Source organism: Vanellus vanellus (assembly GCF_965231255.1).
Source record: "Vanellus vanellus genome assembly, chromosome: 25".
NCBI classification, from domain to species: Eukaryota; Metazoa; Chordata; class Aves; order Charadriiformes; family Charadriidae; genus Vanellus; species Vanellus vanellus.
Genome location: NC_138930.1, coordinates 1050125 through 1573371, shown reverse-complemented (window position 1 = coordinate 1573371; position 523247 = coordinate 1050125). Strand labels below are relative to the sequence as shown.

The following is a 523247-nucleotide window of genomic DNA, read 5'->3' as shown; positions in this document are numbered from 1 at the left end:
GTGTTTGTAGCTCTCCGTAAGTAGCAGGACGCGTACCTTCTGCCAGCGCTCCTTCCCGAAGCTGTAAATACAGTAACTCGTGTAATGAGATGGAACCGGGGGCATTCCTTTGTTGCCTTTGCTTCCTCTCGTTTTCTATATTAGAAGAATTTTTAAATAAAGTTTAATTTTACTTCTTCTAGCAGTTTGTAGAATACTAATTCCTTTAGTTGTCCTGCCGACAAAGGACATGTTTTATGTAGCAACAGCGACTTACCCCATGTCCCAGCCCGGCGTTAGGAGGTGTTTAGGGCCCTCCTGGCTTTGGGGCAGGAGGCTGTGGATGGCGGGCGCTGGCTGATGCGTGAAGAGAGCGCTGCGGAGGGGTGCCAGGGAGCGGTGATGGACAGCTGCTCTGCCTGCAGCCCAGAAGGAGAACCGGAATTTCCTGCTTGAAGGACTGGAGATGGCAGAGGGTGGCTGTGGACCTGCCCTGGAGACGGCTGGAACCCTGGCAGGTGTTGGGGTTAAAACAAGACTTCTGTGGAGTGGCCAAACACCCGGAACTTTTTGTACTTGGTCGAGGACAGAAGTATTTTTCACGGCAGTTGTGCAGTCAAGGATGCTGACTATATTTGGTCTTCACAAATGGGATCTTATTTAATGGAGACATGTTTTTTTTGTCTTTTATCCCAAAGTTTGAATGGTTCTGACAGGTATTTTTATACTTTGAGCTTCAATTTAAAAGGAAGAAAACTGCTGAATTAATTTGCAAGTAAAACTTTGAAGAAACTAAAAATTTTAAAACTGACTCCATACTGTCCCTTTCCAAAACATCATCGGAGCTGCTAAGGTAGTGCCTTGAATTTCATCACAGAAGCTGAGCAGGTTCTGTTCCAACAAGTTACTCGCTATATGAAAATTTTAACCCAAACAGCAGCTTCCTTTCTGTCAAAAATAAGCCTGGGCTATGCTGCTGCTCCGCTCTCCTTACCCTGGTTATCTTGCAGTTCCTTCCTCAGAAAAAAAAAACTGCATCTGGCATAAACTGAGCTATTGTCACCTTCTCCCCGTTCCGCCACGCTCAGCTGCTCTGGGGGTGACTCTGGACGCTCTGCTGAAGCAGCTCCTCACAGAGGATATACCCAGTGGCAAAATTCCATGTGAAACACATCTAAAATGCATTTGCAAGAGGTAGAAAAGTTTGGTAGTGGTGTAATAGATCCAGAGACACATCCAGAGTAGACCCTCTTTGGATTTTACTGTGTAGAGGCTTGTTATGAGCTGACAAAGCAGAATTACGATGCCAGGCCGCTGCACAAGAGACTGTAAGCTTTCTGTTGTCAAGTTATCAGCTTATTCCAAGTAAACCATTAGTTTGAAACATAAAAGAGAAAACAAATCTTCTGAGGTTTGCTAGGACTATTGGATACTCCGTTGCAGATGGCAAAGCTCGCTATCGCCTCGGTAAAATTGTGGCCAACCAGGATGAGGAAAACGTTACTGAAGAGATTTGTGGAAATCACTTTAGCTAGCTGCTCGGTAATAAAAGGCATCTTGTGCTAGACCTGTGTTGAAACTCTCCTGATGAGGCAGTAAGCGAAGCCAAGTCGAGATGCAGGCATCGGCGGCTGTTCCTGCGCGGATTAAAGCATCACTTCAGAAGGACGGAGCCCTCAGTAGTTAACCGGGAAGTTTTGAATGGCCCGAGGTGAAGCCGGTGGCTTTCCCTGCTTTGGGAGAAGCCATTAACCAGAGGAACAAGCGGCTGTGGGCTGCGCTGTTAACCCGCAGGGAGTTGTAGCTAAAATTGTCTTCTACAAAGGGTGGAGGAAGGTGCTTCACAAGAACAGTTGTGTGCAGTCTTATATAAAGGGTACCTAAACACAAAGTTGGTAACAGAAATGGTGAATCTTTCATCTAGAGTGGAAAACTGCTGTGAAAAGTTGAGTGTGTCGGAACTTCCCTGGCCAAAGGCTGAATAACGCTCCAGGAGCCGGAGAGGGAAGGACGAGGCCGGGGGTCTGGCTCTGGCTCTGCTCTTTTCTTGCAAAAGCCTTGATTACGTGCCTTCTGCCTTCCCTACCCTAGTGACGTGGGAAGCATACCGATTTCGGCTTATAATGAATGAAAATAGTAAGCATTATCGCACTTTTACTCTTTTGAAACCAGTACCCAGATAACCTGATAGGAAGCTGCATCTAATGCTACGTGTAAAGTAATCGATGAAAGATTGGTGCTGGTGTTATAAAGTGCCGTTCCTCTCACTTTATTTACCCTCATTTATAAACCTGCTTCACCCACGATTATTTTTTTTTTTATTCCTTCTAAGAACAAGCTCATTTGCAGGTGTCTAAAAATGCTGAATAAGAAGTCCTGAGGCGTATGTCGGAGACGGCAAAGGCAGCTGCAAGCTGGCAGCTCAGAAGACACTTTTTGCGCGAATACAGCCATTCGGGGAATCTCGTGGGGAAAGTTAATTTATTAATAATCCCTTTGTTCCCGTTCCTGTGCATGGGCTGAGCCGGGTGGGTTTAGATAAGCCCACCGGGGGTGACGGACCCCGAAGAGGCCGAAGGATCCCCGGGGCCGCGCAAGGGTTAACAGCCCTTGGCCGGCTCCAGCGGGAACGATCCCATCGGGGCCCCGGCGGAGGTGCGGCAGGAGAACGGCTGCGCACCCCTCACCCAGATCCGCGGGGGCGGCGGGGATGACTCACCTCACCGCACCGCGGCCTGCCCGGCCTCCGGACGGCTTGTCGGGGCCTGCCGCCGCCGCCCCCCCCGCCCCGCGGGCCCCGGCTCCTGCCCCCGTTTCACCCCCCTTCCCGCCTCTTCCCGGAGCCCCCGCCGCGGGCCGCCTCCCCCTTCCCGCCCTCCGCCTCCGCCTCACGGAGCGACCCCTCCGCCGGCCCCTATCTGAGGCCCCAGGCCGGCCTGCGCGGGCGGATAAGGGCCGCCGGTGGCTTCGGCCCCTCCCCGCGGGCAGCTCATCACCTCAGTCGGCCTCGGCGCGGTGCCGGGCGGGGGCTCCCCCCCTCCCCGTCCCGTCCCGTCCCGTCCCGTCCCGTCCCGCCGTGCCCGCGTCGCGGGGGGGCGGCCGAATCCCGCTCCTCACAGCCTGGCCCGGGCCGCCGGGCCACGCCCCCTCCCCGTCCGCCTCGCCTCTCATTGGCTGCCGTCCCCCTCCACCCACCGAGAGCCGCGCGGCACCTACTGGTCAGGACGCCCGCCAATCAAAGAGGCCGCCCCGCCTCTTTTCCTCACCCCTTAGTAGGTGGGCGGGCCGGAGGCGGAGCTCTGGCTGCGATTGGCTAGCGGGGTGGGGAACCCCAGCTTTTTATTGGGCGTCGCAGCCGTCCGTAGCTCGTTTCAAAATAAAAAAAAAAAAAAAAAAAGAAGAAAACCGCCTCAGAGAGAGAGCAGGGGGCGGGGCTGGGCGCGTGCGGCGGCGCAAGTTTGTCCAAATCTGCCTAGCAACCGGGGTGGGCGGGAACAGCGTCCCGAGGAGGTGACGGTTGGTGGCGCGCGCGCCACCCCGGGAGTCCCGCGCCCGCCGGCAGCGCGCGGGGCGGCACGGGGAGGGGAAGGGGGGGGGGGGGGGAGGGAGCCCGGCGCGAGGCGGGTCTCCCTGCGCGCGCAGCCCCCTCCTCCCTCCCTCCCTCCCTCCCTCCCGCCTCCTGTCAGTGGCCACCTGAGGGAGCCGCCTCCCCTCCCCCCACGGCCCCAGTCCGGCCCGGGCCCCGCTGAGGAGGAGGAGGCGGCTCTGAGGGGGCTGAGGAGAGTGAGTGACATCCCCGCCCCCCGCAGCCCCTGGGGACCGGGAGAGGGGTGGTGGGGGGGGACACCCCGAGGGGAAGGGGGCAGCGGGGCTGAGGGGAAGGGGCGAGTGAGGAGGCGAGGAAGGAGGTCGGGGGGGGGGGGGGGGGGTAAGACGGGGGTCGCTGTGCGGGGGGGGGGGTCGCGGCCCGGCGTGGGGGCTGTGAGGGACGGCCGTGTCCGTGTCCGTGTCCCTCACACACACACCCCCCTCACCCCCTCCCTCTCACCGGGGGACACGGGTGTGGGCGCCCCGCGGGCGGCGGGGACGGGGCGGCAGGGCCCGGGCACGGCGGGGGAGGGGAAGGCCCGGAGGGACGCTGGGGAATTGGCCTGAGGAAGAGCCGGGCTTGGGAGGGGCGGTCACAAAACGGGGGGGGGTGGGGGGGGTGGAGGGGGAGGAAGGGGGGGGGGGGAAGGAGAAGGGGGGGAGGGAAGGGGTGGGGGGGAGGTGGAATTAATAAGGGAAAAAAAAAAAAAAAAAAAGGGGCTGGGGAAGTACCAGGGGAGGGTGGGCAAGGCTGAGGGGGTGCCAGGGAGGAGCGAAGAGTGCATCCTGGGAGTTGCCCGATAGGCACAGCTACCAGAGCATGTCAGCAAAGCCAGATTATTAGTCCCAGAGACTTGGGAAGGCGGGGGAGGGGAAGTGGGGGAGGGGAGGGAACTACCGATGCTAAAGATGGGGCATCCGGGAAAGAACTTGGGGCCACCGGGCCGGGCTGGGTGTAGCCGGTCTGCGGAGCAGGCCCGGGGAGAGGCCGGCGGCTGGAGAGGGAAGGGTGCAGGGAGGGAGGGCAGCTTTTTTTTGGTTAAGGAAGGTACCAGGACTGCTGAGAGAGGAGCCCCCAGTGGTGCGTGCTTCGGGGGGAAACAAGACGTCCACTGCGAGAGAAAGTGGCACTCCGGCAATGGACAAAGTTCCGTCCTGGGGCAGGAAAAATGGAGGGTCTGCCGTGGATGAGGCGTCCCTGGGAAGAAAGGGTGGATGCAGGCAGGGTGAGGCCACTGACGGAGGGGACCTGCTAAGCAGGAACAAAAAAACTGGTTGCTTGCTGGAGAGTGCCAGATGGGTTGAATTCACGACAGGACTTAAGATGGAGGTGTTTTGTGGGGCTGATGCCAAAGAGGAGTCCTTATACCCCTCTCTCTAGATGTGTGGCGGTTAATGTGCGCAAAGATTGATAACCAGGCTCATTTTCACGAATTTGAAAACACCACTGTTGCGTTCGCCTCGACCACTTTCTTTTTCTGGCAGTGTTTTCTCTCTGTACTACTTTGGGGGGGGATTTAGTTTGTACGCAAGACAAGCTCTATTCAAAATAAAGTTATATCCTGTCTGTGGTCTACCACCTTCTCCTCACCCCCAGCTATCTGCCATGTTTCACAGAAAGTACCTAGAGGGCTTCTTAAAAATTGAATTCATTATTAATTTTCTATCTGTCTTCCACTTTTTCCCCCGTCTTTGTGATAAGTGTGGTGAAAAGGTAGAGAGTATAAGGGAGTATATGTACGAGCTGTGTACACTGTGGCAGTTGCTATAGGTAAGAGAATATTGTCAGAAGTAACTAACTTAACAAATTTTGACTCTTCACAGCATTTTAGCAGCAAATTCCAAACAAAAAAAAAAAGAGTAAGGGAAGAAAAAGCTTTCTTTTTTGCTTTAACTTGAGAAGGACCCTTAAATGTAACTCCTAAACAACTTAGAAGTTGGTGGTACAAATATTTATTTGAACTAGCTGAATACAAAGCACTACTAAATGCAAAGAAAATTGTGTGAAATACTTCAGAACTTCTCATGACTGTACCGAGCACAAAGTTCCAAGAAAGAAAGCATGTATTTTTAGTGGGCAGTCTTCTTTTTAAAGTGTAGATTGAGTTTTTCTTCTAATCTCAATTTCAGTGGTACAGATGAGTTCTTTTTTTTTTCCAGACTTTCCCAAGAGTTTAATGACATGTCTTACATGAACCTGAGTACGCACACTGTTCAAACAGTGCCTAATCTTGCAGAGAGTAGAACAGATGATGTTATCGCACAAATATAGCTGAAATTACGTCTGTGTACCAGTGGTCCCTAAATCCTGCTGTCCAATGGGCTACTATCTGAAGTAAGCAAAATGCTGCAGGCTATTTCTCGTCTCCCACTTGGCTTCATTTTAAACATCTTAATTTCCTGTGCCCATGAGCACTTTCAGACGATCTTGCAGGAAGAAACTTGCCTATAAGCAATAAGTTGGGGACTACAAATAAGAAAATTTTGTTTAAAAAAGTACGCAAACACACTAACTTTGCTTTGGAAAGCTACTTGAAGAATGTGAATTAGCTTTCATCCAAAGTTAATTATCTAGTTTCCATCATGACAGACTTGAGTGCTTCAAGGATGCTGCATAAGAGGTAGAATCACTGAATGTTAACCTCACTGCAGCAAAAAATAAAAGGCCATTCCTTGATTTAGATATAACTGAATGTCTCTTATCTCAATAAGAGTTCAGCTGTTTGGGCCAAAGGGAGATCAACTGCTTTCCAGCCCGATATGTTCAGCTTGTATTTAGGGAGTCTGTCGAATCTCTGGAGAAACTGGCTTGCGTGTTGTCACAGCTTCCCAAAGGCAGGTAGGGAATTTAAAAGTAATGGTGGTGCCTTATTCCATGGGTCACAGCCACATTTTTAGCAGCAGTCCTAAGGGAACAGGAGAGAAACCCTAAAATGTTTCCTAGTAATAGTGTAATGCTGTGTAATGAGGACTCGGTGCTTTCTTACTGCTATGGCCATAATGAACTGGAACAGTGAACTACACATTAACAGTTTTCAAAACTTTTGGACCACTCGCATCCCTTGACACACACATTTCCGCTTAAGGAACTGAGCAGTATCAACGGACCACTACCGTAGTCTGAAATATCCCTATGGTGTTCTTGCTCAGAAAAAAACTCTTCAGGAAGCTGTGTGCAAAATATTTACCTATTTACCTATTCTGGCTATTCGTGTCCTCCGTTCCTTGCAGAACGCTGGGGTTTGATCTCATCTACATTTTGGGGCTGACTCAGAGTATCTAGTTTCACAATTTTGGTGTGCAACCAAAAATATCAATGGATGTTGCAGCCAAAGAACAATGAGAGGAGACACACTATGAGAATACCCCTTTGCTGACTAATTCCCTTTTCTTCGGAACAAGGTGGCATGTATGTTTTTGGAATCCTTACCAGTGCCGTTACCAGCCCAGGTCTGAAAACAGAAAGTATTTGAACTGCCATACTGTGTACATGCAGGCAGGCTGGCTCTTGAAGGGCACCCGAGAGCATCTCCAGAGGCCAGCGGTCTTACCTGTTTGGTTGGTTACCTACAGAGATGCCGTAAGTTACTTCTAGAATAGGATACTAAATATTTTTACCCCGGTAAAATCGTATCAACCAAATCCATTGACCCATCTTAATCACAGGAGTGAATACGACTCTGGGTCTTCAGCAGAGTTAGAGGAGAAAGCTTAAAAGTCAGCATGGAGAGGAGGACAAGAATGAACGTATGACTGAATCCTCCCTGCCTTTTCACTTGAGTTGATACTTTTAATCAAATAGGTTTCTAGATTTGCAAAATAAGCAAATTAATACTAGTCGTGAAGAATACTCTGTGGAAAACATGATTTCCCTAGAACCGGGTACATGGACGTCCTATTGCTGTGTATGAGTTATTGTGTCTTTATCATAGTTTCATTTTACAACAGGTTCCTTATGTCAGCTGTGACATCATTTCACCCTTTAGCTTCCGTGGCTTGGGACAGATCCTTTCCTTGTTGCAACTGAATAATCAGGGTGTTAGTGACAAACTGAAATATTGGAACGTTACCTGCGGTGTTTGCTTTTCGGTTGCCTGGCATAGGAAACCAGTGGCCTTATGCTCTCGGAGCTACCAGAGGTATTTTCAGGATCTTTCCATCTTTTTATTGTCGTTTTTGTGGCCCATAGCAGCTTTCTCTTTGCCAGAAAACTCCATCTTCTAATCCACTGCCCTTAATAATAGTCTCTTATAAGTTCTTTTAGCTTATGCAGCTGAACCCACTTGCCCAGCTGGTAAGATGTGGAAGGTCCAAGGGGGCTGGAGAAAATGAGAGGAGGACGGTCGGTACTTGGTGACAACATCTGGGCTTTGGGTCCAAAGGACCCTGATCCAACAGCTTCACAGCTGGGGACCCTTTTCTTGGTTTAGCCTGTCGTCACCGGTACATAACAGACTCGGCATCGTGACTGCCAGTATAAAGTCAAGTAGTTTTTTTCCTAGCTGTTAGATTTCACCGTCTTTTCAATGTACGTGCAATATAATTGCTGATAAATCACAAAGCATGATATTTTTAATTTATAGATAAGTATCTCCAAAGAGCATCTGAGCCCAAATACAGCTGCCTGGGTTCCTACGCGCAGACCAGTTACCCCATCCTTCAACAATTGATTTATATAACTGAAATAGCTAGGGAAGTGAGAAATTTCCTTCCTCTTAGGATACAATGCCAAGGATGTCAAATCTCCAGAGAGCCTGATGATAAGAATTGGGCTGTCCTTTTTTTGCAGTTATTAAACAAGTATCTGATGAGAGCGCTGAAACCGTGGAACGCGGTTCTGTGGCGCTCTCTCTCCTCCCCCTTGGTTGCATGTGCCTTGGCACCCCGCAGACCCAGAGCAAGGCCGGGGAAGTGCTGACGGAGGAGCACCCTCCTCTTCAAAGGAGAATAAAAGGTGCTTCAGCTGTTGGTGACACAGATGTGATTTTTTTTCCCATGTCCTGGCAGGGCATTGGGGGCGGCGTGTAACCAGCAGCAGTACCTGGTGGCTGCACAGGATCTCCCCCACTGCCTTCTCTTAGTAGAAGTATTCAGATTCGTTGTCCAGGACAGATTTCAGATTGGGAAACAGCTTTCCCAAAGGCTCCCTGTTGGCACAACTAAGTGTTCTTCTCCCTCAACTGATTCTTCTTCCTGTATTTTATAACATAAAGACTAGGGGAAACTTCATATGCAATTTGTGAAGTACTATGAACATGAAAAGAGTATTTTGGAAAGAGAAACCCCCTAATATTGGTCTTCCAATAAAAGCTCTATGTTAATTCTGTGAAGGTGGCCTCAGCAGAGCGCTCTGAGATTTCTAGTTTAGGAGTTCTGTAAACTCTGAGCAAGAAGCAGTAGTTGCTTTATGAATACCTTTCCCTTGAAATCTGCCTGAAAAAAATAAGACCAGTGATGACTGATCCCATCAATCCTAAATTTAGAAATGAATCTAATTTATCAGCCTTGCTTTTCAGCAGGAAAGCAGGTTACGGAACTGACCTAGTATAGTGCTGTTGGGGGAAGAGAGGCGACTTTGTAGAACTGAAGTTAGAATGAACAGGGGGTTAGGGGAAACAACTGGCTTTTTTAATGTGCTGATAATAAACATCTTATTACCAGGAGGAACAATGTTAATAAATGTTTATAGTAAATATGGTATAAGGCTCTCATAATCCTTGTGAAAATACAGAGGTTTCTAATACGCAGCATACTCCAATAACAGCCTGTCTAGTCGACTTTATTTAGAGCAGTAAAACCTGGCTGTGCTTTCTCAGAGCTTTGGCTGTACCTCATTATGCCCGTGGTTGCTGGTAGCATCACTTTATGGTAAGGCTCTGTTGGCATCTTACAAATACAGTCAAGTCCTTGAGAATTACAGGTAACAAAGGACTCTTGAGTATTCATCTTTTAAAAATAACAACCTGAGTTACAGCAAACTGAGGTCATGTTGAACTGTCAGACTTCCATTCACCTCTGGAAGTTTAAAAGAAAGTTGTTTGAGAGGTACAGATAACTTGCTTGCTTGGGTTTGACATGATAAAAATTTTTAATAGATTTAATTACAATCAGGGAGATGATTTTGTGGAGAAATGGCACAGTGGTCTTTGGATGCAATGCAAGTTTCAATGCAGTGCTGATCCCTGGGTGGACGCCTTGAGAAACCAGGAACTGCCTTTCACAACTCTAAGGAAAATGCTCTGTTTTATTGAAGGGACAGTATTCTGCGTGTGTTTCGCTCAAAGTTCCTACTTTTTGCTCTTTATCTACCTTTTATTGCAGTCACTTTTAAACCAGGGTTGTGCTAGTTCATTTCACCTCTGTTGCAAGATTTCTCCATTTGATTTCAGTTCTCTGCCTGGCTCCCTCCAAGGCTACCTTGATTTTGGTCCTGGACATTATCAGTGTGCTAAAGTTAATGGCAGTCTGAAATTTAAGCTCTCATCGTGACCACCTCGCTCGATGCTTTTGTCAGTAGCCAACTGGTAACCCCGCTCTTTGGGGTACGAAGGGCTTTACTTTCAGTTAGAAAAACCCAACAGTTAAGACTGAAGCTGGTTCAGTTAAAAGATGATTTTATACACAACCAGCCTCAGTGTTCGTACACAGTATGGGTTTTAGCAACAAGAAGAGCATGAATCATGTGCCTGTCTGCGTATTTAAAGAAATGTAAAGTAAGAGTAACCTGACAGTGTTTTGGAGGATCTTGTCTCTATTTTCATCAAAACTGTACCACTGGAAAAGGAAGATCTTGCATAGGCAGAACTTACAATTTATACAGAATACATTCCGTCAGCTCTCTACTTCTCAGTTACCCCATCCTTAAGGATCTTTAACCAGAACTCGTCTGTTAAACCACAGACAACTGCCGATGTCATGGCATCCATACAGACAGATACCTGATTGTGCGAGCATTAATCTCCGTTAGGAATCTAGTCTGATGCTGGATTGACAGAATAAACTACTGGGAATTGCTCAAATACATCTGTGGAATTTAGGTGGAGTTCTTCAGGCTGCAACTACAAACCCGTTTACCTTGTGAAAGACATTCCCTACGCGCTCTGAAACCCTTAGTTTGCAGGGTCTGAACTGTAAAAACAAATCCTTCCTGAATCAGGCTTTTCTATGGCCAGTTTGCCAACTGGTAAACACTGACTGGGGGTTTTGTTCAAATCTGATTAATAACGGTGTATTATTAACAATGACAACCCGGAGTCAGTAACAACCACCTCCTGCAATTTCCAAGACACTTTGGCGGATAAACACAAGTCCTACTTGAAAATACTTTTGGACTCTTTCAGTTTTAAGTTTGATAACCTGAAAATTCACAACTCGGCTGAGCAGCACAAGCTGGCTCTCAAAATCAAAATCTTTGGTACAGGTTCCTGAAAACAGCACCACAGCCCTGGCAGGGACATCTCGCCCGTGTCGGAGGGAGAGAGCAGAGTTTTAATCATGGCATCTACAGAGCTGTACGACTTTCAGATCTGCTGCTTCATCTTCTTGAGAAAGGAACCATTTCAGCCCAAAGTACACCAGTCAGCCTAACTGGTCGCCTTAAAGATAAAAGCTGTTTTTCTAGAAAATGGGGTAACAAATAGAGCTTTTGGTCCGTTCTGTTCCACATTCGGTATAAATTATCAGTTATTGAGGTCATACTTGTATTTCCCCCATTACCTCTAATTTGGAGGGCAGTAAGGACCAAAATGCATTCCATGCTGGAGGAAATGTCCTACACGTTTTAATTCTAAGAGTGCTTCCTAGTAACAGGGCATCAACTCCCTTTTCTCCTGCCTACATGGCTTAGGGTTTCAGAGTATATGGACATGGATACTAGTGTCAATTAGTAATTTAAATATTTTTTAATCAGGAGTCAACAGAAAAAAATATACACAACTGGAAGTGTTCATTATTGCACTTGGGAAGCCATTTGTTCTTAAAATTACACAGTTTATTAGCAGGGTGGTCCTGTAGCACTCAGAGTGCCCCCACCCTGCAGAGCTTACCAGTTAGAGGAGGCAAAACGCAGTGTGCGTGTGTAAGAGGAGAGGAAATGAGCAGATAATAATAAAATCAGCTGGTTGCATATAGAGACTGTGGCACAATGCTGTTTTCATTTTAAAAGGACGGCGTTAAGCGATCAGCAGTCCAGATGATGCAGAACAAGCCGCTGCGGGTTGGCAGACTTCTTGTAAGCAGATTCCCCCGGTGCTGAGTAGCCCATCGTCTGTTCTGGGAAAGGATTCCACGCTGGAGAAGGGACTTGCGGACCGAGCCTTATCTCTTGTGCAAAACGATAAAAACAGCGAGGTTCCTGAGGGCTCCTGGTCTTTCTGGTGTATGGCACTTACGGGCTGCAGAGGAGGCGGTTAAAACCAGGCTGGCAGGTCCAGATGAAAAGGATTCTTGGTGAAGAAGACTCGGTGGTTGATAGAACCAGCTCTCTTTGTAGGTGTGCACCCACTGATTTGAGTTCCTGCTTCTCACAGCACTGTTTGTGGCATTAAAGCTTACAGAAAGTCAAATTACACAGGAGCTCTGTAGAGTTTTCTGCAACTGGTTAATTCTTCTTTTAATCAGGGTCAAGTACTGATGAGCCACGTGACAATGATCAGTAAACAAGCAAGAGGTGGTGTTTACAGCCATTCCCTCCAGTAATGGCTCTGTGGGTCTGACTCACTGTTTGCCAGCAAAACATTTTGCGTCCGAAGTTGCAGATCACAAGACAGTGATCTGAGACAGTCTGTGGTGGACCAGTTTTCAGGAGGTTGAGATGTTCTTTGGCAGATCTTTAAATAACAGCAATGCCGGGTGAACTTTGTTCTCTCCCACTTCCGAGCAAAATCGATAGTCCATGAAGTGCTTGTTGAATTGGAGCAAAGCTCCTACTATATCCTCTTCCAACCATAAAAGTGCTTATTAGAGACGGGGTCAGATAATATCACACTTCTTGGGACGGCAGTATTTGCATACACCCGCTGCTTTCCCCATTTCCTCGATAACTTACTGATCTTTAATTTCTTTCAGTTCTAGAAGGATTAATTTTCATTTCTATTTAGGGTCATTCACCTCACTGCTCAGATCGTGGAATTTTGACTGTTTCCAAATCTTGCGTCCCGCTTTGCTGCAGAAAACGTTTCACATTTAAGCATTATTCTGGGGGGGGGGGGGGGGGGGGAAGAGACAGGCAAACAGACCCGGCAGAACAGATCATAGTGACCCTGCAGCGTCTCACATTTTCCTTGTCAAAAAGCACCAGCTCATCTTATTCCTGAACTACTTACCCCAAATTCTGTCTGGAGCAGCTGGTGGGAGCTGTAACTTGCACTTGCGTGAAAATAGTTTCACGAGAACATAGTAAAGGACCATCTCTTGGTCTCAAGCCTATGGAATTCCTTTCATTCTTAGCATAAGCCATCTTAAAATTGTATTCTTAAGATTTGAGCACTGTTGCAGCACGCTTACAGTTTTACCCTATTTTTTTTTTCCTTTAACTGTTTAAGGATGTAGTTTGTTAATTTCAAACTTCTAGCCAGCAATGTAAAAGATTAAAAAAAAAAAAAAACAACCCAAACCAGCCTTTATAAGGTGCTGGGGTTTGCTCTTTTTAAAAAAGAAGTATTACAGTCTGTTTTGTGCCAGTGTCCCCTGGTTTATCTTCTGAGTGGTGGAAATCTGGTGAACATAAGAGAGAGAGATGCTGAGCTGAAGCAGCTTTGAGAAATATCTGCGCTCCTGACTTCTTGGTCCTCTAGCCCATCAAACGACTTCAGAGTTGTGTTCTCTGCCTTCACTAAAACACATATCGGCTATTGAGCTTCAGAACTTGTTCAGCCTGTTCAGTATGCCAATATTAGCATGTTCCCATGCGTCTTACAGCTGCTGGTGGTTGCAGGAAGATGACCAAGTCTAACAGATCTGGCATGAGCTTCGCTTGTTCTTCCCTGACCTACATTCTGACGCGCGTTGAGAAAAGGCTTAATCTCATCTTTCCTTCCTCCTGTAGGGACACCTGTGAATTTTGCTTGAATTGTTTGGGTTCTTGTCTCACATCCCAATACCAAATTCTGCTATTGTCGCAACAAAATTAACGTCCTAGTGTATGCTATAGTGGGTGATATTTTTATGAAGAGTGTAGGTAGTGTAGTATTAAAATATACAGGAAGGATGAAGTATTTGATCGCTATTATCTATGGACCTCGCATTTGGAATGAGGGAGATACCTTTGGAAGAACAACTCGATAGTTGGATTTTGTGGCTCTGGCAAAATTTTGCTTCTGTGATGAGATGTTCAGCTTTAAAGTAGAATCTAGGCTACGTAACATCGGTTCTGGTTATCAGAACGAGTATCTATGCAGTTTTGTGGGTTTATGCCACATTCTTAAGTAAAAATCATGCGCAAGTAAGTACTCAAGGCAGTTCGCTAGGTTGGATCTTTGTAATACATCTATCTTTATAAAAGTTGAAAAGTCTGATACAAACAAACAAAGCGCGGGAGTGCTGTGGCGGGGCTGGAAAGGCTGATGGGGACACAGCTTCCTCTGGAGCCACCGAGGCACTGGGAACGTCACCAGCACCAGGCAGCTGATGCCCTTCCCCGAACAGTGTCACCTTAGTGACACACCCAAGACATGCCACGCTTTCCTTCTCCCACTTGACTGCGCTCTGCTCTGTGCTTAATTGAGTAGCTTTAATCAAGGCCCAGGTGAGAAATGGTGAGGTAATACCGGTCTGGTATTGCTTTACTGCGCATCATCTGATTCCCAGCGAGGGAAAGATTTGCAAAAGTACAGCTGTTTGTTTACATAAAGGGCTTCTCTGATTTTGAACTATTGGATTTTAATTTAAACCTAGTATTTAGTTTAGATTAAAATCCAATAATGTTAATAATACAATGTTGCCTATTTTCATACAAGTGTAACATGGTGATGCATAGTGCCCACGTATTTAGTTAGAAGGTCGAGAGTCCCCAAAAGGGGTATATCCAGATTATCTGTATATACTAGTGCAGTGACACCGGGCTGTGAAGATTTTAGGTGCTATTTTAAATGGGAGAGGGGACTGCTTTAATCATATTTTAGCAATACTCTCTTACTGGCAAATGCTCTCTACCTGGCAGAGATGTTTATATATTAAAATAGGGATAAGATAACAGTTATTAATTACTGTCTCAGATGCCTGGTTTGCCTTGTTTGGACCTAAGTAATGTCAGCTTTATTTTTTTCTAAACACAAGATTAATTTAGCTACAGAATTCCTCCTCAAATCCCAACTCTTTCAAAGTCTGACAGATACAGGTAGATTAATGGAATTAGATTTTTCTGTCATTTGTTGCAGCTTCATAGATCTTTCCTCCTGAAAGCAGCTCAGGACTAGTTTCACTTCAGCAGTTCACATAAACGTGTTGCGAACAAGCTGCTTCCCGGCACGTCCGTATTTCTAGGAATACACAGGTCTGTGGTATCGGTGTTTCTCTTGCTGATAGAGCCACCGACTTGTCATACTCGACTGACACTGCAGTGACAGCAGCTTGTGCCTCTAGTAAGCAATGACAGCACTGATGCGCCTTCCAGGTGACAGAAATATGAACAGTCCCACTTGATGCTACACCCGCACCGTCCCCCAGCAGTATCTCGTTGCTAAAATTTGAATTTGGCTGGTGAGAGAAAAACATGAAAAAGCATTCTCTGCGGTATTTCTGCGCGTTGTGTCTGAAGGGCTGTAGGCAGGCGGTTGAGATTTCTAGGCTGAGGCTCACCTGAGCTGTAACAGCTAAAGGTGAGTTTTCCCTCGTGGTCTTCTGATGAGAAGGGCCTGGAGGGAGGTTTGCCGCCCGGTCCCACCGCAGGGCACCGGTGGGAAGGCAGAGAGCGGGCTAGCGGTTGTGGTGAGGAGGCCTTCCCTTCCCGTGCCGGCTGTCCCGCCGCGCTCCTTTGAGAGACAACCTGTAGGCTTTTGACAAGGGGTTGCCCGTCATTTTTGGTGTAAAAAATGAATTGTCAGGACTCCGGATGATGTGGTGGCTGGGAGGCAAAGGAACGGTGCAGACGAGTGAGCTGTCACTGTTGGAAATCCTTTGGGCTTGAACATGGGGTGTAATTAGGGCGTGTAACCCACAAAGAGGCAGAAGAGGGTCCCTGTCTTTTCACAGGACCTATAAATTAACTTTCAGCCTCGGAATTAAGTCATCAAAATCTGAAAAAAAAAAAAAAAACCCTGATCGCTTATTACTTTGCTTCTAAATCTCCTTCAATAAGTGTCACACTTGGAAGTGTGCTGGCAGGGAGCATCCGCACACCAGCTCTGGCAGAATATTGCTTTTGGGGTGACTTTCTTCCCTAACTCCTTGTGACGTCCCTCCCGTTTTTAACTTCACGCTTCAATGAGGTTTTAGAAAACATGGCAGGTAGATGACTGTGGAGTCAGATACTTCGTCCTTGTAGGGAGGAAGGAGAGCCCTAAAGTATGGTGTACTGAAAACGAGACCGCATCTGAAAAATAACCTGACTCCAGAAATGTGGAAAACTGGAGATCTTAAGGCTCCTTGGCATTAATCTGCTACAGAAAATCTAGAATTTTGAACTTTTGGTAACTTGCAAAGGTTATTCATCACACCACCCCCTTAGGTGGACGCGCACGGGGATCACAGCCTGGCGGGAACACTCAGAGCAAAGACACGCGAGGGAGCGAAGGCACTCGGTGCGCTGTGTCTGCCGAGGGACGGGGCAGAATCGGGCGGCAGTTGGAAAACCACACCAGAGACCTGCAAGTGCGTTACATTAAAGGCATCGGTAATAAACAGTTCAGAATTACTCCTGCCGTTAATTTGGTTTAGAATAATTCACCTGCTGGCAACACACAGCTTCAGAAAGCCCTTCTGCAGTTTTCTGCACAGAGATGGGCAGGAGGAGAGCAGGACCGCTGCACAAACGCCTCTTTTCCGCCCCGTCCCGCAGCAGCGCCCGCAGCTCTGCCCTCGCGTTTGGGCCGTGTCTCAGGAGTCGCGCTCAGAGTTGGGTTTCTGAGTATTTACAGGTATTTTTCTGTCTGCTTTCAGCTATTTGCTGACCCGCTGCGAGCTGTCGGCAGCAGCGGTGCGAGCTACCCCGAGGCTCTCGGGTATCAGAAAATAGCTATTTCTAACGTTGGCTGCTTAGAGCGTTTCTCTCCTCAACCTGCGGAGCTCAGATCCTCTCTCTCTGACTTCACTGTCTTCTAGGCGAGCCCGGTCCGTTCCCCGCCGCCCGTCCGCGCTCGGTTAGTGCTGCCCGGAACAGGCCGTCTGCCCCGGGCTGTTCCGGCAGCTGCGGTACCTCCCGCTGTTCCCCGGCGGGCTGGAGCGGCCGAGCCCGGGCAGCGGCGGGAGCGGTTCACCCCTCTCCCGTTTCCTTCATCAGCGCCGGCAGACGCTCAGGAAGGAAAAAGATAAGCGGCTCCGAGAACAATCCCCTGTCAGCGGAGGTCCCGCCGCCGCACCGGACCGCGGCTCCCCGGCGCGATGAGAACAATACCCGCCCGGCCCGGGGCACGGAGGCCGCGGCGGGACCGCCGCTCGCCGCCACCGCCGCCGCTCCTCCTCCACGTGGCCCGGGGCGCCGCAGCGGGGCCCGCGCCCCCCGCGGCGTCGCCCCCCGCCCGCGCCGCAGCCAATCGCCGCCCGCCTGCCATGTGCCGCGACCCCCTCCGGCCAATGGCGCCCCGGGTCACAGACCTGCTCCACCATTGCCCGGAAGCGGCGCCGGGTCCCTGCGCCGTGCGGTGCGGTGCGGCCGCTGCTCCCTCCGCCGCCGTTCCCCCGCGCCAGCCCCGCCGCCGCCGCTGCGGCGCAGGACGGGACCGCCTCTGTGTTTCGGGGGGGAGGGGGGGGCGCCGCGCGCATGCTCCGCCGAGTGACGCCGCGACTCCATGTGTGAGAGAAGCGCATTATTTGGCAAGGGGGAGCCGCGGCGGAGAGGATTAGCCCGGGGATCTATTAGCGGCGGGGAAAAAGGGGGCGACGAGGCTACGGGGGACAGAGGAGTCCGACAACCGGGGAGCGGGACCGGCGGCGCTCGGATGCGCGGGGACCGGCGGGGAGGTGCGGCGGCGTGTGAGTTCTCCGATTAAAAGTTCTCCCTGGGTTTATTGTTTTGGGGGAGGGAGAGGCGGCGGCAGAGTTATTTGTGAAAGGCAGCGGCCGGGGATGCGTGTGCGCTCCCGGGGAAGTTCCGGGAGAGCCCGGCCGTGCGGGGACCGCCGGCAGCCCTCGCTAACCCGGGAAAAGTGCAAAGTCCTGCTCTGCGGCCGCCGGGCGGGCTGATTGATTAATGCCTGCCAGGGAGGGAGTTGGTGCCCCTTCCTGCGGCGGGGAGGAGAGGGGGAGCGGGGCTGCCGGGCTGCATCCTCGCCGGTAAACGAAAAGTTTGGCGGCGCGGCGTGACCCCCCCCCCCCCCCCCCACACACACACACACCCCGAGTCCCGGGGCCGAGCGCCCCGGCTCGCCGCCGGCTTTTGTTCGGCGCCGGGACGGCAGCCTGCGAGGCGTTTGTTTCGGAAAGTTGTTACGGGCTTTCCGCCGTGCCTGCTTCCTCTTCCTCCTCCTCCTCCTCTGTCGCCGTCCGGCCCGGCTCGGGTTTGGGAGCGCCCCGGACCCCCGCTGTCCCCCGGGCATGGCGGAGGCGACGGGACCCGACCCCGCGGGGCCCACGGCGGGGGGCGAGCGGTCGCCCCGGGCAGCCCCCGCCCCGGGCAGCCCCCGCCGTGGCATGGCCCGGCTGGCGGCCAGGCTGCGGCCCGTGTCACAATAAGAGTCCCCGCCCGCCCTTCCTGCGGCTCAAGGTGCGGCGGGGCTGCGCCGCCCCGCGACCCCCTGTCCCCGCAGCCCCCCGGGGTGTGTGTGTGTGTGTGTGTGTCGTGTCGGTACCGGGGGCTGCGGGGGAAGGGGTCGCTGGGCGCCCTGTCCCGGCTTCCCCATTGCTGCACGTTCCCGGCGCCCGCGGGAGGGGCCGGGCGGGATTCGGCCCCGGTCGCACACACGCGTCGGGCTCCCGAGCGGTCGGGAATCGCCGCCCTCTGTGGGGGAGAAGAGGGGGGGATGACCGAAAACTGCCTGGCGTCGCTTACCGCTCCTGAACCACAAAGCTGGGGAAGCCCGTAAGTGGGGATGCACATACTCACTTCTCTAGAGCATCTGCTTACTTTTTATTTATTTATTTATTTATTTATTTATTTTACAGTCTATAGATGTCTTAGGTTTTACTTTCACTTGTCTTTTTTTTTTTTTTCTGGCTGCCCCACGCTCTGCCATTTTTGTACTTTGTGCTGTAAACCCCTTGCCCCCCCAGGACAGAGGTTCCTAAGCTGATGGATGCAGCAGTGGCTGTCACGGAGCACTAATTTGCAGGCACGGCCCTAATCCTCGTTTCCAGCTTCTCTTGCAGGTGTTTGACTTTCATGTTTCCCCCATGCTTGCCCGCCTGTGAGTGCAGCTGGAAGCAGAGGTAGCGGAGCTGCTCGCAGAGACGGTTACACAGGAAGTGAAACGAAGAGGGGCCTTTGGGAATAGGAGACATGCCAGTAGGCTGGAAGCTGCCATACATCAGCAGGAGAAGAGAATGAAACCCTGATTTCTTCCAGACGAACTATTGACCAGTGTCTCGAGTAGAAGGAGACGTGGGGAGGAAGAAGTAGGAGACGTGCTGTTAGCGGAGGGGACGAGGTGGCAGGGGATCAGAGGCAGGAGGCGGCAGAGGAAAGTAAGAAATAAAGGGATGTGTAGCACGTGGAAAGCTTTTTGTGAAAGCAAAGTGTGCGGTGGCCTCCTGGGTGTTGCGTTGCTGTGTGTTCCATGGGCCTGGCTCTGGTGACAAGCAGTTGGTCCCACCACATCTTGGGATGGTACCTGCAGGGACGTGGTGGTGGTACCATGCTAATGCCTGCTGGTGTTGGGGCTGCGGGGAGGCCAATTTAGATTGGATATTAGGAAGAATTTCTTTACTGGAAGGGTCATCAGGCATTGGAACATGTAACCCAGGGCAGTGGTGGAGTCCCCATCCCTGGAGGTATTTAAGGGTCGTGTAGATATAGCGCTCAGGGATGTGGTTTAGTGGTGGGTTGTCAGTGTGAGGTTCATGATTGGAGTAGATGATCTTACAGGTCTTTTCCAATCTAGGAAATTCTGTGATTCTGTGGCTGATAACCCCCCGAGTGATGTAAGCAGGGACTGAACTGTATGGGGGTGGGGGGAGAGCCAAGCGTTGAGGGGACGTTACCCCCAAGTGCTGCCTCACAGCCATCCGAGATCGTGACGCATACGGAATGGTGTATTCCTGTACATCACACTCCATTACTCGCTGCTGGCATAGCCTTCCGTGAGTCTGGATTGTCAAGCTCTGGACAAGAAAAGGGGTGTGATATCCTGGAGGCAGTGAGGCTCTGCGGTTGAGTATCTCAGATAGGATCACAAAATACGCTGGTTTCAGGGCTGGGAACTGTTTAGTTTGGTTGCCTTCCCCTCCCCCCCCCCCCCCCCCCCCCCCCCCCCATCTGGTTTTGAAAACGGGGAGGGCTCTGCAACTTGGCACCTGATGTTGAGGCTGTAAAAGCTCACCCCTTTATGTGTTATCTGTGGGTAAGCAACAGGCTGATGCTCCTCTAGCTTTTACATGGAAAAAGAGCAAATACATCACCAGTTAGCACACTCTGGTTGAACTTTGTGTGAGTGTGAAAAGGGCTGAGTCCTGTGCTTGAAGTAAAAACCACCTTTCTGAGTTTTCACTGGAAGAGATCGAGTTGTATCTCTGTGGTCACTCGGTATCCAGCAGGGGAGCGGGACAGCCGAAAATATTTCTCTTTCCTCAGAGGTGGAAGCGCAGAGGAGTAGCTAATACCGTCCCTAACAGCGTTACATAGTCATGAGGTTACATCAGTGGGTGATGATGCAACACTGTTGGTGTATGATGCAGTGTCAGTATGCTAATGCTGTAACTTAATATAGCTGCCTTACGACTTTTTTGTAGCAATTACAGGCTAGTAGTCGTATGCGGAGCTGTTTGAAATCATTGGTTCAAATTCAGACGGTACTGGTGTATTGTGTGATGTTTGTGAGGCTGATGCAAGGTGAGATGAAGGATTTGGATCACTCCTTCGTCCAGACAGCAGCACATGTACGTTGGGACGACGTTTGGCCCTTTCGGGGAGCTCCCTGCACGGCCTTGGGTTTGAATTGGAATTATCCCTTTGCTGTCAAAGGAACTGTAACTGTGGAAGGAACTCCGGGCTTACTGTCTTATGGTCTTACACTTCTATTTCTGGGTGTGCTCTTCGTTAGCCCTACCCATCCGTATGGGCTATAAGCATTCAGACTTTCTCGCTGCATCGCTCCTGCTGCGCTGCTGGAGGAGGGGAAGAAGAAGGAATGATGCTTAGGATGAAGGAAGTCAACCTCTGACATCTTTTGTGTAGTGATGGAAGTACTTTTAAAAATTAAGTGTAAAATTTGGATGTGATGAGGCTGCACTTGAGATGGTCTCACGTTTTCAGTGGTGCTTCTTGAAATGGTGTCTGTGTTGCGAAGTGCCTGGCCAGTCGCCAACCAACCCAAAGTCGTGGTACCTGGTACAAGAAATTGGGAAGGAGAGAACTGGCAGCGTGCTGCAGTGGTCAGCGGAGCTCAGGTTTTCTGCTTTGATGGAGCACTGGCTTTATGAATAACTTCTGAGTGGAAAATGCTGTTTTGCTGACTAAATTTAGAATGTTTTCATTGAGCATGTTTTGAACCACAAACTTCTAGATGCAGTATCTAGATGTTACTCACTGATAGTAGGTATTAAGTGTGCTTATGCATTTAAAAATTCAAAACTTTGGGCATCAGAACTTAATTTTTTTGGTACTTATTATGCACATGTGAATCGTGAGCTCTTCCCCAGGCTTTAATACTTTGGTTTCATACTGCCATACTCTGAGGGAAGTAGTCGTGTGCTTATTTCGCTGGTGTTTCACAAAGCACCGTGTTTCCCTCTTGCGTGTCTGGTGAGGTAGGAAGTTGTGTGCTCTGTACAGAGTTCCTGTGTGTGGTGTGTACCTGTGCAGGTACGGGCTTTTATCCTACGTATAGGTACTGCTCAGGTAGGTCACAACAAAATAGTTGGAAAGAAAACATGCAGTGTGTGCATTCCCCTTTTGAATTAAAATACACATGCTGAGCTCTTGCTACAAAATAAAAGGAAAAACGAACTGTGATGTGGAGGTTTTTTTAGTCCTCCTCTTAGAATGACCAACATCACAGCCCTGTTCCAGGCACTTCTCGACTTCCAATTTATGTCTTTTTCAATAATACTATAAGGAACGTAGAACTGTATGGTGTTTTTTTTTTTTTTTCCCCCTCCAAATGTTCCTGGAGACTGTGGTATCTGAAAATATGGCAGGCTTATTTTTAGACTTGGGGAAGTAACGTTTGCTTTTGTGTAATGCTATTCATGTTTGAGGTATCACAGCACATGGTCTGTAGACCAGTATGTGAAGTGCAATGTAGTTAGCATATTCTGTTGATTGGGGAAGAAAAATGGTACGCAAGCACTCTTTCTTCTTCTCCTGGAATTAGGCAAAATAAATGTTAAGAGAAGGAACATGCTGCTGATGGACTGAAAAACTCCTGCACAGCCCTTCAGTTGTGTTCTTCTCTGAAAGTCGGTTCTTGATCGTTTCGTCAGGCTCTCCCTGCTCTCCCCGTGCTACCCGTGCTGCCTGGCTTAGATTTGTGCTCTTAAAACTTACAGGCTAGAGTTTGGCACTGTATGTATAGACATTCTGCTTATTTATGCATTCATATTATGATCGATTGGTGTAAAGACTTGCTGAGATCCTTTTTTTTTTTTTTTTTTTAAGGCTTTTTTAGCCTTCTTCCCCCTCCCCTTGTCTCTGCATTGCTGTGGCATCCCTTTACCCGGGGAACCAGACATGTGTTGAATATGTTGACCCTCCCTCAGTTAGTGGTTCCTGCATTATTTCTTATGCATCACCTGGAATTTCTGAGGTTATGAATTTCTTTGTGATGTTTGCCATCTGCTTAGCACTGCTGAGTCTGAATGCCCTGTGTACATCAGTGAACCTCATCGTCAGATGAATCATATGTCCATTTTCAGGTGTGGAAAAGGAGAGTGAATTGCCCGAAGCAAGCGTTATAGTAGGACAGGGACAGAACAAAGGTTAAGGTTTATTAATACGCAGTTTCCTGTGTTGGCTTTTTGCTATTCAGCACTTCTTCTCTTCTTTCTCCCTTCCCCGACTGCTGAAGGTACCAGTGTTTCTACCTTTCATTGCCTTTAATTGCGTTCTTTGGTATTTGACTTCTTGGTGTGTCAGGTCTCAGGACTCTCCAGCGGGGCAGCAGTAAACAGCTGGTGTTTACCTGCGAGCAGTTGTGTGTGTGTCTGTGTGACCTCTTCGGCATCACCTCGGGAGGCTGCGGCTACCACGGGGCAGGGAAGAATTTGTCCGTACAGCTTCCCCACCTCTTAATTACAGAGTGCCTCTTCATATTGCTGAGGCTTTTTAACCTCTTGTCCGCTATGCTCCTCTCTTTCTCGTGCGAGCGAGGCTGGAAAGCAGCGTTGTGACTCTCGCTTCACAACCACAGCTCACTTTGAGTGAAGAGGGCATTTGGAGGGGAAAAAAAACATTCTGATTAGGCCATTTGGGCTGTATGGGACAAAATCAAGGTTTAGCAAGAAAGTTTTGCCCACTTCTGATGTGTGTAGGGTTTGACACAGTTCAGCATTGCAGCTCGAGCGCAGGACGGCACTGGTCGGCAGCGGGTCGGTGTCTGGCCAGGGCTGTTGGATCCAGCGCAGCTCAGAGGTGCGGTAGGCAGATGCCGGGTGTTTGTCTCTGTTATTGCATCTTGAGGATTGCACTGCTCCAGACCAGCTGATGTCCTGTGTGCTGTGGTAACTTGTTCTCACCTTTACCTTTGCTTCCCTGTCCTCCCTGGAGGAAAAGTTTTATATTGCCTTGGGTGAGTCACTTCAACCTCTCCGTGCCTTGGTTATCCCGTCTGCAAAATGGGTATAAGCGTGTGTTACAAAGGAAGCCTGCAAAATGTGGCTTATAACAACAATTCCTCTTATTTAAATCTTCATCTGCTTTAGCTTTTGTGTCTGAAATTATTTAACCCCATATCATTTAGATTTTCACATGAGAACTGTTGGTAGGACTTAAGATGAGAAGAGGGGGGAAAAAAAGAGTCGTCCAGTTTACCTCGCAGTCTATAATGCCAGTTTGTTGTATTAGGAAATGCAAACATTTGAAAGGTCCAGGAGAATAAAATTTAACAGCCAGCCACAGACACTGAAGGCCAGACAAATACATGGAAGGAGCATCACGTGTCTAATGGGGGGTTTGGCAAACCCTGGACCGAGGGAAGCAGGGAGTTCCCCCCTGACTCCTGTGTCCATTAATTCAGGACTTTGTGTCTTTGTAGGTGATGTGCATGAAACAGGCGAGTTCTCAAACTCTCCAGAATTTCTTTCTTTACGTTCCTTATCCCAGCGACAGGGTTGAGTCTGTGCGCCTTTAACCAAGGTGTGTGGAAGGTTATGATCAGGTGTGTTTATTTTGTCTTTTATTTTTAAGAAGGCTCAGTTTTGGGAGGCCGTTTCTCCTCCCACCGCTGTCCTTCCTGGAGAGCCCTCGGGCATTGACTGGACTCCTTGGGTCCTCCCTCCGACTTCTGGTTTGTGCACTAAATAAACCGATCCGCTGACCCAGACCTGACGGGGTCCTTTCTCATGTAGAACTCTTCTGTGGCTGGATCGGGTGCTGCTCGCATTAAGCAGAGCATATTGAATAGTCAGTATCACGAAAATGACTGGAGTCTTAAAGCGCTCCAGGATTTCCAGTCTCCTTCAGGTTCAAATTGCTATTTAACATGGACATCTCTGAGTTTATCTCAATCTGTTCTGTTTGTATTCATTCTTATTATATTCTGGTTTTTACCTTTTTGTTTTTATTCGAAGTGAACTAAACATTTCAGCCTCTAGTCATTCTCCTCCTTCTTTGTTCCCTTTCCTTCTCTCTCCCCTCCCTCCCTCCTTTTTCTCTCCCAAAAGAACAACAAACAAAAGCCAATCAATATTTTGCAAGAGTAAAGGAGTTTTCATGTGGCTGTTTTTGAGTGACCCTCCAGGGGAGGCAGTTTGGCCGCGACTTGCCTCTTTGGGGACGTTGGCAAGTGTGGTATTCCAGATGATCCTGGCGTTAAGCTCAAGCTCTGCCGGAAAGGCTTCACTCCTGCCACGTTTGGGAGAAGAGCCGGCCTCCAATTCCTTTAACAATTATGAGGTGACTAATAAGTTGAATGCAGTTTCCCTGCTAATTTGCGGTGCCCTGTAATGAACTCTGCTGTGGCATGAAAGGGATCAGTGTGTGAGCGCTTCGTCTTCTGGTTTTGGTGTCCTATGCGTCACCTTCTTGACTTGGGCTTATTCCTGTATAAACACGAACCAAACTAAATTAAAAGTCGTACCCAAATCTCGCTGGACCCGAGCTGTGCTGATCCAGAGGCGGGAGGCAGGCCGCCGCACTTCCACTCATCCACAACCGTGTGGGCTTTCTGTTGCCCTCACTCCGGTGGTGTGAATGGGAGCTGGAGGGATGGCGGCAACAACAACAACAAAAAGCAGCCTATAAAAAAGCACTCCCACAAGGCAGGAGATAAGCCCTGATCTGAAGTAAACACCATTCCTCCTCCTCTCCCCCCATTTCCAATATCTTCAGCTGAATATAAATGGATATTTAAAAAGTCAGGTACCCGAGGAAGTTTCTAAAACGCCTAGGAGCAAGTGGGACTGTGTGATATTTTCTTAATATTGCACTCCATCAAGTGAAAAGAGCTCATCACTGTTTAACTGCGTAAGTAATGTGGGTAGTTTCGGCCGGGAGTATGGAAATAGATATTCTGCCGCACCTACCAAGAGGGTGTTCTGGTAAATTTTTATCATAATTACTAATTCTTTAGAGTAAATATTGTTACTCAAAGTTCCGACAAAAGTGGCTAACAACAACTTCGAAGAGTGTTAGCTGGCACCTCAAAAGGGTGGTTGTTTTTTTCAGCCTATTTGATGGGAGACCAGATGAACACGGCGATAGGGATGCGGGTACGAGTGAGCTGATTTCAAGGCAGTCTTTTTTTTTCTTTTTTTTTTTTTTTTCCTTCGCTGTTAAATATCCAAAATAAGTAGGAATTTATGATGGGGTCTTTGCATTAAAGTGCCGGATTGCCAGAGCTGAAGGAATAAAGGTTTATTTTGTAGCTTTTCAATGGAGAAAATACAAAGCCTTGATTGAGTCGCCAGTTAGTCTTGAAATTGGTTTTGACATGACCTATCTCATGCGCTTTGGGGTACAAATACCCAGTTTTGCTACCTATGACACTATAGGAGTTGGCATTCAAGAAAGCTTTTCTTTCTCACTTTTTTTTTTTTTTAAAATTCAGTAGAACACTTCCAGTTGAGTGATGCTGGTTAACTTGTTTCTTGTTTCCTCACTCAATGTAGATGGAGAGAGTCTTGTCAGTGTTGGCTGCTGCAGCTGCATCGCCCCAATTACCCCACGGCTGAGACAGGTGTTAGCAGCAGCTTTTCTTAAAACAGTTTTGTCTATAGAGTGTGGCTGGACCAAGCGGAGCCCAGCAGCGGTGTGGGATGCTGTTGAAACAGGACGAGCCTCATGGCAGCAGCAAAGTCACTTTTGTGACTGTTTTGTAGGGGAAGTATTGCTGAAGATGGCCAGTAGTGGCTTTTCTCTTAGTTTGGTTTAAGCTATAAGTACTGAAGACTTTTCAGATACTAAAATGAGTCAGAAAATGGCATCATTAGATTTCACGCTAATGCTGATTTACCTATTGCTGTAAGTAGGGGCAACTTCCTTGCCGTAGCCTGTTAGCTGTGCCCAGTATGTCCGTTTGCTGAAATAGCCATGTGATCACGAGCTTTGAAATGCTTGCAAGAATTAGAGGAAGTAAACTGAAGGCATTCATATTTAATAGGATCTTAGAAAATCCTGTCTCCAACAGAATTAGGTACCGCAGTTGTGCGTGTGTCACTAGTGTTGCAGTATATACAAACACACTGAACCACCTATTGAGGTTCATACACCGTATAAATCTAAAATTTTCTGGTTTTCATTGTAAAATAGCGAAATTACGTATGTGCCAATTGCAGGCACAGCGCTAGTGTTGTGCTCTGTAGGACGCTGTTGAGTATGGACTTCCAGTTTTGCTTTCGGCTGGCTGGCTTGTTTGTTTTTAAGGTTTAGGAGATGCAGGCTTTGAAAGCAAGTGTCTCCCAGTAAAGCTGCCTGCTGGTGTTTGGTGTCTGTGGAGGATGTCCAGTGGAGCTTCGCTCCGATGGTGGGTTGTGCTCCTGAAGAGCTGAGGATGCTCCGGGGGCAGTATCCTTCTTTTCTGGGCCATGCACGCACTAGGGAGAAGTGTGCCTTTAATGCCTCGATTAACTCTATAAATGTGACAGTTTGATGTCTTAGGCCTTTTGTTAAATTCATATTCACTTTTGTAGTTGTGGGGGAAAAGGAAGATGACATTTGTAACAGCTTTTCTATACATGTTTCCGAAAACAGGTGATAATGAGAGGAAAAATCCCAATGAGGAGATGACATTCTCCATAAAACCTGAAAAATAATCCTTGTGTAACTTTCAGAAGCTCAGCTCAAGACTAACCCGGGTTGCATTGCATAATAATTCTTATTTTCATTAAAGTTATGCTCCAAGGTGGTAGGTAGCCCTTAAGCCAAGGCTAGCATTAACTTAAGGTCTTGCAATTCGTGAAAGATTGCTAATATGTAGGGACTGCTGCTGCTCCGTGGGCTGCGGTGGCAGGATCGAACAGGAGGACCACCAAGAGAAACTTCTCGACTGTTCTATCAATGGGTCTTAATGTATCTTGCAAGTCCTGTTTGTGGGGAAGCTTATGGAGAGTCAGAAAAGAAGCAAAACTAATCAGTAACATTGAACGCGAGGTGGAAGGCATAGTGTCTTTGGGGGTGGTCTGGTGTATGGCACCTATTTAAGGTATTCCGTGGTGGGAAAAGCTCTGAAGTTTGTAAATTCTGAAGAAGGTAAACATTTCCCTTGACATCTTTAAATAAATATTGCAAGCTTTGAGGTTGTGATCGCGCATTTCCCCAGCAGGAAAGCTGGGATCTGGGGGGCCAAGTATACCTCCAAAGGTGTTACCTGCAGTCTTTATCCCATTAGTTTCTGTTAAAGGTATTTCAGATTTCTCTGTTGGTTTTTTTTTTTTTCTCCTTCCTTAAGCAAGGGAATCCGGAGAGGGATGTATTAATTCCTTTTGCTGGACCAAAACCTGCTTTTAAACCCGAAGATGATGATTTAACAAGCAGCCAGGACTTTTAAGTGGCTTGGGGAACAAAAGCATCTGAGTCCTGTCGGTTAAGACCTGATGGGTAACTTATTTCTATGAGGTGCCTGAGAATTATGGTGATGAAGACTATAGAAGTAATTAAATAAAGACTCATTTTAATATTGCGCCTGTTATTGATCCCTTAGGACATTTAGATGCGCAAACTTGATAAGATCTCCTTTACAAAATGTTGTTTAGTGTATTTGTGACACATCTGGTTGTTTTCTACCCAAAATGCCCTTGTGTTTTTGTGGAAGTTAGGCTTGGTTTTACATAAAGCCACCGAAGTAACTCCAGAGTCTAAATTTTGTCTGGCTCATCTTTGGTATCCATTTGCTTTCTGCCCGTGCTGGGTCGAGGGATCCTTGCAGGTTTGTTACCAGCCGTTAGGCTTGCTCCAGGGTTAAAAACCCCCCTCGATCCTGTGGGTGACAATGACAACTTTTATTTCCTTTTCCCTTCTAACTGCAGGACCAGAGGCTCAGCATCAGCCCTGCAGCCTTCCCTGGTTTTAATACCGACGTGTGCGCAAGCCTGGCTTGCGATGTTCGGCCCACAGTGCTCCCTTTTGATCTCAGGTGGGGGATGCAGCGTGCATCCAGATCAAGTTTTGTGTGCCGAGGCTTCTGAATTAATTAATGATGGTGGCTGTGCTCGGCTTCCCCTGTAAATAGGTGTGGCCGCTGGGTCCCTGCCAAGCTGCCATTTCATTCCCTTATTTGGATTTCTGCACGGTGTCATTCTCTACACACACCCTCGGTTCGGTTTTTAAATAATATAGTTGGGGAAACTAAAATTGCTGCTACAAAATTATTAGCTTATGGGTTATTAACGTACTCCTACAACTGGGATTAAGAATGTGTCATTAGTGGAGGATGGTATCTTGAGCTCCCAAAAAAAAAAAATAAATTAAAAAAAGGTTACTGCTGTCTTTCCAATAGCTGATGCTGAAGGCAGGTAGGCACAGACCAAATTATTCAGGAGGAATCAAGTTATGTTGTATTTGAGTTGATGCCAGGTTGCCCAGTTAAAGTCACTGGCACTTGGTGAGCACAGGCTGCCCGCAGAGCACAGCAAAGCATCGTTGCAGCACTGAGCGTCGGCGGAGCAGGTGAAAGCAAACCCCCAAATGTGGCATTCCAGGGCAAACATGATGCACACGAAAAGCACGTCTTAGTCCGTGATGAAGGTAGAACAGATTTTTCCACCAGAGCTAGAAATAACAATTTGCTACCTGCTTTTTTAAAAAAATAATTGAACGTTGCCACTCATTTCGGTCCCCATCTCTCCTAATGAGAGATGCAGAGCTTTCCAGTCTTCTTCCCTGGGGCTGTTGGGCACTGGGGGAAAGAGGTGATACATTCATGCACGCATCCCTCTTCCCCTCTTTAATATTCTGCCAAACAGTTCTGCAAATGCATTTCATAATGCCGCCTCTTTGCATAGAAAAGAGACACCCCCTTCCTCTGTCAAAAATATATTCTGCATCTGAAAACAGAAGATAGTAATTCCAGTTCTTGAAAAACATGTTTATACAACAGTCCATGGAGACCGGCACCATTAGGCGATTAGATTGCACTTTGATTAAAACCAGTTCATTGCGACTGCTCGGTGTGGATGGAGGATGGCTGGCCAGGCGCCGTCATCTTGAAGGAAACGTCGAGCGCGTCTGTCCTGCAGCACCAGCGTCCTTGGTCTGGGCTGATCCGGATGACGAGTATTTCGGTGATAGGAGCCCTTCCTGCGCACCCCGTGAATCCGGTAGATCTGTGGCCCTGGGTGAGGATCAACATAATTGGCCATAAATACAGAGTAACTAAAAAACGGTTCAAACTGCGCTATGTATAAAACAAAGAACCCCCAAACCAAACCCCTTAAATCTATTTTTAGCTCTCTTTGGTGTTCTCTCCTTTCGCTTAACAGTAGATATTGTAGTTCCTCTTCTTGAAACGGGCACTGCTTTGTTCACGTCTGCTGCCTGGCTGGGCTGCTCTCTCTGACACACGGGGTGTTTTCTGTTGTTCCTGCAAGTCAGCCTCTTGCAAAGGTTTTGATTTAATGAGTCAGGTCTACCCATATAGTAATTACAAAGATTAACCTGGATAGATGTGAAACAGATGTATAAAACTGTTTGGACCTGGCTCCCATGCAGCCTCTTAATCAGTGGTTTCATCCTTTCTCTGACTTAACTGCTGTTTCACAGCTCAAACTACCAGTTGTGAAATTAATGACAAAAATAATATTTTTTCTCTCTGTTTTACTCATAGACTTCCCTAATTCCTTATCATACCTCTTTGTTCCTTTGAGTGAGAACATGACATTGCTTAAATGCTTCTGTACAAGGGAGTACTGCTCTCAAAACCAAAGCAAAACAAAACTGGTCTACCCAAAGGGTTGCCGTAAGGTTAACTTTATCTAGAAATATCAGCTTTTGTAGCTCACTTTATAACACGTTGTTCTTACTTTATGAAGTGTCTTAGAGCTTTTTCCCGTGGACTTTTTGAGGAATAATGTGATATTTTTTTTTTCAGAGATTTGCTGGGGAACCTGTTGTCGTCGTCATCTCTCCCTCCCCCCCCCGCCCCATTTGAAGACATAAATTGTATTTTGAGTGAAAAGCAAGCTGCCTGCTTGTGTCTGCCAGAGCCCGTAGTGGTGCAACCCTGGACAGTCATGGGTGTTTCTATTCATGAGTAGCCAACCAAATCGTGATCGGGGTATTTTGAGCCTGCCTGATCTTCTGAATCAACCTGCAGAGAAATGCACTCCGTTTTGTGCTGAGCCGGGACTCCGTGCGGGGCCGGCCAGCGCGGCGTTTTCCACGTAGCATCTGCAAACTCCATTGCGTTTGCGGTGGGTGCTTCGGCGTTGTGAACTGCTGACCAGGACAGCAGTAATTGGGTACTCCAGGCTCTGGTTACAGAGAGCCAGATTTGCAAGGTCTTGAATAGTGAGGCTTCCTGGGGAAAAAAAAAAATAATATTGCAGTTAGTGTTGATTTTTCTTTCCGAACTGCATCATTGGAACCTCTTTATCTTTGCATCTTCCAGGTATCCACGCTTGACTGAATTCTGGCTAATCTCCGTAAAAGCACAGGTAGATCGTGGGGCTTGTTTGGGGAGGGAGGAAGGAGCTCGGTAATGTAATTACAGCTGAGATATTCCAGACTAAGGAACGGGAGAAGTCAAAATGCACTTTGGTCTCAAAACAGTAAGTTTTGATTGCAAGAGATTAGATTATACCAGTGGTTTTTTCAAAAGGGTCAGCCCGGTTTTTCTGGAGAAAACTTACTCAGAGATTTCCTGTTTTCCTGCACGCTGGTGTACGAGAGCGGCAGGATTTGAGAGGGCAGAGTAAAGCTGAACTCTAGTTCTGCTAAATTAGTGTCAAGATGGATATGGAGTGCCTCGCTGCTAGCGTAATTAGTAGATCACGCTCTCCCACGTCCAGAAGTAAAGGCAGGGTTTCTCCTTGAAGGCCTGCGTGCGCTTCCATGTAATTCGGCAGCCCTTGGTATCCACTCGGTATCCAGTAGAGAACAAAAGCTGGAAAATAAGCGTTCTCCAAAAGAAGGATGTGCTGGGGTGACGTGCTCAAAGAACAGCTGTTGCCAGTGAGTGGTTTTTCCTATATCTGACTTTGCGCTGCCGTCTCAAGCGATGTCCTCGCCGGCTGGTCCGGTGTGTGCGTGAGCCCCGTCTACGCCCCGGCTTAACCAAAGGGTCACCGCAGCCCCTGCTTTCCCTCTTTCCCTGCCCCGCGAGCGCAGGCATTGATCGGGAGGGTGTAATTACAAATGCTATCGATGGCCCCGGGAGGGGAGTCAGCGTGTGTTCTCTCTGGCGCAGGAATTCAGGAGTGAGTGGGAGAGACTCTTAATTTGTAACAGGTTTTATTTGCAATCTGACTTGTACACAATAAACGGGTAGCGGTGATATTAATGAGCATCTGAAAGGAGCTTTTTTTTTTTTTATCCCCTTCCTCCAAGGTGGCACTTCACTTCAGAGAGGCTAAAGCCGACGAGTGGGTACGCAGGGTGTTTGGGCAGCTTTCACCTGAATCTTCAGGCATGCACAAGTTGAAAAGCAGTGCTTGAATATTTGGAGAAATGCCAACATCTGGCAGGTACAGAATGGATCGGCACGTTCATAAAAGCCAGGGAAGTGCTTTTCCACTCCATGAGGGCTGCTGACGCTGTAGGGAAATGTGTACCGTGACTATTATTTCTACCCAATGGCTCTTCCTAGAATTCTACTGAGGTGTGTGCAGGGAGGAATCTGTGTTTTTAGAGTGTACCAAAATGCTTTCAACTGATACATCGATGCTTAAAAAACCCAATTTGATACTTTGAGTTCTCCTTCTAGACCAATAAAGTCTTTGAAGGCTTCGCCCCCGTATTCAAAAATGTTTATGGAAGTAAAGCCTGAACACATGAGACAGAAGTTAGCCCCTTGTCTGTCAATATTTAAATTGAAATGTGACTCCTTTTTTCTGCTGACCAGTTCACTTAGCCTTCCAAAAAATACAAAAGTTTTCTTATCTCAGTTGTTGGAGGAGGTGTGCACAGCAGTAATGCCAAACTGTGGTACCTGTGTCATAGTTTCCATACCTTAATCTCCTTAGAGAATCCATAGCCTGTCTTATTCTGAAAATGTAATGTTTTTAAAGCCCTGTTATGTGGGCTAAATCTCTCTTGAATTTCCTGGATCATAATTTTTCTAGATAGCGTTGATGGGATTTGGTAACGTCGCTTAAAATGCAGTCCCTGGTGTTCTGATCTACAACTTTCATCATCATTTCATAGAGGGAAAAAAACCTTCATGAGTTACAAAGGAGGCTCTGAGCAAATAGATCTGATTTCTGTTGTGGTGAGTTAGCAAGAGATGCTTTTCAGTCCCGTGCCAGTTTAATTTCTTCAACATTTCGCTTATTACAGTTTTAAAAAGTAGCTCTTTCAGAATGAGAGCCACAATTCTTTTTAAATGAAACATCCAACCTTTGAAATAACTGCAGAGTGATGGGATACTAAAGACAGTGGAGGAGCCGGAGCAGGACCTACGAGATGGATAGTGTGTGGTGTCCCCCGGTGCCGGCAGAGCCCCACTGGTGCCCGTGGGGGACAGCAGCGATGCACCAAAACCCACCGTACCTGCAGCGCGGGTGTTCAGCAGCCCACTCCTCTTCTGCCGTGACTTTTTCCAATGGAAGTGCTGTCAAAACTCAGAGCTGTTGCTTGGACAGAGTTTCACTTCCCAGTATTAACTGTTTAATTGCCTGCTTCCTATGAGGTTCCTGGAACAGATGCTTTAAAAACTAATCCTTCAAAATATTTTTTTATAAGCATTTTAACCTTTTTTTCCTTAGCGATGTGTGCTGTGAATTTCCCATCCTGGACATGCGGGAGAAGTCTGACCCATGGATGGAGCCGATTGTGGAGGGATGGAGCGCTGGAGCTGGAGCAGGACTGGGTCCGTGGTGCCGGCTGCCTCCCCGGGCAGCTGATTGCCCGCGGTCCGTTGGGTTTCAGTGGAAACTTCCACGCGCTGAATGTGGGTCAGCGCGAGAGGTGGCCCTGGTCCCGCACTGCCCGCGTCCCACGGCACTGAAGCGGTTAAACTGCTCTTCTGGTGTCCTCGCAAGATGAAAACTATTTTAGTCCCATGACACGAGCACTATGGGAGTTTAATGCTACAGTTCATTAAAAATGGAGGCTGGCCAGAGCCTCAGAAATACGATTCGGTAGCGTCGGCTTCCCACGTCCAGAGCACGTCGGAAGGAACGATCTCTGCTGAACTCCTCCAAAACACGGGGAGCAACTCTGACGCGAGGTTGCTGCCGAGCTCGTTCGCGTAATCGTATTCCTCTTTGTCAGGGAAAACTTTTTGCGAAACGTCGGCTCCGTCTGTGCTGGAGGTGCCGTGTGTGCCGTCCTCCCGGCAGAGCTGAGCCGATGCCTGGAGGATCCTCCCCTCCCACTGCGATCTTTACCAGTCTTGTTCAGCAATTATCAATTATCTCTACCAGGCAGAATAATTCCTTCTTTTTTTCTTTTTTTTCTTTTTTTTTTTTTTAATTTTTTATTTTTATCCCCCCAGCAGTGTTACAACTTGTGGCTTCCTGCTCGCTGCAATAGCGTGGTAACCACCAATTACCCTGGCTGTGCCGTAGCGCTTGTCACGACCCGGTACGCCCTGTGTGTTGTGTGTATTGCTTTTTGTCGTCTTTGGCGATGAAGAAGTGTTTGTTCGTGTCCAGGCCAGATGCATGAGGAGCAGCGTGGAAGTACTGCCGTATCTGTTGGGTTTTATAGCACTGTTGAAGGCCCTGAAGTAGCTATTGCAATGGTTTTCAATGGGCTTCTAATTAGAAAAGCATTGGACTAATAGGATGAGCTATAATTAGCAAGACCTGCCCTCTAGATAGCTAATCGGGGACCAGAGTACAGTTGCATATCCATTCATTAAGTTTCTATATCTGCACTTCTGTAGCAATTTGTTTAACCTCTTGGAACCTTTTGGGGTGCTTAAAATAGTAAAACAGAGAAGGTGTACTGGGCGCAGCCTCCCAGCTTTTGGGACAAGGTGACGTGTGAGGTTGGTCGAGAGGGGACAGTGTGGTCCTCGGGGTGACCCTTGACATCCCTTTTCCCCCATCCGGAGAGGAGGACTAGAAGTCGGTGAGCTGTTGTCCTGCCTTCTGGACAAAAGAAAATAGCTTTGCAACTTTTTGAGGAGGGAAATGACTCAGTTCTTGGTGGCTTAGCAGAAATAAGAGGCCGAGCTTCCAAGGAGTCGTCTTGGCAGCCAGTGTGCATCAATTACTGTGCTCCACCTACAGCCCAGCGCTGCTGCCGTCTGCCCCCAGAGCCGACACCGGCGTCCTGTCCGCGTGTACAGCCCTGCACAAGACCCGCTGCTAAAATTGTGGCTGTCGACTGATTATCTGCTCTGTGCGGGGTAAAAGCAGGCTGTGAGAAGGGGCGTTTGACTCGGCCTGTGCTGCTGGCGCGGGTAGCTGCCAATGCAGTCGTATGGCAAAATTAGTTGATTTTTTTTCTAACTGACCAGTGTACACTGGCTGTGGGTTTCTTCCCTCAGTGTTTTCACAGAGAGGGAGAAGGAAGGTTTGGATATCACACACTGTATATATGGGCTTATAAAAGGATTTTTGTAAAGCATAAGCAAGCATTGGCCAGCAGAACTCTTTCTGGAGTAAGAAGCAGATAAACACATGAACATATTCTTTTAGAATTATTTTTATGTGCTCTCCTACAGGACAAAAACTTCTCTAAGAAGTTGTTTCCCCCTTCTTTCTCTGCTCACGTGCAACTTCGTGGAAGCTTCTGCAGGGAACGGTGGTGTGGTCTCAAGTGGGACCAGGAATGGGGGGGACACAACTGACTTCATCCACGGTACCCCACCAAAACCTCCCACTGCATTGCGCCAGTGCATCCGGCTTGGCATTAAACCTTGCTCTGATGCCTTTTAAGTGAAAATACCAAATTGTCACTAAATTGCTGAACTGAGCCTGTGCGTGAGTGTCCTGGTTTCAGCTGGGATAGAGTTGATTTGCTTTCTAGTGGCTGCTGTGTTTTGGATTTAATATGAGAAAAATGTTGATAACGCATATTGTTTTGGTTGTCGCTAAGTAATGTTTTCATTAATCAACGACTTTTTCAGCTTCCCAGAGAAGCTGAGAGGGAGCATAGACAGGACAAGCTGACCAAAAGAATATTCAGTATGTCATGTTCAGTATATAAACAGGGATTGGCCAGGGGCATGGATCCGTGATCGCTGCTCGGGACGGGTTGGGCAACCAGTCGTCGGGTGGTGAGAGTAACTTGTGTTGTATCACTTTATTTTGTATATTCCTTTACCATTATTATTTTCCTCTTCTGTTACGGTTCTATTAAACTGTCTTCATCTCAACCCACGAGGGTTTTTTCCACCCTCCTTTTCTCCCTTTTCTCCCCTACTTGGAGGGGGGAGTGAGCAAGCGGCTGCGTGGTCCTAGTTGCTGGCTGGGGTCAAACCACGACAGTGAGCATGCATGTGACTGTAGTGTCACGTCCAGAGATGACTCTTTTCGTTTGCATTTCTCAGCGTTCCTGCCACTTAAATAATATTACCTTCATGTAGGTAACATTGGACAAATATTGCCTTGTTGGCTCCATCTTACGAGCTATTAAAATGCTCGTCCGGGGGCCTGCTGGCTTTTTGGAATGAATTAAAAGCAATGGGTTTCTTTCTGAAGATGTGTCTTCAAGAGGCCTTCTCCTGCATGCACACATGGACCCGTACTGCTTTTGTCCAAGAAGTGAAATGGGAAGGTGGCACAGTGACTGCTTTAAGACTTCCCGGAGCAAGCTCCTGTGATACCGACCGTTAGGACCAATGCAGATCTTGTAGGTCTCTTCCTCCTGAAGGGAAACAGTCGGCTAGAAATGGGAATGCTGGTTCCAGCAGGTGTTTGGGTCAAACCAGAGATATCAGGAAGCAGCTGGTTTCCTCCTAGAGTGTTAACATAAGAAGCAAAGACTAAAGAAATACGGAGTAAGAAAAGCAGTAACTTTAAAATACTTTTGCGTGTGCTTTTATTTTTCATCCAAAAGGATTCAAACGCAAGCCTGACTTGCAGTTCCTTTTCTTAAAATAATAGGGTGCAGTCTTCCCGTCTTTCACCTGGGTATCAAGGTTTAAGGACGACTGTCTCATCAGCGAGCGTGTTTGGGTGAAGGTGGGGGGCACGTCACCAGGTATGCTAACCGGCTTGTCTCTCCCCGCAGGATCCTCGCTGCAGTCACTTTCAGCCACTCGGCCCGGTCAGGATCCCACGTGGAACCCATGAACTTCACTGACAGGTAGGAGTTGTGAATAAGATGGGGGATGAGTCTCTAATACTGCACAGATGTCCCCTCTCCCCCCTGCAGTGCTGAAAATGAGGAGGTGGGCTGGGAGGGTGGAGTTGTCTTCTGGTCTTTTGCACCTCAGCTCCTGCCATGTCCAGGAGGACGAGGAAGAGCTGCAGGGGAGCTCCCAGATTAAACTCGGATCAGAATTTGGTTCCTGTGCTTTGACCAAAGGTGGCCTGTAAACGTAGCACTTAACCCACGCTCCGAAGTAGGTAAACCCTCCCTAGCTTGCGAAGGGACAGAGGAGTTTCACTTCCTTTTAACTGGGCATTCACAACAGCTGCACAATATTTTCAGTCCTTGAACGAGAGGAGAAGCAAACGCAAGTGCACAGAAACGCCTCCCTTGAGGCTTTCTGTATATTTTGATCATTTGTGCAACCCCCAGAAGAAAAATTGTGAATGGAAGTGAAATTTCTGCAGATACCTTGTAGCTCTGGCAGCGCTCAGCGGTGTAGCTAAAGCAAAGCTCTCTTGATGAGCTGACCTGTGTGTGATGGTGCTCACCTGCCCCACTGTACTGTCAAATGAAGCATTTCATAAATAGCAATTTGAGGATTTATCCAGAGGAGTTTTTTTTCTCCAAAACATGTATTGCGACAGGCTCCGGTGATCAATGCTAAGCATTTCTGGTCTTTGCTTTTCTTCCAATCTCATTTTTCCTGGTGTAGGTGTTGATATCTCTGCTCATAGATTTACTCATTTGATTTACTCTGTTTTACCAGAGTCGACTTCAGAACTAACATTGTGCAAGTCATGAGCATGGCTGAGTTGTTTTGTTTTGGGTTTTTTTTGCTATTTATTGCATAAGTTCCCAAATCTTGCAAAGTAGTGCCATCTTTCATGAGACCAAAAGGCTAAAGGAAATCATAAAAACACCTTTCTTAATGACATCAGTTAGAGGTGAAGGAGTAGGAGTGACAGTGAGAGTAGCAGAGAGCATCACACATCTTGAACCATAGTCATGGAAATTTCTTAATCCACTCTCTTGTCGAGTGAGTTATTGCTATAAAACACCTGAAGAACAGCTCTGCGCAGTTGTAGAGCAGCGTGCATAAATACTACCTTATTTTGCCAGTTGTTGTTATCCAAATACCATGTTTTGAACCTTAATAGAAACTGGTATTTAATGGCTATCCTGCACTGAGGAATCTCCGTGATTTTTTTGGTAATACAAAGCCCAGACATAGTCGTTAGCAGACTTCCTGCCTGGTAGTTTCTAGACAAAAATAGATCCATAAAACTTGGGGGAGAATTCAGGTCAAACAAATCCCTCGTGTAGTAGCTGTAAGTAGTACCCTCTTAAAAACACCTCTTTAAACCCAAAGCAGTGGACCTTAGAATTAATACAATTTGAAAGTTCTCTTTACAAGAATTAGAATATTGACCGATAAATAAGAAAATTCCTTAGTTGTTTAGGTCTTTCTTTTGGTGCCTTGTCCTCTCTATCCATTTACACCAATTCCCTCTATGATTGTACCGCGGCTGTATTAAATAATTTATATTGGGTTGAACGTGAATCCAGAGCACGGCACCTCTTGGGGAGGAGAGATGCTGCAGCCGGTTTGGATGGTCTGTGTGCAGAGAGCCTCCTTCCTCTGAAGTTTTTAAAATGCAGAAACCCAAGGAATTGCCTGTATTATAATATGCACAGCATGTGGTGCTGGAAAAGCTGATTGTTGTTGTGACTGAGTATTTAAAGATGCTAATTTTGCTGCTCTTGCATAAAAATAAATGAACCAACCTAGATCCCTCCCCTAATAAGAAGCATACATTAAATGGGGAGCGGGGTGGGAGAAGGGGAGAGTATCTGATTGCAATCTGCGGTGCTGTTACTTAATATTTAAATCTTTTCCCATCAAATAAAAGTTTAAATCAAGTTATAGTCCTTTAAGTGGAAGGCTTTGTTTTTGAGTCAAAATAAACACTGGATAAACAGTTTTTAATGATCAGTTAATAATATCCACGAGGGTCGATGTACCCAGAGAATCCGGACCTTTAAGAAAGGCAGAGTCTTTCCCGCCGAGGTGGAGTCAGACCGTGTGTGCGCGCTTCTGACAAGTAGCTGGTGTCTTTTACCCAAATGTCTTTGATTTCATTCTTCTTTGGCTGCCTGATCTGAGGGTGGTTGCATTCCCCCGGCCAGCCCGGGGGTGACAATGAACCCACTCTGTACTGAACCGTACTGAACTGTGCCGTTCGTTCCTGAAAACTACGGCTACGAGTCACCATCACGGAGCACGCGAAAAACTGGCACTGCTTTGCAGAGCCGACCCGGGAATCCGTGTCATTGTGGCAGGACTGAGAAGGGAGGGGGTTTTAGGCTGGAGACTGCGAGTAAAGAATAGCCACGCTAGTAAAAGGTATTTAGGAGGGAAAAACTACTATTTTTATGCAGTCTTTTTAGTGGCTTTATTATTTTTTTCTAAGATCACCTTGATAGTGAACACTTCTCTGAAGTTCTTACAAAAAAAATAGCAAATGATTAGGTTGATTTTTACAGGCAACAGCTATTTTCCCTTTACGCAGCTGCGTCTTTAATATAATCTATGTGGCACATTGAGCTTTCTGTTAAGAATTGCGAGTGCTTCTCTCTTTGTTATACAGAGCCCTTAGATAGTGGTTAGGCTCCGGACTAATAAATGGAGCCAAACTCAACCATAATAGTGATGGGAGTTTTTTTAGGGCGAGTTGGCACAAATACCGTGGAAAGCAGAAGGGTGGCTCCTAGTGCAGTGGGGACCTCAGCTACCAAAGTCCCGTTTCTGGCCAAATACAGAACTTCATGTTTGCGGTGCTCGGAGCTCGACTTCAGCGCCTTTCTGCAAATGTTTATCTGTTCATTTTAGTAAATATTTAGTCAAACCCAGGCTGAATTGCTTCCTACTGCGCTGTAATGATGGCGAGCAGTTGCACCGTGGGCCCGGCGTGTGCCGTAGTGCCTGGTCCTGGGGATGGAGATGAGGGCAGGTTCTGGGATGCAGGAGGAGATGCTGCAGGTGCTCCCGCCAGGAACACCATAGGAACGCCGTGGCTGTTGTCAGGACAGCGTAGCATCCTGGTACCCCACGCTTTGACAGTTTTTTCCTTCAGCGATTCACTAGGCCCCAAAATGAATTTGGTATCCCCCAAATGATGCTTTTCCGCTGGTGGCCCGGCTGGGCTGCTGTCCCCTGGCCGGTGGAGAACTTTCCTCCTCTGCTGCCTTCGGACACCCCTGGCACAGAGGGAACTTCCCTGGGCTCCTTTTAATTGTGAGTACTTCACAGTCCTGAGCAAGCTCATTTAGTTCCCCCCTCCCCCCCCCGTGAATGCTTAAAGAAAGGAAAGGGGGGGGGGAATAATACTAATAGTGAAAAAGGGCAGCAGGGCAGCCGAGCAGCGTGGGAGCCCGGCGAGGGAAGGGTTAAGGGCTGCCATTTTGTTATGTAACAGCCTTAATGGCCATCTCGGTGAATGGCACCAAAATGGCAGGGCTTAACCCTTGGTGGGCTGCGGTGCTCCCGGCCGGGGGCAGCGGGGACCCCCCTCTCCTCCCCTGTGCCGAAGGGAGGGCTTTGGCGCTGGCAGCTCTTCTTCTTTTCAGGTCTCATGGTATGGAAATAATGGCCGAGAGAGCAAAGGGATCAACCCACCTCTGGCTTTTTGTTGCCTTCGTCGGGGGAAAGGATGGATTTTTTGGTTGCCCAGTTGAAGTCAGGTGCGGGATGATTTTATTTTGGGGTGGGTTGTTTTGGTTTTTTTTTTTTTTCATCCCTCAAAATAACCAGTATTCTTGCCCTCTTACTGTTGCGTTAATTTAGTCTTCAAAAAGGAAAATAAAATCTTACTTTGGCTTTCTAAAGTTTATTTTTTCTAAAAACAGATCTGACAAGGTCATGAACTTTCTCCGTGTGTGCATGTGTGTGCACATTGATGCACATGCACACATGAATGCACATGTACACAGATACACATACAGATTTTAATGACGTTTCCCAGGACATCTCACCTCTGGCTCTGTGATCAATGAGTATATAGGGGAAAAAAAACCCCAACACTTATGGCATAACAAGAAAATAAGCTTGTTTGAAACTGTGGCTTCTCATCAGAACTTTTACATCCTGCTGTGAGAAGTTAATTCCTGGGCATGGTGGGGAGGGCGTGCGGGTGACCCATGGCAGCTGGCGGGAGGCCGGTCCGGTGCGCACATCGGGTCTGCGCTGGGTGCCAGTTTCTGACCTGTGACCTTTAGAAAATACTCACTGAGGAGCATCAGTGTGTCTTAACCTCCCCGTCTCCTCCTCTGTAACCTCGTCTCTTTTTTTTTTTTTTTTTTTTTGTCGTTTCCCCCCTCCCCCTCCTTTTGCTGTAAAAGTTTCCAGATGATGCCGGGGGAAGAGGGTTGTTGATCTTTGCTTTTGGCTACTGAGAAGAGCGAGTATCGTGTAGCTGGATGGGTTTGTGTGCGGCTGCAGTGGGATCCGAGCCCGTCTGCTGATGGTCTGTGCCGAACCAGTTCCTGCTGCCAGTGGTCTCCAGCACTGATGGCGCTAGCAAAGCGTCAGCGTGCGAGTTTAACTTCAGTCCTTTTAACTTCAAACTGCCAAGTTGTGCTAAACGGTGAAAAGTAAGCAGAGCTGCTCTGTGAAGGAATTACTTGGAGTTTGTACGAGGAAGTTATAAATCATGAATGGGAGAGGAGGTGATACGGATAACTCTGAATGTGATGTGGGGAAAAGTGGAAGTGTACATTACAAACAGCAAGCAAAGTGTGCTGCTTTTTTTTTTTTTTTAATTGTGGTTTTGTCTTCATGTACCGTGTCGGTGTTCTTTGTGTGCTTATGCATCAGACCGGTTTCAGCTGCCGTCCCGGTTGCCCGTTTGTGCCCTGCTCAGGCGGCAGCCGGGTGAGCCGAGCGTGGCTTCTGCAGCTGCTCGGGTGTACTCCGGGCTGGACTGCACATCTGGAAAAATCAGCATAAAGTAATTCATTTCCCAAGTTTTAAACTGGAACTTTGTGGGTTTTTTCCTCTTCCTTAGCTTCTCCCTGCAGCGGCAAAAGCAAGCAGGTGATTGCGGCAGCATCCCCAGCCCTTTGCATGGGGCTGGGCTGTGTGTTACGGTGTCCTGCACATCACTGCAGGACAAGACACTGCCCGAATTAAACCAGGTTTGTCGTCTTGGTCCTGCTGCTCTGCTCTTTAAATGGAGGATGGGTTTGGAAGATGACAAGATAGATCTTTTGACCCTTTTCCTGATGGAAAGCATACGGGTGGCATCACAAGCATACACGATGTTTACCGGGCTAGCATACGTATATTGTGAACTCAAGAGGTTTTGGGTTTTTCCTCTTGTCAGTGTGCTCAGAGGGCAGTGGAGCCACACGGAGGAATTTTTGACAAGGCTTCAGGGTGAGCAATGTAATGGCCTGCAGCCCGAGGAGTTTACTGTGTTTTATATGGTATACTAAACTGCCTTTTGAATTGATCGTAGTAGTTAATCTGTTACAGTGATAGCACTTACATCTGAGTATTTGCTGTTTAGGTCCCGGGTGCTCCGTCCCGAGCTATGCCATTCCTTGTAATAAAAAGCAGAACCTTCCATAAAACTTACTGTTTAAGTAAGTTTTAAAATTTACTGTGTAATCCTTACTTTCTCTTCCTTCTTTCAAATAAAAAGCATAGTCAAGTTGAACCGAAGCTGTTCGGTGCTCGTGTGGATCGGTTCCTTTTGCTGTTAATGGTGGAGAAGCAGAAGTGGGGATTTCGGGAATAGCTTCAGAAGTTGTATGTTATTCTTGAAACACCCTGGATGTTTTGAAACATCTAGCAGATTTATTCTCATCTCATGGAATCAGTTGGTGAAGATGTGATCTCAATAAATTCAGCAGGCTTCAGGGCTGGTCACAGAGCGTACTGGTGTGGTGCAGTTTAATGGTGGTGGCAAAGTCTCCTGCAATGACTGGCATGCCCTCCTCGGGTGCTGGGGATTAAGCAAATTGCCAGATTTGCCACTGGGAGGGAGTTTTCATCCCAGGTGGGTTTGGGTTTCTCTTACCTGTCGTGCAAGGAGCCGCTCACATCCTCTCCATGAACGAGGACACAGTCCCTGCTGGTGCAGGTCTCCTCTTCCTCCTCTCTTCCAGGGCACCGTCTGGTTTTAACCTTTTCCTACAGACCTTGAGTTTTTGTAATTCCCAGGTGTTTTGGGAAGTGTTTTGTAGTCTGCTGTGTGAAACAGATCCTACCAGGGAATCGCCTCAACTGTACACCCAGTTCTCAATGCCCTCCGACTTGCAGGAGGTGGGGCCCAGGAACCCAGGTGATTCCCATGAAAGACTCTGATGGTACCAGTTTTCATCTCTCTTCCTGAAAAGAGAGGCAGAAGAGCCTTTTTCAAGAAATCCTTCTCATTAGTTTCCTCCCCTTCTCTTGGTGCCACCTTAATTTTCCTTTAGGTCTCCCTGCATCTCCATCCATGTTAGCAAATTGCTTTCCAGTACTGTTTCCTGAAAGGGTTAAAACTCTTTCAGGGGGCTTGGTTTTAGGGCTCATCTGCAATAAATATGATTTAATCACTATTGTGGTAGGGGAACTGTGCAACCAGATCTCTCTATTGCAGTGTATATAAACCTTGAGCCTGCGCTTGCAATCTTCAGATTTAGCTGTAAAAATCTTAGTGCAATCTCGTCCCAAGGTCTTCCCAGTAACGTAGATCTTCACAACACGCTGCTCCGGTTGTGCTACAAATACTCCTCTCCAGCAATCCCTGTCCCCGGTTGCTGCCTTCCAGCCTACATCATTGCAACACGACGCTGTGAATTTTTAACAAAAACTTGGACTGAATTTTGATTTGCAGAAAAGTTGTCGTAGCAGCAGCGCTGTTCCTCGAAGGAAAACGGAGGTGTCGCTTTTTGACCATGAGCAGAGAAGACACGGGGAAGCCGAGGCCATTTCCAAGTGAAGTTTGTCAGTGTCTGATCAGGGGCGATGGTGCCAAGGAGAAACGGCTGCTGCTAATTCGTAAAGGAATTGCAGGGTGCAAGATGTGGTGCCCTCGAGGATTCGTAACAGGAGAGGGTTTTGCTGAAAAGGTACACGGCGCATTTTCATCAAGGTTGTTAATCTCTTCAGTCTGACCTTTGCAAGGAGTTTGTGTACGAAGGGTTTGCCCCTGGAAATGCTCCGAGTGGGTCTGCCTCTCTCCATCACTCCGAGATGAGCTGCCTTGGTTAGCTGGAAAACCGGTGCTGAGTGAAGTATTCAGTGCGCATTACCTCTCTTTACGTTAGGATTTTGACTGCATTATTTTTTTAAATAAAACTTAGTGCCGACAGGAGATTTGGATCATTTCCATCAGTTGTGATGTTAACGCAGGTAAGGGAGATTCAGCCACGAGCGTGCAGAGTTCCGCCCGGCAGCTCTGCCGTTGCTGTGCTGTGAAATACTCGGGTACCGCTCGGGGTACCGCCTTCCCCGTCCCAAGCAAAACTGGGAAAAATGCAGGAGTAGAAATACAGCGTCATGTAAATGTTCTTGAAGTTTGGCGCCTGAGTGCCTGAAGTGCCGCTGTAGCTCTCGGATCAGTGCAGGCTGCTGGAGTTGCTGCTGCTCGTCCCTGTGAGGCTGGAGAATATGAAGATACTGAAAATAAACCCAGATCAGGATCTTTTTTTTTTTTTTTTTTTTAAGGAGGTTTCCTACTGACTAAGCAGTCTTGATTCAAGAAAGTCACTGTGATTAATGGCACATCTCAGTATGCGTAAGCTGGGCAATAGCTGGCCGGTCCTTTGTTTTAGCCCTGGGTTTGGATACGTTTGCGCGGAGTTAATAGGAATAAGAGTTGCGATTCCCAGTCAGGCTGTCTGGTCACTTGTTTTGGGGGAGAAGCAGTTGTCATGTTGCCGTATAGTCAGCAGAGATGCGTAAACTGAGGTACTGTGCCAGTTAAAAGCTGTGCTTTTGGAGGGCTGTCTGCGGCGAGGGGTGGTTGGAGAAGGTTGCTCTCTATCAGCTGGGGTACGCTGAGCCCTGCCGAAAAATCTCCGTGCCGCTGGCTGCCTGCCTGAGCTGCGTGCTGTTTACTCGCTGTCACAAATCCTGACGTTAACTTAGCCTTTCTGTAAAACACACCTTTTCTCTCTTATTGTAAGTTCAAGCACAGTCACGCTGCAAATGCAGATCAGCCGAGGGGAGGCACTTTGTGCATTGACTGTGATTTTAGTACACTCACACATTGTCCCCGCTCCGCCCCTCCCCCCCCCCCCCCCCAAATATATATATTTTGTCCAACACCATGCAGAGAAACTTGCGGTCACTTGTGTGGGGCTTATACTATCAAAACGGCAATTTCACATAATGCTTATTTGACGTTGTTGGATAACGGGGAGGTGGGGGTGAGCAGAGGTTAATTATGTTACGTAATTATGTTAATCTCTCACTGCTAAAAACATTTCAAAGACTTTGTTCAACTATTGTGTGTCGGCCTTGCTCTTGAAATGCACTTTAAAAGGAGGGGGAAAAGAAAAACCTGCGATGGGAGGAACGCTTAAAATGAATTAATAAATTAATTAATTAATTAATTTAAAAAATTAAAGGGGAGGGGTGTGGGTGTGTTTCTCCCCCTCTCCCCCCACGCCATCCCCTTGGTGCCTGGTGTCCCCAGCACAGAGGGGAGTGGAGGGTGCCCGAGGAGGAGGAGGAGGATGCTTGGGGTGCCGGCCGGCCGGCGGCAGGGTTAGCCCCGCTGCGGGTTGCCTGCCGCCGGCTCAGACTGGTTTCTGGAAAGTGCTTTGTCTCGCAGGCTGCATCCTGGGAAGGGTCATGTGGAGCCCAGTGATGTCATGGGATCAAAGCCTGACTCAGCTCCGCGTCCCATGGATGGGTGTCCGCAGGTACCAAAGTGCGGGGCTGAGATGTCAGAGCCCACCAGGAGCAGGACGTCCCGCGCCCCCGGCAGGCGAGGGGTTAAGCCCGGTTCCCCCCGAGAGCCCAGCGCTTCCTCTGCCGCCTGGAAGAGCCTGGCTCCTGCTCCAGGAGGGGAGAAAGTCTCAACTTGAGTATTACAATGGCAGTGCCTTAGCGCCTGGCGGCGGGCTGTCAAGAGATATGGAAGCCTCTCTTCACGCAGGGTGTGGTGGTCCTTTTCCCCCATAGTGTCTGATTTCCCAAAACTTGCAGTTGGGTTTAGGTCCTCAGAAAGGCATGGCAGCAGTCCCAGGGAGATCCTAATCTAGAATTTTGTAATTGCGTTTATTTGCATGTGAGGCAAATACATACATTCTTCCCGCCTTTTGGTAAAGAGCCAAACTTTTTTTCGTCGTGGGGGTTTGTATATTCTGGTCTCTAATGCGGGCTTTTTTTTTTTTTTTCTCCTTGGTGATTGTAGTTTATGCTTAGTGGGGTTTGTGTGTGTGTTCTTGTTTTGCTTTTTGCTTGTTTGTTTTTGCCTAACATAAAAAGTGTAAGTACAGTGATGCCGGGTGCTTAATAGCTTCAGACTGAGATGTATTTGAAGATAGGGTAAGTGAGCACACTGGCAAAACTTTTATTGCTCTTTCTGAACTTCTTTTTGTGGTAACCGCTGTACTTTGCCCTGTTTTGAAATTAAGGTGTTTTGTCCAACACACTATTTTTCCAGTGTACTTAACTCGTTTGTGTCTCCTCTCTCCCCAGAGCCTCACAATGACAGAGGAAGCATGCAGGACACGGAGTCAGAAACGAGCGTTAGAACGTGAGATAACGCATAACGATGTGGACAGTAAAAAAATAAAAATGGAGAAAGGACTATTAGGAGCGGATATAAGTGCTGAAGGCGACATGAAAATAAAAACAGATCCTGGAGCTGGCAAAGTGCAAGGATTATTAAAAAGTGGAGAGGTGAAAGCAACCATTAAAGTGGAGGTTCAGACGGGAGACGAGCCTGTGGACATGAGTACCTCAAAAAGGTGAGTTCCGACCTACGTGCTGCACTTGCACTGTGACGTTTGGGATACCAGCACAGTAAACAGCGGTCAGATGGCACTAGGAGGAAGTTCTCTGCATCGTAAAGGTAGCGAGAATTAAAATTTTATGTGCGTGTTGCAGCTCTGGCTCTTCACGTGAGATTCAACAGCTCCTTCTGTATAACTTCCTTACTGACTTTTCTTCCGCAAGCTTTGACAGCAGCGGCAGCTGTGATGAGCAGCTGAGTAAAGAAACGCAGTCTTGAATAGAAAAACGTACAAGTTACAAAGAGGATGCGCTTTGAGCTACTGATTGAGATTTATGTGAGGAAGAGTGGTTTGGGGTTTTTTGACTGAGCTGTGATACAGGAAAAATAATAGATTTTAATTCTCTAAACAGAGGAGTTTTAATTGCAACTTGATTCTTCCTGACAGAGCAGTATGTATGGATCAGTCTGACTCTTTTTGAAGTAACTTATGGATTTTGACACTAGAAGTATTCTGAAAAGAAAGCACCTGTCTACAGCAGTTCTCTGTAGAACCAGTTCTTAATACTTTTTTGAAAGTCCAGCCTCCTTAAGATGCCTGAATTTTGACATCTGAAAGCACAAGTTCGAAGTTCCGTATCACTTTGGAGAAGTTTATTGTTACAAAAATGTAAAGCTTTTCCTTTCACTTGTATATGAGATACGCATGTGAATTGGGTGGTTCTGACATGCAGATTTACGGGCATCGCTTCAAATCCAGATTCCAAATCTTCCACCGTGCTTCTAACCTGGACTCCGGCTGTGCTGGGATACAAAATTTGTCAAAAATTCCTTGGCCCTGATGTTGCCCCTTTAAGGTCTGGCTTTTTACTTTATAGTGCAATAAGATCCGGTATATTGAGCAGGAAGTCTAAAAGCCCCGTTTATTCCTGGTTCCGCCACCAGCTGATGCTGGACTGGTAATGCGTAAGAACTGCGACCTGCCCGTCTGTGCAAAACGGCTTGAACAGTTCTCGGAGTAACAAATCAGTGTTCGCTTGGATGTCGGGTATTACAGCAGTGCAGAGTTGAGGTGTGAAACTGAAAACACAAGATCCTTATCGACTGCTCAGGAATTATTGGGAGGAGGGGCGCTTACGGGTGCTCCTAGGAAAATTGGTATCTTTGATGTTTCATGGCAATTCCTCTGTAAACTTTTTCCAACTTTTGATGCCTTTCTAAGAGAAACAACTTAGACTGCAGGAGCCTGATTGCTTTTTCCAAATACTGCTTCAGTATATGTAAAACAAGACCTCTTCCGTCAGCGTGATGGAGGGAAGGTGATGGTTTTCAGCTTTCTTCCTAAAAATTCTGCCAAAGGGACAATTACACAAATTGCTCAATGTGATATTTAGAAGGTGCTTCTGTCTCGCACAGAAGCAGTTAATTGGGGTAATGGATGAGTTCCATGTCAAGCAGTTGCGTTGTGCTGACTAGGAGTAAATCTCTGAAGGTGTCTTTTGGTGTAATCGCTACCTACTAATTAACACAGGTATGCATGCTCTTTTTTGAAGAGTATCTAAAAAGATTGCTCATACCAAAAACTGAATAAATTAAAATCAGGTATTCTACCTCTTTTGTTGCGGTACTTGCCCCCACATGCATATGCTCTTTGTGAATTTATAATATTTCTGAAATCTGTGCCAGTCTTTCTGCTCTGTTGGTGTCCGTCTCTGTTGCAAGACGCGCAAACAGGGTGATGAACATGGGGCTGTACGCTTAACTTCCCAGAGAGCATCTGGAACAATAATGCCTATTTAGATGAGATGAGAGAACGTCCTCTCTCCGTACAGCGTTCTTATTTCAGGTGGTAATAGGATATTGTTGTATTCAGTTTCTTCAAGGAGGGAGAAGAGGTTTCCCCGTACAAAAAAATACGCTTGCATAAGGAGGCAGTCTGATCCCAGTTCCGCTGAAGTTAATAAATATAATTAAGAATTTCATGAGGCTTTGGATAAAATCTTTAGATACCATTTGTAAATTGGAACACCTTTCATAATGTATATTTGTATAAAATTCGTAATAGAGAGGAATTAAACTCTGGGTCATCTCAAATGACAAAAAAAATGAGCCTGAATGTTTCTGCAAACTTTTGGAAGCACGGTGGCAGCTTCCCCGGCTGTGGGGCTCCGCTCCTGCGTCATGGTGGTGCCCTTGGTCCCTGTGGGGCTCCGCTCCTGGAGCATAAATGTGGTGCTGAGCAGCTTCCAGATGCAAATACCTCCAAGCGAATGCAATCTGAGTCTGGAGATGCCTGCGATACAGGGGGAGCGTGTCTCTGGATGGGTCTGATCCCTGCATATGTAAGAATACAGTTGGCATTTGTAGGAAAGGTGGATCTTCATTTCATAAGGATTTTTTTTTTTTTTTGTAAGTGTGGGACTTACCTTTCCAAACCTTTGATCTTTAGAGGAATTTAGCTTGCAGCTTTCATAAGACCTGTGTCTTGAAAACAGTTGAGCTGATTTTCTACGGAGATGAAAAAAGAGCTGTTGCTTAAAATGACTGAACTGCTGCAAACTTCTTGGGTAAAATACATGCTTAGTGATGTATGGTGTTTTGGCTTTTTAACTTCCTTAATGCTTTTAGAACTGAAAACATAATATTTTCCTTGGAAAAGGTGGCCCAGCAATAATCACAGTTTAGCTGACATAAAGCTGATTGAATGGATTATCTTTTTGAAATCAGTTGATTTTCAAGATTTGAAATACAAACCTGGCAACATATCTCTGCGTTAAACTTTAAAAATGTATTTCTTTTAATTTTTTTTTTTCTAAACCTTGAAGTTAAATTTAAAAATAGGACCTGGTTTGAGCACATTTTCTGATGCCAGAAGAAACAGAAGACAGTCTGTAGTGGTAGAAGTCTTTGATGAGAGGTCACACAAGGCCAAACCGAAATCTTGCTCCTCTGCCTGGCGTTTCTGCAGCACTGGGAGCTGGTGTGTAATTACCCTGGACCTACTGCGGAGAAGGAATGGGATGAAGGAGAGTCCTCCCCCCTTGATAAGGACATGTCTGGTTTGCAGTGGGATGGTAAAATAGCGCAACGTAAATTGCTTTGCTTGCGAGTACACGGATTTACATCAACACGGGTGCTGGAGGGAAAGGACATCTGTCAAACCTGGTTGAATCCTGACGTCTTACCGTGCTTTCAAGCTCTGCTTTCCCTTTCCTCTGTTCTTCCTCTCTCCTCCATTCTTTCCTTCCCCTTAAATATGTGACTTTCCTACCACGTTTGCCCTGCCTTGAGCATCAGTTGCTTCCAGCTGAGGCTGGGGCTTTCTCCCGGAGCCGTTCTTGGAGCGTACTGCCTGCTGCATTGCGTTGCATTTATTGTGCTCCAGGTGCAGCTCCCTTTATCTCCACTACACATTCTGACCATTTTCCAAGGTTTTTTTTTTTTTCCTAGTTCTATTTCCTGAACCATACAAAACAAACTAGTTGCATACGCAGTGCTGGTTAAGGTCGCGATTTCAGGTGTACCCATAGGTAGGTTTGGCAGAGGCCACACGTGATCTTCCTGGACACTGCCATGTAACTGACCATCTGGGCAGGTCTATGAGGATGGATTGTCCTCTCTTCTGGAGCAAAAAACGAATCGGGATCCTTCAGGAGCAGTGTAATGTCATCCCAGTTCTAGGACAACCTCGCTCATAAATAGAGGTGGGGGGTGTTTACAGGCAAGGACAAATATAAGAGTTGGCTTCTATCTACCTATCCCCAGTTCTTGCTTTGTCTTGATAACGATCTTGGGATGAACATGTCCTCTGTAAAACAAACTGGAAAACTTTTTAGGCAGTTCTTCCTGTATTTTCTCTATTTGCCAAGAGTGATAAATCAGCATATGAACTATCTTATCTGTATTAATTGTGGCTTGATCCAAAACAGTTTAAGGGTCTTATTTAAAAAAAAAAAAAAAAAAAAAAAAAAAAAAAAAACCCAAGAAACAAACAAAAAAACCCCACCTTCCAAAACCACCATACGTATTGTGTTGTCTTCTCAGATTAAGCTGCCAAGTCTTGATTTTTTTTTTCCAGTTGCAATACAAGTCTGGCTAAGCCAAAAAGTCTGCATTTGATACATTTGGTTTATTTTCCACAAAAATTGCTTGCACCCATCTATTGTCTCCTGATGTGTGGTACACACAAGTACCAAATACACCCGCAGCTTTGAGCTCTTGCTTCTTGAAACTGCATGCGAGTGGTCTGACTTAAGCCACTGCGTGTTGCTTATGTGAAAACTGCCAGGAAGGATGAGAGTGGAGGGTTTGTAGGCATCCCTATAGTTAGTGCTCTCAGGCAAATAACCTACCTGAACTCTTTAGTTCCTTTGATTTTAGGCCTTACTGGTTGTGATTTGTGTGCCTGACAAATGTTACGCTGCTCTGGAACCTCAGAGTAATCATGTTCTCTCCTCTTGTTACATGGGATAATTAAAAAGAACATCTAATAGAAATTGTTTTGAAATTGCATCAAAGTTGGCCTAATGGCTGTGCTCTGAATTTTCATGTTAGGGTTTGGATGCTAAATTTTGGTGCTTTGAAGGATTTTGGGTTGGTTTTGGGGTTTTTGTTTTGTTTTGTTTTTCTTTAATCTGGCCAAATCACATTTAAAATTTGCTAAATGAATGGATTTGACTCTGATTTCTAACACGTTCTTGAGCACATCAGGACGCAGCCTGTGCTGGCTGACCAGACTCTCCGCTTTACTGGAATTTGCTGGGCACAGTGTTCATGGTGAAGAGCAATGGTCTCCTCTCTTCGCATCATTGCGCCCGGAAGCGTGGCAGAGCCCCGTACCTCACATCTCCTTGGCAGCTCACGTGCGCTGTATCCGTCCCTCCTGCTATGCGCTGTACTGAAGGACAGGTTGATGGCAAAGTTTCTTGGGGAATTTCAATATTTTATTTCAAATGCAGATGTAGTTCGATTAAAGTTTCCTTCCTTTATGCTCAGAGGAGGGGCTGAAGTTTGTTTTGCTTCAGTTTCTCACCACATTCACTAGACCCATTGCAACTTCTTTGATTCGTGTAGATGTAACAACTCCAGGAAAAAAAAAAAATACCCGCTGCATTGCCTTTTCTTTCCTTGTTTGTCTTCCTTCCTTGCCAAGTATTTTTGGATGAGAGCATACAAGAGATTGTTGAATGGACTGAGGCAAAACTGTTGCATATTTGCTAATGCAGATTAAGCTGTACTCTGAATAACAGTTGTGATGCTTCCTCTGGTTACCTGCGGAGGGACAGAGTATGTCGGGACACCGCAGGACGGGGCTGTCTGGGGCTGCGGCTCTGCTGTGGTGGGGGATGGCATGTTTCGGGTCAGTAGTTCTGTAACTTTAACCAAGTGAGCATCGCATTGATTTTTTTTTTTTTTTTTTTTTTTTTAAGAGCGATCGAAAGGGCATTTTAGAGCATGGATAAGATCTGGTCTGCAAAAGGAAGCTTATTTTTTCGTGTAATGGATCTGGATGAGTATGAACAAATGCAAAGGCTGCTTGTTGCAATATGGGAGCTCTTTTGTTAACGTTGCGAAGCTCTCTGTAAGCTGCAGCGTGAATCCTCTGAAATCAAACCCTCTACCAGAGCCAGTAGTTCCTGAGTGTTTCTTTCTCTCTTACTAGTGTTAAGTTTAAAGTTTGTCTTCCTTGGTTGTACTTCATTGAAACTTCTCCCTCGCAGGAAGGTGGATCTGTTAGAAAAGTTGAGTCCACCTCAAGATACCTCAGACCTCAGATGCGTCATCTTCAGGACAAAAATTTAATTAATCTTCCTGTGGCCCAGCTAAGTGGAAGCAAACCTCCAAGGCTGGATTTGGCCACCTGACCCGCTTCTTTCCTTCAAATCAACAAATAAATACGTGGTGTCCCCATGGGAAAGTGGCTTTTTTGTTTAGTTTGGGGTTTTTTCTGGAATAGCTGTTGTGCTCTGAATTGCTACAGGATGCTCCAGGACACCAAGGAGAACTCTTCAGTGGCGTGATGCCTCTGTCCTTCGTGCTCTGAGGTTTTAAAAGAGGATATTGGAGGAAGCGTGGCCTTTTTCTTAGGGTACTTGGTGACTTAGGAGGTCTGCGTTTGATTCCTTACACCAACTTTCTGCAAGGTCTCAGTGAAATTGTGTTTTATTGCTGTGAATGCTTAAATGGGTGTACGTAACTGGGCAGCAACCCTGCTTTCATCTTCTAGCGTAGAGTCCAAATGATTGAGACAGCACCACTTATGAAAGCTGAAGGGAGAATAATAGAACTATGTCTTTATTTAGCTAAAGGATATGCCTGATGGCTTCAGAGGATAAAGGTCATGGTATCAGGGCAGTTATCCCAAATTATTAACTGCTGGTGGCAGTATTTTTCTGAAAGTGGTGATATTTCCATTGTCTTTCTTATTTTGAAACATCTGGTTTGAGTTTTTGCTTTACACACAGGCTAACAAAAGAGTAAAGCAAACTCCTTTTTGAGGGAAGATTGTTTTGCAGAGTTCTGATTTGCATTTCTGGAGTTCAGTCTTGTGCCACCTCATCCACTGTGCAGTTGGTCGCGCTGCTGAGGATATAAACCCCGTGATACTGAACACGAGTCGACTTCGGCGCTGTCATCAATATGTGTTGCCTTAAAAAAAAAAAAAAAAAAATCTCCCCCTTTCAAGAAGGGTTTTGCTCTGTGAGGTTGCATGTCAGCAGACTCAAAATTGGTGTAGGTAGATGGTCTGAAATGGATCTGACTACTGATTTTGTGGAAATACGTGAGTTTTAAACTCTGAGTGGAGTGTTCTCTAATGTAGTTTTATTAGATCAGCGTCTTATAGCGTAGTTGTCGGGAATATCGTAATGTATCTTGCAAAGCAGAGAGATCGCAGGGTTTGGGGCAGCCCTGAGATGAAGTACCACCGGGCTAGAGACGGGTAGTGCTGGTCTCCTCTCCTCCTTCTCCACAGTCTGAGTATGGGATGGGGTTTATGGCAGAGCTTTCGGGGTGAGGTTTTATTTCCTAGTTCCAGATTTCGTATTGTCGTCCTACAAAATGGCTTTGGCAGCTCGCTTTTTTTTTTTTTTTTTTTGTGCAAAGCAGTGGTATCTCGCATAGACACCTCTTCTTCATGTTGCTCTCTTCTAAGCACAAGGAGAGAACCGGGGTCCCTGCGCCGGGCTGACGGAGCTCCACAGCGGAGCCGCTCTTGGTCCCTCTTGGGAGAAGGTGTGTGGTGTCACGGCTTGGCCGGGCAGACCGACGTCCCTCCCGCTGCCCGGGCCGAGGAGAAGCGTTGGCAGCAGCTGCCAGTGCTCAGCCGTGGATCCGGAGGGGGAACGGCCGCTCTCCCTCCGGCGCTGCCCCTGCGTCCCGGCTTGGCTGGTGGGATGCGCTCCCCCTCCTCCTCTTCCTCCCCCTCCATTTTGCTCTGTTCTTTCAAAGGTTGAGCATTCGGATCACTGATGAACGCACATGTCTGTCTGTCAGTCGCACTTTGGGGCAGATGTTCTGTCATTCTGTTACCAGCACACATCGTTTTATGAATTTGGGATGAAGATTTCCCTCCCTGTGGTATCCCGGGAAAGCCCGGGGCGCTGTCAAGCGTCGTCTTCCAGCCTGGCCTTCCTCATCCAGCCTGAAAATAAAACTCGGAGGGCTCCATGATGCAGTCCTGTGACTTTTTAATTTATTTATTTTTTTTTCCCCCCGTTTTTTCCATTTTTTTTCTCGAAAAACATCAAGCGACCCTTGGCGCGGGTGCTGGGGTCCCGGAGGGGCTGGCGGGGACCCCCGGGCACGGCTGCTCCATTTCCTCCGCCGGCACCTGAGCCCGACCTCACCTCACAAAATGAAGGCCGGGCCGGGCCGCACCGGCTGGGACCGGCCGTTGCCATGGTTTTCGCCGTGGCGGGTCACGTGCCCGGCCTGTCACGTGACCCAGCGGTGGCCCCGCAGGGGAGAGCCCCGGTGCCGCCATTTGAAGCTGCCGCCCGGGCCGGAGAAGAGCCCGGCTGGAGCGTGGCGGCGGCGGCTCCGACATGGCCCCGTTGGCAGCTCCCGGGTCCCGCCAAGCTCCCCGTGGAGCACTGCTCTCGCCGCCGCTCGCAGCGGGGACGAAGCCTCGCCGGTGGGCAGTCGCCGGCTGGAGCCGAGTAAAACCCTTCGCCGCACCTCGGATTTGCGTCGCCGCCTTCGTTCGGGCTGCGATGTGTCGGCGCCGCAGCCGCCCTCCCTGCGGGCTGGCTCTCGGGTGGAGGAGAGCCCTTGTGCCTCGGGAGGGGGCTGCCTCAGCTTGCCAACGCCGGCCGCTCGCACCCCCGCCTTCGTGCGAGTCTCGCCCTTTTAGATAAATCCACCACCCGTGCTTTTCCTGAGAGATTTAAGCTTAAAGTTTGGGGTGGAACGGCCAGCGCTTGACTCCAGTTGAGTCTGGGTTCTCGCCACGGGGCTGCTGGGGCTGTCGCCTGGGCAGGACTCGGCGGTGAGGAGCTCGGCGCGTTCCCTGCCGGAGAGGTGCACCGAGCCGGCGGGAGCTCAGCCCGACACGGTTGTTCCCCCACTGAGAGCGACCTGAGCCAGTTTGATGCCTTCAGATACAGGACAAAGCTGGAAATGCTTCACCTGTGCCGCTGGTACTTCTGAAACAACCTCGGAGTTTAAGTGACTCGGAGTTCCCTGGCTCGCTGTGCCCTCTACAGGACACTCCTCTACTTTTTTCTTTATTTTTTTCCACCAGCATGGAAATTCTATTTTAAAAGTTGGGGTTTGCAGTATTTGAGGCTGGTTTTGCAGTATCCAAAATACCATTTGACCTGCTGTGTTAGTGTGTGTTTCGTAGAGCTTACCGGGGTACACAGCTTTTCAGTGCCGTTATTCAGTGTGAATATCTTTTGCATCACTAAATAAGATAATAAGGATTAATTTCTGTTAATTGTTGGATTCCTGATAAATGTGGGGTTATCGGTTAAGCCTAGAAATTGTTGTTTAGTCTAAGAAGTAATTGCCTGATATTTAAAAGTACAAAGCGCACACACCGCATCTCTTATTTGTGAATAACACAAGCCACGCTTAAATATTTGCTTCATTCTACTTGATACTAATTCTTTACGCGTTTTGTTTAATGCATAACCGGAAGGTTCTCACTGTAAACTACTGTTCCTGCTTCTGGCCTTGGGTTAGAAGAAAAACAATTACTTGTGTAATTGCTTCTGTTGCACCTCAAACCAGGACAGTTCTCCTAAAATTCTTGCTGTCGTCCCTTTCTCGAGCGCTGTCATTTCCTGGGCAAAGCGGAAGACTTTGCTGTCCCCTTCCTGTGAAGCTCCTGCTAAACCTCCCGGCAATGCCACGCTGCAAACCTGGCTCTGAAATCCTTATGCTTCATAGTTTGAAATCCCAAATCCTGGACACCGAGGGTGATGTGACAGTTACCAGCCTGGGCAGCAGAGGAGAGGCACTGGCGTGTGTCACATCGTGTCATCTCTGTCCCTTTTGGTTCACGAAGTTTAAGATTCTGTTCTCGTATGATCATCCTAGACGGTGGAGCCGAGAGGGGATTTATTGTCAGGAATTTGGGTGGACGGTGCAGCCTTCAGTCAAGACACTGAGCGTTAAAGCCAAATAAAGAGTTAATATGCATCTGGACGTGTCTCAGTGGTTTTCGGTGAAGCTGTGTGGATGTGTGTGTCTGCTGAGACTGTTACAGGTTTCTGCTGTTAATAGCAGAAAATAATTCAGTAGTGTTGGTGTAGAAAGCGGTTAATGCCATAAAGTACTTAAACTTGGGTAAGTGAATAGCTGTGAATTGTTTGTGTTCGGTTTCCTTCAGATTCAGTAACTTAAAAGAATTTGCATTAAGTTCCATAGAAGGGTGTATGGTTTTGCCTTTCAGCACAGTAAAGAGGAGCAGCAAGTGACCGGTTTGTCCCTGGATTAGGGGTGGGTTGTGGTCTTCCCCTGGTGCAAGCAGAGCCCTGGAAAGCCTCTGTGTCTTCTAAGGGGGGTGAAGTGGCTGATGGAAAAGCTTCTAATTTGAAGGCATTCACCATTGGTGTGTGCTGTGGGTGCACCCTGCCTCATGGCGCGCTTTTGTACTGGGGAGCTTAATATCCACAAGGAGAGCAGAAATTGATTGCGCTTGTCCTCGTTGGGTTTATTCAGAATTCAAGAGATTTGGGATTAATCCAGCAGAAGGTTGTAAGTAACGTTACTTTGCAGCATGAAGTAGTTGTTTGCTTGCTTTCATTAACTCATTCTCTGTATTTTTCTTTTGCTTTGCAGTGAAATAAAGCGAGAAAAGAGAGTCCCCTCACCGGACGTTATAGTGTTATCCGACAATGAACCTTCTAGCCCTAGAATGAATGGTTTAACAAAAATAGCATTAAAAGAGACCAACACGGAGGCACTCATGGTGAGTCGTCTTGTCTTGACACAATTTAAGTTGTGCCGTCTAGAAAGAAGGAAACACACCACTTGTTCCTACAGAGGCACCTGTGATCGCATTGTCAGGTGGATATGTGGTTTTATAAAGATGGATTTGCGCGTGAGGAATCTTGAAACTGTTAAAGGCTGATGCCCTTTTTTATTCTTTTCAGGCTTTTAACTCCTTGATTTTTATATGCTTCGAAAGTGCACCTTTCACAGAACTGGCTTTTTAGTGGACGCAGTGTCCCTTACTCACATGGCATAACACAGATTTGTTGTCTGACTCCTCATTTCACTTTGTGTACTCGTTTTGCTAGTGAAAGCACTTCAAAAACTTTTTTTTTTTTTTTTTGCGTTTGAGTTCTTTCTCCATACTCGGTATGTGTCTGTATATTGCAGGCATGTCAGTGATATGAAGACATACATGACAATTATAACTCTGTAAGTTCTTGTCATAACTGGTATCTGTCTTTTCCCTCTCCCCCCTCCCTGTTTTCCCATCCTCTTTTGCCTTACCTGGCCCTGCAGAAAAGCAGTCCAGAGGAGCGTGAGAGAATGATTAAACAACTAAAAGAAGAGTTACGGTTAGAAGAAGCAAAGCTTGTTTTATTGAAAAAGCTACGGCAAAGTCAAATCCAGAAGGAGACCACTACTCAGAAGGTATTGATGTTCCTACAGATGCTTCTCTCATCTTTTGAAATGGAGGCGGGAAATTTAAATAACTGTGGTGGTTGTCATAACCTGTGGAACATAAGATAGCTTTCAAATAATGCATATCTCACTTTTCATAAAATCTTTATGAAGTTTATAGTGGCTTATCCTGTTAACCATTCCTTTTTGTGGAATTCCTTTTTTTGTCTTGCCAAGACCAAATGACAAGACCGTTTATCCTATCAACCGTATTCAAAAGCTGAAGACTTTTTTGTTAAAACTGAAATGCATTTATGAATGTGATATACTTCCAATTATTAAACTCTCCGTCCTGTCCTTAATGCCGCATAGAGATTGCTGAAATACATGTGGAGGAGATTCTTGCACATAATAAATGCGCTGACGGGTAGAATTGAAGTGTTTGAACCCCCTGCGCTGGGGTCTGGCCGAGGGCTGCGTTTTGTGCTGCGTGGCAGAAGCCCAGGTCTGGATTCCAGGTCTTACCAGGTGAAGTAAAGGTGCAGTCAGCTGCATGCTTTCATCATCCAAAAAAAATCCAGGCAGCCTCTGGAAGGAATGGTTCAGCCCTCCCACCCTGAGCTCCCTTCCCTTCCTTCTCTTTCCTCCTCACCCCTCGTCTCACACAACTACGCGCGATATCCAGCGTGCTGGGAGGAGAGCTGTTTGCATCAGAAACTAACCCAGGAAAAAAAAAAATCTACCTTTTTGTCAGAGCAGTAGCCCAGTCTGCTCTCTACCTGTGCCGTTACGCTGGCGCTGAAGGGTAGAGGTGGAGGTGGCAGGAGAAGAGCAGAGGAGGTTGGGAGGCGAGGGGGAGTGCGAACGCCCCACGCGCTGCTACCGAGGCACAGGCTAAATTTCAAGTAACAATGGCAACTAAACGATTTTATTTTACAGCATGTGATGCCGACTTGATGGATTTTGTGATGGGGGCGATGTGTAGATTTAAGAGCACTTCACGGTGCAGGTGGATGTTAATACAGCTCTCTTGGCTGCTTTTGGTTGGTTTATTGGCGTCTTTCTCCCAGACTACTGAATGCTTCTGGAGATGGGATTAAAACTAATGCAAGTACCTGCATCACTCAACTCACTGCTGAACGCTGAGCGATGAGCTCTGGGTGTTTGAACTAACTAGGGTGAAACGGCATATCCTAAACTACTTAATATCTGAAGTCTTTTTCCTAAACTTATTTTTCACTTTGCATTATGCCTGAACCTAATTAGTTGAGACTAGTAGTGATGGAGGATAAGACTGAAGAGGGCTCTAAGCTGAGATTGCTGAAATAGATTTCCACATTGCTCTGCTTTTGGTGTATAGGCTCTTTTATTTTCCTGGTGTAATCTTATCTATACTTACCTAATAATTTCTTCATTTAAATACGCATGTTGAGATGCTTGGAGGAAGAAAGGGATGGGGGGGCGGGGGGGAACCACAGTCTTTGAAGATTCTCTTACTGAGGCACAAGGAGGTAAAAACGCTTTTATTCCCTTAGCTTCTGTAATTCTGCTTACACCCTTACACTCGTCTGCTTTCTTTCTGGTTTTTCCTCTTCCAGCCTGCTGGTTCCTCTGGGAGTGCTGTGGCCACCCCTCCGCCCTTGGTGCGGGGACCGCAGAGCGTTCCTGCTGGCAAGCCGTCCCTCCAGGTCAGTGGGGTGGGCCAGGCTGCCAGGTTTAGGGCACGGAGCAGAGAAGAAGGTGCACAGTACAGGAAAGGACAATCCCATCACATTAATGGCCTGGAGTCAGGTGGAGGTTTTGTGTTTGTTTTTTTTTTTCTAACTCCCGAAACCCCACTATAAACTTTTTAAGAACGATTGGGGTGGGAGATAGAAGTAGGACGTCACACGCAAATAACCCTCATAAGCTTATTTTTCAGTGGCTGATCATCCTGATCCACTCTGCTGGTAAATACATCCATACTAGTACTAACGACCTTTGGCGAAAGAGGATGCCACAGAGTTATGTCACAGAAATATTGTGGCAGCCTGTTGCCGTACCCTCAAGAGACTTAATTGTGCCCTCGGTATGATTAACTGTAAGAGCTGAGTGAATCATACGTTTTTCTTTTTTGGCTTGGTGGCTGAATGGCACACGATGGTAGGAATGGTCTTGGTTCAGACTAAATTAAATGAAATGTTGGAAAGCCTTGGCGGGGGGGGAAGCAGAGGCAATTGACATCTGTCAACCTAATCTTCCTCTTGAGTGTAGTAGTATCTTGTTTTGCTTTTGGATTTAAAACATTTCTGGTTATTTACCTTGGGCTAATTTGAAACAAATTTCAAAACTGCTTCAGCACAAAATACTTTCACTTGGAAAATGGCAACTCTCCATTTCAAAATCCCCTTGAATGCTGTACTCGAGGGAAGGGGTGAATTTGCTCTCCATTTAGGAAACGTTCACAAAACCTAAAGCAATCTGTCAGTTGGAGTAATCTCTTCCTTGAGGCAAGTTGCCTTCACTGAAGACAGCACTTTCAGAGGAACTGGACCACGAGTTAAATCTTCAGCAAACAAACAGTGAGACTTCGGTTGGACAGAGCAGAGAGCTGGGAGCTAAGAATCCAGAATTGAAGTTATTCTGTCTAATTTGCGGTGTTTGGGCAAATTAATCTAACCTCCATCTGCTTTTGCTTGCCTCTAAAAACTCTACTAATTCCTGTGTGTAGGAGTTGAGTTAACATTTGGTCTTCAGTTGAAAGGCATAACAAGCGGATAAAACTTCCCACCTGCCTAAATATGTGCACACGTGGTAACTCAGGGAAGTGGGAGTTTCAGTGTTTTTACAAGTCTTCATTCACAGATGATGGTCAGCTTGGGGCTTGAGTGAGGAAGGTGGCGAGATGTGTAAAGCCACATGAACAGGATGGAGAGGTTTGTTGCTCTTGAGCGGTGAGTGCTTCTCAGGCTCAATTGCGTAGCGTTAGTGGTCTGCAGGAATGCAACACATGAAACCGTATCACCTTTTATAGTGTCATGAGAAACTTTGAGGATTTAATGCAGTCTGCAGCCCAAAAAGCACGGGTAGCAATTTTTCAAATTTCTTTAGCCTGACTCCTTTTCTTTTTTGCTTTTCTAAAGCTTTCCCCTTCTCCTGTCTCGTTTTTTCCTTCCCACATACGTGCACATGCCCACTCTGCTCACCTCCCCGGGTTCCTGCATCTCCAACTTCTCTCTGCCCTGTGCTTCTCCTTGAAGACAGCAATTTGTATTTCCCTGTTCTCTTACTCCCCTCCCCCAAATACACTTTTTCCCCTCTTTTTTTTGGACACTAACTGCACTGAAGCCAGCCCCACCATCTCTTGTCGTGCAGTCTTTCATTGGCTCAAGACAGTCACTGCATCCATCACATGAGCCAGAGAGGAGAGCTGCGCTCGTGTAGCCCCTGCTCTCCCGCGGGGGTCGTGGCGTGTCTCTGTGGTGCGACAGCAGTTCTTGAGAGACTGAATTTCAGCGGTGGGAGGGCAGATGAAAATGTTGTTCGGGACTGCTCTTCAACTTTTGACTTCTGTGCAGGCTGAGAGAGAACAGTCCCTGAGCGCGTAGCCAGACCGCCATCGCGTCCTCACATATGTCTGTATTGCTGCGTAAGATTTCAGAGACTGCTTTATCGGCACACTAAGCAGCAGAAGAGAGCGTGCGCATAAGTATACCAGAACAAAACAGTGCGAGTAAACTATTTTCTGTTTTGCAGACCTCTTCTACACGTATACCAGGCACTGTTATTCCTCCTCCCTTGGTCCGTGGAGGGCAGCAGACTTCTTCAAAATTAGGAACTCAGCAAAACACGCAGATAGTAATGCCACCTCTTGTCAGAGGAGCACAGGTAAGTATTTGCCTTGTGGTAGATCCGCTCTGTTTTTCCTTAATGCGTCTTAACTCTTTCCTTAGTCATCTTTCTGCTCGTCAGGAGGGAACCTGTGAAGTTCTTGCTGGAATTTCTTAATATGGCTGGATGTATTGCTGCTGAAAGGTCCTGCATCATTGCAGTTCTGTGTATTGTGCTGTCCCATAACGCTTCCAGTGAAGCATGAGGAAGTCCTGTGGTGATGCAGGATACTGCCTTACCTGCATAGCTGCTTCCCTTAGCTGCGCCAGAGCAGGTTGTTTGCCTTCATTATGAAAGTTAATTTACAGGCTTCCAGCTTCGCCCGCTTTTTAGGAGAGCGGCAGCAGAGGAAATGAAACACAATCCCTCGTTCTTCCATTTTTTTCCCCCCTCATTATTCTTTCTGTCATATCAATTTCACCTTTTCAAATGCTAAAACTCACTTTTTTTTCCTCATTGTATCTGTCTTGCAATTGAATAAGAGCTGCTGAAATGAGATAGGCGACTAGAAGTCTGAAAGTGCTGCTTTGCGGGGTCTTTATCACCTGTAACAGAAAATAGTGGTGTCACTAAAGGCGTAGGAAAGCAATGTTCAATTTGATACGGTTTTCGAAAATTATGACTTCCGTGGGATACCAGAAAAAAAAAAATATTTCCTTGTTAAATGGGGATTTATTTTGCAGTAGAAGGTCTGCTTTTATCTGTTGCATAGCCAGCATTAGGGAGGAAGGTAGAGATTGGGTATTTCATTTTCTTCCTGTTCTGATTACGGAGGAAAAACTCATTCTGAGAAATAGCTTTCCTAATGCCTTTAAAATGAAACAGGCTTAACAACTATACATTTTGAAAGAAGTTTGACTGGGAAACTTAGATTTTTAATTTATTTATTTTTTTGGTACAGCTGTTTTGGCTGTAATGTGATGGCCTCACATAGGAGCATCTGTTTTCATGTTACATTGTGCTTGTTCCGTTTTGACAGAGGGAAAGGGGAAAACATCGCATTTTGACACGGATGTTAATTATCACGCTTTCTTTGCGTTCCCTGCCTTGCCTCACTTCCATTGTATCACGTCATCCCATTCAACTCCCACCACTTACCTCCCGCTATCTAATCCTCCCCATCCTTCATGGCACCATTGCATCAGCCCATTTCTGTGTCTTCCCAGCAAATCCACAACATCCGACAGCACTCCAGCACGGGGCCGCCTCCGCTGCTGCTGGCACCGCGGGCATCGGTCCCCAGCGTACAAATTCAGGGGCAGCGAATTATCCAGCAGGGTCTGATCCGCGTCGCCAACGTCCCCAACACCAGCCTGCTCGTCAACATCCCGCAGGTGAGTTCCGCAAGATAATTTGTGCCGAACATAACATTGAGGAATGCAGATGAACCGTTGTAGTTATTGATCACTGGATTATTGCATCTAATTGGTGTAGCTTGCTGTCCTCTAAGTGATGTGGTTGCCTATTACTGCAGCTATCCTGCTCCTCGTTCTTCCTGTGCAGTCCCTTTCTCTGCTCACATTCACCTCCTGTACATAGGAATGAAGAAAAATATTGCAGAGTATTGAGGAGAAATACATATTTCAGTGAACTGAATGTTGTGCCTCATTTCAAATTTGGTATTTAAACACGAAGGTGTCCATTAGAATGGACAAGGTCCTGCTTGAATCACCAAGCCATACTGAAGCAACAACTCAACATCTACCGCTGATACTGGCGTACAAGTGCTGTAGATAAAGGAAACAATTTAAAGTCAGTGCTTTGACAAAATCATAAGGAAAACAACTCCTTTTGTTTTTTTTTTCTTTAGAATTTCTAAAACTGCCTTATAAAAGTGATCAGTCAAGAAAAACAAAAATTCTTCAGAAAAAGAATTAGAGCGTTAGATGACGGGTACAGTGTTGCAGTGAACATATGTATTGTGGTCTGTTTGGTCACCTGCAAAACACAGGATTTAACGGCAGGCAGGTCGGTCCAGTCCCAAGCAGCCAGCCGTCACCGGGCACAAACGGCCCCGCGTGGCAGCAGAGCCGCTGCTGCTTCCCTCCCTCCCGTCCCTCTTGGGGGAGCAGAGCACGTGTCTCAAAAGCACCAAACCATCTGGCGCTTGTCACTAAGCTGTGTCGTGTTTCCTCCCAGGCTTCGCCAACTTCAATCAAAGGTACAACCGTGACATCCGCTCAGGCTAACGCTACTACGACCAGCGCTGCTTCCATCGTCAACTCCAATGACTCGCCGGCCAGCCGGCAAGCTGCCGCCAAGCTCGCCTTGCGGAAGCAGCTGGAGAAGACGCTGTTGGAGATCCCTCCTCCCAAGCCGCCTGCACCAGAGATGAACTTCCTGCCAAGTGCGGCTAATAACGAATTCATTTACTTAGTCGGATTGGAAGAAGTTGTGCAGAATTTGCTGGAAACTCAAGGTGAGATAACATTACAAGTGTTCCTCAAAGGCGGGGGGAGAACCTTGCCCACCTGGATTTTATCTCAGTAGCAGGCAGCAAGGAGTTTCAGGCTTTGCAGGATTAAATTGTCATACTCTGTCGAATCTAGGATTCAATTCCTTTAATAATTTTCAAACTGTTTTATTTAAAATTCTAAAAAAATCTAAAAAAATTGTAAAAAAAAAAAAAAAAAATTGATTTCTCATAGGTTAGGCACTGATTGTAAAGATTTCTCTCACGTGCATCCAGTTCTGCCCAGAGCTGTTGACCTCCTATGAGCCACATGTTTGTCCATCACTGCTGAATCCTCTAACCAGTATCTAAAGAAGTACCCACTGGAAAGATTTAGCAATGCAAAAGGCTTCAGTCTGAGGGAGCTTAAGGGTGGAGGATTTGCTTTGTCGCTTTTTTTTTTCCTGCTAAAATATTCTTGAGGTTTCTCAAGTATTATTCATTCATAGAAGCTACAGATGGAGCTGAGCTAACCTGGTTGTGTTCTCCAGGTAAAGTTTCGGTCCCTGTATCATCTCGTGAGCCCTATATGTGTGCTCAGTGTAAGACTGACTTCACCTGCCGTTGGAGGGAGGAGAAGAACGGAACCATTATGTGTGAAACCTGCATGACGTCAAATCAGAAAAAGGCCTTGAAAGCTGAGCACACTAACCGACTGAAGGCTGCCTTCGTAAAAGCGCTGCAGCAAGAGCAGGAGATTGAGCAGAGGATACTGCAGCAGACGGCCTCTCCTGTACAGACCAAGTCCGACCCCATAGTGCAGCACCACTCGCTCAAGCAGGTACGGCGCCGTCCGCCAGAAGCCCTGTCTGGGGGACGATGGGGCGAGGGTCCCGCAGCTCCAGGCACGAGCGTTTGCTATGCAGGCATGAAACTGATGCGTGAACTTGTTTCATTTTGGCTCTACGGTGCCTGTCTTGGAGTGTGAGCTTAAAACCAAGCTGGCGAACGTGTTGTTCTGTCAAATGGGCACCCAATGTACAAATTACGTTCTCTGTACCTGAAGAACGATGCAGTTTCATTGTAATTGTCCAGGCTGTTTAACTCATAGCTTGCAAAGTCTGTTCCTGAATGTTTTTAGGATGTATGAAATGGAAGAAGGTGCTCCAGTGCCAAATACACACAAACAAATTAACCCAAGACAGAAAAAAATAATAATATGGTTTAAGCCAGAACACATAATGTGGCTTGTGAAGTTTTAAGGTGATGGTAGCGACCATCCGTGGCAGGGACTGGATCTCGCACCCCTTGTAAAACCACCTTTCACTTGGGGGAAGACAGAAGCTGCTTAAGTGCTGCTTTGAGTTGAAATAATCCAGGTATTGGTTATTTAGGACAGGGAAGTAGAGTGCTGCCTGTGTATGGCCATGCTTACCCAGCGCATTTTTTGCTGCTTTGCAGTTGATTATAATTCCTCATCCTTACAAGTGCTTTCAGAAGTAGAAAACTGATTCTTATTTTGTTGTAGAGATGTCTTGAAAGTTTTCAGCCCTGAAACTGTAGTAATGCGTTGCAGACTTGGCAGCAGCCAAGAGAGGAGAGAGGAGCGGTAAAGGTTCATCAAGGCTGTTGCACTTGAGAGGCAGAAGACCGCTATGCCCGTCTCACCCTGTGCTCTCTTGGCAGACTTCTAGCCAGATGTCTCGAGGTCCTCCTGGAGCTCCCCGAGGAGTGTTGCATGCATTTAGCCAGTCACCCAAGTTGCAGAATGCATCGTCTGCAGCAGCACTTGGGAGTAGGCCAGGTAAGCATGCTGAGAGACCTGTCAGCAAGGGCAGCGCTGCCGCCTGGAAGAAGACTCCCATCAATACAGGTAGATTTTTCTCTAAAGTTTCTTTTCTTTGTACTTACTAGCTGTACTCTGTCCAACAATCATAGTTCTTTGGGTAAGGATGCTTTCTCTTCGGCACTTCCTGCATGAAAGCCTGACGGTACCGAGGCTCTGCTCTTAGTATTGGTGTTGGCACTTGCTTTCAGTGGGGTTTACGTTCATCAAAAGGGGCAATCAGGTGGTGCTGCCAAATATAAATGTGTAAAGCAGTAGTTTTTAAGTAGACTAAATAGGTGTAACGTCAGAAGGTTCATCGCTGAGTCTGTAGGTGCAGCCAGTGCCACGCTGCAGGAATTTCTCGTTCGTTTCTGGGAGTTTAATTCAGTCCTTAAATTGTGACTGGTGTTTTCTCTTTGCTGAAAGCAACGTACGGTAAATAGATGGTTCTGCTCTAGGTAAGGCTACGGTGCACGCTCCCAGCGTTCCTCAGGAATTGAAATAACTTAAGTTGTTTCTTTGAACAAATGGAAATTGCAAATTCTGATCTAAACTTTTTTATATAGAGATAAGAATCTGGCTTGAGAAGAGTTGTTTCTTTTCTTAAATGATGATTAGGATCTCCAGGAAGAGAACACCGTAGCAACTAGCTCTTTTGTGACCTACTTTCTTGCCCAGTATTGAATTGATTTCTCTTTACTTTTATTCCTGACAGCTTAATTTATCATTTTAATTGTAATTTCATTGCCGAGAGCTCTAGCCTGCTCAAATCTTCATTTCTGGTACAAAATCTTGCTCCTGTTTGTTCAGATGATTTTGGAAGCTTTCGTCTTCTGAAGGTGTCTGACCTTGGTGGCCAGTAGTGCCCCATGCTTACATCATCCATGCTTGGATGGTCCGTTTTCACGTGGGTGAAATGCGAGTAGTGTGGTTTTGCCACTGTTTTGTCTCCTGTTTTTATCATACGGTGACACTTGTTCTCTCTTCTCTTTTATATCTCCTCAGGTGGGGCTTTACCTTTTGTTAATCCTAGTTTAGCTGTGCACAAGTCGTCTTCAGCAGTAGACCGCCAGCGTGAATATCTCCTGGATATGATTCCCCCACGGTCCATCCCACAGTCCGCCACGTGGAAATAATACAGAGGAATGCCCAAGAGGAAGACTTTCCTGTTTCTGCCATCCTTTTTATACCACATTACAGTGGAATCTGCTTTAATCCCAGCTGGATATGCCCCAGGCTTTATAGGATGCAAGAAGACCACTCCTCATCCCATCGAGTGCTGCTGTCCCTGCTATGAGAAAATGACACCACGTGGGTGGGAAAGACTTCAGCTCGTTTGGTTCTCAGATTCTTCTGATTGACTGATGGTGAAGGCTGTCAGGGAAGGGGAAGAATTCTTTCTTTTTTTTTTTTTTTTGGCTGTATGTATTTAGTTTGGATTTTTTTTGTCACCAGCACAAAAGGAGGACTAAACGACTCTCTGCCTTCAGTTTCTCTATTAATAACTACCCATTCGCCAGGAACGTGGTGTTCGTTCGCGCTCGAGCATGGATGTCAGTTCAAGGAGAGAGGAACTTCAACCCCATCTTGCAGATGCATTTAGTGAGCCGAGTTCATGTTTGCTTTTCTTCCCTGCCCCTCCTCCAGCCGGGAAGGCAGTCTACAGATTATAATGTTTCCAAATCTTCTGATGATGAGCTAATGATAAATAAGTGCAAACTCAAATTCCAGTTGAGTATGGGTTTTGTTTTTTTTTCTAAGGGACTGGCTGCCACCAAAACTTGTCTGGTAGGTGGGAACCAGTGCAGGAGTCTCTCACTTTTGTTGGATTCTGTTTTGAATAGACTTTGAACTGTTGGTAGTCTAAAATCTAATTTACTGAATAGACAAACACCTTTGTTCAGTCTTTCTAACTCAGCGAAGAGCAGTTGGGCCTTTCATATGTTCCCAGAGACTTAAAAGTGAAACTGTTTTTGATTATTTTCTTTTTGGAGGGTTTTTTTTGTTGTTGTTGTTTTGAGCAATTTTACTCAAAAATAAGAAAAAAAAAAAATAATAGGAATTCCAGAAGCTGCACGCAATCAGAAAGGGCGAGGGGAGGGAGCAGGGGACCGGGAGGCTGCCATCAGGTCTCAGGCTCCTTCCTCTGCCCGTACCCGCCGACAAGTGGCCGGTCCCGGTCCGTGCTGCGGTGGCCCCATGACCGTGCCAGCGCGCGTTGGGCATGTTGGGGGCAGGACTGCCGACCTTGATCCTTCTAGAGCTCCGTTCTTCCAGGCGTACCAAGCATGCTCCTCTGTCCATCACTTCAGTATTTCATTTTTATAGAGCTTTAGGTAACCCTGCTTTAAGGACAGGTTTCTACGTGGTTTTAATATATTTTGGGGATTCCACAGGTTAAACCCAAATCCATCAGGTCCGGTTTTGTTTTTTTCTTCTCGTCATCTTCCCTCCTTCTTCCCTGTGCTTCTCCCAAATTAAAGTTGAATTCAAGTGGCAGAAATACATGCCTTACTACTTATGTTGCATATCAGTACTAGAAGTAGTGCTGATAAGAATTATTTGCAAAATTATATATATATATCTATATATCTATATATAAGAGAAAAGGGGGGGAGGGGTTACTATTCAGTCTATGCTGAATCTATTTTCTTAGCAGTTGCTGTTAGATCTAACTTTGAACCAATAACTGTATAGGGTTGTCCCCCTTCAGATCTAACTATTGCATAGTGAAAAAGTTGTTCATTTTAGCCCCTCTTCTGTTGTGTGAATATCAGTATTTAGATACTTTGAAAACTGTTCGGTAGTATAGAAGACCTAGTTTTGCAAAATGGTATTTGTTGCTGTATAAAGCCCTAGAATTTCAATTTGACATTGTTTTTTGTTTGTTTTACAAATGTATATTAAGAGCTAAATGGGGATGAGAGGAATTGGTTTGAGTTTTTAATTTTTCTTTTCATTCCGAGATATTTTGGATTGGGAGATGTGGAGAGAGAAATTGAGTGCATTTTATTTTTGCACTTTGAAATATTATGAAAAAGTTTCAGTTCCTTACCTGTGTGGAGTTTTTTGGGTTTTTTTTTCTCTCTTCTGACAAACGCCTGCATTATCTCATCATTGATGCAAATGACTAGCACTGTTAAATCACCTGGGAAGAGTGCATTTGTTTAAAAAGAACAAGCAAAACTTCTCAAACTAAAATTCAGACACCTTTTTGGGAAGCCTGGACAACTTCACAATTTCTTTCCAGTGTTTTGGGGTAGCTTTAGCTTCAGCTGATGCTGGAGAAAAGGGGAATGGAAAGAGGGGCAGAAGTATTAAACTCGCCTGTTTTAAAAGCTACGTCAAAACCTTTTTGGATACCGCCAGTTCAGTGCAGCAGCCTGTAAACTTGAATTTCAGCACAGTGGATAAGGGAGACTTAAAATAAGCCTTAAAATAATTGAGAAGACCTATTTTAAGATTCTGAGCTGACAGTAAAAACGAGTCTGCCTATACTCTCTTACAAACGTTGCTCCCTCAGCAATGTTAGACCGCAATCTGCTTTCGTTTAGTGTACGATAAAGCCCCATAATTATTAACTTAAGTATTGGGGTAGAATTATTTTGAAGGCTTTGTAAGTGAACAGAAAACATCACACGCATATTTGGCTGTCGGGATTCAAACCAATTTCGGCGTAGCTTTAATCTGTGGTTCTTGGGAGTGTTGCAGGTAACTTAAAGGATATATTTATTGCATATATGTTTCTGCAAAGTTTTAGATAAATGCACTGGGAAAAGACTTGAGTGGTATACACGTGTTAAATGCCAGAAGAATTGCTTCTTCCTTTATGGTCAAAACTGCGTATTCAGTTGAGTCGTGTTGAACTGGGCTGGTTAAGGTACCATGTTAGGTTTAGATAGTTGTTAAAACACTTGCTGCAGTCTTTCCAAATCTCCTCCTCCCCATCTGTATCTTCCCCTTCCTGCAGAAAAACACGCAAAAAAAAAAAAAAAAAAAAGGCAAACCGAAAAGCTCAATTCGATGGAATAGTCACAAAATGGTGTTACGCCCTAAAGGTTAAATTGTTTGGGAATTGAAGGAGGGGGGGTCAGACCTGCTTTTAAGAACAAACCTTTGGTTTATTTCTCCTGCTGTCGCGTTGGGGATTCCTGCCTCCGTAAGGGCTATCCGTTCTGCCGCAGAGCTGTCCGAAAGCCACCGCGTCGGCCCTCTCCTGGACAAAGACCATTTCACTTCAGGCTCCCTCGGAACAAGAGACTGACCGCGCTGCTCGACAGCCGAACCTGTAAATCGGTATCATTCAGGTGGAGTATCCGGCGTCGTGTCCTGTTTCCCCGACCCTCCACTGCTTCGCTGCAAACTGCTGCATGAGCTGGTTTGACATTGCTCGGATGCTGCTTGCTTCCCCCTCTCCTGGGGAGAGGGTTAGAGCAGCCTTGGTTCTTGCAAGCCATATAACCTTTCTTTGAGACGTTGCGACTACAAGATTTTATAATACAGTAATAATGAAAATGACTATTGTACTTAGATTTTAGCAACTTGTGAAATAAACCCCGGATTTTCATTTGAAACCCGTGTTGCAATTTGGGAGCTGTGTGGTTTTTTGGTTTTGTTTTATTTTATTTTATTTTATTTTTTTTATAACCTAATTTATTATCTGTTTGATTGCTGAGCCTCGGCGAGATTGCAGTCCTTTGCTCAGAAACACGACGAGTGGCCCGGTTGAACCTTTTATTTTTATAGCGCAGTCGACTTGGACGGCTTTTCCAGTTCATGTAAAGGGTGACTTTGCTAATTTTTGTATTCTGAGGATTTCTGTAAATGGCATTCCAGCTGTAACAGTGAGGAAGACTTGGTTAATCTTAACTTTGAGGTAGTTTGGGGTTGGTGTTTTTTCTATAGAGTTTTTTCATCATCGTTGTGGGGAACCGTTCATTTACGTCTGAATTCTCAGACCTAGTTGTCGCATTTTTTTTTGCTTACTAAGGAAAAAAAAAAAGAATACTACCAAAGTACAGCTCAGAATGGAAACTGGGGGAGCTGGGCTGCAGAAGTGAGTGGAGCGGAGCAGGCTTAGGCAGGTCTCATCGGAAACCCGATTTGGCTCATTTCTCACTTTCTCCTTTTGGAAGGAGGGGTAACAGAAGGCTTTTTTTTTTAAAAAAAATAATAAATATATAAATATATATATATATATAAAATGCAAAAAGACCTCAAGGAACCGCAGTAGTGTTTGTCTGCTCAAGGCAGAGTTACGCTGTATATTGCATTTAGCGAAATAACTTGCGTTGTGCTTTTTTTAAAACAAGAAAAAAAAAGAGAATTTATAATCATCTAACACAGGAGTGTAACAGAGTAACGTTACGCCAGTGCAGGGTATGTTTTTGTCACTCGTATTTATTGTGACTCTAAATCTTTGATAATAAAACAAAAATTAAAAAAAAAAAATCCCACTAAAATCTGATAGTCTCAATGGCGGAAGAATCTGAAATCGGTAACTGTATGTTGTATCGTGAGGGATTTTTAGTATTTGAATGACAATAAACACATGGACAAGCTCTTGGCTCTGCCTCTTATTGTCAGCGTGTCGCGTCCGAGGTCCGTCGCCCATCGGTGAGGATGCTTGAGCTGATGGGATGGTCTGGTCCACTCCTCTCCCCCCCGGAAGAGAGAGGGAGAGGCTGCACAAGGTGATGTCTGGGTGGAATTTTATGGATTGGAATCAAGACACAAACAGATTAAACATCCCTGTAGATGCCATCTCTGGATGTGGACAGGCACACGCGCTCTCCAGGCGGAAATGAGGCAGGAACAACCCTTCTCCTCGCCCTGCTTTTCTGCTCTCTGCCTCTCGGTCACCCTCTGGTTTTTAGCCATCGTACGTGTCCCGTTGTGAAAACTTTGCCTCCCGAGTCAGCGAGCCGGAGAGGATGAAAAAAGCCACCTGCGTCCTGCCCGTGTGCCATGGAGCAGCCTGGGAGCTGGTGAGCTGCAGTTGTGGTCACTCTGCAATTCCCAAACTAGGAACTTAACCCCGTGTTCCTCCTGGAGTACTTGAAACCCATCAATAAGTTTATTTAGCTACTCCAGGATAACTCAAGAAGCCGGTGGATCGCTCCCCTCTGGGACACGGAATGGGAGATGTAGATCGCTGACTTGAACAAGAACGTTCCCTGAATATTTTTGGCCCCGATTCCGCATGAAAACACAGCGGTTGGTGCATCATCACTCAGCGGGCTGTGAAGTGCCGCAGACGTGGTGCGCGGCCGGTCCGTCGCTCCTGGTACCGGCAGCTCCCCAAAGCCATGCGCGTTGTCGGTCGGCACATAGTGATCTGCAGCAAGGTGAAGAAACGCAGCTTTGCTGACAGCCCGTGCTCCGGAGTCGCTGGTTTGGGAGGAGAGAGGGAAGGCGGCACACGGTTCCTGCTCTACAACGAAGCCAAGCTTGAAGGGAGTGAAAAAATACCTATTTTTTTCAGCTCAGGTTTCCATGCGCAGTGTCTGCGTTTGCATGGTCAAGAGCGAGACCACAAGGGTAACTCGGGATTCGTGGATGTGGACAGAGCCCTGGGTGTTTGTCTGTCTGTCTGTCTGGCCGTGACGCCAAGCTGCATCCTCATCCAGCATCCCAGTCTCATCCTGCCCGGACCAGCATGGGCGCCGTTCCCAGCCCCGCTCCACCGCCAGCCAGGCCCGTGGTAGGTGGGAAGATGCTGCCTCGGGGAAGAAGCGATGTTGGTGCCCGGCTGTGCTCTGGTGAGGAGCCTTCTGGATGGAAACGCCCCAAATCGCCCAGGAGGAAACGTGGTTTGTTCCTGGTGAAAGCAGGAATAACTCGTTTTGGCGTCGTAAAACCCGGTTTTGGAACTGCAAGAGCCCACGCGATGGGAGGAGTGTCCCCCAGGTCCTGCTGATGGCGTGCAAGGCAGAGCAGCGAGGAGAAGGAGGAGGTTACGGCATGGGACAAAGCCTTGTTTGAGGAGCCGGTGGCACCGGGGGCGGTGTGGTGCAGAGCCGGGACCCCCAGCCCAGCGCTCCCAGTGCTGCTGGATGTGACTGGGTCAGCTCAGACCTCAACCCTCCGCTGTGTTCACAGATGGTTGAAGTGTTTGATGTTCGTCAGGGCTCAGGGGATGGTTTTTTGGGTCCTTTACAAGCTGCTTCTGACCTTCTAGAATTGGAAAATACCTAAATTTCTGAGCACGCAAGTTCAGGAACCAGTTTAATTCAAGCTATTGCATTTTCCTCAAAGCTGTTTAATTGCTGTGCTGGTGAAGGCTCTTACTGAGGAAGTCTTTTTATACAAAACTGCTGAAGTGCAAGCTATTAGCGCTAGGCTATTTTGGTACCGAAAACATGGAGCTCCTGTGGATTGAAGTGGTAGAAGACAGCAATAGCTGAACGCTCTGGGGACAGATGAACCAGATAACGTTGTCGAGAGGTCCCGTACCGCGGGTTAGCGTCTCAAAAACCACAGAGGTGATACTGTTGTGCTGATTTAGATACTGCCGGCGTCTGAAGGGTTACATCTACTGGAAAACTCCCAATTCAGGGGCTCCGTTAGGAAATGCAGCCACTGGAAATGCCCCCAGCAGCCCGGGCAGGGGCTGAGCCCCTCGGCAGGAGGAGGAGGAGGAGGAGGAAGCCCTTTGGGTATCAGGGGAGCACATCCCCTCCGGAGCATTAATAGAGCCTGGAGGATTTGAATCGCTCCTGATAACCCTTGCAACACCGTCCACAACCGATTTTATTCCCCGTACCCCACCAGGTACAGAAGAGCCACTTCTCGGGGCTGCCCCAGGGCTGGACCTGCTCTGGACCCCCCGCCCTGCTCCCCATGGAGGGTCTCCCCTCGTCCTCTTGTCCCCAAGGAGCTTCCGAGCTTCGTTTTGATCTTAACGAGCCCTTGGCCCGGTCCCAAAGGCGGCAGCATGATGCGGCCGCAGCGTCACAGCGGGGTGGGATTGCATCAGCTCCCGCTGCGGTGCCGGCGCCGCGGTCCCACCTTGCTGGAGGAGGTGGGAGCTGTGCCACGTGTCCCCCGCCCCGGCGTGTCCTCCTCGGCCGGGGAAAGGAGAAAACCTCAGGCTGTCATCAGTACAGCCGAAGAAGGGGAAGTCCGGCTCGTTAAATACCTTCTTTGCTGTTAAAGATAAATTATAAATCTCAGTGATGAACAAGGAGCCGCTCTTGGTCACTGCAGCCACAGTAGGTTTAAGGCGTACCATATAAAACCCCTTTTAAATACAAGTAAATTATTAAAAAGCTGTTTTTCACGTCAGTCCCCCACTTCCCTCTCCAGCCTCTGGCGCTGGTGGGGAAATGAGACAGGCGAAGGGTTTTGGGGCATCCCAGACTGGAACAAAGGGTTTGGTTCGGGAGCGGGGGGCTGAGGGGATGCCGGAACCAGCTGAGCCCTCTCCCTCCGGGCGAATCCCGTGGGAAAATCAAGATACTGCTTAGCAGAAGCCTGAATAATTGCCTAAATACCAATTATTTGAATAAGGAATTCTATTCCTGAGGATAAAGGTTGTTTATTTAAAAAGGAATTTGTCAAGACAGCCCAAGCTGTGCAATAATGACTCCTGCAAAACACAACGACTTCTCTTTGTTCCCTTTTTGCAGTAATTAAGCCTCATTTTTAACTGGGGGTTCAAAGCAGGAGAGTGCCCGGCGCATCGGCCCTCAGGTGCTCTTCCGGTGGCCGCCGTCTGCAGAGAAAGGACTCAGCCTGGAGAAGAGAAGGCTCCGGGGAGACCTGAGAGCCCCTTCCAGTGCCTAAAGGGGCTCCAGGAGAGCTGGGGAGGGACTTTTTACAAGGGCGTGGAGTGACAGGATGAAGGGGAATGGCTTTAAACTGGAAGAGGGGAGATTGAGATCTGAGGAAGAACTTGTTGGCTGTGGGGGCGCTGAGCCCCTGGCGCAGGGTGCCCCGAGAAGCTGTGGCTGCCCCATCCCTGGAGGGGTTCAAGGCCCGGTTGGATGGGGCTGGGAGCGACCTGGGTTGGGGGGAGGTGTCCCTGCCCGGGGCAGGGGGTGGCACTGGGTGGTCTTCAAGGTCCCTTCCCACCCAAACCATTCTAGGATTCTACGAAGACCCCAGCGCGACGCAGCCCCTCTTTGCTGGGCGGCTCTTCCCTTGCTGTTCCCAGCAGTTCCCGGATCGCGGTGCTGCCTGGACCGGACACCCGGCTTCAGGAGTGACCTGCCGGTGCCGCGGTGATGCACCTCACAGGTGAGAAGGGACCATTATCGGTGGGTTTTTTTGTGGGTGCAGCGGGGCAGCCGGGGGTTCGTGATGCCGGGGCATTGCTGCAGCCCATCCTTCAGCACCTCCTCCCTGCTGCAGCGGAGGCAGCAGGACAAAACCCGATGGGTTTTGCATCTTCCGGCAATTAACAGGCAACAATGAAATGCCTTTGCATGGAGCTGACATCCAGGCAGAGCTCTGGCTTCGGTTTTCCCCAGGGATGGAGTCTCCCTCAGCCTTCAGCTCCCCCGACTCCGGCCCGGGAGCCCCTGACCCCGGGGGAGGTCTCAGGGTCCTGCAAAGCCACGGGACCCGGTCGGAGATAAAGGCAGAAATTCGGCTTCCGAGGTGGAAGGGAGCTGGGGGGCTGCGGGCTGCTCGGGGATGGGGTTTCTCTGTGAATGAGCTGACGGGTCTCTCCCGTTTTTCCTCTCCCTCCCCGTCTGTGCGCAGCCGGGCTGGATCGGGGAACGCGCGTGGGTGTCCTGCCGAAGTCACGCCGCCTGCGCGAGGGTGATTTGCCAGCAGAGAAAATCCCCAGGTAAGCGTTAAAACACTCCGGACCCAGAAACAACACCCTGTCTGCTGGGAAACGAGGCTGAATGCCTTCCCCTTCCCCTTCCCCTCCCCCTCCCCCTCCCCCTTCCCCTTCCCCTTCCCCTCCCCCTTCCCCCTTCCCCTTCCCTTTCCCCTTCCCTTTCCCCTGCCCCTCCCCCTCCCCCTCCCCCTTTCCCCTTCCCCTCCCCCTTCCCCTTCCCCTTATCCTTCCCTTTCCCCTTCCCCTTCCCTTTCCCCTTCCCCTTCCCTTTCCCCTTCCCCTTCTCCTTCCCCTTCCCCTCCCCCTTCCCCTCCCCCTTCCCCTTCCCCTTCCCCTCCCCCTTCCCCCTTCCCCTTCCCTTTCCCCTTCCCTTTCCCCTGCCCCTCCCCCTCCCCCTCCCCCTTTCCCCTTCCCCTCCCCCTTCCCCTTCCCCTTATCCTTCCCTTTCCCCTTCCCCTTCCCCTTCCCCTTCCCCTTCCCCTCCCCCTTCCCCTTCCCCTCCCCTTCCCCCTCCCCCTCCCCCTCCCCCTCCCCCTTCCCCCTTCCCCTCCCCCTTCCCCTCCCCCTCCCCCTTCCCCCTTCCCCTTCCCTTTCCCCTGCCCCTCCCCCTTCCCCCTTCCCCTTCCCTTTCCCCTTCCCTTTCCCCTTCCCTTTCCCCTTCCCCTTCCCCCTTCCCTTTCCCTTTCCCCTTCCCCTTCCCCTCCCCCCTCCCCCTTCCCTTTCCCTTTCCCTTTCCCCTCCCCCTTCCCCTTCTCCTCCCCCTCCCCCTTCCCCTTCCCCTTCCCCCTCCCTTTTTTCCTTCCCTTTCCCCTTCCCCTTCCCCTTTCCCTTCCCATCCCCCTTCCCTTTTCCCCTTCCCCTTCCCCTCCCCCTTCCCCCTCCCTTTTCCCCTTCCCCTCCCCCTTCCCCCTCCCTTTTCCCCTTCCCCCTCCCTTTTCCCCTTCCCCTTCCCCTTCCCCTCGTCCTGTGTCTTTAATTCACCCCCTGAATCACAACCCCCCGACCCCCAGAGCTGCCTTTGGGGGGCTTCTCCAGCCTTTCCCTGCTGCGTGTGGTGGGACTGGAGCATCCACAGAGCCCCGAGCCGGTCCGAGCCGTGCCCTCAGTGTTTTCCCAGTCAGATTACATCCTCCCCCATCAAAATCCCCCCCGCCCCCCCCGTGCTGCCCCCGCATCCCTTCCACACCTGAATTTCCCCTGGCTCGTTAGCTCTGCGAGCTTAATCAAGCCAGCCATGGCTTTCTGTCTTCTCAGAATCAGGAAAATAAAGGCAGCGGGAGGTTTCCGTCGGTCCAGGAGTGGTGGGGAGCAGCCACCGCGGGGGTGCCCCCCCCCCCACCCCCGGGGGGTGCAGCCTCTTCTCTGGAGCATCCTCAAAGGGAAAACCTCCGTGTCCCGGGGGAGCTCAGAGCCCGATCCCGGAGCACACGGCGGTGACGGGACCACACGGGAGATGGGGAAACGGCTCCCGGCGTGGGAACGGGGCCGGGGAGCGGGAACCCCCCCTCCGGGGGAGCCGCGGCTCAAACCAGCAGCAGTGGGGGGTGAGGTTTGACGGTGCCCTGGCCGGGCTCGGTGCTCCACGCGTGAGCAAAGCTGGCAGCGAGGGACCGAGGGGACGGGTTTGTTTTCTCGATGGGGTGAGAAGCTGCCGCAGCGCCGGATTTGGGGTTGCGTCCGAAGGTGATGCTTATTCCAGGGGCACCCAGCGGGAAAGCGCTCAGACAGGGAGATAACACTCACGTTTTCCCCTCCAGATGCACTTTTCCCAGGGGACATCGCGGGGCACCGTCGGGTTTGACACCATCTCTGCCAAAAGTGGGGGGGAGGACAAGGCCAGGAGCCAGCCGGCGGGTCAGGGGGTGGCCGCTCCTTCCCCCGAAAGGGTTTTTGCCCGCGTCTCGGCTCGGTTCTCCTGCAAATTCGGTTGCAATGAAATGATTCGGTCCCGGGGCAGCCGAGCGAGTTGGTCATCTACACAGGCCGACGCGGAGGAAGAACCCAGTTCCAGCGCTAACGAACCCTCAGACTCAGGAGGATGGGGCAAGGAGCAGGAGGCGCATCCCATGAGGACCACGGGCGTCCCTGGGCTCACCCCTCCCCGTGTCCTCCCCGTCCCCTATCCCAGACCCCCCTCCCCAGCACTGCAGTCCCCCGGGCATCCCGGCCGCAGGATTTGGGCCGGGAGGCAGTGATCCTTCCCCCTCTCCCACGGCTCCCGCCAGAGTCGGGGAGCGAAGCGGCGCTGGAGAAAGCAGGGAGCTGCTGCCCGCGGGGCTCGGGCCAAGTGTCCCCCCTCCCCGGGCTGCCCCCCGTGTCTCGCCCTCAGCTGTGCCATCTGCAAAGTTATTAAGCCCCCGCGGCAGCCGAGGGATTACGGCCACCGATTAGAGCTTAAGACAAGAGTGACCTTGATCTGAAGCGTCCGAGGGCTTACGGAGCCGGGAAAAACCATCCCGGGGGGCACAGGGCGCTGCGGGGGTCCTCACCCTGCTCCTGCCCTGGGACCCCCCCGGGGGGGGGGGGGGTGCAGAGATTTATGGGGGTGCTGACTGCGGGGCCACCGCGGGGCTGCGGGGGCAGAGCAGAGCCGGGGGTTTGGGGTGCGAGGGGCTGCGGGGAGCCCCCTGCCCGGGGCTGCTTCACTGGTGGGAGCGTGTTTGCCAGTGCCCGCCTGCCGGGGGGGGGGCACGGCTGTTCAGCGCAGGCTTTGCCGGTGGGTGCTCGCACATGGGGGCACTCCTGGGGCACGCTCGCCCGTGGGTGCCATGGGCTGGGGGCTGCCTGCCAGCGGGTGCCCCCCACCTTCCGCCTCCCCCCCCCCCCCCCACCGCAGCTCCAGCGGCCGCTTCGGTCCCCCGTGGGGGGTGTCCCGGTACCGGCCGTGCACGGAGGGGGCTGAGCACCCCTCCGGCTGCAGGATCCGTGCACAGAGCGCAGCGGGGGCTCCCGGTATTCCCCCTCCCCGCCTCCTGCCCGGGTGCTCGGTGACACCTCACGGCCGCAGCCGCCTCCCGGCCCGCGGTCCCCCCATGCCCCCCCCCGGTTGCACCGGCACCGGCGCGGGTGGGCCCCATCTGCGGCATTGCCCCTTTAAGGCGCGGTCGGCGGCGCTTTGCGGGAGGCGCTGTCACGTGATGCGCGTCCCCCTCCCCACGGCAGGAGCGCTTCCGGCCGAGCGCGGCGGAAGTGACGTGCGGTGCGGCCGCCGGGATGGCGGCGCCGAAGGTGAAGCAGGACATGGCCCCGCCGGGGGGGTACGGGCCCATCGACTACAAACGGCACCTCCCGCGCCGCGGCCTCTCAGGTGGGCGGCGGCCGCCGAGCGGGACCGCGCGGCTGCGCGGGGGCGGCCCGGCCCGGCGCGGCGCGGTGCGGTGCGGCGCGGTGCGGTGCGGTGTCTCCGGTGCCGCCCCCTCACCCGCTCTCTCTCCCCCGCAGGTTACAGCCTCTTCGCGCTCGGCGTCGGCAGTCTCCTCCTGGGCTACTACACCATCATCAAATGGAACCGGGAGCGCAGGTGCCGCCTCCCCGCCCCGGGGCTCCCCCCACCCCGTCCCGTCCCGGTCCCTCCCCGGGACGCTTCGCCCTCCCCCGGTTCCCCCGTTTTACCCCTCCGCGTCCCTTCCCCGAGGGGTCACCGCCTCTGGCACCTCGTTCCCCTCCCCGGGACCCCTCCGAGTGCTCTCCCGGTGCCGGGCCCCCCCCTCCCGGTGCCCCGCTGAGCTCTGACGGGTCCCGTCCCGGCGCAGGCGGCTGCTCATCGAGGACCTGGAGGCGCGGATCGCGCTGATGCCGCTGCTGCAGGCCGAGTCGGACCGCAGGTACCGAACGGGCGGGGGGTGGGGGGCGCGGGGGGGCCCCGCCGGGCGCTGCAACCCCCCCCTCCCCCCCGCACCGGGCTCAGCCTCCTCCTCCCCCGCAGAACCCTCCGCCTGCTGCGGCAGAACCTGGACGAAGAGGCCAAAATCATGAAGGACGTTCCTGGCTGGAAGGTTTGTGACTCCCGGGATGGGGGGGGGGGGGTGCCGGAGGCCACCCCGGGGCGGGAAGCGGCTGTCCCCGTGCGTTTGGCTCCATGTGGGATCCTTTGGGAAACTCGGATCGCCTGAGCGGGAAGAAGCCCCCCCAAGAAGGGGCAGTACAGAGGGCAAAGCTCATCCCCCCCCGTCAGGGTGCAGAGCTGGGGGTGAGGGGGATGCTGATGGCTGCGCAGCGGCTCTGCCTGTCCCTGTCCCCGTCCCCAGTGCGCTCTCCCCATCCAGGTCGGCGAGTCCCTGTTCCACACGGACCGCTGGGTCCCCCCGACGCTGGACGAGCTCTACTACCTGCGCCCCTCCAGCGAGATGGACAACGAGAAATTCGGGCTGCAGTACTACGTCTGAGGCACAGCGCTTCCCGCGGTGCCACTTTCCCCCGCCACCGCGGTGCCACTTTCTCCTGGTGTCTCTTATTAAAACCACACAGAGCTGCGGTGTCGGACACAGTGTCATGAGTGTTCCTGTACGGCTCCCGTGTCCCCTAGGGGGCAATTTCACCGTTCCCGGGGCGTTTGCTGCTTTTCCCTGGTCCTGCATGGCCCGGGGGGGGTCCTGGCTCTCCTTCCCGGAGCCCCAGATGGGGGTGGGAGCGTGGGGTGGGGTGGGCTGCGAGAGGTGGCCGGAGGCTGAGCCGAGGCCGTGTTCCAGCTGCCGAAAGCACCGGAGAGGCACTTCCAGTCCCTCTTTGTCCCCTGCAGTGGGGACTTATCCCTCAGCATCACGGTGGGAGTTGGGGGGGGGAGGGGCTCTGATGCTGCAGATGCAGCTTCCACCGGGGTCGGGGGTTGGGGTAGGGAGGAAAAATCCACAGGTTTTGAGTCTTCGAGGTGTTCCCGTCTCTCGGGGGAGGGAAGGTGCTTCCCGGGGTCCCTGCTGGGTGCAGGGACCCCGGGATGGGGGGGGGTCGTGGATGTGATTTCTGCCCCCCCCCCCCCCCCCTTCCCCGGGCTCACCCCTCCGCCGGGAGCATCGCGATGCGATGCTCCCGGCGGAGGGGTGAGCCCGGGGAAGGAGGGGGGGGGGGGGGGGGGCGGGGGCAACCGGAGTCGCCTCCCCCGGGCGGCACCGTGAAGCTCCGGGGGGGTGGGGGGCGGGCGGGCTGAGCCGCCGCTCCCGCAGGGCTCTGCCGCTCGTCCCATCCCGCTGCCCGGTATGAGCTCCGCAGCCGGTCCCCGCCGGGAGCCTCCCCGGTACCTGAGGTGAGTCCGGACCACCCCCACACCCTCCTCCCCGGGGACACCCCTCCCGCCCCTCACGTCGGTTTCTGCCCCGTCTGATGTTCCCGGGGTTCCTCCCGGGAGGGACACGGTGCCGTTGTCCCCACGGGGCAGTAGGTTCCCACGGGGGAATCGCACCCCCGAGCAGCGGGAGTGGGTTCGGGGGGGACACACACAGACACGACTGGTACCCAAATAGCCTCGGTTGCCAGAGCAACTGCATCCCGGGTCTCCATGGCTGCGGCAGGGATGTCTCCGGCAGATGCGCGGGGAGCGGAGAGGGGGGGACCCCGGTCCCGGGCAGGGCTGGTGCCTCCGGTGTCCCCCCGCCTGCACCGAGGGGGGGAGATACCGGGGCGGGGGGGTGTCCCGCAGCTGAGCTGGGATGAGCTGAGGGGCACGGAGGTGGGATGCAGAGGGAAGGACACAGAACCGGGATGCAGAGGGAAACAAGGCGTCAGAACCGGGATGCAGAGTTGGGACACGGAGCCAGAACCGGGATGCAGAGCCCGGGGTGCGCTGCTCCCGGGGCCGGGGTACGGGAGGGGACACGGGAGGGATCCTCTCGATCCCCTCATCCATCGGCTCCTCTCCCTCCCGCTCCCCATAAGGTCTCTGCCCCATTGGTGCAGCAGCAGCCCTGACTCCCTGTCCTCTCCAGGATGCACCGGTAACTGGGTTGAACTGGGTCAGACTGGACTTTGCTGGGTCTCCCCTGGGCTCTGAGGGGTATCTCCCCCTGCACAGGGCATGGGAGCAGCTTCCCCCCCCCCCCCCCCCCCCGCCCCGGTGTCCCCAGGCCCTATAAGCGAAGCCAAACTGCGAAGCCCGAGGAGGGCTGATAGCGAACGTGCACTCTGGAGCGTTTGGGGGGGACACGCCGCTCCCCGGGTGGGCGGCGAGCCAGGACCCAGGGAGCTCCAGGACGTCCCCCCCCGGGGACGATGCCAGGACAGCGGGAGCCAGCCCGGGCCGGGGCCCAGGTTTCCCTGCCAGCAGCGATTACGGGCAATGTTCTCCCCTGGAGCAGACGTGGGGAACTTTGTAAGAGCCGAAATGTGCCTTTTGTTGGGTGACCGACAACACAGCTGCGCTGGGGCCCGTTCGGCTCCGCCAGCCCCGGCACGGGAGGGGGCACCGGGGGCTGGATTTGGCCCTTTTCCCCTTCCTATTTGCCCGCGGGACCCTGCTGTGGGGCTGGGGCCGGGCTGGGACTCACTAGAGGGCACCAAAGGATTGGGGACTGGGATGGGATGGGATGGGACGGGACGGGATGGGAAAGGATAGGACAAGATGGGATGAGATTACCGAGTCATAGGATGGTTTGGGTTGGAAGGGACCTTGAAGCCCACCCAGTCCCCCCCCCTGCCCCGGGCAAGGACACCTCCCCCCAGCCCAGGTTGCTCCCAGCCCCGTCCAACCCGGCCTTGAACCCCTCCAGGGATGGGGCAGCCACAGCTTCTCGGGGCACCCTGTGCCAGGGGCTCACCGCCAGCACAACCAAGAAGTTCTTCCTCAGATCTCATCTCAATCTCCCCTCTTCCAGTTTGAAGCCATTCACCCTTGCCCCATCACTACGTGACCTTGTAAAAAGTCCCTCCCCAGCTCTTCTGGAGCCCCTTTAGGCACTGGAAGGGGCTCTGAGGTCTCCCCGGAGCCTTCTCTTCTCCAGGCTGACCCCCCCACCTCTCCCAGCCTGTCCTCCCAGCAGAGGGGCTCCAGCCCTCCCAGCATCTCCGGGACTATGGGATGGGATGGGACAGGGCACGATGAGTTTTTTCTGGGGGTCTGCCAGGATGGCCAGAGCACTGGGGGCCTGTGGGGTCTGCCAGGACATGTAGGGTGTTGGGGGGGGGTGTCTATGGGGTCAGCCAGGACAGCCAGAGGCCGTGGGGTCAATGGGATCTGGCAGCACGACCAGGGGATGGGGTCTGTAGGGTCTCTGGGGTCTGCCCGAGTGACCAGGGCGTGGTGGGTCCATGGGGGTCTATGGGACACCCAGGGGATGGGGCGGGGTGGGGTCAGCCAGGGTGGCCGGGGGATGTCGCATCGGAACGGTCTCTGGGGGCTGCCGGGACACCCGGGGGTCAGTGTGCTACGGGGTCTGCTGGGACATGGGGGCTCTGGGGACTGCCAGGACACCAGGAGACATGGCTGGTCCGTGGGGTCAGCCTGGACGGTGTGGGGCCACCCCATAGCCAGCGACTGGCAGGATCCCAGCCCCGTAACCCCTCCATCTCCCGGGGCCGATAGCACCACACCATTGCTGTGGGGGGTGGGGGGCTGGCGGGTCCCCTCCCCACGGCCGGGACTGAGCGAGCTGTGAGTGTGCACCCCCAAAACGAGAGCATGGCCAGGGCTGGGGGTCCCCCCGCGGGGCTGCAGGTTTTCACCCCTGGGCCACCGGAATCCCGACTCCGGCCTCTCCCGGGGGCCGGATTTCACCGTCCCTTCCATACCAAGCGCGGCGGCGGCGGCACGCTGGATCCGGCACACGCTGTTCCCATCCGCGGCGCAGGTGAGCCAACAGATGTCAGCAATTATTGTCCAATTTGGAGGCTCCCCGGGCCCTGCCAACTTTTGGGCTCGGCAGCGAAGGAACAACCGCAGCATTGTTCGTCTTTATATAACAGCCCGATCCCCGCGAGCCCGGGGCCGCTGCCAGGGCCGTGCCTCGCATGAAATACGGCCCCCACCCCGCCGGGCCGGGCCCCAAAGCTGCTGGCTGTGCGCGTCCCCAGCCCCGAGCCGCCGGCTGTGCCCACCCCGAGCCCTGCGAGCCCCCAGCCCGCCCCTGAGCAGCCCCTGGGGGACGGAGCGGGGTCCCCAGGGGCTCAGTGCCGGGGGTAGGGGGGATGTCCCCGTCCTCACTGCCGTCCGCTCTCCCCCCCGCAGCAAAGCGGAGGCGGAGGCCATCGAGAAGGAGCTGCTGGAGGATTACCGGTTTGGGCGGCAGCAGCTGATCGAGATCTGGGGACACGCTTGTGCCATGGCCGTCACCAAGGTGAGGCGGCCAGCGGGGCTGGGGACACCCCGCCGGGGCCGGGGGCTTCGCTGCCGGCTGCTCTCCCACCCTCATCCCGTCCTTGTCCCCCCCCCTGCGTGGCATTTCCCACCCTGTGCTGTGGTCACCCTCTTGCCCCAGACCGAGGTGTGGGGCCGGGGGTCAGCCGGGGCCAGAGGCAGAGCCGGTGGGAAGCGATGCTGTGGCCGCGTCAGGGCTGCGGCCGCTCCCCGGGTGGGTATTTTTGCCACTGGTGTTTCCCCGGGGGTGAACTGGGCTCCCCCGGGGCTGTGCGTTACACCCCCCACGGGAAGGGGATGCTCAGCCTTTCCCCGGGGTGTTAAGGGCACTGCCCTTGTCCTGCGTGGGGCTGGGGGTGCCGGGGGGCTCCCCATGCCCCGGCAACGCTCTCCTCTCGCTGGGAGCCCCAAGTGCTTGGGCTGGATGCGAGGAGGAGGAGGAGGAGGAGGAGGAGGAGGAGGAGGAAGCAGCGTGGGCGAGCGGAGGTGCAGCATCAAGGGCAGCTTTGTGCCGCGGAGGCCGGCGAGCTCCGCGCCCGCCCGGCTCAGCTTTTCCGTTGGAGGTGTCTGGACCGTGCTCTGCCCTCCCCTTCTCTAAGGGCACATACAGGAGGTGCCCGAGGAGGGGACATCTTTGGGTGTTGGAGCCTCTCTGGATCGCCGGGGCCGGTCCTGGTCACACGACGTGGGGCTGCCCACCCTTCTGGGGGTACGGCAGCATCCCCCACTCCACCACCAGCCCCCGCTGGGGAGAGCAGTGCTGAGCATCCTCCTCGTGGGGCTCAGCATCCTCCTCGTGGGGCCGAGCATCCTCCTCGTGGGGCTCAGCATCCTTCTCTACCTCGTGGGGCTGAGCCGGGGAGAGCACCCATGGACCCCAGCTTGGGTGTCCCCCCACCCAGCCAAGGTCCCCGGCATCGTCCCCTCCCGGCACGTCCCCAGAAGCCCCGAGGCAGCTGGCAGCGCGGCCGGCGCCGGGGCAGGGCCAGGGCCAGGCAAGCGTGGCTTTGTCCAGCGCACCGGCGGCTGCGAGCAGGCCGTGCCGCTCGGGTCTCTGGCGGTTGGATGGGACCAGGAGCCAGGCTCCGTGAGCAGGAAAAAATCCGTCAACGGATAAACAGAGCCTCCCTTTGCAGGCTGCTGGTATGTGGAGCGCGCGGCCACCTCCCTGCAGGCTGGCGGGGAGCCCCGTCCCGCCACGGGCATCATCCCTGTCCTGGGCATCATCCTCATCCCACCATGGGCATCGTCCCCATCCCACCGTGGGCATCATCCTCATCCCACCATGGGCATCGTCCCCATCCCACCGTGGGCATCATCCCCATCCCACCGTGGGCATCATCCCCATCCCACCATGGGCATCGTCCCCATCCCACCGTGGGCATCGTCCCCATCCCACCATGGGCATCGTCCCCATCCCACTGTGGGCATCGTCCCCATCCCACCGTGGGCATCATCTCCATCCCACTGTGGGCCCTGCCCTGCCCTGGGTGCCATCCAAGTCCTGTCGTGAGTGCCATCCCCATCCCATCACTTGCCCTGTCCTGCCCATGGGTGCCGTCCCCAACCCACCTTGGGTATCGTCCCCATCCCACCATGCCCCATGCTGCCCACCCAGCAGCACGTCCCCACCGGGGGTCCATCTACCCTCAAGCTCTGGTCCCCCTGTCCCCGCCACGTCCCCGGCTCTGGGTGCCATCCCCAGGGCCGACCCGGGGGGACGGGGCTTGGCAGCGGTGTGACATCCCCGTCTCCTCTCGCCAGGCCTTCCCGCTGCCCTCCCTGCCGCGGAAGCAGCCCACGGTGCTGGTGGTGTGTGGCCCGGCGCAGAATGGGGCCATCGGACTGGTGTGTGCCCGGCACCTGCGGATCTTTGTAGGTATCTTCCTCCCCTCCTCCTCCTCCTCCTCCTCCTCCTCTTCATCCCTGAGCAGTGCCGGGCTCTAACGCCGCATCCCCGCTCTCCACTGCGCAGGACTACGAACCCACCATCTTCTACCCCAAACGCTCCCCGGACCCCCTGTACCGGGATTTCACGACGCAGTGCGAGAAGATGGACATCCCCTTCCTCTCCTACCTCCCCACCGAGGTGAGCCCCCGGGAGCCGCCGCGCTCACCGGCTGACGTGGTTGAGTTTATTATTCTTTTATTATTCTTTTTTTTTTTTTTTTTTTAATTCCTTCCCCGCCCGCCCCCGGCTCTGCTGGGAGCCCGGGGATGCCATGAAATCCAGCGGCGGCCGCCGCGGCCCCGCCAGCCACCGGCTCTGTTGTTGTTGGAAGCGCCGGGCTCGGCGGGAGGAATGCGACCCGAAAGCGTTGCCCTGGCCGGGGCCACGCGTCTCGGCGTGCCGCGCTCTGCCCCGCCACCGCGTCCCCCCCCTCCTCCGTACCTCAGCTTGGGGGGGGGGGTGGCGGGGAGGGGGGGGGGAAGATTTTTTTGGCAGTAACTGCTGGGTGAGTCTATTTATGCAGGAAAACGGGATCCCCGCGTGGGCTCGGTGCCTGTGCCGGGGGGAGGGGGGGGCTGGGGGAGACCCCCCACCCGCTGCCCACTGTGTTGTGTGTCCGTCCCCCCCCCCCCCCCTCAGGTGCAGCTGATCAACGACGCCTACAATGCCGTGGTGGACGCGGTGCTGGGAGCCGAGGGGGCGGCAGGCGAGGGGAGGGAGCCCTGCGCCGCCATCCTGGCCACCCTCAAGCACGTCCGCATCCCCATCGTCAGCCTGGACGTGCCATCAGGTCCGGCACCGCGCTTCCCCCCCCCCCCCTCCCCCAGGCAGGATGGGACCCCCCAAGCTCATCACCTTGCCCACCCTGGGCTCAGCACCCGGGCGGCCGAGGAGCCCCCGCGGTGTCCTCCCAGGGTGGGGACAGCCCTGGGGATGCCCCCCCTGCTCTGCTTCCCCCCCCCCGCCCCCCCAAGGCTGGCAGCATCCCTGCCGGGAGCCGGGGCTGGCGGCCGCTCCCCGCGGATGCGTTCAGGGCATCCACGATAAATAACAAACTCCCTGAACTGAGACATGATGTAATTTGAAAACACCCGGGTGTCTGCTGGCCAGGCCTGGAATTGCCATCACATACGCCCCCCCCACCGCCGCGTCCCCCCCTCCCGCGGCCGCAGGAGCAAACAGGAGCCCTCGGCACGGCCGCCGGTGAATCCCCACCAAGAAAAACCCCACACGGTGCCAGGATGGGGCCGGAGCTGCGCAGGGCGGCGATGCTGGGGGGGGGGGGGGAAACACGCACCCCATCCTCCCTGTGCCCTCCCCATCTCCATCACCCCCAGAGCATCCTCCGCCCTGTGCCCTCCCCATCTCCAGCACCGGGTCCCCTGGGGCCACCCCCTGACCCCCTCCCCCTTTCCCCGTGTCTTTTTTGCCATCGCAGGGTGGGACGCGGAGGCCGGGGGCAGCGGTGGGATCAGCCCCGACGTCCTGGTGTCACTGTCGGCCCCCAAGCAGTGCGCCCGCCGCTTCCTGGGCCGCCAGCACTTCGTGGCCGGCCGGTTCCTCCCCTACGACGTGCAGAAGAAGTTTGAGCTCAACCCACCCGAGTACCCCGGCACCGAGTGCGTGGTGGCCCTGAGAGCCCCCCGGGAATAAAGCGCTCTTCCCTGGTGGTGGCTCGTCCCTGGGGTCGGGGTCTGCCTGGGGACGTGGGGCGAGGGGACGGTGGCCTCCTGGCAGGGTTTGGGCAGGGGGCTCGTGCCAAGCGCTCGGTTCCGCACCCCGTGTCCACACCGCCTCCCCCGGGACCTGTGGCCAACCCGCCTTTGGGGACAGACCCAGTGTCACCTCCTCCAGCGCCCGTCCCATGGGGACGTGGGAAGCCACCAGGGTCCCGCGGGCGGCTGTGGGGTCCCCTGTGCCGTGGGGGACGTATCTGTCCCCCCCCCATAGCTTGAAACCCTTGAACGTGCCGGGGGGAAGGGTCGCGGGAGCAGCCCCCCCGAAGTGGGGTCTTTAATTAACAGGGAGAGCAGTGACGAGCCACCGCTGGGGACCGTCCCCACCTGTCCCGGCGGAGAGGGTGTTCGTGACCCCGCACCAGCGCTGGGAGCTCCCCCCCCCCCCTTCCCCTGACCCGGGGGAGCTCGGTGCAGCCGGAGTCCCGGGGAATGCAGGGAATGCGGCGGGATTTCCGCCGGCCGGGCTGCGGGAGGGGGCTGCGGTCCCCAACCGTCAGCGGTTGCGCTTTGGGGGTGACCCGGGAGGGGGGGGGGGAGATGGGGGATGGTGTCCCCCACCCCGTCACCCCACCTCTGGCCATCACGCGCCAGCGCCGCTGGGTGCTGTGCATCCCGCAGGCCCGGGGGCAGCCGAGGCCACGGGTGCACCGAGTTCTGCACGGCCTCAGCTCCAGCTCGGCACAGGGGCGCGGGCGGCTCCGGCACAGCCACGTGGGTCAGGTCACGGCGCGGGCGCCCACCGGCCCCGCCAGCCCGCCGTGCCCCCCCCCAGGCAGCGGGTGCCAGGGCAGCGCTGGCACCCCGACCCCCAACCGCAGGATCGCCGATGCCAGGCTCGCTCGCTCAGGTTTTGGTTTTGGTTTTTTTTTTGGTTTTGTTTTTTTTTTTTTTTTATCTCCCCCCTCTCCCTCCCCTCCGCATTCCCCAGTGCATCCAATTTTAGCAGCTTTGCAAAAACAAACCCTCAAGTTTCCCGGGCTGGAGCGGTGAGCGGCAGCGTGCGGCCGGCTCGCCGGGGAGGGCTCCTTCCCGCTTCCCTCTTGACACCGATCCAGCCCCGGCAGAGCCGACGGCACCGCGTGCCAGGAGCCGATTGCTGCTGTCTGCCGGCGTGAGGGGGAAAGGCCTCATATATAGACCCACGGTGCCGCCGCGCTCGCAGTCACCGGCCGCCCTGCCGCCGCGCGGGCAACCATGGGGGAGCTGGCGCTGGCCCTCCTGGCTCTCGCCGCCCTGCACGGTGCCGGCGCCACAGGTAAGGCCGGCTGTGCCGCCTGAGCGCAGCGCGGGCACCCATCCCTGCCGGGGGCCGGGGGCATCCCTGCCCTCCCCGGGGGCCGGCAGCGGCGGCGCGGGGCAGGGTGGGGAAGGGGCTGAGCGCTCGCCAGATGTGCGCCAGGGACAGATGTGCGCCAGGGACAGATGTGCGCCAGGGACAGATGTGCGCCGGGGTCAGGGGTGCGCCGGGGGTGGTGGTCGCGGCCGGGGATGGTCCCACCGGTGGGAGGAGGTGTTGGCGATGCTCAGGGTGGCTCTGCCCTCCCCGGAGCCATGTCACTGCAGGGACGGGGACGTGTCCCACGCCGTGTCCCCCCGCCAGCCCTGCCGGCTCCGCTGACCGCCTGCGGGACCCCCGGCTGGCTCAGCCACCCCAGCTGCTCCATGGGGCTTTTGCTGAGGTCCCCCAACCCCAGGGGGGTCTCCGCAAGGTGCCACGCGCAGCATCCGGGCGAGACCGAGCCGGGAATGTCCCCGGTCGGAGGACAAATTCCATCCACCTGCGATGGGTCCTGCTGTCTCCCAGCTCCCTGCCACCTGGGGAGGGGACAGGAGGTGACAGGCTCCCCCCTGCCATGGGATTGCTGCTGGTGGAGGGATGGTGCCCCCCTGCCTGGCTGTGGGGTGCCCGTGGGGTGCTCACAGCGGTCCGGGCTGCGCAAGGGGGTGCCTTGGGTGTTCGGCCGCATCCTGCCCGGTGACCGCGGGTGACAGGCACCAGGGTCCCGCTCCCTGCATCTGTGCCCCCCCTGCACGGCTGAACCCCCCGTCGCAGCACCCAGGGTCACCCACACGGGGGGCAGGAGGGCAGGGCTCCCCGGGGTTCCCTCTCGCGGGACGTGGTGACATCCACTGCGCCGCGGCGGTGCCGTGGCGGTGTCTCGGCTTTGCCGGCTCGCTCCCCCCACCCAGGTCGGCGGTTTTACAGCCCAGTTCCCTGCCGCCTCCCAGTTTGGCTGTGGGGGCTTGGTGTGACACGGGGTTCGTGCTGTGGCCTCGGCGCGGTGGCTGCGTGGCGTGGGCACCCCGGCTCGGCTCCTCGTCCCACATCACCTCTGGGGACGAGCTCGCCCCGGGGCAGCCGGGGGCTTGCGGGCAGCATTTGTCCCCGGCACGGAGCCCACGGAGGTGGCGCGGCCCCCGGCGTGGCTGCACTCACCACGCGGCACCGTCTTCGCAACCCCTCGGGCCGTCCCCGGCCAGCCAGGAGGTCACAGCCCGTCCTCAGCCACCCCAGACGGTGACACCACCAGCCTGGCCCCATGGAGCCGGTAAATCCTGCCCCGAGCCCCTTACCCGGCAGGAGATGTGGGGTCGGGGGGGGTCAGGGCAGGGGGTCCCCATCCCCGCTGGGCCCCGGTGTGCCCCGGCGCTGGCTGCGCTGTGCTTTGGTGCCCAGCGCTCGGCAAAGGACCGGCTGGGTGCCGTTGGGTGCCGGGGGGAGAGGGTGTCCCAGCGCTGGGTGCTCTCGTCCTGTGCTTCCCCCAGAGCCGCTGGAGAACGACTCGGAGCCGGGCAAGAGCGGCACGGTGGGAAAGCCCTGGAAAGCAGCCCCCAGCCTGGCAGACCTCGACCTGGACACGGCAGGTACGGCTGTCCCCGAGCCCCCGCGGGACACCGGGTCAGCGGGGACCCGCAGCTGGGGACACCCCCAAGGGGCTGCGGGGCGCAATGCCCACCACGCCAAGCTGGGAGGTGCCATCTCCCCCCGTGGGACCCTCGCAGCAGGGACGCGGGGTCCACCCTGCACTCCCCGGAGCTCCCGCGCCGCATCCATCCCCGCGCGCTTCATCCGCTCGTCCTTTGTCCACGCGGCCCTCAATGTCCCCAGACTGTCCCCAAGCCCGGTGGCCCCCCGGGCGGCTTAGGGACCGGGGGAAAGGGGGGGCTGCTCCCCATCTGCACACTCAGGGCTCTCTCCATCCCAGGCAGAGGAGCCGAGTGGACGTCCTGGTTCAACATCGACCACCCCGGGGGGGACGGGGACTACGAGAGCCTGGAGGCCATTCGCTTCTACTACCGCGGGCGCGTCTGCGAGCGGCCGGTGGCCATCCAGGCCCGCACCACCGAGTGGGAGCTGCCCGAGGAGGTGGGCGAGGTGGTGCACGTCAGCCCCAAGAAGGGTTTTCGCTGCGTCAACAAAGAGCAGCCGCAGGGCAAGACCTGCTCCAACTACCACATCCGCTTCCTCTGCCCGCTGGGTGAGCGCCCGGACCCCGCTGGCACTTTGGGGTCACCCCCCACCCCCACCCCGGCTGCTACATCCCACCGGGTGCCGTCGCATCTGCGGCTGCACCAGAGCTCCCCCCCCCCCCTTCCAGCAATGACCCCCTGAGTGCCCGGCGCCGGGCATCATCCCGGGGGCAACGTGCCCGCCGTGGAGCTGGGTACCGGTGGTGGGTCACCAGTTAACGCCTCTGCATCCCCACTTCCACCCCACCCCCCCCTCCCCAGACCATATCTACTGGTCGCACTGGTCCTCCTGGAGCCCCTGCTCGCGCAGCGCCTGCGGCAGCAGCGGCACCCAGACCCGCACCCGCCGCTGCGTCAACGCCCGGCTGGTGGCCGCGCTCAAGGAGCTCAAGTGCAAAGGCAAAGCCGTGGAGCGACGGCCGTGCAGCGCCGGCCCCTGCCCAGGTAGGGACCCCGGCACCCCCTCCCCATTCCCCCCCCCCCCCACCCCCACCCCCCAGCCTCCTCCGGCTCCTCTCCCGGCCCCCGCTGCTGCACATCGTCAGCTTAATTGCAATAACAGACGCCACGCTGGTAAAAATAGCTTGGCGGGGCTGCGTGGGGTGAGCCGGGGCCGGCCGGGCACGGGCAGCGGGATGGAGCCTCCCGGGGTGTCCCTGTGGGGCAGGGGCAGCCCTGGTTGGGGGGCTTGGGGGGCTTGGGAGGGGGAAGCGTGGTGCCCGATGTCCGCCCGGCGCCTCCCCCCGCAGAGTCGGCGTGGATGGAGTGGGGCGCCTGGAGCCCCTGTTCCCGCAGCTGCGGCAGCGCCGGGACGCGCGTCCGTCGCCGGAGCTGCAAGAAAGCCAAGAAGGTGCCGTGCGCCGGCCGCCCCGTCGAGGTGCAGAAGTGCCCCCCCTCGCCCTGCCCAGGTACCCGTCCTCGGGGATGCGGGGACCCCCTCCCCCGGTGCCCCAGACCCGCGTAGCCCGGCTGTGGCCGTGGGGTCTGAGCGCCATGCCGCCCCACAGCCTGCCCCGGCCACACGCTGCGGGGCACCGTCGTTTCCGCCGGCGGCGCGGCACTGCCGGACGCCCGCATCTACCTGGAGGGCCGCCCGCCGGTGCTGCTGGCCCGCAGCGATGCCCGCGGGCACTTCTCGGCGGCGGGGGTGTGCGAGGGCACCGCCGCCAACGTCAGCGCCCACCGCGAGGGCTTCGCCCCGGGAGTGGCACCCGTCACCTCCAACGGCTCCGGCGTGGCGGTGGCACACGTGATGCTGCAGAGGTTGGGTGAGTAGCGGGGCGGGGGGTGGGGGGGACGAGCCGTGCACCCCTCGAGGGACCTCCCCCAAGGATGCACGGCGCACCCTCTGCCGCCTTCCTCCCCTGCAGAGAAGCCCTACATGGTGCTGCACCCCAAGGCGAAGGTGCGGGTGGCCGGGCAGGAGGTGACCTTCTGCTGCAAAGCCTCGGGCACCCCCGTGCCCAAGAAATACTACTGGTGAGTGAGGTCCGGGCAGCGGGAAGCCGCGACCGGGGACGGCGAGGAAAGGCAGCTCCCACCGCGTCCCCGCTGAGCCCGTCCCCGTCCCCGTAGGTACCACAACGGGACAATGCTGGAGAGGAAGGCGCACCGGTACGGCAGCCGCCTGACGCTGCGCGGGCTGGCGCCGCAGCAAGCCGGCACCTACCACTGCAAAGCCAGCACCGAGGCGGGCGCCATCAAATCGGCGCCGGCACAGCTCACCGTGCTGGGTGAGAACGGGATGGGCGTCGCGCCGGGACGGGGCGTGCAGTGGGGACAGTCACCCTAACCTCTCTGTCCCCCTTGTCCCCCCCAGCTCAGGGCCAGCAGAGCTGCAAGCCGGAGCCTGAGCCGAGCCTCGTGGAGCTGCCCAGCGAGTGCCCGCAGGATGCCACCGGCTCCCGCTACTACAACGTGGGGCGCTGCCCGCCCGCCCCGTGCGCCGGCAGCCCGGCCGACCAGTCGGGGTGTGGGGCGGACGCGGGGCGGTGCTGCGGGGTGCGGAGGATGGAGATGCGGGAGATCCCCTGCGCCGGCTCCCTGCTGCCCGTCAAGGTGGTGGCCGAGTGTGGCTGTGGACCCTGCGCCCAGCCCCGTGTCCTGGTGCAGGGACGGGTGACGGCGGCCGACACCGGCGAGCCGCTGCGCTTTGGGCAGATCTTCCTGGGTGGGAGGAAGGTCGGCTTCACCGGCTACAAGGGCTCCTTCACCATCGAGGTGCCGCCGGACACGCAGCGCTTGGTGGCTCGCTTCGTGGACCGGCAGCAGAGGTTCGTGGATGCCGTCAAGGTCCTGCCCTTCAACCGCCGTGGCGGTGCCGTCTACCAGGAGGTCAAGATGCTGCGGAAGAAGGAACCGGTGGACCTGGATGGCAGCCGGAGCAACTCTATCCCGCTGGGGGAGGCGAGTGGCCGGGAGCCCATCGGGGAGCTCGTCCTTCCCGCCGGTGCCTTCCTCCGTCCCTCCGGGGAGGTCTTCAAGGGCACAGTCAAAGCCAGTGTCACCTTCCTAGACCCCAGGGACATGGCCACAGCCGGCGCCGCCTCCAGCGACCTCAGCTTCACCGACACCGAGGGGGAGATTGTCCCCTTGCGGACCTACGGCATGTTTGCCGTGGATTTTCGGGAAGGGGAGAGCGGCGCGGCGCTGCAGACGGGGCCGGTGGAGGTGCGGATGGACGCGGGGCAGGTCTGGATGCCGGAGCACCTGCAGAAGATGAAGTTGTGGTCCTTGAACCCCGAGACTGGCTTGTGGGAGGAGGAGGGGGTCCTCCGGCCGGCCGGGGGGAGCCGGAGGAAGAGGGAGGAGAGGACCTTCCTGGTGGGGAACCTGGAGATCCGGGAGCGACGTCTCTTCAACCTGGACGTGCCGGAGGACCGCCGCTGCTTCGTCAAGGTCAGGGCTTACAGCAATGAGAAGTTCAACCCCTACGAGCAACTGGAAGGGGTGGTCATCAGCCTCATCAACCTGGAGCCCCAGCCCGGCTACCCCGCTAACCCCCGGGCATGGGGTCGCTTCGACAGCGTGGTGACGGGCCCCAACGGCGCCTGCCTGCCCGCTTTCTGCGACAGCCAGCGCCCCGATGCCTACTCGGCGTATGTCACCGCCACGCTGGGCGGAGAGGAGCTGGAAGCCGTGGCATCCAGCCCCAAGCTCAACCCCAACGCCGTTGGGGTGTCCCAGCCCTACCTGGGCAAGCTGGGCTACCGCCGGTTGGACCACGATGACCCCAACTTGAAGAAGACGGCTTTCCAGATCAACGTGGCCAAGCCCGACCCCAACAATGTTGACGAGACCAACGGTCCCATCTACCCTTACCGCAGCCTCGAGGAGTGCGAGGAGGCACCGGTCAGCGCCAACCACCTCCGCTTCTACCGCGTGGAGGTGGACAAGTATGAGTACAACGTGGTGCCCTTCAAGGAGAGCGACCTGACCTCCTGGACCGGCGACTACCTCTCATGGTGGCCCAACCCTCAGGAGTTCAGGGCTTGTTTCATCAAGGTGCAGATCGAGGGGCCGCAGGAGTACATGGTGAGGTCCCGTAATGTGGGGGGCAGCCACCCCCGCACCCGGGGGCAGCTCTACGGGCTGCGTGACACCCGTAGCGTGCGGGACATGCTGCTGGAGAACACCTCGGGCGCCTGCGTGGAGTTCAAGTGCAGTGGGATGCTCTTCGACCAGAGCCTGGTGGATCGCACCTTGGTCTCCATCATCCCCCAGGGCAGCTGCCGCCGCACGGCCGTCAACAGCCTCCTCCAGGAGTACCTGAACCGTCACCCGCCCGTGGCAGAGAACAACCACACGGCCGCCTTCACCATGCTGGCACCGGTTGACCCGTTGGGTCACAACTATGGCATCTACACGGTGACGGACCAGAACCCGCGGTTGGCCAAGGAGATCGCCATCGGCCGCTGCTTCGATGGCACCTCCGACGGCTTCTCGCGGGAGATGAAGGCGGACACCGGCACGGCCGTCACCTTCACCTGCCAGGAGCGGCCGGCGGGGCGGGAGAGCTTCTTCCAGCGCCTGCTGACGGCCCCGGCCGAGGCGCTGGCCGAGATCCGGCGGGAGATGGGGGCCGGCGAGATGCGCCGGGCTCCCCCCGAGGTGATGGACTTTGCCTCCGGCGCTCGAGCCCCGGGCCCCACGGCCACCCGCCGGACCCCCAGCGGCCAGCGGAGGACGGGACGGAGCCGGGGGCAGCCGTGAGCACCGCGGCCCCCCCTGGTGCCCCCTCCCCGGCTCCGTTCTGCCCTCTTTCCCCATCGCTTTTACCCACACTCATTTATAACGATTGAGGGGACACACACAGAGGACACGTGGAGTGGGACCCTCCCGCCGTGCGCCCGGGGGACAGCGGGGCAGGGGTCCGCCGGGACGTGGGGAGGGGGGGGACAGCGGGGCAGCCCCCGCTGGCTTTGCTCCCCCTCCCCGGTGCTGCCCCTGCCCTCCACCCCCCCAGCCCCGTGCGGGGCAGCTCTTGGTGCTCAGCCCCGGGGACCGCGGTGCCGGTGGTGCCGGCAGCGGGGCCGCGGCCCCACGGGGGTTATTTAAATAAAAAAGAATAAAAGAGGGGGCGGAAGCGAATAGGGGAAGGGGCTGGGATGGGAAGAGGTCCCCTGCCCGGTGCTTTGCCCCGTGCCCAGCGGCGGGGCTCCCGTGTGCCCGCGCCGGGGCCGGCGTTGGCCGAGGTTGCCGGCGTCACCCGCTGCATCGCTGCCCTGCACCCCGCAAGGAAACGTGGGGTTTCTTTTGGGGAAAAAAACCCCGAGGATGTGGAGAAAAAGCCCTCCCTGTGCTCTCTGCCCCAGCACGGCGCGGTGCCAGCTCTCCAGCCGGGCGCGGGGGCTCGGCGGCACGGCTGCGACGCCGGGCTCGCTCCCCGCGACCTTCCCCCCAACTCACTGCAGAGCCCGGCCGGGTCTCATCCTGCCCCCATCCTGCTGCCTCCGACACGGCTATTTTGCCCTCGAGCAGCGTTTTGTCCCAACTGTCTTTATCCCAGGGAGAAAAAAAAAAAAAAAAAAATGCATTTCTTAAACCCCCCTCCCCAGCGCAGAGAAACCCCCCCCATCTCCTGGGGTGCGCCGGGGCCAGGGCAGCGAGCGAGAGGCGGTGGCAGGATGCGACCCGGCGGCAGCGGTGCCGGTGCGTGCCGAGGGCGCGTGCGGATTTGTACATTATTTATTACGAAATATACGGTTGTGTGTACACCCGCCTGGCTGCTGGGCTTCTCCGGGGGGGTGGGGGGGTGCCCAGACCTCTGTGTGTGTGTCCCCCCACCCAACCTCCTGCCCCATCGCCTCCCACCCTACACGGTAGCACCGTGCCGGCAGCTCCTGTTTGCCTTGGGCCCCGTTCAGCCGGTTGGCCGCGGTGCGGGGGGAACCGCGCCAGTTCCCCGCGGTTAGGGGACGTGGCAGCTGGGGGGGGAGGGGGGGGAACCCATCCAGCCCCATGTTCCCCCCCTACATGGGGATGCGCCTGACGCAGGAGTTGGGCACCCACTGGGTGACCCCGGCCAGGATGAAAGGCAGCGTGTCCGTCTGTCCGTCTGATGTCTGTCCGTCCGACGTCTGTCCGTCCCCCCCCATGGCTTGCGGTACTGGGTTTTGCAGGCGTCCCGCGCCCCCCCTGCCCCGCGCCCCCTCCCACCCATGGCTCCCGGCGGATGCTGTAATGGAACAGGCTGCGTTTACGCAGCCAAATCCCCCCCCCCCCCCTCCTTCTCCGCTCCCGGGACAACATTTCCCATTTACAACACGGTTTGGCCGCGCCGCGGCATTTTTTCACCCTTATACTGGATGCGGCCGCTCAGCGAGATCAAAGGGGACACGGGGCACCTGGGGGGACGGGGGATGTTCACCAAACCGGTGGCCAAATCCCAACCCCTCTCCCCATCCCGCCCGGCTGGGAACCCACCGGCACGTCGGGTTGGCAACGCCGCGGCACAGTTGGGACACCTAAAACGTGGGGACCCCATTGTGGGGCTCCCACCCCCCCCCCACTGCCCCCCAAAGCATGGGTGCTGCCATCCCTGGGTGCTGTCGGTCTCCGGGTGCTGGGAGCTGCCCCACCGGGAGCCACGTCCCCCATCAGCGGGGAGAGCCGGTGGATGCTCCGCTGCGGGTACCGCTGGCAGCAGTGCCGGGGGGCGGGGGGGGGGGACGGGACGGGACCGGAGGGGACCGGGGGGAGCGCCAGCGGGCAGGATTGTTTTCCACCATCTGGTTGGCTTGGTCGGAGGCAGCTGGGCAGGCAGGGCAGATGGAAGCAGCTCCTGCGGCTCTGCTGCTATTTATGGCGCCGGGAAATAAAATGGGGCAAAAAAACCCCCCCACACACAGTCAGCAGCCACACAAAGGGGGGGGCCGCTCGGACACCCCCATTTGCAGCTGCGCCCTGCTCCGTCTCGCCACATCCCATCCCGCTGCCAGCCAGCACCTCCAGCATCACACCACGGGGTTCTCTGGGGACTGGTGGGGGGGGGGAGATGGGTGCAGGGGAGAGCCAAGGGGGTGTCCAGGGGTCCCCCTCCCCCCGATCCCAGGGACACGGAGAAGGAGCCAGGGGCACGCAGGCAGCGATGTGCCAGGTTTGCGGGAGGTCCGTGCTGGGTGTCCGGCCCAGCCCCGCATTCCCGAGGGCTGGAAACCCGCCCGGGGTCAGGGGCTGGGCTGGGGGGCTGCAGCCAAAATCCTCCTGCTGCTCCCCCTCCCCCCGGCTGTGGGACCCTCCGAGCAGGAGCTGAACCCACAGACCCCATCCCGAGGGTCCCGTACCCTCCAACCCCAGGGACAAGGACCCCCCTTCCCCGGCTCCTGACCCCCATCCCCAAATGCCCCCCAGCACTGGCTGGGGCCGGCTGGACCCGCACCCCAACTGTGTGCCGCAGAGCATCATCGGGTACCAAAATAACCCCCCGGCCCCTCCCGGCTTCCAGGCGATGCCGAGCCCCCCAGTCCCGCCCGGGCTGATTACGCGGCTGTGTCCAAGGCCGCCGCTGGGACACTTTTGTCTCCAATTTTCGTAATCGTTAGCAGAAACCACCGGCACGGGGCTCCGCACGATCCGCGGTGGCTCCGGAGGGGGGTACCAGGTGGGGCTGGGGTTGGGTTTGGGGGATGGGGGGAGAGCCCCGTGGGGACCCCACGTCAGACCCACAGGCTGCGGGATGGAGAGCCAAGAGGGGTTTTCTGCGATGCAATGGCTTTGGGGTCAAAAACTACCCTTTTGGGGCCTTTCCAGCCCCTTGGCACAGGCGGCGCTCCTGGCTCAGCTCCGCGATGGGCAGGTGGGGGTCTGGGGGAGGAGGATCCCCTCGGTGTGTCGTGTCCCGTCCCGTCCCCCCCCCCCCAGCTTTGGGCACGCGATGGGGTGCGGTGGGTCCCGGATGTGGGTTTTGGGGTGGGCGAAGTGCTGACGCAAAACTGCCCCCACTCCCCGCTTGCGCCCAGTGCTGGTGGGTCCGTCCAGCTCCGACGGTGCCCGGGATGCAGAGAGAGGGATGGAAACATCCCGGGATGGCTCCCGGCGGGATGCATCTCCCCGTCGTGATGAGAAAGGCAGGTGGGGGCGGCCGGACCGGGACGGGCTCAGCTGCTTCTTGTTACCCCCCGGCCCCCGGCCAAAAGGGAATAGCAAAGCGGGGAAGGGAAAAAAGGAGCCCGGGAGCCGGCAGCAGCTCCCGTCCCACCCCGCCAGCAATTAGGGATGGCCGGAGCCCAACCTAAATGAGCAGGACGGTGTGCCGGCACATCGGCACGTCCTTCGGTGCTGCCGGGGCCCCTGCGGCGGGGCTGAGGCTGCTGTTTGCACAGCCCCCTCCCCCTCCTTCCCAGTATCCTGAGTATCCCAGCATCGGGGTGCATCCCCCCCCCAAAAAAAACCCCACTGGCCCTATGGGGAGGACACGGGCTGCCGCCGCGCTGAGCCCCACGAGCACGTCCCGGCGTTGGCCGGGAACAAAAGCTGCTCTGAGCAGCAGCCGGGAGCTGGAAAGGGCCTTGGGAAGCTGCTCACCGCCTTTCTTTCTTTCTTTCTTTCTTTCCTTTTTTTTTTTTTTTCTTTTTAAATAATGGAAAATATAATGACAGTGCCTAAATTAAAATAATAAAGGAACCCAGCCGAAAAGCCAACCCAAAATAGGCGAGAAACCCACGTTTCAGGCTGAAAGGGAGCAGGCGCAGGCAAGGGATGAAAGGGAAAAGCAGAGGCGCTGCGCCTGCTTGGGACCCTCCTCTCGGTGCCCCCCCCGCCCCGAGGGGCTGGGGGCGGGGGAGGGGGGGCTGTGCTGCCCCACCACCTCCCCGGGGCCAAGCCATGGGGTGAGGGCTGAGCGGGGCTCGGAGCATCACCGCCACGGCAGGAGCTGCCCCTGTGTGCTGGCCGTGGCCCCCGGCAGCCCAAAAATATTCCCCGCTCCTCGCTGGCTTCGCACTGCTGCTTCAGGGGCCGCATCCTGCCCAGGGGGATGCGGAAGCATCTCCTCCATGTCCTGCCCTGAACTGGAGCATCCCCGGGGGACCCCAAACCGGAGCATCCCCGGGGGACCCCAAACCAGAGCATCCTCAGGCAGCCAAAGCATCCCCTGGGGACCCCAAAGTGGAGCATCCCCATGGACCCCCAAATCGGAGCATCCCCGGGCATCCGGAGCATCTCCGGGCGCCTGGCCCCAGGGGGACACGGGAGGTGCCAGGTCCCCGTCTCTGCCGCGATGGCGAGGCCGGGTCGGATCCAGCTGCCGAATTCCAGGCCGTCTGGCCAAGAGACGCTGCTCCGCTCCCGGCGCTCCCTCCGGACAACCTGCCGGAGGAGGAAAACAAACGGTCCTCGTACACAGACAAGCCGGAGGCGAGAGACCCCCCAGTCCCTCCCAAAGCGGGGTCACCGGGCACTGTCACTGTGTGTCCCCTGGGAAAGAGGCTGTTGGAAGCCGGGATTTGGGGGGAAAACAGTGGGAAAGGGGAGAGGGGCTGCCCGGAGCGCTAACACTTGCTTCCCGAAGCGAGCCCAAGCCGGGATGCCACGGGGACAGGCGAGCTCCCCGTGCTGGGGCGGCTTCGGGGCAGCCCTCGATGATGCACATTCCTCTCCCAGTTGCTTTTTAGATACATATTTTTATTATTTTTTTTTTTAAAAGAGTTGCATCTCAATATCTCGCTGTTCAAAGCGAGCTGGTTCTGGAAAAAACATCCATTCCCATTTTTCAAGCTATTTTTGAAACCTTTGGCCTTCGTTCCTCTTCAGGCTCCAGACCATAAATAATAATAACAACATATTTAAAGCCTTTATGCTGACAGCTCACCGAATCTGCCAGAGCCTTTTAATTCTCCAGATGCTGAAAATCTGACTCAAAAACTTGAAGTTTGGTAAATATTTTGTGTGTTTTTAATTTCGCAGCCATTGCTTTTTATATCACATGAAGCAGCAGAATAAAAATACCCCAAGTGGAACAGCTATTTCTGGAGCTGGGGGGGGAGGAAAGGTGAGGCGGTGGCCACCGTCTCCGCGTCTCGGGATGCGGCCAGAGCATCCCTGGGGTTGGGTGGCCCATGGCCCGGCTCTGTGCCGGGGGTCGGTGGCACCAGCCCACAGCCGGCTGTGGAAGCACCGTGACTGCAGGATCCCCCCCAGTGCCCCGGCCCCCCCCCCCCAGCTCCGACCTGGCCTGGGCTGCTCCCAGCGGGCACCACCTCGGCGGTCTCGGATTTATTCGGTGATCAGCTCTGGTGTGCAGAGCGGTGACATCCCCAGCTGCAGAGTGCCACCCTGTCCCGCATCCCATATTCCATAACCCACATCCCACATCCCATATTCCATATCCCATAACCTGCATCCCACATCCCATATCCCACATCCCATATTCCATATCCCATAACCTGCATCCCACATCCCATAGCCTGCATCCCACATCCCATATCCCACATCCCATATTCCGTATCCCATAACCTGCATCCCACATCCCATATCCTGCATCCCATATTCCATATCCCATATTCCGTATCCCATAACCTGCATCCCACATCCCATATTCCCTATCCCATAACCTGCATCCCACATCCCATATCCCACATCCCATATTCCCTATCCCATAATCTGACTCCCACAACCCATATCTCATATCCAATACCCCACATCCCATATTCCATATCCCACATCCCAGATCCTACATCCCAGATCCCATATCCCGCATCCAGCCTCCCAGATCCTACATCTGGTATCCCGCACCCCATACCCCGCATCCCGCACCCTGCATCCTATACCTCACATCCTACAGCCCACATCCTATATCAGATACCCATATCCCGCATCCCGTGCCCCCCATCTCCCCCCAGCCCCACACAGCGGTGGGGAGGGGACCTGCGAAGGCGCCTCTCTCCATCCCCCCATGTGCTTTGGGGTTTCGGGGTCACCATGGACCGGTCGATGCCGCCTTTGCTCGGGGGATGTTTCCCTGCCGAGAAACACCAGCGGGAAAAGCATTAAAAAACCCAAAATTTTAGCAAAACTCCTGGAAAAAAAAAAAAAAAAAAAAGAAAAGAAAAAGAGAGTTTCAAATTTCTCCCCAACAGAAGCAGCGCGGGTGCTGGCTCGGCCCCGCTCCCGGCCCCCCGAAAAGCAGCCCCTGCGGTGGCTGGACCGCGACGCTGCTCCCCAGGGACGGGAGCAGAGGGCGCGCAGCCCTTCCCCACCCTCCAACCCTCCTCCTCCTCCCCTCCCCGGCTCTTGCCCGCCACTAAAACCAAAAAAAAACCCTCTGGAAGGGCAGCCGAGGAGCGTTCGGGATGGGGACGTCCCGTGACGGCCGGGACCGACGCAGGCGTCATGGGGCCGAGCTCTTGCCAGCAGCCAGCGCCGGATCCCGGCCCCGGCAGAGCCCCTTTGCCCAGCCGGAGCCTGGGCGGCCCCGGCGCCGCGCGGAACGGGGCTGGAGGGGGGAGAAGGGTTTGCAGCCTGCTCCCACCTACCCTGGTGACCCCACACCCAGTTACCCCCACCCTGGGTACCCCCATACCCCATGGACCCCCCAACCTCGTTACCCCACGCTCCAGCTGTGCCATACCCCAGGGAGCCCCTACCCCGGGTACCCCAAACCTTTCTGCCCTGGGTACCCCATATCCTCCTACCCCGGGTACCCCAAATCCTTCTACTACGGGTACCCCATATCCTTCTACCCCGGGTACCCCAAACCCTCCTACCCCGGGTACCCCAAACCTTTCTACCCCGGCTACCCCATACCCTCCTACCCTGGGTACCCCAAAGCTTTCTACCCTGGGTACCCCAAATCCTTCTACCCTGGGTACCCCATACCCTCCTACCCCAGGCACCCCATACCCTCCTACCCCGGGTACCCCAAATCCTTCTACTACGGATACCCCAAACCCTCCTACCCCAGGTACCTCAAACACTCCTACCCCGGGTACCCCATATCCTTCTACCCCGGGTACCCCATACCCTCCTACCCCGGGTACCCCAAATCCTCCTACTACGGGTACCCCAAACCCTCCTACCCCGGGTACCTCAAACACTCCTACCCCGGGTACCCCAAACCCTTCTACTACAGGTACCCCATATCCTTCTACCCCGGGTACCCCATACCCTCCTACCCTGGGTACCCCAAAACTTTCTACCCTGGGTACCCCAAATCCTTCTACCCCGGGCACCCCAAACCCTCCTACCCCGGGTACCCCAAAGCCTTCTACCCCGGGCACCCCATACCCGGGTGATTGAGATGGGGGGATTGAGAGAGGGGAGATTGAGATGAGATATTGGGGAGAACTTCTTCCCTGTGCGGGCGCTGAGCCCCTGGCGCAGGGTGCCCCGAGGAGCTGTGGCTGCCCCATCCCTGGAGGGGTTCAAGGCCGGGTTGGACGGGGCTGGGAGCGACCTGGGCTGGGGGGAGGGGTCCCTGCCTGGGGCAGGGGGTGGCACTGGGTGGGCTTCAAGGTCCCTTCCAACCCAAACCAGTCCGTGATTCTGTCAATTCACAGGTTGAGATAGAGGCGGATAAGTAAAGCAAAAGCCGCACACGCCAGCAAAGCAAAACAAGGAATCAATCCGCTGCTCCCCATGGGCAGGAGGGTCTCCTGCCCACCCCCCCCCCACCCCCCCCCCGGGGAAGATGGACCCCATCACACGTAACGGTGACTTGGGAAATCCACTCCGAAAGTCCCCCCTTCCCTTCTTCCCCCGGCTTTATGTCCCGAGCACGATGTGTCTCGGTATGGACCATCCCTCCGGTCGGTGCGGGTTGGCTGTCCCGGCTGTGTCCCCTCCCAGCCCCTGGTGCCCCCCCAGCCCTCGCTGGCGGAGGGGGGGGGGTGAGGAGCAGAAAAGGCCTTGACGCTGCGCGGGGACAGCTCAGCTGTAACCAAACCACCTCCGTGTTATCAGCACAGATCCGAAACACAGCCCCGCGCCAGCTCCTAAGGAGAAAATTAACTCTCCCCCAGCCAAAACCAGCCCAGTACCCCGTCCCCGAATTCTCCGTACCCCAGGCACCCCACGCTCTGGGTACCACATACCCATTTCCGTCCCCCCCCCCGGTCCATCCCACCCCATTACCCTTTGCCCTGGGGGATGCTCTGCCCCGTTGTCCCTCCCCACCGTGGGCACCGGCCCCGCTGGCAGCTCCGTGGGGCTGCACACGCGCCCGCAGCCCCCCCAGCTCTGCCCCACTACTTACTGGGACAGGGGGCCGGGATCACCCCCTGCACTGGGGGGGTGTCCCCCACTCCCCCACAGCATCTGCCCGAGTCCTGCCTGTACCAGCCCCGGTGCGGACAGGGGCACAGCGCCAGCCCCGCCAGAGATCCGGCAGCCCGGGGGTCATTCCGCTTCCCCGGGTGCTGCGCGCTCGCAAACCACATGATTTCCCGGAAAGTCTCACTCTCTAAGAACCGAAACCGCTCGATTTTGGGGCAAAGGGTGAGCTTCCTCCCGGCCCGGTGGGTTTGTAGCCAGCCAGGGCAGCACGGGCAGGATGAAGGGCTGCCGCCCGCACCGGCTGCACCCAGCCAAGAGAGCCTGGGCGACGTACGTGGCCGTGGCTCTCGGGGTGGCCGTTGCGGTGCTGGTGGCAGCCCTCCTCGCCGTGCTCTGCCAAACGGCCGCGGGCTCCGCCATGGCGGTGGGGAACAGCTCGGCAGAGCTGGCGCAGCTGGAGGAAGTGCTGGCCATCACCAACCGGTCCCTCGCCGAAACCCGCAGGCAGTGGGACGGCTGCAAGGAGCGGCTGGTAGGTACTGGGGTGCTGCTGGGGGGGGGGGGCGGGGGGGCCGGGACCCCGCTGGGAAAGCTGCAGCCCCCCCAGCCCTGAACTGGTTTGACTGGTGCGAGTGGGAGCCTCCAGCCCCTTCCCTCTGCCCGTGCTCAGGGTGCGCTGGAGGGGAAAGCCTCGGAGCTGGAGCGGGCGCTCGCCAACATAACCCGGCTGCAGGGTGAGTCCTGGGCGGGGGGGGGCACGGGGGGGGGGGGGGGGGCTGTGGGCACAAGCAATGGCCCCTGGGCTACCCTGAACCCCGGCCCCTGGGTCACCTTCATCCCCATCCCCTGAGACACACTCATCCCGGTCCCCTGTGTCATCCTCATCCCTGTCCCCTGGGCCACCCTCATCCCTGTGGTGGCCCTGGGCCACCTTCATCCCCTGGGCCACCCTCATCCCTGTCCCCTGTGTCATCCTCATCCCTGTCCCCATGACGACACTGTTGCCCATCCCCTGGGCCACCCCGGTGCCCTCCTGCCATCGCCTCCCTGCAGAGGAGAAGAGGGCGCTGAGTGCGGAGGTGGCCCAGCAGCAGGAGCAGCTGAGGGACCTGCAGAGCAGCAGGTGAGACCCCCCCACGCTTCCCCTCGCCGCCCCCAGCCCCGCGCTCTGCCACCGACTCTCCCTGTCCCCTCTGCAGGGACAAGCTCCAGCTGCAGAACCAGCTCCTGGAGAAGCAGCTCCAGCACATGAGGAGCCAGCGCTCGGGTGGGAACGGGCTCCCAGCCGCGTCCCTCAGCCTCCTGGCAATCCTCCTCCCCATGGACCTCCTCCTCTGAGCCCAAAGCAGCGGGAACACGGTCCCCATTCAGCCCAGTAGGGTCTGGGGGTGACAGCGGGGGCGGTGACCCGCTGCCCGCTCAGCCCTGCCTCCTGCTTGCCCCTGCTGCCCCGGGACTGCCCCTGCTGTCCTCTGCCCCCCTGCACGCTCTGCCCGCCACGCTCACCCCGGCCGCCCTGGGGACATCCCAGGGAGACGGTTTCCCTCCAGCCGCCAAGCCCTGGCTGTGCCCAGGGCCAGGGAGGGGATGGGGGCGCGGGCTGGAGGGGACAGAGCCGTGGCATAGCTGCCCTGGGTCAAGGTGTCCCCAGGCACCACGCCATCAGCTGGTTTTTAACCGATTTCGAATAAAATCTTGTGAAAAATCCAGCCTTCTCTTGCTCCAGCAGTTCTCGGAGACCCAGACCCCCAACCCTGCGGCACGGTGGGGTAAGGGGGTGCTGCAGAAACCCCATGGGCAGACACCAGCCTCAGCGTCCCCGACACCCGCCGGACCCCCAGCAGCGCCCCCCGCGTGTCCCTGCAGCCGTGACCCATGGCGGGGCGCGGGGGCAGAGCATCCTCCCACCTCCGGCACAACCAAAGTCTATTCTGGGCTGTGACCTGCGAGAAACCGCAGCCCGAAGTGGCGTTTGGCGAGAAAAAAACCCACACGCGGCAATTACGGCAACCCAGGGAGCGACCTGCCCTGGGGACACCGGCACATCCCGGGCAGCCGCTGCCGGAGCAGGCGAGCGGCCCCGTGCCCCCCTCCGGCATGGACCCCGCGGTGCCCAAGGCCACCCTGAAGGTGCTGGGACTGTGCGCGGTGCTGCTGGTGCTGGTGGCGGCGGTGACGGTGGCGGTGGCGGTGATGGTGTGGCGCTCGGAGGCGGTGGGGAAGCTGCGGGGCTGTCGGGAACGGGCGGCCAACGAGAGCCGGGAGTTGGGGAACCGCGTGGCCGAGCTGGAGCGGGAGCGAGCCCGGCTGCAGCGCGCGGCGGCGGCGGGCGAGCAGGCGGAGGATGCTCTGCGGCGGGAGCTCGCCCGGGCCCGCGGTGACGGCAAGAAGCTCAATGCCAGCCTGGCGTCCTGCCGGGAGCGGGCGGTAGGTGCTGGTGGGGACGGGGGGTCCTCGGCCACCCGGCTGCGTGCACAGGGCGAGCCACGCTGGGGCGGCAAAGGGGGGTTTGGGGAGGGGGCTCGGTAGCCAAGAGGAGGGTGATGCTCCAGCCCCGGGGGGGGGGGTTTCCAGCAGGCTCCTGGAAAGCCCCAGCGCTGGTGGGAAGGATGGTGCGGATGGGCGATGCCTGAAGAGCAAAAGATGGTTGGAAAAAATGAGCTGGGAAAAGGGAGAGGCAGCCCCGAGATGGGGGGGGACCGGTGGCCCCCCGGGGGGCATGGCCACCTTCCTGCACCAAGGGGGGACCCCCGGCTGCTCCCGGTCCCTCGGCACAGCCCCGGTCCTGCCGTACCCCTGCCCGGCTGCCCGTACCCAGATGGGGACGGCTATTCTTAGCCGTGACCGAGCTGCTCCGCACACATATAATTACCCCATCCCAAAGCAGCAGCGGAGGTCGGAGCCGGTGCGGAGCTGCCATTTCTCTCCTGCCCGGTATTTTTAGCTGTGGCCCCGGCTGGGAAAGGGCCTGGCCCCGGCGCTGCGGCCGCAGCCCGGAGGAAGAGCCAGATCCCACCGCCCCTCCGGGCTCATCCGGCCGAACAATGGCCCGGAGAGGCTGGAAAAGTGCTCCGGCTTCCCGGGGCCGGCGCCGGGAGCAGGGCTGGGCTGTGCAGCCTCTTGGGGTCCCAGCTGGCAGGAGCTCCGTCCCCTCCCAGGCGCTGAGGATGCCACCCATGGGGTGCTGGGGTGGCTTGGGCGTCCCGTGACATCCCTGGTGCACCAGCATCCTCCCCAGGGTGAGCCATCCCTCCAGGAAAGAGGGATTTTCCCCAAATTCATGTCCCTACCCCTTCAAAAAATGCAGTGGGGGGACCTAAGGCCACCGGCAGCAGAGCTTGGGCGCACGGGGAGGACACGGGGAGGTGGTGAGGAGGTGCAGTGCTCCGGCAGTGGGTGAAGAGACGGGAGGACGCTGCCCACCGCTGTCCCCACGCCGCCGTGTCCCCTCTCCCCAGGCCAGGCTGGAGGCCAACGCGACGGCGCTGCGGGAGGAGGTGCTGGCCCTGCGGCACGAGCGGGCTGAGCTGGCCCGCGGCAAGGCGGCTCTGCAAGGTGAGCGCCGTCTGGACACCGCGTCCCTCCGTCCGTCCCCTGGGAGCAGCGGCGTGGGGCTGCTGTGGTGGCTCTCCTGCCACCCCCACGTGAAGAGCCCATCCAGGGGACCCCCCACCACCACCCATACGCCCTTTGGGGGCGATGCCCGGCGGGCTGGGCTCGGGTTCGGGGCGCAGGGGTGACCCCGCTGTCCCCTTCACGCCGCAGAGGAGCTGGCGCGGGGTGAGAAGCAGGCGCTGGGGCTGCGGCAGCGGCTGGAGGAGGCGGCGGAGCAGCGGCGAGCGCTGCGGGCACGCGGGGAGCAGTGCGAGGCCCGGCAGAGAGAACTCGAGGCCACCCTGTAAGGTCCTTGTCCCCCCTCCCCCCCACCGCCATGGGCTGGTCACCCCAGAGCATCCACCACCACCACCCTCCAAAACCAGCTCAGCCCCACAGCCGGCACCTCCACCCCCCCCCCGCCCTATCCCTCCCTCCCTCTCCATGGGGACCCTCCGGACCCCCATTCCGGGGACAGGGAGACCCTCCTCACGCCTCTCCGCTCTCCCGCAGGAGGGACTACGCGGCCGAGGTGGAGACGCTGCGGCGGCGGGCGAGGGACCGAGCCACCGGGCGCAGGTGCCCCCCATCCCGGTACTTTTGTGGGTGCTCCTTTGCCCGCACGGCTGGGGAGGGGGGGGAACACACAGCCTGGGGAGGGGGGCTTCGCTGGTGCCACCTGCCCGGGTGTTCACGGACACAATCCCCAGCGTGTGCCATCGTCACCGGTGTCCCCAGGGGAGCAGGACACGGGGGGCATGGGGGGGGACTCACTCCCTGCTCTCCCCTCTTTTGCAGGAAGGGCTGAAGCCCCGCAGACCCCCGACCCCCCCTCCCTGCCGGGGGCTGGGGGCCGCCCCCCCCCCACCCCATCACCGCGGAGCCCATCATTCCCAGTCCCACAGCGCCCCTTAGCACTGGGAACCAGCAGCGGCTCAGCCCCGGCCACGTCCGACCGGAGCCGTCACCTCCAGCTGAAGGATGCTGATGGTCACCGCCTGTCCCGATCCCACCGCCTGTCCCGATCCTGCCGCCTGTCGTGATGCTGCCGCCTGTCCCCATCCCGTTGGGTGTCCCCATCCCGTTGGGTGTCCCCATCCCGTTGGGTGTCCCCACGCCACCGCCGCAGAAGGACAGCAGGACCAGAGGGGTCGGACGTTCAGCTCTTGGGCAGAGTTTTAGCTCAACCACGGGGCGGTTTTCCCACCGGCTGTTTGGAGCTGCTCTTCAATCAGCTCCGGGCTTCGGTGCCACGCTCCCAGCGCGCTCCACAAACTGGGGAGACTGGGCAGGCGTCGGGGCAATAAAGGCTGCTCTGCTCACGGGAAATATCTCCCCGTGCCACCAGCCCAGCTGTCCCCCCCGAACCCAACCATCCCTTCCTAAACCCAGCCGTCCCCCCCTAAACCCAGCCATCCCCCTCAAACCCAGCCATCCCCCCCCCAAACCCAGCCGTCCCCCCAAACCCAGCTGTCCCCCTCAAGCTCAGCCTTCCCCCCCTAAACCCAGCCACCCCCCCAAACCCAGCCGTCCCCCCTTGAACCCTGCCACCCCCCAAAACCCAGCTGTCCCCTCCTAAGCTCAGCCATCCTCCCCTGAACCCTGTCACCCCCCCAAACCTAGCTGTCCCCCTGAACCCAACCATCCCTCCCCAAACCCAGCCATCCCCTCCTAAGCTCAGCTGTCCCCCCAAACCCAGCTGTCCCCTCCTAAACGCAGCCATCCCCCCCAAACCCAGCAGTCCCCCCCAAACCCAGCCGCCCCCCCCAAACCCAGAAATCCTCCTCCAAGCTCAGCCATCCCCCTCAAACCCAGCTGCACCCCCAAACCCAGCTGTCCCCCCCAAACCCAGCCGTCCCCCCCCCGAACCCAGTCGTCCCCTCCTAAGCTCAGCCATCCCCCCAAACCCAGCCGTCCCCTCCTAAACCCAGCTGCCCCCCCTCAAACCCAGCCGCCCCCCCTCAAACTCAGCCATCTACCCCCAAGCCCAGCTGGTCCCCCCCAAACTCAGCTGTCCCCACGGTCCTGCTCAGGCATGTCCCTGCCCCCCGCCCCCCCCCAGGGCTTTAATGGGGTTTGGCCAACGCAGCGCCCAGCGGGACACAGCTCTGCCAGGGACCCCAAAGCCACCCGGGGGGAGGGGGGGGGGCGGCCAGGGGACGTAGGGCCAAGGCTGATGGGGAGGGGGGGGACGACACAGGGATCAGCAGCCGCTACTGTTTTGCCGTCGCTTCCCAGCATCTTCTGTCCGCTTTAAAGAAGGTTTCCAGGAAAGTCGCAGATTTTCCTGCCGCCGCCGCCACCGCCATATCCTGTGCAGAGGGCAGGCAGGCATCCGGCCTCCTCCCGCCTGCCCTCCCAGGGGGGATCACCCCCCGCGCCCCCCGCTGCCCCCCGGCTCGGGGGGAGGCCGGGGAAGGCGCTGGCAGGCGGCTTTCCAGGTGAAAGTGCCTCGGCGAGGCCACCCCCGGTCGTGTCGGGGCTCCCCGGGCTGCACAGCCCATGGTTGGGGGGGGCACCAGCCCCATTCCCGCACCCCAAAGCCGGTGGTCCCAGAGCGGAGACCCCAGCCCCGCAGCGGTTTGGGACTGGGGGGGGGGACACGGGACCGGGCACAGCCGTTCCCGTGGTCCGACCTCAACGCGGCGCGGGAGCTCAGCACGGGATTGATTATAGTGGGGGGGCTAATTAGAAAATGGGGTAGAGGTGGGGTTGGCAGCACTGGGGGGGGTGTGGGGGTGTCAGACACCCCACTGGGATCCCTGGTGACCCCAGGAGGCTGCGAGGGGCCCTCGGGGTGGGCTGCCGGAGGGAGCACGCCACCGGCACGGCAGGGTCCGGGAGTCAGGGGTCCAGCAGCGCCCCTGCGGTGGGGCCGGGGGGGGGTCCGGGGGGTGACTCACCGTTATTTGCAGCTCAGGAAGGAAACGGCAGTAGCTGAGAATGGATTCAGGACCGACACCATCCCCACCATCGCAGACACTTCCCGGTCCCCAGGGACCGCGGCGCAGCCAGAAGGCAGGAAACAGCGAGCGGCTCGGGGTCAGCGCCCGGTTTGGCCCCACACCTCGGGCTTCCCCACCCCCACCCCCCCATCCTCCATCCCGGGCTGGGCATCCTGCAGAGCTGGGGGGTGCCAGGCACAGCCAGACCCCCCTACGGCAGCCCTGGGCTCCGGTGGGGGGTGTGGATGTGGTGATGATGGTGGGGACACGGTGATGATGGTGACTGGGAGCCGAACAGGGGCCGGTTCAGCTCAGACACAGTGGGGGGGGGGGGCGGTCCTGCACCCCAGACACCCCGTCTGTGGTCACCGGCGGTGCGGGTCGGACGGACGGCATCCCCCCTCCCTCCGGTCCCTGCCACGGTGCTGCCCGCACCCGATGCCACCCCTTTTCCCTGCACTGAGGAGCCCCCTCCATGTCCCCAACCTGTCCCCAAGCCAACCCTTGCCCCCCCCCTCCCCCAGGCTCCCCCCTCAGCCTGGTGCGGAGCCCGGGGCCCCCCAGACCTGGACGGGGACGTGGCTGCAAACCCACAGCTCTTTCCCCCCTGAGCCGCCGTGGCAGCGATGACGGCACATTGTCCTCGCACAGGGCCGGGGCCACCCGTGGTCCACGTGCTCGGCTGAGGTGTCCTCGGCAGCCCGGGGACCCCACAGTTAGGCACGGAGAGGTCTGGATTTGCCCCTCGCACCCCTCCATGGCTGCTCTCTGCCCAGCAGAGATGTCCCCAGTGGAGGACAGAGACCAGGAGCGGCTCCCCAGGCCCCGCGGCAGGATGGTGGTGGCTCTGCGGGGTGACGGCACCCACGGGTGCTGCAGCCGCAGGTTCCCACCGTTGGCTTCACCCCATGGCCCCACATCGCCCACCCCAACCCACCGCCGCCCTACCTGCAAGCCAGGACCCGGCCGCATCCTTCCCCGCTGCCCGCGAGGCGCAGGAGAGCAGACGTGGAGCATCAGTCCCTGTGTGCCACTGACCTGGCGGAGCAGCGGGGACCGGCGGTGACTCGCGTGCCACCGTCACACCACGAGGACGCGGCTCCAGGACCGGCCCAGGGTACCCGGGGCAGGTGGTGGGATGCTCCTCCATCACCCCACCGGCGGCCGCATCCCACCCTGCCTGCTCCCGGGACTCATTCCCCGGTGCCCGCCGTGCCGGGAGCTATTTTGGGGTGAGAGTCGGTCCCGGGGGAGCGCCGGCCCCCGGCACAGGGAGGGGGAGCGGGGTCCCAGGCTTCGCCCCTGTCCGTTAGCAACCAGGAACAATAGTCCTCCCACAAAACAGAAGCTGCGTCGTGATAACCCGGCGGGTCCGAAGCATCCGGAGAGGCAGGAAGGAGCCCAGCAGAAGGAAATATTAAATAGAGCAATATAAACACGGCGGCGGGAGCGAGCTCCGCCCCGGTGCGGCCCCCCTTGAAAGGGGCTGCCGTGGGGTGGTGTGCGCAGAGCATCGGCGGGATGGAGAAGAGCAGCTACACCATGGCCAAGTTTGGTCTGGAGGCCAAGGAGGCGATGCCCAAGCGGGACTGCGGGTTCTACGTGAAGTACATCTTCCTCTTCACCTCCCTCATCCAATTCCTCATCATCCTGGGGCTGGTGCTGTTCATGGTGTACGGCAACGCGCAGGCGGGCACCGACACGCACCTCCGGCTGCTGGAGGCGCAGCTGCAGGACCGCTACAACAAGATCATCACCCTCAGCGGGAGGAACCTCAACCTGACGCGCACCCTCAACGCCACCCTCAAGGAGAAGCAAGCGCTGCAGGCCCTCGCCCAGAAGGTGCAGCGGGACCTGGATAAGTGCAATAGCACCCAGGCTTCCAACCCCATCCCCAAGGTGAGCCCCCCCCACCCCCCCGTGCCTTCAGTCACCCACCCATGGGTGCTGCCGGGACCGCGCTTCTGCCCCACGAGCTTCAGCAAGGATGGATGAGAGGGTGCTGGGGGGGTGGGGAGGGGGCAGAGCCTGCTGGCGATGCCGACGTGCCCCCCAGCCCCCGGGGGGGGCTCTCAGCCCTGACATCCCCGAGGCAACCGCTGGCCGAGGGGGTTCCAATCTTCACCGCCCCCTTCCTCATCCTCCCCAGCCCCCGGCACTCTCACCACCACCCGGGAGGGGGGGGGGGGGGGGGAACGAGAAACGAGGTGATGCCGGGGGGCGGGGGCCGTCCTTGAGGGACATTCTGACACACACCCCCCTTCCTCTTCCTCCCCCCACCTCAGCTGCAGGAGGTGATGAAGATCATCTTCTACCAGAAGACCAAGCTGGACGAGTGCCACATGACCATCAGCCTCCTCAATGCCAGCTGCAGCGGTAAGGGACAGCCCCCCCACCCCCGGGCACCCCCCTCCCACCCCCTTGGGGACCCCCGGCCCCCCTCGGGGACCTGCCACAGCCTGTACAGGGGGGTCTGCCCCGTCCCTGGGCCAGCCAGGGGTGTCACCCCAAGATGTGGGGTGGAAGTTGGGGGGAGGATGACCACACAACCCCAACCCTTTGCCCCCCCTCCCCCCCACATAGCCGAGAAGGCGCTGCTCCGGAGCCAACTGGACCAGACAGCCCTGGCCAAGAAGGAACTGGAGGAAAACTGCCGCAAAGCGGGTGCCACGCTGGCCAAAGCCAGCCAGGAGCAGGAGAGCTGCCAGCAGAACCTGCTCACCACCCGCGCCGTCTGCGAGACCACCAAAACCAACCTGGAGCTGCTGAAGCACGAGTGCGGCTCCTTGAGGTCCGACATGAGCTACTCCTTCCAGCGCATCAAGGAGATGCTCAGCCCTTACGGCTGCAGCGCCGTCCAAGAGCAGCTCAGTTGGTTGACGCAGCGGATGGAGGGGCTCTTCCTCTGGCAGCAGGAGCGGGAGACCAGGTACGTGGGGAAAAGCGTCTGCGACATGAACCTGCACCAGTGTCACCTCAACTGCTCCAGGGAGAAGCAGGAGTTGGAGAAGCGGCTGCAGGACGCCGAGAAACAGGTCAAGGGCGGGCAGGAGGAGAAGAAGAAGCTGCTGGCGGAGAAGGAGCAGCTCGGCAAGGAGCTGGCGGAGAAGAGCAGAGCCGCCACGCAGGCTGGGTACTTCAAGGAGCAGCTCAACATCTGCATGGGCTCCAAGGTGAGGGAGCTGCCGCCCCCCGGGGCGCGGGGAGGGACAACCCCGAGAACCCTCCGCAGCGGCGGCGGCGGCGGGAGCAGGCGAGGCTGAGCACCCACGGCTTTATTTTGCACGAGCATCTTTCTTGGGCGCTTGCGCTGCTGCAAACGCACCTTCGCGATGGGTTTTCTTCCGCGCGGCATCCCGGGCAGGGGCCAGCCACCGCAGCCCCCCCAGGCCCCCTTCGCCCGGAGGTGCCGGTACCGACCACCACCACCCGCTCTCCTCCGCAGATGGACACCTTCTTCGACATCACGGGCTCGCGGGTGCCGGGGGGCGGCGGGCGCATGGGACCCTTCACCAGCACCGGCTCCTACACGGATGCTCTGAGGAACCAGGGCATCTTTGGGAACATGGGTGAGTCCTGGGGGTACCCGGGGGGGGTGTCGCTGGGGGACCGTCCCGTCCCCCCCCCCACCAGCGCCCAGCCCGGCTCAAGCCCCGCTGCTCCATCCCACCAGGCAAAATCAACATGGAGGAGATCCAGCGGTCGGTGCAGAAGATCATCGAGCAGTACACGTCCACCCTGAAGAACCCCAGGTGAGTTGGGGGGGGGACACGACACACCGGTGTGGGGGCGAGTGGTACCGGGGGCCTGATCCTGCCCTCTCTGCAGCGGTTAACGGCCGAGCGGCGCATGGAAGAGCGGCAAGGGGCTCGAGGACAAGCCCAGGAGGTGCTTCCCGCGGCACGGACGGCAAACCCCGACCGGGAATGAGCGGTCGGCACCACCGCCGTCCTCCCTCTGCTCCGGGAGGGGGGGGTCGGGTCACCAGCATGGCGGGAGCCATCGCTACCTTCTCCCGTCCCCTTCCCCGAGCCCCCACTCTCGTCCCCTCCCGCATGCTTGCCCCCCCTCCACATGTACCCGTACGCTTGGAGACGGGGCGGTTGGCAGCTGTAAATACAGCCGGCGCTGAGCACCGACACAGCTCGCCGCACGTGTGTCTGGGTGCCTACGGGGGGGGAGGTTTGCAGAGGCCACGGCCAGGACGGGGAGCGGGAACATCCCGTCCCGGCTTCAGGTGCCCCTTCAGGGTTGGGAAACGAGCAAGGCCGAGCGAGCGGGAAGCCCTTGGCAGCCCCATCCTGCCACCGAGCCCTCTCGGCACGCCACGGCGCGGCGCGGGGCGCAGCGGTGAGCGCAGGACGCACTGAGCACCGTGATTAATCGCCGGCTGCCACTCACTGATTTATGGCCACGCTTCCCACTCCTTCCTGTTGAAAGAGCCTTTCCTGCCCGCCGGGCTGCCCGCACGCCATCCCCTCATTGGCGGCACGTAGTGTCCCCAACGCGTCCCCATCCCCGTCTCCACCCCCAGCCAGCACCCACAGGTCCCGTTCGGGTCCCCCAAGTCCTATTGGGGTCCCCCGAGCCGCATCCCTCCTGGGATACAGGCAGCCACACGCTCCCGCCACCCACCGCTGCTCGAGGACGGGGACACCACCGTGTGTCCCCCCCCCGTCCCCACACAGCCCCTGGAAGCAGACGGTGCCGGGGTGGGATGGGGGTGACGGAGGGGGCTCCCCCACCGTCCCCCCTGCCCCCGCACAGCCCGGCTGGGGAAGTGGGGGGACCTGCTCGCTGCCAGAAGATTTCCTGAAGCTCCACTATAAATAATCCCGGAGCACCGGGTGCTTCCGGAGCATGGGAGCCCCGGCCGGGGGGGCGGGAGAGCTGGGGGGAGGGGGAGCACCCATCTTTGGGGTTGCAGACCCCAAAGCTGCCAGGTGGGTACCGGAGCTGGGGGGATCCCATGGCTGCTGGCGCCGGGGTTGCGCCCCGGGGGGGGTCCCCAAGACCCCCACGCCGTGTCCGTGGGGCTGGGGTCTGCGCTCAGGGCACCGGGACAGACCCCCCGGGGTGCCGAACCCCACAGCCCCCGTGCCACCGCATGGAGGGGGACGCTCCAAGGGGGGGAAGCCCGGGGTGGTTTTTCCCTTCCAGGAGCTCCGGCTCCTTGTTTGTCCTCCCGGCCAGGAAACGGGACCTCTCCCAGTGGTTTTTTTCCATGTCTGGGGCTCAGGACGTGCTCCCCCCCGGCCAGGAAAACACCGCAGCCCGGCACGGGGACGCCGAGCCCCGCAGCAGCGGGGACCAGAGAGGACGCCAGAGCTGCCGAAGGCACCGCGGTTTAATACCGGCATGGAGCCACGAGCTCCCCTGCCCCAAAGTCCTCAACGCCGGTGGCATCGCAGCCGGGGGATGCCCCCCCCTCCCCCCAACGCCGTGCCCCTCACTTGCCAACGCAGAAGTCCCTGAAGATGATGTCGAGGACCTCCTCGGCGCCCACGTGGCCGGTGATGCGGCCCAAGTGCCGCCGCGCCAACCGCAGCTGCTCGGCCGCCAGCCCCAGGTCCCGCCGGCGGTCCCGGCCGTAGCGTGCCAGCGCCGCCGCGCAGTCGCCGAGGTGGAGGCTGTGCCGGCTCTGCGTCAGGCTTGGGGAGCCGGCCAGGGGGTCTCCGCACCTAGGAGGAGGGGGGAAAACCAACCTGGAGTACCCCCCGACCCTGCGCCGGGACGGGGTGGTCGGTGTCCCCCCCCCACCCCCGCAGCGCCGCCGGTACCCACAGCCGCGCCAGCTGCCGCGCCAGCAGCGCCAGGAGGTGGTCGAGCCCCTCGCCCGTCTTGCAGGAGAGGAGGGTGGCGGGGGGCAGGGGGTCCCCCCGGGCGCAGGCGTCACGCAGGGCCGCCCCCCCGCCGCCCCGCAGCAGGTCGGCCTTGTTGAGCACCAGGATGCAGGGGGTGGGGGCGGCGGGGGGCAGCAGGGACCCCAGGGCAGCCCCCAGCCCGGCCGGCTCGGCGGGCACCGCCGCGGCGTCCAGCACGGCCAGCACCAGGTCCGCTTGCCGCAGCCTGCGGGGGGGCAAGGGGGGGGTGGCAGGGTAGGGCAAGGGGCCCCATCCTGCCACCTCCCAGCCAGCCCCTATGGTGGGGGGGGGACCCCAGTTCACCCCCCCAACCCCCCCCAGCCTCACCGGTCCCGCGCGCGGCTGACCCCCTCCTGCTCGACGGGGTCGGTGGCATCGCGGAGCCCGGCCGTGTCGCTCAGCACCAGGGGGTAACCCCCCACATCCAGCGCCACCTCCACCACGTCCCGCGTCGTCCCCGCCACCGGTGACACGATGGCTGCCGGACGCTGGCCTGGGGGGGGAACGACACATGACATGACACAGGGGACAATGCTGAGGACCCCCCTGCCCTTGTGGCATTGGGGACGGTGGCTGCCGTCCCCAGGGAGGGGGAGTCCGTCCCCCCCCAGCGCCCCACTCACACAGCAGGTTGAGCAGGCTGCTCTTGCCCACGTTGGGGGGGCCGGCGATGACGGCGCGGACCCCCCCGCGGAGCAGCTCCCCGCGGCGCCCGTCCCGTAGGTGGGCACCGATCTCCTGCTCCAGCGCCCGCACGGTGGCATCCACTGCGGGGGGAGAGCGGGGGGATGTGGCCGGGGGGGGGGACGGGACAGCAGGGATGGGATGTCCCAGTGCCCCCCCATTACCCCACCAGCCCTCACCTTGGGACAAGACCTCTTCCTCCACATTGTCATCCTCGCTGAAATCAATGTAGGCTTCAAGGTGGGCGAGAGCCTGGGGGGCAGCGGCGGGGGGGGCATCAGTGGGGACAGCCCCGTGTCCCCAAGCCACCACGCACCAGCGCAGGAACGCGGGCGGCCGGCTCCAAGCCCGCGTCCCACCACCCCCTTACCTGGGTGAGGGTCTCGCTCCAGCGCTGGTAGAGCCGGCCCAGCTCGCCCTCCATCTGCCGCAGCGCCTGCCGCCGCTGCGCCTCCGTCTCCGCCCGGATCAGGTCCCCCAACCCCTCGGCCGCCGTCAGGTCCAACTTCCCACGGCGGAACGCTCGGCGCGTGAACTCCCCGGGCTCGGCGGGACGCAATCCGGGCAACCGCCCTGCCAGCCCCGGGGTGAGCCCCCTTCCCCGAGCCGGGGGCACCCTCCGGCAGCACCCCGGGGGGCAGAACCCCAAAGGAGGGTGGGGAAGGGTGGGAGGGGAGCCTCACCCAGCGCCCGCAGCACCCCGCTCACCACCGCCGGCCCGCCGTGCACGTGCAGCTCGGCGCAGTCCTCCCCGGTGAAGCTCTGGGGACCTGCAGGGACGGGGTACGGGTGGGACGGGGTAATGGGTGGGACGGGCACCGGCTGAGCCCACCGCCGCTGGGTCACCACCGGTTGGATCCAGTGCACCCCATCCCTGCCCCTCCCGGGGCCACACGCATGCTTTGAACCCACAGGGGCTTTTGGGGGGGCTCAGGAGAGACCCCCCATGAGCAGCTGTGCTGCAGCTATATAGGATCAGCGCAAAGGGGACAGCGTTGAAGCGGGACCGTCCCCACTGGCATCCGCGCTCAGCCGGTGCCGGGGAAGCCAAGAGGGACTGTGCCAGGCACCGAGACCCCTCACCGGGCACCGAGACCCCCCCACCGGGCACCGAGACCTTGATGCCGACCCCACCTGGGAACCAGACGACGAGGCCGCGGTCCAGGGGCTCGGCGGTGGCGGGGTCACGGATGCGGCGCAGGGCCAGGACGCGGGGCGGGGGCAGGTCGGGGCGCCCGGTGAGGCTCTGCAGGGCCCCGCGGCTGCCCGGTCCGCTGGTGCGGATGACGGCCACCCCGCAGCGCCCGTGGCCCGAGGAGAGGGCGAAGACGGTGTCCCCCCAGGCCGCGGAGCACAGGCGCTGCGCCCACCTGCGATGGGGCAGGCAGCCCGGAGAGGGGGTGCAGGGGTGGGGGGGGGCCCTATCCACGCCCCCCAGATGGGGCAGAGAGGGTACAGGGATGCACAACCCCCCACCATTCACCCCCTGGGACCCCTCCCCATGCACCCCATAGACCCAAGGGGGCTCCCGCTGGGCTCTGGGGTGCAGACCCCTGCCTATGCCCCCCAAGATGCTCGGGTGCACCCCCTCCTTCTGCAGCCCCCCCCCGTGCACCCTGGCAGACCCACAGGCAGGCAGGGCGCAGGGGTGCACCCCTCTCCCCCCGAAGCCCCCCCCCATCCTGAAGGTGCACACCTCCGCCATACACACCCCTCTGCTTTGGGGTGCACCCCCACCCCGTACACCCCTCCCCAAAGGCACCAGGGCGCACCCCCCTGTCCCTGTGCGCCCCACCATGAGGATGGACCCCCCCCTCTGTGCACCCCCACCTCCAGGTGACCCCCCTCCCCATGCACCCCCCCCCCCCCCCTCTGTGCGCCTCCACCTCTAGGTGCTCCCCCTCCCCACGAACCCCCTCCCGAGGTGCACCCTCTTCCCATACACCCCCTCCCCAGGTGCTCCCCCTCCCCAGGTTCACCCCCTCCCCACGGACCCCCTCCCCAGGTGCTCCCCCTCCCCATAGAGCCCCTCCCCAGGTTCACCCCCTCCCCACGTGCTCCCCTTCCCCACGCACCACCCCTACACCGGGGTACCTCCAGCCCCAGGCGCACCCCCTCCCGTGCACCCCCCTCCCCACAGCCCCCCCTACCCGACCCCAGGGTGCCCCCACCCCGGGGAACCCCCACCCCAAGGTGCCCCCACCTGCGTCCCGCCGCGCTCAGCGCCCTCCGCAGCGCCATCGCCTCCCGCCGCCCGCCCGCCCGCACGCACTCAGCGCAGGCGCCTCGCCCCGCCCACCCGCGCGCTCCCATTGGCCAGAGCGCCGGAGAGGGGCGGGCTTCGTGCCCGCGTCCCCGCTTCTGATTGGTCAGACGCCCAGGCAGCGCGCCGCGCCGCCTGAGGCTGTGCCGGAGCCCATCGCTTCCGCCCGGCGCCGGGCACGCCGCTGCCCCGGGGGGGTCCCTGCCCGTCCGTGTGTCACCTCCCCCCCCGGGTCCCTGCCTGTCACCCCCTCCCTCCCGGCCTGCAGCCCCCCCGCCCCCGTCCCCCCGAGGCACTGCCCACCCGCTCCCCCCGCGGGGTGCAGGGTGGGGGGGCGCGGGTGGTCCCCCGGGTATTGCGGTACAGCCCTGCGGGGGCGGGGACGGGCACCCGCGACCCCCCGCTGCACCCTAAATACACCCCCCCCCGGCACCGCAGGACCCTGAGCTGGGGGATCCCGGTGTCCGGAGCGGGGGGGGCAGCACCCGTGTCGTGTCGCCCCCCCCATGACAGAGCCCCATCTCTGTCCTACTGTCCCCTCTGCACCCACTGGTGTCCCCGTCCCTCGGGGGTGGGGGGGGTCCCTTGTCCCCACTCTGACACAGGCTGCCCAGGAGCATTTGGGCTTTTCGGGGACCCCTGCTCACCCGGGTGGGGGGAGTCCCTGCAGTGGGCACCCCCCACCCCGAGGCGGCTGAGCCCCGGAGCTGCTCTTCCCCGGGGAGCGCCCACCACGTCCCGGGGTGTCACCCCCACAGCGGGGGCTGGGGCTGACCCCTGGGCTGTGGGGTGGGGGTTCCCACAAGCCCCCCCCTGCCATGTGCGCTGGGGGGGGCGGGGGGGGCTGCTGCTGCCCACTGCTCCATGCGCCAGAGAAATTGTCCCCAAGCAGCGTCACCGTGCAGTACCCTCACCCCATCCCACTCCCTGTCCCGCTCCCCATCCCACTCCCCATCCCATTCCCCATCCCACTCCCTATCCTATTCCTTTTTCCCCTTCCCCATCCCATTCCCCATCCCCACTCCCCATTCCACTCCCCAACTCATTCCTTTTCCCCTCTCCCCATCCCATTCCCTGTCCCCCCTCTCCATCCCGCTCCCCATCCCATTCCCCATCCCATTCCTTGTTGCCCCTCCCCGTTCCATTCCCCATCCCTTTCCCCATCCCATTCCTTGTCGCCCCTCCCCGTTCCATTCCCCATCCCCATTCCCCATCCCATTTCTTGCCCCTCCTCCCTGTCCCATTCCCCGACCCACTCCCCATCCCATTCCTTTCCCCCCTCTCCATTCCGTTCCCTGTCCCCCCTCCCCATCCCATTTCCCATCCCACTCCCCATCCCTGCCCGGGACTGGGGGACCCCGTCCCTGTCCCCATCCCATCCCCTCCTGCTCAGGGCCCGAGGCTTGCCGGGGGGGGTTGGTTGGGGGGGTAAACCAGCCGCTGCCCTGGGGTTGGGGTGCGGGCAGTCAGGACAATGGGGTTCCCCCCCTTTTGGGGGCGATCTCCTCTCACGGTCCCCAAAATCTCAGCCCCGTTTGCAGCGGGTTTGGGTCGGCTGAGGCCTGGGGAGGGCTGCGGTGGCAGGCGGGGGGGGGACGGGGGGGACGGCCATGCAGACAAAGGCACTGGAGCAGGGAGGAGCGAGCAGCAGCATGGCCGGGAGGCAGGCAGGGATGGAAGCAGGGATGCAGGCAGGGGATGCAGGCAGGGATGGAAGCAGGGATGCAGGCAGGGATGCAGGCGGGGATGGAGGCAGGGATGCAGGCAGGGATGGAGGCAGGGATGGAGGCAGGGATGAGGGAATCCCCGGGATGCTGGAGACCCATCCATGTCGCCTCCTCTGCTAAATCCCTGCGGACACCCCTAACCCCCCCGAGCCCCCCCGTGCTCTGAGGACCAGGGGCGGGAGCCCAGAGGAGGAGCCGCAGCAGAGGGAGCATCGGCTCTGGGGGTGGGGGGGTGTCTCGGGGGGGCTTCGGGGTCCCCACACACACCACTCTGCAGCCCCCCGGTAACTGGTCAGCCCGCGCCCCCTCCCCACCCTGGGGTGCAGAAGCTTTTCCTTGTGCCCCCCCCTTCCCCTCCCTGCCCGGCAGCCGCGCCCCCCCCCGGGGGTCCCAGGGGGCTCTGGGGGGGGATGTGTCGGGCTCTGTTGGACCGGCGGGGGGGGAGGGGGGGCACCCCGTGCCCAGCCAATACAGGGACAGTGGCCAGGCCTGGCCTGGGCGACACGCCAGCCTGCCCCCCCCCTTGTCCCCCCCCTCCCAGCTGCTGCCACGCAGATGCCAGCGGAGGGGACGGCTCCTTGTGGCACCGTTCATCAGCGCTGGCACCCGGCCCCGGCCCCAAAATAGCCGCGGGAGTGCGCGGAGTTGGGGGGGGGGGGGGGGGAGAAGGACATGGCACAGGGTTGCCCCCCACCCCAATGCCCACACTGCTGGGGGGGCTCACGGGGTGCCCCGCCCGGGCTGCGCTGGGCCCCAGAACCCCCTGGATGGGGGGGGGGGCTGGGTTGGCGGTCCCCCCCGAGTGAGCCGGGCTGGGTTGGGGGGGGGGGTACCGAAAGGTCAGGGAGCGCAGCCCCGGTTGGGTTACCGGCCTGTCCCCCCCCCGCCCCGGGAGCTTCAGGGAACGGCCTGACCCGCGGGGGGGCACGGGGGGGGGAAGGGGGGGGGAGATGCGGGAAGAGGGGGGGGGAGATGCGGGGCAGCCCCGGGGCGGACAGGGTAGGGGGGGTTGGGGATATAGGGGACAGCCCGGGGCGGGGGGGGATGGATGCTGGGGACGTGGGGGGCAGTCCCGAGTGGAGGGGGGATGATGGGGATGTGGGACAGCGCCGCGGGGGTAGGGAGGGTGCCGGGGACGTGGGGGGCAGTCACGGAGGGAGTGATGCCGGGGACGTGGGGGGCAGTCCCGGGGTGGGGGGGGTGATGCCGGGGACGTGGGGGGCAGTCCCGAGTGGAGGGGGGATGCAGGGGACATTGGGGCAGTCACGGAGGGGGGGGGGGGGGGGGTGCTGTGGGAGTGGGGCAGCCCCGGGGGGAGTGATGCTGGGGATGGGGGGCAGTCCCGGGTGGAGGTGGGGGGGTGATGCCGGGGACGTGGGGGGCAGTCCCGGGTGGAGGGGTGATGCCGGGGACGTGGGGCACCCCCAGGAGGGGGGGCTGGGGCCGGGGCAGGGCCGGTAGCCGGGATGCTCCGTACCCCCCCCGCCCCGCCACCTCGGGGGGGAGCCGCCGCCCCGCTCCGCGCAGGACCACCCCACGGGGCGCGGCCGGACACGCGTGGCCGGTGCGACCGGCGCTGGGGAGACGGCGGCCGAGCAGACAATTAAAGGGGCCGAGAGCGCCGCGCTCCGCTCCGCTCCGCTCCGCCGCCTTTGTCCCTCCTCCCGCCCGCCGGCGGCGGCGGCGGCGGCTCGGGCGGCACCGGCGGCACCGGCCCCGAGCCCGGAGCCGCGGCGGGTCCCCCCCATGCACCGACCCCCCCCGCCGCCGCCGCCGAGCCGCCGCCGAGCCCCGCACCATGCCCGAACCGCCGGTGGTAACGCAAGACGGCGACCGGTCCCGGCGGGCCCCCGGTGGCGAAGAACGAACGGAACCGGCGGCCCCGACCGGCGTCCTGGGTAAGGCGGCACCGGGAGGGGATCGCTCCCCCACCGACCGGGGTCGGGTCGGGGCTGCGGGCGGCGGCTGCGGGGCGGGGGGGGGATGGAGGGGGGGGCAGCTCCCTGCGGCTCGATGCGGATGGCGGCGGGGCTCGGCCGGGATGCGGCTCCCCGGGGGATGCGGGGAGGGGGGGGCCGTGCCCCCGGTGGGGCTCTGAGCACCCCTCTGGAGTGCTCCGTGCACCCCCCAGGACAGCTCCGTGCCCCCCCCCCCCCCTCCCGTGTCCCCCCCAAGGGAAGGCTGTGGTCCTCCGGGGATCGGGGCTGTGCGTTCACCCCACCCGGGACTGGTCCGTTCCCCCCCCGGCGTGGGGTCCGCACACAGGTCTGTGTCCCCGAGGACATACCAGTGACCTCCCCAGCACCGGGTCTACGCACCCCCTATGTCACCTCCGGGCCATGCGGCACCCCCGGGAAGGTCCGTTTGCCACCCCCCGGGACAGGCCCATGGCCCCCCCAGACCAGCTCCGTGCCCCATGGGGCCAGGCTGGGGCAGAGTTGGGCAGCGGGTGCAGGAGGGGGACTTTGGGTCGGGGTCCCCAAGCTGGGGTCGGGGTCCCCCGACGTGGTCCTGGGGGCAGGTGACGTCCCCATGGCTGTGGCCGGGTTGGGGTCCCCCAGGACACGGCAGTGCAGGCAGGGCCTGCCGCCCGCCGCGCGCCCGAGCGGGACTCCTGCCTGCGGGAGGGTGACCCACTTTGTGTGTCCCCCCCCGGGACACGGCCGCCCGTGACAAGCAGCATCGCCATTCCCCCCCCCCCCCAACTGCCTCCTTCCCCAGCGGCCGCGGGCTCCGCTCGGTGGTGGGGCAGTGCCGTGCCCGTCCCCGGCACGCTGCAGCTCCCGTGACCTTATCCCGGAGAGCCAAGGTGAGCGGCACGGCCGCGGCGTGCCGGGGGGGAGCGGGTGGCCGTGGGGACAAGGGGGGACGCAGGGCTCGGGCGTGGGCTGGGATGCTGCAGGGCTCCATCCCCGCGCTCCGCCGGCGGACCCCGCGTGCCGGTTCAGTGATGGCACCGGGTGCCGGGAGGGGACTGGGGGCCGCTCTCGCTGGCAGCGGGATGGGAAGGACCCCATGGCCGGAGCGGGGTGAAGGCAGAGTCTGCCCCCCCCCAGGCTCAGCCAGGGTTGGGGGGGCAGGAGCGGCGTTGGAGACCCCTCTGCAGCTCACCCACGTCTTTTCCCTTGACCTTGGGTAGGAAAAACCCTCCTGCACCCGGAGCCGAGGCCTCGGGGTGGGCACCCACCTGCCGTCACCCCGGTTTGCCCGCTGCCTCCGCCGCTGCCCGGCCGTGCCCACCGGCTGAGCCCCCGCGGACCCCCCACCCCGCCGCCCCGCCGGGTTACGCCGCTCCCGGCAGGGCCTAAATAATTCAGGGTGGGTGAGCTCACGCTGCCGGCATCGGCGAGCTGCCCGGCGAGTGCGGCCCAGCCACCGCCGCCAGCACCGGCACCCCGGCAGCGCTGCGCCCGCGATAGGCGGGACGTGTCCCCGGGGTGCAGGACGGGTCCCGCTCCGGGGGTGGCAGGGCTGGCAGCCTGGCGCCGGCCCCGGCTTTCGCCCACGGTGCCAAGACAGGGCGGCCTTTCAGAGCCCGGCACCGCGGCCCCTTCTTGACAGCGGCTCAAGGCAATGAGTTTGTCGGGTCTCAGCCTGGCTGGCGGGGGGGGGGTGGGGGGGCTGCTCTGCTCCCCCTGCCCAGGGAGGTGCGGGGGTGCCCGGAGCCGGGGTGCATCCCCTGGGATGAGCTGCTGGAGCAGGTTTGGTGTTTCCTGTTTTTCGGGGCCAGCAGGTCCCGGTGTGAGCGACGTTTCCGGAACCCCGGGACCTTCCCAGCCCTGGGGCGGCCGGAGCGGCCATGACGTCCCCTGGGCATCCGTCCACCCGCCCCGTCCTGGCTCTGCCAGCCTGGCTTAGGAGGGGAAACTGAGGCAGGGAGGCGGCTGGGCACACTGCTGGCGTGGGGCAGGGAGAAACGGGGTCCCACGGGGGGTCTCACCCCAGCACCGTCAGGGAGCCTCATCCTGCCCTCTCTGCCAGCTCTGAGCATTTCGGGATGCGACTTGTCCCCGTCTGCCCCAGGAGGTGCAGTGGGGACACTGGGCACGGGGACGGCGTGTCCCCACGGCCTGGGCACCCTGCAGTAGGACAGGGACCATGTCCCTGCGCTGGCCCCCGCCGGGGGGTGACGAGGGGACCCTGGGGACCATCCCCATCCCGCCTCGCCGCGGCGGCGCGGGGCCTCCCCGAGTTTCCATGGAGACCGGCTGCTTTTTCACTCTCCCCATTTTTCCTGCGGTTTCCCATCTCCCGGAGCCGCGGCCCTGTTGGATCCCGGCCCCGCCGAGGGGCTGCGGGCGGAGGTGAGCGGTGGTGGGGGGCTGCAGGGGGGCACCCCAGGGCATCCCGCAGCAGCCAGCGCCCCAGGGGTGCCAGGACACGCCACCGGCTCCTCCCCAGCAGCTGTCGGGGCCTTTTTGGGCACCCTGAGCTGCCGAAGGAGAAACCTGAGCCGGGGCCAGCGTCGCCGCCAGCGGGGCCGTGACCTGCTGCCATGGCCACTGCTGGGGACGGCCACCGCGGGGGACATGCCGGGGGTCCCCGCACCCATCCCATGCGCTGGTGGCTGAGTCGTTGGTGCTTTGGGGTCCAATTCCCAGGGCTGTGGGTAGGGGGATGCCCTGTGGGGTCCTGTGGCCGCTCACCCCTCTCTCCCTCTCTCCCTCTCTCCCTCCCTCCCTCCCTCCCTCCGGCAGATAAGCTCTTTGGGAAGCGGCTGCTCCAGGCTGGGCGCTACATCATGTCCCACAAAGCCTGGATGAAGACGGTGCCCACGGAGAACTGCGATGTGCTCATGACCTTCCCGGGTAGGGGGATGCCCGGGGTACCCGGGGCACGCGCCGGGGCTGGCAGTGCCGGTGTGGGGCACCGGGGTGGGTGGCAGCGTGGGGTTGCAGTGGGGATGGGGGACGTGGGGAGAGATGAGGACCAGGGTGGGCTGTGGTGGGAGACGTGGACACCCCGGTGCCCGCTGTGGTGCTGAGCGGTGCCATCCAGACACCACCGACGACCACACGCTGCTCTGGCTCCTGAACCACATCCGCCTCGGCATCCCCGAGCTCATCGTCCAGGTCCGGCACCACAAGCACACCCGCGTCTATGCCTTCTTTGTCACCGCCACCTACGAGAGGTAGGGTCCCGGCCGCGTCCCCAGCCCCCGCCGTGGCCCCTGCCATGGCCCCAGCTGCGCCCCCTCTCCCCGCAGTTTGCTGCGTGGGGCCGATGAGATCGGGCTGCGAAAGCCGGTGAAAGCCGAATTCGGTGGAGGCATGCGGAGCTTCTCCTGCGAGGAGGATTACATCTACGAGAACATCGAGAACGAGCTTTACTTCTTCACCTCTCAGGTGGGATGCGGAGGGGTGAGGGACGCGGGGCAGGGCTGCGGGGATGCAGGGATGCTGGGATGCAGGGATGCTGGGCAAGGATGCAGGGATGCAGGGATGTGGGGTGTATGGCAGGGATGCAGAGACATGGGGCAGAGAAGGCGGGTCCTCTCCCCCTCCCCAGGTGAGGAGGGGCATCAGGGAGCCCCAGCCCAGCTGGGGACCAATGGAGCTGTACCCCAAACTGGGGACAAGGTGGGTCCGGGGAGGGGAGAGGGCAGGGGCTGGGGACGGAGTGTGGCGGTAGCGGGGCCAGGGGCTGGGCAGTGGGACCGTCGCCCGGGGCTCAACCCCGCTGCGGTGCCGCAGGAACGGCAAAACATCATCAGGTACTGGCTGGAGAACCTGCGGGCCAAGCAGGGCGAGTCGCTGCACAACATCCACTTCCTCGAGGGGCAGCCCATCAGTGAGTACGGCACGGCACGGCACGGCACGGCACGGCACGGCACCGCCACCCCGCTGCCCCGCTCCCTCTGCCCAGCCATGGGAGCCCTGGAGGGCACAAGCCCAGCGAGGGTCCCCTGTCACCCCGTGTCCCCATCCCCGGGGCTGTGTGCCGGACGGGGTGGGGGGTGCGCGGTGGCCGTGCCGTGCTGTGGTTGGGCACAGAGCCCTGACGTGCCATGGTCACCCCAAACCCATCGTCCCCATTGCCCCTGCCCCAAACCCCGCCATGCCGGGGCCATCTGGGGACACGCATGGGGGGGGTGGTGGTGGGGGGCGCCGGGGCGGGCTGGCAGTGTCCCCGCAGCCCGTCCCTCACCCCGTGCCCCGCGGCGCAGTCCCGGAGCTGGCGGCCCGCGGCGTCATCCAGCAGGTCTTCCCGCTGCACGAGCAGAGGATCCTCAAGCGGCTGATGAAGTCCTGGGTGCAGGCGGTCTGCGAAGCCCAGCCGCTCGGTAAGGCACCCGGGGGGGCTACATGGGGGGGGGGTGGGGGGTGGGGGGTGTCCTGGCAGTCCCAGCCATGCTCATGCCCCCTTCGGGCCCCACAGATGAGATCTGCGACTACTTTGGGGTGAAAATCGCCATGTACTTCGCCTGGTTGGGCTTCTACACCTCGGCCATGGTGTACCCCGCCGTCTTCGGCTCCATCCTCTACACCTTCACCGAGAGTGACCAGGTGAGAGGGGTCGGGAAATGGGATAAATCCCCACATTTGGGGGTCGTGTGGGGGTTTCTCTCCCTCCTCGCTCTGGGCTTTCCCTACGATGCTTTAATGCTGTAATTGCTGCTGAGCTGGGAGGATCCCAACCCATGGTGGCGGGGCCGGGGCGGCACCATGCGGCTCCCCAGGGAGGGTGTTGGGGACGGGAGGGGACCGACTCCGGTGCAGTTGGTGCCCTCCGTCCCGCAGACCAGCCAGGACATCTGCTGCGTGGTCTTCGCCATCTTCAACGTCATCTGGTCCACCCTCTTCCTCGAGGAGTGGAAGCGCCGCGGGGCCGAGTTCGCCTACAAGTGGGGGACGTTGGACACCCCGGCCGAGTCCATCGAGGAACCCCGGCCCCAGTTCAGGGTGAGCCCCGGGGGGGTCCCTGGGGCTGGGGTCCGGCTGAACCCCCCTCTGACCCCAACGAGCCACCCAGGCTCAGTGCAGAGAACTGGCACCTTCGTGACACCCCCAACCTCAACCCCCCCCCGAGCGGGTCTGCGCTGGGTCCCACCATCGCTGGGGGGATGCCGTGGGGCTCCCCGCCGTGGGGAGGGTCACACCGCCGCCACCCCCCCACCCCCCTTCCCATTAGGGCATTAAGAGAATCAGCCCCGTGACCAGCGCGGAGGAATTTTACTACCCGCCGTGGAAGCGCCTGCTCTTCCAGTGCCTGGTCAGCCTCCCCGTCTGCCTCGCCTGCCTCTCCCTCGTCTTCCTCCTCATGCTGGGCTGCTTCCAGCTCCAGGTGGGTCCTCGTCCCATCTGCCCCGGGCTGCCAGACCTCCCCCCCCCCCCCTCCCACCCCCCCCGACACTGACCCCATCCCCGTCCCCGCAGGAGTTTGTGCTGAGCATCCAGGAGCTGCCCCGCATCATCCGTTTCCTCCCCAAAATCGTCCTGGCCGTCATCGTCACCGCCTGCGACGAGGTTTACAAGAAGATCGCGTACTGGCTGAACGATATGGGTGCGTGGGGGCGGCACCCGGGGGTGCTCCCGGCCAGGCTGGGTGCTGGGACCCCCCCCGACCCCCCCCTCATCCCCCCCCCCCCCCCATCCTCTGCTTTGCAGAGAACTACCGCCTGCAGAGTGCCTACGAGAAACACCTCATCATCAAAATCGTCCTGGTGAGGGGGGGGCCGGAGGGGCCGGGGGGGGTGTCCCGGTGGCCGCTCCGCGCTCACCCCCCACCCCCTCACCCCCCCCCATCCTTCTCCCACAGTTTCAGTTTGTAAATTCATACCTGAGTCTTTTCTACATCGGTTTCTACCTCAAAGACATGGAGCGGCTGAAGGAGGTGAGGGGCTGTGCCCGGGGGGCGGTGGGGCCGGCCTGAGCCCCCCCCCGGCGTCGCCCGGACGGACAGATGGATGTCCTCGACCTCCCCCCACCCAACACACACACACCTTCCGCCTTCCCCCCCCGTGCCCACCCGGGGGGCCGGTGTCCCCCCCCGCGTGTCCCCGCCGCGGTCCCTGGCTGCTGCGCTCCCCATCTCCTGCTGCCGCTCACGGTGTCTCTCTGTCTGTCTGTCTGTCTGTTCTTCTGTCCCTTCCACAGCTCCTGCTCATCTTCTCTCTCTCCCAAAGCCTCGTGCGTCAGCTCAAAGAGGCTCTCCTTCCCTTCATCCTCCTCCACCTCCACCTCTCTCTCATCTTCTTTAAGGGCCTCCTGGGCTTTTGCTGGAGACTGGGAGTATCTAAAGTAGGAGCGGGGAGGGAGGGGGGGGACCGGGCAGCCCCCCACCCCTCGCACCCCACCCCGGGACCCCCGCTGCCCCCGGGAGGGACGCAGGTGCCCCCAGCCAGCGGTGGCACACACCACCCCAGCACCGCTGAGGTCCCATCCCATCCGTTGTCACCAATTGGGGGGATGGTGGTGGTGGTGGTGTCACAGGAGTGGGGGGACACGGGGTTTGGGTGTCCCACTCCACCAGCACGACGGCGGGGAGGAGCAGGGACACCCCCCACCCCGTCCCCCGGGGGGGCAGGCGATGGGGATGGAGGGACACGCAGCCCCCTCCCCAGGAGCTGCGTCCCCCCCACCCCACCCCGGGTGACAGCGTGCGCCCCGTGTCCCCCGCACAGATGCTGGCCACGCTGCTCATCACCCGCCAGTTCCTGCAGAACGTCAGGGAGGTGTCGCAGCCCCACCTGTACCGGCGGCTGCGCCGGGGGGACCTCAACCTCCGCAGCCTCCGCCAGCTCGCCCACGCCGTCCTCCGCCTGCTCGCCTCCCACCGCCGCCCCCCGGCCCCCCCCGAGGGGCTGCGCGGAGAGAAGAAGTGTCTGAACGGGGGTTGCGGGGTGCCGGAGGAAGAGGAGGAGGAGGAAGAGCGGCGGGAGTCGGATTCGGAGGAGGAGAGCGCCCTGGATTGCGGGTTGAAGCTGAAGAAGGTGAGCTTCATCGAGAAGGCGGAGCGGCGCGGCGGGGAGCCCGGCGGCCCCGAGGACGAGAGCTTCCTGGAGGAGGGCAGCCCCACCATGGTGGAGAAGGGCATGGACCCCGCGTCCGTCTTCGAGCTGTGTGAGGATGAGGAGGAGGTCGAAGGTCCCCCCGGCAGCCCGGTGAAGGTGGCGGAGCCGGCGGTGGTCCCGCGGGCCGGCCGGAGGAGGCGGGAGGAGGAGGAAGGTGAGGAAGAAGGGCGGAAGCGCAACCGGGCATCGTGGATCGACCCGCCGGAGGAGGACTACTCCACGCAGCTGACGCAGGCGGAGGTGGAGAGCTGCATGAAGAAGTACGAGGTGAGCAGCTCCGGGGGGGTCCCGGGGGCTGGTGGGGTGCGGTGCACCCCCCTCCCCAGCCCCGCTGCAATGTGCTCTTCCTCCTCCTCTTCCTCCCCAGGACACCTTCCAGGACTATCAGGAGATGTTCATCCAGTTCGGCTACGTGGTGCTCTTCTCCTCCGCCTTCCCCCTGGCCGCCATGTGCGCCCTGGTGAACAACGTCATCGAGATCCGGAGCGACGCCTTCAAGCTGTGCACGGGGCTCCAGCGTCCCTTCGGCCAGCGGGTCGAGAGCATCGGGCAGTGGCAGGTGGGCTGGGGGGCGGTGGGGGGCCCGGCGGGGGGCCCGGCTGGCCGGGGGCTCATCCCCAGCTCCGTCGCTCTTGCAGAAGGTGATGGAGGCCATGGGCGTCCTGGCCATCGTGGTCAACTGCTACCTGATCGCCCAGTGCGGGCAGCTCCAGCGCCTCTTCCCCTGGCTCAGCCCCGAGGGAGCCATCATCTCCGTGGTGGTGCTGGAGGTACGGTGCTCACCCCGGGGGCTTGCACCCCCCGCCCATCTGTTATTGTAGGGTCTCCCGGTGCCTGACACGGTGTTGTCTTGGCTCAGACAGCCCTTCCCCTCCACGGATGGAGTCTCTCAACCCTCTGCTGCAACCCCGGGCAGCGCCCTGCAGGCAGTGGGCAATGTGATGGGGGCACAGAACCCCCCCCCGGAGTGTTATTGTAGGGTCTCTCTGGTCCCCCATCCCTTGCGGGATGAATTTCGGGAGGGGGTGACGGTGCCCACGGGGTTGGGATGAGGATGCTCAGCCGGACCCATGTGCCCCCCCCCCCCCCCCCCCCCAACAGCACTTCGCCCTGTTCCTGAAGTACATCATCCAAGTGGCCATCCCCGACATCCCCGCCTGGGTGGCCGAGGAGATGGCCAAGCTGGAGTACCAGCGCCGCGAGGCCTTCAAGGTAGGCGATGCCGGGGTGGGACCCTCCTGGGGGCCGAGCGTGGAGCCGGGACGCCCCATCCCCGGGACCGCTGGGCTCCCCGGGGTGTCCCCGAGGCGTCCCCGGAGCTGACGGGCTCCCCGTTGACAGAAGCACGAGCGGCAGGCGCAGCACCACTTCCAGCAGCAGCAGCGGCGCAAGCGGGAGGAGGAGGAGCGGCAGCGGCACGCCGAGTACCAAGCCCGCAAGGAGCGCGAGTCCAGCCGCGACGAGGCCAAGCCCGAGGCCGCCGGGCAGGACCCGGCCCACGAGAAGAGCCAGAGCAAAGGGAAAGGCTCTGGGGGTTCCTCGCACGGCTCCGACAAGCCCAAGCGACCCAGCTCCCTCCTGGCCACCAACAACGTGATGAAGCTGAAGCAGATCATCCCTTTGCAGGGCAAGTTCCTCTCCGGGGGGGCCGGGGCCGGCAGCACGGCCACCGCCAGGTCCCCCCAGTCCCCCACCGGCAGCGAGAACAAGCTCCCCGGCTTCCTCAGCTTCAAGTTCCTGAAATCCCCCGAGACTAAGCGGGACGGGGGGACCGAGAAGGTCCAGTCGCCCACCAAGCCATTCAATCCCGGCAAGCTCTTCAACTTCGGCAAGTCCGAAGGGGCCGGGGGCAACGGCACCGCGGCCACCGCCTCCCCCCAGCCCCGACCTGGCCCTTCGGCGGACACGGGCGAGCGGCCGGTCCCCAGCAAGTCCCATCTCAACGGGGCACCGGAGGAGGGTGGCCGAGAGGAGCCGGAGAGCCGGGCGGAGGAGGAGAGCGGGGGCTATAAACTCTAACCGGACTTTTTGGGGGAGCGGGAGCGAGCGGGGCTGCCCGCTCCCCTCTCCAGGCAGCCGTGGACATCGTCACCCTCTCGCCTCCCCCTCGCCGTCCCCCGCCGCGGGGAGCGCAGGGCTGGGCTGAGCCCGCCGGGTGCCAGCGCTGGCCCCTCGCTCTGCACCGTCCCCCTCTGCTGCGTCCCCTCGCGTCCCTCCAGCCCCCTCCGCTGGGACCCGCCGCATGGGACTCCGGGCATCCGGCCGCATCCTGCACCAAGGGCACCGGAGCAAAGCCCCGTCGGCGCGAGCAGCAGCGGGGGCTGGCCGCGGCCTCGGATGGAGCATCCCGACAGGTTTCCCTCCTGCGCCGCTCCGCACGCTCACGGGTGGGAGATGTCCCGGTCCGGCTCCGTGCCACAAGCGCAGGGTCCCTGCCGCCGGCGCCCCGAGGAGTCGGCAGAAGGAGATGCCGCGGTCCTGCCTGAGGAGACAGAGGGGAGCTCGGTGCTGCCAGACCCACCATGGACCAGCCCGCCGGGCACCGCATCTCCGATCATGGAGCGGCGGCGAGAGGAGCCCGATTCACCCGTGCCTACAGCCCCCGCCGTACAGCCATCGCCCGGGGTCCCGCCAGCACCGGGGCCGTGCCCTGCTCCGTCCCGCTCCCGGCAGCCTCCGCGTGGATTCCTTCCCAGCACCGGGACATTTTCCTGCCCGAAGCCCGGACGGCCGGGAGGGAGGGGGGTGAGCGGCGAGCGTCAGCCACCTGGATTCCCATGCATGGGCAGCATTTCTTGCACTAAAACCGAAACAAAACCCAACGCAAGCGACTCTCTCTCTCCCCTTCTTCGTCCGAGGGCTCAAAGCGGCGGAGGCGAGAGCTGGCACCGGCGCCGCGGTCGGCAGAGCCCGGCCAGGTGTGGGCAACGTCCCCAGCGACTGCAACGCGAGCCGGGACGATCCCTTCCCCTCTCCGCTTTCTTATTTCGTGGAATTATTTCGCAATAAGGCACACGCTGGAGCCCAGGAGAAGGACCGGGGTTTGGGGAGGGGAGGGGAGGGGAGGGGGGGGGAAAGGCGAGCTCTGCGCAAGGGCAGGGTGGGGGGGTGGGAGCAGCTTCGCTTCTGCCGGGGGGGCGAAGGTTTTGCCATCGCTGGGTCTAGTCTTAGTGCTTTAACAGCCGCCGTCCTCGCTCCGGCTGCGCGGGGAAGGGGGCTGCGACGCGGCTGCTCCTCGCTTTGCAGCGGCTCTGCTGGGTGCTGCTTCGCTTTCGGGGCCGGGAGGGGGCGGTGGCACCCCAACACGGTGCCCACGGGTGACATCCAGCCCTGCCACCTCCCTCCTGCCACCGCTCGCCACCAGCTCTGCTCTCTGCCCGCCAGCCACCCACCATTTCCAAAGCAAGCAGGGGAGAGGCAGCGGGGGGGGACTGCCGGGAGCTGGGGGGGACCCCCGGGCGGCCGCCCCATCACTGTGCCTGGTCCAGGCCCGGGTGGTCACACGGGGTCTGCGCACCCCTCTCTCCCCAAGGCCTGGGCTGTAGAAAACGTCAGGTTGTTTTTTTCCCCACCTCCCGCCGCCTCCTTCCACACATCATGTAATTTTATTTTTTTTTTCCGGTCTTTGAATCAAGCCATTCTGTACAGCAATAAGGGCAGGAGAGGGCGAAGGGCTCCCGCTGCCTGCGCGGGGGCCGAGGCGCTGCCGATGGTCCAGCGCGGGCAGGGAGATGCTCTCCCTTGCCGGGGGGGGCTCCCTGCGCTGCAGCGGGGACAAGACCCCCCCCATCAGCTGGGGACAGTCCCCGGGACAGCAGGGCCAGCACTGGCTCCCCGCGGGGATCGGGCAGAGCCCTCCCCGGGGCATACGGAGCCGCTGGTGTCCCCCCCTCGCCCTGCCCACACCAGCCGTGCCCGCGCCGGGGCACGAGGAGAGATGCGGGAGAGATTTCTGGGCCGAGGCCAGGGAAAAAGGGAGCACCGGGCTCCGCGGCGCTGGGAAACTGGAGCACACGGGTCCTGGGAAACACAGCGAGACCAGGGCCATGCCCCGGAGTGGGAGCAGCAGCGTGTTATATGATGGCAGGAGAAAAGACCCCGGGGCCACCAGGTAACCCAAACCACCCCCCCCCGCCTCGGCTTGGCACCCCTGCCGCAGCACTGCCCGGCCCCCCGGGCTCACCTCGACGCCTGCCTGCCCTGCCCGCCCTGCCTGCACCCCGAGACGCGGCAGGCAGAGGCGCAGAGCGCTCTCCCTTTCTCCGTTTCATTTCGTTTCTCTGCTTGGGTTTGGCTGGTCGGGGTCAGCTCTCATCTCTGCCACTCCAACACTCGCTGGTCTTCAAGGGAGTTGTTTTGGTTTTGTTTTTTGGTTTTTTTTTTTAATCCCATTTCCCTCCAGAGAGTAACAGTCCCGGTACCATCTATTCCTGCACCACCCGCCCGAGGAGAGGGCAGGGTCCCGCTGCTGCCAGGACCCCGCGGTCCGGGGCATTTTTAAACATTTCTCTATCCAAAATATTTCTACAAGCAGCCGCCTGTCTGATAGCTCACTCTTCCGGGCAGTTACTGTACAAAGGAGGGAAGAGTTAGGTTGTTTTGTTTTAATTTTTTTCCCTTGCTGTGTTTTATTTCTTTGGAAAATTAAAAGAAATGAAGGGGGTTATTTATTTCTTTTTAATTTATTTTGTCATATTTTTGTAAAACCTGCAGAAATGCAATAAAAATATATTTCAACAAGCCTGAGGCGTGGGGGTAAGTTATTGCCCGCGCAGCACATCTGCTCAGGGGATGAGGCTCAGGTCTCCTGTCCCTGGGGGAAGGTGGAGGGGACATTAGGGACACTGTCACCCTTCACGGCCCTCTAACACAGGGCAAAGCTCCGAGACAGCGACACAAGGACAAGCCCCACCAGTGCGGTTCGATGCCAAGCGCCCTCCGGCAGCCACACCGCCGCTCTCGCGCGTATTGTCGGGTAGAGGAAGAAAGAAGAAAGTTATGATCCTCTAAATTCTGCAAATTTATTTATACACAGTATCAAACATGGAATACTTTAAAAATAAATGCGAAAAAATCCAAACGGCCGCGACATTCGACTAACAGTGTATTTACAGTCACTCCACAAGGGCAGCCCTTCCGCCAACACGCAGCTTTCAGGAAAGCCCACCTTCTCCCAGCCCCACAAGACAGTATTTTCACAAAAGGGGAAAATTCAAGTTGCAAAGACAGGTTAGAAATAACACAGACTCACAAGCTCAACACTGCGTTGCAAAAACCAGCCCAGGATTGCGTGTGCTGAACGGACCGGAGGAGTTAAAAGCAGTTGCGGACGACACAAAACTCGGAGCCGCTCTCAGACACTCAGCTGTGATGTGCGACGGGCCAAGGACGGGGTGGTTTAACTAAAAATACCCAATAAAGCTTGTTAATGGCACACCGTGCGCTGATTAATAAGAAATGAATGCGTTTGGAAATCGGCACAACTGTAGCAGGGACAACGCGGTGACTCAGCTCCGACCATCCGTTCGGATCTCGGGCTATTTCTTACAGTAAGCGATTAGTCACCCCACGGCCACGTCCCCGCGAGCCATCGCTGAGGAACAAACCAGACAGCAAGTCCCGCTCTCCGCCACCTCGACGCTCCCCAGCCCCTCGCCCCTTTCCGCACTCACACCTACGCGCCGCTCGTCAAGGCAGGGGAGAGTATCTGACCTGTTGGTCCGTCCAATACCGTCTCTTAAAAAAAAAAAAGAAATAAAAGCACTGCGTGTGTTTAAGAGCAACACCCCGGGGACTACAGCTCCGGGAGTCACCACAGAGCGAAGAGGGACGAGTCATCCTGGGGATGTTTATGGAGCTGGTAGCAACGAGGCAAAGTGAAACGCCACTGCTGGCCAAACAAAGTTTGCTTCCTTCGCGAAGGCGAGGAAATTAAAAGCGGAATTATAGCACAAAAAGCACAAGTTACCATCCTCCTTGTGCACAAGGCAGCTGTAGGGCAGCTTTGCTTTCCTACGGGGCCAGAGAGTGGGGCTGTCTCTCGCCTCCGAATGCCGCCGAGGAGTCGGTTAGGGGAAGGCGCGGGAGAGCGGCCGAGGACCTGCGGAAAGCCTTGTCTGCGACTGCAGCGGCCAACGCTGGCCCACAGGCGTGCCCGCTCGCCCCCGCGTCACCCCACCGCTCGCATTTAAAAAAAAAAAAAAATCCCAATTTGAAATAGGGTCAAGTTTTAACAGTGCGGCCCTTTGATCTTTGCCAGCTCAATACTTACTTTCAGGTTTAAATCGGTAAAACTTGGAAGTCTTTACCACAAAGGTTAAAGCCACCCAGACTCCTCAAAAAGCGTTAAGACTGCCAATAAGACTTATTTTTAATTCCTAGAACAATCCAATTCTAAAATCACACACGTAGGGAGCCTTAGTTCTTCAGATTTGAGGACACACTAGGAAAGTTTTGCCTTTAAAACCAGAATCTCAGCATTAAAGAGGATTTGAAAGCTGGCGTTTCGTTCCCTTGTTTCAGCTACAAAGATGTTCTTCCCTGCGGGCCAGCTTCAGCCCTTCCAATACCTAGAAGATGGTTGGCTTTTTTCCCCAATAGTTAAAAAAAGATGAGGTTTTAGAAGTCCCATCTCCTCCCTGACATTAAACTCTCAAGACGACACGCATCTTTTATATAAAAAACATAAAACCCAGCTGCCAGCGCACGCGTCTCAGGACGAGCTCTGCAAGCCGTCGCTGTGACAGCGGGGCACTCAGCGTAGGCTGGACACAGCCATTAGCCCCATACGTAAGCTGTCAACTGGCATAGCCGGTCCACCTGGAAAGCCTGCTGACTCAGCCTTTTTTGGTGATCGCTAGCCGCAAACATCCCAGGTCAGCTGTTAGACGAGACTCCGGGGCTGTGCTCTCCGCTGTCAGAGCATGAACCAGCAGCAGAGAAGCCCGAAAGCGCCGTCAGCGCGGCATGAAGGTCAGTCTGCGCTTAACCAAAGCCATGATGCAATACCCCCTTCTGGGCACAGCGGCCAGCACATCCTCCGCACCGCTCCCAAAAATACCCTCCGCTGCTCCCAGGTAAAGGCAACCCCCTCTTCTTTAAAGAAAAGGATTTCCCACTCTGTCACACGTCTAAAAATATAAGAACAAAACCCGACACGGAGAGAGATCAGCTGGAACCCCTCTGGTCCCGGTCAGTGTGTCGCAGAATTCCTCTGCTGCCAGGCTGACATCGCTAATCCAGGAAAACAAATTAGTTTTCTTATTACAGACATGCAGGTCTTTTCAAGAAATCTTAAAAAAAATGAAGTTAGTGGTATACAAACAAGCTGGGAAACGGTAAGTAGGAACACAGCTGATAGCTGCAGTGTCGGAAAAAAAAAATCGAAGACTCCTGCTTAGTCTTTGCCCTTTTGGCCAGCGTCAAGCAGCTCACCAAAAAATAAAGCTTTGGGGTTACGCCTGTTATAACTACCTAGTGTAGAGTGAAAATTTTAAGATTATTGTCCAGCATGTTCAAAATTTGCCTCACAAGGAAACAGTCCAAACACCGACAACGGAACTGCTGCATAAGGCACGCACCGGAGAGGGAAACCCACCCATTTTCCAGCCCATCCTACTCCGAAGCCAACTTTGCAGCCTTCCCACGCGGAGCCGTCACTCCAACCCCAAACAACCGTGCGCACGTGGAGTTTACTGACAGCTCGGCAGGTTTACCAGGGCGACAGAAAACAGCATTCGGGTGAAGCGAGTCCTTTGGATTCAGCACAACCCGGCTCAGCAACCAGTTCCCAACAGTCACTGGGACGCGTATCCCAGACACGCAAACCAGTACACTGCTGGTGCTTCACGTCTTGCCAAGGCTAAGGAAACAAGTCCTTTTTTTTTTTTTAAAAAAAAAAAAAAAAAAAAATCACATCTAACATATCTAAATAATTCTAAAAGCCTGTCTTCTTACAGTGAAATACATCTAAATGCATCCTCTTAGTGAAGTGCGTCTGAAAACTTCTGCCCACCGTAAATACTCCTGCGGTAAAGAGTTTAAACCCACGACAGCCGCGGTCCGTGCCGAGTCGCGGGCTCAGGCGCGCGGGGAGCCGAGCAGCTCCCTTCCTCCCCTCCCTCCTGGATCTCCTGCCGCTCCTGCTGCTGTTCTTCGTAGCACAATCTGGTTTCAGGGCTTGTCAAAAACAAACTCCATAAGCTTTGCTAACACTCCTCCACAGCTTGCCAGCTCCGTACAAAAACAAACCTTCCGGCTACAGGTTCCTGCTGCATTTTTGCACTTCCCGGTGTTTACGGGTCGGGGGGGACCCCGGGAGGTCGCCTCCAGCCCCCTGCTCGAACACGGGCCATACCGAACGCAGAGCGGGTCGCTCAGGGCACCGTTCGTTAGGATCTCCAAAAACCTCCAAGGACAGAAACAGGAAACACCTTGAAAGCTGAACGTGCCAACGTTACCTGACTGAACATACTCTGACAAAATAAACTGACCCAGCAGACTTCAGGAGTCAACCGTCAACGCAAACAATTAACACCAACTTTGCTGCTCAGAGTTACCTGTGAATTCACAGCGGAGGACAGAACACGTGAAAGTCTATCCTTTCTTTCAACATTTTCCCATCTCTATCTATCACGTGAGAAATTTTTATTACTTCTCCCCTAAAAAGTGATCATCCGCTATCAAGAATTAACCGAAACAAAACTCTATTTTCCCTGCACATTAGTCACTAGTGTATGTTTATGTTAGAAAAAGGCAGTGCCTAACTTGTTACTATTCTGAACTTACCCAGCATACCTCTAATTGCTCACACCGGGCACACGCTCCAGCGCTGTTTAATACCGGACAGACGCCTGTGAACAGGACAGTCCGCTGGAAGGGGCTGCTCCCAGACGGACTCATCGTCCCCGGATATCAAGAAACACGTTTCTACTGCTTTGACTTTTGAGAAGAGATGCGCTATTTCAACTAAAATAACAAAATTCCAATCTCTGACAAGTATCTCAAGTTTTCATTAAAAAACCCAAACCTTTAGTATACATTGGTAACAGAAACAATAAAAATACCACTATGCAGACATATACAAAAAACCCCTGAGGGTCACTAAATCTCAGTCACTTTGTAACAAGAGAGTTGGAAGTCAGAGGAGCTAGGTATTATACAAACAGTGCAGTCAGCAAAAATCCAGGGTTTGTTTTTCCAAACATTTTTTTGTTGTTTTCAATGCACTAAGGCACCAGGAAGTCACAGTTAGGCAAATAAGACCTTCCATGCAACATTCAAACCCAAAACACTTACCACGTATTAAACAGAGGTGAACATAGGATCAAAGTGCAATGGCTGCGGACAGCACTCTCGAGCCAGTAGCAGCGTGGAAAGCGAGTCGGAGAAGGAAGAAGGAAGGAAGAGAGCTCTCGCTTCAGATCGGACGGGATGCAGAAAGACTCACTGCAGGTATCAGCAATCCATGCTGCTCGTACACAACCACCAGCACAAAAAAACCCAACCAGTTTGACACTTAAAAAGTCACATCGTCCCTTCGAAGGCTTGTTTCTCTATCACTTCAGAACTACTTTAAAAAGGCAACTCTCTTTTACCTCCTAAAAATAGCCAAAATGTTTCAAAGGCTGCCATTACCAACAAGATCATTTTAAAAGACACGGAGGGAACAAAGACTGGGGTTTACAACAGGAAGGAACTGCCAACTCTCTTTAATAGTACATCACTCTGTCTAGCAGAGAAGTCAGCAAAGCTCAAACCTTGCCATACCAATCAAGAATTATACAGCATTTTACAACTTTAAAGCACTGTACAAACATTACTGCAAGGCTGCAGCTCTCCAGCTTTGCTAAACACACAAATTGGTCACACTTTACCACCAGCTGCACGTCCGTTTCCTCTTTTGGTATCTCTCAGCTCTTCAAAGGATTCTTTAGCTTCAGCTTCAGACAATCCCTGCGAGGCCGGATGCTAGCACGGCATCTTCAGTCAACGTCTTGCACTTTGCACAAAAGCACTTTTGGACAGTGTCACTCTGGGAGGAGTCCTCTTGCGATCGCCAGTAAATCACACGGAAACCCCAAGTATATTTTATCTTCACCAACACAGTTGGCATTTTCAACGACATTCTAGTAATTTGGAGCTTACCACCATAGCAAAAAGGTAACGTTTTTTGAGGCAGATACAAAGTTCTAAACTACTCAGTGTTAAGTTGAATTCACTCACTGCATCAGAAACTTGGTGCCTAATGTACATTTAAAAATGCCACGTGAGCTGTGCTCTGCTCTTCCTAAGGTTCTGCCTTGCAACATGGGGTCGTCAGCAACGGTTTATCTCCCTTCATGTTCCCTTCGCCCCCAAACCTGGATGTGTGGCGGCCCCCTGGTTGGCCGGGGATGCCGTGGAGAAGGGGACAGCAGAAACCCTCAAAGCTCGCGGCCGCTGCAGCCACTCCGAACGAGGCTTATCCAGGATCTCTAGGAAAAACATTCGTGCGATTTCTTGAATTGGTGTTTACGATTTGTCAACGAGGAAAAAACACAGCTATAAATGCAACAATTTAAACTAACACAGTGTGAAGTCAGCTTCTTACGTTAAAGCAGACGAGACATCGTTACTAAGCTACACCTTTCCTGTCCCCTTCAGGTGACGACGCTCATTTCCTTTTAGTCTCTGAACCTCTGAATCCACCTCGACGACTTACGGGTCTCCATTTTGGCTCTTACCAAAGAGTCAGCGAAGGGTTACAGGCAACAGGCACTGAACTGTCACAGTCCAAAAGAGATTGGTCTTCATCAGAGACCATGGAAGCTCACATTTTGATCAACTCCAAGTCCTGGGCTCCGTTCCAGACATGCTGATATTGCAGGAAAATACAACGTACCATTATTCAGCGCCGGCAGCTGAGACAGAGAATTAGATCTAGTTGCCGAGGTGCTCCCAGACTTAACCAGCCAAGCGCTGCCTGCAGGGTGCCTACCCAGCTCCGTTCCATCAGCTGTTGCTTAAATACGCTGTTGATCAAATAGTCAGAATAGGATAAGAGTATCCTTTTATTCCAACGGAGAAGTTGCACATATCAGTCCGTTCAAGACCAAGAGACGGTTAGAATTTAAGAGCAACAAAAGCAACACACCTTTCACTTGAATTCCCCAGGACCACTGATGCATGAGACAACGTATGCTGCCAAATGCCCGTGGCCCTTACAGAACAGACCAAAAGAATACAACTGATATACCACGTTGACAACACAGTTGCTAAGATCAACATAACCCTAAATGACACCCATGATTTTTTTTTTTTTTAGTGCAGTGCCAGTTTCAGAATATTTGAGAAAAAATAGTGAGGCCCCACACTTATGGCTGGACTGGGCACATCCAAAGAAGAGTTAACCACTTGTAATACGTCAACGGGTAGATGAATCGGAAAGCCCGTATCACTGGAGGGTTCTGTAATAACCCGCGTCTCCTACCCAGGCTCCCCTAGCTAGACCTGGTTGATTAGGTAACAGATTCAACAAAACCTGTGAAAGTGACAGTGTATATTTTTAGAAAGGAGGAACTAAGGTTATACTACACCATTTACTGAATTGTTCCACCATTGCTCCGTAAGTTTTACGGCATAAATAAAAAAATGGAGAGGAAAAAAAAAAAATAAATACATTGGCTCCTATGAAGTCAGAAGTGGTTTGGGCTGCATAGTGGAGGGGTGAGAGATGGGGGCAAGGGGCAAAATTTACACACTTTGAGACAAAACAGGAAGCGCCTGCAAAGTAGTAGAGGAGAAAGCCAAGAGTTTAAGTGTCCTCGTTCATATCCTGGCTGTCTGTCCGAGCGATTTTCCGTGGTGGCGCCGAATTCTCACCTTCTATCTCCACTTGCTCTTGATCTCTCTTCTTTGCTGCATTCTGTTGGGGCAGAGAAAGCCACAGTGAAACCCTCCAAAGCCTTAAGATTCTGGTGAGAGCTAGTGTTGGTAGAACATGTTTTTGTTTGTAGAAGTTTTCGGATGGAATACAGTGATGCACTGACCTAATTGACACATTGGAACAAACACTGAAGAGGATTTTGCCCAATGCGAAAAGGTGCTCCTTCTAGACTGTTCTTCAAATTTGAGGGTGGGACTAAAACACCAATCATTGATCTCAGCACCTTTTATTTATAGATCTCAAATATCGTATAAACGTGAGATCCTCTTTCTCACTACTCTGAGTCAGTCCCTGAACTTACCAAAATCTCCCAAAGCCTTCTGTCACATACAAATACTTTCTTTTCCGCTTCAAGGCTCCTTATAATTTTGCCTCTCCCCACATTCTTCTGCAACTTCTGCTCTGCCCATGATTACAATCACTGATTCGACATCTCTACTCCGAAGTCACCGCCTTGTTCTGAGTACTCCCAGCCCAAGTACCCAGTTTCCTTGTCTCAAATGCTAGCTAGAGCATGCTAATTTGTGTGTTCCTCATAGGAGGACTCAGATTTTGTACCCAAGGTACTTACACTGCCTCATTAGTGCGTTCGCATTCTGCACAAGCTCATCTGTCTTCTCCCAGCAGTCCTGGGAGGTAAGAGCAGCTTTACCCTAGCTGTAAAGGAGACGCTGAGGCACAGGGAGACCAATTTGCCAAGGTCACAAAGGAAAACAGCAGGAAGTGGGAGATGTCACTGCAGTCTCCCAAGTTCTAGACTAAACACTGACTTAATGTCCCTTAAATTGAAAGGGAAGAAGCTGGTTTTGGTTTTTGTTTTTTGGTTGGTTTTTTTTTTAAAGAAGTGTTGTGAAGAGACAGAGCCTCCTTACACTATCTTTTGCTGAAGCACAGTTCGCACTTTCTTTTAATTAATCATCAATCTTTTGGTTGTGATCAACATTCAGTTCAATTAGCCTGAGTTAGCAAATCAAGACAAAACGTTAGTATTAAGAAAACACAACCATACCTTTTTGTCCCACTGCTGATGTAAATAACGCAAAAGTATATTTGTTTTTTCTGTTACTATGACTGCCAACAAAAAAAAAAGAAGAGAGAAACATACTGAGGTCATTTTAAAGATGACTTTTTAAACAGTACAGTAATCACCACATTACTTCACTTTTTAATGAAAGGACAGTATGCTGGAACACTGCTCACTTAGTAAGGACAGGGGAAAAGCACAAAAAACAACAACTAGACATACACTGCTCATCACTGTAGTGACAGTTCAATAATATCACCTGATCCGAATCTTAAAATAAGGGAGATTTTGTGTATGCCGGATCTTTAATATTAGAACAGCATAAAGTTATTAAAAAACTCAAACTTTGGCAGGGCAGACTTACTTTGTTCAGATGGATATTCTCTCGTGGGAAGATATACTGATGGTCTTCTATTCTGTAGAAGAATTACAACAGTTACAGAACAAAGACAGCAAAAAAGGTGATTTTTAACCCAACCACAGCTAAACCAACAAAAAGGTGCTCATTAACACAGGCTACAAATGCGTTGTGATATTCTGCCCTGTTACGTGACACTGTGCGACTACAGCTTTTTAAAACACCAATGTAAAGAAGGTTCATTTTTCGTATGTTTTTGAGGGAACTATTAAAGAATGTATATATAAAGAAAGCACCACAGATGTGGTTTGGCTGATGTGATGACACATTCCTCACCAAAGGAAGCAGGAAGTTTTCTTTGCCAAATCTCAACTCGTGAACGATCATCTGTGATCATACATGTTTTTTAAGAAACAAAATACTCATTTTAAGTTTATTTCCCTCTAGCATCCTTTGAGCCAGGCAAGAAAACCTTCCCCCAGAGCACCAGGATGTGGCAATACTTACTGATGCTTTACATACAGAATCCGCATGGAATCTGCTGAAGTTGCTTTTGTTGTAGACCGGTAATCCTTTCAAAAAATCTGCCTAAAAAAGACACAGAATACAAACAAAGAAGTAGGTGAGGAAAGAAAGGGTGATATTCCAGCGGTTGTATGTTTTGTGCTGATTCTCGAAGGAGTCGCTCAGGTCATTAAGATAAACAACCGCAGGAATTGAAGGACGGTGCCAGCTCCCAGCTAGCGAGATGGTTGTTAGATACTGAAACCCGCCCAAAACTGTTTTTGTAAAGTAAGCCAACCCCCACCTTCTCCATTTAGCTCATTATATCCCCAAAGTTCAGTAATTCAGTTAGAGAGCTGCTAACTAAGTCTGTTTTGGCATATAGGTGATAAAAAACCAAACAAACAAACAAAAAAAACCCAACAAAGCCCAAACTGTGTCCAATTGGGTGAGCACTGACAGAAGGGGACTGGGACCACGCAGACACAAACACCACTAACGAGCAGACCAGAATTGACAGTAATTTACCAGTACAGATCACAACATTACACGAGAAACTCTGCCACAGCTACGCTGATGTCTGAAGTCCTTGAATATTATAGCATATCAAGCCAGTTGCTCTTTCGCTTTCCTAGTTAACGTTCTTTGTCACAGACCAAGGCTGGTCGCACAGAGCAAGAAAAGCCTACGCAGCCTCAAAAGCCCAATCCTTATCACACCCTTATCAGCCTGGCCCAACTTTATGTTTTGGGTTTGTTTTTTTTTTTTTTTTTTTTCCTCCAAGGATCACATCCCTACATGCGTCAAGGCTACTGGTACATCAAAAAAACCATAATCCCAAGTTTCGCTGGAGGTCCTTAGATCACCAGTCACAACAAAACTGTTGATCACACAGGCCAGCAAAGCTATTTGCTAAACAGCCGCGGGAACCCTGCAGAGCCCTCTCAGTTTAATTAAGCTATAGCAGCATGAAACAGGAATTCTCCTTCTCCAAAGTGAAAACGGAGGGTGGGAGGTGAGCATTACAGGGTCAGGAGAAAACCAAGCTTAAAAGTGTGTTGGAGCCCCTCTACTCACTGCAGAGACAACAGAAGATGCCCAGCAATGTCGTTAAAGTAAAGAGAAGATGGGTAATAATAAACGTAGGATGTATCTGTGCAACGAGCAGGAAAAAGAGAGGCCCCGAGACATCCCTTCTAAATCACCAGACCAGCTACCTGTATCGTAACGATGCTTGCTTAAAGATTCAAAGCCTGTTATACTGAACACTACAGGATTCTACTCGGGGACACACATCACCTTATTTATAAGCAATTTTAAAAGGGCAGTAAAGCAGCAGATAAGAAGTCATTTAATTTCAGTGTTAGAAGCAACGCATAAATGGACCCTACTGCTACAAAACTGCTAGGCTGGAAGACACTGCTTTCATTTAAATAGAAGCCATTATTTTTATTAATGCTGCATCTTTAATTCAAAACAAAGAGCTATAATTAGCCAAACCAGAAAATATTATTCATACTTTTCCTCTTAAAAAGAACTCTACTGACATTCTAGTTTACACATCCAGCCCTTCCCACATGCCTGGTTTTGGAAATAACCTTGTTAAAATACTGGACTTTGGTTCAAATAGCGAATTGCAAATTTCTATTGCCTGTCTTAACCCCCATAGGACCAACATTATTTTGCTGTGCCTTCACTGCCTTCGGTTGCGAGTTCTCCAGGACAGAGTCCATTGCTCGCTCGTCCACGTAACATCCGTATCACAGAACAGCTCAGGAATTAAGGCAGGATCTTCCGGCTCTGCTATAACAGAAGCCCTCGGTTTCGGACCGTGTCGTGCTCTCAGCTCACCACTTCCCACGCCTGCCCCGACGGATTTCTCTGTTCATCTGTTCTCATCGACATCCACACTCAGCACTGATTATCAAACATATACAAACATATATGCTACCCGAGGACTCCCAGGCTGAGAAGAACAGGGAAGCCTTCAACGACTTCTGAAGGCACAGCCAGACACAGTTTTCTCCACATAGCCCAGATTTAAGAATTACTAATTATATTACTCTGTTTAAAAGGATTGAGGATCTTTAAAAATATCCCATTACATTTCAAAGCATCTCACCTTCCCATTGCATTAAATTTGCAGGCTTTTTATGACAAAGTAACCCACTCGGCTACACCAGCCTAATCCAGAGAGAGACAGACATGTCCTTGATTTCTTTTATTGCAGTAAAAGCCTGACAACTACTTGGCTCTATTACCACTTAGAAGAATGGAAAATAACTGCTCTAAATAAGAGCAGACAACTTCAAGTACGTCTTCAGTAAGCTACAGCTCACCCCAAGTTCCTCACACTAGACTATTCTCCACTTTCCAGCCACGGATTTGGTCTGGCAGAGCCCACGTTTCCCTGGAAAGAGGCTGGGCAAGTGGGATTGGAGCTCTCACCAGGGATTCCACAGTCTTTTAACAGATTTTTACAGCAGAGCGCATTAGGACCAGTAAATTGCAAAAATACTGTTACAAGTATCAGTAAAATGCAATTTAAATGGTGACTTAAATGGTTTTCCACCCCCCTCTCTACCACACAAACTAAAGCAGGATATATACCAGCGAAGTGCAGACTCGCAAGCAGGAAGGTTACTGCAATCAGACAACACCTGGAGACATCGGCTCTAACAGCCACGAGCATCCCTGGCTCTTGGCCACCACCTTTCCTTTTCTCAGGCCCGGCAGTCGCTTGGGTGGACAAGCTCCAGCCCTGCCAGCAGTGCCCACTGCTCAGCCACAACTTAGCTAGAGCAGAACAACGGGGACACAAAAACAAGGAAAGATGGACTTTCTCCAATCTAGGCTCCAACCAGCACGTTAAGCACTCATCACCAGCTCAACTGAAGAGTCTGGTTATCAGTGACAGAGACTATTCTTCCGATAATGATAATTCTGCTGCATACGCACATATTTCAGCAGCTATCTGCGGATACCATCACTGAAAAGGCCCCCTCGAGGGAATCGTCTGGAGTCATATTCCTGGATATTCAGAATTAGACAATACTCCAAGTGCAATGATCCTTATCTGCTCCAAGGGCAGCGGATAAATAAGCCCCAGTAGGTCAGTGCCATGTTTACACACCTATGGCACAAGGCACACCGAGTCATACCTCTCATATAATGTCACATGAGGAAACGTTCCCCCTGCATGCCTTCTGCCACTCTTTAACCAAGGAAAGCACACCCCAGCCAAGCTAGAGAAGCTGATGGAACTTCCTGCATGGAAGTGAAAAACCAGCACCCAAACAGAGCAGATGCCTCATTTCCTTTGGGGAAAGGCAAACTCAAAAAAAACCAACAAAACAAGCGCAATTATGCAACTTCAGAAGATAACACTGGTTCCTTCTATGATTTGGGAAGTGAGGTAGAAGCAAGATGCATCTACTATTCCTGTGTCAACAAGGGTGCTCAGCTTCTTAGGAAGATGACAGTTCTCATCTAAAAGCAAAAAAGTGAAAGAAACCCATATACATGTGCCCCACTCTCAGCTCTTGAAAGGCACTGTAGTAACAACGTACACTCAGAAAGACAAGGCCCAGCACACAGATGCTGAAAGCCAGGCTCTTTCGCAGCATGATGCACACACGTGTGGATGCAGGTTAGAGGAAAACCACTAGCACAAGCTTAGGAATGGCCATGGTACACCTGTACACGGAGACCACAGGGACACCACTGTTTTTCCCTTAGTTACTGAGCTTGCAGAGGGGCAGAAGGAAAACTCTCTTCCTCTGAAAATTATTACGTCGCTACAAAGGGGGGCAGGGAGACTGGAAGCCTCTTGGCTATGACAGCCGCCGCCAAACGCTCAGGCACCAGACCAAGTCCCTGTTGCTGCTTAAGAGGCACAGAAAGGATTGAAAAACCTCCACAGCCCCAATTTTCCTTTCTGACCCCTGGCCTTGGGAGCGGAGGAAACACCCCGCACCCTGGCACTGCCCCAGCTGCTCTCAGACCCCCATCTCTGAGGGTGGGGAAGACCCCACACCCCGGTGGGGGCCGGCACCCTCCAGCCATAATGGGGAACAGCCCTGAAGTACCACAAGTCACCCCCAATCACTACAAAGGGGAACCCCCCCCAGCCTGGGGTGTCCTGCCCCCCTGCCCCAAAAGAAGGGGTGTGGCCCAGCTCCCCTCATCCCCCCCCACCCCAAGAGAAGGGGTACATCCCCATCTTAGGGTGTTCCAGCCTCCCTCGTCCCAAGAGAAGGGGTGCATTCCCATCTTAGGGTGTCCCAGCCGGCCTCGTCCCTCCTCCCGCCCCAAGAGAAGGCGTGCGTCCCCATCTTAGGGTGTCTCGGTCCCTCCCCCCCGCCCCACGAGAAGGGGTGCGTCCCCAGCTTAGGGTGCCCCTACCCTCCTTAGCACCCCCCTGGGGGTGGGGAGCCCCGCCATCTTGGGGTGCTACAGCCCTCCACTCCTCAGGGCGTGGGGAAACCACCGGCTCCGGGTGCAGCAACCCTTCGCGTCCCCCCTCCCCCTCCCCGTCGCTAGGGACGCGCAACACCCCCGACCCCCCGCGCCACAGGGTGGGGCACCCCCCACCGCGGGGTGCCCCGGCCGGGGCCCCAACCGCCCTCCCACCTCCGCCGAGGCCCCGGGCGCGGAGGCCGGAGGCGGCTGCCGCGGGCCCCCCCTCCCCGGGTTGGGTGAGGCAGCGGGTCGCGGCCGACGGGGCAGCAGCGACGGGGCCCCACGGGCCGCGCTCCCCTCACAGGGCCGGGCCGGGGGCGCCGCCATTTCGGACGGGGGGCGCGAGGCACCTACCATCTTCGCCGCCGCGAGGAGCCGCCCCTCCCCCGCCGCCGCGCCTCAACCCACCCACTACCTCCGCTGCCCGCCCCGCCCGTGCCTATTGGCCCGCGCCGCGCCGCTTTCCTCTCCTATTGGGCGTCGCCCCCGTCACTCAGCGCGGCGGTGACGAGCGTAGGACTAGGTTGAGAAAGGAAATGCCCGCTCGGTAGGGCCGGGTGCAGGGCGGGAGGACCCGGATGTGGCGCCGGCCGCGGGGCACGCTGGGAGATGTAGTCCGCGCCTCCGTTCCCCTTAGCCCTCGTGAATCGAGGCGCCGTTAATTACGCGGCAGGAACGACGCAGTTCAGCAGCAGCGCTGCGAGAAAAGTAGCCAGGAGAAGGCTATTCCTCCCCTCCACTCCGCCCCCAGCCTGGAGAACCAGGACCCCGATCCTGAAGCACCTGATAGGGATGGAAAAGCAGAGCACGAAGAGTCCGAAGTTCCCTCTGCCCTCAACCCTAATTCCACACTCCCACCACCCCCAGAAAGCTCCACCACCACCAAGCCAGCTTTCCCCTCCCCCCCCCCGTTATATTTTGCATTAACGATCAGTGCAGGACATTCAAGGCCAGTCGCTGGGCTTTAATTACAGCTCCCGTTTACCCTCAAACTGTGCACAGAAAGAGGCCATAAGTTTACAGTTTGAAACACAGCCATTAAACAAAGCCCTCAGAGGCCACCAGCGCGATTCCTCACATGCTCCCAACATGAGAGGGACAGTCGGTCACTGCTGCAGCAGCGACCGATTGTCCCTCTTGTGTCAGGAGCGCGTGAGGCAGTGTCCCTCAGCACAGACTGGGTCACTCCAAAGCCAGAGCAGCTCTAGGGCTCAATTCAGGCTCGCCCCACGCCACACTGCACCGGTGGGCAGAGCCTTCAGTGGGTCAGAGACTTCCTGCCCTTCAGCATACGCCGGAGGATAACCTCAATGCCGCCCGGCGTGCTGATGCGCTTGATCCAGCCGTGGGTCCGTTTGCGCTTGCGGTTGTTCGGTTGGTATTCGTTGCCGCGTGCTTTCGTGCGGATCTGCTGGTGGTTCCAGGGAGACGCCAGGCTGGGACAGACATCAGAGCGCTTGAAGGAGACATGGCTTCTGAGGGAGAGATGGCTTCCGAGAGGCAGCTGCAGCGAGCTTGAGAGGAGGGTGGCTGTTCGGAGCTGGAAAGGGCAGGCTGCAGCTTGCTGCAGTAAACAAAATCTTTGGAAAAAGGGGGAAAAAAAACAACAAAAACAAACAGAGAAGTGAGGAGAGAGAGCCTGGCGCTGCCGCTGACAGGAAAATAAAGGGCGTTTTCGCAGCCGTGAGGGACGAGGCTGACCCAGCCCAGGGCCCGCTCGCCCCCACTGTGTCCATCCCCCCTCCCTCAGCCCTCCCCAGGCAGGCGGCGGCCGCCGTTACCTGCCGCCAACGACCGGCGGCCAGAGGCGGCCCAGCGCCGTCATCGCCCTCAGCCCGCTCGGACAACACCGTCCTCCCAACAACGCCGCCTCCTATTGGCTCCCTCCGCCCGGCCGGCGGGGAACGCGCATGCGCGATAGGGGGAGGGGCACGTACGTACGGCGCAGCGGGCCGCAAAGGCCGATGGGGCTTGGAGTCCTGCGGAGGGCGCTGTTACCATGGCAACGGCCGCGGGGTGCGGCCTGGGCCCCCCGGGCGTGACAAGCGGCGAGGCCTCCTGCGGCGGGGGGGGGATTGTCCCTGTCACAGTCCGCTAATAGAGCAACAGCCGCCGCTAAAGGATGATTTCTACCTCGCCAGGACAGTTCTGCTTGTGTCAGCACCAGCATTTGGGCCCCTCTGGGGCAGGAGGGCCAGGCCAGGCTCAGGGCCCCGCCATCATCCCGGCCCAGGCGCCTTGCCCGTGAAGGGGGAGCTCTGTCTGTCCCCGAAATTCTCATGACAAGCAGTGTGGAACACAGGCATCCATTTTTAGAAGCTCCAACGGGCACCGGCAGAGGGTACACTGGGGCTGGGTCTGGCACTGGACTCTGGTCACCCTCCTCTAACGTATCTATATGAATATAGAGCAGCAGTGTGTAGAATGTGCCGTGGCACCTACAGAAAAGTTCAGCCTCTGCCTGTTCCTGAGTAGATGAATGTGATTATCTGTGTTTTACAGGGCAGGGAAATGAGGTGCAGGAGGAGGAGCAGAAGAAGGATGAAGAGGAGGAGGAGGGCCATCTGGGGGGGGGCCACAGGGTGAGTCACCAGTAACCCACAGGATCTCCGTCACTCTCACTGTCTGCTCTGATCATCGAAAAGCTCCTTCAGATTGCTCTGCTGGAGGCCAGCCCGGCCATATTGCCAAACTCCAGGGTTTTTCTGCGCTGGTTTGGTGTGTTCCTTCCAGAAGTCAGCCTGGCGGGGTGAGGGGATGTGACTGCAGCTCTGCCAAACCCACAGCTGTGAAAATAAACCCCAGAGACCTGCATGATTTTATGTTTGTCCTCCTGTCCTGGCCCCTGGGGTCTGCGCGTTCACGCTTTCGGTGCACGGTCAACTTGTGCTGAGCTCCAACACGTTCATGGCACCAACACGCTTGTGGCACCAACATGCTCATGACACTGAGACGCTCATGGCATCTGGGAAGCCGCAAATACCGGAATGGTGAGAAAATGGTAAAAGGTAAAAAAAGAACTTGGTAACTCATCCCACTGGAAGGGGCAAAAACCCAGGGCGAGCCCTCCCGCTCCCCCCGGCTCCTGGCAGGCTCCCCATGGGCGGGCGGCCGGGCTGCGCTGGGTCTTGCTTTGACTGGCAAGTCTCCTTGTCTGTCACGGCGAGAGCCCTCCTCTTTAGGAGGGATTTAAGGGGCTTTCTATGGCTATAGACTGCAAGGACAAATAGCACCCCCAAACCCCAGAGCTCAGTTATGAAGCTGCTCATGGGAAGAAGATGGAAGGAGAGATTTCGCCCTAAAGCAGAGGAGCTGAGCTGAAGGGATTGCTCCATCCTTTGCACCAGACAGGCAAAAAAATGTAATTGGAGGAGCTGAAAAGCTGAGCAGCCTGCCTGCGCTGGCACCCTGCATCCTGCACAGGCTCCCGCCGCCTCGGGCATCTCTTCTTCTCCCCCTTTGCCTCCTGCAAGATTTAAGCCTTTCATTTGCAATCTCGACTCCTGACAATCCTTGTCAATAAATGAGGTGAGCATCCTCTTCTGTCTCTCTCTCTTTGTGCGAAGGACTCGGAGCACCAGCTGTGATGTAGGGCATGCGCTGAAGCGGAGGGGAGGAAGGTGCTCTGCACGGGGAGCAAAATGGCCAAAAGATGCGTTTTTTTTTCCAAAGCTGATGATGGGGAGGGATTCAAGAGGCGTTAGAACGGATTGCGGGGAGAGAAGGGGAGACAGTAGCCTCACAGCGACACGGCATTGCTTGGGCTTAAATAGCCCTGCTCTATTGAGCATGCTTTGAGCGCGGGGTTATAAAAAGCTGGCCAGCAATAAAACTTAAGAGACGGCTTCTGTTGTGATGCAATTGCAGTAAATGATTGCTGGCTCTGACCGAAGACCTGCTGTTGCTATGTGCGTGTCAAATCTGCTTGGATTTTTCGGCTGGAGATCGAGGGGGCACCTGCACGCGTCGCTGCCCGGCAGAGGGGGCAGGGTTTTCTTCTTCTCCTGCCTCCTTGCAATGGTTTCTTCCAGCTTGCTGCTGGAGGACGTTTGCTGCCGGAGGAATCCAACCGGCTTTTCTGCTGCTATGCAGTAGGCGATCCCCCTGGAAATCCAGGAGGTTTGGGAAACACAGGGGGTTAAACGGGATTTCGGTCGCAGAGGTCAGACGCAGGCTGGGCTTTGTATAATCTTTTGTTTCTCAAGGTCTTCTTCCTTCCTAAAGAGAGACGTGTGGCAGGCAGCCAGCCGCGGCTCCAGGCTGCCGTATGTCTTACAGACGCTCTGCTTTCCCTGCCATGCCGTTTCTTGACTGAATGCAATTTGTCTGCGTCCTGCGGGCCCTCGGTGAAGTCCTGCTGCCCGCAGATGGGGACTTGTCCTCCCCATCCTGGAAGGCTGCCTGTGCTGAGGATTCAGGGCCACCTTCTTGGTTTTCTATTTGTACGACTGACAAAGCCTTCCTGACTACTTACTCCTGACTGTCCTGATAAAGCTGCTATGATTGTATCAGGATGGGGAAGCCAGGCGTAACAGAATAAATCCAGGTGCTTGCCACCAGCTGAAGTGGCTTTTTTCGCATTACCCCAGAGGGAAGTTTACTTTGCAGGACCGAGACTAAGCGGCATAAACATTTTCTTGCATGTATCTGAGATCAGTGCTTAAACAGTCGTTCTCTTTATCTATTTCTTGATGCTGCAGTTTCTCCACTTTGCAGAGAGTAAATGACTGGGGGAGGCTGGGAAGAGCATAATAATATTTGCCCATTCCTCAGGAGTGTTGTGTGTCATCATTAATACTTGTGAGCCCTGGAGGGAAGGGATTAGAGCTGAACAAATTATTATGGCAGGTCGGATTCTGGCTGCAGCACATCTCACGCTCCTCTCTGGCACCTCTCCTCTGAGGATTTGCAAGGAATTAGCAGATATCAAGTCCCTGCTACTCCCTGCGAGGGTCCAGGGCTCGGTGCGGGGAGGGAAGCGGAGGTGCTGAGTGGTGATGGGACTCGCTGGGTTATGGGGAGGATCATGGCCGTCGACTCTGGCACCGATTCCTGCTCGTGCTGCCCCTGCGGAAAATGATTCTCTCAGCTCGTTTATTGGGGCCAAGTGTTTCCCAGGACTTCTCTGGGCAAGGGTGGGCTCATGGCTGCCCTGAGGGCTGTCGTGGAGAAGTGTGCAGTCCTTTCTCCTGCCCATAATTCAAGGTCGCCCCAGCAGGGACAGGACGGGACGGGAAGAGGATATTTTTATCATACCCAGCACCCTGAATGTTTGGGACATCAGCTGTCCCCACCCACCCAGTGGGGACGGGCCCCCTGAGAGAGGCAGGACCAGGAGGCTGTTTGGGGCAGGGAAGACCCTCTTCTTTGCAGGGATGGCAAGGGAAGACCCAGCTTGGCTAGCCCATCCCGGCATGGCCATAAGCATGCCCACGCTGGGCTGTCACATCCCTGGGGCAGATGTGGTGTGAGCACTGCCCTGGATACACCGCCCATGGGCTGTATGTCAGCCCCACGGGCTCTGTGGCAGCCCCAGGGGTTATGTATCAGCCCCACGTGGCTGCCTGTCACGTTATCCCGTTGGGCTTTCCACCCTCCACCCTGCCACATCGCATCTCATCCCATTTTTCTCCAGCTGTGACATGGTGCCATCAAGTTGTATAAAATCTGAGGCGCTGCAGCCCAAAGTAGGTCAGTAAGTTGTTTTTTTCCCCAGCTGGGTTATTCGTCGCAGCAGCAGGAAGGGTGAAGCCAGAAGATTCCGCATAGGTGCTCAGGGATGATGTCTGGACCCAGGGAATAAATCATCCTCCCAGGATTAATCCCCAGCATCCCTCAAGCATCCCCTGTCTGCTGGGAGCGGTTTCCTGGGGGCAGCTGTGATTTTGGGGGGGACTGGTACATGGCTATCAGCTCGGGGTGATGCCATGCACCTTCCCAAGCCTGTGCCGCGTCCTCGGCCTCGCGGGACACGGTGACCGACGGCAGGTTCACGCTGCGCCTGACTCATTGTTGTGCCTGGCCTTATGTAAGCGGTGCCGAAATCTCGCTCTCTGCCGGGGGCGGTGATGGAAAGTAGCCGGGATGGATGGGGGGGGGGAAAGCAGCTCATCGCCATGGTTACCAGCATCTTTGCAAAGTTCTTCACATCCATCTGGTTTCATTTTCAGCCCTTTTCATCTCACGGAGGGAACATCCCTTGATGTTTCTGGCTGCACCAGCCGTGGCAGACAGCGTGGTGGGTTAGAGGAGGCGCGTGGGAGGTGGGAGACGGGCACGCGTTGCCTCCTAGCCCCTGAGATGAAGGAGTCTCTGACATCGAGTCGAGTCGTTTAACCTCCTGGCCCTCCATTTCCCGCCTAACACAGCTCAACTGGGATGCACTCGCTGATGGGATTAGGGTGGTGTTTTCTCAGTCTGATGCCCAGCAGGGATTGCCGTGTCCTGGACCATGAGCTCCAGCCTGGGTGTCCCCGAGCGGAGGCATCTCAGCTCGGGGAGCCAGGCCCTGCTCTGCTGAACAATCCCAGCGGGATCCGGGCTCATACCCAGGGCTGATGATGCTGGAGGGTGGCTCTGTGGCCAGAGCCTGGGCTCCTGGGTCTGCCTGCAGAGCTCCTGACCGCCAGAGCCTTCCAGCAAATCAATTCTGGAAATGAACAGGATGGACTAATTGAGTTAATCCTGAGAAGTTAATCAATGTCGAGGCGGTTTGGCCAGAAGTTCTGTTTATAATCCATACAGAGATCATTAGTACCTTGTGAAATGGAGGCACAGTGCAAAGCCATGCTTTATGGAAACCAGAGGCAGAATCATGTCCAGATCCCACAGGCTGAACCTGGGGGAACCGTACCCGGTGCGGGTGCAGGATGTGGCCCACCAGCCATGGGCAGAGCTTGCGGAGAGCCCGCAGTCAGGCTCGTGGGGACCGCGAGGCTCAGGGGCTGCCTGGTTTCTCCTCTCCCCCTGGATTTTTCCGCCTGCCCCCATCTCTCTGTTCAGCATTAGCAGCTCAGAGCTGCTCGGCGTTCAAGAGCAGCCCAAGCCTAGCACCAACCCGGTGCTCAAAAGCGCGGCAAGAGCAGCGGCGTGTCCATCCCAGTGCAAAGGCAGCCGGGCATCTTCCAGCCAGGGCTCCAGCCAGTCTGGTGCCCAGCTCCTTGGGCTCATCACCGATCTGGAAGCACGGCTCAGCAGAGCAGACCGGCCCCTTGCCAGCGAGGTGTGGATTTGGCTTCTCCTTCCCAGGGCTCTGAGATCTCTTGCTCTTGCTCATCAGCTTGGATGGGTCCATCCCCAGAGCAGCGAAGGGCGCCCGATGGGTGACACAGCTGTTTAGTACAGTGCTCGGCCAGCGGGGAGCAGGAGGATGCTGGAAAGCTCTCGGTGCAGCTGGATCCTGCATGGATGTGCTTGTGTCCAGAAGAGAGATGGCCGATGCAAGTCCAGGCACCAAACCACAGAGAGCTGGGACTGCCATGCCCCGCGCCGGGGGGAGCCCCCAGGGAACTCCCCGGCCAGTGGCGAGGAGAAGGAGCACCTGGGACCGGCTTTGATGCATTTCCAGTCCCTGCAATTCAGCACCCAGAACTTTACAGGGTGTTTGCGTGGGAGTCAGGCCACTGTCCCCGACAGAGCTGGGCGAGAACCGAACACTGGCTGCTGTCCCGAGAGCTGGCAGCGCTCCCCACATAAGCCACTCTGGTTTTGCCAAGGGAATCGCTACCCGGATCGCCTGCCTGGAGCAAACAGACTGGTTTTTCCTGGGGAAACCCACGAGCCGTGTCTTGGGCTGGGACTGGAACGCCTGGGCTCCTCGCCGGCCGGCAGCTCTTGGCAGAGCCTGACCAGTCCCCAGGAGCACACCGGGGCCAGACTGGGAGTATTGGGGTCTGTGGGGTCTCTGGGGAGGATGCAGTGTTGACTTTCCCCCAACACAGTGAATGATAAAAGCCAGAGAGGAGGAGGCAGCCTGTGCTTCCCAGCCTGCCTCCATCCCTTATTTTGTTTAACTAATTCCCTCTCGTGCAGTTTGCCAGCAAAGCGCCCAGAATCCTGCCGGGTGCGCTTGAAGGGGTTGTTCAAAGACCTAAGTGGGCTGCTCCTGACAGCGCCACTGGGATTTAGATGTTTAATTCCCCTCTGGGAACGAGCTTTTCCTTCTCTCTTCTGCAGGCGTTGTGGTTGGTACCCGCAGCCACTGCTCGGGGGGGCAGCCGGTGCCCCCTCCTGCAGGGACAGCCCCTCTGCGCAGTGCTCGTTCCAGCTCTCTTTGCCCATCGGCATCAATAATTCACTGTGTTTGGCTTCATCAATAATAAACGTGCATCAGCCTGCCAGCCCGGGGAGGCAGGAACCTCCCCAGCCCCCTCCGCGGCCACCCTTGGCACCGCCGGGATGGCATCGAGCTCTGGTCCCAGCACCAATGCCCCCGGTGCTATCAGCCTTTCCTACCTCACATCTGCTTTTGCTCAGGTCTGGCTTCGCTCTCAGCCAGGGTCAGCGGTCCCCACATCCGCAGCCCTCTCCCAAAGCCACCCGAGCACATCTAGAAGAGTAATGTCAAGGAATGAGCCTTGGGGACAGCAAGGACAGTGCCGTGTCCCCACCAGCCTGTGCGGTGCCAGGAGGAGCTTTCCCACCCCTCCAAACAGGCGCTGGGTCACTGCTTCTCCCCTCCTCCCCTGTTCTCTCACCGCGTTATTTTCAGCCTTGGTTTGCTGTGTGACTTTAATTAAAACCTTCATCTCCAGTCCCTGTAATTTCCGTCTCTCGCTATTTGTATTGGTGGTTTAGACTAGAGATACATATATATATTCAATTGGTATAAATAATGCATTTTCATAGCTGAATCTTTCCTTACCCACATATTTGGTGCCAGAAATAGCATTTTCATTTCAAACAGGCTTTTCTTTGCGTGTACCTTCCCTTGGCCGGAGCAGATCCCTCCTCAGAGGCCCGCAGCTGTGTGCCAGGGACTGCGTTGGGTTTGCAGCCGCTCCAGTTCATCTCTGCTGGACCAGCACGCGTCGCACCGGCTCGGTGACAGAGACGTGGCCCAGACAAAGCTGGACGGGGAGCGCTGGCTCCCTTTCTGATCAGAAACAGCAGCCCGTTTGCACGGGCTGTGTATTTGGGGAGCACCACATTCACCCCTCAATGCATCCCTGGAGGCACATTCTACCCTGCCTTATGCCACTGCGGGGGCTGGCAGCAAAGCAGGGGGGGACAGAGCTGTCCCCAGTCCCCTGTGCCACAGCCAGGGCTCCCAGCAGGTCCCTGCTGGGTGCTGCAGCTCATAACTAATCCCCCCTTCTTCCCCTCCCCCCCCCTTGCCTTCATTGCAGGGAGCATAATGCTGAACAGCATCACCGATGGGCTCCTGTGCTGCCTGATGGGCAAGACGACGAACGCCGTGGGGCCACTGGACAGCGTTGAGTCCAGCAACGGCTACAGCTTCATGGAGGTGAAGCCGGGGAGGATCCTGCGGGTCAGGCACAGCGCTCCCAACCGCCCGACCCCGGAGGAGCCCGAGGAGACACAGCCCGGGGGGCCGGAGCGGGGCACGGTGCACTGCAAGCGCAAGATCACTGTCTACCGCAACGGGCAGCTGGTGATAGAAAACCTGGGGGACGCCGTCCGCTCCGAGATCCTGCACTGCCAGAACAGCTCGGGGGAACCCAACAGCACCGTGGAGCTGGAGCTCTCCGACCTGGCCGGCCAAACTCCCGCCCAGGGTCCCGCCGGCACGCCAGGATGCGGCACACCCGGATGCGGCACACGGGAGGCAGCCGCTGCCCCCGGCAAGCGTCGGAAGCGTAAACCCAAGAAAGTCGTCAACATTGACTGCAAGAAGCAGATCACGAGCTGCAAAGGGACGCACAGCGATGTGGTCCTCTTCTTCATCCACGGCGTGGGCGGCTCGCTGGACATCTGGAAGGAGCAGCTGGACTTCTTTACCAAGCTGGGCTATGAAGTGGTGGCTCCCGACCTGGCTGGCCACGGCTGCAGCTCAGCTCCCCAAATTGCCGCCGCATACACCTTCTACGCGCTGGCGGAGGACATGAGGGCTGTCTTCAAGCGCTACGCGAAGAAGAGGAATATCCTGATAGGACACTCATATGGGTAAGGGACATTCATACGGATAAGGGACCGGGGGGTCCCATGAGGGAAAGGATGGATTCATCCCCGTCATAGAATCGTTATGGCTGGAAAAGACCTTTAAGATCATCAAGTCCAACCGTTATTTAACTCTACCGGGCCCACTTCTAAACCATGTCCCTGAGCACCATATCTAGATGGATTTTAAATACATCCAAGGATGGCGATTCAACACTTCCCCGGGCTGCCTCTTCCAGTCTTTGAGAACCCTTTCAGTGTAGAAGTTTTTCTTAATGTCTAACCTAAACCTCCCCTGTCCTCTCCTTGGCAGCAAACACCCAAGAAATCCTGCACTTTGGGGGCTGAGACAGAGGTGGGGCATGGGGTTTGCCGTTCTGGGTTTATCCCTCAGCTCTGATCTCCTACATCCTCTTGGTGTGCATCCCCAGGTCCAGCTAATCCCAGAGCCCATCCTCCAGCGGGGAACCTGGCAGAGCACACCCTATAAATAGAGTAAGCCCAAGAAAGTCAATTAGACGGAGACAAAGCAGTGCAGAGAGCAGCCCTGGGAGGAGAGGGAGCTGGAGATGGGCTCCGGGCTGGACAGGATTAGATCAGAAGGACGAGGCTGGTCCAGTCTTGCGGGCGCCCAAGCAGGTGCCAGCACCCTGCTTTGGTCTGTACAGGAATGAAACCCCGAGCTCAGCCCCTCCGTACCAGCTGTGGGGTTTGACCGGGGTTCCCCTGCCCCAGAAAGGGAAGCACGGGTCAAACGAGGGGCTGCAGCCTGGGCTCCGGCCATGGATCCTTGGGATCTGCCTCGGGGTGCAGCATCCGCCGGTGCCGTGTGATCATGCCCACCATCTCTCTCCCCCCGCAGGGTGTCCTTCTGCACCTTCCTCGCCCACGAGTACCCAGACCTGGTCCATAAGGTGATCATGATCAACGGAGGGGGCCCGACAGCGCTGGAGCCCAGCCTCTGCTCCATCTTCAACATGCCCACCTGCGTGCTGCACTGCCTGTCCCCGTGCCTGGCATGGAGCTTCCTCAAGTGAGTGGCCATCCTGACACCGCGGCACTGGGGAGGGTTGTCCCTGGCCACCCTGGCTTCCAGCCACCACGGGGGACCCCCAGCACGGGCAGGGACCCCCCACAATCCCATCCCCCTGATGCTGAAGCACCACACGGGGCTAACCCTCTGCCCCCGCCGGCTCCGTCCCGCAGGGCCGGCTTCGCTCGCCAGGGTGCCAAAGAAAAGCAGCTGCTGAAGGAAGGCAACGCCTTCAACGTGTCCTCCTTCGTGCTGCGCGCCATGATGAGCGGGCAGTACTGGCCGGAGGGCGACGAGGTTTACCACGCGGAGCTGGCCGTGCCTGTGCTCCTGGTCCATGGTATGCACGACAAGTTCGTCCCGGTGGAGGAGGACCAGCGAATGGCCGAGGTAGGGCACCGAGCGGGGCTGGGAGGGTGGGCGAGGGCAGGGGTCTGCCTGCCAGCACGCAGCGATGCGGGCAGGGGGCTCGTCCCAGCACTGACGCCTGCTGCTGCCACCATCTCCCTCCAGATCCTGCTGATCGCCTTCCTGAAGGTGATCGATGAGGGCAGCCACATGGTGATGATGGAGTGTCCCGAGACGGTGAACACGCTGCTCCACGAGTTCGTCCTGTGGGAGCCCGAGACGCCAGCTGGGGACGGGCAAGGGGAGAAGAAATAAGGCGGCGGGACGTGGTGACCGGGCTGCTCCGATGGGAGAGACGTTTCAGAGAGGAGAGGGGTTTGCGAGAGCGGAGGGGTGCGGCAGAGGCTGCCCTCGCCGGCAGCTCAGCCGATTTTCTTTCCCGGCCGCATTGGAGGCTGGTCGCGGAGCACGGAGGCCCCCCTGGGCAGGGGTGCGTGGGGCCGGCAGCGGGAACGTGGCAGACCTGGTCCCCATCCCCTCGGGGATGGCATGGCAGCCGCTGGAGCGTCTTCATCCTGTTTCGTTGTAGTATTAAATTTTCCTCACGCAGCAACACCCCTGGGGACAGAGAGGAGGCGGCTGCGGAGAGACTGGTCACACCCGCAGCAAAACGGGAAGAAATCGGAGGGGTTCCTCCAGGGAGAGCACGTCGGCTCTGGCACCTTCCCAGCCAGGGCTGGAGGAGCTGAGCTGGGATTGCTTTTAGGGGAAGCCAAAGGTTCCTTGGCCTCAGCAGTGGGATTTGCCTCTCCGAGCCCTGGAGCGCCTCGCTTGAGCTGTCTGTGGGGCCGGGAGGATGGGACCACCATTATTGCCAGCAGCCGTGCCCGTGGCGTCCAGCAGCTCCCGCCTGGCGCTGACGAGAGTCTGCCTGCACAGCTCGTCTCTGCCCGCACAGCTCATCTCTGCCTGGCCAGGAGATGAGGACGAGGAGGTGACCTGCGCCTGTGGGCACGGCCAGAAGGACCATCAGCTCCCCCGCCATGGTGGGACTGGCATGGCTACGGTGGGGAGGACAATGCCAAACCTGAGCTCTCCCGCAGTCCCCAGTGCCACGGTCCATGCAGTCCTGTCCCCAACCACCATCGCTTTAGGTACCGCAGCACTGGCTTCTGCAGAGTCCTCTGCTTCCCTCCTGCTGCTGCATCCTCGAGATGCTCGGAGCCATCGCCGTCACACAGCGACTCCCACAGCGTCCAATCTGCTTCCAGCTCCTCCATAGCTCCGGGACCAACCACCCGCTCCCGGACCGCATCCCTGTCAGGATCACATCCATCCCTCGTGCACCGGGGGATCAGCAATACATCGTCACGTTGCCGCTGTGTCCGTCCTTGCTGACAGCTCCCGTACGGATCCATGAGGTCTTGGAGCGACGAAGCAAACCGCAATCGTCTGATCTCAACGGACAACAGCTCGTTACCTGCTGACACCACTCTGTACATAACCCACTGCTCCCATCATCTCCTCCCCTCTGCGCTTCGCATCCTGCTGCCAGGAGCCAGCAAGGGCCGAGAAGGTACATGAGAAGTGTCGAGCAAGGATCTGGGTGCCATCACGGGGTCCGGGGTCCCCTGGCCGCACCGGAACGGGTGGGAGCCCGAGTGAGGCAGGAGGATGCTGTGCTCGACACAGCCGTTCTCCAGCCCCGTACCCGCGCGCTGGGGATGGCCCCGGCCTCCCCGCTCCCCCAGAGCTTTGCTTCCCTCTATTTCCCCACATTTAAACCAAAGAAACAACCAGTCCCACGGAAACCTCACCCTTGGCCCAGGTCCCACCGCAGTTTCCCCGCTAGCCCCGAACGGGGCTGACACCGCGCCAGGGCACCCCAGGTCAGCTCCAGGGGCTCCCGGCTGGGCAGGGCTGCTCCACCAGCGCTGGCACCCACCCACCACGCGCCTTCTCCGAGGCTGAGCCCATCTTTCTCCCCAAACTGAGCGATGTAAAAGAGGAAGGGTCTGCAGCCGGCCCTGGTGTGACGGGGACCGCATGTGACGAGCGTCCCCAGGGAGCCCTCCTCTGTCCCAGCACCGGGGCAGAGCTGCCCCTCTGCCAGCACCCGTCCCTGCCCGCTGCTGCCACAACCTGTCTCATAATGAGAATTTTAATGACCCCGAGTTCAGATTGTTTCCACAAGCCTTCCCCCGCGACATCTCTCCCACCCCGTCCTGGCCAGGGGAGACGCCACAGCACGGGCAGGGTCTGCAATGAGGGTACCCAGAAATGCCCCCATACCCCAAAACATGGCTCTGCCCCCGGCCAGCTCCAGGCGACTGTCGGTGCCCGGCTGTGGGCCACGGCTCTTCAACCCCTGTTTGCCACGGAGACTGCGTCGCTTTGTACCCACATCGCTTGTGCTAAGGCCAAGGCAAACCGCGCGCCGTCACCCCACCGCTGAGCCACGCGCCGTGTTAGTGCCATTTCATACAGTAAAGCCGTGTTATATTCTCAGCCGTGTCCGACTCAATGATGGGGAGAGATGCGCCGGGCACGGGGGGGGGCTGTCCTGGGAGCGCGGCAGAGCGGGGAAGCCAAGCCAGAAATCACGTGCAGTTTGGATTTCTTAGGAAAAGAAGACCTGCAGTGATTTATTTATCACCCTTTAGGCAAATAGAAAAATAGAAAAATTCTCGCCAGTGTTCACGACATAAAACCTGCGGCCAGAGCACCGCCACCTCCTCAGGACAGGGCAGAGGGGAGGTGCAAACAGGGTGCTCAGCGCCCACCCTGAATGTCCACCGGCCGGAGCTGCCGCTCGCCCTCGGCCAGGAAGATGCGCATGGCCCTGTGCAGCATGTGAACGCCCAGACGCCGGCGCCGCTCCGCCGGCCAGCTCGCCACCACGCCGTAGCAGTTCCCCTTCCTCTGGTTGGTGATGCTCCGCAGCCCTGCGGGGACGGGGTCAGCACCCTCATCCCCGACCCCCTGCTCCCCATCGGCACCCACAGGGATGGAGGCAGCCCCATGCCCCCCGCCAGCGCCCACCCCCAGGCGGCTTTTCCCGCAGGAGATGGGAGTTTGGGGGATTGTGCCCAGACCCCGCGCTGGCAACCAGGGATGCTGAAGTCCCCCACGTGCCCCAGGATGGGCTCCATCCCCCCCACCTCCCCACGTCCTGCATGGGGTGGGAGAGAGGGATGCAGGGAGTTGGAGTGGCGGCAGAACCGATGCCAGGAGCCACGGCAGGGGGCCAGGGCAGCACCATCTCCCCCCCTCTCCCCGCTGCGCTCACCCAGAGCCTCCACGAGGCAGCCCTCCCGCGTGTAAGCCTCCGCTGGGACGGTATTTTGGAAGCAGTGCACGGAGATGACGCCCTGCCCGCTCGCCCAGATCTCCAGGATGCGCCGCACCTTGGGGCAGCCCTGTGGGACGGTGGGCACTGTCACCGCGGCCCCCAGCACCCCTCTGCAGCCCCCCGTGCCCATCACCATAGCCCCCAGCCCCCCTCAGCCCATCCCACCTTCTGCGTCCCAGCACGGTGCTGGCTCAGAGCCTCGGTGAGGTGGCAGTAGGGCCGGGCACGCGTCCCCTTGCCCACGTAGAAGATGGCTTTGACGAAGGTCCTGAAGCACTCATCTGGGCTCAGGCGGTGGGAGCGGAGCGGCAGGTTCTGGGTGGTCCTGGGGGTGCAAACCCCCAGCTTCGGGGCTTGACGCCTCCCAGGGGTCCCCGCTTGGACCCCCATGGCACAGGGGATGCATGGGGCAGTGGCATGGACCTACCTAGGGTCGAGGAGGAGGTAGTTGAAGCTGGACTTGACCAGTCCTTCCCGCCAGTGCCGGTTCCGGTCGGGGCAGTCAAACTGCCGGACCAGTGTCAGCTCGTCCTGGGCACAGTCGGGGATGTGGCCGGTCCGCAGCGCAGCTGCCAGCTCGGGGCTGTGACCTGGGGTGGCCACGCCAGCATTGGGGGGCACCGTCCACCCCACGCTGGCACCGCAGGGACCAGCTAGCCGGGGAGGGGGGGCTCCCCGGGACCCACCTGCCGGCATCCCCCGGGGTCCCCTCGCCAGCTCCTCCAGCCGCCGCAGGTACAGCCGCCTGGTGAGCTCTGTGATGGGCCCCGGGTTGTCCCCCAGTGCCCGCAGCCGCCGGCGCAGGGTTTCATCTGAGAGGGGCCGCGGCGGTACCGTGCGCGCTTGCCCGTCCTGGACCGCAGCATCCTCAGGGCTGGTGGTGGCCTCTGTGCCGGGGCTGTGCCACTCGGTGGGCGCCCGACCCCACTCCTTGTCCTCGAGGTGCTCCGCAGAGCGGTGGGTGCTGGAGCTGGCAGACGAGAGCGGCACAGCCGGGCTCCTCGGCTCCACCGTGGTGCTGCCCGGCTGCCGTGGGGCCGGGAGGCGGCTGAAGCTCCCGTGGGGCCATGGGGGCTGCTGCGTCCCCAAGGTCAAGGGGTCCTGCCACCCAAAGCCGCCCGTCAGAGCCCTGGGGTTGGGGCTGCCGGTGGCACGGAGGGAGCCCTGAGCATCTGATGGGGAGTCCTGGGGGTGGCCACGGTCCCCAGGGACCAGCAGGACTGTGGGGCTGGAGCCAGGGGAGTCCTGAGCATCCAATGGGGAGTCCTGGGGGTGGCCACGGTCCCCAGGGACCAGCAGGACTGTGGGGCTGGAGCTGGGGGAGCTGCTGGCACCCGGGGGTGAGCTGGGCTGGCTGGGGGCTCTGGGGAGGATCTCGGTGTCATCCAAAGAGCCTGTCCCCTCTCCATCCCTGCTGGATGCATCCCTGAGCCCTGGGGTGACGCAGTGCCCCACGGTGGTGGCAGGGTCCCTTGGGACCCCCCGGGGTGCTCTGAGCCTGGGGGGCCTCCGGGGCATCTCCAGGGACTCATCAAAGAGGGAGGAGGAAGAGGAGGCGCCGAGCCGTGCCGCAGAGGCCTGGAGACGGCTCTTGGTCCTGGGGGTGACGTGGCGGTACATGGCGGGGTCCAGCCCCCGGGGGGTGACACCCCCAATGGCGAGGCTGGCCGGGCTGCGAGGGGTCTCTGGACTACGTTGGGGGGAGCCCCCGAGGGTGCACCCCTGGAGCTGGGCAAGCAGCTCCCCTACATTGCCCACCTTGGAGCCATCCTCACAGCAAGGGGCTGCCCTCGAGCCCCCCCCCAAATCCTCACCCCCTACCCGCTCTGTGTTTGGGGGGCTGGCGGGGGGCAGCTCCCAAGCAGCACCTCCACTCTGGGAGGGGGCTTCGCCTGGCTCCAGCCCCCTGGCTGCCCTGGGCAGGGGGGATTGGTGATGCCGAGCCCCCCAGCACCCCCCGCCCTCACTGGGATCCAGGGCCTCCAACGCAGTGACAAAGCGCTCGCTGGCACCGCTGCTGTCCCCAAGGCTGCTGCGGTCACAGCCCCCGGCCCCCAACTCGAGCACCATCATCCCCAGGTCGGGGGCAGCGGGGGACGTGATGCCCAGCCCTGCCCGGGCCACCGGTGGTCCCTGGGGGACACTGGGATGTCGCTGAGCCACAGTGCATGGGATGTCACCGTCCCCAGGGCTCCGGCACGCCACGGGGCAGCGGCTCAGACCAGCGTGGAGCCGGGGAGCCCTGGGAGATGCCCCGTGTCCCCCCGGGACCCTGCTGCAACACCGGGGCTGGGGGGAGCGCAGGCACCCACCAGGACCAAAGTCCCGCTGGAGCTTGGGGGGCAGCTGGGGGGCACCCCCTGTCCTTCCCCCTGCGGTGCGGCTCCGGGGTCCCTCCCCAAGCTCATCCGAGAGCAGCGTGCTGGAGGCGAGGGGCTGCGGGGGGAGAGCTGAGCCCCTGGGGTCCGCCCGGGGCCACGGGGTGAGGGAGGGGACAAAGAGGGATGGAGGCTCTGGGGGACAGTCCTGCCAGAGTGGGGGTTCTCCCAAACCACAGCCGCCCACCAGCTCGGACCTGCGGGTGCTGCTCAGGGGCCCGGACTCAGTGCCGTCCTCCAGGAGCCCGGAGACGCTGCCTTCGGTGCCGTCCTCGGTCAGGAAGGACAGCGACCGCCTGCACCCCCCCGGGTCTGGGGGCAGAGATGGGGGTCGGTGTCCGATCCAGACTGGGGGGCTGGATCAGCCCCCCTGACACCCACCCAAGGGGGCACCCTGGGGACCTCACCCTCTGCGGGGGGCCAGCCCCGGGCACGCTGCGAGTCCCACAGGATCTGCTCCAGCACCATGTCGACGGCTCCTTTCCCACCCTATGGGGAGGGGACACTGCTGCCAGTGCTGCCGGGGCCACCATGGGGTGCCACGACCTTCCCCAGGGCCAGGCGGGCACCCGCTGCTCACCCACCCCACCCGTGATGAGGGTCCCGGCACGGGCAGCACCTCCATGGTGCTGTCCCCATCCCCAAAGCTGTCCCCGCTAACCTGCTCTCGGAGCTCCAGGTCCCCCCTTGTCTTCAGCAGGAGCTCGAGGCGCCCGTGGCACCTCCGGGACGCGGTGACATGCAGTGGCATCAACTCCTCGGGGGACCTTGGCGGGGGGGGGGGGAAGGGGGGAGCATGGCTTCACCCCCAGCCCGCTGCACACTCCGGCTCAGCCACAGGTCAGGGTGAAGGTCAGCAGGTCAAGGTCACGGCCATCCCCTCGAGGTCACACAAGTGCCACCGGCCCCACAGCCGGGTGCTCCGGCATCGCGGGGGGGGGGGGGGGGGGGGGGAATGAAGCACAGCGTGGCCCCGGTGGTTACCTGGCGTTGGGGTCCCCGCCGCGGCGCAGTGGCAGCCCCCAGCAGTGCCCACCGGGCAGATGGGTGGGGGTGACCCCCCCCGGGGGGGGCAGGTTGGGGTCGGCCCCCCTCTCCAGCAGGGTCTGCGGTGCCCTATGCCACAGCCGGGGACGGTCAGGGGGGCCGGGGGGAGGGCAGGAAGGGACAGCCCACAAACCCCCCGGGCATCACCCCCCCCCAGGTCGGAGCCACACTTTGGGACACCCCTGAGCCACGGCCCCCCCCCCTCCCGCCGTGCAATGCCCCCCCCGTCCGTGCAGACCCCCCCAGCGCCGTGCACGCTGCACCCCCTCCCAGTGCCCCCCCACCCCGGGGTGCCAGGGGCTCTCCCCCACCCACCCCCGGGGGCTGCCCGTACAGGGGTACCCCTAAGCACCCCCCCACCCTCCCCCCCGAGCTGCAGCACACGCAACGCGCCCCCCCGCCCGGTGCAACGCCGGTATTGCACAGCCCCCGCCCGTGCTGAGCCCCCTCCCCGCGCCGGAGCGAGGCCGCCCCGGTGCAATGCGTCATGTTCCCCCCTCCCCCTCGTGTGATGTCCTCAAACCCCGGTGCAATGCCGTGTGTCGTCGCCCGTCCCCCCCCCCACGCAATGTCCCCTTACGGTTCGCACCGCCCCGCGCCGCTCATGCCACCCCCGCGCATGCGCGCTGCGCCCCGCCCGTTCGAACCCCCCGCGCACGGCGGCGCCGCCGCTCATTGGCTGGCCAAACGACCAATAGGAGGCGGCCGGAGGCAACAGCGCCCGCCCACCCACCTCCCGCCAGGTAGGCCGCAGCTGGAGGGGCGGGGCCGAACCGCCCCGAGCCACGCCCACAGCCCCACAGCGCCGCCCAGTGCCCGGCGCCGGCATCGCCCAGTGCTCCCAGTAACTGCACCAGCTCTACCCAGTAACCTGCACCAGCGCTCCCAGGAACTGCACCAGCTCCACCCAGTGCCACCAGTAAGCTGCCCCAGCTCCACCCAGTGTTTCCAGTAACTTGCACCAGCTCCACCCAGCACCGCCCAGTAAATGCCACAGCTTCACCCAGTAACCTGCCCCAGTGCTCCCAGTAACCACACCAGCTCCACCCAGAGCCTCCCAGTAACTGCTGCCACAGCTTCACCCAGTAACCTGCCCCAGTGCTCCCAGTAACCTCCACCAGCTCCACCCAGTGCCTCCCAGTAATCTGCACCAGCTCTACCCAGTGCCTCCCAGTAATGGCCCCAGCCCCACCCATTAACCTGCACCAGTGCTCCCAGTAACCTATATACCAGTTCCACTCAGCACCTCCCAGTAACTTGCACCAGTTCGCCCCAGTGCTCCCAGTAACCACCCCAGTACCATCCATCCACCATTAGCGGTGAGAGCCACCCAGCAGCCGCCCCTTGGGGTCCCCCCACCAGCACCGCCGGGCACCCTCCGCCCCCCATCCCCATGGCCGAGGGGCGACCATAGGGCCGGGGGGGGCCACCCCACCCCCCTCACCCCCCCGTTTGCACCCCACCGCAGGAGCCGCAGCACCAGCACGACACCCGCTCAGCAACACGCTTCTCTTTGCCCCATCCCGCGTAACACCGGCCACCCCCCCACCCCATCGCCCCCCAGGAGAGGCTCCTCGTCCTCGTGTCCCCCCTCCCCGGGCTCAGACGGTGGCTTCCACCTCGGGGGGCTCGTCGTCCCCCAGCAGCCCGTACGCCGCGTGGGTCTGGAAGGGTCGCTGCAGCGGATGCGCCAGCAGCTTGGCCATGCAGTTGTGCAGCTCCACCGCCGGCCCCGTCAGCGGCACCTCGTACTTGTAGTTGGTGCCTTTGGTGTCCAGGCTGCTGAAGAAGGCGTACATCTCCTGGAGGAGGGGGACACAGCGTGGGAACGGGGTGACACAGCCCCCGACGGACACCCCCTCTCCCCGGCCCGTATTTACCTTCCAGCTCGTCTCATCGTCCTTCTCCTCCGCCCCGTTGTGGATGTAAACCACGTCGAAGAAGAAGTAGGGACACTGCAGCATCTTCTGCAGGACGAAAAGCCGGGAACGGCGCTGGGAATGTCTTCCACGCACCGGGATGGACCCGGAGCCACTCAGCTGAGGCGGGGAGGGGGACAACAAGGGGAGGGGGACACACACCCCACGTACCTTCATGTGCTCCGACATGGAGAACTGGGGCTGGCAGCCCGGGCGGCCGAACACCAGGATGGTCCGGACCACGTAGGGCGGCGGGATGGTCTGCACATTCTCCGTCACCGGCAGCTCGATCTTCTGCTGGCTGCGCTGGGAGGACAGAGACAGCTCAGGGACACCCCCCGCCCCCCGGGGGGACCCCCCCACCCACCCCCACCTCATTAAAACTTAATGAGAGTCCCACAGCTCTGGGTGGGGAAGCAGTGCCCACCCCGGAGCTGTTTGGGTTAAAGGCTCACAGCATTTTTACAGCAAAGAGGAAAATTCGGAGCCAAGGTGGAAGCTCCGACCCGCCCTGTCCCATCCCCCCCATCTGTCCCCCCCCCTCCAGCCATACTCACATCAGGTTGAAGAGTCCCTCCAGATCTGCAGCCCCAGGTAAGGACCGATCCTGGCACACAGAGCCCTGCCCGCCCCCGGGGACATCCCGCACCCGGAGCCGGTGGCCAGGCTGGCACCGGGGCAGCCGGGGAGCTCCCACGGAGGGAGGCGATGGCACCGGGATGGAGCGGGGTGGGGAGAAAACACCAATAAATGGGTGTTTGGTGGGTCTGGAGGGTCCGGGATCAAACCCTGCCCTGGGGGGTTCAGGGGCCCAACGCCACCGCGGCTCTGTGCCGCAGCTCAGCAGTGCCGGGGACGCCAGCGGGGACACAGATCTGCTGCAGCTGGCCGGGGGGTCCCCACATATGCTTAAGGGACCCTGTTTGCACCCAAAGGACCCTGCGGGGTCCCGGCCCCCCATCCCAGCCCCACAGGCAGTGGGATACTGAATGACTTGCAGACGACGGTCTCCAGGTCGTAGAGGCAGCTGCAGACCTCGCGGGGGTCCGAGGTGAACCCTGAGAGCTGAGAGGAGGTGGGGTGAGGGGGGCACGGAGCTGACCCCATCCCCGGCCCCGGCCCCACGGCCCCACTCACCCACGTGGCATCGTTGTTCACCACCACCAGGGCGAACTCGTGGCACTTGTCGATCTTGTGCTTCGTCCTCACAAACATCTCAATCATCTTCTGGGAGATGTTCAGGGCGTTGGTCTTGGACCTGCCGTGGGGGCTGGAGCTCAGTGGGGACCACCCAGACCACCCCGGTCCCCATTCCGGTGGGGGACGGCAGAGCCCGGGTCCCCAGAGTCGACCCCCACTGCTCACCCGTTAAAGGACTCCAGTTTGGGCAGAGCCATCTCCTCCGCCAGATCCAGGCAGATGACCTGCGGGAAGAGCGCCGCAGCTGAGCCCCCCGCCGGCAGCCCCTCACCACGGCGTCGGGGCTGCGCCTCCCCATTCCCCACCAACACTCACCACCTTCTCGGGGCAGTTCACCCGCGGCGTCTTGACCTGCACCTCGGCGTGGGGCGCGGGACCGGGCCAGGCGGTGCCGTCGGGCGCAGCCGTGCCCTGCGGGCTATCGTCGGCGCTGGCCGCCTCGCCCTCGCCCTCGCTGCGGTTGCCCACGCTGGCCTGGGCGCTCAGCGCCCGGTCCTCGGCCCCCTCCGGGTTGGAGCGGGTCCTGGGCCGCGGTTCCAGCGCCTTCTCCTCCTCCTCCTCGGCGGCGCTGCCCGGCTCCGACGTGTCCATCACGCAGCCGCGCTGCTCCATGGCGGCTCCGGCGGTGCTGGGGAGACACGTCGGGTGACTGCGGGGTGTCAGCGCTGCTGCAGCCCCACGGCCCCCCCAGACCCCTCGTCCTGTGCACCCCTTGCTCATGTACCCCCCGCCCCGTGCACCCCCTGAGCCCCCCCCACACCATGCACCCCCTGAGCCCCCCTGCCCCATGTACCCCCTGCCCCCCCCGCCCCATGCACCCCCTGAGCCCCCCCCACACCATGCACCCCCTGAGCCCCCCCCGCCCCATGCACCCCCTGAGCCCCCCCACCCCGTGCAGCCCCCGAGCCCCCCCATGCACCCCCTGCCCCATGCACCCCCTGCGCCCCCCCCTGCTCCGTGCACCCCTCTCTCCCCTGAACGCCCCTCCCGACCCCCTCCCTGTTCCCCTCTTGCTCACGTCCCCCCCAACTCTGTGCTCACGTACCCCCTTCCCCCCCCCCCCCCCCATTGCTCACGTACCCCCAACCCCCCCCCCGACTCTGCGCACCCCCGGCCCTGTGCAACCCCCCCTCCTCCCGGACCCCCCCCGCTCCGTGCACCCCCCTCCGACCTGACCCCCCCCCCCCCCGCCCTGTGCACCCCAATCCCACCTGAACCCCCCCCCCCCACTCCGTGCACCCCCTTCTCTCCTGAACCCCCCCCGGCGCGCGCTTACCCGCTGCCGCCCGCAAGCGCCCCGCCCACTGCCACCCGGAAGCGCGACCGCGCGGGGGCTGATGGGATTTGTAGTTTTCCCGCCCACCCGCCGGTCACGTGGGGGCAGGAGGGCGCCCCCCCGCGGCCGGAGCGGCCGTGCGCGGCACCCCCCAAACACAGACACCCCCCCCGCACCCCAAATACCCACGGACACCCCTATGCCCCCCCCGCGACCCCCCGCACCCCAAATACCCACGGACACCCCTGTGCCCCCCCTGCGCCCCCCCTCACCCCAAATACCCACGGACACCCCTGTCCCCCCCCGCGACCCCCCGCACCCCAAATACCCACGGACACCCCTGTGCCCCCCCTGCGCCCCCCCTCACCCCAAATACCCACGGACACCCCTGTGCCCCCCCCGCGACCCCCCGCACGCCAAATACCCACGGACACCTCTGCACCCCCCCTGCGCCTCCCCCGCACCCCAAATACCCACGGACACCCCTGTGCCCCCCCTGCGCCCCCCCGCACCCCAAATACCCACGGACACCCCTGTCCCCCCCCGCGACCCCCCGCACCCCAAATACCCACGGACACCCCTGTGCCCCCCCTGCGCCCCCCCTCACCCCAAATACCCACGGACACCCCTGTGCCCCCCCCGCGACCCCCCGCACGCCAAATACCCACGGACACCTCTGCACCCCCCCTGCGCCTCCCCCGCACCCCAAATACCCACGGACACCCCTGTGCCCCCCCTGCGCCCCCCCGCACCCTAAATACCCATGGACACTTCTGCACCCCCCCTGCGCCCCCCCCCAAATACCCATGGACACCCCTGTGCACCCCCTGCGCCCCAAATACCCATGGACACCCCTGTGCCCCCCCCGCACCCTAAATACCCCTGCAGCACCCCATGCGCCCCAACCCCCCCACACACACACCGCAACACCCACGCGCCGCCCGCAGCACCCCATGGCTCCCTCCCTCCCTCCCGCCCTGCACCCCGTGCAACGCCTCCGAGCACCCCAAATGCTCACGCACCCCCCAAGTGGTCTGGGTGCCCCCCCCCCCCCGCCTCCACCCCCCAAATTCCAGGGGATGCTCAGGGATGCAGAGGTGGGTGCGTCCTCCCGCCTGGGTGTGATGGAGCCGGGACACGAGGTGGGGGGGGTCCGGTGGGGGGCTGTGGGGCAGAGCAGGGAGGACCGGTGTTGGGGGGCAGAGCCCCCCGAGACGGCTGCACCGTCCGCCCCGGGCACGGGGCAGCGCAACGGTTAAGCGCAGGAGTCTGCGCCGGGGCTGCCGAGGAAGAGGAAATCTCGGCAGGAACAAGGACGGGGAAAGGCCCAGGGCTGGCGCCGGCGGCGCAACCGGGACGTGCCGAGACGTGCCGGGAACCCCCCCAACCGTGCAACTGGGACGAGCCCCGGGGACGGGCGCCGGCTGGTGCGGGACCTCGCAGGCAGGAGGGCGGCCGGCATGGAGAAGGCAAGTTGGGCGTCCCGTGGGATGGGCGCTGGCGGCGGCGGCAGCACCCACATGGCCGGCGGCCTCCTCGTGTCCCATCCCCTCCCCGTCTTGTGCCATGGGCGTCCCCGGTGCTGGTGCCAGGCTCTGGTCCACGGCAGCACGGCGGTGCCAGTCCCGGCAAGGCGCTGCGGTCAGTTGGCCGGTGGCCAAAACTCATCCCTCCCCATCCCCATCCTGGCAAATCCCGGTGGGTGTCAGCTCCTCCGGCCCCTGGTGCCGGCCGGAGCCGGGCCGGGCAGACACCGCCGCTCCCCGCAGCCCCCGCAGCCCCCACATGGAGAGGAGGAGGATGAGGACGAGAAGGATGAGGACGAAGATGAGGATGATGATGAGGACATGACGGGGGACGCCGAGGGCATCCTGCGCTACGAGGAGCGCATCGCCGGGCTGCTGGCGACGGTGGCGCGGCTGCACCGGAGAGCTGAGCAGCTGCAGCACCGCACGGGCAGGTACCGGCACATGGTGGCCACGGGTCACCGGGGGCTGCCACCACCCGGCCACCTCCATCTCTGGCCTTCGCCGCCCCTCAGGGAGGATGAGGAGGGCTGGGAGGGCACCGCCAGCCTCACCACTGCCAGCCCGCAGCCCCGGAGCCTCGACGGCACGCTCGATGCCACCACTGGTCTGGAAGGTGGGTGCGCCGCGCCATGCTGTGCCATGCTGTGCCGTGCTGTGCCGTGCTGTGCCGTGCCGGCAGCTCGCTGCCTGCTGCAGGGACCTGACCCCGGCCGCGCTCCCTCTCCGCAGCCCACGGCCCCGACCTCTTTGCCGACCTGCAGCACGCCGTGAGCTCGCTGGAGCGCACCGTCTTCTCCCGGCACCGGCGGGCACCGGCACAGCCTGCACCCGGCGAGGAGTGGGCACGGGCGGCCAAGGTGAGCCACGCCGGCATGGTCAGCCCAGATGCCAAGGGGATGGGCACCGTCTGACCGGCACCATATCCCCAGAGCCTGGAGGAGCTGGACCGGGCACCGGGCTGTGCCGGGAGGGCGATGCGCCGGGGTCCGGAGGAGGGAGCGGGCGAGGGGCTGCCGGCAGAGGAGGCGGCGGTGGGGGCGGCAGCGGCAAGGAACGCGACGCTGCGGGCGGCCCTGAGACGCCGGGACGAGGAGCTGAGCCAGGCCACCGCCTCGCTGCGGGCGCTGCGGGGGGAGCGCGACCGGCTGCAGCAGAAGGTGGGCGCGGGGGGCATGGCAATGGGGGGGCTCTGCCCTGGTTCACCCCATGGGGTGCCACCGCAGCAGCCGCCGCCAGGGCTCAGCCCGGTGCTCGGCGCAGGTCCAGGACCTTCGGGATGCTCTGCTCCGGCTGGAGGAACCGGGGGGCTCCGGCAGCGACACCCCCAGCCTCAGCAGCCCCCCGGGGCAGGGGGAGCCCTGGCTGCCCCAGGTGAGTGTGGGGCCGGGGGTGGGCTGCGGCCGCTGCACGGAGTGGGGGGCTCAGGGGGTGGCATCCTGCCCCAGCACCGCCTTCTGCCTGTCCCGGTGCCCGGCTCTGCCTGTCCCCTCTGCAGGATTTGTCCCAGCGCGGTGACGGCGCTCAGCCCCACAGCCCCCTCTCCCCCCGACCCTCCGAGGGGGGCAACCGGGAGCAGGAGGAGCGGGTGCAGCAGCTGCAGGGGTGAGTCTCCCCCCTGCCCAGCCCCAGGGGCTGCCGAGCCCTCGCCGGTGGGGAAACTGAGGCAGGGCACCGGGCGCCGGCTGCGCGGCTGAGCGCGGGTGCCGGCGGTGCCCCAGGTGCCTGGAGAGGCTGCAGGAGGTGAACCGGCAGCTGGCGGCCGCGCTGCAAGAGTGCAAGAGTGATGCGGAGCGGCTCAGCATGGTGCTGGGCCAGCACGAGTCCCGCAGCACCGCCCTGCGCCTGGCGCTGCGCTGCAGGTGGGGACAGGGACGGGGACGGGGCGCGGGGTGTGGGGTGTGGGGGGGACAACCCACGGTGCCGCGCTGAGCCCCTCTCCCTGCAGCGAGCGCTGCGGGGGGGCCTACGCCGCCCTCCTCGACGTGCTGCGGGCGAAGCTGGGCAGGGAGCAGGATGGTGCCCGCGGCGGTGAGTGCCAGCCCGGGGGGTGGCGGGGTGGGGTGGGGGGACGGGGGAGTTTACGGGGAGGATGCTGGGGGGATGCTGGGGAGTTCTCGGGGGGGATGCTGGGGGGTGCCCGAGGGATACTGGGGGATATCGGGGGACGTAGGGAGGATGCAGAGGGGGTGCAAGGAGGGATGGAGAGGGGATGCAGGGAGGGATGTGGGGAGGGATGCAGTGGGATGCAGGGAAGGATGGAGATGGGATGGAGGGAGGGATGCAGAGGGGATGCAGGGAAGGAGGCAGCGGGATGCAGAAGGGGTACTGGAGGAGTATCAGGGGGATGTTGTGGGGATATAAGGAGGATGCAGAGGGGATGCAGGGAGGGATGCAGGGAGGGATGCAGCGGGATGCAGGGAGGGATGCAGCGGGATGCAGAGGGGGTACTGGAGGAGTATCAGGGGGATGTTGGGGGGATGCAGGGAGGATGCAGAGGAGATGCAGGAGGGGATACAGGGAGGGATGCAGGGAGGGATGCAGCGGGATTCAGAAGGGATACTGGAGGAGTACCAGGGGGATGTTGGGGGGATGCAGGGAGGATGCAGGGGAATGTCAAGGAGATGCTGGGAGGATGCTGGGCAGGTGCTTATGGATGCAGGGGGAATACCAGGGGGATGCAGGAAGGATGTTGGGGGACCGTGGTCCCCGGCACAGCCCCGGTGGGCACACACTGCCTGAATGCTGCCTGCCCCGTGCCTAGGAGCCGCAGGGGAGCAGAGCCCGGGGCATGGGTGGGGGTCCAGCCCCACGCCAACGGGGGGGCCGCCGCTCCCGGGCCGAGCGGAGCTGGATGGCCAGGAGGAGAGCGGGGACAGCGGCTCCCCAGGGCTGCAGAGGTACTGGGGGAGGACAAGGGGGGGACACAATGCCGGGCCAGGGCTGAGCTGTCCCTGAGGTGGCACCGTGCCCCCGTGCCCACCCCAGCCGCGTCCCCGTCCCCGCAGCATCCCGGTACCCCGCGGGATGGAGGAGGGGGCCCTGCGCGAGCACATTCGCCGGCTGCGCGCCGAGCAGGCGGCCGTGGAGCCGTCCCTGCACGACACCCCGGCACCCACCCGCCGCAGCACCCGCTGCAGCGAGGACGCCCGAGCCCGGGCTGAGCGGGCGCTGCGGGATGCCAGGGCTCTCCTGCCCGGCTGGAGGCGGCCGGAGAAAGCGGAGCTGCTGCGGGATTTGGTGATGCTCAAGGTGAGCTGGGAGGGGTTGGGGGGGGGGCAGATGCCTGCGTCCCTCCCCGGCTCTCCGTGGGGTCCGGGTTTGGAGCAGAGCGGCGGGAGAGGGGCAGGGGGTGATGCGCGGTGGGAGGGGGCGCTTATGGCCGTGCCTCAGTTTCCCCCACCGGGTGGTGACTTCGGTGCCCTGCCAGGAGGCCATGGCTGACCTGAAGACGCGGCTGCAGCTGGTGGAGAGGGAGAAGCGGAGCCTGGAGGTGCTGGTGGCCGGGCAGGGACCGCGGGAGGCTGCGCTGCGCCTGGTGCTCCAACATCTGGAGCGGGAGCGGGACGGGGGGCCTGGCCGCCCCCCCAGCTCCCCCAGCAGCTCCAGCAGCAGCGAGGAGGTAAGGATGGCTCCGACCGCCCCACGGGGACCCTCCCTGGGGATGGGGGTCTCCCCAGGGATGGGACCCACTCCCAACCTCTGCAGGATGCTCAAACCGGCCGGGTGGGAGCGGCGACTCCCCGGCACCCTCCGGACCCGGAGAGGATGAGGGAAGAGCTGCTCCGTGCCCTGGCCAGGTAAGAGACCCCGCTGGGGAGCCGTGCCGGCGCTGGGCAGCGTGCCGGGCCGGCTGCCATGCGGGTGTCCCCAGGGTGGAGGAGCTGCGTGCCCGGGCGCAGGCCCTGGTGCTGTCCCTGGAGCAGAGCAGTGCCGCCAGCCGCGCGCAGCAGGCGCAGTGCGTCACCGTCACCGCAGACTTCTTCCACGCTCACAGGTGGGCAGGAGGCAACGTCGTGTCCTTCCCCCCCCCAAAAACCGCGATGCCTTCCCGCATGTCCTGGATGCACGTCCCCCCCTGCGTGCCCCAGACGCGCGGTCCCTTCCCGCACACCCCAAAAGCGCGGTCCCTTCTCGCACAGCCCCATGCGTGGTCCGTCCCTCCATGCCCCAAACCCACCATCCCTTCTGCCCGCACACCCCAAAAGTGCCATTCCTTCTTGCGCACCCCAAAAACGCTGTCCCATATTGCGCATCCCCCGTGTGCAGTCCCTCACGTGCCCCACAAACACGGTCCCCCCCTACATACCTCCAATGCGCGGTCCCCCACCTGCACACCCCAAAATTGCGGTCCCTTCCTGCATAACCCCCAAAGCGTGCTCCCTTCTTGCCCCCCCCAAAAGCATTCTCCTTTCCTGCACGCCCCAAAACCGCCGTCCCATCTTGCCCATCCCTGCCGCGCGGCCCCATCTCGCCCGCCCCAAAAGCACGCTCCCTTCTTGCGGGCCCCAAAACCGCGTCCCACCTTGCGCGCCCCTCACGTGGGGTCCCCTCCTCCCCACCCCGAGAGCCCGGTCCCTTCCTGCAAACCCCAAAACCGTGCTCCCTCCCTCCCTCCTGCCCGCGCGCTGCCCTGGGTGCCCTCGGCCGGGATGCTGAGCGTGGCACCCGCAGCGCGCTGGCCCTGGCGTACCGCGGCGCCCGGCGCAAGCAGGCAGCCCAGCTGCGGCGGCTGGAGGCGCAGGCGGGTGCCCTGCGCAGGCAGCACGCCCGGCGGGCGCAGGCACTGGCCCGCAGGCTGCAGACCCTGGAGCAGGGGACGGCCGGCAGCGAGACCTGCATCTAGGGACACGCCACCCCCCTCCCCCGACACCTCCAAGACACCCCCTGTCACCCTCAAGACCACCACCACCCCCCCCCAGTGCCGGGGGGGGCGCCTGCTGTATCCCCAGGGAGAATAAACCACTGATGCTCGCGGCTCCACCAGCCCCACCGTGGTTCAGGTCTGGGGGGGGGGGGGAATTGGGGCTCGGGGGGAGGGATAGGGGGGGGGGGCTCAGGCAGCCGGACCCCCAGCTCTGCTCCTCCCGGCGGGGCCAGGAACAAAGGCCGTCCCCTCCCCGCTGCCCCCCGCTATCTGCCGGCGCGGATGAAGCCATTTCGTTATCCCTGACGTGGGATCAAAGGTGACGGCGGTGGCCGCGGCGGCGGGGGCCCCATGCATATTCAGGAGGGAAGAGGAGCAGTGACCCCGCGCCGGGGGCACCCTCGCTGCATGGGGGGGCGGGACGGCAGCGGGGCTGTGCCGGGGGGCTGCCGCGGGGGGCGAAATCCGGCAGCCTGAACCCCAGCACAATGGGGCAGCGGGATAGTGGGAGCCGGGCTGAGCGTGCGTCCCCGGAGGGAGGACGCGCAGGGTTGCGGGGCAGCCCGGGGCGCAGACACGCTGCAGGGTGGAAGGGAAACTGAGGCACGGAGCTATATATAGCCTAAAACGAGGCTGCATCTCCCCGGAGAGACGCTGCAGCGGAGTTCAAGGCTCAGCGGATCAATATCCAGAGCCGTGGCCATGGAGAGGGCAGAGAGAGGGCTGCGGGGGTGTGGGGGTGTGGGGATACGGGGCTGCAGGGACGCAGGGAGGTGGGGATGCAGGGATGCAGGGATTCAAGGCTCCAGGGCTGCGGGGATGCAGGGATGGGGGGATGGGGGGATGTAGGGATGCAGGAATGCGGGGCTGCAGGGATGTGCAGATACAGAGATGCAGGGCTGCAGAGATGCAGGGCCGTGGGGATGCAGGGATGCAGGGATGTGGGAATACAGGGCTACAGGGCTGCAGGGAGGTGGGGATGCAGGGATTCAAGGCTGCAGGACTGCGGGGATGCAGGGCTGAGGAGACACAGGGATGTGGGGATGCAGGGATGCAGGACTGCAGGGATGTGCAGATACAGAGATACAGGGCCGCAGGGATGCAGGGATGCAGGGATGCAGGACTGTGGGGATGGGGGGCTGTGGAGATGGGAGGATGCGGGGATGCGGGGATGCGGGGATGCGGGGATGCAGGGATGCAGCTCGCTCCCCCGAGCTGCCCGTTCCTACCGCCCCCACCACCTCTGCACCAGCCGGGAGCCCTCCGAAACGGGGCCATCCCCGTGTCCCCGGAGGCGGCGGGGCTGGATCAAAGGAGGACTTTGCCGGGCCCCGGAGAGCAGCTCCAGCACGAAGCGGGAGCAGCGGCAGGAACCGGGAGCAGCGGTGCCATGGCGCCTTGGCCCCGATCCATGCCGGGGGGTGCTGCCTGCGCTGCCTGCGCTGCCTGCTGCCGGCCCCCGGCCCTGCCTGCGTCCCCCGGGCCTGGCTCCGGCGGGGACCGCGGCTCGGCTGGGTCCAGCCCGGCTCGAGGGGGGGTCCCGGGGGCCGGTGGCGGTGGCGTGGAGGGGCTGACCCGCAGGTTGAAGGTCAGGGCTCTGCGCTCAGACCCCTTTTCACATTCAAATGGGTTTCTGGGGGCTTTGTGCGGGGTCAGGCTCCACCGAGAGCCGCATGAAAGGGGCCGGGGCGGCTTCCACCCTGGGTGCCGGCAGGAGGGGGAGGGCAGGCGGGACCCGCTGCCACCCCCAGCCCGGCTGCAGGGGTCCCCCCCGCCATGTCCCACTGACCCCGCGGCCAGACCGGGTCCCCCACAGGGGCACCGTCGGGGATGGGGTGCCCCAAGTGCGGCGTCCCCACCGTGCCCAGTGGCTGCGGGGGCTCAGGGTGGGCTGCGGTGGCCTCGGCTCCCCGTTCCCATCACCGTGCTGGGCCCGGCTGCCTTGGCACAACCCGAGCCTCTGCCAAGGACAGAGCGTGCCATGAGCTCGAGGAGTGGAACTGGGGGCCCCTGGCACCGTGCTGCCCGCCAGGCTGACGGCACGGCGCGGCACGGTGCAGCGTGGCATGGCACAGTGCAACACGGCACGGTGCAGCACGGCACAGCATGGCACGGTGCAGCACAGCATGGCACGGTGCAGCATGGTGCAGCATGGCACAGCATGGCAGAGTGCAACATGGCACGGCATAGCATAGCATGGTGTGGCACAGCACGGTGCAGCATGGCACAGCATGGCACAGCATGGCACAGCACGGCACAGCACGGCACAGCATGGCACGGTGCAGCACAGCATGGCACAGTGCGGCATGGTGCAGCACGGCACAGCATGGCACGGTGCAGCACGGCACAGCATGGCACGGCGCAGCATGGCACAGCATGGCGCGGTGCGGCACAGTGCAGCACGGCACGGTGCAGTATGGTGGCTGTGGGTGGCAGGACCCCCCCCCAGCTTCGCCTGCCGCTCACCCCCACGTGCTCCCAGAAACCTGCAGCTCCCCAGGGAAAGCTCCCGTTCGCGATTAGCAAGCTGCCGCCGTTCTGGCCGCTCCCTGCCTCAGTTTCCCCTCTGGGAAGCAGCGTGGGCTGCCGGGAAGCTGAGGGGCTGCAGAAACCCCCCCTGGCCCCCTCCGGTAGCGGGGCCCAGTGTGGGACTGCACCCCCTTCCCTGGGACAGTGGGTCCCGGGGGGAATGCGAAACACCATCCCGGCGGGGGCCGGGCTGTGCCGGGGGGGGGGGGGGGGCGCGGGGGCAATGGCGGTGGGGAGAAGTCGGGAGCGGCGGGAGCAGGGAGGGTGGTGGGGCGGGAGGGTGCGTGATTCATGCCCCCCCCCGGGGAGGGAGCGTCCAGCCTGGGTGGGGGCCGTGGGATCTGATATCCCGGGAATGCAGGGCAGGGAGCGGCCGTCTGCGGCGGCATGGGGGGGCCGGGGGGCAAAGAGAGGGCTGGGGGTAACGGGGGTCGGGGGTCCCTCAGCCTCTCTGCAGGGTGGGGGGCAAAACCGCATCGGGGGGTGAAACTGCAGCATTGGGGGGCAAAACAGCAGCATCGGGGGGCGAAAACACAGCACTGGGGGGCACAACTGCCACTCCATGGGGTGGCCATGGGGGGCACATGGGGGGCCCAGAGCCCATGCACACGCATGTGCACCCCCGTGCGTGGGGCTGCGTGTCCCCGTGCACACGCGTGAGCACTCGGCGGTGGCGCATTTGCTGCACAGGCGTGTGACGGGTGCTCCCTGCGCCGCGACGGCGTGTGTGCCCTGGGGCAGCCGTGGGGTGCAGGACCGTGCCGTGGGGCAGCCGTGGGGCGCGGGGCGGCCCTGCCCGGGGAGCCGAGGAGCCGCGGCACAGCCGGCCCCGACCTCCCTTTGTCCTTCGCCTGCGGCGGCGCGACCGCGGTTCGGCCCTGCAAGGTCACGCGCTGCCGCGGCTGCTGCGCGAGGGTCGGGACTCCCCCGGCCATGAGGACCCCTTCGTCCCCTCTTCCCCCCCCCCACCGCGCTGGGTCCGGAGTGGTTCGCGCTCGCCCTCACCGCCCACGGCACGCACGCACATGCCCGCACGCCCGCCGGCAGGATCCGGCCCCGGGAATGCGGCGCCCTCGGCCACACGGCGAACAGGGGCGGGGGGGGCTCTGCGACGGCTGAAATTGGGGGATTGACCTAAACAACATAGGGCTGTACCCGCCCCCGGGGTACAGGGGGGTGCAGGTCCCCATGGGGGTGCGCTGGGGCCTGGGGGGGATGGACGGACGGACAGGCAGACGGATGGATGGGGTGGTATCTGTTTAAGCCCCCGTGAAGCACCGCCGCCGGCAGCTCCCGGGTGGGTTTGGGAACGGGCATGGCTGCCCCGCAGCACGCAGTGCGGCTAACCGGGGTGCTGGTAGCCGAGTCGGGGCTGGTGGTGCTGGCACTCGGCTCTCCGGTGGTGATGGCACCCACATCTCCGGTGGTGATGGCCCCCAGCTCTCCGGTGGCACTGGCAGCCGGCTCTCCATCGGTGCTGGCACCCAACTCTATGGTGGCACAGCCACAAACCCGCACATTTTGGCAAGGGTGGCTCAACCGTCCTCCAGCCCAAAGGCTGCGGGGGGGGCCGGGGGGACGCCGCTGCCACCCATCCCCACGCCGGAGCCGGGTCCGACACCGAGCCCGGAAACCTCCCCGAGCCCCGGTGGGCGCCTCTGCGGTGCCGGACCCTTCCCGGGGGCGTCGGGGCGGCACGAAATGCGCCGGCAGCTCCCGGGGGCCCTTTTGTGCGGCGGAGTCAGCGGAGCAGCGCGAGGAAGGAGGAATTCCTCCGGAGATCAAACGCCTTCGCCAACTGGACACCGACGTCAAAACAAACCCGGCTCCCACCGCGGGGCCGGGAGCCGCGCAGGGGAGAAGATCCAATTTCCTCCTTTGTTCCTGGATTATTATTTTTTGCAGGGGGCGAGGAGGCGGGGGAGCGGCAGGGAAAGGGCCATAAATCACGGCCTGACAGAAGAGAAAGGAGAAACGGGGCCGGCTGCAGGTGGGGGTGACCCCCCTGCCCGGGCTGGGACCCCCCCCCCCGCTCCGACCCCAGCGCCTTGCCAGACCGCGGCAGCCCTGCCGCATCGGCCCTTGCCGGGCACCACGGTGCGGCCGCGTTAGCAGGTACCCGGTGAGCAGAGATCCCTCCAGACAGGAGGAAATGGAGGTTTTATTTATGGCCGGAGCTGTAATCCAGCACCTCTGCTGCACCCCGGCTCCGGGCTCGGTGCTTTGCTGGTTTGTTTTGTTGATTTTTTTTTTATGTCCAGCCCGTTTGCCTTAACCCCCGCGGCGAGGCCGGCCCCAGCGCGTGGGTTGGGAATGCCAAGGACGGCGGCACGAGGCGCCACGAAGGTCCCGGCAGCGCCCGTCCCCGCAGCGTGGGCATCGCCGGCTGCTCCGCTCGCCATCAGCATCCTCACCCAGCCCCAGCGGGGACCGCAGCCCGGGGTCCCCCATGGGGACAGCGCTGTCCTGAGGGCACACTGGGGGGGGGGACAGGGGTGCAAGGGGGGTTCCCAGCCTGCCCACACCCCAGCTCCGTGCCCTGCCCCCCCGGCTCCGTGCCCTGCCCGCTGGACTTTGCCCCCGAAGTCAAGGTGAAAGGCGCAGCGCCGGGAGACACCGGTGCCGCTGCGGCATGGCCAGGAGGAGAGTTTGGCCCCCGGGTGAAAGGCGAAGGCAGGGCGATAGCGCGGGGCTGCTCCCGGGTCAAGCACCTTTCCGCACAGTTTATTTCTTCGTTAATGATTAACAGGGCGGCAGCAGGCAGGCGCTGCGCACCCCCAGCCCCGCACCCCAGCCCTCTCGCCGGGCCGGCCGACGGGCTCTTACGGGTCCGACTCGATGAACCACATTACAAACGGATTTTACGGGGTGGCAGGCAGCCGGTCGCCGGCGGCGTCCAGCCCTCTGCCCCGTCCCAGGGGCTGCGCGGAGCGGTGGCACCCGAGGGACGGCGGGTGCCGCAGGAGCACCCCGCGGCGCAGCCCGGGCCCTCGCGCCCCACGCGAGACGGGGGGCCGCGGCCTCGCGCCACTTGCAGTAATTAAAGATCCCGCTGGGGCTGTCGGCGAGAGGAGGGGATTGCCGATGCCGGCAGCTTGGCCACGGGCCAGGCGTTGGGGAATCGCTTCCCATCCTCCCGCCGTGGCCCGTGGCCCCCCCGCAGCCCTGCACGGGGTGTCACGCCGCACCGCGCCGCCTGCGTGGCAGGGCTGCAAGCGGGGCTCGGTCGGTCCCCGTCCCCGAGGGGACCACCACCCGAGTGGCGAATGTGCCCTTTGCCGCATCCCGCAGCTCAGAGGTCGCTTGCCGAAAGGGAGACAAACACCGCAGCCGTAACCGCGGCCCCTGCCGTGGCACGGCCCCGTACCCCGCTCCCGCTGCAGCCACGGGCAGCACGAGGCACCGAGCGATCCCGGGGCCAGCAAAGGGCTCCGGTCGCCAAAGGGCGTGGGGTTGGGTGTGGGGGGCCACCAGTAGCCACCTCCGCCGGCCAAACCGCCAACGGCATCCCCCCGCCCGTATCCGGCACCGCACCGGGGTACCACAACGGCTACCACCGGCCCACCGAGCCGCCCAAGCCCCGCTGCGGTGCGGTGCCCGCCCGGTTCCCCCCTCCATCCCCTCCCCGGCGGTTCGGCGGGGGCGGGGGGCGGCGGCGGGGCCGGGGCCGGGGCCGGGGCAGGACCCGGCGGGCGGCGAGCGGAAGGGGAGGAGGACGGGGAGGAGCATCCAGGGCGGCCACCGCGGCAGCGGCTGAACTTTGCTCTTTCGCGGGAGGCGGGGAGAGAGCCCCGGGGCTCGGCGGAGCGGGTCCCGCCGGAGCCGGACCGGGCTGAATGCAGCGGCGGCGGCGGCGGAGCCCGTAGGGGCGAGGGCGGGTCGGGGCAGCGCCGCCTCCTCCTCCTCCTCCTCCTCCTCCTCCTCCTCCTCCTCCTTCCCCTTCCCTGCCGGTGCCGCGGAGCGGAGGAGCCACCGGGGGCGGGCAGCGGCGGCGGCCCCCGCATGCGGCCGAGCCCCGGGGCGGCCGCCGCGCCCGGGATGCGCCCCGTCGCGCCCCGTTCCCGCCGCCGCAAAGTTTCCGCGGGGCCCCCCCGGTAACGGAGGGAGGGAGGGAGGGAGGGAGGGGGGGGTGGGGGGTGGGTGGGTTTGGGGGGGGGGGGAGCGGGAAGGAAAGGAGGGAGCACTGGTGTAGCGGGGGGTGGAGGGGGAAAAAAAAAAAAACAACCAACTAAACCGACCTGACCAACCAACCAACCAACCAAAAAAAACCTCATAAAAATCCCCAAACCGGCCGCCACCCCCCCCAGAAAAAAAAAAAAAAAAAAACCAAACAAAACAACAAAACAACCAAAAAAAAAAAAAACCAAGGAAAAAAAAAAAAAAACTTGCTGAACTCGTTCCGGGAGGCGCCGGTCGCCGCGTACCGTTCCATGCGGCGGCGGGGCCGGTGCTGAGCCCCGGGGGCCGCGGAGCCATGGCCATGGTGGCCGGCGGCTGGGGAGAGCCCAACGGCGGCGGCGGCGGCGGCGGCGGGGAGGAGGCGGCGTCCCCGGCGGGCGGCGGCAGCGACGCGGAGCACGGCGAGGAGGAACGGGCCGGGGCGGCGGTGGACTGCGTGGTGTGCGGGGACAAGTCCAGCGGGAAACACTACGGGGTCTTCACCTGCGAAGGCTGCAAGAGCTTCTTCAAGCGCAGCATCCGCAGGAACCTCAGCTACACCTGCAGGTAGGGGGCTGGGGGGGGATGGGGGGGCTCGGGGGGGGGGGGGGCCCGGGGGTGGCAGAGCCCTGGCACGGTTGTGGGTTTAAGGGTGACCCCCGGTGTGGGTTCCCACAGTGGCCCCCGGTGCAGCTCTGCGGTGGCCCCCAGTACAGGTTGCCCAGTGGCCCATCATGCAGCTCTGCGGTGGCCCCCAGTACAGGTTGCCCAGTGGCCCCCGGTGCAGCTCTGCGGTGGCCCCCAGTACAGGTTGCCCAGTGGCCCCCGGTGCAGCTCTGCGGTGGCCCCCAGTACAGGTTGCCCAGTGGCCCATCATGCAGCTCCGTGGTGGCCCCCAGTGCGGCTCCCCAGCCTGGCTCTGCGGTGTCCCCCGTGCAGCTCCGCGCTGGCCCCGCTGCAGCTCTAACGGGGTCCCTCCGTGCTCTGCACCCCACGTAAGCAGCCCCTCTGCCCGGCGCACCCCCAGCCCCGGGGGGATGGATGCTCTGGCTGCCTCATCCCCTGGGCCATGGGGCACAGCCGGTGTCCGGGTCCTCGTCATCGCCGAGCGCTGCTCCGGCATTAATTGCCGTTCCAGGCTAATGCCTGAAAACGCGTCGTGGCTCTGAGTCACTTTGGTCACAGCCACTCTACCCAGAGAAAGCACCAGTGCGGCAGCGAGTATAATTTTAACCGGAGGTGTCAACAGCCCGGCGTGCTGAGCGGGTGAGATGCCGGGGGAGAGGGGCCGCAGCCCCCACCGGCCCCCGCGCTCGGGCCAGCTCTGCCGCGGCTCCGGGCCCACCAGCGGGACCGGGATACGACCCCCGCAAAGTTTGGAGCTGCAAATAACTCCGGAGTTTCTGTTGGGCTGGAAAGGCACGGGGGGCTGGCTGGCACGTGAGGGGCCCCCCCCGGCTCTGGGCTCTTCCCAGGGAGGTGTGTAGGTGTATATCGGGGTTCGCGCGCACATCTGCATCCACACGTGGGCACTTCCAGCAGCGTTTGCTGAACCAGTGAGGGTGCTGCCAGGATGGCACCCGCATCCCGGCCCTGGGTACCCCGCAACCAGGCTGGGAGAGGGGCACCCCGCTTTCTCCCCATCCGAGGCGGGGGGGACACCGGCTGCTTCCAGCTTCGTCTGGTGGTGCTGAGAGGCCGCGGGAAGGGAAGGGGCAGCGCTGTTCCTGCGGCGGGAGCCGTCTCCGAGCCGCCTTGCTCTCGTTTGGGCGGCCTAGATTTGTCCTCCCCCGTGCGCAGCATCTCCTCTCCCGGCAGCTCCCGGCACCGGCACTGCCGGGTCCTGGCTGACGTCAGCCGAGCCGCTCGTGGCCGCGGAGCGGGGCCCTGGAGCTGCCGGCGTGGGGCAGGGGGTGCAGTGCCCGTTGCCCCCCGGTCCTCCCCATGGCCTGCCGCGGATGCGGCGTGTGCGGATGCAGCCTGTGCATCCACCCCTGCCTCAGTTTCCCCGTCGGAGCGGCGGGAATCGGAGCGGCAGACTCAGCCGAGCGGCTCCTCGAGATGAATGATTTGAAGATGGGGAATACATACGGCTTTTGAGCAATTCCGGTTTCCGGGAACAAAGGAAAGGCCAAATCAGGGCTCCCCGGGAGAGGGACGGACTCTGCGTCCCGGGTGCCGCTGAGGGGCGGGGGATGATGGAGGGGCTTCTCCCGGGCTGCCAGCGCCCAGGATTTTACCCCGTGCTTGTCACTGGTATCCGGGCACCTACTTCAGGTGTTTTGGGGTTGTGTTTCCCCCCCCCCCCGCCTGCTTTGTGCTGGGAAGTGAGTCGGTGCAATAGCAAATCGTGGGTTTTCCAAGTCGGGAGCGAGTGTTGGAGGGGCCGGGAACAATGCTCCCCCGGCAGCCCTGGCATCTGCTTTGTTCGAGGAGTCAAAAGCAGCATCAAGCCAAGATTGCTCTAATTTGAATATTAAAAGTGAGTTGGATTCAGTTTAGTTCTTGCACTAAATAATTACATGTTCTAATTACATAATTAGCACAGTATACGCCTTTTGTATTCTCACAGTTTCCCAGGTCGCTGCAGCCTCTCGGTTGGGAAACTTGCTATGAGCCGCTGGCGGGAGCTGAGATGGGTTTTTTGAGGGGGGGGTGGGGGTCCTGGTGCCAGGGACGGTGCCCCGAGGCCACGGTGAGGGTCAGCCGTGCCCCCGCCGGGAGGTTCGGCGGCGGTGCCCGGGAGCTTTGCCCCCGCCGCGGCGCAGGCGGCTGATGAAGATGTAATGTGACGTTTTGATTAGCTATCGCTTCTCCGCTGGAATAACTTTTTATCAGCAACACGTTTTCAAATGTGCTAAGCGCAGTGGTGATGTTCGGGGTGAATTAATTCCGGTTTGAGCGCGGCGGGAATCCCTGCCTGTCTCGCCTCTGGAGTCGTGTAGGGATGAGGAGATTCGTGTCAGGATTCCCAGGCAGAGCCGAGCTGCTGCCGGACGCCGACGCGCCCCGGCCCTGCCTGCGCTTCCCTGCCTGCGCTTCTTCCCTGCCTGCTGCTTTATACGCCTTAATTTATCGCTGCTTTGCTGATAAGCCCCTTTCCTCCCCGTCTGCCGCGACAGCCTTCGGGTGGGATGCGAGCGCCCGGTGTCACCCGTGCCCTGCTGCATCCCTCGGCCGTGCGGGGACCGTGACCGCGAGCGCCCCGTGGGAATCGGGGCTGGGGGGTTTGGGCGCTAACGAAGGCCTTCGGTGACATCTCTCGCGGCGCGGCGCTCCCCGCCATGCCACGGGAGCAGGGGTTGGCGGCTGGCTTTGGTGCTGGCCGGTGCCCGCGGCTCCTCGCCCCGGGGCAGGACCAGTGTGCCGGGGGTGGTGGGCATGACCCCCCTTGTAGGCTCCGAGGCTGCTTGGGGGGGGGAGCATCCCTCCGGCCGGCACAGACCCTGCGCCGGGGCTGGGGGGGCACGTGCATCCGCTGCTCCGGAACCGCCAGGTTTTGCTTTGCCGCGCTCACCGGGTCCGGTCGAGGCCAGCCCGGAGCACGCAGGGTGTGGGGCCGTGGCACCGTGGGGGACGCGCGCATGGGGCAGCCCCGGCCTCGTAGGAAATAGTTGAAATTCCGCACGCGTCTGGCGGGGAGGCCGGAGGGGGGGGGGGGGCTGCTCCAGCGCTTCCCCCCTCGCGTGCCGGGACACGGGGGGGGCATCGCTCCCCGGCGCCCGTCCCTCCGTGCCCCCGAGGATGGCAGCCTCGCGTCCGCGGGGTCTCTCCAGCTTTCCTACAGCCCCCGGGCATCGCTGGCAAGGCGAAGTGGCAGCCCCTGCGGTAGGAAATCGCTCCGTTTCCATAGCATCTGAGCGCCTGTGTCTGCACGCCACGGCCGGCGTGGCACAGCCGCGGCCGCCAGGGAGGGGGGCCACGCTCCGAGGGGAAGGGTTTTGCCCGAGGGCGGCGGGGAGGTGGGTGGCGGAGCAGCGCGGTGGGGTGCAGGGACACACCGCCACCCCCATTCCCGGGGCGGCATCGCGTCGCTCCTCTCCGGCGCTTCATCTGCCCGCTCCTGCCCGCAGGTCCAACCGCGACTGCCAGATCGACCAGCATCACCGCAACCAATGCCAGTACTGCCGCCTGAAGAAGTGCTTCCGCGTGGGGATGAGGAAGGAAGGTAACGCCGACGTTGCGGGGACGGGGACGGATCCTGAGGGGTCCCGGTGAACCCCACCGCCGCGGTGTGGGGCTGCTGCTCCCGGTGCCCGCTCCGCTCCCGGTGCTGCCGGCGCCCGCTCCGTTCCCACTGCAGCCATGTGCTCTCCCGTTTCTCCCAGAACCCTGTTTGCACCAAAACCCCCTGTTTTTCCCCCCTATTTTTTAATTTTTTTTTTTAATTTTCCTCCTTGAATCGCCCTCGGTGCCGGCAGCGCAGGTGGTGTTTGTTTGGCAAAGCCGGAGCCTTGAGCTGATAAGGTGACACACCTGGAGCTGGGACGGGCCGCGGTGCCCCAGGCGCGGTGGCAGTCGGCTGGGACGGGCTGCCGGCACGGCCGGAGCCGTGCACATCCCCGGGGCTGCGAACCCCAAACGCTCCCCCGGCTGCTGCCATATGGGCCGAAGGGGTTTTGCCCAAAATCTCTAATCCCGCCGCGGGGACGGGGCTGCGCCGAGGCAGGGGCGGGGATGGCGGTGCCGGGGCTCGGCGCGGGCTCTGCCGCGGTGCCGGGGCTGCTCAGCGGCAGGTGGCATTAATGCGAGGAGCAAAGGGGGGGGGGTGGAAGGATACTGGAAGCAGGACAGTAATTCCCTCCTTTCCAGAGGAGCCGAGATGGCATTATTGCCACTTAGCATGATTTAGAGCTCTCATTTAAGTGGCTCATGAACAGCCCATAAATTAATTACTAGGGACTGAGCAAATAGTGGGCGCTAATGGGAGGGGGGGGGGGAGCTGAAAAATGGCTCTCCCTGAATGCAATTAGGAGGGGGAGTGCCCCGGGGTTAACGACGCTTCCAAGATGGACGTTTTATTTGCAAATAAGTGATTGCCGCCATGCGATGACCTTGGGTAGCAATCGCCCTGCTCCGCCGCAGCCGGCGCCGGAGGGAAGGGGGGATGCGGTGCCAGGAGGGCGCCCGGTCTGGCACGGCATCGCCGGAGCCGCGGCCGCTCCCGTGCCGGGTCCTTGCAGAGGAGGAGGCGGCACGGATGCTGTCCCAGCTCCGAGGCCGTGGCCAAGCCACGGCGCCTGGGAGCTGCCGGTGAATCACCGGGATGCTAAATACAGCGGTGCAGGCAGCTCGCCGGCGGGCGCAGCGGGTGGCACACACCGCCTCCCTCTCCCCGAGCGCCTGAAAGCCGCCCGTTGTTCCTCGGGGCGGCAGGATCCGGCCCTGCCAGGGATGCCGGGATGCCGGGAGGGGAGAGGGAGCATCCCCATCCTTCCTCGCCCTGCCTGGGGCAGAGGGAACGCCGCCAGCCCCCCCGGCGGGAGCGGGATGGGGGATGCGGTCGGTGGGACGCCGAAGCAGGCAGACACCTCCTCTCCTTCCCTCCCCGCAGCCGTGCAGCGGGGCCGGATCCCCCCCACCCACTCCAGCACCAGCCCCAACACCATGCCCAGCGGGGAATACTTCAACGGGCAACCCGTGTCGGAGCTCATCTCGCAACTGCTGCGGGCTGAGCCCTACCCCGCCGCCCGCTACGGCTCGCAGTACGCGCAGCAGGGCAGCGTCATGGGCATCGACAACATCTGCGAGCTGGCCGCCCGCCTCCTCTTCAGCACGGTGGAATGGGCCCGGAACATCCCCTTTTTCCCCGAGTTGCCCGTCTCCGACCAAGTAGCCCTGCTGCGGCTCAGCTGGAGCGAGCTCTTCGTCCTCAACGCGGCGCAGTCGGCGTTGCCGCTGCACATGGCCCCGCTGCTGGCGGCCGCCGGCTTCCACGCCTCCCCCATGTCGGCCGACCGCGTCGTCTCCTTCATGGACCAGATCCGCATCTTCCAGGATCAGGTGGAGAAGCTCAACCGGCTCCAGGTGGACTCGGCCGAGTACAGCTGCCTCAAAGCCATCGCGCTCTTCACGCCGGGTAAGTTGGTGCCACGACCGTCCCCATCCCCATCCCCGCCCCAGGGAGCATCTACCCCCCGTTTCCCTCAGGTTTTGGGGTCCAGAGAGCATCGGGTGTCTCTCAGGGGGGTGGCAGAGGGTTCGCAGCATCCCGCCTTGTCCGTCTGGGCTTCCCCGGGGCGATGGGAATGAGACCCGGAGTACCACGAATACCCCCCCAGCGCAGCAGGGGGTTTTTGGGATCCCCATCCCTTGGTCCGTCCGTGCTCATCTCATGCTGCAGAGACGCCCGGTCCCTCCCAGTGGGGATGAGCAGCCCTTTGCATCCCGCGCAGTTGCACCGTGCCGCGGCGCTGCAGCCACCGGCATCCCTAATTCGGCGAGGAGAGCCGCGGGGCAGGAACGACCACGGCAGCCGGGGGAGGAGAGGGGCTGCGGGGGGGAGGGGGGGCTCCGACCGCTGACCCCTCTCCATCCCATCCCTCTCGCAGACGCCTGCGGCCTCTCGGACCCGGCGCACGTGGAGAGCTTGCAGGAGAAGGCGCAGGTGGCCCTCACCGAGTACGTGCGGTCGCAGTACCCCTCGCAGCCCCAGCGCTTCGGCCGGCTCCTGCTGCGGCTGCCGGCGCTGCGGGCCGTGCCGGCCGCCCTCATCTCCCAGCTCTTCTTCATGAGGCTGGTGGGGAAGACGCCCATCGAAACACTAATCAGGGACATGCTGCTGTCCGGGAGCACCTTCAACTGGCCCTACGGGACGGGGCAGTAGGGGACAGAGCCTCTCCCCCCGGGGACCCCCGGCAGCCGGACCCGCATTCCCTCCAGCACCCCAAGAGGGTGCCGTCCCCGGGTGACCCCCGAACTGTGCCGCAGTGGTCTCGTAGCTCATCCATCCGCCGCAGCGCCCCCAACGAAAGCAGCGGGGTCACGGCATTGTCCTCCTAAACCCGAAGGTACCGCCTGTGCCACCGCTGTGGGACACCGAACTCTTCCGTACCCCCGTGATGCGGAGCTCTCTGCCCCCACAGCATCCCCCGGGGACCTTGGGGCATCCCGGGGACCTTGGGGCATCCCCAGGACCTTGGGGCATCCCTGGGGACCTTGGGGCATCCCCGGGGACCTTGGGGCATCCCCGGGGACCTTGGGGCATCCCCAGGACCTTGGGGCATCCCTGGGGACCTTGGGGCATCCCCAGGACCTTGGGGCATCCCCGGGGCTGGTCCCTCGTTCTGCCCCTGCGTCGGAGCCGGGCTGGAGCCCGGGGAGGGGGACACCGTCCTCCCAGGGATGGGGACGCTGTCCTCAGGCTGCCCCTCCAAATTGGAATTTTCGGATGGCAGGAGGCTCGGACAGGAGGCGACGGGAGGCTGAACGGGGCCGCCCGGGGTGCAGGGTGGCCGCCAGCGGTGCAGAGCCGTCCTTGGGGGGATCCTGCTGCGGGACCCCCTGCCTCTGCGCCCCCCCCCCCCCCCCCCCCCAGTCCCGGCAGTGGTGGAAAAAGGGTCATTTTGGGGCCCCTGGGTGCCCTGCCAGGGGCTGCCCCTGCCCAGCCGGGCCACATCCAGCCTCGAGGACTGAAGCGCTGAGTTTGGAGTGGCCCCTTTTTGGGCAGTGGGCTTATCTGCGCCCGGTCCCAGCCCCCTCCCCGCACCTCCCACTGAAGCATCTCCACCGTTGGGGCAAGGGGGGGGGGGACACACGGGAGGGGATGGGGGGGACAGGGGAGGAGATGGGGGCACAGGGGCAGCTGAGGGGGTCCGTGCATCATGTAGGGTGCAAACCAGAAGGTCCTTTTTGGGTGCTGCACAGCACCCAGCCCTTCCCCGCTGCCCTGCTCGGTACTTTGCCCCCCTCCCGGCGCTGGATCCAGCACCCACCGCCATCCCCACGCTGGGGGAGGTGGGTGCCAGCACCCCCCTGCCCCCGCTCGCCATGGTCCTGTGCCTGATTATCTCTTTTTTTTTTTTTTTTAAGCCAGGTTTGGGGGAGAGGAAGTCTTTGGGGAGGGGGAGACCACCAAATTCTGGCTGCGAAGGGGTGATGCTGCCAAGGGGGGGGGGGTCCTTGTCCCCAGGGCTGAGTTGTGCTGGATGAAAGGACATATGGGGGGGGGGGGGGACAGAGCCACCGTGGTGGGATGGGGGGACGCCCTGCGGCCTCTGATCCCGTGGCCGGTGGTCCTGCCGGCGTGGGGTCGGGGGCTACGGGGTGTTCCCCCCCCCCCCCCCCCGGCCTCTGCTTCTCAGGGGTATCCACCGCGCAAACAGACGGAGGCAGGATTAAGCCGGGGAATTCGTCATTTAGATTGATTCGCTGAAAAATATAATCCTCGTTCAATGATACTAAACAAATTAACTGAAGTCAATAAAAGATGTTTCTTACAACGCCGGGGATCGGCTGCGAGCGGGGGAAGGGGCTTATCCTGCAGCGGTGCTGAAGCCCACCCCAGGGTGATGGGGGGGGGGGGGGCAGTGCGAAACAGCGTGGGAGATATGGTCCCAAAATATTAAGCCTCCTCTAAGGCACCTAAAATTGGCTGTTTTTTGGGGGAATCCTGGGCATTTTGGGGACGGGGGCTGCCTGTGGGCTGCTGGGGCAGAACCGGACCGGTGGGGTGGAGGGGAGCAGGAGCGAGGACAGAGGCTTGCAGCCAGTCTTTGGGGAGAGAGGTGGGGGATTTGGGGGTCCTCCTCCGAGGTGACAGGTTTTGGGGTTCCCCCCAAAGTGGGATTTTGGGATCCTGGCCATCATGAAGGGGTTGGGAGTGGGGCGCTGTGTTTGCATCGTGGGTGGGATGCTGATGTTTCCGGGCAGCATCGGTGCCCATCCCATGGCTGGACCAGACTCGGAGGGGGCTGAGGGGGGGTCCTGGTCCAGGCAGGGCTGGGGGGGCTGTCCGGAGAGGGGGGGGGGCACAGCTGCTTCCCACAGCACACGCGGGGGGGGCGAAGGAGCCATGTGCCACCCGTCCTAGTCGGGGCTCAGGGCAGGATCCACGCGGGGATGTCGGCTCTACCGGCACCGGGCAGCGCCGTGGTGGTGCCAGGATGGGTGCATGGGGACAGCAACCCCCCCCCCAGCCTGGGCCACCCACCTACCAGAGGTACCATTCCCAAACATGGCCCCCCCCCGCAGCCCCTTTTCCACCAACACTAAATTAAAATCAATAGATACAGTTTATTTAAAAAAAGAAAAAAAAAAAGACACAGTTTCAGCCAGTTCCTTACAAAATATCACGCCTGCCCAGGGCTGCTCCCCAAAGGGCACCTCCGGGCCCCCGGGCTCGGGGGGGGGGGGATGTGAGGCTCTGCCCCCCCCACCGGGTACCCGACCAAGGGATGCTCTGCCCCATCCCGCCCGGGGGGGCACATCCCCGCCAGCACCGGGCTGCGGTCACGGTTTGGTACCCCAACCCCAGTGCTGGCAGAGGCAGCGGGGGGGGCTGCGGACCCCCCCAAACATCTTTACAGCAGTGGGAGGGGACCGGCAGCCCCTGGTATGGAGAGGAGGCACATGGGGGGGTTGGGGGGGAACACCTTGCTCCAGCAGCCGCCTCTGGCCCCCCACCCTTGGCACCGACACCACGGGGTGGGTGTGAATCTTGAGTTGGGGTTTTTTTATACAAAGAAAGGTACAAAATGCACCAAAGTCTTTGGCGGGGGGTGGGTGGGGAGCACCTCGTGCCCATCCTGCCATGGCGGAGGGTGGTGGTGGTGGGGGGGGGGCACAGGCTACCCCCGCACCTTGTCGTAGTCGCTCACCATCCGCTTGATGTGGAAGAGTTTGTTGCGCAGGGTTTTGGTCTCCAGCTTCTTCGTCTGGTAGTCGGGGCTCTGAAAGGCAGTGCAGGACCGGCCTCAGCTGCGTCGGCCGGGGGGGGGTGGGGGGGCTGCAGCTGGGGGGGGGAGTGATGGTGTCCACAGCCCCCCCACCCCCCAGCTACATGGCACCAGCCCATCCCAACTTCAGCTGGAACCCGAGACTCCGCACACTCACCCGCTTTAGGTCCTTGAGCCTGTTGTACTCCTCTGCGACGTCCTGCGAAGGCAACGGGCAGGAGTGGGGGGGTCACAACTGGCCGGCGTCACGGCCGGGGAGGGGGGGGCAGGAGGGTGGGTGTCCCATGGGGACAGGCAGTGACCTGCACCCCGCAGCACCCCTGATGCCTGACAGCAGCCATCCCCCATGACCTGTAGTGTCCCTGACACCTGACAGCATCCCCGACACCCCGCAGCAGCCCCGACACCCCGCAGCAGCCCCAGCGCCCCACAGCGTCCATCGCTGATGCCCCACAGCATCTCGATGCCCGGCAGCATCCCAGATGCTCCACAGCATGTCCCTGGTGCCCCACAGCATCCCAGATGCTCCACAGCATCTGTCCCAGATGCCCTGCAGCATCCCCGGTGCCCCGCACCATCCATCGCTGATGCCCTGCAGTGTCCCCAGTGCTCCGCAGCATTCATCCCTGATGCTCCACAGCATCCCCAGTGCTCCGCAGCATCCATCCCTGATGCACTTGTAGTGTCCCCGATGCCCCACAGCATCCATCCCTGATGCTCCGCAGCATCCATCCCCGATACCCTGAAGTGTTCCGGTGGCCTCACAGTGTCCCCACGGCCCCCAGAGAGCCCTGACCTGGTACTGGGGACTGTCCTCGGAGATGTTGTCGAGCTGTTTGCTGAGCTGGTTGAGGCGGTCGTTGACGCCGTCCATCTCGGCGCAGAGCTGCTTGTAGCGCTTCAGGTCCGTGTCGAACTCCTGCTTGTACTTCTGGCGGGCGCCGTCCGAGGTGATGGGGGGGTAGAGGCTGCGGGAGAGGGGCAGGGTCAGGCCCCGGAGGGGCAGATCCCGGTGCGGGGTGGGGGGGCTCTCTCAGGGGTCGCCCCTCACCTGGCCCACTGGTCCTGGTCCCTCTCGTCACCGGACTCCACGGCTGTGGTATAGTCGGTCTCGTACTGCGACTCGTCCAGCTCGGGGTTGCGCCGGCGCCGGCGGCCGCGGCGGGCGGAGGGTTTGGTGGGCTGATCCCGCACTTTCTCCTCCACCGGGCTGGAGCTGACCGCCCGGTCCGGCTGGTCGCTGCAAGGGACACGGGGACATCAGCCAGCCCGGCCTGGGGAGGGACAGGGATGCCCAGGGTCCCCCCCCGGGCTCTTCCACCCCCCGCCCGGCCACTCACCCCCGGCTGCTGTAGGTCCCGGAGGGGTAGTACCCGTTCTGGGGGGCGTAGCTGTAGGAGGGTGGGCTGTAGGGCGGCGCGGTGATGGGGCTTGTCGGCTTCTCCGAGTAGGCGAGCGTGGCCGTCTCGTCCTGCACGCTGGCCCCATCCGCCACGTTCTTCACCTGCGGCAGGGGCAGACGCTCAGCCGCGTGCCGGGACAGCGGGGACACTCGCCCACCCTCGAGCGGGGGCACGGCCGGTGGCCCCAAGCACACGGGGACACGGGTGTCCATCCTGCGGGGCTGGAGGAACCCCGGAGCAGCCGCAGCAATCCTGCCTGGGGTGCCGGCGGGGGACGGGGACAGGGACGGGGACAGGGACGGGCAGCGGGACGAGCGCCGGCAGAGTGGCAGTGGGGCTATGGAGAGCAGAGTGGGGGGTGCCAGGGATGGGAGAGCCCCCACGGGTGGGCAGAGCAGTTTGGGAGGAGGAGGAGGGGGGTTCCCATCAGGAGAGCGGCACAGACAGACACACAGCTCTGGGGGGGGGGTGCGGTCCTGGACCCCACTCTGCACCCCGAGGGTGACACACCCCCCCAAAAGGCTTTGCCAGGGGCTGCATGTTCGCCCCGTCCAGCATCGCCCCCCCGGACCCTCGCTGCTGCCCCGGCACGGCCAGGGCTCCTCAAGGAGGACGTGGGGCTGGGGGGACAGACGTCCATCCGTCCGTCCGTCCGTCCCTCCCCTTTCCTTCCTGGCCTTTGTGGGTTGTTTGTGCCGGAAGACGGTCCCTGCCCGGGATGGTGGCCCTGGGGACCTCAGCTGCAGGCTCCAGCCGGCAAAGCCACTTCCTCCGCTGCTTCTCCCCCACTAACGAAGACACCGTTAATTGGGGGCCACCAGGTGAGACGGCCGCCAGCGTGGGGACAGCCACGTCCCCGTGCTGCCGCGGGACGGAGGTGGCAGCGCCCGGCGACTCACACCCGCTCGAAGGTCACCCCTTTATCTCGGTCCCGACCATAAACAGGGAACGAGACGTCCAGGGAGGGTTTCACCCCCCGCTGCCCCCCCACCGAGCGGGGATGTGTCACCAGCGGGCGCCCCCACCCAGCAGAGCGGGGGGGACCTCCCCCCCCCAAGGGGCAGGTGGGGGTGAGGGGGGTCCGGGGTGCGCGGGGTCCTGCCCCCCAGCCCGCCCGGCCCCCCGCGGGCCAGGAAATGCTTCAGCAGGGAGGGACTTTTAACAAAAAATAAATAAAACCAGAACAAAAGGTGTTTCTGCAAAATGAAAAATAAATATTAGACCCACAGGGCGGGGGAGGCGCGGGGGCGCACGCACGGAGCGCAGCCGGGTTTTCTGGGGCTTGAGAGCAACCCTTTGTGCTCGGCTCCGGGTTTGCGCCGAAGGTTGGAAGTAAACGGGATAAACATCCCCTCGCCGGGCTCCGGCGGGAATCCCAGTGCTCGAGCACCCCCGGGCCGCCCCGCTCCCCCAGGGACGGGGACGAGGATGGGACGGGGACGGTGATGGGGAGAGGGATGCGGCCCCTGCCCGCTGTCCCCGGCACCCACGGGCACCTGGACGGCCCCCCCAGGAGCCGTGCTCCGGGGCAGGGGGGGGATTTCATCCCCATGGGATGCTGCAGACTTCCCGCACCCTCCTCCCGCGGAGACACGAGCACAGGGAGCTGCGGAGCGAGGACAGGACGGGGCACGTCCCGGCACGCAGTGGGGCCAGGCTGGGACCGGCATCTCCCGGGGGCCGTGGGGGCTGAGCCGCGGGCAGGGGGTGCTCCCCAGCATCCCCCTCGGGCTCATTCGATGCCCGAACGGCGCCGGTTTGGTTGCTGCACCCCGCAGCCGCCGGGTGGCACGGCCCCACGGAGCCAAGTTAATCATTGCCCAGACCGAAACCAAACGGCGTTCGACGGGCAAACGTCTTCACGGCCGGCGGCCCCGAGCGCGGGGCGAGCGAAGGGGAGAGCGCCCGGAGCCTCGGCGTTGTGCGCCTGGCACCCGGCCCACCCCATCCCACCCTGTTTGCCTTTCAGGGGCAAAGCCTGGCGGTGCCGGGCAATGGTACCGGCTGGGGCAAAAGGCGCAGCCGCCTAAAACGGGGTGACGGGGAGGGACCTGGCGAGCGCCGGGCACAGCGTCGCACCGGCGGCGATAACACCGGACGGCGGGAACTGCCTGCCGCGGTGTGCAAACACGCCGGCACCAGGCAGCGGGGCGGCACAAGCCGGGCAGAAAGCAGCTCCTGGCACAAAGCCCCGGCCGGGTTCGGCACGGCCCCGGTGCCGGGAGGAGCGCCCGGGGTCCCCGCGCAGCCCCGGCGCTCAGCCCGGCACATCCCGACCCAGCGCTGCCTCGGGCACGTTCAGCCCCACTGATGAAGGATGCTCGGGGGGAGGCGGGGGGCTTCCCCAGCCCTGGGTACCCCCCCGGCACCCCCAGCCCCCGCTGGGACTCACCCACTCCTCCACGTTGGGACCCTCCTGGACCACCGGCAGCTTGTCCCAGTAGATGTTGGGTTTCCCGTACTTCCAGATCTTGCTCCGCGTCTTGTGAGCAAAGAAGCAGATGAGGCAGAGCAGAATGACGATGAGGAACCCACAGACGATGGCCACAGCCTGGAGGGAGGGGCAGAGGAAGGGGGGGCTCTTAGGGATACGCAGACCCCGTCCCGGGGGTCCGGGTACCCCCCCCACCTCCCTGGGCTGAGCCGGAATTTCTCCGCTCATCCCAAAATCCTCCTGATGTTATACACACACCACCCCCCCCAGCGGGGGGAGAGAGGCAGCGGGGATGGAGCCCATCAGGGGTTGGAGAGATTTGGGGGTCAGCTCAAGCTATGGAGGGGGGTGGGTTGATTTTCCCACGGGGACAGGACAAGTTTGGGGCTCAGCAGGGAGCTGGCACCCTCCGGCATCCCTGTGCAGCACCGCGACCCCGCCGCCGGCTCGGCCACGGGTCAGCTCCTGCACCGCGCAGCCGGGTCCCTGCCGGCACGGTTTCCCATGAGCCAGATCCCCGCAGCTGCGCCGAAATCGGGGCCGGGCGAGGACGGATTAGGCCACGCTTGGCCTTTGCATGGAGCAGGAGCTGCTGCGGGTGCCGCGGCTCCCCCCGCTCAGGGCGCAGGAATGCGGCACGGCCGGCATGGCCGGATGGGAACCGGCAGCGCCAGTCCCAGCCCATGTGCCACGCAGGATCCCCGCCGGCCCCAGCCGAAACCGGGGTGGAGGGACCTTGTTTTGAAGGCACACGCTGCCCCACTGACCCGTCGGGCTCCCGAGCCGAGCCGGCAACGTCGTGGGTGCTTTGGGGAGATCTGGCACCCAGCTGGCACCCTGACCCCGCACCCATGCCGGCACCTCAGCCCCGAAAGCACAGCCTGCCCCGGGCCCCAACCTTGTTCAAATACTTTTACGACCGGGGAGACCAAAGTACCAGATACCGGGGCTGCGCCGGGACGGCAGCCCGTCGTCCCCTCCCCGAAACTCCCCGGCGCTGGCAGCCAGCTCGCCCCGGTTCCTCCCGCTGCCCCAGCTCGCCCCGGCAAAGAGCCAGGCTGGGATCTGGCACCGGCGGCCGCCACCCCCCGCCCTCCCCGGCCACGAAACACCCACCGGTACCACCAGAAATGTTAAAGGCGGAGAGGGAAAACCCCGACCGGCCACGGCCCCATCCCGAGGGCGGGATGGGGGTCACCGACGCTCTCCCTCCCGCTCTGCCCTCGCTCAGCATCGCGGTTGAAGCGGAGCAAGGGGTTCCGGCAGCCGGTTTGGCTCAAAGAAGGGGGGGTCTGGCCGGCACTGGGGTGCACCCTCACCTCCTGGGGGTCCACGGTGCAGTAGTGGTAGAGGTACTGGTTCATGTAGGTGCTGCCGCTGTACACCTGGCTGCACATGGTCAGCAAGGGGTTGTAGTAGTAGCTGCCGGTCATCTGCGCCTGGGGGTTGACCCCCACGATGTAGACGATGGAGGCGATGAGCATGACGAAGGCCAGCACGGCGCAGACCACGATGACCACCAGGTAGAAGCGGCGGGAGCGGGAGCTGCTCGATTTGCTGACGCTGGCGACGAAGAGCCCCAGCTGGGTCAGGAAGCAGAGCACCGCCATGGCGATCATGAAGCCGTTGGCCGCCCGCGGGTTGGTGACCCCGCCGTAGTAGCCCCCATAACCGTAGCCGTAGTTCAACCCACTGCCGTAGTAGCCAGAGCCGTAGAAGCCCCCCAAACCGTTGCCGTAAAGCCCCCCGTAGCCGTAGCCGTACTCCCAGGCCAGGGTGGAGGCCACGCAGGCGAAGATGGCGATGCAGAGCAGGATGACTATGGCCTCCAGGATCCTCACCACGCCGGGCGGCGAGGTCCACTTGTAGAAGTGCTGCGGCACGTCCTCGATGTAGTAGGAGCCCGGCGGGGGCGAGCGGGCATCGTAGTCGTAGCCGTAATCGCCCGTGGGGGGGCCGTAGCCCGTTGGGGGGCCGTAGCCCATGGGGGGGCCATCATAGGACTTCTTGCTGAACATGGTGGCGGTGGGGTCCGGCACGGGTGGGCGGCGATGGAGAGCCTGGCGGAGAGATGGACGGAGCTGGCGGTGCACCGGGAGGTGCCGGCACGGGCGCTGCGGCTGTGCGAGGCGGCACTGCTGAGTTTCTACGTCTCCGCACGCCCGGTGGGGACTTTGGTCCCCCCGTCACCAACCCAACGGCACCGTCAACAACCGCCCGCCCGTGCCCAACACCACGCCACCGGAGTCACCGCCGCTCGCGGAGAAACTGAGGCACGGGGAGGAGAAGTGACTCACGAGCATCTCCCAGCAAAAGCCGCCAGGTCGCAGCCCAGCCCTGCCCCACGCACGAGGCCCCGCCACGCCGCCCCGGCCCCCCCGGCCCCCCGACCGCGGCCGCCAGACACCGCCTGAATGAATCGGATTGTTTAAATTCTAATTAAAACAGAAAACCTCTTACCCGAGGCCAGCGCTAGCCCTGAGGGTTCCTCCGTAAGCAGATCTGGCTGGATTAGAAAAATAATAATAATAATAATAATAATAATAATAATAATAATAACAACAACAACACAGGGCACGTTCGCAGCAACCCCCAGTGAAAAGTTGCAAATCAGTTTTCAAAAATTCGTGTTTGCATCAATTTGAAAAAACAAAACAAAACAAAACAAAAACCAGAGACACCCCCCCTCCCCCAGGCTTGGAGACAGCCCCCCCACCCCCCCCCAGCCCGCAGTGGGGAGCAGCGCGGGGGAAACCTGAACCCTGGTGGGAAACCCAACCCGGCCGCCGACGGTGCCGGGGCTCAGCGGGCAGGATCGGGCCCCCCGGGGTGAGGGTACGTGGCGGGCGGGGGGGGTGGGGGGTGGCACCCACAGCAACGGTGGGCACCAAGTCCTGGGGGTGCCCGCGGGGGTCTGGGGCAGCACCTCCCCCCCCCCCCGCTTCAGGGGGTCCTGACGTCCCCCCGTATATCCCCGAACCCACCGATCCCAGTTGGGATGCAGTCTGACCCCCCCCCACCCCACCGGGGACCCCCCCCCCGAGCGGCGCTGGGGGGTCTCGGGCTCCCGGAGCCGTAACCGGGGCACGGGGACCTGCAGCACCCCGGTGGCAGCGGGGACCGGAGGGCTCCGGGGGTTCCCTTCCCCGCTGCGGGGGGGCACCGGGCGGGCAGAGCGACCCCCGGCCCCGCTCCCCCCGGGAGGAGCCGCCGCCTCCCGCCCTCCACCGGCCGGGGCTGCGGCTCCGGAAGCCCCGGTGCCGGTGGGGACCCCGGTGGGAGCCCCGGTGCCGGTGGGGACCCCTGTACTGGTGGAGACTCCGGTGGGAACCCCGGTGCCGGTGGGGACCCCGGTGGGAGCCCCGGTACCGATGGGGATCCCTGTACCGGTGGGGACCGCGGTGGGAACCCCAGTGCCGGGGGGGACCCCAGTGCCGACGGGGGACCCCGGTGGGAACCCCGGTATCGGTGGGGATCGCGGTGCCACTGGGGACGCCGGTGCCGCCGGGGAACCCCGGTGGGAGCCCCGGTACCGACGGGGACCCCTGTACCGGTGGGGACCGCGGTGGGAACCCCGGTGCCGATGGGGATCCCGGTGCCGCCGGAGGACCCGGGTGGGAACCGCGGTACCGACGGGGATCCCGGTGCCGGTGGGGACCCCGGCGGGGACGGCGGTGCGCGCAGGGGCGGCGGGGCAGGACGGTCCCCCCCGGTGCGCGGCGGAGAACGGGGACCCCCCGATGCGCCCTCCCCTACCGAGAGCTCGTTCGCCCCTCGGTTACCGGTCCCGATGCCGGTACCGGGGGGGGTCCCGTCCGCGGCGGAGCCACTCACCTGCCCGCGCCTCCGCCTCTTTGTTCACCTTAAGATGGCAGCCGGGCTCGGCGGCACGGCGGCGGCCGGCGCTGCTGGAGACCGGCCCCGGCCCGGCCCCGGTTTCCGCCTCCGGGGAGGGGAGGGGTGGGATGGGATTGGGGGGGGGATGGAGCCCCGGGGGCCGCCCCCGCTCCCGCCACCGGCGGCTCTCAGCCCCGTCCCGGCGGCTCCCGGGGGAGACTGGTTAAATTGGACGGGATGAAATAAGGGGGAACCCGGAGGGGGGGGGGGGGGTGTCACCCCCGGGGGTCCCTCAGGGCTTTGGGGGGGGGGGGGCTGTGCTCTGTCCCCTCCCCGTTGTTTCCCTGTGGGGCCCCATGGGTGCTGGGGTGGGACGTGGCCGCTGTGGGTGCCCCCCCGGGCGCGCATTAAGACCCCCCCCCCCCAAAAAAAAAAAAAGCGCCAACATCACTGTGTTTTATTAAAAGTAGTTCTGACCACTTCTGCAGCTGCACCCACTGCCCCGGGGGGGGGTGGGGGGTGGTCCCCAATTCACAGGGGGCGAAATGGGGGCACAGCCAGGGACTGGCTCCCGCGCGGGGACAGACAGCTCTCGGGGGACCCCCGGGGGCCACGAGGCTCCCCAGGGCGCGGAGCACCCAGAGAACCCCCAAACCGGCAGCAGTGGGTTGGCTCTCCGTGCCCGGGTGGGCGCGATGGCTGGGTGGGCACCGGGCGCACGCCCGCAGCATCGCCGCCCCCTCCCCAGCACCCAACCCCTGGGGTCCCCCCTGGGGTCATCGTCCCTCGGCGTGGGTGCCGGCCGGCGCGCAGGCTCAGAAGTAGACGGCGCTGTCGCGGGCGTCGCGGTCGTACTCCTGGATCCGCGCCTTGATGTGCGTCAGCTTCTTCTTCAGGTATTCGCAGCGCTGCTGCTTCTCCAGGAAGGCCAAATCCTGCCGGACCGACCCCGCTCAGCCAGGGGAGACCCTGCCCCGGCACCGGGGTCCCACGGATGCCCTGAGGACCCCTCCCCCCAAGCATTGGGGAGGGGGGAGAGGCACCGTGGGGAGGCCGTTGGCTCGCAGCCCCCACGCTCCAGATCCAGCGCCCTTCCCCTGCTCACCCTCTTCTTCCTCACATACTTGCGGTAGACGTGGGCCACCCCACTCCCACCCTGCGGGGCAGAGAGACTCGTCCCGGAGCCCCAAGGGCTCAGTCTGGCTGAGCACGGCCCTAACGAGGCAGCCGGAGCTAACGAGCCCGGGGGACCGGGGGGGGGGGGGACGACTCGGGGGCAGCCAGCCTTCCCGCAGCGCCGCTCGGGTGAAAACCTCACCCGGGGCGTAGGCGAGAAATGCCGCCGCTCGCTAATTTTCCAGCAGCTGCCGGGTGCCTTCGAGCACCGCTCGCACCTCTCAGCCGCGGGAGTCCGGGTGGCCGCACCTCCCCTCCAGTTCCCCCCACCCGCTGCAGCCCCCCAGGGCTCATGCCCAGTCCCCACAGAGACCGGCCAACTCATCACACCCAACGTTGCTCGCAAGACATAGGGTGCCCGCAGCCGGCGCCCACCGAGGGACCCACCGTCCTGCTCGTGGTGTGCCGGGGCAGCCGGCCCACCGCCGCCTCCAGCTCGCCGAGCCTCCGCCGCACGGCACGGACCTCCTCGAGCAGCTCCGTGTACTCTGCCAACTGGTCCTGGAAGACGCCCTTGTAGCCCTCCCGCTGCCGGGGGCTCTGGATCGCCGGGTACTTTCTGTGCCGCCACCAAGCCACGAGGCTCAGGGTGCGGGAGGGAGAGCCCGGGTGCCACCCGCACACCCGGGGCACGCAGGACCCTCTCGGTTGGTCCCCATGGGCTCCGTGACACCCTGTCCCGCGGCCATCCCCATCCCCGTGGGAGTCACTTACACCACGTAGTCCGGGACAGCGTGTGGCCGCGGTGCCAGCCCAGGGGGGACAGACCTGGCTCCCAACTTCTCCGCCTTCTCGGCAGGGGGGACCCTCCTCGGGGGTCTCCCCAATGGCATCACCTCGTCCTCGAAGACGACGCGCCTGGCTGGGGCTGGCGGAGCCTTCAGGACACCAGGGAGGGGTGTGAGGCTGCACAGCCATCGCACTGGGGGGCACGGGGGGGGACACACCACCCGAGGCTGTCCCCGCTCCCGCTGACGGCAGGACTCCCGGCAACCTCCCGGTGTTTCTGGGCCACCTTCGCGCCTCCACACCTGGAGGGGGAGGGAGGTGCCGGCCAGGCAGAGCATCGCCGTGAGGAAGAGGAAGATGAGCGCGGCCGCCTGCGCCCCAGCCAGCGGGCGAGGAGGGGACCGTGGCAACGCCGCGGGAGGACGGCGGTGAGCAGCCAGGCCAGGCTGCCCCCCCCAGCCCCCTCCCCGGCCAGCGCTTCATGGAGGTGAAGCAGGGCCGAACGCCCCCAGCCCAGCCCGGGGGCTCAGCACCCCTCCGCCCCGCTCCGTACCCCGCAGCCCCGGCTCTCCGGTGGGGCGGGTGGGCTCGGCCGTGGGCTCCCAGCAGCTTTGGGGTGATGGGGGTCCCTTGGGTGCATCTGGCGGCTGCTCCGCTTCCCCGCCTCCGGGCTGAGCCCCGCTGGAGGAGAAGCCCCGAGATGAGCAGGGACAGGAGCAAACCCCAGGGCAAGCCCAGCCGGGTGGCGGTGTTCCCAGTCCTCCCTGCGTGCCTCAGTTTCCCCCGCAGGGCACATTTGCAGCCTGGCCCCGAGCCGCCTTCCCTCCCCATCGCTCACCCGTGATTTACAAGCAGCCACTGACCCAGGCACCCAGTGACGAGCTCCAGCGGTGCCCCGGGGATGACACCCCCCCTGCTGTGAGCTCCTCCTGGTGCACGAACCAGGGACCGGGGCTGTCACCCCACTCCGCTCCCCCATAGCCTGGGCTGGAAATGCCCGTGGGTGAGTGGAAAAGCACCCACTGGTGCTCCCCACACCCAGACTGGGCAGGAGCAGGGACCCGCTGGAGCCCCTCCGGGCAGGAGGAGGGGAAGGGTCCCCACCGCATCGCTCCTGGCCGTCCCCACCGCCACCAAGGACCCGGCGGGTGCTGCCACACTCGTGTCAAGCAGACCAGCCCCGCTGTGTCACCCCTGGGCTCTGTGTCCCCATGGCAGCCCCCGCAGGACACCATCCGGCCCCCGCGCCCCCGCTGCCGGCGTTACCTGCCCGTCTCATGGTGGGACGCGGCCCCCGGGGCTCACGGCGCTGTCCCTTGGCCACCGCTGGCCACCACTGCCCGCCACTGACAGGCACCAGTCGTTAAACATTAACAGCGCCGCACCGCCCCGAAGCGCAGCACGGGGCCCTGTACGGGCAGGATCTGGCCCCTGCCCACCCCGGCCTCCCCCCGGGGTCCCGCACAGCCTCCCCCCTGCCCGGTGCCCACCGAGGGCCGCATCCCGCACCCGCCTTCTGCGGGGCCCCCACCCCCCGGCCCCCGGTTTGGCTTTGCAAAGGGTTGGGGCTGAGCGGCACCGAATTCCCGGGGCTCCGTGTCTGGGTACCCCAGCACGGCCAGGGATGCTCTGAGCCCAGCCCCAGCACCCCCCCCATCTGCTGCCTCCCCCCCCTCCCCCCCCCCCAAACCTGCCCCAGTACCAACAAGCAGTGGGGCTGCAAGCTCCCAGCCCTCCCAGTGCACCCCCCAGGGGGTTTGGAGCCCCCCCCTCAGCCCCATCCTCCCCCTGCGAGGTTCCCAGCACGGGGGGAAGCTCCAAAAATCCCCCCAGAGCACCTCCACCCCCCCTTTCCCTGGGACTCCCGCCCCCCCCCCACCGGGCAGGGGTCCCGCTGCCACGAGCACAGAGCGACGCGTCCAGTTCAGCCTCCTTTAATGTGCGCCTCAGCCCCCCCCCACCCCCCCCCGGACCAACCCCCCCCCCCCCAATGCTGAGGGTCCCGGCTGGGGAGCAGGACCGGCCCCTGGGGGGGGTGTCTGGGGCCGCGGGGGTCCCGGCGGAGGGTCCTTGCCCCCCCCGCTGGCAGGGGGCTGAGCTGAATATTGCATCCAGGAATCTCACAGCACTTTACAATGGTCGGTACCGTTGTGTTCCCCCCCCCCAGCCCCCCTCCCACCCCCCACCCCCCCATTTTACAGATGGGGGAAACTGAGGCACAGAGAGGTGACGTGACTTCGCCAAGGTCACTTTGTGGCAGAGCCAGGAACAGAGCCCCCCCCTCCCCCCAACTCCCCCCCCAAAATCCTCATCCCCTGGGGCTCAGCCCTGCTCTCACCACGGGGGGGGGATGCCCCCCCCCTCCGTGCCCTCTGCCCCGGCGTCCCCCCACCCTGTTCCCAACCTCCACCCCCCCCACACCCGGGGGGACAGCCCCCAGACCCCCCCCAATGCTCAGGGCTCCTGGCTTCTCCCCCCTCTCCCCTTCCCCCCCCCCCCCCCAGCTCCTGCCCCCCCAGGGCTGCTCAATGCCCCCCCGGGGCTGCTCCATCCCCCCCGGGGCTCCTCAATGCCCCCCCGGGGCTGCTCCATCCCCCCCGGGGCTCCTCAATCACCCCCAGGGTTGCTCAATGCCCCCCCCCGGGGCTCCTCAATGCCCCCCCGGGGTTCCTCAATGCCCCCCCCCGGGGTTCCTCAATGCCCCCCCGGGGCTGCTCCATCCCCTCTGGTGCAGCAGCTGCTGCATCCCACCCCCCCAAAAAAAATAAAAAGCCCTCCTGGAGGCCGGGGCTCACCTCCAACCTTGGGGGGGGGGGGGGGGAGCACAGGAGGGCCCGGAGGGGGGGGGAGGGGGGGCTCCAGCCTCACGCCAGCACAGTGAACGCAGGAAATTTATACAGGGCTTTACAGAACAAAGCTACTGAAATCAGCCACACGATGGCCAGACATAAGAGGGGCCCCGGACCCCCCCCCCCTCCCCCCCCCTCCCCCCGAACCCCTCCATCACCCGCTGTCCGAGGAGGTGGGGGGGGCGGTGGAAGGGGACCTGGGGGGTGGGGTGGGGGTGCAAGGGGCCGTGGCGGAGCAGAGGCGGGGGGTCCAGCTCCCCGAGAGCTCGCGCTGCTGCTGCCCCAGGGCTTGGCTGACCAGCCCCGGCAGCGCCCGCAGGCTCAGCCCCAGCGCCTCCATCTTGCTCTCCAAAGCGCCCAACCGCTTCTCCAGGTCCTCGTGACGCTCCTGCAGCTCCGAGACCATGTCGTACATGACGTTCTGGGTCTGGCGGGAATGGCGGGTGAGGGGCACGTGTGTGTGCGCACCCCCCCCCCCCCACACACACACACCACCCCCCCAGGGGGGTCTCAGCGCCAGGCAGCCCCCCGCAGTGGGGTCCCCCTGGATGGCACCCCCCCTCTCCATCTCCCCGGCATGGCTTACCTTTGCCAGGTCCACCAGCGTGTTGGCCTGGTCGTTCAGCTTCCGCTGCTCCATCTTCACGCTCCTCAACCTGCGGGGACATGGGGGGGAGCAGGGTCAAGGTCAGCGACACCCCTATGGCAGCTTCCCCCCCCTCCCCCCCCCGTATCCAGCCCCCCGGCATGCAGCCCCCCCCCCAACCCCGCAAGCACAGCCTCTGCCCCTCCATCCTCGCCCCAGACAGCCCTGGGGGGGGGCTCTGTGCCACCCTTTGTGTGCCCCCCCCCCCCCCCCCAAGTTTGGCAGCGATGAGCCCATGCAAACGGGAGCAGACGGAGGAGAGGAGCGACCCCGCGGGGCGACTTACTTCTGAGCTCTGCAGGGACGGGGCAGAACAGAGACAAAACACAACAGCAGGTTTAATACCACCAGGAAGAGCGCAGGGAGACGACAGCAGCCGTAGCACGCAGCCCCCCACCTCGGTGCCCCCTCCCTCCCCCAAAGCCGGGCACCCCTCGGTTCCACCCCCCCAAAATAGCAGGAGGTGCCCGGGGGCTCGCAGCCTGCTCGGGTGAAGGTGGTGTCACTGAGCCTCATCAATCCGGTCCCCTTTGGGGTCACCCCAGCATCGCTGGGGTCCCCGCCCGCCGGGAAAGCACCCCCACAGCGGGGATGGGGCCAGGGGATGGGGACCCCCCCTGGCTCCCAAGCCTGGGGGGTTCCCCGGGCAGCGCGGGCACAGAAGGGGAGGGAGCGCCCGGCTCTCCTCCCGGAGCCACGACGGGAAAAAAAACCTCCTCGTAGGAAGCAGGTAAAGGTTTGGCACTTACTGATGGATGGCTTGGAGGAACTTACGCTGGTGTTTCCGAACTTTGGCATGGTCGATCTTCTTCACCAGCTTGGTGTGTTTGTAGATGAGCCACGTTTCCCTGAGTACGTTGGCAGCAGCATTTTTCACCTGGAACCAACAGAGCACCGGGGTCAGGGATCACAGCGTCCCAGAGTGGTGGGGGCTGGAAGGGCCCTCTGGAGCTCCCCCATCCCACCCCCCGCCAGAGCAGGGGCACCTCCAGCAGTGGCACAGGACACCTCCAGGCGGGTTTGGAATGGCTCCAGAGGGGGAGACTCCCCCCCTCTCTGGGAGCTGTGCCAGTGCTCTGCCGCCCGCACTGGAGAGAAGTCCCTCCTCAGGTTCAGATGGGACTTCCCACAGTCACGTTTGTGCCCATTCCCTCCTGTCCTGTCACTGGGCACCACTGAACAAAGCCTGTTCCCATCCCCCCGGCACCCTCCCTTGAAGGATTGATAAGCGTTGATAAGATCCCCCCTCGGTCTTCTCTTCTCCAGACTAAAGCCCCACATCCCTCAGCCTTTCCTCATCAGAAGGATGCTCCACTCCCCTCATCATCTCCGCAGCCCTTTGCGGGACCCTCTCCAGCAGTTCCCTGTCCTTCCTGACCCGGGGAGCCCCGAACGGGACACAGTGCTCCAGATGTGGCCTCACCGGGGCAGAGCAGAGGGGGAGGATGACCCCCCTCGCCCTGCTGGCCACACTCTGCTTGATGCCCCCCAGGATGCCATTGGCCTTCTTGGCCACCAGGGCACATCGCTGGCTCATGGCCACCCTGTTGGCCACCAGGACTCCCAGGTCCCTTTCCCCAGAGCTGCTCTCCAGCAGGTCAGTCCCTGACCCGTATGGGATGGAGGCGGCCGGTCCTGCGCCCAGCGATGCTGTGTCTGATGGGGACGGAGGGGGGGGTGGGGGTGGGGCAGACAGCACCCGGGGTGGGGGGGTCTTACCCGCTTCGTTAGCTGCGTATCCATCATGAAGTTGTGCACGTGTTTCTCCGCTTTGGTGAGCTCTAGCTTTCTGGCAACGACGGCGACAACCAGAGCAGTGCAACCGGCACCCTGCGGGCAGAGAGCCCCGCGGTGAGGGCAGGAGCTGGGGGGGGGCACACAGGAGTCCTGTCCCCCCCACCCCACCCGCCCGTCCCCCTCCCCGGTGCTCACCATGATGCCGGTGAGCAGACACACGCCCTTCCCGCAGTAGGTGTGCGGCACCATGTCCCCGTAGCCGATGGAGAGGAAGGTGATGGAGATCAGCCACATGGCCCCCAAGAAGTTGCTGGTCACCTCCTGCTTGTCGTGGTACCTGCCCGGGGCCGAGCGCAGCCGCTGTCACCGCACAGTCCCGGTCCCGCCACGTGCCCCTTGCCGCGCCACCGGCTTTGCCACGTGCTTTTTAGCCACTTTCCCGTCCGGCGGCCGCAGCCGGGACAGTCCCCAAGCTCCCAGCTGCGCCTCTGGCACACAAAGCCCCAAAGAAGCTGGGGACACCCTGGGGACAATTTGGGGACACCAGGCACGGCCACTCCAGACATGGGCAGCAGGGAGGAGGTGGCTGTGATGGGGGCTGGCTCGGAGGGGCCGCTGGACGAGGATAACGAGGTGACGGGTGGGGAGTAACAGCCCCCCCAATCCCCCCCCGACACATGGACGGCAGTGACCTCCATCCGCTCCCCCAGAGATCTCAAAGCACAGGACACCGGTGTCACCACCGGACCCCGCCGGGGCGGGGACACCCCATCACTGCAGAGTGGGGAATGGTTGTACAGACCCGGCTGGAGCGGGGCACCCCTCGCCCTGCGAGCTGCGCCCCCCCCGAGCACGCCCAGGGCTGCAAAGGACCCTGAAGTCACCGCGGGCATCGCTGTGGGGGGAGCGGGGGATGCTGTGCTTTGAGATTTCGTGGCCAGCGCCGATGCCACGAATGCAGACGGCGGTTCCCCCCATCCCCTTCCCGAGGGACCCCCGGACACGGCCCCCCGCCGCTCGCCGGGACGAGGGACGCGGAGCAGCAGGGCCGGGCGCTGGGTACGGCCAAGCCGGGCAGCGGGACGGGGGCATGCGGGGAGCAGCGGGGAGCCGGGAAAACTGGGTGCTGGGGGTGAGAAAGGGGGAGGGGGGAGACGGGAAGCGAGCCGGGGCGGACTCAAGCGTGCGGCGAGGAATTTAGGATTGCTGCGTCCCTCCACTCGCCCCCCCCCGCTCCGGCCCCCCCCCAGGCACAGCCAGGCGGTTTGGGCTTGGAACCTCAGCCGGCATCGAGGGATGCGACAGGGCGATGCTGGGGGGCACTGCGCGGCCGGGGGGGGGACCCGCAGCCCGGGGTGGGCTGGCAGCGAGGGCTGAGCCCGTCCCCACAGGGCTGGCAGCCCGAGGACGTCACCCCGTGGTGGTGATGCTCACCGGGACAGCGGGGGCTGCGGTGCTCCCCGCTCCCCCCATCCTCCCGAGGAGCCCCCGGGACTCCTTCAACGCACCCAAACTGCGCACGTTAAGGAGGGGAAACACTGAGCAACGGAACCGCCGGAGCCGAGGAAAAACCCTTTGGAGACTCAGCCGAAGGCTCCGGTTAGAAACAAGGAGGATCCAGCGACTCCTTCCCGCCCGCTCCGGCTCGGCCCCACTCTTTGCCGGGGTTTCTCCCTCCGGGGCCGCCCCAGGACCCACAGCGATTCCTGCAGCAAGCCCCCCCCTCCGAGAGCACCCCGAGAGCCAGGGCAGAAGGACCCACTCTCCAGCCCCCCAACACGCTGCGACGGGACCCCCGGCTCATGCCCGTGGCCAGGCTGGGCACCGCGGCCGCCCCGGCCGGGGGACACAGCGGGGACAGAAAGCATCCACTGAGGTTCCAAGTGGAAAAGGGCTCCGGCACCTTTCCATGTCTGTGGCCTCTTTGCTTCAGCCTGGGCAGTCACCCTGCCCCCCCCCCCAGCCTTGACATCCCCCCCCCCCCCCCAACCCGCCGGCTGCAGCTAATCCTAAATTCTGGGTAGCACAAGCCTGGGGCAGGGGGGGACGTCCCGTGCAGGACGCGCTGGCGGTCCCTGGGGTGACTCACAGTTTGTCCCTACGAGCAGCAGAGCGGTCAGGGAGGGAAAATAAGAGCAGTTAATGCACGTCCCGGGGTGGGGGGGAGCGGCTGAGAAGGGGTGAGCACGGACAGGGCACCGGCGCGGGCACTCCGGCATCCCGGCGGGTGCAGCTGAGGAGCACGGGCCACATCCTGTGCAAGGGCTCGGTCGCCTCTGCGAGACCCCCCCCAGCTCCTCCTGGCCAGACCCACCGGCAGAGACGGGGTCCTGACGCATCCCAGGGGGGGCACGGAGGAGCTTGGGAAAGGTCTGGGGACAGCCTGGGGGTCCCGCCGCCCCCACCTCGCCTCGGCAAGCGGTTTTGGTTTGGCAAAACCGTGGTGGCCACCACTCAGGGCATGAGGGTCCCACCAGAGGAGGCTCTGCCTGGAGAGTGGCAGCCTCTTCTCCAAGGGGCCTCTTCTCTCCCCCCGGCCCCCCCCGGGGTCTGCACCGTGCGTCCTCAGCTGCACCCCAGCCCCGTGCCCCCCCCGCCCCGAGAGCCCCACCGGGGAGTGCCCCCCGTACCTCTCGCAGACGCGGACCGTCCAGGCAGCGATGATCCAGGAGGAGATGCTGAAGACCAGGAGGACGGTGCCGGGGCAGATGGTCATGAGGGTCTTCATGACGAAGCGGGTGTTGAAGTTGATCTTGTTGAGGGCACCGATGCTGCGGGAGGAGGCGTCGGTGAAGAGCTTGCTGTGCAGCAGCATGACGCGCCCGATCAGGTACAGCCGCAGGAACATGGGGATGGAGAGGATGATGTCCACGTCGGCGTCAGCCACTGAGGCGGCGTAGGTGAAGGCCAACCGCGCCGTCCAGGTGAAGAGGTACTGGCCGGGGATGGGGTGGATGGCGCAGACGATCAGCTCCAGGGCGATGAAGAAGATGCGCTCGTAGGTCATGGCGATGCGCCAGTCGTCGGCGCCGTTATCCACCATGAAGAGCTGCCGAGGGAGAAGGAGGAGGGGGGGGTGGGTGGGTGGTGGGACCCCTAAGGCGGCACGGCTCCGGCGAGCACCCACCGGCGGGTGCCCCTCACCTGGATCTCCCTGGCGTGGTACATGACGATGAGCCCCAGGAGGATGACGGTCGAGAGGCTGATAAGGCATTTCAGTGCAAACGAATACGATGACTCCTGCGAGGGCAGTGGGCAGCGTGAGCCCGGCCAGATGACCCTCCGCCCCCCGATCCCCCCACCCGTCCACCCACCGCGACCCCTACCTTGGTGTAGACGCCCCAGGACAGCTCCGTCTCCGTGACCATGACCACGATGCCGAACATCCCGAAGATGAGGGCGTAATCGCTGAGGCGCTTCCGCTTCTCGAAGAGGGCTCGCCGGTGCCCCAGCTTGTACCCGATGTTCTGGTTCCTCCGCGCGCCTCGTCCCCGCTCCTCACCCGCATCCTGCCCTGGCGGCGCCGCCGCCGGGCCGGGATCGGCACCCCCGGGCTGCTCCGGCCGCGAGACCACCACCTCGAGGCCGGGGGGATGGTGGGGCCGCAGCGGTTGGGTCTCCCCCTCCAGCGGGTGCAGGGTGCGGGCGGAGGCGCTCAGGGGGCCCCGTGGCCGTGCCACCCCCCCATTGTACCGGCAGCCGCTCATGGCTCTGGCAGGGAGGGGGCCGGGCGATCCCGCATGGCTCAGCGGCACGGGGGCGACCTGCGGGAGAGGGGACGGTGGCGGGTGGGTGGCACATGGGTGGGGGGTGTCCCCGGGGAGGCGGGAACGGCATCCTCACCCCACCCGGCACCGGGCGACGCCTGACGCGGGGCACGTGGCGCCCATGTGCCGGCCTCGACCGCGGTGGGGACGTGCCCTACCCGCGGGGACATGCCCTGCCCACCGGGGACGTATCCTGCCCACGGGGGACGTGCTCCCCCCGCGCGGGGATCGGTGCCACCGCAGCCCGGCCGCCCCCCGTGCACCCCGGGAGGTGGGCAGCGAGGGCAGGAGGGGTCCGGCCCCGCTGTTCCCCCGGTGCTGGCCCCTACCCGCGGCCCCGGGACGGCTCCGGTAACGAGCCGTAGCTGCGCGTTCCCGCCGCCCCCCGCCGTCCCCGGGGCTCCCGGTACCGGGGCGCCCGGTAGGCTCGGCTCAACCCCACCCCCGGCCCGGTCCGGCCCTGTCCGCTGCCCGCTACCTGCCGCCGGGCCGGGCCGGGGCCGCGCCGCCGCCACCGCCGCCGCCGCAGCCCGGCTCGGTCCCGGGGGCGCGCGGCGGTGGCGGGACCGGAGCGCTCGGGGGGGCGTGGCGAGGGGGCGTGGCGGAGCGCCTCATTGGAGGAAGCCGCCCACGCCCCCCTCTGACGAGCCGCCGCGCCACGCCTTTCGCCACGCCCCCCCAGCGCTGACCACGCCCCCCCGCCCCCCTCCATGCGTTCCGTGGCGCCCCCAGACCCCCCCCCCCCCCGCTGTCCCCGTCCCCCCCCCCCAGATACCCCCCCCGGCACCCACAGCCCCCCCGCAGCCGGAACCCCCCGCCCCCCCCCCGCCCAGCCCCCCCGTCACACCCCTGTGCACACCCCCAATGACACCCCCAGCGCCCCCCATGCACGCCCCTGCCACCCCCCACCCTCCACCCTCACTGCACCCCAAAATCCATCCACCCCGCGCACCCCCAGTGCCCCCCCCTCCTCCCCACGCTGCCGCCAGCACCCCCTGCACACCCCCAGTACATCCCCTCTGTCACCCCCACTGCACCCCCCCAGCACCCCAAAACATCCCCCCCCGGCACCCCAATGCACCCCCAGCATCCCCATGACACGCCCCCCGGCACCGCAGCGGCTCCCTGCCCCCTCAGTCCTGCCCGAATACCCCCCCCCCAATACCTGCTGGGGGTCCCCGGGCCCGGCCGGGGGGGCCCTCGGGGCGTTAGGGGGAGCGGGGCCGGGGCTTGGCACGGGGGGGGTCCGGGGGTCCGGGTGCCATGGGCTTCCCTCCACGCCTGGCCGGAGAGGGGGACGTGGTGTTAGCGGGGTCCCCAACCTGCCTGCCCCCCCCCCGAGACACCGCACATGGCCGAGGGTCCTGCCATGGCACTGCCACCGGGGGGGCGGGGGGGTGTCACCCTGTCCCACGTCCCCGTGTGCACCCCTCGCCCCGGGGGGCAGTGGCGGGGCGGGGGGGCTGCCGGTGCCACACTGAGCCCCCCCTGCAGCAGCCAGGGCGGACGAGGGGGGGGCTCGGCAAGCAGAGCCGCGGGTTTTGGCCGTGGGATTGGCACCGGGTCGTGGGGTGAGGGGGGGCGCAGGGAAGGGCCGGAGGGGTTTGGGGGGGGGGGTGTCCGTGGGACAGGTGACACGGCAGAGCCAGCACAGCCCCCCCCCAGCCCCGTCGCACCAGAGGGTCCCACAGCAGCGAGCACAGACCCCACGGCAGGAACAGCCCCAGACCCCCCACGTGGACCCCCGCCACGTACCCCCAGCACCAACAGCCCCCCCCCCACATGACAGACCCCAAAATCTCCGCGCAGAGCCCACGGTGCCAACGGCACTGGCAGCACCGTCCCGGTCGGAGGGTCAGGCCGGGGCTGGCTGTGGGGGTCCTTGCACGGGGGAGCCGGGGGTCCCCACAGCCTCTCCCCCCACCCCGCAGTGGGGCCGTACCCCCCGAGGAGGTACAGAGCTCCCCACATTTCAGGCCTCCATGCACCGAGTCCTGCTGCAGCCTGGCCCAGCTAAAACCCCGAAAAAACGGCATCGGTACCCCCACTGCAACCTCCGCCACCATGCCCGCATCCCTCCCGGCGCGGGGACACCCGCCGGCAGCATCCCCCCATCGGTGGGGGGTGACGGGGCTTGGGGACCCCTTCCCCGTCCCCCGAGGGACGCACCGGAGCCAGGGAAGATGCTTTCCCGCTACCTACGGGCGCAGAGGCTGCGTGGCCGGGCTCCAGCGCCCGGCTGCTCCCCGGTGTGGATCCGGGGCCGCTGGCTCCCCTCCAAAGCCAGATCATTTTCTCGCCATTCTGCCCAATTTATTGCAGGAAAATGGGCTCCGATTTCTTTTTAATACTCGGTTGGGGAGGAAGAAAAAAAAAAAAGAAAAATACGCAGCGGGCAGAGCGGAGGGGAAGCGGTTTCCCGGGGCTGCCGGCCCCAGGCCCCCTTCATCGCCGAGCTGCCGGAGAGGCCGGAGCCGTGCCAGGGCCTGGCAAACTTTTTGGCACCTCGAATGGGGTCGGCGAAGCCGCCCCCAGAGCCCTCCCAGACGGATGACAGTAAATATTTTATTAACCGTCATTCCGCGGTCGTTTCGCTAATAGCTTCTATCGATGGCACCGTAAATGGGCCTTATTAAATCTTCCCCCTGTCAGGGCATCCATGGGGACGTCTCCGGCAGGATTCGGCGCCCGGAGGGTTGATGAAAGCTGCGAAGCCCCAAGGGGTCCCTGACCCCCCTCCCCGCGGGGTCGCCGTGGCCGGTGGCTGCATCCCCAGGGATGCAGGGGTGGGATGCGCAGCGCGGGAGCACCCAGCGCGGTCCCCCACGGCCCCATCGCGGGGATGGGGACACGGCGTATCCCCCCAGCCGGGGCTGCTGGCCGCGGCCACTGGCCACCGTATGTCCTTGAGCAACGGCCCCGAGCGTCCCCGCTCGCGGCAGCTCCCGCACCGGGAGGTTGGCGGCGATGCGGCAGCAGGACACCCACCGCCGCAGCCCGGGTGTCTCGGTGCGGCTGCGGGGTGCTCCCGCCACCCCCGCGGCAACGCTCGGGGCTGGGACACGGGCACCCACGGAGAAGGGGGGGGGGGGATGGGGCTCATCTCCCTGGCGGGGTGCGGGGGTCCCTCGGGGGAGGCGGGGGGGGCTGCCCTGGGTTGGGCACAGGATGTCACTGGCTTTAAAGAGGGGATGGGGACGGTGGTCCTCAGGGGGACGGTGGTCCTCAGGGGGACGGTGGCCGGGCCAGCACCTCCTCGCCCTGCGCGGAGCAGGGACACGGGTTGGGGGGGGACGACATGGTTTAACCCCCACATGGCCGTGCTGCAGCAGCCCCCGGTGCCCTGGGGGTGGCTGTGGGGTGGCGGTGGGACACCCCCACCCCCCCCCATCATTCCCCCATGCCCCGGAGCGGCGATGCTGCCTGGGAGCAACTGCAGAGGAGGAGGGTGCAGCTAAAAATAGAGGCGGGCAGCCGAAAGGCTCCCGGCTGGTGATTTATTTATTACCCGCGCGCTAATTCCTGCCTGGGAATCGCGGGCCCGGGGAGGGCGGGGCAGGAATTTTGGGGGAGCAGCGGTTTGGCCGCCAGGGCCGTGCCCGCGGGCCCCACGCCAGCGGCCGGGAGACACGGCCACGGTCCCACCGCCGTACCGGGCAGGAAGGAGCCGGGGCACTGGGGACCCCCAACCCCCACCCCCACCCCCACCGATGGGGTGCTCGGGGCAGCGGGCCCCACGCCGTGCCCCCCACCCGGGGCCAGAGGGGGTCCCCACCGGCCGGCATGGGGGGCTCGGGGCTCGGCGGGTGCACGAAGTGCGTCAGACCCCTTGCAGCCCCCCCCACCGCTCCCCCAAATCCCCCGTGGTGGCCCCGGTTCCTCGGGCGGCCGCATCTCCCGCCGCCGCCATATGTCCCAGGCTGGAGAGCATCTGTCGGTGCCGGCGGGAGCCCCCGCAAACGCCAGCACGGGGCTGGAGGGGGGGGTGTGACACTGCCACTGTCCCCCGAGGGCAGGGCAGGGGGGGCTGAGCGTGATTTGGGGGGGGGTGGGACCACCTGAGCCCCCCTGGGGCTGGTGGAGGCACCGGCGTGAAGGCACCGGGCTCCCAAAGAGCACCGGGACACTTTGGCCAAGGCCTGTCACCGTGGGACCCCTGGTGACACCAGCAGCGTCACGCTGGGCACCCCGTGTCCCCCCCAAACACATCGGGGCCAGCGCGAAGGGGCAGAGCCCGGCGCAGGGGGTGGGTGATTTGCCCCGCGCAGGATCTGGCCCGTTCCCACCCGTGGGGCTGTGGGGTGTCCGCGGGTCCCACAGCGCAGGGGGGAAGCACGCGGGGTGGCACGCACACCCGCGGGGACACGCGGGGACACCCGAACCTCCCCGGCCCCCGCCGCCATGCGGGGGAATCCCCGGCTTCTCCCTGGGGTCTCCCCGAGAAAACCCCTCCCCTGAGCCCCACAGAGACGCCCCGGGGCTGGATCAGGCCCCGGAGGGATGGCGGCGGCATCACCGGCTTCCCGGGGGCTTGCGGAGGCACCCAGGGACCCCCCCGGCCCCCCCCCAGCCCGAGGGGGACCCCATCCCCATCCCTCCCGCCTCGGGAGGGGACACGCAGCCGGGGATGCCCTACCTGCGGGGGGCTGAGCGGGTGCCCAGGGGGTGGTGGGTGCTGGGGGTTCCAGGGGGGAGGGAGGTGTGTGCGGGGGGGTGGTTTTGGGCTCCCCACGTCCCCCCCTTCGCCGCCACCGCGCCGCCGTCCCCAGACAAAGCCGCTGCGCCGGGTTCGCCCGCCGCCTCCCCCACGCAGCGCGGCTCAGCCGAAGGACAAAGCCGCTCCGCCTGGCTGCCCCCACCGGGTCGTGGCGGACCCCCCAGCCGGGGCTGGCCGGGGGGGACACGGGGGTCCCCACTGTCCCTGGCACCGCCACACCCCCCCCCCTCCAGCAAGGGGGGATCCCCCAAACCTCGCCAGCACCTTTGGAGAACACCGTCCCTGCAATGTGGGGTGGTGGTCCCCACCGCCGTGGCAGCGTCACCGCAGCCACCGCGGCCCCCAGCCCCGCGCAGGGTCCCCAGGGGCGGCCCAAGGTCACGGGGAAGGTCGGGAGGGGCAGAGGGGGGGTTCCCCGCAGCGCACACCCACCGCCTCGACGGCTGCGCCACAGCACATCGGGCACTCCCCGGCACGTCGAGGCCACGAGCGCCATGCGGTGCCAGAACCCGCCGGGAGCCCCGAGCCGTCGACCGCGGACTTTGCACCGGCAAACACCGCGCACGGCCCCGGCACCGCGCACGGCCCGAGGTCCCGCCAGCCCCGGTGCCTCGCTGGCCGCACCGCGCTGGCATGGCCGGCTCCCGGCGTCAAAGGGGGATTGACCGAGGCCGTTCGCGGCACGGGGTCCCTCTGGTTTTGGTGGGTGCCGAGCGGGGCTGGCTCCCCCCAGCCAAAGCCACCCCACGCCACGTCCCCACGGCTGTGCCGGCAGCCGGACCCCACCGCCGGGGAGCACCGAGGTCCCCTCAAACCACACGGCCGCGCTCCCCTTCACCGCCTCACGGCTCTGGTCCCCGCGGCCACACCGTCCCCGAGCCCAGAGACCTCCCCAGTCCCCTGACTCCGGCAGCTGGGGCTTGCCCAGAGGTGTCCCCGCTGTCCCTTGGGTCCCCCCACCCAGGCACCCAGGCACGGCCGGGGGAAGCCATTCCCGGGGTCCCCACCGCTGCTGTCCCCGGGGTCCCCACCGCTGTCACCCCCCCTCCCGCTCACCTGCCACGGCCCCGCGCTATGGGGAGCGTCAGGAGGAGCCGGGGTGCCCGGGGGGCTGCGGGGACATGGGCCGGGGCGCGGGGGCCGCGGCCGCTGGCAGCTCTGCGCGGCGGAGCAGCGGCGGTGACGGCGGCCGTGCCCGGGCGCGTGTGGGAGCCGCGACGCAAAGGGGGGGGCCAGGGGCTTCCCCGCCCCACGCCCCCGCGTCCCCCCCGGCCCCGCCACGGCGGGCAGTGACCTTGAGGCCGCGGCGCTGGCAGAAGATGGGGGAGGAGGATATTTTTAGCCGGGCAGAGTCGCTCTCAGCGCGTCCTCATTGTCACCGCCGTTGGGCTGCCTCTCGCACCCCGCTCCCCCCCCCCCCCCGCACCCCCCCCCTCCCCCGGCTCTGGGGGGGCTGCGGGGTGCGCAGCGGGTGGCAGAAGAGGCAGCCGAACGGGGTCTGCCTGCTCCCAGACCCCCAGAGCCTCGGGGTGCCCTCGGGGGGACCCCCCCGATGGCATCCCCTTCCCAAATTGCTGCACTGCCCCCCCCCCCCCCTCCGGGCATCCCCCCGCAGCCCCCCTCCATCCCTGCTCCACCGGGGGGACCCCAGGAGCAGGGGGATCCCCGGGAGCCGGGGGAATCCCCAGGAGTCAGGGGGTTCCCCGGCACCGGCATGTCCCCAGGGAGCTGCGGGGGGGTCCCCCAACCCACCGACCCCCCATACACACACACACAATGCACCCACCTGCAGGCAGACCCCGGCCTCCGCTCCCCTCGAGCGCTGCCGCCGGTGACCATGGCCCGGTGTCGGCACGTGCCGGTGCGACGGTGAGCCCGGGCTGCCGGGATGCTCCGCCGGCACAACCGGCTGAAGTGGGGGCCGGGGGGCAGCCGAGCCCCCGGGCTCCCGCCCCGCGGTCCCGCTTGGCCCCACACCGCTGCTCCGTGCCTCGGTTTCCCCAACGCGCAGGCGGAGAGGCCGCGGGGCTGCCGGGGCGGCGATGCGGCGGCGGCGTTGCTATTCCGCTCACACGCGCAGCCGCGCACACCCGCTCCCGGTTCCTCCCGGCCACCGCAGCTATTGTCTGCGGCTAAATTTAGCCGCCTGACGGGCTCCCCCCGCTTTAACCGCCACATCTGCGGGGACGTGGGGCCAACACCCACCGCCAGCGCGCCCGTGGCAGAGCGGGAGCCGCGGTGGCCCCGACCCGGCCGCGGTGGCCACGGTAGCCCCCGGTTGTGCCGAAAGCGGCGTGGCCTCGCACGAGCGTGTGAGCCGCACACGGGGACCCCGCGGGGTTGCACATGGTGGGTGTGCGGTTATTGGGGATGCGATGGCCACCGGTGGGGAACTGGGACCCCCCCACACCACCCCACACCCCCCAAGGCCCGGGGGAGCAGTGGGGGCCACAAATTGTGTGTGCGTCGCACCCACACATGGCAGGCGGCGATGGGCGTGCGGGCAGGGGGCGGGGGGGGAGGGGGGGCGGCTGCGGGAGGGGTGTGGGTGCTGCACACCCACCTGCAGCCCCCCCCCCCCTTTGTCAAGGGGCACACGCGTGTGCGAGTGCGCACAGTGGGCTTCGCACGGGGGCTGCGCGTGTCGCTCGGGGGGGGGTGGTGTGGGGAGGGGGTTGTGCGTTGAACAAAGCCCGGGGGGGGCTGTGTGTGTGCCAGTGTGTGTGTTGCACACTGGGCTGTGTGTGTGTTGCATGCAGGGCGGGGGGGGGATGTGCGGTGTGGTTGTGGCACGCAGGGTGGTGTGCGGTGTGGGGGGGTTGTGTGTGTTGCACGCAGGGCTGTGTGTGGGGAGGGTGTGTGTGTGTGTGTGTGTGTGTGTGTGCGTGTCACGCCGGGCGGGGGCTGCAGTGCTCAGGGGGGCGCGGGGGGGGAGGGGCGTGCGGGGGGGGCGGAGGGCTGCGCGGTGCGGGGGGGTGCGGGGGGGAATGGGGGGGGCTGCGCGGTGCGGGGGGTGGGGGGGGTGGTGCAGAGGGGGTGTCCTGCAGAGGGGGTGCGCTGTGCACGGGGGGGGGATGCGGGGGGGGATGGTCGGTAAAGGGGAGGGGGATACCCGGGGCGGGGGGGGGGGGGGGATGCCCGGTGCAGGGAGGGGCCGCGGGAGGGGGATGCCCGGTGCGGGGAGGGATGCCCGGTGCGGGGAGGGATGCCCGGTGCGGCGGGGGGGGGATGCCCGGTGCGGGGGGGGCCGCGGGGGGGGATGCCCGGTGCGGGGGGGGATGCCCGGTGCGGTGGGGGGGGGATGCCCGGTGCGGGGGGGGCCGCGGGGGGGGATGCCCGGTAGAAGCCCTGCGCGGCTGCGCGAGCCATGGGAGGATCCCGGAGCCGCGTGATCCCCCCCCCTCCGCGTTCCCCCGCCCCCGCAGCGGAGCAGCCCGTTGCCATGGCAACGCCCCCCCACCCCCGCATCCCCATCCCCATCGGGCTGCGCACGGCGCGAGCGCGGCGTCCCCCCCCCCCCCCCCGCACGGGGGGAGAGGGATGGAGGGGGGGGGGGGAATCCCGGGGGGGGCGGGGCGGGGAATCCCTCCCCTCTCCGCCGCGCCCCGCCCCCCCCCGGCGGCGGGGAACCCCCCCGCGGCGGGTACGCCCCCCTCCCCCCCCCCCCGGTATCCGCTTGCGCTGCGGAGAGGGGACACACACCGGTCCCCCCCCCCCCTTTTTGGGGGTGTGTGTGTTCCACCGTTACCCCCTTCCGTGCCCCGGGGATCCCCCCCTGCACCGCGGGCTTCCCCCCCCCCCCCCCCCCCGCCTTTGCAGTGGGGGGTCCCTCCCTGCCCCGCACTTGCCAGGGGGGGGAGGGGGTGTCCCGGCCCTCCCCCCCCCCCCCCGAGGGATTCCCCCATTAATCTTTTATTTGCAACTGGGGAACCCCCACCCTGCACTGGAGGGGTTCCCCAAAAACCCCTCACCTGCACTGGGGGATCCCTTCCCTGAACTGGGGGGGGATGGATGACCCCACCCATTAGCTCCTTCCCCCCCCCCCCCCCCGCACTGAGCACAGCGGGGGAGTCCCCCGTGGGGGATCCCCCTCCCCGGGGGCTGACACGGGGTCAACCTCCAGCACCCAAAAGAGAATGGGGGGGGCGGTCTGCACCCCATAGCCCCCCCCCAGCCTGGCTGGGTGCCCTTGGTGTGTCCCCCCCATGCAGTGACCGCCAAAATACCCCCCCCTCCCCTCCCCGGGGGTGGGCAGCGCGGCAGTGCCGCAGTGCACAGGAGGAGGAGGAGGAGGAGGACAAAGCCAGAGCTGTGCAGAGCTGAAGGCCTCTGCGCCATGCGGAGGGGGGGGAGCGGGGGGAAGGCGGGGGGGGGGCACCCCCACACCCCCCAGGGATGGGGACACACACACACGACACCCCCACGGCCTGGGGGAGCCGGGAAGGAGAACGATCACTCCCTATTTCAGCATCAAGGAGGGGCAGGCAGGGATGTAGGCAGGGATGTAGGCAGGGATGTAGGCAGGGATGTAGGCAGGGATGTAGGCAGGGATGTAGGCAGGGATGCAGAGAGGTGCACAGGCAGAGGAACAGGCACAGGAGCAGGCAGGGAGCAGGCGGGGTATAGGCATGGGAGCAGGCAGGGGCACAGGCAGGGCAGCAGGCAGGGCCGCTGGGTTTCACCAGCATGAGCCCCCCACGACCAGAGCCCCCCACCCCACGCCCTTATTCCAACACATCCACAGGGTTTTAGTTTTTTTTTTTACATTTTTAATTGGGTTCAAACACAACAAACTTCTCACAGAAAGGGGAGACACCGGGGGCATTCCTCCCTGTCTTTACCGGCCGGGAGTGGGGGGGGGACACACGCTGGCAAGGGCCGGCCTGGATCCTCGACCCTGGGGGGTCTGGGGGTGCCGAGAGGGGCTGGGGAGCGCCCCAAAACGGCCACAGGCTCTGAGCTTCGGCGTCGCCTCCTCGAACCCCTTCACCACCAAAGGGCAAACGCCTCTGCGGCCGGGGGGAGTCCTGCGGGACCCCCCTCGGTGGGGGGCAGAGGCCACGCACTGCCTGTCGTCGCCCGGCTGGGGATGAGCCCCGGTTGTTTCATACCCTCAGAAGACACACACCCCTTCCCCAGCAGGACACCAAAGCAGCGCCGGGTTTGTCTCGGCCCGGCAGCTCCGGTTAAACACACAAATAAGCACCAACGAGACGGGAGCCGCTGCCTGGTCAGGGGTTTAGACCTTCGGAAAGAATTTCACTCCCAAAAGAGATCAGAAGAGAACGTGAAAAGGGAGAGGGAAGAGAGGAAACCCCACCGCCTGCTCAAGGCGCGCAGCAGGACTCCGGCTCAGCCTCTCCGGCCCTGCCCCGGTGCTGCCACGGCCCTCCCAAAGGAGCTCGCCCGTTTCTTTTTGCCCGGACCAGCAGAGAGACCGCGGGGCCACGACCGAAGCGCAGCACAGCCAGGGCAGTGCCCTCAGCCCGGCGGCGGGTGAAGCTGCTGAGGTGACGGTGTCACATCCCCTTCCACAGGGCACCTTCTTGCCCGAGGCTGAGGAGCGGGCAGGGGGAGAAGCGGTGGGAGAAGCAGCAGGTTCCCTTCTCGGGGCAGTTCTTGGGGTCGCAGCCCTCCCAGGAACCCCTCCTGTCCCACCAGCGGCACGCAAGGCTCCGGGCAAGGCCAGCGGGGAAGTCACACAGAGAAGTCTGGCACCGGCGTCCTGCGCAGACGGGGCAGGAGCGGCGCTGGGCTGTGCTATTTCTCCCATCCCCCCTCGAAGATGGCAGCTTATTTCCTCTCTTCCCCGCAACACCGCGCTGACAGAGCTTCTGCTCCCCGTCGTGGTTCCTCCTCCCCGTCTCACGCACCGCCAGTCGAGATCGAGAGGGGTGGCTGGCAGCAGGCAGGGCCACCAGCGATCCCAGTCTGGAATATCTTCGGGGACACCCCGGCAGGGAGGACGAGAGGAGCAGCAGAGGGCGGGCGCCTTCCTCGTGACGGTCACAAAATTTCACCCCGCAGAGCCCGCGGGTGCGGCGCAGCCACAGCAGAGACAGGGAGGAACGTGGTTTGGCTGGTGGGGTCCAGGCTGGGGGTGGGGGGTTACCGCCAGCGCAGGGGGTCCCTACCTCGGCACGCTGCACTCCACCAGCGCTGCCCACGCCGCAGGTCTGGAAGCGAGTTAGTAGCTTTGTTTTGTAAGACGACAACTGAATTTGGAAGCGTAAAAGGTAGTGTTAGTCTGTCCAGGTCGCTCTGCACCAGCCGCCCGTGGGGGAGTGAGCGTGTCGCGGGGGGGACAGGCCGTCGGTGAAGACGGTGGGACGCTGCAGGGTCCCGAGGAGAACCGTGGCCTCGTGCTTATCTTAAATCCAAGAACAGAGAAAGACAGAAAGTGGGGGCGGGAAAGGGAAACAAAAGGAGAGGAGGTTCCTCGTGTCTCCCGTTTTCATCCCAGCAGAGCCCGGGGGGGGGGGCTCCAGCCCACTGTCCGCGGGGGACGATCAGCTCTAGTTCTACTTTTGGCTGTTGTACGCTTTGTGCCTCTGGTTCATGGGGTTTTCTGGAGACTTCATCCACTCCTTCTTGAGGAGCTGCTTGAGCTGGGACAGGCGCATGTTGGGGTTCTCTTGCTTCAGGCGTGGCAGATTGACCTCTTCAAAAGCCGTGAAGGCAGCTTTCATCCGGCGCTCGGGGTGCCGGTCCAGATCATTGGCAACGCTGCCGGGGGGGATAATTCAGAGAGAGAGACACGCGTCAGAGACACCTCCCTGCAGGCACCGGCCACTCGTCCCGCTCTGATCCCCTGTCAGCACAACCAAGTGCGCACAGAATAACTCGGGTGATAAAGCAGAAAACCCCGTGATACTTCCCCTACCCACTTCAAATACTCTCCCCAGAACACCAGGGCAGGGGACGTGTCCTGTTCTCGCCGTCGAGATAGAAAGTCACAGTCAAAGCGTAAAAAGCAGTCAGTTCTGGGGGAGGGAGCGTCTGCAAGAATTTCTCAAAAGGAAAGCATCACCTTCAAAGGAGAGCGCCGCTACGATACGGCCACGTACCTGAGGACGGCAATAGCATCTTCAATCGTCCTGGCCTCCACTGATCCTTCCTCCAGCACCCTTCTGTTGATGTTCTCTTCCAAGGGGACCTCCAAGTGAGTCTTCTCCTTCTCCACTGCAGAGGGTGGGGGGGAATGGAGAACCGTTAACATCAAATCCAACCTGTGCAAAACCCTCAGAAGAGGCACTGTCTTTTCCAAAGCACTCTGAAGGAAGAGCTGAGAAGACTCAGCTGGAGTTCGGTCCCCGTCCCGGAAGATCAGAGCGCCTGCTCTGCAGTGCTGTTTCTTCACCTCAAGGTGACAGGGGGCGTTCCTTTTCCCCCCATTTTGGTGTTAGACACAGCCACAGCAAAGCACGCAGCACACGATACCTGCAGGCAGCTCTTGCTTTCCGGGCACCTTGTTCTTCGGCGACAGCAGGTGAAAAAGGAACAGCCCCCCATCCCGCTCCCCAGCCCCCCCACGGCTCGCAGGGCCTTTCTATGGTACCACCAAACCTGTATCCGCATTCTCCTTCTGCTGCTGGTCTTTTCGGATCGTCTCCTCGATCTGGGCCCTGGTGACTTTGCCCGGAGTGACCTGCTTGGGCGACTTCCCTTTCAGCTTCGAGTCCTCCTCCTCCAGCAGGCGCTGCAGCTCCTTCTTGCGCTCCAGCTGCTCCAGCCGCCGTTTCTCCCTCTCCTCCTGGAAGGGAGAAAGGAACAGGTCACCTCTACCTTTACGCCTTCCATCACCCTCCGCAGCAGCAGAGGGAGAAGGATCAAACTATCCCTTCCAGGAGCCGGGAACCCTGCTCGAGCAGCAACAGGCACCTCAATTCTGGAGCTAACGCAGCACCGACTTCACCTTATCAGAGGAGCCGTTGGCAGGTTCCCCCCGACCTCGACAGTGAGGACCTGGTCCGTCCCTTCGGAATAATAATTCCCCCTCTCCCTGCCCCGTCTGCAACCACGCGCCGGCTCCCTGTGATGTCAATGCTGTGAAACACAACCCCGCCGCGGAGAAGGAGCGGGAGGCACCAGCCAGGACCGCTGACAATCAGATTAAGTTTTCCACTTTAATTTTAATAAGTGGCCGGAGGTTGAAAGTTCAGCGGTTGTTCAAGACAAGCCAGTCAAGAGGCTGAACTCGTCCCCGGGCCTGGCTCACGCTCTCCCGAAGAGCCAGGGCAGGCAGGCAGACCGAACCCGACAAGCAATGCAGCTCTTATGGTAATTTTAAAGTGCTTCTCGAGGAGTTTAAGAGCCACTTTGCCCTCCAAGGCCCAGGGAAGAGGGTGACAAGACCGTGCAACAGGCCCTTAGGGGCTTTCAGCTCTTTGGCTTCGAGGGTTTTTTTGTTTTCCCTCCTTTCCCAAAGCCTGTAATGGCTGGCGAAAAGAAACACGTGAACATCTCTCTCTGGGGCAGCACCACGTGCTGCAAAGCACCTCGCATTTAGGTTAGTTACACAGACACTTAATTATGGCTCTCATCCATTATTCACAGGGATGGCACAAGGAACTGATCGAGCGTTAACGGAACGGGTTTGCTCAAAGGCAGCTGCACAGCAAAACCACCCCAGCAGTAACGCAACCCCCCGTCTTCATCGGTGTTTAAGGAGCAGGAGGAGAATTCCACGCGTTGGGGTATGGCCCACTTCGGAGATGGTAAGCGAGGCTGCGGTTTGAGACTCTATTAAACACAAAAAAACCCCGTAAGTCGCTCCACGGCTCGAGAGTTTAAAGAAAAAAAAAAACAAACATCAAAACACAGAATCAAAGCCCACAAATACTGAATCAAAACACACCCTCGGGCTGCTGCTGCTGCTTCCGTCAAGCGCACCAAGGACCGGTCCTTTCAGCCCGGCTGGGAAGGGACGGGAAGGGAAACCTCAGCTACCTCCACCCCGAGCAGCTGGGGCCAAGGATGGGGAAAAAAGCCATTAGAGGGATGAAGCCTTTTATTACCACTGGCAGTCTTCAAATTCTTGGTCATTAAGCGCTTCGTGCCAGTGCCTTGAGACACAATGCCCCGGCAACTGGACCGTGCACGATTTCAAAGTGCAAACTCATTTATTTAAGACATCGGCTTTCCCTGCCCGCTGCTTTCCTGTCAGGCCTCTCCCTCTTCTAGTAAAGGTCGAGTAAACAAATGTACTCGGTCGCCCAGATCAGGAGGGATTCTGGCCACTCCCTGGAACAGGAAGGGTGACACGAGAGGAGGGGGAAGACCGTCTTCCCCCCTTCAAAGTTCAGACACGGGGATATCGCTGAGCAAGAGCCGCCCCGGCGCTTTGCCCACCCTCACTCAGCACAGCGCGGCAAAGCTCCGGCTCCAGGCGGGATCTCCATCTCGGCCACCAGCCACTGCCGGCGCATCAGGCAGTTGTATGGAAGAATGCAGGAGAAACCCCCAAACTGATGAGATTAATGTGCCACAAAAGGAGGGCCACAGAAATCACTACAGATCCACCAGTGCATTAATTAGATGTAACGCACCCGCAAGAGAAGCGGCACTGCGTGTTCAGGATACCGCTGTCGTGCCTAGAACACGGGTCAGCGCAAAGAAACCGTCCCCTGACTGCTCGTCCCAGCTCCGAAGCTGCGGGGTGACGGCCCGAGGTAACCCAGAGAAGGTGCTGGCACGGCCGTGCCTGCGGCTTGAATAATTGAGGAGACGGATAAGGAGTGGGTACATAAGTTCTAACGACCTAAGGAAAGGCAGCAAGACATTTCAGAACAGAAACGTTATTTACAGCTCGAGAAGATTAGCCTTTACCCCTGCTTACTACAGAAAGGGACCCGTCCCGCCGGGCAGCCAGCTCAGCAGCCCGTCTCACGTCGCGCAGCCCAGCTGGGACAACGACACGTCCGACAGAGCAGAAATTCAAGGATAATGCTCTGCTGCTGACACCTCCTTTCAAACAAAACTCTCCAAAGAGGACGCGTCCGCTTAAAGAAGGGGAAAGCGAGGCGCAAGCAGGGCGCAGAGCCTTCCTCCTGCGCGGCGAGCTGCAGGGCACCTCCAGTTCCTCCGCGCCCCGGCTGCCGGGGTAAGCTACTCCCTGCTCTCTGGCATTTACAATCCAGTTTCTATTTGCGGAAAGTAAATAAGCTGGCACCGTTACTAATTTGTCACAAGACCCGCAAAATCTACACGCTCAGGTTTCCCCGGTGGCCCGTCACGTCCAGGTCCGCTCGGTACCTTCCGCGGCGCCCAAAAGCAGCAGCTCTGCGGCGCCGTCCCGCTGACCCCGCAGCCCAAGGGGCCCGGAGCTGTCAGTTTTGAAGCCTTTTCGCAGGTTGGGCCAAACCAAACTAATCCTTTATGAATCAGCTTAAACATCCTGACGAAAGAGAGGCTCGGATTTGTCTAAGTGAAACGTACCACAAAGCTATTAGAAAACTGGAAAGGAAACGAACGATTTTTCTGCCTCCGCATTGTCGTGCTCCGCAGGGCACTGGGAGGAGTGGGGGGGGGGGGGGGGGAGATTTTAGCCGGACACTTCTGTTCCCCGAGGATGCGCGTGTTAAAATGCGAGTTTTCAGCCTGGCAGAGAACTGCCTGAGCAAGGAACGATTCATTAGCTTTCAGAACAGCTTCCCACCTGCCAGACGGGAGGAGAACGAGGTCCCACGCGCGTGGCTTTGAGAGCAAGCGGTCAATTGAAGCAGCAGCGCTCCCAATCAACCTCATAGCGTGAGGCCCCGAGGAAGGCTGGAGAGCGCGCCGCCAGCCTGGCGAAGCACGCCGCTCCTCGCACGGCAAAAGGGCAAAGCAATGCAATAAAATGACGCAGTCTGAAAGCGAGCGGGGCGTAAGTGACCTGGAGGATGTCTAAGGGCTCACCGGGCTCTCTGAGGTACACCACAGCTCTGAGACGGGATCAAACACGCCCCTTCCGTTGGCCACAGGCGGTCAAAGCATGCATCGAAGGGATAGCGGAGCCCGGGGAAGTTGGTTCTGGGGTCTGAAACCCAGCCTGGTGTCATCAGGTGTCTCCCCGCTCCATCTCCGTCCCCTGCATTGCTCATTCAATCGGATTTCAGTATCGCGTACCCGGTACCACGCAGACGTCCTCCAAAGAGGCAAGAACAGTCATTCGACCTGTCTCGCATTTTGTCTGAACAAGAGCTGATGCTCACAGCTGAGTAATTCTGCACTGAATCAGAGGAGAGGGGGGAGAGAAAGTCACCCTGAGACACCACTGCAGCTGGGACCCATCGGTACGTGAGCCCGCCAGCCCACAGCCCGCGCCCGAGGCTAATGGGAACGAGAAAGGCATAAAACTCGCACCGAGAGAGTCACTGCTCCCTCGTGCACTATCTGCACTCTTCTAGCACACGTACTCGCCCTGCGTTTCATTTGAATTTTTCCCCAGACCCTTTGTACGCAAGTACAAAGTGCCCCCTCGTTCCCCCATCATCCGCACGCTCCCCCTTCGCCATTCCCACCGAGGGCGAAGCTGCGGGAGAGACCTCTGCGGGACGGTGGTGCCGAGGCCACGCCGGGCAGAGAGAAGGGTGCCAAGGGGCTTTGAGCCGCTGCTGAACAACAAGGAGGAAGTGCCTTCCGGGCACTCAGCAAACAGAGCCCCCCCAAAATACAGCCTGAATGGGGAGAAGGGCTTGTCCTCCCTCAGCCAGACAGCCCCAGCAGGAGTTTGGGAAGGAGACTGGGAATTTGGCTGCGTCCTTCCAACAGACACCTTGGCTCCAGCAGTGGTCCCAGCCAGCGAGATCTCCCTGCGCGGACCCGCAGGGCACAAAGCGGGTGAACGCAGGGTCGCCAGAGAGAAGAAAGTCTGACTCCGGCTGCGAGACCTCTGCCCTGGACAGATACTCCACCAGTGCCTTCTTCCCGTAATGCTCCAGCCAATTTAATGGTTTGTCACCCTTCCAAGCCTGCCCGCAGCGTCACCCAGGACGCACACGCGTCCGTGGCTGTTCCACCACCAGACACACTTTAGCTAATTGCAGGGAGAAAAACCACACTGTGATCGGGCTGACGAGGAGTGTCGTGCCCTGAGCTGCAGTCTGACTTTGCACAGGAGGAGTGGGAAGGGACAGAAAGGATGAAAACACCCGAATGTTAAAAGAAAAGCAGTTACCTCGGTAAAACTCTGAGTCTTCCAGCAAGAGGGATGTAGATTTTGTGCTTTCCAGCCCGAGCTCTCCCGGGAAAGTAACAAGCTGTGACTTGTGCTGAAGTGCCAGAGGAGGAATACACGCATGGCAGGCTGGTGATATTAGCTCAGATGTTCCTTTATGCATCACAGAGCCACCAAACGAGTGCCATCCTCTGTTAGCAGAGGACGGTTGCTCTCAGAGCCGCAGGGGGGGCGGCATTTAACGAAAGCCCAAAACACAGCAAAAGCAAACAACAGGACAGTCGTCTGGTGACAGTGAATCTCAGGACAGCAGGCACTGCGTTTCGAACGTTAAGCTTCCCTACGCTTCAAGCGTCAACGTTGATGCGCATGGCTGCCCCGTCAGCGAGGCCACCAGATTGGCAGGCAGAGCCACCAAACCCCACAACAGAAAGAGCTCTGCGCTTTCACTTATTTCACTGAGGCTCCAGTGGTCATCTGCAGGGAAAAAGGGATTAAAAGGGGAGCGTGGGGTTCGGTCTCAGCACATCCCAAAGGCTTTGGGCTGCTCCTGCCGGCTGGCAGTGCAGGAATTCAGAGGTGCTGCACGAGTGCGCTGCGGTGTCGTTAATGTGTTACTGCCATCGCCCGGAGAGCCGGGGAAGAGCTGTAAGAGCTGCTCAGCGCTGAGCGCGAGGTGCTGAGAGCATCCTCCTACACACACACCGCCATCCCCTCCTCTGGGTGCTGTAGCTGAGAGCCACACGAGTCCCTCCTGCAGCATATGGCCGTGGCCAGCAGCGCTATTTCCATGCCAGCACCACCCGCGAAACCGCTACTTCTCCGGGGAAGTTTGACTCCTGTGAACGCTTTGGTTTCTGTCCTCTCTAGAACGAGGATGGAAAATCCTTTACAATCTGAGTCACACACCCCTTCCCTGCTGGGATGCGATGGGGCACAAGGCAGCTTCTTCTGTTCTCCGTGGGGATATTCCAGCCTGAGGGCAGCGGAGAAGCTGATGAGGAAGGCTTCACTGATTTATTTTGCCCCAGCAACCCCTTCATTCCTGCCCGTTGGCCATTTGCGCATCCTCACAAAGCCGCAGCCTTTGCTTCGGCTGTGGCAGCGCCTGCGTGAGGCTGCGGCAGCAGGAAGAGCCACTGCGCCGGTACGGTTACACTCGGAGCCTTTCTGGCAGGACAGGTCCCCACCCGCGCAGAGGCTTTTGCCGCTGCGAGCTGCAGAGTCCCCGGGGGGGATTCATGGGAAGCAAACGCACAAAAACAGCATTCAGACCTCGAGACTATGGCTATGCCGGTGCAGGGAGAGGGGCTGGCTGAGGTGCCGAGTGGAAACCGCCTCACTAGTTTCTCTAAATCCCAGTCTGCGCCTCTGGGATGGACCCTGGTTTTCCAGTTGGCACTTCCAGCCCATGACACGGCTCCCCTCTCCAGACTCCCATGCCCCTTGCCCACGGGAGGCTGTTTTGGAAGCCCAGTCAAATAGGTCACTGTTGGCAAAATCTTAAGTAGAGCAATAATAAGTCCTTGTTCCAGGAAGTAATTAGGCAGCATTACAGGATTGCGCGGGGGAACAGCACACAGGACTCCAAATTCCAAACGTCAAGACACATATTAGGGGTGAACTCACGCAGATGTACACAGCACACAGCTATCAAGGTCACAGGGACGCGCTGGCTTCCTGCCTGCCCGGCCAGTGTGCTCGAGTACCAACACGCAGGCAGAGTTCATAAGCACCGAATTCACAGAGCAGCACAAACCCAGTAACCCCATAAATCCCGTTTATGTCATCAACAGAAGCCCTGTCTGGTTAGCGCGAGGGTAAAGAAATCATTTCAGAAGAGGCAACTAAGTTATCACCGACCATCGTTGCTAAAAAAATCCACAAACCCAGAAGGTAGATTTGTCTAACACCGATGCAGGACAACAACAAAACCCAAATAACCCAGAAATGAGCACTAAAGTGCTCTGTCTTGAACACTGAGGCAAACGAGCACCCAGCGCGGAGCAAGCTGGTAAGAGCAAACCAGGCAGAATCTTTTGAGAGAGACATGGCCTGATGTGTGGCACACCAAGTCAGGGAGGAAAATAAAACCCTTAACCCTGCTGATTTCCTTTTCCTTCGCCACACGCAAAAAAAAATAAATCAAAGAAAAGTTAAGAAAGGAAAAAAAAAAAGCCAAATAACTGCTTGTCAAAAATCAAGCCCACAGCAGAGTTCCTGATCTCGTACTTAATTCGATTTTAAACGATTCCAACAATAAAGCTTTTACTGCCTCCCTTGGGAAGGCAGCTCTAAGATCCACCAGATTTCTGAATTACACATCAAAGCTTACACTTACTCCCACACTCGGCTTCTTTTAGCTCCCAGAGAAGCCACTAGTTCCAGCTCTTCTGCCCAAAACTAAGCGCAGGACACCGTGTGGAGAGACAGCTACAGCTGGGGGACAGAGGAGGAGAAGCGACCCTTTCTGAGCAAGCCTGGGTCTCACGGGCTGAGCAACGGACCAGCTAGAGGACACCCTTCTACCTGACCAGCCATTCACCTTCCTTTGTTCCTTCCTCATCACGTGTTTGTCTTCATCCTTCCAGTAGGCATCTTCCAGCTCCTGCTGACGTTTGGCATCGGCTGCTGCCTTTGCCTCAGCTTTCCTCGCGCGGGCAGCAGCCGACTTGGTATTTTCACCTTGGAACTTCTTGGGCATCACTCAAGGTGCTCTGCGGAAAAGAAAAGAGGTTCAGGTCCTCGCCCTGGACAGGATCTCAGGTTCACCGTCACCCCGGGCAGCAGGAACAGCCGCAGTCCACACCAAGAAAACTCCCTTTTCTTATTGCCTCACACTATTTCGAGACCCTGGGCAGAACAGATCCAGTAATCTTCCAGCTCACCCAGGAGGAACTCTGCTCACCGTGCCCCAGATCCTCAGCGGGGGACAGCCCCTCCCGCCTATTTTTTGTGCTGCAACGACACGACAAATTGAGCCGTTGGGTTGCCGGTACCACGTTGAAAGCACTGCTCCCCTGCAAGCCAAAACACCCTCTGCTGCCGAGTCAAACCGGAGCTGGGTGCTTTCGTTCGGTGCCGGCAGGCTGCGAGGGGAACACACTGCTGCCAGCAGCGCCGGATGAAGCAGCACAAGCGCTGTCTCGCCCCCTCTGACCGTCTGTACAGAAACGCAGCCCCGTGGCCCCGTTTAACTTGGATACACGGCCACGCACATGTGCCGTAGTAATTTCCCCCACATCGTCAGGGCAGGGAAAGTCCTAAAGCCAGGCAAAATGGGAGCCAGAAAATTAACTGGGCGGTGAGAAAGACCCTTCTTCTCAGCACGCTCCCATGCAGACGGCACCTTCTGGATCTTAAACCTTTCCTTTTAATGGCAGGTAACTGCCTGCTAAACCAGAAAGCAGGGGGAAGGGCTGCTGCTTAGGGCTGGCTGCCTGAGTGCCAAGCTGTCCGCAGCCCAGGCTGGATGAGATCCCTTCTCCTCCCCGACACGAGCTCCGACTCTTCCAGGAGAGCCGGACCTGGGCTGGCCCCGGGGCAGCACAAGGGGGGGGAGGGCGAGGGACACCCCCTCCGGGCCCCGCACCCCGCGGAGCCAGCGTGCCCCGAGCTGCCCCCCCAGGGCCGGCTGTCACCCGCCCAGGCCAGACCCCTGCGCCGTGACAGCGTCCCCGGTGCTGGTACACCTCTCCTTGGGGACCCACAGAGCCACCCCCGCTACAGCCCCCCCCAACCCACCACAGAGCCCTTCCCCGTCCCGCGACAGAGCCTCCATCCCATCCCACGACAGAGCCCATCCCACGGCAGAGCCCCCCGCCCAACCCCACGACAGAGGCCCCTCCCAACTCCATGACAGAGCCTCCATCCCATCCCACGATGGAGGCCCCCTCCAACCCCACGACAGTGCCCCCCCCCCCATCACGACAGAGCCCCCCCCCCCCATCACGACAGAGCCCCCCCCCCCCATCACGACAGAGCCCCCCCCCCCCATCACGACAGAGCCCCCCCCCCCATCACGACAGAGCCCCCCCCCCATCACGACAGAGCCCCCCCCCCCCCATCACGACAGAGCCCCCCCCCCCATCACGACAGAGCCCCCCCCCCCCATCACGACAGAGCCCCCCCCCCCATCACGACAGAGCCCCCCCCCCCCATCACGACAGAGCCCCCCCGGCTGCCCTTCCCCGTTTGCTCAGCACAGGGCCACCTTTCTTTCCCCCCCGATCCGCCCCTCCCGCGCCGCCCCTCTCCCCTCAGCCCCCCCTCCCCCAAACCCCCCTCAGCCCCCCGGTTCTCCTCCGCCCCCCCTCCCTTCTTCCCCTCCCTTCCCCTCCCCTCCCCGGCCCGGACCCGCCGCCCGGGCCCGCTCCTACCCGGGCCCGCTCCTACCCGGTCCCCGCCGCTCCGGCCGTCGCGCTCGTGCGCGTCACCAAGGTGCGCCGTCGCTCCCGCGGGAGGGGCGGGGCCAGAAGGCGCTGCCGGCGCGTCAGGGAGCGGGTGCCGCCGCCGCCATCTTTGCTAAGGGCACGGCCCCGCTCCGCCCAGGCCCCGGCGCCAGGCCCGGCGGGCAGCGGCGGGCCGGACGGCATCCCCCGCCCGCGGCAGCGCCCGCAGCGCGGCAGGAAGACCGGGGGAGAGCCCGCGCTCCGCCCGCCGCCACGGCCTGCCTTGCCCGGCACAAAGATGGCGGCGCCCCCAAGATGGCGACGCGGCCGAGCGGCTCCTGCGGCGGCGCCGATTGCACCTGGGTGGGCGGGGCTTGGCAGGGTGTGGCCCATTGTTGAGCTGGGTGGGGTGGGGCTTAACAGGGCGGGGCCCATTGTCACCTGGATGCTTCACCAGGGCGGAGCCCATAGTTATCTGGGTGGGCGTGGCTCAGCAGGGCGTGGCCGTTGTCACCTGGGTGGGCGGGGCTTGTTGGGGCGGGGCCCATTGTTCTATGGGTGGGGCGGGGCTTGGCAGGGCGTGGCCACTGTCCTTGGGGTCGGTGCTGGGTTTAACAGGGCGGGGCCCGTTGTCACCTGGGTGGGCGGGGCTTATGGGCGCAGGCCCCGCCCCCCCAGGCATGGCAGGACCTCGGCCCCCCCCCTTCCCCCCCGGTCCCATCCCCATGTCCCCCCCCCCCAGTTTGACTCCACCCCCCCCCAGTTTGCCCCTCCCCGCCAGTTTGACCCCCCCCCCAGCCCCTGTGCCACCCCGGGGGTGGGCAGCCATGTCTCCCCCCCACCCCACCCCCAGCCCCCCCAAGGACAGGCTCCTCCCGGGGAACAGCTCCTCCTTTATTGGGCCCCCCCGGGACAGCGATGGCACCCCCCGCCCCGCAGTCCCACCGCGGCCGCAGCCGGGGGCCACCCACGTCCCCCCGCAGCGCCCTACACGTGGGTCTCCTGCAGCAGCAGGTCGGTGGCGGTGCCGGGCTCGGGGGGGCCCCGGGGGGGTCCGACCTCCCCGTCTGACCTCCCCGGCAGCGCCTGGGGGGCTTTGGCTTTGCCTGGGGGGTCTTCCCCGGGGGTCTTGTTGCCCGTGGGGGACACCGAGGACATCTGCTTCGTGATGTCCCACCACAGCATGCCCGCGGGCAGCCGTGTCCGCTTGGTCGGCCCTGCGTGCAAGGGGGTGCCATGGGGGGGGGCTGCGGGGGGGGGGACATGACCCGGGGACATGTCCCCACCCGGACCCCCCCCTCACCTGGCAGGGAGCTGAGCAGGACCCCCGCCACAACGGTGACGAGGGTCCCCAACGCCCCGTAGTACAGGTAGGAGATGGCGTAGAAGTCACCCACGATGGCCGGCCTGCGAGGGGAGGGGGTCAGGGGCCGGCAGAGGCAGCGGCGTGACGTCACAAGGAACAGGGAAAGTGGTGTGACGTCACAAGGAACAAGGACACTGATGTGACATCACAGTGAACAGAGACAGGGGCGTGACATCGCAAGGAATTAGGAAAGTGCTGTGACATCGCAAGGAACAGGGAAAGCAGTGTGACACCACGGGGAACAATGTAAGGGCTATGACATCACAAGGAACAGGGACACTGGTGTGATATCACAGGGAACAGCGACAGTGCTGTGACATCGCAAGGAATTAGGAAAGTGCTGTGACATTGCAAGGAACAACGGAAGTGCTGTGACATCACAAGGAACAGGGACAGCAGTGTGACATCACGAGGAACAGGGAAAGCATTGTGACATCACAAGGAACAACAGAAGTGCTATGACATCACAGTGAACAGGGACACTGGTGTGACATCACAGTGAACAGGGACAGTGGTGTGACATCACAAGGAATTAGGAAAGTGCTGTGACGTCACAAGGAGCAGGGAAACTGGTGTGACATCACGGCGAACAGGGACAGTGGTGTGACATCACAGCAAGCCACCTGTGCCTCCGTGGCCCCCCCCAACTGCCATCGTTCCCCTGCCCACGCCCTGTCCCCCCCCCTCACCGTGCCGGGGCCGGGGGCTCCTGGCGGGGGGGCAGGGGTCCCAGCAGGACGGTGCGGTTGGTGCCGGCGGTGCGGTTGTAGAGTGGGCAGAGGGCTCCGGAGGTGGGCAGCACCCCCATGGTGGCAGCGCTGGGGGGGTAGAGGGTGCCCCCCACGGCCACCCAGAAGGAGAGGGTGAAGCCGGCGCCCAGCCCCCCCAGCACGCCCTGCGGCAGAGGAGAGGGGTCCGCACAGCCCCGGGGCAGTGGGCTGCGGCAGCACCCCTGGACACCCACCCCCCCAAAAAATAAAATCCCCCCCGCAGGACTCACGGCCGTGCTGCACATCGGCACGAACATGCCCAGGACGAAGGCCCCCAGCAGCGGCCCGCTGATCACCCCCATGACGGTGAAGGAGCCCTGGAGGGGGGACGGAGAGCTTGGGGGGCTGCGGGGGCTTGAGGGGCTCAGAGGAGGAGGAGGAGGAGGAGGAGGAGGAGGAGGATGAAGGCGCTTGGCTCTGCCCCAGACCCCCCCAGCCACCGCAGCCGAACCGGCTCGAGGGCTCTCCTGCAGCCAGCGACGTGTGGCCGGGTCCCGCTCGGCCGGGCAGAGCCGGTGGGCAAAGTGGGGGGGGTGTAGGGTGGGGGGCACAGAGGGGTGAGCTCAGCCCCGCGCCGGATCCGGCCCTGCGCGCCGGGGCTCACCTGCAGCACGCCGCCGCCCAGCAGCGAGGCCAGAGCGGCCACCGTGATGCACGAGGTGCCGTAGATGAGCGCTGTGGGGGAGACGGGAACGGCTCAGCACGGCACGGCACGGCACGGAGCAGTGCAGCATGGCATGGCATGGCACAGCATGGCATGATGCAGTACAGCATGGCGTGGCACAGAATGTCACGGTGCAACGCAGCATGGCATGGCACGGTGTGGCATGGCACAGGATGGCACGGTGCAGTGCAGCACACCATGGCATGGCACAGGATGAGGCAGTGTGGCATGGCACAGCACGGCACCATGCTGTGCGCCATGGCATGGCACAAAACAGTGCGGTACAGGATGGGGGAGCACGGCACGGCACGGCACGGCACGGCACGGCTCCCATGCCCACTCACACAGCCCCTTGGAGATGAGGGTCAGCCTCCGCGGTGACAGCGTGGGCAGCCGGGGCTTGACGAGGTCCTCGACGGTGACGGCCGCCATGGCGTTGATGCTGGTGGAGGCCGTGCTGGGGCGCGGGCAGGCGGCAGCGCTCAGCCCCGATGCCGACAGCCTGCGGGGGGGGAGGGGGGGGCAGAGCCCCCTTCCCTGGGGAGGTGTGGGGTCCCCTCGGGACGAGGGATGCTCTGTCCTCACCTGAGGGTCCCGCTGTAGGCACAGGCCAGGAACAGCCCCGGCACCCCCGGGGACGTCTCGAAGATGTCAAGGACCAGGTAGGGCATGTACTGCGGGAGGGAGGCGGCTGCATCGGGCGGGGGGGGGGGCAGGACCCCCGGGGACCCCAGCCACCACAACGGGGCTGAGATGGGGACCCAATGGTCCGTCCCCTCCATCCCTCTCCCCCTTCCACCTCGCCGCCCTCAATTTGCCGCTCGAGAGGGCAGAGCCGGCAGGGGCCGGTACCTGGTCCGGGGCTGAGATGTAGCCGGCGAGGAGGGGATCGCAGTCCTGGTACAGCGCAAACATCACAAGGCCACAGGCCACCGCGCTGGACACGATGCAGAAGAGCCCCACTTGATTGACCAGCAGCGCCCTGCAAGCACGGGGCGGGAGCACGGGATGCAGGGGCCCTGCAAGGGTGCAAGGTCCCTGCAAGGGTGCAAGGTCCGTGCAGGGGCGCCGGGGCCGTGCAGGGTCCGTGCAGGGGCGCAGGATCCATCCAGGGGCCGTGCAGGGGTGCATGGTCCATGGTCCATGCAGGGGTGCAGTGTTTATGCAGGGGCTGTGCAGGGTCCATGCGGGAGTGCAGGATCCATCCAGGATCTGCGTAGGGGTGCCGGGGCCATGCCGGGGCCATGCCAGGTCCATGCAGGGGTGCAGGGTCTGTGTAAAGTCCATGCAAGGTGCAGAGGGTCCATGCAGGATTTGTGCGAGCGTGCAGGGTACATGCAGGGGTGCGGTGTTCATGCAGGGTCCGTGCCAGGTCCATGCAGGGGTGCAGGATCCATCCAGGGTCTGCACAGGGGTGCAGGAACCATGCAGGGGTGCAGGGGCTGTGGTCCATGCAGGGCTGCAGGGTCTGTCTAAGGTCCATGCAGGGGTGCAGGGTCCCTGCAGGGTCCGTGCCAGGTCCATGCAGGGCTGCAGGGGCCATGCAGGGGTGCAAGGGCGCAGGGGGCATACAGGGGTGCAGGCACCGGGCTCCCCGACCCCCCCCAACCTCAGAGCCGCCCCTCGCCCCCCTGCACCGTCCCACGCCCAGGGGGATCCAGCCGCTCCCCGCGGCCCCGGGGACTCACGTCCTGGCCTCCCTCTCGGTCCTGCAGGCCACGTAGCGCTGGACCTGCGCCTGGTTGACGCCGTACATGGAGAGCCAGACCAGCGTGCCGCCCAGCAGGAAGGTCCAGACCGTGTACCGGCTCCGCGGGTCCGGGTTGAAGCTGGGCACACCGGGACGGGGACGGGGCCGGGGGGTGGGGGGGTGGGGTGAGCCAGGGCTGGCACCGGCCCCCCAGCACGGCGGGGTGGGGGGAGCGGGGTCAGCACGCAGCGGGGTGTGGGGGGAGACACTCACTCGCCGAAGTTGACCCTGGAGCCGTTGTTGGCGATGCTCAGCACCCTGGCGGGACCCCCCACCAACAGCACCCCCCGGATGATGATGGCGATGAAGCCGGAGAGCATCACGACGACCTGGAAGACGTCCGTCCAGATGACAGCCTTCATCCCACCCTGCGCCAGACGGGGCCGCGGGTGAGCACCAGGGACCCTCGGGGACCACAGGGATCCCCAGGGACCCCCAGAGCCCCCCCACTCCCACACTCACTATGGTGGTGTAGAAGGTGCAGATGACTCCGGTGGAGAGCAGGGACGCCCAGATGTCCAGACCGGTCACTGAAGGGGACGGGAAGGTGCTGAGCAGAGCCCCAGGGTGCAAACGACCCCTGGGGTGGGACAGGGCTGAGATGTCCCCGGTGCAGGGAGGGGGACATGACGGGGAGCGTCCCCCACCTCCCCACCGCACCTTGGTTGAGGATCAGGGCGGGGGCGTAGATGACGATCCCCGTGTACAGCATCTGCAGGAAGAGGGGGGGTCAGCACCCCATCCCACCGGCACCGCGGGCACCGGGCCGGTGACAGCTGCGCCCGCGGGGACAGGGGCGAAGCGTGGCGATGCCGCCCAAGCGTGGCGTGCAGGCCCTGGGAAAACACTGGGGTTTTCATTCAAAACAGGGCTCCCGCCGGGCACTATTTGCTTTGAGACATGAAAACATGAGCACGGGAACGAGGACGCTTCCCAGGGGCTCAGGGCAGCACCGGCACAGCCGGATCCAAACCCCCGCCGGGTGCCACGTCCCCACCGTCCCCCATCCCACCCGTGCACCGCCAACACGCACCGTGGCCACCACGTACTGCAGGGTCCCGCACAGCCGGACGCTCCTGCTGAACCGCCGCTCCAGGTACTGGGGACAAGGACAAAGGAGCACGTTGGGGCCATCCCGGCATCGGGGCACCCCGGGGGCTGCGTGTCCCCCCCCCCTCCCCGTGCCCACCTCGTAGGTGCTGGTGAGCCCCAGGCGGTAGAAGACAGGGAGGAAGAGCTGGGCGGTGAGCAGCGTGTTGAGCAGCTGCCCCACGCACATCCAGAGGAATTTGGCACCGTACCGGTAAGCCTCCGCCGGCACCCCCAGCACCTGCACGGCCGACATGAAGCTGGCCGAGAGCGAGAGCCCCACGGGCAGCGCCGACATGCGTCGTCCCCCCGTGAAAAAATCCTCCGAGGTTTTCTGGCCGCCTTTGGCGAGGCCGTGGAAGAGCCCGATGCCGGTGGAGATGAGCAGCATCAGCCCGAAGACGCCGTAGTCCCAGAGGCTGAAGGTGAGCCGCTCCGGCACCCACACCTCCAGGCTCCCCGGCGGGGACGGCATGGTGGCTGCAGGGGGGGATGGGGACGACACCCCCCGCCTGGGCACCTGCGGGTGGATGGGGACGTGGCACAGGGACACGGCACGTGTGACTAGGCCAGGGTGTGGCGGCACCGGCGCATCCGAAGGTGGTGAAACTGGAGGGGGAGAAAACTCTGTGCAATTATCGACCGACATTCGACCGAGCACGGAGCCGAGAGCGCGGCTGCCTCCCTATCCCATCCTGTCCCATCCTTGTCCTGTCCCATCTCATCCCTGTCCTCTCCCTTCCCTTCCCGTCCCTGTCCCTGTCCTATCCCATTCCGTCCCATCCTGTCCCATCCCATCCCATCCCATCCCATCCCATCCCATCCCATCCCATCCCATCCCATCCCATCCCATCCCTGTCCCATCCCATCCCATCCCGTCCCGTCCCATCCCATCCCATCCCATCCCATCCCATCCCATCCCATCCCATCCCATCCCATCCCATCCCATCTCATCCCTGTCCCGTCTCTGTCCTATCCTATCCCCATCCTGTCCCCGTCCCTGTCCCATCCGTGTCCCTGTCCCATCCCATCCCTGTCTCGTCCCTGTCCCATCCCATCCCCATCCTCATCCTGTCCCTGTCCCTGTCCCGTCCCGTCCCGGGGAAGGGCTGTGCCGAGCATTCGGCTGCGAAAGGCAAACCCCAGTCCGGCGGAGGGACAGCCCGAGCTCAGCAAGAAGATTGTCCCCAATACCTCCGGCTCCGGCGCCCGCAGCGACGGGAGAGCGGCGGCGCCCGGTCCCGCTGCCCCGCGGCACACCGGGCACCGGCCCCGCGGCTCCGGGCGAGCGGCGGCCCCCGAAGGACAGCGGCCGGGAGGGAGCGATCCCCCCTCCCCACCCCCCAACCCCCCCCCCGACCCGCACGAACAGGGAGAGGCAGAGCCGGCGCCGGAGCCCAGTTTATCTCCAGCCGAGGGGACAAAACAAACCCCGACTAAACCTTTACCCAGAAAAAGAAAAAAAATAAAAAAGAAAAAAAATAAAGAACCCAAAAAAACCAACAACCCAAAAAGCAGCTCCTTTGCCGACGGCCGCCCGCAGCCCGGCGAGGACCCGCGGGGGAGGGGCGGGGGGGGCTGCCCGGGGGTCCCTGCGGAGCCCGGCGGTGCTGCGACGTCCTCGGCGGCGGCGGCGGTCGTGCCTCGGGCTCCTCCAGCCCGTGGGGCGGGCACCGGGGAGGGACCCTCGAGGGGGGGGGAGGACGGAGCCGTCGGGGGCCGCATCCATAACCCCTTCCCTCCCGCACGCCCCGGCACCGGCGAACGGCGGGTGACCCCGAGGGGCGGGCACGGCCCCCCCCCCCGACCCCCATCCCGACCCCCCCGCCCCCCCCGTACCCCGACGGGGAGCGCGGGGCCGGTGGGACGGCTCCGGCCGCGGAGTTACGTGGCACCCAGGCGTGGGGCTGGCTCGGCTTCCTCATTCCCCCGCACAAACGCTGCTTTGTCTCGCCCGCTCGGCCCCCGGACAGGTTTGTCCCACGGGGAATTCCTCCCCCTGCCCTGAACCCCGGGGACGAACTTTGGGTCACCACCGGGGAAGAGCCCCGACGTGGGGACAGAGCACTGTCCCCGTCGAGGCGTCACCGCGGGGCAGAGGAGGGTCCCTTGGCCCCCGGGTCTGGCTCCAGCCCTGGTGGTCTTGTCCCCAACGCCCGTCCCCGGGGACGGGACCCCCTTCCCTGCCTCGCCCCCGTGCCGAGCTGCCCGGAGCAGCAGAACGGGGAAAAACAACCAGCGGCGGCTGCTGGGCCCGGCCACATCCACCAGCGGGTGCGTGCCACGCCGCACGGCACCGGGGCCAGGCACGGTGGCCCCAAAAGCACAACGGCATGGGTGGCAGCCAGCCCCTCGCCCCGGCGGGCAGGGTGGGACGGGACGGGGGCTGGGATGCCCGGGCAGAGCATCGCCCATCCCTGCGGTACCCACAGCACCAGGAGGTGGCAGGACCGGCGAGGTGCCCGGGTCCATTGGGGTGCCCAGCACCAAGTGGGGTGCCTGGGGGTCCCTGCCCCTTCACCCCCCTGTCTGGTAGCTACACCTTGGGGTGGCTCCTTTCTGCCCCCTGCCCTGTGCCCCCTCCCTCGCCAGGAAACCACCCACTGCAGAGGCTGCGGGCAGGAAGGAAGTCGCAGAGGGGATTTTTTGACTCTCTCCTTCGCTCGCAACCTCCGAGCATCCGCCTACGCAGGCCAGGAACCCCGACGCGGTGGCACAGCCCTGCCCGGGTCCCGCTCCCCAGGGCCGGAGCACACGGGCGCCAGCACGGCAGCAGGTACCACACCGACACGGGGGGGCTTCGCAGGGTCCGGCCAGTCCAGCCGGGCATGGGGAGGGAGCCGAGTCCTCCGGGCCCACACCAGGGAGCGAGGCAGGGCATGGGCTCACGGCCCTGGGCCGGCTGGCGAGGAGGAGCGGCCGCGGGACAGGCTGGGGAGGGTGGGTTTATCCACACGCCCGGAGAAACGCCTCTGTGCCTCAGTTTCCCTTTCATCCTTCCCAGGAAGGGCTGAGCCCACCCTGGAGATGCTGCGGGGCTTTACCCCGGGGAGGGGATGATGCCAAGGGAAAACCGTGGGGAAAGACATATGTGGGGCAAGGTTCTGCCCTACATGGTGGGGGTCACATCGGGGGGGGGACGGTGCCACCGGCACCCCGGTGCTGAGCCCGCCCCCCCCCCCCCCCCCCATTCCTTGCAGCGCTCGCCATGGCCCCGCTGGGCGAGGACACCCCGCTGATCGGGGAGCGCTCCTGCAGCCTCTCCTCCACCGAGACCGGCACCCTCCAGGTGTACCTGTACCACCGGGCACCCACCCCGCGCAGCCCCCCCGGCACCGCCGCCGGCCTCCTCACCTTCACCTTCGGCGAGTACACGGCCGAGGAGCTGTGCGTCCGCGCCGCCAAAGCCTGCGGTGAGCATCATCCCCCGGCACCGGTGGGCTCAGGGCACCGGTGGGCTCAGGGTACCGCTGTGCCCGTCCTCGGCGGGGGGGTCACAGCGCCACTCTCCGTCCCCAGGCGTGCTGCCCGTCTGCCACCCGCTCTTCGCCCTGGCCAGCGAGGATCTCAGCTGCTGGTTCCCCCCCAACCACCTCTTCACCGTCGATGACACCTGCAGCCAGGTCGTGGTGTACAGGATCAGGTACGGCCTGCGGGGACGCGGCCAGCCCGGCCCCGGCCCAGCTGCCTGGAGACTCTCTGATGGCTGATAGGGGTTGTGCGCTATGGGGGACCTGGCACTGAGCCCCCTCCGCTCTCCCCACCAGGTTCTTCTTCCCCAACTGGTGTGGGCTGGGACAGTCCCACCGCTTCCAGCTGCTGAACGACCGGGCCAGCCCCGTCCTGGACTACCCCGTCATCGATTACCTTTTTGCCCAGGTGAGCCCTGCCAGGCCTGGCATCTCTGTCCCCAACACCTGGGGCCGCAGGTCGGGTCCTTTGCTGCTTCTCAGGTATGTGGTACATCTCAACCTCAGTGCGGCGATGCTCTTCACTGCCCTGGGCCATGCCACCCTCCTCCTCCTCCTCCTCCTCCTCCTCCTCCAGCACCCACTGGCCCCTGGTCATGATGCCTGTGGGATGTGGGTCCTGCTGCCCAGCTTGGCTGGAGCCACTCGTGGTCATCCCATGCCGGGCATGGGGCACCCTGGGTTGCTGAGATGGGGGTCACTGTGTCCCCTGGGTGGTGCATACCCCAGGGATGGAGCCGGCTCCGCTTCCCCCCAGGCAGCAGCAGGAAACCAGCGCCTGGGGTAGGACGTGGCTCACGCAGGCACTGGGGCATGGGGCTGGGGCTAGAGCCACCCCACCACCCCACAGTGTGATGGGGGGTCAGCAGGGACCACCTTAGAAGCTCCTGTTAGCCGGGGGGGGAACGATACCTGCCACCCCCTCTTGCATGGACGGGGGCTCTTGGGGTGCATCGGGACTTCTGGCTGTAGCATCCCCAGGCAGGAGATGGACCCAGTGCAGGGAGCGGGGGGCTGGCACGGGGACCCCCCCACCCATCCCCTGCACCCTCTCCAGTCCCGCAGCGATTTCATCGGGGGACGGGTGGCAGTGGCGCTGAGCCTGCCCACGCAGGAGGAGTGCCTGAGCCTGGCCGTGCTGGACATGCTGCGCATCGCCAAGGAGAAGCGGCAGAGCCCGGACGAGGTCTTCAGCCATGTCAGGTGAGTCGGGGGCCGTGGGGACTGCCTGGCACCCATGGGGACAGCCCGATGTCCCTGAGGACAGCCCGGCACCCACTGCTGCCTCACCTCTCCATCCCCGGGGTGCAGCTACAAATCCTGCATCCCCGAGCCGCTGCGGTGCCAGATCCAGCAGCACAGCTTCCTCACCCGCAAGCGCATCCGCCGCCGCTTCAGCAAATCCCTGCGGAAGATCGGGGGCTGCCAGACGGACGGACGCTACCTGAAGCTCAAGTACCTGCTGGACCTGGAGCGGCTGCAGCGGCGCTGGGCAGAGGAGAGTTTCCATGTGCGCTCGCCGGGCTCTGCCACGGACATCGCCATCCACGTGGCCGGCGAGAACGGCATCTCCTGGAGCTGCGTCGGCTCCGAGGTTCGGGCAGGGGGCTGCATCGGGGGGGTCCGGTGGGGGGGGCGGGCGGTGACGTGGAGGCCAGTCCTGGCTGTGTCCCCCGCAGAGCCGCCAGCACTTCTGTGACTTCCCCGACATCGCCGACATCAGCATCAAGCAGGCGAGCCGGGACGGCAGCCCCGTGGAGAACCGCATCGTCACCCTCACCAAGACGGACAACAGGGTGCTGGTGAGCCGGACGGAGGGGGCACGGGGGGGAGCCCTGGTGGGATGGGGGGGGTCGATGCGGGGCTGACCCCCTGCCTGGCCCCAGGAGGTGGAGTTCCCCACGCTGCGGGAAGCCCGTTCCTTCGTGGCTCTCATCGACGGCTACTACCGCCTGACGGCAGATGCCCACCACTACTTCTGCAAGGAGGTGGCCCCCCCCCGGCTCCTGGAGGACGTGGAGAACCAGTGCCACGGGCCCATCAGGTGGGTGCTGGGACCCCCCCCCCATCACCACCCCCAACCCACGGGTGACGGGGGAAGACATCACTTGGGGAGGAGGCACAAGCGCGGCGGCCACCGGTCCCCATCCTGCTCGCGGGGCAGGTGATGCCCGGGCCACCCCAGTGCCCGCCGGGTTTGGGGACACCGTGGCGGAGGGCTGAGCAATGGGGGTCCCCGGGGTGTCCCCGAGGGGGGGGACCACGCTGCGGCCGACCCAGCCCTGCCCTTCGCAGCTCCGAGTTTGCGGTGAACAAGCTGAAGTTGGCGGGGAGCCGCCCGGGGCTGTACCTGCTGCGCCGCAGCCCGCAGGACTTCGACAGCTACCTGCTGACCGTCTGCGCCGAGGTGAGACCGGCACCGGCACCGGCACCGGCACCGGCTGGGGACCAGGGTGCCGGCATTGCGCAGCATCCCGCAGCTTCCCACCCTGGGCGCCGCGGGTGTCACCGGGAGCGGGGAGGGAAAGGCAGGGCTGAGACCCGGTGCTCACAGGGGTGATGCCACCGGCGGTGGCCCTTTGGGGTGGGCACGGCCCCGGGGTTGCCGCGGGGACCCACAGGGCAGGAGGGACTCGGGGGGATCCCCCTGCCCCTGAGCCCGGCTCTCGCCCCCCGCAGACCCGCTCCGGCCAGGATTACAAGCGCTGCCTGATCCGCAGGGACGAGGACGGGAACTTCTGGCTCTCGGGGGTGGCCCGGGGGTTCTGCAGCCTGCGGGAGCTGCTGGGCACCTACGGGCACCGCCAGCTGCAGGCGGAGGGTGTCCGCATGCGCCTGGCTGCGTGCTGCCCGCCCCTGCCCAAAGGTGACACCGCCGCGCCGGGGCGGGGGACGGGACGGGGCAGGGCTGCGCGCCACCGCGGCGGTGTGACGTCACGGAGTGGGCTGCGTGACATCATGGAGTGGGCTGTGTGACGTCATGGAGTGGGCTGCGTGTCATCAGGCTATGTCATCATAGAGCGGGCTGTGTGACATCACGGAACGGGCTGCGTGAGGTCACAAAGCGGGGTTGCGTGAGGTCACATGGTGGGCTGTGTGTTGTCACGGAGTGGGTCGTGTGGCATCATGGACCAGGCCATGTGACGTCATAAAATGAGCTGTGTGACATCCCAAGGTGGGCTCTCTGGTGTCGCGGAGTAGTCTGTGTCATCGCAGAGGCAGCTGTGTGACGTCACAGCGCTGGCTACACAGCATCATAAGAGCAGGCTACGCGACGTCAGAAAATGAGCCGCGTGACGTCACAGGGCGGGCTGTGACGTCACGTATCGGGCTGCGTGAGGTCACGGCGCAGGCACAGCCCCCTCCGGCCGCCCCTCACAGCCATTCCCCCCCCCCCAGAGAAGTCCAACCTGCTGATCGTGCGGAGCGGCTGCCCCCGGCCCCCCGGCTCCCCCGCCGCCCCCCGCCGCAGCCTCAACCAGATGATGTTCCACAAGATCGACCCCCAGAGCCTCACGCGGGTACGGGGGTGGTTGGGGCACCGGGGGGTGGGGGGGTGTACCGGCGGTGACCCCCCTCGCCAGCGTCCCCCTCTCGCGGCAGGGCGAGAGCCTGGGCCAGGGCTCCTTCACCCAGATCTACAAGGGCGTCAAGCGGGACCAGGAGGAGGACGGGTACTACCAGACCGAGGTGGTGCTCAAGGTCATGGACGGCAGCCACCGCAACTGCTCCGAGGTGAGGCGGGAGCAGCCCCCCCACCCCCCAACCCGGCACCGAGGGGGGTGTCCCCGCAGCCCCCCCCTCACCCTGAGCCATCCTTCCCCCGCTCCCAGTCCTTCCTGGAGGCAGCCAGCATCATGAGCCAGCTCTCCCACAAGCACCTGGTCCTGCTGCACGGCGTCAGCCTCGGGAAGGACAGTGAGTGCCCGTCCCCTCTCGCCGGGCACCACCGTGGCACGGCCGCGCTGCCGGGAGGGCACGCGCCAGACCTGCCCGTGCCGTATCCCCCCGCAGGTATCATGGTGCAGGAGTACGTCAGGTACGGACCCCTGGACCTCTACCTGAAGAAGAACCAGGGCGAGGGCAAGGTGACCACAAGCTGGAAGCTGCAGGTGGCCAAGCAGCTGGCGTATGCCCTCAACTACCTGGTGAGCTGCCTGCCGGCACGGCACCAAGCGTGGGCGTCCTGGCGACCACGTGTCCTGCAGCTCCTGTGTGTCAGCATCCCGCGGCTCTCCCGTGTCCTCATCCCGCAGCCCCCCTGCACCCGCGTCCTGCAGCTCCAACGCATCCACGGGCTATGGCTCTTGTGCATCTGCATCCCTCAGGACCTGTACATCCCTGCCCCACGGCTCCCACGCGTCCGTGTCCCACAGCCCCCACGCATCCGCATCCCCACGGCTCCCACGCATCCCTGCCGGCTCACCCCGGCCAGCACCGGCTCAGCCCCGTGCATGGAGCTGCCCCACGGGCCGGGGCTGCGCTCACGCTCCCGGTCCCTCTCCCCTCCCCAGGAGGACAAGAAAATCACCCACGGCAACGTCTCCGCTAAGAAGGTGCTGCTGACCCGGGAGGGGGACGCGGCCAGCGGCAGCCCCCCCTTCATCAAGCTCAACGACCCCGGGGTCAGCGTCTCCGTCCTGGCCAAGGAGAGTAAGTGCCTGGGCTGACCCAGCGTGTCGGGGGACGTGGCAGGGTCCCCCCGGCGGGTGCTGAGCAGGGCCGTCCCCCTCTCCCCAGTGCTGGTAGAGCGCATCCCCTGGGTGGCCCCCGAGTGCCTCAGTGACCCCAAGAGCCTGGCGCTGCCGGCCGACAAGTGGAGCTTCGGGGCGACCCTCTGGGAGATCTTCAGCGGTGGCAACATGCCCGTGAGCCTGTTGGAGCCCCAGAAGGTGAGGCTGCCCCATCCCGCTGCATCCCGACACTCCTGCCCTGTCCCTACTGCCCCATCCCGCTGCATCCCGATCCTCCTGCCCCATCCCGCTGCATCCCAACCCTCCTGCCTTGTCCCTGCTTCCCCATCCCGCTGCATCCCAATCCTCCTGCCCCATCCCGTGGCATCCTAATCCTTCTGCCCTGTCCCTCCTGCCCCATCCCACTGCATCCCGACCGTCCTGCCCTGTCCCTCCTGCCCCATCACTCACCCACTGCCCGGAGAAGACTGCCTGCCGCCCATCCCACCCTGGGATTCCTCTGCCGGTCACACTGGAAAAGGGGCATCGCTGGGGGGAGATGGACACCCGCAGCACTCGGAGCCGGAGTCTCAGGGCTCCGGAGCCCCCCGACCTCGGCACACGGTGAAGGTGACTGCTGGGTCCGACGATAACCAACCCCCCCCCAACGTCCCACAGCCTTTGGGTGATGCTCAGGGCAGAGGGTGTGCGCAGCCTGGGGAGGAACGCGGGGGCTGCTGGGGGGGGGACGACACACACAGGGCTGGGCACCCCACAGTCACCCCCAGCTCCCTCTCCCGCCCCCGCAGAAGCTGGATTTCTACCAGAGCGGCCTCCAGCTCCCCGCACCGAAGTGGACCGAGCTGGCCACGCTCATCGCGCAGTGCATGGACTACCAGCCCGGCCGCCGGCCCTGCTTCCGCGCCCTCATCCGGGACCTCAACAGCCTCATCACCTCCGGTGAGCCCTGGGATGGAGCTGCGGGGGGGGGGGGACGACACATGGGCTCCAGACCCCCCCCGGTGCCCTCACCGCCCGCCTTCCCCAGATTACGAGCTGCTCTCAGACCTGTCGCCCACCGACGTGACGCTCCGGGACAGCTTCTGGGGGTACGAGCCCCTTGCCATGTGCCAGGACCCCGCGCACTTCGAGGAGCGGCACCTCAAGTACATCTCACTGCTGGGCAAGGTGAGGGGGGGGGCAAAGGGGGCCCCATCCCACGCAAAACTCACAAGTTTCTCACAAACCTCCCTCCTTACCCGCGCTGGGGCAGGAAACAGCCCCTGCTCGTTAGAGGGGGGGGGTGATGCTCTGCCCTGCGAAGCTGAGAGACGCCTGGTTTGTGCCCTGCGTGGGGGATCTGGGAGGAGGGGGCAGGTGCTGGGAACACGGTGGGGGTCTCTGGGCTCCCACTGCCCCCCCAAAAGCACCTCATCACCCCATATCCCCTCCCGGCTCTCGCCGGCCAGGGCAACTTTGGGAGCGTGGAGCTGTGCCGCTACGACCCGCTGGGCGACAGCACGGGGGAGCTGGTGGCGGTGAAGAAGCTGCAGCAGGATTCGGCCAAGGAGCTGCGGGATTTCGAGAGGGAGATCCAGATCCTGCACTCCCTCCAGCACGATTTCATCGTCCAGTACCGGGGCGTGTGCTACAGCCGGGGTGAGTACGGCGTTTTGGGGCAGGGAACGGGCAGGGAGTGATGCTGCCTGCACCCGGCTGCGGCTCTGCCCGCGTCCCGGCCGGCGGGTGATGGATGCGTGCACAGGGCGGCGCGGGCTGCGGCTGGTGATGGAGTACTTGCCCAACGGTTGCCTGCGGGACTACCTGCAGAAGAACCAGCCCCGCCTGGACCACAGGACCCTGCTGCTCTACGCCTGGCAGATCTGCAAGGTGAGGCTGGTGGCAAAAGGGGTCCCACTCTCCTATGGGGGGGGGGACAGATGGGGACGGAGCGATGCCCTGGCTCACCCAGGGGGTCGCGGTCCAGCCAGGGTGAGCCCCGGGGATGCTGCTGGGTCCCATCCCCAGCGAGCGGCTGCATCCTGCGCAGGGCATGGAGTACCTGGGGGCGCAGCGCTGCGTGCACCGGGACCTGGCCAGCAGGAACATCCTGGTGGAGAGCGAGACCCACGTCAAGATCGGGGATTTTGGGCTGGCCAAGCTGCTGCCGCAGGACAAGGACTATTATGTGGTGCAGGAACCCGGCCAGAGCCCTGTCTTCTGGTGAGGATGGCACAGGGAGGGGAGGGCAGGGGGGGATATGGGTCTGCTGGCCCCACCAGATCCAGTGCTCAGCACCCTCCTGCCACCAGGTACGCGCCCGAGTCCCTGGCGGACAACATCTTCTCCCGAGCATCCGATATCTGGAGCTTCGGGGTCCTCCTCTATGAGCTCTTCACCTACAGCGACAAGAGCAAGAGCCCCTCGGAGGTGAGACCCCCCCCCTGCCCCCACCCCAGACCCCATTACCTTCAGGACGAACCACCCCCCAGCCCCGGCCGGCTGCGGTGACCCCGCGCTGACAGCCGTCCCCGTGCCCGCAGGAGTTCCTCCGCATGATGGGCACCGAGAAGACGGCACAGATCATCTGCCACTTGCTGGAGCTCCTAAAGGACAACCGGCGCCTCCCGGCACCGGCCGGCTGCCCCGTGGAGGTGAGAGCCCTAGCAGGGCTGGTGGGGGTCCCAGGGGCTAGTGGGGGTCCCAGGGGGCCACCCTGCTCCCCCGATGGCCCTGTCCCTTGTCCCCAGGTCTACACGCTGATGCTGAGCTGCTGGGCCTTCGCCCCCGGTGCCAGACCCCCTTTTGGGGAGCTGGCCCCCAAGATCGAGGCGCTGCGGGACGGCCGGAGCAAAGCCCGTGGGTAGCCCACCCCGGCAGGGACCCCCCAGCACCCACCTCCCTCCCCAGCACCAGGCGCTGACAGACGGACACGTGGCCGTGGCGATGCTTCAATGTGCTTTAACAGCGGCGGAACCAGCGGAGGGGCGGCATTGTGGGGGGACACGACGCCCATCACCCCCCCGTGCAGGGCAGCCCTGCTCCCCCCTCTCCCTGCAGCACACAGACCCCCCCCCACGCGTGATGCCACTTGTTTTGGACACCCCCCCCTTCTGGCTGTGGCTACCCCCGCCATGGCAGGATTTGGCAGGTTCCTAGTAAAATTTGGTAAATTTGCCAGCTGGGGTGAGGCGAGGGGGGAGGACACTGCCGGGGGAGGGCGGCTGGCGGAGCGCAGGGAGGGGTGAGGGTGCCCACGGGACACCCCAGCGTGGGGATTCCTGGGCTCGGCGGCCACCGCAGGCTTTCCCGGGTGGGGGGTGGGGGCTCCAGTGGGTGTCCCCACACGAGACCACGGATGAACTCGTGTGCCCGATACGGCCACGACGGCTGCCAGCACCCAGCAGGGCACCCCGCGGCTCGGCAGGCGGCAGTTGTGGCCACAGCCCCATCCCGTTGGGTTTTTCTCCTCTCCCCACTGCAAATATCCCCCCACCCCCCACCCCCACACGGCACCGTCTGTTCCGAGCATCCCACCGGGGCCAGGGCTGCCATCACCGAACATCATCACCGACCCCGCAGAGAGCGGCACAGCCCATCCCCCCCCACCCCACCCCACAACCCGCTCGCGGGGCTGGGGACAGTGCGGGGACCTGGGGGGCTCTGCAGAGGGACCCCCCGGGGAAGAACACCCACCCCAGGGGGGGTCAGGCGTTCCCCTCGCTCCCACCCAGCCAGACCCGTCCTCCCTGCACCCCCGTCCCCCAGGAAGGCTCCAGACCCCACGGCCTCATCAACAACACACATTCATTTATTCTCCCCCGCCACCCCAACCCCCGCCGCGGTGCCTCCGGGCTCCCCCGGCCGCAGGAGGGCAGATTCGGGGCAAAACCAGACAGAAACGGGTCAGGGGCGGGATGGGTGCGCGGTGGCACTCAGCAGTACCCAGATGGGAGCCAGGGCTCGGCGCGGCAGATGCTGCTCTGCCCTCCCGGCAGAACCGCGGCAGAGATCCCCGGGGACCCTCCCTCGCAGCGCGGCAGCGCCGAGCGGCGGCAGCATCTGCCGGGGGTGCGGGGAGAGCCGCAGCCCGGCGTTTCACCCCAGGTCTCTTGTCCTCCTCGGCCGCCCTAGAAGATGCTCACCTTCTTGCTGCAGATCAGCTGGGGCTCGTGGATGGCTTGCCACATGGCCGCCGTCTCGTAGGGCATGAAGCGGTGCACCAGCAGCAGCTCCCGGTAGTAGCAGGGATCGAAGGGGTCGGTGTTGGCCGGCGCCCCCACACCCATGGTCCGGATGCCGGCGTGGGAAGCGGGCAGCAGCCCGGCCTTCTTCAAGCACATGCCCAGGTAGACGTCGTCAATGGGGAAGAGCTTGACGTCATGCGATTCCCGGGCGATGACGCGGGCGGTGAAGCCGGACATGAGCATCCCGCCGCCGCCGCAGTAGGGCGGGTAGTAGTCGGCGTCCATGAGCTGCGTGGGCACGAAGTACTTGCTCTGCTGGATGCGGACGGGGCGGTTATTGATGAAGAGCTGCCCCACCATGAGATGCTGCTCCTCGGGGCCCTGGGTGCCCATGGCGAAGCGGATGACGTTGTCTGTGTTGACGAAGACGTCGTCGTCCCCGTTGAAGATGAAGCGGGCGCCGGGGCAGCGCTCCTCCAGCCAGCTGTGGAAGAGCACCTGCTTCAGCGTCAGGTTGAAGAAGGTGTCCTTGAAGTCCCACTGCAGGATGTCCCCGTGCTCCTGCTGCTCCACCTGCAGCAGCCGGTTGAACTTCTTGGCATCCCAGGCGCGGGGGGTCACCCCCACGAGGAAGACCAGGCGGATTAAGGCTCCTTCGAAGGTCCTCTCCTGCCCCCAGGTCTTGCGGATCACCTCCCGCCGCTCGTAGTTCCCCGGCGATGACTTGATGGCCAAGAGGAGGAAGACGTTGGAGGACTCCTTGGGGCCCCCGCACTTGTCGGGGGTGCTGAGCAGCACCGGGAAGGACCGGCAGTGCTGGTACAACATGAAGTCCTGCACATGGCCGGGCAGTTTGGCAAAGCCTTTGACGTTGTGCATCGAGGTGTTGGCCACGCACGGGGCCGGGGTGGGTGGGGGGAGCCTGGGGGCTGCCCGGGGACTCGGGGGGGTGCTGCGCTTGGGGGTCACGGTCAGCCACAGCCGATCATCGTGGTAAAGCAGGTAGCAAAGCCCCAGGAACCCCACGGCAACCAGACCCCAGAGCTCCAGCCTGTACCACCGCAGGGACGTGCTCTGCAAGAGATGGGAAGCGGGATTCGGCACCGGCCATCCCCGCAGCCCTCCCCCCGGGCGTCCGCACCGGGAGAGATGCCGGGGGCAAAGGCACAGCATCCTTCCCCGCGGAGCTGGACCGGGGGGCTGCCGGCGCGGCGAGACCTCCCCGTGCCCGATGGTCACACCGTGCCAAAGATAACCAGGAAGCTGTTGGCTGCCAGGCAGGGAGGGCGCAGGCTGGGCAGGGCACCCGCGGGTGCAGGGCAGAGTCTGAGTCCTCCAACTGCACCAGGAAACGTGTGACAGACCCAAAGAGAGCAATAAACCCCCGAGTTCCGGGATGGGGCTGTTCTCCTTCAGGGAAACAAACGCAGGGAGCAGCACCGAAACCTGGGGATGGTCGGCACGGGCGCACAGCCCCCCGCCGGGACCCGCTGGCATGGGGCAGGGGGGGACCCGAGGAGCTAAAGGCATCTCGAGGCGTAGGGAGGAGGTGGTGGGGTGGTCCGGGGTGCAGGGAGCACACCCGGGTTTGCCACCATCACCCTTCACCTTCAAAAGACAAAGCGCCGGGACAGGGGTGAGTGTCCCCCCACACACACACCGGGCAGCACACGGGGACCTCGGCACGAGCCCCGTCACCTCTCGGCCGCCGGCATGGTTTGGCCACCAGCATGGCGCAGAGCCCGGCCAGCCGGCGACGGATCCGGCTAACTCTTCCCCAAGGTGGCAACCCCATCCCGGTGCCCGGGAGCACGGGCTCGGACCCCGCTGTAGCGCAAAGAGCCGTGAGACCCCCCCCCCCACCCCCCTTTCCAACCCGACACCCCCCCACCCCCCCCAGTACCTTGTCGCAGGGCCAGCTCAGGGCCATCCTCACCACCGCAACCCTCTCCCCGCGTGCCGGGAGCGCTGTGGCCCCGGTGGCACAAGGAATCTCCTTCTGCGGGGATCCTCCCTCCGCCTGCCAGATGTCGTGATGCCGCCCTTTGCCCGTCCGCCCGCCGAAGGTGGGGCGGCAGCACCCACGGGTGCAAAGCAAAGGGCTGGGCCGAGCGCCGCCGCTTCCCTGCCTCAGTTTCCCCCAACCCCGCAACGCCGGAGCATCCTCCCTACGCCCCCCCCCTCCCCCGGGAGAGCAGCGGCGCATCCAGCAGAACCCCGTTTCCAAGGAAGGGAGTCCGGAGGTCCCCCCCTCGGGGACGGGCGGGTGCGGAAGGAGGCAGGCGGGAGCCGGCGGGGGGGGGGGAGGGTGTTATTAGAAAATAAAGCGTTTAATAAAAGAGCAGCTCCTGCTCCCTTCACAGAACGGGGGGGGCGGAGGGGACGGGGGGCAGAGGGGACCGACCGCCGGGCAGCAGGAGACGACACGGTGACAGCCACGGAGCGGGGGGCCGGAGGGAGAGGAGGAGGAGGAGGAGGAGGAGGACGAAGAGGGGGCGCTCCCACCTCCCCAACCATCCTCCATCCAGTGTTTCAAGTTCACACAACCAAGGGGGAAGCCCCGGGGGGCTCGGAGGGTCCGGCGGGAGGCGGCTCAGGACCCCGCCAGGTAGATCCCTGCGGAGGAAAGGCAGTGAGGAGGGGCTGCGAGGATGGGGGGGGTGGGGGGGGGTACATGCCCGGTGCGAGGACGGTCATCACTGAGGGGCCAGGGCTCGATGCCAGTCCCAAACTGGGCTACCAGTACCCTCCCCGGGCTGGGCATCATCATGGGGCATCACCCAGTGAGGGGGGAACGGAGCTTGGGGTGGCAGGGAGGGGACCCCGTGCACCCCCAGGGCCATGGGGAGCAGAGAAGGGACTCCGTGCACCCCGGGACCGGGATGTCACGCACCCCAGTGCCATAGGGAGGAGGGAGGGGACCCGGTGCACCCCCGGGAGCAGCCAAGGGACCCTGTCCACCCTGGGAAAGCAATGCCGTGCACCCCAGGGAAGGGAACCCCTGCGCCCCGCAGAGCGGGGAAGGGACCCCGTGCACCCCAAGGAAGGGACCTCGTCCACCCCGAGGCCACAGGGGATGGGGAGAGGACCCCGCAAACCCCCCCCCCCACCCCCCCCAGGGCCGTGGGGAAGGGAACCCCGCACCCCCAGGCTCCCGCCAGCCCTACCTGTAGCAAACCTCTTCTTGACCAGCGACATGCGGTACCCGGCGCTCGCCAGCTCCACCTCCACTCCCGACAGCGTGCTGCCCTCGCTGCTGAACTGGGCTGCCACGGGGCTGGGCTTGCTGGGCCCGCAGAGGGGCTCCCAGCTGGCCGAGAGCCGGCCACAGCCTGCCGGGGTGGGGGGGGGGGGAAACAACAGAGGGTGGGGGGTCTGCAGGGGCCAGGGCCGGACCCCGCTCCCCTGCCCCCCAGCCTCCGAGTGGGGCGAGCCTCACCTCCCTGCCCCGGCACAGCGGGGATGTCCAGCAGCCTCCAGAGCAGCCTCTTCTCCTCCAGGTTCCTGCCGGGATAACGGGTACGTCCCCAAACCCCCAGACCCCCAAACCCTTCCCCCCCGACCTCCGCTGCACCCCCCCCGCCCCTCTGCTCCCACCTCCCTGCCTTCCTCACCCCATCAGCACCCCCCATTTCCCCACCCGGGGTCCCCATTTCCCAGCCCAGGGGTCCCCATTGCCCCACCCTGGGGGGGGTGGTTTGGGACCCCCTGGTCCTGCGCATGTCGTGTCCCCCCCCCCCCCCCCCCCGGCCCCTTACCAGCTGGCTGTGGGCTGCAGCCGCAGGTTTGCGACGGGCTCGTCCACGGGCAGCAGGACGTGGACGTTGGCGAGGGGCACGGGCAGCGCCAGGGCGCCGGCGTTGTAACCGTACTCGACGCTGACCCGCGTGGCGCCCGGCGCGCAGTCCCAGCGCACGCACAGCCGCAGCGGCGCCGAGCCGGGACCCAGCCGCGAGAACTGGTGTGTGGGGGGGGGTTGAAGTCAGGATGGGGGGTTGAAGTCAGGATGGGGGGTTCAGGGGGGCACCGAGACCCTCCCGCCCCCAGGAGTGGGGTTGGGGTCCTGGGGGGGTCCCGGCTCTTCCCCCCCACCGCCACCGGGGCTCACCTGGTACTTGAGCAGAGCCACGTTGTAGTAGGAGGCGGCCGGACTCTGCTCCGCTTGCTTCTGCAGGTGCCCCGTCAGCGCTGCCATGTTCAGCCAGAAGTCCTTGGTGCTGGGGTCGCTCTGGGACGGGTCGCTGCGGGGACGGGGTCGGAGTGGCGAGGCTGCCGGGGCACCCCGGGAATCCCGGCACCCCGATACCCAGCTCCCTGTCGCTGCACCCACCGGTGCCCGAGGATGCCCAGACCCCCGGGGAACCCCAGGAACCCCCTGTACCCCGATACTCAGCTCCCCATCGCTGCACCCACCACCTCCCAGAGTACCTGTGCCCCCCTGGCATCCCCTGTACCCCACTATCAGCTCCCCATCACTGCACCCCACCACTTCCCAGGGTGCCTGTGCGCCCCCCGTACCCCAATATCATCTCCCCATCACTGCACCCACCATCTCCCAGAGTACCTGTGCCCCCCTGGCATCCCCTGTACCCCACTATCAGCTCCCCATCACCGCACCCCACCACTTCCCAGGGTGCCTGTGCCCCCCCTCATACCCCTGTACCCCGATACTCAGCTCCCCATCACTGCATCCACCACCTCCAGAGTGCCTGTGCCCCCTTGTACCCAAATATCATCTCCCCATCACTACACCCACCATCTCCCAGGGTATCTGTGCCCCCCGGCATCCCCTGTACCCCACTATCAGCTCCCCATCACCGCACCCCACCACTTCCCAGGGTGCCTGTGCCCCCCCTCACACCTCCTGTACCCCAATACTCAGCTCCCCATCACTGCACCCACTACCTCCAGAGTGCCCGTGCCCCCCTCACATCTCTGATACCCCAATATTGGCTCCCCATTACTGCACCCACCACTTCCCAGGGTGCCTGTGCCCCCCCTCACACCCCTGTACCCCGATACTCAGCTCCCCATCACTGCATCCACCACCTCCCAGGGTCCCTACATCCCCCCCGGCACCCCGTGTACCCCCATACCAGCTCCCCACCACTGCATCCCCTGCTGCCCAGGCATCCCCACGCCGCCGGTGCCGTGGTGCCGCCGTGTTCCCGCACCTGTAGAGCAGCTCAGCGTTGGGCAGGAACTGCTCGATGGCTCCGGCGTTGAGCAGGCGGAAGCTGAGCACGGGGGGGGCCATGCTGCCGCTGAAGATGCGGACGATGCCGGCGGGGAAGGACATGGTGAGCTCCCCCGTCACCTTCACCAGGCAGCTGCCGGGGACAAGCCGGGGGTCAGCGGGTGCCCCAGGCAGGACACAGCGGCTGGAGGTTGGGGGAGCCCTGAACCCCCCCCGCGGGACCCCCATACCTGTCGGCATCGTGCCCCTTGAAGTACGCGTGCACGTACTCGGTGAAGGCGGTGGCCACCGGGAGCGCGTCCTGCGAGCCCAGCACCACGGGGCTGGGACCCCGCGACAGCCCTGGGGAGGCAAAATGGGGTCACAGCCCGGATGGGACCCCCACCCCACGACCCTCCCCACCCCAAAACCCCCCTCGGGACCCACCGAGCGCCGGCTGGGAGACAGCGAAGAAGCCCCGCTCGCCCAGGCTGGCGGGTGCTGAGTGCGAGGGGCCGCAGCTCCAGGAGGGCGAGGGGCTCAGCGAGCGCGACTGCAAGGCAAGACGGCGGCGGGAGGCGGAGGGAGGGGGGGTCTGGCCCCCACCGTGGGGGTCCCGCAGCCCAGCCCCGCTCCCCCCACCCCAGCCACGCACCAGGTCGGTGTTGCTGCCCACCGCCAGACCGGCCGCCGGCCTCTTCGTGCGGGAACGGCGCGGGGGGGCCACGAGCGGGACCTCCCGGGGGGCCGCGCTGGGGCGGGCGGGGAGAGCATCTTGGGGAGGGGGGAACAAATGGGGGGGGTGGGGGGGGGGTGAGGAGACAGACCTGCCATGGCAGGGGTGGCTCCAGCGGGGTCTCACCAGTGCCACGAGCTCGGCAGGTCTCAGCCCCATTCTCGGCTGAGCCCTGGGGCTGGATGAGACCCTGCGCCCAGTTTGGGGGGGGGGGCAGAGTTAAGGGTAATGGGGGGCAAATCCTGCACCCCTGCCACTCACCCGGCTCCGGCTGCGGCAGGGGAGTCGCCGGCGTGCCGCCCTCGGTCAGCCTCGTCCCCGACCCTTGGCAGGTCCACGGAGAGGGGCTGGAGGACTCCCCCCCGCTGGGGGGGGCCGGGGAGGAGGAGGAGGAGGAGGCCGAGTTGGAGGAAGGACAGGGCAGCGGGGGCTGCTCCCCACCGGGGCTGCGGGGTCTGACCCACGGCAGGGGCTCCCCGAAAGGGTCGGGCGAGGGGGCTTCGCGGGGCGGGGGGCCGCTGGGGCAGCGGCTGCGTCCCCGGGGCGCCGTCCCCACATCCTCCCAGAGCCCCTCGACCCCGGGGCCGCTGAAGACGGCGAAGCCGGGGGGCTCGGGGAGGCGGCCGGCGGGGCTGCGGGGCCGCGGCACCCAGGCGCCGGGGTCCCGGGTGGCGGGGGGTGGCGGCGGTGGCGGCGGGGGGTCCGTTGGGGCACCCCGCTTGGGGAGGGGGCTCTGCGGTGTCCCCGGCTGCGGGGTCCAGGGTCTGGAGTCTGGGGAGGGTCCAGGCGCGGGGTGCGAGGGCGAGTCCAAACCCGAGTCCTCCACGTTCTCCGGGGAGGAGGAGGAGAAGGGGGAGGAGGAGGAGGTGAGGACGTAGGCTCGGGGGGCTGCGGGGAGACCCCCCCCCGTGTCAGAGCACTGCAGTGAGGGGGGGGGGGGGGGGGGAGCCCACGGTGCACCAGACACGAGGGTCCCCCATTGTGCTCTCTCCCTCCCCGACCCCCCGAATCCTCACCCGGGAAATCCTCTGCTTCAAAAGCCGACTCCAGCGGGGGCCCGAAGAGAGCGGCGGGGGGCACCGCGTCCGGAGGGGCTTTGCCGGGGCCGCTGCGCCGGGGACAGAGAGGGCGGCTCAGTGTCCCCCCCACCAGGGACAGAGAGGGCGGCTCAGTGTCGTCGTCCCCCCCGGGACCCCCCCATGGCGGGGGCTCGGGGGTGACAGTGTGTGGGGTGCACCGCCCCACGGCACCCCCCTCCCCCCCTGCCCCGTACCTGTTCACCTGCGCCGCCGGACACCCCCTCCCTGCACCGTCACCTGCGGGCGAGGGGACGCAGCGGGGGTTGCAGAGCCACTACACCCCACAACCTCAGGACCCCCCCCCGCACCCCCAGGACCCCCCCTGCACAGTCTCACCTGCTGCCAGCGTCCCCTCGGGGTCCGCATCGCTGGAGGCTGGGGTCAGAGACGCCACGTGCCCTGCGGAGGGACAGGGACAGGCAGCGTTAGGGGACACAGAGCCCTGGGGACACTCGAGCCGCGCCGAGCCCCCGCGGTGGCACTTACGGGACGACTGTCGCTTGACGGTGCCCTGCAAGAGAACGGGGACAGGGGGTCAGTCAGCCCCAACACGGTCCCTGGGGACCCTGCAGCTCCCCCCCACCCCCCTCCTCGAGGCTCACCCCGATGCTGGGGGGCAGGATGAGGTTTCCCACGGTGGCCTTGAGCTGCTCCATGGTGGCTTCAGCGCTGCCATCCGCCTCCCGGGGCTGCACCGGCTTGATGTGGACGTAAAACTTGCGGGGCTCGTCCTCGTCGTAGTCGGAGTCGCTGGAGGGGCAGACGTGGTTCTCCGCCTCGGCTGAGCCCCCGTCAAGGCAACACCCAATGCTCGGACCCCCCCGGACACCCCAAAGACCACCTACCCCCCCCCTCCCAGCACAAGGATACTGTGGGCGATGTCGGGGCGCACGGTGAAGCCATCCTCATCCACCTCCGGGCAGCCCTGCGAGGAGATGCTCGGAGAGGAGCTCGCTCCCCAGTTCCCCCAGTATGGGAACAAACCCCAACCCCAAGGCTGGCACTGGGATACTCACCACCTCGGCATCCGGGGATTCCCTGGGGAACGACAGGGTCAGCGTTAGACCCTAAAGCGGGGATGGGATGCGGCACGCAGGGATGTGGGGGTGCAGAACATGGAGACGCGGGGACGCATGGACACGGGGACGCATGGACACGGGGACGCATGGACACGGGGACAGGGGGATGGCAGGACGCAGGGATGCGGAACACAGGAACACAGGGATGCAGGGACACGGGGACACGTGGATATGGGGCATGGGGATGTGGGGACGCAGGGATACAGGGAGGGGGGTCTTACACAGCATCACGATCCCTCTCCTTCCGGCTCAATCCGGGGATACGGAAAGCTTTACTACGGCTCCTCTTGGGTCCTGGGGAGGTGGGGGGGGGGGGAAGTGCACAGAGTGGTGAGCAGCCCCCCCACCCCCCACCCCCAAAATCCCCCGCCTGGGGCTGCTGGATGCAGACGTACTTGCCTTCCTGCGCTGGCGCCAGCCGGTACTCCTCGAAATCCAACGCTCCTGCCACCGAGAGCGGGATGAGCCCAGCGCCGCGGCTCCATCCTCGCACGAGGGTGGCGCTCCCCCTCCTCGCACGAGGGCAGAGCCCTCGTGCGAGGAGGGGGAGCGCCACCCTCGTGCAAATTGGGGGGGGGGGGGGGATGCTGCCCCACAACCTCACCTGGTCGCTCCCGCCCCGTGCCTTTGCTCTCGGCGAACCTCCGCAGCAGCATCTCGGTGCCGATGTTCTCCACGTTTTGCTTGAATTCCTCGTGCACCTGGAAAATAAAATCAAAAAAATAAAAAAAAAACACAAATAAAAAACAAAAAAAAAGAGGGGGATGTCATACTCAGAGTAAAGGGAGAGAGGGGCGGACACAGTTCGGGGTTGTCCCCCATCCGGTCACCCCCTCCCTGGGGACTCACCTGCCCGATCTGGACGTGGGTGTCCTCCACGGAGTGCGAGTAGGAGCCGATGAGACCCTTCATGTGGCGCAGGTGGGCTTCTTCCACCTCCTGGAAGCGCTGCGGGGGGGCAGAGGGGAGGGTTTAGCCAGGGTGGCGTGTCCCCAAGGTTTGGTGTGTGGACAGGGAGGGGGGCTCAGGCAGGGTGGCATGTCCCCAAGGAGCTCAGCAAAGGTGGCATGTCCCCAAGGAGTGGGGCTCAGCCAGGGTGGCATGTCCCCAGGGAGCTCAGCCAAGGCGGCATGTCCCCAAGGAGTGGGGCTCAGCCAAGGCGGCATGTCCCCAGGGAGCTCAGCCAAGGCGGCATGTCCCCAGGGAGCTCAGCCAAGGCGGCATGTCCCCAAGGAGTGGGGCTCAGCCAAGGCGGCATGTCCCCAAGGAGTGGGGCTCAGCCAAGGCGGCATGTCCCCAAGGAGTGGGGCTCAGCCAAGGCGGCATGTCCCCAGGGGTCATCATCCCCAGGAAACGGAGCTCATCCAAGGTGGCACATCCATAGAGAACGTGGCTCAGCCAGGGTGGCACGTCCCCACGGGTTGACGTCCCCATGGAGGGGTACCTCAGCCAGGCCGGCACGTCCCCAGGGACCAGCCTGCCCTGTGCCACCACTGCACCGCGCAGCCAGCACCGGGAGCCGGCGCAGAGCCCGCGCGAGCCCCGCTCCCGCCCGCGGCCATGCTCACCGCGGCCGAGTCCATCATCCTCTGCTCGAAGTCGGCCCGGGCGGCGTTGTACTTCTCCACCGCCCGCCGCAGCGCCTCGCCCGCCTTCTTGGACTTGAGCTCTGCCTGCGGGACCAAGCGCTGGGCGTGAGCCGGGGACGACGGGGACCATCGCGGGGGGCCAAGGACCATCGCGGGGGGCCACGTGGGGTCTCACCTTGTCGATCTCCTTCTGGCTGGTGCCCTCCTTGCGGAGCCGCTCGTACTCCTGGCACTTGCTGTGGTAGCTCTCCTTGGACTTGGGCAGCAGTTGGGCCACCCCGTGCAGCAGCTGGACGGCCTCCAGCGTCCCCGACACCTCCTCCTTGGACTTGGGGTGGGGGCATGGATGGACACGGATGACAGAAGAAGGGTGGGCAAAGGGGGGTCGGGGGTGGGGGGAGGTCGGGGTAGGGGGGACGGCGGTACCTTCTTGTGCACCCGGCCCTGCTCCTCGCCGTAGCGCGAGATCTCCTTGATGAGGTCGTGCAGCTTCTTCATCAGCTCCAGGTGGCACAGGGCCAGCTTGTCCGAGGAGATGCGGAAAACCTCCCAGAGCGGCGCGAAGGTCCTGAGGAAGACGAGGAGGGGGGCAGAGCAGAGGCGAGGATGAGCAGGATCCCCACCCCCACCCCCCCCCTCGTGGCCCTGGACCCCCCCCAGCCCCCTCCTTACCCCAGCTGGGTACCGTTTGTGGCCATCTTAGACAGCTTCACCATGGCCTTGGCGTAGTTCTCCTCGATGGCAGCCCTGGGGATGGCGGGGGGGGGGGTGATGGGGATGGAGCCCGGTGGTGCCAGGGACCCCTCCCGGCCATCCCGTGTGTGTGTGTGTGTGTGTGTGCGTGTGTGTGTCCTCCCGGTACCTCTCGCGGACGAAGTCAGCCAGTTCCTTGGTGGAGATCTGCCCGTGCTTCATGTTGTGGTAGAGCACGTCGAAGCCGTGGTTCTTCTCGCCCTGGCACGAGGACCACCCTCAGCCCCCCAAAACCACCCAGTGCCCCACGGCGTGGGCACCCAGAGACCTCCCCCCCCCCCCCCCCAACCACCCCCCCAGGGACAATGCCACCACCGGGAGCACCCGCTGGCGTGGCAGGAAGCACCATTTGGGGTGGAAACGCCCCAAAACAGAGCATGGCAGCCCAGACCCCCCCCAAACCCCGGGTGCAAAGGGGGATGTGGAGCCCCCCACCCCTGCTGGCCGGAGCCGGGGCGGGGGGGGGACACCCATGTTCCCCGGGGCGAGCGGGGCAGGAAGGGGTGGGCTGAGCCCTGACACCGGGTGCTATTTTGGGTGCTGCCCGCTCCCCCCCCCACCCCCAGCAGGCAGAAGGGGGGGCTCCCCCCACCCACCCACCCCCGGTGCAGCGGCCCCACCTGGGGAAACTGAGGCAGGGGAAGGGGAAGATGCCGGCAGCTGCCAGACGAACCAGGAAGCACCGGCGGCGTCCCGCGCCCCCGCGGCGCTGCCAACTTCCCCCTCCCCCCCCCCCCCCGCCCCCCGCAGCACCGGGACGGGGGTCCCCACGGGGACGATATCACAGTCGGGAGACCCCCACCCATCGCTCCCCCCTTCCCTCAGCAATTCATTTGCACCGTTAATGGAAGCGCCGGGCCTTGCAAAATTACCGGTAGCCATGAATTCCACCCCACCCCACCCCCCCCCAGCACCGGGGCTGCCCCCCCTACCCCCCCGCAGTGAGCCCCAGAGGGTGGGGGGCACCCATGGGTGGGGGGGTCCAGCCTTACCCAGAAGTGCTCGGTGAAGTAGGACATCTTGGAGGAGTTGGGGGGGGAGGGGGGGGGGACGGCGGCGTTGGGACCCCCAGCTCAGCTCCCGGTGCCCTGGGGACACACCTGACCCTTACCGAAGGAGGGGGGGGGACACGCTCGGCAGGACCCCCCCCAGCACCGCACCTGCACCCACTGCCATTTATCAGTTTTGCCGGGAAAGCGCAGCCCCGTGGCCATGGAAACCGCAGCCCCCCCCATAACCCCCCCCACCAGCACCACCGCGGCCCCCTCCCCACGGTGTGTGGCACCCCAGGTTGGGGGGGGCCGGGGGGGGCCGCCGGGGCGGCGCTTGGGCCCGACACCAGATACGCAGCTAAATAATAAATGAGCGGCTGCTGCGCGGCGGTGACAGCGGCTGCTCATGTGCACCCCCCCCCCGCCCCCCAAAACCACCCCCACCCCCCCCACTGGCCCCCTCCCAGCTCAGGAGAGCCCCTTCTCCCCCCAAAATGGGGGCCCAGGCATGGGGTGTCGTGTGTCGTGCCCCCCCCAAACGCACCCAGCTGTGGTGGGGGTCACCTGCTGGAGCAGCCCCCCCCCCGCACTCGGTGGGGGGGACCCCCAGGCTGTGCCCCCCCTCGGGGCTGTGTCCCCCCCAGCCGCAATCCGGAGAAAAACAGGAAACCAAAAATTTAGGGGTGGGGGGGGAGCGGCACTCACCCTGGGCTGTTGGGGGCCTCTCGGGGCCCCCCCGATCATCCTCGGCGCAGCGGGGGTCTGGGGGGAGACAGAGAGGGGTTAGGGCGTGCTGCAGCCCCCGCCCCCCAATCCCCGTTCCGCCCCGGCCCCCCCCTCCGCACAGCCTCAGCCACCTGTGTCATGAGTGGGGCGGGCTCAGCGCGGCAGCCCCCCCCCCGGCTGGAGGGGAAGGGGGACTTGGGGGGGACACAGGGACGTGGAGGGGGGGGGTCAGCGCCCCACCGGACCCCGACCCGCCGCCGGTCACGAGCGCTGCGCACCCGCCACCGGCCAAAGTCCCCGGAGGTGGCGGCGGCCACCGAGTCCCCGAGCGGGACGGGGACGGGGGGAACGGGGTCGGGGGGGGGGGGGGGGGGCACAGCATCCCACCGGGCTGCGGCAGGGACCCCCCCGCGCCCCCCAGCCGGGCGGCCCGGACCACCCGCAGCGGTGACCTTCACTGGGGGGGGTCGTGCAGCCCCCCAAGGGGGTCTCGGGGGGGGGTGTGGGGGGTGTCGGATCCCACCCGGTTCGCGGAAGGGCTGCACCTGCCCGGGCGGGGGGATGCTCGGGGGGAGGGGGGGGGGGCTGTGGACCCCTCCCGGGCAGCGGCTCCGGTGGAGGGAGAGGCACCGCTGGGGGGGGGGGGGACGACACGCAGATGCTCCCCCCCACCCAAAAAAAAAAAGGAGGGAAAGCGCCGAGTGCCTACACCTGCAGCGGGGGGGGCTCAGGGGGGATGTCTCGGGGAGGGAGGGGGGGGAGGGTCGGTTGTCCACAGCACCGGGAGCGGCGCTTTGCGGGGGGGCTGCACCCGTGCACGGGGGTTTATGGAGGGGGGGGTACCGGGGGGTGAGGGGTGTGTTGCTCCGGGGCGGAGAGCCACGCACAGCGCCGGGGGGGTTGCACCCCAGCGACGGGGAGGGAGTGGGGGGGCTGCACCCACGCACCGGGCGGAGGCTGCACGGCGGGGCCGGGGGCTGCACCCCGCTGCCGGTACGCGGGCACCGGGGGTTACCCCTTACTCCCCCCCTCCCCATCCCATCCCCTCCCATCCCCACCCGCGGGCGGGACCGGGACCGGGACCGGGACCCGGCGGGGCCGCACTCACCTGCGGGGCCGCCCCCGCCCCGCTCCGCCGCCGCCGCCCCGCGCCCGCTCACGGGCCGCGCGCTCCGCGCCGGGACCGCGCCGGGGACGGGGGGAGGCTCAGGCCACGCCCCCTCCTCCCGCCGCGCCGCTTTCCTATTGGTCGCCGCGCCCGGCAGCGGTTACCGCAGCCAGCGGCCGCTGCCTCTCATTGGCCGGCCGCGCCGCCGCGCCGCGCGCGGGGAGGGGAGTGATTTGCATTTTTAAAGCGGCCGCCGCCCCACCACCACCACCACGGTGGAGCGATGCGGGGGGGGGGGTTTCCACAGCCGCCCGCACCGGCACCCCGGCCGCGGCGCTGCCACCATCCCCGGGGCTCACACCCCCTCCCGGGGCTACCGCCCCCCGCGGCTCCCGGTGCTGCTAACGGTGCAACAGCGACCCTCCCCCCCCCCCCCGCATCCGACGGCTGCAACGGCACCCCCGGTGCAGCCGGTGCCACCCGGTGCCTCGCGCCCCGCTGAGCTCATGCCCCGGCTCCGGCTGACACCGGGGCAGCCGCGGCGCAGCTGCGGAGCGGGGAGCGGGCACGGAGGATGCCCAAGCGGGGGGGGGGACGACACACGCCACCCGGAGCGGAGGGGGTCAACCACAACTTCCCCCCCTTCCCCCCGGGATGGGGACCCGGTGCCGCACCAGCCCGGGGTACCACAGCCACCGGTGGCGGAGCTGGGACGGCCGGTGGCATCGCGTCATGCAGCAGCTTTGGTTCGGTTCCGCTCCCTTTTGTCCCCTCGACGCCTGCCCATCCCCGGCACGGTACGGCTGTGCCGGGCTGAGCCGGACGGTGCCACCGTACCGCACCGTCCCCGGTGGCGACACGGTGCTGGGGACGGAGGGGTCAGCGCATCGGGCAGCCCTCGCCAGCCCCACACATGGCTCACGCCGGGATCAGGCCTCTGCCGGTGCTGCCACCGCTGCTCACTGCCACCTCCGTGACCCCCCGGCGTCCCTCTGGCAGCTGCCAACGGGGCAGTGATGCTGGAGAAGCCCCCGGGGTCCCCACAGCCCCCTCCCCACGGCCACGGGCCCCTCGGCTCCCGCTGCCCAAAGCTCACCAGAGCCGCTCACCGCGCCGGCAAAAAGCCTCGGCCCGCGGTGCCGGAGCTGGGGGCCCGGTGGGACGGTGACAGTGGCAGCAGTGGGATCGGCCCCAGACCCCCCAGTCTGGGCACTGGAGGTCACAAACGGCCCCCCAGCGAGCGGACCCCCCCCCCAGCAGTGCCTGAGGACCCCCCTCCCCACCACGCTGCTGTGGCCACACCGCTGGAGCAAAGGGCCCGGCAACGTCCTGGGGACAGGGAGGGTTTGGGGACAGAGATTTGGGGGAAGGGGACGTTTTGGGGGTGGCTGGGGGGGGGTGTGTCAGCTCCCTGGTCCTGCCAGGCTTGGGCTTAGCACGCAGGGTGGGGGGGGCCCAGCCCCACAGCCGAGGCATGGGGACATGCCCCCCCCCCCCAGCACCAAGGAGGCTCCAACCCCTCCCCAACCCCCCCAGCCCCGTGCCAAGCGTGTGCGGGGGCCGAGCGCAGTGGCCCCCTCCTCTGCGGGCCGGGGGCGGCGGGGATGGGGATGCAGTTGTCATGGCAACCCCGCATCCATCCTCAGCCGCGCCGATGCACCAGCCCCGCAGCACAGCCGCCCCCCCCCCCCCACGAGCCCATCTCCAACCCCCTCCACCCAAGGGCGATGCCCTGCCCCCCCCCCCCCCCCCCAGCACAGGATGCCGCCCCATAGCACCCCCCGCACCCCACGGCTGACCCCCCCCAAGCCTCCCCCCCCTCCCGAGCCCACCCCCAGCACCCACAAACTGCCCTGCCGCATCCCAGGGCCCCACGGTGGCACTCAACCCGTACCCCCAACCCGCCCCCCCGGACCTTGGGACCCCCCCGAGACCCCCCCCCAACACAGGAGGCAGAGCGCAGCCGGGAGCTATCTTCTCTTTAATGCTCATTTTCAACACATTTGCCAAACGGGAATGTGGCGTGCAAGACGGGGAGCGTGCCGGCGCCCACGGGCAAGGGCCCGGGGAGGGAGGGGGGAAATCAGAGCCCCCCCCCAACCCCCCCCTCCCAACCTTCAAACCAGCTTCCAGCTAAGAAAAAATATATAAAGCACTAAAGGTGAAACATTCAGTCCCCCCTCCCCGAACACATAGGACGATACAATCCAAAGTAAAAGGCCCCCGCGGCCCCCAGCCAGTGCCCCGGGGGGGGGGGGGGGGGCGCACATAAATAACCAAATAACCCCCCGCCCCCCCCCCCAAGGTTTGGTTTGTTCATTTTTCACTTTTTTGTTTGTTTTTTTTTTTTTTTTTTTCTTTTTTTTTTTCTCTCCTTTTTTCTTAAAAAGTCATTACAAAAAGAGCCAGCGAGGAGCCTCCTACAAAACGGGTTAGTGTTTGCCCCAGGCGGGGATGGGGGGGGGGGGGGGGGAATGGGGGCGGGGGGGCAGGCCAGATCCTGGCCCCCCCGCCAGGTTTCTCCCCCGCCCATCCTCTTCGCTCACAAAACCCCTTAAAAATTGCACGTGACATTTGGTTTCTGAACAGCCTTCCAGCAACTCGGGGGCTATGGGGTGGATGGCGGGGGGGGGGGGGGGGGGCAATGCCTTCCCCAGTTTTCCCCCCGCCCCCCAGCAGTGGGGCAGGATCAGGCCCTCATGGCCGCTGCTGCCGCGGAGGGAAGAGCCATCAGTGCAGCGAGCTGCCAGGTCTCAGCCCAGCAGAGAGGAAAGTCGTTCCCCCCCTCCAGCTGCTGCACAAGTGATGGGGGGGGGACACATACAACCGCTCTTGGTGCCACAGGGTCGGGCCGTGCCCTGGTGCCGGGGGGGGGGGACATACAGGACTGTGCCAGGGACAAAGCCCGTGGCTGTAGTGCTGGAGAAGCAGCCGCCACAGCCCCCCCCGAGCCCGGGCACGAGCCCCGGCGCTGCCCCACAGGGACGGGGACCCCCCCCCCCAGGGTGGCCGAGGTGATCCCAGCCCCGTGTCCCCCAGGAAGGGGACCCAGTCGTTCCCCCCCCCCCCGAGGACCAGCGCTGGGGGGGGCAGTAGTGGCTTGTCCAGGGAGGGGGTAGGAACAGCAAACAACAAAATTTACCCTGTTAAATCGAGCACGGCACCGGCTCGCTGCCCGCCGGGAAACAGCTCAGCACCGCTGCGGGATGGGGGGTGTGTGTGTGTGAGACAGATCCTGCCCCCCAAAGGCAGTGTCACCCTGTCCCCGTTGGGTCTCTCATCCCCCCCCCGGGATGGCGGCGGGTGCAGAGCGAGGAGTGCACGGCTCCGGCGTGGGCATGCGGGAACCACGCAGCGGGTGCGGGTGCGGCGTGTGGGTGCTGCGGGCTTGGGGGTCCCCGGGGAGCCCCTGCCAGCCCTGTGGGGTGCGGGTGGTGTGTGTAGAGGGGGGGACACACAGACACACAAGCCCATCTCCCCCCAGCAGACCCCCACGCCACCTCCCTCCCCTCCAAGCCGCCGCAGCCGGGGGCTGGCGCAGCCCTGGGTGCGGAGGGAGGGGGGGGGGGGGTTCACAAAGGAGGAGGAGGAGGAGGAGGGTGGGGATGAAGCCCACGACACTTCTTCCCCCCCCCCCCCTTCAGAATTCCACCTTGCAGGCGGGGAAGGTCTCATCCTGCATGGCCACAGTGCTGTTGCTGCCCAGCACCGTGATGCCCAGCTCCTGCTGCCGGTCGTGGGTCTCCTGGTACCACTCGTGCATCACCAGCGAGTCGAAGGTGGGGATCAAGGTCACCTGCGGAGACACCCACCGCACCGTGGCACCGCACCGCAGCGCCGCACCACGAACCCCCTTTCCCCCCCCCCCCTCCCCAGCACCGGGAGAGGGGGCTGATCCCACCGCTCCGGGCCCCTGGGGAGGGGGCTCACCTGGATGTCGGTGCCCCACTGGTGCTTGCCGGCGAGCAGGGCGTCGAGGAGGGACCGCAGGACACCCTCCTTCAGGTGGTCGTCGCCGCTGACCACGTAGCAGAGGGAACGGACGCGCCGGAAAAACTCCTCATCCACCGTGCGGGCGCTCCAGGAGCCGGGCAGATACGCCAGGTCCACGTAGACGGGGGGGCCCGGGGGGGCCGCAGCACGTGTGCCTGCCAGGACAGGGGTACGGCACCATGAGTGGTGGCCCCCAAACCCCCCCACCCCATTGCACGGCACCAGCGGTGCCTCTGACCTGCTCCGGTACGGCGACACCGCAACCAGGAGCGCCCACGTGTCCCCCCCCAGCCCCCGTACCTGCCGGTGACGCCCTGCCAGCTCCCGCCAGCGGCCGGGCTCCAGCGCTGCGGGTGGTCCCTGGGGTGCGGGTGTCCCCACCGGAGGGGCCCTTCTTGTCCCCGGGGGGCAGCCTGGCCTTGTCCCCAGTGTCACGGGCCGAGGCGGTGGGACCCCTGGCCTTGGGGGCCAAGGTGGGGTGCCGGGGGGTCTCGGCCCTTGCGGTGGCGGTGGGTGCCGAACCCACGCGGGACGGGGTCCTCTTCACCTTGCCGGCGGGCTCCTTCTTCCCGGCGCGGGTCTGCTCGGCCGGCAGCGCCTCGGGGTCCACCATGCAGATGCCGGGCTGGGCGGGGATGGGGTGGGGGTCCTTCATGGGGGCCGGCAGCGGGTCGCGGGCCCTGGCCATGCCGTGGGTGGGCTGCTCCGAGTCCTCGTCCGACTCCAGCCCGTCGGCCAGGATGGAGGGGCAGTCCTCGGTGACCGGAGGGACGTCGGAGTCGGAGAGGGTGGGCAGCGACTCGCTGACGGAGGTGGGGGGCGTCTCGCCCGCCGGCTGGCGGGGCCGGCCCCGGCGCTGCACCAGCTCCTGCGACGGGTCACTGTCCGACAGCTCCCGGGGACTGGCGGCGGCCGAGGGCGACCGCTCCGATTTGGGATGCTCGAACTCGCAGGGTGACACCAAACAGAGGTCCACATCGTGGGGCGAGTCGGAGCGGCGGCCGGGCCGCGGCACCGTGTCACCGTCAGCCCGCGGCGGGTGGTGGCACGGCCGCAGCGGCAGCGACAACCCGCCCTTGGTGGCCTCCGGCTCCGGCGTCCCCCCGGTCCCCCGGGACCGCCTGCCCTCCTCCGGTGGGGACTCGCTGACGGGCGGCAGCACCTGCTCAAAGGAGACGGAGAGCGACTCGTCCACCTCGGTGGAGTGCGGGGAGCCCACCTCGGCCGGCAGCGAGGGGGTGGTGATGGTGGGGGACACATCGGGGACGTCATCCTTGAAGGGGCTGAGGGAGAGGCAGCCCGCCTGCTTCTCCTGCGAGGAGACGGAGCCGTCCTGCGACGCTTTGCCCCCGGCCGGCGGCCAGGGGTTGGGCTGCCGGTTGGTGCCGGTGCCCGGTTCCTCCGTGCCATCGTCCACCGGCGACTGGTGGAAGGGAGTGTGCCCGGCGCTGGCCGGCCCCGAGCTGGCTGGAGACATCATCTCCAGGGTCTTCTCCTCGGAGCTGCCGCAGGCGTCCTCGCCGCCCTCGGGGCCGTGGTTGAGCATCCCGGTGGGCGTCAGGTCGAAGTTGACGCTGCGGTCACTCTTGGGGGTCTTGGCCAGGGGCGAGGGGGGGCAGACGGCTCTCAAGGGGCTGCTCTCCAGGTAGCGGAAACGCTGGGGGCTCTCGGGGTCCTCCAGGCCGTTCTCCAGGCAGGATGAGTCCCCTGGTCCCCCAGCCCCTCCGTTCCCCAGCGGCGAGGGCTCCAGCTCGCTCTCGGCCGTGGTGATGCCCTCATCCGTCGATTCCTCCTTCCTCCTCCTCCCGCCGGCCCCCGGTGAGGCACCCCCCCGGCCCCGCTCGGCCTCCGGCAGCATGTCCTCGGGGGACGAGGACTTGGAGCCATCCGAAGTCCCCGGCTCCTTCCTGCCACCTCCCTCCCGGGGGGCTTTGGCCTTGGGCTTCTCCGGCTCCTTCTTGAGGGGGGGTTTCTTGATGCTGCCGGCCTTGGCCAGGGGTTTGCGGGGCTCCGGGACCGGCGTTTTCCGGGCCGGGGTCTTGGCAGGAGCCTTGGCCTCTGCCTTGCTCTCCTTCGCGTCCTTCCGCAGCGTCTCAGCCTTCATCTCCTTCTTGACCACCTTCACCTCCTTCTTGGCCTCCCCCTTCACCTCAGCCCCTTCGTCCTTCTTCAGCAGCTTCTTCTCCTCTTTCCGGGGGACAGGCTCCTTCTTGGGCACCACCTTCTCCTTGCTCAGCTTCGGCTTCACGTCCACCTTCAGCTTCTCCGTCGAAGAGTCCAGCTTGGCCCGAGCATCCTTGGCTTTCTCCTCTTCCGACCCCACTCTGGTTGTCTCCCCCAGAGGTTTTGGCTTTTCCTTGGTCCCTGCCTTCACCTCCTTCCTCTCCACCTTTGACGGAGCCTTCTCCTTCGGTGCCGGTGTCCCGGTGTCCACCAAGCTGAGCTTGGAACCTGACTTGAGGCTCTCCTTGCTCTCTGCCCTCTTCTGCTTGAGCGGCTTCTCAGGTTGGGGCACCGACGGCCCCTTCAAGTCATTCTTGGTGACCACGGGATGCTTGAGGAACTCCAAGTGCTTCACCTTCTCCAACCCCTCCAGGATGCGGCCCTGGGGGGTGCAACCGGGGAAGAGGACCCGGATGATCTTCTCGGAGGGGCTGACGGGGTGCCAGACGAGGAGGGCGCAGACAGAGGTCAGGCACTGCAGGGGCAAGTCCTGCTCCTTGGGGTAGCTGTTGCCCGACCATTGCTGCAGGAGAAACTCCAGCTCCTTGGTGCCCTTCACGGGGTTCAGGATGTACATGTCCAACCGGCCCACTCCCATCTTCTGGAAGAGGACGGTGGGCTCTGCGCGGGGTCCGCTGTCCCGGGCCAGCGGGTTGGGACGGATGCCCAACTTCTCCAGGTAGTGCAGGGTCAGGGCAGCCTCATCGCAGCTCTTCAGCACCCGGGAATTACCCTCGATGTCCTTCAGCTTCTCGGAGACGTTGAGGAAGACAACGCCCAGCTCCGGGGAGATCAGGTTCTTCGCCCAGTCCCCGTTGCCCTGAGAGCTCTGGGACGGATCCTCCTCCAGCTCGGCCAGCTTCCTCTGCAGCAGGCTGTTGACGCCGGGCAGGCTGTCCGTGCCCGCGTGTGTCACCAGGATGGAGTCGATGCGGTCCAGGTGCCGGACCAGCTTCCAGAAGGATGACTTGGGGTTGGAGCCCCCGTTCACCAGGACGTTGAAGCCGTTGACGGCAAAGAAAGCGGAGTCCCCTCTCCCGCCCGGGAAGATATAGCAGCAGGGCTTGGAGAGCTTGAGGAAGCCGACCATGGTGGGGGGCTCGAGGAGGTCAAAGGGGGACTGGGGCTCCAGCGACTCCGAGAGGTACTCCATGAACTCCTCCAGCCCCTCCATCTCAGGCAGGATGCAGCCCGGGTTGTAGCGCAGCTCGATGAAGTCCTGGAGGTTGTGATGGTCCAAACCCGAGTCCCTCCACTCCCCAAAGTCGGGGCAGCTGATGGTCAGCCTGGCCTTGGCCGAGGGGTCTGCAGAGCTCAGGATCTCCCCCACCTGCGAGGGGACGGGGGCAGCCAGAGCTTCAGGTGGGATGGGGCACCCAGGGACAGAGATGCGGCAGCCCCGGGGGTGCCGTGCCCCAGCGCCCCCCTCCCTTGGCAAGCACAGGGCGCCCATTCCCCACCCCACTCCCCGTACCCGGCGTTGGCCGCCAACGCGATGCCCGGGGGGAACCGTTCCACCGTTCCCACCCACCCCCAGCTGCCACGATACGACCGATCGCCCCCCGCCCCCCCGCCACGAGCCCTGCGGCGGGAGGGACGTGCCGGCACGGCTGCCCGCAGAGCAGACGGCTGGGCCAGCCTCCCCGCTCGCGCCGCCGCCGTGCCCGGCTCCCCACCGAGACGCCAGAGAACGTGAGCAGACAGTCGCTCCGGCAGCGCCGGCGCACGGCTCTCCCCCCTCCCCGCGCACCGGCAGCCAGGCCTGGGAGCCGGGGGGAGCACGCAGCCCCTCCCCGGGGTCTCCCAGCCGAGCTCCCCTCCCCGCCACCGCACCTCCTTGTCCGTGAAGATCTGGATGAAATCCCGCAGGGAGAAGCAGCCTGTCTGCAGCATCAGCTCCCCCGTCTCCTCCACGCAGGGCCCCGCGAACACCAGCAGCTTGTGCTGCGACACGTCCGTGATGAGGTTTCGCAACTAAGGGTGGAGGGGACACGAGGACAGAGGGGACGTGAGGATGCCACCGGGCTCCATCCTGCGACACTCCCCTGCCAGCGACTCCGAAGGGGCCATGGCTGCGTCCCTCCGGCCTCTCCCAGCTCACCTCGTCGCACAGGGACTTGTCGGAGGGGTTGAGCAGCACCAGGGTCTCCAGCACATCTCCCCGGTGGTGGAGGGTCCGCTGACCTGCGGGGAGCGAAGGCTGACACCCACCCTCCCCAAAACGATGGGGGCTGCACCCCAGTTTGGCCTCGTCTCATGGGGATGGGATGGGATGGGATGGGGAGGAGATGAGATGGGGAGGGGAGGAGATGGGATGGGATGGGACACATGGTGGCAGGGCCAGTGCCTGCCCACTTCCCCCACGGAAAAGGGACAGTCACCGTCCCACTCCCGGACACCGCAGGGGCCAGCGGATCCGCTGAGCCGAAGGACATGTTTCCCGCCTCCTTCCTGCTGCAGGGAGGGGAGGAAAAGGGGGGGGGGGGCACACACAGGCTGGGGGAGCCCCTTCTGCACCCCCCTGTACGCTGCAGCAAGCCCTGGGTGCTCCCAGGGGGGGTCTCAGGGCTGCACCCCCCCTTCCTAGGCAGGCAGGCACCCACCGGAGACCCAACCACCTCCCACCGTGTGTCCCCCCCCTGCTGCCAGGGGGTGACACGCTGGTGTGACAAGGGGACACGGTGGGGAAAGAGGCACCGGAGCGACCCCGAATTCCCTGGCTCCATCTTTTCCTTTCCCTTCTTTCTGCGGGAAATCGCATCCCGCTCCGGGACGAGCGAAGGAAGCGGTTTCTCACGTGGGGGGAGCACGAGGCTTGGCAGTGCCGGTGGGGGGGGGGGCCACAAAGCAAAGACTGTTCCCAAAACAGCCCAGGGGGCGGCGGAGGGGGGTGGGGGGCCGGTGGGGAGCGACTCGCACAGACGTGCGAGTCGCTCCCCACTGGCCCCCCACCCCCCCCGCCACCCCCCAGTTAGATTTGGAGGGGGGGGTGTCCCCACACCCCCCTAATTAAACACCACAGGGAGGGGGTTATCCCCTTTTTTCACCTTTCACGATGCTGGAGAAAGTGGCCGAGTGACGGGACACGAAGAGCTTCAGCTGCTCGTCCAGGTTGCAGGAGGAGAGGTCGATGTCCCAAGAGCGGATTCCTTTTGGAGGCGGAAGGGGGGGGGGAGGGGGAAACAGGGGACAAAAATAAAGCAAGAAGGGGGGGGGCTCAGCCTCGTTAGCGCCCACCGGCATCGTGCCCCCACACCGCAGCCCCCACACGGCACCGGTTTATGCAAGAAGCAGCAGAATGGGGATCGCCCCCCCCCCCCCCAACCTCACCCTGAGACCCAGCCATGCCAGCTCGGTGGCTTTGGGGACACCCCAGTGGGTCGCCAAACCCAGACGGACCCCGGCACGGGGCCGATGCACCGATCGGTTGGTTGCCCGGCGGGTAAGCACCTTGCGCGGTGACTCACGGCAGCGCCGGCTCTGCCAACCCAAAAACCCCGGCCCTCGGGGCAATGGGCGCACCTTGCCGGCACCTTCTTCAAAGGTGCCAATTAAAGGAATTAACGGTGCCGGAGGATTCGGCGCACGCGGCACTACTGCCGGCACCGGTGCGGGTGCTCCCAGAGCGGGGTCGGCAACACCAGAGCGCAGCCCCAAAACACCCACAACCCCTTCGGGACCTCACAGGGGGATTTGGGGGGAGGGCTGCCGGCCCCCCACCGCAGCGGCCGACCAACGTGGCCACAACCGCTCCCCGCTAACGGCCCGGCAAACCGGCGGGCGATGGCGTAAGACAGCCGGGCCTCAGCGCAGGGCAGGGGGGGGTTGCACAAATTTTGCACAAGGCGCCGGGTGAGGACTGGGACCGTTTTTGGGCGGTTTCGCTGCCCTCGCGGGGTGCCGGGTCCCACGACGGTGGTGGGAGGGGGGCGCCGGGACAGGGCAGTCCTGGCAACACATGTCCCCTCCGTGATTTGGGGACCTGCTCCAGCGCAGGGGTGGTGCTGTGGCTTGAGACACCCCCCCCCAGCTCCGGCCACGGCCCGGGAGTAGGGTCTGAAGGGGGGTCCCTGCAGTATGTCCCCCCCCAGCCCAGCATCTGGCCCCCACAGCTGCATGGGGCAATGTCCCAAGAGGTGACAAGGGGAGGGGACAGGTCGCAGAGGACCACCCGCAGCCCCAGAGCCTGGGGACAGACGCCAGGGGGAGAGGGGACAGATCCCCAAGGTCTGGGGAGGGGACGGTCGTAGGGACAGGAAGGGGGGGCAGCACTTGGGGGGGGCAGATCCTGGGGGTCTGGGGCTGGAGATGGGGCAGATCCTGAGGGTTTGGGGGGGGGGGGGGAGGAGGGGGGGTAGATCTTGGAGACCCGGGGAGGGAGCAGATCCTGGGGGTCTGGGGGAGGAGAAGAAGCAGATTCTGGGGGGGGCTCGGGGGGGTCCTGGGGACCGCGGGGGGGGGCAGATCCTGGGGGGTCTGGTGCAGGAGACTGGGCAGAGCTTGGGGGTCCAGGTTCCGGACACCTGGGGCAGGAGGGGGCGGACCGGGAGGGGCCCGGGGGGGGGCGGTTCAGACCCCGGGGACCGGGGAAGGGTGGAGGAGGGGTGTCAGACCCCGGGGTAGCTCCGGGGGGGTGGTGGAGGGGGGGACGGATCCCGGAGCATCCTGCGCGGGGAAGGGCCAGGCCGCCGGGCAGCGCCGGGACCACCGCGGCCGCCCCGGGCTCACCTCGCTCCAGCTGCTGCAGCGCGGCGGCCAGCAGGCCGGGCCGGTGGCAGCCGCCGCCCACGATGGCCAGCAGCGAGTAACGGCGCGGCCCCGCGGCGGGGCCCGGAGAAGGAACCGGAGCCGCCGCCGTCGCCGCAGCCCGGCCCGCGCCCTCCTCCGCCGCCCCCGCGGCCCGCGCCGCCGCCGCCGCCGCCGCCGCCGCCGCCGCCATCTTCGGCCGCCCCCCGCCCGCCGCGCCGCGCCGCGCCGCGCCGCGCCGCGCCGCGCCGTGCCGGGCCACGCCCCCCTCGCTGCGTCGCCGTCGCCAAGCCCCGCCCACTGATGTCACCGCCGGCCAATAGGAGATGGCGGCGGGGAAAGGCGGTGGAGGAGCGGCGGGAGGGCGGGGAAGTCTTAAAGGGGCAATGGCAGGGTGGGGCCGCCGTGGTGGGGCCCGGTCTCCCGCGCAGTGCAGTGCAGTGCAGTGCAGTGTAGTGCAGTGCAGTGCAGTGCAGTGCAGTGCATGGGTGCGCAGGCCAATGCGGAGCTGGGGGTGGGCATTGCAGGGCGATGCAGTGGTGGGAGGCAGCGTGGCGTTGGGGCTGTGCAGTGCAATGTGGAGCTGGGGGTGCGCAGTGCAGTGAGGTGCAGTGCAATGCAGTGCGATGCAGCGCCGGGAGGGGGCTGGGTGGCACAGGGCAGTGTGTGTGTGGGGGGTTGCACAGTGCAGGGTGAGGCTGTGCAGTGCAACGTTGTGTCACGCGCGAGTTGCGCTGCGCGGGGGCTGTGCAGTGCGATGCAGTGCGATGCAGTGCAGGGCCAGGGTGATGCGCTGCGGTGCAGGATGGGGCTGGGCTGGGCGGTGTTGCCCCCTCGCATCCCCCTGCCCTCGGCCTCCGTTCCTAAACTGCTTTTCCATCCACCAGCAGACCGGGAATAACCGGTGCTGTGACCACAAGACCCCCCCCCGGGGCCCAGCCCTCGGCCCCCCAGCCCACCCTGGCAGTGTCCCCCACCCCGGTCCCCCGCCACACATCCCCCCCCCCCAGCCTCAGGTGCCCCACAGGGACCCGCAGCAGGATGGGACCCACCCTGCCCGGCACCCCAGGACCCGTACCCAGCCCGGGGCTGGCGGCAGAGGGGTGCCGGCACCCCGGGCCCCCCCCAAAGAGCAGGCAGCGGGCGTGAATCCGAGTCATTTAATGTGACCCTGGACACCCACAGCCCCACGGGCCGGGGCACCCCAGGGTGCTGTGCAGGCACCTCCAGGCGTGTCCCGGTGCGGAGAGGAGGGCTGGAGCCCACAGCTCCCCCTCCGCTGCGGGGGGCACAGCCTGGGCTGGCAGCGTCCCGGCGGGTGGCAGCGTCCCCGGTGTCCCTGGTGTCCCCGGTCCCTCAGGAGCACTTGAGGATGAACAAGTTGCAGGCGGTGCCGCGGGGGCAGCTGCAGAGCTTCCCGATGCGCGCCCCCTTCCGCACCGCACACGGCTCCCCGGCCTCGCACTGCGGGACGGACACCGTCAGCCCCAGGGCTCGGCTCCCCCCCCCTCCCCCGGGGCTGGACTCCCCCCCCCCGACCAGCACCCAAAGGGTCCGGCTGTGGTGCACCCAGGGTTGAGCACCCACCGCCCCCCAGCCCGGCCGTACCAAAGGCACCCAGCTCAGCCTCTTCTCCACCGCCGGCAGCTCCCTGGTCCCCAGCTTCTCCAGCACCTCCTGCAGCGCCTCCACCTGCCGCGGACAGCACCACCGTGTCACCCCGAAACACCCAGGGGCTCTGGTGCCGCATCACCCCGAGTCCCCCGGGATGCTGGTGCCGGATCCTGTCCCACCCGTGATCAGGACCCGTCCCCACAGGCTGCACCCTGGGGTGGAACCACTGCTGCAGCCCCCCCGTGCCTGGCTCGGGGTCGGTCCCTGCCCGGGGTGCATCCCACCGTCCCCCCAGAGTGCAGCCCCGTATCCCCTCCCCAGCACCCATCGCCCGATCCCGCCCGGCGCAGCATCTCTCCTCACTGCCCCGGAGCCAGAGCAGCCCATGAGGGCAGGACGGGGAGGGAAAAACAGGTAAAAAGCTGCAAATTCCCATGTGCTGCAGCATCCCCGGTGCCGTGCGAGGAACCCTCAGAGCGCCCGAGAGCGGCTGCGGTGGCAAAGGTCTCAGCTCCCTGTCCCTGACAGCCTGGGGACACCCCAGCGCAGCCAGAACCAGCCCCTAAACCAGGGCAGCGGGAGCACCCCGAGGTACCCCAGAGCCGCGTGGGGGTGTGGGGGCCCTGTCCCCCCACAGCCATCGCTCCCCCGGCCCCTTACCAGCTCCGTCTCCTCCCGGCTCTGCCCGGGCAGGCTCTCGGCCGGCCGCAGCCCCGGCACAGGCTCCGCGGTGCCCGGCAGGAGGAGGCTGGAGCCGGCCAGGCAGAGCAGGCAGAGCCAAGTGCTTTCCATGCTCCCGGTGCCAGATGCGTCCCTGGATGCTCCAGGATGTGCCGGGCAGAGCCGGCTTTATACCCCCCTCCCCTGCCACCCCCCTGTGGCCACCGAGGGTCACCGGCGTGGGCAAACACCCGCTGACGCAGATGGGGAGCGGGTGGCCGGTGGGTGCGTGTGTGTCCCCAAACTTTGACGTTGTCATCAAACATGGATGGGGGGGGGAACACATCCCCGGGAGATGCATCCCCCGGGACACACGAGCCGGCGGGACATACGTCAGTGCCACGTCCAGACGGAGCAGCCCGAGAGCCAGTGGCCGCAGAGGCCCCCCCCTCCCCGGGGCTGAGCCCCCCCAGCGAGGCAGAGGCCACTCTGCCAATTCCCTGAGCAAACACGGCTGCGGCGCGGCTCATCCCGGCACGTCCCACTCGGTGGTGCCGAGGGTCCCTCTGGGGACGGCGCAGACAGGCTGGCACGCGGGTCTCACAAACTGCTTTATTCCAAAGAAGGGGACTGGGGGGGCAGACAGAGGGGGGGACAGAGGGGGTGCTGCAGCGCTCCCCCCCAGCCAGGGCTCTGATGCAGAACCAGCCGGGGTGGAGGAAGGCTGCTCCCCCCATCGCTGCAGCAGGGACCCCCACGGGGGGACCCCTCCGCAAGCGGGGGGAGGGCAGGAACGCGGTGCGGCCCCACAGCTGCCCCTCCTGTGGGGCGTGGGATCCAGCTAGAGGGGAGCAGACACAGGTGAGCGGCAGGGAAGGGGTGATGGGGTATCCCAGTCCCCCCCATCCCCATGTCCCACAACCCTCCCTGGTCCCCCTGTGGTCCCCCACCCCCACAGCATCCCTATGGGGTCCCTTTGTGGCCCCTTCCAGCTCCCCCCCCCCAGTGGGGTGGCGATGTGAGAGCTGGGGAGGATGGCGAGGGGGGGTCCCGGAGCGCCCCCAAACCCACCTGCCCTCCTAGCTGCGCGGGGGCTTCTTCTGCCTGTGGCCCGGCCTCGGGGGGGGCTGGGCAGCCTCCGTCCGGCCTTCCCGGAGGCCCTGGGGCACAAAATAGCGGGGGGTCACAGAGGTGGAACCCCCCTCCCCCCCCCCATCCCACGCGCCCCTCGCACCCCGCCGTACCACGTAGAAGCCGGTGTGGTACCCGCTCATGTACCACGCCATCAGCATGGCGGCCAAGGCCTCCGCCTCCTCCTCCTCTTCCTCCCGGCTGGAGCGCAGCAGGAACGGGGGCCACGGTGGGGGCATCGCCTGCCAGCAGCGCCCCCAGCCCCTTAGCCAGACACTGGGTGGGGGGCGCGGGGTGCCCCAAAGCCGGGGGGATGGCGGGCACTTACCTCGGGGGGGCGGGGGGAGCAGGGTGGCCGCTCGCCCTTCCTCCTCCTCCTCGCACCCGGCGGTGGCTCCGATGACGAGGGGGGGTCCTCGCCCCCCGGGGTGTCACTCGCCCCCCAGGCCGCGGGGTGGGGGGGCAGGAGATCGGCCAGCGCCCGCTCCTCGGTGTTGCCATAGCCGTCGAACTCCACCAGGCAGGTGCCGGTGTCGGGGTCCAGCGCCCGCAGCCGGGCCGGGTAGATCCGCCCGTCCCCCGTCCAGGCGGTGCGGCAGGCGTCGCCCACCCGCCACTGCGGGGACACGGGGGGGGTCACGGGGGGACAGGGTAGGCCCCGAATCCCACGGGGTTGGGGGACATTGCTTGCTCACCTGATGGCCTTCCTCTTCCTCCTCCTCCTCCTCTTCCTCCTCCTCCTCGCTGGGGGTCACGCTCGAGGTGGGGGTCTTGGCGCCGCCGTCCGACCCCTCGCCCGGTGCGTCCCGGGGCAGGGAGGTGCGGGGGGAGCGGTGCCCCACCTCGGAGCCGGCGCCGTCGCGACCCTGCGGGCGGCAAAGGCGGCGTCACCGGGTGGGACGGGGACACGGGCACCGTGGAGCACCCCGGTCCCAGACACCGGCTGGACCGGGCCGTGGAGACCCCCTCCCGCCGCCGGTCCGGTCCCCACCCGAGCCGGGATAGTCCAGACCCTCCAGACCCGGCCCCATCGCCACCAGCCCGGTCCGGTGCCGGTTTGGTGGCCCCAGCCCCAATCTTGTCGCCTCCAGTCCCGGTCCCGGTCCCGGTCCCATAGCCCCCGGCCCGGTTTGTGGCTCCCAGCCCCGGTCCGCTCCCGGTTCCGCTCCCGGTCCCGCCGCCCCCGCTGTAACTCAATCTCGGCTCCCCCCACCCGGTTACCCCCTCCGGTCCCGTCCCGGTGCCCACCCGCAGCCCCGGGGCGCTCTCGGCCATTGCCCGGCGCGGCCGGCACCACCCCCAAGCCCGCACGTGGCCCCGCGCCCCGCCCACAGCTTCCCCGGCCCCGCCCACTCCTCCCGCCGCGGCGCCCTCTGGGTAATGTAGTCCCCGCCCACTGAGCGCGGGCGGGGCGGGGCGTTCCGCGACTACACTTCCCAGAGGGCACTGCGCGGAGAGCAGCGAGCGGGAGGGCAGAGCGCCGCCACCGCCTCTTCCGCCCCCTACTGGGGGGCGGTGTGCGAGACGGGCAGCGCGGCCACCGGTGCAATGAGTTGCGGCGGTGCTCGGCGGCGCGGGGACACGGTGGGTACGGGGACACGGGGGGGGGGTTACAGGGGACAGTGGGGACCGAGGGGGCGACACACAAGGTGCAAAGTCCCGGGGGGGGGGGGGGCGGCGGCACCACCGGGGGGGGGCGGCCGGGAGGGCAGCGCACCGGGAGGGCAGCGCACCGGGAGGGACCGGGCCGCCCGTCCCCGGCAGGTGGCAGCCGCCGCCCGCCCCAGTCCCGGAGCACCGCTTCCCCCCCCCGCGCGTGTCCCCGTTTCCCGGGCTTTGAGCCTCCCCCGCGCCCCGAGGCACCAATTGCCTCCCCCCGGGGCAAGCCCCGGTCAACGGACAGAGCCCCCGGTACATGGACCGACCCTCCCGGTGCCGTCCATCCCCCGTGCACGGTCGGACCCCCCGGTGCCGCCCCCGCTCCCCGGACAGACACTCCCTTACAGACCCCTGTGCACGGACGGAACCCCCCGTGCACGGACGGACACCCCCCCCACACACAGTGGGATTCCTCCTCGGTGCAGCCCCCGGTGCACGGATCGTTCCCCCGGTGCACGGACGAACTCCCCCCGCGGTATTGCCCCCGGTGCACGGACACCTCCCCCCCGATACACGGATAGACCTCCTGGTGCACAGACCCCCACTCTCGGTGGAACCCCCCTGCACGGACAGACACCCCCCGCCCCCCGGTGTAGCCCCCGCTGTACGGATCGTTCCCCCGGTGCGCGGACAGACCCCCCCCGGTGCACGGACCCCCACCCTCGGTGGACCCCCCGGTGCACGGACGACACCCCCCCCCCGGTGCTGCCCCCGGTGCACGGACAGCCCCCCTCCCCTCCGATACACGCCCCCCCCACCGTGCACGGACCGACCCCCCCGGTGCACGGACAGACCCCGGTACACGGACCCCCCCCGGTGCACGGACCGACCCCCCCCGGTGCACGAACCCCCCCCGGTGCACGGACCCCCCCCGGTGCACGGACCGACCCCCCCCGGTGCACGGAAAACCCCCTCGGTGCACGACCCCCCCCCGATGCACGGACCGACCCCCCCCGGTGCACGGACCCCCCCGGTTCAGCCCCACTCCCGCGCGGCCCCGGGGCGGAGGAGGGGCAGTTTCTGGGCGGGGGTTTCCCCACGCGCCCCCCCCCGGCACGGGCTCACCCCCACGTGGGTCCCTCCGGCGGCCTCCAATCCCCTCCGCGCTCGCCCCTCGCTTTGTGCCGGGACAGCCAATGGGCGCCGCGGGGGCGCCGCGCGACGCTCCGCCCCTCGGCGAGAGGCTATAAAAGGCGGCGCCGGGCGCGGCGGTGGTTCAGATCGAGCGCGTTCGAAGCGGCGGCAGGAGGGGATCGGGGAATCGCGATAGCGCCCAGACAGCGCCGCGACCGCTCTCGGGATTTATCGCTCTTGGGATTTGCTTTCTCCCCTTCCCGCGGCACCTGGATTACAATTGCACCATGACCCTGGAGGAGCTCGTGCCCTGCGATAGCAGCAAGTAAGTGCCGGAGATCCTGGGGCGTCCGGGCGGGGGGGGGGTGTCCTGTCGTGGTTGTCGCCGCCGTTGTTGGTTGTTGTCGCCGCCGTTGTTTCCTGGCTGACTTGTGTGTCGTGTGTCTCCCCCCTCCCGCAGGATGCAGGCGGTGAGCGAGGCGGTGGAGCGGGTGCTGGTGGCGGCGCAGCGGCAGGACCGGCTGACGGTGGGGGTCTACGAGTCCGCCAAACTGATGAATGTGTGAGTATCGGGGGGGCGGGGGGGGGTCTGGGGGACACAAGGGGGGGGTGCAGGGGTAGGGGGTCGGGTGGACGCAGGGCTGGGGGAGGGTATGCCCTGGGGGGGGGGTCTGGGCAGCACCAGCGCAGTTGGCGTTGGGTGTGGGGGGGGTCACCCAGGAGCGGGGGGGGCTGCAGTGCTGGGGGGGGGTCCCCCGTGCCTTGCTTGCACGTGGGGAGGTGGCCTCGGTGACACGGGGTGACAGCGCCGGGGTGGGGAGTTGCACCATCCGGAGCTGGTCCCGTGTCCCCCGCTAACGCCACGTGCGCCCGCAGGGACCCCGACAGCGTGGTGCTGTGCGTGTTGGCCACCGACGAGGAGGACGAAGGCGACATCGCCCTACAGATCCACTTCACCCTCATCCAGGCCTTCTGCTGCGACAACGACATCCACATCCTGCGCGTGTCGGGCATGCAGCGCCTGGCCACCATCCTGGGCGAGCCCGAGCCGGGCACCGAGCCCCGCGACCTCCACTGCCTCTTAGTCACGGTGAGTGGGACGGTGATGCACGGCCACGGCCCCGTGATTCACGCCGGGCGCCGCGCCAAGGGGATGGCGGCGGCGGGAGCTGAAGGGAGGGGGGGGGGGGGGGACGGGAGCTGAGGGCGGCGTGTTGGGGCGACGGTGGCACTGAACCCCGTGTTTCTGCTCCCCCCCATCCAGAACCCCCACACGGACGCCTGGAAGAGCCACGGGTTGGCGGAGGTGGCCAGTTACTGCGCCGAGAGCCGGGACAAGAACCAGTGGGTGCCGTACGTCTGTCTGCAGGAGCGCTGAGCCGGCCCGGCCGACACCGCTGGCTCTCTACCTGAAAGAAGAAGAATAAAAATAAAAACGGCAGGAAAAGAAAGGAGAAAACGGCCAGTTAAAAACCCACAAACCCGAACAACCCACCGATTTTATTTTTCTTTTTAACCGGAGAGGAGAAAGGAGCAGCGCGGCCGCAGCGGTGGGCGTGGGAAGGAGGCGAGCCGTGGCCGTGCCGTTACCGGCAGCCCGGTGGGACGTTTGGCCGGAGCCGTGCCGAGGAGCCATGCTTGACCGCGGCGGACCGTGGGAGCGTGCCGAGGAGCCCCGGGACGGACAGGCGCTGCGGAGCGCGGGGAGGAGATGGAGACTGCTTTGGTTTTCCTTTTGGCGTCTGTGACTGGAGGAGATGAGGACTGCAGAGGGATGGATTTATTTTATTTTATTATTTTGCAAAACGAACTGCTTTTTCCGAGGGATAAAATTGCCGTCTGCAGCGATGGACCTGCACCACCGGTGTCAGTTTTTTGCACTCAAACCACTCGGAGACCCTGAGCTGAGTCTGTTCCAGAGTCTATTCTTGTACTGATTTAAGAAAATGAATTATTTGCAATAAAATGTGTGAAGTCACAGCTCTCTGCCTTCCTCTGCTCTGCCGGAGCCGTTCCCACGGGCAGTGGGATCAGCTGTTCCGGGGTGGGGAGGTGCCCCGGGGCCCCCCCCCCTCCCCGCCTGCCCCCGGGGCTCTGCAGCCAAAAACTATGCTGGGGGGGCCCTCAGTGTGTGGCCCCACAATGCTGCCTGGGGAAGGAGGACACCCTCCCCCCCTCCACCCCCCCCTTCACCAAAAAAGGGGTCCACAAACCCCACCCACACCTGGGCCCCCCCGGGGGCTGCTGTGGGAAACTGAGGCACAGCCCCCCCCCCCCCCCCCCCCGGGGCACCCAGTGTTGCCCCCCCCTCCCGCGGGTGGGGGCTGACCCGGGATTTTGGGCTCCACCACCCCCAGAAACCGCAGCTCCCTCCCGCCGTGGGAACCGGGACCGCCCCCCCCCCCCCCCCCCCCCTCCCGTGGGCTGAGCTGCTCCGGGACCAGGAAACCCCCTCCCGCCCCCATCCCACCGCTGTGGGAATTCCCCCCCCCCCCCCCCCCCCCCGCGGGAACCGGGACTCACCCGGTGCTGTGGAGACCCACGGCCGGGGGGAGGGGGGCGCTCCCACCAGCCCCTTCTTCCTACGGGGGGGGGGTGACCCCACTGTGCAGATAAACCCTCCCCCCCCCCCCCCGGAGGTGGGTGTGGGACTCCTGAGTTTTTCTCCCACCCACCCCCGAGGTGGTGGACCCCCCCCCGAGGTGGGTGCCAGGACATGGGGGACGCGGATGAAGCCCAAAGGCTGAGGGGAAACTGAGGCAGCGACCGGGGGGGGGGCAGTGGCCGCCCTCCCCGTCTGGTGGGGTGCAGTGTCCCCCTCGGTGGGCAGTGGGGGCACCCCAGAGCCCCCCCCCCTCGGGGCAGGAGCCTGGGCAGAGGGGTGTGCATGCATGTGTGTATGTGCATGCGTGTGCACACGCGTGTGCGTGCCGGGGCCCGGTGCGGCGCGGGAGCTGCCACCCCCGCTCCGAGCATCGCGGCGTTGGCACGTCGGAGCAGGCCCCGACCTGAGCTCACCCGCGCTCGCCCCCGCCCCGGTTCACACGCGCGACACACGCATTGCACACGCGTTGCACACGCATTGCACATGTGACAGCCCCCGGGCACCGCGCTGTGTGCGCTGGTGTCAGCCGGGGTGACGGTCCCGGCTCTGGCCTGGTGGCCGGGGACGGTGGGGACCCGCCGAGGGCTGGGATCTGTGCCAGCCCCGTGGCGGCACTGGGCTGCTGGGACGGTGCCGGGAGAGCGATCCTGCCTGGCCGGGACACGGTGTCCAGCCTGCCCGGGGACACGGTGACCGTCCCGTCCGGCTGGGGACACCGTGGCCGTTCCAGGGTGCCACATGTCTTGGGGACGGCCGTGCTCTGCGCCCTCCCTTTGGGCTTTGGCTGCAGAGGGGAAACTGAGGCACGGAGGGACGGTGGCGTGAGTGTGACAGCCCCCGCTGAGGCCACCGAGGCAGTCGGGGACCCGTCCCAGCCCTGCTCCCCCCGCAGCATCGCAGGCTGGAGCCACCCCTGGGCCTGTGGCAGAGGGTGCCCCCCCCCCCCACCCCATTGCAGTCCGGGGGTCCCACAGGACCCGGCAGGCCCTCGGTGGGGGCAGTACCCCTCCCCCTGTGCATGGGGTTGGGCTGGGTGCCCCAAACCACGGCCCCCACCCTGCAGCGGGGGGGGGGGCACAGCAAAGGACCACCCAGCCTGGCCCACCATGTCTTCCCGGCCACACCTGCAACGAGCTGGCAGGTCTCAGCTCAGAGCTGGGGGGGGCTGATGGAGGGCTGATGGGCCTGGTTCAGCGGGGACAGGATGGGGCCCCGGCCCCCGGTGGGGGGGACACGGCAGCCCAGCGGGGAGGGTGATTTCTGCCTGCAGCCATCAGCTCCCCCAGGCTGCACCCACCAAGGTGGGGGGGACATGGAGGGGGGACAGCGGTGCCCTGGGCAGCTGCGGGGCCGCGGGGTGAGTCACAGCCCTGAGCCGCCCTCACCTGACCGCATTCCCGGCAGCGCGATCCTCCCGTGCCTCAGTTTCCCCATCTGCGGAAGGGCCGAGTCGCCCCTCCCACAGCCCAGTTTGGGAAAGCGATAGCCTGGGCGCCGAGCCCGGCTCTGGAGGGGGGACGTTTGGGAGGGGGGGGGACAGACACCCCCTTTGGCATCCCCAGCGGGGGACAGCGTGGGGTGCGCTGGGTGAGCCTGGGGGCAGCGGCGAGGGACAGCTGCAGCTCACCCTGTGCCTTCAGGCTGCTGGGAAGGGGCACAGCATGGCACGGCATGGCACCGCATGGCACCGCATGGCACGGCATGGACAGCGCTGGCTAAGGGGCACCCATGGGTGGTGGTCCCTGGGAGCACCCAGGGAAAACGGGGAGGGAAAGGGACTGGAGGACAGGCTGAGCCCCCCCGAAACTCATTTCACTGGTGGGGCAGCGGGTCACAAGGCCCCAGTGACCCCCATGCCACCATCATTCCTGCCCCCGGTGTCACCAGGGCCGACGCGCCGTGCCTGCGCCCGTGTGATGAGTGCGTCAGGCCTGGCTGAGTCAGGGCCCCAGGGCGGCGGGGGGGTGGGATGGGTGACAGCCCCCCGGACCCCCCCTCCGCAGCCCCCAGCAATGCACAGCCGGCCCCACGGCACCCTGCACCCCCCCCAGCCCCCCCCCCAGCCAGGCAGGACACCCACAGTGCAGCCCCAACCGCAGCCCACCCCGGAGCGCACATGGAACCGCCCACACGTGTGCCGGATCACGCACACGCATGCACACGCATGCCACCCACCCCCCACATTGCCCCTGCCCCCCCCCATGGCACAGAGATCCCCTGGGCCCCCCCAGACAGCAGCGAGCTGCCCCCCAGGGGCCTGATCCTGCAGTGGGTCACAGGTAGAAGAGGACGCCCCCCCCTTCCCCCCCCATACTGCCCAGGACCCCCCAGACCCCCAACACCGCCCAGACCCCCCCCAGCTAGAGGGGGGCAACGGGACCCTGCAGTCAGTGGGGGGCAATGGGACCCCCTCCCCATGTAGCCACAGCTGCCCCCTTGCAGCCCCCGGCCACGGACCCCCGCCCCCCCCCCCCGGGGCTCCCCGGCCCCCCCCGAGCCGCGGTGTCCCCACACCGGCCTGACTCACCGCGGTCCCGGCCGGGCGCGGGGGCGATGGGGATCCCGGTGGACACTGAGCCGCACTTTCCACCCGGCCAGAGCCGACCCAGACACCGAGGGCGGCTGCGGGGTCTGGGGGGGCCCTGATTCACCACCAGTGGGGGACACGCACAGCCGGACCCCCACCCTGGCACCGCAGCACCGGGGCTGGCAATGGGGGTCCTGGGCTGCTTCGGCTTGGTGAGCCCCCTGCCACCGTGACACCCTCCGGCATCCCCGCCACCGCCGCCTCCGGCGTCCTCACCGTGGCCCCCCGGCATCACCGCCGCGGCGGGGCCCTGGAGCGAGGCCGGTGGCCACACACCTTTCCCTGGCACAAGGTTGCAGTGTGGCGGCGGCGCGTGGAGCCGGCCAGGGCCAGCCCGACGCCGGGAGCATTAGCGCCGGGCGGTAATTAAACCCTGGGCGATAATTAGACCTTGTGTGTGGGGCTCACAGCGGGGCCACATCCAGCCCGGGTGTGCAGGAGGGGTGCGGGGCATGCACCGTGAGCGAGATGCCCGTACCCTCGCCCCCCTGCCAAAAAAACCCACAGTGTGGCAAAAAATACACACGTGTGCACACACACACACACGCGTGTGCCCCGACACGCGGTGACTCGGGGACACGCCTGAAGCCAAACGGTATTTTTCCATCCCGGCACGTGCTCCCCCCCCTCCCCATTTTCCACGGGAAATGTCCGACCACTGGTGCCCAGTGGGGCTGGGGTTGATGCCAAGGGGGGGGGGTGGGGGGTGGGAGGTGGATCCGTCCTCCGTGTCGTGTGTGTCCTGTCCCCCCCCCAGTCGGGGAACGATGGTTCCTGGAAGGAGAAATGGCCTCTGAGGTCCTGGGGAGCCCCCGGGGGGTCCTGGCAGGGGATCGGGGGGGGGACACATCACCCACCCCAACCCCGCAGGACCCCCCCCGGCTCCTCGCCCCATCCCGAGCTCCGGCTGCGAACCTCTGTGCCGCAGGTGGGGAAACTGAGGCAGGGAGCCGGGGTGGTCCCTGGTGGGCGATGGGCTGCGGGGGAACGTCCCCGCTCCCCTCCCGCCATGAGGACGCGTGTCATGGCGCATGGGGGCCGGATGACGGAGCAGGAAGCCGCCCCGTGGCGTCATGGTCGCGGTCCCAGTGCGTCGCGGGTGACCCAGTGCCCCCATGTCACAACGGGGAGAGGAACAGCCCGGGATCCCCCCGCGGGGGCGGTTGGGGGACACGGAGGGATTCCCTGTGGTGGGGTGTGGGTGGCCCTGAGCCCCCACATCCCTGCGGGGGGGGGGGGGGGGGGGGTCTCCCTGGAGCGGGTCCCCAGGGGTGGTGGCGTGTGCCCGGGGCCATGCGCTGCTGGGGGTGGGGGGGGTGATGTCCCCTCCCCGGTGCCACCCGGGCACTGCTGTGCCACGCGCTGGTGCCAATCTTCGGTGGGACCGTTGGGACCCACATCCCTCCACGGGGCCACCGCGGTCACGTCCCCACAGCGGTGCCAGCAGCTTCCCCGGCCCCAGCGCCAAGGGCAGATAATTATAGCTGCGGAGAAGCTAAAAATAGCCCCGTGAAAGGAGGACGGGTTATTTTTAGCCGCGCTCCCAGCTCTGTGCCACCAGCCATCCATCCCCGGCCCATGCCGGAGCCCACGGCTCCACGCCGGCAGGAGGGTCCGGTGGCCTTTCACGCGCTGCCAGGCTCCGGCGCCGGACGGGTTTGCTTTGAAGCGGGTTTCCAGGAAGGCGGGAGCAGCTTGAAGTGAATTTGGGGCAGTTTGAGCATCTGTGAAATGGTGGGTGCGGGGACCCCCCCATCCCCGCTCAGTGCAGCTCTGCTCGTCCCCAGCCGGCCGGGGGACACCGACACGGGACCCCCGGCTGCGGGAGGGGACGGGGCTGGCGCTGACAGTGCCGGTGGCTCCAGCCAGGCCACGTCTCCCCGAGACGCTGTTGGCCGGAGGCACACGGGGAAACTGTGTCCCCTGCGGCTCGTGGGGCTCTGCTGGGTGCCGGGTGCCCCCCGGCCATCAGGGCTGGTCCCCCGAGACCCCGCTGTGCAGTCGGGCATCCCCTGTGCAGGGTGACGGGGCTCAGCCCCAGGACCGTGGCTCCAACCTTCGGCACCGGGCAGGCAGTTTGCAGTCAGGGCTGCCCGTCCTGCTGCCCGTCCTGCTGCTGCTCCTGCTTCCCGTCCCGCTGCCCGTCCCGCTGCCTGTCCCGCTGCCCATCCTGCTGCCCGTCCCGCTGCTGCTCCTGCTTCCCGTCCCGCTGCCCGTCCTGCTGCCTGTCCCGCTGCCGCCCCTCCCAGCTCGGCGTTTGGGGTCAGACACCGAAAAATCCCAGCTATTCCAGGCACGCGGAGGAAGCGCGGCTCCAGACTGCCCGTAGCAGCAGCGCACATTCCTGCTGGGCCTCTCCCCAACGCCGCCGGCGTGGAGGCCATCGCCTTCCAGGAAAGTGGCCCCCGTGGCGCACACTGCCCCGGCCAGCTCCGGCACCGGACCCCGGTTGCTGCTTTGGGTGGGAGTTGCCGGGAAGCCGAGCGGGGACACGGGGCCGCTGCCAGGGCAGGCGGAGGTCCCTTCCTTTCCTCTGAAAAGGGAAGAAACGCCACTCTTGGTTTCGCTTTGCTGCGGCTCCGTGGGACAGTAGGGCCACGGTGCTTCCCGGGAAGCAGGCGATGCCGAAGGGTCGGCTCCGGTGCCGCAGGAGCTGCTGGGACTGGGAGCACTGGGGTGGTGTGAGCAGCCCCCGCGGGTGGGAGAAGGGGATCCCTGGGGGGGTGCGGAGGGAGAGTGAGCGGATCCTGCCCCATCCCGCTCGCGGTGCCGGAGCATCCTTAGGCAGGAGGAGGTGGCTGAAATCCCCATGGCCCAGTGCATCCCGGAAGGGCGAGTGGCCACGGGGGCCACCGCGTCCCCAGGCCGGCAGCACCGAGACCCCCCCGGGTGTCCCCCCCCCCACCCCCCGCAGCAGGCGCAGGACAGGCTGGGCAGGAGATCTGGCAAAATGAAAAGTGAGCCTTTTTATTGTGTTATCAATTCACTTCTTAACAACAATTCCACAAAATATTAAACACTGTGCAAGAAATTGGTCTATGGCACACCAGAAAGAAAACTCAGAGATCCAAAGATGCGGACGTTATGAGGAGCCTACGTTACAGACACCGATTACTTCCTAAGTACAGTCTTTACAAACCTTGATTTGCGTTTGGCAACAAGATCAGAGTTTGGCAAATAATAATAATAATAATAATAGACCAGAGAGAAAAAATTAAGAGCGCGAAGTATCAGACGCGTGGCTTCTGTTCAATGAAGTAAATGCGTTATTTTTACTTTGTTAAATAAAGTTGACTTTTTAAGTACTTGGAGGAAGGGGGATCTGCTCAGCTCCGGGCTCGGGAGGTTCCGGCACCGGCACCGATCCCGGACCCCGCCAGCCTCACGGGTGCCGGGCGGGTGCCCCAGGCGTCTCCCGGCTCCGGCTGCGCCGCCGGGACGGTCCCCGAGACAGGGAGGGGAAGACAAGGAAAACGGACCAAAAAAAAAAAAAATTAAATAGAAGCAACGTTTCCTCTCTCTCCCTTTTCTTTTTTCAGTCTCTCTCCTTTCTATTTTTGGCAATGGCTTCACCACACGCTATAAAGAAACGCCGGACAGATTTGGGCATGTGTTTAGGCCAGAAAAAGGCCTTTGTGGAGCCGGGGCTGCCGCAGCGCCCGCCCGCGCCCCCTCAGCGGCACAGGGGGGGCCCCGGCGCCCGCTCCCCCTTCGCCATCTGCAGCACTTAAAAAGTCCTGAAAAGTGTCTCTTTTTTTTTCCCTTTTTTTTTTTCTTTTTTTTTCTTTTTTTTTTTTTTTTTGGCAAATGCACTAACAAAGTACAAGCAACTACTGTAATTTGCACTTATATTTATGCTATACAAAAACATCTACAGTATGATCACTGATTTACTCAGACGAAGAAAAAAAAATTAAAAACAAACAAATGAAAAAAAAAAACCAACAACAACAACAAAAAAATTAAAAGGTCGAGGATTTTTCCACCTAACGAGTCACCCACTGAGAGACACCAGCACCCGCCGGCAGGCCCCTGCCCGCCTGCCCACCCCCGCCGCCGCCGGCACCCCCGCGCCGGGAGCCCCCAGCCCTGTCCCCAGGCTCCCGGGGGACCCCAACCAGACGCTCCCTGCGCCCTTCCCCCGGCTCCAGCCACACGCTGAACCTAAACCTGCCGCCCGGCCCCTCGCCGGCCATCCCACCGCCGGCACCGCGGCACGGCTCGGGCAAGACACCGGGGATGAGCGTGGAAGGATGAGGGGGGAGGCAGAATGACCCCCGTTTGCTGGACCATGGCGTGCCAGGCTGGCTTCACCCGCAGAGCATCCCATGGCGCTTGCCGGCAGAGCATCCCATGGCGTTTGCCGGCAGAGCACCCCGCGGTGTTCACCGGCAGAGCATCCCACCAGGAGCCAGCCGGCACTGCGGGTCTGAGCCGCCCCGTCTGTTCGCGGGGGATGCAGCGGGCGGCTGCGGGCAGGGCTGGCACCCACCCGGGTCGGGGGTCCCCTCGGGCAGCACGAGCCGGTGACGGGCTGGGGACACATGGCCCCCGCCCGGGTCTCCGGCGGAGCAGCGGCGCGCGGCTCCTGCCCTCACCTTGGCCGCTCGCTCGCAGGACGCAGGTTTTCCTGGCTGACCCGCAGCTCGGGCGCTCGCCCGGGGCACCGGCTATAGCACCATGCGCTGGTCTCTAACATAGAGGAAGAATCAGCAATCTGGAGTAGAAAAATAAGGCTGGAACTGTACTAGATTAAGGACAGAAGGAAATTCCCTCGTGGAGAAGAGAAAGCCCTGCTGTGGCAAAACCCAGGCGCACCTCAGGGCTGTGCTCGCTTCCCGCTACCGACGCGGCGTTCGAGAGCTTGAAGTTATGTTGGTTGAGATTTAAAAAAACAGAAAAAACCCAACAAAAAGGCATTGCCTGTTGCTGTGCCGGGGCTGCCGCCGCCCTCGGCTGCCGGCCGCCGCTGAGCACGGTGCCAGGCCGGGGTGCGAGAAGGGCCGGGGACACGCTCGGCCACAGAAGGAAACGAATCCGCTTCCCTCCGCTCCATCTCCCCCAGCGCTCGCGTCGGGACGGGGTGAAATCCCGGGGGGTCACCAGCAAACCCGGCACGAGGTTGGCGCCAGGACAGGCGCCCGCGGCACAGCGGGGGGAGACGGGAGGTTTAAACCGCTCGGCTCGGCAGAGGACCCCGGGAAAGCCGCCGCGAGACGCACACAGGAGGTGCCGCGGTTTGCGTTAGTGTTAAAAATGTGGGGTTTTTTTCCAACTTCATTTCAAAAGGCGAGTGATCGCACACTTAAACAAAGCGATGGCAAGATACCCGCAACCAAGGAGCGTAAATGGAGCATCTCTGCTAACCACAGCCTCCGCCGGTGCCGGAGAGGGGCCCCACACCCCACACCCCGCAGCCCATCCCTCCGCGGCGGGAGGAAGACCCTCCGAGCGGCTCTTCCTCCTGGAAGACGCCAACCCGCCCTCCCCGGGTACCGGCCACGCGGCCGCAGGCTCTGCTCCTCTCCCTGCCTTCCAGCCCACCTCCGGCATCGCCCCTGTGCCTCAGCAGCCAGCGACGGCCCCGGCAACACCATCAGCCTCCGAAAATCATCCCGCAAAGCCTCCCAGTGCCCTGCCCGGACCAACGACTCCGACCGGTTTAAGCACCTGCAGCATCCCGTACGGGCGGCAGGGTTTCCTCCCGCCAACCGAACTGCGGGAGACAGCGTGAGGGCGGTTCAGCCGTTTCCCCGAAAGCCGAACCTGAGGTCTTCCCCAGCGTCTCTCTCCCGGGAGCTGCCGGCGGCCGTGGGAAGCGCTCTCTGCCCCGGGAAGGGGTCGGCCGCCTGCGGGTCCCATCCCAGTGGGAAGTCACGGCATTTCGAACCCAATCCAAAGCACTGGCGGAAGGGGGAAATTCCCAGGACACCAGCACGGGGTGCCTGCGTTCAGGATAACCGGGAATGGCGTGCTGGTTAGGGAACTGGACTGTGCCTCTGCCTACCGCGGGGAGCGTTCACCATCCCCGGAGGAGCCGCCGAGCCGTGGGCTCTGCCCCACGGACGCAGACCAGGCTCAGGCGCTAAAACCCAACGCCCGGGACCCGTCCTCTCCCCGAGAGAGCGGGGAGCCGGCGAGCGACGCCGCGGCTCGGAGGGCGGCAGGACGCCCGGCACGCCGGGGCCGGCAGCTCCAGCGACAAGGGGAGACACGGTGGGACGTCCCTGAGCTCTGATCTTTCTCCCGAGCATCCGCCTGCCCCGGCACGGAGACGCCGGGCTCCATCGCCGCCACGGCTCTGCGGCGTGCAGCGGGAGGAAGGCTCACCTGCCCGTCCCCTCTTCCTCGCGGGCTGCTGAGTTACTCCCGGCCCTGCGGCATGCGCGATTAACGTCGCTGAACGAAGCGCTCCCCGTCCGACCGGCGTTTCCAAAGGGAAGGGAACCGAACTATTTCTTCTACAGCCTCACCCTCATCTCCCCAAATTAACCGGGTTTAGTAGAAGGAATTCCATTTGCCACTCTCGGTGAGGAAAAGGGAGATGGGAAATGCTGGTAAATCTGCCAATTTTAGTGTTTTGGACTGAGACTCTCCAAAAGGCCGATTTGAAAAGATTTCTCATGTGATACTGCAACAACAGAAAGCCCCTTCCCTCCCCCCGCCCCCGGTACAGTCCCGTTTGGGAAAATCCGTGGTAAGAACAGGGAGAAAGCCCAGGAGCGATCAGAGGGGCTCACCCCCAGCCTCTCCCACGCCTCCGCCCTCGTGACGCCGCTCACCCGAACTCCCGCGGCCAACGGATGCGACGCCGGAGCGCATCTCCCTGCGGTGCCACCCCCTCGTGCGAGCGGAGCCGTGCGACGCGGGGAAGGAGCCCCCCGGCCTCCCCCCTCCTCCCCTCAGCCTCAGTTTATCCATTTGCAACAGCAATTTTTCCAGCCGTGTTTTGGTTGGGGGTTTGGTTTTGTTTTTTTTTTTTCTTTTTTTTTTCTTTTTTTTTTTTTGTACTAGTTTTCTACAAAACAGGTCCCCACCTGGACGCCTCTCCCTCGCTCCCTCCCAAGAAACACAGCGAATTCTTGCAGCGATGCGCTAATTGGAAACTAATTGGTTGAGACCCGCTCAGAGCTTTGTTCCAAGCTCCCGCCGGCGAGGTCCCGCTACTCCGGTCTTGCAGCCCATTGGCAAACGCAATAAAAAACCCCCACAGCCTCCACCACCCCGCTACCAATTTCTAATGTCGCTATTAAAAATACTCCCCCCACCCCTCAACCCTGGTTTGTTGTTTGTTTGTTTGTTTGTTTTTTCTGGTTTTAAATTTTGACCCCTCTCAGTGCGGCACCTTCCCAGGAGCAGACACCCTTCCCCTAAACCACTTGCAATTTTTTCTCTTTTTTTTTTTTGTTTTCTTTTTTTTTTTTTGAGATTTAAGTTCTATTCGAATCCAACATTTAGTGTTTACCCCTCGGCGCAGTTGTTAAGTTTGTAGCTTGGTTTCAGTCGATGGAGAACGGTGCCCTGCCTGAGAGATCGCACGCGCCGGAGCGAGGAAAGCTATAGGATGATACAAGGCTTTTTGTCCTTAAAAGGATTCTCCGACGCGGGCACTCCAACCAGCAGCGGGTCGTTCCTGGCATGTTGCTCGCAGTAATTCATTAGCTCAGAAGATGCTTTCGAGACCTAAACGTCACAAGAAAGCAGAAGGTTAGTGAGAACATTCAGGTTGAAGGCACAGAGCTCTGCCCGCGCTGTGCCGCTGAGCGCTTCCCCGGCTCCGCCGGGAGGAAGAGAACCGGCGCTCAGCTCTGCGTAACAGAAACTTTACAGAGATCGGGACATATGAAAAGGGGAAATGGACACGGAAAAACAGTTTGCAAGGTCTGACATAAATAAAGCGACGAGAATGGGAAAAATACTCCCAGCCGAGAGCAAGAGATTTAAAAGGAGATACTATTGTCCTAATTTTTAAGGGCTTTGGGATAAAAAAAAGGAAAAAATGGGATAAAAAGGAAAACATGTCTGCTTGAGAGTGGCCACCCTCTGATGTTAAAAACAGAGGTTTTGAAACCGTTAGAAACTGTTACTTAAGGCTCTGCTTATTTTACTTCAAAGCTGTCTTCTGGGAAGCAAGAGCCCCGAGCAGCCCGGCAGCGGGGACGGCGGCGGTGGGCGAGCGGCGCGGCCGCACGGTGCGGCAGCGGGGAGGGCGGGAGGCAGCGGGGGAGTCCAGGCAGGGAGGTGGCAGCAGCTTTGGAGACCAACAGCAGCCCCTTTTTATTTTTTATATTAACTTCATAGCTGGTTGAACATAAGGCAAACACAAAACACAGATGCAACCAGAGCACATCTGGAAAGCCCAGATGTGACCGGCCGTAGCTGCAGAGCCCCAGGGCAGCGGTTCCCATCCCGGGATCCCCGCGGCTGCTCAGCACCGGGGCGACTCGCCCCCCTCAGCCGAGCCGAGCCACAATTTAGGGGAATGAAAAGCACCTACACGCCACCTCCCCAGCTCTGGCTCTGCCGCTCTCATCGCGGCACTACCGGGGCTCACGGCGCTCCGCAGCCACTGCTGCCCGCGGAGCGACGCAACCTGCCCAGCAGGAACGGGCAGATGTCTGCCGGGATTATTAAACCTCTCGGCAGCAACCGGGAGCACGCAGCGAGGAGGAGAAACGGCGCCTGCGACAAAACCCCGGTTCTCTGTAGCTTTTGGGCAAACCACTTCATCCGTGCTTCCACCCCCCAGCGTGGGCTCCTTCCTCCTCCTTTTCCTTGGTGTCTCCTGCAAAGGCGGGTCCAGAGACTGCACCGGACAAGGCGCTTTTGTGGGAGTCTCCAGGTATTATTGCAATATTAAGTATTAAAGCCCTAACCAGTAATGAACACCTCTAACGAACGCCAACCGCTGCTGGCCTGCGCTTAAACACTCTTATCGCACCCAGTGGGATCCAACAGCAAAACTGCTCTGCAGAGACAAGGTCAAGGCTCTGCCTTAACCCCATTACTCACGTAAGACAGTAATTACGCCTAATCTCAGAGCAAAGCGAGGGGAAAGAGATTAACTTGCCGGGAGCGCGGCTGAACCTGTTATGAGAGCAAGTGGCCTGGAAACCTCTGCGCTCCTCTTAAAGCTCCGGCGAATGAAGGGAAGGATGAGCCAGGCGCGGTGGCCAGGAGAAGTCTGACCCTTCTCCAGCAGCTGTGTGGGCTGCTCGGGCTGGGGAAGACGGCAATCGCCGCGCGGCGGCAGGGCTCTGCTCCGACCACAGCGCCGCGTGCTCTGTCAGGGAGGAATCGGAGGGCATTCCTCCCGCTGTGCGCTGGCAGCTCGCGGGGCAGCGCGTTCCCCTCATCTCGGAAGCGTATCAGCTCGGTTATCTGCAGGCAGACGCGCGTCTTGCCGACCTCGCCGCGAGGTACGGCGAGCTGGAGGAGCGAGCGCTCGTTTGACGCTGTGCTGAGGAGCTGGCTGGCTTGGCACGCTTGCCCGAGAGTTGGGTTTGTGGGTCACGGCTTTATTGAAAGCTCGCCCAGACAGCACGTCTTCTCCACTCAGCCTAAATAGCAGCGTGTTGTGGTCCCACCACTGTTGTTCTTTCCCAGCAAAGCATTTAAGATAGTCACAGCTACAAAGGTCGGTAAGTATACACACACCCTCCTTCCTCCTCGGCGTGCACTGTTTGGGATCCTGGAGCTCAGACACGGTAATTCTTAGGAGAGTCAGCAACGTGTGTGCTGGGGGAAGACCTGTAATTTATTTTGTCTTCCCTAAAATAGCCTCGCTGATGGCTGCATCACTGGAGTCTGGAAAGCGGTGGCCCTAAAAACAGCTCCAAAACCTCATGGCTTTCAAAAAAAAAGAGAAGATGTTGAAAGCAGCAGCAGCAGCTCCTGCACATCAAAACCGGAGATGAGGGAGGACCTGCCGCTGCAGAAATAGCAGGGACTGAAAGTCAACGAAAACACTCTTTGATCAGGAAACCCAATTAAAAACTATCAGGTGGATTTAACACCTATGCGTTTTACAGTATTTCAGTTTCACTCCGCCTTTCATCACCACGCACGGGGCTTTCCTTTGTGTGACTTACTTACAAGTGACTTGCCACGAACAGATCTCGCCTCTCCTCTCCTTCCTGCCCTCCCCGGGGAGTTTCTCGCCGGGACGGAGCAGCCCCACCACAGCCCGCCCGACCCAACCTGCCCACCAAGGCAGGCAAAGCCCAGGCGCGGGCGCAGCAGGGCTGCAGAGCCGGGTGACGAGCGCGGTTCCTGAGTGGCTCAGGGTTTCCTGCTCACAGCGCTGGTACTCGCTGCCCACGTGCTAATATTTGCCTCCAGCAAAAGCTCACGTGGCCGAACGAGCCCAGGTACCGCAATCGCCGAGCCGGTTCCCAGAATAGAGTGAAAGCTCCTGCAGGACCCAGTCTCTGACTCTCAGGGGACACTGTGGCTGTGAGCGCGTTACCTGCGCCAACCCCCCGGTGCCAAAGGCAGCTTTATTTCTGGGGCTCCTTTGCTGCCCCGGCGGATCGCCGGTGAGCCAGCACACAGCTGAGAATAGACACCGGTTTGCTATCCCAGACAACTGCAGCACAAAATTAACCTTCTCTACTTCTACCGTAAACATGCCTCAAACCAGAGCGAAGGCGTGCCGCCGGCCGCCGGCCTTTTTCATTTGCAACGATGCAGCACCTGAGAAATAACTGCAGGCAGTGACTTCGGACATATGGACAGTGAAGCCATCCTGTGAAAAAATGGGGCAACAACACTGGAGCGGATGTGAACGTGTCCCGCAGAGCTTTGCGGGGTCCGGCCCCTGCAGCTTCGGTGTCTTCACAGGTCGCATGGGCTCAGCTGAGCTCCAGGAACTTACTGCAGTGGCTGATCTGCCCCGGGATGGCGCGGGATCCCCCAAATACCCGGGAGAAGCTGTGCAGGCTGCGACCTTACCTCCCGGTATGAGCAGTGCCCGCAGGAAGGGGTCTTGTCTTGAAATGCTGCAGTATCTCAGCCGGAGACAGCGCAGCAGCGTGCACGTGCTCGGGGAAAACCCCGGGGCCCTTCCCGCTCCGTCCCTGCCCACCCCAGACGTGGCACGTGTCGCGCTGCTCCGGCGCCTGCGCTCACCTTGATCCTCTCGATGCCGGCTTCGATGCGGAGCTGCTCCACCAGCTTCCGGGCCTGCGCTATGTTGTTAGTTGTTGACATTGTCTGCCATCGGCTCCGGGCCCCAGCAAGCGAGAATACTGCAAAAGAAGGAAGGGGGAGAGGGGGGTTGGCACCACGCACAAAGCCACCGCGCCACCGCGCCCCGTCTCGGTAAGGGTTGTGCGCCGTGTCCTCGCCGACAGCCACGTGCAAAGGGCTTCCACCAGCGCTAAACTGATGACACCAACTAAATGTTTCCTGATTTTGCTTCAAGTTCTCCTTTCCTTTAAACAGCACTCTTGGTGCACTCTCTTCAGGCTTTTTTTTGTGATTAAAAAGAAAAAACAAACAGAAACTTGCCGACGAGAGGGGAAAAATGAACCTTTTTCTGCAGAAAGTCCTGCCAGATGCATTCAACTGCCCAACTGGAAAAGCGAACAGAAATTTTCCAGCCCACATAACCTGCCACGCACCGCTCACAGCGAGCCGGGCAGGGTGGAAGGTGGACGGGGACGCTGCTCGACCACGACCACCCACAGCTCCTGGATGTTCACTCTCACTTTCCATCGACTCATTGCCTTCGTCCTGCCCTGACTCCTGTGTCAGGGTTCCCTCTGCACAACGAAGCCCCGACACTGTACAGACTCAGACCTACGCTAGCGAGCCATCGGTTTGCAAATCGATGTCCCTGAAAAAAGTAGAGTAAGAAAGTAAGAGCGACAGACGGTCCCGGGCTGGGTGGGAGGTGGCAAGTCAGGGTTCAGGCAAGCGGCAGAGGTTGCTCAGATGCCAAAGCCGTGGATGGAAGAGGGGACAGGCAGCGAGGCACGGGGACAGACACGGGGGGGTACAAAGCATGACAGGCACCGATAGCTCATGTCTCAAATGAACCTTTCACAAAAGCGGTGCAAGACAAGGGCCCAGCTGAACGCGGAAAGGAGGAGAGCACCGCAGGGCGAGCCAGAGTGGAGCAGGACCGGAGCTCTGCCGAAGCACAACCCCCTTCCATGCACCAAGTGTCTGGCCTCTGAGGGTCTCACAGACCCCGTCCAGCTGCCGAACGCTGCACCCGTGCCCGGATGTGCTGATGGTGGGGCTTTAATGTACCTGTCACCCGGCCGGGTGCAACCTGCATGGGGGGTTGTGTCCCTGCGACGGCCACGCTGCAGCCGGGCACCCCGGCAGGGAGAACGTGGGCAGTTAAACAACCTTCCTCGAAATTTAAAAGCAGCAACTGAAGGAGTTTGTCTACAAGACCAACGTAATCCATCGCTGTCACTGGGGCAGCAGCCAGAGCTGCGGCAAGTCGGAGGGCAGCTCCGGCCACGCCGTCCAAGCCGGACTCTTTTGGCGAGACACTGTCACCGTTCTCAGGTCGTTTCTTTGTGATCATCTCCGCGGGGGTGCTGCAGAGGTGTCGGGGAAAAGTCATGTCCCTGCCCTGCCCGGCAGTGACTCAGCCCCTGATCATTCCGTACCGGCGGGGAATATGGGGAGAGGGCTGCAGTGAGTACCACCTCCCACCTCCAGACAAACCATCGGATGATGGTGGGAGGAGGAAAGAGCCAAAGCAAACACAGGGTGAGATCCCAGTGGCGCTCCCAGCGCCCCAGCCAGCCGCCCACTGCAGCCCTTCTCTGCTAACTTTAATTAGAGACTCCTTCAGTCTTCTCCCCAGGACCGGCAGCTTCAAAGCAGATGCTGAACTGCTGCCTTTACTGGGGGAAAAGAGGGGGGAGCGTCTGCCCCATCTGAAATCCTAGCAGACTCGAGCTGTCTCGCCTATGTTTAGACATTAAGGGAGTTTATTCCCGACCACAACGACGCTCTCGGGGATTGTTTTGCTTGGCAGCCGCATGCAACGTGTGCTGAACTTTTCAATCCCTGAACGGCACTCAGCTTCGTTGGCAACACTGAAAGCTGCAGGAGAAAACAAGCAGCGCTTCAGCCAACGTTACCGACTCCGCCATGGGACGATTCCCTGAATTAGCAGGGTTATTCGGAAATCTCCGCCTCCCAGTCCTGGAAGACGTTAGTCAGGACGACACGGGAAGCCACGCTGTTGAAAGAAAGTCTGGTACTGTGGAAATCGGGATAAGGAAGCAGGCTGGTCCCCGGGGAAGGATCCTCCTCTCCTGCCCTGATTTTCCTGCAAGAGAGAGACTCGGCGGGTTTGCAGCGAAGCAGGATGTCCTCGTGCCAGCAACGCTGGTGTCACACCTGAGCTCTGACTCAGGCCTTGGGGAGACGGCACAGTGGCTTTAACCAAAGGGTCGGGAGTCCTACAACGAGCTCAACCAGCACCCGACATCTCACATCAGGATGCCAAACCACACACAACGAGCCACCCCGCCTGGCATGGCCAACGGCGCTGGTCCAGCCTTCCCGTCCCGGCACAGGGTACGCTCCGCTCTGGTCTCTTTTCCATGAAAAAGCAGTACCTCCAGGTGGAAACCGCTTTATCTTGGGAGACAGCGTGCTCCTTCAGCATCAAGTGCTGCACAGACTCCGGCCCTCCCAGTTCTTTGGGATTTCAGAGCAGCAGCTTGTGTTCAACCCTGCTGGGATCCCCCCCGCGGGCCGAGCAAGAGCTGGACACCAGCTGCACTAGTGCCACTGTCCATTTTTTATGTCATTAATCCTGCAAAAAAGCAGGAAAGTTTTGCCCGTTAGGCAGCTGGCGCACGTGCAGCTACTCATGACCACCTTCTGACCACCTGCATTTCCAAAGAAACCCCTTCGAACAGCACACGCTCCGGTGAGAGCAGTTATCTCGAAGCACTCGGCGCAGGCGGCGCTGGGGGAGAGCTCTGTCGCAAAGTCAGGCTCTTTCTAAATCCGCACCGTGAACTCGAAAGCCCTCCCCACCGCGAGCAGTTCACTCCTCACTGACAAAACAATCCTTCACCTGGATAAAGAGTCAGCGGGCAGCTGGAGGAGAAAAAAAAAAAAAATGCAAACAATCAGATATAATTTATGTTTGCAGCAGCACCAGATCACCTGCTTGTACTTTCCCAGTTTCCTGTTTATGGAACAGGGCTGACGAATCCGTCGAGGGCGAGTTACTTAAGGGAACTTCTGCTTCTGCTGCAGCGCTGGAGACACGCAGCCCATGTCCCCATCCCCGCAGCATCTCGTGGCTCGTGTGGCACGGGGGATGCCGGCCTGGCTGAAGGAAGGATGCGTTTTGCCGAGTACAGCCTGGAGAGAGTCCTGCTGTGTGGCAGGAATCACCAAACCAGTGTCTTAAAGTCCTTACCATGGGGGAGAAGTTTTGCTCCCTACTCTCCCTGTTTCATGGGGTCTTTGGAAAGCGAAAGCAACACTTGTAAATCAGAAATGCTGCTTTTTAACTTGGGTCATTATGGGTCACTACCTCCCCCTGTGCCGACAACCACTCTCCAGCTGCCCCCCATCGTCTGCCACCCCGCAAGACCCTCCCTGGCCTATGGCAGCAACGTGCTTCGCCTCTCCTGAGTGTAAAGAGCAGTGTCCATCAGCACTGAGCACAGGGTTAGCGCTTTTACAGCAACAGAGTCTGCAGCAGCGGCTTCTAGTTCCTCCTTGGCCGCCATCACCCAGCAGCGACGGCGCAGGGCTCCCTCGGGGGAACCGGGAACCGCACGCCGCGCTGATGGTGCAGTTCCTCTTACGGTGTTTTAAATTTCCAACTAGAAATTTCAGCAGCTGAGCTCTCAGAAAGGTCAAAGGGGAGTTTCGCGAGGTACAAAATGCTCCTCCAGCCGCCGCTCATCCTGTGCCTCCCGAAGGCTCCTCGGCAGCTCCCGGTCCCGACTGTCCGAGCCAGGGTGGCTGTTGGCACCACCTGGGTCAGCACCGGCACCGCAGCCGCGTGGTGCCAGGCTCTGCGGAGCCACAGCAGGACCTGCATCGCTTCTGAGTCCGGCGTGGGTCAGGTAACCCGGCCACAGCCGCCAGCCGCGCTCCAGGACTGCTCTGCCCGGCGGGAGTTTAAACCCGGCTTCTGTTACCTTGGTGAATAATTAACTACCCGCGTCATTAGCAACTGGAGACCATCAATACAAAAGATCCAGTGGGTTGCTGCATGGCACACGAAGGGCGTCCTCAGGATTTTTTAAAAGCCAAAACAAACTTTAAAGATGTCATCGAGCAGACTTATAGGGGTGTGTAAATAACTCGTGAGGTAAAGGTATTTGGAAAAAAGCCGTGCAGAAGCATGCAGAGTAAAGTATGTGTGATGCAAATCAGGATGACATGCAGGACACAGCTACGCTGTCCCTTTTCCAAGCTTTACGTTTCAAAGAAATCAGCATTTGGAAAAGGACAGGGAGGCGACGGCTGCAGTTGGGGCTGGGGAGGACGCGCAGGACCGTCAGGACACCCAGGTCTCCTCCTGCCTCCGCTCCATCATCTGACCCTGGAGAAATAACCCCTCCAGCCAGGCTTCCTCCCGGCACGGCGGGCAAAACCATCGGTGCTCCGTCACGAGTGACCTCCCCCCGCCTCTGCCCGCAGAGCGCAGCCGGCGCAGGGCCAGGGCGGACTTCTCCTTTCCCGGTATCTACCCATGACTCTGCAGAAGGACAACGCCACTCGCGTTTTGCTGAGTCACGAACAGACAATGTTCAGCAGGAAACAAATCTTCCCACGACTTTGCCGGAGCACCTCTGCCCTCCCGCGTAATCCATCTTCCAACTTCTCCCCGGCAGCATTCCTGGGAAGGGCAGCGCTGCCCAGAGAGGACAGCCCAATTTTCGGAAACGACTCCTATTGCGTTTAAGGCGACGTTAACTTGGCGTGCGCTTTTTACGCTGTCCTGTAAGCAGTTCCAGGAGAGCTGAAGTCATCAGACGGTCTTAGCAACGCTCTGGGCTGCCGGCCCCGTTCCGCCGCGACCGGGCAGGCGCCGCAGAGCCCAGGCGTTACCAGGGCTGCAGCGAGACTTCACACCTCTGCGCGTGATAACAATACTGTTGCAGTAAGTTGAACACTGAAAATTACTAAAAAATTAAGAGACCACAAGAGCACGGGCAACGACGTATTATCCAGTGGTGTTTCAGGGTCAACGCCAACGAGAGCAGCAGCGATGGAGGGTTGCGACACCCCGCAGCGAGTGATGGGGGAGCCCGGCGTGCAGGCGAGGGGCAGAGCGACTCGAGGATGAAGCAAACAAGTCCCGAGTTATGATTTGGCTGCAGCACAAACGTCCCGTGAGCGCTTCTGCCTATTTTGGGAAGAGCACTGGAGGACAGCGTCCCAACAGTTAAGTTGGGATAAATTCTGGAACGATCGAGATTTGCCGCTTTACGCTGGTTTGTATATTATGAACCAAAAGCAGGTCAGGACGCTCAGAACCATGTCCTGCATCAGCTCAGTCTTTCACTCGAGAACAAACACAAATGGCCTCTTCTACATCAGGTTTTATCATTAGACGAAAGAATTTAAAGGATGACAATAAGTGTTACAAAAGCGGATTTCTTGTGTTGACATACATGTATTTGTTGTGCTCTTTATATACCTTCAGCACAAAAGGTTTTTCGGTGTTTACAAAGCGGGGTGCTCCAGGCAGCGTACTGCTATCGGTGCTCTGATGTTTCCATTGAGGCAAACATGAAAAGGGCATTTACACGGGACTGTCGGGCACTCGCAGTACTGAGCGTCTGTTCCGCACAGCCCTCTGACATCAGAGCAGGACGGACTGACGACTGCAGAGGAGGCACCTCCGCTTCTCGTGGAGGTTTTCTTTTTCATAAGCTAATTCTTCGTGTACCAGGTAGCTTGCAAAGGTAATGATTTGGGCTACTTGAGTAGGGGAAAAAAAACCAACCCAAACCAGCGCAGCTCTTGAGTCAGAAGCGTGCAGCACCAGCGGTGACAGCAGCGCTGGCTCTGACGAGCCGTGACTCAGCACGAGCTCCGCGTGGAAGCAGACGCCTCCTCCCTCGAGCATCTCGGTCTGGCTCCAGGCAGAGCTCTGCCCGCTCAGCCCTTTCATCCATTTCCCAACTTTGCCTCGGTGGCGCTTCCCGAGGGATCACGGAGCCCCAAGGTCGCTGCTCGGCACCCCGCGCCTTGCAGCGTCCCACTGAACACACGGCAGGACCTTTGGTGTCACCCTGCCCTCGGCGCTGCACCGAAACGTTACAACAGCATCCAGGTCACGAGGATGAAACTGCCACCCTCGGCACCGCGGCGTGCCGAGAAACCGGGCTTGCCTTAGCACGCCTCCGACCTGCACCGTGCGAGACGGCCGGCGCTGCGCTGCCAGACTGACACCCAAAACTGTTAATCATTGACTCGGCACAAAACCCTTTCTCTTTTATGCAATCGGTGCCACCTGCACGCTCCCCCCGCCGCCTCTCCAGCCGAGCGGCAGGAAGCGTTACGCTAGGAAAGAAATATGCACTGATCCCTCTCGTTTCTGAATTCTTCCCATACTTCGCATAGCTGGAAGCAGCCACTCCTAGCAGGCTCAATAAACAAGAGAACATCTGAGTAACTGCCAGAGTTACACTTCTTTTTTCTTAAAACCGCCCCCCCAAGATAAAAAACCCCCTATAAGATCGGTGCTTATGGATGTCCGTGTGCTGGAGCTGCAGAGAACCGACACCTCCAAGCTAACTCCCCAAAGCCAACGTTATTTCACACAAGTTGTTGAAAATGCAGTTCTGCACAGGGTCGTTTGTGCAGAGGTAGCAGTAGGTGCTGCCTTTGGTTCCGATTTCTGCTGGAGAATACGTGCGCTGGAAGAGATCTGAAACTGCAGTTTCAATAGAGAACACAGTGGAAAGCGCTGGGAGAGCTCCAGCAGCCCAGAGCATCACCTCCCAGCCACCCTCCCGCCGGGGTACGGGGGCACACCGCGCTGCTGCGGGGATGCGGGGAGATGGTCGGGGTGGGATGACATGCTCCTGCACCGCAGCCTTAACCAAACGGTGCTTCCCAAGAGCATCCCGACCGCCAGCAGCGTTTCACTGCGGCACAGCGCATCCGCCGGAGGGTGAAACGTCCTGCACCACCGAGATGGCACCAACTCCAGAGGTGCATGAAACCATCTCCCGTGGGATCACGGGATCGAGCAGCTCCCTCCTGGGGGAGAGCCTGCAGCCCCTCCGCCAAGGCCCTGGACTGGGGCCAGGCGCCCGCGGCAGCCCCGGCATGGGAGCAGAGCAACACGCACCGCGCCGGAGCAGTCCCGCGCCGAGCCCCGAGCCGGACTGGTGCCAGGAAATGGGTGGTGGGGGGGGAGGGAGATGAAGGGGGAGCCGGAGACTGGTAACCCAGTGTAAACCCACTCGGTGGTTACTGCTTTTAAAGATGACCTCATGCTTTTTTGGAACAGAAAAAGGCTGTTAGGGCAATGGCATTTACTCCTTGTCTGGGCAGAACAAAGCCGGCTCCATTTTTCTTTTACACTTCCTGCATCAGTAGCTTAACAGCTGAATGAGCTATTGAATTTTTTCCTGAGTGCAGCAATTTTTTCCCTTTTTTTTTTTTTCTCCCCTCCTTTAAGACCTCCAGATTTCTATGGCGTGGGACAATACTCGGGGAGAAGGCAGCGAGGAGCCATCCCAGGATGGAGAAACGCTCCTTAAAGAGGCAGCGGTGGGAAGCACCGGGCTGGGCTCTGCCTCTCGCTCAGGACGAGGGTTTATCCACATTTCAGTGTTGAAACGATCCAGCTTATTTTCCACACCTTGTTCTGCATCACCTGCAGCTTGACGGACACGGCGAGCACGGGAGAGCGGCAGCGACACCAAAGCGTTCCACTTTAGCAGTAAACAAGTTACCGAAGTGCCCGTAAGCTCCTTTAGATTTGCAAAATGTCCCCTTCACGCCGTCCCTCCCCAGATAAATTACAGCCTCCTTACAACAGGTTGTAACTAGGCCACGTCTTTTAAGATACTTCACGTCCCTCCTGCAGCCGCGCGCGGCTCCAGCGTGGCTGGGACAGACCCTTCGGAGCTGCTGTCACCGGGGCCGAGCCCTGCACTCCAGCCCACTTTTAATACTTAAAAGCAGCTTAAAATCGCATCGATACTAGACCAAGAGGAGTCTTATCCTCAATTTCAGGCCCACACTGAGAGCAATTTGTTTTTCGGGGTTTATTCTTCCCCCAGCTCCAGTATCTGTTTCCAGATGCAAACCACCCAAACCAACGCGTCGAAGCTTTGGGGTTGGGTTGTTGGGTTTTTTTTTGACACACAGAAATAAATTTGCTTTTTGCACAATGCGGGCAGGAGAGCAGCGTGTTCGCTTTACTATTTGGGTTGCGGCACAGAACCCCCTGCGCTGCGAGCGGCGTCGCCAGGGCTTCCCCAAGGGAAGGGAGCACTCCTGCCGAGAGGCGTCTCCAGCTCACGCGGAGAGCGGCCCAAAGCCGCGCAGAGCAGCGCCGCGGTGGGCTCCGCAGCCCCCCAGCCGAGGTGGCACGGCGATACTGGGTCCAGCCCTGCTGCCCTAACGAGTTTCTGCCCAAATTGCGCAGGAGGCTTTGCAAGCAGCAGGGCTGTTGGAAGAGGAGGGTGGCACGGCTGCTTGCCACTCTCCTCGGCTACCCGTGTCCCCCGTTAACAGCATGTCGTTAACAGGGCAGTGCAGCTGTAGGGGAGAGGGCCTGTGGCTCAGATGCAGCTCTCCTTACCAGAAAATCCATTAATTGCTTAAGTATTTTGTCTCTTGAACTGCTCTAGTTTCAAACTGGCCGAGGGTTCTGGAAGGAGAGAGCATCCCCAGGGACGCGTAGCTCCATTTCCCTCCCATTAAAGGCAACGATTACCTGGCCGAGAGAGCGTGAAATCCTGCAGGAGGCATCTGCCAGCAAAGCTGCAGAACATTCAGGAGACACTGTGGCAGGAGACACCCCCCCGGTTAACTCACGCTGCCGTATTAGGTCTGGCTTTAAACTCCCCCTTCTCTCCCATTTCTCTGCAGCAGCGTTGGTGCCAGTTGGGTGGAGACCGCTGGCAGGACCGCCACGGCAATTACACACAATCACCACCCCGGTGCCGCAGACCGTGTACCCTGAGTCACTGCAGCACATTCCAACCTTATTTATAGACCACACGTTATTAAAAAAAAAAAAAAAAAAAAAAAAGGCAGAGTGCAAAGGTATTTACATCAGTTGTTACCTGGAGCCATCACCCAGCGCCTGCAGCACAACCAGCGCAGCGCCGGGCATGAAACGCAGAGCCAGATGTGCTTTCAGGTTTCTCTGTGGCTTTTGGTGTGTGGGAGCTGCAGACGCATTCGCGGTGCGCGGCAGAACCGGCTGCAAGAGTGGCCGCGCCAGCCTGCGGGCGAGCAGCAGGGTGCCCGGGGGGATCCGGCCACCCTCCTCCTGGAGGTCTGGAGCCACCGCCGGGCACAGGCATTAGCCCACGGTACAATACAGATGGCCAGATACGTAATAAACGCTCCATCATATAATTGAAACTGGGAATCAAAGGCGGGCTGTAGTCGAGGCGCTTAAGGGCTGTTGTGGGTTGAGGGCAGTAAATAAATGAGCACTTGCACTGGGGACTCTGCCCCGCGCTCACCCGTCCTGCATTTCTGGTCAGTGCAGTCACAGATGAAGCGCTCAGAGGGGAAAACCAGATCCCTGCACGCAAGCAGCGAGCACTCGCAGCTCCCACAGCAGCGCTGCTACGAGAATTAGGACACAAAAATCTCCCGGTAGCTGCTCGCGTCCCCCGCGCTGCAGCGCAACGCGGAGCTCTGGGCCAGCACGAGCAGCGGTGGCTTCGGACGGAGGAGCGGAGCAGCAGCAGAAGCTCCAGCAGCAGTTTCAGTCGCCAGTGCCGCTGCGGTCCATGCGGGAGCAGCTCCAGTGCCGCTGCAGAAGCCACCATCGCTTCTGCAGAGGGAAAGGGCAGCTCGCCCTGGCAGGAGCCGGTGCTGCACCCCAAAACCACTCACCCCCAGCCCAGCATCACCGGCTCTCGCTTTGAATCGGCTCCTTTCCTGCAGAAACTGCTCACCTGCCGTTTCCTCTCCTCCTCTGAGCCCGAGATGACTAAGCTGTGTAAATGCCATCCCCCCGCTTGCAGAAACCAGCGCAAGAGCTCATGAGCCCCTCGACACCCCACATCTCCTCCCCAGCACGACTGCCTTCTCTTCGGACGTGGGGAAAGGAGACCTTCCTCCTGGCTCTTCAAAAGCAGGGGTAAACTCCCGTCCTGCAAACATCATCCAAACTGTGCTGCTCCGCAGCCGTCTCAGCAAAACGTTAATCACTTCTGTGAAGATTTTTAAACTTGAGGACATTTATGACCTTTTAAGTAAACACGTGTTCCTCCAACATCCTCGTGAAACGCAAGCTGAGGGATTTTGTGGTCTCACCCCCAGAAAAGGGATGGCCGAAGGAGCGCTCCGCGCTGAAACGACGGCAGGGTTTGTGTCTGGCGTGCCGAGAATCCCCCACTGCACCTCCTGCATTATCTGTGCTTCGCTTGAGCAATGCTCAGGGGCAGGTGGTGTCGCAGACGGACCCCCCCTCGCACCCGTGCCTTCTTTCCAAAAAGGGGACCATGAGGAGTTACACTCATGTTTGAAAAAATGTTCCGGGTCAGTATATCTCTTAATAACAGCAAAACTAACAATACACCGGTCTGTCCTTGCAGCCCCTGGGAGGGAAACAGGCAGCTTTGCTCCGGCAGCAAAACCCCAAGTCCGGCACACCAAACCCCAACCGTCCCGCGAGAAGCCATGAGAAGGATGAGTCCTTCTTATCGTTATTGTCATATGCAATCGTTTCAGAAACCATCAGGGATAAATTTTCAGGTCCTCGAGTCCAGGGAGTGCCCTGGCTGTAAACACAACTCCAGCTCGGGCTTGTGTCTTCAATTATGGCCCAAAAAGAGGTCCCGACTCACTGACTTCAGCGGGCAGATTGAGAACTAAATATGTATATCCTGGCTAGACCGCCGCAGAGTTTGTCCTTGTCTGGGAGGGCTTGATAGCAGCTCCACATCCAACAGGGGGTATAAAGACCAGGCAGGAAGCCAGGCTGCGTCGTGGCACAGGAGTATTAAGTTATAGAAAGAGATAAAAGAAAGGGAAGTTTAGGCTGGATATCACAAAGCTTCCTGAGAATTTCCCACAGCTCCCGAGATCTGAGCTGGGAAACGCCGCGAGCGTCGGCGCTCAAGACATTTAAAGCAGATGGGGGAAGTTTTAACATGGTGCAGCGTCTTGTCCCCTTCTTCGCGGAGCGCGCAAAGGCTCGTCCAGCTGCACCATGAGGTCGCATGAATTTATCGGCCTCAAGTGCAAAAGTTACTCCACCGTGAGGTCAGCAGATTCCGCGGCAGAGCCGTGACCCAGCGGAGCACACAGCCCACCGCCAGCCCGGCAGGTCCCTCCGCTGGGGCACCCCAGCTCCCCGGGTGCCGAGTGGGTGGGAAGGTTTTGAAATGACTTTTGAGTTTCCTACAGATAAGCAAATGCCCAAAGAGGGAGAACGCTCTGACTAAAGCGCCCACGTTCATCTAAACCCAAACCCGAAGCGCAGCACTGGGATTAAATACCCCGCAGATGCGATGCTTCATCCGCCGCTGTACGCGGAGGAACAGGCAGACGTACCCGGACCCCAACGCCAAACCTTGAACAGACGGCGCAAGGCAGAATGTCTGCTGGCCACCCAAAAATCAGTGCTGCAAAACCCCCACCCTGTTTCGAGGTGGAGACCTTTCGGTCACTGGTGTTTGCATCCACACTGTCTCCTCCTTTAGCACCACCTTTATGTGCCCACCTTGAAGCTTTTCAGTACGTTTTAACAGCAAACCTCCACCTTCTACCTGCGTGACCCAAACCCAGGCTACGTTGGAAATGGTAAAAGGAGACGCCGAACGTTTTTATAAGGGAAAAGGAAAGAAAACAGAGCTGAGGGCACAGGTCTGAGTCAGCTGGCAGCGCTGCCGTGTTTTGCTGGAGAAAGCAGCGGAGGATTTCCCCGTCAGTAACGCACACGGCTATTAAAGGAAACAAGTCCCTGACATACCTACGCGCTCAAGTCACCATAATGCCCAGATAAAATTCCGTCCTTTAAAAGTTATCTTATCACAGGGACAAGTCTCCTTCCCGAGCCTCCTGCACCGCCAGTGTTTTCCCGTGCCATAATGAGCATTCGGACGACCTCAAAGCCACCTCGCTGCTGCGATCTGCTGCGGCTTATTATTCCCTCAAACTTATTTTGCTTCGCCCCAAAATAGGATCACATGTTTAGCAAGAAAGCCAGGCCACACGGAATTTAAGGAAGATTACAAGAAATCCCTAAAATAAGAATTCAAGGCAAACAGTGGGAGGACTAGCCTTTATTAGGAGCATTGTGCCGATTATAGTCTCTATTCACTGGAAGATACTGGGACTTTCGCAGGGCTTGCGAGCGCGGTTGCAGGCAGCGCATGTTTGGCGAGCTTCGGGGTGGAAAGGGCGAGGAGTTTGGTTTCAAGCAACTTCAAGTTTTCATTGTGGAAAGAGCATTTGGTGGGGAATTACATCAGAACCGCAAGCTACAATATCCTCATTGTATCGCTGGGCACGGCCGGCTCCACGCTTCTGGAGAAGATGGGGAACTGGGAAACAATTGGGGTAACGCAGCCGTTACGGACCGTCCCAGCACAATAATGCCCCTCAGGTACCTTTTTTGGTGTTATGGAAAAAGCGACAGGGTTTGTTCATCACAATGACTGCAGCTATTATACCTCGGTGCATTCAAATCGTGTTTCATAGTAGCCAAAAATAACCTTCCAACCACCGGCAAAGCAGTTTACCCTCGTTTCATTGTTTTCAGCCGGCTGCAGTGACACTGTGAGCGGAGCACTGTGCCCCAGCGGGATGGAGCTCAGGTCACCAGCCGATCGAGCCCTCGCGCTGCCGCAGAGGCTGTTTTCCCCCGGAACCGGCGCTGACCCAACGCGGCAGTGAGGGTCAGCGGGGAGGCGGCACGTCGAGACCAGACATCTGATCCCACACACGGTGCATAAGCCTGGAAGCAGAATTCACTGCAATTTAACCTTTTACGACTTTTATACACACACACAGAGGGACCTTTCGTTACTGCTCCGCAGGCCAACCGAAGGCAGCGTGGTCTGAAGCCGTTCCGGTTACGCCGGTGTCGTCTGGGAGGCCGGGATGAGGTCATCTGCTGCGCCAGGACAAGATATCCCGCACCGAGGGACTCGGGCCGTCTGCTCCAGCGTCACTCTTACTTGTCGACCTTCGGACCAGAATTCAAGGCTGATTTATTTCCTTCTAGGCTTTTGCCCGCACTGACGCCGAGGCGTTCGGGGTGAAGTCTCCCCCTTCAGCCCACTTTCTGCAACGTCAGAAATCAGGACAATAAGCAGCCCGGGTGCCCGTAATGGCGACGGCAGGGAACCCCTCCCCACGGCCTTTGGTGGGAGATGTGCTGACCATCCCCCAGATTTTGCTGTATTGGATTCGGTTTCATCCCAGTGCCTGCACAAGGGGAGTATTTGCAACCAGCAAGCTTGGGAAAAACACACAACCACCAGCCCTGAGGTTATGGCAAAAATATTGACTTAAAAATTAAGTACCTTCTGCTCAAGTGCAGTGAGATAAGCGATCCTCTTTGTATGACTGTTCTCTAGATGAGCCTCACATTACTGGGAAGTGGCATTCAGCTGATGCTGAGCAAACAAGAAAAACGCTGAGTAGCTCGTTGGTGCGCCCCGGTGCAGCGCAGAGCCATGGAGAAACCTCTTCAGGACCAGGAGCCAAAAGCATCTCAGCCTCCCGTGTGCGGCTGAAGAGGCTGATGCAGGGTTGGCTACAGCACACCCAAACCAGCTTCCAAGGCAAGCATATAAAACGCAGTGTATTTTCAGCTGTCAGCGCATTGCTTTGCACTTCGCATACTCAGAACGCCTGTTTGAAGCCACACCACCAAACCCCGAGCGTTGGCCGTCCGTGGCTCCCGCCGACCGCCTCTGCCAGGGGCGGCAGGGACTGACGGGTCGGCCCTAAGGGCCTCATGGTGTTTGTGTAATCGCTGCAGGGAAAAGTTTTGCTTTTTTGTTTTCAGTCTGCCCCGTTTCAAAACCTCGTGGTATCCTCACCTGAGGTGAAAAGAAGAATGGTCTAAGCGATAACACGAGGAACCGCCGACTGTTCTGCAGGGCAAGGGGAAGAGTCGACTATGCAGCAGATTAAAACACAATTGCATGCTTCTGTGCTAAATTTCTAGTTCCTCTCTCAGCTAGCTATCCCACAGAACCCAGACAACGATCTCCTAGAGGCCTTTAAAGTACATTTCTTAGCAGAAATTTTAGCACATTTCAACGAGTTGAAACATCGACTGGCATTTGCTTTACTCTGGCGAAAACACAGGAGAGCTGGTTTCCCAGGTTCGCAGATGAGATCTTTAGGGTGAGCTGCTCGTGAGAATATTTTCCCGTGCTTTAAACCGCAATTATTGCCAAGGAATAGCCAGATGGAAACCTCTTTACTCAGTGCATCTGCTCTGGACGCATCTGGGTCACACCTGCTTGCTTTACCACCAGAGTTTTTCTGCTGTTGGTTTTGCAAATGCTTTCTACTTTTGTAATGAAGAGTCTCCAAAGCTGTGGGTGAGGTTACTCATTGCAAACACTCTTAGGGGTGAGGATGTGAGCAGCAAAAGAAGCACCATTTAGTTTTAAAATCCTGAGTTCAGTTTATAGCAGTTGCATCTTGAGTCAGCAAAGAAATCAGATGCAGCCGTATCTGCAGGGACCGCCTGTAGCGCCTTCCCCATCCACCTCAAACTCCAGTACGAAACACTCACCTGCTGCTTCTCCTACGGAGTCATCTGAAAGATGCAAACGAACTTGTGAAGAGTGCTGGAGCGGAGCAAGAGGGGTTTCAAGGGAAAGACTGAAAGCAAAAATCTCTCTAGACATAATGGTGCCATCAATGAATCAAGGCAGCCGTGCCCTGGAAAACACAGCGCCTAGACAGGCTCTTGCTAAAGAAAGTTCAACATTGCAACACAGATGAAGTAAGGCGTTGACTCGACAGCCACGGGCAATATGTCCAGACACCGACTACAGACCTCAAGCAGTAAGAAAAGAGCCGTTGCCACTAACCTAACCCTGAGAGTCCTTCACTGACCTTGGATCGAAACAAACACGATCCCCCTTCGTGTTACTCTCTCTCACGCTGACAGAGAGCGACTTACAGCTACGAGCAAGGATGAAAGCGATTCGGGAGGGAATTAAGCAGCCCCTACGACCGTGGAATCGCTGGGACCCCGAGCAGAAGCGAGCAGGAACATCCCCGTGGAGCGCATGGAGGGCTCATCACGAGAACTGCGTCGCTGCATTGGCCAGTGCCGACCCGCAAAGCAGAACATCACATCTGTCCAGCGCCACAGCTGCACCGCTCCAGGCTTTGAGCTGGTCATCTCTGGGTGCACGCTGCACTACATACGTACATTTTTAGCTAATATACACCCCAAATCCTCTGACCCCACCCAGTAATTAGCACCCTATTGCTAACTAAGCCTCAGAAACCCAAAGTGAGAATTTTTTTTGTAAGGCGGGAACTTCATCTACACTGGGGAAATCCAGACCCGTAATCCCTCACTGGTACTTCCGAAAAATCACACCCAGTGTTCAGCAAAAACTTGAACTCTTAACTATGTGCTTCAGAAATAATTAACAGCCCGAGGTACCCTGCAGCTGGCCGGGCTGGTGTGACACTTGCCTGAGCAGAACCGCTCAGGGATGCTTATTCAGTGCCAGCCACCGGCTGCAGAAAGGACGACTCCGCATTCGGGGCCAGCTCCTTCTGATTTCATCAGAAACACAAGTGACCTTTTGCAGCAGAGATATCACATGAGTGTAAATACTACTGCTTTGGCTTTCTTCACGCACCCATAAAGACACTGATGTGAGAGCAGTCCTGTGACTTCCCCTAGTCATCTTGTTTTCGTTGCTGATGCAGCTACAGAGGGCAAAAATGATGCTCAGGAGAAACCCACAATGGGTCAGCAGAGCTGGGGGGGGCCCGTCTCCCTCCCCAAGTCAGCTGCAGGCAAGCAAAACCGAAGAGGCTCGCTTCCAAGCGGGGATGAGGACACAGTTTGATCAGCCCGATGACTACTTTTGCACTTGTTTCAACCACCAAAGTAATTACCCTAAAAGAAAAGGCCAGTATCTCCATGTGACTGCAGCGCCTGTTTTCATGCAAACCCGGGTCTTTTTGGTAATACTGATGACTGCAACATCATGTGAGGGTTCGCAACAAGGAGCAACTCCTACATGGGCGCTGGAATCCGCTGGGCAGACAGGCAGAGGAAGCAGAAGGTCGTTTGCTTTTGTCTCTCTTACAGGAAGAGAAGTCACGTTGGGCTGGCAGCGGTTCAGCGCTGAGCTCAGGGCTGGGAACCGCCGGGGAAAGGCTGGGGCTGGAAATCAGGCAGAGAGGCTAAAAAAGGAACTCACACACTGGGCGAAAGGGTTGTACCAGAAAGCACGTGAGGGCTCTGCCTTGAGGTGATGGGCAACCTTTGGCTCGCTGACTATTTTCATTGGGCTGCTGCTTATATTTAGAAAATCATCTACTACAGGTTAGTAAAAACAGAGATGGGTAAAACATTCAAACTTCCCTGAATTCACGGCATGAAGCAATTGCTGTTGTGCAGGTGCCACCCTTCTCTGCTTCCCCTGAGCATCGCTGGCACCCGCTCCCCTGCACCTCTGACCCCCAGGGCACTGCGAAGTCAACCCTCTACCGAAATTCTAAGAATCACCCGATGGCATTTTTTGCCCCCAGATTTTATCCACGCACTGGACAGGGAACACAGTTCTGCAGTTGCATTGATAAGACCCCCCCTCGGTCTTCTCTTCTCCAGACTAAAGCCTCACGTCCCTCAGCCTTTCCTCGTAAGAAAGATGCTCCAGTGCCCTCATCATCTCCGCAGCCCTTTGCGGGACCCTCTCCAGCAGTTCACTGTCCTTCTTGGCCCGGGGAGCCCCGAACTGGACACAGTGCACAGAGGGGGAAGATGACCTCTCTCCAGCAAGCACCAGCCCCGGCCATCCCGGGAGCGAGCATCCCGATGAGCCCTGCACCGGGGGACCACCCCTGCACACAGCCAGCCATCCCCAGCTCCAGAAGCGCTCGCTCTTATCCGTACACGGACTCACTGCAAAGAGCCCTCACGTGCATCCACTTTTAATCCCGAGGAAGAGCACTTTGTTCCCATTTGCTTAATCCACATTCAAGAAGCGTGGTTGTGGGGAAAAGAGATGATCAAAATATCTCACAGAGCAAAAACTGGTTAAAAATTACCTTCTCTAGCTGTTTGGGGCTTCTTGCTTTTATTTCTTTTGAAACTGTTAGACAGTTCAGACTGTAAGGGCTCCTAAAACGTTTCCATGTAAAGTTAGACCAGATGAGCCTAATTAGTCGGCGATAGATTTGCACTGCCCCGATGCTAAAATCAACTAGCAGATCTCACAGCATCAATCCAGACTCTTCCTTCGTGGGAGTAATGACTGACAGCGATAGCAATGAAGGAAAAGGAGCAGTCAGCCCAGTCTGCACGTTTAAATCCAGAACAAAATGCCCCCCCTACAATTGGGTTTAGTTAAAACCTGTATAAGGTTTCAACTCCAGAGCAGGAGTGCCTCCAGACGGGGAGCTGCGCTGCTACGGGCACTGGCCTGCCAGTCCGCACACTCCTCAGCGGCAGCGTCCCGAGCAGACGAGACCTGGGGCTCCGCCTGCCCACCCCGAGATGCGCCAGACAATTACATCTCACCGCCTTTAAAGAAAGTTTACATAACAGGGACAGAAAAGCTTTTAAACGTGCTCCAAAAAACCACGTATGCTGAAAAGATATTAAAAAGAGGCACCAAATTTAGACCCTGTGCTTTGCCTGGCAAGCGAAGAGCCTGAGCAAACATAATTATCCCAGTAAAAAGAGAAAAAATTAAGCCGCCTTTACTTTTGGTGCAGTCATCTCAGATTGAAATAAAACCCAACGCAGTGGCCTGGCCCCGGGCTTCCAGCATCACCACCGCCATCCAGCTGGCAACGCCAAGGGTGCGCACCAGGACCAGCTCCTCTAATTTCAAAACAGATTAATTCAAACTGGTACGTGATGGGCCCCAAGTTCAGCTCGACTCCGGCGAGCAGAGAGAGCCTCAGGCTGGAAGAGCACAAGTGCCCAAAGCTGCTCTTCGTGGACAAGCGTGTCAAGAAATAAAACACTTAATCCAATATCACTTACTGATTTTTTCCAAGAAAAAACTGCCTCAAATGGCCACAACATGTACATACCGTCTTCCACTACTCCTGGAAAATTCCTGGGAAAATCGGAAGAAAGAATGAACATAAATATTCAACACAAAGTGGTGGAAAAAGTCCTATTTGACACGTGCAGCCTCTTCACAATGATGAAACCAAGAAATCTCATAGTCTGGGATATCAGACACAGGCGAGGGTTATGCCACACGGTGATTGCCGCCGCTGTGCCGTGCCATGCCGGCGGCTGCTTTGCCTGCAGCACTGGGTCTGGCTGGGGAAAGCGGGGACCTCCCGCCAGCGCCGGGTTCCTCCGGACCCACTCAGGTTGGCACTGACGGGGGGCGCCCGGCACAGACCGGAGACAACAGAAACTATGATGACCGCTGACAGCAGCGGTGACACTTCCCAGGACAGGAAGGTATTTGTGCGGCGCGCAGAGCCGGTGCCCACGGCGCGGGCAGCCAGGGACCAGATAAGGGAGAGCAGCCGCGCTGCAGGACGGGGCATTTTTCACATAGGCAGCATTCCTCGGGGAGGCCATCGCTGCAGAAATCCCTTGTCTCAGTTCATAAAAACACAAAAAAGAGAGAAAGAATGAATTAAGGTTATTTAGCCACAATAGTGAATACGACGCTTAACTCGCTCCGCAGCCTTGTGTGCTGCCCAGAGACTCTGGATGGGATTGCACCGTATGATTTAAGGTTAAAAAAGGCATCACACAAACATCTGCTCATCAGCACACCCTGCCCTCCCCACGCCCCGGCACACTCTCTTCTGTCAATACAGCTTATATCGTGCTCATATATTTTAAAAAGACCTGTTTATAAAGCTTCATCTCTAAATACCCAAAACAGAGTCAAAAGCTGGAGGAAAACTGGAAAACCATAACCCCTGTAGAGGCAAGTTATCCCAAACTGGAACAAATGACAGGCACCGATACAGGAACCAACGTGATTTTCTGGCTGCCCCTTTTATCGCATTCAGCAGTAGGGGACAGGCAACAGGAAATTCAGGTCCCATGATAAGCTCACTTACAGAGGGATTAGTGGAATTTTACCAGTTTTCTAAATCATTTACACAAATACACAAACCACCACGCTGGCTTTGCTTGTCGAACATCACCCCGCTCGTCGGGTACGGCGCAGCGACAGCACGAGGGAGCTGAACACCCTGTGCCGTGACCGCAGCTGGGTTTATGGCTTGGCTTTTGCCTCGCAGCTGCAGAAACCCTCCCAGCACACTGCCGCACCCCTGTGCGACAAAATTAAAGAGTTTGTGCTGAGACCTAACTTCTCATAAACAAAGCAAAGCACACCCTTGCACACCCAGCTGGTGTCCCCCCCCAACAGAGGCAATGAATTTTGATGTCTTGAAGAAAGCTTAATAACCACTGATATGCATAGAATCTTAGACTGGTTTGGGTTGGAAGGGATCTTGAAGACCACCCAGTGCCACCCCCTGCCCCGGGCAGGGACACCTCCCCCCAGCCCAGGTTGCTCCCAGCCCCGTCCAACCCGGCCTTGAACCCCTCCAGGGATGGGGCAGCCACAGCTCCTCGGGGCACCCTGCCCCAGGGGCTCACCACCATCAGAGTGAAAAATTTCTTCCCAATATCTCATCTAAATCTCCCCTATTTCAGTGTCAAACCCTTCTCTCTTGTCCTATGGCTCCCCCCCGACCCAGAGTCCCCCCCCAGCTCTCCTGGAGCCCCTTTAGGCACTGGAAGGGGCTCTAAGGTCTCCCCGGAGCCTTCTCTTCTCCAGGCTGACCCCCCCACCTCTCCCAGCCTGTCCTCCCAGCAGAGGGGCTCCAGCCCTCGCGGCACCTCCGGGGCCTCCTCTGGCCCCGCTCCACCAGGTCCATGTCTTTCCTATGTTGGGACCCCCTGAGCTGGAGGCAGCACTGCGGGGGGGTCTCCCCAGAGCAGAGCAGAGCAGAGGGGCACAATCCCCTCCCTTGACCTGTCTCATGGAAACATTCTATTGACCTTCACATTTGCAATACCCTTTTTACCTTTAAAGTGACCCAGAAGCCGAGCCCAGCCTAGCTCTGCGCCCTTAAACCCCAATTTGCATTCCTGCAATTTAATGCTAATTGCATTGGGCAGAAAATGGACAAACAATGCTTCTCTTCTGCCAGAGAGAGAGAGACGCGCTCCTGCCCTGCCGTGCCACGTTACCACTGCATCGCTGCCTTCCAGCGACCCAGCCTGGGCAAAGACGACGGAGGGGACTCGCCGAGGTGTGCACGCCTGGCATTGCAATGCATAAAGCACAGCTGTTAACCCCCGGCTAATTAACATCTTCATTCAACAGCTGAAGTTCTGAGGAACCCATTCCCAGTGCATTTCAAAGTTACAGACTATCTCCGCACGCCACTGGTGCCACACACCTTTCCTCCCCCTTGCCCACTCCAATCATGTTTAGTCCAGGATTTCTTGCTCAGGAACTATACGTTAATTCTGAAAATACAACCCGATTCATTTTATTATATTTTTCATCTTAACCCCCACGATACAAGGTTAGCAGCGACACACTCAAGCTGCTTAAAAACCTCGGGACTTAATTCCCAAACTTAAAACTCGAGGCTCAGCGTGCCGAGAGCTGGACGCTGAACCAGATGAGGATAAAGTATTGTGCAACGCAGAAAGGAAAACACAAACCCGGCCACCTAAATGCAAGTTTTACGTCTTCAATAATCTAATTGCAAGTCCTGTTTGCGGCGCTGAAGGCAGGCAGCTACGGGGACGGGTCAGCTCCGCCAGCGACACGAGATTAAGCCTCCAGAGGCCTATTGTCAAGCTTCTGAAAGAAAGGGGTGAAATAAAACAAAAATATTTGTAAAACGTAATGGGATTTATTTTTTTTTTTTTCCACCACCACTGGAGAATGTTTTTCAGGCAGTTAGCCAGCGCCACTTCAAAGAGGAAAAAAGCATGCGGTTTTTGCACGGCTTTGTACTTTAATATGAAACACACACACACACAGAAAAAAAGCCGGGCTCAGTGAGGCAGCCAGGCAACCGTCGCTTTGATGCAGGAGAAAGTACGTCAACGGGCTGCATCACTGCAGCGGGGCCGGGGATCCCTCCTACAGCATCTCCCTGCCCACGCAGCCAGCGCCCGTCCCGCTCCCCTCCGCAGCGCCGCCGGCTTGGCGAGAACAGGGGGAGGAAGGCAAAAAAAACCAACCCCAACCCTCCCAGACATCGCTTTTCACTCCTGCAAAAGGACAAAGCTGAGTCAGGCGCTCGCTCACGGGCGGCTTTGGTACGGGCGCGAAGGCTGGAGCGGTCCCACGGGGGGGTCGGGAGGAGGTGCGCGCCGGGCTGCTCCCCACAAAAGCTTCCAACGGGGATGTGAACAACCTCATCTCACCTCTCTCAAAGATCCCCGCGAAGGGGTGGTCCTGACGCAGCGATTCCCCCGCTCTCGCTCAGGCATCGTAAAAAAAAAAAAAAAAAACCAACAACCAAAAACCAACCCCAAATCAGAGTGAGGCAGGCAAAGCGCGTTTACGGCAGTCGCGTCTGTGCTGCAACACACGGGACTTTCACGCAATTTCATTTTAATAGGGGACCATTAACTCCACGTTATGGGCTTGTGTTGCAACTGGCTCCTGCCTGTCTGCAGAACTTAATTTAGACGTATGAAAAAGACAGGTCTTAACTAAGCAACAAGTGCAATTTCGAGCAGCCCCGTTTCGCTATGAAAGCTGACTGTCAGCTCCTCAAATTCCAAGTACTTAAAAACCGGCCTCCAGTCTCGCTTCCCGCTCGTTAACCTGTTTGAGTCTGGCATTAACCTACCGGTATCCAAAAGGATCCAGACCTAAAGTTTATTGCACTGTGCCTCCTCCATCCCATTTCTGCTCTTTTCTGAGCAGGTTTTCAAGTCCCCGCAGCAGAGCGGGACAAAAAGCTTTCCAAACCACCAGCTGACGGCACCAGCACCTTGCGCAACGGGAACCCAACGCGACCCTGCAGGTACTCCCAAAAGCCTGATGGTATCGCCGAGGGGTTTGATTTACAGCGGGCTCATGTCGGAACCGCCAAGAGAAAGCCCAGCAGATTTCCCCATTCTTTTTCCAGCGCAGACAGTGTCACACACGGCCTTCCCGAGGGACTGAACAGCAAAACGAGGGAATTATGAAACGCAAAGTGCGGGCTGCCTCGTCAGCGGCACACTAAGGTTATTCTTAGCAGCTCGCTGAAGTAACACCGTTTATTTAAAAAAGGGAAAGTCCTCATGCTATATGAGAACCTCAAATGACGGCTGCCAGAAGTTTCTCATTCACCCTAAGTTTAATTAGACAGTGCTGCACCTACCTGGAGTCTCCTGGACTAAAAATAAAGGGAAGAAAGGCGGGATTTAGCATCTTGTGAAAAATGCCTCTTAGGGTTTGCCTGGGTGGCCCAATAGCTGCTTTGATATCAATTGCTATTATTGCTAAAAAAAGCATGCTAGGCAGTACCAGTACAGTCCTTGGCATCGTGCGTCTCCTCCCCCTCCTCCGGCGGGTGGCCGGGATCCAGCCCCGGCACGCAGCCGCCCCGCAGCCCTCCCCGGCGCGAGCCGTGCCCGCGCTTCACCACTCAGCATCTGAAGCCAGGGAGTCACACCGCCACCTCCTCGAGCCCCGAGGAACCTGGACCACACAGGCAAGCTCCCCTCCCTGTCACACACAGGGTCGGTGTGAGGTTTTGGTGTGAAAGGGGCAAAAAAAATCCCCTCCCATCTGACTGCAGTATCGGACGAGTTGACTGAAGTACCTTTCATGGGACTTTTGCTCCTAAATCCACAAGGTACTTTAAGAGACTCCTCCTAAGTGATGAAATGGATTAAAATAGGATCGTTCCAGCTGCTGTAAGATATTCCTTCACTCCTTCCTGGGAATTCAATATTCTGGGAACTGCCAAGGGTACAGCAGAGACTGCCAGGGACACGCTGCAATAGGGACAAGCGCGATGCTTCAAACACCCTCAGCTCCCACCGAAAGCCAGAACCTGCTTTGCCACTCAAACCCCTTATGTTCGTCCAGTGGTTTTCAAGCAGTTACGAATAAAGTTCAAAACAGGGGGAGAAAGTCCGCTTTACCCTGCGCTTTCTCATTTTGTAAGGCTGGTGCTCACACAGACACAGCTCTGACCAGACAAGAGCAGAACTGCTCACAAGGGTGCGACGGTGAAATTTCAGTATTAGTCAGAGAAGCGTCTCGCACATCATCCTGACAGAGCCGGAGTCTGCTGTAGAGGCTCTCAGTGCCAGCAAAGGCAGGAGGATGTTTCGGCAGCCTTTCAGTGGGGAAAAAGGAGGAGCTGCCACTCAATTTAGTAACCTGCAAGTTGACGAGCAGGTAATTGATGGAGGCAAGGCAACGCGCCGGCTGCAGAGCGCCAGGACTTCCGATTGAGCAGGAAACGCTCGGAGAGGGAAAGGTAGAAGCAACTGCAGAATATGACAATAAGAAACCAGGTGGATTAGTCACCGAAGGCTAATAGCACAAATGAATCCAGCGTGTGCGTTCATTCAACCCCCCCACTGAGGGCTTCAGGATGCTGCAGCCGTTACTCGACATGAAGTGTGAAACGAGGTAAATCCAATCCGTCAGGGAGAACGCCATCGCTCCGACAGCATGTAAACCCCATAAGGAGGAGCGGGAAATGCCAGGGGGAACGAGTGGGTCACTAGAAAGTGAATTCAATGCCACCGCAGAAGACGGTGACAGAGTTTCAGTGAGCTCCTTACCAGGCTGTCCGTCCGGGGCAACGGCTGCACTCCCGCAAAGGAAAGATTGGCTTGTTTTTACTTATTAAAGTGGAAGGAAACGCTTCCATAAATAGGAACCACGGGAATCAGTACTGATGACATTTGCTCTGACCTCATTCATCCTCAGGAGATGTAAACACCGAGTTTCACTCTTAGACTGATGGACAAAACAAGCCCTGAAAATCCCTCTGAGTTGAAGGGGAAGGAAAGTGGTTGTGTGGTTTGGGGTTTTTTTTTGGTTGTTTTTTTTTTTTTAAACTAGAACAGAAAGAGGAAAAATGAACACATTCCTGAAAAAAATGAACATTCACCTAGAAAAGTCTGGTTGTAAACAGCGGTTTGAGCCCAGCCTGCTTTCCCATCGCCCGTTCACCTCCCCAATGCCCTCGAGGTTCCCAATGCAGGAACCAACTTTCCCGTGCCTGCGGGCAGCGGGTCAGGGATCGCAGGCGGGAGCAGCCCGGCACTAACTTTCTCCTCTTCAGCAGGAGAGGCTTTTTTGCTATAGTGTCCCACACACTAGCTCCTAGTTTGCTTCTGGGCGAGTCAAAAAAGGAAAAAACAAAACAAAACAAAGCAAAACAAACCAACCCCAGCTTGGAGCAGGCTGGAGACAGAAGTTCCTTATCCTGAAGGCCATCGGGGGTTAAGGCAGCACATCTGTGGCTCAAACACTATCAGCAAAACTTTTACAATAGCACAAAGTGGTCTAGCAGTAAAATCCACCATTATGGGTAGCCTGCGCGCCCAGAGCCGGTGGTTTTACCCACCACGGCTTAGACCTGACAATTTCCCGTGTGTGACAGCAGCAGAGCGGCCGCTTGCAAACAGTCCTCAGCTCACGCTCAGAACACTCTGCACTCATTTACAGATTTTAAGAAAGAGACTAATTAAGCGTGCCTCTGCAGTTGGAGGTACATCCGAGCCAGCCCAGCTGCGGTACGGCCAGCCTGGGCACAGGAGAGCAAAGGCAGGAACTGCAGGACAACAGGGAGCGCCGGCAGGGGAGAAGAAAGCAGAGAATGTTCATTAAACCACTGGGAGAATCGTGACATATCTCACACTGCCGCCCACGCTAGAGGCAAACAAAATAAAACAAACTATTAATGAAAAAGAACAGATGATACTCCGGTGATCTGCCCACAACTTGCAAGGGACAGAGCGGCCGAGCCGTGTTCCAAGTGCCAGCCACTGGCCACGGCACCTCCGACACCTCCACCTCCACCACTTCACCCTCCACGGCTTCGGTCTCTCGCACCCAGACCCGGCAGAGTCGGCTCTAAACTCAATTTGTCCCACAGACTACCCTACAGCCCGGCCTCGGGAGCGCACACGCGGCCTTTGAAGAGAAACACAGCGTACAGGCGGTGAATCAGCGTAAGTCAGCCCAGCTCTGAGCGCCACGGTGGAACGGAGTCTCATTTTCCCAAATGTCAGAGTAGGAGTCTGCTGCTCGTTAGTGCCAGCTCCAGCGCCGAGGGATGCGGCGTGGTAGCGTGCCTTGAGGAACTGAGTAAGGTCAGTCCCAAATTTAGGGATTGGCTGAATATTCCGCTAATGTGTCTTAAATGCAGTTTGTTAAAAATAAAGGGTTTATTTTGATCGGGCATACGGCACATTGCATCATCTGGAGTGTGCGGCGAGACAGATGGCGAGAGTACGGCAGAGCCTTCCCTTTGCAGCGCTCGCTCCCATGTTAGGAGCCTCTTCAAATGACTCCATTTAATAACTTTTGCAGGGGCTGTTTGAGGCCAGAGAAATTGAGAAGCAGAAGATCGGCGCTCCACAAACTAACATTTCAAAGGAGCGTCTAAGAACAGGCACGCCGGGACAAGAAATCCACTGCCAGTCTCGCAGGCTTTTTGAATTGCTGCTGCTAATATTAGATAATTTGCCAACCAGTCGCTGACGCGTAGGAGGGGACGGCAGGTTCCCGGCTTTGCAGGAGTCCTGGAAGTCTCCTATTGCCCCCCAGTCTCCTACTGCACCAAGACCAGCCCTAACTGCTCCTCAAAGTCAGTGCAACGTGGGAAACAACTTCTTAAAAGCCACTTTGAACCAATGTTGCACGCTTCTAACGTCAAATCCCTCGGTCCTCAAAGAACATCACCAAAGAGCAGCAGTACCACCACCGCACTCCCACCGGTACCACATTAAGATTTGGCTGCAGACCTGACATTGTTGGCAATTTTACGGCAGCCATGAGAAGACAAAATGCCTGCTCAAAATCCACGAGTGCTGGAGGAGTACAGTGACATTTGGCTCAGGAACACGAGTAGAGAAACTGCAATACATTGCGCGGCAAAGCCGGCCGGCTTTTAGCTAATATTCTCCGGGAGTAAATAAACCCCCGTGTGTGGACTTACAGAAACTGAAGAAATGTATCTGAAGGCAACATCACCCCAAAGTTAAAAGCAATAAACAGCTAAAGCTCCGTGTGAGCCTCTTGGCTCCTCTCTTGGCTCCTACATAGCCCGGAGCTCCAGATAGAGCATCTGAGATAATTAGGAAAAGCTCCACTTCGCCGCTGGAGCCGCAGAAGCAAGGCAGAGCTCAGCGTGCCGCGCGGCTCCCCGCCGGGGCTCTGCCTCGCCGCTGGTGACTGTGGCCCATAAAAGCCATCGGAGCGTCCTGCTGAGCCATCCCCACCGCCCAGGGCGAGCCTGCGGGGAGACAACTGCAGCTGCTGGGGCCAAACATTTGCAGTGTTAAGGCAATAAAAGGCCCTGCAACACGCTCGCCTTCTAACAGGTTCCCCTCCAAATTAACACATGTCCTTCAGCGCCAGGGAAGAAGCATCGTCAGGTTGCGGCAGAGCCTGTTCTGCATGTACAGAAGGCAAAAATTACAGTTCCTTGAAGGTATCGGGGAAGTGCTGGAGGAGCACCGCGAGGCTGCTTTAATTGCTTTAACCCACTGCTGCAGCATCTCAGTCGCAGACGTTACTTTAAGGGTTTAAATCTGAGGCAGAGTGGCTGTCCAAAGCTATTTGCAAGTTCATTGTAAACAAGTCCTGCTTCTCGGGCCTCTGCTTCAAGCAAGATAAACAGTGCGGCAATTAAGGTACAACTTCTGTGCCAAACCAAGATAAATTAATTTTCTACTGAAGTTCTACAGAACTATCGCAAACTGCTGGGAGAGCAGCGCAGGGTGTGGGGCCGCAGGGTGCGATGCTGCTGCGGTGCAACAGCCATGGGCTACCATGAAAGCAGAACTTAAATTAAACCTCTGGCTTAGCTTCGCATGGGCAAAGGCACTACCTGCTGCATCAATTCCCATGTGGCACTCGGGCTGCTGGGAGCGCGAGTCCTCTTGTGCAGAGAAGCCGTCCGTCCAGCGAACTCACGGGATGTTGGGAGGACACTGGTGGTTCACGTTCCGCTCCCATCCGCTCTGCGCAGGAGCTGGGTCGCAGCTCAGCAGCCATCTCCATCTTCCGCCGGACTGTCCGGGTACACCGGACGGTCTGAACTCCAAAGCACTTGAGCAAACACCTCGTCTGTGAGCCCAAAATGAGTTCCAGGCACCTCAGAGCATTAGGCTGCCTGAAGTTACGGATGGGTTAAGACTAGAGGAAATCTTGAGTAATTTACCATGTTCCACAAGTGTCCTGCTGTGTTTACAATTAAAATACCACGGGGGGGGAAAAAACACTGCCCACAGAAAGGGGAAGAGATTTGCGATTGTTTCATATGCCTTGAACCCCTCCTGGCCTTGAATCTTTCGGCCAGACACTGCATTCAGTAGGTTAACGAGCTGGAGAGCTGATCAAAGGACAGATGTTTATTCCCTCTTTAATTTCTGGTCAAGTCACAAATGCTCACAAACATTTATCTACCAAAGTCATAGCACTAATCCCATCTCCTTCCCAGCTTTTAAGTTTAGTGATCAAAGTTGTACAATTTCTTGAAGACAGTATTTCAATTTCAGTTAGTGGTCTTTTTTAAAGAATAATTAAAAAAGTACTTTTCATAGGGGAAATTAAGAGAAAACGGGTATATTCTAGTGAAAATGAAAGGAAACATCAAAGTGAAACTAGGCAGCTTAATTTCACACCATCTACTCCTAAAACGGATGACTGTAGGCAATCCCCTTTCAACAAATGCCAGAATTAGGATTTCACTTTCCCAGAAAGGCATTTCGGAGGACAGCCTCATCTTCCTCCCACCCACGCAGATACCCTCAGCTTCACCGCCAAACGCGAGTTTGCGCGGAAACTCCTCTACCCGCCCGCAGCCTCCTCAGGAACCACCTCGGGAGCGAGGAGCAAGTGCCAGAGGAGCAAACCCCATCGCTCGGTGGCATAAGGGAAGGGGCGGTGGTGACAGCCGCGGCTGTAGCTCAGAAGGTGGCCCTGGGAAAGGGCTTTGTTTTGCTTTCCGCTGCCTGTCCCCCCTTGGCTGCCCCCGGCTGGAGGGACGCAGCAGCTTTGGAGCTCTGACTCCATCGCCGGAGTTGCATTTCCCTGTTAACGACACGAGTCTCATACAGGACAAGAGCATCACTAAAATTTCACCTGATAAATAAACGAGGTTAAAATCCAGTGTATGGCGGGGTAAACATTTCCTAACTATTCTCAGCCAAAGGGAAGAGCGTGATGGAGCTCCTTTCGCAGACAACATGGGCTGTTTCCACCTGCGCCGGTGCCAGGGCTGTCGTTTGCTGCCAGGGGACACGCGGTACCCCGGCCGGGCAGCGGCAGGATGACAGGTCACCGCTGTAATGGAGCATATTCAGACGCAGTGCCGTGACTCAGACGAGCATGTGCAGATGTCTTCAACAACAAACCGCCTCCAGGCGCTGCACGCGTGCAAAGATGTTTTGGGCCGCGAAGCCGAGGCACGAGAGGTGCGCGGGGGGCACGCCGCTCCCCTCGCCCAGGGGAACCGAGACTCAGCAGAGTCCTCCAATCCCTTCATCGGAGACGCTCGTTTTCCATCCTCTGCTTCCAAAGAAGCCTAAATTAGATTTCTTCAGAAGCAAAAGGCCAAACTTCCCCACATGAGGGCAGTAATTAGGACGTTATTAGAAACGCCTTCTGAGATGACCGTTCCCTCCTTCCCCCTCTGGGTGCAGGCTGATCCCGGGGAGTTGTTTGTCTCCACTCTCCATTTGTCATCCTCACTCAAAGAGCACATGAGTCAGACTGTGCACCACAGATGCTGCTGATAAAAGCACACTCCATTTGGGAATATTAGCAACCCTGCAGAACAAAGACAGCTAAAAAAATAAATCCCCATCCACTGACTCCCAATCAACTATGCCAGTAAGTGCCTGGTAAATGTCACTGCCTTTACGCTTTGTATAAACATCAGTCTTCGGATGGTCCGGATTAACTCCTCGACTCCTGCAAGATCGGGCGCACACCTTATCGAAGGGCAGCAGCCAACGTGCGCCCTCAGCGAGGAGCAACCAGTGCCTGTCCCGGGGGGATCCACTGCAGCTCTGTCCCAACAAATCCCACAAAGAGCAAAAAGGAGATACGTAACTTCTTTTTGCGCAGCGATATTACACAAGTTGGAATTTGAAGCCATGACTATTCAGGTGGACCAGCCGTAGCAGGGGGCTCAAGCCCTGGCCAGCTCAACACCAGAGAGCAGCAGCTTTGCTTCAGAAAAGGGATCTGACGAGGTTCAGTAGAACAGCACCAACTGTTAGGTGCTCTCAGCACTGGATTGGAATCAGTTTACCATAACAGAATTAAACCAGATAAAAGGAAACACTTCAGTGCATGTAAACAATCCCACTAAATAAAACTACACACGATTACAAAGCCATCGGCTTCAGCGCTGATAAACCTCGGCAGGCCCTGACTGCACCATCACTGTCTCACCGCAGCTCTCGGCAGATCTTAATGCTCCTCTCAGGCACATCTGGAGAACTATCCTATTATCTACAAAAAAAAAAGCCAAACCACCACCTCCTCCAGAAAAACCACAGTGACCCAGTTCAAAGTGTACAACCTGCCTATTCCTGATAGAGGAGTGCAGACTGTCCTGACCAGAGGCGGAACAGAAGCCCTCCTCCGTCGGCACACAGCGCCGGGCTCGGAGCAACGAGCTGCTCCTCCCGCATCAGCCTGTTCTGCTTGTGCCCAGTTCCTCTTCCCAACACTCACACACTGGTTCTGCCCAATCCTGCAATTAGAACAGCACCACGTATACAAACGCCACAGATTCAGGATCGAGAGCTCCTCTGCTCACACAAGGTTGGTTTTTTTAAATCTTGCAGAGTCAGATCAATTTGCACGTAGCGTGTTTGAAGCCACTAACGTAAATTAAGGAGGAGTTCCGCACAAAAACAGTCAACTTCTAAACACCCAGCCTCGGTGGTGCCCAGGCTGCACCAGCCTAAAGACCCGTTGTGCAAAGCCGCTCACCCCGGAGAGCGGCCAGCAGGAGGGGAAGGGACACGTGCACCGCATCGGACAGTCCAGCGGGGCCGTAGCTACCGTTTTTATGACTCCTAAAACTCCAGGACTTAAAACGACGTGAGGCTCTTCCCTTATCACCACTGCATCTCATCTGCTCCTTCCAACACAGGAAACCCGCTGCAGAGCACTCGCTGTGTGCGGACAGCTGGACAACGCACATCTGGAATATTAACATGTACTGCAGGTCTGAGAGTGCCGAAAGGCCACGGTAACCGAGAAACTGCTGAAAGACTCTAGAGGCAACGCCGCCACAGAAAAACAGTGAACTGCAGGTCTTCGTCTCCCCACCTGCACTCCTCACTACCGCCTTCCCTCCCCATCTGCTCTACTACAGCATCTCCTCGGCCGCTGACTCCGTGAGCAACGGGAGCCACTGCCGCGGCCGCTGCAGGTGCATTGAGGGCTTCCGAGAGCGGGGTGCGAGCTGCCTCCGGCAAAGCGCGATGACAGGGCAGTGCAGAGAGCAGCTCGTCTGCAGACCAGATCCGCTGCTGCTCTCCTGCCCGAGCGGGAAAGGGGCAGGGGGAGAGAGCAGAGATCAATTCTACAGGAACACTTTCCTAATTAAGGAAATTTTGCCAGCAAATCTCACAAGTTTGACATACCATCTCTCCCCATCAGTTTCTAAACAAAATATTTATCCTCTTTATAGTAATTTAACAGTGTAAAGGGCTTTAAATCGACTTGCACTTCCGAAATCTTCTGCAGGTCCAGGTCGGTGGAGGTGGCGGCAGCAAGCAGGCAGGCGCAGGCATGGCACGGGGCGTCAGGCACACAGTGCTGCCGCACGGAACGGACAGAGCACAGCCTGGGGAACATCGGGTACCTCCAGGTGATCGGCAGAGGCGTCTCTGCCATGTCCAGCTGGCAACCTTGGGTGCTGTGCAGCCTCCGCATCAACCTCCCTAACGACTGCTGAAACACAAGCACTGTCCTGATAAAAAGCATTAAAAGCTTATCTTTTAGACATAACATGATTCATTGTTATTATTTTTAAGATTTAAGTATGCTGGAATGAGGGATAAAATAGACATAAATTAGTCTTTAAGTGATTTAAGCCTTAAACATACAGAAGAGAATGAAAACACCTTCCTTTACAGATTTACACGAGCGTAGCTCTGGAAAAGGCTGTTTCAGGAAGCACCGAATGTTTGATCAGAAACTGGATGTGATTCACTCTTTCGGTGCCGTTTCCTGCACCCTGCCAGATAGGACTGGAGCCGGTGGCAGCAGGATCATCCCACCCGGACTCAGAGCAGCCCCAGCACCGGCCCGTGACAGCATGTGCGATGCAGAGCTCTCACGGGGGGAGACGGGAGGTGTTGCAGATGCTCAGGCGGGTTGTGGTGTGCGCAAACACATCCAGGCACGGGTCAGGTATAGCTGGAGGTGCCCTCTTCTGCCCTGTCCCACAGGACCCGGTGCTCACTTCCACTGCTCTTGAAAAAGGGACATTCACAAGACACCGCAGATCGGTGCACTTCCCTAGATGCCTGGAAACCAGAGCTTCGGTTTTGGCGCCTTAACCAAACATCAGGAACAAGCACACCACCTGGCTATTTAAACTAAGGGGCGTTTGTAAGACTAAACGCGCCACTTGGACTTTGGCTCACTGTATCAGTAAGAGAAGCGCAGTCTATTCCCTCCAGGCGCAGCCCAACACTGCCACCAAACAGCTCCTGCCTGACCAACGGCCCCGGCGTCACCCGGACAAACCACAGAAACTCCTGCGGTCATCAGTGTGTGCTGCTGTCGCTGTCACACCACTTGACTAAGGCTCTATGGCTTTTATTTGAGGAAAAACAGCACTATACCTGGGAATCCACACCAGCCATAAGGCAGATTCAACAGCAGCGGGTACAGCAAAAAAAACCCCAAACTAATAGGTTCTTTCAAAGGCAAATGAGTTTGATTGAGGAAGCTGTCGCCACACTGGACTCTAATAAACATCGAAGGTTGGTACATCACAGGTCTGCACCGAGAACATGTCTGTCATCTCCCCAGGCCTACTGCAGCCCTGGTGAGGTGAGATACACTAAACGTGTCCCTGAACTCGAGCAGAACAAACTCACCGTCAGCACAGCCTGGTGCTTAGTCTTCACTGTGCTGCAACTTTGTCTTGTAGGGACAAAATGCAATCAGTTGGACTCGGTTCCTATGCAGAGGATAGCGTGTGTCTACACCTCTGGCTATTTTCACCCTGTATTGATGAATGCAAACAACTCTTAATTAAAAGCACTGCAGTTAAGCCTTCGTCACATTTTAAAAAGACGCAAAACCAGGAATGTTGCACGCTTGAGTCGCACAGCAGGTTGTACAGCATCGTACCACCAGAACTAACCCCACAGTTCTCCTAATTTTCCTTTGCATTAATAATTATGACAAAGGTATCAGCTGCTTTGGGCTTCTTTGGCCGGCTGGACCCCGGTGGAACACTCGGGAGCCGTTCGGTCACCTTCCCTCACCTCCAGCTTGGTATTACTTCTGTGCCTGCGTATGTAGGACACCCGTTCTTGCACAACAGCTTCGAGTCTTGAGAATTCGAGTTTTGCTGGATGTCTGTGGATCCCACCGCCAGCTGTCACCTCTTTAGGAAGGCAAAACCAAGTCACAACAAATTTGCAGTTAAGAGAACAAGTCTTTAAATCAGACACTCGCAAAAACATACGGAGCTACGGTCCTGGCAAAGCGTCAGGAGTGGGCTCTCAATGGCAAACTAATTATAAATTTATCTTTATAGCATATTAATCCCACTGACTTCTTTTGCAAAGACAAAGGGCCCCGGGGCCTGCTGGACTCACAGCCACACACCGATGCTTTTGTATATTCTGGCAACAAAATTAAGTCTCTTTAAAACACCAGATATTTCTGGACCGTGGAAAAGGGAGCTCCCCATCTAATTTACGGCCTTGCTAACAATGTGGGAAAGTCATTACAAGAAACAAACAACCGAGGTGTTGCTTGCCACCTCCCGCCTGCCCCAACCAGCCCTGTCCCAAACTCCTTCCCAACCGCTTCACTCCCCTGGGAAGGTAAATAGCCCCACGGGCTGATCCAGCCCACCCGCGGGCGCTGCCTCGGGCTCCACCAGCTCCCACGCTGTGCTCCAGCGCTCGCTCGCTGCACCGGCCTGACGGGGACGAGCTCCATGTCAGCGGGACAGCCCGCGGGAACGCGGCAAAGCTGTTCCCGCAGACCCTCGTTCCCACGGACAGCAGCGGAATATCGCACCGTGGCTCTTCTCAAGCCGACCCCAACGCGTGCAGCAGGACAAAGCCCACAACCCCCAAACCTCAACTTGCAGATGTAGCGGCTCGTAGGTTAAACAACACAGAGCAGTTTGCACGGGCTCTTTAAGTCATTACATTCTCCTGTCTTGTGAAATGACCTGCAGACATCGTGATAATTTTGAGAGCACATAAGCTCGATCAGTACTGGTTTCTAAAAAGCTACTTTGAGAGTTCTTCATGCCATACATAAGAACATACTTTTATCAGCTCCAGAAGAGGAAAAAGCTGCCTAAGATGCAACTCACTCATAAGATTTCCACCCAAAATCATCCACATAAGCAGCCTGAACATGAAAAACACTTGAAGGCAAAACTCAAATATCAATTTGTCGAATTTAAGCTGCTCATTCATGTTCCCCTTCAGAGTTTGAGCAGGATCAGAGCGCTCGGCCGGTACCTGTTGGTACCCCAGACCCAGCGAGCGGGGGGAGCTTGGGGCTGCACGTCAGGGCCGCGAGAGCAACACACAACCCCAGTAAAAAGCTATTTCTCAGGCCCTTTCTGGAACTCCATCAAACCGAGCTGCCTGTTGATTTAGCCGCTGGTGCGAAGTCGAGCGGAGCCACCGCCAGCACAGCCAGCCCTGGCGCTGAACCAACCTTCAGCAACCGTTGCAGTTCCGAGTATTTTTCTTTTTTTTTTTTTTTTTTTTTTTTTTTTTCTCTTCTCTGCTTGGAACCACGTAAATAGCATTTCTGTTTGCCGTTAATCCTTTCATGCTCGCGCTTCCCAGAGCAACCACTGCTGGGAACAGACTCGTGTGTCTTCAGATGCCCAGGGCTTCCCCGCCACGCCGACCTGCCAGCCTCACAGAATGCAAAAGAGCCGCCAGCGCCGAAAACAGAGGTGGTGGCACTGGCAGGACAAGAGGCAGAGCGGAGGCATCGAGGTTATGCTGGGGAACAGAGAAAATTGCTGCAGAAAACAGGAGCAAGACACCAACGGTTAGAGGCTGATAATCCTTCCAACAAACAGAACTTTGTGACATGCGTTCGTAAGCCAACGACTATACAGAAATTCAATAGGCTTTTCCACAAAGTCTCTGTAAGCCCGAGATGTTCAGTGAGAGGAGTTTCACTGCGGATTTCAGCCAGAGGAGACGGCGCGCTGCAGGCATAAACTAATATATTCATCACTAAAATTCTACCGTAGGCACAGGAATAGCTGAAAACTTTAAGGAATATTGTTCTTCTAACTCAAACTTCGGCTTTGCTGCTCCCTCTGACCGTTTCAATTGCCGGGTGAAGCCTGAAGGCAGAGCACACTCAGAACAATGGCACCTATACCTCTATTGATTCAGTCCAATATTAAGAAAGCGCAGTGGTGTGAAGGAGCCAAATTACTACAGACCCTGAACATGTGAGACTGGAGCAAGCCCCGAAAGCAACAGGGCGAGGATGAATAAAGAACACGAGCGGCGCATCACCTACAACCCTCATTAATTTTGCAATTGGTCAGAGGGAGGGAAAAACGAAGCAGTTGGATATTACAAGAGAGAAATCAAACCACAGAAACGCAGCCGTGTTCTCTGAAGTGCAAGTTTCATACTTATGAGTTGTGGAAGAGGATGCGGGAACAGCCCCCAGGCAAAAGCCCTGGAGAGAAGCCGGGTGTTCAGCCCAGGGTAGATGGACACTGCATACCTGAAGGAAACCCACCGTTACCACCAGGCTCCGTCAGAACCAGGAGCAGTGGGCTGAGGCTCAAACGGGATAAATTCAGCTTTGATTAAGAAAAACCGACAGCCAAGGGAATTGCATTCTGGAAGAGTTTTCATGCAAACTGTTACGGTATATTCACAGGCACCCTAAAGACGAGCAGGATTTGGTCTCTGAAGCACAGCGTTCTCGGAGGCTCCAGGTGGCAGAGCTGCAGCAGGGATGGCTGCCACCACGTGCCAACCAGGTACGACCCACCAGCAGGTTTTGGGGTGCTCAGGCCAGATCAGCTGGTGACACATGAGAAGCATTAGTAACACGACTGAGTACTAATTGAGTCACCCAACCACAGGAAACTCACTGAGCTCACCGCATCTTCTCCCTCTCTCCTCCCCTCCCCTGGTGGGAACGGCACGGGAGGAGATGCAGAGGAGAGCCGAGCCAGGCAGACAGACGACCCACCGCGCCGGGGAACGCTGCGACGTGATTCACCCAGCCCCAGCCGTGTGAACGGCCTGTAAGCACATCGCTGCTCTTCCCCATCCAAGAGTAAATACTGGACCTAAGCCATTTCATTTCTCTTGGGGAGACTCCCAGCATTGTTTTGGCACAAAAGCAACGGAGCAGCGGTTCTCCAGCTATGGCAGTTTACTCCAACTCACCTTGAGCTCTCAGCTCACCTACCGTCCTGCAGCCTTTCAGGGTCCCTGAGGGACCACGACTACCCTTTTTGCCCAAGGTCCAAGCTCTCCAAAACCAACAGGGCTCCTTAAACTGAACTCGTTGGGGATGTGAATGCTATTTCAGGTCATTCTTACCCAGTAATGCATTTCCCAGATGTGATGCTCAAATGGCAACTGGCTCGAAACCTGTTCTGGGGAAGGCAGCTGTGAAATCCAGCACCTGACTGTGGGAAAGCAGAGGTCGTTTCCCCAAAGCTAGAGAAAACAAAAGAGGTGTCAACTCATTTGAAGAAGGAATAGCAACATCCATACCAAGAAAGACAAGCCAAAGGAAGCATCAGATCTGACAGCAACAGGAAGACAAGAAATCCCACCAGCAAAACACACATATACGCTGTGCGTATCCCCACACGATGCACGCAGCTACTCCTCCACTGCAACTGCATCTCAATTATTTCACATCACTTCAAGCCGTAACAGAGCAGATTTTGGGTGTTGATTGCACTCTCACAGCCCTGCACTCATTCAGGCTGACCATGGGAGATGAGGGTAGACAGCCCTCATGGTTGTCTTGGACACTGAACCTGAACCACTGCATCACTTCTCCCCTCTCCTTTTTCCATGATTCAGCCGAATAACAAGATACCCTTGGATTGACACACCAGCTTTGAGAAAGTGAGAGGAGCGAGTGCTATTTACGGGCATAACGTACTCGGTGCTCCCGGGGTGCACCCTCTGCGTCCCTCTGGTCTCCCAGAGGTCTGTGACAGTCCCCCTCAAAGGGCTGCATGCATGGCTTCCTGGCACCCAAAAATTTATGGCCCTATAAGGCCCTCGGTTCCCGAGGCACGAACTTTCTGTGTAAGTTGGGGGACTGTAATCACATCCCCATGACCCTGGAGCCGCGAAAGACACAGGCACACGAACAGACTCATCTGTAAAGCGATGCAGTGGGAAACGGCCGGAGGGCAGCCGGGAGCAGAGAACCCGGGAATGCACTCGGACCAGACCTACACTGCAGATAAGTGTCCTGCAAAAAGAATGTTTTAGGGGTGACTCGTGATTGCGACCGAAGATACCAAAGAGTTGTTTGGTATTGGTCTATAAAGCAAATCTGTTCTGCTGAACCTAAACATCCAACTGGGCAAACCTTTACTCTGAATTTTCGAGGCAAAGGTGTTTAACGTTAGAATCTCAGTCTCTTCTCTGGATACAGAGAAAAAGTCACAGTCAGGCTGCAGTTCATGGCAAATTCACAGAAGGCGTGTTCATATTGCCAAATTTTACTCCGATACAAATTTCACACTAAAGGTGTCAAGAAGTACAAGGAAAGGAGAAAACTGAAAAAAAAAACCAAAACAAAACAAAAAACAAAAAAAAAAACACCCCAGGTTACAAACAATCACAGCATCTCAGGGCACCTCTTAGGAGACTGAAATCTCCCCACTGGGGGGAGAGAACTGGGACATTGCCCCAGATTTTTTTTATTTTTTTTTTTTTTTTAACATATTAAACTGGGATTATCTCAATTATACTAAAAAAGTCATACGCAGAGACTGCCACGATCTCAAATTTTCCCTTGCTATCTGCACATTGCTGATTGTGTCTGATTAGAGACGCAGAGGACTTTTGCAAATGCTGCAGAAATTAAATTCTTAGAAAAGCATTTCGAGCACACAGGAGGGAAGGAAAGCTGGTTTGCGAATTTGTGTGTAGAAGAGTTGAAGAGAAGGGACATCAAAGAATGGTCATCACCAACAAATTACAGACTGCGGGGAAAAATGTGGTAACTCAGCTGTCAGCCAGAGACATCAGAGGGACCTTCTGAAAAATCAGGTGTCATTAAGTGGTATTGGATGAGCGTCTAAGAAAATGCTTTGAGCACCTTGTTGAGCTCAAATTAGAAGTGGAGAACTAAGTCCTGTCCTGTTTCAAATGCAATTCAACTTTGAGTGGGGGCTGCTGCATTCAGAAGTGCTTTTTGGTGTTTTGGGTTTTTTTTTTTTGTTGTTGTTTTGTTTTTTAATGGGAACACTAGACACAGGGCACAAATTCAGCTTGACTCTGAGAGCAGCAACCCCGGGAAGGTAGCAGAGCAGCCCAATTTTGTCCAGCCTTCTTCCAAGGTTACAGCGTTCCCCAGCCCACTTTGTGAGCCAAGGTTGCTTTAATGCCTGCCTTGGAGAACAGTTAGTCACTCTAGTTGTGCAGAGGCACACATCATAGTTAAAAAAAAAAAAAGTGGGTCCTCTGAGTAAGTCACTCTCACCCTCTGGTTGGGAACTCCACGGTGAGCGATGAGCAAGGAGAGCCTCGGGGCGAAAGCACAGCCCTGAGGACTGCAGCCGGGGTTCCTGCACCAGCTCGGCCCCAGCTTTCCTCCACGACCGCGAGAAAACGACTGACCTTCTTTTCCTGCGAGGCCACTGTAAATTTTAACAAAGCACTCAGACACAGACAGAAACCAGCATTTGTCACAGAGGAGACAGGATTCTTGTCGGTGCTGATAAAGCTGTAAGTGTGCTTGCACAACGACCAGCAGCTAACCCAAAGAAACCCTTTGCACAATGCAAAAAGTTAACTATTATTCCTCTACGGATCACCTGTTGCGAGATCTCACATGACAGTGCAAAAAGCACTCAGATAATTTCAAACCGTTAAAAAAACCCACCAAATATTCTGTAAGATACACTCCGTCGTCAGCAGGGAGCTAACTAACAAAAAAAACCTGCTCAAGACAACCTGAAGGTTTGAGTTACAGCTTGTCTCAAATGCCCGCGTACCGTGTTTGCAGGCTGAGCAACCATTTTTGCTGAGCAAAAGGTTTTACTACCAAAGATGAACAACTTTCACTCTACGGCTGCTGCAGCACGCAGCCACGACGTAAAAGCCCCCAGCCCCACATCCCCACCGTCTCCCCCCAGCCCAGGACAGGACAGGGGTGGCCCCAGCAGACCGCCAAACCCGGGAGGGTACAAAGCCCCAAAACTGAATTTCTGCCTTCTGAGCTGATCTGCTTTGTTTTTAAAAGGAACCAGGCTTCTTGGGGACAGCCCCAAAATACTTATTCCCGGTGCCAAAGCGTGACAAGCTTTGGTCATTCTCGATGGATCTGAGCTGCCCCAAGCCAGTCCCGCCAGCCCCACCGCAGCAGCATCCCGAGGACGCTGGGATGATCCCAGCACACATTTTGTGCTGATCAGTTCAAGTACAGTAGTTCAGAAGAAAGAAAAAGGTTTCTTATAGAGCTTGAAGGGCTGTTTGGATGTTGTGCTGCTGCCCCACAAAACCCAGCAGTTGCTTTGTTTTTAGCCACTTTCCTTGAAGAGCAAAAGAAAAAAGCAGAAGAGCAGGAAAGGTTTGCAGATGCAAAGACTTGCACAAGCAGTTTACGTGACTCATGCATTTGTGTTTTTTCCACCCTGAAAGCAGTGAGAAGGGGCAGCGAGTGGTGCTTAGCGCGCTAAGGAATCCTTTCCTTTTGTTCCAGGGGCCGGCTGCAGTAGGATTAAAATTGGCAGCCTGTGCCCTTCACAGCTGTTCTGCAGAACCACTCTCCCCTCAGCTCCAGCTTCAAAAAAAAAAAAAAAAAAAAAAAAAAAAAAAAAAAATCGGTATATTGGGGACCTTCCGGGAGCTCTGCATCCACCGCGGCGCAGCGGGTGTGACTCTGGCAGGAGCGCGGTCCGTACCGCAACAGGGAAAGGAAAAGGAGAGACATTCCTGGCAGCGCGGGCCACTCCTGCTGGCAGCGCCGCGCAGCCGTAGCAATACTTTATAAGGAAATTTCTTGGATGAAACTGCCTGTCCTCATGGTACTGAGGGTGGTTTTTTTTGGTATTCTGCTGCAGATGCTCTACAAAGTTATTCTTAGCAGGTACTTTGTATAGAACCAAAGCCAACCCCGGGCTGGGGACTATCTGCAGAAACACCAGATTTGAGATCTGCTGAGGAAATAAAGCATCCCCTCGGCCCTGACTACTGAAGGCAAGGCCAGAAGGAGCAAGGAGGAGTCCCAGGAGATGGGGGTTGAAGCAGCTCTGAGTACAGGTGATGTCATACGGTTCAATCAGGCTTTGTCCAACCTTTGGCTATTAACGGTCAGAGACCTGCTGGTACGCTTCCAGGCGCTGAGGATCGATCACATTTCATCATCAGGCTACGGGAATATTCAAACGGGAGGCTTCCAAGGAAAGTTCAAGTTCTTCATTTGTACTGGGGGCGCCTCCTTCTTCCAGATCAATGATTTACTGCCCCTGGCACCGCGCTGGCCACGTCCTCACGGTTACGCAGAAAGTCCAGATTAATAAAAACCTGCTTATGTCTAGTTTTTAAAAAGATGAAGAATTCCAACACTGCTGTCCTGGTGCCTCCAGCCTGGGCTGGAGTTGAACTAAGTTCAGAATCCTATCAAAGGCGCTGAGGAATAGGATGAATCGTCTGCGTTTCGGGGCTGGTTTGTTCAGGTCGGCCTGACCCAGGGCACCCGGACTGTCCGTTTCCATCAAATAGTTCCCCCTAATAAATCAAGCTAAGGAAAGCAATAGGTAGAACGCAGAGATGCACTTCAGGTTTAGAAGCAGAGCACCCAAACTAATTGCTGAGTAATTCGGCTCTTCCTAGACACTTTTGCACATGCATTTTCCCCGTGGCCTTGTGCCGCTGGGAGCGTGTGACAGGAACGCTGCGTCGCTCTGGGCTGGACTGGCAGAAAAGCTGAATTCTGAGGAAAGAACAGCTCATGTGGGAGCTTCTGTGTACAGAGAGCGGAGAAGGAGAAACCCAAAACAGAGGAGATTTCTCCAGCCCAAACTGCCATCGAGACTTAAAAAAAGCAACTTTCCTTTCAGAATTTTAACTGAAATAGCTGAGCGCCTAATAAGCAAACTGCAACTGCCTTTACTCAATCAAATGGCATTTGGGGATTCCAGAGTAATTCTGGCGAACTACAGCAACGAGCAACTGAAAGTTGCCAATATCATTTTTATTTTAATAAGTATGAACAAGATTTAAAGTGCCAGAGGGCAGGGGCTGTACGTGCAACTAATAAAGGTGTCTGGTAGCTTAAGCGATCTGGAGGCAGTTCTGGGATTCAAAATTTAAACAAATACTAAACAAATGAGCTGGTGCAGAGGAGCGGAGGAATGCTGGCCTCAGGGCGGAGGAATGCACGCCCGTCCAGGCGGCGGAGCAGCCGTACGCGTACCCTGCGCTGGGATGGGAAACCAGCTGGAAATATGTAAAGCTACTGCTGCTTAGGCACTTTTACATATATCTATACTTCGAAAAACTAGATAAAAGAACAAGCAAACCTGTTTAATGACAATATGCCTATGCAACTCTGTTCCGCAACTTGAAAGCACAAATCCAACGAGATTCAGATAAGAGATTGAGGGCTTTCACACTAGAAAGTTAACAAATCAGTTATAGAAACAATTGACAGTTGGATTATTCACCTAAATCCCCTGCACCCTCTCAGAGATTTGCATTTCAAACAGACCGAACTTCACAGCAGGACAGATCCTTTCCCCATCTTGTCTACAAGTTCACACAGGACTGAACTGTTCTTCCAGTTAGCCCACAACCAGGGCTTCCTATCTCACCAGAAAATAAAAGGTTTAGTTTAAAAATCACAGTAAGCATTTTTGCACATCGATAGAAAAGTGCTTAGGCAGCTCCAGACTTCAAAGAATTTATTACGAGCCAGACGAACCTGGTTCAGCAGAGGCCAGCTCTGGGGCTCGCTGCCTGCACGTGACAGCGCCACCAGCGCCAGAGCACCACGGTCCTCTAAACGACAAAACCCAAACCCGGTATTCATGGGACCTGCACCAGAGATGCCACCGTACCACCTCGATAAACAGCGACGGGGAATGCCCTACGTGTCCGTTGGCATCTCACGCACCAAAACAAACGCCAAGTTTGCTCAGCCGCGTGTGACGCACTCGGGCAGCTCCTGGGCCAGCAGACAGCATCCAGCACCTCCGGGTTGCACGCGATACCCTCAAACAGCGAAACCTCAGCGCTGCAGCTGTAACGACCGTGAGGATATATTCCTGTTTACCCAGAGTTTAGGTGTTTCAAAGGAAAGGCTGATTTAATTACCCTGGCTGTTTGCCAGCTTGGCACAGGCAGGACAGAGCAGCGGCTTTGCCCAAACCTCAGGGACCCTCCCACCCCCTTTTTCCTTCCCAAGATCTCGGACGCTCCTCAGCCACAGCTCTTCCGAAAAACAAAACAAAACAAAAAAACACCAAACCAAAAAAAAATCCCAAAAAACAAACCCCGACCCTAGATTGTTATCCCAAGGCCGAGGAGCAGAAGAGGACCGCGGGCTCTGCTGTTTACTGCTCGCTGTTGGGAGGAAAGCCCGCGGGGGCTGTCGCCGCTGAAGGTTAGCTCGGTGCGCAGGTGGAGCGTGTGGGAGGGCAGGAAGGACAAAAACCAGCGCCAGTAAGAACTGACTCAGCAACGCTCACCCCCCTTCATTATCTCCCATCTTAAAAGCCGAAATGTTAAAATACACTTTCAAAATGAGAAAGCGAGCTGAGGAGGGTTTATATAACGCTGCTGGAAGCTGGCAAACGTTTGAACTCAATGCAGGTTTACCAAGAGCACGGACGCACGGGGAAGCTGCCGAGGGAATCGCCAGTCACCGACAGCAATTTGGGGCTGCATGAAGCCATGAGGCAGAGCGCGTCTCGGGGCTCTCGGTGCCCGTGGGGGCAGAAGGACAGCCTTCCCACGCAGGAAGGGACGGGATCACGGCCCACGTGACGGGAAGGGACAGTCCCACCCAGCACCGCCGGGGCAGCAAAGGACAAAGTCTCACTCCCGGCTGTCAACATCAGATTGAACACTGCGGCTCTGCAGACACCCCAGGGTCCAGCATGGTACTGTTTCCCCTGAAAATAGCTAAAAAAAAATATAATAAATCTTTAAAGAATTAACTATGTCCCAAAACAAATAATAGTAAAACAGGAGTAACGTTGCAATTTAAAAAATAGACTTGTTTCCTCTCTTCGGTGAGGAATAGAAGCATCGTCAGAGCTGGCAGCTGCTGGGATAAACAGCGAGGCCACCAGGGCCGGCTGCGGGGCCACCATGAAGAAAACTGACACACCCCCCGCTGTACTTGTTTTTCCATTATCTAATATTAGTGCATGTAGGTATTTATGAACCATTCTGCAGCACATTCAAGCTAATTCCCAGAAAATCACGTGCCTGCGCAGTGAATTCCAGATTAGGAAGCCTTCCAATGTTTTCTTGAGAAGAGCTGCGATCACCACGCAGCACTAACAGCGATTTGAAAATCTGCCTCGTTGGTCGGCTGCCAGGCACTGACCCAACGGGCACCTCATTAAGCCTCCGGTCATCTCTCCCCAGCTATTTGTGTCAAACTGTGTGCTTTGAGGCTTGAAGAGTCTAAAGCAACCTCAGACTGGGGGCAGAAGGACAGATAGTAGTTACAGAACCACATTATAAAACATTTGAAGAAATACTAAGTGCTCAGAAATTAGTGCTCGTATAACAAGTACATGACGAGAGCCTCTCTGGTCTACAGCTGCAAGAATAAGTCAGTAGTCATCGGGTCTGAAAGGCTCATTTAATTTCACTGTAAAAAAAAAAAAAAAAAAAAAGACTAAAAATGCCACAGACATTTCCAGCCGCTTTGGACTATCACTCATGATCATTCCCACCTCCTTCAGCCTCGGACACGGAGGGCATGAGTCACACGAGCCAGCGAAGAGGGCAACACCTCCGCCCAGATCTGACAGCCGGACGGGGCAAGGCACGGGGTGGCCGTACCCTCAACCCTTCTCTTCCCCGGGATGTACGCTTACAGTGCTCACACCAAAAAATGCCTGCTAACTCTGTGCGATTAGGTTATATTTAACAGAATCCACGTAGATGCCTGTACGCGCAGCTCTGCCGAGACAGGGACGAGGGCTACTGGCCGTTAAGTTTTTCATTTGAAGCATGGTAGCTCTGTAGGCAGCCTGCTTCTTCCTACCGTTCCACATCTGGACAGCTGCTGAGGGCAAAAAGCACTCGGGCTGCACGGATTAGCTATCTTCGGGGGGGGGAGAAAAAAAAAAATCATGCCTAGAGGGCAAGGCAGCTGAAAGCGACCCAAAAGTCTCGCTACAAATTTTTGTATGAAACAGCACCTTATTTAGACAATTTGAAAAATGTTACAGAGGGACACTACGGCTGGGAATTTGCATAATGGGCGTCTACGTCTTGCTTACCTAACAGGAGAAGAATCCTGTCTGTCAGTAAGTCTAGACTGTGGTGTCGAATCCAGGGGACCGAGGAATCTCCCGGCCAGAAATAACAGCCGCCATAGATTATAACAGGGTGCTGCCATCTGCCGACACCCGCCGCTGGCACGGCCGGGCGGCACAACCGCGCTCTTCGTGGACATCTCTGGATGGGGGCCGCTCTGCAGAGCTGGGCTGAGTGCTACAAGCAGCAAGAGAAGCCATCCTCCTCCTTGCAAACCCTAGTTGAGTCTCCCAAGTGCTCCAGGGAGGGCTGCGAGGACTCACGGCCGCGGTAGCGCCTCGCCCCACCGTGCCGGCTGGACCGCGCTGCTACCTGTCGCTGCAGTTAAGGCAATGGTGGCGTGACAGTCCATTTTATTGAAAGGTATATACATTATTTAATGTTAAAAGGCCACCACGTAACAACAGCTTTCAAACCCAAAATACTCCACAGGGTTTAAGTGGCTTAAGAGAGACCTCTGCAGTTCAGGCCGCCTCACTGCAGGCAGTCACGTAGCTGCAGTATTTTCCCACTGAATGGGGTTTTAGAAAATAACTGACCCAAAAGGCACAAAGGTGTGTGTTTCACCACCATTTCCACCTCCAAAAGCCGTGCACACACGGAAACAACCACAGAACCACTGGCTTTGGAGTCACGTAGATCTCAACTCCTCCGAGCGACCACAGCAGAACAGCCGTCGTTTGTCATGGGTCCAACTTCTCCTCCTGCCCCAAAGCGGCATCAGCCCGACCCGCTCCTCCCCCGAGCCCCCACGGGGATGTCAAACACCTCCCAAAAACGGGGAGGTTTGAAACATGCACTTAGCCTCCTGCCCCTCCAATTCCACCGCGGACACTACAGACACAAGCAAGACTCCTTCTCTTCTTTGAAATACAGCACCCTTGATGTAAAGATAATCCATCTCTAGGACAACAGGAGTGCGTGAGAAAGATACTCTATTCTGGGCTACGGGTTTGTCATCTCACCAAGCTTAAGTTCCTTCACCTTGCCGGCATTTCACACATGGGACAGGAAATATAGGATTTCACAAAAGGACTGCTGATGCACGAAGGGACTTTTGAGGCTCCACGGGAAAGGCTCATGCCAAATATTACACTACGACGATGGAGGTGACCAGAGAAAGGCAACACCAACACTCACGTACCACAGTCCGTATCCCTCTGTGAAATTTTCAGCTATTGAGTGTTCCAAGCAGCAACAGGTATCATTTCTTCAAAGCCTCTGAAAAGATTTTGAAGTATTTCGTACAAGCAGCTGCACGTAAGAGTCAGCATCTGGTGAGCAGCAGGGCAGTGACGGACAAATGGGATGTGGCTAGACCCAACCGCATGGCGTCACGCCTGCTGCCACGGAACGGCCATCTGCATGGCAGACGAGATCTGAGACCTCGGAAGGAAAAGATATGTGAAGACAAGGCTGCGAGGAAAAACTGCAGAAACTATTTTGGAATGGGAAGCAGCAGAACTACGCTGGTGAAGTCGGAGGAGCCCAAATGCCACACTTAATCTCACTGTCACTTCCTTCAAGCACACTAAAGTTTACCTGTCCAAGGTGGCCCATCTCCTTTCCGCAGTGAGGCTTACTAGGTGGTGAGCTACAACTACAGGCATTATTGCAGTTTAAATCAAATATTTATATTTGATTTGGGGGCACGCAGGGAGAATATCAACAAAATGGACAAACTGACCTAAAACTTTTAGAAGAGTGCTACTGATTTGTTCTGTGCACCGAGATCACACAAAGCTCCAGGGCAGTTTCAAACAGCACAACTGATAGTTAACTTACTTCTTCTGTAGAAAAGTCATGAGGCTTTAATCACCATGCTGCTTCATTAACTGGAGATTACTAACACCAGGATTTGTTAGTCAGCACTACCAGACAATGTTTTAGTGTTGATTGTTTGCACAGGGAAGATTGGAACTGATGATTTAATAGTTTTAATGGAATATAAGGTGATTTACAAGAGCTGCCCTCAGCAGAATGGACAAAAAAATCATTATGATTTTGCCTTGTCGTGTGCTTCCAGAAAGTAACAGCTTCAGTGGGATCAATGTGAAGCCAAAGATGAGCGAGAACAGCTCAGGACAAGTGAGGCACATGCCTTAAACCATGTGTTGAATCTCCCACCTCTACTTTGACTATCCTGCTTCGAGGGCAAGGAGAAGAACGGATGTTTGCAGCACCTAATATTCCATCACAGAGCAAACCTGCTATTATACAGAATAAAAAAGCCACCATTTGCAGCATCTCCTGCTCGTGTGCTACTGGTTAACATGTACATACGTTCCAGCAACGGCTAGATAAAAAAGGAAACCGAACTTCATCATCCAGCTAGAGCAGCTAAAGCCTGCTGCCTCCCTTGGCTCCCAACGAGAACAAAGGCTCCCACACACCCCTCACGCCTTCTGACTAAGAGGGACATGTCGTCTTTGGAATCTATAGATCTTCTTCCCTAATTAAGGAGGTGGATTACTGTTACATAACGAGCAGAACGTCGCTCCACGTGGGCAGCGAGTAATCACCGGCCTTTGTCTCCGATCGGCAGAAGCACGAAGAGTCACATCAGAAGAGCACCTCGAACAGCTAACACAGCCGGGCAAACACCACAACAGTGTTATCTGCTGCGGCGTTTCCCACTGTAGCAGGGAAAACTTAACCATCAACGGAAGGTAAATTAGCAATGAAATGATACCGCAGGTTTCACGAGGGTAGAGTTCTTCTTGCTCACCTTCTTACTGCAGTGGAGCAGTTTCGGCTACCGTCTCGTAGGGCGCGCTTGCTGCCGGGGATCCCAGTTATGATTCCTTCTGGAAAGGAAACAGGAATTCGGGAGATCCATCACTGACATACTGAACAGATGGTGCATTATTAAGGAAGTTATAATTTGGAATAATATATTTTACTCTGAACTTTGTTCAATAATTAGTGTAATAAGGAAGGCACCGCGTTCACAGCAGTTGTCTGGTTTTACTGGTATCAACTTTCCATATCAAAGAACTCCATGTCACAGGTATGTTTTGAAATAAACGTTGACTTATTTGAATTTTATAGTGATTCCAAGCACATCTTTATTTTGTTGCATACAACAGACATGCATTGACAGGGAACCCATTCTCATCTGTTTGTTATAAATAACACGCGTGACCTGGAGGTCACACCGTGTATTTCAGCCACCGCGTCTCAATGTGCAGCAACTGAAACTGGAGATAACTACTGGACGGGACTTCGCTTAAATATTCTGCTCTAGATTTCACTGCAGCCTAACTTACGGACTACAGTCAACAGATGTCGAGTGTAAGTCCCCACGGTGGGAGAGGGAGAGGTGTTTTGGGTGGGAATGCTGTCTAGCGGCGTTTCAGCAAAGAGGTCACCAAAGCCTAGTTTTCAAGAAATGAGCACAATAAAAATGCTCCAGGAATGAGGTGGCTTTAAGAAAGCAGTAAAAACACCCTGAGAAAGACCAAGTCACGTTTAGCTTTCTCACATGGCAGGATGCTGCCCGGCCGCACCGCGGTACGCTGCTCCGCAGGACGGCTCCTTCCCACTTACCAGTAAGGCATTGCTCAACCCTGCTCCGGGCAGCCCAACCTACCATGCCAGAGTCAGAGCTGCTGGGAGCGAGAGCAAGGGCTTAATTCCAAGAATCCATCTGAGCTGAAATCCAACCCTGCTTGTTTTCTCCACTTACTGCCTGAACACAAACAATTTTTTTTTTTAAAGGAGTAAAACCTACGTCATTTACTCTCCACTGGGTTTTAGGCCATGGCTTGCCTTTGCCCCTTTCACCTCCATCTTCCTCCGATTTCAGTAAATCAAAGGGTGAGGAATAGCCCTCTTGCCAAAGCAATCATTTTAAAATCAATATTTGATTTTTATTTTTTCTTGAGAATAGCAATTCTCACAAATACCACATTCCAAACAAGAGTGGCAAACACCAGCTCTCCACACAAACACGAAGGCGAGAGCGAGAGAAAAAGCCTTACTATGACACAGAAGGACTTGTGTTAGGTTAGGAGACCGAGCGACCAAAAAGGACCATGGGGTAAAAGCATAAACCCTTCCAAGAGCAAACGGCACCAGGTTTGCAATCGGCCTCTGCACAGCTCCCGGTCCCCCTCCCCTGATCCGGCCCTCGGGGATCAGCAGAGCCGTGTGCTGCTTTCTCCCATTCCCCCATTCGAGGGAAGTTCTCCGCAGCACCGTCCGCGCGCTCGCCCCGCACAGCCCCGCTCCCCGCCGAGGCTGCCACAGAGCTGCCCCAGTAAGCTGAAAAAAAAAAAAAAGAAAAAAAAAAAAAAAAGAGCAGCAGGACCCAAAAGGTGCTGCAGGTAAGAAAGGCCACCAGGAACATGGGAAAACAAGTCCTCGGGAGCAGCGCTTTCAGGGATCCCCTCGCACCTCCGTCACTGTTCCTGCCTCTCCCTGCAGCACAGGTCAATAAGCCTCTACAGAAAGGGGGTGCGATGAGCAGCCTGGGGGAATTTCAGCCGCCAGGAAGTCAATGTGCTCTTCAACCCTTTCCATACAGGACGGTGCGCCTTCTATAAGGGAAAGGAATGAATATTCCTGTCCCAATATCCTGCTAGTTGCTGGAAAGGATGAACTTGCACCCATAAGTCACAGGCTGCGGTGCACCAGCCCTCAGCGGCAATCCCCACTCCGCTGCCTCCCAGCTCTCCCAGCTATACGTGACTTCATAGCTTGAAAAAAATAATTAAGGCTTCTAAATTGCAAACAGATTTAAATAGCAAGCAGCTTGGCCCCGTGAAGTATGTGCAGTTGTTTAAGTGCCTGTAGTGCTCGGGAAGAGCTGCTAAATGCCAAACTGCTCCAGGAATCAGCCCCCACCGCCAAGCTGCCGGAGAGCTCAGCGCCTCATTTGAAGACAAGCCACCCAATATCAAATCCACCTTTTGACTAAACGAACTCTTGGAGCTGAAACTGAAGTGACGACCTGAAATGACAATACACACATTCTTTATTTTCATTTGTATTGTGCTTCCTTGAACTTTGTCAACATACCTGTCTTGATTGCTTTTTCTTCCCTTTTGTTTTAAAATCAACACAGCGACTTCTGGACTGCCAAGTTTAAATTTTTTTTTTTTTTTGAACCAGTCACCATTGTAAGGGCTGTTTAGGTTTTCTGCAGGCACTACTATTTGAAGACTACTCCAGAACCACAGCATAAGTCTCTGCAGCCACAGACAGACCCTGAGCATCTCCCGGGCAGCAGTGCCCTCCTGCCCCGTACCTATGGCTCTGACGCAGCCCTTCAACTCCTCGCCGTCCCCAACAGCCCACCTCTGCAGCGCCCGTTCATGGCCTCTGCCAAGTCAGCCGGGCAGGAGACATGCCTGTGGATGGGCCCTTGGCTAGAAAGCCCCCTGCTCGGCTGGAGGGAAATGCGGCAGGGGCCAGCGCGGCTGCGGGAGCAGCCTCCTGCGCGGGGTCCTCCCCGCTTCCCCCTCCGCCGGTTGGCGATCGGTGCCAGCTTTGCAGAGACCCCCAAACTACACCTGATGAACTGTATCAGCATTTCTCCTGCACGGACTTTTGAACTGGAAGTTAATACATAAGGAAAAGTTTGCAGCAGGGGAAAAAAAAAAAAAAAAAAAAAAAAAAAAAAAAACCAACAACAAAAAAACCCAACCCAACAACTTTCCAGCTGAACACAATACCATCTTTGGCTTTCCGCAGAAACGAGCCTTTTGTTTACAGGCTTGCGGAATCCGACTCCAGGGGCTGGTCTGTTCTTGCTCAGAGAGGGAAAACAAGCCTGACCTCAGCGTGCTGGAATAAACTCTGCCCCCTCCTTCCTTCCACGCTTTCCCCAGTGCAAAGGTAAAGAACACGATATCCAGCAGCGTGACCGAGCTCGCCGAGCGAAGCATGACCGCACACACTCCTGTTTACTGACATCGAAAACAAGACGGCTAAAGCCAAGGAGGTAAACTAACTGGACGTGCTCCTGCTGCCATTCATCAGGCGACGCCGGCTGGCACTTCACAGCTGGCAAAAGGTCTTCAGTAAGTCAGCCGGCCCCCGGTACGTTAAGTACAGCGTTCACCATTTAGCACATACCTCTCCGTGCATGGGCAGCCACGCTCCCGGCAGACACTGCCCTATCTCCCACTCGTACCGTTTCCTACCCAGGCGATAAGCGGGCTGCAATTTCCTCCAGGCGGATATTGCACACCAGCACTCGCTGGCAAAAAAAGCCTGAACAAAGAACCTAAAAGTCGTCGCGCAAGGCTCAGAGTGGCTCTACCATTCTCATTAGAAATGGCTACTTGTCGTGGGAATGTTTGGGAAAAAAAAAAACTTGTTATATTTGGACCTTCTTGACCCATGTCCTGTTTATGGTGTGGGCCAGAACTCCTTGCTCAAGCCCACTCTGTGAACATGCGCGCGGCTCGCAATGCGAGTACCAGCACTTTAAGAGATACCTGGCAGTGGGTGTGGGCAGCGAGAAGGGGAATTCCTTTCCGAACTAACTGGAAGCAGCAACAGTTGGTAATGCAAAGCATTTCCCCGGCCCGGAGCCTGCAGCTGCCAACGTTCCCTCAAAGTCAGGGCAAGGCTTGAAGGAAGCCGGATCATCCATTCCGGCCCACCAGAAAACCTGCGGTGCCAGGAACTCGGTGGGAGGCCATCTCTGCAGAAGAGCCTTTCCACAAGGATCATCCAGCTCACTGGCAGGAAGAACTCGCTTTACTTCCCTCCGACTTTCCAAGATCCGGCAGATTGCGGAGCGGGCCGGCAGGCGACGCTATCAACTATTCCAACTGTGATTAATAAGAAGTTCTATGAAAAGATCAGAGAGAACTTAGGAACACAAGAGTCAAAACTTCATCCTTCTGTAGCGAGTAACTGCTGACGGTGTCACTAGTCCTTAGGATCTTTAAGAACGCTTGAATACACGACAAAACATAGAAGTTAAAGACGCTGCAGTCATATGGTGCACAAGCCACCAAGCCCACCCCCGCTGCAAATGAAGGTGGATGTGCAGTGCCCTTGCCAATCTGACTTGGGGTTTTAAAGTGAGAACTAGAAAAAACTGCATTTGCACAGGCTCTAAAGACTAACCCCAGCCTGCAGTCTGCTCACTTTGCTATCAGAGCTCAAAGATTTCGAGCACTGTAGAAGAATCACAGCCAGTCAGCATACTACTTGTGCAGACCAGCCTCGGCATTCCCGTTCCAGAAGGGAGTCCCGCTCCGGTACGAGCGGGGTGACGCAGCCCACGGCAGGCAGCAGCACAGCCGTGGGGCTGGAAGGGAGCTCTGGGCTCCCCGGCCCAGCGAACAACACGGCCTCGTTCGGCGTCGTTAGGTAACGCAGAACAGCTCATGAAAAGTGACGCCATCAAATAGCAAAAGGCTCCTTTTAAGATGCCTGATGGCTCCGTAATCAAGGAACCTGGGAACTGTTACATGCCGTACCACAGGGCTACGTTAAAGCATTACTGGCAGGTACTGCTGACCCGCAGATAACGAACCGACACCGAGATGCATCAGCACGAGACTGTGATTCAGAGCAGGGCTGCAATTACATGAGGTAACGACCTGCTGCGCAGCGTGGCGCATCTTCTCACTGTGGGCAAGCAGGGCGCAGACCCACGCCAGAAGTTTGGGTTCCCCCAGTGCCGACATGTTGGCGAAGTTAAAGGGAGAGAAACACACAACTGAAGGTGAAATTGCTCAGATCACACTCAAAATTAAATAATTTTAATGGGATAACCAACTCCCGGTTTAATTCTGCTACTTAGTGCTCTAATAATAGGCAAAAGATCTTGGTCCAGTGGTAGACTTCACCATGTATCTAAAAATATACACCTATAAATAGTAAAACATTATCAAACAATTGCATCTGGGCAACCAATGCAAAATACAAGCTCTCTCTTTACCCTGGATAAAGTCTAACTTTTCCCCATTAACTCCTCCAAGGGATGAGCAGCTTCTTTTTCCCTTGTCCACAGAACTGCCATTTTCCAGCACACAGCCCAGGATTTTTGCTAAGTAACAGCTGCCACAGCCAGCGCACATTTGCTTTTGGAAGCAAATCACTAATTGTGAAGTTGCTAGGAAGTCTGTCCTGGCAACTCGCTCTGGAACATTTTTTAAGTCCTAAAAAGGGAAGGCTTGGAGGAGAGGCAAGCGAAAAGGGCCTTCCCTGCGTCCTGCAGTGCTTCGCACCTCGAGGGACCTACGCTTCAAGCTTGAAAGCCGCAGGAGCCATTTGACAGGAGCCGTGCTACCACACTTGTCACTTTAAAGTCCCTCCAAAGGCAAAGCCCGACCAGCAGCTGCTCCCGTGGAGCTCAGCTCCTGCGGGGTCCGCGCGCGGAGCAGCGGGAGGCATCGCTAGCAGCTGCGCCGCGGGAGGACAGGAGGCAGCCCGGCACCCCGGTGTGGCCGCACACACAAAGGCATCTACGCCTGAGCCGTTTCGCGTGGGGGAAGGTGCAACTCTCGAGCACCCAGCCCTGTGGAAAAAACACAGTAATTCATAACTGAAGTTGAAGCATGAAATGCCTTAAACGCTCATCGATCCAAGGAAAAGGAGCAGAGGTGAAGGAGGAGGACCAGCCCGGAGCTGCGGGACGCGAGCACCGTATTTACCTGCGCAGCCATTCTGCAGCGAGCGGAGGGGTCTGCGGGCAGCCGGGGGTACGCGGAAGCACAGTTACTACGCAATCACGCGTTCCTACTCAGGCTTTGTTTTTCCTCTGAGCAAAAGAGGAAAAAGTTTAAAATAAACCTTGCAGACAGCAGCATTCCATTTGCAAGAGTTCATTCTTTAAAGAAACGGGACAAACTAATTCCTCAGTAAATATTTGGGGTTACAACCCTGCCTAGCAGTATCTCATTAAACACTTCCAAAGTTTTAGAGAGCCAGTAATACACTCAGGACAGCAGTCCATGGAAATAACAGGACTTATTTCAGCAGTAACAGAGCTATTTTTAAAAATCTTAGTTATGGGATGCCAACTTCCTGAAGCTGTTTGGAAAATTAAGTTTAAAAATGCACAAACATTAATGGAACAAAAATGAGCTGTAGCAACAGCCTTCTTTTGCTAGGAGATACACTAGATATGTTCCCGGACTTTCCAACTTACTTTCATCCAAAAAAATCACCTTTTCCTCCTTGTAGAGGACAGATTAAGAATAGCAACAAAAAAATCTTTATATCCGCAGCAAACAAAAATGTTTGCTTATAGAGAAAGTTTATTCCTATAAAAAAAAAAAAAAAAATTTTCAGTTTTAGCAAATGCCTCCAGCTGTTCAAAACAGATCAAACCAGTGACAATACACTGCTTTACTCCGGGGATGCTTAGGTTTAACGTAATTAGATTAGCTCAATGCCTCTGCCTGGCAAATAAGCGATACAAGTAGTTCTTTTATGTCCCTGACAACCTCCTAAAAATTGGAGGAATTTTAAAATGTACACCAACTTAACAACTGCTTGAAACAGGAAGAAGAGGTGAAAGAGTATCCAGCTGAAGCAGCAAGGGAGAATTCATTACACTGTAAATACCAGAGCCAAACACAGATGGGATGCTGAGGTTTATAATTCTTAAAGTGCCATTAGAAAAGTACGCAGGCATTTGCTTTTAAATATTATGGCAAGCAGCTGAACGGCATAAAGTATTGCTATTTTCATAGGCTGCACCACCAATTCAGGGATTGTTCCAGTAAAACAAGTACTAAACATCAACAGGTTGTTGACTTTAAATCACTAAAAACACCACACACACAAAAAAATGACGACAAACTAGCGTGGCTTCCAAGCCAGCAATAAAGCACTCCCCAGGGAGGGGATCTTCCCCCCTTTTCCACCAGATGGGTAAAATTCACCCCGTTCTGCCATTACAGAAAGCGAGAAGGGGAAGAAGAAAAATGTCTCGAGGAAGGATTTAGAAGCGAGGTTAATAGTTTTGTTTTAAATATGTACGTCTCTCCTGGGACACGTTTTTATCTCAAAGCAACTTTTGAGGTTATTTCAATGTGCTTTCACGTTATATAAGTGCCCTATCTTCTAGGGGCTATCAAGCAATTTTATCCAGTCAATTGGTAAGAAAAATAAATGCCTTAATGAACGCTGGGAAACGGCGCTCTTGATGTATCAGTGATTGCTAGGCCAGCGCAGCACCATTTCTGCAAGGTGCAGTCACCAATAAAGGTGCCTTCATGTAACTTTAGGAACTGGGCAAAAACTGACAGCATTAAAAAAACTGCTTCATACATAACAGATTGGTCTGTGCGAGTCCTGACCGGCAGCAGAGAACTGCTGGTTATTCACCACGTGGAGCTGAACCAAACGAAAGGCTTCACAGACGGGTCCTGAAAACAGAAGCCAAACCCAGCAGGGACAACTCATTCCCAGGCCCTGCTGCAGAAACAGCTTAAAAGGGGAAAAAAGCCCACTGGGCTGGGGAGAGACACACGCTTTCATACTTCAATAACAATCTGCCTCTTCGGTGAACAAAGATTTGCTTTTGAGATGGAGACTGGCATAAGCATCGCCTGTTTGGAGCCCTAAGGCAAAGCATTACAATATAACAACCTCCACTAGTTTTCCTTTTTTTGTTTTTCTCCCCAGTTCCTTATGTTTTGAATTAAGTCTCCAGTTGACTCTGACTCACAGCAAAGCTCTATGCTGACCCCACAAACATCGTTCCCCTCTTGGAGGAGACACCAAGTGCAAAAAGTAGGGCAAAATGACGCAAGTGGGACAGACAGGGGACATTTTTCAGGAAAGTGAGGCAAGAGGAAGCGCTGCCGTATCCCTGCCAGAGTCTGGGGAAAGGACCAACAGTCACATGGCGATCCACAGCTCCTAAGACATTTGCTAATGAGCCTGCCAGTCAATTACTCATTTCAAATGGTTTCAAGGACTTACGCTCTCTCAGCCTTCTGGAGCTTATGCCGTTTCTCAGAAGCGGTGAGCGCCTGGCAGCTGATGCTGCAGGTCCCACTGCCAGGGACACACTGCCCTCTCTTGGAGACTCCAAAATCAGCCCCACCGAAGGACACGGAACACCCACACCTTCTCGGCATCTCTTCAAAAACAATTTCTGCCCAAGAGGCAAAGTCAGAGGCAACAAGCAATTCTACTAACGCTCCCCTGCCTGGTATGTCGCTTTGAGGAAGGAAGCGTGAGTGCCTTTTGGAAGAGCTGCTCTAAAGGTAGGTCAGTTTTAACTAATAACCTTGAAGGTACCTTTATATCATCCTATCGAAACATAAATCTTTTCACTTGGAATTGTGTGCTAGATAATGCATGGCACAACTGCATCTACCCTGGAGAATATTATAACATCTAATGAGTGGTGATACTGTGATACGGTAACAGTCATCACAGAAAAAGAGTGTAATTCAGAATAAGCATCCAACTTACAGGCAACAGCTACACGTCAGCTGTGACCCTGGGGTAGTTTTATACACTCACTTTGGTCAAACTGTCTCTGAGCGGACGCTGAGCGTGCTGCCAGCACATTCACACTACGCCCCTCCTAAGATATCCCTGGTTTGGGGAGTCAAGGATACAAAGCTGTGGAATATTAACTGTGGGGCAGGAGAGATGGTTTGGATGGCTCTGTGGTGTACTGCTGCGTAAACGTACCTGCTCAGAGAGTGCTCACACCACCTTCTTCAGCACAAAGGCAGATGCGCTCTCTGGCTTGAAAAGGGACAGCTCTCCTAAAAAAAAAAAAAAAAAAAAAAAAAAGGAAATGGAGAGAGTTTTCAGCAATTAAAACGTTCCTGCAGGGAATGCCTGCTACTCCGAGCGTCAGGCTTTGATCCAACCAGCTGAAGCACCTCACACCTTTTTTTTTTTTTCCTTTCCCATTTACTGAGGGCAGACATAGCAGCCGTATGGCTACAAAGACCCTTTTTACGCTGACAGACACAGGCACTATTTTCTCCCTGCTTGAAACCAGGCTAGACTTGGCTATTACAGAACTACGTAAAGTCACCCGGTAAGCACGAGGGACACGTCACATGGACGCAGTGATTCGCAGCTATGACGGTCGTCCAGCTTTAGGGCTGACTCCTGCCACAGAGGCAGAGCACCTGCCTGCAGCAGTGCAATTTCATATCTGAGTCTGAAGATGGCTCCATCGGCACAAGAGATACCATCCACTTGTGCCTCCCTATGCACAAGAGAAAAATATTATTAGGCACACAAAGAATGAAGAAATATTCCGAATGCTTAGTCAGCCATCAATCACAGGTTATTTGTCATATGCTGACAACAATGCTGCTGTGAAGGCAAGGAAGCAGTCACATACATGCATTATATATTTCTAAAGATGTAAGGCTGCGATATAGAAGCTACAACAAAAGAAACCAGAGAAAAATAGCTTGAGCAACTCATGGAAGTCAAAGAGAAAAAGAATGACAAAGACAGATTTCACTAAAGAAAGGGAAGAGGAAGGCATATCTGCAGCATTTCATTTTTTGTTCCTCCCCACAACGATCAAATTAAAAAGCCCACACACTTAAATTAAGCACAAGTTAAAGGGGAGATGGAAATACAGTCATTCAGAATCACTATTTAGGTTAGGAAAATTGCTGCATTATATTCCTTTGTCGAGGGGCAGATAATGAAAATTGCAAAAGAAAATGAGGAATTTGGACCCATCACACAACAACCAGAAGGAAACTGAGGAAATCTTAGGTAGGGGTTTACCAGGCAGGACCTAAGCAGCTCTGGCCTCATAAATACCACCCCGCAGGGCACAAGAAACGATGACAGGACACAAAAGTGGCTGTGCACAGATCCCAAACCCTTTCCCCCATGTCCTCATCACAGCTACAGCCGTAGCACTACCCTCACACGCAGCCACACAAGTTTTAGACCCCAGCATTTTTTTGTTGTTTTTAGTTTTGTTTCTTTTTAAACACAACATAAAGAACAGAACTTGGGGTGGGCATGTGCCCAAGACCCAGTTACAGAGCTGTGATTTACTAATACACCTTTCTTCAGGAACCTTCACAGTGTTTAATTTGTACCTTTGAAAACACCTCTGATAAAACCCTGCCTCCACCAACGTCGGGCAAGATTTGTCATTGACTTAAGGGTAAATATCCTCGTCACATTTATGTTTACATTGCATCGTGTCCGAAGCTCCAGATATGACTTTAGTATTTAATTTGTGATGACAGGCAGTCACCTCAGCGTTTCCAGCAGCCCCTGCAAACAGAAGGCTACCGAGAGCCCCCCAGGGCTATTAGAAGAGAAGCGTCCGATTCATCCTAGAACATTTAATGGAAGAAAGCACAAAGGGAATAGAAAATACGCACATTATTATTTTAGGTAAAGCTTTTGCAAGCTTGGGTTTCCTTTAAGGTGTGATAAAAACAAGCGGGTGACTCCGGCTGGTGCTGTAAGGGGCCACAGGGCAGCACCAGGGCTGGGGCCGGTGCTCGGCCCGTTTTCATGGCAACAGCACTGAAACAGATGCTGCCAGCTCTGCCAGGGCAAGTAGCTGCAGAGCTTGTTTCTGGAGGGAACTGTTTAATGTCTAATCATTAACAGTAAAAAACACCCTAGATAAAAGTCAGCTAGTGATAGACTAAAGCAATGATGCATTTCAAGTCAGCAGAGTCATTACAGTCACCAGGAAGCGCGGGATGTTTGCTTGTTCCTGTTATGGCTCCACTGTGTTTCCCCCGCAGAGGGGACAGCTTCGCAGGAAACAATATAAATCAGAATTAGAAATAGTCATCTATTTGTTCTTCAAACCTCTCTCTCATCCAAACAGCAAGAGCAGTCGCTCCAGTGCGCTGAAGGCACCGAGATCAGACGCACTCACACACATTAGGGCGTTTTAAGCTGCCGCTGCCATTAAGGATGAGAAGCGGCAGCGGCGTTGTGAGCTGGCTTGCCACAAGGACTGCAGAGTTACGTAGTCTGAAAGGTGCAAACTTAAAATGTGTCAACCCCATTACTTGTCTGGTACGGTCATGAGGGCAAACCACCTCCAACCTGCACCTGCAGGACCCTCTTCTGCCTTAAAGCAGCACGACTGGGAGTCCCCCAAGAGCATGAGATGGACACGGAGGTGCATTAACCGTCTGCTGCCTGTGTGGCACATCTGCCCTGCGGAAGAGACGCCAGAGGCCCCGTGCCACACGCCTGGCCGGGGACGGGCAGGCTCCAGGCACAGCCACGGCACCCAGCGGCCCAGCACCGCTCTCCTACCTGCAGCTTCTGAGCACCATCAGCTGCTGCAGCGCTGACCCGGCTCTCAGACAAACCCTTCACCGGGCACTGCTAAGACGACATGTGAAACATCAACTCCCCTCACCCTTCCAAGAATTCTGCTGCATTAAGACACCCGCTAGACTCACTCCAGTCCAACCCACAAGGCATCAATATCTACCAGCCCGCGTACTGGAACAGAGAGGTGTTTGTTCCCTTTCGTATCAACCCTACTCTCTGGGCTAAAATCCAGAGACAACTGCCAAAATTTTGTGAAACCCCTCCACTGCCGAAGAGGCACGGGGGTCCCAGACGCTCCGTCCGGACGGGTGTCCGCCTCCAGCTCCCCCCTGAGAAAGCCCCCGAAACTGCAACCACGAGCGAGGAGAGAGCACAGGGGAGGCTGCTGCAGCTGAAGCCTGACAAGGTAACACATGAAATAAAACAGAACTAAGCCAGACCATTTTAAGTTGATGTAAATTGTTCTTTTTCTTTGCTGCCAGAGGTGTGTAGACTCCACAGATGGGCCCAGAGAAAGCCTGCATCAGCGGTGCCATCTGCATCACCCTCGCTAAACCTTTCCTTTTGAGTACCTTTATCACTTCACCCCCACCAAAAAAATAGCCCTAGCATTCAAAGACAGGTTCTAAACAAATTGAAGTGTAAAAAAAAAAAAAAAAAAAAAAAAAAAAGAGACAAAAGACTATGAACAAGGCAGCAGCACATCAGCAACCATATCTGTGTTCACTTCCCAAAGCCACAACATCGCTCTGTCCATCACGCAACAACCCCCGGCCCTGTACCCAGTTGCCAGAGCAGTGTGCTCTGCCCGAAGGTGCCTCCGCAGAACCACGCATCTCCCGCTGGCCATGCAGGACTCGCTGTTTTTCCACGAATGCAAGGACAAAAGCCCGTGTGACACGGCACAGCACCATCCCTGCTCAGCTGCACTGCAGCGACGGACAACAAAACAGCAGTGCTTTCAACACGCAGCTTCATGCTCTGAAATATTAAGCAAAATTACTTAGGATTACGAGATGGCACCACAAAACAAAACGTATGTTCGCTGGTTTTTAACAGAGTCGTTTACCATTTGTTTTTAATCCCCAGTCCCTGTATTTATAGCAAAACTACTCACATAACAAGCTTTGCTGTCCTTGAGAGCATCACAGAAATAAGCCTTTTTGATAAAACATACTTAGAAAGAGGTATTCGAATAATACTTTGCCCTTTTTTGGTATCTTTTATCGAAAGCTTCTTAAGCAGCAATTATTTGCTCCCTTACTAAGCCGGCGTTGAAAAAAATCTCAACCGCTTTGTTATAACCATGTTGACTCTCCTAAAAATCTGCAATCAGAGACTTGGGAAGTTCTTGAAATCTGTTGTCCCAGAGACAGAGCACCACTACTGCTCCATCCCTGTACCCACCAGGAACATCACCCCCTTCACCCACAGCCACGACACAACGCCAGAACCTTACAGATACATATAGGGTCCTTATGAGCTGGCTGAACATGTTGCAAAGCAATTTGTCGCCCAGCCACTGGGATTAACCAAGATCATCAGAACCTGCATCCCCCACAATGGGCCAACTTCAGCAGGAGCTCAGAGTGATGCTCATTCTACCATCGAAACACCGAGTACGGTTCACATCATACAGAAGACAGCAGCAGGAGTCCACAGCATGCTGAGAGCCAAGCTGACTTCTGGCAACATGATTTCAACTCTCCTCTTTGCACCCACGTGCAGTAGCATGGTCATCCTCACTCACACCAGCTAATGGAGTCTCAACTGCCAGAACAAACCTCGCAAGATCAGAGCAGCAACCATGACCGGTGGAAAACTGAAAAAGCCTTCAAGTGCCACAGAAAGGCCACTCCTAATGAGATCTGTTTCAGTGTCACATAAACCAGGAAAGCAAACTAATAATCCATTTATAGAAATGGATTAGAGCTGAATCTTCTGTAAATCTGGTCATGCAAAGACACAAGCGAGTTCCCGTCCACAGAGAGGTACTTGCCAGCTCTTGGCGCAAGGGTGAGAGAGGTCACAAATTTATGAGCTCTCACTTACGAATTCATTCTTTCCTAGCGCATTTATACAGCTCGCAAAACCTTGAAAAGAGCACTTGGCGACAAAGCTGCCAGCAAGCGTGCTGCTCCCCGAATTCTTTACCCTGCTCATTTCCTGCGGTCTAAGGGAACCGCGCGCAGGCATTAGGGACAAGTGTTAGACCATGTAACAGGTTCACCCACTCCTTAACTTTCTACTCCAACAACTCGTTCCCCAACAACCCTGTAAATTAGAATAACGCTGTTATCCTGGGAGGAAGGTATAAGAATCAAGAGTAAGAGCACTGTCAAATTTCATCATCCTCTATTTTTCTTAGACAAAATTAAACACTGCTAGTGAAAATGGATTTTTACTTTGATAATCTCCCTTAAGTTTGAGCTACATAACTATGCTGGCCCCAGGGTGAAGTGCCTCGTATTTTAAAATGTGAAAATAAAAAACGTTTTAAGAATTCTACAATTTATGATTGCCCAGAGCTACCAGCACTTGGAAGAGGAAACACCCCTGGTCAGAGGCAACCTGTGAGCAAGCTCAAGGATCAGCCAACGTTAAGCAGAACAAATGCAGAAGACGTGGACAAAAGCCTCTCACATACTGTTACAGGATTAAACGGAAAGTGTCCAAGAGTATCCTTCTCCCCACTCAGCCGTTATATTTTATTTTTAATCAGCATAAGGCTACAGGTTAAGCCAGCAGGTCCCTCGTTTCTTGGGTCTGAAGGAGTGGGAATGTACAGTGCAGTACCGTTCCCAGCAAGCAAACAGCCAACAAGGGAAAGATGGAGAGAAACAGAGCCAACATCAAACCCTTTGGCAGTAATTAAAAAAAAAATACTGCATTTGATTAATTTTTACCTTGTATGCACTTAAAAAAAAAAACCAAGTAGCATTTGGACAACTTCTCTACAGAAGCCCATCGCATTGCTCTGCCTGGTGGTCCAAAACCCGACCCAAGGGCACCAGCACCGGGGTTAGCTCGATGCAATCAGTCCCGCAGGAATTTGAACCCCTAATTACAGCACATCCCAGCAGTCTGCACATGGAAAATATGAAGGAGGAAGGCTTTATTTGTGCAGGGGACAAGAGTTTCAAGGATTACATGATTAAATCAAGCTAAAACGGTTAAATGAAGAAAGTTAGCAGATTCGGGAAGCTCTTAAAAGAAAAACAGCTGCACCAGAGACTCTTTGGCTTCTCAAACTACAGGGCGAACGCCTGCACGGGGGAGAACTTTGAACCTGAAAAGCCTCAGGAGCGCTCACCAGGATCCTCACGGTTAAAAATTCAGAAAGGCGCTGAAATTTATTACCTCCAGCAGCGGCAATCCTCCTGCCAGCCTGCGGCCCCTCCCTCGGCGCTGGGTGTTAACGAATTTCCTACCCCACTAGCAGTTAGCTTTGTTAAGCCTGAAACAAGATTTCCTGCCCCTCCGCCAGCCTTCCCCGGGTGCTCTTCCTGACCCCGGAGACATTCGCATCTTCCCCGGGCTAGCAGAACTGCCCTCCGAAATCAGGGAGCAGCACACTGTTTAATCAGGGTGGTTTGCCTGCAGACAGATTGTGTTTCACCTACAAAATAACAGCGTACACAGTTATTAGCCAAACAACCTCTCCCAGCTGTTATTTACTGAAGAGAGTAGGAAGTGGTTACTCTCTCGAGCTACAGCTAAACCACAGCAACTTTTAATTTATTTTTTTCCCCCCCCCTCAGCGCAGTACAGAGGGAGCGCAGTAACAGCACACCAAAGAGATGCACACAATACATCTCCTCTGTTAGTTGACAACCCTCTTCTATTTCGGGAATGCTCATCTGCAGGTGGAATTGGATTTATGTTCCCATGACTGACAACACAACTCACTCGACTCCGCTCCATCCTGGCCTATGGCAGCTGCTGCTATTTTGAGCACGATGCCTCTCCAGCGCTGCCGAACAATATTATTCCAAAGGTGAGAACTATTTCCAGATAACACAGGAACAGCATTTTTCACACGTTAAAACAAAAAATAAAAAATCGTGGATTTTCAAGAGGGTGAAGAACCCTCTCCAGCAAAGCCAGGGGCTACCTGCATTAATGGGCTTTTCTTACACATAACCCATGGAGTCGCCAAAACTATTAAAACGAAATTAAAGTCCACTCACTGCCCTGCTAGAATGGGCAAAAATAGTCTTACCTTGGCTATCACAAAGATAGTCTTCACCAGCAAGTAGGAAAGCATCTATCGCCTATATCCTGACAAGACCCTTGCCTTCTGGCAACCAACTGGCAATGTAGTCCTTCAGAAGTCACAGCTACAGCCACTCTGTGCTGGAATTGTCCCCAGAAACATCCACAAGCCAGAAGAAATAGGAAAATGTGATGTAACATTAAGATTGAGTCAATATCATGTGTACTCCTAACAAAAATGTTAAATCTAGAGCACATAATTTTGTTTTTCACACGTACACACCACAAATACTTTTCACAAATGCACCAAAACAGTGGTTTGTTTTTAGACTATTTAGGATATGTAAGAGTTAAGTGCTCCTTAGAAGCCTCTACAGAGTGTCAGCCTAGATCCCCAGAAAGAAAAGCTGAGGGTGGGATAATAAGGCAAAGAATGTTAACCATCTAATTAGCAACCAGAGAAAGAAGAATTTTGTGATCAGTCAGAAGCGCTGACTTCTTCAAGCTTCATACTGACCCGTGCAAGCACTGCAGTTCAGCTAGAGCCGCTCTCGGTCGCTCACCCCAAGGTCCCTAACACAGAACGGCGCTAATTGCTACAAGGGAGCGGCTCTGCAGGATGAAGGGCTAAGCCGGACCGTCAACCAGAAAGTCTGAAATCGGAGCAGTTCAGCTTCTTCCCCGCACCAGTTGAAAGGCTGCCCACCACGGCTCGCACGATCCCACTTCCAGCGCAATTAGCCACGAAAGCTCTATCAGGTCAGTAATTGTTTCAGCCTTCAGAAGCTCGTGTCTTCCACGACGCCTGTAATGAACAATGCCTGGACAAATTAAATTCTAGTCAAGTCGTCCCCAGCTGCAGCTCATATGCACACAATTTTTTAACTAACATTCTGGAGCAAGCCCTTCCTTGTCCTCCCCAAGCTGAATTGCTTGTGCCCCACAGGGCTGTTAGAAAATAATTACTTCTCTAAACCCACAGGCTACTCTTCCAAAGTAGGTGTGCCCCATGACTAATATCTGGCAAACAACCAGTCCCATCTGCACTGGTATGCTGCGAGCACAGAGCTGCTGCTGTCACTTGCAACAGCTCCTCTTATATCTACGCAAACAAATGTGAAATCCTTTTTTTCATCCCAGTGTCCTACGTTAAAAATGCTGCGTACATGTCTGTCGATGTCTTCGCAAAGTGTATCTGCTATTTATCACATGCACTAATAGATCAGTCTTTAAAGCAAACGCGCTAAAGCTCAACAAGTTTCTACAAGGGCCCACAGCGCCATACATCTGAGCACTGACAAATGAAATGGGCATTGCACCTCTGCAGGGTTAAGCACCAGAAAATACCGGATTTTGTTGCCTTTCCCAGAAAGACACTTGCAGCGAGCCCCTTCAGAGCGCAGGGTGGGATTTACGCTTTAACACACAAAGAATCGTCTGTGGACTCACCAAAACGGAATTAAAGAAACCCACCCATTGCTCCTGCAGCTCCTCCTGGGGACACACGTTCTATAGCTCGCTTCCCGGCACAGCCGGCATCGCCGCACCAGCAAACCCGGATGCATTCACACGGGCAGAGAAGGCACAGCACAGCCTGAAGCAGCTCTTTCAGATGGAGGCAGGACCGCTAGGAGCCAAACTCTACTCAGTAAAAGAGGCTGCAGGAGAAACTTGAGAGATAAAGATACCCATGTTCCTGCTGCTGACTGTGCCGGAACGTGTACTGAGTATGTCTGAATCATCCGTTTGTTCCCCAAAAGACTGGTGCGCTGCACAGTCCCACCTCAGATCAAACACACCCGATCCAAACGGCCACACCGAATGGTCCACTCATGGACAGACACCCACGTTCTGAAAAACAAATGGTGCTGGAAACCTTTGTGGGCAAAGCAGCACGGGGTTATAAATTAGAAGGGAAAGATATGATGAGAGGTTAGTTTATTTCCAACTACTTTTACATTCCTCTGAGAGCTTTTCTTACAGTCACATTCATCTGAAAATGATCTCCAGGTCCTGTTCATCACAAAAAACCCCCCAGTAAATCGTTGTACCAACCAGCATCGAATCCCATCCTGCCTGCAGGTGTCTTCACCTGACTCAGGACAGCAACCAAAGCACACGGGTCGTCTTCATTTATACAATTCCTGTGCTGCTTCTTTACCAACAAACACCAAGAAACCAACAAACCAAACCAAGGAAATTCAGCTCAGCGATTCCCTGACCACATGCAAAAATATGGTTTAAAGACCATCAACAGTTGAATTTCCAGCCTTGACCAGTTTCATCTCCAAACTTCACTCAATTCGTAGTCTTGCAGGACACCAACTGCTAGATAGTATTTCTTTATTTTAGTACATTCTTCTCATCCCTCCTTGTTTTTCAAAACCGATACCTTCAAAAATCTCACATAAAGAATATGACTTACTGAGTCTCTATTTCCCCATTTCTAAGCTCCAGTTCCGGTACTTAAGCAGAAAATGTGCTGTTACAAGGAGCCGTGTTCCACTTCCAGTTACCAGCTTTAACACGTACTTGGCAAAAACTCATTTTATATCCTTCCAGATGATCAACATCACGTCTGTTTCAAGATTTCCCAGACAGTATCTTACAAGGATGGAAGCCAATGGGTCAAGATCAACCGCGTAACTCCACGCGGGATTCAACGACAGGAATGACGACAACGTCTAATCAGGATTAGCTGCAATTAAACCTGCCTGACACCAGCGTAACGCCGGAGCCACCGCGGGTGCTCACGACACTCGTGGCTTACAGAAAAAAATGGTTTCCCAGCACTTTGCCCGAGAACTTACGAGTGTGACGCTCCTTGAAAACGATCCCAGTTCCTTTCGATCACTGGAAAGGCGTTACCTGGAGCTATCTGCTCACCCTCACCACTGCAACCACACGCTGCAACCCCACGCCGGCCAGAGAGCGTCTGCTCCTAGGATTACACTTACAGACAGAATTCCAAAGTTAGAAGCAAAAAAAAGTCATATTTCTTGGTCTTAACTAAGGATCTTTCTTTCAAAAAAGGAAAAGAAAGAGATCCTCTCAGGCCTCCCCCCCCCAACAGGAAAGTCGCATAGTAACATTAAATTTACAACATTTGTGTTTGGGAATTGTACCATAATTTATAGCGAGTAACTGAAAAGAGAAGCCATGATATGTCATGATTTATTGAGCATAAATACTGATCTTTGCCAGCAAAAAAAAAAGAAGTTACCCTTAGACTGGAGGAAATGAGAATAACCATGACTGCAGCAGGAATAACCTCCTAAAAGCAGTACATACACCGAGAAACTCTTCTGTACTTTCAGAACAGCAGCAGTAAAACCTGAGGACAAGCTGCAAAGGGTTAAAACACAAGAAAGATTTAGACTTTGTACATTTTTCTACGAGCAGATGAGGCAGAAATGGACAAAAAGCCCTCGGGGCTCAAAAAAGCCCAAACTATTCTATATATTTAAAAATAGATTTATTTTTTCTGAAGGGGATAAGTTGAAAAAAAAAAAAAAAAAAAAGCGAGCAGCTTTTGGAGAACATTAGCAGAATGTCAATCTCCCTCGCTGGCTGCTCCCTGGAGCCATGAGAGGAGGCTGTCATCTCCACGCTGCCACCTGAGCGGGACCCGGGAGGTGTCGGGAGGAGGAGGAACATCCTTCCACCGCCCCCGGGCCCGCAGCCCTCACGCTGGCTTCAGCCCAGAGCCGATTCTGCGACTTGTACATTCGCATTAGTGGCGAGATATTTTTAAAATCACTCTGACCCGGGCCGTTTTCTAGCGCTTCCCCCGTGTTTGTGTCGAATGAAAATAAAACGACGCAGGAGTTACTGAGGTTTCTCAGCTTTTCCAGCTTCTTAAAAGTCCATTTATAAAAATCTATCTTTAACCGCAAATTCGGAAACGTTTTCAGTTATACAAAACCAACACAGGCTGGAGTACTTTAAAACTTTTTCTCATCTGTTAGAAGGAAGGGGGAAAAACACACAATAAATTATGAAAAAGCATAATCCTTAAGTAAATTTCCTGTTTTGTGTCTCAGCATTAACAGCATGCCCGAATTTCCTCCTTTTTTTTTTTTTTTTTTTAAACGTCACAGCCAATCCCTACCCACCCATTTAACAAAAACCTAATCCAAAACTACTGGAGATTTCAAGCATGTTCAAGTTTGAAATATAAGCTGAATTCAGAACTCCTTCCCAGGAAAAATCCAGCTCCTACGCCCCTTAAAACACAGATTAAACATACTTCAGCTGAAGAACTGCTCCTCTTGCACAACAGCCGCTTGCGCTGAACACCACCAGCATCAAGAATTAACGGCGGATCGCTATATTCAGCCTTTTCACACTAATTTGGTACCACGACCACTTTAAGTTTGTTTTTAAATTAGTTCCTGGCTTTTCAGGTATTTGGGTGGAGCAGGAGGAAGAAAGAGGAAAGCAGCACAATTGCGCAATATTTTTAAAGCGTTCATGGAATTGGTGGGTTTGCTGGAGAGAAAATTTACATACCAGAAACTTGAGACTGTCGTGAGCAACTTTCACTTTCAGAAATAGTGTTTAAAATGAAAACGTGGTTGTGTTGCACAATGGCCTATTTGTTCTGGTATTTTAATAAAAGGCCTTTTAGCAGAGCGAAGCAGAAGCGAGCAGAAGATAACAGGGGACTCTTATATGTGCCAGCAGTACGGTCTGTGTGGCCGGAGCCAACGCCGAGGGATGGCGCGGCAGCGTCTGGAGCAAACTGCCCGTCGCTTACACACGCACACGGCCACCGAAGGCAGATGCTTCCAGCTGGTACCCAAAAGCAAGGTCTGGCTCTTCCAGTTCTCTCTAGGTTCTAGCAATTTATTTTTGAACACAAACTAAGTGCATAAATCTAAGACAAATTAATTTTTTTAAAAAAAAAAAAAGCTCTCTCCAGTTTTGCTGGTTTATCCTTCTTGTGATGATAGTCAGACCACACAGCAGGAGGGAACTGGATTTACATTTTCTTTTAGTTTTGTTCCCTTCCCAATTTAATTTCTTCTGACGTTCTGCACATCAATCTAGGAAACCCATAAGAGAGAAATAATATACCACATTATCTGGCAACAGGTGAGAGGAACTAACTGACGTGCTGTCCAAAGAAGCCAGAGATGCTACAACTGGGAAATTCTGAAAGTTGCTATAGGCACAGGATCCCACTGAAAGATTTCTGGTCCGTGGCTAAACCAATTAAACAATTTGAGTGACATTTGAGCAATTATAGAGAGCTTTTCACCTCAAAGTTCAACTGTTAGACCTTCGTATCTCAATTCCTTTGACTTTTCATAAAGATAGGGAAACCACCTACCAGCCGCCCGAGCGAGCCAGCGCCGTAGCCACAGCGGGTCCCTTCATTCAAACTGCACCCACTGCCGCGTCGGTAGAGATACAATATTTTATAAAACCCTTTTTCCTCTTGCTCTACCCTCCCCGTGCAAGAATCCCCAAACAATTACAAACTTTTACCCTGCTTTTTATGCAGCCATCATTTTTGGGTCATCCACCCACGGCCTTCCCACGGCACAGCAGGATTGCCATCCCTCTCGCCAGCTTTGCTGCCACCCGCAGCGTTTGGAAGAGCGGCTAGCAAACCCGTGCAAGTTCAGAGCTGCCTTGGGGTCTACAAACTCAAGACAACCCAACTATCCGATCTCTCCATCCCGAGCTAATCCTCACAGCCAGAAGGCGATTTTTTTAAGCAACAGCTCGAGTTCTGCCGTTCACCACCTCCTCCCGAAGACATCAAAGGAAACGTCCCCCAGCTGCTGGCGAGTGGACAAGCGGCTACTTCAAGCCCTACACAAAACAGACCGTTCCGAGGGCGATTAGTTAGGCACTGGCGCTCGGCCAGCCCCACGGCTCTGCAGACTCACCACTGCGCTAACGGGACGACTTCTGGCAGGGAAAGCCGCGACTCCCCATTACCGACAGCAACAACTTCTACTCCCTTACTCGCACGCGAGGAAGCGGAGAGCGGCAGTTACGAGCAATAAAGATTGGTGTTTTCCGAAGGGCAGTGTCCAGTTCCTCTGGAGCTGAGTCCAGGGACAAGCAGGACCACAGGTCTGGGAGCCGAGCACTCGCCTCATTATGCTAATGAACTTCAGGGCACGACAACCTCCCAGCACACGAGGTAGGGCAGAGCAGTTATCTCCATTTCACAGATAAGGAAATAGGGCAGGAAGGCAGAAGTTGGGCCGGCCACAGGGGAAGTGTGATGAGCAGAGGACAAACCTACGTCTCCCGAGTCACACGCTCCTCTCCCGGCCACTGAATTATTCTTCTTGCCTGTTCAAACCAAGAGAAGTCAGTCTCCCGGTGTGCTGCCATTCCCCTACCTCCAAAGAGGGATAATGCCTTCCTAAGATAACTCTCAATGTCAAAAAGCATTAATTAACTTAAGTAATACCAGTTAAATCCTATATCTAGGGATAAGATGGATACAGAAGAAAAACTGGTAGGTACGTTGAAAAGTGCCTCCTGTGTAAATCATTAAAATCCAGAACAATAGTCCAGCCACACAAAAGAGCTATTTCCATTTGTTTCACAGCTACAGATGGCAGAAGAAAACCTCTCAGACAATAAGCTCTATTTAAACATATTGATCCAGCTTTTTTGGTGCATTTTCCCCCATACTGGCTACAACCAGAATATGATAAACGGTGCTACGTAGTCACAGAGCTCCCGTGCGTTTGCTTTATGATCATGCAGCTGACTTGGAACCCAAGCCAGCAGCAATCAGCTCATCTGCCTGCACACAACGGGATGTCCCACACAGCAGAAAGCTAAAGACACAAAACCCTCCAAAGAGTGAAGGTTTGACTTCAGTACTACATGCTCGAGAAGCAAGTAGTCTCTGAAAAGCAGTACATTAGGAAAACCAAGCAATTACCTAAAAGGCCTCAAGTTTACTTACAGACTCAAGACTAAATATCAAGTTACTGACTTCTGTGGTCTACCACAAGTCAGTTTTTCTCCTGGTAGTAATCACCACAGTTGTACTTGTCCGGGTCAGTTTTACAAGAAGCCCACAGCTATAAAAAAACCCGAAGGTTGTCAGTTTCCCCCCCCCCAAAAAAACCCAAACCCCATTAAAGATGCACCTTAAAAGCCACAATAACTTCTTGCCTCATTTACAAGCAGTAATGGAGAACATATCTTAGAGCAGAATGCAGCTCTATCACAGTCCATTTGGGTTTTATTCAAGGCCACACCTGATGGCAATGGCCCAGGATGGAGGTAAATCCCATTCACCTGCTCCAGCACTGTTGAAGCCAATGAGCTGCAGAGATCAGGTACCCAGCTCCAGCTCCCGAACCAGGCGCCGTGACACCTTCCAGGCCCTGCTTACCTACACAGCATACGCTTCCCTTCCTTAACCTCCTAAAGGACACCCGCCAGTATCCGGCTTTTCATTCCACATTTCTATTTGGAAATGAGGAGAAGGAGGAGACAGATTTCTCTCTTTGTCTGCGGCACCCACTTATCTCCTCTACTTCACTCTACCTCAATAATACAGAAAATCCAGATACTGCAGCTACCCCTCCTTTATATAACCCGTGCGCTACAATTCACTAATGCCTCCAAAGTACTGCCCAGAACGGGCAGGCTACCATTACTATCCTTCACCAGTCATCAACTCCGCCAGCTATTTTCCCCTTCTCTCCACAACCTCTCTATACCAACCCACCATTAGCTCTCACACAGAAAAAACAACACATAGATTATGTGATATTAGGCCTTCTGATGAGCTTCCCAACCTCCTTCTACACCCCAAAAGAGGGTCTAGACCCATTCCCCGTTAAGTCACGCAACTTCTCAAGCAAGCTGGTGCTGAACTGTGTCTGTCATCAACTACGACTGCACCCTCTCACCTCACCCACCCAAAAGCCCGAGACCCCCCTCACCACCCCAGCTTCAGCCCCTCGCCCCACTGCCCCCATCACGACAGCCCCTTCCACCCAACACCCTTCTGCTGCACCTTTTCCCCCCCAATACAGCACAGCCCCTCCCTGTGTCCCCCCCAAACACACCTCCCGATGGCCTCCTCATGCTGATCCTCACACAGAAATTATACCCCCATCCCACCACCCCCTGTGACCCCCATCAGATACCCTCCCCCAGCTTCTCATCCCTATCCTTCACCCCGCTACCACAAGCTCCAGCACCCCCAGGGCCCTCCCTGCCCCCCCCAGGGCCCCTTAACCCCCCCCGACCTGCCCCAGGGTTCCCCCTCTCCCAGCCCTGCCCCCCACCCCCCCCAACCCCGTCACTCCAGCCCAGCGCACCCCACGGCACTCCCAGCCCCCCCAGGGCCTCCCAACCCCTCTACCGCCTGCCCCAAACCCCCAAACCACCACCCCCCCCCAGTCCCCTCCCAAACCACCTCCGCCCCCAGCCCTGGGACCCCCTCACCCCCACCTCAAGCCCCAGGGCCCCCGGCCCCCTCAAGGGCCCTCACCCCCATCCCCATTGCTCTCCCTTCGCCCCACCGCTCCCCTCACGCTGCCCAGCGGCCCTCCCCTGGCCCCGCCGCCCGGGCCGCAGCGGGCCGCGAGGGGCCCCGGGGAAGGGCCGGGCCGGGCAGGGGGCTCCGCCAGGCCGCGGCCTGCGCCGGCCGTCCCCTCCCGCTGACCGGCTATCGCGTCCCGTCCCGTCCCGTCCCGTCCCGTCCCCGCGGCGCGGGCGGCTCCTCACCGGTCTCGGCGGGGCCGGGGCACCGAGGGGCGGAGGAGCAGAGCCGCCGCCTCAGACACCAGCGCCGCCGCGCAACGCACCCTGCTGCCCAGCCCCGGCCGGGCGCGGGCAGGGCTGGCCCCGCCCCTGCCGCCCGACTGGCAGCACCGTTTGCCAATGGGCGCTGGCGCCGCGCGGCGCGCGGGGGGCGGCCTGCCGGGGGGGCGGGGCTGGGTGCGGCCGCCAGGTTCGGTTGAGACGGCGGCGCGGAGGGAGGGCGGTGAGAGGGCGGGGCCTGCTGCGGAGCGGCGGGGGTGGCGGCCAATCAGCGCTCGGGGCGGGGAAAGGGGCGGTCATATGTAGAGCTGATTAATATTAATGACCGGGACGCCGCGCGGGGAGGGGGCGCGCTGCGGCGGCACGTGGCGCCGGGGGCGCGAGGCACCGCGACCGGGGGCAGCGGGACGGGATCCCCCGGTCCTCCCCCCCACACCCCTCCCCGGGGCCCTGGGAGCGGCCTGGCCGGGACCCCGCGGGACCCCCCAAAAGTCGGGGTGCTGCGCTGCCCCCCCCGCCCCGGCGGGGGACGCGCGGTGGGGGCGATGCTCCGCGGCACCCCCGGGCACGCCGTGTGCCGCAGCACGGCCGGCAGCGGGCTGCAACGGGCCTGCGGCGGGGTCACGTCCCCGGGTCCCCTCCTGCCACCGCCTCCTGCGCCCACCCGGGACCCCCAACAGCCGCGTGGCCACCGGCCACGGGGAGAAGGCTGAGGGACGAGGACGGAGGACAGCCGCCGGACACCACTGCGGGGTCCCTCCTGACGAATCGTGCTCCGATTCCCCCCCTTGCTTTGCCCCCCCCTTCCCTTTCCAGCTGCAGGGGGGGGGCACAGAGCCTGGAACCCCCCCTGTGACCCTGCTGCGGCACTCGGGGTGCCCCAAACCGCCCGCCCCCCCCCACCGGGTAGGGCCTTTCCAGCCCGGGGGCTGCAGAGCCCGGCAGCAGGGAGGGGGCGAGAGGACGGGCCGGTGTCCCCCACACCACTCACTGTTCCCCCCAGACCCCCCCGATGCTCCGGCCCCGGGTGCTGCAGCCCTGGGGGGGGACAGCAGTGGGAGGGGACAGGCTCTGCCCAGCCCTGTGCGCTGGGGGGTCGTAGCCTTGGGTGTCCCCCCACCCCGGACAGAGCCGCTCTCCCTCTGCAGTGAGGGAAAATCCGCGGGGATGGATCAGCAGCCGGGGGGGGTCACAGTGGCGGCACCGGGGGAGCGGGAAATCGCACTCACCGCCCCAGCGTGGCCGTGAATCGCGGCTTTGATTCCCTCAGCTGCTGCCAGCACGCGGCCGGCCGGGTCCCAGTGGTGCCTGGCTCCCGGCCGCGGTGCCAGCGGGGTGTCCCCCATGGGAGTCACCCTGGGGGGACGAAGCCACATCCCCGGGCGAGGAGGGGCGGAGGGTACTGCAGCCATCGCTCCCCAGCACATCCCAGTGCCGTGCTGGCATGCAGCTGGGCCACACCAGTACGCACCAGTTGCAGTTCCAATCCCAGCTTGAACTGAGATGGAGAGATGCCGGGTCTGGGCTGTCCCCGCCGGCTCCCCCTGCCCCGGGGGGGGGACGTGGCCCCGCTGCCGGGCACACGCCAGCCCTCACCAGTGGCTGTGCCGAGGCCGGGCTGAAAACCAGTAATCCTGTTAGTGGGAAGAAGGCTGATTTTTCCCCTAATCCAGTTTGCTCCCATATGCCTCCACCCGCCGTGTGATAAACCGCTTTGGCCACAGCTGGGGCTGCACCGGGCACACACCGGGGCACGGGGGGACCCAACGGCTTCGGGCCAGCACCCCGAGGGGTGTAAGCGGTACGAGTGCCGCTGGGCGCCTCCCCCCACCACCCTCCTGGGGGGGACACGAGGGACGACGTCCCACACAGCCACCATACGGCATTACGCACAGTGCCAGGAGCTGGTTTGGGTCCCAAACGCTGGAATTGTGCTTTTAAGCATTTTTATGACCACCGGCTGCAGCAACGGTTCCTCGTCGGGGGGGGTAGGGGGGGGACGGGGGGACGGGGAGTGACAGGAAACGGCTGTGCCATGGCTCATCCCTAATTAACGCTCAGGAACGGTTTGTTTAAACCCTGAGCCCGGGGGAAGCGCCGGGCGCCTGCGGGGAACCGTCCATCCCGCTCCTGCACTGCTGCCCCACCGTGGGTGTCGGGGGGCTCAGGGTGCCCCCAGCTCCCGTGCTCTGATGGCCACTGGGTGCCAGGCTTGGGCACAGGGGGTGGCAGTGGCCAGAGCCACCCAACCCCTCCTGGGAGCCAGTGGCCTTCTCTGAGGGCCACTGCATCCCTCGGGACAGCCCAAGGGACGTCCTGATGGACACCCCAAGGACCCCCTTGAGGCACATCCCTCGGAGCATCCCAAGGGACGCCCCACACTGCCGCAGGACCGTGATCCCCCGAAGAGCCTCTCCTGCTCCGCAGTGACTCAACGGGCACCAGTCCCCCCTGCGCTGGCCGGGGTGGGGGGTGGGGGGGGACAGAAGAGGGGGACAGAGGTGGGGACGGGACACCGGGAACAGGGAGGGCAGAGGTTTTCTGTGCCCGAGCCAAAGGTGTTGCAGAGCTGCTGTAAACACTGCGGGTGTCTCGTCACAGGAGTCCCGAGTTTTGGTGTCACAGTGCCCCAGGGGCCACCCCCCAAATACCCATGACCCCCCCAGCCTTGCCTGGGCCTCCGTGGCTCCGGGGGGTCCCGGGGGGTCCCAGCAGGTGGGGGCCGGCACCACGTGTCCCTGCACCTATGTGTGCCCATCCCACTCTCCTGCCCCGGCACCCACCAAAGGTCCCAGTCCCCCCCCAGCCCATGGGAGGGACACAGGGACAGGAGGGACGTGGGGACGGGAGGGACATGGGGACAGGAGCAGTTCCCATGGCTGGTGCCAGGGAGCCGTGACACCCCTGCGGAGCTGTGACAGTCCCCGTGGAGCTCTGAGCGTCCCCATGGACCTGTGACCATCCTGGCAGAGTCGTGACTATCCCGTGGAGCCATAACTGTCCCCAGGGACCCGTGGCTGTCCCCACGGAGCCACGGCCATCCCTGCAAAGCCGTGACCATCCCCGCTGAGCCGTGACTGTCCCCACGGAGCCGTGGTGTCCCCACGGAGCCACGACCATCCCCAGGGAGCAGTGGTGTCCCCATGAAGCTGTGCCCTTGCCAAGGCCCTTGCAGCCTGCAGCAGCCCCGCTCCCCCCGCCACCCCCCCGCCAGCGCCCGTGTGCCCACGCGGCTCCTGCGCCCGGGGAGCAGATGGTTTCCATGGCAACAGGCATGATGACGCACGCACCGCGCTCCCACCCCCTCCCCACGGGGACGCCAGCCCGCGCTGGCAGCGAGGGGTGGGGGGCACCCACCGGTGTCGGGGGGCTGCCGGGGCACGCGGGCACGCAGGCACACACGTGTGCACACGCTATGGCACGTGTGCGCACACGGCATGTGCATGTGCGTTGGCACAGGTGCTGGTACATGCGTGTGTGTGTTTGCGTGTGCACCTGTGCGCGCACACGGTCCTGCCTGCGCAGACATGCACACGCATGCACACACCTGCACATGCACGCACATGCACACGCATGCACACGCATGCGCCCCCAGCCCTCCGTTCACCCCTTCGGGCTGAGCCATGCCCCCCCCGCGGGGTCCCGGACCCACTGCTGCGCCGCGGAGACGCGGGAGCATTTCTCATCTCTTTATTGAAGGAAGACTATTTCTAGAATAAAGGCTACATCGTCATGTCACCTTGTCCCCTGGGCGCTCGGGTCGTGTTGTAAAAAGCCGGGGGTGCGGGGAGCTGGGCGCAGGGCGGGGGGGCCCAGCCTGCCCGGGGACACCCCCTCGGGGACACCCCCTCGGGGCCGCGCGGAGGGTGAGCGGGGCCGGAGCGAGGGGACAAACCCCGCTGGGACGAGGGGCTGGTGACAGCGCGGGGACCCCGCTCCGGCCATGGGGGGAACAAGCAGGGCTGTACCAGAGCTGGGGGGGTGGTTGTCGGGTGTCGGGGGGCCCCGGGGTGTGGGGCCAGGCCACCCCACAGCAGGGAGGGGGGGGACTCTGACCGCCGGCGGGGCGCTGCGGCAGGGAGCGGCAGCGCCCATCACCGTGGCATCGCGGCGCAGCGGGGCTGCAGGGCTCATCCTGCGTGGGAAGGGGGGCAGCGGGGGGCACTGGGGGGGTCCGGCTGGCTGCGGGGCCGGGGGGGTCTCCCGCCGGAGCTCACCAGGATTGTGCTGGGTCAGGGCCTCCCTCGGACCCGATGCTTTGTGCTTGGGCTGGTGGCTCCGGCTGTGGCACCGGGACGGGGCGGGGGGCTCGGGGGCAGGAGGGGCCATGGTGCCAGCACAGGGCTGGGGGCTCGGGGGCAGCGGGGACCGTGTGGGGGCTGCTCCCGCCCCGGGGTCTCTGCCTGCAGAAGCAGAGCACTATGGCATGGGGACGGGGGCACAGGGAGGGCTTGGGACGCCTGGGACTGTCCCCAAGGGTGACACCGACACCCCCACATTGCACTGTCCATCCCACCCACGAGGACCGGTGTGGGGTCCCCCACCGGGGAGGGGACGGGGACGGGGACGGGGACCGGCCGGTGCCGCTGGTTGTGCTGCAGAGTGTGTGTGGGGGGGTGTGTGCGTCCATGTGCTCTCCGGCGGTGCCCGGCCGCGTGCCCCCGGTCCCGTTGTGCCCCGTGCGGGGGCGTCGAGCACCCCTCGGCTCGGTGGGATGACCCGTCTTCGCCCCCAGACCTGGGGTAAGCGCAGCCCACGCTGCCGGTGTGCCACGGCGTCCCCACATAGTCACAGTGATGGCACGGAGGACAAGGGGACGGCCCCGCTGCGATGCCACGTCCAGTCGTGGGGGGGGAGAGGGGGGGACTGGGGGAGGGGTGCGGGCCAGTCCGGGGCTCTACATGATGCTGCACTTCCCCTTGATTTTGTCTGTCCTCTTCTGCTTGCTGGAGCGCTTCCCGTCGATGGTGAGGCTCACGTTCCTCCTCTTCTCCAGGTTCAGCAGCTCCTGGAAGAGCTCCTTGACGTTGTAGTTCATCTTGGCTGAGGTCTCCATGAAGGCGCATTTCCACTCCTTGGCCATGGCCTCCCCCTCTCTGCTCTCCACCTCCCGCTGGGTCTCGTCGCACTTGTTGCCCACCAGCATGATGGGGATGCTCTCCACGCTGCCCTTGATCTGCACGATCTGCTGGTAGATGGGCTTCAGCTCCTCCAGGGACTGCTTGCTGGTGACGGAGAAGACCAGGATGAAGGCATGGCCCTTGGAGATGGAGAGGCGCTGCATGGCCGGGAACTGGTGGCTGCCCGTGGTGTCGGTGATCTGCAGGGTGCAGACGCTCTTGTCGCAGCTGATGACCTGGCGGTAGGTGTCCTCGATGGTGGGGATGTAGGTGTCCCGGAAGGTCCCCTTCACAAAGCGCAGCACCAGCGAGCTCTTGCCAACGCCGCCGGCGCCAAACACCACCACCCGGTAGTCGTTGCTCTGCTCCGGCATCTTGCCCCAGAGATGCTGCTGCCGCCGCTGGAAGGGAGAGGGCAGAGGGAGGCGTCACCCCGGGGGCTTCGGATGGACCCCCCGGGGCACTACTCTGCGGGGGGAGTGGGGCAGACCCCCGACCCCAGCTCACAGCAGCCCCCCCCTGCTGCAACTGGGCCAACGCAACCGGAGGGCGCCAGCCCCCCCCATGCCCTTGAGACGCCCTTGCCGGGTGGCCGGGGCAGGACAGCGCTCGCCGCCCGCCTGGGGTGCAGCAGCATTTGCTATTTTTACCAGCCGCCCGCCGCGGCCATATGGCCGAGCCGCAGCCACCGGCACAGCAGCTGTGGCCGAGGCTGCCGGAGCAGCGTGCTGGGGGGGCAGGAGAGGGCAGAGGGCACTTGCGGGACCCCCAGAGCCCCCAGACAGCAGGAGCAGCCCTGTGGGACAGCCGCCAGCCCAGCAAGGACCTGGTGGCACCCGGAGTCCTCAACCATACCCTCCGGTTCTCGCACATGCGGCTGCTGTGACTGCCAAGTACGGAGGTGCCATTTCACCGCAGCCCTCGGCGCCTGCCACGCTGCCCTCACACCCTGTCCTACCCCGTGCCGTGCCACCTCGTGCCATCCCTCTGCTCCACTCCCCCCCCCCCCCCCCCCCCCCCCAGGGATGCAGCAGAGAGATGTGGGCACCGGGGCAGAGCGTGGCGCAGCCATGGGCTCGTGGCCTGCAGGTTCAGAGACCCCCGTGGCCACCCCGGCACTGCCAAACCTCAGTGCCCGCTCGCAGGGGATGCTCGGGCCCGGGCAGGGTCCCTGCGTGTGCCCCCCCTGAGTGACGCAGCTCTGCGGTGTGAAACGAGGGGACACACAGAGCTGCCGATGCTGAGCATCGCCTCGGCCAGACCCTGCCTCAGTTTCCCTCCTCCAGCACAGGACAGGCAGCGTCGGCTCTGCCCCAGGAGGTGTTCCCGGCACACACGGGAACATCACAGACCCTCGGGGCCATTAAACCCACCATGGGATGGGGTTTCCGAAGGTGCCTCGCCACCGGCAACGAGCGGGGCGGGAGGGGAGGGAAGGGGGTTCAGGCAGATGCTGGAAGGGGTCAGGTCTGTCCCCGGCCGGCTCCACTCCAGCCACCCCCCACCTTAATTCAGGGACCAACAGGCCTGGAAGAGGGGGACAGCAAAGCGCCTGGGGCATCCCCGTGCTGGTGGCACCTGAGCTCCTCAGGGGCAACCAGCCCCTTCCCATGGCCGCTGCATCCCCACCCCGCAGCACCAGCGGGTCTGGACCCCACAAGCTGTTCCAATACCCCGGCACGTCCCCAACCCCCCAGGCAGGGGCTGGTGCCAGGCGAGGAAGGGGTTGAGAGCTGGGGAAGGAGCCCATCACCGTGGCCTCGGGCACCCGAGGAGCTCGTCCCATCACGGAGTCCCTGGGCACAGGGCAGAAAAATGCCCCTTGGATCCCACCGCGCCAGAAGCGTCACCGGCACACGGGGGCTGGGGATGGAGCAGGGGCTGTGGCAACACCAAACCTCAGCCAGGGCTGGTGACGGTCCTGCCTGTGGCACAGCCCAAAGCGCCTCCGGCCTCGTGGCCATGGCGTGTGGCCAAGGGACTGGGCTGGACTGGCCCTCACAGCACCCGGTGGTGCCCAATGGCCTGTGCCCAGCACCGCCCTAACCCCAAACAGCCCTCTGCCGGTGGGTTCAGACCATGGCCTCCCCTCGGCTCCTGGGGATGGGGCCACCCACCAGCCGGGGGCACAGCCTGGGCCTGATCCTGCTGGGGGGCTCTGTTCCCCCCCCCCCCCCCCCAGCATCCTCCCACTCAGACCCCCAGTGCTGGGGGAGACAAACAGCCAGTGGGGAGTCTGGGGGTTGGGAGAGAGGGCAGGGGCAGGATGGAGGGATGGAGCAGGATGGAGATGGTGGGCAGGAGAAGGGGCAAGAGAAGGGGCAGGATGGCGATGGAGGGGCAGGAAAGGGGCAGGATGGCGATGGAGGAGCAGAGGCAGGGGCAGGATGGAGATGGCGGATCAGGAGAAGGGGCAGGATGGAGATGGAGGAGCAGAGGCAGAGGCAGGGGCAGGATGGAGGGACAGGAGAGGGGGCAGGATGGAGATGGAGGGGCAGAGGCAGGGGCAGGATGGAGATGGAGCAGTAGGAAAGGGGCAGGATGGGGATGGAGGGGCAGGACGGCGATGAAGGAGCAGAGGCAGGGGGAGGATGGAGATGGAGGGGCAGGAGAAGGGGGAGGATGGAGATGGAGGGCAGGAAAGGGGCAGGATGGGGATGGAGGGGCAGGAGAAGGGGCAGGATGGAGGGATGGAGGGGCAGGCGCAGGATGGCGGGCAGGAGCAGGGACCAGGCTCCCACCGCCCCGGGCCGGGGTCCCGGCCCCGCTCGGCGGCCGTGCCCTGTCCTTGCCGGGGGCACCCCCCGTTCCCCCCCCGCCGGCGGCGGCTGCCCCGTCCCCGCTTCCCCCGGCTCCCCGCCGCGCCGGTCGCATTGCGGTGCCCGCCGCCTCACCGTGTCCTGCCCGGGATCCGCCCTTGGCTGCGGGCTGCGCGGCGGCCTCAGCGCATGGCCCGGCCCGGGGCGGTCCCGGCGCGGCGGCTCCGGTCCGCCCGGCGCGGCGGGGGCTCGGTTCGACCCGGCTCGGTGCGGCGGGGCTCGGCTCGGCCTGGCGCGGTGCGGTGCGGCGGGGCTCGGCTCGGCTCGGCACGGCTCGGTGCGGTGCGGCCGCCGCAGAGCCGATCCCGCCCCGCCGCCGGCCCCGCCCGCCGCGCCCGCCCCGCCCGGGGCCGCCGGACCCCCCGGTCCAGCCCCGAGCGGCTCCGGGACCGGGAGGCGGCAGCGGCGCGGACGGGCGGGACGGGGACAGACGGACGGGGACATACAGGATGGGGATGCGCGGACAGGGATGGGGACAGGGACACAAGGACAGTGATGGAGACACACCGGGATGGGGACAGGGACAGACGGACAGGGATGGGGACACATGGACAGGGACACATGGAGAGAGATGGGGACACACGGGGATGGGGACACACAGGGATGTGGATGGGAACAGGGACACACAGACAGAGACAGACAGGGATGTGGACACATGGACAGGGACGGGGACAGGGACACACGGATGGGGACACATGGACAGAGACACATGGAGAGAGATGGGGACATGTGGACTGGGACAGATGGACAGGGATGGAGACCCACAGGGATAGGGATGCAGACAGGGACAGATGGACAGGGATGGGGACCCACAGACAGGGACATGGGCACACAGACAGGGACAGACTGACAGGGATGGAGACACAAGAACAGGGATGGGGACACATGGACAGGGATGGGGATGCAGACAGGGACACATGGACAGGGACACACGGAGAGGGATGGGGACAGACACACAGGGACACATGGACACACAGGGATACAGGGGGATGAGGACACACAGATAGGGACCATACATGGACACAGGCACAGGTGGGGACACGGACACACATGAAGAGGAACACGGATGCACAGACAGGGATGCGCAGCCCAGGGATGTGTGGATGGGGACAGAGATCCACAGAGGGGGACAGGGGACACAAGGACACACAGACAGGACAGACAGACACCAACAGCCTGACCTGGCATGGTGCGGGCAGTGGCAGGGTGTTGTAAGCCCCTGCAATAGTTGGGGGTGGCCTGGGCAGTGGGGTTGGGCTCTGGGGACACAGCTGCCTGCGCTGCCACCGGGCCACACCAGCACAGGACCGGGAGCCCACGCATGGTGGCACCGTGGGGTCTCTGTCACCAACGGCAGCGTCCCCTCACTGGACACTGTGGCAGAGCGGGGTCAGGAGCCCAAAAACCCTGGAGGTGCCCTGGCCAGGGGCAGAGCTGCTCCTCGCAGCAGCACCTGGGTCACAACCCCCCTGTGAGGGGACATGTTGTGTGTCCTCGGGTGGGTGTCACAGGACCCCCAGCTCACCTCCCCAGTGCCAGCTGAGCAGGACTGGGACCTGAGCAGCTTAGCAGTACGGGCTCAAGGGCTGACCATTCCCGGTGAGGGGACAGCTCCGGCTCCAAGGGTCCTGCAGCCCCCAAGAGCGGAGGAAAGCCGTCTCTCAGCCCCACCGCCAGCACAGGGGACAGCAGGGCTGGCTCTGGAGGTGACCACAGGTCCCAGGAGTTGGAAGGTCCTTGCCAAGGTCGGGGGCTGCCGGCCCAGCGGAGGGGCTGCCAGGCCGGGCTTTGTGACTCACGCTTACTCCCGAGCAGCAGCAATTAAAATCCGCAGCTGCTATTAATAGCTGCCGGCGGAGGAGCGGGGCCATGGCGGCACCCACGCGGCTGTCAACACGCATCCCATTGAGAAGCGCTGCCGGGCCCAGCAGGAGTGGGGGGGACACGGCCACCTCTCCCCAGGCCCCAGTGGGGGACACCAGCCTTCCCCCATGGGGACAGGACCCGGGCCGGCAGCCACAGCCCCCTCCTGATGAAAAGCCACCCCGCCGGGCAGCCCCCAGCCCCGCAGTTCCCTGCTGCGTTATTAGCTGGACGGATACTACTCGTTAGAGGAAATGAATGAGTTTCCTTGATCATTTTAGCTGCAGCTCCTCCTCCGTTTCATTCAGTCCCAGCTCCCCGCCAAGCCTTACGCAACGGGGAGGCTGCACACGCAGAGCTGAATCACGCCGATGCGGAGCGGGCTGCGAGAAGGGGGGGACTAGAGGGTTCTGCCCCCCACACCGAACTTGGCACAGCTCCGTGGGGGTCCAGCCTGCAGCCCCCTACCTGGTCCCCTCAGTGGGGTTTGTCTCCTGGGGGGGGGCTCAGCCCACCTTGGGGATGTGCACGTGCGCCCACCACGTGAGCCAGGCACCGAGCAGCCGGCAGAGCGACGGGGGACTTCAAATAAACAAGTGACACAAAGGGGAGAAGGCGAGAGCCTTTATTGGGAGCAGAAGATCAGGCTCGTCCTTCTCTGCTCCCGAACCAACCCCAGAGCGCTGGACTCTGCCGCTCACAGGTGAATAAACCCCCCCAGGCCCGGGGGAGCACCCCCAGGGCGGCGGGAAGACGGGTGACAGCTCAGCACCTCCCTGCTCCCCAATTCCACCAGGAGAAGCAAGGCTGTAAAAGAGAGACTCCAGCCTGTCCCCCCCCCCCCGCAATCACACTGACCACAGAACCACAGACATGGGGGGAGCCCCGATCCCTGCTCACGTTAGCAGATCCCTGCTGAGCTTTTGGGCTCGAGATTCACCGTACTGGTGAGGAAATCTCCTCCCACCAACAGCTTGTCTTGGCTTTAGTACATCAGCCCCTGGACCACAGATGGGGCCAGGCAGGAGGAAGGTGAGGAGGTTGAGATGGGGGGACGGGGTGTTAGGACACCCCATGACCTCGGGGCCCTGCCTTCACCGACACTCTGGGAAACGCTCACATTTGCCCAGATACGGGGGGGAAAAGAAACCCTATGAGAAAAGCACTAACTGCAGAAACTAAGAGGCAGAGGCAGGAACCCGGCGGCTGTGCCCGAGAAGGGACACTCAACACTGTGCTCCCCACCGTGGCATCACACCTCACCTCTGCCCCTCATCCCACCTGCCCGGGACAACCACCAGCACCGAGAAACACCCGGTGGGAGCGATGCTGCCCTGCATGAGCTGCCTGCGAGAAGTGAAATAACACACAGAGGTTTACCATGTCGAGGCAAATTACATTCTCATCAGGCCCTGCTAATTTGTGTCATCTGAGGCCTAAAATAACCCTCTCTCCCCCCTTCCATTCCAGGTCTTTCAAGGCAAGATTAATTGACTTTGGTATGTTGCAGCAATTAAAATACTGAGCACCAGGAACTGTCAGATGATCCTCATCAGCCTCCATATGCTGCAGCTGTGCCAACCACTGGCTCCAAGATGCTGCTTCACAGTCTCACCCATCCTTCTTGCCGCTTTGGATCACGCTAACAGGGACTGCGCCATGGCTAAGCCCGCTCTACATCGTTATAATTCCATCAGCGCTTCCAAAAGCTCTGCTTTGCCTGCGGAAGCCGCTGCAGAAGTGAAGGCTACATCTAATTAAAATGCATCCCCCGCGAGAGGCCGGCGAGGAGCGGGGCTGCAGTACCCTGCTGGGCTGCAGAGCAGGAGCCGCTCTCTGGTGTTTGAGCAGTGGGAGGGAGCGGGGAGGGCAGGTTCCCGGCTCCAGCCTCTGATCCCAGCTCCTCACCTAGAAGGACAAATCCGAAGGATCCCAACGGGATCCACAGCAGGCTGAGATTCCCTGGGGGTCACGCTCTGGAGACACAGAGAGATCTGCTTGTGCGCAGTCAGATTGCAAGTGCCTCTAATCAGCTCTTCCACAACCTCATAAACCCCCAGGGAAGAGATTTCTCTCTTTTGAAAACACCAACAAACCGCCCTGCAAAGCCTCCATAGCGCAGCTCCGGCTCCCACACCGGTACGGCCACGTGAGCCCGCTGACAGCGAGAGCAGAGGCTGCGAGAACAGCCCTGGAGACGTGTTTGATGATGACTGCTAAACCCATTTCACTGCAGACCATTTAAACACAAGCACTCGCCCTAAAATATTAATGCTGGAAATTGCTGCTGCCTGTTTCTTACAACCTAATGGATCCTGAGGTCCGCGAGTGCTGCGGAAGGGCCTTCGGACAGGGACACAAGGATTTGCAAACCGTACATTAACACGCTGCTGGAGGTTTTCTTTAGGGAACGCTCAACACATGGATTAGATGCAGAGAACGAAGCACGGAGCAGGGCCACGGCCTGGCCTCGTTTCTTCCATTAATCACTGAGAAACAAAAGCTCCCAGAGCCACTTGCAGGCTAAAATGGCAGCTCTGCTCAGGGGGAGCTGTGGCACCAGGCACACCGAGCCGCCCCTGAAGGGATGTTATTTTTGGCAGCTATTACAACCAGGTTTTGCTCAAAACTAAGCTAGCAAAAGCAGCTTAGAGCAGCTGTGCAATCCGTGATCCCACCTGCTTTCGACTTTATTTCTGTTATCGTTTCTCAACTTCTCAGAGCCTGAGAGCAAAGGAAGCAGAGTCCCAGCCGCGATTTCTGCAGCGGGTGCGAGGGGAAGGAGGGAGGGGGCTGGCTACGCAGATTAACAGGAAACCACATGCTTGACAAGCTCTTTGCGGGCAGCCTTAGAACCAGATTCTTAACGTTTATGTCGACTAATCTCCACACAAGCTGCTGCACCCGCAGATCCAACGGGCAGGGACAATACCTTGTGACACTACACTGGGACACGCCTCATTTTTATCTCCCTCTGAGCACCCAGGAAGAAATTCTCCTCTTTCAGGTCAATACAGAAATACCACCTGGACCCTGATGTTGCACTTGGCCCTTGAACTTCAGTGTCCCCCTCGGCTGAAGAGGAGACTCATCTCCGGCGCTGTTCGCAAGGGAAAGAGGAGAGGTTTGCTCCCCATCGCTCTCCTGCTCACCACTTGAAGAAGACCAGCCCAGCCAGAGCCGTGTAGCCCAGCACCAGGAAGAGAACCTTCAAGAGACGGTCGTTCTTGTCTTCCAACTCTTTTGCAAGGATCTCAAAGAAGGTGATGAACAAGAACGTGCCCCCCGCAATGCCTTGCAGGAGCAGGGAAGTAATATTGCTGGCCGCATTTTGGGTGCTCTCAATCCCCATCCCAATGCTAATGCCCAGAGGAATCATCAGGCTCACCGTCACAGCCATCTTCATAGCATCCTTCAGTGGCAATGAGGTCTTGGCCATGCTGATGCCCAATGCCACCGCTACCAGCGTCTCGTGAATGGCAACTCCTAGAAACAAGCTCATGACTTTGCCACCCTCCTCCTGCAAGCCCAGGGCCAGTCCCTCGAAGATGGAGTGCGTACACAAAGCAAACACCAGCCCGATGAGCCGTAAGGGGCTGGAGCGGGAGAGCTCCTGGATATTCAGGCCATGGCTGTGAGAGTGGTGACCATGTTCACTGTACAACGTGCGCCCTCGGGAAGATGCAATGAAGGGACTCTCATATTCAGAGTCACTTCCGACATCTGAACCGGCATTGAAGGTCTCTAAGTCAATGAAGGAAGGCTTCTCCTTCTGGAAGGTCAAGATGAGCTGCTCCACAAAGACCGTCACAAAGAAGCCAACCATCATGATGGTCTCAGCCACCGGGTAGTCCGTGGTCACATTCCCCTGCCTGAGAACTTCATCGAGCTGGAAGGAAGCAAACAATCCACAGTGAATCAATCACCTTTGTCCCTCTAAAGGGAAATATTCCTATTGTGTTCACACAACTCTAAATGGACACTAAATCGATCCATGATGCTTTAATATCCTTGTACACAGGCCTCAGCGTGAGAGACAGGGAACCTATTTGCCCTCCTGTGGAAGGTTAGTGGCTGTCTGAAAGCGCTTTAAACACACACTACATGGCAGGAGCTTGAGCCTCACGCACCAGACGATGCTCAGCTGCTTTCTGCATCAAAAAAATCCCCAGTTACTGCACCCGGGCACTCAGCAGTAGCTGAATGGGAGGCAGGCCCAGCTCACCCTCCTGAACTGAAACACCAGGCACAACACAGATGTTTCTGAGGAGGCTTCACAGGACATTCTGGCAACTCATAGACCTTTCACCTCCATTTCCACTGGGGCAGAGGTCTGGTGGAATGGCTCCTGCAGGGCAGGAGAGGTGAGGGTGGTCCCCCCCTGCACAGGGGTCCCACACACTCAGTGGCACAGGTTCATTAAAATTGCTCGTAAGCAAGAGGCTCGTAAGCAGTTACCTTTTCTCTCACGGCAGGCAGCAAGGCGTTGAAGCAGGTGGCCAGGAAGACTCCTCCTCCAAAAGAATTGCAGAGGGCGAGAACCTTCCTGGAGCGATGAGCTTTCTCGTAATCAGCCTCAATTATCTTGACAGGGAGAAGGGACCCAGCCAGCATGAGGACACAGATCCCCAGCAGACACAGCACTTTGGCGACCACGATCTTCATCGTGCTTCCTGGTGAACGCTCCCTGCCAAGGGCCCTGCGGATGGCAGCTGGTGGGCGTCCCTCCGGCTGCTGTTAGAGTGGGTACATCAGCAGGAGATGGCACAGACAGACCTCAAGGGAAACCTGCTCCTGGGCTCAGTACCTGTGGATGGGAGTAAAACAAGAGAGATTTTCCTATATAAGCACATACACATACTGTGCAGAACAGCACCTTGCATCCCAAAGTGCGTGCCAGCCTCTGTATAGCGATCACCTTAACTCCCCAGAGGCAACAGGGGGAGATGACAGCAGCAGCACCTCACACACAATGGGGTAGAGGAACAGCAGAGAAGAGAAAACTTAACTGCAGCAACCAGTAACTTAAAAACCTTGTAAGAATTGTACTGGCCACACAGAACTGGCACCACCCCAGTTTTTAGAGGCTTCATTTGAAACACCTACAGAGTGACAGACACAACACAATTGATCTCACAGTAAGATCCACCTGAGTCCAACCAAAAGATCAAGTCTTTGGTTTTTAACCATGAAAAAAGAATATGGACTGGAGCTAGTGTTACGTGTCACCTAGAAATGAACTTAAAGATCTCCCTTCAACATTTGCACAGGCTTTTTTGTACTGCCCTTGAAACAAGACTATTGGATTCATTCCTGCTTGGTTTCCTGAGCCACTGTCACCATCTCGCCAGGGTGGGTTGCAGCCTCTACAGTCAGTTGTTTGCTCTGTCCCAGGAGTCAGTGGAAGTTTCGATTGCTGATCGATACGCACATCTCCAAAGGGAAATTCTACAGAGAAATTCACTGCAAAGTTCTCTCTTGTCCATAGGATATAACAAAAGAGGAAGCAGAGGTTGTTTCATAGAAGAGAAAAACACGAGATCTGAGTTGCCTAGAACACGAATATTGACTTAATTTGAAACATAAAAGCGTTTCCATCCAGGTTACGTGGAGTGGTAGTGAGACTTGTTTTCCTAAAATCATTTAACAAAATAACAATGTTAAGTCTATTTGTAAAAATACATAAATGTGAATAGGTCCCTCTACTCATTCTTGCAGCAGCACAGCCAGCGCCTCAGAGGATTTCACTTTCCACTTGCACTGAATTGACTTGTAAAGTCAAATCAACGGCACCTCAAGAAGGTTCTCTTGCAGGTCAGCCAGGTAAGGGCTGCCAGACAGCCCCGAGCACTGATGACATGCTGCAGTGTGTATCGGGGTAACGAATTCACACAGAACACTTCCAGCCATCCTGACACACACACCCATAATGGACGAGGTAAATAATTGGATACCTGCTTGTTGGAGCGGCAAATTAATTTTAATACAAAAGATTCCTGAGGCTAAAGTCTCCCTTGAGGGCTGACAGCATTAATCACTATCACCATTTCTGCGCAGTGGGCTGCATAAACGGTGCTTTTATTAAAAGGAAAGTGGGAAACTGAATGACTCGGTACTGGGTAAGGGAGTTTAAAGCCTTTTTCCGAGTTTGCAGTTCGAGCAGGAGTGAACAGAGAGGTCATGGCGGTCAGGTCATCTGCGACCGGTCTGGTTCTCAGCTGGGTATCTACAGGAAGAGATGTTCATCAGCAGAAAACCCTGCTCAGATGACACTGATTGACTCACTCCCTGGTGAATTCAGCAGACGAGCCAGGTCTGAACAAGTCCAGAGCCTGAAATCTTAGCGTACATTGACAGGGCTTCCGCAGCAGGCAGCCTGTCACCACAGCTGATGAGCAGGCTCCCTCTCCAGAGACGTTGACTCCAGGACTGCCAACGCTCGTCAGCGCTGTGCTGACACAGCTAACGAGTCACCCTGCGTTTGTAAAGCACGCGCTGCTGTTTCAGCGTCAACAGAACGACAAGGATTTCACCTCGCACAGCGACGGCGTGTTGTTATGCCAGGCTTCTCAAATGAACTCTCCAAAAACGACGTTAGCAACAATGCCTTGGGATCACAGATCACGACAGCTTGTGACTACACCTGCTGGGTGCGAAGGCGCCACCCACACCTCCTGCGTTAGGCAGCCAGACAGCTCCCAGGACAGCGCAGAGGAGGAAAAAAAACCTCCTTTTCCAGAATTCACACCTCCTCTGGAACACGCCTGGCTTCCACTCCCAAATTCAGAAACCCCCAAACCTAATTTTTTTTCTTTCTTTTCTTTTTTTTAATGCAGCAGCAGCACCCAACAAAGTGTAAAGCCTCAAGCTGCTGGGGGCAGGTGGAGTAGCCACCCTCCAGTACCCCCGACCTGGGGCAGAAAGCAGCTTAGTGAAAAAATGAAGCACTAAGTACAAGAAATACCTCGTGTCTCTCCTCGCCTGCTCTTTCCAACAGCCCAGAGCTCAGGAGCCAGCGCCACCAACGTCCGGACTATTTCACCAGCATGAAAACTTCTGCAACAAAGAATTAACTCAGCACAGGTACCATTTGGTTTCGCGTCCCATATAAAACATTTAAACAATTAAAAAAAAAAATTGTATAAAGCAGACAACCCTCTGTGGAAGAAAAAAAGGGTGTGTGTGACCCTTTAAATCTCATTTTTTCTGCTAAAAAAATACCCTCACGATACCCAAAACACTGAAAACAGGCTGGATCCCCCCCAGAACCACACTTGTCCCCCCCCAACACTCCACCAACACCCGAAGCCGCCTGACAGCGTCCTGGTCACCCTGGATAAGGGGGTGCCGGGGGGCTCCTCCCAGGACGCCAGAGCGGGCCTAAACCTGCTTGAGCCCTACAAAAGGGTGCAGAGATGGGGGGGGGGGACACACACTACAAGGGTCGCTGGGGGAGAGGGGAGAGGGGTGTCCCTCACAGCGGGGACGGGGCCCGGCCTGTCACCCCCAAATCCCGCCACCGCCCCCCCCTCAGCAGCAGCCCCCCAGCCCCGCTGTTACCCCCGTAACGCCGCCCGCCCCCCCAGCCCCGCCATTACCTCACGAAACCACCCCCGGCCCCCCTTCACCCCAACCGCCATCCCGGTTACCACGGCAACGGCCCCCTCCCCTCGCCCGCCCCCCCCACTCACGCGCCGGTCCCCGCTCGCGCCCCGTCCAGGCAGGCCCCGCAACGATGCCCGCCCACGACGCCCTCCCATTGGCGGCGGCGGGAAAGCCGGCTGCCCATTGGTCTCGAGGGCCGCCCGTCAGCCCGCCCACGCCCCGCGCTGCGTTCCGGGGGCGCCTCCGAATGGCGTCCGCAGGGAAACGCGGAGGGCGGCGGCGGGTTCCGGGGCAGTGGCGGCCCCGCAGCGCTGCGAGAGGGGCGGGAGCTGGGCAAAGAGCGCCCTCCACCACCCCATCCCCTGGTCCCGCTGGTCTGCGACTTCTTTTAAAGAAAGATGTAAATTCGGTTAAAACAGCACAAAGCCGCAGGCACAGCGGGGGGGGGGGGGGCGCAGCCGGAGCCGCAGCCACCACCGTCGAGGATCGGCCACCGCTTCGCAAGAGCCGCACCTCGAACGCGGGGGTGTAAGAAGAAAACCACCAAGAGCCATGAAGACATAGATCCACAGCTACAAAGAGAACAAGTAGGGTAAAGAATCACAGGCACCTCTCCCAGCCTGTCCTCCCAGCAGAGGGGCTCCAGCCCTCCCAGCATCTCCGGGGCCTCCTCCGGCCCCGCTCCAGCAGGTCCATGTCTTTCCTATGTTGGGGGCTCCACAGCTGGACGACGCATTACTCCCTCACCAGAGCAGAGCAGAGGGGCAGGAAAGGAAAGGGGGATGAAATTAGCTGAAAAGGAAGGAAAGTTCCCTGCAGTTTCCTCCTTTTGGACAATCCTTGAACTTTTTCCTTCCACACTGCCCTACAGTCTTCTTTTATTAAGTTACAGAAACTGGCCAGAAAGAACGTAAAGGGAGCGGGGAAAGCAAAAATGGGAAGAAAAGGGTTCTGATTTCTGTGCTGCAGAAAGAGGCGGGAGGAGCAGTTCAGCAGGAGAGGGGGAATGCCCGCAGAGGCAGATCGCAGCCGCCCGTGTGCGCGTTGTGCCGCAGTGGCCCCGGGGAGCGCAGCCCTGGCCCCGCACAAGCCACCACAGCCCCACACGCCAGCCTTGCTTCAGCCACCCTGGGCAAGAGGCATAACAAAGAAAAGTGTCCAAATATTTTATTCTTCACAAGTTACATTAACCACATATTACTTTATGGAGCATTTACAAATCATTTTTTTTTTCCTTGATATTAATCTTCAGCTATACCTGCTCACTCACACCACCAGGTCTCCCGAAAGGGCGTTTTCCATCTCACACCCACATTCAGAGCAGATGCTTTTTGCCCAGCCGTCAGGCCGTGAACACGCCTTCCCCACCACAATCGAGTAACTACGTTAAAAACAATTCTGAGGTCCATATAAAAGTTTCTGGCCTCAACTAGTGACTTCTAGGGGAACCGGTCAGAGTTCTTTTTGCTTTCTGCTGGCCCAAGGAAGGACACGGGTAACTCGGGGGGGAGGGAGGGGGAAAGCTGCGGGTCACTCACATTGGCTACAGGAGCTTTTTCCCCATCATCTCACACACGATGTGCTGAGGCGTAATCGCCCCTCGCCGACCCCCACGTTGAACCAGCAGCCACTTGATTTCTGACTATCCAAGCAGCATTTTTAGTCCTTCTGCTCTCTACTCAGGCACCCTCTGTTCCTACCATAGCACACTCAACCAGGTTGATTACTTACATGCATAAAAGACAGATTTAAAAAGCAGAAGAAAAAAAATCCAACCCTTTTAAACACCAAAAACATCGTATCTTTCTTACAGTCCACCTGACTAGTTCACGGATTGGATCATTCTGACAACATAGCCATAATTACTAAACACTAGACAAATTTTGTCAGAACTGGGAAAGAAGCCCAAGCAGCATTCCAGGAAACACTCGCTGCAGGAGCAGTCGCACCCGGCCAGTCCCAACTCCAACACATTTACACTAACCTTGGAGAGGCGACCACCAAACTCCCGTGGATTAACAACGCTGGCAATGTTGCTACAGACCTGAATGAAAAACGCAGTGAATCTAATCAACAGAAACCCTGTTCCTGGAGGCAAGAAGATACCGTGATCTCCAGCGGGTTCAAACACTACCGTCTCGTAACAGGCAGGAAGATTAAACGGGGCAGGATGGGGGTTAGGTAGGGCTCGAACACTTCTTTGAAGTGGCACGTGGGCAGGAAAGTGAAGACATCCTGTAGTGAAGAGTGCATCGTTCTTCAAAAACGGGTTAAAAAAATTCCCATGTAGCAAATAACATAGAAATGTAAGAGTGTAGTTAATTTTCTGAGTTTCTTTAGAAAGACTGTCGATGCTGGTTTGCGTTCAGCTTGCTGGATCTTCCAGAAGAAAAAAAGACTAATGGAAAGGCTGAGGGAGAGGACCAGGGACGAAGACTAGGGAGAGAAAGCGTGAATCTGTCTTTAACATGCAGGTCATATAAAGTATTTTGTTTTTCCATTATTTTTTTCCCCCCTCTTGGACACTTCCAACTCAAGAAATGGCAACACGCACATGGCTTCCAGTTTTTAAAGCAAAGAACATAGTTCCCACGGACTGCGCTGCAGAGACAGGAAAACAAGACATGCAAATTCAATCTTTAAAAAAATAAAGTGTCACTTTAACCACTGTAAACACTAGATAATGGAACTCATTTTTTCAGCCACACAATGTGAGGATAGCTCTTATTCACCACTCCTCAGGGCTGGGCCTTGCATCTGAGGCTCAGTACTGGCTGTACTGGTACTGAGAACCCAGTCTGTACGGAGGGGACACATATCAAATTGCTAAATTAAGGCACAAGACAGATATTGTAGCCAAATACATAGTTTCCCAACTCAGCTGGCCCCAGTACAGCAGCACTCATGGCTACAGCCTCACCTGGAGTGCTCATTCCTGCTGATCTTCGTTACTGGCACTGGGAGTTCGACTCCTAATCTGGCTTCGTAGCTGCTCTATTAGTTCAGGATTCTGCTGCTGCATCTGCTGAGCGAACTGCTGGCCTCTGAAGGAGAACAAGCAACAGGTCTATTAGTGTTCCCACACACAATCTAACATGGTCTGGTGCTAGGAAATTCTTTACAGCTAATTGTCAAAACTCCACTCTAACAAGTAGCTTGCATCACCACTTGCATCACCACTGCTTCACCCAACATTTAAGCCTTCCTCAACTGCTAAATTTAAGATTCAATTTCTGGTCAGAAAAACCCGAAATCCATTTACTGATCCAGGCAATGGGAAAGACCCAGCTCTCTACTCACGCTTGTATGAGGCTGGCAAGATCATTCGTGGAGGGGCTGGTGCCTGCTGCTCCCATGGTGTTGTGGCCACCAGAAATCATCCCGGACATGCTGTGGAAATAACAATCCTTGTCACAGCAGAAAAAAAAACCCCACAGAAACTGTTTGGTTTACTCTGGGAGGAGATTGTCAGCGTAATGGGAGCACCTTCCCACACAGATGAAGTTAACTGCAGGGGAATCTTTTGCAAGAACTTTTCGTTCATTAACTGCAGAAAAGTAACTGTAATGTTAAATTGCACAATATGTAGAAATATTTACAATAGTGTCACTTCCCATATTCCCAGAGATTCCCCCTTTTGTGTGCAAGCTCTATGTTATGTTTATTTCAAATGCTGCCCTTCCTCACACAAGCTATTCACTTGCTCTGCGTCACAAGAGATCGATGGACAGACCAGCCTGAGCACTGATCCCCGCGTGGAGAACAGCCCAGAACACACAGCTCCTTCTCCTCTGGAAGCCCTCAGGCTGCATCTGGTGCAGAACCTCAGCTGGCAACAGCCATGAAAGGAGCAGGCAGAATCAAATGGAAACAGCAGCTGACGTTCAGCCCTTTAGCCAAATTATCTGGAGCTCATCCTTTGATTACCATATGAGAAGGTCTCCAGCTCACTTCCTACCTGTGCTCTGAAAAGATGGTCAGGAGAGGTACGTGGCTTATTAGTTTTATGACTTTATATATTCTAAGCATCTCACAAACATTATGAATTGATCCTCATAACCCTGTAGCACAAAGAATGGAAATATTCTCGTTCTAACTGCGATGGAGCTGTGAAATCCTGTCTCCAAGTCACATAAATACTGTGCAGCAGAGTCAAACTGACCCCAAACTTCCCAAACCCAATTCCAGTGCCACAATCTATCCTGCCTCCCTTCTGCAAAGGTTTATAACACGATCCCCCTTCAGCACACTCCAGAGTACACACTCACTCAGGCAGCTGGGCTGGTTTAAAGGCCGCTCTCCATAATTTTGGCCCAAGCACACTCCCCCTCCCACCAGTTTAGACCTCCTGCAAACACCAAACACACACAGAACCTCAAATGAGCGATTCAAAGAGGAAATACAAGATGGGATCAAACTTACAGCTGTTGTACTTGTGGATTGTTCATTAGGTTAGATGCCTATTTAAAGAAGGGAGAAAAAAAATGACACCCTATTTAGTCAGAAATGACTGGGTAGATATGCAGATGCTGTGCCATTCAACTACAAACAAAGTGAAGGCAGAAATACTTGGAAACAGATCAATAGGACAAAAATAGCCAAGAGAAGCACAGTACAACACACAAGACAAGGCTGGTAATGCAGAACAGGCACCCTTTCCACATCCAGCACAGCGCAAGGAGAAGAGTGTGAGTAAGTCACTGGCTTTCTATTTGACCTTAATGAAATACAAGCACAGTTTCCTCACAGCAACACTGAAACCAAGAAATGAAAACAAATCTGCTAGAGACAGAGGAGCTCCCCACGCCATGTACCGATACATTTCATCCTGAACAGACCAATGCACAGACCAGGTACAGCCTGGCTGTGATCTGTGACCAAATTTACCATACTCATGAAGCCGGGGTTGTTCAGCAAGCCAGCTAAATCGAATCCTCCTGGACCTCCAGTCTGTAAGAATAAAGAAGCCACACGCAGATGATGACATCCTCTCACTTCCTGATGCACATTACAATGAATGTTACTTTAATATTTTACACCCAGTTGTTATCAGAATCTGGCCTTTAAACCACAACAAAGGAAAGAGGCTCTGTCCATAACTGTTCTGTAACTCACAGCCAGCCTCGGGGGACTGGGCTCACTGGGGGAGTCAAAGGGCAGATGTCTGCATTACATGACTTACTGATCACCCCTGTCACCAGCTGAGCCACATTAGTGATGTACAGCTGTAACCCATTACAACTGCCAAGTTAAACACATCCACTTGGTCACCTCTGCACCAGAGAAGTCTTTAGAAAATTAAAATCCCCTTCAAAAATGACACCAGCTCTCTGGCTAGGAAACCTCCAGTTTTCTTAAAAATTTTTGTAAGAAAAAAGACACCTAACATGCCCTTTTTGTATTGCTAACAGGTCACTAGAAAAAAAAAAAAAAGCTGGATTTTAGGAGTAGTGATTTTAATTAAGAAAGATGCTTAAGGCAAAATTGCTGCTTCAAAACACTCCTTTTTAATCAGTCTCATTTTCCAGCTCTTTCAAATAAGCCCAAGGTGACTGTGCTCAAGCAGTGAAGTCACCCTCTCTGGATTTTCGTGGAAATGTTCACAGCAGGGCTCGTTAACTATCTCCCCTCTGTCTGCATACAGGATTTGCATTCTGAACACAGCCCAGGTCAGCAAGGCTCTGCCAGGCAGTGCCTGTTAGCGCTTACAGTGAAGAAGCTGCCTTCTAATCTTACCCATGTATAACACGTACTAGTTTCAGAACTTACCGGACTAGGAGTCTCCTTCATTTTCTGTTCAGCTATTTTAAGGTTTGACTTGTATGTGTCATTGTCTGGATCCAGCTCCAGGGCTTTTTTGTAGTAAACGACAGCTTCTGTGTGTTTATTTAAACTGGAGAGGGCCAAGCTATTACAGTGGAAATAAAATTAAAATTTAGAGTTAGATAAGCACTTGCAATCTTCCTCCACCCCCAGCAGAGGTGAAATGCTAGGTATTTTCACATGGCATTCCCAGGCAGAACACCATTGATAGCATCACTGCCACTAGATGTTTTGAGATTAAAATTCTAGCACAAAAAAAACCTGCTCTTACTTACCCCATTCTGCCGTAAGCTTTGCTGTAGTTTGGATCAATGCCTATAGCTCTTTCACAGTCTCTCACTGCTCCAGCATAGTTTCCTAGTTTACTGTATGCAGCAGCTCTGGAGGGAATGGAGAAAGATGTGCAGAAATCACTTATCAGCTTGAATATGCTGAGCAAGGTCACCCCTGTTTCCTCTCTGTAGTCTCCTGTCGTACAAGGCAAAGTCAAGTGCGAACTTGACATAAATCCAGGCCGTATCTAGGTGGAGCAGGCTGCTATCCAAACACCCAACTCCACGTTCTGCTCCTACTGCAAATAAATCGAGGCTCTTACTCCTCCTCATGGACTTTCCAGGAGGAGCCTGGGCTCTGGGGAGGCACACAGTACCACACTTGCTAGCTCAGACAGTCTCTCAGCTTCCCTTATGACTTGGTTTCTTAGTCATAGTAACTGTTTCATCCATTTCCCCCACACAAGAGGGAACATCGGTTTTGAAGCCATCACACACTCATTCAAGCCTCAATCTCACAACTCTTATTGAGGGGCACCTGCCCAAAACTTCATGGGACTGACCCTCATGCAGCTAAAGGAAAACTTCCCTAAAAGCACCAGTTGGAGTTCCTTGCCCCAAGAAATACCTCACCATGTCATTAGCGTGTGTGCAGACATGTTATTCACATAGCCAGCTCTACATATGTACCCAGGATAAGCAGATAACTATAACAAATCCTGATTCAAAGTCTGTTTTATTCAACATTTGTCTTCCCACCAACTTTCAAACACTTTTGCTTCAAACTGAAAAATAGGAAATTCACTTGCATACTGAATTTTGCACACACATCAGCTCTCAATAATGAGCCTTCAACTTGTCTCATTTCACTCCTTTGTTTTATTATCAACACAGCCTCTCAAACCTGGGCTCTCTAGCCCACTTAGAGTTAATTGCATGAAAGCAGACAGTATTTCTTGGCATCCTTCTATCTCCTCAAATGCCTAATAGAGTTTGTTTCCACACCCACATCCTATCTAGAGATGCCAGTGCACAGAGCTGGCAGGAGGCACAGGAAAGTGTGTCACTATGAGCTTAAAAGAACCACACAAAGAGCAAGCCACAAAACAAGCAGTCTACAGAATCATAAAAAAGGGATTTTGACCTTTCAAGGGTCTTAGATTCAAGTAGTAGGAACGAACACACAGGTGTACAAGGGTAGAGAAAGAGATAATCAGTACCTGTTGCAGAAATACACAGCATTGGATGGATTTAATTCAATTGCTTTTCCATAGAAAGACACAGCAGCTTCAAAGTTTTCTGCCTTCATTTGTTCATTTCCTAAAAAGATGGTGGAAAGGATCATTAACAAGTGAAAAATGGGGACAAACAACAGCAACAGGCCTGGATCTATGTTCTACTTAAGAAAATAGAACAAGAGAGAAACCAACCACTTGCACTGCTTGCAAGTGGGGCAGGCTCAGCAGTGAGGCAATTCCAGGTTGCCTGATCCTGGAAGCTCCCCAAGCACCCTCAGCTGTCCTTCCACCCCGAGCACACACGAGGCCTCCCCAAAGCAGCACTGCGGTGTGTTGGCTCAGAGAAAGCTCTCCGTTGTACTTCAGCACTAATCATGCTCTCTTGTGTGACAGAGAAAAGGCAACACACAGAGGAGAGCTGAACAGGAAAGATGCCCTGTTCTACACAGCGTGGGCTTCTTAGGATGCAAGAGAAAGTGCTGACCCAGCTGTCTATCTAGGCTCTGTGGCAGCTAAATTATGCCAACCTACACACGCTCCTGGAGCACAAGCAGAGAAACAAGCAGAAATGGAAGGGTTGATCCCATTTGCTTTTTCTTTCCCCATTCCAAGCATTCCCCAGGTGCTGAGTGAATTAAACCTCCTTCCCCATTACCACGTAAACCTCATTATACACCAGCTCCAGAGGAGGTTACCTTCAGTCTTGAGTCTTTCAGCTTCAGCTATGTCGTCTTCAGAGGGAGTGATGGGCTCCGAATTTGTTCTGATGTGTTCAGGCTCCTTACAAGGAAAGGGAGAACGCTGCAATAAGGACTCCCACTGAGATATACTACACCTCCCCCTTCCCAAGCACTGGCTTGTCAAGCCCAAAACTTTTCACTCCTACACAGCTCTGAGGGGGCAGCATCGCCACAGAAATCAAGCAGAGCTCATTGCTTTGGCTGCTTAAGTGGAAACTCAGCACATACACACACTCGCTCACCTTTCCTGCAGCAGCTTCGAATATTTCAGGAAGAGTCTGGGACACGGCTAGGCCTTGGTCTTCCATTGAGACCCCAAATGCTGTCTCCAGACACTGAATGGCCACTGGACAAGAAGAGTCAGTTAATTAGCTTTCCCCATTCCATCTAAACACTTAGACTCCCCCCACAGCACTTGAATTTCTTACCTTTGAACATATTAGGGAAAAAAAAACACCCTAAACCAGGCAATTCCACACACCAGACTTGATATTTGGGCCTTATCCTCAAATTTTGCCAAAACCTCAGAGCTGGACAAACCTTAGCTCTTGAGAGCAAGCTCCTGGACTGAGTCAGTCACAGCTCCCAACCCTCTCAGGTGACTCCAGAGCAGGTGCTGGGGGTAGAAGTTAATCAAATTGGGGCTTTACTAGCCTTCCCACAGCTGTGGGTAGCAATGAGCAAGGAGAGATCTGCACGTTTCGGAAAGCCGTCCCTTGTCAGAGGGTGGCTGCTCTGTGAAGCGCTGTGGCCATGCAGAGGTGCACAAACACTGAAGAGCGGGTCCTGCAGGGGCTGCAGCTGCCCCCACCGCCTCCCTCATCAGGCACCTGGTCGGGAAGCTGCTCCCAGCACAGAGGGGAACCCCAGCGACAAAACAGAGTCAGTTTTACAGAACTCGTGTGTCATATTTTACAGTCCAAAAAGCACCAGGAATAAACCCCTCCTTCCACCCAACACCCTCCTCCCGCCCTCTCTTGTTCCTGCCTCACCCAGGAATGTACCCAGCACTCTGCTGACGTGCCTGCGCTCTCTTTCAGTGGGACAAATGTACAAGCCAAAGACTAAAGTGTAAGCTCCTTAAGTAGATCTTTTAAGATCAGTGTGCTCTCATTACCAGTGAAGCCCTCTGAAAAACCTCATATAAATACTCCAGGGCATGTTATAGAAAAGCATTTTGATAGCAGAACAGGAAAAGCACTCTGCAGGCATAAAACACTTCCATATAACAACAAAGTTCTCATTTTACACTACACTACAAGCCTCCTGCCTCTGCTTCATTTAAGATACAATTTCTAAGTCTCAAACCCAGGGTCAGAGAGGCTTTTGATCCCAGGTATATCCCTTTCTCAAGCTAATCTGCTTTTGAAAGAGATAACAAGAAATCATACCAGCAATCAGCATCCCTAATGCCCTGGATACCTCCCCAAGAAGACAAATTCATTTCGAATCTTGAGTAAGGTTTGACATTAGGAACAATCCAGCCAAGAGGCAGAAGGCAGTAACTGTCCAAATTTCCCCAAGTGTGGGGCTGAGAGACCTAGACGCATGAAGAGGGAAGTGCATACAACCACCTACCTTCCAAACTCTCCTGAGCATCTGGAGACAGACCCCCATTCTGTAGCTGGTCATGTAGAAACTGGATGATGGAGTAGGCAAGGCGTTTCTGGTCTGCCATTCTGGGAGGCTGTAAGCAGTTTGCTACAACTTCTTGTAACTTTAAAAAAATCTGTAGAGAGAGAAGTTATATGGTTTGATGGACAAGAAGTCAAAAGAGCTTTCCTGCTGCCCTCCCCCAGAATGAATGTGGAGCATAAGTGAGTTGTTCAGGACTGGCCAAAGCCTCCAGAGCTTCTATTAAACTCTCTGCTGTAACCACTGCCTTTACGTGAATTCTCCAGGCCTCAATTCACCCTCTCCAGTGTGAGCTGCACAGCACAGTCCTCCCCCACAAGGCTCCTGCCAAGGGAAATACATCAAAGGTGTTGCAGGCACTTAGGCTAGACAAACTTAGCACTGAGGAGTTTCACCACTAAACCACAGTCTTCTACTTCCAGAGCATAATTTGATTCTGAAACAAAAACAAGAGCTGAAACAATCTGCCACTGTTAGCGGAGCTGGGGTTCAGGGCTACCAGTCCCCTGCGCAGCTTGTCAACCCACCCTGCCAGGATGCCGATGGGAAAGGAGAGTGAGGACCCAAAGCAAAGCCACCCCAAAACACCCCCCAAGGCTGGGGCTTCCCAGAGATCCTGACACAGTGCCTATCAGCACAACAGAGAAGCTCCTTGCATGGCACTGCTGTGGAGCCAAAGTGCTCTGCCTCTCTGGAACACCTAACTGGGTTTGTAGCACAGAAAACCATTCAGGGTGACTTAGTAGAGAAATGAAATTGTTTAAATGCAAACTCCGTGAAACAGAGCCAAGCTGACCCCAACCCACTGAAAGACACCAGAGACACCCCCAGCCCCAGCCAGGCCCCACAGTGTGCACCTCAGGTGAGGGCCTGTACCCGGCTCCCAGCCCCAGTAACAAGCGAGGCCAGAGAGCCCACAGACCCTCCCGGGCCCCCAGGGGCAGACAGAGAGGAGGGAGGCACCTCTCCTCCCCCCGCGCCCCCGGGCCCCCGCCCACAGCTCCCACCGCTGCCCCGGGACAGGCAGGAGGGAGGGGAGTCAGGCCCGGGGGGCGCGGTGGGCCCCGGGACACCGCCCCGCTCACACACCGCGTCGTGAAGAGACGGGAGCAGCGGCGGGGCTCTCCCTCCCGGGCAGGGGAACGGGACTACGCAGGGGGGACACCCCGCCACAGCCCCGGGCCCAGCCCACACCGGACCCCGGGCGAAGGAAGCGCCAGGCCCCGCCGCAACCCCCAGCCCGGCCACTGCCCCCGCCGGGCCCAGAGGCAGACGGCAGCCAGCAGGGAGCACAGCACCAAGCCCAGTTCCCCGCCCGGCCCCCCCCTCCATCGCCGCCCCGCCCCGCTCACCGGGCGCCCCGACACTCGCCTCAGCCGGGGCGGGCTCAGCACTGCGCATGCGCTCCGCCCACCGCGCCTGCGCACGGCCTCCGCCCACCGCGCGCCTGCGCTGCCGCCAAGCTCCGCCCACCCCTTCCCCGCCCTTAGATAATCGAGAACGCAGGCGCGGAGTCCTTGCGCATGCGCAATCTGCACGGCTCGGGGCGGGGCCGGAGGCCGGAAGCGTGATTGTCGCTCCGCCCTGATTTTTACCATCGAGGGGGGCGTTGCCATGGGAACAGGCGGGTGGGAGCACTGGGCCGGGGTGTTGCTCCCGGCGGGTCTCTGCGCCTGGGTCCCTGCGGCTGCCCCGCAGCCCCCGAGGCTGAGGGCCTGCGTTGGGATGTGGCTTTGCACGTGGGGGCGAATGGGCCGCTCCCCTCGGCCCGGATGGGGCGAAGGGAAAGGGGAGAGCGGCCCAGTCCTCCACGCTCCCAGAATCCCTCGGCGCGGCCGCTCTCTCTCAGCTCGCCTCTATGGTTGGGGCACATGCTCCGTGCGTGGGGCCGGCGCGGTCTTCTCCCGGCCTAGTCAGAAGAGCGGGACCTCCCGGCACCCCTGGCATGGCCCCCCCCACAGGTACCGGGGGGCGGGGGGGCAGTGGGGGGCTGGGGCGGCGGGGGAGCCCACGGAGGCGGGGGGCGAGGGCAAGGGCGAGGGGGTGGCGTGGCAAGGGGGAGATGGGGGGAAAGGGGTGGGGGCAGGAGGAGAGAGCTGGGGGAGCCCTCCAGGGGGCTGTGTAGGGGGCCGTGGTCTACTGCTGTCCCCCCCCCGTCGCCTCTCTGCCCCACAGCTCCCGCCCCGGGCAGGGGACACCCTCCCGGCCCCCCTCCCGTGGGCAGAGGAATGGCGAGCAGAGAGGGGGAGGGAGTCAGGTTTCTGTGAAGGGCTTGTCATGACTGAGAGGGTAAACAGTGCCCGGAAAATCATCCGGCTGCTGATTGCCGCCAGCGCCCTGATGCCTTCCGAGCCTGGTTATCCATCAGCGTGGTTTGTTTGCTGGGCCTCTCCTTTAAGTGCTGTTATCGAGCTTTAGCTATGCAGCTGAATTTTATTTCCAGCCTGTATAGGACTGTGTTTCACAGACCTTTTCCTCCCCACCTCCCCAGGAAACGTTGTGGATAGCCAGTCCCCCAGGCTGTTAGCAAATCAGCTGAGATGGGACCTAACTGCCGAACAGATAGAAAACATGGCTGCAGAGCTCACAGAGAGGACCAGGCTGGTGTATGACCGGGTGGGCTCCCAGGAGCAGGGCGAGGTGTCCTATGAAAACACTCTCAAGGCACTGGCAGATGTGGAAGTGGAATATACAGGTACGTACACTGAGAGGGAGTACTGGCTTTCTGGAAATCATTGGGTTGTTATTAAGATTTTGTTGGTCGTTTTTTTGCTCTGTGCTGTCATCTCCTCTTTTCTTCCCTTGGCTCCCTCGGCAGTATGGTGGGTTTTTTTTCCAGTTAATGTTTCTACAGCTAGATATAAGTACAAAGAGTAGAGTAGATTTGGAACGGAAGAGTGAGTCTAAAACAAGGATGGCACTTTGGCAGCAGGATGGTCTGCGGGAGGAGTAGCCAGGTTTTCAAGGTTGTCTGCGGCTTTTATGTGTCAAGGTGCATTAGTGGGTATAAATTGTGCGTTGCCAGAAATGGTTCGGATGATCTAAGAAATCTTCAACTCTTTTCTGCCTTCTCCCCTAAGGCAGCGGATAAATGTCTTTTGGTGTGTCATGTTTAAACACTGCTGTTATTTTAGGGATTATACATAAGGTTAATGCGACATGATGGCAATTGTGCAAGGCAAATGATGCAGGCTTCGATGTATCTCTGGCTAATTATTTACAGCAGTAGAATGCCGAAGTCATGCAGCCCCCCTCCTGCCTCACGGCATCTGTTACCTGTCCTGACCACTGGTGTGGCGAGGTGTCAGGTCTGTATGAAACAGAAGCCAGCCTACAAGCCTCTTCTTTCTTCTATCTGGTTTCTTTTTCCTAAAGTAAGAGGAAAAGCCCTTACTAAGCAGGAGTAATGTTAACTTCAGCAGAACTGTCAGCACTTTCCCTGGGCAGCAGAGAGTAGCTGCCTGCTTACCTTCTGCTGGGTGCAGAGTTCTCGTGCCTGGGGGGCAGCGCCTTCCCACTGGAGTTGTATTATTTGAGGTTTTGCAGAAACAGTGGCAGGGAACGTTTTCTCTATTTCACTTCTAAAATGGAAATATGTCAGGGCAGAGTACACCTGGGACGTGGTAGCTTTTGAGGAGCGTCTGCAGTAAAGGTGTGTCACTTTTAGCTTGGACCTCTAAGGAAAGGAGTCACACAGTAGTGCTGCCCGTGTGTCTGCCAGCATAGAAGTCCTGTGATTCTTGAAGCTGGTATCAACAGTTACAGCTGGGGCAAAGGCCTTGGGATCTTACAGGCGTGAAATTCTTGAGTCTTGTGAGAAAGGTGGATTGTAGTGGGAAATCAGTGGACAGATGTGCTCAGCAGCGAGGAAGGGGTGAACAGGCGCTGCGGGTGACTGAGTGCTGCTCTGAGAAGACAGCTCTGGGTTTGTCTGAGAGCAGCAGCTTGCCTTGCTCTTCCTTTGTGTGGGCGGGCAGGTCAGCCACCAGGGCCGTCAAACTGGCTCCCAGTTAACACAGGCTCTCTGTTTGCACTCCTACTCATGAGCAGTTCTGGGACATGAATCCATTGCCTTCGCCGTAATCCCTCTTCTGTCTTTCCAGTCCATCGGAACATGCTGGACTTTCCCCAGCACGTCTCTCCTTGCAAAGACATCCGTGCAGCAAGCACTGAGGCTGACAAGAAGCTCTCGGAGTTTGACGTGGAGATGAGCATGAGGCAGGATGTGTACCAGAGGATTGTCTGGCTCCAGGTGTGTGCTGGGGAGGATGCGCTGTCAGTGATGCACTGAAATTCCCTAGAATTACAACAAACCATTTTCCCTTGTCCCAGAACTTAAAAGTGCATGCTACCAAGTCAGGTCTGGAACTGAATCGCCATGTGATCATGGCGGAATGGTCCAGCTGTTAGTGAGAACTGGGGAGTTTGGGGTTGAGGGCTCTGTGCCCCCTCAGGGCCTCAATTACCCCTTTGTTAAGATGGCGTTAGTAAACCCAGCCTGCCTCTCGCCGGGAAGGGCCTGAGTAATGGCCTGAAAAGTGCTGTAATACGGCATAAAGGTGATGTGTTTAAAGCAATCTGGTAGGAACTAATGCACCAAACCAAAGCCTTCTTGTGGGGTGTTTCCATCTATTTCTGGGTCACTGGTATTACAATAAGCCATAACTCCCCCCAGGAACCAACTTTCTGCAACACCCGATCCTGCGGTTCCCTGTGCTCATAGGTTTTGTTTTACAGGAGAAAGCAGAGAGTGCTTCACTGAAGCCTGAAGCAAAGAGATATCTAGAGAGGCTGATCAAATTGGGTAAAAGAAATGGTCTCCATCTCCCTGAGGAAACGCAAGAGGTGAGATCATAGAGCTTAAAGTAAGCACATGTAGAAGAGGAGGCTTGCAGGGCTAACGGAACAGTGTAGCATTAGAGCAGAGGACCGAGGCTCAGACTCCTGAATTTTTCCCCTGATTCTTGTGACCTTGGGTGTGTTGGGTGATGTCTCCGTGCCCCTCTTTTTCCTCTCCGTTGGAGTGGGATGACATTTACGAAGTGGGATTGATGCTGGGAGTCTGGGGGCTCCCGGCAAACTGAGATTGCAGATGGCGCTGTGCAGGTCAGGAGTGGAGGTGGCACCCGGTCCCCACGTGCAAAGGGACAGTTGAGGATGGTGCCCTCCTGGGGCTGGGGTCAAGGTGAGCAGCCTGAGGGGGTTGAGCTGCTCAGGGTCTCCGTCTCTTACCATGCCAGTGGCTCAGTGAACGAGCTGGAAGCTGGATTAAAAATAGAAGAGAAGGCGAAATGAAAATAAGGGTAGAGGAGGTTGTTGCTTGAACACCTGCAGCTCCTGAGCTGACAGGAGGCAGTTGGGACCTTGCTGAGGTGGCTGCTTTCCTACCAGGTGTGATCAAAGGGAGCCTGTTCTAGGCTGAGCGCTCAGCGCCTGCATGCAATTAATTCTGCTGCGTTGCGTTTGAATAAAAGCCAAGTGCAGACTGCTGGGCAGCTCAGCAGGCAGGCTGCTGGCTGGAGAATGGGAACGGTGCTGCTTGACTTCCCCCGTTGGACTGACTTTTCTCTGTTCATCTGTATTTTAAAGAAAATCAAAGCTATTAAGAAAAAGCTGAGCGTCCTTTGCATAGACTTCAACAAGAATCTTAACGAAGACACTACCTACTTGCCCTTCTCGAAGGAGGAACTAGGTATGGAGCACTTGAGCTTATTTCTCTGCTGGTGTGGCCCTGAGTGCCTGAACTCCTCTGGCCAAGGAGCAAGAGCGTGTTCCTGTGCTCAGTCTCAGAGCTGGTTTTTCTGGAGGGACCTGGGCTCTCCATCAGTCCCCTCTGCTCTTTTCTCAGGGGGGCTCCCTGAAGACTTCCTGAACTCCCTGGAGAAGACGGAGGATGGCAAGCTGAAAGTCACCTTGAAATACCCACATTATTTCCCTCTCCTGAAGAAGTGCTACGTGCCTGAGACGAGGAGGAAGGTGGAGGAAATGTTCAACTCCAGGTGCAAAGAGGTAGGTGGGCCTTGCTGCTTGCCAGCAGGGCCAGATGGGATGCCAGGTCAGGTCCAGGCATTGAAGGGATCTCGTCTGAGACTTGTGCTTTCTACTCTGGGGCTCGTGCTTTCTTTCTCACCTGTGTACCCCACTTCACTCTTTGTCTGACTCTGCCTTGCAGGAGAATTGCTTGATCCTCAAAGAGCTGGTGGACTTGCGGGCTCAGAAAGCCAGTCTGCTGGGCTTCAACACGCACGCGGACTTTGTGCTGGAGATGAACATGGCTAAAAGCAGCAAGACAGTGGCTACCTTCCTGGGTATGGCAAGTGGCTGGGGAGGGGAACAGCAGGGGCGTGCTGGGCTGGCTATGCCCCGGGCACTCACCCTGCTTGTCTTGGTTTTCCTAGATGAGCTGGCCGAGAAGCTGAAACCCCTCGGGGAGAAGGAACGGGCTGTGATCCTGGACCTGAAAAAGAAAGAATGCGAGAAGCGTGGCCTGGAGTTTGACAACCGCATCAATGCCTGGGACATGCGCTATTACATGAACCAGGTGGAGGAGACCAAGTACAGCGTGGACCAGAATCTGCTGAAGGAGTACTTCCCCATGCAGGTGGTCACCACAGGCCTGCTGGCCATTTACCAGGAGCTGCTGGGGCTCACCTTCCATCTGGAAGAGAAGGCTCAGGTCTGGCATGAGGACGTCCAGCTCTACACAGTGAAGGACACCTCCTCCGGGGAGACCATCGGCAAATTCTACCTGGACCTGTACCCACGGTGAGGCCTTGGGCAAGGTGAAGCAAGGGAGGAGGGCTAGGGCAGTGGGAGCAGACCCTGCCCTGTGTCTTGGGAAAGGGGAGAGGCTGTCCCTCTCCCAGACGCGTGGCTGTGCAGAGGGAGCAGTGGGTACTCGGGCAGGGCTGTCCCAGGAGCATGGGGTCACCAGGGGCTTCTGCTCTGAGCAGGGCCGCGGTGGCTCATGGCTGGTCCTGGGGGAGGATCTGTGTAACAGTCTCCTCTTCCTGGCCTAGGGAAGGGAAATACGGGCATGCAGCCTGCTTTGGCCTGCAGCCAGGCTGCCTCTTGCCAGACTCCAGCCGGCAGATCTCGGTGGCTGCCATGGTGGCCAATTTCACCAAGCCCACACCGGATGCACCTTCCCTGCTGCAGCACGACGAGGTGGAAACCTACTTCCATGAATTTGGGCATGTTATGCACCAGCTGTGCTCTCAGGTAAGGCCTGGCTGGGCTGGCAGAGGGTTACCTTTCCCCCATCGTGCTCCCCTCTGGGGTTAAATGATGCCCCACTCTGAGCTGGCTGTATCTCCTAGGCGGAGTTTGCCATGTTCAGTGGGACACACGTGGAGCGGGACTTTGTCGAGGCACCATCGCAGATGCTGGAGAACTGGGTGTGGGAGAAGGAGCCACTGCTGCGCATGTCCAGGCACTATAAAACTGGAAGCCCCATCCCTGATGAGCTGTTGGAGAAGCTTGTTAAATCCCGGCAGGCAAACACAGGTAGGTCCCTGCAGAGGGAAGTGGGAGCCAGCGAAGAGGGGCTGGAGGGGAGCGAGGGCTGTGTGCTGTCCCCAGCAAGGGCAGAGCCTCGCCGTGCTGTGCCCTGTGTGTGGGGAGGGGAAGGGGACCCTTAATGGTAGAGGAAAGGCTTTGCCTTGCTCCCTGTTGGGCTGTGGGGACTGAGGGGATTTGGGGGAAGGAACCACGTCTGCTTGCTGTTAATCTGGGAAGAACAAGGGTGGTGTGGCAGGAGGTTCAGCGGGCTGGGTGGTGGCACGGTGAGAAGAGGTGCTAGGGAAGGCAGAGATTATCTGCAGGCAGGGGATGGGGCTTTGGCCTGAGTGGGGGCTGCTGAACGGGTCTGGTTGGAGAAGCAGGTCAGAACTTGGGTGTGGGGAGAACTATGGGAGCCCCCCGGCCTTGGAGACGCTCCTGCCTGCAGGCAGGAGCTCAGTTTGCCTCCTCCTCCTGGGAACAGGGCTCTTCAACTTGCGTCAGATCGTCCTGGCCAAGGTGGACCAGGCGCTGCACACCCAGACGAAGGCTGACCCCGTGGAGGTGTTTGCCCGGCTGTGTGAAGAGGTGCTGGGCGTCCCTGCCACCCCAGGTACCCAGGGGCTTGGGGCTGCTGCTCTCACCATCTCTCTGGGCCTGGCCCGCAAGCTTGGCTCAGCAGGTTCTTTTCAAGGCTGGGGCTTGTGGCTGCCTCAATGGGGACAGTTTCTGCTGGCTCCAGGAAAAGCAGGGCTGAAGCCATACAAAAATAACTGGAAAGTTCTTCCCTGTTTCCCCTGGGATAGTGAACAAGCTGACCCAGTGCTTGCTCTGACATATTTACAGCATGGAGGGGTTTTTCTGGGCTGTGAACGGTTCCAGCAGCCTTTTCCGTTAACGCCCCTTCTCTTCCTTTGCCGCAAAGGTACGAACATGCCCGCTACGTTTGGGCACTTGGCTGGAGGCTACGATGCCCAGTACTACGGCTACCTCTGGAGCGAAGTGTACTCCATGGATATGTTCCACACGCGGTTCAAGCAGGAGGGGATCATGAACTGTAAGGTAGGGAGGACGTTCTGTGCTGCCGCGCTCTCGGCATGCGGCAGGGGCTGCGTCCCCTGCCAGAGGTGGTTGGAGACAGCAGCGTCAGTGGGAGGGCGGGTGTCCTACGTGTACCCTCGTCTCTCTCTCCCCTCGCAGGTGGGCATGGATTACAGGAATTGCATCCTGCATCCTGGCGGTTCTGTTGATGCTTCCGACATGTTGAGGAAGTTCCTGGGCCGCGACCCCAAGCAGGACGCCTTCCTGGCCAGCAAAGGACTGAAGGTGGAGAGCAATTCGCTGCCTTCGGCCTGCTGAGAAACTGCTCGGGTCCGTTTTGAGTCAAGCCAGCTCCTTTGTCTACGCACCAGTCCTCTCAGGCCAAGCAATACCCGGTACTTCTGTCACCAAACGCATCCTGGGCCAGTCCCTGCCTGGAGCTGTTCCTCCAGGATCCTGCTCCGAGCTCACCCTGGGCTTCGGGAGCCGGGTTCAGCCCTGGTCCAGGGCTCTGCGGTGACAGCTCTGCAAAGGGACTTGAATTGCTTTTGTCAGCCTCCCCGAGGGGGATAGGGCTGTCGGTATCCCACACAAATTGGCTGAACTTTGAACCTGATTTCTGCATGAGGGTGAGTTTCGGCCTCATTTATAGCTGGGGAGGAGGGTGAGAAGAGTTACCAAACTTGGATCATTGTTTTAAAATCCCTTCTTTTTAAGAAATGAAACTTCCCACCGGGCTTGCCTTGTTTTGTGCCCTGAGGCAGACTTAACTGTCCAGAGCATGAAACAAGTGGCCTGAGAAGCTGCGGTGAGAGTCGTGCTCTCCCTGTCTTTGGGCAGCTGGCGGCTGTGGAATAAAGATGGGGAGATCCCAGAGCTTAAAAACCATTGGATTTACTGGAACTGCCCTGCCCTGAGCCCATCAGACGTTCCTGCCAGGGCAGCAGGCCTGCGAGGGGGCAGGTGGCCGGTACAGCTATTCCCAGAACAGGGGGTCTGGGGAGCGTGGCCTGGGCCCCCCCACGCCGCCCGGCATCCTGGGGAGGTTGTACCGTCCCCCAGGCTGTGTCGGAGCTGCTGGGACCCCGTGCCCAGGGCCATCTTAGGGCAGCCCATGCCTTCTGGGCTCAGGTCGTAGCAGCAGAGGGTGCGTTGCTATTGCTGTCACCTCTAAGCCAGGGTGGGACAGGGGAGGGCTGGTGGTGGGGGGAAAAAAAAAAAAAAATGCGGATAGCTTCAAACAACACGGATGCCGGGGATAAAAATATCAAGTGGGCTTTTTGCCAGGCCTGGAGCGGCCGGGCCCCGGGTGCGGCGCCGAGCTGGGGGACGGCAGCCAGCCCTTCGCCCAGCCTCAGGAGCAGCCGGGCTGTGCCACCTGCCCCCCCAGCTGTTCCCCTGTCCCCGAGAACCCTAAAACTGGTGCCAGTGTGGCATGGCATGGTGTGCCTCCCTCTGCTCGCCTCTGCAGTGCCATTCCTCCCAGCTCTGCTGCGCCTGAGCGGACAGGAGGGCGGCTCTGCCCACGTGTGCAGGGCTGTGGGTCAGAGCTGCCGGGGGGGGAACACTGACCCCAAGGGCAAAGGCTGATTTGTGGTTTAGTTCGTGTAGGAATCACGCACGACCTGGGAAAGGTTTTTAGCAGTGAGTGTGGGGGGCAGGCAGAAGGTAGGCTGCGTCCCTCGTAGCAGAGGGGAGCTGAGGACCTCGGAGGGGAGCTGTGAGCTCCCACTGGCATGAGGGATTTATGGCAATGGGGTACTGAGGGCAGATCTCATTTTCTGGTGTCCTTTGGGTCACTGTGTGATGCCGTTTGAGGGCTGCGGGATCATTCCCTGCAGCTCTTCCATGGTTTGAGCACACGGAGGGTGCTGGCGAGAGGCCGAGTGCCTGCGCTCACACCCACCATCCCGGCCAGGGCCGCGCGTGGGGGCTGCCGTCCCTCCCCAGGGTCTCGCTCCCTCCCCGGCTGGGCTGTTCCCTTTGCTTCTCCTCTCGGCTGGGCTGCGTCACCGGAGCAGCTCTGGCTTCCTTCCCTGCAGCCGCTGATGAGAGCGTTGGAAGAAATCTCGCCCCGAGTGCAGACAAAGTCGTTGCTGTCACCTCCCTCCCCCAGGCCCCCCTGGTGACACGGGAAGGCCGGTGACACCCTCCCTTACCAGTCCCCTCTTGTGCTGACATGTGGACGGGTCCGTAAACAGCGAAGTGGCTCCTTGGTGCTTGTTGGGGTCACGCTGAGCATCTTGTCTTTGTCCCCCACCCTCTGTTTTAGGCATAGGCGAGTGTCTGTCTGGGTGCCGGCCGTGCAGGGCCAGGCGCTCTCGAGTTGACGCTGTGGGTGTTTTAAGTGTCATGTTTTACTGAGCTTTCAGCGTTTTCTTTCATACCTCCCCTCTTGAGGGAGAGAACTGAAGCAGAACAGGGAAACTGCGCACTTTCCTCCCTCTTTCCCGGGCCACAAATAACCCTGTCCCTCCTTCCAGTCACCCCTGCTGCGGGCGGTGCGGTGAGAGGTGCTGCTGGAGGCTGCGGCCGGGCAGAGCGGGGGGACCCGACGCCTCTCCGTGTGCACGGGTGATCCCCAGGAGCAACGCCGGGCACCTCAGAGCTGCACCTTCGCCGCCCCCAGCTCCTCGTCCCCATCCCATCCTGGGCTGGTGGGGAAGAGAGGTCCCTTTTGGGTTTGGGTTGGGTTTTGGTTTGTTTTTTTTTTCTGTTAACCTTTTTTAAGGGCAAACTGGTGTGTGTGTGCGCCGTTCGTAATGGTCACGTCCCACCCTGCTTGTTTCAATGACTGGATTTTAGACGGTTCCTAGCACTAATAAAGGTTTTCCTAAGCGGATGTTTGCATGGCTCGGGTCCTGCCGAGGAAGCTGTTCCTTTGCGGCAGCGGGGAGAGGGCTGTGCTCCGGGCTGGCAGGGTGGTGAGTCCCGGTGCTCCCGGCACAGCCACCCCCTCACCAGCGCCGCAGCAGCCCCCTGCAGCAGTCTGTGCAGTGGGTCCTGTCCCATGAAGAAGGGCACCGAGTGGCAGGCGCGGGGCGGCAGCCTGTCCGGCGTGAAACCCTGGGGAGTGAGAAGCAGTGACCCCACTGTCCCTGCTGTGTCCCTGTGGGCCGTGTGCCCCCCGCCGGCCCCACACCTGGGTGAAGAAGCCGTGGTCCAGCACATCCCGCAGGCTCAGCCGTGCCGTGGGCTCAGGGACAAGCAGGCGGGCGATGAGAGCCCGGGCACGGGGCGAGAGGTGAGGGGGCAGTGGGTACCGCGCTGCCCGGATGCGCCGGTACAGCTCCTGCCGGTGAGCTGCCTCGAACGGGGGGCTGCCCGTCAGCGCCACGTACCTGGGGGGGGTCCGGCTGCTCAGTGGGTCCAGGAGCACCCCCTGCCCTTCTTCCCTCCCTCCAGGACCCCGCTTACGTGGCGCAGCCCAGGGCCCACACGTCTGAGGGCACCCCGTGTCCCTTGCGGTCCAGCACCTCTGGGGCCAGGTAGCCGGGTGTCCCGCAGAGCGCCCTGGGGAGACGGGCAGGGTGAGCCCCGGCCCCGCAGTCCCCCCGGCAGTGCCACGGCCCCACTCACCCCCAGCGCCGTCCGGCCGGTGCCTCCCGCTGCGCCAGCCCCAGGTCCCCGATCTTCACCTGCATCTTCTCGGTCACCAAGAAGTTGCCTGTGGAGGGAGATGAGCTGGAGTGGTGCTGGCGCGGCTCACATCGCCCTCCTGCCACCCCGGCTCTGCCCCACGCACTCAGCTTGAGGTCCCGGTGGATGATGCCCTCTCCGTGGAGGTAGCGCAGCCCCGAGATGATCTGCCGCAGGTAGTACCGCACCTCCGGCTCCGTCAGCCTCCCCCGGGCCCGCAGGATGTCAGCGAGGGACTGGGGACGGAGTGAGGTGGCAGCTCGGGATCTGGCGAAGCCCCGGCACAGGGATGCTCCGTTTTGGGGTGCCGGCGCTCGCTCACCTGCCGGCTGCAGTACTCCAGCAGCAGGTAGATGTGGCTGCGGTCAGCGAAGTGCCTGTGGAGGCGGACGATGTGCCGGTGGCGCAGGCGGCTGTGCAGCTCTCGCTCCCGCTCCACCTGCATCGGTGTGAGCCCGGCAGCCCCCCAGGGAACCCTCTGGGTCCAGGGACCCCCAGCATGCACCCTCGGGGAGATGGGGATGGGAACCCACCCAGCGACCCGGGAGAGAGGGAGAAGAGGCAAAGGCAGAGCTGTGGTGCTCTGTGGTGTCCCCCTGAGTGTCCTCCCCCCCCCTCCCTGGGGACTTCCTGTGTGTCCCCCAGACTCACCCTCTCCCCGACGCCCACTGCAGTGAGCCGGGCTCGAGGGATGACCTTTGCTGCGTAGACCCTGCCGCTGGCCACCTCCGTCAGCTGGTAGCAGTGCCCGAAGGCGCCCTGCGAGGACAATCCCACAGGAATGAGCCGCCTGGCACCCCCAGAGTGACAGGCCGTGGCAGAAGGGGGTCCCAGGTGTCGGGGTGCCCGGCCCCTGCCGTCCCCTGGGGACGAGGAGCACAGAGGACCCGGCGGGCGCTGGCTCAGTCCCCAGCGCCTCCCTGCTGCCTCAGTTTCCCCTTCCCCAGAGGGGACGCAATTGCTCCCCTCGGGGACCCCCTGCAGCCCTGTGGGGTGCGGGCGTGTGCCGCTGCCGGGGTGCCCAGTGGGGAGGGGGTGCTGGCCGGGGTGAGGGGCTGGCTGGGGGTGCAGGGATGGGGCTGGTGGGGGGGCGATGGCGGATTTACCTCTCCCAGGAGCCGTCCCCGCTTATAGAGCATCCCGCTGCCCGCATCCTCGATGTACCACCCGGGGAGTGCGTCCCCTGCGCACCCCCGTGCCATCCTCCCTGCGCTGCGGAGGGGACACCCCGAGGGACACCCGCACCGTAACCCCTTCGGCTCCGGACTGGGGGTGCCTGGGGCTGCCCTAGGGGGGCCCAAGGGTGCTGGGTGCGACTGAATCCCCCCCCCCGCCGGGATGCTCAGCATCAGGGGGTACCGGGAGGGTCCCGGATCAGGATGACACCGGGTGGGGGGGTCCCGTTTGCCCCTTCCCCTCTGCAGCTGGGGCTGGTGGGGACCCGGGGCGGGGGCGGGGGGCGCAGATGCTGCTCCACTCGGGACCCCACCAGCCCCCCTCGACCGCCGGAGCTCCGGGCCCCGAAGGGTTAACGGGCGGCCGGGGAGGGCCGGGCGCACCTTTGGGGCTGGATATTAATAACGCGGCGGGGAGGGACGGGAGGCGAGCGGGAAGGGGGGGGGGGGGGGGGAGCCTCGCCCGGCCCCCCCCGGAGCTGCGCAGGCGATGCCCGATCGTGCCGGGTCCCCCCTCCCCGCCGCCGCCGGGACACCGGGCCGGGACTGAGCCGCCGGGACGCCCCGGCCGAGGGGCGGCATGACCGGGTGGGGGTGTCGGGGCGGTCCGCTCCCCCGCGGGGGACTCCACGGTGCCGGGTAAGGTCCCGATTTCTGCTTAACCCCTCGCGGACCCCCACGACCCCCCCCCGCCCCACGCGGGCTCAGCTCCGCTCCTGCGGGGAAACTGAGGCACGGGGAGCGCCCCCCCCCCCCCCCACCCCAACCTCGGCCGCCAGCGGGGTTTGGGCATCATCCGCCCCTCGCCGGGCTCCGCATTCCCCCGCAGCGGCGGCACCGCGACCCCCTCACCCCCCATCCCCATCCCCTGCCGGGGGGGTCCGAGCGCGCAGGGCTGCGGGGGCCACTCGCGACCTCCGGCGCCCGTGGGAACTGCGCGGCGGGGGGGAACCGGCTCGGCCGGGGGATTCCCCGACGCGGGGCTGGCACCCCCGCGCCCCCCGGCACCCGCGGGCTGGGGGCGATGGGGTGCTGCAGGGACACGGGGGTTCCACCCTCCCACGCTGCCCCCCCCCCCCCCCATCCCGCTCCCCCCACGGCGGGGGCCGGATCCGGCTGAGGGAGCGACACGGCGTCCCGGCCCCGCCGCGCAGGTCTGGTCCTGTCCCGGCAGGCAGCGAGCCCGGCCCGGCTCCCCGCCGCGGGGCCCGTGGGGCGCAGCGGGGCCCGTGGGGCGCGGCGGGGCCGTCTCCCGCACCCGCGGCCGCGTGGGTACATGTGCGGGACGCGGTGTCGCCCCCTCAGCTGTGCCCACCCGCACCCGACCCCGCATCCCATCCCCGACGGCGGGGGACCCTCCCGCTGCCTCTCCCCTCCCCTCCGTCTCCCTCTCCTTCCCCCTCGCTGGGGGTCCCCGTGGGGGGCGCGTGCCGAGATGTGGGGTGCCCCACTGCCGGCCGCCCCCCGGTCCCTCGGGCTCAGGGCTCTCTGCTCCCGCAGGCACCGGTGGCGGCTGCTGCTCCTGGCCTGGCTCAGCCTGGGCTGCGGCGTGGGCACGGCGCAGGTGAGGGGTTCGGGGTGCAGGGGGGCACCCCCGGGCTGCTGCAGCCCGACCCTGGCGCTGACCGTCACCTTTCTCCACGCAGGACCCAGCCCTGGGGACACCAGTGTGGGTCCCCGAGCCCCCAGCCCCTGCTCGGCCCCGCCGGCAGCCGGCGCGGGGTGCCTGGGGGCCCTGGGGACCCTGGAGCTCCTGCTCCAGCTCCTGCGGCGACGGCGTCGCCCTTCGCACCCGGAGGTGCCTGCGGTGAGTGGGGGATGGTGCAGCATGGCCCCCCTGGGGCGTCCTCCGCTCCCCTACACCCCCCCAGCACCCAAACCCTGCGTGGCACCCAAATCCCGCGGCACAGCTCTGCCACCGCCCCTGCACGTGTCCCCGCAGGCCCTCGGCACCACGCTGCGCCCCGGCCAAATTTCAGCCTGATTTCAGAGGGGGAGGACGGGGGGGGACGGACCCCACCGCCCCCATCCTGGGGTGCAGCTCCGGCAGGATGCGGCCCCATGTGGGACATCGTGATCCCCTGTCCTTCTCCCCCGTTGGGGTCCATCACTCCCAGCCCGACCGCGGCTCAGTGTCCCGACCCCGAAGACGGGGCAGGTCCCCGTGGGGGCCGCGGGGTGCGGGCAGGGCTGCGCGGGGGGCTGCACCTCGCCGCACTGACGCTGTGGCCGTAGGTCCACCGAGGAGGACACGTGCACGGGCGACCCACGGCAGTACCGGCTCTGCCAGCTCCAGGTGAGTGTGCGAGGGCCACGGCATGGCCCATCCCGGTCCCCATCCCGCGGGGCTCCGTCTTCCCGCTCCGCTGGGGCTCCATCCTGCCGCTCCTGCAGGGCTGCCCCGGCGGCTCCGTGCCCTTCCGCGCCATGCAGTGCTCCCTCTATGACAACAAGCCCGTCCTGGGCACACCGGCGCGGTACCGCTGGGTGCCCTTCCATGGAGGTGAGTGCTGGGGTGGCAGGCGGCATCACTGGGCTGACTGGGGGTCACAGCTGCCGCCGGCGTCACCCCCTTCCCTTCCCGCCGGGCTCCGGCAGCCCCCAACGTCTGCGACCTCAACTGCCTGGCTGTGGGGCACAACTTCTACTACACCTTCGGCCGGGTGCTGGACGGCACCCGCTGCGGCCCCGGCTCCCCGGACCTCTGCGTCGGTGGGCGCTGCCTGGTGGGTGCACGCGGGGCCGGGACCCCCCGGAACCCCCGGGACCCCCAGCTCTGAGCCCCCACGCTGAGGCTGCGTCTCGGCTCCCTGCAGAGCGTGGGCTGTGACGGGATCCTGGGCTCGGGCGCGCGGCCTGACGCCTGCGGCCAGTGCGGCAGCGGCCACGACACGTGTCTCTTCGTGCACCGGCTCTTCCAGGGCGCGGACCCCTCCTCCGGTGAATGAACCATTGCCCCGGCCCCCTCCATGGGTGAATGCTTTGGCTCTTGGCTCCCCTGTCCTCCCGTTCCCCGTCTGTGTCCCCAAGGCATCGCCTGGGTCCCCCGTCACCCCGGCGCCTCTCTCCATCTGCCCCATCGCCGCCAGGGCATTGTCCCTCATCCCTTCCTGTCCCCAACGTGAGAGGACAGGGACAGTGGGCTTGGAGGAGACCCCTCACCGGGGTGATCCTGTCCATGGGGACCCCAGGGGTGTTCAGGGGTCGGTGGGGGCACTCGGGGTCCGTGTGTCCATATCCAGTGTCCATGGGGTGCTTAGCCAGGCTGCAGGGACGATGATGCCCGTGAGGACAGGCAGCCCCAGATGGCACCCCAGAGTCCCCCAGGGCCATCGCTGGGTGCCCTGGATGTCCCAGCACATGGGGCCCGGCTGGGTTAACGCTGCTGGTGCCTGGGATGGGGATGGGGCTGCCCCAGACCCAGAGCTCCTCTGTGCCCGGTCCCGTCCTGCCCCAGCACTGTGTCCCCCCTGCTCCCCCCTGGGCTGTCCCCTTGGGCCATGCCCCAGCTCTGCCCTGACTCTGCTCCCCCCCCCCCAGGTTATTTTGGGTACATGAACGTGACCAAGATCCCAGCTGGGGCCACCCACATCAAGGTGACGGACAAGAGCCGCAACTACCTCGGTAGGACGTGTCCTGTCTTCGTCCCAGTCAGTCCCAGTGCATTCCAGTCAGTCCTGGTTGGTGCCACCCATGGGTGCAGGCAGGGCAGGGCAGGGGGTGGCCGTACCGTGCCGTGCCGTGGCGGTTCCCCGGCTCGGATGCTCTTTCGAGCATCGCGGGTTCAGTGAACTCGCCGGCGCTCAGGGCATTTTTCCAGAGGCCACGGCCGTGGGTTTCGGGAAGGGTTCAGCTGGAGCGGGGCCAGACCAGCCACCGCGGGACCAGGACCAGGACCCCCATCCCCAGACCACCACCCTCAGTCCCCCTTCCCGGTGCAGTCAGGGCCCCGTTCCCCGCTGGGACTGGGGCTTGGGGGGCTTGGGGGGTTTTGCACGCCAGGGTTTGGCGCTGTCTTGGGACCGAAGCCAAGTTCTTACAAGAAAGCAGATTTCTCTGGAGCCCCGACCGCAGCCCACGCTGCCCTCCCCGCTCGGGGAGAGGCCTCTGGTGGGGACCCAGGAATCCAGACTGCCCCCCCCCAGCTCCCAGCCCAGCCTGGCGTGGGGGTCCTGGGGACCGTGTGGTGCTCAGCCCCCGGACACGCTCCCTCCCGCAGCCCTGATGAGGAGTGATGGGCGCTACGTGCTCAATGGGGACTGGTCCATCGCTTGGCCGGGGCCATACGAGGCGGCCGGCACCCGGCTGCAATACACCCGGGCCCCCGACGGCACCGAGAGCCTGGAGGCGCCCGGGCCCACCGACGAGGATCTGCACGTGATGGTGAGGGTGGGGGCGGCGCGGGGATGGGGGCAGCCGGCCCCCGGCCCCCATCGCTCCCCTTAGCTCTGCCCCTGCCCGCGCAGGTCCTGCTGCAGGAGCCCAACCCCGGCATCGAGTACGAGTTCTGGCTGCCCCGCGGGCACCCCCAGCCCGGCCGTGGCGACACCAGCCCCCTGCGGCAGCCCCAGCCCCGGGGGGCCGGCAGCCCCCCGCCCCAGGAGCCCCCAGTCACCCCAGCCCCTGCGCCGCCGTCCCAGCACGGGGGCTCTGCCACGGAGCCGCCACCGAGAAGCCCCCCCGGCCGGAGCGGGGCCGGGGCTGCCGCAGGTACCTGCTCCTCCGTGGGGGTCCCCACAGCCCCCCGCACCCTCGGGCTCTCTGCGTGGGGAGGGTCCTGGAGAGCCCCAGGGCTTCTCCATTAGATGGAGACCCTAAAATTGTCCCTCTGACTTAACCTTCCCTGGGACACTTTGGAGCCCCGCGTGTCCCCTTGTTCCTTATGGGGTATAGACCCCCAGTGCCCCCTCCCGCTGCTGCAGGAGGGGGTTTTGGGGGTGCCGTGTCCCCTCTCCCCCCTAAACTGCTGCAGCTTTGCCCCCGCAGGGCGATGCGGGAGGTGCCGCCCGGCCAAGGGACGCTCCCAGCGCGTCCGGCACTTCTGCCAGAGCGACTTCGGTGAGTGCCGGGGGTGGGAAGGGGCGATGCCGGGGGACATGCCCGGCTCAGGGTGCCCCATGCTCGCCCCACAGTCTTCCAGGGCCGGATCCTGGCACGGCGCTTGGTGGGGCAGGAGACGCGCTACGAGGTGGAGGTGAAAACGCCGTATCGGCACCGCTTCCCGCTGGTGCTCCGGGAGTACATGTGGGTGCCCAACACCTGCGGCTGCCCCCCGCTCCGGGAGGGCGGCGAGTACCTGCTCATGGCGCGGCGGCACGTCAACTACGAGCGCACACTGAACCGCATCCTGCTGCAGGATGATGGCTACGCCCGGCCATGGACACCCCGCGAGGACCGGCTGGTGCAGGAGGCAGCCCGGCACTGCCCCCAGCCCCGGCCGCCCTGAGCCCTCCGGTTCCATCGCCCGGGGAGGGGGCGGCTGGCGGGACCCCAGGGGCTGGAAACGCTCCTGCCATGTGCCGAGCCCTTTCCATGGCCGTGGAGGGGCCACGGTCCCTGGGGACCCCCGTCCTGCCCTCGGCGCCATGCCGGGCATCTCGCCGTCCTTGGGGTCGACTTGGCTGCGGGGGGAGTGGAGGAGGGTGGTAATTTATTTTTTTTGCAGAAAATAAACCCGTATATCACCACGCTTGCCATGTGCCCCTTCCTGGCTGGAGCCAGCCCAGGGCGTCCCCCCGCCCTCCCCACCCCGGGGTGCCCGTCCAGGGGGTCCCCTCGCGTGTCCCCGTGCTGAGCCCCCGCAGCATTGCACCCGCCCAGCAGCGTGTCCCTGTCCCCGGGATGGACACCCGCCAGGTTCTGCCTTTCGAGGTCGGGGACCCGCCGCTTATCTCTCTTCCGGCGGAGGCGAGCGGGTCCCTCCCTGTGCCGGAGCCCCCTCGCCCGTAACCCAACCCGCGGGCTGGCGGGCACAACCGTGGGGCCCGCGTGGGGAGGGGACGTGCCCCGGGGGTGCTGTGGGGACGGCCACCCCAGGAGCACTGCGCTGGGCACCCCAGGGTGCATCGCCCGCTCCGGGCTCCTGGGGTGGTCTCGCACCCATCCAGGGGTGGGTTTGGAGACAGTGAAGGGCTGAGGTCTCCCAGCTCATGTCATTGGTGACTGTTCCCAAACTGGGCTGCAGCTGGGGGGTACCTGGGGTGGGTGCCCTGGGGTGCCCCGAGTGGCAGCTGCCAGCCCAGGAGGGTCCTTAGCACATTAATTAATCAGCAGGAGCCAGAGATGAGCCCTGGGGGCAGCTGGGGCTCTGTACTGGGCTCCCCAGCTGGTCCCAGTAAAGCCTGGGTGGTGCCGGGTGCTGCGGAGGGCGGGTGGAGGCATTTTGGGGTGATTAGGGCTGGAAAGGTATCTCTGCCCTATAAAAGTGCCCCCTCCCACCCCCTGTGGCTGGTTGTGGGGTCTGTCCCTGGGTGGGTGGGTGTGTGTGCGTGCTGGCTGCTGTGCTTGGGGGTCCCTGGGGTGGGGGGCAGCACCCCCCCAGCTCCAGCGGTTCTTTTGGAGCGAGTGATGTCCAGCAGCCCCGGGGCTGGGGCTCTGCACTGTCACCTTCGGGCATCCCGTGTTTGGGGTGTCCCTGTGTGGCTGTCCCAGCCATGGCGGGTTTGGGGACAGTCACCCTGTGTGCGAAGAGGCTCCGCAGGGAGAGTAGCAGGGACCTGGGGCTCTCGGCCACCAAGGCTGGGGCTCGCCAGCGGGCCAAGAGCTGGCAGAGAGAAGGGGATGCTGCCCACTGAGGGGCTGGGACCCCTGGGAACACGTCCCATGTCCCCCCTTGATCCCTGTGACCCCCGGGAAGGGACGGCTGGTGAAGCTGCGTCTTGAAGGAGAGCGTGGCAGGCTGACGTCGGCTCCCCCCGCCCCGGGGAAAGGGGTGAGTGTGTGTCCCCCCTCCTCCTGGGAACAGGGGGGTTGCCCCAGGCTGCGCTGATGGGACCCCTCTGCCCCACAGAGCCCCACCAGCCCTCTGCTGCAGCCCTGCTATGAGGGCGCCTACTTCTCGGGGCTCCCCATGGATGGGTGCCCGGACCCCGCTGCCCCCAGCCTGTGAGTATGTGGGATGGGGTCCCCGCGTCCCCCCCAGCACCGCTGACCCTCTGCCTTCCTGTGGTCCCGACGCCCGGCAGGGATGGTCGCAGGAAAACCTGCAGCACGCCAGACTGCACCCTCGTCCTGGAGCTGGTGAGCTGCTGGGGGGACGCGGGGGGGCTGCGGCACCGGGGCTGAGGTCTGACTGTGCCCCCTGGTCTGCTCCTCCGTGCTCGCTGGCTGGCGGCGGGGTGCTGCGGCCACCTTCACCACGGTCTTCCCGGGAGACTCCTACGAGGTGGGTGGCTGCGTGCTGGGGTGGGGGCCCACGGTGGGTCCTCAGGGTGGGCATGGGGGGCCGTGAACAGCCATGGTGTCCACATGGCCTCTGTGCCTGTGTCCTTCCCTTGTGGCTGGAGAGGAAGGGGGGCCCGAGGGCTGAAATCCCAGGGAGGGGGTGGCTGAGGGCCCCCCAGGATCATGCTCAGGGTGCTGGTTATCCTCTTGGGGAGCACCCTGGTGTCAGGACATGGGTGCTGGTGTTATTTGGGGCTGCTTGGAGATGCTGTTCCCTTCCAGGTCCACGTGAAGCTGCGTCCCCACGTGCAGCAGTTTCTGCAGAGCCTTTCCAAGACCTACGAGGTACCTGGAGCGCCCACGTTCGCCTGGGGTCTGCAGGGAGCTGGTGGGGTGCAGCTGTGTCGGGGTGGGGGGGGACCTTGGGCGGCCTGTGCAGGGACCTTCGCCTGCTCCCCCAAATCTTCATCTTCACAACCATGAAGCAGGACTATGCCGAGAAGGTCATGGATCTGCTGGACCCCAAGAAGAAGCTGATTAGGTGATGATGGCCTCCGTGATGGGGACCTCCTGCGTGGGACGGACTGGTCCCCACAGGCTCTGCCTCTCCCAGCGGGATTGTCTCTGCGCCCGGGGCTGCTACTGGAAGGACCTGACCCGCCTGGGCAGGGACCTGGCCAAGACTGTGGCTCTGGACCACACCATCCAAGGCTTCCCCACCCAGGTACCGGCAGCGCTGGCTCTCATGGCGGTGGTGGTGCTGGGGGGTTGTGTGCACCGGCCCTCCGGGAGCACCGCAGCCGCAATGGCTCCTCCATGGTCAGCATTTGTCCTCTCTCCCCAGGCTGCCAACTGGATCCCGGTACCGAGGTGGTGGGGGTTCCTGCGGGATGAGGAACTGCTACGCCTCACCCCACTGCTGGGACAGCTCAGCCGGGTGGTGAGGACCTGGGGGCTTTGGGATGGGGAGGGGATGGGTGCCCTGGGCTCCCGGGACAGGGCAGTGCGAGCTGCCCCGGACCCCCCTCTGGGCAGAGCCCCCCCTATCCCTGTGTCTCCCTGTGCAGGACGATGTGCGCACCAAAATCCAGCAGCGGTTCCCACACTGCAGGCTGCCTGCTGAGGACTAGGACAGTCCGGACGGAGGGGAGTGGGATGGAGAAAACGCCCATGGCTGGAAGCACGAGGGACCCTGCTCCCCACTGGGCTCAGAGGGGCTGGTGGGACTCACACCGCTGCGGGGGAAGCCACGCTCCAGAGCGTCCAGGCTCTAATTCATCCTGCGGCACTGGGCTGGATGGTTTTTCGGCAAAGCCATCGTCACCAGGTCCCTGCCTTGGTGTCTGCAGCTGCACTCTGCTTGCGCCCCCCGGCAGGCTGCGAGCCATGGATCCCAGCCTGTCCCCGGCGCTGGGGGTCCCACCAGGGAGAGTCCCTCGCTCTCAGCTCCATCCCAGCTCCCTCCTGTCTGTGCTCCGTGAGGTCCGGCCAAGGCTTTTTTTTTTTTCTTGGGCGATTACAAGCTTGGACAAAGGTCTCGCTCTCTTCTGTAACTCCTCAGCTGTGCAAACATGTGGTGTTCGGGGATGGCACAGCCGGTGGGGGGGACAAACCACGCCCTCCTTGCCATGCCATGGCCATGTCCTGGGGCAGCCGGAGTCCTGTGGTGGTGGAGGCTGAGCCCAGTGCGGTGTCGGTGCCCCTGGGAGGGCCCCAGCTGGCAGCTCTCCCCGTGCCCGTCCCAGCCCTGCCTGGTGCCGCGCTGCGTGCCGGGGCGCAGCTGCTGCTGTGCCGCTGCCAGCCCTGATGGGACAGCGAGGGCCCGGGGCGATCGTACCCACTGCCGTGGTGTTGGGGGGGGAAGAGTGGGGCGGCCGTGGGGTGCAGCAACCTCTGGGACCCTTTTTTTTTTTTTTTTTTTTTTTTTTTTTTTTAAGGACTAAAGGCTGGTAAACAGGAGCTGGGGATTGCACTGTGCTCCGCACCGCGTGGCAGCAGCGGTGTGAGTCCAGGCTGCCCTCCCCGAGGAGGGGTTTGGAGTCTGGTGGCCTCTCCCTCGCCAAAAGCTGTGTGGGCTCGTGGCTGAGCTGGTGCCGGAGGAGCTGGCTGGGGTCACTCGGGCGCAGCTGTTTGGAGAGAAGTCGCATCTCCTTATCCTCATGGCCCTCCGCCCCTGGGAAAGGACACAGGGCTCCCCGGCCACCCGGTCCGGCCCTTCTGGAAATAGCTCCCTCGCAGCAGCGTGACAGACCGGGCCCCCCCGGCATGGCTCGGGTCCCCGGGGATGTCAGGGGACGAGCCAAGCGGGGAGGGAAGCCACCACACAGCCAATGCACAGAGCTGGACATGGGAAGGGCTCAGCCCTGGTGCTGCTGGGAAGGGAAGTCACCCTTTGGAGGGGGTGGTCCAGAAAGGCAACAAACAATTTATTTTGGAAGCCGGGTGAGGGCAGCTCTGTCCCAAGCTGGGATCCGGCTGCCTGTGTGTCTGAGCAGCCCAGGCCGATGTCACACTGTCCTTCCAGCCTGGGGACAGCAGGAGCTATCTTTCATGATGCAAAAGGCCACACGGTATGTGATACAGAGGATGGCTATGAGGATCAGGCTCCCACTGATGAGGATGGGGAGAAGGTCCCTCTGCAGCCCCTCCTTGCGGGGGAAGCGCTGGGGAGGGGAGCAGGAATGAGTGAGCTTATTGAAGGTGTGGGAGGGGGGACAGGCCGTGCAGTTGTTGGCTGAAGCACCCTGGCACGTGTAGCAGGAGGGGTGGCAGCTGGCACAGACGTGGGCTGTGTTCCTGGTGGTGGTGGTGGCTCTCCGGGTACGGCCGTAGTGGTGCGGAGGGCAGTAGGACAGGCAGGAGCGCTGGTAGGCATACAAAGAGCCGCTGCACTCTGCGGAGGGACAGTGGCGTGAGTCAGGCTGCGGGGCCACCCGGGGCCGAGAGCACTGTCCCCTCCTGCCCGAAGGCTTACCCTCGCACACTCCCTGCGCGTCCCGCCTGAGGCACTTGTCTGTGGCAGAGGCTGCAAAGCGCCTGGCTGTCATGTCCTCGTCCGTGCCATAGAGGTGCAGAGTGAAGCTGGTCAGCACACCTGGGGGCAGGAGGGACAGGACTTGGTGCTGATGGCAGCCACGTTCCCACCCTCTAGGGTTTGGGATGTGCAAGTTGGTGGATGTGGAGCAGGATTGGGGGATTCGTGGGGGAGAGCTAAGCCGTGTCCCCTTCCTGGCCGTGTGCTGGCCAGAGGGACACTCAAAACAAACACACACTCCTGCAGAAAAAGAGGGTTCACATGCCCAGGAGGAGCAGGAAGAGGACAAGCCAAGTTGCTAATCGAAGCAGGGGAAGGAAGGAGAATGAATGACCAGGTGCTGGGTGAGGGTGACCCCCCATGGATGGGGTTTGCTCCCCTGGGGACCCACCTGTGTTATAGGCATCACCCTTGTTCTCTAACCGGAGCGTCCAGGTCCCATTGGGGTTCTCATCCCAGAAGTGCGTGGACATGAAGGTCCAGTCCTGGTAGCCCTGCTGGCTGGTGTCGTATGGGCTGGAGGAGAGCGACAGCCCAGGGGCTGGAGGGGAGGGATACAGCCCAAAGGAGGCCCTAGAGGTGCCCTGTGCTTGGGGCATTGCCAAGACATGGCAGGGGCCACAGCACAGTGAGCCCATTCCCCGTGGGGGCCAGAAGGAGCTGCTTCAGTGTGGGGGAGAGTCTTCTGACCCCAGGAGAGGCTGTGAGAGGAGATGATCCCTCTGCCCCCCAGCAGCCGGTAAGTCTCATTGCAACGTGCTCCCTGTGAGCTCACAGAGCGCTCTTACCGTACGGTCACCAGTGTGGACGTGGTCCCCATCGGGCTGGTCAGAGCGATCACCAGATCCCCCCTGCGGCTGTAGCTCAGGGAGAGCTGGACCTGGACGTGCTCCAGCGAGCGGATGCACTTGGTCCTCCCTGTGCAGGAGGAGACATCTGTAGAGATGGTGAGCTTGGAGCCGATGTTCCTACCAAGTACAAGACGGGGGTAAGGGCATCTCTTCCCCCTCTGTGGGTGTCCTGCCCTCCACCACGGCCTCTAAGCACAGTCCTGTGGGTATGGCAGAAGCCAATGTGGCACAGACCACTTTCTGGGCAGCATCGCTTGTTCCTGCAGTGGGCACAGCACTGCTTCAAGAAAGTCCCCGCGTGAGCTCTCATGAAGTCTGACCCAGGGGATATCGTCCCTTACCGGGGGATGTGGAGAGCCTTGATGGAACACTTCTGCTGAGGCTGAGTTCCTGTCCATGCCTTGGCCATGTCCACCAGCAGACCAGTGTCCAGGAGCCCATAGCCATAGTAGTGGCTCACTGAAAAGCAGATCTCACCCAAGAGAGGACGTGTGAGCCCTCTGCACTGAGAGCGCACCGGGGGTGCCTGCCCCAGGTCTGATGGCAGGGGGGTTTGAGGGGCAGCACGTGCCCCTGCAGCCAGGGGAGGGAAGGAGGAGTGGGCAGGGCAGGCAGCAGCTGAGCCCTGAACTCACCCTTGCGTCCGACGCCGTTCACAGCCCAGTCTTCTGCCTGCAGGTGAGCGGGCTTGGAGGTCCTGATGACAAGATGCTGCAGGTCACGCCAGGTCAGTGCCGGGCTGGAAGCAAGGAGGACTTGGGGACATAGGTCTCTGCTTTGGGTTAGCTTTTGAGGGTGAGATTTGTCTCTTCTAACTTCCAGTGTGGGAGAGTTAGCTGTTTTGGTCCAAGCTGGTCCCCTCACAACCATCTTTACTGCCAAAATGGGAGCAACAGAGACCTCCAGAGGACGACTCTCCTCCTGCCTCTTGTCCGCTCTCCTGCAGTGTCCTGGGAGAAGAGGCTGCCACCCACCAGAGCCTGGGGGGACCTCTGCTCTGCATCCCCAAACCTCCCTGTTAGCCAAGTCCCCCTTCCTTGTCCCTGCAGGGTCCTGGTGAGGCACTGGGGGGGACTGTCCCCCTGCTGTATGGCACCTACTTGGCCTCCAGCGCGAGGGCAATCATTCCTGCAGCCAGTGGGGCTGAGGCGGAGGTGCCCGTGTGCTTGTCAGTGCAGCGGTGGTGCAGGTCGGTGGTCACCTGGGGGGGACAGGGGGGTGTCAGCACTGTTGCCTGCTGCTGGAGCAGAGGGCAGGGCTGCCTGGAGTTGGGGAACTTCAGTAAATGCTCCCTCCAGGTCCCTTCATGCTTTTTGGGGTCCAACACAGACATTTCAATAGAGCCCACCTCTCCCTCCCCAGGTAAGGAGGACTGGGATGAGCCCCCTCTGTGCTGGGAACTGGTGTCTGCCTGAGGGTCGCTGCTCCGGCAGAGCTGGCATGGCACTCACGATCTGCACTTCGCTCGTGGTCCTGCTGCTGTAGGTGGTGGTGAGGATGGCAGAGCAGCCCTCGCTGTACCGGGGCCTCTGGCCGCCCGCCAGGACGCTGCCCACCGACAGGGTGTAGATGCTGTTGGTGTACCCGTCGCAGTTGCAGTTGTCATAGTTGATCCCACCGTTGCCGGAGGCCCAGATGAAGATGGAGCCAAGGCCACCCCGTCCCTGGCAGGGGGACGCAGGGGGGAGTGAGCAGGGAGTCCTCACACCAGCGAGGTTCCTGGGGCCATCCCTGAGCTTACTTTGGTGACCCCTCTGTAGAAGGCCTCCGCCGCCAGCACGCCTGGCCCGTCCACGGTCTTCCCGTTATCCTCAGGGCCCCAGCTGGCGCTGTAGATGTGGATGTGTTGGGGACGCAGGCTGAGGGACTGAGCCTCCACCATGTCTGTGATGGGACCATCCAGCATCCGCACACCTGCAGGGCCAGGATGAGGAGTGGCAGTGTCCGAAAGGCGGCAGCACTGGGGGAGGCCATGCCAGCACTGGGTGGATGTGAAACTTGCACGTGCTGTGCCAACATAAGAGCTGAGCAGCATCTCGCCACCCCCCCCACACCTCCCCCAGTTATCCTGAGCACCTTCACGCGGTGCTGCCCTAAGGAGATCAGGTTCCTGCGGGTCTATGCAGCCGCTGCCATGAGCTGGTTCCCAAAGCTCCTTGTTAAGCCCTTTGCAATTAAGCCCAGTGAGTTCTCCCAGCTTTTAACCGCATTTGCTACACTCCCACAGGGGAGCCTGAGCCTGTGTGGTGCTGGTGCTGCCTGCCAGAGCCCTGTGTTGCAGAGGGCGTTAAACCCCCAGGGAGCACCGAGCCCCGCACTACGGCTGGGTGTGCGCTAACACTGCAGCATCCTCTACTCTCCTGCAAGCCCCCCCTCCCCCCAGAGCAGCCCCACTTGGGGCCATGTGTCCCCCCAGGGTGCCGGACCTGGTTGGTGACCCCCATCCCACCAGCACACCGGAGCAATGGCTCACCCCCAACTTTGGCATTGTACGCAACGCCTGCTCCGCAGATTTGGTTGTTGGCTGCGGCTGCCACTTCTCCTGCACAGCGTGTCCCGTGCCTGAGGGGCAGAGTTAGCCTGTGAGCCATCCTCTGCGAGGGCTGGAGGGGTATGGCACAGCTTCAGCCCCCCGAGAGATAAAGGACCCAGCTCAGGGCGCTGGGCAAAACTCACCGGTTCTCGTTCCCGGCGGTGTACCTGGGCTGGGGGTCAGGGTCGTTGCTGTTGAAGTCGTAACTTGCCAGGGGGTCCTATTGCAAAAAGAGGCGCTGGCATGAGCAAACCACCTTTGGGGGTGGGTTGTGACAGCTCAGCACGGGTTCCTGGTGCTTCATCCGGTGTCTGGCAGTGTGGGTCGCCCTGCCTTGCCCGTGAGCTCACTGCCTGCCCACTCCGGAGAGGGAAGGGGGGGCCCTTCACACCCAGAAACTGCACCGGGTTCAGCTGGAGTTGTTGGAAGCGGGGTTTTGCTAAAGGAGCGTAACTTTGCACATCGCTGTACTGCTTCATCGTGTTCATGTGCAGTGAGAAAGCCCAGCATAGCGAGTCCCCCGAGGGTGAGCCCCACCGCCCCCACAGTTAGGAGAGAGGAGCTACAAACCACTGAAATGGTGTTATAAACAACAACTAAGATTTACCTATCCTTTCCTCTCGGCTCTCAGAGCACGTGAGGGTTTACCAGCTTTACTGGCTTTGCAGCTTGCTGTAATTACACCTATTATGGGGGCTTGAGCGTGTACAAGTTCTAACGTTTCCTTGATGTGAGAATTCACTGCGGGAGACACCAAACCTTTTGATCCAGCCACGGAGAGGCTGAGTTCCCACTGCAAAGTCCCACGGGTGGGACAAAGGCACCAGCTCCCACCCTCCCCTGGAGACAACTCGCCCCAAAGGAGCCGGTTCCTGCAGCCCTCGCTGCTCAGCCCCTCGTAATTACGTAGTTGGCAGACAGGTCTGGGTGGTCCTTCTCGATCCCATCATCCAGGACAGTCAGCACGACCCCTAGCCCGGTGTACCCTTTGCTCCAAGCAGTGAGGATGTTTAGGTCGGGATTGATGTCATTGTTCTGGAAAACGGATTACATTTGATCAGCCCCTGGGCAGCAGGCTGCAGGTGACCTTCAAGGACTTCTGCTGCCTCATCACTGTCAGCATTAGTCCTGTTTATGCATCGGAGAGGTGATTTGCTCGAGGATTAGAAGAGAGAGTGGCAAAATCTCACCATGTACCACTGTTTATGGAACCAGGGATCTGTTGGCACCATACTGACACTTCTCTTCGTGCGCCTCTTTATGGTTTGCTGCTCAAACCAGAGAACCTGGGTGGGAAGCAGTGCTGTTGGTGGTGGGCAGAGCCTGCCCAGCACGGTGTGCCATAATCTCGGTCCCTGCAACCGCCTCCTCCCTACCTTTGGCTCTTTTGTCAGGCGCATGTTCCAGCCCCAGTGCCTGCTTAAGGCTTTCTGCCTGGTGCCACGGTGTTTGAAATGGTAATAGGGCTCTCCCTCCATCACCTGCAGGTGCAAAGAGCTGCTGTAAAAGATCCTTTCTGGGCAAGCAGCCGGGCTGGGGCTGCCTGTGCCAGCTCTACGTGGGCCACGGAGATCAGAAAGATGCATTTAAGGCGAGTTGTACATGGCAGGACAAGCAGAGAGCATCGCTTGGAGACAGGGCGGGCTCCCAGGGAAGGGTCGTGTGTGCCCTTCAGCTTTCCTCGCCCCCCCGGGCACACACAGAGGCCGTTAGTGACGTGCATCCTTGCCGCGCTCAGGCTTTCATCCGCATCCAGCGCTTTAAAACCACTCGAGGGAATAACCGAATGCTCCGTTTTAAAATTAAACCGGCTCATGGTGGGGACGAACGGAGGGGGACACGAGCGGGGCAGGTGGACGGGAGGTGCTGGACTGGCCCCCGTGGCCCTCCCCGTGGTGGCCACCAACCAGGCCGCACCTGGCCCAGGCAGAGCAGGCCGTGCCGCCGGGCCAGCCCCGTGGCCTCCCGCGGCCCCGCCGCCACCCGCACGGCCCAACTGCTCAGGTAGAGCCGGGGCTCGGCGGGGACCGGCGTGGCGACGGCGACGGCGGCGACCACCAGCCCCAGCAGCAGCCCCGGCCCCAGCAGCACCCCAGGCCTCGGCCGCGCCGCCATCATGGCGGCGGCGTTTAAGCGGGCGTTGCCATGGCGACAGCGTCGCCCGGCCCCGCCCCGGCCCCGCCCCGCCCCGCCGCAGCATTGGCCCGGGCCGGCGGGGGGCGGCGGAGGCACCGGCGGGGTCGGACCGGCATCGGGGCCGCCGCCGCAGCCATGGGCACGGTGCAGCAGCGCCTGCAGCGTTTCCTCGATCGCCCCGGGCCGCTCGGCGACCTGCTGGGCCGGCTGGAGGCCCGCACCGGCGTCCGGCGGCTCTACCTGGCCACAGGTGCGACCGGCACCCCCGGTCCCCCCCGGTCCCCCCCGGTCCCCTCCCTTCCTACCCCTCCAGTTTGGGGCGGGGGGGTGTCTCCGAGGGTCGCCCTTTTTTCCTGGGGTGCCCTGGCAGCCCCTCACCGTGCCGCTGGGCTCTGAGGGGGGAGGGGGTGGGTGGGGAGGGCCCCCCGTTTGGGGGTCGCGGGGTGCTCTCATGGATCGGGGCCGCGCTGGGATGGGGGTCAGGGGGGTGGCGGCCGCGCTGGCCGTCCTCGCGTGAAATCCCACACCCCGACCCGAGGGTCTGCGTGTCAGAGGTCTCAGCCGGACCCTCAAGACCCCCGATATGCCTCGCGGCGGGGGGATCCCCCCTGTTCCCCGACAGACCAGTCCCCCCGAAACACAGCGGGTCAGACTGTGCACTGGGGATGGGAGTGCCTATCTGAAGGCAGAGGTCCGGCTGTTAACGAGATCCTGTTCGCTCATTAATGAGAAACCAGCCGGCATCTCTCCGGGGAGCGGCCTCCTGGCACGACGTGACCCCTCTCTCCCCGCTGCGGCTCTGACCCTCGGCCCCGTGCCGCTCTCCACCAATTTACAACTTGCCCATCCACCTTCTCCAATTCTCTATTTTATATAAAACCTCCCAGGAGGGGCTCGAGGTTTCCCGGTTGCCCACAGCCGGCCGAGCGCTTTCCCTGCCTTTCGCCTCCTGGTGCGATTTCCCGGCCCTTTGCCTGCTGCAGGGATCCTTTTCCCACTCCGAGGGGGAAAGGGATCTGTGAACGGGGACGTGCTGCTGCGAGCGGGTTGTGTTTGGATGTGGTGCGTGGTGGCCGGGTGTCTTCCAAGCACAATGGTCCCGCGGCTTTGGTGGTGCTCGGATGCAATGGACTTTTGGGGGTAGGGGCAGAGTGGAGGTACCACTGCCACCGACGAGCGATGGTCCCGTGTTCTCGGTCCCTGTCCTGGAAAGGAGAAGCTGCTGCTAAACTAAAAATACCCGATTTCTCCTTCCCCCAGCTCTGGAGCGATTCATAATTTGTGTTTGAGTGCAGTAGCAACCCATGGCCCACAGTTGGGAGCCCATTTTGCCCGTCCTCTGGGCAGCCCAGCCAGCCCGGCCGTGCAGTGGCTTCAGCTGGGTAAAAACCATCCCGGAGGAGGTCAGTGTCCCCTTCCAAGGCACGGGGCTGGCTGTCACGGCGGCTGCTCGCCCTCCTTGCCAGGACAGGCACCGTGGGACGGCTCCGGCCACCCCCCTCAGCAGCTTTTCTTTGTAAGTGAAACCTTTCACTCGTTTTTTTGCTGTTACATAAATTTCTCTGGGGGCTAAACATAGCCTGTGAAATCCCTCCTCAGGCTCCTGGGGGAAGGACACCCAGCGCTGCCTGAACCTGCCTGTTAGTTCTCCGTGAAGGGAGGTTTGTGATTGCTCCAAAGCCGCATTGCTCCTGCCCGTCTCCTGGGAAGGACGCGAAGCCCCGTTCGTGCCCGGAGCCACGGCCATGCCGGGCACCGGGGGCCAGAGCAGGGTGCAGAAATGCTGCAGTGAGCGGAGCGGGGATAATCCATCCTCTGAGCTCGAGCGAGGGCTTTCCTCTAATTCACCCGTACAGACAGGTTAAGTCCTGGCTGTCCTGCCTGCGGCAGGGCAAGGCGCTTACGTTGATGGAGGAATTTGTACGCAGGGAGGGGAAATGCTGCTGGGCTGTGACAGTAAATGCCTTCGACTCCGGCTCTGCATGTCCCCAGGCTGCTTTCCTGCCCTCTGCCCCTTCAGGGTCTGTGTTTCGGCTGCCTGAGGCAGGTTGGAAGGGAGCTGCTGGGTCCCGGCACCTCTGGGCCCTCTGACCCTGCGTGTGAGCGAGACCTTTTTGCTGTGGCCATGGTTTCGGCAGCAAGGGCTCCTTGCCCCAGCTTTCCCCATCTGCCGGCTCTCCCAGCTCCGCCGATCCTGCCTCCTGCAAGCATCCGAGGACTGGGCACGCTCCAAACGACCGAAGCCTTGGCTTACATTTAATTTTAATGATTTAATTTAATAACAGGGAAGCAGGATTGGATTGCTCGTTCTCAGGGGACTGAATCCTTAATGAACAGTGGCTGCACGTGCAGGAGATGTGTACAGGGAGCAGAAAGGAGACGCAGGCTCTGGCAGCAAGGCTGCTCCCGCGCGCTTGGCTCCAGTAGCAAGGCTTGTCCTTGAACGGTCGTTAGTAAAATGCCAAGTGGCTCCGAGCCCCACGCATGGAGCAGAAGCTCAGTGCCTTGACTTTGGACTGTAGGTGTGTGTTAAAAGTCTCCGCTTCTGACGTCCCCGCAGCCTTGGCCCGGGTCCAGGCTGGTGACAGGTCAAAAGTGCTGCGAGTTTGTTGTGGTAAAGTCCCTTCCAGGACAGGGAGAGGACAAACAGTGACGAGAGTGGCTCCCTCGGGGATGAGTGAGCGCCTGCACTCCACGACAGACTCTGCCACGTGCCATGGCTCAGTGCAGCTGCGCTAGTGGCTTGTTGAGCACCTCAGTGGTCTGGTGTGCAGAGGGTCATACTGGAATTAATTGGGGGTGGTCGTTATTCCCAACTGGAGGGTCCTGGCATGCACCTCTTTTACTACGGGGATAAAAAACCTGCTCAGCAGACCGAGCTGGGGTCTCTCCTCACCATCTCAGTGTTGGCAGGTAAGTGACTGCCCTCTCTGTCCCCCCCTGGCAGGTTCTGTGGCATTCCTGGGGCTGTACCTCGTGTTCGGCTATGGCGCCTCGCTGCTCTGCAACCTCATTGGCTTCGCCTACCCCGCATATGTCTCGTAAGTACCAGTGTCCCAGCCCAGCCTCCCTGCAGCGCCTGGAGAGCGTTCCCTGCCCTTAGCTGAGGGTCTCCCTGGTAAATGAACAGGCAATTATGGTTGGGAAGCTCTCAAGACCTTCCTGAAAATGCTGAGACCTGGCACGGTCCCAGCTTGGGGCAGCAGCATGCGGTAGGCAGATTTGCTCCAGGGTTTGGAGGACTTTGGGAGGAGGTGCCCACCCTGGCAGCAGGACTGCAACAGCAGCGCCCTTCTCCTCTCCTGCCACAGCATCAAAGCCATTGAGAGCTCCAACAAGGAGGATGACACCACGTGGCTGACATACTGGGTGGTGTACGGCGTCTTCAGCATAGCCGAGTTCTTCTCCGACACCTTCCTCTACTGGTTCCCCTTCTACTATGCTGGGAAGGTAACAGCTTCACTGGGGACTGCCAGGGCCAAAGTCCCCTCACCTGATGGCTGAACTTGGAGGAACCAAGCGTGGTGGGCTCTGTCGTGTTAGCGGGGCAGTGGTGATGGCACCACGCTCCATCCAGAGCTCCCTGCAGTCAGATGAGGTCCTGGTACCTCCAGCGAGCTCCAGCCTTGGAAAGCTGCCTTTGGGCCAGGCTGGGGGGGAATGGAGCAGCTCAGCTGCTGCCCTGTCACTGCTCCCCTGCTGGGGGCTGCCTCGCTCAGCCCCTGCCCTGCCATCTTCAGCTCTGGAGCGTCTCTCCTCCCCGCAGTGCCTGTTCCTGCTGTGGTGCATGGCCCCCGTGTCCTGGAACGGGTCGCAGGTGCTCTACCAGAACGTCATCCGGCCCTGCTTCCTCAGGCACCACCAGACCGTGGACAACGTGCTGGGCAACCTCAGTACCAAAGCCCTGGACGCAGCTTCCAGTGTCACCCGAGAAGGTAATGTGGGTCCCCCAGTCCCTGCTGTCCTGCTCCATATCCAGGGCAGGCAGTTTTCCCCGGAGCACAGCCTGGCTCCACTGGGATGCAGGCAACTCTCATTTTAATTACCATCCAGCAGCTGTCTCTCTGTGACCATGGGCTGTGCTCTCACAGCTGCAGCCCTGTCCCGCCATGGCGGGGGGCTTCACTCCCCCCCCTCTCCCCCCCCCGTAATTCTCTCTCTTCACTTTACGCCTCCGGGTCCAGTCCTGCACACTCTGGTCAGCAGCAGAGCCCGGCTGGCGGCCGAGGTGGCACCGCAGCTCAGCCTGTCTGTATGTAAGAGCCACGGTTCCCGCTGCCGCTGAAGGGAGAAGGGGCTGTTCTGTGTGAAACCGCCCCACCGCCACCACCACCAGCCGCTTGGCTGGATCCTGCGAACGGCTGGCCGCCATCTTGTCGCTGGCCAAAACAACGCCAGCGTGTCTCACGCACAACCGCCTTTTTCTCCCTTGGCGTGGGTAGAGCAGGCGCTTTCCCTCCTCCATCTCCGTAGCCAGAGCCCTCAAACCCTGTGTCCTCCCTCGGCCTCGCCGTGTCTGTGCGTTCCTCAGTGCTTGTGGGGGGCTCCCGGTGGAAGCGGGGCCGCAGCCCCACCGGGGTGGGGAGGACTTGGCTGCTGGGTGGGTGGCCGTTGCTCCAGGGACGGGCCTTAACGCCATCCTCGTGTCTCCCACAGCCTCCAAAGCATCCCTGAACCTGGCACAAGAAGCACAGAAGAGCAAGTGAGAGGAGACTCCGGTGGCCCCCGGTACCGGCACCGCGGGCCTGAGCTCGGGCCTGCGGTTGGGCCTGGGCCCCGCTCGGCCGGTCCCAGCCGAGCGGGGCCCAGGCCCAACCGCAGGCCCAGGCCCCGTCAGCTCCTACCCCCAATAAACCCCTGATGTTCCCCAAACCACCTCTCCCGTGTGCTCCCTGTGGGCGGCGGCTCCTTTAAGAACGGGGAGGGGGGGTGTGCGGCGCCTTTAAGAGAGTGGGCGGGGCTAGGGGAAGAGGGCGGGCGGCGCGGCGGGATGACGTTTTCCGGGGGCGCGGCGGAAGTGATGTGTGCGGAGGGGCGTGGCGGGTGAGGAGCGTGGCGGCTGTGTCCGTCTGTCCATTCTGGGGACTTGGGGGGGGTTCTGTTTGTCCGTCTGTTGCAGGGGCGGGGTGAGGGAGGTCGATCTGTCTGTCTGTCTGTCTGTCTGTCTGTCTGTCCGTCCGGGGGTGGACGGGGCCCTGTCTGTCCAGGGGGAGACGGGGGGAGTGTGTCTGTCTCGGGGAGGTGGGGAGAGTGTGTATGTCTGTCTGTCCTGGGGTGGACAAGGGGTTGGGGGGGGTGGGGGCGTCTGTCTGTCCATCCTGGGGTGGACGGAGGGGGGGGGGGGCTCGCTCTGTCCATCCGAGGGTGGGCGGGAGATCTGTCTGTCTGTCCTGGGGTGGATGAGGGGAGAGCTCTGTCTTTCTGTCCCAGGGGCGGGGTAGTGGGGAGGTCTGTCTGTCCTGGGGTGGAAGAGGGGTGGTGTCTTGTCTGTCTGTTTCGGGGGGGGTGGTGGTGGTGTGGGGGGCCTCTCTGTATGTTCTGGGGTGGACAAGGTGTGTGTGAGGGGGTGTCTGTCTGTCTGGGGGCGAGGCAAGGAGGGTTCTGTGTCCATCATGGGGCAGGGGGGAGGTCCATCTGTCTGTCTAAGGCAGGGTGAGGGTGTCTGTCTGTCCTGGGGCGGTAAGGGGGTCAGTCTTTTGGGGGGAGGCAGTGAGGGGGTTCGCCTGTCTGGCAGGGGGACAGGGAGGGGGGAAGTTGGTCAGTCTGTCCGTCTGTCTAACAAGCAATGCAAGGGCTGCTGTCTGTCCTGGAGCAGTGAGGGGGTCGGTCGGTCTGTCTAGGAGAATGGGAAGAGGGGGAGGGGTGTCTTGAGGGCTGTCTTGGGGTGGGGGGGAGGCAGTGCGGGGGCCTCTCTCTCTTGGGGATAGGGAGGGGAAGGTCTGTCTGTCTGAAGGGCAGTGCCAGGGGTGTGTGTCTGTCTGTCTGACAGCCCCCTCATCCCACGCAGCCCCTGCGCCTGAGGCCGCCCCGTGATGAGCTCCAAGGCCAAGCGGGTGCTGCCCACCCGCCCTGAGCCCCCCAGCCTGGAGCAGATCCTGGCCGACGTGCGGGGCACCCACCCGGCTGACCCCGTCTTCCTCCTCCCCACCGAGCCCTGCCGGGACCACGACCCCTCCCCAGGTGAGCCCCGGGGTGAGGGGAGAGCGAGGGGGGGCTCCGCCAGCCCCACTGAGCACCCCCCTGTGCTCTTGCTTCCCCCCCAGGCTCCCCCAGCCCCACCAGGCAGGAGGCTGCCGCCGAGGAGAGGGAGCGGCTGTACCGGCAGAGCCGCTCCTATGTGGAGATGAACCAGCGGCTGCAGGCGTCCCAGGAGCAGCTGCGGCAGCGGCGCAAGGAGCTGCAGCAGGCGGGATCGGCGCTGGAGCGCGGCATCACGGAAATGAGGCAGAAAGCTTGCTGAGGCCAGCGGCGCTGGTGCTCGGGACTCCTCTCCATCGCCGCCCTGGACTACTGTGGTTGCAATTTCACCTGCTCAAACCCGGGGTAGAACCGATTGCATTTGATTTACCGGGGGATCTGGCATTGCCACGGCTTGCCGGCACCTCACTGCTGTGCCAGAGGGACGGGGCTGGGGCTGTGCCGCCTTAGCAGCCTGACCTTTCCCCAGGGAGCGGTGAGAACCGCTGCCCATGCCAGGGAGGGGCCATCCGGGTACGGCGACCGGTTCCTGGTGTGGGAGGAAAAGCTCGGTCCCCACATTTGGTCCCTGCTGTCCGTGAACTCAATGCCGTTGTCCCTGGTGGGGTGGCATGTCGTCTGCGCCCTTGCGCCGCAGCTTCACCTATGACTTCTCTATCTGGTACTGTCCTGAAGATGACCACATCGCGTCCCGCATCTCGGAGCGCTTGAGGAAAGAAGGTTTTCGGGGCTACGTGGAGCACCAGGACCAAGTGGCCGGGATGTGCATCATCCAGACTGCCACCGAGGTCATCGAGGCCAGCCGGGTGGCCATCCTCATCCTCTCCGCCAAGTCCCTGGGTGACCCGTGGTGTCAGCGCATTTCCCAGTGGAACCTGTGTCACATCATCCACTGCCATGGCACCAAGATGATCCCCGTGTACGTGGGCGTGAAAAAAGCCGAGGTGCCTCCCTTCCTGCAGCACCTCATTGAGCTGGAGTACCAGACTGAGTTCTTCTTCGACAGGCTGGTGCACAGCCTGAGGACGCGCCACTCAGCCGCGAGCAAAGCCCGGTCTGCCTCATCCTCCAAAACGAAGAGCTGAGGGACTGTGAGTGGGGGGTCTGGTTTTGCGGCCTGTTTGGGGGCCATTGGCCCCGCAGCGATGGTGGTGGGAGCAGAGTTGGCCTCTGCTGCTAATAAAGGTGGCGGGAACGGGTCACCCGGCACTGGGGATTGTCACAAATCTCATTAAAAACACTTCTTGGAGAACTGAAGATGCAAGTTTCTGTCTGCACACCCCCGCGTCACTTGCTGAACAGGAGGTGAGGTCAAAGTCAAACCCCAGGGAGCATCAGCGTCGCTGTGGGTTTTCCACCCCCTCCCAAGGTGTTTGTTCTGCCCCGTGGGTACCTCTTCCCCTTCCTGTCCCCCTTAGCGGGGTCGGAGCCCCGCTGCAGCCCGGCACCGCTGTCACACGTGACGTGGGACCTCTGCCACTGCACTGGCTCGGTGGGGAGTGCGGCAGCATCACATTGCCACCGCAGAGGGACATGGAGCAGGCGGGGGCTGCCACGCTGCAAGGGATGGGGACGAGGGGTCACCTGGGGCTGCTGCTGCTGCTGACCCTCCCTTCGGCCGGGCTGAGTGAGCACCGGGGCGGTGGGTTGGGGTGGCCGGTGGGGGTGGCAGTTGGCTTGCAGGGATGGGGTTGCTGGATGCACTGGGGGGTCGGGGGAGAGTGGTTGGGGACCCTCAGCCTTCTCCTCTCGGTGGAGCAGCCGACTGGTGGCAGCAGGATGGGGACAGGCTCTCCTCTCCCCGGCAGTGAGCAGCTGGCTCCAGCCGTCGGTCATCGGGGGGCACGAGGCCAAACCCCACTCCAGACCCTACATGGTGTTCATCCAGTCCAGGGAAGGTAACGCCTGCGGGGGAGCGCTGCTGCACAAGCGGTGGGTGCTGACGGCCGCCCACTGCTTCCCTCGGGGGTGAGTCCAGAGCGGCCGCATCCTGCCCGGCACAGGGACGGGGGTCTTGGTGGGTTTCCACGTGGCCGGCACCAGGCTGTGGCCGGCACTGTGCTCCCACTGACGCCGCCTCCCGCCGCGGGGCAGGACGAGGTCCGTCGGGAAGGTGGTGGTGGGGCTGCACAGCCTGCGGGACCACGGGGCGGACACGCAGACCTTCGCCATCCGGGCAGTCTGTCCCCACCCTGACTACGACAACCAAACAATGGAAAATGACATTCTCCTGCTCCAGGTGGGGTTTGCGCTGGCCGTGGGGAAGGGTTGGCCATGGGGCTGGAGGAGCGTCACCGCCAGCACTGCCAGGAAGCGCTGTTGGAGACGGGGCTGAGCGGGTTCACACCGTGCGGGTGCAGCCGTGCTCATAGCCACGGCAAGGGGCTGGGTGACATTTCCTCTTCTCACCTCCGAGCGCTTTCACACCTCGGTGACATCTCCCCGCTCCTGCGGGTGCTGCGCCAGCTCGATGCTCCCCCTCGGCCGCCCACCCGCCGCCATGGCGGGGTCTGACGCTGCCTGTCACCCTGCCCGCAGCTGGAGGGGACGGTGAAGCTGAGCAGGACGCGGCGGCTCATCGGGCTGCTGGGGCGGGAGCCGGCGGCGGGGGCGGCGTGCAGCCTGGCGGGCTGGGGACCCCCCGGGCGCGGGCGGCTCTCGCCCACGCTGCAGGAGCTGGATGTCACGGTGATGGACGTGCGGATGTGCAACAACAGCCGCTTCTGGGACGGCGAAATCGCCTCCACCATGATCTGCTTCCAGGGACGCCACAGGGGCTCAGCACCCTCTAAGGTGAGGAGCTGGGGGGGGGGGGTAAAGGGCTTTGCACCGGGACCAACCGGCTGCAAAGCTCTGCAGCCCCCCTGAGCCACCGTTCCTGGGCACGGGGGACGCCGGGGAGGATGCTCACCCTGAGCAGAGAGGCCAGATGTCCCCTCGGCCATGGGGGAGGGGGTCCCTGGACCCCAGTCGGGATCCTCTCCCCACTGTCGCCTCCACCCAGGGTGACTCCGGGGGCCCGTTGGTGTGCGGGAAGCGGGCGGCGGTGGCCGGCGTGCTGTCCTTCAGCAGCCCCAACCCCACTGACCCTTTCAAGCCTCCGGTTGCCACCTCGGCTGTGAAGCATAAGAAATGGATCCAGAAAATGCTCCGGAGGGGCTGTGGCTCCCCCCAGCCCGGGCGCACGGGACAGACAGACCACCCCTTCCTATTTACATAGGTTGGCTTTTAATTCTTAATACTGTCCAGAGTCCCGGTAAAATAACATCCTTGGTACATACATACAGCGAAGGGGGGAGCAGGGCACCGCGGGACCCGGTGGGGTTGTCCGCAGGGGGGGGGGCTGAAGCCGACGGGCACACGCGGAGCAGAGACGGGCAAGAGCGGGGCTGGGTGGTGGGGCTTGAACCCGGGGCCGCGGCCGAGCGCGTGGGGAGATGCTGGCCCTCCCGGCGCATCCTTCGCTCCGTTATGGCACTCGGGAGTGGGGACACATGCTGCCCCTGGGGACTTTGACCCCCCCCTTTTCTTCAGCCCCCCACCCCGGGTCCCGGAGTGCAGTGCCGTGCCGGAGCCGAGGTCCCCAGCGGGCAGCGGGGGGTGCACATCCCCACCACCCCGGTTCACATCCCTGGGGACCCCCCGTGTATGTCCCCACAGCCCTGGGGTCTCCCTGGCCTCCATGCGTACCCCTGTGGCCCTGCTGCATGTCCCCGCGGCCCCGGTGCCACCCCCCAGAGCCCCTCGCTGTGTCCCCACAGCCCTCTGTGCGTATCCCTGTGTCCCCTGCACATGTCCCCATAGCCCCTCCTCTCCCTGCAGCCCCCCCCGTGGCACTGGTATGTGGGGGGCTCATAGGTCACCCCTTCCAAAGTGGGCAGCGAGCTGTAGGGTGGGAGGACTGGGAGACGCCCAAGGGGTCGGGGAGCACCCGGGGGGGCCGGGGAGCACCCGGATCGGGGGTGGGGGTCCCTCCACAGCCCGTCCCACTCCCCGGGGCCGAGGCGCTTCCCGCACACCCCGATCCCAGCGCTGGCAGCAGGAGGGGGGACATCCCCGGTGTTTTGGGGCTGGGAGCCCCCGTGCTTGTGGGCGTAATCCAGTCCTGGATGGATTCGTCTCCACACCCCGCGGGGACGTGCCGGGATGCCGGCTGCCAGCCGGGACGGCGCTCTTCCAGCCCGGGGCGGGAGGCTGGGGGGGCTGCGGATGGGGGGGGTGAGGGGTCCCAGACCCTTCCCCAGGGGTTGGGCACCCCGGTGCCAGCTCAGCACCCTGTCCCCTCCCAGGGCAGCTCCCCAGCCCTGTGACACGACGCTGCGAGCGGCCGCCCCCCGGGATGAGCCCGTTCGGACCCCGGCCACCCACCAGCGAGCGCCTGCCCAGCTCCTTCCGCGCCTTTTCCAGCCAAAACCACCTTGAACCAGTGCAAGCACCGTGGCTGCACGTTACCCGTTAGTAATCAGCTGTGCACCTTAATTAAGAGCCTCCAACAGCACAAATGGGGGGTCCCAGCCCCCTCTCCCCCCAGCCATGCGCTCTCCCCCCACGAAGCCTCTCCCAGCCTTGATCCCGCCGTGCTTTCCCTTCCCCCCCGTTAATAAACGAGCTGGGATTGCTGGCAGAGCCGGGTGTCGGTGCCGAGGCGAGCTGAAGCATGCGGCGGAGACCTGGCGTTGGGGCGCGGCGTGCCGTCTTCCCGGCATGCAGGATCAGGCCCTGGTTCAGCCTCTGCCCCAGGGCAGGTGGGTGGGACGGGGGGACATGGGGACACGGCTTCACCCTTGGCTTGTCCTGGGATGTCCATCGGCAGGAGGAGATGGCCACCGAGACTCACCCCAAGTTGGGGCATCAGCTTCAGTCCCGGCACCCAGCGGGCCCCCCCTGGCTCTGCCCGGTCCTCGGCGCTGGGGACCGTGATGCTCTGGTAGAGCGAGACCCCAGCCGGGGCAGGCAGCGGGTTGGGGTGACTCCCGGTCCCCAGCTGTCCCGTGTCACTCTTCCCCCCACCAGCGCAGTCCCGGCCAGCTCCGTGGGGCAGGGGGGCTTCACAGGACCCTCGCGGGGGCTTCACGGGTGGCAGCTGCTCAAGCCTGGATTTTCTCCACCGCCTTGTCGGCCACCGCCGTCACTGCCATGGGGCTGGGGACGTAGTTGAAGGGGGTGACGCGGGCAGCTCTGCTCGGGGAGCCGTGCCGGCTGGCGGGGAAGGTCCCGGCCGGCGCCTCGTGGCCAAAGGAGATGGGCAGGGCGGCCTTGGTGGGGGCCGGGGCTTCGCCGTCGCAGGCGGCGCGGGTGTGCGGGGGCCCCTCGCGGGTCTCCAGCGTGGGAGAGGTGCTGGAGTTGGTCTTGGCGGTGGAGAAGTCCTCGGTCTGCACCACAGCGTCGCTGGTCTTCCTGGGGCTGGGGGTGCCGGGGCGCTCCTCCTCGCCGGTGCCCGCCAGCGGCAGGGCGGAGGAGGGCAGCGTGCTCTTGAGGATGTGGGGGATGTCTTCGTCCCGAATCCTCCGCCACGTGCCCTTCATCACCACCACTGGTGGCTTCGCCGGCTGCCCGCTGGGCACCGCCTCGGTCTGCCGCCGCCGCGCCGAAGCCTCCGAGCGGGCGGAGAGGACAGAGGAAGGGCTGCCCGTCCTCCGCGCCACGCTGATGTTGGGCGAGGACGAGTACCTCTTGAAGGGCTCGGGCGCAGGGATGCTGGTCTTCACCGGCAGCCGGGACGGGCTCTCGGAGCTGGTCCTCCGCGGCGGTTTGGCCCCGGCGGGGGCTTTGCCAGCAGGCTGAGCCCTGGGGACGAGGGGTCGCGGGCTGGGGGCTGCCGGCTTGGCCGCCTTGAGCTCCTCGCAGCGTGAGGAGCAGAGGAAGACGGCCGGCAGGGCGGCGCGGCTGCGCTGCGGGGAGGCGCGGCGAGGCAGCGAGGCCGACGGCTGCGCCGGGGAGAGCTCGGCGCGGTGCCGCAGCAGCAGGCTGGAGGATTCCTTGATGAAGGTGAGCTGGCGCAGGAAGCCGGAGCGGTCCGAGTCGCTCCCGCTGGAACGGGTGGAGGACATCCGCACCAGGTTGAGCCGGCTGCCCCCCGGCCCACCGCCCCGTGCCTTACCGCCATCCGCCTGCTCCTCCAGCACCGGCATGGCCCCCCGGCCCGGCAGCACCTTCCTGCTGGGCTTCTGCATGAAGGGGATGCGGACGGGCGACTTCTGCGTCTTGGACTGCTTGGGGGCTGGAGACTTGGGGGCCGCGGCTCTGGCCGGGGGTCCCGGTGGGGAGGGCGAGCCACCCGCCTTGCCTGCGGCCGGGGGAGCCTGCTTGGCGAGCTGGGAGGGCGACGGCAGCTTCTTGGGTGCGTGCTGGGAGGGGGTGGAGGTGCGGGAGGAGCCCGAGGAAGGGGGTCCCTTGCCGATGCGGGCAGGCGGCGTCGTACTCCTCTTGGGCAGCGCCAGGTCCCCGGTTTCGGGGGGCTTCCCCAGCCGGTGCAGGCTCCGCGAGCGCTGCTGGCTCAGGGAGAGGTTCTTGGCCGGCGGAGCCTCTGGCTTGGCCACGGGGCTTTTCTTCGGGGTGGCCCGCGGGCTGGGGGCGTCCTTGGCCAGGCTGGGCATGTAGATGACCGTCCTGCCGCGGAAGACCACAGGCAGGTTGGGCACCGGCTTGGTGGGCGCCGGGCTCCGCTCCGCCCTGGAGCTTCCGCGGCCGGTGGGACGGGCACCCGGCGCGTCCTTCCTCTCTGGGCGGCTCTTGCTGTGCTCCCTTCTCGCCGCATCCCTGCCGGCCACGCTGCCGGCCCGTTTCTTCTCCTGCCTGCCCAGGGAGAGCTGCAGGGTGGACCCGACCGAGAGCCCCGATACGAAGGAGAGGATGGAGTCGGACTCGGAGGAGGGCTCCCGCGAGAGGGAGGCAGCAGCCTGGTGCAGCCAGGTGACAATGGAGTTGGCACCCTCCTGGATGGCTTGCCACTCCACGCTGTCCAGGTCCGAGCCCCGGTCCGAGCTGGCATCCTCGGCAGGGCGATGCCTCACCTCCGCCTTCCGCTCCCTCCCAACGGCGCTTGGCGGCTTCTGCTTGCGCTCCGCCATCCTCCGGCGAGCCGAGGGCCGCCGGCGCTTGGGCATGGCCGAGCCGATGCACTTCTGCAGCAGGTCATCCTCCGAGTTGAGGCTGGGGGAGCTGGGGGAGCCCCCCTGCGCCTGCCCCGCCGCCATGGCCGACCGTGGGCGGGGGGCTTTGCCGCAGGGCTGACCCCGCTCCTCGCCGTCGGAGAGGTTGGCATCGCTCAGGGAGCTCATGGAGGAGCTGAGGGAGTAGCACGGCGGCGTCTCATCGGCGATGAGGTTGTTCTGTGGTTTTGCCTTCACCGGTCGGGGAACGGGCTCGGGATCCCTCCGGGGGATGGAGCCAGCCCAGCGCTCCCTCCTGGGCGCCCGGCCGGGCTGGGCTCTGCTGCCGGCCACCTCCCTGCCCGCCTCGGGCAGCTCGTCCGAGTCCTGCTCGTAGAAGCAGTAGACGGCTTCCTCCGTCGGTGTGGTGTGGCACAGCGACTGGAAGGCCACCCCGTCCTCCTGGGGAGCATCCTTCCTCCCAGGGGGACCGCTGGTCCTCCCCACCTCCAGCTCCAGGCTGGGTCCGTTCTTCGGGGGGGTCTGGCCCCGCTTCCCCTCCCCGCCTTGGCCACGGCTCGACCCCGCTTTCCCTTTGCAGGCTGAGCTCAGCCGGGCGGGCGCCGAGCTGCCGGAGGCGGCTCTCCTGGCCGGGATGGTGCCGGCGTTGCCCACCTCCCGGTGCCCCTCGGGCAGGACCCCCGCCGGGCGCCCCATCCCCGGGCCGCGGGGGTGCTCAGCCTCCTCGGCGGCCGGGTAGCGCAGGGTCTCGTCGCTGAGCGAGGCGGCGCTGGAGAAGTTGACGGGGGTCCCGTCGGCCGAGTCGGTGAAGGAGTCGTCGTCCTTGAAGAGGTCGCGGGCGGTGGCACGCAGGTGCTTGGGGACGCCGGGGTGCGTGTGGGCCGGCACCAGCATGTAGACGGGGACGTGCACCGGCTTCTTTGTCTGGGGGTGCAGGACCTGGCCGGAGAGCAGGGAAGTCTTCACCTTGCGGAAGCGGGATGGCATGGCGGAGCTGATGCACTCCTTCAGGATCTCAATGTCGTCGTCGGAGGGGGGCTCAGGGCGGTCGGCACGCCGCCGGCCGTCCAGGTACCGCTCCTCCCGCCGCTCCTCCCGCTTCTCGTGAGCCACAAAATTCAGGCTGTTCTTCTCTGGGAAGGTGGGCATCAGCTTGAGCTCCACGTCCTTCTGGACGTAGTGCTCGTGGAGGGGCAGGGCGCTCAGGCTGGAGGCACAGGAGAAGTTCTCGTTGGGTTTCTCCACCGTGAAGTAGACCATGGAGTCCAAGTCCTGGGGCAGCTGGAAGCGCTCCTTGAAGTCGGTGATCTCCATGAACTTCTTGACATTGTTCTCCCACTGGATGTTGAACTGGCTCGTCTCCTTCTCCGGTTGGCAGCCCAGCTCGAAGAGGGGTGTCTTGCTGCGGCTGGGAGGCATGGTCTGCCCAGGGCTGTCGGGCAGCTCGCTGGGACTGATGGTGCCGCTGATCATCTCGCTGCAAGGGTCACTCTGGATGGAGCTGGCGATGGAAGGGCTCTCGAAGCTGCCCAGGGAGCTGACGGAGCTGCAGCGGCTCATCACCAGTGGCGTCTCTTGGATGTAGTTCTCTGAGGAGCTCGAGGGCGTGAGGTCCTCCTGGCGTGATGGTGATGACTCCCGCAGGAAGACCTTGTCGCGCTTCGGGAAGGGGATGGTGATGGGCTGGGAAATTCCCACCGGCGTGGCCAGGCCCGGATCTGCCTCCTTCTCCTTCTCCTGGCTCCCATCCTCACCTTCCCCATCCCCTTCCTCCATCTCCAGGATCTCCAGCGAGGAGTCACTGTCCAGGTCGTTCTCGCTGTGGCTCTGCCCGTCCAGCACGTTGTCAGCCGAGGAGAGGGAGGAGAGGGAGCTGCACCGGGAGAAGCAGATTGGGGTGTCCTCCACCGAGTACTTCTGCACCGACTCCTGCTCAGCTGTGGCTGGTGGGTGGGCCGGCAGCTTCTCCGGGATCTTGCTCAGGGTCTCAGCTGTCTGCAGCAGTGTTGGGGGCAGCCAGGCTTGCTTTCTGCCCAGGAGCGAGGGGTGGTGGCCAGCGCCGGCGGCCGCACCACTCTTGGCCAGGCTTTCGAGCAGGGGGACATGCTGGTAGGATGGGGAGAGCTTGATGGTGCGGACCTGGGGGTCGGGGGACACCTTGCTGCCCGCCTCCTTCTTCCACTCGGGCTCCTTCTCCAGCGCCTTGGGGCTGGGGAAAGTCACCGTCTTCTTGGCCCGTTCAGGCAGGTCTCGCTGCTCCGGCTTGTCCGGCTCGGCCGGGTCTCTGCCCTTGAGCACGGGGGGTTCGACCCGCTCCGGCTTGCCACCCAGGATGCTCTTGAGGTCGAGCCGGCTCGGCCGCTTCTGGTACCGCTGCAGCTCATCCCGGTAGTCGAGGAAGGCGGCCCTGGTGCAGGGCTTCATGTGCTCCTTGGTGCAGTAGCCGTCGCTGGTGCTGCCGCTGTTGAGGCTGTCGTTGGATAGGCTGGTGTAGGCGGTCTTCAGCCGCAGCAGCGTGTGCGCCCGGCTCAGGCTCTCCCGCTTGGCGAAGCCGCCGGCGTCCGAGAGGCGGCACGGCGAGCAGGACTGGGCACGCGCCTCGTGCACCTCCTCGGGGCCGTACTGCCAGTCCAGGCAGTGGTCCTCCGAGCTGAGGCTGAAGCTGTCATCCGAGGAGGTGTGCATGGTGGAGATGTCCTCCACCAGCTTGTCGATCTTGGCCACCGTGCTGGAGATCTTGTTGGCCAACTTCTCGGCGGCCAGTGAGACGTCATCCTCCGGCAGCGGCGGCTTCTTGGGCTCGGCCGGCTTGCTGCTGCCGTCCTTCTCCGGCTCGGGGCATCGCCTCTGCGCCAGCGCCCGGGGCAGCGCCTGCCCCTGGAGGAAGGAGGAGTTGAGGAACATGGAGAGGACGGAGGCGCTGGCCGTCTCCACACCAGTGGAAATGTTGGGCACCTCGTCATCGTCGAAGCAGCCGGAGTCGGAGGCGTAGTCCTTCACCAGGCTCTCCATGTGCCGCGTCGGCTTCTTGGCGCTCTGGCTCTTCAGGCTCTGCTTCTCCATGGTGTCGAAGGTCTCGGCCAAGTGCTTGGCATCCAGCTCGGCCTCCAGCGCCTTCTGCTTGCGCATGTAGAGCGAGGGCATGCAGGACCCCGGCGAGACGACGGCGGTGTCCTTGTACTTGGGGGGCCGGTTGGTGAGCAGGTTGCGGAGAGCGGCCGCGCTGCCCATGGCGATCATCTTGTGCTTGGAGTGGATGAGGTTGCGCAGCATGCTGACCGCCCCCAGGTCCCAGAGCAGCTCCTGGTCGCGGGGGCTGCGGGCGGACAGGTTCCAGAGGGTGCCGCAGGCGTTGCTGACGATGGTGAGGCTGTGCGAGCGCAGGTGCTGCAGCAGCGTCTGCAGGCAGTTGTGGTCCCGGAGCACCTGCCTGCGGGACACGGGGGACCCCCGGCCATCAGCACGGTCCCTGACCCCCTCCCCAGCGCCGTCCCCACCCCACGCCGACCCTCACCTGTAGTCCTCCCGCGTGGCGACGAGGCTGGAGACGTTCCTGAGGATGCCGCCGCCGCTCTCGATGATGGCCAGCGAGTTGCTCTGGCACTTGTAGGTGAGGGTGCTCACCAGGAAGCCCAGGGCTCCCTCCACCCCGCAGATGGCGGCTTTGTTCTCCGTGCTGTGCGCCGACAGGTTCCACAGCGCGCTCAGGACGCTCTTCAGCGTGGACTCCTGTCCCGGGGAGGGGACACACACCCGTCAGCCCCAGTCCGGTCACCCCGGTGCCTGCTCCCGCCCGTCCCGGTGCTCACCTTGCCGGCGTGCAGCGCGCACCGCATCAGCCCGGTGACGCTGCCCACCTCCCGCAGCACCTTCTTGCTGTTGATGTCGGCCCGCCAGGAGAGGTTCCTCAGGATGCTGGAGACCACCTGGGAGGGCAGAGCGGGGTGGGTGGGCGCAGGGACCGTCCCCGTGCCCGTCCCCCTCCCCAGGAGAGCCCCCCGCGCTGCCGGCACCCACCTGGTGCAGCTCCTCGCTGTCGGAGCCCAGCTGCGCCACGATGGCCTCCATGCAGCCCCGGCGGGAGCACAGCGTCGCCTGCGGGGGAGGATGAGGGTGATGAGGGCAATGCCATGGCCCCCTCCACCCAGCCCCGCTCCCCACCTCGCAGACACCCCACCACCCCCACCCCCGACCTTGTTGACCACGTCGCCGAAGGTGAGGTTGGTGAGGGCCATCCCCGCGTAGCGCCGCAGCGCCAAGTTCAGGGGGTCGCTGGTCATCTTGTGCATCTCGTAGTCCACCTGCAGCAGCTCAGCCACCGCCTGCAGCCCTCCTGCGGGACGGGATGGGGGGTGACTCAGGCAATGCCCCCCTCCCCCTCGCTCCCCCCTGGCACCCCCTCCCCAGTTGCGCTGGGGAGGAGGGTGGGCAGGGACGGCTGCAACAGGGATGGAGCCCCCTCCCCGCCCTCACCCAGCTCGTTCATGGCCCGCCGGTACTCCTCGTCGAAGGAGAGCTTCATGATGGCGCAGGTGGCCTGGCAGATCTGGGGCTCGATGGGCACCGGCGCTGCGGGGAGGAGGTAGGGGGGGTCAGCCCTGGGGTGTCTGGCAGCGATGCCCCCCCACCACCATTGCCCACCGCCTCCAGCATGCGGGGATGCTCCCAGCCGCGTGCGCCACCATGCACGTGTGTACACACACACCGGCACCCCGCTCGCCCCGTACCCGCGCCGCCTTCGGGGCCTCTGCCCCCGTCCCGGCTCTGCATCTGCAGCCAGTCCCAGCAGGTCTCCGAGTAGGAGCGGATCTGCTCCAGCACGTGCAGCACCCGCATCTCCTTCTTGGCCTGCCCCTCGTCCGGCTGGGAGAAGACGATGTTGTGGAGGGCGGCGTTGGCACGCATGCGGGCGTCCTTGGCGCCGGTGGGGCTCTCGGGGGGGCCCGGCTCGCCGTCCGAGTCGTGCAGGATCTGGATGAGCAGCGGCAGGCAGCCCGACTTGCGCATGGCCTGGCAGCTCTCCTGCGAGCTGGACATGGCCAGCAGCGTGCGGGACATGTCGTCCTTGTCCCTCGTGGCCAGCATGGACAGGAGCCAGAAGACCACCTCCACCTGCGGGAGGGGGACTCGGGGTTACTCACGGTCGCCCCCCCCCCGCCATGCAGCCCACCCCCCAGCCGCGCTCCGGCACAGCTGCCCCTCACCTTGCTGCTGCCCAGGCTGCTGCCCCCCTCCTCGGGGTGGGTCGGGGGGTCCAGGCTGCCGTCCCCCTCCATGCCCAGCACCTTCCCGCAGAGCTGCAGAGGAGGGGGCAGGCGGGGGTGGGTTGCAACGCGCCATCCTCACCCCCTCCCCGCTTTCCGGGTGCCATTAAATTGGTGCATTTCTCAGTCATTGCAATTGTTGCTTTCGTCAATGCCGGGGTGGTATTTCAAGCCGGAATCGGGGCTGATTGGGGGGGTGCTACCACAGCAGCCGGCTCGGGAAAGGGAGACCGTGGGCGACCGCTGCCTGCGTGGGTTGGCGATGGAGGGGCTGTGCGGGATGTGGGGCTGGCTGGGGCGATGGAGGGGCTGGGGGCGATGGAGGTGATGGAGGTGATGGAGGACCACGGCTGATGGAGGTGACACGGGTGATGGAGAGGGCAGAGATGATAGAGGGGCCATGGGTGATGGCGGGGACATGAGTGATGGAGGGGCTGGGGGTGGTGGAGGGACCCTGGATGATGGAGGGGGCAGAGAAGATGGTGGGGCCGTGGCGATGGCGGGGCCGTGGGCGATGGCGGGGCCGTGGGCGATGGCAGGGTGCCCGCCCTGGCAGCTCCGGCGGCAGATGCTGAGGGAGCCACGGCGCCCGCCCGCCGCGCGCCATGGCCTACTTCTCGTCTCCATGGCAACTGCCCATTTCACGGTGCCCGAGCCACACAAAGCCCTGGCTGTGCCGCGCCGGCGGGCAATGGGGACAGGACGGGGACAATGGCGGGGGGGGGCCGTGCCTGGCCCCCTCCTCCACCCTGCCCGGGCTCCGCCGCCCCGCAGGGACCGGGGACAAGCCCCAGCGATGGCCCCTGGTCCCAATACCTGCGGCTCCGGCTGCTGCACCTTGTCCTGCGCCTCCATGAGCTCCTTGTCGATCTGCTCCAGCCGGGACGCCCGGATCTGGGGGGGCAGAAGGGGTGTCAGCGAGGGCTGGGACACCCCCCACACACCCCCACCCCCTCCGCGGGACCCCCAGAGCCAGGCATGAGGGTGCACAGGGCTGGGGGTGAGGGTGCACGGGGGTGATGCGAGGGTTCATGGAGGTGATGCAAGGGTGCGAGGAGCTGCGTGTGAGGGTGCAAAGAGCTGGGTGGGAGGGTGCAGGGGGGGAGCGGGTGGGAGGGTGCAGGGGGGGAGCGGGTGGGAGGGTGCAGAGGGGCTGGAGATGGCAGGACGGAGTGGGAAGGCAGCCGGAGCCCCCCGCCCTGGGCACAGGGTGGGAGGTATGTCTGTTGGGGGGGTGTCCCCCACCCTGACCTGCGCCCGCTGCACCATCTCGTCCGCCGTCCCGAAGCGCTCCTCCATCAGCGAGCGGATGTGCTGAGCCTCGAACTCCAGCTGCTGCCGGATGAGATCCATCTGCATGGAGAACTGGGGGGGGCAGAGGAGGGGGACGGCGTGAGGGGGACGGGGTCCTGCCTGCACCCCGGGGCCCCCGGGGGGGTTCCAGGACACCCCCCACTCACCGTCTCCACGTGGGGCAGCTCGTCCAGGCGCGTGGCCAGGCTCTGCAGCTGCGCGTAGTACCACACCTTCTCCTTCTCCTCCTTCTCGATCTCGCCCAGCAGAAAGCACCTGGGGAGGGCCGGGACCCCCGTCAGCGCAGCCTCCGGCCCCCCTGCTCCCCCCAGCCCTGTGCACCCCCCAACCCCCCCCCCATCACCTCTCCCGGTCGAGCTCCTCCAGCAGCCGGAGGGTGGCTCTGCCCAAGTCCCCGGCACCGTCCCGGTGGGGCGCGGGCGGCGGGGGGCTGTCCTCGGCACTGCGCCCGGCTCCGGCCACCTCCGGGGCGAACTTGAGGTTGTAGAGACTGGTGATGTCCATCTGCAGGGCTGGGGACGGGGACAGTAGGGTGAGGGTGGGCTCGGAGGGGACACCCCCCCCACCACCACCACCCCCCCACCACCCCCTGCCTGGGCACCCACCTTTCAGCTGGTCCAGGACCTCCGTCTGCCCCGAGGACACCATGACCCGCGCCTCCTGCTCCAGCTTGCCCTGGAGGTGCTTCAGGACCTCCTAAACCAGGGATGGAGCCGTCGGGGAGGGGGCGGGGGACACGCAGAGGGAAGCCCCCACGTGCCTTACACCGCAGCCCCAGCGTGGGGTCCGTGTCCGTCCGTCCGCCCCCGCCAGGCTGGTCCTCACCTTCATGTCCGAGGTCTCATTCTCCAGCTTGGAGAGGTGGTTGGAGTTGTCCTCCAGCTCCCGCCGGAGATGGCTGTTCTCCTTCTTCAGCGCCTCCACCTGCCGCACCAGCTGGTCGTACGAGGCGATGGAGCCGGACATCTTCACCTCCTCCAGCGCCTGTTTTGGCGGGGGGGGGGGCAGAGGTGGGCAACACCCCGGGGTGCTCCCTGCAGCCTCCCCCCCCCCCACCGCAGCACAGCCCGGGGGATCCCCCCACCCCCACCCCCCCCCCCGGCAAGAGCTGGTGCCCCCCCCAAAGCCTCCCAAAAGGGATATCCCCAGCACGGGGTGCGTGTCCGGCCCCCCCCAGGCAGCCCCGGCCCCCCCAGCCCCTGCCGGCCCCCCCAGCCCCCCCAGCCCCTGCCTGGTTCCCATCCTCCGCAGCCGCTCAGCTCTCCGCTCCCTTCCCCCTTTGTCTCGCTTTTGTCTTCTCCTCCTCCGAACCATCTCTCGCTTCGCTCCCTCCCGCAGCAGGGACAGCCCCGGCCCCCCCGGCAGCGCCCCCGGCCCCTCTCTGTCCCCCCTCGGCCCCCCTATTCCCCCCCACCCCCCCCCAGCCGCCCCCGGCCCCCCCAAACCCCCTCTGTGCCGCAGCGCCCGCGGCCGCCCCTCGCACCTGCCGGGGGGACCCGCGGTGCCGACACAGGCGGGCATGGGGGGACGGGCACAGGGACGGGGACCCCCTCGTCACCCCCCAGCGGGTCCGGCTGGCAGCCACGAGCGCCACGGCCCCGCGCCGCCTTCGTCAGCGCCACGTGTGAGCACGAGTGTGCGTGCAATGGGTGTGCACAGACGGGGGCGGGGGGGGCTCGCACAGCAGAGGAGGGGTGTCCCCTTCTCCCTCCCCCCCCCACTGCACCCCCCTATCTCAGCGTGAGCAAAGCGCCCGTGGCCTCGTCCCTCCCCACGTCCCCCACAGCACAGGGGCAGGATCGGGCCCGTGTGTCCCCCCCGCCACAGCAGGGTCAAGGACAGCGGCCGCCCAGGGCAGAGATCGATCCCCCCGTCACTGCCCACCCAAAGCTGCCCCACGGCGGCTCCCGAACTCCCTGGGATCCCTCTGCCTCCCTTCGGGGGGGTCCGCGCCCCCCCTTCCCCCCCCAGCCAGCACAGAGGCCCCTCTGGGCAGTGGTGGGACCACCAGGGCCCCACTGATGTCCGTCCCACCCCAGGAGCCATCCCGGCCCCCGTTCCAAACCTCTCCCTCCTCCCTGCACCCCACACCAGCCAGGGGAACCCCCCCGGCCCCACCTGGGTCCCACTGCAGGGCCCCCCCCCCATCACCAGCTCTACCCACCCCACGCTTCCAGAGTGAGACAAAGACCCCACGGAATAAATCCCTCCCCAACCCCTTCCCGCTGCCCAGGCAGAAAATACCCCCCAGGAGAGAAATAACCCGGGGGGGGGGGGGGGGGGGGGCTGCAGGGGGTGTGTGGGGTGGGGGAGCAAAGGGTGGGCGGTGGTGGAGGGACAGGAGGTGTGGGATGGGGGATGGGGGATGCCGGACACGGGCTGAAGGACGGACAATGATGGATGCAGGAGGGGGGGGGTATGGGATGCGGGATGCAGGATGAGGGATGAGGGATGAGGGATGCAGGATGAGGGATGCGGGATGCGGGATGCGGGATGCGGGATGCAGGCTCAGCAGGACCTCCCGTTGCTATGGCGACAGAGGATGGGGCAGCACAGGCGGGTCCCCGGCCCTCCCCAAGCACCCCCCAGACACAGGGGGGGTTCAGCACTGCGGGACACCGCGGCGGAGGATGAAAGCCGGGGGGGGATCCCTGTGCCCACAGGGCAGCACATCCCCCTCCCGCCCCCCCAACACCCCAAACCTCTCAGCGCCGGTTGAACTGCTCAGAGTCTGCACTCCCCCCCCCTCGGCTGGGGGTGGGTGCTGCTTGAGCCCCCTCCCCCGGGGCTGCTCTGGGGGTGCCCCCGCCCTGCGCGATGCCGGGGGGTGCTCCGGCCGCCCTCCCCACGCTGCTGTGTCACGCTGCAGCGGGTCGGGACGGGCTGGGCCATGCGGCTGCCGGACACCCCGGGCAGCAGCCCCATTGCTGGGGGAACCCAAGACACGGAGATCTGTCATTCCCCCCCCCCCCCCCCCCCCCGAGTCCCCCATCCCCACAGCTCTGCGGTGACAGCTTTGCCTTGCAGGGGGTGGGATGCTGCCGGGGCAGAGCGCGGCTGGAAGAACCTGGGGGGGGGGGGGGCGGCTGGGGGGGTCTGCAGCCCTTCAGAGGGGCGGTGGCCAGTCTGTGGGACCCCCCCCAGCTCTGGAGGGGGGCTGTCAGTGCAGCCTCAGGGTTGGGGTACCACCAGCCCCCCTCCCCCCAGCCTCCCCCCAGCTCCTGCTCCTCTCCTGCCCCGGCCAGGGGAGCCTGGGGGGGGGCGGGGGGGGGGAGGGGGGGGAGCTGGGGGTTGATGAGGGGGGGGCTGAGCTCTGCACCCCCGGGTCCCCTGGCAGGGACGGCCGAGCGCAGCGGCCCGCAGCAGCGCCGGGGATCTGCAGCCTGCGGGGAGGGGCCGCCGCCGCAGCACCTGCATTTGCGAAGCGTCTAGACACAACGGGGAAAGGGGGGGCCGGGGCTGCGGGAAAGGGGGGGGCAGAGCTGCAGCTCTGCTTCGGCAGCCCGCGCTCCGACACCGTGAGGGTCACTGTCCCCCCCACGGGCTGCCGGCGTCCCTGTGGCGGGTGCCAGGCAGGGCTGTGGGCCACCGCGGGCACACCCTGGGGGGGTGCGATGGCTCAGGGCCCCGGGGACCCCTCTCCCCCGACACCCAACGGCTGCCCCTCTCTGCTCGGGGCACCCCGGGACCGGCTGAAGCCACTGCCCGGGCCCGCGTCCGGCCGGCACCGTCCCGAGCTGATGCTGCACCAAATCAGTGGGTGGAGAAGCAGCATCTGCGCTGCCCACCGCACCCACCGTGTCCTCCGTGCTGCCCACCGCACCGCGCTGCCCACTGCACCCACTGCGCGCTGCGCTGCCCACCGCGGCCCACTGTGCCCCTCCACGCTGCCCACCGCACCGTACCCCCCCCACCGCACTGTGCCACCTTGGCCGGGGCCGCCTTGGCCTGGGCAGAGCAGGGCAGGGCTGGGGGAGCCGTGCACCCCACACACCTTATGCACCCCACGCACCCCTCGGCTCCCTCCAGCCCGGTGGCAGCACTGGGGATGGGGACGGAGACGGGGACCACCATCGGCCCCAGCACCGCAGCATCAGCCGAGCGCAGCCACCTCCGGCAGAAGCCACATCTGAGCCCCCCGACCGGCTGCGGCTCCCGGAGCCCCCGGGGACGTTAAACAAACAGCGTGTTGTCACCAGCTCCCGCTGATCGACCCGGTCGCCTGCGGTGGCCCCGGGGACCCCCAACCAACAGCAAACCCACCCCAGGGAGCACCAGGCCGGCCCCACGCACACAGCCCCCCATCCCCCCCGGCTCCTGGGTGGCACGGACACACTCAGGGCACACTTGGGGACACACTTGGGGACACGGGGGGCACACAGGACCCGCTCCCTCCCCACGCACAGCATCTGCCCCCCCCCCGCAGCACCCACGTCCCTCCCACGCCCCCGCACAGCAGCTGCTCCCCCATACGTGTGCACACACGCACGTATGCTGCACACACACGCGTGCACACACACACACACCGCGGCCTTTGGACTCATGTGGAGCCCTGGCAGGGCCCCGGAGGGGCGAGAACTGGGGTCCCCCCACGCCCCCAGCAGAGACACCCCCCGTGTAGGGACCCCCATGACCCACCCCATGACCCACCCCACAGGCAGCGTGGCCGTGGGCGGCTGTGGGAACTGGGGCCGGAGGGCAGCAACGTCACCCGCCCGTGCCCGGGGCAGCACTCACCCCACAGCCCACACCGGGGGGGGGTCTGGGGACACCCCTGCCCGGGGATATGGCCCCGGGACCCCCCGAGATCCTGCACCCGCGGGGATGTGGGTTTGGGGGTTCAGGGTCGGAGGGGCAGCATTGGGGTGCTGGTTTGGGGGATGAGGCTTTTGAGGGGCACGTTTGGGGGGAGGGGGGCGGATTTGGGGTGCGGGGCTCAGCCCCGACCTCCCGCATCGGCCCCGCCGGGGGGGGCGGTTTGGCCGAGGAGCATCGGGAGGGGCTCCGCGGGTGGGGGGCGAGCCCGCACCGGGGGGGGACACACAGATGCTGCCATCCCAGCGGGGAGCCCCCCCAGCCGCGCCCCCCCCGCCCGCAGGGTGAGGATGGGGATGAGGATGGGGATGAGGATGGGGACGGTGGGTGCTGCCCCCCCCCCCGGCCGAGCCCCGGCATTGTCCGCCCTTTGTCCCCGCAGCCGGGGATGGGGGATGCGGGGGCTAAATGCTGCCCGACCCCACCCCCCCGGGCCCCCCGATCCCCCCAGATCCCCCGAGCTCCCCTCCCCCGGACCCCCCCCCCGGTCCCCGGGATGGAGCCGCGCCCGCCGCATGACGGCACATTCAGCGCAGTCGGGGCCGGGGGCACCCACCGCCGCGGGGGGGGGGGGCTCAGATCGGGACCCCCCCCGGCCGCATCCAGCCCTCCCCGCACCCCGGCACCGACCCCTCCCGGCCCGGAGCCCCCCCCCCGCACAGCCCCTCCCTGTCCCCCCCACCCCCGGCGGCTGCAGCGGCCGGAGCCGCGGGGACCCCCGGGGGGTCGGGGGGTGCCGGAGGGTACCGAGGGGGGATGGGGGGGGACCGGGGGGGGCAGGTGCGGCCGTACCTCATCCCCGGCGGCGGCGGCGGCGCGGAGCTGGGAGAGGAGCCGGCGCGGCCCCGAGCAGCCGCATCCCGCCCCCGCCCCCCCCCCGCGCCGCTCCCGGACGGGATTTTCCAGCGACGCCGTTGGAGGGGGCTCCCGGCGCCCCCCCGGGCTGCTGCCGGGGCGGGGGGAGAAGGACACCCCCCACCCACCCCCCGCGGAGGTCTCCGTCCCCCCCCCCCCGTCTCTTTTCCAAGCCCCCCCAAACCGTTGGGGGTTTCAGGATCTGCCCCGTTCCCCCCGTTCTGGGGCTAAATCTGCCCCCCTCCGCCCCGGCCGGGGCTGTCACCGTGCCCGGGGGGCTCAGCCTCCCCCCGGGGCAAGTGGGACCCCCGGCCGATGAGCCCCCGTGGCCTGTGCCCCCCCCCAGCACCGAGCGGGGCCCGGTTGGACACAAGTGGGGGCCACATCCAGCCCCGGGCCCCATCCTGCTGCTCCGCCCGTGGCCATGACCTGTGCTGTGCCCCACACACGCTGAGGCCACCGTCACCCACCTCCTGGCCAGGGGGTCCTGTCCCCCCCCGGGGGGTCCCCAGGGGCTGGGGCTGGTTTGGGGAGAGGGGACCTGCGCTGAGGGTGCACCCACGACCCGGGTGGGCACAGCGCCCCCAGCCCTGCCCCCCCTCCGACAGCGGGAGCTGCACCAGCAGGGTCACAGTCACCTTGAACAAAAGGGACCCGGAGCCCGGTGACACCGAGAGCTTCCCTAAGGGACAAACAGCCCCGGTCATGCCACAGCATCACCCGGGGGGAGGAAAGGGCCGATGCCAGGCCCTGAGAGACGCCGTGACACGCTCAGCGATGAGCAAAACTGTCTCCTGAGCCTGGCATGTCCCCAAGGCCCCGAGCATGGCACCCACTGTCCCCCTCCCCTTGCCCAATGTGACCAGAGCCCGGGCCGGTGCTGAGCCCAGCGGCTCCCTGTGCCGAGGCCACGCAGGGCAGAGAAGCGGCTGCTCGATCCTGGTAAAACTGGGATGAGACCATCAGCACGTTTGCCCATCTCCAGCAGCAGGACACTGTGGCCGCGTGCTGGTGTCACTGCCCGCCTGGAGGTCGCGAGGTTTCCCCAGCACAGGTTGTGCCAACACCTATCGCCACGACACCGGAGAGGTGCTGGGGCAGGACGGGGGTGCCGGCGCTATCCCCACAGTCAGGGCGGTGGCGGGGATGAAAGCACCAGTGCTTCTCCCCCAGCCCTGCCACAGGAAACGTTCCTCCCGCCCAGCCCACACCGCCACCCACCAGCTCCACCACTGCGCCTACGCCAAAAGCCTTCAGAATCCCTAATTTAAGGTGAGAAAACAGTGGTTTGGGATCTCAGGTGTCCCACGATGTGGCCTTGGCAGCTTCCCCCAGGAGAGGGGCTGGTTCCGAAGTGCTGGGAACCCCCCCCTCCCTCCGCTGGCTTTACCTGCCCCAGCAGAGCCCTTCACCGCACACTGGGGTGACCCAGACCGTGCTCCAAATGCCGCAGACACGGTCAGGTAGAAGGAAGCGCCGGTCACCGCTTCCCAGCAAAACACAAGGAATTTCATTCATCTCATAAACCCACTTGAAGAGATGTGTTTGCTGTGCGCATTTACCGAAAAGGAGTGCCAAAAAACCACAGGGAAACCTTCGGGAAAACATCGTATCATGACAAAGACTGATAGTGTTGTGCCCCAGCCCACGCCCCGCCCGCAGCCCCACAAACTGCCAGACCAGGAGAGAGACACTGGGGAGAAATCTCTTTATTTACAGGTGGAAAAGGCTCCCCGCAGCGCTCTACTTCAGAGGAATGAACCTGGAGGAGTGGGTGGCACCGATGCCGGGTCGGCCGTGCTTCACCGGCTTGTATGTGATGGAGAATTCCCCCAGGTAGTGGCCGATCATCTCGGGCTGGAAGAGAAAGGAGAGCTCCATGTTGGAGGCAGCAGCAGTAGCTCCAACCCTCAGCCCTGCGCCAGCAGAAGCCCTGGTTGTTCTGGCAGCGCGGCACACAGAGCAGGCACTGCCAGCGCCTGCGGGCAATGGGCGCTGCCGGGCCCGCGGGGAGCCAAAGGGCTCAGAGGGGTTCAGAGGGATGAGGGGCTCCCTCTGCCCCCGACCAGCACCGCGCCTCCCCGCAGAGGGGAGACACCGCCTTCCCGTGCGCTTCCAGGTTGGATTTAATACCAGGTACCGGCAGCAAATGCCATTCAATCCCACCAGCGGTATCAGGTCACACCACCCCCAGGTTATTCCACTCCCAGGAAACCTCACAGATCTGTTTCATCGGAAACTGTCGCCAGCAAACAGCTGAGTGCAGGGCGGGCACGGGCACGGCCCCCCAACGCAGCAGCACACACGTGCTCACACCAGCCACGTTCTTTAGTCACCCCCAAGCTGCACTGAAGCCTCATGAGGCCTCAGGTCACCTCTGCGAGTGGGGATGGACACTCCTGCGCGTCCCTCAGGGCCTGGTTTGCTCCAGGAAAGAGCCCCGAACCCCCCCTCAGTCACAGAGCAGGAGCAGGATGACACAAAGCATTAAAAAATTAACACAGATGTAGTCGGGATGCTCAGCTCAGATCAGGACCGAGCTCTCGGGATGCTGCCGTAACGCCTCACCTTGATCTCCACCTGGTTGAAGGTCTTGCCGTTGTACACGCCCACCATGCTGCCCACCATCTCGGGGAGGATGATCATGTCCCGCAAGTGGGTCTTCACCACCTCTGGCTTCTCCATGGGCGGCGCCTCCTTCTTGGCCTTGCGCAGGCGCTTCAGCAGGGAGTGCTGCTTGCGACGCAGCCCGCGGTTGAGACGCCGGCGCTGCCGGGCACTGTACAGCTGCATCAGCTGCTCACTGGAAGGGATGGAGAGACTGAGCCCGCAGCTCCCCGGGCACCCTGCACTGGCAGCTGTACACCCACTCAGGGACTTAGAATCAGAGACAGGTTTGGGTTAAGGAGGGACCACCCAGTGCCACCCCCCTGCCCTGGGCAGGGACACCTCCCCCCAGCCCAGGTTGCTCCCAGCCCCGTCCAACCCGGCCTTGAACCCCTCCAGGGATGGGGCAGCCACAGCTCCTCGGGGCACCCTGCGCCAGGGGCTCACCGCCCCCACAGCCAAGAAGTTCTTCCTCAGATCTCATCTCAATCTCCCCTCTTTCAGTGTCAAACCGTTCCCCCTCGTCCCACGGCTCCCCTCCCTGATCCAGAGTCCCTCCCCAGCTCTCCTGGAGCCCCTTTAGGCACTGGAAGGGGCTCTGAGGTCTCCCCGGAGCCTTCTCTTCTCCAGGCTGACCCCCCCACCTCTCCCAGCCTGTCCTCCCAGCAGAGGGGCTCCAGCCCTCCCAGCATCTTCTCTGGCCCCACTCCAACAGGTCCTTCCGATGTCGGGGGCCCCACCACAAGCAGCCCTCGTGGTTTGGGCTTAGTCCTCAAAGCGGGACAACAGCCCAGCGAGGAACTGCGGACCCGCCCAGTCCCGGGGTACTGGAGGTGTTTTAACTCAGCCCGAGCAGCGGGGGACAGCCCCGGCCCGGCCCGGCCCCGCTCTTACTAGGACATGTCGAGGAGCTGGTCCAGGTCCACCCCTCTGTAGGTGAATTTCCGGAAGGTTCGTTTCTTCTTCTGCTCCACCTCCGCCTGCAGCGGGACCCCCGGGGGGGATGGGGGGGGTCAGGGCCGCCGGGACCCGCGCTCACCCCCCCGGCACAGGGGAAGGCCACCGGCACCGAGCTCCGCCGGCCCCGCCGCCGCCTCCCCCCGCCCGCGCCCCGCCCCCCTCGGCTCCGCCGGGCCCAGCCTGGGCAACCGGGTTCCCTCCGCGCCGAGGCCTGGCCCGGCCGGGACGGCCACGGCGGCGACGGGGCCCAGGGGACGCCATCCCTCCGCCCCCCGGGGAAGAGGCCGCACCGACTTCGGCTGCGGCGGCGTCCCCAACCCCCAGCGGCCGCCGCCGCAGAGGATGGAACCCGATAGGAACCGCCGGCGCCACCGCCCGCACCCACCATCTTGGACGCGGCTCCTCGGAAAGGGCCGCGCTCGGGCCGGAAGCGGCGGATCTCGCGAGAGCTGCGGCGGGGCGGAAGTAGCGAGAAGCCCCGCCCCCTTCCGCAGACGCTGGCCTTAAAGGGGCCGCGGCCCGCAGGAACACGGCGTGTCCGCTATAACCGGGGGAGGGGGGGTTACTGGAGAACCGGCACGGCAAAGCTGCTCCTTCCCGCTGCCCACGGCGGGACCCGAAGCGGGGATCAGAGTCACCTTCACCCTCAACGTCACCTTCACGGCACGGCCACCCGGTGCTGCAGCCACGCGCCGCCACCGCCATCCCTCGGCACAGGTCGGGTCGGTTCATCCCTGGGCAGAGAGGAGTTTCGGGTGGGTGTAACAGCTGGGGCTGACCCGGAGCTGGTTCTGCGCAGAAGGCGTCTGTCTCCAACACCTTTTCTCCAAGAAGAGGTCTCCCTCCATCCCACGTGCCATTGAAGCTCCACGGCTCTGCACTGAGCCGTTTTCCACAGCGTATTTCACACAGCAGCCCTCATGGAGGAGCGAAAGCAGCCGCACCACGTCAAGGCAGGGCACAGAGCCACACCGGGGCACGGGGAACACCAGAGCAGCGGCCCCGCTCCGGCAGGGAAGCATGCATGCTTGTGGAAGTAACGGAGCGAGGAGCAGAGCCAAGAGGAGGCATGGCGAGTGGGACCGGTGCGATCCACACGAACTACAACCACCTTCCGAACCGCTCTACCTCCTTCTGAGAGTAACCCAGTGACCTCCAGCGCCACCGATGCGTCCCAGTCCCAACACATCCCCAATTTCACGTCGTGCTGAGCAACGCCACGTCCGCTCCTGCAATAAGAGTCTTTTAAACCTGCAGCAGCGCATGATGCGTACCTGCGGAGTTAAGCCCTATTAATAGTGATTAACAAGAGCACACCAGCCCCGCTGCACCGCTGGCAGTACGCACCCCCGGGGAGAAGGTCCCTTGGATGGGACTCGGTTCGGAGCCAGCCGTTTGCCTCAGACTCGCGTACGAAGGACGGACAACGCGGCGCCTGTCACTGCCTTTGAGCCACCAACCCCTTCCACTGCACCGCACTGGCTGATGGTGTCAGGACACTTGGCTTCCCATGGGCTTAACCCCACATTTAAATGAGAAACACTGAATCGATATTCGAGAAGCCCCAGGTCGAACCGTTATGGACACTAATCTACACAATAAGATGCTCGTAAATCCCCATTTTATGCTGCTTTCAGCAGTCACAGAGAAACACCCCCCCCCCCCCAAAAGGAAGCACACAGCAAGGTGATCATCCAGCGGAGGCAGTGAGAGCACGCCTACTGCAGCAGGACAGAAATCAGGAACGTGACCCGGCAGCATGCACAGGTAAATCATGTCACCAGCAAGATTCCTTCTGGATTTCAAAAGTGGGGAGAGAGAGACACGAGGGGCACAAATCCCTGAGGTATCTCTACACGAGCTCCTTGTAGGAATGCATGTTTCACAGCGTGCCGGAGCCTCAAGGTCAGATGAAGAGCAGCACTCAACCCAGCCGTCGTAGCCTCCAACACGCGGGTGACCCAGGGCACAGCCCCACTGCAGCTCTGGGGACAGCGGGTTTGGGGGACTCGGTGCCAGAGCCCTTCACCATGTCAAATCCGCCCCAGGTCACAGCCACCAGCAGCTCCTCAGCCCCTCTGAAGCGAACCTGCCAGCACAGACCCGGCCCCGCAAGTTCGCTCACGAGGCGGGCAGGGGAACCGAGAACTGCTGACTTAATTCCCCTGCTGGTAGCTTAACAGTCCCCTGAGGCACAGCGAAAGCCTGTACGCTGGTGTTAAGACATGATTTTCCAGGCTGCCAATTGATTTCTCATGAAAACACAAATTCACAAGAAAACTTTTTTGTCAAAAGACAAAAAAAAAAAAAGTGGAGACAGGCTTGTGTTTCTAATCCAAATGTACTTCTCTTTATTCAAACCAGGGGTAATCACTGGTTAGTGCAAAATGCACCTAAACCTTTTGCCTGAGGGAAATCTACATCTTAACAAGGCCTCCGTTAACCCCTAACGAAATCCACAGAGGATTTGAAAGCGTTTGAAGCACAGATCTAACACTGCGCTTCGTAAGTGACTCTGTGCATCAACAAGTCTGCACCTGCCTTGTTACCAGCTCTACACCATCAGGTAACAACAGCAAAATACACTCAGTAGATTTCTTTTAACTCCCAGAGTTTCTGAACCACCCGCCCCACCACTAACGTCAGGAGTAAGGGGGTCGCAGCTTACCCTCACTTCCAACAGTGCTAACGGAAACCCTGTTTTAAATTAAAAAATAAGCCAGCATACATAGTAGAAAATTTCTCTTAAAAATTTCACAATCTGTAAATGTATATATTTTTTTTTCTTTTAAACATAAAAGTTTACAATATACGGTAAAACAAAGGCTCAGGAAAAAATAATTTCAAAAAAAAGAAACCTGAAGTTTTGAATTAAAGCTGAAGACATTTTTAAAACCCTGTAGTTTGAACCAGTGACATTTTCTTTATTTGTGCTGATGGGTTAGAGAAAGGAAAATATTTAAAAACTGCAGTCCAAACACCCACAGCTTTGCCTTCAGAAGCCATCTTCCCCCACCCCCCGGAAAAAAAAAAAAAAAAAAATGTTGTTAGGTTTTTCTTCCATCAAGTATGTGATTGTCACAAGTTCAGAAGTCTGGGATTCCTGGGTTCAGCTGGTACCAGACATCCCTGTGTGGACAGAATTCCCTGATTGCCAGCCCACGCTAGCGCCGGTAGGGGTGAAATCCTTGCACGTTATGGTTCTGTCCTCGTCCAAAACCACTTCCTCCGGCAGGTGGGCCACTGGATGGCTGCACCGAGGGGCCTCCGTAGGGAGGGGGCTGCTGGCTGGGATCAGAGAAACCTTGTCCAAAACCACTCAAGTCTTGTCCATACCCTGAGGAGAAGGGGAAAAAGGGCAGAGTGAGCGTCCGGTATCACCCACACGTGCAGCGACAGAGACGCAAATCCACAACCCGACGCCGCTGCCTCCCCCCACACACGGCCCAGGAACAAACACCTCCATCTGACACATTAAGATAAGCAGCCGCTTTCAGTTCTCGCAATTATTTACCTTCTCACACAGAAGAAACAGGCAAAAAGCAGAGCTGAAGAGGTATCAGAAATGGTAGTTTTCCCTTTTGAGGCAATCCTACCCAGGCCGGTAGTTAAACTATCGTATTACGGCTGTTCAGAAGCTTGAAGCGGCCTGCAGGTGTGCTGTCAGCTCACTCTCAGTGTATTTTTATTTGGTTTGGGTTGGGTTGTTTATTGGCTAAAAACTTGTACTGTCAGGTTCAGCAGAGATGAAGATGTTGCAAGGAAGTTCTTCCTGAAATCTCACGGCTATTAAACTGCAGCACCTCAGACTGACTGCGCAGTTATTCGACTCGGGCTTTGCAGAGTCAGCTTCACCATCCTCCCTGGAAACTGCCGTCGCTGGAAACATGCACTGGAGAAGACAATCTTAAACTCCCTTTCAAAAAACGGGGCACTGCTGCCTGAATATGTATTTTAATTAACTAATCAGCCTCTCTTTCAAGGAATAGTCAATTAAAAAAAAAAAAATGTAAATTGGAACATGAGGGGATAAAGTTGGCAAAGCAGAATCCAGAAAGTTGCAACCATTGCTCCCATTACGTACTTTATAATGGAACCCTCGGTCCAAAGTTGCCCTTGGAAAGAGCTAACATCCTTCCCCAAAACCTCACTGCCCAGGCAGGCTCACAAAACAAAGCTCCATTTCAAAACCTGACACCCTACTGCTACTGCAGGTGGTGGCGAACGCTTCACACCCGGCTACAGAGAAGCAGCAGTCAGTAAGCGACTGTAAATTACAGCCCTTCTCCCACAGCCCCTGCGCCGCCAACTGCATCCCAGTCCAGTCAGTTTTAAGCCTGAATGGGTACAGTGTCTCCACTGAAGTTTACACTACTGCATGCCACAGGTTAACATTTATCTTGTTCTTCCTTGATCTGAGGAACTGAACACCTCTCCTCTCCTGCCCCGCTGCCCTCCCGCCCGCTCAGCGAGGCTGCGCCGCCGCTCTGCAGCGTCACCCGTGCCACAGACTGGGTTCAGGGTGGGTTTAGAATAAGCAGAATTTGGGAACAGGCAAAGGGTGAGGACGAAAGACTCGCTGGAATTCTTGCTGCCAATATGGAAGACAACTAGATGTAAATTAAGAACACTGAGAAATTTAATAAAAGTTCCCATAATTAAATACGACTCTTAATCGTAACACTGCCATCAGTGCCAGCCTCTGAGATGAAAGATGGTATTAAGAAACCTAATTACTAAGTACATTTCTGCAGTTCTGCTTCTCTCTATGCAGGCTTAAAGCAGGTTTAACTCTCTTAATCCAAAACAAAGTCTCTTAGCATGTCTTCAGTATTTCAATTTCAAGCTCTGCCTGTCTCTCAGGACTTGCTACCACTAATGAGCCTTAAAACACATCTATCACAGGCTTCTATTAGCTCAAAATGCTAATCCAGTCTTTTTTTCAGACAGAGATAAGCAGGCAACCAAAAATACAATTTAATTGTTTGCCAAGGGGTGAGGCTCAGAGTGGGGAAAAAAAAAAAAAAAGAAAAATCAAGTTATTCTCACTGTACAGTGCAGTGTTAGAGCATTAAGTGGTGGAAACCGCAGTTCTCAATTTGTTTATCACAAAGGAAACCTACAGCATAAACCTGAACAGCCAGATATTTAAGCACATATTGTCTTTCCCCTGCTTTCTCAATTTCTGCTGCAGCTCTCGGCTTGCACCAGCACCTCTCCTCTCCCAGTGAGCTGTGCAGACCATGATGGTTTTACTGGCTTGCTTAAGAACCTGAGCTCGGTTCGATTACAGAGGGTAAAGCCTCGCCGGTGCAGCGGCTTGGGAAGCAAACAGCAGCGTCATTCATACTCCAGTCGTGAGTTTTCACTTCAGCCAGCTAACGAACGTAAAGAAGTGTATTGCCCTTACTCACAAAAGCAAACATTTGCGCCGCATTGTTCCCCCCCTCCGCCTCTTAAAAGAGGCCCTGCAAGAAACACAAGTTAATTTCCCAAACGCAGATATATCAAGAGCATTGGTTGTAAATAGGCACCACCTACCTAGGGTTCTCACTGCTCAGCCTGACCATAAGAGTGTAAACAAAGTATTGGCGCGTAGCCTGAAGGGTCTTGAGAATAGGTACCCAGCCCTAGTAAGAAATGAGGAGACCAGGGTGACGAACCCCAAGAGAGCCCTGTACAGAGATAATTTTTCAGGGTGAGGGAGACACACCCGTGTTAGTGTTTAATTTACTAGTGTTTACATTCATCCTAGCTGTAAACATAGCAGCATTTAAGATGCCGTCAAGCCAGGACGAATCTTAAAATGCCACAACAATTAGATAACTCAGTGCCTCTTCAAAGCCCATAAGCTTTATGCATTTATGTAAATACATGCAGATCAGCTAGACTGCCTATTGTACAGCAACGCTGCTAACTAATTTGCGATCACATGAAGTGCTGGAGCTCTTTAAAGAAGTTTAAAAGATTTAACACATAGCTTTATGAACAGGTGGACGATTCTGTGGTATGGTAGCGTATTAGATACCTCTATCCCTGTTGTACTCATAACAGCTTTCAGACTCGAAAAGCACTCGAGGCGAGAGATTAACTGCAGTTGAGGTTTAAACAACTAACCTTCTTGGCCTTCTTCCTCAAAATGCAGTACTACACCCCATTTCTTCCCCCTCCACCCAGTACTCTTAAGAGACTGACTAAGAGCACCTGCAATACTTCCCTGGTAAAGAGGCTTCCTAGCATATACAAGAGGCGAGTGGTACTATACACACACCAAATACTGGAATCCTCCCTCCCCAGTTTTTCACAATGTTGGAAAACAGATTCTTCCTAAATTTCTGACATCTGAAATATTGGCTCCCCACTGAATATAAGTGATTGCGCACAGATTTATACTTATTTAGTAGGGCCCACCCCCCTTCAAAAAGAGTCTGCAAAGCGACAAGTTCTGGCAAGACGAGAAAAACTTCTTGAATCACAAGGGAAAAGCTATCTATGAAAGCAACTGTGTTTATAACAACCAAATTGAAAAACATTTCAAATTCATCAGCATGAGAGCATATGCTTGCTTTATAAACACATCTGAAAGGCTAATCTTGCTCCAGAGTCTGTTTTACATTTTTTGAACTTTTAATAGTATCTATTTAAATAACTTTATGAAGTGTTCATTTCATAACAGTTTCTGAAGGCACTTTAAACGAAGCAGGCAGGCAGTGACACACATGGAGAACTTGTTCAAGTGGGCAACAGCCATGGTCCTACTGCATGCAAAAAGTTCACGTCAGAAGTGAAAAAATGACCAATTACAATCTCTTAAAAAAAACCAACCAAACAAACAAAAAACCCCCCAAAAACAGTATGCCATGAACAGCCCTTTGGACAACGCTGCTCAAAACCAGGGCTGAGTGGAAGAGCAAGATGAGAACTCCCTCTCAGCTCCCAGAGGCAAGAGCAGAAATTTTACTCAGCCCAGGTACCTGCATAGCAATTTTTTTTGTAGTGCTGTCTACAGCTGTTTTAAGCTGTAGCTTAAAACTTGTTCCATCAATGTCTTCTATCAGCTATGTGAAACAGCACAATTAAGCATTACACACTTCAGGTAGAACTGTAACTTGAGATAGATAGGAAAGGAGTGGGGAAGGGAGGAAAAGGCACACAGCTTGGATCCTTACACCCGGCACTGCTTGCCTCTCAATGCTATTCTACTCTTCAAGTCTTTTCTTCAATCTGATCAAAGTCAGTTACACAAAAAAGTTGACTACAAGCTCCATCACGAAGCTCTTGGAGAAAAAAAGTTTCAACCACAGATTGAGGAAGAGTCCAAATCAGTAACTTATCCTACCAGCGCACACGTCCCTGAAGACTACTTCACAGCATACAAGCAATGTTTCCGAGTTGATTAAGAAAATACCCTCTGGCTAGAATACTGCATGATTTAAGGACCACTTGAGAGCTGGTGGCCGGCATTCCCACCCTGGAGGGAAGTGCCTTCAATGCTAGCAAGCTGTTTCTGAACACTGACTTTCTACCCAAGCGTAAGGGAAAGCAGGAAGGGGAGAAAGATCAAGCTGAGTTTATTCTATATGCAGTTACTTACCAAACTGACTATAAGGGAATTCTGGCTGAGCAGTTGGGGGTTTGCTCATGTCCTGAGTTGCCTGAGATGGTGGTGGTGGTGGTGGAAAAGCTAGTGGTGCTGCCCCTGGAGTGGCAGGTGGAGGGGGTACTCCAGGTGGGGCAAACTGGTCAGGTGGAGGAGGTGGAGCACCATAACCAAAACCTGAAACACGAGGAAAGTACAATACATGTGAAAAGACGCAGGTAAACACCAGCCTGACTTCCTGTTTGGCTTTAGAGTATGACAAACTTCTTAAAAAATACTTTTAAGTCTATTAAAACCAAAGTGTTTGTTACTGACAGCTGGCCACACAGTAATTCACTCCCATGTTCTGGCAACCACTGTGGCTCAAAGACCCCAAGAACAAACCTTCTGTCATGAAAAATTTCACCCCGAAGGAAGACTGCAGCCACGTCAGCAACCAGCAAAGAGGAAGTGATAAAGTAGAACTAGGGACCAAATTCTGCCTCACATGCGCACGTGAGACACATGCGGAGGAAGCCATAGTACTCGAGATCTTAGGAGGAAAGAGATATCCCAAAGAAATGGTTTCTTCATACTAGAACAAGCAACTCTAGATAACTGGGCGGTATTTTCCACCTTCCTTTTTAAACCAGGTTTACAACTAGACTTTTCAAAAGGTGGCCTGAGGGGGTAGGTGCTGAAATCCTATTATCTTTCAATGCCAGTTGCGACCTTAATTCCTTAAGCTTCTCCAAAAATCCCAGCCTGTGTCTAGCTCAGGTCACCATGCAGTAATCTCTAGCTTTTCTCTCAGATGTCGTAACAGGGGTACACAATAAATCTAAATTCGTTTAGCAACACAGATTTAGACTAGAGAACAAACGATTACTGCAGCCAAGAAAAAAGTAACCCGACTCACTGAAAAAAATACAAGAATATACAGTCTGGGATAAACACCTAAGGATAGCTGAAAGGGGAAAACAACATCCAAATCCAGAGGAAGATGAGCAAAAGCTGAAAACTGAATTTGGTGATGGACTGTAAGCAAAGTCCTGTAGGTCACTTACTAAATGGTGGAGGGGTGCCATAGCCCTGTGGAAATCCTTGTGGAGGCGGGAATCCTCCAGGAGGTGTAGAGACTATGTATGAGGTAAATGGTGGTGGCGGCGGAGGAGCTCCTCTTCCTGGAGGAGGTGGTCCATATCCACCTAGAAAATTAAGAGAAACCATGAACTAAAGCGGCTTAATAATGAAAAGCTGCTGCTTAAGTCAGCATCCTCTAGATGGAGTAAAGCTGATAAATTTCAGACGCAGTCTCAGCCTTCTATGAATTCTTACTTTGGGAAATATTTGTCCTCCAAGTATCCCTACTGTAAATAATTGCAGTTTAGAACATAATTCCTTGATAACAAATTAGCGTGGTTGGCAACAGCAGAATGTATGTCAGCTCCCATTACTGAGTTGTTAAGAATACACTATCTCCTCCTTCGTTCTTTCAGGACAAATTCAATCAAGCTTTTAAATGTAGGTTAAATACTACAGAAATCCACAAATCACTGTGAAGTCTTAAGAAACTGCACCCTCGCTCAGCAGAATTTTTCTTTTAAAATTGGTCCCATATAATGTACTTACCAATTGCCTGTCCAGCTGGCACCCACATCCCTAAAACAGAACAACAAAAAAAAACGACTTACACATGCATTGAAGCCATATACTATGAAACAGGAATGATTTAAAAGAAAGCTGATCTTGCTCTGGGCTCTGGAATAGACCGAGTATCCTCCCAGTATCCCTTACAGATCTATTTTGATGGGCTAAGAAATAGTCTTGGACTATTTCTGGATATGTAATTCTGAAAAGACTCTGAATCGTTCAGCAAATAATACATAGAAGAGACAGCAGTCCCCAAACTCAAATCAGATGGAGCGTTCAAGAACTGCGAGCGTACCAAGTGCAGGAAACTATACTAGTATGAAGAACAAAAATACTGAGAATCACAGCAGACTACACAGCCAAAGCATTTTTAATACACTACCAGGATTATCGTGGTTATTTTTGAAGTTTTTGAACCATAAAAACATCATCTTCTGCATTCGTTGCAGCATTAAGATTGAAAGATAAATGCATTTATGTTCTACATTAATCTTTCCAGTAGATCAGATATCATTTTCTCTACAAATAACCACATTGAAAATAATCTAGTTTCTCAATTTGCGCAGTTGCAGATTAGCACATCTGTGCAGAATGTCAAAGCCTCAGCTGCAGCTTTCAAGTTAATAAGCACCATGGGGAAACAAGCGATCCCTCCACTGAGGTACCATCTATTGTAGCAATAGATGAAGCAGTGACACTCCCTTTAGCCCCCCAGGTGAAGATTTCTCATATATCAGAGCGAGCAAGTTCTGTTCTGTCAAACGCAACTCAATTATACCACCATATTTCTCCATAAGTTATCAAAACCGTCTTTGGATGAACTCAGCATATTTATCCTGTCTTCAAAATCTTGTGGGGGTTTATAGCCATCAAACCCAAAACACACGGCTGCTCCTTTCAGCCCTGAAGGGTTCAAGCTAAATCAAGAAAATTATATGCATTAAGTGCTCCCCTGCACCACTGCTAGCCCCATAGCTGCTTGTTATTTTTCCAGGCTACATTAAGCAATAAAATCCAAAGACAAGACCATCTGTTTTTCTCTCATCCCTTTCAAATTTTACTTATAGCTTCCTTTGAAACTGCCTCATCCTTGAAAACCCATATTTCAACAAAATTCTTCATCAGGGTCTCACGCAGGCCGCAATCCCACAGCTGGAGTCACAGCCTGAGCCACTGAACTTTCTCAACACCTCCTCTGCGTTACGGAAAACCCTGCCGATCCTATTTGGGGAGAGGCAGAACCAAAGAGAACAGGTGAAGCACTGCTAGGGACACACGCTAGATGTGGCACAGCCCGCTGACTTCTGCCTTATGAAACAAAGGGGTTTGGGAAAAGAAGCAAAGGAACAATCTCATCCAACTTGGGAAGGACTGACGGGTGGGATTTTAGCTCTGCTATCAGTAATCAGGCAGAGCAATAGCATTGATAAACCCAGGAGTAGTGTCATTTGCCAGTAAAACCAAATCACCACTAAGCTGTAAAGGTAAGACTCTTGCGACAGCGACGCCGAGAGAACCGAAGCAGTACCTTGAGGGCCATATCCTTGTTGCCAGGTCGGAGGAGGCTGACCTGCCCAGCCATTGGCAGCACTTGGCATGATCCTGCTTCCCCACTGACTGGCACCGGGGGGCCCTGGAGTTTGGCTTTTGCTATCACGAGGTTCTGCGCGTTTCACCTCCACCTAAACAAACAGAGTCACCATTTAGGAGAGATGGTGCAGGTCAATACACCCCCCTTCCCTTCACACACACCCTTAATTACACTTAAGACTACACTTAGCATCTTATGACTTATGTCTAAATACTTAATTATTAAACTTAAGGCCAGTAATTTAAAATGTTTCTCAGGTACAATATATATGATGGTAAGACATTACAAGTCCTACTATTGAGGTATTTCAAGTAAAACACAACCTACAGATCACTGTTTCATCATAGTACAGTATTCATTTGCTTTAATCTTAAAACAGCAGTACCCTCTTACAACGACTCTTCACTTAAAAAAATTAATAATCTTTTAAAGTATTTATGTACTAATTTAACATAAAAGGCAGGAGTTACAAAGATGACATTTTCAGTTAAAAAAAGAACTTTGAGTAAAGAGTACGCCCTGAAAAAGGGTACTAATGCTTTAACCGTTCCAACACGTTTGGGGTTCATTTGAAAGTTACAGTTTAAACCCACCCCATCTAACTACAATTTCAGCTCTGCTCATACCTGAGAAACACACATTTGTTTGTTTGGTTTTTTTTTGTTTGTTTGTTTTTAAACTTAGATTTTATTTAAATGTCTAATGGAAGATAAAGACTTACCTTCCCCAGGCTAACGCTTAAAGAATCTCAATTAACTCAAACAATGTCAGAGGGAATGGATGTGATAAGAGAATCTTACATTACATCTAACAAAAAAGTAAACAAACATGCAAGTAATAAAAATGGACAGTTGAGTCAATAAGAAGCAAATCTTCATACTGTGTTAAGTCAGTGACAAAAGCCCTCCTGTTTTTAAAATTAGTAAGCCACAGTGCTTAACTTATTTTATTCAAAGATAAAATGTCCTAGTGTTCCAAGCCATCGAATAAGTGCATTTGACCTACTTAAAATAAGCTGCACATTCAATATAAACCTCTCAAAAAAAATCCAGTTTCTGATTTAATGAAACACTCTCAGCACTCATGCATGCTGAATTAAAGTCTTTTTTATTTTATGATTAATTTTAATGGGTGCCAGAGTACAAAGAAAATAAATCTCAATCATCAATGGGCCTGAGTAGTATGGAAAATAAAAGTATTCAGAATTCTTCCTGCCATGTCTTAAAAACCATTCATGTCAGAGAACAAACAGGAAACAGGCACAAGGCAAGGACAAAGCCCCCCGCCCCCAGCCCGCCGCAGATGCCCCAAGGACATTAGACATGACAGTAACCAAATCTCTGTCAGCTGAAGGCCCTTCCAGAGAGGAACCAAGGGAATTTTTCAAAGGACTCAAATTAATGAGTCTTAACACATTTGCCTTGAGGGAATTCAGTTATTGCTTACAAAAGCAGAGTCCTTCTTGCAATTTTAATTTTTTTTCCTTTCAACAACATATGGATTCATTTCAGCAATACCTTTTTAATTACCAAAAAGAAAGAGATACCATTTTTAAAGTAGGCATTATTAGTCAATGAAGAGAGCGGAGTAGCTGGAGTTCATTAATCTGCGTGGAAGAATCCCATTAATTTTTCAGTGCACATTTGGAAGCGGTGAACTGCCAAACTGAGGACTGAAAAATCCCTGTGCAATATTCCTCACATCGAGGTTAAAATTCTACACCTGCCTAGAGCCCAGTTTACACCAAGAAAGGAGGCATCTCCATTCCTCACAGCTGAAAAAACACTGCGTATTTCTGCTTTTTATGTCATTGAAAGGAGAAAAAAAAAAAAGGGAGGAGGGCAAAAATAAATTAGTTCATTTTGGTACTGAGATTGTTTGGGAAACAACGGAGAACTCTGCACTGGCACTGATGGATTCTGAAAAGCGGCAGCGTGAGAGGTGACATTTCAAAGGCTCGCACAGGGTTCTCCGTCCTCTCCCAGAACCACCGCAGCAGACGTACCAGCCTTTGTTCCTGTTCATACCTAGCATGCTGCTTTGGGACGTGACCTCTCATTTAAGCGGTTCGTGAAAGTTTAAGGCAATTCCAAGGAAAAATTAGAGGATGTACATAGGATATAGATAATTCACACACATACCAATGTAATTTTACTGCTGTCAGTGCATCTGCTCACAAATGGGAGACCTCAACCGCTCACAAGAGGAAAACACTAGTAATCAAGAACCTACGCTGATGTTCTTGATTACACAAGCACATTTCTTCATTTGCTTCATTTCCCTTATTAGGAAATCAGCCCACCCCTCAACCCCAAAACAAGTTCAAAGGAATAAAAAGCATTATGTACTACATAACTGACCAAAATTCTGCTGATATGCAAGTATATATCCCCTGCAAGCTAAATAAATGCTCCTGAAATATCAGCACATAGACTTTAAAAGACAATGCAAAATTATACAATGCAATAATTTAAGGAAAGTGACAGTGTTCTTGTGTCTCCTTGAAACTTGTTCACTCTAAGGTTAGCAGTTTTAATGCTTACTTTAAAAATCGTGGATATACTGTGAAGCTGCAAGAACTTTAAATTTACCAGAATTTCCAGTGGTTAATTTTGCTTTAAGTTATTATTTTCTCTGTATAAAACTTGGGTGTCCTGCAACAATTTACTTGGCTTTTAGGTTTTTTTTCCCACAGGTACAAGCATGTTCCTTGCCGAGTAACATCAAAGCAATCCTACAAAATTCCTCCCTATCAAACACCCATTTGCTGACAACACAGTATGAAGATGAAACAACCAGAGGTCACTTAACTGCATTGTGGTTAAATACTATATAGAGTACGTGGGTTTGTATCAAAGTTTCACAGTAAGTGACCCAATTTTTAAAAAAACCAATCCTTCATGATGTTTTTTGTTTTCTTTCTAAGTTTAAGATTATATAAAGTAGATTGTCTCACACCACCTCAAAATTTGAGTATCAAATACACATCTGAAGGAGTGGTATCTTAAACCAAGCCTTGAACAACTCAGATTTCATTGGGATTCTGGTTTTCAAACAGCTGGAAACAACTAACTTCTATCCTTGCGCCTAAGCAATGCTCAAAACAAAGGTGGTCATCGTCAGTCCAGTGTCACGGAAGCCACGCTCAGCCCGAGCAGCCCCCCAGGTCTGTCAGCACAAGGCCTTACCCAGAACAAACCAGCCCACAGCCCAGGTTCTCAGGCTTTCCAGATCCGCCTCTCTTCTACGGGCTAAGCCACACGCTAACTGCCTTTCTCGCCTTTCAAGCAAACTCCGAAGACTTTCCCCACCTTCATGGATAAAGCCTCGAATTTGGACATACACGGCTCTCCCGTCTAACTGAATCGGTAACTTTTATTCACCAGTGAAATTGCTAGTTGCCCAAGACTTGGTTCATTCTTAAGGTAAAATAAAACTACAACTACACACTTTTTTGCCCATGATGTCGTGAAAATGCATGTTGACAGCCTGGTCCACTGATTGTTCGTCCTCGAAAGTAATAAATCCAAAACCTAGCCAACGACGAAGAGTGAATCAAGGTAGCAGGGTGTTGTGACACAAAACAGGATGATGAACAGTATTAGGGGCGGACCAAGGGTTCAAGCAGGGGTTTCAGATAACCGAGACTTGTGTTAAATTTTCAAAAAAAGTCAATCTGAGAAAATTGCAATGGATACTTCCTGTAATTAGGCAATTAATGCCCCATCTTGGTTTCACACATGCAACTTACAAACTGAGCTTGTTAACTATCTTTTAATTTGATTTCATTCCTAACCCACCTACCAGGAAATGGAAAAAAAGTTCTAATATAGTCATAAGTATAACTGTGCCACATGATTAAAAACAAAATACTTGTGGGACAGCAGATTAAAGTCAAGCAACTTTGCTGCTCCTATCTTTGGTTCGGACTAGCTTCCTGAGCTATTATGTCCCTGTTCCCCAAAGCTGCAAAGCAACTTCCTCCCATCCCTTATCCCATCTTCCAATTAGGGAATATTTTCCGTGGAAAATAAGAAAGTTGTCTTTGAAATGTAGCCTGTAAAGCATGAAAAAATTTTACCACTCCATGGATGAATGAGAAGCTTCAGAAACTAACAACCTAGATCAGAGGTTCTCAAGTTTTCCACACCTTAGAAAAAGCCCATAATAGACATTACTCCTTCCAAACACAGCAATCCCTGGCAACTAAAGCAGGGTTGCTTATGCAGAATGCCATACTTGCCATCAACTCCCTTAAGCTATTTTATTCCTTATATTTCCTGCCGCTTTTCTCTTGAAAGTCTATGCAATGCTTTTCAGTCCCTGTTTTTGCCCCAGACATTGCTGACTGCTCCGGATCCCCCAGCGTTGCTCGCTCCCTTGTATCTGATCACAGCCCTCGCTGACGGCAGCTCAGCTGAACCCAGCAGCTTTTGAAAAGGCGGCAGGGGAGTGTCTGATGCCTGTAAGAGACACTGGAAAAGAGGCAAAGCCCCGGGACTAAATCGCTTTTTGAGGTCACGCTTTGAGAACCACTGCACTTCGGTTGTAGCTGCTGATACTGCCGAGAGAGTGGCAAAATAGTGGTTAATTTCACAGAACACGGAGGCTGGTTCATGCCATCAACCACTCATCGCTGGTGTACCAACCAAACCCCAAGAAAGGTAAGAAGACATGCAGTACATAAATTGTGCCATTCTTTCCATTAGCTAAGGGTAGAGCAATAAAAATTAGAAAGAAAAACGAGGTGCGGCATCAAAAGCATATGGAACATGGATGCATTTCTGCTTTTCTGAAACCCAAGATTTCCCCCTTGGTTTGCATTTTGCTTTGCAGCTAGTGCTGACAGCAGCCATATATTGCTCTAAAGCGTTAAACAGAAATACAGTATCTATAACAGTTAGTGTCTCTCTAAGCTTATCCAACTGGGTTGGGTAAGCCCAAAGAGGCCTATTGTAGAGAAAGTTTATATATAAAAAAATACACAAAGATACAGGCCAAAATAGATTCCAGCAGGTCAAATTCTGCTGTCAGCAACAAGAGCAAAAGACATCACTAAAATAAACTTAAAATAAAAAGGAAAAAAATTAGCATTTCCCACACACAAGAGACTGGCAGTATAAACGAAGTTTTGTTGACCTGTGATGAAAGCAGCCTCAAAATTGAGAGCAGCATTTCATCACAATATATTTGTCTGAGGTTAACTAGAAATCTAAGTATTAGAGCCAAAAGAAAAGTATTTGTATTTTAAGTTACACATTTAGTATTACAGCCTTTATCTAAAAAGGCATGGGAAAGAAAAAGGATGGGTACCATCTACATATGAAGGCTGCTCATTTCACTTGATTCCAAGAAGACTGAAGGAGGGGAAGATATTGCGGTGTGGGGATGGGGTGTGGAGAGGAGCAGGAAGGAGAGTAAGAGGTCATTGAGGAAGCCAGTAAAGGAAACAAGATCAAATAAAAAAAGGATTTAAAAGGGCCAAACACTACAAGATAAGGAACAGTGAAGAAATCAGAGTACAATACACAGCAAAATTCCAACAATTCCAAATTTTAAATACTTTAAAAGTGACGAAGTCTATCATCCAGTAGCTTTATTTTTTGAAGGGCAGGACTTTAATGAAGGCTAGAGAAACTAATTGCATTTAGCAGGAATCCAAGTGGACTACCAAACAGAGCAATGACGCTGGTTTGCAGCCAAGGGGAGGAAGAGAACAAACACAGCAAGAACCTGTAAATTACTTCACAGTTGTTGGCTTAGCCAAGAATAGAAAGCACGAGAAGCAGAGACTGCAACAAAGCCACTGTTTCTTTTAAGATGGAACGAGGCTGGCTGTGCCTGTACTCGGGACTCTGAAAAGAATTTTGATGAAAGCACTGCTTGCGGGGGAGCTAACAGAAGCAGGTAGGGACTGCGAGTAAGCAAAGACAACTTGGATACTTGAAGACACACAGCCGGCTCCTCAAGGGCATCACAGTAGCTCTGACACTAACCGAGAATCTGGTTCCCAGTGCTCTTGTGAGAAGCTGAAGGTAGATGAATGCTACAGGGATTAGTAACGCGGATAATTTTTCCCTCCTCCTACCAGCAAGCTAGTAAAATGACATGCAGTAAGGGATCTGTTCAAATGCAAGGATGGTAAAGTTAATGGAAGAAGGCAAAATTCAGAATGGTACAAGTAGAAGACGGCAGTGAATTGGCCTTTTAAATTTTATGAATATATACTTATTTAGGTATCGTGTTAAAAGGACAAGTGTAAAGACTGAGCAGCACTCTGCGCAACAGAATACAGATCAGAAAGAGAAGGCAAGAGAAAATGTGTTCTGGGACGCATGACCAGGAGTACCGAATACAAACCATAAGGAATTTTTCCTAGCACACCCCCAGGGACTAACAAGGCCATTTTTGGAGATGACAGTTAGTTACCACACTACATAAAAGAATGTAACAGAACAAAAATGAAAGCCAGAGCAACAGGATTCAAGAACGCTGTTTAAGAAGTCAGATGAATTAAGGGAGAAAGTATTCTGCAGTACCTCTGCACACTGGATGGTTTTCAAACCTGTGCACATCTGTCACTTCTGCTTTAAGCTACCACCTCGGCAGTGGACCCAAAGCCCTCTATTTTTCTTTTTTTTAGTATAGCTTTAAGCAGAGAAGCCATTAATTGAGACCAGAATTAATCCAGCCCAGGCATGATGCTTTAGTACCTTCTGCTCAGAGGCTGCAAGGCTGGGATTAAATATTGCAAAGATACAAAGGATACAACAATTACTGAAACATTTCAGAATTTCAGCCACAAATTATATTTAAATGCTCGTATCTTTGTCTCCACTGCCTCCTCTATTTAAAATCAGATGCCCTAGAGCAGTTAAATAGATGAATTTATGTTCAGCTTAAATAAAAGGTATCTGTTGAAAGAAGATTAAGATAGCGAAAGCAAGAAAACAAAAAAACAAATATATTGAAACTTCGTTTACACTCCAATAAAAGACAAAGCCCGTCCCTCCTCTGACTGTGGAACTGGCCTGTACCTCTGTGATAAATTATCACCTAGAGAGAAGAAATCTAAAGAGATATCGTTAATCACAGTCAAACAATTCACAGAGAGAAAAGAAAAAAGAAAAAAAAAAAAAGGAACTTACTTAACATTACCATACTTTACTATGAAACACTTAAATATGTCACTAAGGATGTATGTCTAAATTAAAAATAAAACTAAGACTTAACAGCTTAATAAATATGAAGTGAAGAATATATTTCTTAATAATGAGTCAGAAGAGAAATGAAAGTTCAGATGGCAAACTATTCTCTAGCATGTAGAACATGCTACAATGTGGTCAGTGCAACTAACTTCCACGTATTTAAAATATTGCCTCTTAATTGTCAAAGATGACAGATGCAATGGAAAGTGGATGACATGAAACTTGCTTCATATTTTGACCAAAGGTTACCAACTTGATTAAATAGTCTAGTGAAACTTCCAGTTCTTGTTGGTTTTTTGTTTGTTTGTTTGTTTTTTTTTTTTTTTCCTTAAAAAAGCAGTCTTGCATACAGGGATTATACATCCCAATCAATATATATATATATGTATTTCAGAATCATTTTGTGTAGTTTAAGAAGTGTTGTTCTTTGGTTTTAAGCGAAGCTGTTTAAGCAAAACAAAAAGCACATAATGGATGGATTCTGTTCTAATCTCATGTTCAGAAGTACTCTGAACTGGAGTATCCCCCCATGCAATTACAGACACCAACATACCTTTTGTGGGGAACAGGAGGAAAGTCTGTTCATTTCCCCCCCCCAATAGTACCTTAAGCCACAGGAGCGGCTTGAGAATCAAATTTCATTCAACTAAAAAAACTAGCAAAAAAACCCATAAATGAACATGAAACATCTGACTTTAAATGCACAGATACCAACTAAAGCTGTAGATGAAGAGTCTAGACTTGAAGTGATATGTGCCCAGTGAATTATTCTTTTTCCTGAGGCAACACAAAAGAAAAAAGTCTACCTTTTCTGATGGTGTGAAATAGTTTGCCATCTGACTATAGGAGAGTATGAAGAAATTTCAAGGACAAACTAGATCAGCCTTTACCTCGGGGCCTCTGTTTCTCTGCGTCATAGATCATTACAACTTCAGTGACCTGGAAGAGAGAAGGGAAATTCTACTAACTGTGCTACCAGGGGAGTGTTATAAACAGTTACTACAGGCCGGTTTCCCGCACTCTATGCACAAAGCACAATTAAAAGCCCAATGTAGCCATCAATACCAGGCTGTCCTAGCGCAGTGCAAACAAATTGGGAATTTTGCTCTTTATGGGAGTTTAAGAAAAGCCTGAGTTCATCTGTTCTGAAAAGCTGCTACATTGTGGCTTTTTAAGGCCTCATCACACTTAATATTTTAATCTAGCATTAAGGTCGCTACACTGTTTATACCCACACTATAGCTTATAAAAAACCTCAAAGGTTTCTATTTTTCAACATATTCATCAGCGTAGCTTCTTAAATGATTACTTTTTCCATTTTTAAACATTTTCATTCTCAACATGAAAAGCAGCTTTAACTCCAAACACATTTAAGAATTTGCACCGCTTCTCTTGAATTACTTACTTGAACCTCAGTGTGACACAGGGTACCAGTTATAAATCGATGCTTTAAATAGCATTACAAAAAAAACACCTAAGTTATGGATAATCAGTATCAGTGCGATTTTAAATTAAAAAAAAAAAAAAACCACTCATAAAAAAATATGGAAAATGCAAGCTGTTCAAGGGCTCCAAAGTGTTTTTTCAGAAGAAGCACCACTGAGTGCTACAATTTAAACAAAACCAGAGGTGTAACGTATACGTCAAATTCAATATTAAAACAGCTGAAACAAACTGCCTTTAAATTTCTCAGATGCTGAAAAGCGGTCACAAAATGCACGTGATCTCATGGAATCAGATCTTCAAGTCAATCTTAAGATATTTTTTACTAGAATCTCCTGGATTATCTTAAAATCTGATGCAAACTCCCCTTTTATTTACAGCTAGAAAACATACTTTTCAAGTTTTTACACCCTACACACTCTCTTGAATATACGCTACTGGATGCTAACAGCTGAGATTTATCCCCATTTGGGGACTATGCCACATGACAGTGCCAGATTTTTTCCCCACTGGTCCATTTGGAGCCCCTTCTTCACACTGCTCTTATTTACCAAGTGAACACCACGACTAAGAATCAGTGCCTGCTTTTGTCTCTTCGCTCTGCGGCCACAAAACACATACCAGAGCCTCTGCTTCTCCAAAGAGAACTCATTAAGAACGCTACATTGACTCCCCAATTTCTATACTATTATTAAAGTTCTACTACTTACTTTTAAAGGCACTTACACTTAACGGCTGTTGCCTTCTATATTTGCTGGAACATAACCCTCTATCTCCCAAGCCATCCAGAGGTCAGAATTGGAAAGCCAAAAGTCTGTGAGGAAGAGCCTTTAGAAATTATGCTCCACAGCTGTGGAACATGCTCCCCCATTTTTATTTACAAGTTTACTGCAGCCTTTCAAACTAAAGAAACAGTTGTTAGCCATTGCCTTTTATAGTTTTTCTTACATCATCTTAATCAAATTTTAAATACAGTACTGTTGATAAACTTAGCCACTTGAGAAAGAATCAACAAATCCTTTGCTGCCAGTAAGAGGAGATCTTAGAGAAAAGTGATTCAAAAAAGAGAGTATCGAAATAACACACGAAATGCCACGCAAAGATGGCAAGTTCGCATCCACTGGCACAGTCTTGAATTTAACTCAGGCAATCTTTAACTTTCTCAAACTTAATCACAGCTAAATTTAGTTCAATGGTTTACCATCTTAAAGGGGCAACAATAGTTGGGATAAATGGGAATTAAAATGAAATAGAAAAGAAACTCCACATATCAGAACATATGTAGTCATTTCAGCCCAAGGTTACAAACAATTAAAAACAGTTACATAACAGGAGTAGTAGTTTGTCTCTAGAATGGAGATTTTAGGGACAGCAGAACTCAGCTGATTCCAGATTTAAAAGCAACTATTGTTACCAAAGTAATGGCAGGAGACTGCAAAATTTAATGTATCTGTACACATAGTCAAAGATGAGGATCTTGGACATAAGCTCACTGAAGTAACCACTGTTCCCAACAAAAATTTTTAAATCGCTGAACTGTAAGTAATCAATTGAAGAGAGAAATAACAACTCTCAAGCCAACTCAACCCAGGCGTTTTTGCAAGAAGGGAACAGAATAATGCATCAGGTAGACAGGAGGAGACAGAAGCAGCAAACTAAGTTACGTATCAGAGCAATAGATTTTGACAAACAGCAAGATACATTTCACAATGATGAACGTTTACTACAGTTTATCACAAAATGCTTCACATGTCCCTACAGCAGTTTGTCTAAATTAACCCAAAATTTGACAGCTTGACGAAATCTGAGAAAAGGCAGTAGGGGGGGAAAGCATCTTGCAACCGACTGATAACTGCCATCATGCTGAATGACTCACCACTCCGAATTTCTTGAAGTATTCCCTGAGCTCTGTCTCGCCACAGTTATGAGGAATCCCACCAACAAAAATTTTATTTGATTTATTGTTATCACTCCTGGATCCTTTCTGCTAAATCAAGGAGGAAAAAATTCAGTCAGAAGGACAATAAAGTTGGCTACTTCTATCTTTTACACTTAAACATGAACAATGGTCTCTTGAGGGGGAGACATCTCCAGGCTTGAAATTTCCGAGTCATTAAAGTGAAGCAACTGCATATTCAGAGCTCACAAGTTTAACGTTCGCAGTTGTAACCCAGTCTCTGTTCTTCAGAAGAGCAGAGAACTAGGGACCATGTTGTGAGGCCATTTACTAGTTTTCTAATGAAATCATATTAACCTGCAGGGTGTGAACTTGGCTGGAAAAGAGTATCAGTCCTGTGAGCACACTTCCAGACACTTGTTTCAAGATGTGAAGAACTCAACTACAAGCACGGCTGAGAGCTTAAGAAAATACCACACCCACAAACTGAGTTTAATGCAAACACAAAATTTTCGTTAACACTGTATGGCTCTTGGAGTCCTACCACAGAAATCTAAGTGGAAGACATTTTTCAGAAATAAAATTTACACTAGAGTCCTGCATACTGACTCCCTATTTAAAAACATGGATATAATCCAAGTGAATTCAATTAAACTGCTAGCAGGTACGCCTAAACTTGGAAAACAGGCAGGATACACCAAGTATCTTTCCTTACCCATCCTTCCTTCGGTCGTGTCCTTTCTGGTTGCATCCCCCTAGGTGTACATGGCTTTGGATCAATCTGGAAGAAGTTCCAGTTTGGTCAGATCTCAGTATGCAGAATATTGTTCTAAAAGTTATGCTTATGGCAGCTGAACACAGCACTGCTGAAATCCAGCTCCTCAGATCAAAGCTATCGTCAATACATCGCTTCTACAAAGTGACACAAATCATTTGAGTTAAACGGTCTTAAAATAAATAATTAAAAAAACCAACCAGGTAACTTTTACACTATGCAGTCTGCAAATAAGCAGCCAGAATTTAAAACAGACCTTTGAAGCAGTCTGGAGCAGAAAAAAACAACATAAAAGCAACTTACATTTCGGCCATCTAACGTATGAGGTCTACTGGCCAGTACTGTTCCCACACAGTTGGGATCTTTAAATTTGACAAATCCAAATCCTCGAGACTGGTTTGTTGTTTTGTCTTTCATTATTACACAGTCTACAACTTCTCCATACTGAGAGAAGTAGCTACGAAGAGTTTCTGTTAAAAAAAACAAACATATATTAAACAGAACTAGATATTAACATTATGAGGCTGTGTGCACAATTGTGAGACAAAAGATAGGCAAACAGCTGAACAAGTTCAAACTCATCTTTGAAAATTATTAAATTACACTTCCAGTATATACTGCTTTATTTCCACTCATACAATAGAGAAGTGGTATCGTAGTAAAGCAACAATAAAAAATTGTCATCTTCCGAGTTGACAAAGACTTCAATACCAAACACTGATAGAAAATATAAAACAAAAAGTGATTATTAACATATATTTGAATTCTTTCTACAGAAAGTTTTATTCATTAACAGAAGAGAACAATAGAATGCCATCCTACTTTTCCTACCACAGTACTGTCTGTTAGAAAGCTATGTATCTGTACATTGTTTTGCTGTTCACAAAGGCCCGGCTCAACGGCCGTAGAATACATAGCTTACCTTGTGTTGTACTCCAGTCCAAGCCACCCACAAACAGTTTTCTGCAAATAAAGCATACAGCAGTTTTAGGGCGCTACGCGACAGATGCTTCATCTTATTTAACGCAGAAGTCAGCTATTCTGAAGAGGTCTGGTGGTACTGAGGCCTCCAAAACACACTACAAAGCCCGTTCTTCACTAAAATTCACTATTCTTCGCAACAGCTACCTTTTGTTTCGTGAAGGTTCACGTAAAACTGAAGTATCCGTTTTGCGTGCCACAAGCACAAACAGAGATTGTAAGCTTATTACACAAATGCATTTTATTCTTTTATGCAAAGAGAAGAGAAAAATATCAGAAAAGCCTAAATTGCTCCAAACTTCTTGTTTCCAGGCATTTGAAAAGCAGCGTTGCTTTGAGAAGTCATTACAATAGCCAGAAGGGAAAAAACAAACAAACAAACAACAAACGAAACCCAACACAGAACATCACACTTAAGTATATTCACTTGCTCTTTTGGAGCAGGACAGATTTCCAGCATGGAACACTTCATAGTTCAGAAAAATACATGTAAAGCATCACTGAAATGTGAAAAGTGACCTAAGAACGCCATTACGAAGTTATGCTACCTTGTTATCTCCCACCCCCAATTAAAATGGGATGTTTGGATTCCTGTCAAGGTCTGGATCATTGGCTCTAAGTTACTTACAGAACTTCTCTTAGCAACAGAAGAAAACAGCTGCAAGGTCCATGCAGTTCCAATTTAAGGATGAAAACAAAATCCAAAACTCCTGAGATAAAGCATACTGACAGAAAACCAGACATTCTAGTTTAAATACCCAAGGCCGTTTCGTTAACTGCTTTAATCTCAAGTTAAGGATCAAGAGGTGCGCGCAGTCTTGCATTAGGCCTCCAAAACCAAGTTCAAAGAACAGTTGGTCTCTCCTACATCCGTTTGCTACCTAACCTTGAATGCTACCTGAAAGAAAGCCAATGACCAAAACAGGTGAAAAAAAATTATTCTACCAAAAGACACAAGCAATACAGCTGCTGCAGCCCTTTGTAACAGGTATTGTAGCAAAAATAACACCAGACTCTGAAGTTTACACACTTGCTATTACCACCTCCTACATTCAGAGGCATTGCCATCTGAAAAATAACATCAGCAGTCGAAGTTATTTAACACCAACTTACAAATAATAAGGAATGTAAATGCATCTGCCCTGGGATGATGTGGCCAACTTTCACGTGCCAGAAGGTCAAAGCCCAACGGGAATCGCAGCTAAAAGCGACAGACTCCACAGGAAGGCACGCTGAACTAGATGCCATGGTGGGATTTGGGTGTCACCTGAAATTTCTGTACTTGTTCTCTAGCTGCGCAGTTGGATAAAACAGAAAGCACGTAAGTTTTTTCTATCTTCAGATCAAAAAAGCTGAAGTCAGCCCTCAGGCTTCCTTGCCCCTGTGTTCTCAAAGTAGTGTCCCGGTAAAGAAGTCCTTACACTGCTGATTAAAACAAACCAAAAAAAAAAAAAAAAAAAAAAAACAAAAAACCAAAAAAAAAAAAAACAAACCACACACCAAAAAAACAACCCTTCATCCTCTCCTTTTATGTGCTACTCCCTCACTCACCTAGAAAGACCAGTCAGAATCACTTTTGTCTACCATTATTTTCTAGTCAAATGAAAGCAAAAGTAGAACTATCACATTCAAGTTTAAGGTAGAAGACAAACTTGTGCTACTCTGTTATTTAGTACTTGCCTCACTAATTCAGCAACTAGTTGTGAAACCATTTTACAGTTTAGTTTAGAGATACCTCCAAGTAGATGAGAAAGTCACATCTAAAACCCAAACTAAACACACTTACGGTAAATCTGAATCAACTAGTCTTCTGAAAAGAGCATCCGAATCCGTACCATTTCGTGTTGGAACACGCCAAAGTACTTGGGCAAGTGCAGAGAGGAGCAGCGAGATGCCAGCCTGCCTGCTTTGCAATTCTTTATCAACTTTAGGGTGTGACAAAACTTCCACGCAAAATAATTTACTCCATAATTAAAGGTTAGCTCAAAGCCACCTCAACATTTGGCCCTTTCCAGTAAGGAGCACCAACTCACAAGCGCTTATGTCAATAGTTTCATGGCTCTGCACAGACCAGTGCTGGGCTAGTTTATCTTTGGAGGGTGCCCTTTATTTCTCTTATCAGTCCTCAAAGAGAAGAACCGTATTCTGCTTTGTCTTCTACTTGCCCTCAGACATATCCCAGTATTGCTGCAGCTGAGCTGAGACTGGGAATTAGTGCACCTTCACTTCCATGGGGAAGTTGAAGTTCTCCTAAGAAAAAAAAAAATAAATTAAACTTCCTCTCACTTGCTTTTTTCAGGAGCAGCTAACTGCTGTAAGAAATCAGCCACCGAGCTGATGGTGCACAGGGAGCATTGGTGAAGTAAAAGCCTTGCACCTAAAATGTCCTAGAAGGCAGCTTGCAGAAGAAACCAGCAGCCCCTTCTCGCTTTGATTCATTTCTCGTCAATACAGCATCACATCAGCACCCTCATGCAACAGCCAAGAGGGACTAAACTGATGCCTGAAGAGTGCAGGTATACCACACACAAAAATAAGGGGTGCCTAAATTACACGGTACCTACAAGTCTTGTTCCATCGAGGCAGATTTTACTTCTAAACCACTAATTGAGAGGGACATAAGTCTTGTCTTTCAAAAAAAAAAAAAAAAGAAGACCCACCGTTAGGCACAGATCAAAGCACCTTCCTAAGCAGGCCACAAAATACCGGCCCTGGGGACGTGCAACGCTCAGCCTTCGCAGTGCTGCAGGAGACAGCGGCTGCATCGGCTCCTGCATCGCCACAACACACCTGAGAACAGCCCGAGCAGGACACGGCATCCATTCCCAACTCTCTCTGAAAGCAGGCCTGTGTTCTCCCGGCGTGTTCCAGGATGACGATGTTTTTCTCAAGGACAGGAAAACTCCCCCCACCTCCCTCTACTGGCAAAGAGCTAGCTCGTGGCGTCGGTTCACAGAGCTTCTTCAACACCCACCAGTTCTCAGCAACAGGTCATCTTCTGGTAACAGCCAAACTTCACCCAGCAGTCATCACCCCCGCAGACCTCCTGGGAGCTTCAACTGCCCCTTTGCTACGTTTCCTCTCCACCTGCAGCACCTGCGCACAAATCCGTGTGCTCTTTCTTGCACCACTATTTTCAGGGAAAGTAAGTTCTATAAGGAAATAACTTTATTTCCTAATAGCAAAGAAAAAAAATAAATTATCTAATGCTGTATTCAGATTAAAGTTTTGACGTAGCCCATGACAGCATGTTAGCTACATTTTGGGATGTTTTATTATTTTTTTAAACTAGATATGATAGCTTGGTATATAAGATCAATCTATATAAGGTCAATCTATAAATACCAGCTGTGTTCTGACAGAACATCAAGCTGTCTGCGGGGAAGGAGGACTCCCTGCAGTCAGTGGTCATTGAAACCTTCCAATTCCATTATTAATTATTTGTAGTCACCCTACATACATTTAAACAAACAAAAAAGCAGGGTTGCCTAAGGTCAACTGCAGCAGCTGTATGTAAATACGTGGCTTCTATTTATATGCACACTATAGAATGCCAGAAGCCAGGAGTACCCTGGCCTTTGACTCCCCCAGGAATTGGTTTGAACACACAGAGCGAGTGCAAGAGTTAACTAATCCCTACCCAAGACAAAAATCGAGGTGCAATGCTGTACAAGACAGCTGTATGAAGTAACGCCAGGTGAGTGCTGGTTTCTCATGTTGCATCACCAGCCCGGTTGGAAGGTCTTACGTATGCTGCCTCCCGGCCTCCTATAAAACTTCTCGTTCCAACAGTTTATCATAAAGCTGGTAGTTATTAAAATGATGCCATCGTTTTGAGGCTGCTGACATCCCTGTCCTCGCGTCCATTTACACCATCCTCAAAAACACACACCTCCACAAAGCTAAACACAGACAGACTGCAGTGTTAGGAGGATGCTGTAGTCCACCCCCAACACAACGTGAGGCAATTTCCCAGCACGAGCCTGATGAGGACACAGAGGCCAGCCTGCTTCTTTGGGCAGGTCTCTCTCTCGGCCACGAGCGGTACGACGCTGTGCCCAACACACCAGTATGTGGAGGACGCCAACAGACACGTGCACATGAAGCAGCAGCAGCAGCAGCATTCCCCAGTTCTAGAGCGGGAGGCACAGTAAGGACTCTTCAGAAGTTACAGTACATGCAGTAAGTTTTAGCCAAGTTTCACAAACCCACGTGTTCAGCTTCAACTATTTCCTGACAAATTTTTACTTGCTAATTTACTTTTTTCTACCATTAACATATCTGTCGCTGAAACAGCTCATCCCAGAATTAGTAAGAAACCATGCATGTGTATTTTAAAAGCACCAAAACTCAACAAAAGCACAAACTGCCTACGTAAAATAATCTGGCAGGTTGATTAACATCTATCATTTCTCTTAGCACAGGCCGATAAGCTACGTCCTGTAGCAGAGAGGATCTCAAGATCAGCACTTTTCTTTCATCCAAAATAGTCCAAAGTACTAATGACAACTAATAACGCTCACAAGGCCCTACCTACTCATATCCTCACCACCGCAAGGCCTACAGCCTTCTAAGTATTATTTTTTCTTAACTTAAAATCTCTGTCTAGAAGATCGATTAAATTTGTAACTTCCTATTAAGACTCACATCTCACAACAGCCTTCAGAACAGAACTTCCTTCACAGAACTACAGGCAGCTGACTAAAACTGCAGTTTACTCTATGCTTTCACCTTTCCGTTTGAGCACTTTTGGGGGAGGAGGAAAAAAAAAATAATAATTACCACCTCTGATTAAAATCCAATCCTTTCAAATCTGATTACAACTCAGAAGGATCAAAATCTAAGCACTCTGCAACTGGGAACAAGCTCTGTGACAGCCAGGCCTGCCCGGGATGAAAGTTGATAATATTCCACCGGGTAACTCGCAGCCCGCGCTCACCTGCAGTTCCAAAGAGTGGCACACAGCAGTCAGCTCATCGGGTCTCCCCTGAGGCCCCAGACTGGGATTACGGCCCAAGACCACATAAAAATACTTTCCGAGCAAAACCTCCCTATTTAAACACACCTCATGCAACATGCACTGTTTCTAGCAACGTGTTACATTCAAAACAGTTATCCCGCCCCTCGTATTTTTAAGACTGTGCAAATTAAGAACGTGCACAGTTGAATAAGCAGCTTACTGGAGGGAGCACAGGGGGGCAGGCTGGCTTGTGACCACTCCACTTTTATAAAAGGTGGCCAGTTATGACGCACATATTCTGTGCCAAAACTCGCAGGGAAAGCTAAGCAGCCAATAGTATTTTTTTATTATTATTAATTTTCTTGTTGCTATTCTCACGCGCCGAGCCTGCAGCCTCACAAGTCAAACGTGGTGAGGCTTTAGCAGCGAACAGAACCGCAGCAGAGGAACGCTGGATGCGCCTCCGGGAGCCCGCCCGGTGCCGGGCCATCAGGCTGAAGCAGCCACGAAACCCCTGAGAGGCCTCTGAACTAAAACCAGCGTTTTTCTGCCCGGAACCCAGCTCGCCCCGAAGGCCGGGGGGGGAGGGGGGGGAGGCGCTGCCGGCCGCCGCCTTTGTCCGGCGGTTCCCCCGGTGAAATGCCCCGCTGCCGGCCCGGGCACACGGCCGGGGAAAGCCCTGATGAGTCACCGGAACAAAGTCACCGGAGGGTTTTACACCCCTCTCCCCGTTAGTAACGGAGATGGGGAGACACCCCCCCCCCCCCGCGGCGGGACGGGCGCGGGAAGCGCGGCGGTGACCTTGGCCGCGCGCACCTGCCGCCGCAGCCCGGCGCGGGCCGGTCACGTGGGGGGGGGGGGGGGGGGGGGAGGAACAACCACCCTCCCGGTCCGCAGGGGCCCAGCATGGCGGACGGGCCCGGCGGCGGGACGGCACCGGGGCTCCCCCCACCAGCCCCGGCGGCGGCCCTCGCCCCGCGGCGCGGGAAAGGGGAGGCCGGACGCCCCCTCCCACACCCCACAGCCCCCCCTTTCCTCACCCGATCTCGTCGGCGCCTCCCACGCTGTTCATGGCGGCGGCTCCTCGGCGGTATCCGGGGCCGCGCCCGGCTCTTCCCTCCGGCGGCGGCGGCGGCGGCGGCAGGTCGCGGGCTGCGGGCGGGCGCTCCTCACCGTTCTTCCCCCCCCCCCCCCCCCCCGCGGCGCTCCACGAGCTGCGCAACGGCCGCCCCCGGCCCGGCCCCCCCCCCCGCGGCCGCGCGCTCGCGCTCCCTCAGCGCCACCAACCGCCGCTGCGCGCGCACCTGCCCTCGCTACGGGGTCTCCGGGGCCGCGCCCAGGGAGGGGCGGGGCGGGGCGGCGCGCGGGGGACGACGGGAAGGGCAGTCCGCCCGCACCACGTGCGGCCGCGGGGCCCGGCGGGGCGCGTCCGGCGGGGTTCCCCCCGGGACCAGCCCGTCCTCCCGGTGCAGATGGGCCCGGCCCTGCCGGGGGGGTGCGGGTCGCCCCGCCCGGGCACGGGGCAGCGTGCGCGGAGGAGCGTGGGGCGCGGCGGCGCGCACAGCCCCGGTGCATCGGCGCGGCGTGGGGCAGAGACCTGTGCGTGGCCTCGGAGCACGGCACAGCCCCGGAGCGGGGCACGGCACCGTGCGCACCCACGGAGTGTGGCACAGCCCCGGAGCGTGGCACAGTGTGGGGCAGGGCCCTGTACGTGGCCCTGGAGGACGGCACTGCGCAGACACAGAGTGGGGCACGGCACCGTGCGCAGCCACGGAGCATGGCGTGGTGTGCGGCGGAGCCCTGTGCACGGCCCTGGAACGTGGCACGGCCCCGGTGTGTGGCCCCGGAGCGTGGCACGGTGTGGGGCAGGGCCCTGTGCGCAGCCCTGGTGCATGGCACAGCACGGAGCGTGGCGCCGTGCGGATGTGGAGTGAGGCACAGCACCATGCGCGGCCCCAGAGCACGGCACGGCGTGGGGCACAGCACCGTGCGTGGCCCTGGAGCACAGCACAGGCCCGGTGCGCAGCTCCGGAGTGTGGCACAGTGTGCGGCACAGCCCCAGAACACGGCACAGCCCCTGAGTGTGGCACAGCATGGGGCGCAGCACCGTGCACAGCTGTGGTGCGGGGCACAACCTCAGTGCACAGCCCCAGAGCATGCCACAGCCCTGGTGTGTAGCCCCAGAGTGTGGCGCAGCGCGGGGCACAGCACCGTGCACAGCCCCCGAGGAAAAGCTCTCCGTGCCCCCCCCGATTGCACTGACCCAGCCCAGCTGCCGCGCATGGGGGTACTGGTCATTCCCGCGCTGCCCATGCACAGCGTGGTGCCCGGTGCCACCAGGAGCAGGCCCCCCATCCCCTGCACCCCCCATCCCCACTCTAACGTGGGGCACCAGTCGCTCCTGCCCAGCTGTGCCAGTGCAGGCGGCTGAGCTCTGGCCTGGCAGCCCCTGCCGCCCCCCCTGCAGCCCCCCCGCCCCAGCGCCCGATAAGGGATCCCTTTCACCCAGCGGGGCCCCAGCCCGCTCTGCTCACTCAGCATTTTTCCAGCCCCGGCTATTTAAAGCCAGCCAGGACCCTGGCGGCTCTTTCCCTCCCCCAGCACCGTGAAGTCAAACCGGTGGACTTTCCTCCCGGCAGCGGCACGGCCATGAGCGCCCGGGCAGCAGCGGGGCCGATTTTCACAGAGGGCGAGGATTGCCGGGCAGCATGGCGGGAGGCGGCAGCCGGCTACGATGCGCCGGATGCCCACCTGGAGATCCTGGGGAAGCCGGTGATGGAGCGCTGGGAGACCCCCTACATGCACTCGCTGGCGTCTGTGGCTGCATCGAGGGGTAACGGGGGGCCCTGTGGGCTTGGGGCCGTGCCGTGGGGTGCAGCTCAGGTGTGGGGAGCGGGAGTGTTCCCACGAGTGAACAATGGGGGGAGACCCCCGCTGCAAATGCCCTGCTCGCCACCGGTGCTCCCCACGCAGCCACGGTGTGCGCGGGGCTGCAGTGACACTTGTGCTCTCGTCTCAGGGTGACATGTTCCCGAAAGGGGATGGGGCAGCGGGGACGGGGGGGGGTGCAGCCGCCCGTGGGGGCAAAGCACGGCCCGGCCGGGGACTGCCGCTTTTCGGCACACACGCCGGCAGAGGGAGGGTTTTGGCGAGCGGTGGCTTGTTCCCGCTGCAGCCACCCGGGGGGGGTCGGTGGGGGCAAAGGGCCACTGCAGTGTGCGGCTGGTGATGGGGGAAGGGGTTGCTCCCGGCTTCTCACCCCAGCGCCGGCAGCACCGCGCTTTCCCAACCCACGCCGAAAAAAAAACATTCAGGGAAAGAGTGGGGCAGGATTTAGGGCTGGGGGGGGCTCTGAGGCAGAGGAAAAACAGAGCTCTGCGTTCGCTGGGCTGGCACCGGCTACGCGGCGTTCCCGGGGAGGCACGGTGTGTCCCCCCAGCCGCCCTCTTGTCCCCAGGCGGCCGTGTGCTGGAGGTGGGCTTCGGCATGGCCATCGCTGCCACCAAGGTGGAAGAGTTTGACATCGAGGAGCACTGGATCATCGAGTGCAACGAGGGGGTTTTCCGGCGGTTGGAGGAGTGGGCCAGGACGCAGCCGCACAAGGTCTGGTGTGGGCTGTGCCGGTGCGCGGTGCCGGTGGGCACCCGCTGGCCACTGGGGCTCACCGCTCTGCCATCCCGCAGGTCGTGCCCCTGAAGGGGCTGTGGGAGGACGTGGTGCCGACGCTGCCGGATGGGCACTTCAGGGGTGAGGCACTGCGCAGCTGAGTCCAGCGGGACCGGGGAGGGGGCGGTGAGGTGGGGGTCCCCATGGCAGAGCCCGTCACACGGTGGCGGTGGTGGGGACGGGGATGGGCTGCTGCCAGTGTCCCTAGGGAGCGGCATCTTGCCCTGGGGAGTCGCACATCGCTGCCTTACGGGCATTGGAGACATGGGGAGCAAATTTAAATAGGAAAAAATTAGTGACAGGCCATGAAGGGGGGTCTTCCCCCAGCACTTGAGCCCCACCAGCGCCTTGGTGGTCTCTCCTGGCTAACGGGTGGTCTCCGGTGTTCCCGGGCAGGGATCCTGTACGACACCTACCCGCTGTCAGAGGACACCTGGCACACGCATCAGTTCACCTTCATCAAGGTAATGTGGTGCGGTGCAGCACCCGCACGTCCCTCCCACCACCCTTTGCGAGGGGCCGGAGCCCCCGGCTCGTTGGGGGGTTGGGGGACATGGGGACACACAGGGCAGGGAGGAGAATTTCGGAGCCCGGGAGCCAAAGCCAGAGCTGGGGGTCAGCCTGCAGCCCCCGCCATCCCCACACCCTCCCCACTACCCAGGACTTAGTGCCCTCTGGAAAACCCCAATGTCCCCGTGATGTCCCCAGCACAGCGGTGGCATCGGCAGCACGTTCGGTGCGTGTGGTCGCAGCTGGACGGAGCAGAGCAGCAGGAGGGTGCGGAGGGCCGGGACAATGTCCGGCTCCGCGGGGAGATGCGAGAGGTTGGAGGGGGGTAAAGAGGGGGGCTGGGTGCTGAGCCGGACCCCCCTCGATTCCCGTTGCAGGACCATGCCTTCCGCTTGCTGCAGCCCGGTGGGGTCCTCACCTACTGCAACCTGACCTCCTGGGGGGAGCTGCTGAAGACCAAGTACACCGACATCGAGAAGATGTTTGAGGTGAGCGGTGGTCGCCAGGCTGGGGAGGGCCTGGTCCCCCCCAGCCCAACCCGGGGCCCCCAATGCCGCCCCGTCAGCCTGCGCACCCCCTGCGTCCCCGGGCAGATGCTCTGGCCATGGAGCAGCAGAGCCAGAGCCCCCCGCGGCCGTTTGAGTCCTCTGTGGCGGTTGGGGCTCAGTGGGGAATGTTTGAGGGAAGGGTGGCGGGTCCCCACGGGCCGGGGCTCAGCAGCGTCTCCGCTCGCATCCGAGAAGCTCAAACCATCGCTGCTCCTTCTCGCCCCTCCTCTCCCACAGGAGACCCAGGTAGGGCACCTGGTGGAGGCCGGCTTCAAGAAGGAGAACATCAGCACGAAGGTGATGGACCTGGTCCCCCCCAAGGACTGCAGGTACTACTCCTTCCACAAGATGATCACACCCACCATCGTTAAGCACTGAGGGTTCAGCCCAGCCCAGTCCCTCGGGGCTGCCCCGAAGCCACAGGAAGCAAATGCTAACGAGGAAAGGCTGATTATGTGCACTGCAAGGAGGAGAAAAGCTCTTATCTCCTTTGATGCTCCTGAGAGAAGATTGAAGCTGATTTATCGGGAGGCAGGAGGTGGCTGGAGGCTTGGGATGGAAGTCCTGGGTCTTCAGGGGACCTCCTGGACAGAAGAACTGGGGACTCCCTGCCCCATCACCATTGTCACCCGACGCGGTCCCCGGCCCTGGCGGGGTCCCACCCTGCGTCTGTCCCAGAGGCCCCACTCCAGACTCCAAACATCAACTGAGCCATGCCTCAAGAGCAGCTCAGAGTTTGTAGCCAAAGGGGCTTCAAGGACCGTATGTTTCCTCTAAAAACTGGATCATTTTTAGAAATGGCGGGTGGGGGGCTTTCCACACACACACACACACACACGCCAAATAATCAAAACCAGGCGGGAGGAATGGAGCAGATGGGGCAGTTGGAGGCATTTTGTTAGGATGGGATTTCAGCTGCTCCTGGAACAACCCCCCAGTGAAGTTTCCCGATACTTTTGGCTAAAGCCCATCGTAGCGAGTTGTGATTCTGATGACCTCCTCACAGTTCAACGGCACATAAATGACGCTTTCTCTCTCTACCCAGAAGGGATAAAAATCCATTAAAGAGGAATGAAACACACAACTACTGTTTCAGAGCAACTTACTCGTCTCTTGAAAGTGCGTGTGCAGTCCTGCAGTGACTGTTCCCCGTCCCAGGCTGACGGGAGAACACAGCGCGCTCCCGGGGCCCGTCCAGCACCAAAGCCTGCCGCAGGCTGCTGTATTCCCACTGAGCCAAGGAGTGCTGCAGCATCCATTTTCATTAGTCATATTCTGATTTTAAGCATTAATATTTTACTTACCTTATAGAAATAGAATTAATTTCTGGCTGCCGTGCACACAGATATAAAGGATTTATTAGATCCTTTGTAGGAATTGTGAACACGGAGCAGGCGGGGAGTACGAGACGAGCTCAGGGAGGCGTCGGCGCTCACCGGGGTGTGCGCTGGTCTCGACGCTTCCTAATAAAGCCACAGAGCAAGTCCCGGGTTTCTGGCAGGGCGTTTATGTCACGATAGGTAACTTCAAACATTCTCCTTCCCAGAAAACAACACACAATGTCATCAAATTAAACTCCTGCTTTTAAATTCAGTTTCTAACCGAGTTAAAAACTTTAGATAGGAGGGATATATTAAAGACAGAAGAGCATCTTAACCAGGTAGAGATTTATTGGAAGGCTCGTGAGAACAGAGATTTCTTGTGCGTACGAATGCAAGCAGGTGCCCCGGGGGGGGGCAGTGAGTGGGCAGGTCATAAATAAGAGGCTATTTCCTGTACCAGATCTGAATCTTCTTCTCCCGTTTGATTTTCTTCTGAAGCTGAAGGATTCCATACAGCAAAGCTTCAGCGGTAGGTGGGCAACCTGAGAGAGAGAGAAAACAGAAGCCCGCGGGGCTGCCAGCTGCGCTGAAACGCAGCAGCACAAGGAGAACCGACAAGCCACGGGCTTTACCCCAAAGCGGGCTGTGATTCCCCCCCGGCTTTGAGTACGTCACGGGCTGCAGAGTTCATAAAAGCAAGAGAGCTGCTTGAGCTTAAAGAAACTAAAGTGATGGCATTTTTCAAAAAGGTCTTTACAAAATGTAGAAACGCTTTGCTTTTAAGCAAGGTGGTATCAGACAGGAGAGCACGTCGCTGACTGAACTACAGCCCACACGTTACACAACAGTTACTGGTGAGTAACGTCACCAGAGGAACTCTGCTCACTTACTGGAGACCCCGGGCAGATCTTACTGAAGCATCTGCAGCTTTAGTGACACAGTTTGAAATAGAAAAATCTTTAAAAACTACACCAAGCACCGTCCAAGCGTACAAAATTAACTTCGCTCCCGTCCTGCTCCAAGTTAGCGCCGTGGCAGGCAGAGCTCGTCTTTCCTACCTGGCACGTAGATGTCCACCGGCACAATGCGGTCGCAGCCGCGCACCACAGAGTAGGAGTAGTGGTAATAACCGCCGCCGTTGGCACAGCTGCAAGAAACGGGCGGGTTTCAGCACATTGTTAGATGCGGCTCAGCAGCCCGTGAGAAGGACGAGCAGGAGGCAGAGGAGAAGGTGAAGCTGGCACCTGTGTGCCACGAGGCAAGGAGCTGCCCGGCCGGAGCGCATGCTAAGGCTTACGCCGGGGCCACTCAGCCTCTTCACAAGCCCCGGCAGGAAGGCAGGCAACCAAATCGGGCTGTTTTCACTACTCTTACAAAGCAGATATTCAGAGGGTCCCTCCTCTCTACTGCAAAACCTTTTTTATTTTGCCATGTGTGAACAGAGCGTTTCTAGAACTCGTTCTGCACCCTCCAGGCCCTGGTGAAACGGCCGTCCTTGGCCCCAGCAGCTCCGGGAGACAAACAAGTTGTCAGTTCCACCACGCCAGAGCTCCACCGAGCTCAGATTTTATGCCGCACAGTGGAAGCGTTTTGAAGCATTTTCATCTAAATGCAAATTCTGAGATTCTGGACGTGCACAAGTCCCAGGTGTGCACAAGTCCCAGACAGCTGCAAAACCCCAGAATCTTTCACTGGGAAGACTTTGCAGTTCACAGCGACTTGACAGACATCATTCTCCCCACCCCCCACAAAGGCAGTCTTTATGTTTCACTTGTGAGAAGGCCTTTTTATATAACTTAAGGGGTTGGAAACAGAAATGAGAAATGGGTTCCCCTCCCTTCATCTCCCCAGTCGAGCGGAGACACCAGATGTCTCCCATGCAGCACAAGGTGACAAAGATGTCCTGGCACTTACCTCCCCATGGAGACCACGTAGCGAGGCTCGGGCATCTGGTCATAGACCTGCACAACACAGACATTTCACACCGCTTTCCATTTGCATCCAGCACGCGCAGCCATGTGCGAGGCATCCACCACAGTCCATACCTTTCGAAGAGCCGGAGCCATTTTGTTCGTTAAGGTGCCGGCCACGATCATGACATCAGCTTGCCGGGGACTAGCTCGAAACACCACCCCAAAGCGGTCCATGTCATAGCGAGGAGCCGCCATGTGCATCATCTCCACGGCGCAGCATGCCAGGCCAAACGTCATCGGCCATAAGGAGCTCTGCAGCAGGAGAGATGCGGGTTACGGGTAAGAACGCTGAACGCAGGAGTGGAGACCCTGTGCGGGCAACTCAAAGGACAAGAGCTGATCAGACAGAAAAGGAAACAGAACAAGAAAAGTTTCAAGGTCTGTTTAGTCAGAGCATCATAAATGAAAACAGTGTTTGCCATTACACAGGAGAGCAAAACCCACAGCTCCAGGAAAATCCACGTGCAGAGATCTGTGAGTTTGCAGCCTCGGAGATGCTGAACGCGCTCAAAGCTGTAGACGCTCACATCTCACTCTGCTAAAACAGCCACCTGAGAAGCTCCACACAAGGGCAGCAGTGACGGGAGAAGGCACAACTCAGGAAGCCCGAGCACACTGGGTTCAGGGCAGCGTCACTTGTGCAGCCGTCTCCGCAGCACAGAGCAGCGGCTCGTGACAAGGACTACGGGAACCAGCAAGTGCCTGTTACCGAAGGGCAGCTGTGTTTCGACAGGCAGCCTGCGCTGCCCTGCACCACCCTCGCATCGAGCGTCTCTCCCGCTCTGACACAGTACCCCAAATGTCAACCGCTGGCCAAGAAACTTGGCTATTTCCCCACGGAGAATTTTGAACCTATTTTTATCCTGAGGAGGAGATGGCTCAAATACATTTCCCACCAGCACCTCAAAGCATCCGATACCGTTTCTCCCCAGTGAGCACGACAGTTTCAGCGACTTACCCTTCGTGCCCAGTTGATCAGGTCATCGAGTTTGGTGACAATATATTCGCCCTTGCTAGTGGGGACGTAGGATTTTTTCTGGACAACAGCTGAGCTCTTTTGCTGGACTTGGACAGAGCTGAAGACAAACGGCGCAGTAGTATCAGTCTCCGATTATTAAGCGTAACTGCAGAATACAATCATTAGCCTCAAAGAGCTGTGATCCCATAAAGAATTCGTGGTACGTTGCTTATGGACAATGTCACACCCTCTATGCGTTTGTAACAGGGTTTTGCCCCTGACTGCGGGGAGATCTGTGGAGTGGTGCTGCTCAGGGCAGAGCCCCTCTGTTCACCGTACCCAAACAACAGAGGGTACCTGGCTGGCCCATCTCTGGGGTTCGCAGGCCAACGGCAGCCTGCCAGTTAATCCCGGCTTTTAAGAAGTGAAGTAAAGAAAAAAACAGCCACGTGTATGCAGCAGAGCTACCGCAAACAGAAGGCTTCTTCCCCTGTCCCACTCGGGATCCCCCACCCGTGGGAGGAAGGCCGCAGCCGAGGAACCTGCCCTGGAGCCCGGCGTTACCTGTCAGCATGGTCGGCCGCCGGTGTCTGATGGAGCAGCTGAGCGTGAACAGATGTCACGGCACCGGGCCTGGGAAAAAGAAAAGCTGTTGCAGCTCTGTGTGACACGGTCACAGAGCCCCCCACTGCCCCCCCCAGCACACACCGCTGCTTTCCCTGCCCCAGTGTCCTGGTTTGAGCGACACAGGACCAATTTATCTTCTAATGCTTTGGAAAATGGCACTTTCAGAAGACTCTAGTGTCTGAATTGGTGAAAATATTGACTTTATAGCCAGCTACAGTGTGTGGGTTTCAAGGTCTCAGTGTTTTTGAGCTCGCCAGGTGCGGGCATGAGGAGGAGTGAGACCCAGGCACTGCTCCCAAGCTGGCCAACAGGATTATTTCATACCATGAATGGCACATTCACTATAAATTAGAAAGTTTGCTGCAAAGTGCTCTCTCTTCCTTGATGGCTGCCACCCTGACAACTCCTTGCCCCGGTGCTGCAGCCCTGAGCCCTTCCCTTCCCCCCACCAAAGCAGTAGCGCTCGCAGGGTCCCACATTTGGTGTCACTGCTGGGAGTGCACAGCTTCTATGGATAGAATGGGCTGAGTATGGTCCTTGTGTATTTTATATTGGTATTGAGATCAATGTTGGTTCTTTAGTCTTATTAATGTTAATTACCTAGTTTTATTCTATTAAATCTGATTATAATATTTCAAGCCCCAGGTTTCCTTGTTCTTTCGCAGGTGGGGAGGCGTGATTGGGTGAGAGAATAATTGTCTAAACGACAATAAATTGTTTCTCAAACCGTAACGCCCAGGCACGGAGAAAGCTCTGACCAAACCCAGCCAGGGAGGAGACCCCTCACACCCACCCACCCCCTGACCCAGCTCACTCGGGGCTCCCCGGCACGGGGGGAGCCGCTCTCGGGGGGACAGTGGCTGCAGCTCCCCCCGCATGGACCCCGAGTGCCCTCCAGCCCCGGCCCTCACCGCCAGGCCAGCACGCCGCGCCGGGGGAGGCGAAGACCTGCAACGAGAAGAGTGTGGGAGAGCTCAGCTCCAGCTGGAGCCCGGTCCTGGGGGAAGGGAACGGCCCCAACCCGGGACAGAGCCCAACGTGGGAACCCCCCGGCCCCGGGGACGAGCCCTGGGCTGCCCGGAGGGGCTGGGGACACCCCACGGCCCCCATCCGCTCCCCGGAGCCCTCAGCCCAGTGGATCAGTGCCACCCCCAAGGGGAGCTGCGGTCCCTGCCTCGCTCCAGGGCACCCAGGCCGGCCCGGTCCCCCCTCAGAGCCCGGCCCAGTCCCGCCTCACAGCACCAGGGCCCGGCCCTGTCCCCCCTCAGCGCCCCGGGGCCTCCAGCCCGGCCCGGTCCCCCCTCAGGGCTCCCTCCCAGCTCGGTTCCTCCGCAGAGGGCCGATAATTCCACCCGGTCCCCGTGCCGGTCCCGTCCCCGCTCACAGCCCAGCGCCGCCATGTCGCCCGCAGCCCTTCAGGCAACCTCTGGGCGCGGTGCACCCGCTAACGGGCCCGGCGCCGACACGGTGCGCCGCCTCAGCGCGCCGGCGGGGAACGCGGGGCGGCGCGGGGGGTTCCGCGTGCAACCGCCGGGCCCTGCCCCGGCCCCGCGGCAAAACGGGGCGAGAGGTGGCGGGGAAAGGAAAGCGCCGAGGCGGGGGGCCCGGTGCCGCGGGGGCCCGGAGGAGCGGCTGCGCGGAAAAATGACGCGATCGTCCCTGGGTGGGCTCGAACCACCAACCTTTCGGTTAACAGCCGAACGCGCTAACCGATTGCGCCACAGAGACCGCGTTGCCGCCGCCGCCGCCGCGCCCGCAGCTGTGGGCAGCGGCACCGCCCCGGTGCGCACCGCCCTGTCCCCATCTCCCCTCTCCCGTGTCCGCGTCCCCTCTCCCGTGTCCCCCCCGCCCCCGCCCCGCCCGGTGCTCGGCCCCCATCCCCGCCAGGCCCGGTCCCACCGGGGGGGTGACGGGAGGGGGGGGGCGGAGCATTCCTATGCAGCCGAAATAGCTCAGTTGGGAGAGCGTTAGACTGAAGATCTAAAGGTCCCTGGTTCGATCCCGGGTTTCGGCAGTAGTTTCTTTTCTTGCCGGGCATCTGGCTCCAAAACTGCCCGCGACACCAAAAATCCCCCAAAGCCCCGCCCGGGCGACGCACCACACCCGCCCCAAATCACACTCTGATTATTTTCTATGTCCTAGAAGCAGGGCAGGCAGGGATGTGACGCTGCAGAGACTGAGGCAGCTCCAGCGAAGGAAATTGCGATCAAATCATTGATGAAAAGAGGACAGAGAGGGCAGGGATGAGGAAAGAGTACCTACTTTAACTGAAACACAATAACAGAAAACACAAAGTTTGCTTTCTTGTACTAGTACTGTGAAACTGACACTACAGTTTTATTAGATACACAAATATAAAAAAATTTGGGAGGAAGAACAGCTGCCTACATGTGCCAAAGACCACAGCTTAAAGGTAGTGTTTGAAATAAACGAGCACATTTAAATAAAAGTAGTGACAAGCCTTTGAGGGTTCACTTCATCCAACTTTAATCGAGTTAAGACCACATAATTCTGTACATGGCGAGACTGAAGCCAGTCTGGAGGTGCGGAGAGGACTGTGAGCGAAGGCTAACAGCTGGCTGTTAGAGATGCAAACATCTTTGAGTGCTTTGACACAAGGTACGCTCTTAGTCATCCTCTGGCAGAAGAACAGAGTTTGTTTTTTTAAAAATGAGAACTGATCCACACCGAATCGCACCGAGAGAGGATGAGGTGGAAGGCAGAACCGCCCATTGATACACCGCTCATGTCTCCGAGAGCTCTGCACCTGTGAATGTCCCTTTACTAACGCACATGAGGACTCCAAATGAGTCTTGAAACCCATTATACAGTACAGAGCAATTAAACATGCGATTAAAATATATCCAGAGAATTACTCTAGCCTGAATACACGTCTGTATCCCAATTTATATTTAAACTTCTTCCTTAATTCCAATCTTGGTCTCTATTGCACAAGCAAGATCACATTTGCATTATAATATAGAAAAATACTAATCACTGGGCTTTTACCCTTAAACAATTACTGATAACACCGCGTCTGTCAAAGGCAATTCGCAATATGCTACACCGTCAGCAAAAGCTGGGGGAGGAACCACATATGATTAAATGTGATATTTAAATCAGCCAGAAAAAGAGTGTTCCTAAAATCATGGCCTCAAAAACCATTACAGCAGCATTCAAAATTGTTTCACTTTGAAATGGAAGAGTGAATGTTTTTTGTTTAAGCCAACCTGGATTCCTTCTCCACTTAATTTTACAGTTGTCCTATCAACAAAAACAAAGCCTTTGTTATTCCGATTGCATCACTGGCTACCAATTTTATTTCCCACAATAATCAACCAGCTGGAAACATTTTCAGACGGGAAACCTGTGCACATTTGGCGACAGCAGAGTTCCAGGCAATACACGGCTATGCAATTTACCAGTACGTGTTTTTCTCAGGGCAGCAGCCCGCCCTTTGTCAGAGGTTTGGCTGAAATAACTCATACAAAGCTTAGTGTTACAGCAAGAAGCTCTGCAAAACCCTGACCGTTTTTGCAGGTTCCACGCAAGTTGCTCTGATGGGGTGAGGCGGCAGTGGCCGTGTCCCCACATGCTTTGCAGTGGGGGGCAGAGGGGAGCGAGGCTGAGGACGCAACCGGAGCTGACAGTAGCACAGCGTTACAGTGACTCAGCTTTGAAGATATACACACAGATTTAAAAAAGTAAGAATTACACTTTTCATACAAACAAGCACTATTGTATACACTCCGTGCCAGGATAACTTGGGAAAGTTTGTACCGCTGTTCAGGCACTGTCTGCAGATGCTGGCTTGGTCTTCCCCTTTTTCCTGCCTAGAATTTCTTCATCAAATATTTCTCTCTCCCTGAAAAGAAACACATTAAAGTCCTGCATTTAAAATAGTCTTGACACTTCAAACAGCTCGCAGGGTGTTACAGTAACTCAGCAAGAACATTTCCCATGTTTAATCATTTTGTTACAGAGACAACGAGGAAGTTTGCCTTACAGAAAGGAAGATACTGAACTCTCCTGCCCTAGTAAGAAAAATTTAGAGATTACTAAAAATAAAAAGATACCTTTTGCTCACAGATGGTCCTTTTATGTATTTCTCTTCTGCCTTCTTGTAATCTATGTCATCCACAGCAGAAATCGCATAAATGATGGCCTATAAAAGTATTTAGTTTGTTTACACTCATGAAACAAAAGCTAAATTAAAACCAGTGATTTTAAACTGCCTCAGCAGATGAGCACATTTTTAGAATAAGGTTCCCCAATCACTTCGGAAACTTGGATGAAACTGTTTGTTGTGTACTAAGAGTTCTTAAGTAAGTAATACAAACTCATCCTTTAACATTCCCGAACACTTTATCAACTTCAGGGTGTGATAAAACCTCTGTGCAAAGTATACTACACATGAAAATAAGGAGTGACTGAATTCAGTATTGCACAGTACCTACAAGTCTTGTTCCATCGAGGCAGATTTTACTTCTAAACCACTAATTGAGAGGGACATAAGTCTTGTCTTTCAAAAAAAAAAAAAAAAGACCCACTGTTAGGCACAGATCAAAGCACCTTCCTAAGCAGGCCACAAAATACCGGCCCTGGGGACGTGCAACGCTCAGCCTTCGCAGTGCTGCAGGAGACAGCGGCTGCATCGGCTCCTGCATCGCCACAACACACCTGAGAACAGCACGAGCAGGACACGGCATCCATTCCCAACTCTCTCTGAAAGCAGGCCTGTGTTCTCCCGGCGTGTTCCAGGATGACGATGTTTTTCTCAAGGACAGGAAAACTCCCCCCATTTCCTTCTACTGTATTGCATTTAACATTCCCAGGAGGGTATTTTTATAACCAGATTAAGATACTCTTCACAGTAATTTTGTTTCCGCAGAAGTTACTAATGTTCTCCCAGGAAAGTTCCTCGGAAGAACAGTATCTAAAAGTATAACTGTAAAAACAAACAACCCACCCCCAAGACACACAAAGAACCCAAGAAAACACAGAGATGACTTGCCAGACTGAAGAAGAAACACACCCAAAGCTTTGAAGAATTTTGGAAGTAACCAAAATACACCAGAAAGCAATTATTCGTCCTTTAAAAGCATTACACTACCTGATCCTTCTCCGTTCTGTGCTAATGGCTTAAAAAAAATCAGTGTTTAGAATTACAGTGGTTCCCATCCCACCCAACCCCCTGCCAGCCTCCTAATGCCAACAGCCACAGCACCCGCAGGAAGCACACAGTAATTAATACTGCGGCTTTATTTATTTGTTTTCTCCAACATGTAATGTGAACATATTTGTTCTCTGATTATCAGCTCAGGAACACGGCTTAAGAGCCTCCTGCCCCAATTTTAATATTCTTCACCCGAGATATACATAGAAACCATGCAGTTTTATGCCCTTTGAGCTGTATCTGCCCAGCTCAAACATCCCCCAGCTCCCGGAGAACACCCCGCAAGTCATTAAACTCCAACCACGTAACACTAGTGTTATTTGCTTACTTAATGTTTACTTTTCTCAGTGTTTCATGTTTACTTACTTCAGGCAAAAGGACATCCGAAATAAATTTTATTCCATCTCCGTTTATTTGATGCAGATTTTTAGTGCCTATCTCGCGATACACGTCCTTCAAGTAGTTCACTACAAGGTCTAATTGTTCTTCATCCTCTAAATAGGTTTCAACGCAGGTCACGTACTGACTTGAATTCAGGAATTCCTTCAGCCACCGGGATTGTTTTCTGCTTTTCAAAATAGCCAAGAGATGCTCTTCGGCCCCCTTGGTCTTCACTATAAACTCCACTATCTTTTTATTCGCTTTATCTCTAGCGGCTCTTGTTCTGTCAGGAAGAAGTTTCTTGGAGGGCTTCTGAGGTGAAGTTTCTGATGAAGACTCTTCAACATTTTCCCCTGCCATGTTTGGAAAGGTTATTGGGGCCAAACCTTGATAACCTTCCTTCCTAACTGGGTAGCCTGAAAGAAAAGCCACAATGATTACTTAAACATATAAAACAAGGGGCTTTCTCACATACATACTTACACATGCTCCTACCAAAGAGTGTAAAAAGCCACAACCAAAAAAAAAAAAAAAAAAAAAAAAAATCTTAAAAATCTTAATTTTCCTTTAAAAACCCCAAAGATCAGGGAGTTGAAACTGCCAGGAACTCTGACATGAACTCTCTGCAATGTGAAGTAACCAGTCACCTGATTGTCTTTAACAATCAATATTTATTGAATGTTTGTTGTGGGACTGAAAAGCCTTAGAGTGCAATAATGGTGTGTAGTAGCTTTAACAGTCCCCCCTCACTGGGTCTGATGCCAAACTCAATACACATTTGTAAATATTAGGGCTAAACTCACCTACTAAGAGAAGAATACAAAAGATAATGAAGTCACTTACTGATATCAGCAGCAAAGTATTCCAAGAAGGATCCCGTAAAAGAATGACAACCTAAAAAGCCCAAAACGGGGTTATTTATCAGTTCAACGAAGTCTATGAGACAAAGCTGACAGTTTTGGTGGTTTTTTTTTTTCTGATGTATATCAGAATGGATGACATCATCCGACTCATCTGCTTACCTACTCTAATTCGGTAGTCAGAAATCAATCGAATACACCACTCAATTTCTTGGCGATAATCTTCTTTGGCTCGTTCCTACAAAACAAGAGCCATTTACAGTCCTGAAAAGAGTAGCCTGTGGGAGCTTGTAGGTCTAGGCCACTAACCAGGTAATAGAAACAGCTAACGACAACGAATTGAATTTTAGTTGCTGTTTTCTGTGTTCTCCTGAAATTCAACTTCTGCCATCACTTTGTCAGGCAGCGCAAGAGCAGTTTTGTCGTAGGTAGAAAACCCACAAGTGAAAAGACAGCGAGAGTCCTAAGCTACTGCCTGGCTTCCACCTGCACAGGTATTCTGAGCAGCAGCCTCAGAGATGGAGAGAGGCGTCAGGGGATCCTATTCCCGTATTATTCTCCATTTTGTGGAGCACAAATTATGTTTAATTGCTTTGTTGAACAGAGTGAGAGAGAACAAAAGCCAGCTGCACCACACTCCTCCCCCAGAGTCAGTTATAAAGTTGTTTACACAATGTATTTTCCCCAACACACATACACGCTTGCAGTCACGTTACTGGTAGTACTTACTATGAAGTCCTGCTTTTCTTCACAATCAAAGTGCTTCAGATTCTTAAGAGATACCGAGAAACTTGATGAAACAAAAAAACCCACAGTTAGGGCAAAGAGGCAGTTGAGTTGCACCTCTATTTACTGCAGTTCTACTCCTCCCTGGAAATTAGATTTCATAAGGAATTCAGGAATGTTGGTTTTACTAGTTTTGGTTTTCATAATACGCTAAAACCACGGAATCTTAAGAATGAGAAGTAACTGGTTTTAAAATGAAACTAAAGGCAGGCCTGTGTTTCCGGAAAGTTTGGGCACCATGTGAAAAAAAAAAACAAAACCAAACCAACAAAACAAAAAACCAACCAAACAAAAAACCAACCAAAAAACTCAAACAGTAGCTGGGTCCCCAGCCCTTTTTTTATTCCTCACATAAGTGTCAGCTGTTCGTGTGAACGCCAGCCTGGCTGCACTGGCAGCACGACAGAGCACGTAGCCCAGACCTGCAAATCCTCGCCATACTTGGTCCCTCCCTCCGAGATTGACCTTAGCTTTAACTGACAGCATAATTGCTCCACACCAGGAAAAAAAGCACATGACGCTGCCTGAAAGAAACCGAAAGTTCAGAACGGGATCAAAATCCACAACACTTACCCTTTTTTCTTGTCATTTGTATTCCCTTCTATAAACAACACACATGCCTTTTTGTGTTTCCGCTTCACGTTTTTTACCTGTTGAAAGGATAAAGCCTCATTAGCATCCTAAAATTCTAACACCCTTAAAGCAGGAACATTTTCCATTGATACTACATAGTGCAACCCATACTTAATTTTTCATATTTGCGTAACTTCCTTTAAGTTTTAAGCAGCAAGAATAGCAAGTTACCCCAATGGAGCGTTTTTGTTAAAGCACAAGGACCCATCCTCTTTCTTTCGTTAGCTGGGTACAGCAGCCCTAATTCACAGCAGAAGATATAACAGTGCAGTAGTAATCCTCTGCTCCAATATAAACATACATGAATCAACCACATTTATTTTTTATGCATTTTTATCACACATAAATTAACTTTTATTATCTTTGGAATGCTTCTACCGGGAGATCTTTACCATTTCCAGCTCTACACAAGCCAAGAAGGGCAAAAGACACTTAAGAACTCTGTGAGTAGCTCCTTATCAGACCCCCTGCAACACCACTCCAAGAACGCAGCGAGCTGTTCTTACCACTGCTGGCCAATAAGGATACCTTCGCAATTTGCACCAGACCAAAATCCCTTCTTCAATTGACTGTGGTTCTATAATGAAAAATAAAGTAACTTTTCTTTTAAAATGTGAGACAAGACAGTTAGCTCACCCTCTCTTATCAGCCTCCTCTCAGGAGTTTCACTTCAATGTTTCTACAGGTTTCAACCACGGCGACAGGGCACTCCCCCACACCCCCCAAAACACAGCACAGGTCGTTCCAATACAGGAACTCAGACATTTCAGTTCTATGCCCTTGCCCAGTTTCACAATCATTTGCATTTCATTCTGTTTCAAAAAGCCTTTCTGAACCCAATAAACGCATTTTATTCCAAGCTTGAACAAAGCTGGATTCACTTTCTAGACAGGTTTGGTTTTGTCATCACAGCTTGTCAGCAAAGTAGAAGCACGCATGCCCTAAAAGAGCACACTAATCTTGGGTGAAGAAGTCTCATAACAGGTACACTGATGGCTCACCTTGATGTGATAAAATACTAGGAAGTTCTTCATCCTCCTCCTCTTCATCTACCAGAGCTGAGAGGTGAGAGAGACTCTCCGGGGAAACAACCCTTGAAGACAGGTCAGACGATTCCAGTCCTGTCAAAGGAGCAAGCACCAGTGCTGGTAAGTGTGGAATAGTGACTAAAAAAAAAAAGTATCAGCTTCAGACCAAGTGAAACACACAACTGTGTAAGTGACCCACAGCAGCATGAGTCACCGTAACACAAGGGTCTGTCACACCACACACGCTCTCAATTCTCTGCCTAGGTAAAGGCCTAATAGTCTGAATAAAAGACTAAAAAGGGAAAAGAACAAGAACAGGCTGATCTCAAGGACTCTGTACCAGCCTGTTCCTTTACATAACATCATTTCATCTCAACACTAACTAGATAGCAATAAAGAAGAAAAACTAAGTGTGAAATTATCAAGCCCTCTAGTGAAGGATAAGAATTACTGCTAAGTACAGGTTTTTTTGATGCAACCCCCTGAACAACTCCACACAACTTAAATGCCACATCAGTTTGTAGCCAGTACTAAAGCGACTGCATTTTATGCTTCTCCAAAACTTTAAAACAAAAGGAATTGAAATCAGGAATTTAGGAACCTCATTCACAAAAGCAATGCAGCATCCCAAGATGAGTAACAGTGCTCAACAATCAAATGGGATGAAGTTTTCCCTCCCCTAAGCAACATGCCCACCTTCATCTTCCTCAAAGTCAGGCAGCTGAAACTGCTTTACTTTATTCGTAACCACGTGTGAAGTATTCTTATTTTCCTCCTCTTTATGCTGAGAGGGGAAGCTATCAGAAAGAGTGTCATGGTTAGAAGGCCCAGGTGAAGATTCAGGGCAATTCCTGCATTTCCTTTTTCTGTATGGGGACAGAGTCACACCAGTCTCTTGTTCTCCATTAATCCGTTTTAAACTTGCTGGCTTTTTTCTTCCACTTAATTGCTTTGCTAGACTTTCACTCTCGCTACTGATGCTTTTTTCCAAGTCATCCGAGGCACTTTTACAAGAGGAATCCAGTAACGTCCTTCTCGGCTGACTTCTGGTTTTTGCCCTCCTGACAGGTACCACTGTGTCAGACTGGCAGGGGACAGAGAGCAGAGACCCTTCCTCAGCCAGGGGCTGGGCTTGATCCCTGGGGAAATCATTCCTATGTGATACAGGTGATCCCGCACCTCTTCTTTTTCTTCCTTGCTCACTTTTTTCCTCCTTTGGCTTAAGTGCAACTTTATTTCCTATTTGGGACTTTGTCAACAATCCAGGCTTGATTCTCTTCCGTTTTGGTAGCGATTCTGATTCTGGTATTTTGCAGTTTTGACTATCTGAGTTTGATGTATTACACAAGTCCCCAGTACTACATTTGGAAGGGTTTGTTCCTCTTTCATGTGCTTTAGCACTCTCCTCCAAAATGAAGGAAGCTTTCTGGGTTTGCTTTTTTGTATCAGTCTTCAGACAGGGGTTATTTTTTTGTTTTCTTTTCTTCTTGGAAGTCTCGGGCTCCAACTTTTCTTTAGAGCGAAAGAGCGATTGACATCTATGTAAGGGGGTAGATGAGAGAGATCCTGCCTTGTTCTCCTGGGATAACTGAGTATTTGGTCCTTCTTCTGAAGGTGGTGCTTCTCTGGGTGAGACATTTTGATTTAAAATATCCAGAGCGATTTTAAGAGAACAGCGATATTTCAGTTCTTCCACAGCCTCACTCGAATTATTCCTTTGATCTGATGAAGGACAACAACATGCATTAAGCTTTCTTTGAAAATAAGAAATAAAAAATTTCATTTATCGTGTATCTTTTGTTTAATATGCAACTTAACACTTAAATCACCCGTGAATCTTAAGGCCAAGTATATAGGGATGCACAAAGCACAAGCTTCCAACGCCCCATTTTGGTGCAAGTACACACACACAAGCTTCTTCACTATTCCTCCCAATATACTGCATGAGGGAAGAGCAAGAGTAGCTGCTATAACGTTTAGTCTATTTTCAAGCTTTATGGATGGAATGGAAAGAGAAAGAGAAATGCAAAGAAAAAAACCTCATTAAATATATTGTGAAATATATTACTGTCCCCCCACGTCGAGTTTTTGTGTATATTTTACATTCAGAATATACACAAGGCAGCAAGTGTTTTGACATCTCCTCACCCAAGCTAGAGGCGATGTTTTCTATATGTTCTTCCTTCAGTGGTACAGCATCTGCACAGCTCACACTAATCCTGAAAATTATAGAATTGTTAATACAATGAAGCTGACTGAAAACAGCACAGCATTAAGCACCACTAACTGCATGACACTCCCTTCATCTGGCAATAAACTTGCAATATTTTTTTTCCCCCCAAATCCCACACTTGTTAGCAGAAGTTACGGAAAATGAAACACAGGAAGAATGCCTGAGCCAACAGTCTGCTGTTTATGGATGTTCCATGAGCTCTGAAAGGGCAATGGGTTTTGGGTTAGCCATCTAATCCTTCCATAACCAATGATCTCATTTCACAGATATCATCAGATAAAGGAATTATTACTACTTTTTTTTTTTAATGTCTGAGAGTGCAAACATACAACAGAAAGATACTTAACTGTTCTTTCAAGCCAAGTATTTCAACTTTCAAAGAAGTCTCCTTTGCATCATTAACAGGTGTTTCCCCAGCAACTCCAGTTTTGCATAAAACCTACATTAAAGAGAGAAACACGCATTTAAAATCCTTGACCAAGCCTGTTAGACTGCAGCACAGATCTGACATAAAAATATTTTTAATACAAACAGCACTGAACAGACCGATATTCCATGGCATCTGGTTGCAGTATTAGGATCTCTACAGATCAGCTGTTTTTTTAAAGTATATACGAGTTTACTTGAAGCTCTTACTTACTACTCCATTTCATCCATTTCTAAGTTATACCCACAAACCCTTCCCCACGTGTACATCTGCTTTACCTTTGCTGGCCATAAACGCTTCTTCCATGTGCAAAGAACATACTCTTGATCTGTCATGACTGTGTTTCAGGTAGAAAAGGAAAATTCCGGCGTGCTCTGAAGAAAAAGGGAATAAAAGAGTTACCAAACACTTGGTCCATTTTTGTCTTCCTTTTTTTCTTTTTAAAGAAATATAGGACTTAAACAGAATACGTATTATTAGAGTTATATATCATTTGACTTTTGATATCACTGGACTGTAAATGAATATGGAATATTAGTGGTTCAGTTTAAATAAAATTAACCACTTATCAAGTTAATCACTTAGCATTAGGCCACATTGCCATACTACTTATATAGAACTTGCTTAGCATTAATTTTATTTAAACTGAGCCATTAATACTCCGTATACCTTTACAGAAATAATATTACTTTGCATGCATTCTCCAAAAGTAAGTTCTAATAGTGTATCTTTCCATAGCTGTGCAACATAAGAAGGCCTTACTGAATGGGTAAGTGCAGAAAATACTGTCACAAATAAATAAAACGCTGCCATGAGCCTGCGCGTTCTGCAGCTCCTTACGACCAGATCCTGGTAACGGAGGCCACTTGTCACACCCAGCAAATTACGCCACGCTGTACCATTTTTTATATGTAGTTTACAATTATAATCCGAGTAGTTTACAATTCTAACCCCAGCGCACCAGCCACAGAGTCCTCACATGCTTCCTAAAGAACCACAGGATCACAGAATAGTCAGGGTTGGAAGGGACCTCTGGAGATCAGTCCAACCCCCCGCCAGAGCAGGGTCACCTACAGCAGGTTGCACAGGACAGCATCCAGGCGGGTTTTGAACGTCTCCAGAGTGGGAGACTCCACAACCTCTCTGGGCAGCCTGTGCCAGTGCTCCACTACCCTCAAAGTGAAGAAGTTCCTCCTCATGTTAAGATGGAGCTTCCTATGTTCAAGCTTGCGCCCTTAAGACCCGAGAGGCTTTAAGAAAGACCCATTACAAACAAGAAAATCCTCCTGTACTTACAAAGCCGGAGGCTGGGGTCTCCCCGGCGGGCCGGGGGGTGGTCCTGCCACCGAAGGACAGCAAGAAGCGGAGGTTAGTGCTGCACAGCGGGGCCGGCCCACAAGGCCTGTCCCCGCCGCGCCGTTCGGGGGAACTTACGAGGCTCCAACAGCCCCACCTCAGCCGGCGGCCCCTGCCCAGGCCTCCCCCCGCCCCAGCCGGGTTCAGCTACGGGGGAGGAGGGCCGGCCGGGCCGCGCCCCCGGGACTCGCCGTGAGGTAACGGCCGTCACCTGACGGAAGCGGGAGCGGTGCCCCCGCTGCGCTGAGGGGGCCGACCGACCACCCGCCCTCCCCTCCGGTCCGGTCCGGTCCCGGTGTGAGACCGCCCACCACCCCTGCCCTGCCCTGCCCTGCCCTGCCCTGCCCTGCCCTCAGGGCCCGGGGAGAGGAGGGGAGGGGAACAGTTACCGATCGCGAGGCGGACGCAGACGCCGCGCCCCCTCCCTCCATATGAACCCGCCCGCCCCACCCGGGTCTGCGCATGCGCCGCGCCCCCGCGCCCGCCCCGAGCGGCCAGGCGACAGCCAATCGGAGAGCCCCATTCTCGCCGGGGGGACACGCCTCCTTCCCGCCGCCAAAACACAGACGTTCCAGCCAATCAGAGCGCACTCTCCTCCGATTGCCCCTCCCCCGAGCTCCCCTTCCGTTGGAGGGATCTGGGTACGCCCCGCGCCCGCTGCGGAGCGTCCTTGCTAATGGCGTCACTTCCCCGCTTGGCGAGGCGGTGACGTCAGGGCTCGGGGTGGTGTGCCTGCGGCGGGCGTCGCCGCGGTGACGTCACGTCGGGGGGCTGCGCCGTGACGTCAGGGTGCGGCAGGCCCCGGCCCGGGCCTGGACGCGGATACCGCCGGCGGGAGCCCCCGGGGCGGCCCAACCCTGCGCCGCCGTCTCGGGGTCAGCCAAAGGCGCTTTTCCTAATTCAGCTTGACAAATGCGTTCTCTTTTTTTTTTTTTTTCCCTTTATTTTTTGTTTTCGGTTAAATTTCTTTGCAGGCCCAAGTGTCCTCGTGTAACGCGGGCCCAGCTCAGAAAGGCTGGTTGGTATTTACGCTAAAGCAAAATGAGTGGAAGGTCACAGAATCACGGGCTGGTTTGGGTTGGAAGGGACCTTAAAGCTCACCCAGTCCCCCCCCTGCCCCGGGCAGGGACCCCTCCCCCCAGCCCAGGTCGCTCCCAGCCCCGTCCAACCCGGCCTTGAACACCTCCAGGGATGGGGCAGCCACAGCTTCTCGGGGCACCCTGCGCCAGGGGCTCACCGCCCCCACAGCCAAGAAGTTCTTCCTCAGATCTCATCTCAATCTCCCCTCTTTCAGTGTCAAACCCTTCCCCCTCATCCCATCGTTCCCCTCCCTGACCCAGAGTCCCTCCCCAGCTCTCCTGGAGCCCCTTTAGGCACTGGAAGGGGCTCTGAGGTCTCCGTGGAGCCTTCTCTTCTCCAGGCTGACCCCCCCACCTCTCCCAGCCTGTCCTCCCAGCAGAGGGGCTCCAGCCCTCCCAGCAGCTCCGGGGCCTCCTCTGGCCCCGCTCCAACAGCTCCGTGTGCTCCTTGGACAGGTCTCCGTCAGTCCAGTAGTGCTTAGACTAATCACCATAACCCTGGGGAGTTCAACAGATAGAGTGAGCGTTTAGTTGTCCTGAGCCTGAAAATAAATTGTCACCTGAAAATGGGTTAAAAAAATTGGGGAAAAATAAATGGCCATCAGCAAGCTGCTGTTTGGCCCTGTCAATTTTTAGCCCTTGTATTCTGAGAATAACAGTGAAAGCGGAGCCCATGTTATGACGTTTGATACTTTATTAGCTGTCTATATTTCTTTATAAATACCTGCAATATCAGAAATGTCACCGCTATACTGAAGTAGTAAGTTATTAAAACACATTCTGAAAACACCATACAGAGCAAAATGGCATCTCCTATTGGCTTGACTCCCAGGAGTACATTTTGTTTTCTACCTTTAAGTACTGATATTTGTGGAATAATACTTTGTTCACATAACATAAGAGGCAAACTCCTTTTTTTTGCTTACAGTTTTCCCTCGGGTGCCTTCCATCGCTGAAGACACTCTGTTACTCGCTGTTACCTAATTGATACCTTATTTCCCATTATTCTGCAGGAGCAGGAGCCCTCTGCGGGCAGGGCAACGTCACTCAGCGTTTCCCAGCATCAGTCCCTGCTTCACAGGCTCTGGCTGTGCTGAGCACTCTGGCCTGGTCCTGCAAGGCGTTTAGATAAGTATTTCATGTCAAAGGATATAAAATACTCTTTTAAGACTGGGGTTAGTAAACAACGTGATTAAAGTTGGAGTTCTGGCCCCACTGGAGTACACGGGGACACATCACAGACTCTGAACGACAGAGCGCGTCACCCTAAGCATAGGATAAAGACCAGAGTTCAGCACACTGCAAGGCTCAGCCCTCTATATTAAAAACAGGAGAGAAAACAACTACCCCTCCTGCAAAACACAAAGAAAAATAAATAATTTTCCCCTTGCCAAAGCTTTCTGCCAGGTTATCAGCGTTTGCTTTCTCCAAAGCGATACCTTGCTGTGCATGTTTCCCCTTTGAAGGTATGGTGACTGTTAGTTTAAAAAAAAAAACACACAAAAAAAAGCGCATTTCTGGTTGAGACCTAAGATTTTTCCAATTAAAAACCCTCTTGAAAATCCGATCTCTCCTCTGTATTCAGCTTTACAAGCACCCTAAACGTAAACGAGCTTCATACAATATGGATCAGCCCTTACAAATAGTCTTTATGATTTCTGCTTGTGCTGTAAATAAATATGAAAGTCGTCATGTTGCATTTGCCTTCCTGCCGCTCTGATGACGGCTCTGACCTGCCGACCCGCCCTCTGCGTCGAGCCGGGTGTCTGTAACGGCAGCTTTCAGCTTCAGCAACATTTTAATTTTTGTTTGCAGCTGCGTTGTATGTCCTCATCCTGGAAAAATGAACCTCCTGTACACATTTTGTTCTTCTCCAGTGGAGATTTTTTTTGCCATAACACATCGTTATTATACGTGTATGGCCCAAATTGCGAGGGGTGCGGGTCACGGGCATTGCCTCGGGTTAGCAAACCTCGCGCTGGATCACGTCAGCTGGGGCTGCGGAGCAGCTGCCCGGCTTTCTGTAATCCCCCACATGTAATATGGCTTTTCCTGTCTGATTACTTGTTCTGTACTTAAATCTGCAAATGCTTATCTTGTGGCTTGGTAAATAACTGCCTAAAAAAATTTCTTTTCAAGAAGTTTGTCAACTGATTTCATTAGTCTTAAAAAAACAAACTATATACAAACTCGTCGCCCTCACTCAGCAAACGACAGCACCGTTACATGTTACAAAGTCTACAACGCGCTGTTGGAAGAGTTGCATTGTTCTTCGTTAAAACTCTTCGTGTAAATTGTAACCTGGAATGCCAACGCGGAGGCCAGACGAGCCGGCATTCCCGGTTCGTGACAATCCTACCACCATCACGTATCCACAGCAAGACTCAACGTGGGAACAAATGAAACTGGAGTGGAACCAAAGCACAAATCAAGCAGAGGTCATCTACCATCTAGAGAGAATAAAGGAACCACTGGCAAACACTTTTTCTCCGGATGGGATCAAACAGCTGGGTTCAAAGGCTCCTACAAACCTTGTCTAATACAGCAGTAAACCCACAGCAGGGTCTTGTAGCAGCGACTGTCGATGCAACACCGATGGTCAGCGATAATCCAGACGCACCCTCTCCCCTAAGCAAATAAACCCTTCAGGACTATTTACAGGGACTTAGAAAACTCTGTCATACAGACAATTTACTGCCTGTAGGGAAGAAATCATTTTTCTGCTGTTTGCTCCTCATTTTTAAGCCACTTGGGATCTTTTCATGCCACAGTGGCCAAAACTGTTAATTTGTCGGAAGACCGAGTCACCAGCCTTGTTTCCTCAGTCGGGTCCGTACAGACACACACTCACAGCGACCAGGTACGACTGCACTGGCAACGGGACACTAAATAAGGATGCTCCACATGACAGACCACGGGCTCCCGACGCAAACCTACATTCGGGGCGCTCCTGTGCCCCCCGGCTTCCCCCGCCTCTCCCAGTGCCAGCGTTCAAGGGTCAGTGGGGTATTGCTTGTCGAAGCCGTGGCGAGCCGGCAGCGGCGCCGAGCGCGTTAGCTCTTGCAGCCAGCGCCATTCATGGGAACCTTGGGCACAGCGGGACAGTCGCTCCGGAAAGCGTCGAGGTCCTGGGTGGTGGTGGCTTCGGGGATGGCGGTCCCTGTCCCCTGGGGCAGGCAGGTGTCCCGGGGACCCCCCTGGCTGCGCCCGCTGCGGGAGCAGTCATGGTGCCCGTGGTTGCCCAAGCGGCTGGAAGCCACCACGGCTTTCATGGCAGCCTGTTGCAAAGGCACAGTGGTGTGAGCAGTTATTAGGATGTGTTTGGCAGACTTCTCCCCTTCGATGCCGCGCCCAAGGTGCTCGAGCCGCCGGAGCGTGCAGAAGGGGAGATGGCGCCCGCTCCTTCAGCCACGCTGAGCTGGGACGTGCAGCCCTTCGCCTCAGGCAAGGCTTTTCCCGGCACCGGCTGCCTCCGCCGGCTGCATCCCCCGAGGGATGCAGCTGTGCAAGGAGCCTCCATCGTCCTTCACCCCCCTCCCCGAGCCAGCCCCCCGAGCTGCCACGTGTCGCTGAACATTTATCTTCTCAGGGCAGGGGATCCTTAAACCCAGCGACAGCAGCTCTCGGTGGCCCCGGCCATTTGCAGGAGGGCACGTGAACATGAGCCATTCCCGAGGTTAACGGGGCTTTTTCACCTTACCTTCAGTTTCCGCCTGGCATTAAATTCCTGCATTTTCTTCTGCGTGCTGTCCATGTGAGCAAATTTAGCGGCTTTCCCGGTGACCCAGGGATGCTCCAGAGCCTGGTAGACGGTCAGTCTCTTCTGGGGGTCCAGGACGATCAATTTTCTGACCTGTAGGCAACAAAAAGGCTTCATTTATCAAATGTTTTGTTGTTTCACAAGCGTTGATCTGAAGCCCTCGTACTCGGCAGCCCCAAACCCCGGCATCAGCTCGCTCACCAAGTCCTTGGCGTTGAGGGAAACCTCATCCCACCACGGGGACACGAACTCGTAGTCGCAGGTGAGGATGCGGCTGTACATGTACTGGTCCCCTCGCGGGTCGAAGAAGGGCTCGAAGCCACAGAGCCTGTGACAGCGGGAGAGAGGAGCTACGTGCCACCACCCAGGCCCTACGGCGCAGCCGGGCCGGCGTTCGCCAGCTGCTCACGGCAGGCTGAGGTGGAGCAAACCGTCTCACCGCCACGGTTTCACCGCCCACGGGGCCCCGGCAGCGTTACTCACAGGATGTAGGTGATGACGCCCACGGACCACATATCCACTTCAGGGCCATACGGGCACCCGTGGAGGATTTCAGGGGCTGGAAGCAGAGTTTGGGGTTCAAATGCATGGGTGTGGGCAGCTCCTGGCAGCGCGGCAGAGGAAACACCCCCCAGGCACCGACAGCGTCTCCCGAGCCCGGCACAGCCGTTGGTCATCCCTGCACCGAGCTGTGCATGGCCTCTGGTAGGAAGCAGCCTCCCCGGGTCTCCCTCCCGCCCCCCAGCTCTTCCCTCCCGCTCACCGCAGTACCCCGGCGTCCCGCAGACGGTTTTCATGGTGTCCTGTTCATCCACGATCTTGGAGAGCCCAAAGTCACCTTGGAGGGACGCAGAGGGGAGCAGCCATCAGGAAGAGGCACCATTAACCCCCCTCATGTCACGAACCCCTGGCGGGGGGCGGGGGGTGGTGGTCCAACAAACCCACCAATTTTAAGGGGAGCGTCGGGGGACAGGTCCGCGTAGAGCAGGTTCTCCGGCTTCAGGTCACGGTGGACCACTCCGTTTTCATGTAAATACTGTATAGAGAGAAATCGGGGATGCAGGAAGGAAGGGAAGGGCAGGGAAGCCACGTCTGCCTCGGACAAAATTTGGGAGGAGGTGGCAGCAGTCCGGGAACCGGCACAAACATGGAACCAAATCGCCCAACTATTCCTTTGGAAACACCCAACACCTGCGGTGCCGGAGCTGCCGGCACGGCTGCAGGGGCACAGGAAGGATGTTTTCCTTTATGAGTTTCCATTTTTAAACCCTCCCGTTGCCATGGAAACCCCATCTCCAGCCGACCTGTGATGCAGAGCAGCGCTGACCTTCCTCCCGCCTCTCCTCCATCCCCCCAGACGTTGATCGGAAGAGGCGCCTCTGCCAGTGACGCCTTCGGAGGGCCGAGGGCGAGTGGGCAAACGCCCTTCCCCAGGGGGATTTGGGATGGTGCAGGTCCTGATGCCTCTCCCCAGGGGTATCTGGGAGGGTGCAGCCCCCACAGCAGCACCCCTGAACCCCACACGGGACCCCTCACCCGGGCTGTCCCCGGGGGCTGTGGGGGGATGCGCTGGGGGCACATTACCGAAACAGCTTCCAGGATCTGCTTGACGACGTGGGCTGCGTCCCGCTCGCTGTAGAAACCCCTCTCCACGATCCTGCGGGCACACGGGGTCAGCACGGCAGCACCCTGTCCCACACAGCGCCCCCCTCTCCCCCCGGCCCCCCAACCATGGTGTGCATCAGCCCCCTCCGTCCTCATCCTCCCCCTGCCATTGAGGTGAGATTTTTGCCCCTCGTTAGGAGGCGGGATGGGGATCGCGGGGCCGGGCGTACCTGTCGAAGAGCTCTCCTCCCGTCACCAGCTCCAGGACGAGCGCGATCTCGGAGGGCGTCTCGAAGATCTCCTTCAGCTTGATCTGAAAGGGGCGACAGGAGGGATGTGGGATGCGGATGCAGAAGCCGGCTGTGCCGGGAGGAGCATGCGACCGCCGGACCGCAGGGTACTGTGAGGGGTTTATCGGGGCGGCCGGCACATTTCCCTCCGTGCCTTTTTATTTGTTTGAACGGGGATTTTTTTGACTCTTTGGAACAGCCCTGCTCACTTAATCGTGCATTGAAGACGATGTTGGGAGTGGGAAGACGGACACGCAGCGCCTTTATCCTCGTCACGTCTCCAAGCTCGTTAGCTGGAAGAAGAGCTCACCGAAAGGTTTTTAATTTTGTAACTTCATCGGCTGTGCTGGAACTTTGGGTGGGAGCGACCCCCAGCAAAGCCCTTATCCCTCCCGGGACGGATCCTGCACTGGCAGGGATGCAGAAGAGACACATGGAGCCTCGAGGGGCCAAAGCCGCCTCTGGGACCGGGGCCCTGCAACCCCGCGGGTGCTTTTGGAAACATCCCTTGGACCACTTTGCAGCAGAAGAGGCACTAAAGAAACGGCATTTTTCTCCCGATTTTTATTTTTCAGCTCCCACGCAAGGTGAGCCTGTCTGCACAAGACCTTTGTGCCACTGCAGCAAATCTGGAATTAACAGGTCTCTCTTAAGAATACATCAAAATGCAATATTTTTTTTTTTTAATGGAAAACAGAGAATTTCATGCTTCTTAAGACTTTTGTGACACTGCGAATTTCATGGGGCTTTAATCATTACCTTCATAGGCTGGGTGACAAGCCGTGATACCCCGCAGGGTGAGAGACACTATGTGGCAGCTTATTGCATTATAATAATACACGGAAGCACTATAATTTTCCTATTAACTTCAAAAGTTTACAATCCTATTATCGTCCGCTGTTGAGGTTGGTGCTGAACGATAGCAAGCGCATAGACAGCACCAGCGTAAATAATGAAACGGAGCATCACTTCTTCGAAAAATCACTTGAACTTGGGAGTGAGCCGAACCCTACGGAAAACTTGGTGATTTAAATATTAAAACTGTCCGGCTGGTTCCTCCTCCGCGTCCCCGTGGTGCCGCTGGCTGGAGAGTAAAGGGGGAGGGAGGGCAGAAATTGAATTTTCTGTGGTGTTCCTGATAACACATCAGAGAGGAGCCTCTCCCCATCCATGGCTGAGATCAGCCGAGCATCCTCCCGGGCTGCTCCGAGCAGGGGATCCCCATCCCACTGTTGTCCCTGCGCCTGCCCAAACCTCCTGGGATTGGGGAAGCGCCTCTGTGGAAAAGGCTGAAGCCCCCGACTGCCCCAAAATGCTGAAACACCCCAATGCCCAAGGCAGGCCCATTCCTAGCTGGCCGAGGGGCTTAGGGGCCCCCTGGCTTCAGCCCGTTTGCCCCCATCCTCATTTTTGGACTTCCTTTGGTTTCATCTCCTGCGTCAGGGCTTTGGAGGCGGCGGGCGCGCAGGACATCCCCGCTGGGGCTCCTCCAGAGAGCAAAGCCGCATTGCTCCGAGGACGGTTGACGCGGGCTGGGCTGGAAGCAGCCGTGCACGGAGGTTTGAGCCATACTGCCAAAAAACAGCTTTTCGGACGGCAGCAGCCAGCAGTGAGGCGATGTCCTGGTGATGTCCCGGCGATGTTCCGGCAATATCCCAGCGATGCCCCGGCCACAAAATCAATTGGAGCGGGGTCTGTCGCACCCCCACAGAGCCAGTGCCCAGGTGGCTTTTTGTGTTATTTCTTTAACTCAGGTAGTCCCCAAGATGCTTTTTGCAATTTGCCGGTGGAACTAAGCAGCCGGGAATAAGCCTTTTTGGCAGCTGGAGGGACGGGGGGGACGCGGAGCCCCCGAGCCCCCTGCCATCACAGAGGAGCCGACACGGCGTCCCCGGCTCTGCTGACACCAGCGGTGATTAGATCCGCTCACGGGCGTTGCAAATCGTTCCAGCCGAGCTGCCGTTATCCCCCGAGCGCTGAGCAAGAGAAACGGCGCCCGGCCGTGCCGGCGTGCAGCACCCAGCACCCGCGGCCCCGTCCTCCCCTTTTATCTCCCCTTGCAGGATTCATTACAGATGGGCAATTTTCTGTGGTATTCATTTGATCTCCTCGATGGAAATTGCTTACCAAATGGAAATCTCAAGCCAGGAGATGGAGGGAGGACGGGGGGAGGAACCTGGCCCTCGATGTCAGAGCTGGGAAGCTCAAAGGTGCTGCAAGGACCGGGCGTTTCATGCGGCAGCGAGCGGGGAGGGACCGTGCCTCGGCGGGGACCAGGCACCCATGAGCCCATCCGCAGAGCGGGGAGGATGGGGGGGGGGGGGCAGGCAGGGCTTCCCGTGGGTCCTACTCACGATATTGGGGTGCGACAGCCGCAGCAGGACCCCGATCTCCGTCCTTACGATCTTTTTGTCGATCTGGAAAGCAGAGAGGTGGTGTTAACTGTGCTGCCGGGTCTGGGTCCGGCCCCCCGCCATGCAGACACCCCTCTCGTGCACCCAGTCCCGTCCCCCCCCCTCCCCCAGCTTGCTGCACCCCCAGCCCAAACCGCAGCCCTTTTCTCCATCCAGGACCCCCCAGACCGCGGGAGCGATGCCCGACCGACAGCCCCGTGCCCGTCCTGCTGCCCCAGGTGCTTTGGGAGCGAAGCAGAGACCCCCCCTGCCCCCTGTAGCCCCCCACCCCACCCACACTCACTGTCTTCTTCAGTATCTTGGCGGCGTACGGGGTGCCCGTGCCCTTCTCCTCGCAGCTGTACACCACCGAGGTGGCTCCCCTGCGGGAGGGCAGATGGGGAGTGAGGTGGGCTGGATGCGGCCGGGACAGAGCGGGGGGGTCCCGCTCATCCCGTGCCCCCCACCAGGACCTGTGCCAGCACCGGCCCCTGGCGCATCTTCTCCCTCATGCATCCCCCTCCCCGCATCATTTCCAGCTTTCCCGGCTAAAGCCATTTTAATTAAAACTTGTGTCCTACAGGGGGTTTAAATCCTTAAGCGGCTTTCACGACAGGACGGAGCCTCCCTCTCCCTGCTGGCGGCCGCAAGGACGGCCTCAGCGGGGACCGCGGGGACGCTGCGAGGGGACCGGGGGACGCTGCGAGGGTCCCCATCCCAGCTGCATCCCTGGCAAGGCCACGGCACACGGGGGGATCCCGCACCGCCACAAAACCTCCCTGCCGGGTTAAACCGCTCCAAGTTACAAGAGAGATCGTTCCCGTTACACCCCCGGCAGTGCCCCTCAGCTGCCGGTGATCTTCAGATCTAGTTAATAACATTTTCTAACCACTGGACGGTGAAATCAACCCATTGCTGCGGGCCATTACGGGGCTCGTTTGCAATTTCATCTCCGCTGCCTGGCTCCTCGCAGCAGATTAATTCTCGCCCCTGAGGAATCGGCCGCGTGTTATTGCTCTTTGGCTTCGCGGTCTTCAGGGACCGAGTTCAGGCTCTGCCTCGAGGCACACGGCATCCCCGCCTGCCCGTGCCCTTGGCCCAGCAAACACCGACGCCGAGAGCTCAGCCCTGTGTGTCCAGGGGCCATTTTTTGCACCAAAACCTCCCCCGAGACCCAGATCAACCCACTGCGGGGCTGCAAGCGACCCTTTGCTGCAGCCCCACGCGCTGAACGCCCTGCCGCCGCCGGCGCTCCCCAGGGCGCTCTCATGAAAGAGAGATTTGCTTTAAAAACGAGAGCGGATTGTGCAACTCATCCGGCTGAACTTGGGAATCGCGTTCCCATGGCAACGGCAGAGCCGGGTACCACGGAGCCTGGGGATGCTGCGGGGCCTGGGGATGCTGCGGGGCGAGCAAAACCCTGCAATTCTAGACCTTGGCCTTTTTTAAAATATTTTCTTCCTTTTGCTCAACATTTTCTATGTGATTTTATGTAGAAAATAAAAAGCAATTTGGAAACAAATTGCTCAGACTTAGAGGGGAGAGGTGGCCGTCACCTCCTTCTTCTCCAGCTCAGGAAAACGGGCAGAAGGCTTCGATTTGAACCCAAAATGGCATCGCCGCTGCTGCAACTGCAACAATAACGTGATTCCAGCGGGAGAAAAAAGCTGTGAGCACCTCCCCTGGCTGCAGCAGCGTCCCCAGCCCCCCCCGCAGCCGGGGCTCGGCTCACGGCAGGCACGGTTCCCAAACGCACCGGGTGGTTTGCAGCGCACCGGCAGCGCTCTGCCCTGCCGTCGCCTTTCACACCTGGTTATTATCCCGATTTCCCAGCCGGCGCGGGCACGGGGACAGGACCGGGGCAGCCCCCACTCCTCATCCTTCCACCCCCTCTCCATGGCTGAGTTCCAGCCCGGACCCGGCGAGATATTATTTTTTCCGCACGGACAATTTGCAGCCTGATTCCTGTTGCTAACGGGATCGTTTAGAAGCCCTCGGCTCGGCGCTTTAGGAGGTGCTGGGGTCGCTGCCCGGACGCAGCGCAGCCTGCTGTGCCCCTGGCACGGCGCCGGCTGCCCCTTGCGCCTTCCCAATTACGGCGGCGGCGGGATTCGTGCCGGCATTCGCTACACCCCGGCCCCTCGCCCCCGCCGGCCCCTGCAGCCACCGCTCGCTGCTGCTTAAGGCCTCAAATAAATATCCGCAATCAACCTTGACTGCAACAGGAGATAATTGCATTTGCTTTACAGATGAACTGGAAAATGTTGAACAATGGGATTTGCCGAGAGAGCCCGGACCCGCGGCGGGGGCACGTGCAGCCTGCCGAGCGCCGGGGACGGCGCGTGAGGAGGACGGTGTGAACCCGCGGCCGAGCTGGCACCGGGCTGGACGCTGCTGCCCACGGCCACGCAGCGACGGCCGAGAGCAGCCCCAAAGCTGCTCCGAGTCACTGCCGGGGCACATCAGGCTGGGTCCCCCCCGCTGGCATGGCAGCACGGCTGGTGGGACGGCCACCCCGCGCCCCCTCATCCATCCCCTGCTCCCTATGGCTTCTAAGGCCGGAGCAGGATCCGACCTTGCAGCCTGGCACGGCGGCTCGGGCAGCGTCGGCACACCATGGCAGAGAGGCACGAAGCGAAAGCCGCGCACGGCGAGTGGGCTCCCACCGCCCCATGTCGCACCGGGTGCCTGACGCGCCGGGTGTGCAGCCGCAAGCAGACGGCTCCGAGACCGAGACCAGGTTGATTTAAACCTGGATGCTGAAACTGCAGGGATGGATGGATGGATGCACGGATGGATGGATGGATGGATGGATGGATGGATGGATGGATGGATGAACGGGGGTCCCGGGGCTCAGAGCCTGTCCCTCTGTCCTACATCTGTCTGTGCAGGGCCGCGTGCTGCCGAGCCCTGGGCTGACACTGGCCACACCTCAGTAAGAAGCCTTAAATAGCCGCTTTTACCAAAGCTGCTGTTTTTCAAGCTCAAAGCCGCCTCTGCTGATGGAAACCCTGCAGACGACTGGGGCTGTCCCAGCCTGAACCACCACCACCACCGAAACCCTCTGCTTCAGCGCCGGGACTTGGCAGGCGGCACCGCCTCCTCTCTGCCAGCACAGCCCAGAGCCCCCCTCAAATGGGACCGTCAGACTTTCCACACACAGGTTCCCAGCACCTCCTGGCACCCCCCTGCCCTGGGGGCACTGGGACAGCGGCTGCCCCTTGTCACCTGCCCTCCCAGCGTGGCAGCTCTCCTCCCGGGGACACGGGAGCTGGGCCTGGGCATCTCCGGGGTGCGGCGGGGACCCTGGGGCACCGGCAGCATCCAGGGCACGTGGCACCAGCCCTGGGGTCCCCTGGCCGCTGCATCCCGAGGGGCCCCGCGAGGGCTGGGAAAGGGCCGAGCTGCCGCGGAGGACGGCAGTGCCGGCGCGGTGTGTGCCAACGGCGAGGGCAAACCCACCGGGGACGCAGGGGTGGGCACCGCCTTCGGGCAGGTTTACAACGCATCTCCAGGAAGTGCTGGGAAAGGGGCACACGGCACCCACGGGACCTGGCAAACCGGCCCTGATGTTCCCAGCCCGTGAGGACTTACAGTAGGACCTCTAATAAATACATCACGAGAGCCTCCACTAAACAGCCGGTGTCTGCCAAAGCGGCTCCCATTGGCACCACCACGGCCACCAGGACACAGCCGGTCCCCTCAGTGGGGCTGTCCGACCCAGGGGGACAAATCCAGATTTGGGAATAAATCCCTTCCCCCCGGCGCCGTGTCCCTTCGCAGGGGGCTGCTGCAGGGGGGACCCGCCGTGGCCCCACGCTGTGCCAGGCTCAGCCCCCACCTCCCCAAAGCCTCGGGCTGCTCAGAGGGGAGACGGGTCACACCACGAGGGTGAGAAACGTACGGCTCCACGTGCACGGGGAACCGGGGCCCCATCCTGCAAACCCTCAGTGAGCGCTCCCAAAATCACTGCTGCAGCGTCGTGACAGGTCCCAAGCCCCAGCGTACACGTGAGGGCAGGGTCTCCCTCTATTCCCCCTCCTTATCCACCCCTCCACCCCCCCGATCCATCCCATCCCCATCCCCCCCATGCATCTCCCTTCATCCACCCCTCCCTAATCCCCCCCTCCATCCCACTCCATCCCTTCCTGCATCCCTCCATCCCTCCATCCCCCCTTCATTCCCTTCCTGCATCCCTCCGTCCCTTCATCCACCTCTCCATCCCTTTCTCTCCCCACCAGGTGAGTCCCTGCCCTGATCAGGACCCACTCCCATGGCAGGAGGGCTCCTGCCCCCCGCCAGCCCCTGCTGCCCCCCCCCCGGCAGCCGGTACCGTCCCAGCTCGGGGCCCATGATGTAGAAATCTTCCAGGGCCGTCTCGCGGTGGGACCCGTCGATCCAGTACTCGCTGCCGGTCTTGGAGGAAGGCATGGTGGGCCGGGGGCGGCGAGCTCCCGCCAGCTGCTGGGGAGAGGAGAGCAGCCATGGCCGCGGCCCCCCCGCCTCGCTGCCCCCACGCCCAGATGGCCCAGCCAAAAGCAGTGCCGGGGATTATCGAGCGCGATGAAGTCGCAGCCACAAATCCCCTTCCCACCAGGCACGTACGCTGCCTTTTTGGAGATAATAACCCCCTGCCCATGTCATGTCCCCCCCCCCAGATTTTCATACCAGGCCCCCACACTGTCCCCATTTCCCATCCTGTTCCCACTTTTCTGGGGTTACCTCAGCTTCCCAGAGCTGGGCAGGCCCGATCCTGTTCCCACAGCCCAGGCTGTGCCCCACGGACTGGCACGTTGGGGGATTTGCACCCTATTGCTGTCACCCCCAAACCCACCCCAACACCAAACCCGCTTGGGGAGCACACACACACACACACACACACCCCGCCGGGCCCCGTAGCCCCTTGCTCTTTGCCACCCCGTTAATATTGGGGTGGGAATTGGGGATCCGGCACATACCGTTAGCTGCGGCGTCGCTGCGCGGTGGAGCCGTGTCCCCCTCGCCGCTGCCTCATCCCCGGCGCGGGGCGGCTGTGCGGAGGGTGGGCGCTGGGCGCAGGGGCTGCTCAGCCCCCGCACACCGCGGTGCTGGCGCTGAGCCCGGCTGCAGCCCCCCGGGCCCGTGCTGCCAACCGGCGGGCACGACCCCCCCTCCCCCCCCCGCTGCTCCCCACCGCGGGGGTGTTAAGGCTCAGCTCCTTGGCGGTGCTGAGCAGCGCTGGGGCAGGGGGATGCAGGGATGGATGGAGGGATGCAGGGATGGGAGGAAGGAGGGATGGAGGGATGCAGTGGTGGAGGGATGCAGGGATGGAAGGATGGAGGGATGGGAGGAAGGAGGGATGCAGGGAGGGCTGGAGGGATGCAGGGCTGGAGGGATGTGCGGATGCGGGAAGGCAGGGATGCCGGGAAGCGGGACTGCCGGGAAGCGGGAAGCGGCAGGGATGCAGGGAGAGAGGATGCGGGGACGGGGCTGCGGTGCACCGGGACCCTCCCAGGCAGCATCCCCGCCTGGCTCGGCCGTGCCACCCCACGGCCCGACGCCGCCACTGCACCGCGCCCCGCCGGCCCCCCCCGGGGCTCCGGGCTGGGCTGGGGGCGCTCGGGGGGCGCCGGGCGGCCCCGGGCCCCCGCCCCACGCCTCTGCCGCTCCCCATCACCCCAATCCCGGCGCCGCGATCCGGTCCCGCGGCGGGGTCGGGCTGGGGGGGGTGGGACCGCGCCGAATTGGGCCCCCCTCCCTCCCGGGGAGCCCCCAGCGCCCGGCACCCCCTGGGGGTACCGAGGGCCGGATCCTGCCCCCATCCCGGGGAGCGCCCGCAGCCCTGAGCCCACCCGGGGGGCGGACCTTGCCTGGCGCCCCCCGAGCGCCCACAGCCCCGCAGCCCCCCCCGGTCCCGGGGGTCGCATCCTGCCCTGCCCCGGGGAGGGCGCGGGCGCTGCCGGACCCGACCGCACGGTGACGCCGTCGCCCACCGGATGGGAACGGGGGGGGCGGGGGGGCGGGAGGGGGAGGGGGCAGGGCGGGGCTGGGATTGGGATGGGGGCGGGATTGGGCGGGGGGGGATGGGAATGGAGGGGGTGGGGGTAGGGTTTGGGTGGGGGGACGAACGGGGTGGGATAGGGACGGGGTTGGGGTGGGATTGGGGATGGGGATGTGGCCGGGAACAGGACGGGAAATGAGTTGGGGCGGGGGGGGCGTTGGAGATGGGGTTTGGATGGGGCCAGAGATGTGTTGGGAATGGGGATAGGATTGGGGTAAGATTGGGGATGGGATGGGAATGGGACAGGAGTGGGGTGGGATTGGGGATGGGGATGAGATGGGAATGGGGACAGGAGTGGGGTGGGATTGGGGATGGGGATGGGATGGGAATGGGGACAGGACTGGGACAGGGCCGGGATGAGGCCAGGGATGGGGTGGGAATGGGGAGGGGATGGGAGTGGGGATAGGACCAGGGTGCAGTTGGGCCGCCCACACTATGGGGGAGCCCCACGGGGTTTTGTGCTCCCGCAGCAAAGGGACCCGAGTGGGGGGTTTCTCCTGCACGCACGGGGGGAGGAGAGGGATCCCAGTGGAGCCCACGGCTGCCAGCCGCCCCGTGCCGGTGGTGTCAGCTCTGATTCCAACATGCAGGAGGTGTCGGGGGGGGTGTTCAGCTCCATTCCCCCTCCTTGTCCCCGGGGCTGCCCTCGCTGCGGGGTCTGCCTGGGCGAGGGGGGCTCCTTTCCAAGCCCCACTCCCCAAAGCAGTGAGCCAGGAGCAGCTTTTTATGCTTTGCTATTAAAATTGGAAACAGGGAGAGTGTCCCGTGGGGCAGCGACTGTCCATATGGGACCGACAGGTGGTGGGACCCCGGGGACGCTGCACGGCCCCCCCCCACTGCAGCTTGGATGGGAGACGCGCATGAAAGGCCCCACCACGAAGGTCTCGCCGGCATGAAATGTTCTCCTTGTAATGGGCTTCGCAAGTATTTATTAGAATATTTTATCATATCTGAGGGAGGCAAGCTCGGCCCTGCTTGATCTACTCTCGTTGCAACTCTCTTTTGAAAGGGCTGTTCTTAAAGGGAGTGACCTGCGAAGTGAATAAATTGACTTTGCCGCTGTTTCTCTCCGTCCTGGAATGCCGGGGAGATAAGGGTGGGCTGGAAGAGGCTGGTTTGCGTAATTAATATTTATCACTTCATCCAGAACAAGCACAATGCCCCTGTTTACCCCCAGCCCCCAAAAGAGGCGGGGGGGGGCTGCATTTGAAGAGCAGCGGTAGCCCCTTCCCTTCGGAAACCCGGTAATTCGCCTCTTGGCGAGGGGCAGCGATCCTGCCCACGGTGCCGGCAGACACCCACTCTGCCACCCATGGGTGGGCGCTGGAATGGAGCGTGGGGCTGGATCCAGCCCGGGCAGCGGGAGATGGGGCTGGGGCCGCGATGGTGGCCGGGCAGCCCCCCCGTCCCCCGCATACCCCAGCACCCCCCAAGCACATCCGCCCCAGGAGGAGGGGGCCGCCCTTTGCAGCACCCCGTCCCCAGCCGGGACACCTTCCCTGGGTGCAGACCCGGCCCCAGCCTGCGGGAAGGCGCTGGGCCGCACCGCCAGGATCCGTCCCCGTCCCCGGGGAGCTGCCCCGGGAACCGGCCCATCCTCCCGACCGCGCGGTGGGAAGATGGGGCTGGAGGAAAGCCTCCAGCCTTTTGTCTGCGGGAGAGGAATTAATTATTTTGTTCTCTCATTACACTGGAATAAAATCCATTTTAGAGCAGCATAAATTTAGGTGCCTGAAGTCGCTTTTTTTAACATCCCGGGAAACATTTCTCTCCCTCTCTCGCCCTTTTCCAAATCGTTTCTGTCTCCATGCGCAGCCATCGGTGTTCCGGATGAAGCACAAGATGGAGAGGCATTAACCGAAGTACGGCGAAGGGGCTGCGCGGGGCGCGGGTCCGTCCCTGGGCGGAGGACGGGAAGGTGAGGCCGGAGCAGGGACCCCCAAGGTCCCCCCGAATCCCAGC

General features: G+C 58.9%; 45 protein-coding genes and 2 long non-coding RNA genes across 64 annotated transcripts; 20 read left to right on the top strand and 27 right to left on the bottom strand.

The window, feature by feature from the left end:
• Positions 1 to 46592: 46592 nt before the first annotated feature.
• On the top strand, positions 46593 to 70570 carry GATAD2A (GATA zinc finger domain containing 2A). The gene is made up of 10 exons (XM_082495535.1): positions 46593 to 46861; positions 57133 to 57262; positions 57805 to 57936; positions 59505 to 59594; positions 61642 to 61773; positions 62943 to 63110; positions 63916 to 64195; positions 64720 to 65009; positions 65855 to 66041; positions 67002 to 70570. Exons 1-10 carry the CDS (start codon positions 46599 to 46601, stop codon positions 67130 to 67132), a joined length of 1803 nt encoding a protein of 600 aa, XP_082351661.1. The 5' UTR covers positions 46593 to 46598; the 3' UTR covers positions 67133 to 70570.
• Positions 70571 to 78976: 8406 nt separating this feature from the next.
• NDUFA13 (NADH:ubiquinone oxidoreductase subunit A13) lies at positions 78977 to 80271 on the top strand. The gene is made up of 5 exons (XM_082495417.1): positions 78977 to 79096; positions 79231 to 79309; positions 79542 to 79613; positions 79715 to 79784; positions 80055 to 80271. Exons 1-5 carry the CDS (start codon positions 79003 to 79005, stop codon positions 80172 to 80174), a joined length of 435 nt encoding a protein of 144 aa, XP_082351543.1. The 5' UTR covers positions 78977 to 79002; the 3' UTR covers positions 80175 to 80271.
• A 710-nt stretch (positions 80272 to 80981) lies between these two features.
• YJEFN3 (YjeF N-terminal domain containing 3) lies at positions 80982 to 87674 on the top strand (the record flags this gene model as incomplete). Its single annotated transcript, XM_082495347.1, has 6 exons — positions 80982 to 81028; positions 83942 to 84050; positions 85835 to 85945; positions 86046 to 86159; positions 86661 to 86811; positions 87460 to 87674. The coding sequence occupies 6 exons, from the start codon at positions 80982 to 80984 to the stop codon at positions 87672 to 87674; spliced, it is 747 nt and encodes a 248-aa protein (XP_082351473.1).
• Positions 87675 to 88954: 1280 nt separating this feature from the next.
• Positions 88955 to 96400, top strand: CILP2 (cartilage intermediate layer protein 2; the record flags this gene model as incomplete). The annotated part of the gene is made up of 9 exons (XM_082495265.1): positions 88955 to 89015; positions 90527 to 90625; positions 90967 to 91239; positions 91493 to 91675; positions 91981 to 92139; positions 92239 to 92499; positions 92602 to 92710; positions 92807 to 92964; positions 93051 to 96400. 9 exons carry the CDS (start codon positions 88955 to 88957, stop codon positions 95441 to 95443), a joined length of 3696 nt encoding a protein of 1231 aa, XP_082351391.1. The 3' UTR covers positions 95444 to 96400.
• Positions 96401 to 104161: 7761 nt separating this feature from the next.
• LOC309681629 (uncharacterized protein) lies at positions 104162 to 105645 on the top strand. The gene is made up of 4 exons (XM_082495534.1): positions 104162 to 104474; positions 104613 to 104676; positions 104996 to 105065; positions 105142 to 105645. Exons 1-4 carry the CDS (start codon positions 104220 to 104222, stop codon positions 105278 to 105280), a joined length of 528 nt encoding a protein of 175 aa, XP_082351660.1. The 5' UTR covers positions 104162 to 104219; the 3' UTR covers positions 105281 to 105645.
• A 394-nt stretch (positions 105646 to 106039) lies between these two features.
• CCDC194 (coiled-coil domain containing 194) lies at positions 106040 to 107844 on the top strand (the record flags this gene model as incomplete). The annotated part of the gene is made up of 3 exons (XM_082495346.1): positions 106040 to 106369; positions 107401 to 107497; positions 107708 to 107844. The coding sequence occupies 3 exons, from the start codon at positions 106040 to 106042 to the stop codon at positions 107842 to 107844; spliced, it is 564 nt and encodes a 187-aa protein (XP_082351472.1).
• A 4039-nt stretch (positions 107845 to 111883) lies between these two features.
• On the top strand, positions 111884 to 114612 carry PLVAP (plasmalemma vesicle associated protein). The gene is made up of 6 exons (XM_082495468.1): positions 111884 to 112380; positions 112767 to 112857; positions 113065 to 113654; positions 113927 to 114050; positions 114155 to 114233; positions 114310 to 114612. The coding sequence occupies exons 1-6, from the start codon at positions 112003 to 112005 to the stop codon at positions 114314 to 114316; spliced, it is 1269 nt and encodes a 422-aa protein (XP_082351594.1). The 5' UTR covers positions 111884 to 112002; the 3' UTR covers positions 114317 to 114612.
• A 1248-nt stretch (positions 114613 to 115860) lies between these two features.
• Positions 115861 to 119270, bottom strand: GTPBP3 (GTP binding protein 3, mitochondrial; the record flags this gene model as incomplete). Its single annotated transcript, XM_082495345.1, is given in 11 exon segments — positions 115861 to 116162; positions 116266 to 116550; positions 116673 to 116838; positions 116969 to 117112; positions 117209 to 117281; positions 117400 to 117602; positions 117713 to 117799; positions 118164 to 118433; positions 118436 to 118508; positions 118512 to 118586; positions 119217 to 119270. Coding segments are annotated over 11 exon segments (1662 nt in total). The 3' UTR covers positions 115861 to 115930.
• Positions 119271 to 122506: 3236 nt separating this feature from the next.
• Positions 122507 to 134772, top strand: ANO8 (anoctamin 8). Of its 3 annotated transcripts, none has more exons than XM_082495566.1 (18): positions 122507 to 122917; positions 125717 to 125827; positions 126018 to 126150; positions 126226 to 126364; positions 126713 to 126809; positions 127186 to 127302; positions 127398 to 127525; positions 127739 to 127921; positions 128151 to 128303; positions 128396 to 128522; positions 128627 to 128682; positions 128778 to 128852; positions 129116 to 129259; positions 129643 to 130299; positions 130400 to 130591; positions 130671 to 130802; positions 131134 to 131244; positions 131374 to 134772. In XM_082495566.1, the coding sequence occupies exons 1-18, from the start codon at positions 122818 to 122820 to the stop codon at positions 132049 to 132051; spliced, it is 3333 nt and encodes a 1110-aa protein (XP_082351692.1). In that variant the 5' UTR covers positions 122507 to 122817; the 3' UTR covers positions 132052 to 134772. The 3 variants fall into 3 exon arrangements, with proteins under 3 accessions (XP_082351692.1, XP_082351693.1, XP_082351691.1); XM_082495567.1 differs by having other exon boundaries at positions 122508 to 122917; positions 127760 to 127921; XM_082495565.1 differs by lacking the exon at positions 122507 to 122917 and having other exon boundaries at positions 125411 to 125827; positions 127760 to 127921.
• A 4935-nt stretch (positions 134773 to 139707) lies between these two features.
• Positions 139708 to 148675, bottom strand: DDA1 (DET1 and DDB1 associated 1). Its single transcript, XM_082495489.1, has 5 exons — positions 148660 to 148675; positions 143848 to 143928; positions 143347 to 143398; positions 142968 to 143029; positions 139708 to 141937 (listed from the first exon to the last, which is right to left on the bottom strand). Exons 1-5 carry the CDS (start codon positions 148660 to 148662, stop codon positions 141827 to 141829), a joined length of 309 nt encoding a protein of 102 aa, XP_082351615.1. The 5' UTR covers positions 148663 to 148675; the 3' UTR covers positions 139708 to 141826.
• A 573-nt stretch (positions 148676 to 149248) lies between these two features.
• Positions 149249 to 150190, bottom strand: MRPL34 (mitochondrial ribosomal protein L34). The gene is made up of 2 exons (XM_082495428.1): positions 150087 to 150190; positions 149249 to 149885 (listed from the first exon to the last, which is right to left on the bottom strand). The coding sequence occupies exons 1-2, from the start codon at positions 150128 to 150130 to the stop codon at positions 149564 to 149566; spliced, it is 366 nt and encodes a 121-aa protein (XP_082351554.1). The 5' UTR covers positions 150131 to 150190; the 3' UTR covers positions 149249 to 149563.
• A 7470-nt stretch (positions 150191 to 157660) lies between these two features.
• On the top strand, positions 157661 to 160120 carry ABHD8 (abhydrolase domain containing 8; the record flags this gene model as incomplete). The annotated part of the gene is made up of 4 exons (XM_082495385.1): positions 157661 to 158430; positions 159287 to 159457; positions 159631 to 159847; positions 159971 to 160120. 4 exons carry the CDS (start codon positions 157661 to 157663, stop codon positions 160118 to 160120), a joined length of 1308 nt encoding a protein of 435 aa, XP_082351511.1.
• A 7986-nt stretch (positions 160121 to 168106) lies between these two features.
• Positions 168107 to 170994, bottom strand: BABAM1 (BRISC and BRCA1 A complex member 1). The gene is made up of 9 exons (XM_082495314.1): positions 170978 to 170994; positions 170017 to 170329; positions 169867 to 169925; positions 169639 to 169759; positions 169488 to 169566; positions 169059 to 169083; positions 168673 to 168802; positions 168463 to 168549; positions 168107 to 168384 (listed from the first exon to the last, which is right to left on the bottom strand). The coding sequence occupies exons 2-9, from the start codon at positions 170311 to 170313 to the stop codon at positions 168184 to 168186; spliced, it is 999 nt and encodes a 332-aa protein (XP_082351440.1). The 5' UTR covers positions 170314 to 170329; positions 170978 to 170994; the 3' UTR covers positions 168107 to 168183.
• A 1369-nt stretch (positions 170995 to 172363) lies between these two features.
• Positions 172364 to 177443, top strand: USHBP1 (USH1 protein network component harmonin binding protein 1). Its single transcript, XM_082495553.1, has 14 exons — positions 172364 to 172446; positions 172747 to 173119; positions 173236 to 173363; positions 173436 to 173663; positions 173767 to 173877; positions 174002 to 174108; positions 174225 to 174365; positions 174452 to 174534; positions 175268 to 175403; positions 175512 to 175755; positions 175934 to 176125; positions 176212 to 176303; positions 176378 to 176500; positions 177178 to 177443. Exons 1-14 carry the CDS (start codon positions 172438 to 172440, stop codon positions 177347 to 177349), a joined length of 2139 nt encoding a protein of 712 aa, XP_082351679.1. The 5' UTR covers positions 172364 to 172437; the 3' UTR covers positions 177350 to 177443.
• A 6632-nt stretch (positions 177444 to 184075) lies between these two features.
• NR2F6 (nuclear receptor subfamily 2 group F member 6) lies at positions 184076 to 191167 on the top strand. Its single transcript, XM_082495514.1, has 4 exons — positions 184076 to 184624; positions 188131 to 188225; positions 189612 to 190136; positions 190609 to 191167. Exons 1-4 carry the CDS (start codon positions 184374 to 184376, stop codon positions 190881 to 190883), a joined length of 1146 nt encoding a protein of 381 aa, XP_082351640.1. The 5' UTR covers positions 184076 to 184373; the 3' UTR covers positions 190884 to 191167.
• A 2157-nt stretch (positions 191168 to 193324) lies between these two features.
• OCLN (occludin) lies at positions 193325 to 199808 on the bottom strand (the record flags this gene model as incomplete). Its single annotated transcript, XM_082495321.1, has 7 exons — positions 193325 to 193947; positions 194111 to 194152; positions 194750 to 194921; positions 195005 to 195193; positions 195294 to 195457; positions 197749 to 197907; positions 199110 to 199808. 7 exons carry the CDS (start codon positions 199806 to 199808, stop codon positions 193846 to 193848), a joined length of 1527 nt encoding a protein of 508 aa, XP_082351447.1. The 3' UTR covers positions 193325 to 193845.
• Positions 199809 to 199827: 19 nt separating this feature from the next.
• Positions 199828 to 201681, bottom strand: LOC309681434. Its single transcript, XR_014270036.1, has 3 exons — positions 201625 to 201681; positions 200251 to 200296; positions 199828 to 199910 (listed from the first exon to the last, which is right to left on the bottom strand). It is a non-coding gene; the product is annotated as an uncharacterized lncRNA (long non-coding RNA).
• A 724-nt stretch (positions 201682 to 202405) lies between these two features.
• OCEL1 (occludin/ELL domain containing 1) lies at positions 202406 to 204811 on the bottom strand (the record flags this gene model as incomplete). Its single annotated transcript, XM_082495313.1, has 5 exons — positions 202406 to 202562; positions 203191 to 203446; positions 203518 to 203681; positions 204086 to 204213; positions 204799 to 204811. 5 exons carry the CDS (start codon positions 204809 to 204811, stop codon positions 202443 to 202445), a joined length of 681 nt encoding a protein of 226 aa, XP_082351439.1. The 3' UTR covers positions 202406 to 202442.
• A 1313-nt stretch (positions 204812 to 206124) lies between these two features.
• On the bottom strand, positions 206125 to 219260 carry KCNN1 (potassium calcium-activated channel subfamily N member 1). 2 transcript variants are annotated; one of them, XM_082495587.1, is made up of 10 exons: positions 219035 to 219260; positions 213697 to 213812; positions 212091 to 212528; positions 211909 to 212004; positions 211395 to 211813; positions 208960 to 209101; positions 208747 to 208857; positions 207777 to 207904; positions 206968 to 207037; positions 206125 to 206808 (listed from the first exon to the last, which is right to left on the bottom strand). In XM_082495587.1, exons 3-10 carry the CDS (start codon positions 212469 to 212471, stop codon positions 206536 to 206538), a joined length of 1620 nt encoding a protein of 539 aa, XP_082351713.1. In that variant the 5' UTR covers positions 212472 to 212528; positions 213697 to 213812; positions 219035 to 219260; the 3' UTR covers positions 206125 to 206535. The 2 variants fall into 2 exon arrangements, with proteins under 2 accessions (XP_082351713.1, XP_082351712.1); XM_082495586.1 differs by lacking the exon at positions 219035 to 219260 and adding an exon at positions 218305 to 218426.
• Positions 219261 to 222008: 2748 nt separating this feature from the next.
• On the bottom strand, positions 222009 to 233833 carry CCDC124 (coiled-coil domain containing 124). 2 transcript variants are annotated; one of them, XM_082495227.1, is made up of 5 exons: positions 233804 to 233833; positions 231954 to 232125; positions 224815 to 225001; positions 224316 to 224430; positions 222009 to 223974 (listed from the first exon to the last, which is right to left on the bottom strand). In XM_082495227.1, exons 2-5 carry the CDS (start codon positions 232110 to 232112, stop codon positions 223770 to 223772), a joined length of 666 nt encoding a protein of 221 aa, XP_082351353.1. In that variant the 5' UTR covers positions 232113 to 232125; positions 233804 to 233833; the 3' UTR covers positions 222009 to 223769. The 2 variants fall into 2 exon arrangements, with proteins under 2 accessions (XP_082351353.1, XP_082351354.1); XM_082495228.1 differs by lacking the exon at positions 233804 to 233833 and adding an exon at positions 232248 to 232572.
• A 953-nt stretch (positions 233834 to 234786) lies between these two features.
• On the bottom strand, positions 234787 to 239913 carry SLC5A5 (solute carrier family 5 member 5; the record flags this gene model as incomplete). The annotated part of the gene is made up of 13 exons (XM_082495344.1): positions 234787 to 235016; positions 235103 to 235206; positions 235855 to 236252; positions 236540 to 236610; positions 236944 to 237056; positions 237185 to 237273; positions 237452 to 237581; positions 238288 to 238428; positions 238563 to 238717; positions 238812 to 238879; positions 239010 to 239061; positions 239383 to 239448; positions 239539 to 239913. 13 exons carry the CDS (start codon positions 239911 to 239913, stop codon positions 234787 to 234789), a joined length of 1992 nt encoding a protein of 663 aa, XP_082351470.1.
• A 2733-nt stretch (positions 239914 to 242646) lies between these two features.
• On the top strand, positions 242647 to 250728 carry JAK3 (Janus kinase 3; the record flags this gene model as incomplete). Its single annotated transcript, XM_082495467.1, has 23 exons — positions 242647 to 242851; positions 242958 to 243081; positions 243206 to 243317; positions 243966 to 244111; positions 244220 to 244502; positions 244588 to 244710; positions 244795 to 244952; positions 245204 to 245315; positions 245588 to 245774; positions 246308 to 246429; positions 246512 to 246643; positions 246742 to 246826; positions 246923 to 247056; positions 247423 to 247561; positions 247649 to 247800; positions 248391 to 248541; positions 248630 to 248769; positions 249051 to 249240; positions 249347 to 249471; positions 249632 to 249804; positions 249894 to 250011; positions 250125 to 250235; positions 250332 to 250728. 23 exons carry the CDS (start codon positions 242647 to 242649, stop codon positions 250446 to 250448), a joined length of 3339 nt encoding a protein of 1112 aa, XP_082351593.1. The 3' UTR covers positions 250449 to 250728.
• Positions 250729 to 251711: 983 nt separating this feature from the next.
• On the bottom strand, positions 251712 to 253698 carry B3GNT3 (UDP-GlcNAc:betaGal beta-1,3-N-acetylglucosaminyltransferase 3; the record flags this gene model as incomplete). Its single annotated transcript, XM_082495343.1, has 2 exons — positions 251712 to 252842; positions 253672 to 253698. 2 exons carry the CDS (start codon positions 253696 to 253698, stop codon positions 251712 to 251714), a joined length of 1158 nt encoding a protein of 385 aa, XP_082351469.1.
• Positions 253699 to 254259: 561 nt separating this feature from the next.
• FCHO1 (FCH and mu domain containing endocytic adaptor 1) lies at positions 254260 to 263199 on the bottom strand (the record flags this gene model as incomplete). Its single annotated transcript, XM_082495342.1, has 27 exons — positions 254260 to 254384; positions 254936 to 255100; positions 255208 to 255272; positions 255527 to 255726; positions 255877 to 256009; positions 256943 to 257098; positions 257196 to 257307; positions 257392 to 257497; positions 257600 to 257718; positions 257942 to 258568; positions 258697 to 258788; positions 258954 to 258996; positions 259096 to 259158; positions 259246 to 259270; positions 259362 to 259540; positions 259630 to 259684; positions 259776 to 259797; positions 260060 to 260132; positions 260193 to 260282; positions 260443 to 260539; positions 260688 to 260786; positions 261407 to 261511; positions 261603 to 261755; positions 261854 to 261995; positions 262100 to 262174; positions 262290 to 262381; positions 263173 to 263199. 27 exons carry the CDS (start codon positions 263197 to 263199, stop codon positions 254362 to 254364), a joined length of 3138 nt encoding a protein of 1045 aa, XP_082351468.1. The 3' UTR covers positions 254260 to 254361.
• A 3769-nt stretch (positions 263200 to 266968) lies between these two features.
• Positions 266969 to 276113, bottom strand: MAP1S (microtubule associated protein 1S; the record flags this gene model as incomplete). Its single annotated transcript, XM_082495340.1, has 7 exons — positions 266969 to 268802; positions 268937 to 269154; positions 269300 to 272552; positions 273056 to 273196; positions 273324 to 273406; positions 274270 to 274371; positions 275951 to 276113. Coding segments are annotated over 7 exons (4116 nt in total), but the record flags the coding sequence as incomplete, so codon positions are not given.
• Positions 276114 to 277286: 1173 nt separating this feature from the next.
• Positions 277287 to 278374, bottom strand: LOC309681453 (cocaine- and amphetamine-regulated transcript protein-like; the record flags this gene model as incomplete). Its single annotated transcript, XM_082495339.1, has 3 exons — positions 277287 to 277432; positions 277577 to 277660; positions 278243 to 278374. 3 exons carry the CDS (start codon positions 278372 to 278374, stop codon positions 277325 to 277327), a joined length of 324 nt encoding a protein of 107 aa, XP_082351465.1. The 3' UTR covers positions 277287 to 277324.
• A 466-nt stretch (positions 278375 to 278840) lies between these two features.
• On the bottom strand, positions 278841 to 280661 carry LOC309681395 (uncharacterized protein). The gene is made up of 6 exons (XM_082495264.1): positions 280622 to 280661; positions 280069 to 280239; positions 279702 to 279989; positions 279487 to 279615; positions 279314 to 279402; positions 278841 to 279083 (listed from the first exon to the last, which is right to left on the bottom strand). Exons 1-5 carry the CDS (start codon positions 280646 to 280648, stop codon positions 279322 to 279324), a joined length of 696 nt encoding a protein of 231 aa, XP_082351390.1. The 5' UTR covers positions 280649 to 280661; the 3' UTR covers positions 278841 to 279083; positions 279314 to 279321.
• A 1517-nt stretch (positions 280662 to 282178) lies between these two features.
• Positions 282179 to 284086, top strand: GADD45B (growth arrest and DNA damage inducible beta). The gene is made up of 4 exons (XM_082495575.1): positions 282179 to 282431; positions 282567 to 282668; positions 282983 to 283196; positions 283371 to 284086. The coding sequence occupies exons 1-4, from the start codon at positions 282394 to 282396 to the stop codon at positions 283482 to 283484; spliced, it is 468 nt and encodes a 155-aa protein (XP_082351701.1). The 5' UTR covers positions 282179 to 282393; the 3' UTR covers positions 283485 to 284086.
• Positions 284087 to 294263: 10177 nt separating this feature from the next.
• GNG7 (G protein subunit gamma 7) lies at positions 294264 to 370099 on the bottom strand. Of its 7 annotated transcripts, none has more exons than XM_082495298.1 (5): positions 369980 to 370099; positions 354434 to 354510; positions 345537 to 345615; positions 298429 to 298547; positions 294264 to 294981 (listed from the first exon to the last, which is right to left on the bottom strand). In XM_082495298.1, exons 4-5 carry the CDS (start codon positions 298507 to 298509, stop codon positions 294856 to 294858), a joined length of 207 nt encoding a protein of 68 aa, XP_082351424.1. In that variant the 5' UTR covers positions 298510 to 298547; positions 345537 to 345615; positions 354434 to 354510; positions 369980 to 370099; the 3' UTR covers positions 294264 to 294855. The 7 variants fall into 7 exon arrangements, with proteins under 7 accessions (XP_082351424.1, XP_082351425.1, XP_082351427.1 ...); XM_082495299.1 differs by lacking the exon at positions 369980 to 370099 and adding an exon at positions 368537 to 368657; XM_082495301.1 differs by lacking the exon at positions 354434 to 354510 and having other exon boundaries at positions 369980 to 370042.
• Positions 370100 to 374680: 4581 nt separating this feature from the next.
• DIRAS1 (DIRAS family GTPase 1) lies at positions 374681 to 375509 on the bottom strand (the record flags this gene model as incomplete). Its single annotated transcript, XM_082495533.1, has 1 exon — positions 374681 to 375509. The coding sequence occupies one exon, from the start codon at positions 375507 to 375509 to the stop codon at positions 374913 to 374915; it is 597 nt and encodes a 198-aa protein (XP_082351659.1). The 3' UTR covers positions 374681 to 374912.
• Positions 375510 to 382408: 6899 nt separating this feature from the next.
• SLC39A3 (solute carrier family 39 member 3) lies at positions 382409 to 384482 on the bottom strand (the record flags this gene model as incomplete). The annotated part of the gene is made up of 2 exons (XM_082495466.1): positions 382409 to 383706; positions 384276 to 384482. 2 exons carry the CDS (start codon positions 384480 to 384482, stop codon positions 382966 to 382968), a joined length of 948 nt encoding a protein of 315 aa, XP_082351592.1. The 3' UTR covers positions 382409 to 382965.
• An 11-nt stretch (positions 384483 to 384493) lies between these two features.
• On the bottom strand, positions 384494 to 387536 carry LOC309681569. Its single transcript, XR_014270047.1, has 3 exons — positions 387509 to 387536; positions 386782 to 386873; positions 384494 to 384624 (listed from the first exon to the last, which is right to left on the bottom strand). It is a non-coding gene; the product is annotated as an uncharacterized lncRNA (long non-coding RNA).
• Positions 387537 to 388574: 1038 nt separating this feature from the next.
• Positions 388575 to 398528, bottom strand: SGTA (small glutamine rich tetratricopeptide repeat co-chaperone alpha). The gene is made up of 12 exons (XM_082495384.1): positions 398483 to 398528; positions 397074 to 397224; positions 395738 to 395841; positions 395451 to 395535; positions 394738 to 394837; positions 393521 to 393625; positions 393192 to 393330; positions 392310 to 392372; positions 391845 to 391882; positions 390723 to 390812; positions 390343 to 390466; positions 388575 to 390023 (listed from the first exon to the last, which is right to left on the bottom strand). The coding sequence occupies exons 2-11, from the start codon at positions 397171 to 397173 to the stop codon at positions 390352 to 390354; spliced, it is 939 nt and encodes a 312-aa protein (XP_082351510.1). The 5' UTR covers positions 397174 to 397224; positions 398483 to 398528; the 3' UTR covers positions 388575 to 390023; positions 390343 to 390351.
• A 491-nt stretch (positions 398529 to 399019) lies between these two features.
• Positions 399020 to 408513, top strand: THOP1 (thimet oligopeptidase 1). 2 transcript variants are annotated; one of them, XM_082495311.1, is made up of 13 exons: positions 399020 to 399091; positions 399622 to 399825; positions 401234 to 401382; positions 401868 to 401975; positions 402720 to 402822; positions 402979 to 403139; positions 403303 to 403438; positions 403529 to 403895; positions 404150 to 404351; positions 404450 to 404636; positions 405115 to 405243; positions 405556 to 405692; positions 405831 to 408513. In XM_082495311.1, the coding sequence occupies exons 1-13, from the start codon at positions 399076 to 399078 to the stop codon at positions 405987 to 405989; spliced, it is 2058 nt and encodes a 685-aa protein (XP_082351437.1). In that variant the 5' UTR covers positions 399020 to 399075; the 3' UTR covers positions 405990 to 408513. The 2 variants fall into 2 exon arrangements, with proteins under 2 accessions (XP_082351437.1, XP_082351438.1); XM_082495312.1 differs by lacking the exon at positions 399622 to 399825 and having other exon boundaries at positions 399028 to 399091.
• Positions 408514 to 411065: 2552 nt separating this feature from the next.
• Positions 411066 to 416126, top strand: ADAMTSL5 (ADAMTS like 5; the record flags this gene model as incomplete). Its single annotated transcript, XM_082495338.1, has 12 exons — positions 411066 to 411073; positions 411986 to 412049; positions 412132 to 412292; positions 412721 to 412781; positions 412880 to 412988; positions 413084 to 413211; positions 413302 to 413425; positions 414026 to 414109; positions 414705 to 414868; positions 414952 to 415195; positions 415472 to 415543; positions 415618 to 416126. 12 exons carry the CDS (start codon positions 411066 to 411068, stop codon positions 415929 to 415931), a joined length of 1533 nt encoding a protein of 510 aa, XP_082351464.1. The 3' UTR covers positions 415932 to 416126.
• A 1469-nt stretch (positions 416127 to 417595) lies between these two features.
• LOC309681451 (CTD small phosphatase-like protein 3) lies at positions 417596 to 418998 on the top strand (the record flags this gene model as incomplete). Its single annotated transcript, XM_082495337.1, has 6 exons — positions 417596 to 417724; positions 418151 to 418213; positions 418330 to 418409; positions 418466 to 418592; positions 418713 to 418730; positions 418936 to 418998. The coding sequence occupies 6 exons, from the start codon at positions 417596 to 417598 to the stop codon at positions 418996 to 418998; spliced, it is 480 nt and encodes a 159-aa protein (XP_082351463.1).
• A 1377-nt stretch (positions 418999 to 420375) lies between these two features.
• On the bottom strand, positions 420376 to 426401 carry PCSK4 (proprotein convertase subtilisin/kexin type 4; the record flags this gene model as incomplete). Its single annotated transcript, XM_082495336.1, has 15 exons — positions 420376 to 420761; positions 420843 to 420962; positions 421294 to 421418; positions 421691 to 421870; positions 422095 to 422212; positions 422389 to 422492; positions 422854 to 422954; positions 423205 to 423417; positions 423495 to 423667; positions 424227 to 424315; positions 424430 to 424506; positions 425193 to 425321; positions 425477 to 425572; positions 425663 to 425767; positions 426204 to 426401. 15 exons carry the CDS (start codon positions 426399 to 426401, stop codon positions 420376 to 420378), a joined length of 2214 nt encoding a protein of 737 aa, XP_082351462.1.
• A 136-nt stretch (positions 426402 to 426537) lies between these two features.
• Positions 426538 to 431292, top strand: REEP6 (receptor accessory protein 6). The gene is made up of 6 exons (XM_082495532.1): positions 426538 to 426672; positions 429370 to 429463; positions 429734 to 429872; positions 430189 to 430357; positions 431079 to 431195; positions 431244 to 431292. The coding sequence occupies exons 1-5, from the start codon at positions 426558 to 426560 to the stop codon at positions 431126 to 431128; spliced, it is 567 nt and encodes a 188-aa protein (XP_082351658.1). The 5' UTR covers positions 426538 to 426557; the 3' UTR covers positions 431129 to 431195; positions 431244 to 431292.
• A 140-nt stretch (positions 431293 to 431432) lies between these two features.
• LOC309681557 (UPF0449 protein C19orf25 homolog) lies at positions 431433 to 432882 on the top strand (the record flags this gene model as incomplete). Its single annotated transcript, XM_082495449.1, has 3 exons — positions 431433 to 431465; positions 432430 to 432602; positions 432686 to 432882. Exons 2-3 carry the CDS (start codon positions 432455 to 432457, stop codon positions 432880 to 432882), a joined length of 345 nt encoding a protein of 114 aa, XP_082351575.1. The 5' UTR covers positions 431433 to 431465; positions 432430 to 432454.
• Positions 432883 to 434186: 1304 nt separating this feature from the next.
• On the top strand, positions 434187 to 435851 carry GZMM (granzyme M; the record flags this gene model as incomplete). Its single annotated transcript, XM_082495335.1, has 5 exons — positions 434187 to 434279; positions 434410 to 434588; positions 434715 to 434859; positions 435159 to 435413; positions 435625 to 435851. 5 exons carry the CDS (start codon positions 434187 to 434189, stop codon positions 435838 to 435840), a joined length of 888 nt encoding a protein of 295 aa, XP_082351461.1. The 3' UTR covers positions 435841 to 435851.
• Positions 435852 to 437707: 1856 nt separating this feature from the next.
• On the bottom strand, positions 437708 to 447291 carry APC2 (APC regulator of WNT signaling pathway 2; the record flags this gene model as incomplete). The annotated part of the gene is made up of 14 exons (XM_082495262.1): positions 447136 to 447291; positions 446916 to 447006; positions 446654 to 446822; positions 446457 to 446565; positions 446248 to 446361; positions 445813 to 445890; positions 444937 to 445029; positions 444460 to 444844; positions 444206 to 444301; positions 443926 to 444065; positions 443750 to 443827; positions 443542 to 443658; positions 443247 to 443461; positions 437708 to 443162 (listed from the first exon to the last, which is right to left on the bottom strand). Exons 1-14 carry the CDS (start codon positions 447274 to 447276, stop codon positions 437708 to 437710), a joined length of 7281 nt encoding a protein of 2426 aa, XP_082351388.1. The 5' UTR covers positions 447277 to 447291.
• A 6380-nt stretch (positions 447292 to 453671) lies between these two features.
• On the bottom strand, positions 453672 to 476499 carry RPS15 (ribosomal protein S15). 2 transcript variants are annotated; one of them, XM_082495406.1, is made up of 4 exons: positions 476496 to 476499; positions 455482 to 455568; positions 454549 to 454783; positions 453672 to 453837 (listed from the first exon to the last, which is right to left on the bottom strand). In XM_082495406.1, coding segments are annotated over exons 1-4 (438 nt in total). In that variant the 5' UTR covers positions 476498 to 476499; the 3' UTR covers positions 453672 to 453723. The 2 variants fall into 2 exon arrangements, with proteins under 2 accessions (XP_082351532.1, XP_082351531.1); XM_082495405.1 differs by lacking the exon at positions 476496 to 476499 and adding an exon at positions 455933 to 455971 and having other exon boundaries at positions 455482 to 455567.
• On the bottom strand, positions 457876 to 484802 carry DAZAP1 (DAZ associated protein 1). 4 transcript variants are annotated; one of them, XM_082495401.1, is made up of 12 exons: positions 484675 to 484802; positions 478616 to 478656; positions 477997 to 478163; positions 477634 to 477699; positions 476898 to 477008; positions 474469 to 474517; positions 469821 to 469903; positions 466308 to 466461; positions 464759 to 464788; positions 464194 to 464334; positions 463142 to 463324; positions 457876 to 458884 (listed from the first exon to the last, which is right to left on the bottom strand). In XM_082495401.1, the coding sequence occupies exons 1-12, from the start codon at positions 484704 to 484706 to the stop codon at positions 458712 to 458714; spliced, it is 1230 nt and encodes a 409-aa protein (XP_082351527.1). In that variant the 5' UTR covers positions 484707 to 484802; the 3' UTR covers positions 457876 to 458711. The 4 variants fall into 4 exon arrangements, with proteins under 4 accessions (XP_082351527.1, XP_082351528.1, XP_082351529.1 ...); XM_082495402.1 differs by having other exon boundaries at positions 476898 to 477005; XM_082495403.1 differs by lacking the exons at positions 469821 to 469903; positions 477634 to 477699; positions 477997 to 478163; positions 478616 to 478656; positions 484675 to 484802 and having other exon boundaries at positions 476898 to 477009.
• Positions 484803 to 486195: 1393 nt separating this feature from the next.
• On the top strand, positions 486196 to 488977 carry GAMT (guanidinoacetate N-methyltransferase). Its single transcript, XM_082495448.1, has 6 exons — positions 486196 to 486467; positions 487092 to 487237; positions 487318 to 487381; positions 487697 to 487764; positions 488188 to 488298; positions 488596 to 488977. The coding sequence occupies exons 1-6, from the start codon at positions 486284 to 486286 to the stop codon at positions 488734 to 488736; spliced, it is 714 nt and encodes a 237-aa protein (XP_082351574.1). The 5' UTR covers positions 486196 to 486283; the 3' UTR covers positions 488737 to 488977.
• A 1033-nt stretch (positions 488978 to 490010) lies between these two features.
• Positions 490011 to 494709, bottom strand: NDUFS7 (NADH:ubiquinone oxidoreductase core subunit S7). Its single transcript, XM_082495383.1, has 8 exons — positions 494623 to 494709; positions 494150 to 494186; positions 493176 to 493244; positions 492612 to 492729; positions 491726 to 491905; positions 491595 to 491641; positions 490739 to 490827; positions 490011 to 490222 (listed from the first exon to the last, which is right to left on the bottom strand). Exons 1-8 carry the CDS (start codon positions 494636 to 494638, stop codon positions 490125 to 490127), a joined length of 654 nt encoding a protein of 217 aa, XP_082351509.1. The 5' UTR covers positions 494639 to 494709; the 3' UTR covers positions 490011 to 490124.
• Positions 494710 to 495561: 852 nt separating this feature from the next.
• PWWP3A (PWWP domain containing 3A, DNA repair factor) lies at positions 495562 to 506570 on the bottom strand. Of its 3 annotated transcripts, XM_082495308.1 has the most exons (15): positions 506508 to 506570; positions 506059 to 506101; positions 505041 to 505136; positions 504683 to 504774; positions 504251 to 504321; positions 502799 to 503824; positions 502076 to 502195; positions 501581 to 501651; positions 501015 to 501091; positions 500385 to 500445; positions 499818 to 499893; positions 499639 to 499689; positions 498781 to 499211; positions 497315 to 497403; positions 495562 to 497103 (listed from the first exon to the last, which is right to left on the bottom strand). In XM_082495308.1, the coding sequence occupies exons 3-15, from the start codon at positions 505095 to 505097 to the stop codon at positions 497025 to 497027; spliced, it is 2301 nt and encodes a 766-aa protein (XP_082351434.1). In that variant the 5' UTR covers positions 505098 to 505136; positions 506059 to 506101; positions 506508 to 506570; the 3' UTR covers positions 495562 to 497024. The 3 variants fall into 3 exon arrangements, with proteins under 3 accessions (XP_082351434.1, XP_082351435.1, XP_082351433.1); XM_082495309.1 differs by lacking the exon at positions 506059 to 506101 and having other exon boundaries at positions 506508 to 506548; XM_082495307.1 differs by lacking the exon at positions 506508 to 506570 and having other exon boundaries at positions 506059 to 506195.
• A 3680-nt stretch (positions 506571 to 510250) lies between these two features.
• On the bottom strand, positions 510251 to 519676 carry LOC309681642 (calcium/calmodulin-dependent protein kinase type IV-like; the record flags this gene model as incomplete). Its single annotated transcript, XM_082495552.1, has 11 exons — positions 510251 to 510475; positions 510898 to 511050; positions 511159 to 511285; positions 511441 to 511516; positions 511721 to 511795; positions 511903 to 511993; positions 512542 to 512614; positions 512793 to 512875; positions 515207 to 515269; positions 515550 to 515628; positions 519579 to 519676. The coding sequence occupies 11 exons, from the start codon at positions 519674 to 519676 to the stop codon at positions 510251 to 510253; spliced, it is 1143 nt and encodes a 380-aa protein (XP_082351678.1).
• Positions 519677 to 523247: the final 3571 nt, after the last annotated feature.

Bases quoted from the DNA above. Each gene is read 5' to 3' on its own strand.
- GAMT (XM_082495448.1), top strand. From the start codon at position 486,284: ATGAGCGCCCGGGCAGCAGCGGGGCCGATTTTCACAGAGGGCGAGGAT. The intron at 487,238-487,317 runs GTCTGGTGTGGG...GCCATCCCGCAG, and splicing joins CCAGGACGCAGCCGCACAAG to GTCGTGCCCCTGAAGGGGCT. The intron at 487,765-488,187 runs GTAATGTGGTGC...TTCCCGTTGCAG, and splicing joins ATCAGTTCACCTTCATCAAG to GACCATGCCTTCCGCTTGCT.
- PLVAP (XM_082495468.1), top strand. From the start codon at position 112,003: ATGGAGAAGAGCAGCTACACCATGGCCAAGTTTGGTCTGGAGGCCAAG. The intron at 112,381-112,766 runs GTGAGCCCCCCC...CCCCCACCTCAG, and splicing joins CTTCCAACCCCATCCCCAAG to CTGCAGGAGGTGATGAAGAT. The intron at 112,858-113,064 runs GTAAGGGACAGC...CCCCCCACATAG, and splicing joins CCTCAATGCCAGCTGCAGCG to CCGAGAAGGCGCTGCTCCGG.
- NDUFA13 (XM_082495417.1), top strand. From the start codon at position 79,003: ATGGCGGCGCCGAAGGTGAAGCAGGACATGGCCCCGCCGGGGGGGTAC. The intron at 79,310-79,541 runs GTGCCGCCTCCC...GTCCCGGCGCAG, and splicing joins AAATGGAACCGGGAGCGCAG to GCGGCTGCTCATCGAGGACC. The intron at 79,614-79,714 runs GTACCGAACGGG...CCTCCCCCGCAG, and splicing joins CAGGCCGAGTCGGACCGCAG to AACCCTCCGCCTGCTGCGGC.
- DAZAP1 (XM_082495401.1), bottom strand. From the start codon at position 484,706: ATGAACAGCGTGGGAGGCGCCGACGAGATCGG. The intron at 464,335-464,758 runs GTAAGTACATTA...TTAATTTTCTAG, and splicing joins GCCAGCTGGACAGGCAATTG to GTGGATATGGACCACCTCCT. The intron at 458,885-463,141 runs GTAAGTAACTGC...CCTTCTCCTCAG, and splicing joins ATTCCCTTATAGTCAGTTTG to GGTATGGACAAGACTTGAGT.
- NDUFS7 (XM_082495383.1), bottom strand. The intron at 491,642-491,725 runs GTATGGACTGTG...TGTGTTGTGCAG, and splicing joins TGGCTCCGGCTCTTCGAAAG to GTCTATGACCAGATGCCCGA. The intron at 490,828-491,594 runs GTAAGTGCCAGG...CGTTTCTTGCAG, and splicing joins TACGTGGTCTCCATGGGGAG to CTGTGCCAACGGCGGCGGTT.
- LOC309681395 (XM_082495264.1), bottom strand. From the start codon at position 280,648: ATGGCCGAGAGCGCCCCGGGGCTGCGG. The intron at 280,240-280,621 runs GTGGGCACCGGG...TGCCGCCCGCAG, and splicing joins AGAGCGCCCCGGGGCTGCGG to GGTCGCGACGGCGCCGGCTC. The intron at 279,616-279,701 runs GTAAGTGCCCGC...CGCTGCTGGCAG, and splicing joins GCTCCCCCCGCCCCCCCGAG to GCGATGCCCCCACCGTGGCC.
- ANO8 (XM_082495565.1), top strand. From the start codon at position 125,515: ATGGCCACTGCTGGGGACGGCCACCGCGGGGGACATGCCGGGGGTCCC. The intron at 125,828-126,017 runs GTAGGGGGATGC...GGTGCCATCCAG, and splicing joins TGTGCTCATGACCTTCCCGG to ACACCACCGACGACCACACG. The intron at 128,304-128,395 runs GTGGGTCCTCGT...CCGTCCCCGCAG, and splicing joins TGGGCTGCTTCCAGCTCCAG to GAGTTTGTGCTGAGCATCCA.
- NR2F6 (XM_082495514.1), top strand. From the start codon at position 184,374: ATGGCCATGGTGGCCGGCGGCTGGGGAGAGCCCAACGGCGGCGGCGGC. The intron at 188,226-189,611 runs GTAACGCCGACG...CCCTCCCCGCAG, and splicing joins CGTGGGGATGAGGAAGGAAG to CCGTGCAGCGGGGCCGGATC. The intron at 190,137-190,608 runs GTAAGTTGGTGC...TCCCTCTCGCAG, and splicing joins CATCGCGCTCTTCACGCCGG to ACGCCTGCGGCCTCTCGGAC.
- GATAD2A (XM_082495535.1), top strand. From the start codon at position 46,599: ATGACAGAGGAAGCATGCAGGACACGGAGTCAGAAACGAGCGTTAGAA. The intron at 46,862-57,132 runs GTGAGTTCCGAC...TTTGCTTTGCAG, and splicing joins GACATGAGTACCTCAAAAAG to TGAAATAAAGCGAGAAAAGA. The intron at 57,263-57,804 runs GTGAGTCGTCTT...CTGGCCCTGCAG, and splicing joins CCAACACGGAGGCACTCATG to AAAAGCAGTCCAGAGGAGCG.
- DDA1 (XM_082495489.1), bottom strand. The intron at 143,030-143,346 runs GTAAGTCTGCCC...TTTTGTTGGCAG, and splicing joins AGAATATCCATCTGAACAAA to TCATAGTAACAGAAAAAACA. The intron at 141,938-142,967 runs GTATGGTTGTGT...CTGCCCCAACAG, and splicing joins ATCAGCAGTGGGACAAAAAG to AATGCAGCAAAGAAGAGAGA.
- PWWP3A (XM_082495308.1), bottom strand. From the start codon at position 505,097: ATGACAGATCAAGAGTATGTTCTTTGCACATGGAAGAAGCGTTTATGG. The intron at 504,322-504,682 runs GTTAAGTATCTT...TATAATTTTCAG, and splicing joins ATACTTGGCTTGAAAGAACA to GATTAGTGTGAGCTGTGCAG. The intron at 497,404-498,780 runs GTAAGTAAACAT...ATACTTTTATAG, and splicing joins CGGATGTCCTTTTGCCTGAA to GCCATCATTTATGCGATTTC.
- USHBP1 (XM_082495553.1), top strand. The intron at 173,120-173,235 runs GTGGGTGCGCCG...CCCTCTCCGCAG, and splicing joins TGCCACCACTGGTCTGGAAG to CCCACGGCCCCGACCTCTTT. The intron at 174,535-175,267 runs GTGAGTGCCAGC...CCCCGTGCCTAG, and splicing joins GCAGGATGGTGCCCGCGGCG to GAGCCGCAGGGGAGCAGAGC.
- LOC309681629 (XM_082495534.1), top strand. From the start codon at position 104,220: ATGAAGGGCTGCCGCCCGCACCGGCTGCACCCAGCCAAGAGAGCCTGG. The intron at 104,475-104,612 runs GTAGGTACTGGG...GCCCGTGCTCAG, and splicing joins ACGGCTGCAAGGAGCGGCTG to GGTGCGCTGGAGGGGAAAGC. The intron at 104,677-104,995 runs GTGAGTCCTGGG...GCCTCCCTGCAG, and splicing joins CAACATAACCCGGCTGCAGG to AGGAGAAGAGGGCGCTGAGT.
- REEP6 (XM_082495532.1), top strand. From the start codon at position 426,558: ATGGGCACGGTGCAGCAGCGCCTGCAGCGTTTCCTCGATCGCCCCGGG. The intron at 426,673-429,369 runs GTGCGACCGGCA...CCCCCCTGGCAG, and splicing joins GCGGCTCTACCTGGCCACAG to GTTCTGTGGCATTCCTGGGG. The intron at 430,358-431,078 runs GTAATGTGGGTC...TGTCTCCCACAG, and splicing joins TTCCAGTGTCACCCGAGAAG to CCTCCAAAGCATCCCTGAAC.
- RPS15 (XM_082495406.1), bottom strand. The intron at 454,784-455,481 runs GTAAGAGCGGGG...CATCCCTTCCAG, and splicing joins CAGCTCCTCGACATGTCCTA to TGAGCAGCTGATGCAGCTGT. The intron at 453,838-454,548 runs GTGAGGCGTTAC...TTTCTCTTCCAG, and splicing joins TCAACCAGGTGGAGATCAAG to CCCGAGATGATCGGCCACTA.
- CCDC124 (XM_082495227.1), bottom strand. From the start codon at position 232,112: ATGCCCAAGAAGTTCCAAGGTGAAAATACCAAGTCGGCTGCTGCCCGC. The intron at 225,002-231,953 runs GTGAATGGCTGG...TCTCCCTTCCAG, and splicing joins TGAGGAAGGAACAAAGGAAG to GAGGAGAGGGAGAAACGGCG. The intron at 224,431-224,814 runs GTTTGGTGGTAC...CACCCTCTGCAG, and splicing joins GAAGGAGAATGCGGATACAG to TGGAGAAGGAGAAGACTCAC.
- GADD45B (XM_082495575.1), top strand. From the start codon at position 282,394: ATGACCCTGGAGGAGCTCGTGCCCTGCGATAGCAGCAA. The intron at 282,432-282,566 runs GTAAGTGCCGGA...CCCCTCCCGCAG, and splicing joins GTGCCCTGCGATAGCAGCAA to GATGCAGGCGGTGAGCGAGG. The intron at 283,197-283,370 runs GTGAGTGGGACG...CCCCCCATCCAG, and splicing joins TCCACTGCCTCTTAGTCACG to AACCCCCACACGGACGCCTG.
- BABAM1 (XM_082495314.1), bottom strand. From the start codon at position 170,313: ATGGAGCAGCGCGGCTGCGTGATGGACACGTCGGAGCCGGGCAGCGCC. The intron at 169,926-170,016 runs GTGAGTGTTGGT...CTCTTCCCGCAG, and splicing joins TGAACTGCCCCGAGAAGGTG to GTCATCTGCCTGGATCTGGC. The intron at 168,385-168,462 runs GTAAATACGGGC...CCCCTCCTCCAG, and splicing joins ACGATGAGACGAGCTGGAAG to GAGATGTACGCCTTCTTCAG.
- GNG7 (XM_082495298.1), bottom strand. From the start codon at position 298,509: ATGTCAACAACTAACAACATAGCGCAGGCCCGGAAGCTGGTGGAGCAG. The intron at 294,982-298,428 runs GTGAGCGCAGGC...TGTGACGTTTAG, and splicing joins CCGGCATCGAGAGGATCAAG to GTCTCGAAAGCATCTTCTGA.
- SGTA (XM_082495384.1), bottom strand. From the start codon at position 397,173: ATGGCAGACCAGAAACGCCTTGCCTACTCCATCATCCAGTTTCTACAT. The intron at 394,838-395,450 runs GTAACCTCCTCT...CCATCTTTTTAG, and splicing joins TGAAAGACTCAAGACTGAAG to GAAATGAACAAATGAAGGCA. The intron at 390,813-391,844 runs GTAAGTTTGATC...TTATTTCCACAG, and splicing joins AATCCACAAGTACAACAGCT to CATGTCCGGGATGATTTCTG.
- THOP1 (XM_082495311.1), top strand. The intron at 399,826-401,233 runs GTACGTACACTG...CTGTCTTTCCAG, and splicing joins TGTGGAAGTGGAATATACAG to TCCATCGGAACATGCTGGAC. The intron at 401,383-401,867 runs GTGTGTGCTGGG...TTTGTTTTACAG, and splicing joins AGAGGATTGTCTGGCTCCAG to GAGAAAGCAGAGAGTGCTTC.
- KCNN1 (XM_082495587.1), bottom strand. From the start codon at position 212,471: ATGAGCGGCTGCCGGTACAATGGGGGGGTGGCACGGCCACGGGGCCCC. The intron at 207,905-208,746 runs GTAAGACCCCCC...TGTTGGTTCCAG, and splicing joins ATACGCAGCTAACGAAGCGG to GTGAAAAATGCTGCTGCCAA. The intron at 207,038-207,776 runs GTAAGTGCCAAA...ATGTCCCCGCAG, and splicing joins TTCCTCCAAGCCATCCATCA to GTTGAGGAGCGTGAAGATGG.
- MRPL34 (XM_082495428.1), bottom strand. From the start codon at position 150,130: ATGACGGCGCTGGGCCGCCTCTGGCCGCCGGTCGTTGGCGGCAG. The intron at 149,886-150,086 runs GTAACGGCGGCC...CTTTTTCCAAAG, and splicing joins CCGCCGGTCGTTGGCGGCAG to ATTTTGTTTACTGCAGCAAG.